We start from the raw sequence: 414,464 nt of genomic DNA, 5'->3' as shown, positions 1-414,464 counted from the left end.
TATGTGTACAATTTATTACCTAGATTTAATCATCTTAGTACTCTATTAATAAAAATAAATAACACACCATTTACTTGGGCATGTTTCTGGAAAATTTACAAAATTTGTTATAGTTGTGCTATGTAGTGTAATTTGTGATCATGTTGTTGTTATAAAGATGTAGAAGATAAGAATAATGATAAATTTTATCGAGCTTTGTCTATTTTTTATTGAAAAATAAAGAAAAGGAAATATGACATAAAATGTCTTTGAAAAAACTTAATATTTCCTAATATTCTCAGAGACTTTGGTTTTAGCCTAATTTCAAAGTTTCAGATTAATGTCAAAGTGTACAAAAAAGTTTAAATTTTTTTCTTTTCACTCCATACTTTAAAAGTATTTATTCCGACAAGAGATAAACTATTTATATAACTTTATCTGTCATGAGAATCTACAGTTTAAAAAGTCTTTTTAAATTCTATTCTAATTCTATAAATATTTTAAAAATTGTTTTTTCATGAACGTATTCAGAGAATAGTTGAAGAGGATTTGTTTCCGTTTTATTAATAGGGGAAATATTTTTTTTCAATTCCTGTGGTGAATAAAATTTATTTTGATTGGAATTTTAAAAAAAATCAGAATTTTCTTCCTCTTTATGAAATTCAAATCAATTATTATTTTTTAAACTTATTTTTTAACAGTGATTTTATTGTTTATAGCTGTTTTATGACTGTTGGAAATTATTTATTCATTAAATTTATGTTTAACATTAAAAATTTTTAGAATTCACAAATATTTAAAAATTAAAATTGAATAATCGATCACGACAAATATTAATTATGATATCATAAAAACTCTATTGAATTTTTTTTAAATCATTAAAAATAATTTAATGCAAAAATATAATCAATACAATTTTACAAGTTTAATTGAAATATCAATTAATAATTCATACTGTTTGTTTTTTAATCAACTTCTAACCTTGAATTTTAATGATTGAAATAAATGATGAAGTCTATGTAAACGTTCATCGGCCAACAATTTAAACGTCGGAAGCAAAAAAGATAGATAAAATTGCCAAAAGATAATTTATGATTGGAAAAAAATAAATAAATAAATTGTAAAAGGAAAATCGAAGCTTATTTAACTTTAGGCATCTTGCCAGACGTCTTTCGTAAATATAAAACTCGAAAATAAAATTGATAAAATATTCCAAGAGTCAGAGGTAGATGTAAGATAGATCGAAGTTTCTTGAATAAGATGAGTTCTTCAAGACTGGGTGGATAAAATATACAGTGGAATAGGAATTTTTTATACAATATATAATATGATGTAAAATCATTATACGTTTTATTTTAATTTTTTATCGTTTTATTATTAAATAATAGAATAATAAAAAGTGTTCAAAATTTAAATACACATTTTTCATCCCACGGTAATAGAAATGGTTAAAAATTTATCATTAATTACTAGACACTCGTGGAAAACAACTTCTGTTTTGTTCTCATCACGGTTTGAATATTTCCAACAGTCAGAAGACAAATTTATGTGAATTCATTAATGAGTAAAACTTCTATAACGTTGACTGAGTAATTCATATTCATAACAATAAATAAAATAATATTTTATTGAGTCAAATATAGAAAACGAAGTTGCTATAATTTTTTTTTGTAATTAAAAAAAAAAAAGATAAAAAATTGTTCCTGGTGATTTTATATTTTATAGCCGTCAAGAATGATGAATAATATTTACTTTTATTAACTTTCTGTAATTAGTTTGCTTTCAAACAGAATACTATTGACATTGTAAGCACTAATTCAGGTGTGTAATTATTCTGCATTAATTTTACTGTTCAGTATATCGCATTAATTGAGCAATTTTTTCAAGTAGAAAGGTATGTTTGAATACCAGTAAAGTTAATAGTGCTTATCTATTAATAAATTTTTATTAATTTTTTTTTTTATAGAGTGTAAACAATCGATCACAAAGTTATTATAATAATGTATATATTAATAATAATCGTAAAAATATTAAACTAGCACACATTGGTAACTAAATAGCTAAAGAAGATTTTTAAAATAAAATACTTTAGTATCTCAACTTTTACTTTATCTTTTTCAAGAATGAATTTTTTAATAACACATTTAATCAGAATTTACAAAATAATCCTTTTTTTTCACACAAGAAGAAAAACGAGATGTTCAGTAAATACTGAAAGGAATTTTTAATTTGACTTTAAAATCCTTTCTCTGCACGAGAAATTCTCTCATTAGTTACCACATAACAAGCTTATACACAAATTTATTTCTTCTGACCTTTATCCAAGATATAAAGATTCCAAGTTATATGTATACATAATAAACTTTTCTATTCATCATTCCAACAAAGTAACAAACATCAAATAATTTCTGTTCAATGACATTAAATGCTAATTTGTAATCTCTCCTGTGAGTAAACTAGAAGAGAAGTAACTATTTCACCAACTCTGAATTCTGATATTGGACGTGTATTTGAACAAGTTGATATTCGAAATTGGTTAATCCAACTACAAATTCTATAACTAAACTCTACTTAACTTGAGTTAATTTAGTACATAGGTAGTATGAAACGACAACAGAGTAGGCAACAACGATGCAGACCCTTAGGCACGCGTGCACATGAGTTAAGTGGCCTCTATCTCATTATCAGACTTATCGCTGTAAGGGAAATAATAATACAAAAGTGTAATAGGGACAACGTTAGATGAAAAAGTTGCTCCTAAGTATGAGAGATAAAAAGGTCTTAAATAATGAGCAATGAATTTCGAATTCTCAGCAAAATCACTGGAGGCTAGAAGAAAATTTTCAGCAATAAAATAACGAAATATCAAGAAGAGCTTTATTGATGGTAACTAAAAAGTATTGGTATAAAAAGCCAGTTAACTGGAAGGATATTATCATCATCAAAGTATTAAGATATCAGCAGATTTAGATGATGAGGTCACTGGTCAAAGATATAACGATATTCTTCTATCGTAAATGTTTTATGGAGTATCTTCTGAAGACATGAAATAAATAATATTAAAATGAGTCCGAGATAGTTTCATTGGAATTGTAAAGCACTTCCGTGTTTTGCATCGACACTAAACATCTCAAGGAGAATGTACTTGTACGCGACGTCATCTGGATAAATTGAAGAGAAGAGGTGGGGAAGTTTAAAGTGGAATTGCAGTGGAAACCAGTTCATTGGAATTCTAACTAGCAACGGAACACTTCTGTAAAATAGATGTGGATGTAGAGTTCCCTTGACTTTACTTTGGTGTTGAGTTTCCTCCTGTGACCAGAAAAATCGATACGTCAAGTGACTTGATGGACAGAGGAAAAATGATAGGATTTGATCTTGCTACAGGCAAGATAAAGGATGAGCTACAAGTTGAGTCACTTGAGAGAGGCCAATTTCAACAAAAAAAGATCAAGCTGTGCTTTTTGTGCTCAAACTTGTGAGGTTGTCAAAAAATTATTACTCAAGAGCACTTGGTCGTGCTGATGAACTCTTTTTTTGGTGCAACAAATAAATAAACTTCTCTGGTCAATACTTGTCATGATAAAATTCAAGAAACAAATTGAATTTTTTTTTGTTTAATTTTAAGATAATATGAGTTACAATAGATGTCCAGGATTTGTGATAATATTTTATGAATTATATATTTAATTATGGTAACAACATGAAAAACTTTATTTCAAAAGCTTTTAAAGTTATTCCTATTTTTTAAAACTCTTCGTCTCTACCAGTTGTTGACCAGTCAGAATTTTCATTATTTTACTTTTTTTACAAAAAACTTTAGTAATAGGTGAAATAATATTAAATAGCACTAAAGTTTTAATATTTATTTTTTCAAAAGTTAGTAAAAAGCATTTTTTCCAGCTGTGATGTTGTACAACATCAAATATCGATTTTTGATGGTAGTTACATTTACATTGGAAACAGAAATATCTATATAAAAGCTGTACACTTTGATTTTAATAACTGAAACAGTAAATGGAAATATTGTTGGACATTTATAGTAAATTGTGGTAGATATTTTTAAATGTAATTTTGGTTTACGTTGATTGCCTCTGATAAATTTAAATCAATTTCAAATAAATTTATTACAAACAATAGCCACAGTCATATTTTCAATCGCCAGATAAAATAAAATGGAGTAAAATAGTTATTACAATAATTTTAGTCAATGTGGAAGAAATGGTCATTGAACAAAATTAAATAATTACTGTCCATATTTCAGTTTAATTGGAAAAACGTACATTTTAAAGTAATAAAGACAACGATCAATTATAAGAAAAGAAGAGATAAAGAAAGGTCTTAGACTATAATTGAATTGCATTATTTTTATGACTTACCAATCGAAGCAGAAAACCTTCTCTCATCAATTTGAATTTGATACCTATCATAGAAACACCTGCAAATTTAAATTATGTAATTAATAAACTTGTTTTTTGTCGATTCAATAAATTATATTATATTAATTAATTAAATTTAATTTTCTTCCATAAACTTTCATAATAAATTTTATTTTGATTTCTGCAAATATAAATTTCTTTTTCCATGCAATGAAATATGTGAATTTTTTTTTAAATCATTTTTATCTTATTTTTTACTTTTTAAAAATGCACCATTTTCCTAGAAGATTTTATTGTAGAATAAAAAAATATCTTTTATCATATTTTATTGTTTTTTTGTCTTTTCACCAATGTTGAATAGACCAACAACACTTAACTTCATCCATCTTTCTAAAAGTCAGTCAAGCACGTGGGCGTAAAAATGACAGAAAATTTGCTGAAAGAATGGTTTTACCGTACTTGAAATATATAACGAGATAAGACTCGTGAGTTTTACGCCACCTACTTTTCATGTTTACTCGAAAGTGCAATATCAAATTCAATCTTGAGATGATAGGGTTTATTTCGTACAACTGCCTCATCCATTATTTACTAAAATACCATTTTAGTACACAGATATCGTGACATCGTTAAATCCTATCTTTTCTTCAGTCTTAAATCTTGATTGATAAAAGAATATATATTCTACCTTAATAAAATATTATCAATAATATTACCAAAATATTTACATGAATAATTACTCAATAGTTCTGGTATTATTGTTGCTACTGAGCCTGAATTATTCTTTTATAAATGACTGAATATTCATTAACTATAAAAAAAGCTTTTTAAATCATCCTGTGCTGCTTTTCACACTAAAAACAATTCTATTTATTTTTTACATCTATAGTAATATCACTCTTGAAACACAGAAGTGATAAAAAAATTGAAGACAAATAAATATCGACATAGTTTACTGTTTCATTGAGAGAAAAAGTCGATGATTTAATGTGTAATAAAAAAAAATTATGGAAGCACTTGCACTTTAGTAATGGTAAATACTTTTTAGTGGGTAGTGTTAAAAATGATAAATTTAATAAGACACATAAAAAAAAATTGAAACTGGTAAAAAATAAAATGACATAAAAATATATTTCAAAAAGTCTTGTCTATCTTGAAGTATGTAAATACACGAGGTAGTGGATTATATTTATAAATCATATATGCAGAAGCTTTCATCCCGGCTGGTGCATTTGACACGTGAGATATCGAAACGACATCTCACATTGCCAATGTTCCAGTAGTTCTTATTCCACGAGCGTCCATGAACTTTTCTTAGATCTAAGAGTCGAGACGAAAAATCCAGTTGAATAATACTAAAGCGATCGCAAAACTGACATAAAGACTATGCTGATTTTATGACCCAAACCGTAGTATGTTTAAGTGAGATAGACAAGCTTTTATAGGCCAAACTTGCCTAAGGCAACCTTTAAATGAGACTGCTTTCGCTTATATATTTCTAAAATGCCAGAAATCCGGTGAGAATCTTTATTGCAATTTCTTGATTTTGAAAATTTTTGCTTTTGCTCAATAAAAGCAGTCGAGGTTGATTTTGCTTTTACGTTCATGACCCGAGGCACTAAATAATAATTTTCAACTGGCAGTTCTATTCAATTCATCAACTTGGTACACAGCCAACTCAAAAAAACTCTGTCGTATTTTTGGATACTTTTTTCAAAGGAAAACGAAAAAGTGTTATTTAGGATGACAGAATAGCCGTAAGTACATAGTGTTTCCTGAAGCTAGAGCATTTACCTGTCTCGGCAGTGTAAAATAACTTATACAGTCACGCGAGGAAAACCACGTCTGGACCATTTCCAAAACTGAATGAGCACTACTAGCCATTTCTCTTACTCTTCCGCGAATTTGTAGACTAAACCGTCTCTACATTTTAGGATGGCAGAAAACGGAGATGCAACCGTGTGGAATAGAATACCACATGGTAGACGCTGTAGCAAACATTAAACATCTGCTTTGGCGAACGTTACTTTCTCGTTATCATTATTACAATTAAGATCATGCTGGAGATACAATTTTGAGATATTTGCCAAAAAAAATTGCCAACATATGACTCAACTACTGTTAACTATTACTCTGAGGTATTCGGAATATGTTAAGCGTTGAATATTAATATTGGGATAAAATTTCGGTTAAATTACGGTAATTAAAGTCAAGAATTCGCACTTTTTTCAATTATTCTTCTTTTTTATTATCATATTATAATTTACGGAAATGAGGAATTTGCATATTTTATGAATTCTTTGTCTGTCAAAAGCTAAGCTAATTTTAAAATGATAATGGAAAGAATACATTTAGAGAATAATTCTCATTAAATGGCAAAAATATCTCTCAAAGTTAAATTTTATTATATTTTTTGATTCTCTGAGTTCTGAATTATTTCGAATTTAATATAATTATTGACTTATAATCCGCGTTAATTTACATATTTCATTAGGTAGTTTAATTAAATACCGCTATTATTATATGTAAATTTAATTTAAATTAAATTGTGCAGAATGATTATTGTACAATAATTGAGAATGGATAATAAATGGATTTTCTATTAAAATGAATACTTATGTCTGAGTATACTGTCGTACTTATGATGTGGTTAAAAAGAGAAATTAATCAAATTATAAAAATTTTTTTAAAGCAAAAATCTGAATAATTAACACATTCCGTTAATGGTACTAGAGAAATCTCATTTAGAGATCAAAAAAGAGCTGTGTAATGAATATATTCATGATTATTTTTTTTATGAGCACAGAAAAAAAATATTGTGATGGTGAGATATACTGTTATGTATGTATGGAATATTATACCGTGGTTGGTGTGATACAGGGGCTTGTGTAGGGTCGTTAGCTCTTCCCTAAATAATATTGTTATTGTTAAAAACAAGGATATGTAGGTAAACTGGAATTTTATTAGTATTATGAAGTTGCACAAACAGACCTAATGTAACTACACATAGTGAATTTCAAGATATTGCAATAAAAATTTTACAGACATAATAAATAAAATAATTTTGCTTAATGTAGGAGAAAGTGGAGAAACATGGCCATATGGACTAATAACACAGGCTACTACATTTTTTTTTCATTTTATTATGTTACATCAACTTTTGAATTAAATAAATACGATATGAAAATATAATTGAGCAAATATTAATGTATTGGGATGCGACAATGGTAATATTTTCACTCTTCCTTTTGCTCTGTTTCCTAAATTTTACTGTACTCATCCAATTAAGCCATTTTACATGACATTATTGTCGTTTTCATATGGACTTTTACTGTAAAATTGTCTCTATGCTCTTTGCTAAAAATTTTTATTTTATAATGAATCTTCGTAAAAGTTATTATAAATAGAATAAATATTAATAGATAATTGAAACAATTTGTTGATTACTTAAAATCGTTATTACATTAAAAAAAAAACTGTTCTAATTGATAGAAATCAAGAAAATTATTCATAAAACTAAATTCAGCTGTTCCTGAATATTTAATGGATTTGAATCAAATATAAGTGACTCTCTATATTTTTTTTTAGTTTAAAGCCTTATAAAGATGAAGTTATTCAACGCGCATGATTGAATTAAATATTAAAATTTTAATTTTAATGACAACGAGAGTTTCGTTCTGACAGAGATGTCAGTATTGAAGAGCACATATAATATACCCAGTGTAATCTGGCTTAATAAGCTTATCGTTAGTTGCCTGAGCGCATGTCGTTTTAACTTCACAATATATAATCTTTATCTGAAGTAAAATTAAAGAATACAATATGCCAAACTTATAATAAGAATTAATGTCATACTTCAAATTTTGACTTTTGACATGTAAAAAAGAGAATATTATTTAAAGGATAACTACGGGATGGAGAAAGAAAAACAGAATAAAGAAGGACCAATGATTAAAAGCGACGATTCTTCGAGAGTTAGTGGAATTTTTCGATGAACTTTACCGTCTGGTTTCTGCGTGGAAATAATTATCGTGACCTATTTTCTTTATGTCTAGTACCAGTATTTTTTTTTTCATTTTGTTTTGTTATTAGAAAAAATTAATTGAATAAATAAATAGTGTGGAGCTTCTTTTTCATTATTTCTCTTACAATAGCACGAAATAATTTATAAAATAATTTTATAACTATTCTAATTATATTCTGTATATTCTATAACTGAACAGAATTATAACTAAGGTGAAAAATACCTTGTCATTTTCACGTGTTGGAATTTTTTTTATGTGCACAGAGCTGTATTAAGAGTTGTCAATTTTTTATGTTGAATAATTAAAACCACCAATGCTGCCTGACATTATTTTCCTGTTCATATTTGTAATAAAGTTAGAAATTAACTACATTACTATAGATATGAAATGTTCCCTTCAATTTCAAACTATTTTGTATTTTGCTCTTAAAGTTATATCTGTAATAGGAAAAATTTTACCAATTTCATGTGCAAAATATCACCTAAATTACGATTTTAACATTCAAATGTAAAAACATACTTCTCATGAATTTCCCAAAGGGAAGCAAAACTGTGATGAATTTCATCCCTCCAATGAATGTTTTTGTAATTTTTGACGATCCTCGACTTCAAATAATAATACCCTTGAGAAAAATATACCATATAGTGATATTTCTTGTCATCTAAAATGATAAAATACAAAGAAGGTTAACTTTACGTACATATTTACAATGAGTAAATACGACAGCGTTCAGTCAATTCCACCATAAAAATCGATCAAATTTACTCTGTATTTTACATTTACTCGAGGATTTTATGATCGTAAAGAAGTACATTGTATGATATAATAACACGCCTTTTGAAATTTAAATATGAAAAGAGGAAAGAGAATATACAAATAAAAAAGAAATATATTTCATCCTAGATATAGAATTTTCAATTTTCTATGAAAAATAGTAAAAAAAAGGTGTTTTTTATTTCTATATAAAAATCATACCAATCCTGTCTTTGAGATGATAGTAAAATTTCATTGGAATCCTCATTTCCTCTTTCAACAGCACGTGGCCAAAAGAATTCCCAAGGAGCTTGCAAGTTGCAATGGATTTTAGAGTCTGGAAACGACTGTCTTATCTTTATCTTATCAACCACGATCGAAGTAAAATAAAGTTCAATAAATAACAAAGTCTCTTGTAAATTTTATGCTTCTTATTCCATTTGCTTCATTTTTTTTGTCAATTCTTTCAATCTTTTTTTTTTAAATTAAAACCATCGCAAAAGTGCTGATTCTTTTTTTTTTAAATTCAAACTTCACTTTTTTTTTATTTTTTTAGAATATGAAATAAATTATCGCAAATTTTTTTGTAATATAAAAAACAGACTTTGAAGAAATCTCGAATGATTGGGACATTTAAATGTCTGACTAATAGAATAGGATGATAAATAGTCAGACATGAGTAATAATAATACGATTCTTCCCCTCACGTTTTTTTTTATTTTTCTTACTCTACTTCTCAATATTTCTTCTATATTTTCGTCGCGACAGAAAAAAAATCGTAAAAAAACCTATAAATTGTAAGGGAATTAAATTTTTTGCACACTTTTTTTTTTATTTATTTATTATTTTTAATCTAAAAAGATCAATGCATTTATATTAAACTCAATAAAGCAATAAATAATTTCATTATTTGACTTGTATATAAAAATTTCAATTAGGTTATGACATTATTAAAACCTGTAAGCAGAACATCAGATACATTTTACGAGTGAATGATTTAATTGATAGAAAAAACAAAGTAGGAGTAGGATGTACCTATAAATTGATGTAGGATGAGAACAAAAAAGTTTAAAGGAAAAGTAGTATACTACTAGCTTTGAGGACTAGAAAGTTATTAGTTAATTTTAGTATGCGGGAAAGAACGCATTGATCCATAATGGGGTTTCTCGAGAATATGGATTGAAGGGTGTTGAAAGTGAGAGGTGGAAGATGGACCTTCAGTATAACCGACGGTGTGAACGCAAAAAAGTTCTTGATCACTCGTAAAGCTTTAATAGACAGTTTCAATATAAAGTGACTAAAGAGAAAAACAGGAGATTATAAGAGAAAAAATATTGGAAAACTTTATCAAACGTAGACTGTGTTGGTTCCATAAAATGCCCCTTCTTTTCAAGTTTTGAATGAATTTTATTGAAAAAAAATTTTTATGTTTGTTGTTGAAATAAATATGTATCGTAACATTCATTATTAATTAAAAATCAGGTGGTGAATTAATATTTTATGTTAATTTTTTTTAAAATATGGAAATTTATAAAATAGATTTTTTAATATTAATATATTCATCATTTTTAGTTTATTTTTTATTGATTTCCTCCTTTTCCTAGCTATTAAGCAATTATTGTGTATAATAATAGAGATTTTATTTAAGAGAATATATTAAAAAATCTCAACGAAGGTCAGCTCTTGTAAATTTAAAATAAATTTTGTTCTACACAACTTTATGTTATGCAGTAAAAAATAATAGAAGTTTAATTTATAAGCTTTCTTGGAACTCGTAACTCAACTTGCAAGATTAAAATGGAAAAATATATATAATAGAGTTAAATATAACATTTTACATTATTGTTTTCGATTTTTATTTAAAAAAAAACTTCATATTTTTATTCCTGATGTTTATCTTTATATTCTTGTCATATCATAATTATTCTTTCAATAAATTTAAATGCAAAGTTGGTATTGAAAAACTTTATTAAAGATAACTTGTATTTTATTTTTTGCTATATTTGTTTGAGATTTCAATAAACTTTATTTAAAAATCATATAAAACAATGAAAAAAAATTTCAATAAATATCGTATCAAAGTAAAATACACATTCAACTGAAGCGAAAATATATTGATTTAGTTTTAAGTTTTTTCCAGCCTCTATACAACAATTTATTGTGTCAGTTGATTTTATGTTTTTATTACATACTATCAAATACCCCCTACATATGTCTTTTACGATGAGAGAACGTTTTATAGACACCCATTTTTGCCTTATCTTAGGTTTGTAGTTGTATTATAAAATGTAATGTTAAAGAATTTTTTATATAGACATTTTATTGGCTAACTAGTTGATCTTAATCAAATAAAAATTCTTCAAACATTCCTTCTATGCTATTTTACTCCAAATTCACTATATAATCAGTATCTTCTCCACCCATTCAGCTTTAGAGCTTGCCAAAAAGAGCTAATCATTCTCTAATAAATATTTCTTTAGAAACTTTTTAATATGCTTCTAATAATAACTTTACAATTCATGACCTTAATTCAATCAATTTTTCATAACATTACAGTGATTTTTTAAAACCGAATGTCTCCAGGGATAAATCATCTGGTATTTTGTTCTCCCCGGAACTTCTCTAGACATGTTCCTCATTTTGTTGTACTTCTATGTACTCACGTATACAATAAACACGCTGGAAGAATCTCCAAGTTCTTCCTCATTCATCTTATCTTTCTTTTTTCACTATACCCATTTCATACAGATCTATATCACACCTCGTGTTCTAACTGAAATTCAGACAAGACAGAGGACAAGCACGTATCCGACCTTCGTATCAACTGAATGTTAGAAACGTGATCGCAAATGAGGTAGGATATTATTAAAGTCCAGCCAGATTACTTGACACCTCTAAGTGTGTCAGTAAAGCTGTGTCATTTTACCAACTATTTTACTAAAAGAAACCGTAATGTAAAAAAGTATCACAGTGTTAAAGTTACGTTAGGGAGTACATTAAAAAAAGTCATTAATCGCCAACGTTCCTTTTTCAGTCCAATATAATCTTTTCCTTTCCGTTAGTAGTCAGACTGAGGTCCAGATGAATGGGCTAGAGGGGAATTTTATCTATGATGGTTGTTTCTCTTAGGGATTGGCATTGTTTCAACTGGACCACAGGCGTTTATATTGCCAGTTACGATTGCACTAACTACTAAGCTATGTGGTCATCTGATAGCACCACTAAGATACTAACGAATTTGATGGATGTCTTAACGACTCTAGACAAAACCATCATAAAAGGGAAATGGAAGCTTGATAATAGTCTGTAATAAATGATTTTGATGATTTTAGGACCGGGCGGAGAACGAGGAGGCCCAGGGCGGAGGTATTGCAGGATCATCTTCAATTGGAGCAGCATCAGGATCGAGGATGGGACCTGGGCCTGATTCTGGCAGCAGCGCCCCATCCTCAGCACCGCACTCTCTTGCAACATCAAGAGAAGAAGAAGATGATGAAGAGGAAGAAAGTAGTGGTCGTCCATCAAGTGGTCCTGGAGCATCGAGGTAAGCTTATTAAATCTACTGCATCCTCTTACGCAACATTTATTTATTAGTGAATAAGTAGCCTGTCTAGCTCAACATTATTATCAAATGGAAAGTTAAAAAATAGCTTGTAGGGATGATAATTAATATACACTTTGGACGAGGATTCCATCATTCTGTGGAATAATATTGAATCAGCACTCAGAGAGCTCGGCTACAGATATAAATTATGTAAGTTTGATAGCAAAGTGCACGATGGACGCAAAAGCTACTTTAATAGTCAGTATACAACCAAAAAGAGGTGTCGCAAGTTGAAACGTGTCTTGACAAGAGTCCCGCAGGCGACAAGATGACTGCAAAGAGAGAAGTAGACTTGAAAGCATACTTGAAAAAAACTTTCAAGTATTTTCCTTCATTTTTATTCTTATTCCGTTAGAACTTGATGAAAACTTGGACCCTTAAAAATCTCCTATCCTATTTTGTATGTGGTAAACTATAACAAATTGTTATTTTGCACGGGTTTTTTCCAGATAACAATAGAACTATTAGGCAAGAAAAATTATAGAAAGTAATGAATCATATGGCATATCATATTTTCTTCAGTCATTTTAACTTGCATCATATGGCTACGAAAGTCACTGTAATATCGTTGATTTATGTATTCACTTTGGCCAACTATTCATTTTAACTCTTTAATAATGACTTATATTATTCATGAAATCTATTTAAAAAGTACTGTTTACTCAAATAATTAAATTCTTGCTAATGGAAATTTACTTAATATTCATTTTATTTTAATTAATTAGAGTTTTCATTTTTACTTTTGATCATTTTATCAACTCAATTAAATCAATACAAGTTTTGATTTAAATTAATTGATGAAAAAATTTTTACAAAATGGATTAAATTTGCGTATTTATCCATAAAGTTGGATAACATTTTTTAATAAACATAGCAGTTATTAGAATTCACTTCATTGTACTTCTTATATATTTTACATTTGATTTTCTAATCTCTGATTGAATTTAATCTTTAATTAAGTTTAATCTATAATTAAATTAGTCATAGCCAATAGAAATTCTTAATCACAACCTTGATTATTATTTCTAAAAATAGAAAGTTTCAAAAAAATATATATCTTCATCATTATTTATTTATTTTGAAATTAATTTATCCAGATTATTCGTTCATCAAAGATTTCTTTTGTTTCATAAAACTTATGGTCAATTGATAAATTTATTATCAAATAAAAGATCTTGAGAATGATTCTAAATTAGGGTCATCAAATTTTGGGATACGAGTTAGAAAATTGCAACATAAAATCTGATTATTGAACAGAAAGTATAAAGAATCACAATAAAAAGCCATATATTGCACATTTTATCGACGACACAGATCCAATAGCAATAAACTTAGTACTGTCAAATGTTTTACTCTCCAATCGCTTGCATCGTATTTCAATAACATCAAACAAGCTTGGAAGCTCCAAGACAAACTAGAAAAGTTATAAATTATATTTGTAAAAATTTAACAATGCAATATTATCCACAGTTTCACTGAGAGATTTTTGCTTGATCAACATCAGTAGTGTTGTATCATTCAAAAAAAAAATGCAATAAAAATTTAGAACAGGTCAAGTGCCCATTTTAAAATACTCTAGTAGTGTCCTAATGCTAACTTATTTATTGCATACGATTGCCCTCAGCTCTCTACTCAGCCGCGAGTGCCGATAATATGCATAATTGGATCGATGCAATCTCTCCGACCTATGCTTTAGTTTTATGCATCAAGGTATTTGCCTGGTGGTATCTATCTAGAATGTAAAAGTTTAGATTCAACTTTTGTGCTAATGACAATTCCCGGAGTTAGTTTTAGAACAATGCCACTAATAGAGACTATTTATTTTCAATTAATTATTATTGCACCTTGTACATAGATTACTCACCAATGAATTGATTTATCTCTTTTAAGAATAATAGAACACTGCTCATCTGAAATAGAAAAAAATATGAGATTAGTATATTCAATAATAAATAAAGAAAAATATTGTCTTTTGTACAAAAATAATTAGCATCATGATGAGAAGTGATATTCATAAAATAAAGTTACATTTGTACAGACCAACCTTAAACCAAATCGATTGACTCCTCAGTAGTTATAATAAGTTAAAATGTTCCTTAAATATCTTCAAGCAGAATAGTATCCTATAGATATTATCAAGATTAACAAAAAGAATAAACTTCGTCCGATACTGGTGCCAATCTTGTCCAATTTCAACCATAATTGAATCAGTATCGACTTTTTTTTACAATAATGATAAAACTATCTACCAATAACTTTCTAAGTGTATTAAATTAACTTGAAATCAACTTTTACTCATTTAAAATTTAAAAACATTAGAGTTATTAATTAAATTGTTTAAAAAAATTAGTTTTCTATTTATTTAATTTTTTTTTTTAGAATAAAAATAATTGTAAATAATTTTCTTTTAGAAGTTTTGAATAAATTATATCCTCTAGCAAAGATAAACAAAGATATAACTTGTATGAGTGAACAAAATTTTAAATAATTAGAGTAGGAAGAACATTAAATACTGTCGTTTATTATACAGTGTTTATATTTACATTTACTTCATAAATGCACAAGTTAAATTTTAGAATTGATATTTAAACAAACAACATACAGCTTCGTCAAAGCTTTTTGTATTTACATTAGAAATTTCGATTCTGCAGACAATACTTATGTTTGCAGCATCCACAAACTTTCCCCTCGAGCATGAAGAGGTTAACTATCTGTCTTGAGTAAATCAGGTTTGCAAGATACAACTTTAAGAGTGAACTGAACAATAGATATTTAACTTTTTAAGTATAATTATTTTTGAAAAGTAATTTTGTATTTAAACCTAACTTTGGTATAAACAATCTATAATCAGCTCAAGTTTAGTAATACAATTGAAATAATAGATTTTTATAAAGCAAAAATGTAATAACTTTCCCAAGATTAAAGTTTATGAATAATGATTTTGATTTATGTGCACATCCAATTTTTAGTAAGCTAGAATGGAATTTCTTGCCAACGTAAACATTAAAGCATTGAATTTTTAAATAAATTATCACATGAATGATAATAATTTTTGATATATTTTTTTATTAAAATTTCAAACTTAAAATTGAAACAATAATTTTTTTTAAATTCTATCAGCAATAATTTTCAAACAATAGTTCCTGAATAAATATAATTAAATAGTTGTGACTTTGTTCATAAAATTCAAAAAGTACTTAAAAGAGATAAGAACCATTAATAATTACAAAGTCATAGTGAACAATGCTTGAAATATTTCTATTAAAAAAAAAAAGTTACTGCTAAATTTGGTTCATAAAGATTTCTCTGAAAACTCCCAACTACACTTTATATGTCCCAGTTAATTTAAAACTGATAAAAAAAATCCTCTGTAGCTCAGTAATAATAATAAATTCATTGAACAACGCAACAAAAAATCTCAAGCCCACTCATGTAATTTATCTGACACCCACCGACTAATTTCCATTGCACACTAGATCAACATGAATTTCAACTCTGTATTCAACTTGAAGCTTTTAAATGTACAATATCAGCAGTTTGTGGGAGTTGATATAAAACAGGACATGAGTTCTTAGTAAGAGAGAATTGAATTAGTCGAGCAAATAAACGTTTACCTGAACCGGAAATAGTACTAGGTTGACATTTGACATAGGAGAGATTGCAATGCCTACAATCTAGACTAAATAGAAGACGAATGTGAGTCCAAGAGCAGATCAGGCAGACAGACAAAGACAGAGAGAAAGTGAAGCATGTGCAGAAAGGCAGCGTTGGTTATTCTTCAGGTCACCCAGAGGTCATCTGTGTCGTCGTTCATCCCTAAGGAAGTCTATCAGCACTGGCTTGGGTTCTGATGCATCGCTGGATTCAATTGACAGCTGTGCGCCTGAACCACCAGTTCCTGAATCAGCTAGACGCCCTCGTAGCTCCAGGGGATCTCAAAAGTGGAGTAATGTACGAGCGGTGATGGCACTCTATTCCTCACTACGGAAGATCAAGAGGTACAGAAGACCTGAGCTACTCAAGGCGAACATGATTGTCTTATTAAAGGAGTCTATATTAATAATATCTTTCTCTTTTCGATGAGACTTTTTTCTTGGTCTAGTGTGCATGTGTTTGCGGATAATTTAGATATTTTTTTTTTCTAATATTCACTTACTCACTTGTACATTTAGAGAACGACTGTATGACTGACAAATCTTAGATTGTTACATCTAGAAGCATATGATACTGATGTAGATAATAGTCATTAGATGAATGCAGATTAGCTGTGTCACGATGGAGTTAATTCATTAATTTAAGTGACTACTAAAGTGATTGAGAATGTCATGTCACGTGTAATTCTAATCTGTATAAATTAGATTGCAAGTTAAGATGTAAAATTGTATACATATATATATACGTATCACTACTAAATTTTAAGGATCTAGAATGATCTTAGTTGTCTCTTGATCACTATCTACTAATACTACTTTCCCTCTCTGTCTGTCTGTCTGTCTGTCTTTACTCTTACACGCACTATCTATCTATTGTTTTTTTGTCCGTCTGTCTCCGTGTATATTTGAAGATGCTAATTTTAGCCGTTTATATTAACTGGATCTTAATCGTAATGATGACAATAAATTATTTATATAAAGCACTTGGATGAGAAAAATAACTTTTATGCGAAGCACATGTGTTAGGGGTCACATCGAAAGGATCAATGAGATTTTTTAGGTCCTAGGGGAGATGATTTCCGATACCTTTCAATCCCATAAGTGCCCCTAAAGTCCATAAAATCCTTAGATCCTGATAAAAAAAGGTGATAAAAATTTCAAAAATGTTGGGTAAATGAAAACTGCTTGAATATTATAGAAGATGCATAATATGAGGGATAGCGTCCAATAATTATTCACTAGGATTTCGTGTAAAAATAATTCTCCCCTCAAATGATCTGTTTTTTTTTAAATTTTTTTAGTAGATTTATTGATTATTTTTTTTTTAATAAGTTTTACTATTCCTAATTTATTTAGATAAATATTTTCATAAGTCATCAATTCTTTATCTTTATTTTTTTTTAGTCTCACAAAAGGATTATTCACTCGAGAAAATACATTAGAAAACATTAGAGGGATAGAATTATTTTACACGGAATTATAAAAAGAAAAAAAAATAAAATAAAAATGTTTTCTTCCAGAACAAAAAGTAATCAACGATGGATGAAGCTTCGCACAACAGTCCAACTGTCATCCGCAATTTCAACGATTCAAAAAAAGCCACCATTAAAACGTGAGGATTCATTTTTGAAAAGATTTTCAACAAGACAAATACCAGAGAGTCAGGAGACTTTAGATACTGCTGAGGGTGAGGGTGATGCTACAGATGACAAGGATGCGCCAAGACGAAAAAGAAGATCAAGAAAACCACAACGACCACCGAAGACAGTTGTGAATCCTGACGAAAACTTTTACTATTACTGGCTGATGCTCCTCTCTGGTTGTGTGCTTTACAATTTATGGACTCTTATTGTTAGGCAGAGTCTTCCTGAACTGCAAGCTCTTGCTCCAACTGCCTGGTTGGCTTGCGACGGATTCACAGATTTAATTTTCTTTCTCGACGTTGGAGTTCAGTTTAGAACTGGTTACCTGGAGCAAGGCTTAATGGTTTATAACAGTAAAAAACTAGCAGGCCACTACCTCAAATCCAAATGGTTCATTCTTGACCTACTTGCACTCGTCCCTTTGGACCTTCTTCAAGTCAATCTAGGAAGCAATCCAATGCTTAGATTTCCCAGATTTTTAAAAATTTATCGAGTGTACAATTATTATTACATGGTTGAGTCCAGAACAGTGTATCCAAATCTATGGAGGGTCCTCAATCTCATTCACATTCTTCTGATACTTGCCCACTGGTTCGGCTGCTTTTACTATCTACTCAGTGAAGCTGAAGACTTTCAAGGGGATTGGGTCTATCCCTATCGACCTGGAGAATATGCTACACTCACACGCAAGTATCTTGGATCACTTTACTGGTCTACATTAACCCTCACTACCATTGGAGATCTACCTACACCGGAAACCAACGCCGAGTGAGTTTTATATTGCAATTTCAGCATTTCATCATTTTTAATTTCATCAAAACGCCCTGATATTCGATGATTTGAGTAGTTTGTGAAAATTGGAAATACGCCAGATGGGCATTTCATCCACCGGGAATAGTATAGGTTGAGTTGGGGAGTATATAGGGCAGTTGTTATCACGGTTACAAGTGAAGCTAAATAATTAGGAGATCCAATAGCTTTTATCGATACCAACTTATCTAACTTTTTGAAATCAAAATTACCCTGTTTTTGCAGTAATTAATCTATTTCTTCCCGAAAAAAATGAAAGGTGAATTATCTTTTCATTAATTCCAGAAGTTTCTTTCTCTCTAATTGAATAAACGTGAATTGTATCCATTATTGATCTCCCTTCGTAACAAATGAATTTTACTATCTTTTTTGCTTCTATTAATCTCTACCCAATAGCTAATCTTAAACTACTCGAATCACGGATTAACCATACATTGAACTTGTCACAATAAAGACACTAGTGTCTAGAAATTAGACTAGTGAGCGGAGAATTGTTGATATGTTGGCAGAGTCTTAGCGGGTGGAAATCCCCGGAGCCTCGCTCGTCGCGGCCGACTGTCCCGGCTACTGCAGTTCAAGCATAACGGAGGGTATATATCAGTATCGTTTCAAACTGACTAAAAAAATAAACGGCACAAAAATATCTAGTATATTTTCTATTGTTAAAAAAAAAAAGTACCGCAAAAGCCAACCTCCCGTCGATTAAAAAGTTCCTTTCCGTGCTGCTTAACTCGCATTGGTATTCATGGTCAATGTTTTTTTTTCAATAATTTAAGGTTGACTAAATATTTTTTGTTTAGTAAATAAAATCATCAAACACCTCCTTTAGTAGCTTTCGTAGACATCACGATCTAGCGAAAAGTCCAATTTTAGCTCGAAACGTGCTCACCTAATGTACGAAATTAGGTCGAGTGTAGTGAAGGTGATGCTACAAAGAGGGTGGATAAAACTCGGATAATGAAGAATAGAAAGTACGAACAAGGGAATAGAAGTGACGTTTACGTGTGTTTTTAGGTGATACTCTCTAACAGCAATTCATTGTCGACGAAGCGTGATCTTTGAATTGCATCTTCGACATCAATTAGTATGAATCATCATCATAAATCATGAATATTCCGACACCTATACACTTCAACTTTCAGTGAATATAATTCTTTTATCTTCAGACATTAAAGTTTACCTGGTCAAAAATATAGCATAGAAGAGTGGGTTTTGAAAAATACATCGTAAAGAAAATGAAAATACAAACGCAGCTCTCAACGTAATAGGTTCAGTTACATCAGAAAAACTCCCTCTGCTATTTCTTTATGCTTTTTTTCTTTCTTTCTTCAATACTTATTGTGCTATATATCTATACGACAATATTTTAACATTCACAGTCTGTTGTTATTTTTACTTCTGCCGAGGTAAAATGTGTCACAATCTATGAAATATTTCTCACTTTAAAAAACACTATTTTTTGTATTTACAAATCGAATAGTCTCTGTAAAAATATTTCTTTCCAGCTATTTTCCTCAGGAACTGTTCTATCGATTTCAATCTGTCAAACGTCATTTCTTTTCTAATCACACATTTGAAAAAAATTTATTATTAAACATAAAAAAGATTCAATGAATTTCAAAAAATTATTCAATATACAATAATAAATCATTGCTCTCTCATTCCAACTTTATCAGAAAAATATTTATTCATCAATAAGTTACAGATGGCTAATGACATGAACTGTAGAACTGAAAATTAATTACTTTTTTTTTTTCATTTTAATTAATGAAATGTCTGTTTCAATAACTATTTAAACATTTGACATTTTTTATATTGCTAATCGACAATTGATTACTAGAATTCATTAAAATTATAATAACACAAATAATTGACTGGTTTAATCCAATATTTACAAAAAAAGTTATTCGAGCAAAAGTTTAATTGAAATCGAGATAAGTTATAGAAGATAATAATAATAAAACAAGTTTGCCAAAAAAATTACAAATTTACTTACAAGTTGTTTTATAAATAGACTTAAAAGTTTGGTAAATTGGTTTGACTAAAGAACGCTAAAAAATAGATAAATTTAAATGAACCTAATGTAAAACAATTATTTTCATTTGACGAATGAGACTGTGATGGAGAAAGGTGGGAAAGAATCTTGATTGTTGAGAAATTTAACTGCCAATAGTAGCAATAACAGAACTATGTGATCACAGAATAATTGAAGCTGAATTCATGGAAACCATTGGTGGTGCTTTTGGTGTGGTTTCAACTTAATGAAAAGTAACTGTTTCAGAAAAAAAAGATGTACTTTGTTCGATGAAAAGTGATTGCATGCTTAAGAAACAAACAGTTGGAAAGTTTCCAACAATGATGCTAAATCGTTGGCGTAAGATAACAGATCTAGTTGACCAAAGAATGGAAATTGAAGCAGGAAAGTTAAGGATATTGTAGCAGAAATAAATGAGACGGTGGGTTTCAATATGAATGTAGAAATATACTTGATCGAGTGAAACGTACATCAAGATAGGATAAAATTGCAATCATTTATGATTTTAGCTCCTTCCTTTTCTTGTGGATATGTATGTGACTAAAAAGAGAAGCTTCAACTCGCAGATAAACACGAAGAGTAAAAGAAACACAAGTGCTTTGTATTGTTGTGTTTTTCTTTTTATTTTTCTTTACGACCATGACAAAGAAAATCCACTGAAGAAATTTTATTTTTCAACAAGTTAAAGATTAGAAGATATCTTCTGATTATAAGATGACGAAATACCAAAAAAAAAAATTAGTCTTTGCTGATATTTTGATCAATTTGATGTTTGAGTATATTCAAAATTAACATTTTTAATTAACTTTACTTTTTTTATATTGTTAACTCATAATAGCAAAGAGATAGTTAATATTCTTGCTGATTTCTCTTTCTCATTTAGAGTGAATTTATCATTATGAACATTTGTAAGTCTTTTTCGCTACAGCACATCATTTACCCAGTCATGCTTTGCACAGGAATTGAGCAAATATCAAAAAAATAACACCAAATACAAATTTCTAAAATCAATACCAAACTCTCTTGAATAAATAACCAAAAAATCTGAAGCAATTTACAATCGAATTAAGGAAATGAAATGGAAATTTTTTTAATAAATAAAATCCTTACTCTCTTGTTGATTATTCAATTTTGTATCGAATCAGCAGATGTTAAAGCATAAATCGATTCAGATTGTACTGATCAGAATCAGTAGAAAAATTATATAAAATTCATGTGAACAGAAAATTAGATCAAGAAAATTTCATGTATCAAAATGTCAATGACCACGTCACTATTACATATCTGATGAAATTATGTAAAATTTTATTGACGTCAATTTGCTTCCGGTAAAAAGCTAAATGATACAAATAGAGAAGTTTAATATGGGTAAAATTCCTGTCATTCACTAATTGTAAATTTAGGATTAAATAAAAAACTTTTTTTGGTATTTAAAAGACCAAAAATGTACATCAGCTGTTGATGAAAGATGGGAAATTAATTGGCAAAAATTAATGAGTGAATAAGTAACAAGAAGATAAGCAATAAAAAGAAAAAGTAACTAATGAAAAAAATGGCCTACTTGACGTGTCCATTGACTTATCAGAAATGACTATGACATTTTGAAAATGTTGAAGACGAGTCGGGAGTATGGGACAATCAATCACGTTTTATCGAGGCGACGCCATTGTCGCGAGTGGATCGATGGAATGCCGGCGGATTTTCGATGTTTCTATCTCTCTCTTGCCTGGGAACGACCAGAAGAAGGAAAACGGGTCATGGATATCTCCAGAGTAGAAGAGAGGATGCTCCGCAATGCGGAAAAGTTTCTTGAACGTCTTTCTCACCAGGATCTCCAGCATGATGGTTTGGAGTGTGACTTTGATGGACAAGTTTGAATTGCAAATTAACATTTAATTGCGATTTCGTTTAAATGGATTGTCGTCGCATGCCAATGAAACCGAATCAGATGGGTGCCAAATCACTATATCGTATACGGTATATCTGATCGGATGTCATGATGAAGATTATCCTGTGTAGGGGCTTTTGCCATGCTGTAATTAAGCCTCCAATAGATTCCACACGGTATTGATGCCTATACCTTGGCGTGTCTCGTCAATAATTAATTTATTCCCAGCTCACACGATAATCCCTCTATCATTTGCATTACCTTTTTTTGTACACATCCATGTATATATGTATACACTTATCAATTATTGTTTTAATGAAATATCACAGTCAAAACTTATGCTTGAATATGAGATGAGGTGCTGATAAGTTGGAATTTCAATCGACTCTTTATGTGTGAATCAGTGAAAGCTTATTAATATACATAGACATATACGTGCGTCAAAGGTGAATATTCGCTAGTTCAAATGAAGGAAACAAGTTGTTGAAGATTAATCTTTCAAATCAATATGGCATTTCATAAAAGCAGAAACAAATTTTTCTTTCAATTACTGAATTTTTTTTCCTTCTGACATATAATTCCTTAATCCAATTAAATTTTTTTTTAATATCATTTTTAATGAAGATAGGCGATGTTTCATAAGATGATTCAATTTTCTTTAAAACATCAAAACACTTTTAAATTAACCAACGAACTTTAATGCAAACAAAGAATTCGTTTAAATAAAAAAAATTCCACCCTGAGGTTGTTTGTTAAGGTTCGCAGTGAAAAGTGAAGAAAAAAAATTAGACAAATACCACTTTATTTGAATAACATAGAAGAAGAAGAAGTATAGTTTTTTTTATTTGTACTATTTTATTGCACGAAGAATAACATTTTGGTGAGAAAAAAATATTGATAACGAAATTTTAAACTGAACTGTGAACTTGTTCCAATCGAATATTTTTTCACATACTTGAGCTATCTCAGAATGAAAATTCATTTTGTTTATATTAAATTCTTTATCAGCTTTGAAGAAAGCATTTTATTAAAAAGAAGAAAGATAATCCTACTATTATCAAGCTCATGATTAAAATTTATGTTATAATCTAATAATCATTGCTTTTAATTATCACCGAGATTTAAATGAATTAACAAATATGTTAATCATTTGACAAAGTTTTATTGTTTCTATTCAAATAAAATATTTTTTTGGTAATAAAAAAAATGATCTTTTTTACTATCGTTTGACTGAATAAAATATTATTGCATAAAAATATTCAAACTTTTATTAAGGCTAGATGGAGGATTTAATGAAGAATTTTTTGCCACTCTGCAGCCAGACTTTACAAAAACTTATCCCGTTCTTTTGAAAATGACATCAAATGAAACTTTACAGAGACATTAGGAGGAAGAATTGACTAAGATATACTCACCAGGATATAAATATTAAAAAATTTGTTTACTTGAATTTAATAAAAATTTTTCTTCACTTCATCACAGACATGAGACTGGAAAGTTTTCAAGTTATTAATAAGCTTCAGTTCAAATGTCATTAACAAATTGTTGAGACCCAAACTATTAGAAAGCGTTCTGATCAAATAGTTCAAGTATTCATGTGACCGCCAATTAAACCATTGTAAACTGACAATCGAAGTAATTAAACTTCATCTTCATTTAATTAAATGACTGAAGTGAGAGCAGTTTGACATTCTTAAGTGTTTTTACAAGATCACCTTAATCACGAAAAAAACTTTTAAAAAAATTTTATTCGAATTTATTTATAAACAATTGAATAATTTTTGAAGACGTTTTATCAATATCAATAAAAAAATATATTCTATTACCATACTTCTCTGCTGAAAAAAGTTAATTATGAAATTCGTTATTCAGTTTTTAAACAAATAGATTTGTGATACTCTGACTTTCTTCTAAAAAAAAAAAATATTCGATGAACTAAATATGAAAAATGTTTTTATATTGAACCATCACACTTGTTTCAGTCAATCTAACTAGTTGATATGTTCTCGACAAATGGCTATCGATCGTACCGCGACCAATCGAATTTCCAGGACAGAATAAATGTCCTGAGGCATCTCAATCGCATGTTCCTCTATATCCTACTATCTCTATTTTCCATTATCACTCCTCAGAAAGCGAGTAAAAAGCTATTTCATCATCAATAATATCTTTGCACTGGACTCCACTATTATTATACATCGACAATAGACTTTTTCTCCTTCGATCCGATCATTTTTAAGAATCACTCAGAGTCTCAATTTTCTTTTTACTTTGATTTCATTGCTAGATAGCCAGAAGCCACAAAATTTAAATCGACCATGAATACTAGATGATTATTCAGAGTAATTTGAGGTTGGAAAAGTTGGGAATTTAGTAAATAAGTGAAAAAATGTGAAATTAAGGAGGAAGGCTCCGGCGGGGCTGCTCGTTATTGCTCGGCCAATTGAAACATTATAACTGATCTTCTGTTTTTATTTTTTTTCTTGTCACGTCTTCTAGATACGTTTTTACCATTGTCAGCTACCTCATCGGTGTGTTCATATTCGCAACAATCGTGGGTCAAGTGGGAAATGTCATCACTAACAGGAATGCTAACAGATTAGAGTTTGAACGACTACTTGATGGTGCTAAAACGTATATGAGGCACCATAAAGTACCAGGAGGGATGAAAAGACGAGTCCTCAGATGGTATGACTATAGCTGGTCGAGAGGGAGAATTCAAGGTGGTGGAGACATCAATACTGCACTTGGTTTACTGCCTGATAAGCTGAAGACTGAACTTGCACTTCACGTCAACTTGTCTGTTCTCAAAAAAGTTACCATTTTTCAGGTATTCATTATATTTTTTTTATTTCTGTCAAATTTTATATTTATTTAAGCCAAATGAAATAGAAAAAAACCATTCGAAAAAAGTACCCATTTAGAATATAGGATATTTCTTCTTTTAATTACAAAAAAATAGCTTCTAAACGTGCTGACTTACAAAGAATAGTATTTCATAAGATTTACAGTTTTAAATATTTTTAAATACTTTTTTGGGCGATGAAAAATTTTCTTAAAGAATTTTTTTTAATATTCCGCTTTCAGACATTTTCAATAAACTGCAAAGTACAGGATGCCAAAAATTTGAGCTAAAATTTTTTTTTTTAACTATGATTATTTTATTCTTGATTTACTTACAGTTTATTAAAGACTTTTGCATACGGGCTGTCATGTTGAAACGCAATGGCTTTTAACACTATTGATAAATTTTCGACCAAAAGTATTGTACAGCTTGAAGATAAAAAAAGTCTACAGCATATAATTTAATTTTTTTTGGTGTTTATTCGAATGTTATATTTCAAATTATCACGTGACTTATGAACATATTTCAATACAGATAAATAAACTCATGAGGTCATAAACTAACATTGACCTTTCCAATGGAACGAAAACGTGATCTGTGTACCTCTACGATAAAAGATCTAGACATCTATATTCGAAATGTGCACTAAGAATAGAAATGGCAGTAATAGGACGCAAAAAGCTTCATTATCGATTTATTTCTACTTCCGACCTTATTTTTTTCTAGCCATAAAAAAGATTTGATCATCATTTATTTCCTTTTTTATGAGTAAGATTTGATTTATGTAGATTTTTTCGTATCATATTTTTGCTGAAAATTTCATTGATATAAAAAATCGTAATCCTAAAGTGTAATTGCTAACAATTCATCGATTTCAAATGCCAGCTTTTGAATTCACTCGTTACGACGCTGAATAGAAAATATTCATATTTATAATTCATGAATATTTATTGAGTGAAATTGTACATTGTCAATGAATATTTAACAAAACATTTAACTGAAATAATTGTAATCATCAACATAAAATTCTCTATTGTTATTTTATTTTTTAGGAATGTCAACCGGAATTTCTACACGACTTGGTACTTAAAATGAAGGCGTACATTTTTACGCCAGGAGATTCCATATGTCGTAAAGGAGAAGTCGCAAGAGAAATGTTCATCATTGCTGATGGTATATTAGAAGTAATCAGTGAAACAGGACGAGTGTTAACAACTATGAAAGCTGGTGATTTCTTCGGTGAAATTGGTATCCTCAACCTGGACGGATTGAACAAGTAAATTTTTTAATTAATTTTTAAATCACAACTTTAGAAAGCTCATTGAGCAGTTCAAAATATCACTGTATCATAAACCCTTTGACTTATGTATGATAAATTTGCTATGTCATTCATACAGTTAACGACAAAAACATATTACTCAGAACGAAAGTTTATACTAACAACGTGATTGAACCATATTAAATTTAATATAATTTTTACTGAATTTTAAAGATTTGCTAAACAATCGTGAGTATTTCCAATAATGTAATAAATTTTTCAGGCGAACAGCAGACGTAAGATCAGTTGGATACTCCGAACTTTTTAGTCTATCACGAGAAGATGTTCTGGCAGCAATGAAAGACTATCCAGATGCTCAAGAAATACTTCAAAATCTCGGCAGAAAGCGTTTAATGGAGGCACAAAGAGTGGCTAGAAGTCTGAGAGTTCCACCATCACCAGGTCATGATTCTTCGGATAATAGTACGGGTAAACGCATAGTGGATAAATTGAAAAGTGACGTAAAAGGATTGAAAAATGTATTACGTAAGAGTCGTCGTTGCACAAGACCAGATGAGTCAATGGAATTACAACCATTGGCTCCAAAAATACCACCACTAAAGCGACAAAATAAAATTGACGAAGATCGAATAGAAGAAACAATAGCATCAGTGGAAACACCGACATCACCCTTAGGTGCTGGTTTGCCACTTTTATCCCGTTTGAGGTTGCTAAAAGAGAAGCAAGATCGAGAAGAAAAGAGGCACTTGATGGATACTCATCCACATATGAGTGAGCAAATACCACAGCCTCAAACTCCAGTACAAAAGGTTTTTGATGAATCTCAGAATCCAATGAATCCTAATTTACCACTGCTCCAGAGAATTTTGTTGCTAAAAAACAAGACTGAAGATCCAATTCCCGATAAAGATGGAACAACAACTAAAGAGCAAAAAAAAATTATTACTGATCAACAACCTCAATTAAGTCCAAAAGTGTGTGAAAAACCAGCGGAAATGTCTCCTCCTTTGCCAATAGAAAGTGAAAATTCTTCTGGAACAAAAAGACCTTGGGAGATGTTGAAAGATGCGTCAATAACAACCAAAGAATTATGTTCATCACCACAAAATACTCCAATAAAAAAACCTAAACAAAATTTGGATTATATGAAGCAAACGAAAAAGTACTCATCAATTGATGACTTGTCACCCGAGTACGGTGGTCTTCCCTTTGTTAAAAAACTAAAGATACTCAATGAGAGGCAAAAACTTGCTGAGTTGGAAAAGGTCGTAAGAAGTTCTAGTCTCGATTGCGGCGAAGTGAATGCTGACTCAGAATTCGATGGTAATCTTACTAGAAGCCATTCAGAAGCATGTGCTATTGAGTATGCCAGAAAGTTAGCCAAGTTTAATAAAGTAAGTATATCATTATTTTATTTAAAATAATATTTAATAATAATAGAGATTGATCTCTAAAGATTTTCCAACCAGAATAATAACAGAAAAGTACTTAGATAAAGATAATTGGGTTGAAATAGAAATAAGGTTTGAATTATTTTCAGGAATATCGATCATCAAGTTCACCATCAGATCCTCTTTCCCCAGAGAATGAAACTTTAGAGAGACAAAACTTGAAAAGCATTCTGAAAAAATTATCCGCTGGAAGTCGTAGAGGAAGTTCAGAAACCTCAACGACAATTGCTCCTGATTCTGCAACAGTTACAGCAGAGTTAAGAAAGCTTATGCGGGCTCCAACGATTGAGGGTTATGCAGCCAGACATTCAAAATTAACTAAAAGCGTAACATTCAATTATACTTTGCAAAGTCCACCACCAGAATCAACAGCAAGTAAATTATCCGATCAAAAATCATCGGGAGTAGTTGATCCAACCTCGCTGCTACCGCCCAATAAAATTAGTTTCCGTCCTATGGGCAGCAAGGCTATTTTAGAGATGATCACGAGGCCGGGTGATGATGAATACCTCAGTGGTTTAGTCACTGGAATACGAGATGTCATTCAAAAACGACTGGTAATATTTTATTGAATTTTTAACATAATTATTATTCGTTTATAATGGAAAAATTTTTTTCTTCTTTAATCTCATAATGTTTGAATCTAAATGCTTTCAAGTTAATTGATAATAACTCGATATAAACGATTATTACTTGTGACACACCAACATATTTCATTATGATGCTTATTGCCGCTTTAATTGATAGAATGAAAATTGAATATATTTTATTTTTTGAAAAATTTAATAAAAACTAGTATTTTCCAACATTTATACTAAACTAAATATTTGCACATGACAATGATTCAATAAAATTTATCGATGTCATGATCATTTACAAAACTCCGATCACAGATATGGATAAAATTTTTTTTCCTTGTAATGAAAAAATAAGATGTCCCGAAGTGACATATCTTTTGAAAGATAAATGATGTTAACAAAGGATAACAATCAATCATCAAGCTTCAATCAAGTTGAAATCAAAATATAGTAAATCTACGATAAAAAAATTTTTTTATTGAATTACTTTGCACATATTTGTGCATTATACACTTTTAGATCCAAATTTTGAAATACTGATGTAACTATAAAGAAATCACAATTACAACTAAAATGAATAGTAATAATTATTATAATGATATCTAAATAATAGTAACTTCAAATAACACGCCGATTTGATAATTAATAAGCCAAGATTAAACGTCAACGATACTAATCATGATAAATATTTGACTTTGCTTTCATATAAAAACATTGTAATTGGATATAACACAGATCAGTTAATACATTTTGATTTGAATTCAGTAAATGGCAAAAATATTTTCTAGATGAGAAATTGAAATTTTTATCCAAAATATATATTTACTTTTCAATAAAATATGATAGAACTATTTCTCTAGTATTTTAAATTGTAAAAACGATTTTTTTTTCAAATATTTAATATCTAATTGGATAAAAAATGATTCAACGGTAAAAAAAAAATTTTATCCATTACTTTAAGACTTCAATAACTCTAATAATAAGTATAATAACGTATAAATATTAAACGTTAATAATTTCAGGAGGATCTTCAGAGCAAATTTGAACATCAGTTTGCGTCGTTAGAGCTGGAAATTCGGAAGCGTGATGACATAATAACTCAATTACAAGGCAGAATCCAAGAACTCGAGGAACGTGAACCTTGTGCTGATTCAGGGGATGATAGTACGGATTTAGACGGTTCCTTAGAGGATGATGTTGCTGATGATCCTGAAGATCATCCATTTATGCGTGATGGATCTGTGGACACCGTATTGACAGCGAGGTCGACCTGTCAAGAAACTCCAACTCATGGAGATCTTTCACGAAAACGTAAGTCTTGGGAGGAACATTCAGAACAAGAAACTCGACAACTTCAAGATCTTCCACGGTCTATTTCACCGCAAAGTGTGTGGAGGGATGAGGTGGCTATCGATTTAGAGTCAAACAGTGAAGACAGTAAATCTGATGACGATGACGATGTAATTGAGGGGAGAAGTGCCGAAAATTATCGAGATGGATCTGGGCATAATAACTGGGAAGTTGCGATGCTTGCCCAACAGTTAGAAGCTAGAAGACAAAGTCATGAAAACTCTAGTCCTGATTCCTAGCGCATTAATGAAATTATAGAAATTTTTAATTACTGTAAAGATACTATAACTAGTCCAGGGAAAGAACAAATAAAATCAAAACAATTAACATCACTTCCTGGACTTTCACCATTCAATGGTTGCAGTGAAACCTTTATATGAGACTTAGGTTTTAATTTTGATGAGTATAAAAGAATTTATGCACAATTGCTATTAGATTAATAAACAAATCGTTAATTATGAATTATCGAAAAATGACATTTATTCTTTTGATTATTTATAAAAGTTTTGAATGAATGATTCAAATTTAAAGTCACGATTGTATTTCATTTCGACTGTAAATACTCACTGGTGCCTGAGAGAATAAATAAAAACAATGAATAAATGATAATTAGGACGCAAGCGTGAATGTTTGTAGCTAAAACAAATGAACGTAGAATGCGATTTAGTTATGGTAAAATGAGATTATTGTGAAGATTTAGATGTAAACAATTCTGTTTTGTATTTGAATTTGAATATATTATATTGAGTGCGTTAATAATAACATCAGTATGAAGAAATAAAAAATATTGAGCTAGAGTGAAAAAAATTGATTTCCCTGTGGATTTATTATTTTTCATAGGGATTTGACCAATAAAAGCTGTATGAGACGTTGATTTTATGATAGATAAAGTAAATATTAAATATCAAAAATATAAAATATATTCATCATTTATTTTCTGTAGAGGAAATGAAGACAGACGATGAAAAAAAAAGTTGAAATATATTTATTATTTATGTGGACCAGACCAAGCTCAATATTTATAAAGTCTTTACAAAGTATGTCCATGACAAAAGTATGCATAAAAAAAATTTTATGAAGGATGTTATGGAATATGAGAGAATAATTTATTGAGTATTGTATATAATAGTTGATTTGATTGTCGATAAATTAATGACGATAAATAATAAAATTGAGAAAATTTAAAACTCACAAATGAGTGAATGCGTTATAACAAGACTCGAAAAAGCGAATATTCGTTATTTTTAATTCATAAGAATGATGTATTTAATTTTAAAGTGAGAAGATTACACAATAAAGCGAACTGTTTTCACACCTGGTCTTTCTTTATTGTATATTCAGCCTACAAATTTATTATCATCATCTTCAAAGATTATTATGGACAAAAGAAATATTGCAACTTTACTCTACGTCAATTAACTTTGACAATAATATTGAATACTTTCTAGGACTACATGGATTATAAAAATTCCCTGATAAGTTGCATATTGTGAGTAAATAAATTGTAGTCTATAAAAAGTTAGTATTGATTCATAAAAAATGCATGGTAACTGGTCGCTCCATTAAAAAATTATTATAATGATACATATCTATCTCGATTTTAGAACATTATTGTTCATAAAATATTATTCGTGCAATAGCACTTTTGTAAGAGACACGAGAAAAATACAGTTAATAATTTTTTTTTTGTTTCACACGTGCCGTGAAAATGATATGATAGTAAAAAATTATTAGAACGATGGTTTAATACAAAAGTCAATGTCAATTCTGAAGGTTCAAAAAATCGGTTTCCAGTAGCATTATTCATTCGGCTACATGTACGAATCACTAAAGCCATGAATAAGATAAAATTAATAGTTTTATTTTTTTGTTCTCTACACGGAGAAAAAATTCCAATAAAAATTACCGTGCTCAGCACAACAATCCACGCGCAAATGTCAATTCCCTAAAAAATTAAGACAACCTTCAAAGAAAAATTAGTAATCCTTTTAAAATTTTTATTATAGATTCAATATTTATTAAGAAGAGTAAAAGTAAAAATTCTTATGCAGCACGGTAATATTCGATAAATATTAATTTTTATTCAAACTTTAAACAAAAATTAGTAAGTGACTAGAAAAAAATGAGAATCTGTATATAATTTATTATGATCCGTGTGGTAGGAAAAATTCGGGTGCTCTCCTATAATTTTTTCTATTCTCGAGAGTTTCCGTGCTGGGTCGGGAATCTTCGAATTATCGGTCCAACACAATCTTTCTTTGTATTGTAAGACCGTTCACACAATCAAAAACATAAGCCGTAAAACGTACAATTTAAGACGTACGCGTGCATACTAACATCATAATAAGTTAAAAATTGGTTTGTACGCATGCGTACATCTTACGGCTTTTGTTTTTGATTGTGTGAACACCCTCAGTGCTATAGTTACTTTTTCCATATTGTAAACAAAGATGACATTCATATTTTTCGTTACGATTCAATATTGGCGGCAACACGTTATATCTTAACAATTTATGATAAGCTTAAACGGATTGACGCGGTGGACTCATGGGTAAGCGTCAGCTTGACACACGATGGGTCGCGGGTTCGAGTCCCGGCCGAGACAAAAGTCATTTATATGATTTTTCTCGGGCCACCGTGAGCGGGAGAAGAAGATCTCTTCGGAGAGCCGGGTGGTTGTATCGACGACACAGGTTTTCTGCGTAAGATCCCGATCGTAGGGATAGGGGGGGGGGCAGTATTGTAAAACGTGTGCCGTATTTCATTCCAACGAATTAATTAGTTAAGAAAGTTAATTATCAATGAACCTAATTTATTTATTTATTTGTTTATATAACCAAAAAAATTATCACTAAACTTAAATAAAATTGTTTGTCGGTTACGTAGTTATCACAGCTAACGTTACTAAATTTTCAGGTGCTGTGGAACACTAAATTTTCTGGTGCTGCCAAAGTAATTTTCAAAAAACTGAATGATACATTTTCTTATGTAACTTATAATTTTTGTATGTTGATCATTACTTTTTACTTTTCAGTAAGTTTGAACTCACATTCTTGAGCAGCACGGTAATTTTTGTATGGATTTTTAAATAAAAATTAACGGAATTTTTTCTCCGTGTACAAGTACCATGCAAATTAGATACTTCTACCAAATCATACACACAGATAATAATGCATCTCAATGACTATTATAAGTGTGACTTTATTATTTCGTTTGGTGATACCTTAACTATGAGTGATAGACCATGGAATCAGCAAGGTATTTTCGCAAAACATAATGTGAGATTAAAAAACTTGGAAAAGTTCAAAAAGGCAGAAAAACCTCTCGTAGTTTTCTTTTCAGACCGGATAAAATTTCAGGTATAGATGCAATGTATTTTCATGATTTATTATTGCAAAAGATTTGTACTGATACATAAATATTTATAAAATCAGTTAATTGCATCAGCAGTAGATGCATCAAAACCAGTATTTTGTTTCTTCATGAACGTGAACGTAAAAGTGGAAGATTTCTTCAGTAACATATATTTTCCATATCAATATAAGTTTATAGTTTCTCAAAGGAATGAAACGGATCCGAGTCAAGAAATAATATGGAAGGTCAAGTTAGATAATAAGAAAAATCAAATCGTCAAATTACTTTTTGCAACATGGAGCGAAGAAACTGGAATTCAATCCTATGCGAAAGAGTTCCAACCAGGCTACATTTTGCGAGCTGGAATATTCGATGTACGTTATAGTGCTTACTGTACCAATTGGTAAAGTAAGCTCTCCGTAAGAATACGGCAAAAAAAATTCATTTATATAGCAAAAAATTGATATAAACCATTTTTTCTCTTTCTTCGATAGAATCCTCCACTTTCGAATGTCGAAAAAATCGAAAATAAATTCAAAGTATCTGGATTTTTGGGTAAAATTGCAGAGGAATTACAAGGCGATATGAATTTCAAGTATATTACAATGATTTATAAAATATTAAGAACACTTTAACTAACAAAGTATTTTTAGGTTCACCTATAAGCTCGTTCACGAAGTTGGAGTGAAAGAAAATGGAACATGGAGTGGTGGCATGGGTTTATTAAAAAATAATTCCATCGACATTTTGTTCACTCCGCTCTTCATATCTCTCGAAAGAAGCGAAGACTTCGATTTTTCGCTCCCTTTATTGGAATCGGAGTATGTTAGATAAATATCACTGTTTTTAAAACTTCTGAAGTTGAATTCTAATCGAGTGATGTAGACTAATTACAAACAATACTTCTTCAAAATGATAGTAATGACTTATTTAATCATCATATTTTAGCCTTGCCATGTTTATAAAGAAAACTGATAACGCATTTAGTTGGTCTAGCTATTTTGAACCTTTCAACACCACTGTATGGTATATCATAATATTGACTATAATTATTGAGAGTATTGCACTAATTGTTTTCGAATATTACAAAAAAATAGATGTCGTTCGAAGATTGAGAAGGAAACTAACAAAAATATCAATACAATATGCATACTCGTTTTTGAGGGTTTATGGAGCTATGTGTGGTCAAAGTAAGTTTTTCCATAAGCATAGAAATAAAAAATGACTCAAAAATTTGAAATAACTATTTATAGGTTTGTCGGCATCAAATTTTAATCCTTTAAGAATACTTCAGTTGACAATTCATGTTACTGCTCTACTCATTCTAATATTTTATTCAGCTGTATTTTTAAGCATCATAACAGCACCTCAATTTAAACCTCCAATTACAAGCTTCAAAGATCTGATTGAAGATAACCGCTACAAAGTAGGTTGCATAAGAGGACAACCATGGAATATTTTTAAGGTGCAAATCATTCTTATTCATAAAGGCTTTTTAAATTTTTAGATTGATTAACGATAAAAGTATAATAATTTCAGAACAGTGAAGATGAAGTTATGCGAAAAATTTTTCACAAACATATAAAAACACAAAACCCTATACCGATTTCTCTAAGCGAGGGACATGAACGTATGTGCAAGGACGGAAAATATGCATTTATAACATTTGATAATTTGGCATATTCGTATTTATCATCAGGCTGTATACTACTTTTGGTTGAAAAATTATCAGAATCACAACTAGGCATTGCATTTCAACATAATAGTCCATATATTAAAGCTTTTAATAACCAGTAAGTATGCAAACAGTGTAAAAGTTCATTATTAAAAATAAATTATGACTCCACTGATTACTGATTTTCATTCTACAGTTTGTTAAAAATGGTTGAAAATGGATTACTGAAAAAAATTGAACATAAATATTTACCATCGTCCCTAGAGGTATTTAAAATATTAAATATTAAGCAATAGACATTGCTCTGATTAATCTTTATTAAAATTCTATATAACGTAGTTTTAGTTACGTTAATATACCTACACGAATTTTATTTAATAAACTTTAATGATTTATATTTCGTATGATTTGTTACAGATCACAGATTCATGGGTACCAATAACTGAACTCGCAATATTATCGGTTATACTTATTCTTCTGAGCTTTATGTCATTTAGTGTTATTTTATTACTTTGTGAAATATTTATTTATCGAATATCAAATCAGCAATGGTTTAGATCTTTTTTAAATGAGGATAAAGTGGAATGCGGAAGCAAAGCAAAACGCTTGAGAAAATTTCTCAATTTATTGAAATAAGCTTAGAAATGTTTATTGTGCATTTTGTTTATCAATTTTTCTAAAGTAAAATTTATCCTAAAAGATTGTTAAACTTTTTCTTCTGCTTCGTGAAAATTTTAAAATTACAAAGATAATCAATCAAATGTATTTATTTAATGATCATTATATGTTGGTTAAGCGTAGAAATATTTATGCATACGAAAATCACTAAGAAAATGAATTAATTTTCTGATATATTAAATTATCACATCATGACTGGCACTGAAAATATTAAACAACATCAACCGATAAAATAGGAGATAATTTATATCAATATAATCTAGTGTAAAAAAAGCAAATAATGGAAAAGCTTATCCATTACAATTGCTTCTATTTGATTGTAGATATAGAGAAAAATTAATGATGTAGACAAGCTAATCAATAACTAGTGCAATAGATATGAGAAGATGGATGATAATTTTTTTTCAAAGCCAAGGTCGAAAAAAATATTCTTTTTTTCAACATACTGTATTTAAATATATTGCATTCAATGAAGTGATTAATCTTTCAAAATAATCAATAACAAGTAAGTTCAGTAAAGTTTTCAATCAATTTTCTCCCCTTAGAGATCAATAATATTCAGTTGAACAACTTGCGAGCAATTAAAGCGATTACACTAATTATTTCATTAGTGCTCAAAGATTCAAGATATATTGACAGACTGTTTAATCGATTCCAGCTGTTAAGTAATCAATCAATACGTTTTGAAATTATTCAAAAAATGATATAGTAATAGAATAAAAAAATTAAAAAAAATAAAATTAATAGATGTGTATTTTTTTCAAATAATACTAAGTCTTTCAATTGTGCTGTTAATTCTTAAATAATTCTGACAGTAAAAAAGTACTTCAAAAAAATATTCTCTGCAGTAATGATTATTTGATTAATATGCACTTTCTTTCATCACAACATAATATTTAATTTAAAACTTACTACTCTCAAGTAAATGTATTGAAATTAATTAACAATTTTATTCTTTCACAATAGACCTTCAATTCTCAACCTATTGTTTAGCATTAAAAATTGTCATCAAATGTCTTCTTAACCATTCCCTCACCAAGCAGAATATCAGAACATGTTAATCAGCATTTTTTATTACCATTATATTCTTACAATTGTCATGAATTATTAGGTCACAATAATTGCAATAAGTCGTTGTCAATGTCATGACAGTTTTACTTTTAGTTTGTTAAAAAGAAGACCAAGTTTTAAAATGATAATCAAACATCAATTCTTTAATGAATGATTCAAGACAACTAACTATTAAAGTGATAATAATGACAGTAATATGCAAAAATTGGTGACTGTGATTACTTTTATATTTGCTTTGTGCTACAGCCAATCTCCTTGTCCAAGTTTTTTTAGATACATGGTGCATGAGAAAACGAAAGAGATTTATGGAAAAATCGAAATTCCATTCCCTCCTAAAAATATTGTGCTTCATCTTCGTGTCAGTCTAAGTGTTGCCACAGCTCTACCAACGGTAAGAAGAAAAATGCAATAAGTAGAAAAAATGTTATATTGAAAAAAATGTTTTTAATTAAAATAAATATCAACTTAATCTAGAGATACGTAGGAAAAATTGAACTGGCAAGATCGAAACAAGAGTCAATAAAAGCTGTTAATCAAAACAAACCTTTAATTTATAACGTATTTTTTCCAGTCGCTAGACCAATTCCTTTGCTAACAGAAATTATGTTTAATCAACATCAATACTGCATTGGACCTCATGGTAATCAAAAATAACAATTAAATATTCTTAATTTTTCTTCCATTTTTAAAATAAATATCAGTTATTGATTATAGTATTTTATTTTAGCACTTGGTCCGGCAGTAACAAATATTTTCTTGGAACATTTCTTACATCCTCCAAAAATAAATAGATCAAAAAATACTCCACCAATACATTATGGAAGAAAAGAATTATGTGTTGAAGAAAATAAAATATTTAATATCAATCGTTTTATGAATTCAACTACTCATATAGATAATATGATTAACACAACTACATCTGAAATCTCCACATTAGAATTAAATTCAAACGTTGGTCAAATTTGTGGACAGCCAGCTAGTTACTATAACTCCTATCAACTTCCAGAAAATGGTAGAGCTTTACCAGGACAATGGCCTTGGTTAGCAGCTATTTTTCTTGTAGAACTTGAATTTCGATTTCAATGTGTTGGTAATCTTATCACAGACAGACATATCCTCACAGGTAAAAAGTTTAATTCTTATTTCAAATATAAAGTGGATCTTTTTAATACACTTTATTATGTCTATCCATTCAAGTTTTATTCCATAAAATTTAAGCACCTGTTGAGCTTTAGAACTTTTGTGATTCTTAAAGAAAAATCTTCAATGATAAACCTTTGGCTAAATGAAAGATTTTTTTTTAAAAAAAAGATCTCTATATTCCGAAAGCATTGAATGAAAATCTGCACAATTCTTTTTCATTCTGATTATAGGAAAAGAATTATTATTTCTATTGAATATTATTGATATTAAATATCAGAGAACTAGTAAAGAAATGACTTCTTCGAAACCTAATTTATTTTTCAATACATGTATCAATATTTAGTAAAATTCAATCAATAAATTTCTTATGTATACAATTCATTTCAATTTCAGCTGCCCATTGTAAAAAATCTAATAATCGAGAATTGCATGCTAATCATTTTATAGCATCTTTAGGACGTTATTGTTTAGATGATTGGAAAGAAAAGTCATCAAAAAATTTAGAAATAGAAGAATTTTTACTCCATCCTGAGTACGAGAATCGAGGAAATGCTCATGCTGATCTAGCCTTGATATTTTTGAAAAATAAAGTACATTTCACTCAAACTATTAAACCAGTATGTTTGTGGACAGGTTCAAGTGACTTAAATAAAATCATAGGCACAATGGGATATGTCATTGGTTGGGGTCATGAGAATAATAAGCAGAACACACGAGAGTTAAGAATGACTAAAGTTCCAATCATTTCTCAAGTAAATTTTCTTAATTTGTCTGTACAAATAAATCGATCAATCTAATTGACATTGCATAAAACAAAAAGATAACAAAAATTAAAAATAAATTTTTCCAGGAAGCATGTTTGAGAAGTAACATTGGCTTCTTCTATTCTACTTCCAGCAAAACATTCTGTGCTGGTAATAAAGATGGCCAAGGACCTTGTGATGGAGATAGTGGTGGAGGTTTAGTTATTTGGAATAATACAACAAAAAGATATCATTTAAGAGGAATAGTTTCTTTGTCTTTACTTGACAACAATAGTTCGTTATGTGATTTATCAGAATATATAGTATACGTAGATGTAGCAAAATTTTTAGATTGGATTAAAAATGAAATAAATAATCATTAAACGCAATTATTCATGTTAATTATTACCTCAAGCTAAGGCATGCAAATAGTAATTGTGCACTTACTTGAGAATAAAAATTTTCCTGTGAGATAAATTTATCAAAACTTGAAATAAACACACTTGAAGCACTATCACTGTCAAAAGAAACAATAAAACACTTTTAATGAACGATTTATACATAATTGTGTTACAAACTGTATTCTAAACTAAACATTTACATTTTTGAGATAAATAATATAAAAAAAAAACATTTAAAATCACTTTTTCCCCGAAAATGCCGGCAAAATATTGGAGCGGTAGACGCACGCATGTAAACAGGCGGGAACGGAGCACAAAACTATACAAGAGACTCACACTACACACACATACACTTTACAGGTACATCAGCGTTAGTCGATAACGTATTTATTTTAATTTATTTATATTCATTAATACTACTTTAAAAGTTTTATTATTTATGAAAATAATATAAAAAGAGCTTCGATATCTTAAAATATAATTTTATTGTATGTCGTCATGACTTAGATACAATAATTTCATGTAAACTTCAAAAGAAAAACATCTGTAAGTAAAGTAGAAATGGTAAACAGTTGAAGCGCTAAATGCGTATTACGTATGACGCATGCGCACTGAAAATTCGGCTGAGTCTCAAATGGAAGCATCACAAAATGATTACAGAAGAAAGTTATTGCTTTTCAATAAATAAATGCTGCTCAATAACCTTAAATTATAATTCAATTATTTGTAACTAATTAAATATCTTATCTTTATAATTAAATAATTGAATAGATGTTCTAATGTACTTAAAAATCTCTTGGCGTCTGTTTGCATTCTAGTCATTATTTACGTCATTATTTCATGATAAAAATTCTAATTATAAATGATAAAATGTATAATTTTTATATAACTGTTAAATGTTATGTTTTATTGAGGATCGTTTATTATTCATGTGAAAGTGGTGCATTTTTTTCGAAATTTTTTTTTTCAAAAATTAAAAAATTTATGATTAGTATATTGGAAAAACTTTATTTTTTTATAGGTTGTATTATTTTTAACAAATATTATTTAATTGATTATTTATCGTGAATGAAGTTAAGTGAGTGTAGTACATGTTGGTTATTAAAGTGATTGTGCTATAGGAAATACGAATTTCTTATTATCACAACATGTTGGTAAATATTAGAGCTTTTCTCACTTTCTATTGCAACCGAAAATAAAATTTAAATAATTATTATTAATCTTTTTCTCAAAATTCTAATTCTGTTTGGTTTTGTTTTAGGAATAACATCTGATCAAGAATACAGTAATAATGTAATAGCAGGTTGGTAAGTACAATGATATTTTTCTATTTTTAATAATATTCTTCAAAAGGACTACAGCTACTATGCTTATTCAACAATAATCTCAGCATCAACCATTGATGTAAATAAAACATGTGAACATTCCTTATCACGACTCATAAATGTCAACTATGATCAGGCGTATCGAAAGTCCAATTAAAACTTTCTTTCAAGTCCAAATATATTGATTGTTGTATGAAGAGGGAAGTTGATAACAAAGTATTCTTTGATGAATTTTTGTCCTTGACGCATAATAGTTTGCTGAGTTTTGAGAGACTGAAAGAAATGCAGTTGAAACTAGAGTAGGTTTAAAAATGATTTATTCTTGGATTGTTGTTAGTATCTTCTTCTTTTTGACTTTGGGTCCAGGTTCAGCTGAAGAAACATCTGATCATCCGATGTAAGATTTTCTTTCACTTCGTTTTTAATAATAAAATTAGCTGTGTAAATCATTTTTCAAGTTTAATTTGTTTAAATTGAAAACAAAGTGATATCTTCATATAATATTGGTTTTTGTTGGTCTATTATAATTATATGTCACTTTGTAAAAGGTAATATAATTATAGAAATTAGTAAATATAGTTCTCGATTTTCTAGAAGCACGAAAGAAGCTCTTCATACAGTTGGAAAATATTTAAAAGAAGATGGAGGAACAGTTTGGCTTAGCAGTCTTACTGCTAAACGTTTAGCTCCATTGACGACAGATCAACTTATGGTTGAAATTTTAAATTCTACTGATGCCAATGAAGAAGTCAAAGCAGCTGCGAGTGTTATTAAAACAGCACTTGATGAACAAAAAATTGCTGGATCAAACAGTACAGGAATTTTCGAGCTTGAAGGGTGGAAAGATCTAGTTGATAATGTAGAAGATCAAGATGATATAATATGTTTATATCGAAAAAGTTTAAACGTGTCATTTGAACGTACTGAAGATTGGCAAAAATTTCTGAAGAGTATGTCTGCAGGATACACAGTGTATTTAGCTTTAGACATGGGTCAAAAGTATGTGATTTGTTTGAAAAAAATCCAAATATCGGAACAAAATTCATCATTCACTGGTGCTAGAGCCTTAAATTCGACTGAATTAAAATCTAAAATAGAAGATTCTACTTCGGAAATTCTTTCAAAAGGGAGTAGGTCATTAAATGAAAAATCAGATTCTACAGAGGAAAGTGAAGAGGAAGAAAAATGCGACCACAAGAAGAAACCTGATGATATGAATATGAGAAGACAGTTCTCGTCAATGAGACCAGCTCCTCAAGAATCTCCTTGTAGTAAACCAATCATCTACATGTTACCATATGGATTCTACAACTGGCCACCTTCAGGAAATTATCCTACTCCTTCAATGGAAAGTCCCGCTATGATACCATCTAGTTCTCTAAACTCGGGTTCTTATCCACAAATAATATATCCTAGTAATCAAGCATCTGGACTACCAAACGTTGGATATCCAATAACAAAATCAGCGCCTTTGCCTCCTGGACCTCCAAGAATGGATTATTTATTCAGATCTGACAAATCAGTACCGAGATTGCCTATTTCTAGTTTTCCTGGGATAAAATCAGCACCTTTCACACCTAGACCACCAATTTCAAACTTTCCTATTATGAGATCTGCTACTGCACCACCTAGACAGAAAATACCTACCTCATATCAAGATGTGATATCTAGAAAACAACTTCCAGGCTATGAGATGCAGCGATTACGACAATATCCTAATCGTGAATCTCCAAGTTCAAATATTCCACAAGCTCCAATTTCAACTCGAGGATATACTCAACCTCCAAGACGCTTTTTCCCACCTCCAACTCAATCTCGAAAATTTGTCCAACCAATCTTTCAACAAGGATTTCCCCGTGGACCAGTTAATATTCCCTCTATCAATCCACGTGCATCATTGAGAAACGCTTTACCTTCAGTAAATGATTTTCAACCTTCTAACTATGGACAGTACACCAACGTTTATCCTATTTCTCCGACTTCTTCTGATCAATATTCAAATGTAGGTTGTAAAAATTATCATCCTTGTGTTTTCCCTTGTGATAAACCACTTCTGGTTAGAGTCCAGCTCGAACCTTCACAATATCTGTTGAAAGAATTATCCAATATTGGTTATATTCCCCAAAGTGGTCCGACTATTCCAACTATTCCGTGGAGACGAAACATGGATTCAGAATCTAATATTGGAGTACGAAAAGGAGAAGATAAGGATAATAGAGGTGTACAATTAGATAAAAATTTAGAGAAAGAAGAGAATACAAGTGATAGTCTTGAAAGGTCTGAATCCTCATCAAGTGAAATAGGAGTTTCTGTGGCACCATGAAGGGATAAATTAAAAAATTATAAGATACAAGTTTTGATTTTAAAACGCCTAATAAAATATTTGTTTTTAACTAAAATATTCTGTTTGACAAAATAATCATTAAATTTCATATTTATCATAACAAAAAACTGAAGACTATTACTCAAAAATTATTTATGCATATTATTGTCCCTTTATATTAAAAGTAATTGAAATATATTTCATTTATTTATCCAATTATAAAATAATTCTGAAAAAAGTTTCTTTTCTCTGTTAATCATATAATCAGATTCAGAAATTAAGTGCTCACAGATTTGCTGAATCAATTTGAAAGTTTTGACGACAAATTGCTCCCAAAACTACTTCTGCACTGTACACATCTGAAAAAATTACATCACCAATAATTTTTTTAATCGAGATCGTCCAATATTATATTTTAAATTATTATCTTACTTATATTAGCACGTAAAACATCAGCAAGTAGGTGAACATCTTTCTCTTGTGTAATAATAATGTAGTTCAACTTTCCAGAATTATTCATTTCTTGAATTTGTGATAATGATCTTCGAGTTTTTTCCATTACTCCTCCAGCACTTTCAATTATCTCTGCGAAGGCTGAAGGTGATGGCACGACGCTCGGCGTCACATAAAATGTTTTTCCCTAAAAAAAAATATTAAACTTTAAAAGTGAATTTTCATGACATTCAAAGTGATATAATTTTACAAAATTCAATTAAAAATTAAATCAAAAAATTAATAATTTTACTTATTCATTAATAATTGAAATTTCATCATAGATTGTTATAATAATTTCAAATTAAACTAATTAATCATTGATCGAAAATAATACTTTTAAACGTAATATTAATGACTTCAAAGTCTTCCTTAATAATCTCAGATATAATTTTAATTGGTAAACTTCATTATAGTTTAAAGTTAGTTCACAACCGAAGCCAATGAAATTTCAAAGATTAAAATTTAACTCTATTACACATAATATTCAAGTATATTAATAACTTTTTATTTATTTTATTATTGATAAAATTCATACCTTAAGTACGGATCCACGATTGGGACTCGTAAGAGCTTTTTCAATATTGCAATTAAAATTTTTTTCAAACTCTGTATCACCAAGAGTATAAGAACTTTCATCAAGAAAAGTGTTTTTTGCAAAACAATCCATTAACCATTGTATATTAACAATATATTTGCATCGTGAAAGACAACAGAGAAATTTCACTGTTCGATAAGGTGCTGGCATCACTAAATGAGTTGCATCTCTCCAATTAGCTGCAAGTGCACCTCCCAATTCACGAATTCTTTTCGCATGTTTTCGTGGATTTGTTCCAGAAAATAAAATCTTAGGTTGCTTTTCCGGTGACGGTGGGTCTGGATTGCTGATTACAATCGGTTCATCTAAACCTAATAATTGTGGATCCTTATTTAAAAGTGGTCCTTCTAATCTAGGTTTTTTATGTCTTCTCATTGCATTAGGTCCTTGACCAACTTGTTTAACTTTATCATAAGATTCTTGTGTGATATTTATCGGCATTTTCCAAGCCGCCATTAAATGCGGAATTATAGAATAATCCAACCTAAATGGATTACTTAAACTAAATTGTTGATACTTCGGAGTATCGATTTGATGCAATGCATTCAATTGTCCACATAATATATCTGTGATCCATTGAGCATTTACTACTGGAATTTGCCATTCTTTAGCTTTTTTGTACTTAGGTCCTTCCGGTTTTCGACATATTAATATAGTATTATGTCTAGAAAAATATGTAGTATATTTCACACCTATTGCATCAAACATGGCTTTTATTTTCGTTCTTTCTTCTCCTTCAAATCCAGAAAAAGAAATATTATGATTGGGACATGGTTTTTCTGTGACATCAAAAGGAATTGGAAAATGTAGTGCATGCCACGGTGGCAAAACTTGTTGCTTACTAACGATATCTGACAACCAATGTGCATTGACACATCTTTTTCCATCTCGAAGAGCTTGAACTACTACTGGATGTTTTTGAGTTATAGCAAGTACATGAGTAGCACGAGAGCAGTATTGAGGTTCTACTTCACCACCATGACGTTCAATTACTTGTTTCCAATTAGCAACTTCCGCTTGAGAATAGTGCGCTTCGTATTCGACTATCACAAAGATGCAACCTAACAGACATAAATCTGGTGGAAGCTTGAGATTTGGATTATGTCCATAGAATTGGGCTTTTGATTGTGTCATTGCTTGTTGATATTGCATCTTTATGGACCCTGGCGGTGCTCCATTTGTAATATTACCTAAAGTACGCCTTTGATAAGCAGCAAGAAGGGCTGGATCTTGAGGTGGTGGTGGTGGAGCTCGATGTTGCGCTGTCATCAGTCTTAACTGACCTGCTGCACTACCTTCAGCTGCTCCACCTTGAAGACGATTAGTTAACATATTAGCTAAAGCTGTTTTGGTTTTAGCGTTAACAACTAATTGTTGATCTGGAGGCATTTGAGAGTTGACTGATAATGGTGTTAAAGGTGTCATGGCTGGTTCTGGAATAGGTGGCTGTTGTTGTTGTTGCTGCTGTTGTTGTTGAAGATGTAACTGCTGAAGACGAGCCATTTGCTGTTGTTTTTGCATATGTAACTGTGCTAATTGTTGATGAGTTAGTTGACCTTGTTGATAAGTTTGTCCTGGCTGTCCTGGAGGTGCTTGAACGGCTCCAGTGGCTGATTGTACAATTACTTGATTTGGAGAATTAATAGGAGTTAGAGCAGGAGGCTGAACACCAGGTAGCATAGGTTTTTGCGCTGCTGCTGGTGGTGTTTGACTCATTATTTGTGGGCGTTGTTGAACCCATTGTAAGCCAGCTTGTCCCGGACTTCCAGGTGCTCTTATAACTGCAGCATGTGGACCTTGCTGAGCCTGTCTATTTTGTAACTGACGTTGGAGTAAGAAATTTCGAGACTTTTGTATTTTTTGTATAACTTGTGCACGTTGCTGAGGATCCATTTGTTGTAGTTGTTGATGAGTTTGAGCATCAAGATGAATTAATTGTCTCACAGGCTGTGGAGGTTGCTGTACCCATTGACCCGCAGGTCTCTGTGGACCTAATTGTTGCTGCTGTTGCTGTCTTTGGAGTTGTAGATGATACTGTTGTTGTTGCCAGGCTTCTCTATTTACAATAAAACTTTGTTGATTTTGATTCATTACTTGATTTGGAGTTTGCTGTTGAATTTGACCTTCTCTAACGATGAATTGCTGAGATGGCTGAGGAGCTGATTGCTGTAATTGTTGAGATATTTGTTGAATTTTTTGTTGCTGCTGTTGTTGAATAAGTAATAACTGTTGACGTTGCTCGGGGGTTAATTGTTGTTGATTCATTTGTTGTTGAATAGGTTGTTGCATTTGTTGTTGAGCCATTTGCTGCTGTTGCATTTGCTGTTGAGGAATTTGAGACTGAGGAATCTGCGGTTGTGGAATCTGTTGCTGTGGAATCTGTTGCTGTGGAATCGGTTGTTGTGGAATCGGTTGTTGTGGAATCGGTTGTTGTGAAATCTGTTGCTGTGGTATGGGTGGTTGTGGAATTTGTTGCTGAGGAATCTGTTGTTGAGACATTTGCTGTTGAGCAATCTGTTGTTGAATTTGTGTTTGATTTACCATTTGTTGAGTTATTTGTTGTTGAATAATTGGTTGTTGATGTGGTCCCATTTGTTGCATTTGTTGATTTATTTGATTTCCTTGAATAATTTGTTGTCCTAAATTCTGATTCTGTTGCTGTGGAAGTTGCATCTGATGTGGGCTAATTTGTTTTTGTTGCGGAGACATTATTTGTGGATGCTGAGGAGACATCATCTGTTGCTGAGGTGACATCGGAATGTTTGGTTGCTGTTGTGGCATCATTGCTTGTTGATTCATTTGAGGATGTTGTTGGCTTATTGTTGGAGCTGGCGATGCTAATTGTGGAGATGATTGTGGACCAATCATTTGCTGTGTAAATGTAGTTTGCAGTTGGTTTATTTGTTGAGGCATGTGTTGTTGTTGTTGCTGCTGCTGTTGCTGTTGAATATGTTGTTGCTGTAATTGCTGTTGAACCATTTGCTGCTGCATCATGCCCTGCGGGATCTGTTCGGTTTGCTGTATTGGTTTCATAGGAGCTATCGTATTTATAGCTGGAGATTGCCAATTATTTTGATTCATATTATTTGGTGCTGGAGAAGGGGAAGAACTATATGCTGGTAAGCTTGAAGGTACAGCAAATCGTTGATACATTTGATTATGTTGTGATTGTTGGGGCTGCTGTTGCTGCTGCTGTGGTTGTTGTTGCGGAAGTTGTTGCTGCTGTGATTGTTGTTGATGATGCGGAGATTGAGATGGTGACGGTGCTTGTATCTGAGGAACTTGCGACAATTGAGATGTAGCAACATTTTGCATTGATGTCATCACCACTGGACTAGGTGACGAAGTATAAACTGTGGAAGTATTTGCGACAGTATTTGGTTGATTCCATGGCATTCTTTGCTTTAATTGCTCCAACATCATTTTTGTATGATCTCGCTCTTCTTGAGAAATATTTGGTTCTGGATCGTCTTCAGCGAATCCTGTTATCATTGCTGTAGAACTATTTGGAGGTGGATAAACCAGTAAACGGGGATGATATTCAGTTTCATCTATTAAAGTACGTTCCTTACAGCATTCTGTCACCCAATCAGGAGTAACAATTTTGATATGATGACGAATTGCTGCGTCGTATTTTGCTCCACTAGCTTTTCCTACTATCAAATGTGTACAATAACGATCTAATCTTAGTTGACATTTTCCGCCTTGAAGAGCTATCATGCCCCAAAGTGATTTATGGTCAATTTGACTAACTTGTGATACACAAGCGCGTACGGAAGAAAACAACTGATTTTCTTCAGCAGAAAAATATTTTGTTAATAACAACTTTTTACTCTTTACTGATTCCAACACCCATTTCTGAGTCACCGCCGGAATTTCATATAAATCTTTTGCTTCTGATATATCACTTTCTGACGCTTCATGACCGGCTATCAGATGTGTAACCAAAGCACTAAAGTAATTAGATCGTTCTGCTCCACCTCTATCCAATAATGACAATACCTATGATAATAGAAATAAATTAGCAATACGTATAGGAAAATAATGATTGAAAACAATATCTTACTTTGGGATCAGCTTTTCCACTGACGTAAAATTTAACATCGGCAAAGAGCGCGACGTCAAGCTTAAGTTCATCTAATCCTGCACGAATATCTCCCATTTTTATGGTACAAATATTCTACGATTGATACTTTCCTTGAACATGATATTATAGCGGTGATTTCGACAAACTTTGAACAGTACAAGACTAGGGACAAGTTTAATAACACGAAAAGTACCGCGTCGTTTTTGTTGTGATTTTGATCTAAAATGTGAGGTTATGCCGTCAAATTCAGAATATAGTGTCTACAGAATAATAATAAAGTTCGATGCATCGATTGTTGACCATTGATATTACTTAGTCGGTAACGTATCTATAAGAATCTTCTTTACCTACAATAGTAACAAAAAGTTAGAAAATTTTCCTTATCAACGTCAGTCAATGGAAAATAGATTTTTTTAAATATCTGAATAGTTTTAAATGCTTTGCAATTCTAGTTGTGCCATCCTCCTATATTAACATCTTATCACAAAAATAAAATGAATATGAAGTTAGTTGATCGTCAGTACATAACAAATCAAAGAAAAAGTATCAAATCCTATCATTCATGAATTTTTTTTAAGAATTTTTCATTTTTGCTCGATTTCAAGTAATTTTAAAGTGAATAAAAAAGTTGAGATGGTTTTAAGTTCTTTCAAAACAAAGTTATTTCTAAGATAATCGAATGGATGTCCAAGACTCCTTAGGGTATATCAAAATGTCCACTGAAGTGAAAATTCATCAAGACTCCGAGACATCCTATGTTGGTCCCCAAGATGTTGTTTATCAAGTTCTTAACTCGGTTTTCCTCGCAGTTGTTAGAACTTTAGAAAGTTTCCGTCTCTACTTATATATAAACTGCTAAGTAGAACAGTAAAGAGACTACTGGAGAAGATATTAGACTATACATGTACTCTAATGACAAGTAAGAGCATTTTGGCGTTTCTCGATGATGAAGAGAAATCATTGATAGATGAACTGTCTGCAGCAGAATGTAATTCCATTTTACCCTTTATCCGTCATTCAATTGACATACCGAGATGCCTATGAGATTAATATCGTCATTCCAAGTGAGTTAATCGTCAAAGCATCGAAATTATGGTTCGTATCTAAGCATAAATTGATCTAGAAAGTTCGGCAGATTGATAGTACAAAGGAAGTCGTAACATTCTGCTATCATAAAATTTCATTAGACTATTCTATCAAATAATAGCTTTGTTAAATTTAGCCAAAACATTCAATAAAATTCTGACTGATTAAAAAAATTCCATACATTTTACATTAATGTTTAATTATTATTATTAGCAATAAAAAATTTTTTCTTTGAAATTTAGATAATTTAAGAATTAATTATTTTATTGTTTTCTTTCAGAGTATTTTATTTTTGATGTATGAGTTTCAATAATTTTTAATATAAACAATATAAAATATTATAAAACTTCACTTGAAAATCGTTCAATTAAGTTTATTTTTAGTACGTATTTAATTAAATTCTTTGAAAGGATTTTACAAAAATGCTATGACGAGAAATATTCTCTGACCATCATATCTACTCTAATATTGGATCAAAGAGAATAACCCAAGTAAAAATGTCTTATTTCAATTATATGCAAAATTTAATTTGTGGAATTTATATTACAATGTATCTTTTTACAAAAAATATTCACAGATCATCTAATATCTAAAAATATTGTTGCAAAATTTTAATTTAAAATACTTAACAATACAAAGATTACCTAATTATTTTTGCAATAATATTTTCAAATTATACATAATTATATAATGTTAATCAAATTAAAATAATCTCACTAGAAGGTTTTTTTTTAATTCATTTTAAATGCTTTTTTAAAAAAAAAAATTATTCTAAAACTTAATATAAACAATTGTTCATTTTTAGTCAGAAATAAATTTAAATTTTTTCAAAGACTTTATGTTTTATCTTGGTGTCTTCTTATATCTGTAAATATTTTTTATAAAGACCAAACTGTATATAAATCAAATACATATTTAGTATACAATTTGCATAAAATATATTTACATGGGTAGATTCACAAATTTCCATTTTTTAATAATAAAAAAGAAAAAAGTTTAAAAAAAATCAAGTGAAAAATTCTTAGTTGTTTATTGCAAGAAAGCTTTCGAAGGGAGAAATGATTTAAAATCCCTGTTTGAAGTACAAATCTTTTCTTATCTAGACTATTGATAAAAATATTCATTGTTTAACAATGATATTTCCGGTTTACATTCAAAAAATGATATTATATTGTTGTTTAATTTCAATCCATGACAAATAATATCTCAAAAGAGCATTTTGCAATAAACAAGCAAATATTTACAATAACTCGTTTATACGTAGAATGGATATTTTTCATGTATTCAACCGATGTCGATTTAGAGTATTTAATTGAGATGCTTTTGTAAACAGTTGAAAAGTATTGAAAAAAAGCATTACTTTATTCCTGTGATAAAAAATATCAAACAAAATTTCGAAAAAAATTCATCATTGTTTACATTTATAAAATTTTTTTTAATAAATATCTTTTTAGACTTTATTTAAAAATAGTTGAAAGGAAAAATCATAGAAGTTTGAATAGAAAAAAAGTTTTAAATTGACAAGAATATTTGACAGTAGTCATAACTCTTTTTCATCGCAATTAATTAGCAAAAAGAAAATTAGGAAAATTATTTTGCCTTCAGTCAACTTGATAGAAAAAAATAATTTAACTAATTAAAAAAAAAATTCCTAGCAAACTTTGAAAAAAATCTAATCAGTTACAAAAAATATAATGACATCTAACTACCAAATTTTTCTTTATCAAAATAAAATAAAAAAGTTTCTAATGTATTGGGATTTTTCTTGAACCGTTACTCAAATTTATCCGCATACGCTTTAATGAAGATTCTCGTGCAAACAGTTAGAAAACTCTTTGGGAAGACTGAAAAAAAGTGACTCATTTGCATTAATTATGTGTACATTATTCCACTTAAAACCTACGATACATTATTATATATATATAATTCATATGTATATGTATAATAATCATATATTTACATAAAAGAGAGAACCTTGATTATTTGTTTAATAATAGTAATACTCGACTCATTGAATATCGATTAACTGCGCTAATATTTCAAGGTGTCATAAATATTGCTCACATTATTGCGCACGCGTTATAATTATACATCCCAACACTATTATTATTTTTTATTCACTTTTTCGTCATTTTTCTGTTTCAAATCCTCCGCTTAACCCGTTTTTAACTTTAGACTTCATAACTTTAATAGAAAAATAAATAAATGATCATTTACAAGATGAGAAAGATGATTGAATTCGACCACTTGACAAAGACTTGGACACAAAGTCATTATCTTTTAAATCCTTATTTAATATCTTTCACTTATATTCTCCATGTTTTTTTTGTTATATTTTTTATTATTTTTTTATCCCTTTCTTACAAGTGTATAAATGTCCTTAGGATCATTTCAACCTTCCATCATACATCCAATAAAGTTAAGACCTAAGATATGTCTTCAGCAAGATGATTGTCGTTGACATAATCGCTAGTGAATGGACAACTTTGACCTGAGACTATCTATATTGCGCTCACAATTGTATCCCGGTGTTGTTTACCAACCTGTCCTACTTGACAACTGTCAGCACTTGACCTATGACTGATATTACATTCAACGATTGATCCATTCCTCTTTTGAACGATTACTGAACGAAATTCACCACATTCACTAGTTGATGGTTGATTTCCTCGTGCTCTCGCGCCTTTTGTGAGAATGCGTTTGAATGCCTCGCGAAATTCAGTGTTGAAAATGCTGTAGATTATTGGGTTAAAGGCCGAGTTGCTATAACCGAGCCAGGTGAGAACCTAGATGAAAGAAAATTTGGTTATTTATTTATTCACAAAGAGGAAGTGTTTTAAATTGTTTTTTTTCCCCCTATTTGATGTTAGAATTACCTGAAAAGCTCGGTCGGGAATGCAAGTTTTACAGAATGAGGCAACAATGTTGACGCAAAAAAAAGGTACCCAACATATGAGAAAGACACCCATAATAACACCTACAGTTATTGCTGCTTTATGATCAGAAACATGATAAGGACTCGTTGGCTTCGTCTTTGCTGGTGGTTTAGTCTTTGTTTGTTGAAGCTTTCGTGTACTTTTAACACGAAAACTCTTTGCCAGTGATGGTTGAGGGAGTTTGGTTACAGCACGTATACTTTTTACGTGTTTCTGAGCATAACAGTAAAGTCTGCAGTAGATGCTGACCATTACGATGCAAGGGACGTAGAAGGATATGCACGATGATACGACGGCATAAGTTGGTGATAGATCCAAAGCACACGTCGGGAATTCCTGTTGAATTTTTTTTATGCTTTATTTTATTCTTATTTAACACTTGTTTCACGCACTATCTTAACTTTAAAATATTTAAATTAAGAAAAACTGCTGAATTAAGAATAGTTTTTTTCTAAGTCTAAGATGAAGATAGAAATTATTTTTTATAATGATATTCAGCTTCATCAATATTCTGGAAGTGAAGGTTGTCTTATAGTTTATTAGTATAAAGACTTTAAGGTAAACGATATTTATGAGAAAAATAAGAATGAATTTGCAAAGGTACTATAAATATTTTAAAGAATGCAAAAAATTTTGACAATGTGTCAGTACATTATTTATCATAAATTGTGTTTTATCCTAAATGTATGAAAGCATTATTGTTGAAGCGATAATAGCAAACTGTCAATAGATGTTTTAGAGTTTAGTCAAGTTAAAGGTATTTCATTATCTGATGGATATTGAATATCAAATTCTTATATTGTTTTATCAAGAGTAAATAAAGATGGAAAATATGTTGATAATAATACATTCATTTAATTACAATGAAAAGAAAAACTTATACTTATTTTTGTGAAAAATTAAAAAAACAATTCAACGCTTTTATAGTTATTCAGTCTTCTAAATAAAATAGAACAAAAAATTTGTTGATGGTTACGAAAAGTAATCTTGTTGTCAGAGCTTTTTATTACATTTACAAAAAAAAATTGAAGAATAGAGATCTAAGGACCAAGCTGTGTGATTTAAATATTGAAGAACAGCAAAAAAAAAGAAAAAAAGAAAGACTTAGAAATTTACCTGTGTCCCATCGTCGTAGGTTAGAGATGAGTTTTTTGAATCTTGACTTTTGTGAAGTCCTAAGCTGATAGGGACAAATGAAACTGTTCCAGCTAGAAGCCAAACAACTGCAATACTCGCTACGGCGATCCTTCTCGTTACCCAACGACCGTACCTAAAGTAATTAATTCTCTTAGTTCCGCTAGATTAATTAAGACTTGAAATATTCCCATCTCTCTCTTGAATTAAAGTACCTCAAAGGATCCTTGATATGAATATACCGATCCAGAGAGATTGCACACAAATTCAGTATCGAGGCAGTGCTACACATGACATCGAATGCGATCCACGTATCGCAAAATCTTGGTCCAAACATCCAATAACCTAGGAGATCATTCACACCGGCGAAAGTCATCACCAAACAACCCACAAAGAGGTCGGCTATTGCTAAGGAGGCCAGGAAAAGGTTTCCTATTCGTCTAAGTCCACGGTCTGTATAAATTGCAACACACACAAGTACATTGCCTGCTACTGATAGAAATATCAAGACGAATAGGAGGAAACCTGTGGAAAATGCATGATAATAAATCATTACCTATTGTTCACCTTACTGAGAAAAGGATTTTCTTATAATTAATCAATCTCACTTGAACAACGAAATTGTGTGATTTTAGATAACTCAATGAATTAGATATATTAATTGTTCGTTGAAAATAATTGATACAATTATTTTTTTTATTAATTAATGAATTTATAGAGGAGATTGTAGTTTGATAAAATAAAGTGTGTTCTCTTTGCAAGAATTAATTAATGACTATCAATAAATCTCAAATTTAATGAAAACCTGGTGAGACTTTATCAGACCATTTACTTTGACTAGACACTGGATATTATTTAGTAATCAATTTTAAAAGATTTACATTTTTTGGTTTAATTCAATTGGCTTTTGTGTTTTGACGATAGAAGGGATTATTATTCGCAATTGGGATTAATGTTGGAATACATATTGATTGTATTAATCAATCAATGACATCATTAATGAATAGCATAGTTAATTAACAGATGAAAATTGATAATACGTTCTGTTAATGATTAAATATCTGAATAAAGAGAAGTCAATTTCAATGGAGTGTTAAAATTATTACTTATAAAAACAACACTAATGTATTTTTTATAGAGTTATATATTTTTTTTTTATCTATTTCATTGACCTCTATTTATAATCCGACTAAAGGATTTTTTTCCAAACATTACTTGTGAATTTACTACTACTAGTCACGGCCGCTTCATCATCACCTTTGAAATCATGAAAAAAATAAAATCACTTTTTACGGGCGAATACACGAATCCGTATAAAATACAAATGTGCCGTAACTCAAAAACTGTAGGTGATAGAAAAAAATGATGGGATTTTTCGAATCAGCAACTCAAGCATGCTCACGAAAAAATCCGTATTTATTGGCACCAAAATGTAAAATAGATGGTACAATATACGTCAAAAAAGAGCTTTGATAAAAATTAAAATAATAATGACAAATATTATCAAAAAATATCATAAAATAAATCAAGGTATTTTCAAGACATCAAAGCCAATTCATTGATTATAAAAAATTCATTTTCTCAGCTTTAAAACTAAGTCATTATTTTAATTAATTTTATCCGTAAGCCATGCTTTATAAACCGTTTTATCTATTATTTACACGATAATCAAGACTATCCCTTTCCTTTAGAAAGATTCAATCAATTAAAATACCAAACCATTATTATAAATTAATTTATTATTAATGACTCTTTTACGTGCTTGCCTCATATAATACACAAAAGGATTAATCCTATTAAATCAATTAACTTATAATTATTATAATGAATTATCTAGATGAGATAAAATGTTTATAAAAAAGAAGTGTAATGGAGAGTTTGAAGGTTATGTGAGTAAACTGAATAAATGAAGACTTGATATTTAAAAATAATTATTTCAACAAGAGAATTCGATCCTTAGTGAAATGATGTTATTATAAGGATGAATCTAAGCTTAAATATTGATCTTAGAAACGATTAGATAACAGCCGGAGAATAAACTCTTAATGGAGTTATCTTAATAAGATTTTTTATAAAGCTCACAGGACCCGAAAAAGTCAAAGTTATTAAAGAAACCCCGAAGGAAAAAAAAAATAATTAAATTTATTTTACCGACGAATAGCAGTGATAGTAATGACAAAGCGTCCTCTGGTAAATCCTCTTCATCTTCTGTCGAGTTATTCTGCAATTGTAGCAAAAGAATTATATTATTATTCACCAATTTGCATCATCTTTTTATAATAAAATTTCTTTCACTATTACTTTCTTCTCTTGACTTAATATTTAAGAAAAAAAATTTATTTCACTCCATGATACCAATGTACATCATTTGCATTCTTTGAAATTTTATCTATCCTATTTTTTCATCCGTAATCTCTTTAAATAGCTCATGAAAATTTAATAAAAAATTACCCCATTGTTCTCAGTTTCTCTATTTGACTTAATTCTCATACTTGCTCAGCATGTAATTTTATTTCATTTCAAGTTGTACCATTTTAATTTGACCCTCAGTAAAAAAGAATCATCATTAATTTTGTCTAATTTGTCCTGACCTTTTCTCATCATTTATGTATTTATTCATTTATTTATCCATCAATCTACTTTTATCTGATTTAAGGTTGAAATAAATTTTTTTCCTTACAAATTTACCATGTTCCAAAGTATCTTTAAGCTAATGTCAATTTTTAAAGATAAATAAGTTTCTTGATCTCTATGTATTCCCACCAAGTTTTATCATGTAGCATTTTCTGTAATCCAAACATCCCTTCTTTCCCATTTATCCTGACTACGAAAGAAAAAGTTCAGATAAAGCCATTCAATATCCAATCGTGCGAAGGGGAACATTTTTTATTATATGATTCTTGCTTTAGGCAAACGCTCAAAAATAAAAACATGTAGAAAGATTGAGCTAATATAAATTTTAAAAAAGAACAAATCACCATTCTCATAGGTTAAAAGTAACAAAAAAAAAAATTTTTATTCTATATCTAATAAAAAAAAAAAATACATGAATAACTTGAATGAAAAGCATAGTTAATTGACGATAAAATGGTGATCAAAATCATTATTTAATACTTAGCCATTTCAGTGCTATTGTGCTACAGAAAAATTTGAATACATTTGATGAATATGGTTATTGTTATGACTGTTAAACTTTAGTTAAAGAAAGGAAAAAGGAATAAAATTCCAAATAGCAATATTTTGAACAAAATAATAAGCTTGCAAGTGAAAAAGATAATGGATGAAAAAAAAAAACAATGATGAAATAAAAAGCAAAGTAGCTCACAATAAATATCTGAGAGAATAAATTAACTCGATTTTTATCCTCATATGTGAATACATACTGTTGTATTTGTCTGCATAGATTTTTTTAAGTTTTTTATTCTTTAACACTGCTGAAGAACGGTGAACAATTTGTTTTAATTTTTTGTCTTTTTAATGATAAACAGTAAAATTCTTTAAAACCTTGCAAATGATAATATGAAGTAAAAAAAATTCACAAGCAAAGCAGCTTATGAGTGTTGGAATACGATAGGGTAATAAAAAAGATGGAAATAAATACTTGATGTCTATATTTGTATTGGTGAAGACAATGATAATAATAACAGTAATGATTATAATAATAATAATGTTGGTTAAGTAGTACTTGAGCCAATAGAAGTTTTCTGAGAGAGAAACTGTGATGGTAAATTCTATTCTTTTAATACAAATAGAGGTGATGTCTTAAAGTGAATCAGTTAAAATCACAGTGAATCAAGGAGTACTCAGTAATTCTCATTGATTTAAGTAAAGGGAGATAGAGGGAAGGAAGCTGTAAAAAGGAACTTTTTCTCTAAATTCATATTCTTCACAGGTTTTAGAGTTTAATGAAAATTCTTCAAGTGTCAAAAGGTTGTGCATGAGCAGTTTTCAAATGTTTCAAAAACTCTGATGTTTTAGCTCTACTTTGTTTTAATGATAGTAATTTATTTAATCAATTGTCATTAATGAATGTTTTTTTTAAAATAAGATAACTGTTTACAAATAAAAAAAAATAAATATAAGAATGTCTAGATGGTGTATGGATTTTCGTACAATAATTTATATTTTAAAAAGTATTACAGTGGAAGTGAGGATGTTACTGAAGCTAAATAGAATGTTTTTGTTGGAGACGAAAATGACATGACTTGAAAGTTAATGTTGAGATACTAGTTACTTTTGATGTGCAATTTTTTTGCAAGACAAAATGTATGGAGTTCAATTTTTATTTAGGAATAATAGTTGGTAAAAAAATTGAGATCAACCCTCAGTGCAAAATTGATGGAAAAAGGTGGGGATAAGAAAGCCATTTCATTTTCTTCGAGATAAATAATCGAAAAAATATGTATTTTTGGATAGATAGCAATATTATTAAATATTCATGAGTGATGGTTATCCAACATTACTATTAGAAACATCATGTATTCACTGCAAACATGTATTCAAAAACTTTTTAAAGTTATGTTGATTTAAAATCTTGACTCTTTCATGCTTACTTTCTTTTATTCAACTTTTTTCTGCATATTTGAAGACGGAATATTCTAAAATGAAATAAATACCTTGTGGTAGAAAATAATTATCTTGAAATTAAAATTAAAATACGTGCAAAAAATTATGTAAATTAATAAAATGTCTTTTTATACACGTAAATTAGTTTTGATATATTTTTTTCTCTTGCTAACTTGTATCAACTTTGCAAAGAAACTTGTCGCAAATCCCTAAATAAAATGATTTCAAATCAAGAAGAGTTTTAAATTTCTTCCAAACTATTCCTTTGATAAAAGACGTATATACTTTCGAGTATTTATTTTATGAAGAGCATTTTTTTATTCAAAATCAATAAAATGTTCATTATTGCAATCTTTATGATAATAATATACCTTTTTCATAAAAAGATTTTCTTAATATTTTATTTAATTGTGCAAGCAGTTTTAATGGTGAAAATTGAATTGATTGAAAGTCATTTGATGTAATCAATGAAAATATATTTATTCAGTAATTTTACTGATGAACAAATTTTCCGCTCTTTCATTTGGATCAATTGGGAATTAAACTAAATTTGATCAAGATTTTCTCCATAAAATAATAATCTTTATCAACTGTTGAATTTTTCATGACACTTCATTTATTTATTTTTTAATTTTTTTATCAATTTCAATAAATAAATAAGACAATAAAATTAATTACTATACTCATAAATTCAATCAAAGATTAATCAAATTTAATGTTTAAAATATTTTTAACAATCCAATAGAATAAACATTTAAAATGACAAATGTATTTATTCAGTGTGTACAATGTTTTATCACATCAAACCACAGGAAAATGATAATACCTTACAGTGCAACCGTTTTCCAAATCTGATATATTACAGTAAAGTACACAATGCTTGTGTAATTTTTAAAAGTTTGTTTAAAACCCTGTAAATAAATACTATCTATTCCTCCCAATAAAAAACTATATATTAAAATCATTATTCATAATCTTTCCCTTTCTTTTTAAATTCAATTAAAAAAAAATTAAATCTCAGTAAATATTACTCCAAAAAAAAAGATTTATTCCAAAGTCAAGCAATTACTCAACAACTGTATATAAAAGAAAGGTATCAAGGTAAATTTAAATTATGAAAAGCAAAGTGAGTTAAATAGATGAAAAGGGGAGCATGTATACAAGCAAACTGTTGCTAGTTAACGACCAAGTGTCTCCAAACACTTGACTATAATCACAGAGTATGAAAACAAATGCAGAAGAGAGTGTTGGGTGTGAAGTTAAAACTGAATGAAAGCAGCATTAGTATCTCTAACAAACACTTAAAGGCAACAGAAAATATTCTAGAACAAGAGGATAAAATTGGAGGGTGGTTTCAGAGAATTATCTGTCCTGAACTATGAGGAGAAAAAGAGAATTTTCTCTAGAAGGTTTTAACCCTCCCTGAGGGTGTCGGATACGTTGCGCGCGCGTCCGTTCAACCATTTGCTCAACCAAGCTATAGAACCAGAGCTACGGATTTGAGGGCACCCCTCGCACTCTCTCACTCTCACCCTTGGTCTAGGCTGATCGATGCTCGTCCACAGTAACTTTGTTGTTGCTCTTGCCACACCCACACAGTCCCATGAGACCATGAGCAGACTTTGACGAACTTTATTCAATGACTTGAGTTACGACACAACAATCGAATACCAGTTTTACTCTTTTACCTTCTCTACTGTTTATGAACACTTTTCGAAAAAATAACCATCCTACTCAGTACCAACTATTAAATATACTACTTTAAAGAGGACATTCTCAAGGGAGATTTTAACTACACAATCAACTGTACATCACCATAGTAGTATTTGAGATAATCACATTTAGAGAATACAAGAACTAGATTATCATGAGGAAAATCTTCTTAATTATCTTTATGGTAATTCACCTTAATAGTCTTGCCAGTAAGGATTTAAATTTGCAAAGACAGAGTGATTCTTGTCGGCTACTTTAAGTGACTGCCCTTTTTTTTATACTTCCAGAAACCGTACTAAACATTGTTTACTGCTTATTTATTTTGACATAAAATACTTTTTTTTTATGATTTGAATATATATATACATATTTTTTTTTTCTCTCTTTATTATTGTACCTTTACTTTTTTTTCAATAGAGAGATACAGCAATCATTCTTTATTCATAATATGCAAAAATACTTACTATGCAGTAATAAAAAAGAATCAATGGTGGTATTAATTTTTATATTCTTCTTCAAGCGCTAAAATATCGCCTTTTCTTTACCGATCATTTCATATAACATTGTTGGCCAATAAAATCAAACATTTTTTGTTGTTGTTTTTTTAACGCAATTTTTTTTTTCACATTCTAGTATCCGTGATATATAATGGTTTTCTTCATCTCAAACCATTTCAATTTTATCGTTAGAGTTGATGTACTTTTTTTTCCTCTTTTCACTTTGAACTGATGCTGAAACTTGGCATTTGGAATGATATCGGATTTCTCATTTCTTTTCTCATTTTATTCTTATTTATATTTGATGTGCTTTCGCAATGGATTTGAAGTGTTTTTTAAACGTAGCAGAAGATGTAGCATCAAGCTTAAGAAATGATATCCGTTTGAAAGATATTTTTAAAAAATGTCCCCTCCTTAAAAATATAATAAAATAAAAGATAAGTTGTAGAAAAGTGCACTTTAAATTCAGTTTCCGGCGTACCCAAAACTCGCGTGACTGACTATTCCAGAAGTAATTTTTTTCTTTTACTTTTCCACTTCCTTCCTTTCTCGTTTACCTTTTTTTTCTACGCTTTAACGTAACCTTTCTCTCTCTTTCTCTTCGGTCTAACTTTCAATTTGCGACGCCCCGATAACTTGACTCTTGATTTTACTCAAGTAACAAGTCTAAAGTGTGTAAATTTTCTTTAACTTCAATAAAAGAATCTTTGTAAAATTTTCTAATTTCCTCGTAATGACTCTTTTACTACTTTTTCATGACACTTCAACATATAAACCATTTTACTAGTTCATAAGAGTGTGTAAATGAATAGTTATCAATTATTTTCCATACCATGAATTATCAAGTGTACTTAATAATTATTTTCACGGTTTATTAACAGTTTAATTAAATAACTTCAATTGATTTGAATAACAGAGTTTTTAAACTACATTCTGGTAATAAAAAAAATGATAACTTTAAATGATATTGTAAATGTAATATTATGTATTAAAATTTTTATTCTTATGAAACTTACTTCAAGCCATTATTCGTCTTATATTTGAAATAAATTTTATAGATGAAAATAAATGTCTTAAATGTCGCGGTTTTTATAATGTTGCGGAAGTACCTTGCATCATAAGATTTCGATCTCAATTTCAAGAGCAAATTTAAGTGCATTGGTATTTTACACAAGTATCAACTTGAATTTCACTTTAATATAATCAATATTCTACGCTTGTAGATATTAGAGGAAGTTATAAATTTGAGTGATTGTCAATTTTCTCATTTATTTGTTTATTTATGTGACACTAGTCTATAAGATTTATGTGATAAAACAGGCTGTAGCAAAATAAATTATTTTTACATGTTATTAAAATTTTGACAAATATTTTTAAAATTATATTACCCCTGTGTATTGAAATAGAATAATTAATTTTATCAATTAATTAAAATTTTTTGATAATAATTTAATTATTTATTGAAATGAAATTCAATTGAAAAAAAAAAATTTGTCTCTTTGAAATGAAGACTAATTAATTTATCTGAAAATTGCAGTAATTGATTAAATAAAAATATTTATTTTAATTTCATCGACTGAATTGAAAAAAATTTATCTTCCACAGAATTATGAGTAATAATTTATCATGTTTTGATATATCTATTGAGAAAATAAAATTAAAAAAAAATGTACTGAACAAAATCGTTTTAAAATAATAATACGAATTGTAACAGATGTCAGGTGTAGTTGCCGGTGACACTGACCTAACTCAAGCTCAGACCAACCACAAGGAAAATGATCCCTTCATAGTCAGAAAAATTCTCTTTTTTTACTTCTCACCAAATTGGATTTCTTGATATGAGAAATGATTTCCTCTGACTTTTTATTTCCCATACGTGAAGCAAATTGTAAATTTAATTATAAAAAATTATTGACGATGCAACGTTCTTTTCTAAATCCGATCTTTTTTACTTAATAGAATTATGGTGTTGAGGAGAGAAAAAAAATTAATCCAGAACAACTAAACCATCATCTGCTTCATATGTGCATTAATAATGAAAAAAATAAATGTGAAAATAAATCATAACTGTAAGCTTAATTAAAACAAGTGAATGCATAACGAATGTATTCGAGTATTAAAAGGGGAAGAAAAATGAAACGAAAAAGGCATAATTTTTTGAACAAAAGTTTATTATTGGGAAACAAAAGCGAATGTAGGCAGCCTATTAAAGACTTGAAAACTATCTCAAGTGGTTAAATATCTCGGACATCACGCTTTTCATTCCAATCATTGTTGGAGTGGTGATAACGAAGGTAATTCTGTTCTTTTGAGTTTTCATCGATTCGTTTGTTCATGGGAGGGACAGATGAATATACAGATTGGAGATAGAAGATAATTAAATTCTATTTGTTGTACCGAGAGCACGTATCTCCGTGGCGCTAATTGGATAGTTAATTCCAGCGAATGGTCGGATAAATGGTCAGGTCGTGGGTAGACTCTAAATCGTATTTGGCTGAACACTAGTCACATACACCATCCAATGATTTTCACCAAACTAAACATATCTAAATATCCACTTGTGTATACAAATAAACCACAATACACGAATTCCATTATTCCCTCATAAATTCCTCTTTCATATTTTTCATTTATCCTTTCTCCCTCTATACTTCCATTCCACCACAATAAAAGAAAATACTTGTCGCACTTTAACGCTTGTTGATGTATTTACTATCATCATTTTGGAGGAAATTAGAAAAATATTCAATAAAGAGTCCATGAGTTAAATTTTTTCTCCAATCTTGTGTTTGATTTATTCCAATTAGTTTTTAATTAATTGTCACTCGGTGTATTACAAAAGTGTCTGTTATTATCCTGATCAAAAATTTGAGATTCTACAGATTGTTTGCAACAGTTGATGATGGTAAATAAATTCAATTTCAACAACAAGCAGGCAACAAGTTAAATATAAATTAATATTAATTATTAAACTATTTTTTTATGACACTTTTTTATGGTAAACAATAATTCAGAATATAAAGTTGAGAGTTTGATTAAAACTTTGAATATTTGATTTTTAATTATAAAAAAAAAATTGTTAGTTATCGAAAGTATGAATGGAAAAATAATTCTAGACGATAGAAAAGTTGGAATCTAATTTTCGTGAAAATAATTTCGAGTAAAAAAGTCATTGACTGAGTAAAGTTTAAGTTGGAAAATTAGTAATCTTTTGAAAGGTTAAAGATATTTATAGACATGCTTTGGTAGTAATAATTGGCAAGAATAAACATAGATAGGGAGAGAATATTAATGAAAGAAAAATAGAATGATGAAGTTTTCGTTGGCAAAGTGTGTTAGCTAGTTCTAATAGTATTATGATACTTGGATTAGTTGGTAAATTGTTCTCTTGAAAAATACACATCACATGTATGTATCTTGAGATAATTTATACATTGACTATTATATATTACACTGAAGTTTATACATTTAAATACTTGTCTTAAACCAGGTGAAATTTCAAAACCACCTTGTTAATTCTATCCTTAAATCCAATTTAATCAAGCAGACACATAAACTGTAAAATCATTTCCACTTGTCTAATACTCAGATAAATCCCAATAAACCACAATCACTGATTTCATTGTTTGTTCATATCCTTCAATCTTTTCCAAATAATTTTCATCATAATTTCATTATTCAATTATTTTCCTCTCGTTTTTATTTTTTTCTCTCTTTCTCACCTTCTCCGGATTTTCTATCCATAAATATCCCATGTCGTCACAGCTGTCAATAGTTGTCGAATCCAACTAGCTTTGATAAACATCCATATATCCTTTTTTCAATCTTTTCAATCGTAAAAAAATTAAATTGGACAAAAATTAATTTTACTTCCACAATCTTTATTACATTTTGTAATTGATCTGTCTAGTTGGTATTTTTATTACTACTATTTTAAATTAAAAAATTCACACACGTCTTCCAAAATGGCCACTGATCGATTTATTTATTTATAAAAACTTTTCCAATAAAATTCCAATTTAACTCATTTTAAAAAATTTTCATATTTTATTTATACGTTCGCAAATAGTTCTTATTGTTAACGCGTATCATTTATCACTTGTGTATATATATATATATATCCATCCATGAAGATTCTGCAAACCTTGAAGTTTATCTCTCGCCGTCGGAACCTGTTGCAACACCTTGTACACGAACTTTGGAAGCCCTTCCAATTCGCGTTTATCACTCGTATTGTTGTGGTTCTAGTAACTCTCTAATCTACCACTAAAAAAATAAACAAGACACATAGGGATTGTGCAAGAAGAACAGTAGGATCATGCTTCTAAAAAATATATATATAACTAATATAGTTTATGTAATAAGAAAAAAAAAATTTGACAAAATTCTAAAATTGAAGTTAAATCGAAAAAATTTTGGAATTTTGATAAAATTTTTTTTTTCGATTGAACAAACAAATATAGTGTTTATTATTAGTGTCATGTGATCATGCCTCATGATGGTATTGGAAGTGTCTAAGAGAAGACTCGTGGGTGCGCTCACCTGGGGTAGAATCATGACGTGCGGCAGCTGGCGCGCCTCGCCGCGCACTGACTGGCCGCTCCGCACCCCGAGCATCACCCCCGAGAGAGAGCGTGCGAGTGATCCTCCCACCCTTTCTCTTTTCGCTACGTATAGAGACACCTCTTGTCTGTAGTGTAGTCTACATATGTAATGGGGTATGTAGCAAATCTATGGTCAAACATATGCATCCACATACCGGGTACACTAGCATATCAGATGTATATTTTATCAACCAATGCAATAAACATGTAAATTGAAGTGCAAAGTGTCTTTTCAGCCTATCGCTTATATGCTTGATCAGGAAAATAAAAGTCAACAAATAGAATGGCAAAGCGATGAATGTTTTAAGACTAGATTGAACGAGCAAACTATGGAAATTGGATGGTAGAGTCCTAGGACGACTCATGGGAACTACGAAATAATCCAAAGGATTGATGAGTCTGGCATTAATCAAATAATCGCGTAATTTCCCGTGTACCTATTGGTAACGACAAGTCGCACGCGCTGCGAGATCATTCAAATGTGTTATTATTGAAGAGCTGAATAAGGCTAGAGTGATGATAATCTTAGTCACTTCTTCCTTACTTACCCGACTTAAAATGGTCATTTTTTAAACGTTCCCAAAGGAGGCCCGATTTGAATTCAAATTATTTTGCAAGCCCACAAAACACCCAATTCAAACCCAAAAATATTTTTTAGATCCACAACAGGCCCAATTCAAGCCCGTTTCTCAAGAGTATACTCGATGATAATAACAATAAATTGTTACAACTGTAAATTTTTATAATAATTGTTTAAGATTAGGCTTCAATCGGGTCTGAATTGAGCTTTTTTTTCATTTTGAGTGTATTTTAATTCCATTTTTTACTGTAAATATAAATAAATAATTACTCTTTAAACTTTTATTAATAATAACTATGATAAAAGAGCTCATTTTGCTACTGACAACTAAATTATCACAGCCTTCAAATTTTCGATTACGGAATGAACATGCTTTCGCCGACAATCAAATTTTACATCTGGTGGTTATCAGAAACTCAAGTAATTAATATTCGTTAAAGTCCATATTTAACAAAAGCTCTAGATAGTTTAGGATTTCTATAGGTCATATCTATCGAAAACACTGAATGGTATCTTCACATAGGGCACACAGTTCACCACCCCCTATATAGTCTTAAACTACATTATGTCGTTAAAAGTAGCAATAGAGAGATATAAAATAATCGTTAATTTTTCTCATTGCTTCAATAAAAGAATTATCCAAGTCTTTTTGTACGTGTATTTCGCATTTTTCCAATTTTTATGTGCACTTAAAAAAAAATAGTTCTTACGTATTTCTTTTGTTGCAAACTATAAAAATTTTTCCGAATCATAAATACATTTTTTTATATAAAAATAGTAAGTATTGTAGAATATATATTTTGATTGTCATTCAATTTAATAAACAATTCATTTTTAATTTTTCAAATAATTTGATTCTTATTAAATTAATCTTCTTAATTAATTTTATTTTAAATATTTATTCAAAAGTATTGATCAAATAAAATAAATATTTCTAAGCTAAAAGATGAGTTTTTTTTTTTAAATTACACAATAAAAATAAGTACTACCTATTGTACAGTTTATCTGGCTTAGAATACTTTAATCTCTTCAATTATACCAGACGACGAAAAAGGGTTTCTTTGACGGAAGTAATAAAACTACGTGATTTTCTGTGATTTTAATCCCTCGAATCCAAGTTTTATGAGTGTTATTTCATTACTGTGAATTCGTACTTGACAATTAAATGAACGATTAAAAAATCATTTTCATTTATTTTCATCAAATCCAAACATCTAGAGAGCATAGTATATGCATATACCTTTTTGCTGAGTTTAGATGCTTGCAAGAGTCAGCTTCAGAGAGACTATACCTACTGAAATACTCTGTCCGCCTTGTAGAGGCTTTTTCTACTTCGATACTTTTTCCAATCAATTATATCAGCAACGAGTTTGAATTTAAATCACCAATTACAGCTATGTTGAACGAATCTTGATGAAAAACATTTTTTTTTTCCTATCTCAAGACTAACATAATTGATCAATAACACATTTTGTTAGGACAGAATATTATTTTACAATAAATTATAAGGTTTCTGAAAATCAAATTCTATTTCAATGCTATTTTTATTCAACAGCGTTTTTGTTCACAAACAAATTCATTCAGCTTCAAATGAATTCTAGCAAAAAGTTTCTACAAAATATTGTTCTTTAGAATGTAATTAGAATCATTTGATTAAATAATTTCATATGATATGTTATTTTTTGAATAGAGAAATGATGTCCAGAATGATTCTCGAGTATGAATAAACTATATTCATAGTTTCATTGTAATCTATGTTTAATAGAAAAATAATTCCCACATAATATGAGAATTGTATTCCAACAAACTTGTTACTGAATTATTATACTGATCAACAAATGAATGCGAAATAAAATAGAAATTATTTCTATACATTTCTCTTCAAGCACAAACTTTATCTTCAGTCGTTTATACAATCTACAAAATCTCACGGGAGAAAAAATTTTCATGATGGAAATAGGTAGAAAGAATTTAATTTAATTTTAAAAAGTTCCTTTAGAATGCTAGAGAATACATTGACACTATTTATTATTTCATGTATTCTTCTGTTCTTTCAATTTGCAATTCCTGAGATATTTCTACATTTGTAAATTTAATTTTACCAAATATGTATTATATAAATTCCATGATGATATTTGTGATTGAAAACTGAAATTTAATTATTCCAAGAATACTCTGAGATACCTGATTATATTTAAAGTCGACAGTTATAAAAATAAAAAAGAATTCCAACATAACTGACAGTTAATTGTCTGGTTTTATTTATTCACATTTAGCATTTCATTCAATATCTATCGTAGTTAAATGGAAATTAATTAAAAGAAAATAATTATCATTATTCAATGAGGATATGTTTAATAGTTCTAGAAAGAAACCAGGTGTAACATTTTTGTTTTTAAAATACATATTTTTACACACTGGCATATCAAGAAAGAAGCTTTAATTGGTATATTGAAGCTTGTAAATTTTCTTTTTTATCATGTCAGAATAATTCTTTGTCTCAAAAAATATTATCAAAGAAATATTTTTGAAATGAATAGAGAAAAGCTCAAATTACCTCTGCAATCAAAGCGTGGAAATTAATTAAAATCTGCAATTTTTTACAAACGTTACCTTCTCTTCTATCTTTTTAAGTCAATTCTGTAGCAACTACCATTAAAATCTTTCTTCTACATGAATAATATTTCTTTTTACAACTAATTCTATTTATAACACTTGAAGAACTTTCATCCTAACAATATAATCTCAAACATTAAAACCATTTGCTTGAGAAACGTTGCATTATCAGTAATACTACTTACACACTAATCAGTGGTAGCTTTTGTGTCAGGATTTTCAGGAAACAATTGCCAACTTTATTCCTATTCTACCTTTTCAACTTTCACCATTACTGGGTAGAAAGCAGCAGACATCTTGGACTTAGCCTAGAAAAATAATTTTACAAGATCCAAGTTCCTAAAAGTGTACCTAGAGTACCCGAAAAAGTTGAAGTGCAGTAGAAAGATAGATAATGTAAGTAGGTCAACTTATGTTCAAGTTAAAGCTCAGAGCCAAGCATTAGCATCAACTCCAGCATCAATAAGAACGTTTGTGAATGTATTAATGTACTGTTGGGTTGGTAAAGCGTAATGTAAACCACATATATCCATGGAAGTCGAGGAAGTCAACTTTATCATCATCATGTACTCATCGTTTTCGTCGTCGTTGTCAACTCAATGTGTTAGGGAGCAAAGCAGTAGGTTTAGACGGGCGTCAAGTATACGCTGCGGTGCCCCGGCTGTTCTCGGTTAAGCTCGGCCGATGCCGGAGACGGATAATCGTATTTGTCAAGCCTCGAGTGCTTTGCCCGTGCTTCGTTCAGCAAAGAGAGAGTATGAAAGAGAAGAGAGCGAGAAAGACTTGTCAAACATTTTATATTGGTTATCTTCGAGCATTTCTCATCATCTCGTGTTTATTCGAAATATTCATGAAATGGAAAAGCACAAAATAAGAATGTTAAACAATTAATTACTTGGAAACTATCTTTTAATTCGTATCTTGATGAGCTTTTTTCTTTACATTCATCTTCCAACTATCTATACTTCAAGTTTATTAAGTATGACATTAAATTCCATTTAGCAACTAGAATAATTAATTCTTACCAAACTTGCTGTGAATTTAATTGGTTTTCTTTGTCGAGAAACTTTTTTCCAAGTGCTCCAAGCACCTGATATCAAATGCTGTAATTTCAGTAATCATTTTCTACATGTTGATGCTGATTAATTCTTTATCTTTTTCTGTTAACACAATTGTGCTGATGTAATCTCAAAGTAAGTGAATAAATAATAAGTCGTTTGAAAATTTTTGATCAATATACGACAATCTTTACGCTTTCCAATGATGATATACTATAAATTATCAACAAGTCATCATCAACAAGCATTTAGAGTGAAAGTTGGAAATTATTTAAATGTTAATTATTTTTAATGACTCCATGACTTAAAATTTATTTGTATTTACTAATTTAGGTATAAAGAAATAATACTCTACTCCAAAAATATAATTAACATATGAAAATACACCTAATATTTTCTATTTTACCTTATAATAAAGTGGGTTAGAGTAAGATGGTTGAACTTATAAACCCTTTGGTGTATTTCAAAGATTATTCTTTCAGCAATTAATAAAGTTTACCTACAGAAAATAATTTATTGAAATTGTTTTATATCCTAGAAGTTCAATAATTCCAACCAATAATTCAAGAACACTTGGATATTTTTTTTCTTTAAAAGATTAATTAATTTTATTTATTAATGTATTGATATTTTAATAAACAATAGCATGAAAATTAATGATTGTACACAATGTTAAACAGCTTTGAAAATTTTAAAAGCTATTACCTGAAGGTGGTGTAATTATCGAGTTGATCGTATGCATACAATATTCTCTAGACTCTAGAGTCTAGAAAGTGAGGGAAAGGAATAAAACAAGACCTTATTAGAGGTATAAAAAATATTGATGCTTTTCTCAATTACATTAGCAAGAAAAATGGTGAAAAAAGATTGATAAAAAATCAGTTTGTAAAAAGATTTAATCCTTTTTTTTGGTAATTATGCTGATGATGATGATAATCGTTAATAAAACAAAAGAAAAGATCATTTTAAAGTTTATTAGAATAGATCAAACTATAAAGTTTATTTAAGATTGACTAGAGAATTTCTAAACAAAGTAATCTCTGTAAACACCAAGTTTACCTAACAATTTTACCTCATCTTTTCTACAGGTTGCTCATAAAGATAAGAAGGAAACTCTTGTCTCAATTATCGACGTCCATCTTCTCTTTACAAGTAGTATATCAAGTAAGAGAGTGAGTATAACATTCAAGTCCACTTGATAGACCCTCTTGTATCATTCATCCCCGTCACCTGAACCCTCTTTATATTTTCTCTCTTTCTCTCCAACATTAGTTACCTATCGCACCCTGGAGATTATAAGTAAAAAAGAAAAAAAACTTACAAATACTGATGTTAAACTTGTGAAAACTTTTCTCCAAAATCATTCCATGGATCTAACTAATCTTCCAAAGCAACCTTTGAGATCTCAATCAAACTCACTAAATGAAATAATCCCCTTGTCTTACGTCATCGTAAACTAAATTTAAATGATAATTTTATTGTTATGCAGCTTTCTATCGATGTTTGTTCCCCTTTTCCTATTTTTTGTCTCGCTGTCTCTGTCTCTTTTTGCTCACAGCCGACTTGTTTTTCGTTAGCTCGTCGTCCCGTGAAATCTGTCACACTCCAGGCTGCCAGGCGTGACTGGCTCATCTACCGGGTGACATCTTAACTTTAATAAAAAGCTCAGGATTATCTCATAAACCAACACCATCAGTTTAGTCTCATTATCGTCCTCGTCATGTCCCAAAGTCTTGTATTCAAACAATTTAAGCATCATGCAAACAGCCTACACTAGTGGTGGTTGTTTAGTCCAACATCTTCTGGCTGTTAGATTCTCACCCGGTAGCTTTTGGTCATGCACGGAGAGAATGAGTGTGAATAAGGAAAACTAACACGCATATAGGTCATAATATGTGTGAGAATCGCACGATACAACCCTGTGTATATGCTGATATTAGTATATTGCAAACACCGAGAGAGTGAGAAAGTGAGTGAGTTGGTGAGGGAGTGAGGAGGACGGAGAGAAAAGCAATGAGAGAGTGAGAACATCAGGGCTGAGTTGCAGGGTTTATATACCTAGTCTATCGATCACGACTATAGGCTCGTCCGCAACTAGTATAGTCGAGAAAGAGAGGGTAAAAGGAGAAACAGAGAAAGGAGTTTGCTTCTCTCACTCTGTTTATCCATTCACCACCCTCTCGACCTCTCCGTCTTTTATTTAAACGTCGTAACTGTTACAGTTACCATAAGCATTTACTTTGGCACGTGCAAACTTTTGAATTTCTTATAACTCGATCATTTTTCCGGTTTGAAAAAGGAATTCATACATGCTACTGGTTATATTTTTTGATATATTAGCTACGATACAGGATACATTCAACCGGAAAATGGATTTTATAGTTATTTCTCTCTTTTTTTTCTTCTTTTCCTAGGATTCTATACTTTTGTTATGGTGATGGAAATTTGATGCTTGAAATACTTGTGAATGAAAGAATATAAGCTTTCAATTGAATTTTAAACTTGACCGTATATAGTATTATTGTGTCGATAAAGTATTACACATTCAAAAGATGATAAATAATTAATTACTAGAATTTCATTCAAATCTAATTAGAGTAATTCTATCATTCATCATAATTGATAACACAATAGAGGATGATTTATCATTAATTTCAATTTTTGAAAATTAAGTGAAAATTTATGTTCATTAATTTTTATAACTAATTAACTATCATCAATGATCGTATCATCTTTACTTGGATAGCTATTTAAAGCTGGTCCCTATTCTAGAGTTCTGAATATGATCCTTATTGGAAAGTCAATTCAGGCTTGAAGAAAAAAATAAGACCAGGACTATTTAGTAATTATCTTATGTGTTTTATGATGGTAATAAAATAGTTCTGAATTGTTATCAAATATTTTAGTAACATTACAGTATACTGTGGGAAAACCTGATCAGATTCATATGTGGTCATATTTCATTGTTACTTGAGTAGATGCTTACAATTAATATTTGAAAAAAACCCTCATTAATGAATGATATAATTAGATATGAAATAAAAATAAATTAAAAGTAAATTTATAGAGAGAAAAGTTTTAGAGTGTAATTTAAATATTCTTGATACGGATAATCTCAAAATTAACAAGCCATAGAGTAAGAGAATAATTTAACGAATTAAAAAAAAAAAATTATATTAAACTGTCAATGAGTAGAAAGTAATAAAAAACAGGGGGGATACTAATTAATCAATGGATCCGTTGATAGGAACTTTTAAATTTAATTTTAAATTATTTAAATGAAGTTCGTAAGAAAGTAACGGGTAATTGAATAATTATTCAATTAAATTTAACAAAATTAAAAAAAAAGAAAAAAAGGGAATTAATTAAAGAGACTCGTGAAAAATGGTAACTAAAAATGTGAAAAGTGGACAAGTTAGATTGACTTTTGTAATTGAAATAATAATAACAATAACAATTTATGTATAATTCAGTGAACAAATTGTTGATTAACAAAAAAAAAGAGGATGGAAAAAAGTTATTATGTCGATGATAAATGAAACTGAAGTGATATTGGTTATTAAACCATAACTATGAGGTCACACAAAACACTTTCCCCAATTGAATTTAAAATATATATCAACTAGATACAGAATGAATTGTGTGTAATATCCTCCAGAGGATCTAGTGGATCTCGAGCAAAGTAACAGTGGCAACAGCAGCCTCGCGGCAGTTTCAAATGACTCCAAAGTTGGAGTATTCGTGGGTATAGCGAATGCCTTATCGCACCACGAATGAAAGTCGGTGGTAGAGATAATTGCCGTTCCCTAGAGAGACTAACATAGATGCTAGAGTTAAGCTGTAAGAAGGAAAGAGAGAAGGAGATGTATGCCGGACGATAACGTGCGTGCAGACCAGGTCGATGAACGTATATACACTTATTTTAATGTGCAAATAGAAACGTGTGTTAGTTTGAAAGAATAAACGAGGCCCTTTTCTCCACTCGATCTTCATCTTTAACTGATTGTATATATTTATATTTATGTTGTTGAAATATAACAGTTTCAGTTTAGCTGGTTAAACTTTGTTTTACTTTTTTTAAGTTGACTTATAATTATTTCATTCATGAAGTAACTTTAATTCACATTAAAAAATAAATATTTTTATTTACCATTACTAAGCCTCAATTTATATTTATTATTATTTATTTATGATCAATAAGTGTCGAAAAGAATTTATCTTGAAAAGTAAAAATATTCATGAGCTTATGAATAAAATATTATAGATTATATAATAAATTTCTCTGGTAAAGTCATAGCAGCATGAAAAATATATTCTAGTAAACATCTTAATTAAAAAAATCCTATTTCAATTACATACAACATTTCTCTATTTTATTTTATTTTTTTTTTAAAAAAGTTGTTTATAACACAGTCGTATTTTAAAAGTAAATTACGCTGACTTGACAAAATTTCTAATTTTTTAACATTTTCACCATCATAAATTTTCAGATACCATAAAATGGTAGTAAAGAAATTAACTCCTGATTTCACTCGTAAAATACATCATTATTAACATTTAAACTAAGTAAATATTGAATGCAAAATTAATTTTTTTTTAAATACGGACGTTGTAATAAAACTAGAATATATGAAAATAAACGAGATATATTTAAATGTCTTTTAAATGAGTAATATTATGGCTGGTTTCTTCATTATATGGATTGGAGCTATGAAAGGGTCAATAAATGGTACGTGTAGAGATCCCCTTTAAAATTAATTGAAAATTATTATATCATAATTAAATTAATATTAATTTATGCATTCAATTTCTACTGAGCAATCAAACGTCTTTCTTTCAATTAAATTGAATAATTAACAATAATTTTAAATTCTAGTAAATACAGGAAATTTTCGTTTTCAATTCAATACTAATATTCGCTGTTTAAAAACTTGAAAAATTATTTTTTTTCAGTTAAATCTAGAAATAAGTTCAATTTTCATCGTTATTTTTAGATTCGCAATACAATCATGGTTGAATTTTCAATTTTTCGGTTCAACAATACTAAAAAAACAGTCTTTCTTTTTTATTTCGAAATCCTTGAAACGTGATAAATCCACACTGAATATCCACTGATTTGCAGTTATAAGTATGCCACTGATTGAAACATTGTTAGCAGTATTTTACGTTTTCTCTGGTGACTCTCCTCCTGCGTCATCTGTCAATGTTTGTGAATTGTTTCTAACGGATTTTTAACTTTCTTCTGTAAGTGCATTTCACAATGTACAGAAATAAAAAAAAAACCATGACAGTTTAAATTTCGATTGAAGTTAATATGATTTTTATTATAATAAATTATTCTTTTAGTGTAATAGTTATAATTGCGATTAATGTGATCGAAGCAGTCGTAACATTAATTTGTCATTTTTTTTTTAATTGTTATGCATTCGATTCTTTGATGTTCAATTATTGACTTTAATATAAACAAAATAAGACTCGTAAAGGGAACTAGAGTCTTAATAAAAAAAAGGTTATTGTAATAAATAAAATAATAGCAAGATAACATTTTAGCAGGATAAAAATTACTAATAAATTATAATTAAATTATTATTTCAATTTATTTATTATAATTATAATGAATGTTTATATTTTAAATATATAAAAAAAGCAAAAAAAAGCTTTAGGAAATTTTCCAAATCAATTTTACTTTCACTAAAGAAAGATAGATGTATGCACATGATCCTTCTCCAGCATTGGTTTAATTCCAGGTCTGATGCATTTCATTTAATCGTCCACATCTAAGTAGACATTGAAATCGTATCATTTTTTGCATTAACACCTCCTTACAATAATATTGGCAACATAAAAAGTAAATATACCTATATGTTCACATAACACTTTAAGGAGAGAATACTTATCGGTATGCAGGCCAGTAGGTCGCTATCAAAAGACAACAAGGTAAGTCACATGCGATCTTAACTTGATGAGAGAAACATCCGTTGTTTCTTCTCTGTCTTCATCATCTTCTTCGTCTCTTCCTCTGGCTGTCTTTCTTTATTGTATTATGTTATCATGTTCTCAAGCTCTTTCTTCGCCTCCGGGCTTACCATCCACGAGAGCGGACGACTTCCATTTGCCACAATGAGGTCTCGTACATACTTTCTCATCACTACACTTGCTCAAGGTACATCTTCAGTCGAGAATTGATATCTCGCCAGTGAGGTTCAATGTCGATTTTCATTTCAATCTATTTTTAATTCATTTTACCGATGAATCAGTTTGAATTACTTTGATATATTGATCGAAATTTTGTGATATAACGATGAGTAAGCGTACTACAAGTTCATTTATCAATTCCTGTGAGAGAATTAGACCCGAAAGATCACGAAATCCGTGTATTAGAAGACTGGTGTGGTCAGAAAACGGATATAATACTCGATATCCCGGCTATGATGCCAATTTTATTGAGGATGTGGAAGTGATGAATCCTAGAACTGCTTTAAGAAGGTATGAATCCTGGGAAATAGTTTTTTTTCCTCTTCTGCATCAAGTTTATTACTTTCTATTATTATGGTAATTCAAATAAATGAATACAATTTTTAATTTTCATATTTTATTTTTTCATAACAATCATTAATATTCATTAAAAAATCGGTTTAAATTATTAATTGAAAAAATGGAACATGAAAAAATTTATAACAAATAGGATAATAATTGAAAATAAAATACTGACAATATGTAATAACAATTAGTAGAAAAATTTTTAGAACAAAGTTACTTTGTGAAATTTATTATTTTTTTATTAATTTTGAAAAAACAAGCTCTAATATTTTTATTTGCATTCTGATATATACACTGATAAAAGTATTATTTACGCAAAGAGATAGAAATTTTTTTATAAACAAAAGAATATTTATTTCAAGATAAAACTCTGGAGAGGAGTAACAACAATCGTAATAACAAAACTAATTGTTATTACAGTGTTGAAGAATGTAGATAACATGAGAATTTTTAAATAAATATAATATAATGTCTAGTGTGAAATAATAGAGATGAAGGAAACGACCAATTAATTTGTCATTTAATGGATAGGGCTCAATAGCATTTAGTAATCTTGCATTATAAATTGTCGATACACGGTTTTACATGCTCATTGCCTATGCAAATTGTTCCGAGGATGACGTCTGGCTTGTATAACACGGATTAATCTGAAACAGGAAAACATGGGACAAGTTTGTGTAAATATGCTAAGCACGCATCCTGCAGACGAAATCTCATGGTTGCACATTTATAACTTTGCCATCTCTGCTTTTGCTTCATTTACAAATTGCTACAAATTTTCATGTTTTACTTTATTTTCTTGCTTTATTTCCATTCCTCCTATCTCATGTTTTACTTCTCTATGAATTTGTTTTTTGAAAATTCATTACTCTTTTCAGTGATTAATTTCATAAATGAAAATAAAAGGAAGATATTCATATCTTCTATGACATTTTTTGTTTAACATGAATCATTTTTTATTTTGATTAAATTGAATTAAAAATTTTATTAATTAGTATTTTTATTACGATCGAATACTTCTCGTCCAATTTCAAATATTCATTTTGATAAAATTAAAATGAATTATTCCGTTCATTTTTGATGATTAGATTATTTCGTTTTCCATATTTATTTTAATGAAATTAAAAAGTGAAGTTTATGTCTTGTTGTATAAAAATCAAACATTCATAAAGTTTACTACCTGCATGGTGCTCTGTAGAGGATTAAAAAATAAAAAGTTGAATCTTTTATTTTACAGAATCTAAGTTTAGAAAAAGTTTTAGAAAAATTGCAGCAGATTGTTACTCTTCACAAGCACTAATGATACATTTAATCCTTACAAAAGTTTATTAAAAAAATTTTTAACTCGAAAATTAAGTTAGACATTTGCAGGGAACATTTCAACTTTTCTATTAATTCTTATTTGCTATATTTTATGAGCGAAAAAAAAATCAGTTTTAAAATAAAACGATCTTGATTTTTTTTAAAACAAGTTTCCACGAGTTATGCTTATTAAAAAAAATATATATTAAGAGATCGTTTTTTTTTTATAATTTTTTGTCTCTTGTAAAATAATATTAAACTAAAAATTTTTTAATTAACAATTTATAGAGTGGTAAAAAATCATGTATAAAAATTTTTGGATTTTTATTTTTCAGTTATAGAAAAAAAAATAATTGAAAGCTTTTGAAGCACTGTAAAAATGATATTTTCAATTCTTTAAGAGCATTCATAATGATACACGTATAAGTTAAGTGATAAAAGCTCAGTAACTTTTATAAGATCCACTGGACGACGTTATAAATTCTCATATCACTAATCTTGTCAAACTTTGAACGGTAATTTTTGCTTAAAATATTTTTTTCCGGCATTACTTATGTTTATGTAGTTTATAAAGAATAAAATGCATCAGAGAGAGAGCAAATATTTAATAAGTATTTGACTTTTTTGAAACTTTTCTAAAGTTAAATTAAAAATTTTTATGCAAATATTTATCATATCATACTTAAAACTATTATAAAGTCATATAGAAATTTTTTTTATTCAGCATTTCTTAATAAATAATAACATATTAAAAATATTCCAACATAACAATCAATACATAATATTGAAAATTTACTCAAATCCAATAGATGTATTTAAATAGGTTGATGATTTAAAATATTTACTTTATCTATGAATTATTCTTTGAATTTTTATTTATTATCGAATAAAATTATAAATAAAAAGCAAATATTGAGCTTAATAATTCACTATTTTATGCATGAAGAGAATTCAATCACTTTGACAAAATTTCTAGTAAACAGAAGCTGAAGAAAAAAAACTTATATAAATAAAAAAAAACTAACTTAGCGTTAAGATGATTTTTTATTCTTTTTTTTTTTAAATGAAAATCATGTGAAAATGATTTAAAAATATTAATTAATTTTTTAAAATCCAATTAAGAAATAAAGTACCAGCTTGATGAAAATTTGCACTCAATTTATTAATAATCATCTTCATATTAATGTAAATAAAAATTGCCCTGAAGTTTCTTAACCTTTAAGCCGAAGCTCAATATCATAAGTACGATGAATAATTAATTGCGGGATGAATTTACAGATTATTGAGGTTATACGAAGGCAGACAGTATCGAGAGGCAGCAAGTTTCGTTTCAAAATTACCCCGTTGCACTTTAGGAGCAACCTTACCCGACATTCCAGTTGACCTAGTGATCGAAACTCTTCCTCGAAGTCTGGCATTGTTAGAATCCTTATACAGCAGACTACCGGAACTGGATAATGTCAAGCCCGAGGAATTAGCAAGACTTCTGAGGGTAGAGCAACTGCTCTGGAAAGTCGTTCATTTAATTTCCCTAGGACAGGACCAACATCGAGTACGAATTTGGAGTAAATTACTCTTGGCAATTTCAAGAGTATCACCAAACATTCGCAAGCTTTTGATTGCTCGAAAAAAAGCTCTGGATGATACAATAGAAGGTCTTGGGAAACATGGATTAATTCCTTGCAGTATTAAATATGAAGATAAACGTGTGGGACAACCAACGGAATCCCAACTTCTTCCTTTATCAGCGAAATTGAAAGAAGAATTGGAAGCAAGAATAGACGCATATAAACTCGCTCTTCATAAAATTGAAAATCTTGGCAAGGATGCGGTGAGGAGGTCGAAAGGTAAATACTTACTTTTCTCACTTTTTAATATTCAAATAGTGAAATCCATTGTTCGAGAAATTCCTCATATTATCTATGTTCACTAGAGGGGAATGAAATTCGCTGTGTGGGAAATCATTATTTAGTTAATGCAATACTAGTAGTTGACATAGTTTTGATCATATCCACGAAATTGCGATTTTTCAGTATAATTTGTTTATTATCACGTCAGAAGAAAAAAAAAATTTAATACCGCATTTTCTACGTAAAACTCATTTATTTTCAACTGTAATGTTTCTATCCAAGATAAAGTTTTTTGTATTTAATAAAAAAATTTATTCCAAACATCAACACAATTGAAATAAAAGTGACAATGAACAAACTTCTTAGTGGAATGACCAGAGTGACCTTTATAATTAAATAAACGCTTTTTCATCCCTAGTAATTTTGTTAGTTTGTAATTTTTTTCATTATCAAACTATTCCAAGTAGGGTAAGAAAATCCCTAGATGAATCAACATAAAAAAACAGACAAAATCCAAAGCTAAAGAAGTGAAAATTAAATAACATATTTCCTTTTTTTAGAATAAAATATTATTTAAAAAAAAAATAATTTTATTTAATTTTTTAATTTGAAGTTTCCTACAAATTGTTCTATTTATTTAACATTTGCAAATGACACGGAACCGAGCATGTCATTTGAATATTCTACTAAAAACATCTCAGTCATTTGAAATATATTTCAAACAGTGTTTTAGGTATTTAAAGTACATTTAAGAGTCTAAATTGTCAGACATTGATGCATTTAAACGAGAGAAAGAGATATAAATAAAATCAATATTATATATTTAGTTTTCCAACATTAACAATAATTTTAAAACTCGATTCTAAATGTTAAAATATCAAATACCTTGTTATTGCAAATAAATTAACTACTTGAATAATCAGTAGTATGAAAATACCTGATATAATTACCATTAACTTCATATCGATGTTGAAAGTAGAAATTTTATCACTTTTTCATGTTATTTCGATATCAAAATACGTTGTAACATCCGTTTATGTAAATATGAATGAGTGTAAAAGTTCAGAATGAATGTATAATAAATTGGAAAATATTCAAGCAGTATAACGTAAATCGATTCGATATTATTTTAAAACTTGAAATATTTTATCAAGTTTGAAACTCATCAAATAAGAACCAAAAATGAAAAAAAGAACTAAGTGTATGAAGAATAAAATTCAAAGACTGGAAAAATATTGCTTAAGGGATGAACCCTATGGATCATATAAACAAATCAATTATAGCAATGAAATATTTTCTTTCATGTACTTAATAACCTTTTAATTTTCCAATAATTGAGATATCAAATTTTGAATTGAAACATTTCCTGATCCGATTAGTTAATATTTTTGCTCATTGTGGCAATGTATTTAATTCATTTAATCTGCTATTAATATTGTTCAATAATCTACTCTAATATCATAATCTCCATTTTACACTTGATGAATACATTTTATACGATTAATTGTTTTTTTATTTATAATCAAGCAATTTGTAAATATTTTTTAAATCTCTTTGGAGTTTTAATGCTTTTGTGCTGAGTAATTAATTTACTTTCTACTATTTAGATTAATTAATTGAATCGCTTCGACCAGAAATAATTACACAAACTGACGTGTATTTTATTGTTTCAAGTTCGAATCGTGTTTTCGACCAATTCTGAACCGCACATCACGAATATGCCATTCATTTTCATTAATCATGTCAGATTCTCTGACACATATTGAGCCTTAAAAAAAAATACTAATGATTGATATGGTTTTGTATTCCAATTGTTTATGAAAATAAACAATCAATGATTACATATGTTTTTCGTGATAAAATTCAATTATTTTGATAGAAGAATAATTGATAAAACGCTTTAGAACACTTTCTGCACTAATAGAGTAAATGAGAATTGGCTATATTTTGAAACAAACTTTCTAATTTAAAAGATCAACCAAAAAAAGCAATTGGATTTTTTTTATTAATTGAAGTACGTTTAAAAGCTTTTATACTTCAAGTTTTTAATCTTTCTCTCAATGGTTTTCAATAAAAAAAAATCTTTTAAACTAACCTATTTTTATTTAGCATTTTAAAAAAACAGAAAAATTATATATTATAACAATTTTACAAAAAAACATTTGATGTTTTTTAATCTCTCATTTATTAGTATATCTTTATGACAAAACTCATTTCCTGATTTCATTTAAAAGTTATCATTTTAATAAAATATTCTCTTTGCTCATCATACAGCATCATACTATTTCTTTTTCTAGATACTCGTGCGATGAATGTTCCATTTTTAAATTGAGTTTTCTGTCAAAATCATTCTCTCTAAATAACATTTTCGCCAACACAAACTACGTCAAATGTTTTACCAAACAAAAATGATAAAGCAAACTTCTTTTTATCTAATCAATCTAAACCTTTATATTTTTACTTTGAATGTGCTTTATATTCTTTTGCAATGATAGGTGATCCCCATGGACTGCGATCTGCTTCACATCAACGTCTACTTTCCTTAAAATACAGTGAAGTTCAACAACGTCTTATTGATAATCAGAGTCTACTTAATACTCTTGAAAAAGCCAGTGGAAGAAACCTAGAAGAGCTATCGAACGAGCTAGCACGTAGAGTGGAACAGGACAAAGAAGCTTTAAGACAGTGGATGTCCTTACGAAAATCCTCTGGAGAAAAAGACCGGGGTGACACCAAAGAGCAACCAGCACTAGCTACTCGTCTTTTACAATTCTCTAGAGCTTGTGGACTTGCTTTAGAGCTCATGAATAACCCAAGTGTAGAACCAGTATGTTATTAATGTAAAAATCTTTTTCTTTTCCAATGTATACAATAATTCTTTTTGACTTTTTCTTTATTATCTTAGAGGTCTAGCTGGTGTGGTGAATTTTTCTCGACATTGATTGAAGATGAGCGGTTTGATGTAGCCGCAGCTGAGTCCAGTAGTGCGGGTTATCATACTGATGACAGCTGCAGTCCCGAGCCAATTAGTTATCTTTCTAGTCTGCCTGTTTCTGAAGTTTATAAGAAGAAGGATGATGTGGGTTTTAGTTCGACTTTTTTTGAACTAACTACTCAACAGTTGACTGAGAAATATGTTGGATTATATGCTCAAGCACATCTTCATACGCTTGATGCTCTAGATGCACTGGAAACTCTGAAAGACGCTACGGATTTGAAATCAAAGATCCTTTTTTCGGTATTGGTGGTAAGAAATTAGATTTTATGGGAATTGGTTTTCTTCTTTCAATTGGATTTCCCCTTTTTCATCCTTCAATCATTCCTACATCAAATTGATCTATTTTATTAAAATTTGTTGAATAAAAATTTAAGCTTTTTTTATCAATATCTTTTAATCATCATGATGGAAACATTTCATTTCAATATTTGAAATTCAATTGTTGATTTCTTTTTTTTTTATTATGCAATATAAATATTGGTTTTATGGTATTCTTATTTTGTAAAAAAAAATGGAAATGTTTATTTCACAGCGTAAAACTCAATTTACTGGATAAGCTTTGTTTCATCAGCAAAAGGGAAATTCGGATAGAATTTCGTTCACGCCAATAGCTTAAATAAAATACACATCAATGTCTATTACAATTTTTTTTTTAAAGACTGGAAAAAATTAAAACATTTGATTGTATAGTATTATTTTTGACAATCAGTGAACAATATTGATAAAATGTTGTGAAAACTTTAAATTACGAATAACGTGATTACATGATGAGATATTTACCTTGACATAAATTGTGATTTTGTTGTCATGCTTAATGAGCTCAACTTTATAAATACTGGATGGATAAATAATTTTAAAATACGTGACAAAATTTTTTTTTCATGTTAATCATTCTACTTTGAGTAGTATGATGTATATGACGATATTCTTGACGATTATTGATATAATAAAGAAAATGACTTTCTTTGGTAAATCAATGGTGTCATAAAAAACGTTTTAATTGAATGTCCATCATAATGGAGAGATATTGTGAAAGGGTCAATGTATTAGTAAAGAGTCAAAGGTTGTGCTGAGTTACAAGCACTAGAAAAAACCTGAAAGATAATATTCGTTTATAAAATCGACTTGCATGGATATTGATTTTATTAACTCACCGAGTATGATTAATTATTTTTCAACCACCAGACGATAAAAATTTAATTACTATTTCTTTGAAAAATTTTCAATCACTTAAAGTTCTTATAACAGCTTTAGCATAATAAAATTCTTGCTGCATAATGGGAATTATAATTAGTAAATAAAAGCATGCAAGAATTTCATTAACAAAGCAGCAAAGAAATCAATTTCAAATTTTAATTTTGAACTAATTTTTTTACATTTTAATATAACATCAAAAAATCCTTTATACCTTAATTTATCATTAATTGTCTCATTTGTAATGGTGTTAAATGAAATTAGAAATGTTATAACATGGTGTTATGATCATAATTAGAATTAATTCTATTACAATGGTCACAAATAATTATATAACTAAGCCACAATAATTTTCCAGTTATCATGGAGAATAGCAGACAGCATCCAAACAGCTCGGAAACATGAAGCAGCGGATATCCTGTCGGGTCCAGATGACCCTGACGATCCAAATCGACGGCAGTTGTCCGATGAAATCGAGGTCTGCATGAGACGACAATTGGCAACATCCGGATTCGAGAGTGGTACTCGACAAGTGGCACTTCGTATCATGGATCAGTTAAAAAATACTCTATATGATTATCCATGTCTTGAAACTTGTGAAGAACTTCAAAGTTATGCTTTATCTTGTGCACGTCTAGCTTGGGCTTGTTTAGCAAGAGAAACCCCACTAGTTCTTGATACCATTGAACCACGCCAGAGATTTGCGCCTGTTGAGTTTAGGCGAGAGTTTCACGCTCGACATCATTCATCACCTAATTCTCAGGGCAAGAGAATTGTCGGTGTAGTTTGGCCTGGTCTTAGACAAGCAAACTTACAAGGAACTTGTCTCTACAGAGCAGTAGTCCTTACTGCTTAAAGTTTTCTCCAAGTTTAGAAAAGTTTTGACTCGAAGATTATTACCTATCTCCAGAATACAGTCGTACATTTTGAAATGCTCAAATTTCATTTTATACTGATTTTATAATTTAGATGTGTATTTGTATTTTTTTATTTTAATATCATTAAAAATCTTCTGATACTTTTTTATATTAAGTTTATGAATTTACTGCGATTCCTTTAAAATATTAGATAACTATGCGAAACTAATATCTGTCAATTATTACTTCTTAAACAATAACATTTCTATCTGTTACTAATATTTTTAAAAACATAGACGAGTGTCATTAACGATTGAACCACGTTTTATCAATAAGAACAATTGTAGGTAATAAAGAAATTAATAATCTATAATACAGTTGATGGTCAGTTATCAATAGAGATATAAGTGGTTAGCTAGTACTTGCATGGAGATGTTACTTGTACGTTATAAATGATAGAAAGCAAGTTGAAAAGTGTGTATAAAAAAACTGCGTAATCACTCTTGAAAATAGACAAAAATAATTTTTATTAAATAAGTTCATTTATAATGATCAAGTTAATTGAAAAGATAGATTTGTCAGGTGGTACATTAATAGTTCCAGCTGTAGCAGTTGGAAATGTTGGACAACTTGCTATAGATCTACTCATTTGTAGTTTAGAAATGAAAAGGATTGGACATTTGATAAATTCCTGTTTTATTCCTGTCTTGGGAACAGATCCTTATAATGAATATTCCAATGAATTGTGTACTTCTTGTGATATTTATTATGAAGCTAAAAAAAAAATTGTAGCTCTACAAATAAGATCACCACCTGTCAAGGATCTTAAAAGTTTTTTTGATGAATTAAAAGAGTTTATAAGCAATCAAAAAATATCTCAGGTAATTTATATATGTTTTGAATATTGTATAAAAAAAAATGTTTACTAACTAAATGAAATACTAAAGATAATTTCTCTAAATAAATTTTTTTCTTAGGTTATAATTTTAACTAGTAGTTGGGCTCATACTAGGACAGATGTACAAATAAGAAGTGAACCAATGCGTTATGTAGCATCTCCAGCGATTGAGAAAAATTTTGAATCCAAATTTCAAAAATTAAATTGGCTCAAACTTGAACCAATAATAAATCCTGAAGACGACCGACAACGTTTCCAAATTTCTGGGGGTGGTTTTGCTGCAAAACTATTCAACTTCTTCTTTGAAAATCAAATTCCTTGTTTAATTCTTCTCAGATTTTGCTCTGAAGGCGATAACATAGAAGATGCAGTTGTTTCATTGAGTTATTTAGATAAATGGCTCGAGTATGGAATTAGCTCTACGGGTCCAATTCTTCTGAAACATCCTCATTCTTGGGCCTCACTATTTGGCAATCCAGCTCCAGACGAGATTTATTGAGTTATTGTTTAAGTTCTTTCGATAATAAAAAAAAATTTGTATAAAAAATTAGATTATATCGTATAGTAAATTTTTTATTTACAAATTCATAAGGTAATATAAAAAATTGATTTTAATTAATAAATAAGAATCTTTATTACTTATTTTACCATTAATTAAAAATTTAATATCAAATCTTAGTTCTTAAGCCAAAAGCTTAGATTTAGCTGAGAATGCTGCATATGAAACGAGCGCTGCAAGAAATACAGCGAGAAGCTCTGAATTAATCCAAGGTCCTTGATATATTCCAGGATTATTCACCATAACTACAGCAAGAGGTTTAATGGATTCTGGATCTTCACCGTTTCTATAAGCTTTTCGTATTGCTGCATAACCTTCTTCATCATATAATTTTACATTGTAATCTCCAGAACGTGCTTTTTTAATGTCTTCAGTCCATGAAACCTTGAAAAAGGATTATAAATTATTAATTACAGTATTCCTGTATGCATCTTAATAAATTTGGAATAATGAGTCATTAAATATAAACAACAAGTTTAGCTAAAAAGATTGCTGTGGTTTGCGAAAGAAAAATTGTTTTAATTTTCAAAATGGCTCATTTATTTTCAAACAAATTCTAATCATCTAAAATAAACTGCTTTGGTTGAGATAGTAATTTTCAAATAGAGCATTTTAATTTAAAATATCAATTAAGTTTATTGGTTAGTTCAATTATCTTAAAAACTTACTTGGTATTTGTTATCAGCACTAAGTCTGACAGCAGGAAGGATTTTTCCTTCACATTCAGCATAAAGAGAAATATCCTTAACTCCATTACTACATTTTAGAGTAAATTGTGTAGTAAAAGCAACATTAGTCAGTATGGTTGCATCTTCTGTTACATATGCTGAAGCTGTAACCTCTGGTTTCTGACAAGTTTCAGCAACAATTAACGGATAGAATGCAAAAATAATGCCCATAAAAATTAAAGTATCCATTTTTTTTAATTTTTATACTAAATTAACTTTAACTTTCTGTTAACTTAACTGAAATACACTTCAAGTTTTGTTGAAAAATAATACTCAATGTATTCTTGTGTTGGTGTTGTTGTTCGGACAACTATATAACCAACAACTGAGCAACTAAAGACGATGATGTGTTGCCACGTCACGTGAGTGTGTGGATGACGCCAGTTGCTGGGAAATCAGGTGTAACCTTAGGGTGCCTGCACATGATCACGCCGGAAACGAATGGAGTAGAAAACGGAAATCTATGTAGTGGGGAGGTCAATAAGACTTTGCGAATTCCTATACCATATGCTGAAAGCGGCAAAATCGCGAAAAATTAAATGGACTAAAAACAATATCATTAGTGACAGATATTTTTCAAGAAAATCGAGATTTTCTATTTGAATGTTGGAGGTATGTACATAGGATTAATACGATGGATTAAAATGGTTGGAAAGGATAGTGAAAAAAAAAATGGTGTTTTGATATAAAAATACAAATAAAACATGTGTAATAAATGACCTAGCTTTTTGAGTTTTAAAACATAATAATAGATTTTTTATTCTATCTAAAATTATAATATTTATTGAAAAAGATGAATTATTCTATATCTAACTTATCATTTTATCAACTAAATAGATTATAGAGTCTTGTAAATTTATTAAGTCCTGTAATTATTCATAATAAATAGTTAATTTTCAATGGATATATATATTTTTTGTACAAAAAAAGAGCAACGCGTGCAGTATGAGATATGGAAGTACATACGATATATACACTCATTTAAGGCAGCAATATTATTTTGTGTCATTATATTGATGTATGAATCATGAAATAAACTATAAATTATTGAAAAAAAGAAGAGAGAGAAAATGGACTCAGAATAACATTAAAAATCAAAGTAAAATATTTCTATAAAGCGAAAAATGTTCCTGTGCCACCTCGAAATTTTTTTTATTTTTAAAACACTTGTTTTGTATCTTGATACACATGTATACAAATATTAATTTTACGCGTGTAAGTGTGTGGATGTACATAAAAGTGTAAATTTTTGATGCATGTTATCCAATATTTTGTAAAATTTTATCATTATGTATCTCGACAATAATTTTTTAAATTTTCTCATAGGCTGTCTTGTATGTTTTTATTGATACTCAAAATTCATAGAGTATGTCTTGAAATGATTATCAACAAAATTTACATAAAAGTGTAGTCTATACATTAACAACACACACACTTGCACACGCACGCAATTTACAATAATATTTTGCATGTTTTTTCATCAAAAAAAGTTATTAGTTCAATTCTGTGAATGCCTCGCGTGTTTACAATTTGTAAGCGACTTCATTCTACGATTTTTCATTGGTACATTTAAATGTTATGATCAATAATCAATCATAAAAATTTATTTTTTAATTTTTGATGCCCATTTGAGTGATTTATTCCAATTATTAATGAATGTATTGATAAAATGGTAAACGGACAGATGTTAAATCATCCTGACCGATCAGATTTGATGATAATTAATTAAAAATCATGGCGTATGTGATATATAATATAAAAATATGAATGTGACCGCGATGGGTTACGTGGTTCACGCTAAGCTTCTTAGACATCTACTTTGTTTCATCATTTTCAATTTATGTTCATTCTTCACAATCAATATGGTTTTTATTTTTAAATCTGTATTAAATCACACGCGAGAGTATTGTCACGCATGATCTGCCATCATAACACTCCATTTATCGCATTTTGAATTTATAATTAATTACCTCATAATCATTATTATTATTATAATAATAATTATTACTAGCTTAATTAGTTAATCATTAATAATAACAATGGGGTCGTTGCCGATCCTTTTTTTTACAAGTACCATCTCCACTAATCTCGTAAGTTTATTTCACTAAAAAAACATTTGAATTTGTCATTTTTACGTTTTATTAATTATCTCCTTTTTTAATCTCTTTTTACTATCAATTTATCAATTTTATCTGTCAATAGTAACCTCATCTGCAGTAATTAATGCAACCGTTGCTGCTAAAAAGCACTTTTTTAAATTCAAGTAAAATATTATTTAATTTATAATCCTCTCTCGCTCGCGAAAGACTTTGCAATCTTAGTATTTATTTTATTATTTATTTATTTTAATTTATTTCGCGTTTTAGCATCGACACATAAAGTCGCGTGAACAAGCGCTCTTACCTATTACTTATTTTTATAATCATTATTGTACCGAAAAAAAAAATCTGAGGCCAAATGTTAAGCAAAGCACAATCATTATAAACATATTGAATTAATTTTACAAAGATCTATTTATTATGATAAAACCCCGGCCATGGCTCAAATATAAACTAAAAAAAAAAACAATAATCTCGTAAATTCATTTTTAATAGCAATAAAATAAGAAACAGTACAATAATAATAATAATAATAATAATAATATTAATAATAATTAATAATAATTGATCAATTATCATTTAATGTCACATAACACCTTTAGCCTTTTTGCAATTTTTCCTTTTTGTGTTATAAGAAATTCTTTGTTCTCTATTCATTGCTTACACCTCATACCCACCGTTATAGTTATTAGCTCTAATAATAAAGATGGAATAAAAGATGTTGATGATAATATAATTTTTATCCTTATTATTACTCACTCCTATTCACATCTGTTAAATACTTTTTACTTTATCGCGTTACGTGGATGAAAAAAAAAATTTTTATAAAAATTGAATAAATAAAAATTTTTTATAAAATTTTTTTATAACAAGTGATACATAATTATTCACTTTTCTCTCCTCTTTCTTTATCTTCCATTTGTGGCATGATTTCATTGAATTCATTTAAAATTTTAATTATGTAAAATAATTGATCAGTTTATTTTTCATGCCAATATTTAAAAAACTTCGTGCATTGTGATTTGATTCCAATTTGCATTTAATCCCTTTTCCTCTCTTCTTTTTCAATTCTTCACGCAATTATTACAATATGAATTGATTAAGAGCCGAAAAACAATATTTATTATGTATATACTCAAACACTCAATATATACATAATTATATTTATGATGTACATGTAGTGTGATGTCAAGTACACGCATAAATCTGTTTTGTTTTTAGTAAGATGAAAGATCAAGAAATAAAATTCATTAGCGTAGAACACATTATAAGATGCTCAAAATTTAGTTAATTTTTTTGTTTAATGTATACTGAAAGTATATTTACATATACTTTACAGGAGGATCGCATGAGAAACCACGACGTAGAGAGTGATAAAAAATTAAAAGTAAAATAAAAAAAATGAACGACGTCGTAGTTGAGGCCAATGACCCTCATTGTCCACTTCAGCTTCTTTCTTAGAAATCATTGCTTACGTGTTCTAGTTTATTTCTTGCACTCTCGTGATTTCAATTCAAGACAGACAAATGCGTTACTACACCGTTATCCTATCCATGTTTACAATTGTAGAAAAACAATGATCGAAATATGTCGACTATTAAAGCGTGAAAACCGGCGTGATTATGAAGAATTAGTGTATGTACTTTAAATAAGTGTAAAAAGGGTGCCTGAATTAATAGAGGCCGGTGTCGTCGCCAGATTTTATCAGACCAACGAAGCAATCAAATTCCAAAATTACTTATTTCTTTTCAATTTTTTTTTTTTGTTTTTTTCGTAAATTATTCGTTTTATTTATTAATTATTTCTGCTTTGATATTGTATTCATCTGGCGTACCATCTTGTACGCAGCTCGTTGCGTCGTTATGTGTATGTTTCCGCTTTTGACTTCGACCGGTACTAACGATCGATGACGTTGAGCAAATTTTACTCGACTACCTTCAGCACCTTTCCAATAGCAATTGTTTTATCTGCAATTTAAATGATAATTAATATTTATTCAACAGTTCTATAGTAAAATTAATAATGAGGTGATTCAAACATTTAAGTTTTGCCAAAATGTTGAATCGATTCTTTACTACATTAAAGTATGTAGTTTTCCAATATCTATATTCGATTATATCTTCCTTTAAATTCTGAACTTAATAGTTGAATTATATCAGAAAACCAATTTCAACATCAAAGCAAATGAATGAAATTGACTACCTAATTATTTTTGAGAAAGAATCAGTAAAGAGTACATAAGAAATAAAAACAGAAACTTACTTTCATCCCTGAGGGTAAATCGTCCCATTTGTGGAAAGAGTTTAAATTTTTCAAGGCAAATGACTCCAGCACACTCTATTCTCATAATAGCAACTTGGTCTTGTTTAACGAACCTCGGTCGCGTTTTACTTTTCTCTCCTGTTTTTTTGTCAACCAAACAAAGAAGTGTCTTGACGGTGACTTCTTCAGCAGCGCAATGAATGTGCATAACTGCACTATATCCCGCGCAAATGATACTCTTGTGTTCTAAGATAACAACCTGAGCATCAAAGACTTTTCCAGTTGTTATAGGATTGTTACTATCGCAAAGAACAAATCCTGGACTAACGTCTTCTTCTTCAATACCCTTTAGTTTGATCTTGACATTTTCTCCGGGCCCAACAGACGTTACTTCTTCATCATCTGACCACAATTGATCTACCGTTACTGCCGTCCTATTTGGCATAACTAATAGAGCTTGACCTTTTCTTGATTCACCAGCTTCAACTTTCCCCATCACTACCGTACCCATATCCTTATACTTATCTACGATAGGCATAATAAATGGTCCATTGCTCTTACGATTAAGTGATGGTAAAGAATCAATGAATGGGATAAAAGGTGGACCCTTATACCAAGTGCATAGCTGTTCAGGAATGGGATCTTTCAAACCAATTCCTAATTGTCCTGAGACCGGCATGAATGTTAAATCTTTTGCTGGATTAAAACCTAATTTACGAAGGTATGGCAGAATTTTATCTCTGAAAAAAAAAATTGATAAAATTAATAACATTATATTTCTTTATGACTGTGTTGAGATATTAAGAAATTTTCGATATGAATCAGTAATAGTCAACAGATGATATTTGAGAACATAAATTGAAAAACGATCATTGATATATGTATATTTAAACAGCTTGTTGCTATGTACCTGCACTCGTTGTATCTCGTTTCATCCCACTCGACAGTAGGATCATCCATTTTATTAACTAAAACTACTAGATGTTTAACACCTGCTGTTTTTGCAAGCATGGCATGTTCTCTCGTTTGTCCGCCTCTATCAAAGCCAGTCTCAAACTCGCCTTTTCGTGCTGATATAACGAGAACAGCAAGATCAGCTTGAGCTGCACCACCAATCATATTTGGCACAAAACTCTTATGACCAGGAGCATCAAGAATAGTAAAATGTTTTCTCTCAGTTTCAAAGTACGCTCTGCCTACTTCAACTGTCTTTCCTTTTTCTCTCTCTTCTTGATTGGTATCTAATGCCCAGCTGAGATACCAAGTTTCTCGGCTTCTCTCTTTAGCCTCTCTTTCATACTTTTCTAAGGTTCTTTTATCTACCATACCTGTCAAAGCCATTATTTGACCACCGATTGTTGATTTACCAGCATCTATAATCATTTTTTAATATTATCATTCTTTTCATTACTAATTAACATTTTTTATAAGATTAGTCATCTTTATGATAATATCGGTCTGACTTACCAACATGTCCGATGAAAACGACATTGACATGTTCTTTTTTGCTTTTTGTGTCTTCTGTTATTTTGACTGGTTTCTTTTTAATTACTTTCACAACCGTTTCTTCATCTTCTTCAATATCCACCTAATAGTAATAATAATAATGATATATGGATGTCAAATTCATGAAAAGATGAAAAGTTAAGAAATATGTAAGAAAAATTGTAATACTAACCTCTTCGTTTTCTGGTGTCAATAAAGGATCACCATCAACTGCAGCTTCTTCCCAGGAATCAGCCGGTTGATGTTCCGGACTGCTGTTACTTGCTTCATGATCAGTTACACTCGGAGGTGGAGGTGCTCCTCCTCCAGCAGGAGGTTCTTCAACCCGGTTGCTCACAGGATCTGGTGGTAGGGCTGGTACCGAAGCAGCTATCAATCCAACATACGATCATGAGTATGCAAACATTAAATTAAATTTTATGTACATTTTAATTAATATTCAACAAGTCTAGACAATAATACTACTTCCATATATTAGATACTAAATAGAATAAACTGGTGAAAACCAGCTAAGTTTTATCACTAGTCAGGTTATCATTTTGTACCAGAAGGGGGTGTTGAAGAATGGGGTTAGAGAGATTAAATTTGCAATTATCAACATCTCAAGATGCTAATAAGAGATAAATAAAAAAAAAATTATTATTATTGAAAAAATAACTAACTGTGATGAGTTTCTGGAGGTACAAAAGTAGTTGTTCCAACATCGGAGATATTTGATTCGTCAACAGGCGTATCATTGGTAGTATTAGACGGGGCTAAGGTGTCGACATTTGTCGTCGGTATATCCGTCTTCAGTAATGAGTTCATGCAGAATGAAGGCACAAATTCCGCTGCATTAACATTGAGAGTCGAGAATTTTCCCTCGATGAATGTATTGTCGGCTGTGGTGTCAGCGCTGTCCGCCTGCTGTTCCCACGAGTCCGGTGCTACGCTGTTCGCCATATTTATCAATGTTTCGGCACACCCAGTCTATAGCTCACGAAAATCCGTTCCACAAAACTTCGTAATAATTGTTCAGTTTTAACTCACTCCGAATAACTCTTGAAATGCTCTTAAAAAAATAATATTTGCGGGTATATGCGCGCACAGCACACGCGTATGGCTCGTCCGCGTGCAGTCCCCGTGGTCTGTTTCGCTCCTGCTGCTCCTAGTACTGTTCTTGGCCACCGGAAGTTTACTACGCTCGTCAAAAGACGTTTATTAATACTTGACTTTACCATCTGTCGTTATATAGTCATTAATTTGAACAAAATTTATCTATCTCCGCTTTATGAAATATTATTTTATTATTTATAAAATTATTTTACGTTTATATTTATTATAAAATTAATTATTTTTTTATTTTTGTAATTTTTTTCAAAAAATTTTACTTATTTTCTGTTATCAGAAACTTTTTTGAAAGTCAAAATACTTTTTACATGTCAATTACCTCAGCCGAAACGTATTCATCTATTTTTAAACGTTTTTGTTTTTATTATCTTTATGAATGCATTAAAATCTTTAATGATAATAATTGATTTTTAATTTCAATTTTCTATTGAAGAAAATTAATTTTCTGTTATTTTTGATAATATTACAAAATCTGCTTCAAATAAATGTATTTCTGGTACATTCAAGATCTTCGATGGTAAAAAAATTTTAAACAATAATGGCGAACACGTGTTTGGAAACGTTTATGATTGCATACATGTGTGTAAAATAATATTTAAACATTTGTATGTTTTTAACATTCTTCTCAAGTATTCAATAGATTATCATTACTGATCTGAATGAACAATGCTTCAATTCATTAAATAGTAATTACAGATATTAACTATAGAAAATCTACGAATAGTCAAATATTTGTAAGGTATTTTGTAAGAAGCTTATTTAAACATTAGTAAATCACAAATTATGAATTTATAATTAATATGAAATTTCGTTGTTAATAAATATTATCTTTTACATTTAATAGTCATGCATTTAAAAAATATTTGGAGGTTATACCCACATAGCAAATTAGTCTTTAACAATGGAAAACGATTTTATACAAACAAAAATATTCTTAATCTTCGAGATAGAGAGATATTTCAGGATTTATTTCCACCAACTGCTGTGTGAGTAATGCTCCATTATCTTCCATACTACAATTGTTATTGGAATATCTCTTAATTAACTTTATCTGTTTTTTAGTTCTGAAATGAAGGAGCTTTTAATCAAGTCACCTCAGTGTGTATATTCAGGTTTTGATCCAACTGCTGATAGCCTTCATGTTGGCAATTTATTGGTTTTGATGAATCTACTCCAATGGCAAAGAGCAGGACATCAAGTAATTATTTTAATAGGTGGAGCAACAGGACAGCTTGGGGATCCAAGTCATAGAACGAAAGAAAGAGAGGAATTAAATTCAACCGTACTCGCACAGAATGTTGAATCTATTAAACAAAATATTGAAACGATTTTTCATAATCATGCAAAATATTTTTGGAAAAATCAAAGCAATTCTTTAAAACCTGCAATTATTATAAATAATTTAGATTGGTACAAAAACTTGAATGTAATTGAATTTATCAGAAGTGTTGGAAAACATTTTAGACTTGGAACTATGTTAGGACGATCATCTGTTCAATCGAGGTTAAATTCAGAAAGTGGCATGAGTTTTACCGAATTTTCTTATCAAGTATTTCAAGCCTATGATTGGCTTTATTTACTTAATAAGTATAAATGCTATTTTCAAGTCGGTGGAAATGATCAAATGGGAAATATCATGTCCGGACATGATTTTATAAACAAACTGACCAAAAAAGATGTTTATGGATTAACCGTACCATTAATTACTACAGAAGGAGGTAAAAAATTTGGAAAATCGTCTGGAAATGCTATTTGGCTTTCACCACTCAGATCTTCAAGTTTTATATTTTATCAATTCTTCGTAAGAACGCCAGATAGTGATGTTGAAAGGTTTTTAAAGTATTTTACATTTCTAACTATTGGTGAAATTGAGACTATCATGAAGAGACACAGACAAGCACCTGAAAAAAGACAGGCACAAATGATTTTAGCAGAGGAGGTGACTCGTTTAGTCCATGGTGGTAAGTATTACATGATAGCATCACAAAATAAATTAATAAATGAAATATTTTTACTTTTGAAAATAAATACATTTCTAGGACAAGGTTTGCAGTCTGCCAAGTCTACATCCTCAGTTTTATATGATAATTCGATTGAATCATTATCACGATTAAGTGCTGAAGAAGTGATAAGTGTATTTGATGGTGCAAATGTAGTGGAAATACCACCTGAACCAGGTATGACAGCTTACGGGCTGGCAATGAAAATAAACTGTTTTAAAAGTGATCATGATGCTCTAAGAATCATCCCTGCTGGTGGATTTTACATTAACCACAATAGAATTACAAATACTGAAGAAGTCATAACACCAGGAATTCATATATTAGCAAATAACTTAACTCTTGTACGAGTTGGAAAAAAAACTTACCATGTGGTAAAATGGTTGATGTAAGCAAATAGAAAATATGTAAATGAATTTTTTCATTTATAAAATATTTAGGGTATGTACATAATAATTTTATAAATAAAATGGCTGATAAGTCAATCACATTTTCAATTCACTGAGCTAACTGTAATGTTAAAAGTATTTTTCGAACATTCTCTTTAAGATGAGGGAAATCACGACTTGTTTGTTCCATGATTTCTATTAAATCATTATTTAAAACTTTTTGTTTTTCAAATTCTTCATTTAATATCGTTTCAGATTTATAAAACATTTTATACTTTCCATCTCGCACTTTTTGTAGTAAATTCATTTTACGTTGTTTGCGAACTAAACATTCAAGCTTCTATATAAAACAGGATGAACATTATATTAAATCAAATATTAATATGCGATAAATTAGATTAAAAAAAATTTTTAGAGGCACTCTTACATGATGTTTTATAAGTTCAGCATCTACAATTCGTTTGTCAATTTCCACCAATTCCTCTTCATATTTCTTCAAGAGTTTCTTATTCTCTTCTATGTCTTTTTCAAAGTTTGATTTTTGAGTTTGTATTTCCGTTGTTTGTTTTTCTAAGGCTTTGCAATCCTAAAAATGTCGAATAATCATTATTATTATTATTATTATTCCTTACTTATTATATCGCATACATTTATATTTTCCTACTTTTATTATTTGTTTAATCTTCATTCTTCTTCCATCCATCCTCTTTTCAAATAATACTTGTTTATTATGAGTTCCTTTGGGATTCTTTTGGTCTTTTGCTAGAGCAGCATCTATTATCATTTCTCTTCTTGTCACACAGTGTTCCATATCTTTAATCATCTTCTCTTGAGCTTTTTTAAGATGTGATAAACGAATTTCCATTTTGTGTATTTCACTCTTCATAGTCGCTACTTCTCCTCCAGGATTCTGTTCTTCTTTAATCATTTTTGATGTTTCTGCTGCAAGTTTCACCTTCTTTTCCCATGAAAAAAATTCTCGATGCGCATCACGAAGTTTTTCTTCTAACAAACATTTTTCTTCACCTAAATTTCTTATATTATTCTGAAGTTTAATTAACTCAGCCTCTTCTTCTTGTAACTTCTTAGTGAATTCATCTTTAGTAAAAAAGTTTTTGTCTTGAAGCTGATCTTTAATCTCTTTTTGCTCAGCAAGTATGGCATTTGTTTTCAAGAGTCTTTGATGAAGGTTATTCATCCGCTTATCAATATTTTTTTCTAATTGTTTTTCATTTTCTAATAAATATTCCAATTTCAAATTTTTCTGCTCCATTATCATGATTTGTTTGTTCAAACGATTAATTTCTTCAATAGTATCATTTTGTTCTTGAGTTAATCGTACTAAAAGACTCTCTTTTCTTAGCCATTGTCGTTGAGCTTCTCGATTTTGAAGATCAACTTCTTCAATATTTTTTTCCAAAGTTGCAATTTTAATATCTTCTGGTGCCACATCTATTCCTCCAGTTGATTGATTAAGTTCTTCAACTTTATTATTTAATTCATTTAGTTGCTTTTGCTTTCGATCGATTAATAAATTATATTTTTCCACCTGAGATACTATGTCATTGAACTCTTTTTCTCGTTGTGCATTAGCATTAATAAGCTCTTCTAAATGCTCTTTTTTGACAGCAACATCATTGGATAATCTTTCTAAATTTAATAGATTTTTCCCATACTGGTTTTCAGCTTGAAACATAGATAATTCTAGCTGTTTATTTGATTCACCAAATTCTCGTAAAACTTTTGTAAGACTTCTCATAGTTTTATCTTGAACCACTCTATCTTCCAACTTGGATAATACTTCATTTTCTAAAATATTTTTCTGATTTTTTATTTTATCAAGCTCTTGTTCTGTAGCTCTTTCTTTATTTTTGAAATGTTGATGTAACTAAAGTTTTTAAATAAAATCAAATAATGTATAAAAATAAAAAATTGAATTATTAATGCAAAATAAAATTAATAAATTTACATAATTCATTCAAATCAATATTTCAAACTTACAGAAGAAACATTAGTATATTCAAGTTCTGTTTGATTCACAAATCTCACGATTTCATTGGTTTTATATTCAAGAACACTGAGCTGATCTTTGGCAGCAGTTGTTGATGTTTTAGCTGATGCTAGTTCTTCTTCTAATCTCATATGAATAGCTGTAAGTTTTTCATTATTCTCCATTTCTTTATAAGTGTCTTTATTTAGTTTTTCTAACTTTGTTTGCAATGTTTTGAAAGATTCTTGCATTCTCCTAAGGATAAAAAAATTCTTAAATTTAATGATATATTTGATATATTATCTACTTACATTCTTTCTTGTGATAAATCATTGTAAATTTCATCTCTCTGTGATATACTATTGACAACACTTTTCCAAGCATCTACCAAGTCAGTGCGTTCTCTCTGAAGAGCTTCAAGATCTGTATCAGCATCAGCGATTGTCTGACAAATAGCTAATTTTTCTTCTTCTTTAATATTTGTTTGCTGCTTTAAATCATCGATTTCCTTTTCCAGTTTCCAAATTTGTTCTGATACATTTAGAAGAATGTAATCAGCCTCTTGTTTTTGACGGATCATTTCTCTCTCAATTTTTGCATCTTTCTCTGACATTCTTTTAGCAACAGCAAGATGGTTGAAAATTTCGTCTTTATATTCAGAAAATCTTCTACATAAAGATGATGTACTTTCCATCTCTCGATTCATTTCTTCAGCTTCTTTCCTTTCTTTCTCCACTTCTTCACGTACTTTATTACGAATTTCTTTTAATTCTGCCAAACGAACTTCTTTTTCTTCACGACTTTTTTTACTATCTTCCAAACATGTTTTATATTTTTCTATTGATGTTTGTTGTCGAGATACGGCTTGTTGAATGTCATACATTTCAAGGCCTTTTTGTTCACGTTTTTTGTTAACTTCTTTGTTGGATATTTTCTATAGAATTTCAAAAAAATTTTTGTAACATTTGTCTCTAGAATAAAAAAATCATTACTTACAAGTTCATCAATTTCTTTTGATAATTTTTCATTGATTTTCAAAAGATGATTTCTCAGTGCATCTTGAAAACGTTTCATTAAAGGATCATCAGGATCCAGAACCTTCAGAGATTCTTCAGGTTCTTCATTTTCACTCCACATCTTCATCTCAGTTTCATAAGAATTATTTTCTTTATAATGAAAATTGTGTGTCTCTATGGAAGTCATTATAAAGATTTTTTTTTTCACCTACTTCTAGACAATATTAGTAAAACAATGTGCTTGCTTGCAAAATTTCAAAGAATGTACTGAACCTACAACTAAGGATGTATATATGATTCATATCGTTGCTATAGAGACGTATTGGCGATCGACTGAAAGCAGCTGTGATTATTATGCACCTGTCTTTATTATTTTTATAGACAATTGTTAAGGAATCAAAAAATGTCATTAAAAAAAAGTACATAATGATCAATTATTAGGATTGAAGTTTCTAAGTATAATAAAATTAATTAATATTAAACAACTCTACTCAATAAATTCGTTTTATGTTGACATAATTTAGCTATAACTAATTCTTGAATAGTTATTGTTATTATTATCTTATTGGTTTTATTTTACGAGTCTAGTTTGTTGTTCCGTATTGCTGCACTTCGACTCCTCGAAAGCATTTTAAAGTTCTAAATGTCAGTATACAAGATTGAAACAATATCAGAGTATCAAAGCCTATGAATAGTGAAGCAATAGAATAATTATTTTTTAAACTCAGACACAGTTGAATATTATGATTATGTATTCATTAATACAATAAAAATTTAACTTGAAAAATTGACTTAGTAATGCTATCTTTTTTCTATTACATCCCAACTTCCGAATTTTTTTATAAGACACGTTTTTTTTACTCTTACAATTAGATCACCTTAAATGACATGCATTATCATAAAAGGTGAAAGTGAATATCTTTTGTAACATATTATTATCTTACAAATTTTTATTAGCTGTTAAGATAACTATTTCATATGAAAAGATGTTTTATGTCTTCTTGAATATTTTTATTTTATTAGAAATTATTTTAGAAGTGTTTGGAATATTTAGGTGCGAAATATTTAATTATTTTTGTAAGACCAACACCAGAAGAAGAACTTTAAATGAATAATGACCAGGTATGGAATACAATGAACTTTGATGTAATTAATAGTGTATAAGGTAACTCTATTTCCTTCGAGATTAAACAAATACCTTATACTCGTAATAAGAATAAGTTTTGTATTATTATCTTATATGTCTAATAAGAACCGTGTGAAAGTAATCTTAATAAACAGAACTTTATAGATTATACAATTTAATCAAGACATGATTCATACTGATTAATATTAATCCTTACAAAGTCGTGCATTTGAATAGTTTAATCGTTTGAATCATAACTTATCTTAGTGTGATCAATACTATTTTCACTATTTTGATTTTTTTTTTACAAAAGAAAGTAAAAGTCTTAGAATTAGTATCAAACAATCGCTCAGAACTTTAAGTTACATTTTACTTTACACTCGAATAACATTTCATTCTACTCTAAATACATAACAAATTTCAATCAATTCTGATTATGATTTTTCTATTATTATTTAATGATGACAACTAACTTTTTATTTAAATAATTTTTTTTTATTTTTTACAGGTAAAAATAATAGTCAAATATAAAAGAGATTTCGGTCATCGAATTAATTGGAATTTTCATGGATTGATGACTAGATAAAAATGGTCTTTTGTATGTTTTATGTGCTTTTAATCTTCATTTTCCTTTCGCTTTCTATTAAAGTGAATAATATTTTTGTTTTGATACAAATTTTAGTAGTAAACTTATTAGATAATATGATTGCAAATCATCATTTATCCTATTACAAATTAATTGGATGCAATGTTATTAATTGGAAATATGATAAACGTAAAGAAAATATTGGAAATATTAATTATTGATTATTTAATAATAATTGATCTTAATAAAATAAAAAATAGAGGTCCATGAACAATCTCTTCCGTAGATTCCTTATAATGCCGAACTGGACCAACGAGACTATAAAAGCTCTAAGGCATAACAAGTTACCTATCAGTTCATAGTTGTTTGCTTCACGAGAAAGGACAGACGTCTATTCTCTTATTACGTCTGCCAGAACGAGTTTTAATAAATAATAATTGGTGAGTAGTGCCTTTTTTTTAATATCCCAACTTTTATTTTCTAATGCTTTACTATTTTTATTAAACACTTTTTTCATCATCATTGATAGTTTACAATCAATTATTCGTAACTTCTAAGTAGAACCATCATGTGAATAAATTTAACTTGCGAACAAATTGAATTTGTCCAACTATAAATTACTAAATCAAACATTGAAATATTTCTAACTAAAATTTGTTTTAATTAATGAGCTAAACTTGATATGAAATCAAGTTTTTCCAAGTTTCAATCAATTTAATTCAGAAAAACAGAATTTTTAATTGAAATTCTTTAACTTTTTTCTTGTTTTCAGGAATAGATAGAAAAATGTTGTTACTTAATAATTATTGCAAACTGTAAAGACATTCCATCATAATCCAATTACCTACATAATTTCTACACATTTTTTTTTTATTATTAACTTGAATTTTATGGCTATTTTCTCTTCTACTCCTTTCAACATATTTTTAATAAATTGTTGGTGATGAAGGTCGATATCAATCCTTCAGGCGTTTCGTTAACACAAATACGAGAAGTGTTTATGATATTTTTTCCACTACATTGAATATAAATAGATATTACAAGCTCGGCCGTTTATGTTATATATCATGGAATTAAAAAAAAATTAAGTTGACCATTTACTCTCGCTGTAGACGCTTTTAGAGCGCAACGAAACGAGAATTGCAAATGTACATATGCGTTCGAATAAACGTGTCAGCAAACCGTGGGCTTGTTTATAGGATATGGGTAAAGATAAAGATAAGTTTCGCCTGCAAATAAAGGATATAGTCACGATCAGCACGAGTTACGTACTTGGGGCGATAAATGAACGCCAGCTAGAGTGCTCATACTGTCACTTAGAATGGCTTAGAATGGACCTAAAGCAGTGACTCCCACAATTGTTGCAGTTCCATTATATCATAAAAATTGTCCGGGCGTGGTCGAAGACAAGATCAATCGACTCTAAGTAGTTCTCAATAATCCTTAAACTATTGGTATTACATTTAAATTAAAGGTCTTTGTTCTTATAAATGAGTTCATTCGTTTTTCAATTTATTTTTTCAGATAAGTAGTGATAGTTATCACAATAAGATATTTCTATGATTAAAAAATATTTAAACATTAAAAAAATTTTTATAAAAAATTATAGAAATGGTTACTTGAAAATGTATAAATGATCATAAAAAGCTTTCAAGGATAAAAGTCAATATTATGCAACTATTGATTATTATTGAGTTGAAAAAAATTTGATAAATGAAGGGACGTTCAGGCAATTAAACAAATGAAAGTGGACTTCAATTCTTGAATATTCAATGTCGATTACTTATACCACAAAATTCTAAACAAGTAATCAACCGCTCCCCCTTTCTCATAGATATTGCGTCAGGATCATGAACATGATACCAATTACGCATGACTAGGTTTGCTTTCAACGCTTACAGAGTCTCGATAACAATTCAGAAAAAAAACTCTCACAAATCGGTCACGAATAACGAGTGATATTCGTGAATATTACGATGGTGTAAAAGTAAAACAATGTTACTTACTTATCATTTAAATCGATTACGGAAACATCTCTCTTTTGGCATAATTGATTTTTGTCGCTCAACAGATTGAATCTACTTCGAACATGGGTTTCAGATGATTGATCATGCGGTTGTCGCCTTTTTTAGAGAAATTTGCTGAAGATTCTGTGAAACTCTTCCGGCATGACAGGTCTTTTTGATTTCTAAATCACATCAATTCATTAGATTAATTTTATTTTAAATTTGATTTGATTCTAATTTATTTATATTAAATTAGTGTATATTTATATTTTTTTTGTTGCAGAATTTGCCATAAGAAATCTCAAAAATGAATATTCTTCTAATTCTTGTGGTGTGCGTGAGTTTTGCTGCATCAAGCCCAGCTGGACAATCTCCTAAAGATGCTCGAAAGACTAGAGGATTTGTCTATGATGATGCCTCATTAGGACTTTTACATACTGCAATAGCTCCAAGATTAGACAGTTATCCAGCACCTTCTTCTCATGGACATCACAAGACAGGTTTCAGCGTAGGAGGTGGATTAGTCTCGATCGCTCGCGGTGCTGCTGATCAAGCACGTACTCAAGTAGCTAACCAACACTCTGCTGCCAAGCAAGCAGCCTACACTGCCAAGAATACTTTAGCTCAAGCTGCGGCTCAATCTGCTGCTACGGCAGCTGCGGCTCTTGCTGGAAAACAAATTATCCTTTCTGGATTGGAACAACAATCACGAGATGCTCATGTTGCTGTTGATGGTGAGAAAATGCAACTTCAACAAGCTTCACGAGCTGCTGCTGCAGCAAGAAATGCTGCTCAACAAGCTATGCATCAAGTTCAAGTTATCACAGCTGCATTGAATGCTGCTCAAGCCACTTCTGATCATGCTGCACAAGCAGCTGCTGAAGCTGCTGCTGAACTCGCTGCTCAAACCACGATGTTGGGTCAAGCTAAAGCACGTGCCCAAACTATCGATGAACAACTTGCTGCAGCTCGTATTGACTTTGCTGCTACTCAATCAGCATCTGATAAAGCTGCTGCTGCTGCTCAATTAGCTCAAAATAATGCTGCCGCTGCTGCTGCTCATGCCTCCGAAAGCGCTGCAACTTCTGCTCCACTTCCAACTGTTGCTGAAGAAGAAGATGGTCCTCACGCTGCTCTTGTAGTTGACAGTGCTGAAGAACCAAACCATGGAGCAAGCTTCCAAGCAGTCAACTATGCTGATGATCATTCTGATGAAGCTTATATTCCTCAACAAAACGCTGTCAACCATGCTCATGGTGATTATGCCTACAATGACAACTACGACTACAAAGGATATTATTGAATGTACAAATAATTTGTTTAATGTAAACTTTTTGTAAAGGATTTTATTAAAATTAATAAAACATCTCCGTGAATCATTTTATACCTATTTTCTTATAATATATTTTTAAAGAGAAATAATAAATTATATTTCAGATTCACTGAAACAATTTAAATTCAAAGAAATTTTATTAATGATACTAAAAATTTGAGTTTTGTGTACTTTATTTTAATTGTTGACCTAACTGGAAGATAGGTGTAAAAAAAATATCTTTGTAAGATAAAATGTTAAAATCTTTCCTTTTTTGCTCCGAAAATGTCTTATGTTAGCTTGATTATTGTATTTTAAAAATAATCTGAATAATATCTTTGTAAATATCTAATAATACAATATAAAATAATGAAAACCTAATAATTAAATTTAATTAACAAGCCATTTGATAGCTTCATAGCTTTGATGAACGTCTTTGAATGGGAAATTGGTCAGCCCATCAAAAGTAAACTAGTAGAGACATCACGTTGTCAAAGTATGTACTAACAATTTTAACAATCCAAATCAAGTCTTTTTGGAGTTCTCTGTAGTATAGTTTTCTTTCAAACAAGTGTACACGATACTTGGTGTGAAAATTTTTCACTTTTGCTACAAAACATAACCTAAACTATTGACGTTGTCAATTAAAATTTATAAAATAAATTCTTACTTTATCTTTTAATTGAAAATATCTTCATCATGAGTAAAGCACATTTACCTGAATTGAAAAAGTGAGTATTTCCATCATTTAGAGGTTCTGTTTATGCTCAATAATTCACTAAAGATATGTATACAAACACCGGTGAACTGATTCATTTTAAAATATCTTTTTTAATTTTCAGTAATTATTTTTTGTTTTCTTTTGACAGTATTAAACAAAAAGTCTCTTAATAATAAAATCCACATTCTGAATAATCTCTGTTGAGAATTTTTATTTTTTGGAGCATTGTTACAGTGTTTAGACTATCATAACATAATAAGAATATGAATAATATATTTTTCATTAAATTAATTTCTATTCTTTTGTTTCAGGTATATGGATAAAAAATTATCCTGTAAGTATTATTATAAAAACTATATTTTCTTTGCATGTAGTAAATTTTAGGCTAAGAATAATGGTTATTTTACTCCAATTTTTTAAAAATCCAATTCGCAAGTAAATTTAATATAACTTCAAAAAATTTATGCTCCAATAATTAAAATAATGAAAAAATAATCTATCTTTAGTAAAATTGAACGGAGGAAGGCATGTGATTGGCATACTCCGAGGATTCGATCCTTTCATGAACATGGTAATAGATGAAAGTATTGAGGAATGTAAAGATGGTTCCAAAAATAACATTGGCATGGTGGTAAGTTAAATTTAATACTAGAAAGTTTTCTGTTAAGTTAATAAAAATAAAAATGGTCTAGTTTAAACTTTCATTCTTTCAGGTAATAAGAGGAAATAGCGTTATAATGTTTGAAGCATTGGATCGAACCTAACTGCTACCAAATAATTGAGTTAATAAATTAATTAAGAATCAAATGTCATCTAATTCAACCATGCATAAGCTTACATTGTAAAAAGTCTTTACAGGTTTTACTCTATTTTTTTATTTCATTATTGTAGTCAAACCTCAGTTATTTCTGTGCATTCTGTCAATAAGAAAAATGTTTGATAAATTATAGTTTGCAGTCAAGAAATTGTAGAGTATGAAGATGGTAATTTTTTTTACCTAAAACTTATGAGAGATGAAAAATCAATAAGTTCATTAAACTAATAAAAATACTTTATTACTCATCTAAATTATCTCAAGTATTTCTCTTCATGATTATTACTTGATTTATTGGAATCGAATTTATTAATATATTACTTTGACTTGATCAATTAATTTTTTTTAAAATTAATAAAATATCAGTATAACATATTAATTTTTTCAATAACTAAAAACAATTTAAAAATAATCAAATGAAAAAAAAAGAAATAGTTTGTAATTTAGTCACTGGTGGCGCATCCTCATATCGAATTGAATTGAAGTATTATATTGCCCATCTCAACGTTTTCATAATCATAGTGTATTTATTGGAACCAACTATTGTCGTCCCTCTTTTCCGGCGACGGACAATTATGACGGGCTTCAGTGAAAAGGTATGCTACTTGATATTAATATTTTAAGAGTATTTGCACCATTGGAGAGATATTTGGTGATTGATATATGAATTTATAATTTTTTTTCATAAATTGTTAATACCCAAAACAAACTAATTCGTTGACAATTCTGTGTTAATAATAATATGTTGGTATTCCACGTGTTTCGAGAATTCATTTTTTCTCGTAAATTAAAGTATTGTCATAATTAGTATTGTTATTATAATAATATTGTAATATTCACTATCAATTCTATGATTTCAAGTTTAACAGAAATTTTGATCTCAATTAACTGAAAAATATGAAAATTCATAATCGTTAGTAAATTGAGGTTAGACGCGGTGTTTGTTCGTCATATTTCTACAATTTTCGTCTTGTACTATACACAATACTACATGATCTCTGTTGAGTAATCTTATGCATTTTCTACTTAAAATTTTTTTCAGTCATTTTTTAATATTTTGTTCATAAAAACAGTATAATTTATAACAAACAATTGAATTTTTACTTATAATTATGTCAAGATTTTAATTTGAAAGTAATCCTGGGTAACAATCTTTTTTTGTTTTCATATTTATAATATAAATAAATTTATCTGTGCACATATAATAGTTTTATTTTTTTCATAAATTTTCAGCCGATTTTAATAGACGGCCGTGGCCACTTACTCGGTCGCTTAGCGGCTGTAGTAGCGAAAACAATTCTCCAAGGAAATCGAGTAATTGTTATACGATGTGAACAATTAAACATCTCTGGAAATTTTTTCAGGTATAATTCCAATATTTAATTAGTTATTTGCTATTAAAAATTTTCAAAGTACATTTTATTCAATTAAAAAATGATTATATACAAACTTACCTACATTATATGAATGCTATGATTAAGTTTTTTTAAATGATAATTATCTCAATTTTCAAAATAATTTATTATTTATAATTTTATATTCTACATCATTACTACATTCATTTTTCAGAAATAAATTGAAGTTTATGTCATTTCTCCGAAAGAGATGTAATGTCAACCCAGCACGTGGACCTTTCCATTTCCGGGCACCTAGTAAAATTCTATGGAAAACTGTGAGAGGTGAATATTATAATAAAATAACAAGAATATTCTGAATAGAAGTACATACTGTTTTATACAGGCATGATTCCACACAAAACTAAACGTGGTAAGGAGGCGTTACGAAGACTTAAGGTGTACGAAGGATGTCCTCCTCCATACGACCGCAGAAAGAGTGTTGTTGTTCCGGGGGCTATGAAAATTATCTGCTTAAAACCCGGAAGGAAGGTAATACTAAAAAGCCCATAAAATACACTTTTACATTTATTATTAATTATGAAACTTAAAAATTAACATTTTACATGATGGTATGGTAATTTGCGTCTGATATTACTCTTTGAGTAAAATGGTGACAATATTTAACTGATAATAATCAAGTATAATAAATATTTGAATAGAATGAATTCCAAGAATTATTTATAATATTTTTGTGTATTTCAGTACTGTCATGTGGGTCGCTTGTCTCATGAAGTTGGATGGAAGTATAAATCCGTTGTACGGGTTCTAGAAAATAAGCGTAAAGTCAAGACTATCATGGGAATACAAAAACGAGATAAACTTAAGGTATGTACAAATATTCATTTGATACTTTTGCTAATTTTTATGATAATTAATAAATAATTTTTGTTGTAGAAACTTACAAAACAAGCTGGAGAAAAAGTGGCTAAGATTACTGCTCCATATACTAAAATCATCAATGATTATGGATATAACTAAAAATGTATCGTATGGATTAATAAAATTCAAATTTCTATATTGAAATGATTTATTTTATACAATAAAATATATCTTATATTAACAATTATCTCTTTTTATACATTAGATTTATATTAAAAAATTTTCTAATCATCATCGTTTTCGTGTTCAAAATCTTGCTCATCTTCAGATATATTTTCTGTTGATTCAACCTCTTGATTTGATGAACATAAATCATTATCATCAGTTCTTGCATCAGTTAATACTTCTAGTGTATGTACAGCATTACTTGCACTAAGCCGTTCGATGGCATGCTTTATTTTAATTTCCTAATTTTCAAAGTAACAATATGAGTACATCCCAATTACAGGATATAATAAAGCAAAGATGTGCATTCATAATATAATTTTACCTGGATTTTTTCATTATATTCTTCTTCTACTTTTATAGACTCATTCAAGTCTAAGAATTTGATGGCTATACTTGAATTAGATGTTTGATTAATTCCTGGATCATTTTTTTTGTTCTTACTTCCACTTTTAATTGATTTATGTGGTTTGAATGGTTCTTTTTTTGAAGGACTTTGGTTTTCATTTGTTGTTTTTTTTATCAGTTTTCTCGTACATTCGGGATATTTTGAACTCTCTTCCTCTGATAATGTCTCTGTAGAGCTAGTGTTTTCGCGTAACTTTATTGAAGTATCATTTTTTTCTTTCTTACAATTACCCAGACCTGCAGACTATTTATATTACTACGTAAATATAAGAATATTTCTACCAGAATACATGTATATTATTTGTTTAGATACGTATATAAACATAAATTTATATAAGACGTCTTTCTCTAGATTACATCACATGTCATTGATTTAATTTCTAAATTGTCATTCAATCCAATAGGTACTTACCTCTGACAAAATTTTTAATACATCTGTTTCATCATTTTCTACATCATTTGAAGTTAAATGATTATGAAAATTTCTTTTCCATTCTAATTCTTCTACGACATGTTTATCTGCTGAAATATTAAGGGCCGACATAAGCTCGTTCGATCGAATAATTTCATTGCGAAGATGTATTTCATTCTCAATTTTAGTACGAAATGTGAGTATTTTTTCGCCTTTATCTGGCAATAATTTGAGAAATTTTCTGTACACAGAAATAATTAGAAGTGTTTACCATGATGTCATTCAAAATGATAAATATTATAGTTGAACTTACTTGTTTTTTAAAATGGCATCTTGCCGTTCTAAAAGATCTTGTAATTCTATTAAACTTTTATTGTTCAAATTAACAGGACCATCATTGTTTCTTGTATTAATTTTTGTATCTATTGTTAATTGTGAAATGTTTGCGCACATTTTTTAATGAATAGATATGAACTGCGTTCCAAAATGAAGCAGATGTCGCGATGATCATTACGACTATTGGCTGTTATTTTTATACCTATATTCAAGTGTATCTTTGATTTTATGATGGTAGCTTCCATGAGTACCATGTGTCTTTTATCCTTTTTCTGCTTCAAGAAAATGTTAACAGGAAAAGAAAGATAAAAAACTTATTAAATTTGTTCTTTCTATGACAATTGATTCATAACAATTATTACAACAAAACTTGTCTAAATTTACGTAAAAATGAGCAATCGAATTAGATGTTTAATTCAAAAAAAGGTATTTATTTTCATTTTGATTTTATATCACATCAATTTGTCTAAGATAACTTAAAAATATCAGACGAAATTTTTGTATTAAATAATTAACTCCAAAACAAAGTAAATTATTTCTTATATTGGAATACAAATATAGTCAAGTATACAATGCTATTCGCATTTTAAACATAAACGAAAGGTATTCTGAGCATTCTTTTTGTAAACAAAATTTAGATCATGGTTTAATTTCTTTAACTCCTATTGATTAAGTATCATAACTGAATGAATTAGCTATTTGATTATTTTTTAATTATTTATATTAATTATAAAAATTATTATAATTATTTTTTATTATAGGTCACTGCAACTTTTAACATCCCAAAGTCAGCTGTATTTTCACATCTCTACTTTCATTTTGATATTAAAAGAAAAGTATTTTCTTTCGAATTACCTCTTAAAACCAGATCATTTGATGTCAAAGTTGAAAATATAAAATCATTTCAACCAGCATCTTTGAAAGAGGAGTCAAACAATTTGATAAAAGATGTCTGCATTAAAGAAAAAAATAATATTCATACTCTCTCTATTATCATGGATAGAAGTAACTTGGTAAAAGAAATTTTAGAATCGAATATATCATCTGTTTCTCCGCCGTCATTAAGTTCTGAAGTTGAGAAAGTTATTGTAGAATTCAGTTCACCAAATATAGCAAAACCTTTTCATATTGGTCATTTACGATCAACAATAATTGGGAATTACATTGCAAATATACATAGTTATTTAAACAACAATGTCATTAAATTAAATTATTTAGGTGATTGGGGAACGCAATTAGGATTATTGCAATTGGGAAGTGATGCTCTAAACATCGATCTTAAAAATTTGAAAATAAATCCTTTACAAGAATTGTACCGTGCTTATGTACATGCCAATAAATTATTAGAGGCTGATCCAAGTATTCAGGAGCAAGCTCGAAAAATTTTCAGTAAAACAGAACACGGAGACACTAATTTTTTAGAGCAATGGAATTTATTTAAAAAATATACCATACCACAATTAGAGCAAATTTACAAGCGACTTGGAGTTAAGTTTGATGAATATCATTGGGAGTCAAACTATTCTTTGAAAAATTCTCCACAAACAATTGAATTGATTAAAAAATCCGGTGTTTTAAAAAAAGATGGGGAAAGACGACAAGTAGTTGAAATAGGAGAAAGAATAATCCCAATATTTAAAAGTGATGGATCAACTTTGTACTTATACAGAGACATTGCTGCTGCAATTGATAGGGCTAATAAATATAATTTTGATAAAATGTTATATGTGGTTGATAATTCACAACATGATCACTTTAACTGCCTTTTTGAAATTTTACAAAGAATGAAGATTCCATGGGTAAATAAACTTCAACATATAAAATTTGGAAAAATCTATGGCATGAGTACTAGACAAGGGACAGGTATATTTTTAACTGATCTTCTAGATGAAGCAAACAACATATTAAAGAAAAAACAATTAGACTCATCTAGTGAGTTGAATACAAAAAATATCTACTTCATAAATACTAATAAACTGCAAAAAAATCTATTTATTATGTTTTTATTTATGTAATGTTTCAGAAACTAAAGTAATTCCAGATATGAATGATAATAGTTCAGATATTTTAGGATTATCTGCAATAATAATTTATGAATTAAAGCAACGTCGTCAACGTGATTATAAATTTAGTTGGGATGTGGCACTAGATGTAAATAGTATATTTTTATACTTATTATTGGCTATGTTTAAGATAAAAAATTTAAAAGTAAATAATAATTGAAAAATTCTGTGATTTAGATGAAAGGAGAGACTGGAATTAAACTACAGTATACTCACTGTCGATTACATAATTTGAAAGAAAATTGTGGAGTTCATTTGAGAAAAGAATGTAATCCTTCCGTATTGGAAGAACCTATTATAGATGAATTAATTTCATTAATATGTAAATTCGATGATATAATTTTATTTTCTTTTGAAACATTGGAGGCTTGTTATTTAGCCAAATATCTCTTTCATTTAAGGTAGTATTGGTCGATTAGTAAAATTTATAATTATGTTTTTTAATAGCTGAATTTATATATTCTATCATTTTTTGTAGTCATATAACAAACAAAGCTTTGGAACAACTGCGTGTAAAAGATCAACCAGAGGACATTGCAACACAGCGTCTTTTGCTATTTCAAGTGGCAAAGAATATTTTAAATACAGGAATGAAATTACTCTGTTTAACACCTCTAAATAAGATGTAACATCTCCATTTATTTATCATAATTATTTAGAAATGTAAAACATTTTTACGAATTTTATAAATTTTAATTTATATAGTAAATTACGTTACATTACGATAAAAATCATAAATGTTATTTTAACGTTTTCTCCACGTAAATCCACGTCGTTTACCTTCTTTACCAGGCTTTTTCCTTTCTCGCTTTCTCCAATCTCGTGTTAATAATCCAGCTAAAATAATGAAATTTTTTTTAACTTCACGGTTAATATGCAGTATTCACAATAAAATTAATTTAAAAAAGTTGAACATTAACAACTTGGGAATTATCATTAAAATACTTTCGTACCAATTCTCATTTTTTCAATCATTTTTGGTTCAACAAAGCTTCGTAAAGCCCAAGCAATACCCCAGCGAATCAGAGATGCATATCCTGAATCACCACCTGCAGTATCAAAAGATACTTCAACATCTACACTATTTTCCATTCCAGTGAAAATTAGAGGAAATATTATCTGTAACAATAATTTAAAAGTCATTACAAAATATTTGAAAAAAACCATAATATAGAATTGAAATAAAAACTTACTTGTTCTCGATGTTGTTTACGTTTGAAAAATGTAATATCTTTTCCATCACCAATTTTGAATTGTCCTGATCCATTACCCAAAACTTTCACACTTCCAGTTGTTAAAAATTTTTGAGCCCCTAAAATATGAATATTTTTATTAACGTATTACATATTGGCTATATTCAACATTAATGAGTTTGTTCGTAAATGTCATAATATATAAACTTACATTTGACTTCTACAAATGGACGTCCCGTACTATCATATTCCAACTAAAATAATAAATATAGAATGATACTGTATGATACAAAAGCTATAGTGAACTACGGTCTCTTTCAACTACGTTTTTTTGCAAATCCAATTATATTAACGTTATTGATGAAAACTTACCGGAGGAATAACTAATGTATCCTTGAAATTACTTTTTTTTAATCTGTATTCCATTATAAAATTACTGACATTTGACGAATAAGGATGATCAATCAATCTTTGCAAAGCCGCAATAAACATTTCATACTAAAATGAAATTGAAACATCTATTTTAATCAATGAATGCTTATGAATATAAAATTATCAATTATTCTCTAAAAGAGATTCTCAAAATTACAGGATTTTACTTACATCTTTTTCTTTTAGAGGTTCTAAAAATTTAGTCTCTAGAATAGGTTGCGTTAACCAATCGGATCCAAATGTGTCGCTAAAAGAATGAGTTCATTAATAAACTAAAAATATATCGAAACCCTAGATTTTTTTCAGTTGAAAATATAAAAAATTATAAATGCAATGCTCACAATTTACTTTTCTCATTTGGTAAAATACCGTTTCGAAGTTGCTGGTCCTGATATTGATTTAAAGTTTCTAATTTTTCAACAATATCCTGCAAAAAGTCAAATTTATTGAGATAAAAATTATAATATTGACAATGTGTAAATCTACTGTATCACATACTTACATAAAGAACCGAATAAAAATTAGGTTTCATAGTATAAAATAGAGAATGGTATGGCCGACCTGTGTGATCGAATTGCGCAGCTTTTTTTGGTGGAAAAATTCTCTCAGGTGCATCCATTATAGGACGTGCAGCTTTAGCATATAAACCAGATGGGAATAGATATTCTATAGCATTCTGAAATTTATAAAAATCAAATATCGATCAAATATTAGAATATAATAGATATAAAATCGATTATTTACGTTGATATCTTCTTGTGTAAACGTATTTGGATCTTCTCCCATCATATTAGCCAAATGTCTTTTTCCTATCAAATATTCTTCATTTTCACGTTTCATAAATTCATCTAAAAATATAATATATTTTCTACGTATTTTCAAATTATAACAGTGGTAAATTACTGGGTTTGTAATTTTTTGATTACAAGGAAGAATCATTGTACAAACCGTATTCCTGAGCACGTTTTAAATAAGCTTTCATAGCATTGCTCATTTTTTGTTTAGGTTTTTTCTCATTAGCTTCAGTTATAACAGTTATCATATCTTGAGTCAACCCATTTGGAGGAACTACATGTTGCTAAAAAACAAAAACATCAAAATAATTATGGAGTGTTAATCAACCAAAAACAATTATTACTTCGAATGTCAATGATGTACCGATCAGTATTACTGACTTTACGTTTGTTAATGACAATTAATCCAATTTCGTAAAAAATTATTAAATTTGAGAAGAGGTTACTTTTTTTCTATGAGTTCTAGTTATCAAATCATTCAATAAAAACTTGATAGTTTCTCTTAAAGATAAATATGGATATATATTAAACTAAAAACATAATTTTAATTACCTGTTGTTTAACAGATGAACTATTTGAAGATGTTCTAGCTAAAATATCGAATTTTTTACCATTGAAATGTTGGCGTAATATTGTATAAGACATACGAAACATCATTGTTTGCGTTATTTATATGAGAATATTTATCAAATATTAGCTATTGTTGACAAACTAAAAAATCATTAATACTTTAAATAACAAACATTCTCTGAATCATGCGTGCTCCTATTAAAGGAAATACCGCATGACACTCATCCTTTTCGAACTATGCACTGATTGGATAAAATATGCTCTTTTAACCACAGACTACACAAAATCATGTGCTATGAAAAGCAGCGCTCAAGACTGGCACCCAGATGGTATTCTTTGATTCTCCAATCGAGAATATTTGAGGATTAAGCTGAATTGGAAAAACTCCAAAATTCTCAATTACAGTAGGGCCTCGGTAATCCGGACTTACTTACTGTTTATCTTATGTATGGTTACTTTTAATTATGTAGGTACATACATATTTTGTAAAACTTAGGTTAAACATGTGTTTTATTGCCATTAAATATGGCATACTATAATCCAGACGCCTCGATAATCCAGAAAGGGTCTTGTTTTTGTTTTGCCTCTTCGGATTACCGAGGCCCTACTGTATATACCAAGTACTACATATAAAAGTACTAATTATGACCTGAAAAAAAGTTTGGAGACGTAAAATAATTTCTTTCATGATTAATAGAAAGTCCTTCGGAAATATACAATTGATTATTTTTCCAAAAATAATACTGTGATTATGATAGAGTGCGTCTGACATAACAGGTAAATCTATTCGAGATTCGGAAACAAACAATTGTTCCAGTCATGCCTACATGTCATTCTGCACCTGTACATTTTCTACTCATTTTATTTTATTATAAAAAATTCATAAATGTATAGACAAATATTCTTTTTTTAATCCAATAAAAATGTTTTTGCATCCTTGAAAGCTATCTGAAATCATCGTAAATCGACCAGGTTAGAATATAAACAAAAGAAGAAAGCGTCTATCCTTTACACACAGAATGATTTAAAAGTTACTGTTTAGGTATGCTTCTAATGTATACAATAACATGACACAGGCACGTATGTATACAGCCCAGTTCTATGCCATCACTCTTTCTACCAATGACGTTTAATAGTTCAACATGCAACGAATGGCAGCTCAAGTATGTAATGGTGGTATATAGTGCAGTGTCAATGTTACAGTATATTACATCGCGAATCTTTTTTATATTAATTGTGATACTTGTCATTTAAAATACATGAAAATGTATAATATAAAAATTTGGAAAGTGAGCAATAGAAATTGTCAATTTTTTATATTTTTACTAAATTTTCTACATGCCTAAATATGCATTGAATATTTTATTTACGGATATGTTTTAACAGTGAGTGGAGATAAGAGATAAGCATAAAGAACTAATTAATGCGCTCTACAGCGCCGTCTGTTGGAGATTATATCGAGTTATCGACTCTTCTATATTCGATTGTCGAGAAAAATATGTGAATCGACAGCTCTCGAAAGTAAATTATCCGAGAATTTCGTTGCGCGTGTGTAAATCTGCAGCTCATCAACGGGTTTGCAGTTCTATTTACCATTTTAAAAAATGCCGATTCTTAGTTCAAAGTGTTAAATGTGTGTAAACAATGTCGAATCCCGGCGGTAGCAGGAGGAACGGAGCAACTAAAATACGTCTTACAAGTAAGTTTATTAGAGGGAAAGGGCAACAGGAAGAGGTAACAATTCGTTGAATAGAGTGCCTTTGAGTAGACTGTGAAAGTTGTTTTATCCTAAATGCATCAAAAACTATGCATCCAACTGCTTTATTTTACCCCACAATTTATCTTTTATTATGATTTCTTCATCAGATAATTATTCTAACTGTCCACTTTTGACGCTAATAATACTTCAAATCATCAGATTCTGTAGACATCATCTTCTAGTCGGGAACTGGTTGATGATATGTTCAATTGAAAATCTCGATTGGCTAGACTGTATCTTTCTTTTACATGCATTTATCGTCATTCTTTGGTTATGACCAAAGAGTCCCTGTCAAAAAGTCTACCGTTCATGTTTTCAAATTTAATATGTAAAAACAGAAGACGTTTAGCTGAATTAGTTGATTTCATAGATGCGGAAAAAAAAGAAAACAAAGCTAATTTGATCTCATTCTGGGAGCATGAATTCATTAACTTCTATTTAATTTTATAGTCTTACTTAATCTAAGCTTCAAAGAAAAAAATGAATTACTTCAATAGAATATATTTTGTATAATACTTGTTTATTTTTATTTTAAATCTAATCGTAGAGAGATTCAATTTATTAGAATGTAATAAAAACATTTAATAACCATTTATAAATGTTAAATGAATTTATTTATTACAGTTCTGTGTGCTCGAAATTTAGCTAGGAAAGACTTATTTCGTAAGTATTTGGAATTTTTACCATCATTCATTTTGTTTCAAGATTATTTTATTAAATGATTATTATGTTTTTCAGGCCTTCCAGATCCATTCGCTAAAATTACTGTGGACGGTTCTGGTCAATGTTTTAGTACAGATACTTGCAAAGCAACTTTAGATCCCAAATGGAATCAGCATTATGATCTGTGAGCATAATATTTACATAAAATTCGTAAATACTTAATTAACAGTTGTTAAAATCAAATGACATTTTATTCTAGATACATTGGAAAAAACGATGGAATTACTATCTCCGTGTGGAATCATAGAAAAATTCATAAAAAACAAGGTGGTGGATTCCTCGGATGCGTTAGAATATTGTCCAATACAATTCAGAGGCTTAAAAATACAGGATGTAAGGATTTTACATTTAATTAAGTGGATAATAGGCAGATCAATAAATTACTACAATATATTATTTCTACAAGTTTAAATTGGCATCAATAATTTCTACCTTGAAATTGAGTTCTAAAATTTCGTCTTTATGATAATTTTACAAGTTTCATTGATTATTTTAAACGATTTTTGAATGGTCAATTTGAAAGCAGTAATTTAGACGATGTTTTGTTTTAGTTATCTATTGATTTGTTTACCTTATACGAAAATAGTAAACATGATTCATTGTTTTGTTTTTGAAATGATAACAAAAAATAATCTCATACTGTTTAGATCAACGTTTGGATCTTTGTAAAGCACACACGGATGACACAGATGTAATTAAAGGTCAAATAGTAGTGTCTTTATTGTCACGAGATGGGCATAATGGAGCAGTGAGTAATACAGTAGGCCATAATGCAGTAGTAGATGTACTCGGAGATTTAAGTTGTCCTAATGATTTACCCGATGGCTGGGAAGAAAGAAGAACTCAAAGTGGTCGACTCTATTACGTAAATCATTATACGAGAACAACTCAATGGATCCGTCCGACTTCTCGGTAAGTTATTGACCTACTTTTCAAATCATTCAAATTTCAATTTTTTTTGTTACTTTATTTCGTGCAATAAATATTCTCTTTTAGGCCAAACAATGGCATTATACCAACAACACCTGAACCTCCTGCCTTGCCTAATTCAGAACCAACGTCTCCAAGTAGCAGTGGATCACCCTCCAACACTCAGCCAGAGAGCTCACCACATAATAGAACACAAGAGACATGGTATAATGATGGAACACCTAGTAGAACATCCAGTAGAGATAGTTCAACACAAAATACACCAAGAAATACTCCTACTCAAAATCAAAATCAGCAAAATGCGCGAAGCACTACTCCACCTTCAGCTGGAAGAGATCGAAGAATATCTAGGAATAATGATGAACAAAATGCTAATCAGAGCATTAACGGTAGAGTCGATAGAAATCAAAATAATGGACAATTAAGAAGACCGGGCCGTTCAAATCGAAGTCGAAACAATGCTTTACCTGTCGGAGAACGAAGAAATGATAATCAACCCTTGGATCTACCGCGTGGTTACGGTAAGCAATAAACAATAAAATTTCTACCTTCTAAAAATATTTAAATTTTTGATTAACAAATTTCTAGTAAAGATTGAAAATTAGTAGATTTCATTTTTAACTTGTAGATAGTTAAATCTTCACTCATAAGAAACCGCATAAATTATGTTCAGCCACTGTGCAAACTAGTTTTTTTTTATTACATAATAACATATTGCTCTATCTTTAATAATCACACTATTGTATTTTTCGAGTGCTCAATTATCAAAACCAAAATTGTTTTTAAAAAAATGACGAAAATTCTACGCAATAAAAGTATTTTATTTACAAAATCTTTTATTTATAAAATCTTTGTCTATAGTTAGTAACTTATTGTTTATTTTTTAAAATTGAACAAACATCTCATGTAAATTTCACACTTGAACCGTGATTGTAATTTATGCATATTAAAAAGTTGTTTTCTTAATTGAACACGAATGTATGTCATTCATTCTAATTTAAACTTTAAAGAAGATTGATTTTCAATAGACTATTGATCACTAGTGATTATTCATTCTGATCTTCTTAGTTATCGAAATTGATTTCTAATATTCTTATTAAAAGATTAATTGAATATTAATCTTTTAATAATTCTTTGTTTTAGAAATGCGACAAACGCAACAAGGACAAGTTTATTTCTATCATGTAGCAAGTGGTGCTTCAACATGGCACGATCCTAGAATTCCACGAGATTTGCCAGCTAACGAAATAGCAAACGAGTTAGGACCTTTGCCAAGTGGATGGGAAATGCGACAAACTTCAAGTGGTCGTGTATACTTTGTTGATCACAATAACAGGACTACACAATTCACTGATCCTAGACTTTCGACTCAGATCATTAACAACTATCTTAAGAGACATAATATCAGTACCACGAACAATCAATCGTCCGGAAATACAGGTACGCCAAGGAATGACGTTTCTAATGAGACAACACCAGCGATTACAACTAATTCAAGTCCGGCTAATAGAACATGCAACACAAATAATAATACATTAACAGAAGAAAATACAACCCTTGCAACTGTACAAACGGTTTCGGACCTACCAAAGGAGTTAATGGAGAGTGAATTATTGCCTAAATATAAACGTGATCTTGTAGCTAAGCTTAAGTGCTTGAGGGCAGAGTTGAATGCTTTGCAACCTCAAAGCGGTCATTGTCGACTGGAAGTATCGAGAAACGAAATATTCGAGGAATCATACAGAATAATTATGAAAATGAGACCTAAAGACATGCGCAAGAGACTGATGGTTAAGTTTAGAGGAGAGGAAGGTTTAGATTATGGGGGAGTTGCTAGAGAATGGTTATATTTACTTTCTCATGAAATGTTAAATCCACAATATGGACTATTTCAATATTCTAGGGATGACAATTATACTCTTCAGATAAATCCTGATTCTGGTATTAATCCAGAACATCTTTCATACTTCCATTTTGCTGGTAGAATAATCGGCATAGCTGTTTTTCATGGGCATCATATTGATGGTGGATTTACTATGCCTTTTTATAAAATGCTATTGAATAAAGGAATTACTCTAAGTGATATTGAAGGAGTAGATCCTGAACTGCATAGAAGTCTAACGTGGATACTAGAAAATAGCATAGACGGAGTAATAGATGCAACGTTTTCTGTTGAGCATAGTAGTTTCGGAGTTTTAAGGAATCATGAATTGAAACCTGGTGGTAAAGATGTTTCTGTGACAGAAGAGAATAAAAGAGAATATGTTAAACTCTATGTTAACTATCGGTTTATGCGTGGTATTGAACAACAATTTTTAGCTCTTCAAAAGGGGTTCCATGAATTGATTCCTCCTCAATTATTGAGGCCTTTTGATGAGCGTGAATTAGAATTGGTAATTGGTGGACTGGGTACCATTGATATTAATGACTGGAAAATGCATACAAGACTAAAACATTGTACCCCAGATACACCTGTAGTTAAGTGGTTTTGGCAAATTGTTGAATCATATGGTGAAGAAATGCGAGCACGACTGCTTCAATTTGTTACTGGTAGTTCTCGAGTTCCATTGCAAGGATTTAAGGCTTTACAAGGTAAATAATTGTTACGTAACGATTTTTTTTTCTATTTATTTTAATTTCTATCACTTCAGTAAATCTAATCATAAACTACTTTATTATCAAAAGGGTCAACAGGTGCAGCTGGACCACGTCTATTTACAATTCATGCAGTCGACGCGCCTAGTGAAAATTTGCCGAAAGCTCACACATGCTTCAATAGAATAGATATTCCTCAAAGCTATCCTTGCTATCAAAAAATGTTAGATAAACTGACACAAGCAGTTGAAGAGACTTGTGGATTCGCTGTTGAATAAATTAGTAAGTGTCATTCGGTTAGCTAAGATTACGTTTTATTTGACTTCGATTTATTCTTCTGTAGATCCAAATGCATCGGAATATATTAAAAAACGTTGAAGAGAAGAAATAAAATTTAGTAATGAATAAACATTTGTCATGAGACTTATTAAGCAGTCACTTGGCTAATACAAGTTCGATATATAATATATTATATTGACTTCGTGATATAGCTGTAACTATCGGCCTAGTTGCTTGTATATTCTAAATTTAAAAGATATATCGAGAAAAATTCATTAAGTAGCAACAACCGATTGTCATATCATGAAAATCATAGTTATTATAAAAGAAACCAAAATTTTGGTTTCAAGATATTTTCGCAGCTCATATATTCAAGGTTATTACTTAGGGCTTGAAAAATTACTAGTTTTTATTGCTAGAAAAACATATCAATTTCTAAGAATAATTGAAAATTTAATGTCCCAATTATTTACTGGTTATTCGAGTAAATGTTTGTAGTATATAAAATTTTATCTAGATGAAGAAAAAATGAGTCAGTAATATAAATAAAGCCCTAAATTGTAAAAATTCGCGTGATATATGAAGGAAAACGTTTATATTGTGTACATTTATAAAAAAAAATTTGATTAAATAATAACCCTTTCTGTTCTTCGACACAAAATGTGTGCAATTGAAGGGTATATATTTAATAGGATGTAAATAATTTATTGAAGCTCAGAAATATTGAAATTTAATCATAAGGTGACCAAGATAACAACAAACATGGTTCCAATTTTGGGGAGGTAAAAGAGGTTTGAGCATAACTAAATGAAGGAATATATAAATGAATAAAAAATTAGGGAAAAAAAGTACTAAAAAAACACCATAGGTATATTATTATATCTTAGTCGTAATTTTCTCTATAAGTTGTATTTAAAATAAAAAAATGATTCCAGTCGATGGAATATAGAGCAATAGTTTAATTAAGCTGAAAAATAAAATTTTTAATTATATCAAGTATTTTGTCTTAAGTATGAACACAATGAATTAATTACATTCAATTCTAAAATTGATAATAATTATAACTACGACAGCGATCACTGGTTAAACATTTTATTTTTTAAATTTAATTCTTTTTTACTGTTATAACAAAAAAAACGTGCACTTATTTATATTTACTACAGTAGCATAATTATTTCAATAACATATCATAATTGTTATCATCGAATTAGTGAAATTAAAAACGAATAATGAAATCAATACGAGAGAGCGAAATCTCTAAAGGCGTTGAATAATTGATAGTGCCTTTAACAGAAACAATTTTGGCAACTATTTAAAATTAGTCACTGAATTTATATTTGAAATTAAATATTAGAAAAAAATAAGAAATATTTGAAAATTGTACTATTTTATTGGATGAATTTTCAGGCATTTAAAGTTTTATATCAGATTGTTAAATTACAATCAGTCAAGAAGTAATGTAAATAATATTAAAGTTTGTTGTCAATTGCCGTTAACTGCCAAAATTTTTTATTTATAAAAAGATATCATCATGTTGGTATAAAAATTTATAATAGAAAAGTAAAGCCATGCAAAATATTATGAACAGTTGATACAAAAAGCAGCATTTTTTCAAATTTTTCTTATTCAGCTAATAATATATAATTATGAACTTTTCTTTTTTTATACATGGCTCAGCTTATGCGCACAACATGATTAGATTATTATCTATTATTATTTTTTTGACGCACCATTAGAACCATTCTTATATGTGTAAACAATGATAATTGCTATAACTGTTACTCTATTATAAATTAGAATTATTGCATTAGATTTATTAAATGATCACTATCTTTTCTGCAAGTTGTGTCACCATTACTATCATTTTTCAGCGATAATTAGCTTCATCAAAAAACACTCTTCATACATATACCAAACATACTGTTCCTTTTATATTTTGGATGAAATGTATATTTTAATAAACTGTCCAAAGCTATAGAACTTTTTGAATATAATTACTGTCGTTTCATTAATCATTACTTTATAGATCCCTTAATTCATTCAATGTTTGAAAATTAATCAATTTGCAACTTAGTTATCTCTACTTTTTAAAAATGTTTCCCATTTCTTAGCAAGCAATTCTGAAGTATCAAATAATATCGATTCCACAGATGGTTGAATAATTACTTTTTGTTATAAAAAAATATTTTAATGGTTCATTGCAAAATACATTTATAATATTTATATTTTGAAAGATCAAATTTAAAAAAAACCGGGGTTCAAAAATCCGGAAACTCCCAGCTGCGCGCCCTTGCGTTTCTTTTTTGAACTATCAACTACGAACGCTTCGATTGGTGTTATTTGGTGTTCGGTGGTTTATGTGGCAACAAATTCATTTAAATTTCTTTTTCCTTGCAAAAATTCACTGAAAAAATTCAAATGGACATCAAGAATCATTAAAGCTATAAATTACCATGAAATAACAGTATATTGAATGATTATATATTTGCAATTAATGACAAAACTCTTTGAGGTTAGAGAAACATGTTTAACCTGATTTTTCTTTTAAAATACCTGTTGAGCATTAACAATCAACCAATATGTTATTTTGTATGTTGACATTTAGATTGAATGGGAAATAGTAATACTAAGATAAATTCGTATTCTCGACGAAAATATAATAGTCAAGTAAGTGAAGATACTTTAGAAAATTTTGTCTACAGACGATTTCATTCTTATTCTTATTTTACAGTGTAGTCTAAGTAGTATTATCAATGGGAGTTGTACTGGAACTTCTGAATCAATATATCAAGAATATAGGCCATGGTCACGTGTTTCAAGAAGAACGTAAGTATAGGAATTCATTAACAAGTTTATTTATCATTCAAGTTAAAATTAATATGGTAAACATAGACTATAATTTTATGTTAGGTGGGCTGAAGGTACTTTAAATGATCCTTTAAATTCAACAAAAACTGCTTGGCCAGTGCCAAGATTTGAGGCAATTTTTCTACCAGAATTTAAAGTAAGAGAAAGTCCAATCGATAATGACTTTACATTCTTGGAGTTCATCGCTAAAGGAGCATATGGAAGAGTATACAAAGTCGAGGAAAAAAAAACGAAAAAAAAAGTATGCATTGAAAGTAATCAGTAAATCAAGAATTGTTGAAGAAGATTCTATTGTGCAAGCCAAACAAGAGGTAATTATTAACCTGTTATTAATGTAATACCTTGTTATTAATATAATTTCTAAGATAATTACTTAGTTATTAAATGAGAATTTACAAAAAAAAATTATGATTCTACATTACTTAGCTTGTATTCCATGCTCATATTTGTTACTATTTGATATGAAGTCTTGAGAAATTTACAGCTGTTGTCATGCCTATTAAAAAAATATATAATATTCTATAGGTTGCTATTCAAAGAGCGGTAAGTCATCATCCATTTATTGTTGGCTCTACTAATTATTGGCAGGGCAGAAAAACTTTATATATACGTACGTATTATTGTATAAAATATAATGTCATACAAAATAATTATGGTTAACACGTGATATCATATTTTTACAGTTACTGAATATATTCCTGGCGGCGAACTCTACTACCTTGTTAAAGAATATGAAAAACTACCTGAAGAAGTTGTTAGAATTTATGTTGCTGAGTTAGCTTTAGCTATAGGTACATTTTAGTAGTTAACACTATAATAATTTTCAATGTAACATTTAAAACATTTATCTTATAGTATTATTATTCATACATATTGGTACTATAATTATTCATTTTATTATTATATATTAATATAAGTACTTTTTTGTGTGTTTTTGCAGATTTTTTACACAATGCTGGCATTGTGCATAGAGACGTGAAAGCTTCGAATATTTTACTTGATAACGAAGGCCATGCGTTGCTGATTGACTTCGGATTAGCTAAATGGCTTCGTCCTCTACATAAAACTGCCACATTTTGTGGTTCATATGAATATATGGGTACAAAAACTGTTTCATTATAATTAGTTTTAATTATTGAGTAATTTTAAGACAATTTATTTCTCTTACAGTAGAGTTGAAACAATTTATTCCTCAGAGTTTTCTTAGAATAATTAAATCAGTTAAATATTGTTAAGAAAAAAAACTACTATAATTTTATTTAACTGTGTCAACATAATAACTAGACATCATTGAAAATTTAATGAAGATCAAAATTTAATATTTCTAACGTACTGATAAAATAATTATTTTTAGCTCCTGAAATTTTACGTAAAGAGCAGTATGGACGTGAAGTTGACTGGTGGGCTTTAGGAGTACTTATGTGTTTTCTTTTAATTAACGAGGTAAGTTTTTAGTTGCAATATATTATTGTGATAGCTTTCTATCACTGTATAGTACTTGAGTAAATAATATTAGTGAAAAAGAACAGGGGTAGTCGAACAAGCTTGATTACTAAACTTATGTCTAGAAGACTCCGTGGCGCAACGGTAGCGCGTCTGACTCCAGATCAGAAGGTTGCGTGTTCAAATCACGTCGGGGTCAAACTAAATTTTTTTGATTAATTTCATAAATAATTATCGAAAATTATTACAGATGATCAAAAAGCAATTTAAGTGTTATTAGATTCTTATAAAAACTTTTACTTGGCAAATAGTGGTTTCATAAATATACATTCCATTAGTTTCTCATTACAATATTTATTGCATTAAAAATTGCAATACTTGAGAAATTTTGGCAATATAAATAATTATGATATAATTATTAAAGTACAAAAAAATGAAAGTATCAGAAAACATATCTTTAATTTGATTCAAACCATCAACCTTTTAGTCAACAAACGAATACACTGTTTATTTCGCCATTAAGACCCTCAGTAAATGTTTTTAACGACAATAACAGACTTAGCGTGCTTCCAACTAAATGAACCTTTTAATATTATTGCAAAATATTTCTTCTGACATTTAATTCCCGCTCCTTTGGCTTCATGAAACTTGTTAACCAGTCGTTTGTCTGATTAATGAAAGCGATTGCACGTGTCTCATGAATTAAGTTTAACACAAATATAATTCAAAAACGATTGAGAAATAATTGATTTTTTTTTTTCATTGATATTATTTTTTAATCATTTTTTTCTAACTCATGCCTATATACTTGATTTACTTTTTCATAATTAATATTATTTTAATTAATTTATTTATTCATTTATCGACCTAGCTAATAACTATTATCTAACTTATACAGATAATTTTTAGTTAATAGTTAAATATATATTAAGTTGTAAATTGCATGCATTAAGTTGCAAAATTTTTCAAGCAATTCTCATGTGTCTGACTGTGTCTATAAAGAGATTGTTTATTATAACATGACGGGAAGTATTTGATTATTGGCTTCCACAAGTGTCAGGCTACAATTCTATTCACTCGTGTTTGATTCATTCGTTTATCGCCTATGTTATTGTCACTTTATTATATTATATTGAGCTTTTCCGTTAACAATTAACGCTAGAATTTGATGTGTTAATAAATATTTTATGTTATACCTAACAATAAATAAAAATTGATATTTTATTTTTAGAGAGCATTAATAATTATTTTAATAAAATACAAAATTAATGAAAAACATAAAATGTTTTTACTTATTCTTAATAGAAACTTTTTAATCAGATTGCTTTGGTAATATTATCTTGTAAAAAAATGAATTTTTAATACAAATAAAATTGAAACGTTAGACAGGAACAGTAAAAGGGTAAAAAATAGAATGAAAAATCTTGTAAAATTTTTTAATAATAATATATGTAATTATTATTATTACAATAACGATGTTGATAAGAATAATACAAACCGATGATTGATAATAATAATAATAAAATAATAATGTTTAATATTATAGACATAACTAGTAATAATTATAATAATAATAAAAATATTATCAATAATAATGACACGTAAGCTAAAAAATGTAAGAAAATAAAATAAAAACTACGCATGTGCATTGAAGAAACAGAAAAACATAAAAAATAATATGGACTGGTAGGATTATGGAAGGACATTAGGGTGTTGCTGGAGAGTATTTATCGTATGGAGAGAATATTTATTGGCGAGTAAAAAAGATTGTGATTGAAAGATTGATGAAATAGTATCATCACAATAAACAATAAAAATTGTTCATAGCGACGAAACACGATGAAATCACGGCCTCCCGAGTGGTTCGAGCTCGAAATTGAGATTAAAATAATAAAAATAGGAATGTTATATCATGTTTCTTCGAGGTCGCAGCGCGCCAGGGAACGTGATGACCCTTAGTATTATACTCATTTGGTCTTTCTTCTCACCATCTCTCTCTCTCTCTCTCTCTGTAGTTCTAACTGCGGATTTTCTGTAGAATATTTCGAGTAATTTTTTATTAAAATTTTTTCATCATTCAGTCGTCGTTGCATTCATTCAGCATCACGCAAACACTCTACTCGGCCATTCTACTTCACTTTCGCTGATGTATGAAGACATGGATAAGAGATGGGTCGATGAATGGGGACCAGAAGACGTCTGATCTTGTCGTACTTGAGAATTGTACTATTTATTCTTCTTTTTCTTTCTTTCCATCAAGTTCCTGAGGTTTTGGCAATTCTTCGGGCTTGGGCTCAGCTTTCTTGGCTTCTACAGATTTACCTTCTGCAACTTTTTCTTCTTTTTCAGCGGATTTATTTTCTTCAGATGATTTTTCTTCAGAGCTCGATTCTTCAGTCTTTGCAGCTTCAACAGATTCTTTGCTTTCTGATGATTCAGATTTAGCTCGTATCGATTCAGCTACTGGTTCGGGTTTAACTTCAGGTGATTGAGCGACAGGTTCAGCTTTTGGTTTTTCTTCTGCAATAGGAGCACTTTTGGCTTGAGCAATTGATTCATCAGCAACTGTTTGTTCTTTGTTTTCTTCAGCTTTCAAAGCTGGCACAGCCTCTGAAGCATGAACACTTGGTTCGGCTTTGATTTCTTGTGGTTTTTCTTCTTCTTTAGCTACTTCTGAAGCCTCAACTTTTTTTTCTGGTTCTTCTGCTTGCTTTTCAATTTTAGCTTCGTCTTGTTTTTGAGGTTCGGCAGAACTAGCGGCTACTTCAGGAACTGGAACAGAAGTAGCTGGAGCTGCTGATGATGCATCTTCAGTTCCACGAGTTACTCGATCAGTTTTATCTTCAGGTTTTGCTTCTTTTTCTTCTTTCTTTTCTTCTGCTTGTACTGCTGCAGCAACCTCTTGTTTCTCTTCTTTGGCAGGCTCAGGTGCAGCACTATCAGCTGAAGCTAGTTGAGCTGATTCAGCTACTGGTGTTGATTTGGCAATTGGTTCAGGTTCCGCTGCTTTTGGGCTTACCTCGGCTGGTTTCTCTTCAACTTTTTCTTCAACACTTTCTTGAGGTATTACACTCTTTACGGCTGGTACAGCTTCTTCGGGCTAAAAAATTATCAAAATAATTAGCTGCATAATCATTTAAATATTTTATAGTTATTTAATAAAAGTAAATATAATTTTTAGAAACTATATTAAATAGTTTTAATAGTCAAAATAGTTAAAGTATGAATTTAATTTAATATAATTAAATGAATACCTTAGCTTCAGTTGGAGCTGGAGCTGGAGCGACGTTTTCTTCAATTTTGACAGATTCAGCTGGCTCTGTAACCAATCTCTTTAGTTGTTCTTGATCTTTTGTCTCAGCAAGTTCAGCTTTTTCTTCTGCAAGCTTCTCTGGTGCTTTTTCTTCAGCCTTTACAGCTTCTTCTTGTTTTTCTGCTTTGTCATCAAGTCTCGCATGAGCTAGATGAGCTTCGGGTGATTCACCTTCTTTGTGGTCTGGATGAACGGGAGTTTCTGATTCTGCGGCTTGTCTTCTCAAAATATGTTGGACTGGAGCACCTTTTTCCAATGGCACCACTGGGAGTGGATCAGAACCAGGTTCAGCTACTGGCATAACCATAACAGTTTTGACTGCCAAAGCGCAGATTACAGCTGCTAAGAGGAGCTTCATGATTTCTTATGCTGAAAAATTTTTTAATAAAAACAAGTATTAATAATCAATTATCGATTGATTGTTGAAATTAAAGATAAATTATTTTTACAAATGTATGACACCATATAATGATACAAGGGAGATAAATTATTATAATGCTAATGATAGCGAAAAAATGTGATTATGTGAAGGCAATGTATTGAAGGTGGATGACATTGAACTGAATACTCCAAATATATAACGAGTTTAACTAAGGACAAGTCTGTTGTCATAATATTCACATTGATCTATGTACAAATTTTGAAACATTAGTATAACTTGGGTATTATTGAAAATATTAAATTAAATTAAAAAATTATTTCATTAATCATAATTTTATATTTCATTATCAATAAAAAAAATTAATATAACTACAGTTTGAATTTTTTCAATTAATTATTATGACAAATAGAAACAATTTTTTTTTATAAAACAAGCAATTTGTTAATTAATTAAACAAAGATTGAAAATAATATCAGGTATTTCAGATAAACGTAAGAAACTTTTAAATAGGAGAAATTTCGTGGATAAATTACGCAGTGAAGAGAATGATAAGCAAGTCATACAGGTCAGAACGTTGAGAGGAAATGCTTTTGAAAGATGATGAGAGGGTTCCCTCTATTACTTCATCAAGTACATCAGAGAAGTAATAAAAGCGAACAAGAGCTGTAAAAAGAAGAATAGTGTACGTGTCTCTTGTATATCGTCCTCAGTCATTTCAACTGAGTAATCTTCATATTTAAAACATTTTTCTATCACTCAACGTTTTCGTGAGCCTCGTGACCTCGCGGCGAGATGAGATTAGCGGATTAGAGGCGCTAATTGGGTTTCTCTCAAAAGAAACAGAGAATGAAAAAAGCAGTTGCATTATGTCAGAAATAGCAGGTCAACTTGTTGCTAAATTTACGATGATTCTTATGAAATCTCTCTTAAAAAGACCGAGTAACTCACTTTAATTTAATAATTGCCACATTTTCTATTTATTTACTCCATTTCTCTTAAACAATTTATCTAAATAAAAATCTCTCTAATATTATCAATATCTTTTTTTTCAATTTGTAAATGAATGCAATTTAATTGAATTTCAATTTAATACTCACTTAAAATCCTTGAAGAAAAAGTAGTGTTTGATTATTGAAGTCTCTGCAGGCTTCTTCTGGCTCTCTGTCACGAATGAAAACTCGTAGAAAAATCGCGAAACCAACTTGACAAAAAAATAGTCGATGAGTTGCGCGTGCACAAAAGCTTTCTGAGGGACCGTAGCAGGCGATCGTGAGGAAGATTGGGTCGTGTGTCGAGAGAGAATCGTCGAACCTCGGTTTATATACCTCAGCCTGTAGCTACCCAGCAACTCTTCGGGTCGTACCGAGGGACCCCGAAGCCTCCTTCTCCTCAGCCCCTTCCTCCTTGATCCAAAGGGGACTAGCGGAGGGGTCTGTCTTTTTCTTTTCACTCCTCTTTTGCCCCAACGTCTTTCTTCTCACCTATATTCCATCTTATTTCTTTCACTGTTTCCTTCTTTACAGGAATCTCGAAGGATTTAATATTATTTTTTTTGACAGAAAAAATTATTTTGTTCAAGGTACACAGGACATTGGTTCCAATATCATCCTTACAAAATTCAAATGAGAGACCCTTTTTAATAGCTTCTACTCCTTTCTGATATTCATCTTTTTGTGCTTGTCTGTATAACATTATCAACATTTCAGGGATTAAGTAATATATGTCTTTTACAGACTTTTATTTCAAGCTTTAAAAACCAGTTGACAAGTTATAAACAACTGGAAATTCTTTGTTAAAACCCTCAGGTGTGATGGAAAATTACTTTAGCCCCTTTTGGATATTATGGATGATGGAAAAGTACCAGGACTCTTTTCATTCCTTTGAACCTATAGAAGTTCTCGAAAATTCTCAGTTATTTTTATCCCTTAGATTTTCAAAGCTTAGATCCAGTCACAACAATGATCAGTCAGTAAATACGTCATATTTTTTTCGATATTATTTTTAAAAATATTTCTCTGCAATTTTTTAGTGTACAGAAAGTTATTTAAATTCCTTTTGTTTTGCATTTTGATTGCTGTAGAATGTGTCAAAGTCCGTTTATATACATTAAATATCAAAACTTGTAACTGTAAATTAATTTAAAACAAAAAAAAACCAACTTTATTAATTGATTGATTTAAACCAGATTTTTTGAATTTAACTTTGTACTAACGGTTTAAGATGGCTTTACATGACTAGTTTTGTCGAATAAATCAACGGCGCTCCAATGATTCGTGCTAGCATATATACCATAAAATTATGTACGTTAATCTGTTATAGAGAGAGAGAGAGAGAGAGAGAGAGAAAAAAAAATCCAATAGTCCTTTATATTTTTTTCTGACTTTTTAATCTACTTATTTCGACCTACTTCCAAGATCCACATGTTTACAAGCAAATGAAAATAATCTTGAGTTATCAGTAATTTAAATCATGTGGGTGTTGGACTTCCTCAAATAAATTTTTGAATAAGTTGGTTTTAAAAAAAAACATGCATGATTCATCCATAAAATAAAATAGTCTCTTCCTATGTAGACAAATGACTGACAAATCGTCGCAAATTTCATTTTAGGTATAAATGATATTAAATTGCTGAGGATCTTCTTACAGGATTACGTTTAAATATATGTATATGTTTGCAATCATTAAATACTTAAAGATTATATTATTTTTGAATTTTTGATTGAAATGAATGATTATTAAATAATCAAATGTGTTCTAGTAGTTTCCTTACTATTAGCTTGTTTTTTTTTCCTCAGAGTCTATTTATTTCTCTAGGCGTTGAGTTTGTGTATAATAACCAGTGATTGCCAACCGTTACGTCCCGTTAGGGAGATTGCAATGCGAAAGGAAGAAGGAGGAGGCTTAATACCTTGAAAAGGATCACTCGTTCCACCTTATGATAAAGGAAAGAAAGATCATGCAAAAAATACTATTGATAAAAAATTTGATATTTCAGTGCTTAATTTAAATTGTTGTTCAACTTTGAAATAATAATTGTGTTCATAGTTTTTACATTAAAGTCGTTTAAAATAATAGAAAAATTTTTACGAGTTAGATAATAATTATTTCAATTCAGATGAAATTAATTTCGATAATAATGGAAGCATCAACATGAATTAAATAACTTCTCCGCATCATTTTTATTTTTGAGTTCTATTTTTAGATTCAATTGAAATATTTTTTACGCAGTTATTTATTTTAGACAAGGGAGATTTTATTTGACTTTGAGTTTTCTGAAAAACTATTGTTAAAAAATGATCTTGTAGACCTATTGTCAAATTTTTTTTCACATATATTGAAGGTTTTTTATTTAAAAATATTTTTAAGACGTATACATTTATTTATATAATATTTTCTATGAAGTTAACAAAAATTCTAAAAGTTGTTTTTCTTTAAATATTTGTACACCCTTGAACATATTTTTATCATTTTAAAAAAACAAAAAGTAATTCAAGAAGTTTGTTTTCAAATGAATAGATTATTTCATTTGGAGTTGAATCAAATATTTTATATAAATTTTTACAATATAATTATTTATTTACATAAAATTGTTAATTAAAGGAAATGTGTAATTAGAATCCAATGTAGTCGAACAAGTTCATTGTGCTCCGAAATGATGATCCCCAAGTATTAGTTGAATGCAATTATTCATTTATAATTGAAGCTTATTTTTCACATTGTTTAATCCAATTGTACAAACGTATTTGAATTTCTTAACGTTGACATACGATATTATTATTATGATAAAAATAATCAAAGATATCAAATGAAATAATTTTAAATGTAATAGAAGTTGAAGAGCTAGAATTTCTTGTGTAAAATCTCATGCGTCTTCATTGATTAATTCCCACAATTACTCGAGAATATTCCTCCTCATGTGAATCAGGCAATTTTGATGTTCAATATAAAAAAGATTATCTATTGCACACAAAAGGAAAATAATAATTTACAAAGTTACATACTTAATACTCCTTCAATTTCTATTGTTGACATATTTTCCATATTTTATTTTTTTAATTTCCCATTTTCTCTCTAATAATCAACATTGTATAAAATTGTCGTTTATAAATAACCCTCGATAAATTTTTTCGAAAATTGATTTTTTAAAATTATTATTATAGTCTTGATGTCTTTTACAACCGAATGACCAAGGTCATGTTGGCTTGTATGTTCACTTAACAGCTGAGATTTTTTATTATATTATTTAACTTGTGTGCGTACATTGAACGTGTTTTTTTCTATATATTCTATCTATACATATTCTATTGTAAAAAATATCTAAATATGCGTCATATTTGTTATTGTTCTATCATATCTTCATGAGAAATGGCATTTAATTAATGTTAATGAATTTTTTACATTTGAAATTATGATAGTTGCTTTTGTTTTCACATGCTTATAATACCTAAAGCGAATAAAATTTTTACTTCTTATTTGCTGATTAGTACATCATATTTACCATTGATAAAATTATTCTAATGTTTAAAATTATTTTAATATTTAAAAAATATATTCACCATAATTTTAGTTTTCGTTTAATAATTTTCAATGAATTAATAGTAATAGATTTAAAATTGTTTTTGTGTTATTTTTTATGGTAGAATGTGGTTAAACAAGTAAACATAGTTGACATGTAAATCATAGAACATCTGGATGTTATCTAGGTTTACTATTACCTTTTGTGGTTGTCAATTTTTTTCCTGCTATTGTTGAACTATATTTCTATGTTCTTGGAAATATTGCATTTTAAACGTGTAACAATTGCATCACCTCTCGAAGCATCAGAAGAGATGATTATTATAACTTTTATAATAGTGTCGAGAAATGAAAAAGAACTTTAGGTATAGAGTTGGTTGTCCTTGAGTTCCCAGGATCTAATTTTATCCTAAACTCAATCCGGTTTTCCCTGCAGCATGGAACCCTTGTGGGTATCATCACATATAACATGACATATTTTTCTTGTTAGTTGTTTATTCCAAGATTAAAAATCACATGGTGGTCTGTATGTTCAGTAGAAAAAACACAGACTAAGCTTAAAAACTGAATGAGATAAAGGGCACTCAAGGTCTATAATTTTTTATAGTGATGATAATTTATCTATCATAGTGAACACGCATTCTATAAGTTTAAATCATGAAAAGCTATTAAATAATTGAAATGCGTTGTACTTTTCTCCTACCGAAATTTATCCAAACGCATCAGAAATGCGTTTTAGTAGTGAATAATGAATAATATACGTAAAGATGAAGAAAATTATATTACGCCTATGAAGAGGATGAGAAAAGGACCTTGGGCTCCTTGCAGCATAATGACAACGTTATGCGTTTGTGCTATAATGCCATAATGCTGTTGGCACGAAGTACATTGCAAGAGTAACGTGGCAAAATCTTCATTAGACTGAAAATGGCAAGGAAGAGAACTTGGATGATAGACCGCATTTTTCCTATAGTGGATATAAAATTATTGTTAAATAACATCCTTTAATTCACTAATCACTCCAATCTAAAACCAAGACCTTCATTATTAGGTGTAATGATACCCAATGCTATTGACTTTCATTGATTATTGGCATTAATTGGGCTATCAATTAAATAACACTTAGGAAAAAATTGAATACAAGTAAAAAAAATCGCATTTTATGACTTAATAATTATTATGAGTCATGATAATGAATATTTTAAACTCATGATTACTTTAGAAAGAGTTTAAGATTAACTTTCTATAAATAAGTAATTATCAGCATCATAATTTGCTTGAATATATTACACTTCTATCAGAATTCGATAAACAAGTTTATATTGAAAACGTTGCAAGTATTGAAAAAACGATTAGAAATCAGATTCTCTTAGTGGTTTAAATATATTTTGAGATGTTACAGAATAGTTGATTAAATAAATTTTCTCGATAATACGTAAGATAATAAATACTCATAAAGAGATATAAATATATTCTCCAAGAAAAACACATTGTGACAACTAATTGAATTTACATCAAATCATTCAAGTTTTTCAATGAAACATTGATAAAATATCAATTGAGTTGGATGAATCATCAGCTAAATATTTGAATCCTTGCCATTTTTAGATCCAGTCTGGAACACATCAAATCTGATTAGGTTCCAACTGATGTAGTTAATTTGTTTCTTTTATCCATACCTGTAGGTCTAAAAGTTGAACTAATTGAATAGAAAAAATCATGTCAGTTTTAAAAAATCTTACAATAAAAATATAATCATGGTTTATGGTGAACAAAGTGCTAAAATTAAAAAATCCTCGATGAGATAAGTAAGAAAACGAATATTTGCATTATCAAGTGAAAATTAATGATAATCTATTTAAGAAAATCATTTTCCGATCTTACTTTATATTGAAAGTATTGTAATTGTAAACTAATATGTTACAATCACGGTTGATAATTATTATCAAGCTTGTATATCTAATGCTTTTGTGCCAGTATGTTAATTGAAAGTGTTACTATGGACTCAACTAGATCCATGTTAGAGTAGGTATGTATAAATCATTAACAATTTTATTGAGTTTTTATTCAATCTTTATGAATTATTTCTCGTATTCTAGATATTGAAATAACTTATAATAGATCAGATTTATCAAAAACAAATTGCATTAGGTTTAATAAATAAATTTATCTCTATCAAAAAATTCACCTTTGGAGAAGTCATTAAAAGCTTGATGATAAAAAGAACACAATACAAAGTTGATAGGATTAAAAAAAACTGAAGAAGTTTCATCATGAATCTTAATGAACTGCAGCTCTTAGAGTTTATAAAATCATTGATTTATCATTTTTTTCTGTATAATCTGAATATGAATTTCCTTCTTCTGCGTTGTAGGAAAAAAAAACAAAATCATAAAAATATACATTTAAATTTTCAACAAAGGTCTTCAGTAGGAATAAACTCAAGTTCATTTTCAGATGATTAATTTCCTATGCAAAACGTCATTAGTATCAGTTATCTTTTGACATGTTCTCAAAATAATCAAAAAAACATATAAAAATAAACTAAAAATTTTGAAAGACATTAGTTTGCTTCAGTGTGGCAATAAGTTATTAAATCTTCTAACTAACCAATCATCATATTGAAAAATAAATTATTTAAATTATAAAATGATAAATATTGATATGTAAGTGATATTTCAATGATATATATTGAAGACTAAGACAACATTGGAGCCATAACTAGGAATGTTGATTTCACTGAAGCAATAAATGAAATAAATGAGTTAGGGTTTTGGTATTGTTGAATTGATTTTCCAAGATGTCAGTGAGTAGTAGGTGCTATGAAACTATCGTGAACATAGCGTTGAAGTTGAAGATAAAAGGAAATAGAGGGGAAAGAGTTGAGAGAACAGCGTTCGTCCGGCTAAGGCTAAGTTAGGATGAGGATAGCAGCGATTATCTTAACGATCCCTTGCAGCAAAACCTGAACGGCAACTCGTTTCGGTCTGTCTCGTCCCTTCTTCTCTATGGCTCGCCGTATACCATCTCTACATAATCTCACAGCTGCAACTCTTCTTCTCTTGAAACCAAGTGAAGTTTATCTTTGTCACTTGGTAGAAGCCAACAAATTTTGAATTCGAAAGAGTAAATCGAAAATGAAAATGAAGAATTACATATATTTAACTAATGTATGTTTCTTACCTAAAGTAAAGATAATGTTTTATAAATTCTTTCAAGATTCTATAAAATATCATTAGGAAAATAAGATGATTCATCATAGAGTGCAACGACTGGCGAAGGTAAAGTCGAATGTCTCAAAGAAATTACAAGAAGTAAAATTCTACAAGCAAGGACGAACGGTCGACGCTCGAGAACTGCTGAGAAAGAGTATGCAGGTGTATAATACATTACGAGTATTACAAGTGTTATCCGTATTACATGTATTACGAGTGTGCGGACGTTGCATGACCTCGAAAGATTCAAAGTCTCTTCACTACTCTTTTCACTGCTTCTAAAAAATCCTCTATTAACCATTTTAATAGATATCATCATTCAAAAATTCAATGTTTATTTATTTCTGTTAAATATTCTTTCTAATTTCATAGAATTGAATCTTTTTATTAAAGAAAAAAATCTATATTATTTTTTACTCCAAAATTATAAGTTGATAGAAACCCTAAACTATTGGGTATCATTTGTAAAAAAAATTCAGCATCAAAAAAAATTTTTCAATTTCGATTTGCTCATTGTACAAATCAATATGTGCTGTGTTGCTAGGCAAAATAGTTAAAATTTGATTTTCAAGATGACCTATTTATAAATGTTGATTTTTATCAAGAAGTCTTATAAAATAGCCAGATGAATAAGATTTTCAAAGTTGATGAACTTGAAAAATGAATGAAGACCTATTTGTCAGAGATCACGACACAGGCGCCAAGTTAAATATTCATTAATATACATACACAGGGATATACATAAAATAACAATATAGGTATACATCATAGAAGTTAGTAAAAATATGCATGTCACGCACAAGACAAGGAGATCCACAGTATTCATTCATGCTTTTCTACGTTTTCTTTTCTTGCAATTTGTGGTTGATGTTCAACTCAAAGCTGAAATGTATTAACCTGCACGAAGAGTCCCTCGTGATTTGCATTATCAGCAACACGTCACATCTTCGATTATATTCAGTGATAATTTTCTCATTTATCGGAAAATGAGCGATGACAAGTGTCAAGGTAAGCTGGAGAATGATGCATAAATACTTGACATGTTAAACAATTATGAGTCTAAACTTGTTTGAATGCATTAATAAATGTTTATACACTAGCATCTAGCTGCTAGATGATGATTAGTATTCTAGTCTTTTAGGACTTTAAACATCATTTTTATTTTCATCCGGGTTTGGTTTATTCTGCTTCCGAGGACGTTCAGCAAGGCTGTCACGTACATCTCCAAGGTATGAAGTGTATCATGAGTTATTGTTATTTAAATGATCATTGCAATCAAATGCACTTTGTTCAGTTTTTGGAGCCACATGGTCTTTGCTTAATTCTGGATTTACATCTAGGTTCCAACTAGAGTCTTGATGTCGTTGGTGGATTTCAAATCAGAAAATAATTTTCTCCAGAAATAAAACAAATTACTTTGAAGGATACAAAGGTTGCTTGGTCTTATCAACATTGTTTGGAAATAATTTATTTTTAATACCACACAGTGATGTAAATATTCCATCATTTCCATTCAGAAGTTATACTTATAAAGCTGTCAACTCGTTATTCAATTCTTTACCATCAAAGTTGGAAATGAAAATTATTTTTACCACATATAAATCTGATCATTCAATAAATGTCTGGTCTGATTCAATGTTTCTGGAGCAAAATTCAATAAAATAAGCATTTTAAAAGAATTTTTATAGCCACATCTCTTTAATTGAGATTGATGAAATGAAATTAGCATGAAAAAAGTATTGTGATGCTCTTAAATATTGAATGAATAATTTCCCAGGAAATCATTTCGAAATAATATCAGTAGCATTGATGTTGTACTTTGTTCTTTTTATTTATTATTTCAAATTTATTCACCTCGAAATGTTACAAATGACGTGTTGAATTAGAACATTTATGTGATGAATTAATGAATGCTATTAAATTGTTTACATATCAAAGAAACACTTTAAACCTTTGTACACGAAATCAATCATGGTCCACATCAGTATACAAGGCCAAGTTCTAGAGCTTAAATGAAAAAATAAATAAAATCAGTGTTATTTTCATAATAAAATTAATGAGAATGTATATTTCAAAAGCGCACTGACGTTGGTGTGACTACGCAGTAAGTTGATGTCAAGAAATATATACATTTCGATATGGATGAGTACGAATGAAGAGAGTATGTAAGCGTAAGAAGAAGAAGAAGACGGTAGGAGAACACGTGATTTGGATTCATTATTGGTAATTCTTGTGAGTCACGCATCTTTTCACTCTTCTCATTGAAACGATGTAGATACGTCGAACGAGCATAGACGAACGAGAGTATGCGTGTGTGTGGGGAAGAGGTCGTAAGCAAAGAGACATTGTCGGTGAATTTTCAAGGACTGCACGAGTAAAAGAGATAAGCGGAAGGAACGATCGTTGCTTACGAAGTAGAGATTAGTAGTCCGAGGCGTAAACCAGGGGAGTTTTTCTTCTTTCCTATCTTTTCAATGTCGTCTGAACGGTACCATGTTCTCCAGAATTACGTGAGAAGAGTCATTCAACGTGGATAATCTCTAATAGATATCATGCTAATTGAATAAAACAAAATATTCATGACTTTTGTATTCTAAAAATTCTAGTTATTTTTTCATCTTTACCAAGTTTTAAAGCTTTGAACCTGAAGAAAAGCAATCATTTTAAGTTGTTATTTTTTCTACAAAACATAGCTTTCAATAGGACTGTCGTAGATAATTGAATGATGAAAAAGGTTATTTCTCTCACGGGTGTTTCTTCAAGTCATGCTTTGATTTTTTGGAGCTGGCCAAAAATTGGAATGTCATTGTTGATTTAACAGAGCAGTATTTTCAGGGTCAATAGATGTTACTACTTGAATTCATTGCTGTAGTTTTGATGATAAAATGTGCTAGACAATTTAAATAAAGTTGTCCCAGAAATAATAGTGGCAACAATTTTTTTTCATGGTCAAAATGTATTTTGTCTGTTAAAAATATTACCAGTACGTTTCTTCTTATTTTAACAACGATGCTGGTACCGCATATATATTCATTCACATTTAATTTCCGGTCAAATTCTTGCAGGCAATTATCCAATGCTTAGTAATCCAATTCAATTATCAACACTACACAGGAATGGCATTGTCGTCACAATTAAAATTCCATTCCATACATATGCTAATATTTATAAAATTATCAAATATGTTTGATTACTTGATCATTCTTATAATAATGTTCATGAAATTAAGCACGTTTATTTTTACATTTAACTACAAATGAGTTAATAGTGATGATAAATTACAAGAAAAATTAATTATTGAGTCATCAGTTGACTCATAAAAACTTTTATCAATTAATTAAAGAAAAAATTTTACCAAGGGATAAGAGATAAGATTCTAAGAGTCCTACACCCATGTTGGAGGGTTAGAAAGCAGACTATAAGCGACGTGTCCTGAAAGAAAGTTCTCGATGGCAATTTCCTAGTGGCTGGTTTAGCATTGAATTCAATTGAATAATGACCCGAGGCGTTAAGGGGATATGAAAGGCTGCCGCCTGATTACTATCCATCATTGGAGGTGATGATTGCTAATACTTGCGCGGTTTGCCTTATCGTTGTTATTCACACCCGTCGGATTATGTTCTAGACTATAGGTGGAAGCCAAGGATGATACACATCGTATGTGAGTTACATCAGCTCATGAATAGATAAATCGATTAATTCAACTTGACATATGTAATAAACCTAGAAAATTAACATAATTATAAAATTATTTGATGTCTGAATAGCATCTAGATTATTTTATTATTTCAATTTGATATTAATTATCTGAAATTTTTTATGGCTTTTGGTTTAATCATTCCTGATTTTTGGTTGGTTTTGAAAGATCCTATTTCCAGACTTGATCATATTTATTAATTAGTAATGATAAAATCTTCTATTCTTTAGTCTCAAAATATTTAAAGGCCATTCAATTTGATGTATAAGAATATGTAGAGTCAATTTATACTGCTCCATGGTCATATAAAAGTTTAGTCTTTCAGTGAAATGTAGGTAGATAAAATAAATGAAAACAATTGTTTAATGAAATGTACTTTTGTGAAATAAATATATTCTATGTATGCTTAAATAAGGCTTAACTAAGAATTCTGTAGCTTTAATAAAAGAAAAAATAAGCTTAAAGCTGTAAAGAATGATACTTTTTGACAGTTGCTTTGTTATTAAAAGAATCATAATTTTAGCTGAGCTGAACATGTAATGAGTGCTAATGTAAGATGCATTTTTGAACGTTTACATTACGTTTAGATAATTACATGAAGGTTAAAAAAGGAAATGTGTTGGTATTTTCATGGCTAAAACTATTAAATAAAATTTTTTTATGTATTTTTCTAAACATCATAAAAATAATCCAAAAAAATGATTTCCAAATAGCAGTAAATTAAATACTGTAAATATTATCAATCAACACAGTTGAAAGTATTGAGGCAACTTAGCATGATGTTTTCATCAATCAACTGAATTTATTAGAATTGCCCGAAGATGATAAGATATTATTGAATCAACAAAATAATATTTTTAATTTGAATGAAATGAAAATAATTTTGAAGTGATAAAAATATTGGACCGTTTGAAATTAATTGAATGATTAACATATATATTGCGCAGCAGAATCATGACAGGAAGATGTAAAGGAAAAACTATTAAAATTAAATATTAATACTGAGAAATAATTAACACTAGCGCCTGTTGATAGCTCTATTATATTGTCACGGTAGTGATCTATTACATGAGAGAACATTTAATATTTGTCTTTTATGAGTTTTGTTAACCACTGTGTCTATGCAGTACGGTTACTCTTAACAGTCATAACGGATAAGAATGTCATAGCCTATCATTATGCTCTATTACATTATCTTGAAGTACTTTCCAGATTTTTTACTTCTTTTTTGATTTATAATATCGATATTTACTTTTTTATTAATAACATTCTTCCCTTGATTCATAGCCCATGATTATTTTTTTTTAATATAAAATTGATACTTAAATAACAAATTTTATTTTTATTGAACCAAGTATGACAGTCTATTTTCTTCATTTTAAAAATAGTTTTTTAAAGATGTCAATTAATTAAAAAAAATGAATAAATATTATCAAAAATCAAGCAAAAGCTGCTCAATTCATTGTTGCAACATTCAAAAGACTGGTTAGTAAATTTAAAATAATATTGCTGAAGATATTCTCTCTGAAGTATTTCTTTTAAGGATTAGTGAAGGACCTCACTGAAGGTTGTATATATTTACTTTCTCAGTGCTTTTAAATTCCTTGAAATTTTGAAAAAAAAAGTCTTTGTGTGAAAGAGAAAATTTCATTGCCAGAATTTCAGATGAGACATTACAAAAGGAAAACTTAGGATAACTTTCTAAGGAAGTATGAAACTAATTGGTGATCTTTGGAAATGTTTTTGGATAATTTTACTAGACAGTTCCAGCCCTTGAGTGGCATTGAATTTAATAGTATATAAACTATTTTTTTTTTTTAAATTAGAATCTGAGTTTGAAAATAGCCATTTTATCGAGGTATGATGGTAGAATTTACCATAGAAGGAATATTCATTTAGAATATTTAAAGTTTGGCCAATATTTGGAAACAATACTTGTTTTTAAATATGTTTGTTGTTTTCAAAAATATTTTTGAAGATTGGGACATTGGTCATGGATCATGTCTAATAGATGGGTCATGACCATGGGAGAAGTTATAGAAAAATTTGGGTTTTGATGATTTATCTATGAATCATTGGTTATCACAATGACAGCTGATAGAAGAAATGCTCATAATTCTTTCCCTTCTGTAAAATTGGAACGAAAATAATTATGTTATCATAAATTCAGTGTGGGAGTAATTGATAGAGCAGATTTTTTATCTAATCAATGAATGGAATAATACAAAATACCACTGGTACCAATAATACAATAATAAACTATCTAGTTCTGATGAAATTTGAATTTAAATCAATATTTTGAGATATTAAATATGTAACTTAAATGCCAATGATAAATTTATATTCTTGTCATACAAGTGAAGAATGCATTATAAAAAATTATAAAATATTTTATATATAAATTTGTATGCTGCTAATTCATGAGCTTTATTCCAATAGCGATAAAGCTTTACATTAAACCACATAAAATATATAAAGTTTTAAATAATCAAGGCTAAAAAAATAATATAATCTACAAGCAAAATATTCATTTAATTAGAATTCTGTTTTTCCCTCGAAAACTAAATAGTTGTAAAATTCAACATATTTATTGCCAAAGTTATGTAACTGATTTATATTCCTCATCTTTCCACAGAAATGTTTATGCGCATTTTGATAATTAAGTTTCTTAGAAATTATTAATATAAAATATTCATTTACAAAAAAATCACTATAAGGGTTGAAATAATAATTATACCATCAATTTATTTCAACAAATGAATACAATTGATGTAGAGTTACTGATTATTTATCAACACAACTGAATCTTAGGACACGTCTTTCAATCATTCGTCCATGTAATGAATATGAAAAGCAAGTTTTCCATATGTTTCCTCTTTTTCGTTACGCCTGAGAGATGCATATAAAATTCAAGTTAGCCTCCCTGTGGCTTTATTTATTAGATCATTAATAGGCCACTTATGGCCACTGCTCTCGTAATCATAAATCCTAAGGATTCTCCATGTTCATTCTTATACTTTTCGACCTTCAGTTCTTCTATATTTTTCGAGTCGACGGACGCTCGGTCTCTGGCACGGTTATGCCTCGTGAACAGGACTCCTCACGTTTCTAAATCCCTAGGGAGAGAGAAAAAAAACCTAAACGACGAGGAATCGAGCAACCAGTAAGCAGTGGAGCAGGTTTAACTTTTTGCGAAAGCAACCACATTGCACGCGAATCCCAATACGGTAGACACGCGGTTCTCGCTGATCGAGGAGCCAGAAAGACAAGAGAAAAAAATAAAAATAAGAAATTTACTCCCCCTCTGATCATGCTTGAGAAAAGAAACAAACAGAACAACACATCATATATGTGCCTGCAGCAAAGCTGCTAACGAGCCAATAGCTAGAAATACATCTCCAAACTCGCTAGAGCATCATTTGTCAGCGAATATAATTTAAAATCTTTTTAGAGACTAAAACCTAACAAGATTTAAGACCTCAGAGATTTAAAAAAAAAAAAGAAAAACATAGCAAACTATTCTGCTAATATTTTATGCAGATAGTGATATACTGCAAGGACTGTAACAAGAAAGTAGCTAAAATGTCATCATTTTTTAAGGAGATTGAGTTAAATCTTTCTTTACAATCCCTGTGATTTTTCAAGTCTTGATTATTTATAAATATAATATATAAAACAAACTTAAAGATAAATTACAAAAAAAAGAATTTCCAATATTCATCAACCTCTAGGTATGTTTGATCATTTATTCAACTATCAAGTTTGCTCAATCACTTCTTTGTAAGTTATGTTTAGCCAATTAAATTTTTATAAAAGGTTACAGGAATAATTTTGGTGAGTAATTATTGCTGAAATGCAGCAACTTCTGTATCGAGCCAACAATTTAATCGTGAGAAAAGAATAAAAATAACACTAAACCTATTATGTAATAACTGGAAATTGAGATGCTTCATGCAATCGAAGTGGGACTTCTTTTAGTCTACCCTGACCTGGGTCATCAAGATTTGTCTCTTCCAAGAATGTGGTGACTATCAATGAAAACGATACTCCAACTTGTTCATCTCTTTTCTGAAATTATGAGGTTGAAGCATTCAACTACTCGTTCCTTTATTCAGCTCTAGGGAGTCTGGAGTCTAAAATTAAATCTCAAGTCCATGGACTCAGTATTACTATCTTGAAGAAAAAAAAATAATTTATGACATTTTTTATTATTGTGATAAAATTCTAAATTAGGAAAAAATTCTAAAGATGAAGCTTTTTTATTCTTGTAATTTGTTACGTTACAAATCATAGCTTGAGTTTATTCGTAAAAGGTTTTATTTAAAAAAAAATAAGGTCCTATAAGTGCTCTTTAAAAAGCAAGAAAATTTTTCACAAGGTAAACCAGATGTTCCAGATAATTTATTGAAGCTTCTCAGAGTCATAAAGAAGTAGAAGTAGAAGCACATAACAAAACTACAAACTTGGCGTCTGATTGTCGACTTCTTCTTTCCTTCATCATCACCATCATCATCGTCTCATCATCATCATTATCATTTTCTTCTTCTTTCAATTCTTTTTTCTTCTCGTCATTTTCGTTTTTTCTTATTTCTTCTTCTTCTATTAGCTTAACTCGTCAAAGTCCTTCTATCAAATACGTGTAGCCAGGTAAATTGAAAAAATTGATATTTTACTTGCATGTGCAGTTTTCTTCTCTGTACAGTCCTTGCAAGCACCAGAGTCAATCTATTTATAAATCCTGACTATTTTCTACAGTACGTGAGTACCTGTAGCTCTGGTAGAGCAAGGTAGTTGTTACTATAGCTACATTGAATCCATCAGGTGTTGTTGTTTCAAAGAATCTTTCAATGAATTTACTATTTCTGTTCCAAGTTTAAACGCTATTTAATTCTTACTGACTTGTTACTTTATTTTAAACTAAAATTACAAAAAGCTAATATTTAAAGGTGTATCTTTGAAAATTGATCTATTCTGCTATACTTTTGTTAATCGAAGCAAAGTTAACATATGAATAATTAAAATTTAATAACAATTTGAAAGAATAACTTTTGGGTTATTTTATTCAGATTCATTAATTACGTAAAAACAAATTTTAGAATTATTCGCCCAGTGATTTGACTGTTCAACTTGGTAAATAAACACCAATTCATTAATAATTTAATTTCAATTAAAGTCTATAGTGACATTCAATTAATCTACATTTTGAATTTGTTACTTAACAAACAAAAAAGTTGTTCATTCATTAGCTATCATTAGTTTACTGGCTAATCAACCTTACATCGTTTTATCAGATTCACAAGTGATTTTGTGAGTACTAATTCATGTCAAGTATCCAGAAGCAATTACATGTTGTTAGTTAATCAGCTATAATATCAACTCTAATTGCTAAATAGTGCGAAACATGTAAAATAAAAGCAAGTAATATCTATTCTTAATTCCATATTTAATAAGCTACAAATATCACTGCTGAAAGGGTAATGTAGAAATTATAATGTAAAATATGGATAGAAAATGCGAAAGAAACGGAAGCAATCAGTTTCTTTTTATTATTAACTTACATTCAAGCGACTTATTGTAAATACCGACCGGACGAGTCGAGGCACGCAATCGGGTACTGGTTTATAAATAGTCTTGGAGCCGTGAGAGAAGATTATACGTGCATCTAATACAAGGCTCCTTGTAAGATTATTCCTGGCGCCATGAGGAGTACCCTTATTCTGTCTTCTAATGGCCAAGTCAGCTAATACTGGCTACAAACATTAGCAACCAGTTTTGCTTATGATTTTTTATATCTTCGGGTAGCTAAATTTTATACCTATTTAATATTATCTGACAAGGTGATATTTCCGCATTCTTAATATGTGCTAGATCTATTTGGTTGAAATTGAACTTTTTTTTATTATTATTATGATCATGTAGAATACGTATCGAAAATACCTATTTGTATTTATGTTAGCAACATTCATTCAGTTTACATTGACGAAACGATATTCTGGGATTAGGAATCATTTCATTCTTGATCAAAATATTTTTAAATAAAACAATAATACATGGAGAAAAATAGTCAGTCAAATTTACCTTCATTATAAGTAACTTGTACTTTTCAAGCCAACGAATATATAGACACCTTCTTTCTTTTAAATCAAAGGTATGTTAATATAACAAATGAAATAAATTTCTCCATCAATAAAAAATTTATATTCGATCGATTAAATTTTACTTTCGGAGTATGTAATATTAATCTACTGATTTCAGTATAATGTAGATATTTTTAGTAAATTTTTTTTTGTATAAATATGGTTTGTGTTCCTCTAACCTTAAATGTTATTTAATTTGAACAAATTTTTATACTATTTAATTTATTGTATTATATCGTTAATTATTGTTTTATTTAAGAATATTATGATCAAAAATAGAATTATTCTTAATCCAAGAACATAATTTTGTCAGTGTTCGTGTTAAAAAAATTTGCACGGTTGAAAATTAATTATTTTTTCGTGTAATGAATGCCAAAAATTCATCATTAATTAACATTATTTATCATAATTACCGCGAGTATAAATTTTCATGAGAGCTTCTGTTTATTTTTAATAGGACAAAAATTATCCGAGTTAATTAGAAATTCTTATTGAATCATTTTATTCATGTCCAATTATTTTCTATTATTTTTTTTTAACTTCATTATAATTATTTATTTGTTCAGTTTCACGTAATAATGTTGAGTAACTATCTAAAATCAATTAATTACTTCAATATATTTTATTTTGAGAAATATAGTTACTCGAAGAGATATCAAACATAGGATTAGTCCACTTCTATTTGATCAATTTTAACCTCATTATCATATTCATAGAGATGAAATCGTTTCAGTATTTTAAATGACAGAAGAGTGGAATTATAAATATAATATCTGAAAACTAAAAAAAAAAAAAGATTATTTGTAGCTTGATCTTTTAATTTATTCTCATTTATTATAATCAAAAAATATCTTCCATCAATATCAATTTCCTTAAATAAAATAAAATTTAATTAAACTAAGTATTACCTTTTAGTATCTTTTATATTTAAAATGTTGCAAATATTTTATTTGAAAAAAATGAATACAAAAAAAAAGAGTTTCTCATAATTATTTAAAATCAATTATCATAATGATATTAAATGTAAATATTTCGTGATGCTTTAGCATAAATAACCTTCTTTCTGCACATGCATAACGAAAAATGATGGCGTAGGTGTTGTGTGTATATTTGTGTGGTTATAAAGTTGGCAAGGGTGCTTTCAAAAGCCGGAACACATAAAAAAACACAAGGGCAAAGTCACGGATCCGTGAAGTTCGCATGAGGGTTCGTTAGACAAGGAACAACTTTCCAGTTGGTTGCGTGTTTTGTGGTTAAGTAAAGTTAAAGAGAAGTTAACACAGTATAACGTGTATGATGATGTGATCTCTTCCAATAGAAAAGAAACGTTTGATTACACTGACAAATGGCAGATCGTCGAGAGCGGATGTCACGGAATAAAGAGGAAACAGCAAAGATAGACGTCGCCCTTTGCCTCCTTCATGCATATTCATTGCTTGAGATATCCCTCGAGCTCTCGAGAATCCTCGCGAGAATTAATTGTAACATTCAACTTGTGTATGTTTAAATTAGCTGAGCAATAACGATAAAAATAGTTTTACAGGTGTCCAGACTTGTTTTCCCGTGAGTACATTGACATCCACCAGTGTTCTATTTCTGGCATCAATAACAAGTTGCTTCTCATGCCGACTCTTCATCTTGATATCAAAGACCTCATCGGTTTCGAGTCCTTGTAAAGAATCCACAAAACAACTTGACGTAATATCTCGGTCACAATCACACTCACACTTTGCTGATTATTATCTAGTTGGTATTTTTTTTTGTTTTTCATTCTTATTTTGTGCTTACTAATGGATTAAAAAACAACTATCTGATTTGGTATCAAACGTGGAATTTTTATTTATTGAATATCTTTTATACTTTATAGCTTTATTCTTATTTTTATTGTCTTGGGAATAAAATTATTTTTAGGTTATATTTCCGAGATGAAAATAAAATTAATGGTAAAAATATAGAGAAACGTTCTAAAAATACATTTACATGGAAGGTATTTGTACACAGATTTGCTGGGTAGTCATTTTTATCTGCTAATAAAAGCTCAAGCAAGATTTAATCCGTATTTATTATCTGCTAATAATTGGGTAATAACATAAATACAGATAATGATACTTGTATTCTTTTTTAACTGAAATATATGAAGCATAAAATAATGCAAGTGATCAAAAATAGGATTGCAATTTAATTTCATGATAAATAATTAATTTCATATCCTAGTGGATGCTTTTAGAAGCAAAAACTAATATTAAGGCTATAATGATATGTTGCTTATTTTTTTTTTTCAGAGTTAAATAAGTTAAAAAAGTTCATTGAAACTTACTCTTTATAAACACAACATGCTACAGTATTTTTTATTGCTAATTGTTACTTATTAAGTATTATTTACATTTTTCAAACAAAACTTCAATTTGATTTCAAGCAAATAATTTATAAAAATCCAGAAAATTTTGTTCTACTCCAGTAACTCTTGTGATGATGTACTCAGAGTAATTGATCATCATTATAAATAAATATAATAATCCTTGAGATAAATTATTTTTAAACTGAACAAAATGATTTATCCATCTACAATTGTTCTGCATATTCATCTACATATATTAAAATATTATATCTGGTCAAACAATCAGTTATTTTTATTCAAAAATCATCGCAAGTATGTTTTACATTCTCAGTAATATTGAAATTTGTACTTAACAATGATGTTAGCTTTAATAACTAACATTCAGATATTTCTTATATTTAGATTTATCTGTACTTATATTAGCGTTGGCTTGGACGGCTTCGTTTGAACTCTTCAGTTTCCACTTGAAAGTGAAGTTTAAAGTTTGTTGAACAAAAAAAAGGAAAAAATTGAAATAAAAAATCTAAAAGACATGATTCCTTTATTTAAACATTTTCCATGTCTCAAGAAGATCAACTCTCATCTTTAAAGAATTGAGTCGTTGAATACTAAAAGGATAGGTGCATGAAGTATAATCTTTTTCATCTAAGGAGCTTTTACATAATAAATTTTATTTAATCCTCCGTTTTTCTTTTTATTTTTTCATCACTCTTGTATTCTTTCAATTTAAAATATGTTTTTACATTGTGATAAAAAATGTCTGCTACTAATATTTCTGATCAGAATTGAAACTTTTCATCAGCTAAATAAGATAAAAATCATTCTATCTTTGATCACGTAATATTAATCCTTTCTACGTACCGTTACGAGTCTCGGTCAAGGTCAGTGTCCAGACTAGACACCTGTTTTGCATTAATTTACACCATATCTATTTATCTTACCTTCATTTTGTTGCTGATCATTAGAAATATATTATTAAACACCTGATCTTATCTAAGTTATTATTTTTTCCAAAATAAAACTTTTAAAATTCTTTTAGTTTTGATGAGCTAGCTATTTTCTAGCTCTACCTTAAGCTATCACCTTTATAAAGAATTATATTCGTAATTATTTCGCTCTGAAGAATGTCTATTGCATCATATCAAATACATAAATTAATTGAATAGTAAAGAAATTGAAATTTTTTTATGCTATTTAATATACTCAAGCAAATTTTTCATAATAATTATTTTTCTTATTGCATAAAGTAAACTTATTTATAAAATAATCATCTGAAGCTTGAATTGTTTTTGAAGTATATAATAACTTTTCAAGTATCAGAACATTTACCCTAAAAAATTTAGAGTTTGAAGAGAAAGTTTTATTTTTACAAAGTAAAAACGACACTTTTTTAAGTTAATTTCTTCCTTTTTCAAGTACAGCTTGACAAGTACTTTCAAGAAGAGTTTTTAGTAAATCAAAATATTTTATTTAAAATAAAACAAAAAAATGGTAAAAAAAGTATCCACTGATTTCTTGTAGTTCAATAAATTTTGTTGTCGAGCTATTTCGTCTTTTTGATTTCTCTGTAAATGTGACTCATTTTATCAATTAAACTGCCAGTGAGTTTTGAATGCTATTCACATATAACCATTCAGTGAGAATAAAATATCATTGCGAAACATTCACGGCGTATTTATTTTAAAGATGAACGATTATTTTATATAGAATGTAGTTTTATTGTCATCATTGATTATTCATTAGTTTGTTAGTAAACTTGAAAAATAATTTCGTGCATAAACAGTATTTACAACATGAATTTTTAAGGGGTTTTTAACATTATATTGTAATATAAATTCAGATAATAACTAATTTTAACAAAACATATTGGCGCAATATATTTTTTATAGTTACAAATCATAAAATATCTATTAGGTTCTTAATAAGAAATACTATTTTTAAAAAACAGGGTTTACAAAGTATCTTTATCTTATTCTACATGATGAATTCTTAAAACAATTTTTTATCTGGATTTATCTAAGATAAAGCATGAAATATAATAAACTTACTTTCAAGTAGAAAACAAGATTTAAAATGTTACCATTTTTTGCAGTATCCAATAACTTTGACTGAAAATGGAATTATGCAAGAAGTGGATGGAAAATCTATTCCTCCAGGAACTCTACCAGAAGGAATTGAAATATCCAATGCAGCGAAAGATTTATTACACAAATTGCTTCAATATGATCCACGAACAAGATTAAAATCGGTCCAAGCTATGCAACGAACTGCTTTTTATTTTGGAGTTGATATTCAAAGTTATATGCTAAAAGAGGTTTGTATTTTTTTTTCCTCTTGAATAGATATAATTTAATGGATAATAAAAAATCGATAGAATGTTATATGATAATAATTATAAAAATTTTTTTGCAGAATTCACCGTTTCGATTGTTGGGTCGAAAAAGTGGTGAACCTCTACTTCCGAAGACTGACTATAATAATATTTTCAAAAGTTTCGACTCAATAGCCAATAGTATTGACACAAATATTAATTAATAACTGACGAAGAATTCTTCATGACAGTGATATTACCTGACCTCATTATTAATTTAATAATATAATAATTGTATAATAAGTATTACTATAAATATAAATGTAACATTTATTTGTATAGAAGTGGCATCGAACATTAATTTCAGATGATTCTATTGTTGAATAATATTAGGAATGGATAGAAAAATTTTTGGGAAGCAAAAAGAATAAATCAAACTTCAATTTAGTTTTTCAGTTTACAAAAGTTTTATTTTTTTTTAAGAATAGTTAACAGTATTTTGTTTGTTACAGTGTTTTTCATTAATAATAATTAATAATACAATTAATTAATTGCAATAGTCGATAGTGCATAAAAACTAATAACAAATAAAAAAAGTTAATCAATTGTTTGTCTTAAAATCGAAAGTCTTCTCTTTCGATATCAACTTGAGGAAATGATCTCACCTTATTTTTTTATCATCAATGTTATATTTCATTGATTATTAATTATTTTTTTACTGTATCCTTTACAATTAATTTATTATTATATTTGTTCGACTATACTCTTCTATTTTCTGTCTTTCATTTCTCATACTGGCGGCCTAAGTCGTCCTCTTATTAATTCATTTTTTTTATTTATGTATTCTTATTTTTCATTAAGGATAAGGTGCAATTATATTCAGGTTTACGATACAATTACAATATTTATATACATTTTTTTATTTTTATATGAAAAAAAAAATTTTCCAATACAGCATCATTCTCTTTCCAAAAGATTTGCATTCTCTGAGACGTACAAGAAACTTTGGAAATGAGCCTGTTAAAAGTTACATTGTACAAAATAAATATTACAGTAGAAGAGTTCATCATTTGTTCTATTATTAAGTTAACCATTGTGTTCACAATATGATTGGTAGTATTGTTTTATTCATTTTTAGGAAAAGTTTATAGTAAAATAGTTATCAAAGTAATCTAATGAACAATCGTAACAGATCAATGTTGAACATGAAATGAATTAAGACATGGAATATTACTAAAAGAGGATATTGGTTTTTTTAATACTTATATCCTTAAACTCTATTATAAAGATTTATTCACCAATCATCATCATGCGAAATTTATCACTCTGAAAAGTAAAAATATTTTGGCAGAAGTCTCCATTACATCATATAAATTTTTATTATTTAATTCAATGTGAATAGAGTTACATTTTTTTTGTTTTTAAAAACTTCATTAAATTTATTCAGTAAATTTGTATAATACAAGACTGCTCGTTATCAAGTACTTTTTTTTACTAATTGATTCTAATAATTATCTAATTTGTTGAATGTTTTTTTACTGTTCACAGTAGATTCTATACATAAAATGTCCGTCCATATTATAAACATTTGAATAACACTCAGTTATTAATATTCTGAAATCTTTTCAGTACTTGTTTTATCCCGTAATTATTTGACAAAAAATTTGACTATAATTCTCGAATTTACTTAATTGATGATACATATCACTGTTTCAGTAAAATAAAAAATAACCAGAAAACTCAAGTGTTAATAGAGTTTCAATTTATGAAATAGTTAAAGTGAACTTAAAAAACCTCATATTTTTAAATTTGATTGGAGTCATTCAAAATTTAATAATTATGTTAAATTAAATAAGAATGTTTTGCGAGCAATTTGTAAGCTATTCTGTTCTTAAAACCTTCTCAAATGCTGTTTTTTTTTGTTTTTCAAAAGAATGATAATTCGCTAAAAGTTTTTTAAAGAATTTCTCAATTTTTTCATACTTTTTTAATTCAATACTTGAGTCTTCTCGTCTTTTGTACATAAAATACCAACTTTAATGCTGTGATTGCACATTTTCTATTATATAATATATCTATTCATGCTTTGATAACTATTAAGTTGCGATTATTGTGTGTTTGACTTATTTTCTTAAAGGGAAAAGGGTTCCATAATAATTTTTGTTTATCTAATAATTAAAATTAATATCTTGTAAGAATTTAAATTGTTTTATCATTTGCAATTATAGCATTCAACGAAACTTTTATTGCGTTTTGTTCTGTTAATTTTTTTCAGAATCATTATTGTTGTTATTTATATTTATATATTTACAAAGAATTTATTTAATTGCTCTATTTATAAATTTTAATTTATTATATTTATATATGTATACGTTTCATAAATCGATAAAGCTTTTGTGCACTTTTCGACTTATCAATTACAATATCAAAGTATTTTTTCTATCCATTTAAATACCATTTCGATGGCAAATTTTAAATTCATGAGACCCTTATGTTTCATTTGTTCATTTCTTTATAATCAATTTTATATCCTACTGATTTTCTCAAAGAAAACGCAACCATATATGAAAAGTAATCGACTACACGGTAGTCGAACATTTGACCAATGGAACGAGAGCATTTCTTTGTAAACGTATTGAACAATTGTACGGAACAATTAATCTATTTATCATACAAAGCTTTATTTGCATCAAAGTTTTATTTATTGATTAACCATTCGTTTTATCAGAGCAAGTAGTTGGCTTTAAATTACGAAGTTATAAAGTAGAAATTTTATTCGTTCCAGAGTGGAAAAATGAATAAGTTCAATGAAGAAAAACTTGAATACAGAATTGACAAATTCTATTGATAATTTAGTCTATTTATTCATGAAGGAAAGTGATTATAAAATTCCTTGTGTTTGTGTATTTTAATTTAATAGAAAATACTAACTAACATTTGTTGCTCTGTTGAATCATTCATCTTAATGTATTCTTCAAACAAAAACTTCAATAACAATACACTTCTGTAACTTTACCAATTTGTCCATCCTATTTCATATTATCCATTTTATTCATTCGTTTCCAATTCCCTAACAACTGTATTGCATGAATAATTCATTATATAAGTTTACTGGAATTAAGGCAATTAATCTAATTTAATTTGGTAATAGAAGCTCACGTCCAAAGATCATTTGCAGAATAATAAATTGATGGTTGCACGAAGAAAGCGTTTAGTTAATTTATTTAGTTTTTTTTTTATAATAATAAACATGCCTCGTTGTATATGAGACACTGTGCTACTTGTTTAAATTTAATTGAATTTCATTGATTGATTATTATTTCACTCAATTCTTTGTTTTTACTATTTAATTAAATTAACGCCGTTATTATTGTTTTTTTTTCTTATTAACTATAACTACAATAATAACACTGCTGATTTTGACATTTTAACGTCAAGCAACATTTTGTTTAATTTGTTTAATTATTACTCAGTTATTAGTTGTAAATATTTTCATGAAAAATATCGAGCACGTTTTTTCAATGAGATGAACATTATTATTGATAGTAGATGATTGATGATACTGTTGGTTAATTAACTAATCATTTAATCAATTGATTAATTACAAAACATAATATTAAAATAATATTTATAGTAATTATTGGTTAATAAGAAGTGATAAAATATAACAATTATTAATTATAATTATATCGACATTCCATAACATTACACTTATTAATTACTGATATTTCTGTACAAATTTTCATTGCACAATGCATTGTTTTTTATCTTCGTTTTAATATATAATATTTATTAATTTTTTTTTCATTCAATTAATCATCTTAACAATTAACTGCTCAAGATAGCTCATGAATAATGGTGTTACCCAAAGATATAAATAAAAAAATTATAATTAAATTTCTGTAAAAAAATATACTACGATATAGGTAGTAATCACGAGTTTCTTAATTATTTATGGAGTATTAACATAGTATCTTTCTAAAATTAATGAACAATTAAACCTAATAATAATGATATATATATAACAATAATGATTATTTTATTGTTTAAAAATATTCAATAATAATGATCATAATAAATATGGTTTTAATGTCAATTAGTAAAACGATTAACGGTAACCATTTTCTTCATGAACGAATCTAACATGAAAAAAATTATTCTTTGTTTAAAATAATTATTACATTTTCTTATATTTATTTGTTTCATCGTCAGGTAACACCTATTAGCTAGCTTGATCATTAAAATGGTGTTTTATGAGTAATTATTTTTCTTTGCACGCGAACTCGACTATTTGACATTTCTTTCGTTTCTTATCGAAGTTTCAATGCGCCTGTGCTAATTCTCATATAGTATGTATATATTTTTTTTTTCATCAATTTGACAAAATTTTTTATAATGCTTGTTTTCTAGTGATAATTGAATTGAAATGGTTGTGATAGATGCTTCAATACAATAGTGTTGTTGATGTTGGTAGACATAATAAAAAAGTTGATGTAGATGATGAAGAATAATTGAAATGAAGAGAAGTGCTTGTCTTCCTTTTGTAGCCGATGAATCTTTTAAACTAGTCGAGTACACGTGTGTACGTGCATTGTTGAGTGTACGAGCCTTGAAAATAATTGTCGAGTGATCCACCATGAACCTTTATACACACAAGGTACGATCACCCTATCACAATTTTCTCCTTCATAGACATAGTACTACAAAAGAGTGTCTTCGAATATTTCTCCACAGTAATTTTTGTAATTATAATAATTTACAATGTCAAAAAAAGAAACAAATTCTTTCATATCAACCGCGAGTTGCTGTACCAGTCAATGCTTTTACGATACCACAACGCATCAATAATACCCGCACTACACTCTAGCACCTCTACACATTGCGATTGTCATGGTCTATGGAATCTGCAACAGTACCAAATAATACATTTATTAGTATAATACTTTCTTAGTTTTTAAAATACTTAAAGACTAAGATATAATAATAACTAATAATTAAAAAATGAAATTAATTAATTATTATTATTATTGTTTACTTTTTTATCAGTTGTAAAAAGCAATTCAATGCACTCATATCACAACAATTATTCATTTTCATTTATCTAAATTTTATTTAGAAAAATTAATTTAAATACTAGTAAAATGTTAGCAATGTCCGACGATAAAATATTGTATTATTTTTAAAAACTTTTCTTTAAAATTATCAAATTATTTTGAAGATTTTACCTAGTGAGGTGTCGGCTATCTTCATGAACAGCCATTTCCGACGTTTTGAATTCGTTTAATTCCTTTCGTATAGCTGCTTTATCTTTTGGTGTAAGTCGTGTCCATGGTTTATCAGCTCTTCTGTCATAATCGTGTGCCTGGGTCACTTCAATATAATCATTGAACCTGATGATCTATAAAATAATTTTTTGTGTAATTGAGTTCACTGGACGCGTCACAAAAATAAACAAAATTGCAAAAATTAAAACTACAATTAAAAAAAAATTAAACCATGTAATTAAATGAAAACAATTGATTGCCAAAAAAAAAATAATTAAAAAATAAGAAAAAAAAAACTGAAGTAGTAAAACTGGTTAAAGCAAGCAAGAAAAATAAGTTGAAAAATACCTTCTTTTCTTTTAATTCTTCTACAGTAGGTCGAAAGCTAAGTTTGCGTAAAAGGTATCTTTTCTTTTCTTCTTTTTGTTTTTTCTCTTCCGCTGGGCTTTGTTCTGAAAAAATAGTCTCATCATTAGGTGGTCTTCTTCTACTAGAAACACTTAAATTCAATCGGACTACAGTAGAACAATAACGTGAGAGCATCATTCTGATGTTTCACACATGTTCGATAAATAACAAATGAGACTTTATTATTGATAAGAATCATTAATAATATGATGGATGATAGCGGACTAGCCACGAGGGTCTTACTTTTTAAAATATTCCGTTCCTCGAGTTCCTCTTGAGTCGGTCGCATACTAAGTCGCCTAGAAACATACATAATAATGTTAATATGTATTTAGAGTTTAATGAGTGGGGAAAATTACGAAGGTCAGGGGTTAGGAGAGTGCAAAATCTGCAACAGCTGGTCGAACAAACAAGTGATTCATCCAGACATTATATTTGTATCATTTTATCCGGCGTTTACAGCGGAAAGTTTGTCGTGAACAATTATTTTTACGGTGAGTAATAATAAATAGCATTATACTTTGCTCTCTCAAACTATCAAAAATTATTTTTAACTATAAATAAATTTGTTATTGTTCATCTATACACGTTAACTAGAACACTCTAATGTTGAATCAAGAACAGAACTGACATTGGAAATTATTGTGAAGACAACCAAAACTTTGAGAATATTATGTTATGAGATATTAATATTAATTAATTTTTCTAAAATTTTTAAAACAATTCATCTACTTCATTTTCATTAAATATGTATATAAAATTGACCGAACATATTTATTATTATATGACGTCTTGATAAATAGTCTCAATGAGCTTTATTAATTCTAATTATATTGACACTTAATCAATAATGGTGTGGGAAAGTAATAATTAACTACGTAATCAACAATAAAAGTTCAAAAATTGATTGTTTGAAAGGAAATTTTTTACTTAACTACTTTAGATTAATTTCGACAAGCTGTCATTGTTAAGTTATTAAGTTGCATGCTTGGAATATGAACAATAAAATTCATTTCACCTCAAATAAGAATCGATTAATTTATATTTATAATAATACACATTTATTATTCTATACGGATGTTAATTCTGTAAATTACTTTTCTCAAATTAATATTTCTCTCATTTAATTTATGATTATATCAGAGACGTAATTCTTTTTATTAATAATATTATTGTATTGATGAATTGTTGAAACGTATTCAACATTTCCTTATTAAGAAATAAGGAAAAAGAAATTAAAAGTTTTGATAATTTGGAGAGATATAAATAGAATACTATGATGTAATGTTATTTACAAAACAAAAAGGGTATCATTCTTTTTTCTAAATTAAAAACTGCTCATGGTAAAATATATCTGGATTATTATTAGTATTTTGATAATAAATAATAAATAAAGGATATTATTATGAATGATAAGTTTGATATTAACCTAATAAGTCTAGCACCAATCGCTTCCTTCGTTTCTTGTCTCTCATTGTCAGACTGAAGTTGAAGTATATTACGGTTAATAAGTTCCTGTCTATCTGGTCTCAATGCTAATTTCAATGACAGTGATTCCTTCCGTGCAATTTTAGCTGCTAATCGACCTGAAATAATTATATTAATTAAGACTTTATATTAATATTCATTTAATTTAATACTACACCCACTAATATATTTATGTTCAAATTAAATATTGATAAATTTCAACACAATCCTGATGCTGAATCAAGAATTTTAACTTATTAAAATAACATCATTTCTATTACAAGCATTATTGAAGTTCTCATTAATTTAATTTCGTTCATTTTATCAAGTCAAAATTTTAGATTCTTTTACATCTTACTAAAGATGTTTATTATTAAATTGTTATGTTAAAAAATGAGCATCGAAATTACATTTAACTTTGTGGAACTTGTGTAGCATGGTTCACTCTGAACTATAGCGTATTAGTATTTAAGAAAATATATTTAATTGTTAATTAAAAAAAACTTTTAGCAAAATTACAGTTATTCCTTTTACAATAATTTATTTTTGCACTTTTTGGTTATTTGTTCAACTTTTCACCACCATTAAATATTTCAACTACGTGTAAAGCCCAGCTCAGTGCTTAGTAATGTCTAGTTAGAATACCTTTTAATAATGTGGAGATTATATATTTAACTCAATAATTCGGGGTAAGGTGTAGTTAATATTTGAATGGCAACTTTGACATTCACTACTTAGCCAGAAAATTCTAAATAATCTAAAGTTTCTTATTATTCATATTCCTTCTACTTAAGCTACTATTGATAACTAAAGTTTCACCATCAGCTTTCAAACGACTCAAATGCCGATGTAAATTTATTGACTCCTCAAATGATTGTATTGACGTCCAAGGAATGGCTAAAGCCAAGGCTGTTCTAATTGAAAACATTTTTCTCTCGAGATACATTTTATCTCAATCAATTTTACACCGTTTTTACATTTTATTGATTTCAATAATTTTTCATAAATTCATCCTCACTTATTTTCACTAAACAATGTACCTTCAACATTAAGAATGAATTCATTTAAATTGAAAAAAAAATAAATAAAATGAATTTTTACTTTTTTGCTGATGTATGAGATTTAAAAGACAATAAGAAACTAAATAAATTCTGCCAGCTATCTTTGGTGACGAATATAAACTTCAAGGCGTATTTGTATGCATGTATGTGTATATGCACTTTTGCTACCACCAAGCTTCGTGAAGTATAATTAGTTGTTATTGCGAAGGTGACGTGACGAGCTAGCTGATCACTGAAGACAGGAAGTGAGGAGGATGGCGGATGTCCGCGTGTGTATTTTTATGACAACAAAACGCATCAAAGGATATTTCGAAGCATCTTTGAATGACTAATCTATCTAAACAATCAGATCAGTTAGTTTTGGCAACTCAATAAATGATTTACTGTTTGGATTCGTTCAACTTGATTCAATCTATATTCTCTATTTTATTTTTTTTCTTTAGTAATTAATTATGAATAATTTATAACTCACGTAGAAAATTTAATTTTATTGACAACAGAATAATTATTCAAATAAATCGAGTCAACTTATTTTTCATTACATTCATTAATAATAATTAAATATACTTCTTACTGATTGATTTTAGATAAGGAGAACCTTAATTAAAATCTAAAATGATTTATTTTTCATCTACAAAAGCTCCAACTTGTTAATCACATTTCAATTTTCATTTTAAAAAATTCGGTTAAACAGTTTTTATTTGAAACTAGTTTTAAATTTCATAATTACAATATCTATGTAAATGTAAATAATATTATTAATATTATACAATTATCAATTTAAAGTGATGTATTATCAGAATAGATATTCCAATTGAAATAAGCTACTCACTTTCTTCATCTTCATAGTCATCACGGTAGAACACTTGACCATCATCAGAACCATCGGAGTCTTCTCTGATAACATAAGGTCGTGCATTTTCCTTGTTCTCCAAAGTACATGGCAGTGTAAGGCCAAATCTCCCTGGTCGACTACTGTAAAGGATTCAATGTTGATCATTAATAATACATTCCTGTGTATTTAGGTTATTGATAGTTGATATCGTAAAGATCAATGTTCTAAGAAGTTATTTATAGCTTAAGTACTACATGGGTGATATGAAATGAAATATTTGAAAGAGTAGAAAGTAAGTATTATGAGATCCTGTACGAAGTTTTTTTTATCACGAACTAGAACATTGCTCATTTCTTCGTTATCAACCTTTTTTACAGCATTTGCCAAAAATATCTGAACTTTGTTAAAGTATTAGAAACCAAAAGCTATCACTATATAATTGTTATTGATGATTAGGTGATTGAAATTAGGTGATTTAATTGTTTAACAGTAGAGAACTTCAATGAAGCACAATTTACTGTCATAAATATTTAAATAAAAAATGAACTCAAAGTTAGATGCATTACAAACTTCATCAATAATTAGAATAAAAAATTTATAGCATTAGATTGATGTAATTGTATTTTAAAGGAGTGATGGAACGATTATTGCATTGATAGCCCTCAATAAAGTTTGAAATTTTAATTTTGAAAACTAATAATATCATTATAATAGAATTTATTCAAGTATTACTTTTTCAATATTCTTGGAAATTATATACTCGTATAATAGTATATTTAAAATGTAAATTAATTACATCGAATATTAATAAAATCTTTCTCTACTTTAATTTCTGGAGGTAATGAATAATTTTTCATTATATCAATATTAAAATGAGCACATGTTATTTTTTTTGAGTGAATTGAAATGGAAAACTTGGGATTTAATACTGTTCATAACTTTATTTTTAGTTTAAAACTAAGTCAGAAAATCATTGTTGCGAAAGACTGAAATTCAATTCGTAAAAACATTAGTAAGCTTCATTAAACATAATTATTTGGTGAATATAAAAATCGATCAGATATTTTTGTTTATAATGAAATTTTTGATTGCGCTTATAATAAAGTTCAAGCTTGCTAACATTTACCATATTCTCATCCTAGGCCTCAATGGCGGCGTTCTGTTGAGCATAAGAAAAATAATCATGATTTTTACTAATGATTTAAAAGATATGAATGATGCAAGTGAGGACGAGAAATGGATTCTAACATTCCATAAAATAAACCGAAGCAACTACATGACTCCGGCGTGGGAAGGCCCATTACTTACTTAAAAGATGCATGAAGTTCTTGGCGAAGAGTTAAAGGTCGGTTTTCCTGCGTAGGAGTATTTTGAGGTGTCCCTGGACCACTATTAGGACCCTTCTTCTTAAGGGCACTCTTCAGTGGTACAGCATGAAACTTTGGCTCTTTGGCTGGAATTTCCTCTACTCTTGAGGTATCAATTGCAGGATCTGGTTGAGAAAATCGAAACATTCGAAGACTGTCATCATCTTCTTCCAGGTCTATTGCCTCGTCATCTGAAGGATCAAAAATGAAAGAATTATTTAGTATTCATCTACTGCTATTTATCAATAACTATTTGAACTCGTTTATTAATATTTAACTAGAAAAATTCGTTAAAAAGTTAAACTATATAAAAAAATCATTTATAAATTAGATTGGATAAAATTCACTTACCATCATCTTCACAATCGGAGAGAGGAAGCGTTTGCTGACGTTGTCTAGCTAAAATAGTAGGACTCGGTGAACTAAACATGGGAGGTGGTGGAATTGGACCGATCTCGCTTAAGGGAATCGGTGGTTCTGGCAGTTCTGACAGCATAAAAGTATTTTGTGGAGGTAGGGGAGGAGTCATATATCTATCGATTGCTTGCTGTTCTTCAACTGTAGGCTGGAGAACACCCTTTTCCACTAGAACAATCAGAAATTTAGCATTAATAACAGCTAATAAATAAATTTTGTAACTTTTTTAATAACTCAGGCATGATTGATATTCGTTGGTGTTGAAAGTTTTAACTTACCTCCGAACATAATTAGTCTTCTTGTGAGCATTCGGGAGGCCTCGAGGGTACTTGGCCTATTTGGCTTCTGTTGATCCCCCGACTGGAGTCCACCGGAGCCAGAATTCTGGTTTCCTGTATTCGTGGTGGCTTGATTGCCCGCTGGTTCACCGCTGGGTGATAGCGCGCCATTTGCATTCTGCTCAGTCTTTTCCTTTTTCGGCTCTGAAATAGAAAAATATATTTTTAAAAATATTCCTTCTTATTCATCAGCTGTTTCAATTATTTCTCTTTATAATCTGAAGCTTAATAACAAAGACATGATAGATAGCATAATTTTACTGTTGCTTTAAACTAATCCTGAATAAATATTTTGAATGACAATAGCCAACTGTGATGTAAATATTTCTTAACACAATAGAATTATTCCATAATGTTTCTATTATAAATATCTAAATTTCATTTTAATCGTTGATAAATTAAGAGTCTTCATAGTGAATGAATTAAATGAAATAATCTGGTTAAAATTGTGGTAAAAACAATGGTCAATATTAGATGATTTATTATTGACAATCATTTTATAATTAAATTCACAGTAATTAAATTAAGTTCACTGACCATAATTGGACAAATGTCAAAAAAAATCAAGGTTAGCGTAATATATCATTTTATTCGTTTTTTTAATTTTTAAAATGACTGGTTGTCATACTGTGGTTATGTGGTTTGAATATTCGTTCAAATATAGACTGGAAAAAATTACTTCACCAGAGATAGTACACATAAAGTGTAATAGAATGAAGGAAAAAAGTGAAAAGGCCTTTGCTGTTTTCACGTTTAACAAATTTCAATAAAAAATTTCTAGGGCATGGCTACTGTCGATTTTGGATTTCAGCCAATCAAATTCCAACGATACCAGTGGGAGATACTGTAATATAACAACCTATTCCTATGTTCAAGGAAAAATGTAGTCAAAGGAATGTAAATTTTACAATTTTATGCTATCATTCATAGCTTTTTTGTTTATATTTTTCTAATATATTCATTTTTCTCTGTAAGTCGTAAAGTCGTTTATTACTTTTTGTAGATTATTTTTGCAACACTATAAATTGATGTGTTCAAAGTCAACGGAAACAGGAAACATTTTTAAAATGATATTTGTTGTGATTATGATTGATAATTTATAACACAACATTCTGAAGCTTCTTATCAAGATTTCTGGTAGATTTTTTATCGGATAAAAAATTCCAAAATGTACCTTTTTGTTCATTAACTATAGAGCACACTTTTTTGACGTTATTTTTGAATAACTTCTTCACCTTTGTCGGATTATGAATTAATAAATTCATTGAAATAATTCTTATAGCAAAATTGAATATTTATTTTATTGATAAATTCAACAACCACTTCTTTTTCTTGGTGATAAAAATGATTGAATTAAAGATTTATCTAGAAATCAGCTGAATAAAGATTCAGATAAAAATATTTTTCATTCTCGTATCCTTCACCGTTGAGAAGCTATGAATCACACTTCTACTATCTATTCAGCACGTTTTTGACTATGAAGTATCCGCAACGAATGTTAAACATCAACTGCAAGAAAGATGATTGAAATAGATCTAAAGAATTCACGGATATTTAGTAATATATAATGATACCCTTGAGTGGCTATGCATTCTTTCCGAGAGCCACTGAACCACTTAAACAACAACAACGACGCCGACTGTTGCATCCTTGACCAAATTTCATTTGCTAAAAATACTTAAGGCTTTCATTAAAATTTTTATTCATCATAAAATAAAATATACGACTATTAAAAAGTAAGGCATGATAGCAAATGGAGAATTTAACATTTTTCATACTTTTTGCAATTAATTAAGTGGGGAAGGAGAAATGCGTTAAGTTGTAGCGTAACCACAAGAGTGTTACTATGAATAGAGTTGCCCTTGGCTACGTTTAAATCGCAGAGCGTTACTCGTTATATTACGTCAGTTTAGACCAAGAGATTTAGCAGAGTAGTTGGGTTATTGAAGAAACACTGAGAGCACAAGGAATTCCGGAGATCATGAGAACTCAATAAATGGATGCTAAACTAAAATATGACGGTATAAACGTACATTTAAAGTCCCTCAACAAAATTAGCAATCATGAGAATGACTCAGGAACATTACATGTATTATTTAAATTTAATTTTGCAACTTTGTTCTATTATTTATGTTTGAAGAGATATGTTTTGAATTGTTAGTCATCAGTTAGAAAGATTGGCAAACAACTTTTATGATAATCAGAGCCAGCTTTCTTTGAAGAACAGAAAATAAAAAAAATCAGAGATTCGACAATGATTTAATCATTAAGTAGTTAAGGTAGTTTGGCAGTGACAGGCTCACAGTTGACAACTTGACAATTTAATTTTACCGGAAGTTGATGTTTTATTAACATTTAAATAGAAAAAATAACAATTGGTAATAATAATATTTAGATTTTTATTTGAGTTTCTTTCATGCCAAAATATTTTTAAAAGAAGACTGAGTAAACCTCTTAGTTAATTAATTTTTTCAGCCCAAAAATTTCCACTGAAGTATTAGATGAGTTTAGTGCTTTGTTTACCACGATATTTAATAAGCTAAGTGATTGCTCAAATAATTAATATAACAAAAAAATGATGCTATTAAATTAAGCTCGAATTTAAGAGTAGACTCTTGAATTTTTTATAATGATGCTTTTATTTTAGATGGATTTTCGTGTTATATTCTGTTGTCATATCATGTCTTGTTGAAAAATGAGCATAAATGAGAATTCATTATTCAAAAGGACATTAAATTACACCTAATTCTACGATTAATTTAATTTAATTTAATTGTATAACTTTCGGATACTTGTTATTATCAATTTTAAATTGAAAATCATTGTTAGCAAATATAATTGTTAAATGTATTAATTGTCAATAACTTTAATTATTATCCTCGATGTAATTGAAAATGTTATACTAAATAACTCTAATTTGAATTTCAACAATTACTTGATTGAATTTATAATTAATCTACTATTTATTCACAATCTTCTGTAAAAAAAGAAAAAGTTAGCAGAAATGAAGTTCAAGGTGAAAGTAAACGTCTGGTACATCTACATCAACTTGACTAATTCAATTTCATTTCCAGTTTAAATATGAGTGAATGGAAAATAAAAAATATGAAGGAGTTGCAGCAACTCTTTTCTTCAAAGAATAACGTATTTAACGTTCAATTCATGCGAATAAACCACTCCAATTTAACAAGAAGTGAATCAATTGATTGAAAAGCAAAAAAAAAATTTACAAGCCACTATGATTCATAATTGTTTGTTTAGAATAGAAACAATAAAGCACTTTATTATAAACAATACCATCATTCCTGATGATTGATATATTAAAACGATTGTCGAGTATTTATTTAATTCATTGTATTTAACTGTTCACACCAATATTCCGAAAATTTTCAATAGAATCCATTCTATTCCAATAACTCTAAGTAAGAAGAATAAAAATAAATGTGTCCTGCTTTATTATTGATTTCTATGGAAGTTAAATCCAATCAAAACTGATCGGTCCAATTTACATTGCGATCGAAAATTGAATGTATAAATTAAAAAAAAAATCTAAAAACTTCTCTTGATATTTTGGGTATGAATTTTATCTGAAAAAACGCTTAATAAATCTAGTTCTTTTTGTTGTTGTTGTTAATATTTATTTCAAAATGATGTATAAAAACAATTCAATCACTTGTCTGACCAATACTCGAGATAACTACTTGGACTTTATCATCCATTTATTTCTCTATTTGCTATAGGAATAATAAATTTTCTGTGTCTTCTACGTCGTTAGGATCAACGAATTGTAATCGGATAAAGCAATTTCCGATAGTAACTTGCGCTGTCACGAACTGTTGGAAAATAAAACGAAAATAAAAAAGTGCAAATGTGATTTGCGGAAAAGTGTAAAGCCCTGTTGAGTTGACAGTGCAGACGAGAACCTATTTGAATTATGGATGTATTCGTTGTTCAAGGTCGTGGGTAAGGAAAAATAGTAGTAGTGTGCAAACAAAAAAGGAAAATAGGAAAAAAAGGTTGGAAATGGTAAACGAAGAGAAAATTACATTTTAATCGCCACTGCAACTGGTGTAAATTTAGATAAAAACCAGCTACCAAACAGATGGTAAGACAAAACTGATAATATGGTTACTTGAAATATTATTTTTATTATTAAAAATTTTCAATTTGACAACGGTGACATTGAAATGAATATTAAAGATGCAATTATTCATTGGAAAGCAGGACTTTTTTTTTTACTATTTCATCATTTTGCAAGAAAAAGTAATTTCGTTAGTATTATTCCAACTCGAATCTAATCAGTTATTTACAAGAAAATGTTTTCATTCCATTTTACGAGAATAAACAGAATATTTAAGCTAATATTTTTGTTATGAAATTTATTAAATGATTCTTCTTTCTCTTTTATTTAAACAATTGATTGAAGAATAATGATCTTCTTAGTTAATTGTAGTTTTTTTTTTAAATTATCCATTATTATTTAAATGTTATTTTTAAAATATGGTCTAATTTATTTTTTAAACAAATATTAGAATGATATGAATATTTATTCAGTCATTTTTAAAATGTTTAAATATTTTTGATTATTAAAAGATAACTATTGAAAAATTTTATCCACATCTTCCTACAGCTGGAGTTCATTTATTATTGGTTATGCTTGGTAGACAAAATTAATCAATAAATAGGGTAGAAAAGGGAAATATAAATTTATAGAGGGAAAATATTTGAGTTGAAGATTGGTTCTAGTAAATTCTATCTGTAAGATAAGGAAAAAAAACTAGGTGTTATTTTATTAATATCCAACATGAGATTTTTCATACAAGGATACATTTATAATTAAAATAGAAAATTCTTGAATGAAAAAAATTTAAATAGAAATATGTTAGAAGAGTTTTTAATACATAATTTCAAGGAAACAAAGAATTTTTTTAAGCAAAAAAAAAGAGCGAAATAATGGAATATAATTTTCATGAACTTGAACTCCTAGCATCGCGACGGTGAGGTCATTGACTCGCTGTCTTTCTCAGACGCGTGAAATCTCTATGAGCTTAACTATTATAATTAATTAAGAATGCTTTCAGAGCATATTATATGAAAATTTCTCACCCAGATACTTGTCACCTCGTTTGTATCCAGGGGGAAGGAAATCAGCTGGTGGAGTAATTGGTGGTGCTGAGTCCCAAGTGGGAACAATGTCAGGTTGAATATTACAATGACTACCAACTGGTGGTGGTAATTCAGATAATTTCTGTTGTTTATCACAATGTCGACGACGACTACCACCTGGAGTGAATGTCTTTACTGCGGTTAAAAAGCTCACACCACTCATATTATGACCTCGACGTTCAGCTCCGTTCGATGCTGATTGAACTCCTTCTCGAGGTCGCGAAGATAAACAAGGAACCATTTTTTAGATAATGTTTCTCAAGATGATTTATTCAAACACTTATTTAAAATCTTATTTCTCCTTCTCTTTCAATCAAATTTTGACATTCTTCAGTCAATGATTAATTTCTTTTATCAATCTGACTTTGTCACTCTTCATTTAAACTTTCATTTTTAAGAATATTTTTGTTCAATAATTAATTGCCAAAAATTTGAAGGAAATTGTTGATTTATTTATAGTAATTTTTTTTTAAATAAAATTATCTCACAAAATATTTTTTTTTGTTATTTGATAATTATTGGAGGAAAAATAAATGCAGTCATAGATGGTACGCAGTTAAACGAAACTTTTGTGGTGGTGTTGAGGAGAAAGTTGTTGCGAGAGAATAGTAAGGGTTGACGCGACTCTCGTCGACTGATTACAACGAGTTTTAGCTATCTGACAGAGTAAAGCAACTGCGCAGCTTTTCCGAGTGGCAGCAGCACCGTCAAGCTGAGAGAAATCGCATGAGAAAACGCGTGGGTGCTTTGGTTGGTATTCTATGGTAAGAGAAACGTTGAGGGTGAAAGGGGGTGAAAGTTATATGAAAGAGGGTCGAAAGCGCATGAAGAGCGGAGAGGGAAAGTACGTGCTGTCCCTGCGTTTGTACCCCGGGCAAGGGAGCCGATCGTTACCGGAGAAAACTCGCGCGTGGAACAAGAATAGTCTGGCACAGTCACAAAGAAAAGCTTTTCTCGTTTTTTATGGTTTAAAAACCACCCAAATGCTGGAATATTGATAGCAATATGTACAAGTTCAATCCACAAATGTGGAGCTTGCAAAAATAGTTTTGCTAATTTGTACAAATATTTTTCTTTTGATTTTCAAACTCTGTTCAATTTATCCTATTTTGAGATAGTTTGGCATATTGGTAGTCAAAATAATGATTATTTTCTGTTTTTATTTTTTTTACATTGAATCAAGTCTCTTTGCTGATAGACATATGATCTTGTAGATGAATTAAAAAAAAGGATTGTCAATTGTGAGCCTGTCAATGCCAAACTACTTCAACAGAGAATGTGCTAAAAATTATTCTATCAATTTGAAACAATCACAATGTCGATAGGTTGATATTTTTTTGATAATATGCGTACATTCAAGTGTTTGAATGAGGAATTTCAATTAATTCAATATTATTGTCAATTTGATTTATTTTCATTTCTGCCATTCTATACTGATTATTATTTATATTGACTGCTGGCTTCAGCATCAGGAAAATTAATTATGCTTTTTAATATTTACCCTAATTAATATTCATAAGGGAAAATTATAATCTGACAAATTTCCAAGGTTTTTGTGCGCAAACATTTGTATATGAAATTTTATATCACGTTTCCAATTTATACAATAACTTCTCATTAAGATGAATTAATATTTACCAAAAATATAAATTTGTATAGAAAAACTTTGAATTAAGGAAAAATTTTGTTTTAAAAAAATATTTATCTAACCAATTAAAATTTGCACGTTGACTATAAACAGCATCATGCGGGTGAACTTGACGACTGTCAAAAGATAAAAATTACACAAAGTCCATGAAATTAAATTTAAAAAATACTCAGGGATTTCTTTTGGTATATTTGTACAATCTACTGACAAATTTGCACAAGAGAGGAATGATTGGTAGGTACAGAAGAGAAAAAAATTTCGTATATTGTTACTATTTCCGGAGTTATTTGATACGTGAATGGCCTTGATGATAGAAATCAGTTTGGTGTTGTATGAATGTGAGGAAAAGAGGAAAAGCTTTGTCCTTGACTTCATGGCTTTAAGCAAAAAAGTTTATCTATAGATGTATGAAGATGTATCATCTTTATGCTCTAAAAAGCTATTTCATATAACATGGATTATTTATTTTTTTATTTTTATACTTTTTCGTTAGTTTCAAAACAGCTTATGACTCTTCTAAGATACCATTTTATCCTTAATTTAATTCTTTTTTGTCTCGTTACTTGTAACTCAATAATCGACTTTGAGAGATTACACAGGATGGAATTGAGTCTATGCATTTACAAAAGGATTGCTGACTCTATTTCCCTTCTTTTCCTTTCATATTTTTATATAATTCTCCTATAAATCGGATTTACTTTGCATTTTTTATTTATTTTTGTTACTTATTTTATTTTATCGCCTTTTTATAGACACATTTATTAGATCCGATCAGATCACGAATCGAAAATAGACCAGATATCTGTTTAAATTATGTCGCATATTCTAGTGTATCTTATTTCACGAATTTCTTATCTAATTTTACCGATGGAAAAAAATAGCTACAAGTGCTAAGTGTCTGAGACACATAAATCAAAATTAGCTTGATAATTATTTTTGCTGAAAAATGACATTAATGGATGAATAAAAAAAAAATAATAAATTTGATTAAATAATTTTCTAAAATGTATGTGAAAAATTGTCATATTTTAAATTTCTTCTTTATTGGTTTTATGATGACGTTGATGATTCGTGACGTATATGTTTAATTTATATTTCAGTGAAAATTTAAAATAACTCCTACGAAGACTTTTTCTTTGTTTATGTATTCTATACTATTTTTTACGTCATATCACGCGTTTGCGTGAATGAATCTTGTAGATGAATGAACGTTGGTAGATATTATGATACAACACTTTTTATTGACGTCATTGATATGTACAATAGAACCATAAAAATAATACTATCTTTATATTTTTTTTTAATTCTAAAAAACTCCTTCATACTTGACAATTTTTATTCTACTGAATTTCATTTGTAGTGAAAAAAATTGTCATAAAAGAGTGCTACTACTGATCGATTGATCCAGACAAAGACGCGAAAGAGAAAACCTGAGCTTATTTCTGCGGTGAGCTACTACAGTTCAAGGTCGAAGCACTGAATGAATGAAGCATCTCTTGCCAATAAATTACTTTTTAGCTGATAAATGTCTGCCGAATGTTCCGTAAGATACAATCGTTTGACACAGCTTTTTTTACAACGAAAGTAATATTTAAAGGAAAGGAATTCATTTTTCTTAAAAGGCACTTGCGATGTAAAGATAAAATCGATTATTAAATTAGATGACTTTAATTAATGAAAATTTCTCGATTAGATTACGATAAGAGAATAATCTCAATAGGAGCTAAATTTGCTTCATTGACTCAAATAATTACATATTTAAATGGAATTTTAGCAACAATAGATACTTGAATTTGCAATTCACATGAATAGACTATTAATTATAATTAATTAGAATAGTAATTTAACATTTCTTAATGTTGTTATTGTTGAAAAAAAATTCTAAAAATAAGTTTAGACTAATTACGATTTTTTTTGTTGTCTCAATATGTGAATCATATACTTAACCACAAAGACTTTAAATTCCTTTTTTTTAGTCCTGGTCTTCCGACCAATAGACAGAGATAAGGATATCTTCGAAAAAGAAAGTAAAAATGAAATAAATTACAATTCATTGATCTTTAGTGGATGATCTAGTCAATTCATTTAAATATTTATACACTCAGCTTTGTTTTAGCATAATTTTTATATTCAATTACTTTTTTAAAGTTAAAATAATTATTCGACAATTTTCTTGTATTAGCAGTGATAAAGTTTTGCTTGAGAAAATAATAAACTAAACGGAAGAACAAAGTTAATTTAAAAAGAGCATTTGGACATACTTTGTCTTTCAATTGAATGACTTGTTCTCAAAGATTTGGTCATGAAAAACGAACTAATAGCTGTAATTTTCTAATTTATTGAGAAATAATAATAAAAAGCAGAGGAACTTTAAAACTTTGGTCGATTACTCGCACAACCTTGTTCTGATTTTTCTTCAGATAATGCTTAAATGCGTGCTAGAAGATTTTCAAGGCTCGTAGCTTTTCTGTAGACTGAAGAAATGTTATTAAAAAATCAATAAGATATCAATTATCTACAGATATAAGTTATAACTTTTACAGAGATATATAATTGTATACTAGACATGACTCCTCCACAGAATTTTTATACTAACTTCTAATGTTTATTGCAAGCTCAATGTAATTTATATTGCACTAGAAAGAAATAAAAACTTAAAGTCATAATTTGAGTTCTTGAAATGAATAAAATGATTCATAATCTTCTTACTCGGCATTTTATTATCAAGTAGTTAATATGCTTTCATTTGACAAAGGATCAATAATCTATTTACTTGATTGAGACAATTCTTCTGATTATATATATATATATTATTTCATCCTCTAAATGTGCTTTTAATTAATAACAAAAAATCTAGAAACATTGAAGATAGTCAAGACGATAAAAAGTTTTCCATTTCTTTGAATTCAACTTCGAACTAATCGAAGATATCTGTTTTACTTTTTATTCCTCAAGTTTTTGGGTAAAAATAGATTCCATTTTTGTTTTATTCACAGAATATTGCGAAAAAGCATTTATATTATAAATATTGAAAAATTCATTATGGAGAAAAAAGAAATAAATCAAAGTATATTGATTTTTCAAAGTCAACTATTCGACCTTGACCTTGGTTCGAATTCTCCAAAGAATAGATAAATACAGATTGCAGCTTTGTCTCTATCCGGCAGCTATTAAATTTGGAAATAAAGTTTTATTTGAATTCTTTTTTTTTCTAGCAACTGTGAGTTTAATCGGCTTTCCTTTGAACATCTATACTTTGATCAAAAGTTTAATTAATCAAATATGGTGTGAACACTTTGAACAGTTTGTCACTTATTCTGAAACTTCACTATGGAGATTTTGATCTTAATTATCGAAGCGTAGAATATAATTTTAGTCAACCAACTATTTGTAATTAATTGCACCAGTAATTGTCGATTGTTGAGAATTTACTGCAGTTAGTTTTTTAATTTTTCTCTTTCTCTCATTGTTCTTGCAATTTTTCCTTTGTTTATTGTTTCTCCTTCTTTTACATTAAAAAAAAAAAAAATGAATAAATTAAAAAAAAATTATGAAATGTGACAAGAAATAAAATACGTTGTTTTATCCCAAGTTTTATTTAATCTTTTTTTTCTAGAACAAAATTATGATCATCTACTTTCATTCTCTTCAGCACTTCGCATGATATTTCCCACGAGAAACAGATTTGTTCACTCTGTGGTCAAATGGGAAAAATACGCAAGTAATGTTGTGCGATTAGAAATAGTAGAAATGAAAAAAAAAAAAAAGAATTCTCAACAAAGAAACTCGGTATTTAACGTAGTGATGTGGGTGGTAGTAACAAAATAAAGATAAGTAGATGAGACATAAAGGAAACCTTTCGACATAAAGAATAAAAAGGATGAAAAATAACATTAGATAATAGATAGATGTGCTTTTTGAAATGAGATTTTCTTTACGACTAAAATATTACACCCTAGAGGTTTATGTCAAGACTGAACTTGATAGGTGCTGTAGTAAGATTAAACATTGCATATCATTTTATATCAATTTAACATAATATTACATCAAGGTCTAACATTTCTGAGAATTTAACTTCAATTGTAATAAGAGTGTTGATTTTAGCGTGAAAATATGACGAGTATATTAATTATATTCTTTAAAAAAAAAAATATTTGCAAAAATTATTGTAGACAATATAGGTAATGATAATTTATTTAATTAATTTCCATATAATAATACACTATCTTAATAATGTTTTCCTGAATTTAATGAGCAAAAAAAAATTAATTTAATGACTGCCCGGTTTTTGAAATATTAACATTTAATAATTTCTATAGTATTCAAAAGGTTTTTTGTTCACATTGAAAAATGAATCGTTAACATTTAAAAATACTTTGGGGAGGGTTTTTTTTCAATTAGGATGTTGATAGAAGATTGTTGAAACAATAACGAATAATTCCGAGAAAAACAGCAGAACCCAAAAAAGTCAAGTTCAACAAAGGACTTCACAAACGCAAAATTTTTGAGATTTTTATTGGTAAGTAAAAAATACAAGTACCTTAAATTTACGAAGGGTAAGAGCTTGTAAGCTCCTTGAAAAGAAAATCGTCAGTATAGATCTAAAAACGTCTGTGGTTGACGTTAAAAGCCTTTACTCAGAATGGAAACCATTGCCTGACAGCGTTCGTGACGATTTTCTGTCTCTACTTTTCTGATGTCCTCGACGCCATTACTCAGTATGGCTTTGTTAGATCCCCTTTTTCCCTCCCATTCTCTCTATTAGTCTCTAGAGCTTTTATTTTTTTTTCTTTTTATCTAGAAACACATACACCTTGATCGATTATTACAAAAAATGTTTCTATGTATCACGTTTGTATATAAATATATATATATATAACATGTTTGGCAATCTGATATGATATTCCTAAGTATAATATCGGAATATTGACATTCGAACAGATGTTCTTGCTAAGAGAAACTTATAGAAGATTTATGGAAAATATAGAAATACGTTCATGTATTTGTGTTGGGTAACAAACTATTTTCAGGCTTGAGAAAACTTTGTTGCTGATTGAAAGTTGATACGACTTTACTTTGAGTGGAATTAAATCAATTGCTTGATCAATTTTTTTTGCAAGAGATTAGCAATTGTCAAAAAATGCCTAGATAATTTTAAATATAATTATCAAAAAATGGGTCTGCGCACACTTTGCGTCTAACGAAAAACTTCCCATTCATTACAGTTCGTAATTTTGTCATCTTTTAGAGTTTATTGTTTATAACAAATTTGAATTTGTATAAACAATAAATGATGATCTAGAGTCATATAAAGTCATTAACAACCATATTGAATTGATATTGACCTCAGTTTTCAACAATACTTATCACTTTCACTAATAATAATCACAAATTTTGTTCGTGAATACAAAAACAATGATGATTGATCCATTTTTCTTACTTAGACTTGAATTAAACATTGATTCAATGACTGATATGTTTAATTTACCATTGTGATATTTATATTAAATAATACAAGCATTCTTTCTCGAATTAAAACTTTATTTAATTGTATACACAGTCTACACTGAGGCTTTCTTTGCAGACAGTTTATGATTCGAATAAGAGGCTTAAGTAAGCTTTCATCCAAAAGCTCGAAATCGCTTTATTCGTTTTTAGACTTTTTGTGTTCCATTACAAAGACTAGGGATGAATGAAAAGTCATTTGTGTTTAATAAAATAGACAAGAATTTTTTATCAAAACGATTTCTCAACTACTTGATATGATAATTCAATCGAAAATGCTGATAAATATTTTTATTATTGATCAGGTGTAATACAGAATAAATTGAAGGTACAAGCGAATAAATAATAGCAGCTAAATAAATAATATTTACAATAATAATGACATCATACAGTAGTGAAAAGTAAAAAAATGATGTTGAAAAATTGTCTTAATATCTTGAGTTTATCAGAAATTTCGACATTAAGGTAATATAAAAAGGTAGTTGGCTGCTAGAGTATCATCAGAATAATTCTACTCATTTTTTCGGAGTGACATTTTTTTTATGTAAAATGCCTCCGCAGTGGTTATTTTTTTTGATCATAGGCACGACATTTATTCAGGTAATGTAGATTTTTTTCTAAAAAGTTTTATGATAGTCATAACTTTTAGTATTCATTTTAGTTTTTCTTTTTAATTATGGAAATAAACTGAACTGATAAAAATTAAAATGAGTGGAAGTGTGTTTGATTCTGTTCACGATTTTTATAAAAAAATAAACACCAATACTTTTTTAATTTTTAAATTTTATATTTCATTTAAATAAATTTTGATAATTTGATCAAATGCTAAATTGATATGTTACAGGTGCATTCTTTTTTCTCTTGGAGTGATTTGTGTGATTATTATTCCGATGAGGTTGGTATAAGACTGATAATAATAATAATTCTTTCATAAAGCAAAGCAACAAGTTTAATAACTCTATTTACAATTATTTAATTTAACTGTTGCTTAGAAATAAAAGAGTGAGTTTTATTTAAATTGAGTAAGACTACGAATTTGTAAAAATACTTTTGGATGTTTTTAGGATGAAGATTCTAAACCTGAAGTGAAAACAAAAGCAACGGCAGATTCTGATAGATTGGAAGCAATGGAGAAAGAACTACGTCGAGTTAATTCACAAATAGAAATGTTGTTGATGAAATTATTGAACGATAAAACTGTAATTTCTGGAGGAGGAAGTGGAACAAATGATGTAACGAGAACTATAATAACTCGTACACCAGTAATCAATGGTGGAACGAGTGATGTATCTGGAGGAAATAATGTTAGAACAAATGAACGAACTATTATTACCAGAACAAATAATGGAGTAACTACTACTGGTACAGGTGGAGGAACAGGTGGAGGATCAGGTGGAGGAATAGGAATAACTGGTCTGATACCAGGAATAAGTGGTGGAGGAAATGGAATTAGTGGAACTATTGGAGGTCTCGTACCAGGAATCAGTGGTGGAGGAAATGGAATTAGTGGAACTATTGGAGGTCTTATACCAGGTGCTGGTGGAATAGGAGGAAAGATAGGAGGAGGACTCATACCAGGAATCAGTGGTGGAGGAAGTGGAATTAGTGGAACTATTGGAGGTCTTATACCAGGTGCTGGTGGAATAGGAGGAAACATTGGAGGTCTTATACCAGGAGGAAAAATAAGTGGCGGAGCTACTATTAGCGGAGGTGGTGGAGGAGGAGCTGGTGGAACCGGAGGTGGTATTTCTGGAGCAATCGGTGGTGGCGGAGGAGCTGGTGGAACCGGAGGAGGTATTTCTGGAACGATAGGTGGTGGATCAGGAGGTGGAGGAGCAATCGGTGGAACTGGAGGTGGCATTTCTGGAACGATAGGGGGTGGATCAGGAGGTGGAGGAGCAATCGGTGGAACTGGAGGTGGCATTTCTGGAACCATAGGTGGTGGATCAGGCGGAATGTCCGGAGGTGGTATTTCTGGAACTTTAAGTGCTGGATCAAATGGATTTTCTGGAGGAGCAAGTAACAAAATAGGTGGTGGTGGTGGAATCGGAGGTGGAATAATGAGTGGTAGTGGTTTATCTGGAGTAAGCAGTGGATTAGGATCAGGAGGTAGTTTTAGTGCTGGCTTTAGTACATCAGGCTAGAAATACGATCATGTATAAATCAATCTAATATAATGTCCATGTATAATATTTGATTAATTTAAAACTAAATACGTAGAATTAATAAATTGTATTAATTGCAATGTTATTCAATAGCAATTTTGCTAAGTACTCATTCAATTCATCACCTACATCCTTCGTAGCATTTACGTAATAATTTACTTATATTTCAAATTGTTAACATCAATTAGATATAATTATTTTAAAATAGTAAGTAAATGTTTTTAACCAAACTGATATTCTACACAAAATTGAATTCCTCCTACGTACAGTTTATATTTGATTTACCTCAATTGAATCTTAATGATGCCATGTTTATTAATCCAAAAGGGAAATTTGATAAATTTTTTCTCATTATAATCTTCTGATAAATATTATTTGAATTAAACCATCTAATTAATGTAGGAATATTCATGAATAAGTTAGAGACTTACGAATATATATATATAAGAAATAAATAAAGCTGCTTGAGAAGTTCAAGGTAGTGTCAAGGACGAACAGCTGGCCGAATAGCTACTGAAGTCTGAGTTGACAGGGCCAGGTCTTCGTTCATCATTTGCTCTTGAAACTTCACAACTAACTTATTCCCTCAACTAGATATATTTTCTAAGCGAGTCGAATTACGTTTAAAAGTGGTTCTTAGACGTAGTCAAATTCAATTTCTCATAAAAGTTTCACCCATTCCTATCGTCAGTTACATCACTACTTGGAAAGAAAAAATATTTTTTTACTCGAAAACTTAATGAAAAAGAAACGAAAATGAGATGAAAAAGCGATAAACTGAGGTAAAAAGAGGATAATAAAAAAATTTAATTGAATGTTAAAAAGTAGTTAAATAGAAGAAAAACTTGATTTTATGGAGACATCAAAAGTTTTTCAACCGCATATTGTAGAGTTGACAATAAAATACATCAAAGCGAAACTGTATCCATCACAGCGTAGAAAATTATTAGAGCACGAATTTGATTAATCTACAAAGTACAGATGTGTTGATAAGAATTTGATAAATATTTACTATTTCCTTTATTTCCGATAAAATATTTATCCTCAAAACTAATCACAATACAGAGATTTTGCAAAGAAGATAGAAATTTATCTTTAATCATGTTGAATACAATTCTCTAGTAGACATATTTTATATTTGTAATATTGCTTTTTAATATTTACAATATTCATTTTAATTCATCAAGTTAGCTTATTAGAAATATCAATATTCAATACAAATAATTAGTTAAATTGATTGAATTATTTCTAGAAACAATACAAATTTCAATCTAATTAATTTTCATTGGAAATATCAATAATAGACTAATATAGTTTTAATTGTTACAATAATATTTGCTTTGTATTTCATAAAAACTATTTATACATATTTTATATATAATCATTCCAACTAAACTTGGAATGATTAAATATGTGATAATTTTTTTTGTTACAACCTGGAGCTTACTAATAGTGATAAGTTTATATAGCAATGGACAGAAAGCTATTATTTTATAAGAAGATTTGATGAAACTTTTTGTTTGAAATCAAATAGAGCTTCAGTAGTAACATATGATTGAAATGTGGTGGTATACAATTTATTTAATCCATATAAGTTTATTATTTTGATTGGTTTCTGAACTTGTCTGTCGAACTACAAATTTATCATTCAAAGTGAATGAAATGTTATAAGCATGCTAACCTACAGAGCTTATATAACTATGGTTTAACGCCCACAGCTTTCACTGTAACAACCAGAATTGAAGAGATCAAATCTAACAACTGTTTCCTATATTTTCAGTTGAACTTTCCAAGGCTACCTGGAATAGTTATCATTTTATTGGTTTCAATATTCACTATCAAAGTCTATACCTATATTGCCAAAGTTGATTTCAGAATCATCTCTATCAATAATTCCTGCTATCAATTAATATAAAAAATTAAACATACTTGAGATAGAAGTAATAACATAATGAAATATAAATGAGAAAAAACCTGTAAGTAATGATGCTTCATACTATAGAGGATGACAATAAAGGCAAAAAAAATATTACTGTACTTTGAAGACGTTATGAGGGTCATAGAAAAGATAATTCTCCATCTTCTATATATGTCACAGCTCTTAGTGGTATACTCAGACTTACAAGAGCTCTTCTTACTCATTTTCGTTGTCCTTCGCCTTGAAAAACCTTTGTATGACACGTATTCAAGTACCATTTAACGACTTTAGGTGAGATATACTAAGTTTTCTGACCAGATGATTTTATCAAATTAATTCAAAATTTCCTTTATGCTCAATGATTTTGATGTTACTTTTTCTAAGTCAATTAATTTTTAATTCATTAAAATATCAATGAAATGCTAGAATTAACCTATGAATAATACTTTGAAATTTCGTAGCAAAAACTTATCCAGTTTCCAGATTACTTTAAGTATAATAAATAAAAGATGTACAGTTGATCTCTGCTGTGAATTTAAATTGAAACAAAAATTTAATATAGGTTGTTTGCAGAAATTATTAATTAATGTTCTCAAAGAGACTAAAAGACATCAATTTATTTAGATATTTTATGCTCAAACAGCTTGTTTTAGCATTGACATGCGTCAGCGTGTAGGAGGTTGAATCAGTAACTTTGATGAATTGGTTCTACGATGGAAAGCTCCAATTTCATGTCATCATAGAAAAAGTCTTCCCCAATAGTTTTATTACATTTAAAAATATGAAATATAAAAATGAAACCAGTAAACTGACCTGTCAACATTCAACTCAAGCAAGGCAAGTAGCGTTATTTAAAAGTCAGAAGCTAAATGTAATGTTAGTCACAAATGTCTCTAAACTTGACAGTTTAGCTGCAACATAGACATCACCAGTCCTCAGTCCTTTGTTTACTACATCACAAACCTCACACAAACTGCAGATATTCCTACATGTATAGGCATTAATTTCATGGACCAATGGATAAACATGGAAGGAAATCAATAGCCGCCACCAAAGTTTATCCGAGCATCAATTACGAGCAAAGAGGCTAGGAGAATTTGAGTTTCATAACATCATTTAACAAGGATATAATACTCATTAGTTTGAAGGATATTATTTCACCATCATATTTATACAGACTTATAAATCCCTGTCTATTTTTCAGTGGACTTAAATTATTCACTTGTCAGATGCAACATGAATAAATCATCTGAGACTCGTTATAGGCGTGTTATAAACATTAATTGTAGCAAAATTACTCTTCCATTTCAATGCTGACGTCAAATGATAAACTAATTGTTATCATTAGCAACTGAATATCTTCCATTGTATCAGATATTCTAGCTACTTTAATAAAACCATCCTTAAGTCTTTTAATTATTCTCATTTTCGTGATGTTGAAATGTATTCTTTCATCATCATTTCTTTCTTTAATAAATTGGGCTAAAGAATTGACCTAGTATTTGATCTGGTAGATGTATGCAAATATGTACGAAAAATGGTCAACTTCTCCTCCTAGCAAATTATATGTATTCTTTCTTTATTTTACTGAGCTATTATCAATCTCATATGATAATTGAATTTGAAATGCATTTTTGGATGAATAATTCAATTTAAACTACTGTGTGGGTTTTTTGTTAACAATCATTATTGATGTTATATTAAATTAAAAATTATATTTATATTTAAAACTAATATTTACTAATATCAACGCTATATTGATTCATTTACAGCTGAATATAACTATTGTAGTTAATCTCATAAAAGCCTTATCAGTTTTTTATTCTAGTTTCATACAGACTCTAAAAATATTGGAAAATAAAATATAAATATTTGAAGGATTTCTGTGTGAATAGAATCGTTGAATAGAACCTTGTTAAAATTCGAAGGTTGTTGTCAACTGCATTCAGAGAACTGATGTAACATTGTAACAATGACTCTTTAAGTAATACATTTTTGTAACTATAAATTATTTTGAATTTCAATAACACCTAGTAAGTTTGCTTATCAACCACCTGTGTTGAAAACCCTAACTTTAATGATGTAGGTATATAGCACCAGGAAACGAGATAAATCTATTAAATATTATATTACTTCATGATATGATTAAAATACTAAGTGTCTATATTGAAGCATGTCAAACGATTGATCCATTTTAAAGACCCTAAATTAATCGAACGTGATACCTGCTATAGCTAGATTTCATTCGGATAAAATAACTTGGTTTCACAATTGACGTCAGAGAGCAACATATGATAATTATGATGATAGGTAACACAATATGTTCGATGATGAGATAGTTTATTTTGGGATTGAACTTGAATCTTCGAATGGCCTTGACATATCTCGTTGAATTTCCTGAGGGTGTTTAGTGAAATTACGGGAATTTGTTAGCGGATTAACCTTGACATTCATCATCACCTTGTCTTTATTTTCATAATTTTCATTTCTATTTAAATATGTACATCATTCTATGAAGCTACCAACATTCATTTACACATCGTTGGTATTTGTTGGAGATTATATAAATCTCTCACTTAATCTCTTTGTTCTTGTGATTTTCATTGACTAAGAACATAAGCTACTAAAGCCAAATGTCAAAATTATCTCACACTTTAAATGTTGAGGTAATTATTAATGATCAAATGTACCAGAGATGTTGGATTTATAAAATTATGTTAAGTCTCTTTAAAACCTTAGAGTACTTGAAGTGTTGGAGAAAGGTAAATTTAAAAAAATATGATTATTTATACTATAATTAAAAATAATAATAAAAACATGAGAAAAAGCTGGTCTTAGTGTCGACGACAAATTGGTGGTACGAGTGCTGTAACCAAAGTTTAACCACACAGGCTTGTTCGAATGGGAATGAGGAACATGTAGGTTAAGGGAAAGAGGAAAATAGATGCTTGAAGAGGGTGTAGAGAGGCAAAGAGAGCTTGTGCAGCTGCAATCAAGACACGTGGGCGAATACCGCGCAAACTGCCCCGGGCATTCGAGACCTGAGGGTTTGGCCTCCTACTTTACCACCCTCCACTGCAGCTTTCTAAATCCTTGATCACACGTCTAATCATTCTCCCTTCAATAGGCTTCATTTTTTCGCCTAAACAGCGAATTTAAAATTGCCTATGTCACCTTTATTTGCATTTAGATTACTTTTTAACACAATTATGATAAATGTTGCTGGTCTAGAAACTTGTGAAATTTGAAATTCGATATGTTATCATTGTTTAAGTTTGGAAATTAACGTTTGACAGTACAATACATATTTTAGAGTTTATAATAAAAAGAATGCTATAATTATTGGATTGATTGATTTTTTTTTTGAGTACTTTTCAATTATGAAGTTTCAATGGTGTGGAAATTATTCAATTCAATTACCAAAAATATATTCAAGATCTAATCAAATTAAATCAGCTTACATAAGTCTAAATTAGAGAAGATTATAGAATGTGGATTTAAATGAATTTATCTTCATTGAAAAATAATTTATATGTTAAATTTCATGAAATCTCATTTTATCTGATTACATTCCATGTTCCATAAAATTGATTAGATCAAATCAAATAAAATTAGACTGAAAGATTGCTTTTCAGTAGATATTTACAGAAAAAAGAATATTTCAAAGTAAACTGGTCTGTATTTCTTCTAATTTCATTAAAAAAGGAATGAATCAATAACCTTTTGAATTAAAATTAATTTCATATTCTTTAATGGTATTTTATTTATTCATTTTCATGATCAATTAGACTTTTGTACACTCGTGTACAAAAAAATATAGAAGCAAGATGTGATTGGGAACAGCTTGATTTCTGTCTTCTGAATGGTGCAACCATGCACCAGTAGCTAAGTAAACTCACTCAAAACTGTATGTACTTAATCTGCTAAGCTTCAAGCAAACTTTCTCAAGCATAAAAACACGACACATTCAGGTTGACAGGTGATAAAATATTTATTGAAATGGATAACTTGTTTATAAGAATTCAGTCTTACAGACCATTTTCTAATGAAGAAAAAAACTTTTATTTTTTATTACCAAAAAATGTCTAGATTTTTTGTTAAATGAGAAATAAAATTTTTTTGACTGATTGAATAAATGATTCAACCTCTAGAATTTTTATTCGAATCATTAGGAAGGGAGTGAGATTAAATGATTCCCCTGACCTACTTGGTGTGTTTAATTATGCAAATAAATGGTTGGTTTTGAAGAAAAATGCAAAATTTCTTAAGTAAATAATATTTTAACATAACTGACAGATCGAAGAAAATACATCAAAAAGATAGGTTTTAGAAATTCTCTTACAGTATTTTCTTCACGTTCCAGTGAAAATATTGTACTTGAAGCCAGAACAAAATGCTCTACATATATTAAATAAGTAAAAGATTCTTCACCGCCAGATTTATATTTCCGACAAAGTGAGCTTTTTATTTTTTTTATGAAGACATAAAAAATACACATTTCTTGTATTAAAAATTATTAAAAATGTTTTATTCAGGTCAATAAAAATTTTAACGGATAAAAAGTAATGTCCACATTTTTTAATGAACATTAAAAACTTCACTTCGAATCAGTAATATTTCAAGTTAAATTGAAAATAGATAATTATCAAAGCTATTAAATATTTCACTAAATTGCAATGTTTTTTTTTTTAGAAAAGAAAGTTAGAAGAGGTATAAAAAAGGTCATTAGTTATGCACCAATAATTTCTTAGAAGTTCAACAAATTTGTTAATATATCCAACTAAATTACGAAACATCCCACGTACACATCTATAAAAACGTTAAATTCCCTGAAAATTAATTCAGGCTGTGTAAAAAAGACTTTATGAGAATTTAAATTGCAACAAAAAGTGTTACTCAATAAATAGAAAAAAAAAACTCTCAAAGGTCGCGATTTTTTTTTTTAAAAACAAACGATTTTGTATAACACACATAAAAGAGAATCGATTCAATGCCTATGAATAATCTGTTATATTTAATATCACCGACCTTTGATGATTTTAATTAATAAAAAGAGAGTGTACAGATAGAGATTTGATATAAAAATAAAATATTGAAATTCGATTGAATTGATTGCAGCGACTAATTAATATTTATAATTATTTCATTGCATTCCGCATGGTTTTTTTAAATTTAAATATTCGAATAAAATTAATTATTTATTAAATAATGAAAATACCTATTTTTAAATCTATATTAAAATGGCAAATATTAATTAAAATCATTTCCAATCATTGAAAGCTCTACTTGTGTTTCGTAACGACATCTACCTAGGTTTTTTTGAAGCTTAAATTTAACAGTGGAATATTCAACTTCCTGCTATGCTAGAAATCGGTAAAAAAAATAATATTCGATTTTATTTATGATGGTTTCATAAATTTTAATTTTTCTTTGTCGACAAAGATTGATTTTCCATTGTTATTCATTCAAATGGAGAATTGTGAAAAAATATGAAAGCTCTTTTCATATCATGATAACTTTATCTATGCTAGAAGGCAGCACCCTAAACCATGATATGAATATAAACATTTGTCTAGATGGTAGATGGCACTACATGTTTGAGCTTGGAGTAAAAAATCCCGGGAAAGCTCAGGTCGACGATCGATCATGAATGTGCACGTTTCCAAAATCGTAAGGAACTTTATCATATCTTAAAACCACAATTATTCAAGAGTTTATTGAGAATTTTGTAACTCACCAACGAAGAATTTCTTAACATAATAGAGTAGATGGTGCTTTATATACATACCTGAAACGAAAAAGAAAAAAATTATTACATTGATGAATAAGTCATTCTAAAGAGGCTTTCATTAAGTGGAATTCAAATTGCTTTGATGTTTAAAGGTTTAAAGGTCAAGAAATAATTCAAAGAAAATCTTTTTTTCCAATAACAAGCAAATATTTTAGTAAAACTCATCTTCTAAGTAATTTATATATTAAACTTTTAATTTTCTTATCAATAATTATTTATTTATTTCTATTTACAGTTACTTTCTAACAGTTAAGTCTTCAAGCCGATTAAAAAGTTATCGATTCATTGCGTTATTTACGATTCAAATAAAATTCCTTGTTGGCTCAAAGAAGAATCATAAATATTCTCTCTTCGATTTTATATTGTCGTGAAAAAGTTAAAGACATTTACATTTCTTTTATTCTTCCCAGTCTGATTGCTAAGGAATCTTATATTGTTTCCTATCTCAAAGAGAGAAAAAAACCTAACGATGATTCAATGGCTTTCATTCTAATTTCATTCATTAAATTTTTTTTTTTTTTTTGATTCAAAAGAAAAAATTGATTATTTTTATCCTAAGCTTGCTTACGTTGTGCTAAGTGTCGATGTGATAATTAAAACTTGTCAGAACTAGAATCCAAAAAAACATCTGGAGTATACGGTTGTAGTTGATAAAATAAAAACAAGTGAAGTAAATGGTTATGGCAAAAACTTTTTGTGAACTTAATATAAATAAAAAGAAAGTTTAATTATTTAATGTTGTCAGTATTAGTGAAATACATGTGAATGATACCAAAAGCACAGTTTTACATTTAAAAACAAAAAAAACACAAAAGTTGTAATAATAAACTACTAAAGTTATGACTCAAACAAACCTTGATAAAGGTTGCCCAGTGTAGTACCTTTGAAACACGTGCAGCCCATAATAAATCCCATCATCACTTTCTTTAAACTCGTTTCACCTTCAATATACGGATGTACATAGATTGCTTAATTATTATTCATCACCGAATTTTTTGTTTTCATCACCACCTTCACAAACTATTTTCTATCATATTGACTATTCAAAGTCCCATGATACACTAGAGAATGTAGTTCTTTAACCTAAGTGTCACTTGAATGACTAACGGTCATCGATTTTTAGTATCAATACTTTGAACGCGTTGAGGAAGTTGATCAAGTCACTACCGGAAGTCTAAAACTTTGTCATCTTTTCAACTCGTGATGTAGAATTGTAAAACAAGAGTTTTTTATAAAATTTTTCTCTCTAGAAATGATAAGAACTATTGGAAAAAATAATATTTATTGGCAGTTGCGGCTTATTGTATTATAGTGACGTATGGATAAAATTTATTTACAGGTGATTTAATATTGTGTCAACATCAAATGTTTTGAAGAAAAAACATTGCTTTATTTCAGTAGTTTCTTTTTCTCCAAGTTCAAACGACTTTATTTAATTAAAAATTATCTACTCTCTTTGTTTTTATAATTTTTCCAAGATAATAGAAATAAATATTAGATTAACTACTGGCAATCTTTTTATGTCTAGTTTATTATGATATATTTATTTTTCCAATCGACTTGGGAAAGAAATTATTAACAGAGAAAGTATATTGCTTCAAGCCTTTTTAGATTACTGTGAAGTCATATTGAAAAAAAAAAAATTCTCACAGTATGATTAATTATTAAACAAAAAAATGTAATCTTTTTTTTTTACTCTGAAGCTTAACAAGATAATGAAATGAATAACGGGATATAATAAATCATTCCTGAGTGCTAATGATAACGGGACGGACAAATAACGTGTCTGCAGTACGACTGTAGGTTTTACAATAGACAGTTGAGATAATTCTTTGTTTGTCAATTGTACCAGCGATTATGTAAGAATAAAAATCAATGAATGTGGGAGTATGTCACCTTCAATATTCATCATATTTTATGTCATTAAGATGACTTTTTTTCTGTTGATTGAATTGATGTTATCCCGATGACTTTATGTGAGAAAGTATTTTCATTCTTGACGATTGTGGTCTTTATAGCCTCAGTTTATGGATACCAGATAGATAAAATGTCTTTGTAGTTGATAAATATTTTACTCCACTCTTCCTTTCAGCTATTAAGGACATACAGACAACCCACTGCAACATACCCTTCTCTCTGTTATTTTACTAGAGACAGCTCCATAGCAGCAAACGAATGCTCTGGTAAATAGATACTGATAACTCGAGCTTCGTTTCCATTTACTCCATTCGCGCTCTCAATTGTCTCGAACATCTGTATTATCAAAGCACTATCTCAAATAAATTACCATTTATTTCCAGTTCATTAAGTTTTTAAGAATGCGAGTATTGCATGTTGTTCTAATTATGAATAATATACCTCACAAGTAATAGAAAAATATTGAGTGTAATCAATATTTATCATAAATGAGTCATATTTTTTTAATAAAATTACAATTTTGATTTTTTTGCAATTGACATGGTAACATTCTTTTATTATTTTTTAAAATCTATCAAACAACTTTCTTATATTTTATTGAATTGATCATTTTTTTTAAGAACTACGATTATCCAGATACAATATTTTATTGAAATTTTTTTTATTGATTAAATGATCATTTCTAAGAAAAACTATTCCTATGCATTTATTTACTTTTTATTGAATTTTGAAAACCAATTACTGGATAAGTTTATCGCAGTTATTTATAAGATTTCTTCAGTATTCATTGTTCAAACTCTGTTCTGGATTAATTAGTTTGTAACAATGTTTCAAAGGAGCTCTTCTATTCTATTATATATTCAATACATTTTGCAGGTAGGAAACTTTTTTTTAAAACTTATTCAAGCATAAAATTTAATTAACTATAATTTCAATGTTACATAAGTTTAGTGATTATTAATAAATATTTCAATAATAAAGTTTCATTATTTTATTCACAAGATAATTACTCAAAACTATATAAAAAATACTCTAAGTAGATAAGTAACTTGTAGGGAATAAAATTTTGCTTTTTAAGAATGACTTTGACCTCAAATTGTACTAACTTTTACCACACGTCTGGCTTGTTTTAGTTCACTCACAATATAGGGGTGATTTTAACACAAAAATTCTATCAATATAACTAATTGCAATCAACGAAAAAACTTTTAAAAGACTCACTTATTTAATCAAGGTTTTCATCAGTAAATATTTAAACATTGTAAATAAAATCATTAAATAATTATAAATTTATTTGTTATTATTAATACCAACACTTGTTTTCATTCGACTAGAGAGACAACTTTGAAAAAAAAGGCAATTATTCATCTATTTTTATATCCCTATTTCAGTGTCATACTTTATACGTCAAAGCATTAAACTAATCCTTTACATAAACAAAATTAGCAGATTATACTGATTTGTGATTATTATACCACACAATGCTGATAACTATCATTGCACATCTTGTTCGAAAATAATAGCATACGATAACATTGACTGTTTGAATGATTCTACAATTCTAGAGCATGGATTACACTGAACTTGAAAGAAAAATGTCCATATGACGCCTCTATCTGACTTCAACATGCTATATGCTTTATGCTTCTGCTCATGTGTTGAGTTGTGGCTGAGTTGCATGGATTTTACGACGAGAAATATCTTTGTCAGTAAAAAGCTGGAATTTTCCACTGTGAGCCAATCGAAAGAGACATTTGAAATTTTGGTTTCTACATGAAAAGAGTTGTTGGGATCAATTGGGAAGAATGCAGAGCCAAGTGGATATTTTGTGGAATTTAAAATGTCTTAAATTTAATTAAAAAAATTCCAACTGCTTTGGCAACTATTATAATAGCATATTTTATATGATGCTTTTGTGGCATGACTTGACAATTTATATCATCTCCACAATGAATGCTTTAATAATGAACTTTTAAAAGAGATTGTTTTTGTTTTAAAATGTTGATTCGATGTATTTTATAACCATTACTTTATTCGTTTGACGTAAATTAAATTTGCTAGCGAATTAACAGTGATGTTCAAGTATTGCAATGTAAGAGAAAGCAAAAGCGTTGAAATTGATGTTGATGCAGACCTCTAGGATATTTTCATCATCTTACTTTCCAGCTCTTCAACTTCCGGCTTTAACTCTCTTCCATGTTTTAGTCTCGTACTTCACGAGGATCGATCACGAGATTCAACCCAATTATCTTTGCTCTCTCGTTCAGAAGGGTAAAGCTTTTACTACTTGTCTTTCTCAGTCGTTCACTTTTGTCTCTATTCCCACTTTTCTACGTCTACTTCTATTAGAGCTTTTTTCTTCCTCCACTTTGTCATCATGTTCTTCTATTTCGTCTTTTTCCTATGCTTCTTTCCTTTTCTACCTTTTGGATTTATTTTTTATTTTTAAATATCATTAAATTAAATTTTTCCATTCATCATTTAGATGATGATGATGACGATTAAAATTAGTCAGATGTTGGTGCTTTGCCTCTTTTATATTTTGATGGAGACCAGGACTGATAAATCTCCAGTTGGAAAATGATAAAGATCTGGTTGGAAAATATTTTAATAGTGATAGCCTCCAGGAAGCAATCATCTTTAAGAAAGATGTATAAATTATTCCCTTGATTTATGATATTCGAAGCTATGTAAAATAATTTTTTACCTGTTACTTATTATTACTGGTGTTTACTTTTTACGAGGTTGAAAAAGTGTTAACCATAATTCTTAGAGCATAACTAAAAAAGTTGAATCATATTTTATAGTTATCTTTATCATGCTTTTATTCATTTAAAAGTTTTATGATAGTAAAATGTTGATGCTTTGTTTTCACTATAAATTGTAATGCTTCCCTGAATCTTTTTCACGATTTAGACCTATGGTGGAGAGCATTATACTCATTCCTCAACAAAGTACCTCAGTAGTTTCTAGCTCCCTTGACTTTAATGCGTCATTTTCAAGAGTTTCTGTTGCAGTTCTTGGCCTCGCAGACAGTCTCAAGTCTTCTTCGCTTCCAACATCAGCTGTTCTTCATCACAATTTTTTTATAGAAATAAAATAGATTGGAATAGTGTAAATGCCATTGACTGGTGAGAGAATATTGCTCTGGCACGATATAGGTGAAAATGGTATAGACTATTCAATTGAAACGATCTATGTCATTGCCATCAATGTAGAGGATATCGTCAAGATGAAAGTCAATTAATTTTCATTGGTCATACACACGATGGAATTAATTCAGTTATTTCAATACCTTTCTCATAAAATTTATTTATGATTATCTAAATGGTTTCGATGTCACTTGAAATTCTCCCCCATTCATCGTTTAATAATTTTACTACAGATGAAATTGAAATAATAATGAATGAGAATAACTATAAACTTTTTTTTATGGTGAAATTGAGTGTTATTAATTGTAGCAAATTATTCATTAATGATAAACGATCACGTTTGAAGTAGTTTTAAGGGACAATTATAAATTACTGCAGACTTGAATGCATGAGCTGAATTTATCTATTGCATTTTATTTGATCCACTATAATTCAAGATAACTATCCTAGATGAACTTAAGGTAGTTTGGCATTGACAACCCTTTTTTAAATTGATCTGAAAGATAATATTTCTATGGATTTTAAAAAAATAATTAAAAAATCATTACTATTTTAATTATCAACATATGGATGCCAAACAACCTTAAGAAGATTTATAAACCCTTATTGAATATTATAATCAGGTCTATCATTAACTATTTAATCTTTTTAGTTTAAGAATTTTATTATCTATTTTATTATGAAGGGCTGACTATAAAAGAAAGCTTTTCAATGGCTTCATATATATATAATGTGTAATAAAATATCTCGAAAAAATTGATTATCAAAAATACTACATTATTCATTTCCAATTATTGCATTCAGAGGTTCTATAGACTTTGATGTTTATTGAGAAGCTGTTTGTTATTTTTACATTTTCATATATCACTACTGTGAGTTATTAATTAATTCACTTGTTGTGTATAAATCATATTTTATCCTGACGTATATGTCGAAGTTAGATATCCCGGATTTTTTATTTTGAACAGTCCTATATCCAAACAGAGAAAGAAAAATTTCAAAATAAATCTTTTAATTGATATCATAAATTTCATCAGTCAAAATATTTACCTTTAGCTATTTCGATATTTCTTTTTCCCTGTTTTTGACAATAAACGAGATGCCTGTCAATTACTTTGACTTTAAATCTAGCATGCAATGTCGGATGAAAAATTCTTTTCCTGTTTAGTATGACGTTAAAATGTTAAAATATTTGTTTAGTATTAAAGGAATTCACACCTTTTTGTCGCCGCCGCATAAAACACCAATGCAGCATCAAACATCACAATATAGAACTGTAATCAGGGGTTAAGAGGTCAATGACTCCCAATAATATAACACAAATAATTCATCGTATAATTTTTTTTTCACTTGCACACTGAAACAATTGCATAACAATATCCATTCACTGGTTATCAACTTGTTCACTTTTTGGAATAAATATCAAAAGAATTCGATTTATATTTTATTCAACTTGATCCTTCTAGTCTTTTCGTCCGAGAAAATCAAATATATAATTCCTATGACACATGACGAAGAAAAGGCGAATGAATGAAGGGTTGTATGAAAGACGTTGAGGAATTGATTGAGCGTGTTCGAGGGTAAATTCTCAAGTATTTTATCAAACTAATCCAACATGTTTTAAACTTTCTTTTTATTATAATGGATGACTTCTGATTGCGACTTGATGCTTATTGAAATTGTAAAAGAAATACGAAGACACATTCAATCAATTTTTATAAAAAAATTAAATATATTTTGAATTAAAGTCTTGCATCTTAAATTTATTTTATGAATTTAAAAATAAAATTTCTTTAATAAAAGCTTTTTTTACGAATCACACAACATTCGTATTAACGAAGTATAGAATTTTTAATTAACTTATATTAACTACATTTTATTACCCAACATTTCAGGAATGAAATATAGTAAGAGCTCTTTACAAAAAGTAAACAATACTAGTGAAAAGTAGTAGCCAAATACGCGTGCGCAAACTTGTTTCAATAAAAACACAAATACTCAGTAATATGTAGATATTTTTTTAAAGCAGAATATCGACATGGAGTGTTGAGAAAATGCATTAATATGCATATTATTTAATTAAAAATAATTACATTAATAATTTTGCACAAATCATTATCAATATAAAATATATTTTATTTGACTATTTAATTATTTTTAACGATTGATAATTTATTTAATTATAATAAATCTATTATCAAGCATTACAAAAAAATGGCGGATAATCATGATAATGAAAATATTAAAATATTCAACGAGAAAAAAAAAATTATTAATTTTTTTCAAGTGTCTTCTATCTCTTGAATTAAAACGAGGTCGAGAAATAAAAGAGCTCGTACTTTTATGCTGTTAATTCAACTACGTTAATTAATTTGATGAACGGTCATTTGTAATTTATAAGTAGCTTTAATGATTTCGGATTTGTCTGTATTAAAATGAGTTAAATAAAATATATAATATCTATTATTAAATGTGGAATTTTTTTCCCTCAAAAAAGAGCTCTAATATATATGTGAATCTTAGTGAGTAAAAATGTATGGGTCATCAGGTCACTTGAATGCCTGATTAACGCACGTTCATTCATTGAACTTCTCCCAGAAACGCTTAAAACCGAAAGCATTTTTTTGTTCTCAACCTAGTATATTTAATAATTAATACTTTAAAACTCTTAAATAATTAATATCAAGATCTACATTAAGGCCTGGAAATAACTTTTTTCAGGTTATCTTTTATCTTCCCTCAAACACGCATGACGTTTCCTCGAACTCTTATCACTGCATCACCGATAAAGTACCACAGGCAAATTTGTTCCACACCTTTCGAGTTTCGCGATAGTCGAATTTTTTGCATTTTAATGTACGATTTTTTTTATTTTGATTAAAAGATGAATAAAAATTCCACGATCTGATGTGGCTAAAGCACGGCTTTAGTGTGTGGTATTATTTATTAACAATCTAATCAAAAATAAAGAACAAAGGCGGGAACACAAACTTATGTTTGATTCAGATTAAAAAAGGTTACACGACACATGCTGAGGTCGAATAGCGACTGAGTCTTTCCGGGCGTCGCGATGCCGACGCCACCTTTCGTATGCACCTCTCACTGATGTTAGCTACCCTTCATACCCCTCAAAGCAGTACAACCTCCTTCGTTGGCCCGACGCAGCTGCAAGTTCGACCGCGACGCGTACGCGCACCTCCGTGCCATCCTGTAGGTGGCTGACCGACGACGACCTGCTCTACTGTTTTCAGTAGTCTGCATCATTCAGCTTGTTTTCTTATGCCGTACATTATTTCTTGTGGCATTTTTGACATTTTTTAAAATCTCAGACGATGCTTGTTGCATTCAAGAACATTCCTCCGTCATTATTAAATGGATTAGAGGATTAATTATAATTTTTTTTCCAAGTTTACGCGGATCATACGCGTCAATGCATATACTTTAATGCTTACGGTAAGATATCGATTTCCAATTGTTGACCAAGCCGCAAGTGCAACGTAAAGCCCTCGTTTCTTCGATTGTGTGCATGTATAGATGCATTCCGAGCCTCTCTTGCCCTTAGGGTGAAGTCCAAACCCACTTCTTGCTTTCCCTGTACTTGAATACATCAGTTGGCCTTCCTTAATTCAGATACACTAGATATATGTTGCTCAAGCTCGAGTGAATCCACTTCCCATCGACCTTCTCGAGGACAATGACTGACCTCACAGCTAAAACTCGAGTTCAAAAACATCACGTATCGATTTCATGATTATTGCGTTCTACACTTAATAGAAGAGTATAATTTATTTTTATATGATTAAAATTTCTTGTGGACATCATTTAAATTGAGTTAAAATAAGTTTTGGAAAAGTAATTATTGGATTTAATGAAAACTCTACAGTTGAATATTCTTTTATATAAATGCATTATTGGTATCCCAAGACGTCTTCGAATTGTAAAGAGATTATTAAGCTTGAAACTTTTTTCCAATTTCAAGACTCTCTCCCCTCTAACTCACTCCGGATATCAAAGAATTCTTACTATAAAACTTTTTCTTTCTATTGATGGCAGTATTTAATCATTTTTATTCCAACGATCATTTTGTATAATTTGTTACTTTGTTAAAAAAAATTTGAATCTGAGACAAAAGTTAAGGGTACTGCTGAACTGTCATACTAAAAATAAAACTGATTCCAAGACTTTTGTAATTGGCGCCAGAAAAGTATAATATAAACAAACTACAGCATATTTTAAAATGTTTATTTTTCTTTAAACACTTGTTAAGCACTGGACTTGCAGTGATTAGCAATCGTTTGGGTCTAGTATGTAAACTCGTATGGAAAAAAATATATTTTTAAAAACATATTATAATAGGATTATTCCGTCAAATCTGGTATAATTAAGTATAAAAAATTTTTAATTATATCATTGACTATGAAAATATATTTAATTATATTTTTATATATTATCTGGAATAAATAGAAAAAAACCAGCAGTCATTGAAATTTCTATGATTAGTTTCATTACTATTACCTATTTTCAACCACTTTTTGTTGATTTATTACTTCAGAGCAGCATAACATTAATATTCTGTATTGATTGCATTTCTATCTTGCTAACAGACGGTTCGTTAAGAATGAATAACACAAATGAAAACGAAAATGTTTTTCGGAGATTTTTTTGATGTATATATATATATATATATATATTTACAGATAATGGATTGAAAACTCAAGTTTTGTAAGAACATGTCTCTAGAATATTTTCCCCATTTTTCTACTCTTGAGAAATGGATAGCCAGGGGTAGAGAAGGTTGTTTCATTCGTCGCGTGAGTTGAATATCGTAGTTTATGGATGAAACAGGAAAAACGTCGGGAAAAGATTTAGATTGCAAAATATTTTTCAAAAAAGTTACCGAAAAAAAATCTCAAGTTAACTTGAATTGCACTCATTCATTTATTTTCCTTCTTTCTATTTCGTTGCAAAGATAACGAAAGCTTTCGTGGATGAAAAAGCTACTTCTACGGATGGGGATTTTTTTTTGTTTAAATCTAAAGTTATTAACGGATCAATAAGTATCATCATCTAAATGGCTTAATTTAAACGCTAGAATTCTTTGTTTCAAACAATTGAAATAGAAATTTATCTATAATTTTATTACCATGAAAACAAAAAATTCTGTTTATTTTAATAAAAAAAATTATATTATGCGCATGCGCGGAGCAATTTTTTGTAAATCTATATCAAAATAAATGACTCTACCTAACCTTTCAACGAAGAAAGATATAAAATTTTTGGATAAATATTATGGAACATTAATAATCGAATAATTTTTTTTATTTTAGCAAAGTGCACTGAGTAATTAATGAATAAAATTTTTAATATTCACAAAACAGGATATTACTGTGAAAAATATTTCCTATAAAAAGTTTTTCCAATTTTTTGTTTAATACTTTTTCCAGCCAAACGACTGTAAAAAGGAAAAAAAATTCAAAGCTCTACAATGCATGGAATATTTATTCATCATACAATATTGCAATAACAAATATAGTAGGATGATGATGTTCAGATCAATAAAATGAATGTGATAAAAATAATACTAAATACACATTATTTGAATAAATTGATCATCAAACGATTAAAACAGAGACTGTATAAGTAACTAAGTGCAAATATCGATCAGAATATCATTTATACGTTTACTAGACGACAAACAGTTTTTTTTCTATTTTTTGCAATGTTTCAACTTTTTTCTCTTTTTATTCTCGAAATTGATTGTTTCATATTTTTAAGAATTTAATAATAAAAGTCCTCAACTAAAAGAACGAACTGTTGTCAAATTGAAAGTAATTATATTTTTATTTGAAAAAAAAGGTGAAAAAATAGAACAAAATGTAGTTTAACAAAAGATTTCTTATATCACGTTACAATCAGAAATGTTAGTATCAACTTTATGGCTTCAGTTTAAACTAAAGAAGAGAAACCTAATAACCTTGTCTGATGTTTTAAAATTTATGTGACATTCTAACAATTATAAGTGCTACTTTTTAACACTTTTATCGTTCTAGAGTCGATTTAGAAAACCCATTCAGAAATGTTTTTATTAATTTTATCTCTTAAATATTCTGAACACGTAATAATTTTCGTTTAAATCCCCAATAATCCTCAAATATTATTCCACATATATTTAATTTAGAAAAATAAAATATAATAACTCGTGTTTCCCAAAACAATAAGTCATAACTAAGAGGGAAGTGATGGTATTTAAATGTGTCTCAATGAGACTCATAACTCATCAGATCTAGTTGATAAGGGAATTTTTTTAGTCTAAAAAATCATAAAAATACCATTTTATTTTGGCTATTAAATTTATGTGTGCTAGATGACAATAAAAAAAAAGATAACTCTTCAATCAGATTTATTCCTAACTCTATTAAAGTCAGGAGAATAAATATTAAAAATATATTCAATCGATTAAAGTATTTTACCAACTAAAAAACATAGAAACTGATAGGTCAATAATTGGATCAAGCCTCCACATGTATTTGCAGCTATTGACAGCATAGCCATCTAGTAGTTGTACAAAAATTTGATACCGATCAACTACTAGGGCGTCCACCCTAATCGAATGGGTTTGATTTGCGCGAACGCATTCATTTATTTCAAAGGATCAATTTATTAGTATTTATACAATGCTGATTTTTTACAAATTAAGTATTATAATTATCCATGAATATTTACTTGGCTTAAACACAAACACAGTATTTAATGGTTGTTCAGATAATTATGCGTTCATGTTTAAATATGGAATCTGGTGACATTTAATATTATATAAAACATATTTTCATCGTGGAATATCCATTCGACATGAATGTTTATTAAATTTATCAAAAATAATTTGTTTAATAGTATTATATACTTGGGCAGAGTATTCATTTTACGAGATTGCAGTCATTCAGGAGTTCACTAATCTGATTAGCTAATGTTTTAATGGAGATTACTAAGTCTGTACCTTAGAGTGGATCCTGTAGTCTACAACTCTGATTAAGTATCTAATAGAACAAAATACCTAAGGAAAAAAGTCGATGGTAATGATCATTGTTTTCGTGATAAACGAGTGATAGCAATTTAGCAGGATTCTATCAAGCATTATGTAAATGATGAGTGATAATCATTTACTGGTACTCATTAATTTTTTAACGACATTGATCTGATCTCTGAATGAAGTTAAATTGCCAAAGAAAATATTTAGTTTCGATACCAGCGATATATTCAATTCAAGTGAGTTGCCAACATTTCAAGATAGAAAAACAGTTTTATTCATGTGTCTACACTCAGAAAAATTTCTAGCCACTTCAACTAGAAAACATCACTATCAAGCTGTAATTGGTGCTTTTTAATACAGCGATAGCATGAAATGATAGAGTCGACTTTTTTAATTTTTTCCAGTAAGAAAAAATATTTTAGAGATTTATAATGAAATATAAATTAGTATCCTAATAACTCTGGATAAGAATATCAAGTTTTCCAATAGAACTTTAGAGATATTGCCTTCTAGATATTCTGATATAAACTTGTTGCTATCAGATAATATAACTGCTATGCTATTCATTAGCAATATTACACCAATGTAGGTAATTTTGCCCATGAACCTATTCAGTTACGTGTGATTAGGCATTACAGCTGTTTGGAATGATAAGAAGTTGGAGCATCAGGTGCAAATATGCAATCAATATAGTTCACTCGGTTGCAGTCAAAGGAGATTTTAAAGAGAAAGTAATATTACTTACCCTGTGTGTTGCCGTTAAACTGATTAGTTGATGGAATTCCTGGATAAAGGGGCGAGGGATGAGGTGAGGGTTGATTGCTGTTGGATCCAGTACAAATCGAATGGGTGTTGCCAGTCGTCGTAGGGGTTGGAGCACTCGAGATCGGTTGCTGGCATTGCTGGCCAGCCGTTGGGGTCGCCGTTGGCGTTCCACCACCCGGTGTTGGTTGTTGCTGCTGATTATGCTGCTGCTGTGGCGTTGGAGGTTTCTGAATATACATCGAGTCAGTTGTTGGACCTAAAATGCATCATTTTTATGATTAATATTTTGTTTTGTTAAATATTAATAGATAAAATTTTTTTGCTTAATTTCTCAAATACTAGCATACAGATTTTGAAAGATTCATTTGATTGGGAATATAATATATTAGAATGAAATAGCATAGAATAACTTGATTCACTGATTTTGATTGATAGTACTGAAGAATTATTTTTTGCTTGCAGAAGCATTTTCAAGAGTAAAAGCGTCAAATGTCCAATTCCATAGATTTTATTTTCTGAGGTTACAACTGATAGAAAATTGAAACTCAGACTTAGAGTTTGAATTTATTTCTTGTCAACTTATTGATTTCTGAAGTTTTATGGATAAATTTTTAACAGGTTCGTATAACAAAGTCTAGACTGTTAGGGTTTATAGCCTATGGTTGTGAATTTTAAAAAATCAAGTCTTTATTTACTATCACACACAGTGGTAATATAAATTTATAACAGTGGAACTTTGTAGAAAATATATGTTGAGGTATAAAGGATCAACTTTTCATACAACTGTCAAGTTTAAAAGTATTTTCTGAATGAACTTTGTTCGATTATATTTTCAACAAAGCTACATTATCCTTTATTCCACAGCTTGATAGTATGAATAGAACTTCTAAAGTTGTGCTTTATTTAAAAACATGTTTGACCATAGGTTTATGCTAAGAATCGACTTTCAACTCCATTAGCCTAATAACTGTTGAAGCCTTCAACAGGATTGCAGAGTGTTCTGGGTTATATGCAAATTATTATGTATGAAGAAGTAAATATGTAACTAGTATATTAACTCAATTTGTTGCAGGAACTATTTTAAAGTTTCTCTGTACGCGAAACTAAGTGTAATAAATAATTCCTAAGGTAAATATGTTAGCTTAAGGATTAGTTATCTCTCAAATTCACATTACAGTGTTTAAAATGGTTCAAGTGCTTTCTATCATTTTAGATCTGCAAAACTGAGAACCCACTTAAGTTCTTAAACTTTTCATTTTAAAAATTAACCATGGCTTTATTTTATTCTTTAATCATTGAAACACAAAGCTCGGATTAAGATTTAAGTTTCAATCTATTAAGATTCAGTCAAAAAAAACCAAAAATGTTTTTTATGAAATGAGTTGCTAAGCAGTTTACAAGTTTAAATATTGTATTAAAAAAAAACTTTACTGACACTTTTGGCTGAAGAGAAGGTAATATGAAACAATTCTGCAGAATTAACAAGTGTCATTTTTCTCCTACATTGAAATTAACGTGACTGTTATAAATGTTTGACTGTTATCGATGTTATATTTCTATTATAAATATAGTCATTGAGATCAAAAGTACATTTCAATCTTAATCAATTTCTTTTATGAAATGACAATTTTTGAGATTGTTCAATATTTTTTGAATTATTTGCATACTTCCAGATATTTTTGCTTTTTTATGAAGAGTTGATAATGCAGAGTCAAACTCACCATTCTCTGGTATTGTAGTGATTGGACTCTCGGGTAGAAGAATTCCCTTCTGTACCAACTCTTCGCGGTTTGCTCGAACAGATATTTTACGTTCAAGAGCTGAAAAAATAAAAAACCATTCAATAACTGAGCAATCGTAGGTAAAAGAAAAAATAATTCAACATGCAATAATTTTCAAGATAGTAACTTACATCGTGATGTGGCTTCAAATTTATCTGATTTCTTTTTTCGTTTCCATTTCCAAGGTTTAAAAAGTCTACCCAGCGCGGAAAATTTACTCTTCCTTTCCAACGGGGGTGTTCTCGCTCCCGACCCCAAGCTATTCGTTCGTAAAGCTGCTCCATTTTGTTTCTTGGCTGCAACAAAAAATATTTATGCAATTTTCTACAATAAACTTAATTCATAAATGAATATTATCAGTGATAATGATATTACAGAATATTTGTCAATGAATTACATTGCGAATCACAGTCATAAAAATTATCTTATCAGTTTACGATAAGATTCATAACAGCCTCAGGCAGAGAGAAAACTTTTCTCTGCTCCAAAGTAATAAGCAGTAATGAACCACTGTAGATCTCTCTGTTATCGACCATCATCAACTAGCGACCATCGATGGCATGATAAGAAGAATCATCACATCATCATTGATAAAAAGAAATGATTAATATTTCCTTCATTAATTTACACAGGATAATTGACAAGACTTCTATTCAACAGCTATGTGCAAGTAAATAATTATTCAATTTTTTTAAACCGTGTGAAATGTTTCAATAACACCAACAAGATATATTTTTTATGATTCAATAAAATTCTCATAAAATTTTATATAAGCACTGGATGAAAAATTTATTGAACAATCAATTGGAACGTAGGAAAGATTTATAGACTGTGATCACTCCAATCAAAACCTCTTCCGATGTTACTCGACACATTTTGTAACTATCTAGATACTCTCATCGATTATCGATAGATAATATGATTACGTAATGTTTCAAAGCAATAAAAAAAATATCAACTAGGTAATATTAGACTCATATTTCATACAAAATAGTATACATATTAAATCCCTTTAAAAATCAATTATATTAAGAAAAAAAATTTTCAAACTTCAATTCTACTTGTATTGTATCTATTATTTTACAACAAAAGTTCAAGTATATTTGATGATACTTGTGACTTTTATCATCTTATAATACTTAAATATTTTTAGTACTCGCAACGAAAGTAAAAGTAATTTTTACTGTATCAATAAAGATATTTTACTGCTCAATTAAAAATTTAAAATTCGTTTTAATTTAATTTATAAAATAATGAATCATTTGTCGTAGTAAGATTGAACCTATAATTTTCCTCATCGACATAATTATGTTCATAATACTATCGATCAAAGAACAATCATGCTTGATGTTATTAAAGTAACCTCCTGAATATTAATGAATTAATTTTTTTTTCATTAACTTTTCTATCAGTAATAAGCTAGGAAAAGCATGTATTGTCGAGATGAAAGGTAATTTTTCACTTGGTACTCAATAGCTTTCATGATATTAAATCCTCCTACTATATGTATCAGAAATAAAGGTGGCATAGCGAGCGTCATTGAGCCTGAAATCGATATTTGATAAGCTTCAAACGAGTACATGGATAATTTAGCGGTGTTTTCGATTCCACTGGGGCTTATCAATAACTCGAGACATGCTCAAGTATGTCGACGACCCCACAGGCGTGTTTCAATATCTTAGTTGTATACCTCTACGATCTCTAACACTATTTTCTCTGGATACTGATTAAAGATAACTTATATTCATCACTTTTCTTTCAATTTTTTTTTTTTTAATTTGAAGAAGTTTTCCCTGATTAGGAATAAATAAAATTCTGAATAACTTAAAAATTTTCTTCTTTATAAATTATAAAAGTTTATTCGATACTGAATAAAAGAGCAATATAAATAGAAAAAAAATTAGCTAATTGTTTGTAAGTTGATAGAGTTTTTTTTCCAATACTGAGATATAATTGATATCTATTTCACCAACTAAAATTGAATCCATTAAATATCTCAAACAAAACCAATAATCTAATTTCAAGTTAATCAATCATTTATACGACGAAAAAGATCTTTTTTTTTATTATCACTTGATTCAATAACTCTTCAATGAGTGAAATATTTATTCCATTAACACATGATTGTGTCAATTAATCAAATTATTTTATTAATAATCAATATCAAAGCTCATAACAAATATTTTTAGATAATTTTTTACCTTCAAAGATTTTTCTTACTCTAGTATTTTTAATTTTATTTCTGCCAATTTAAGCATTTGAAAACTAAATACTTAAAGTGTTCATAATGTTCAATACTTCAAATTTTTTAATACTGAAAACTTCAATTTCCTTTAGAATAATAATATAAAATTATGAATTTTACACACACATTACACACTTAAAATAGGTAAAAAGTGAACACACTTTAGATGTATTTTTCAAACACGTTTGTGAAATCGTGGATTTGTAGTGCATAGTTAAAGAAAATTTAAATAATATGGTGATTAATTTATCTAGGAAAGTCTGCTTACTACAGTCAAGAAATTGCCCCGATTATGAACTTGTGAGTACCGCTTAGGGAAACTGCGACCCTTATTTTCTCTTGTGTACCCTTTTGAAATGATTTTCTCCGAGTTAATTCACCATCTCTACATCTGCTTGTGTCTTTAAATTCTTCCGAGTATCGAAGATTTAACAGCACTCCAGACCTGACTATGAAAATCAAACTCAAGTGAAGGGATGTTATTGAAGTAAAAGAGAGAAAGATCGTTTCCATGGTGATTTTCCGTACTTTGTTTTCGGTCTACAATTACCCCGACTAGCAGACGGATAACTCTGGTTTTTATTCTTCCTTTTTTTAGCATCAGAAATAAAATGGAAAGTTGCATATTTCGAGTTTAAATATTATTTAGATGTTTATTTCTAAAATATTCTATTAAAAATACACCACTGCTTTATAATTAAATGTTTAATTTTATAATAATACACACCCTAAATGAATTTTAAAAAAATTCTTCAATTAAAAATTTATTAATTAAAAAAAAATGACTAAATATTTAGTGACTTTAAAATAATTTAAATCTTGAGATGTTAAAAAATGTATTTATTAAATAGTCAAGTGTCGAGAGAACATTTAACCGTCCAATTATCAAAAAAAAAATTGCCACGGTCTCTCGAAATTACGTCTGAAGGAAGTTAAATGGTAACCAGAAAAAAGCTTTGCCTTCTGACGCTGCTTTGTGCTAGAAAATGATTGAATCTGACGGTGCCTGTTTTCTTCTCGTCTCTTTGGATCTCTTTTTATTTTTTTCTCTTCTTCCTTTAGATCTTCCTTTACTTTATGCTCTTTGTGCTATATAGACCCCATAGAGCCTTCGTACAATAACCTCTATAGTGCGCACGCTCTAAACTCGTCAACATCGACGACTCATGACGACCGAATTGCATTTACCAGTTTGCATGGCACTTATAATCTAGACCACCCAAGTAACGGTCTACACTTTACTTTGATTCATTTGGCATTCAAATAAATTATCTAATGTTTACTAAACAATTTTTTTTCTCTTTTTTATTCTATTCCCATCTCATTTAATATTTAATCAATCAATTTAAACCCTCATTACCAGACAAAACAACGTCAAAAAAGATTTTACCATTTTAAATCAATTTAGGAAAAATGTTTTATTAATAGTATCGAATATAAAATAAATGAATTTCATCAATTTCTACTTTCATGTATTTTAATTGACTTTTTTCGTAAAAGTCATTGATGACTGACAGAGAAAAAATCACTTCCAGCCGAATAAATAGAAAAAGAAGTATCCAATAGTTGTTGCTGCGTGAAGATTAACCTTATTCCCCAACAATTTTTTCCCGATGAAGCGTAGCTAAACGTTCGGCCTGAATTCTTCAGCCTTTCCCTTCTATCTATTTATTTAATGATAAAATCCTTGAGGAAGTTAGTAAACGAATGTTTAACAACAACAATCTGTCATTAATAAACTATCGAACTATATAAAAATAACCAAGCATTAGAGCGATGGAAAAAAAATCTCAAAACATGGGAAATAATTAATTAGAACGTTTGCTAATTATTGTAGCCTACAAAGAAGAACAGGGTTAAGTAAATAGAGTTAAGTAAGTAAACGTGAACTGTTAATAGTCTATTACAACTATCAATTTGTTTTAATGATGACTATTAGATAAATTAAGCTGTGTTGATGATGTCGTGTGTTTTATTACCTATGGGACTTCCGTTTCGGGTGGAGACACTTCCGGAGGACGCATGTATCGCTCGTAAAGTCTGTGAGTAACGTAAATACGTACTATAACGTACATGTTACCTATATACAACAAGCACCGTTAGCTGTGAAGATTAAACTATCGTTCACTCTTTCATTCTCTTTCTCTTTCCTTCAAGTCCAAGTCAATGTATGTTCCCGCGTGGTCAGATAAAACGGTTTATACCGATCTCGTGTACGCGTAAACGGGTTTGCACCATTGCGTGTAGTGTTTCATTACTAGATCTCCCCACCGGAAGTATACGCCCTGGAACCGTGACCGAATTTTTCATGACTTTCCTAATTCCACAGCATTTCTTTCACTATTTCTCACCCTAAAAATTCTCTTCGTGATAAACATTAATTAATCTTCTTTTTTTTATTGCATTCGTGTTTTATATTGTTATGTAGTAATAAAACTTTTCCAAGAACTTTGTTTATTTAATTCTTTCTTGTTTATGTAGTTGATGTAATTAAAAGTTCATTAGAAAATTTTTAATCTAGAGAATAATTATGAATATTAAATTTTTCGTTATGCATTGTGAGTAATTGGACCTATGAAGAGTTAAAGTTTAACTTCTTAATATTATGTAGAATAACTGGTTGTATGTAAATATTGCCTCTAGGTACCGTACGAACCTTAAGTTATTGATAGATGTGGGTTTTCTATAGAATTTTTTTAATGTGAAGGATTGGAATGTAAATATAAAGTTCAATGTAGTTATATTCAAAACTAAGTCTATCTTTTGTTTAACTTTAAAAATTTATTATTTTTAGGTTTAGAATAATTTTATTAATAAATCATTGATAAATAAGATTATATAATGAAAGCTAAACCTAAAAAAATGTCCAGTGACAGGAACTACTTTGCATCACTGAAGTGTTGTAACAGAGATAAAACATTTCAGTAAACTGGTAATACGAGTGTTCGCCACAATTACTAGTATTTCTTTTAAGATATATCATTGATTACTCATTCATAAAATCGTTATTAAAAAATCTAACAAGTAAGTTGCATGATTGCTGTATGTTGATACTAAGATAGTACTTCTATACACAATCTACATGAAAGTTGAAGAAAGGCAATAGGAATGAGAATAATGATTTAATAGTACGTTACGTCTATTGCTTTTATAGATTACAAATGTTGTTGGAGAAGCTAATAAAGCAAGAAGAAAATACCAACCAGAAATATTCATTAAAACGGGATTACTCTGTTCTAGAATTTGAAGAAAACTATTTGCTTAGTTTGTAATTTCTTCTTATCTGTAAAATCTAAAAGTCCCTATATTACACGGATTATTTTGGATCTAATCGTATTATTTATAGATGACGTATTTTTAAGTTAAGCTATGAAGATCATAACCGTTGAGCTGGAATAAAGGTCATCAGGGTAATATTAGTGGTAAGAGAAAAAAAATGACTTCAATATGATGCCAGAGTAGTAACTAACCCCTCACTTATGTAAATCGATCATAATTTGACTTATCTCTCACCTTTCAACACATAGACTTCAACGGATACATGAGTCAACATCACGAAATAAATATGCACGACTGAATGTTGACTTGTGTTTGTATTTGTTCATGATGTTATGTATCTTTACGACATGCATTGCACGTAGCTTGACGATGCAACTGAATATCCTGTCTTACTTGATATTAGAGAGGTAAGGTTTTCAATGAATCACTGATAAAAAAATCGTTTTCCTGTATATTTATCAGCATTCCTCTGCACAAGAATTTTAAAGAGTGGAAAAGGCTATGAAAATTTTACAAGTGCTTTTCACGAGAGATAGAAAAAAATTATTCATGCTAAATGTGAGGTCTAAAGTTCTGTTGGGATGCAGTAGAAAATCCATGAAGATAAAAAACAAGATAGCATGAAAGATTAAAGATATCATTAGTTGATTATCTTTCAGATTCATAGAGATAAATAAATAATGCTTGTTTAACCAACTAGAAGGATAATGTTTGTTAAAATATTAATTAACTTATCATTAGGAAATTATTGTAATGGGATTTGAAATTCGTAATTTGTTTACTAAAAATAGGAAAAAAAAAAATTTTAATTAGAAATTTCAATTAATGAAAAGTTTGTCGTCAACGCCCAAGCCCATTTTTTGATTAATAATCAATCATTTCTAGTATGAAATTGTCATCAAATTAACACAAATTAATGTGTGAAAAAAGTGAAGTTTGAATGAATAGTTATGAGTTAAATGATGATTGTAATCAATAAAGATATAAAAAAGTCCAAATTTGGTCATACGAACTCTGTTTTACGAGCCCACACGTTCTTTTATATGCACGATATAATTTTGTTCAACCTACACATTATGATGATGAAGAGAGTAGAGATAGAAACGATGAGTAACGTTGGAAACGATGAGAAAATGAGAGACACGCATCTTTGCTTTTATCCTTCTTCCCTCTCATGTATTCTACGTAGTACTGTACTGTTCTAAACTCAGAACTACCGCCAACTCAACACTTCCAGGTACAGTTAGAATCTAAAGAGGACTACATTTGAGCGTAACAAGATTACTTACAATTACTTTAGACATTATTTTGCTACCCTATTCTCAAGTCCCAGATGAGAATACTTATGTTACGGTGCTGCATCAACAATTATCAAAATAATTGTTAACTCAATAGCTACATCAATAGAAATAATACTCCAAAACTATTTATACCGAGAAATTGTTGAGCAAAATTATTTTATTAAGTTTATATCTTTCCAGCATCTCTGAATACTTCCAAATTTAGCTAAAAATCATTCTTGTATGAGAAAAAGAATTTTTTTTGCCATAGATGAGAATATTTTTAAAAATATTTCATGTTTGTTGGTTTCGAAAAATTGGAATTCTTTGTATTGATGATGCAATAATAGATAATTTTACAAGAGTAAAATGAATAGATTCATGTTTACTTTGCCAATATATTGCTATGTTCTCAAGAAGAAACTGCAGTCGAAATCTTCTGGCAATGGGGGATCGACTCATGTTCTATTTCTGTCTGCAGTCGACAGGGTAAACATTCAATCTCTACCATAAGACTGAAGAGCACGATCCTGTCGTAGACATGAGGCGGTCAAGGTTTGTCTTATTCAAGAAGTATCATTTAGATCAGAAAATTAATTGATTTTGTATGTTTTTTTTTCTCAATACGTGACCTCCTTATTCTATTTTTATCATTTCAGACGTAATTGAGGATACATTCTTCTCATTTTTATGATAAATTTATATAAATCGATAAAATATTTTTTTTATATGGTGTAATATAAAAAAAAAATATTATTAATGATAGTTCATGCTCTAGACTAATGTGTTCAATAATTGTCAAGGGAATTACGAAAAAGATGAATGAACGTATTAGACGGATTTGAAGCGGTAAATCCGTTAATCGCGGAATGCTGGTTGAAACCGCATCAGTAGCTGATGGGATTCACATTCAGACCGGAAGTAGACTACAATCATAAATCGAACTTGCCACACGTAATCGGTACTCTGCGGTAATGAGGTTGCTAAGCAGAGACAAGTAAGAATGAATGGAAATAAAACATTGTTAAATAAATTACAGTAAAACAACTAGATACGTAGATGTGTCATGGTAGAAAAATAAAAGAGGAAAAGCTAGAAGCAAGGACATGCAACAATGTTGAAAGTTTCTGGTGAATTGCCATGAGCGCGTGGATTTCGTTTCCGTTTGATAATAGTTTAACAATACAGAGGAATGTCACACGCTGTATCTTCCGGTTAGTAGGTTACGTATGAGAATTACCTTGTTTTTCTGCATACGCTTTCAAGATCTTTCCACAGTAAACAACAATATTTTTTTTAAATAGTAAAATATGGGATTTTTTAACAATCTGAAATGTATTGCAACTGGACGAGTGAGGCTTTCAACTGAATTTGTTAAGGATAAGCTAGACCATATTCGACTCCTTTGCTGTAAATGCAAATTAGGAATCACTAAAATCCCTAAATCCCTCAAACACTCGTTGTTTGAAAAGCTGGAATTTTTATCATCCAAAGCATAGTGTGCGTGATAATTCACTTCACTTCTTCTTTATACTCTACTCTAAATTGTTTATTTATTTATTTTGCTTCTTTTTCTTCACGACTGTTACTACTTTACTACATTCTTCTTTCACTACTATCCCATTATTACAATTCTGTACTTTACTACTGCTGCTGGGTTACTATTAATATTACTCTGTACTGAATCTTCTTATTGCTATTTATTATTTTTTTCTTTGTTATTACTTAATAATACATAACACACAAAATATTTTGTAATGTGAAGTTAATTAATGTTGTCAATCTAATTTTAAATTCATTTTGATTAAGGAAATTAAATAAGTGATCGACTGATACAGATGATTAGTAAATTAGGATCAAGTTCGTGTTGTGGTCGGCATTAGGATCAAGCGCATGTTGTGGTCAATATTGGGATTAAGTTCATGTTGTAGTCAAAATTAGGGGAGGGTAAATCTTTTTGACAATTTATTCCAAAGATGTTTATAATACAATAAATCTTAGTCAATTAATTATTATAACCCAGTACTGTCTCTTCATGATAATAACATCAATTAAATAAAAATATAAAAAAAATATTGTAGAGAATATATATGATGAACAAGTTATTTTATTACTTAACTTTAGCACAAATAAAAAGCAATAGAAAAAAAAGTTTTTGATAAGTTAAGTATTTTCGTGTGACATAGTTCATTATCGATTCCCGTAAAAATTTTTACTGTGTGATTTATATAGTTTGTTAAATGACTTATTCTCCTCCATACGTATTTTCTAAGAACCATTAAATTTTTTACTAAGGTCGATTCTATAAAAATTTAAATTGGCACTCCTCCAAAGCTCATTTTTCACTACTGAACACAAAAAAAAAAAATTCCGTAGCAATTTGTTTTCACTTTCCACACACCTGATCACCTAAATAACATGGATAGTAATAAAAAAATTTTCATTAATCGCATGTTCAAACAAACCAGAGTTAATTGAGATACTATTTGTAAACAGAGATGTTTTAGAATCGAAATATCCTCCGGGTCTATTATGTTATCACACTGAGCAAATATTTTATCCAGTATTATGGAAATCAGAGTTTTCAAAATAATTGTTTAAGTTGTACTTTAACAAATTCCAAATATTTGATAAAGAAAAAAAAAGTCACATAAAAAAGAAACATAGGAACATTTTTATTTGCTTATTGACATACTTCCCAACAATTTCATGATGATTTACTAGAAAAAACTTTAAAGCATTAAAATAATATAAAATGCATTTCAAATAAGACCCTGAAGCAAACAGTAAAATCCACGCGATTGTAACATTTTTTCTCTCATAAACAGATTCTATTTCCCATGCTTGTTATTTATTGCGACACACGTCATTCTTTTTCTTCCTCAGCTTATCAATAAAATTATTTTAGTATGATAAAGATAAACTTCAATTATTGATTCATTAATCTCAAACGTATTTACATCAGATTTAAAGCAGATAATAACGAATAAAATTATTTGTTATCCATGATTATAATATTTAATTGGCATATAAATTTTTTTCTCATCCATCATTGTTTGAAAGAAGAGTTTCTTTGGCTAACTATATTATTTTAAAAATAATCCAATCACTAAGTTATTGGATCTCCAAAGTGCATAGCACAAAACTTCACTGTAATTTTCTCGTGAGTTTATTTTATACTCAACCGAATAACGGACTTTAGAAGAAAGCCAAGGATTATAGAATAGAGACTGTTCAATCCAAATATAAAAGATGAAAATTAGCTGGTACTTATTTTAAATTAATTTATTTTTTTATTACCTGAATAAATATGACAGTAAAATAACTCCTGAACTTCTCCAATTGATGAATGAAAAAAATTTTAAATTAATATATTTTTTGCGTCTGATAGTCAACGGTTAATTAATCTCGTTCTAATTTTTTGCTTTAATTTTTAAAGTTAGATTTTAGATGATCATGCAATATTATGATATTAATCGACTTACAAATAGGTGAAAAGTCAACATATAAACCATGTAGCTTGTATTGATGTGTCGTAAGAATCAATCAGTTTTATTGGAACACGATAGATAAATTTTTTTTTCAATTAATGAAGGTAAAAACACTGCAGAAATGCATTCACTTGTAACAAAAAATTACTCGGCAGAAGTTTCTCTAATTTTTTGTAACATCAGGACGAAAGATTATCTTGTCCAATAAGAAGTGAATTATTAATTGTTTTTATTAAATGTGTTTAAGTACCAATGAACTAAATCTCATTAATGAAGAAAAAAAGGATTGCAGATGATTAAATTATCATTAAGAATTTTCATTATATAAAATGTTAAACATGTGCTTAAAAATGAATTAAAAGCATTATTGTTAATTTAATAAGTGTAAATGAGGCAAGTATAATGTCTGAAGTACCCCTATGAGAGCATTTAACTCGTGGGTATAATTAGCTCAGAATTATTAAGTACAATTGAGTGGTGGGCAGTAGAGACTTTATTATAATCTAGCGATCAAATGAAAGAGAATCCTTTCTTTGGATGTTTGTAATGAAAAAAAATCCATTATAAAGAATTAAATATTCATAATTATTGTCACAAGTTTTGTCCTTTGTCGAGAGTAATGACCTTAAGCCATAAGCGAAAGTATGACAACACGTTTTAATATACAGATGTTGTTGTATACACTAGACTCCAGTAAGTCGAAGTAAAATAAACTCCGAAGAAACAATATAACTCTAAGTTCTTGCACATCATCCACTACCGTGCGCCAATAAAAAATATCTCAAGCAAAAAAATTGTTGGATTATGTTTGATATTTGTTTTCGAGTTGAAATTCAAATCAGAAGACTTGATTGAAGAGAACAAATGTATCTATAGAAATGACAACTGAAAAATTTATCCAGTGACTTTTGTTTTGTGTAGATTTATGGAGTTGACAACAAAACAAAAATAGCTTGAGGTCAATTTTTATGATGCTAATTTTATATCTAATCACCAAATAATGAAGTTAGAATCATGATGAAGATTACTATATTCATCATTTTCATTGAATATAAATCATCAATACTATTAGGCTGATGTTTTTCATTATATAAATGTAATTACAATTTGTTTCGATTAAATAGTGAGTAAGTATGATGGTTTATTTATGTACATTAGAAAGTCTTATAATATTCTAGAGTACTGAAAACCTTTTGGTCTTTACTCTATAAATCTCAATGGTAGGTCTAGTGGCTTGAACTTCTTTTCGAGTCTATGTGTGTTCGTTACTCCTATTCACGATCGTTGAGGCTAGCCTGTTGGGGTGGTAGCTGAGAATGTCGATACATCTCGTGCTGAATAGTGCTATTTCTTCTCTGATAGTGCTCATTTCAAGGTCCTTGTGAATATTTTCATTTGTAACGAACCAAGGCGCATTTACTAAGACTTCAAGAGCTTTGGATTAAAATCGTTGTATTATTTGGATTGAGCTGATGCATGCAGAGTCCAAAAGCTGGGTGCCATACTTGCATATTGGCTTGATGATAACTTTGTAAATCAGAAGTTTGTTTTCTAATGACTGCTTTCAGTGCCTGCCTATCAACCAGTGTTTTTTAGGGATGACTCAATACTTTGGAATTATTATTATTTTTCTATAATTATTTGTAATTTTTTCTACGTAGTAAAATTAAGACGATAATTTGTAGACATTTCAGAAAGTCAGAACGTTAACAGACAAATGATTCATTGTGCAAAAGATTTGAGTGTAATATGTACGTGAATTTTGAAATGATAAACAAGCTATATAATTTAGCATTTCAATTGTAATAATTGTAATTGTATTTGATTTTTTATTTAGTTTGAACACTATAAAAGAAGGAAAGATAAAGGAAGTATTTTCATTAAATTTTAAGTAATTTATATAATTACGTTAACGATGAGATTTGAAAAATGATAATACAGAGTGTCAAGCTTTAAAAACACATTTTGTCATTATCCTAACAGTTTCTAGTTTTTATATCGTTGAGATCCAAGAACAAAGTGTAAGCAAGTGGAAACAAGTAGTTTAACAGAGAAAGAAGATGCTTTGATCTAGTTTTATTTAGTTAGTTTCAAAATGACAGAAACACTTGTTCCTCTAAGCTAAAAAGCTAAATGGCAAATGAAGAAAGTCAATTATAAGATGAAAAAAAAATTTTTTTTCCATTATCAATGGGTGTTAAATTGAAAAGAATAAATACTATGCTTGTGCTTCAAAATAACTAAAGTAAACAAAGCAATTAAAGTGGAGAACGTGTAATTAAAAACTCCTCAGAATACTCAGTAAATGAAAAATATAAAAAATAAAAATATAATTTTATAATGGAGTTGTTAAACAAATTTAAAAATTTGATACTATTTAAAAAAAATATTTTTCTATTAAAATAATAATTTACATATTAATCAGGAAAACTTTTTAATTATATTTTTTGGAGCATGACCCAAATATGATGAATCAATAAATTACTTTGTGTGTAAGAGAGTTGTTAATTATATAATTAAGCTAACAGGTATTCATTTTAAAAGAAGATTTAAAATGTAGCTTTTTATATATCATATGGATGAACAAGAAAAAAAAATTTCAAAATTATTTTTGATAGTAAAATAAAAATTTAATTAATTAAAGCGATAAAATAAATTTCATGATTAGCATCCATTCCATTTCTAAAATAACCTGTTTCGAGTGAAATAAAATTATTAATATCAAGCATCAAAAAGGAATATTTGATGAGAGAAAATATTAAATGTATAAATAGAAAAAATAAAATATTTTGTACTCATCAGAAGTACAACAGGAATTCGTTTTGTTCAATGAATTTATCATTATCATTATCTCAAGCTATATTTTAGTTTGCCAAAAATACAAACTTCACCTAAAAGTTGGCGTATTTACAATTGTACGGAATGATAAAAAAATAAATAATGAGAGTAAAGAGACAAGCATTTTATAGTTTAGTAGAATGCCAAAATTTTTTGGCTGGCCGAATTTTTTAGTAAAATCAATCTCATGAATCATTCATTATGTACCTCTGTATCGTCGTATTTGGATGATTTGACACACCTGCATCCGTGAAAAGAGCTTCACTACGTCACATACGCACAACAGTATGCCTCGTGCGTCTGGCGGGGGACGAAACGAGGGTGCATGGAAAATTACGAACAGACGGCGAAGCTGGTTACGATCGATACATGCTTTGCCTGTGTACCTTTTAGACTATGTGCGATTCGCAGGTGCATAAATTCGTCAGAAGAAACTTTTTGGAATTAAATAAACTACAAAAATATTTCTTATTTTTATAACCAACATTTAATTTGAATTCTACTGAATTGCTATTTTTATAAATAATATACAATTGTGTAATCACATAAAATTATTTATAACAATATGTTGTTGATATGATAACTTAAATGACAACTAAGTAGTAGTTGAATTATTATTATATTTAGAGAATTGTTTCATTGATGAGCCTAAAAATTTGTTCAAAGCGATTGGGAAAAGCTGTTTATAAAAAAGTCGATGATGACTCTACGCGACTTGAAATTAAAATAGGCGAGAGGATAGACGTCGTATTGGCGCCATCTAATGTATTTCCCCATCCCCTTGTCTATCATTACATTATTAGATGCAAATATTTTAGTATCGACATACCAACGATGATTTAATAATTTTAAAATACATTACACATGAGTCATTTCACTAAGAAGATTCTCTATAATTAATTCTCACGCCTTAACAAAGAAAATGCTACAAGATGAATGACGTAAACTTCCATTTTTTTCTTCACTACACTACGATACTTAATTGTGCAATGAAATCGGAAAAGAGTGATTATGTTATCAATAAAAAAAACTACACAACAATAAATAAAATTCAATAAAGTCACGTTGAACTTCAAAGTTAGATAAATTTTAAATTGTTATTTAAACAAATGTGAAGATTAGAATTATTGCATCAATAATTTATGTAAGAAAGGAATTTTTCTATTTACTAAATAAGGAAATGTCGTGTAAAGAAGAATAATGAGTTTAATCCCCAAATGTTTCAGATTAATACACCGATATAACAGGTAGAGAAAAAAAGAAAGAAGAAATGAAAAGAAGAGAGTAAATGAATACGATTTAGAGGGAATACCGTAGAGAGAATCTATCACTAACTTATAGACATCAAATCACGGGTTAGCTCTTCTCAAATACTCTACACCAGTTCACCATTGCTGTTGATGCTGTCCAGACTGGCGGCTCCTGACTCAATGAATGATTTCCGCCAGCACTGTTGCCATTTATCTGGCCCCTTTCCCAGCCGTGCTATCTCTCGCGTGGTCAGCAATTTTTTCGGCAAATAGTTAGAAGAAATCGCCAGAAGACGCAAAAAAAAGGAAACAAGAAGAAAAATGCTTCAACTGTTAATAGAGCTCAATTTTGTGGAAAAAATTATTTGTAAACGAATGGTTAAGTTGAATAATGGCTTAAAAAATTTTATGTTTACAATGAACTCATTAAAAATGATTAAGTCATGAATTATTTCTATAAAAATGACTAATGATGACGAATATTCCCATTGGAGATATACAAATGTATTAATGATTGTAAAAATATGAAAATTTTTTTTAATTTAATATTTAAAATTCCAAGTTAATGATATAAAAGCAAAATACATGAGATAATAAGCTGTAAAAATTATTAATTACATGTAATTCAAATTGATAATTGCTATTTGTTCATTTCTCAGTGAAAAAAACTGAAAGATTATTTTTAACCAACGTTGTAAAGTAACGACTAACAAATAACGTCTTTATTTTCTTTAATATCGTGGGCACTTGACGATAATTGATCCTCATGGTTTTATGGCAACGTCGCTATGCGTGGAGTTGTAATTGTGATGCAATATATAAGATAGTTGAGCTCCCATGGCATCAGAAATGTCTATTTGATTCGTGAATTGCATACATTTAGTATGATAGTTGTGTACATCTTTCTATAGGTATACTAAATAAAAGTTTAACAATTGAGAAATATATCCAATGTGTTTCCCAAAGGAACTTAAGTCCGTCTAGGGTGAATAATAAATGAATGATTCACGCATTGAGTAGAATCAAAGTTGCTTTGATATAAAAAAGAATGTGCGTTTAAAGTTCTTTGACTTTACACTTGGTTATTTTTTCAAGTTAATTAAAAACTAAAATATTTCTCTTCTTTTCTTACAATCTTTGCTTACTTTCGTTCTACTTCATCTTCATGAATAATGAAGAATAAAGTTTCATATCTACATTTCAAAAATATTTTAGTTATTTTTAAAATAAAAAATCCTCTCTGAATAAAAATTGTGTGTACAAACTTTGAAAATTCGAAATCTGCTACACATTAATCGATTTAGCTCGATTTTTTTAAAAAAAGTAATTTTCTAATTAATCAAGCTTTTATATTAATGTATATTAAGATAATATCTATCAGCATCTGATTATGATTGAAAATAAATAAAATTTAATTCAGTTTTAGTAATGACAAGTTAAAATAAATTATTTAAAAAAAAAAATAAACAATGCATGACGAAGATTCTTGGAAATTGATTGATAATAGCTTAATCATGGAACTTTGGGAAATATATTCCGAAAACCGTTATCACATTTGTTATTATCGAAAATAATACATCAGTCAAAAACAATATTCCAAGAAATACATTATATGTAATTTCGATAAACTCACCAATAACAACAGTACTGGCTGCGACTTCTTTGGCAGCAGCTGCCGCAGCCGCAGGTCCATGAGCTAAAAAGTCACTTAGAGAAAGTGAAGACGCAATAATCTGTCTTTTCTCTTCAAAGTTAAGGTAATCCAAACTATTACTTCTTTGCGGTCCTGACACTATAGTGACGGTCTTCGTCATTTGATGGAATTGTTGATGATACTGTTGGTTATTAGTATCATTAGTATTCACTGATTTTTCATTAGTGGAATCCTGTAATCCAGGTGTTGGCATCAGGAAAACACCACCACTCACTCGAAAGGACATCTCCACAGCTCTGATGACAATAAGATACCGAGATACCGGTAATTCAAGATAGCCAATAGGCTACCGGCTAAATTCTCTAGTTGTTTGCATGCTTTAATAAGTTTTTTAAAAAAATGTTCATGGTCCCTAGGCTTATTGTATCTATTTTAAATGGTAAATTGTCACGTATTTTTATTTAGTCCTTTTCATTGTCTTGAGTCTTGACTCTTGAGCATTCTCCAATGTATTGAGGTAGTCATTGTTAAACTTCCAAGAATCCTTGACTGTTTATTAACACATTTTTTTTTCTTTCCTTCTATCGACGTTGAAAAAGCTGCATTCTTGATTTATCCACTGTGTTTGTGACTACACTTTGTTCAATTTGCATACAAACGACCTTTGAATCATGTCAAATAATTTAGATAGATGATCTTGTTACCACACATTAACAGACACCAATTTTCTTATGTTATTTTTGTAAAAAAGCTGAATACAGAAAAGGCAGATACTTGGCTCAAAATTCGTTGACAAAAGCTAATAAATTCGAAATGTCTGCTTTTTAAAGGCGTAATTGTTTACGACAACTTTTTTTCTCCTTATGATATATTAGAGAAAAAAAAATTTCAGTTTGTGTATTGCAAGTTATTAGTTTTGTCGTTGATCTCATTAATTATCCAACTGTTGGCACATGTGACATCGTTGGAAAATTGCTCACTGGATCCCAAGAGTGTTGAGATGAGAGAGTAGAGATAGGATCACAGTTTCTGCACAATAGAATGGTAGAAATTGCTAGTTTACTATCTATGTTTGACTTATTCATATTTTTTGTGAATGACTCATAAAAAGAAGAATTTTTTAGTAGTCCGGATATTGAAATAAAAATCTGTGATAAAAATATTCAACACAATTATTAAATTAAACGTCACTTTCTTCTTGTCAAATTCCAGAAATAGTTTTGAAATAATACTTTGAAATATTACAGTTAATAAAATTCAAGAATACTATTGAATTTTAATGTCAAAATTAATTTTATATGAATATTAATTGATTTTAAAGAAAATATTACAAAATAAATATTAAATTCTTGGAATTTTTTAGATTGTAATGGAAATAGAAACAATGATGAAAGCAATACTGTTTTTGAAAAACAGAATAATATATCAGACAAGAGAAAAATATTTTCATTATCAATTCATATTATCAACATGACGAGTAATTTAATGACACTGTGTTTGTTTTATTATCAAGCAAATTCTTTTAAAATTTCTCGAAAAATGAACCCGTGACAAAAACTCAATAAATTTTTAAAATGACCGATATTTATAGCACAAAATGAACAATAGTTGCTCTAATTTAATTGAAAACACACGTCGATTGTACCATCCAGTTATTCTTGGAGAGTCGAAGGTAAACGAGAATTTGAAGCTGCCCCATTGCGACCTCTCCATGTCGTGAAGGGTTTATAAACTCCGAACCAAATTACTAAGAACACTCCAAAAAATTTTATCTCAACAACCGTTTTTTACTAAACATTCTTAAAACGAAAGTAAAAATTTAAAAGACCTATCTGACACTTTCGTATGATAATCAACATAGCTATTTAATTCCGATAAATAAAAGTCTATTTACTTTTAAAGGAACACAACTACAAGCCAATGCATTTTATTGTTATTTTTTTTTCTCATTTCGATTTTTTCTTTTATTTGTATTCGCGTCGCCTATTCCTTTTCCGTTGGTTGTTTCGAAACACCTGTGCAGCACGCGATCAACGAGATACCAACGACGCTGTCGGATACACACAGGAAAGACAGAGACACATAAAAAATATTCACATGAAAATATACACAACTGATACACATGCACTAATAAAAGCCTTTGAGTCACTCACAAAGCCTTAAAGACTTGAATTATGACATTTGTTGACACTCAAGACGCATCAGAAATTTAATCAATTGATCGTTCCAACGGAATTAATGATAAAAAAATGCAGTGAAAACTTTGAAAGGGACAAAGATAGACGGTAGAGGGCCGATGCTTTAGACTCAGACTCTAAAAACTCGACGCCTCGCATCACTCATTTATTTACCTTTTTTTTCAATTTTGCACGATTTTTAACACTCACTTCGATACTAAACACTTATGTGCGTCGTGACGATTGGACGGATTGTCGTAGACGGAAGTTAAAATTTAGTGGCACGAGATAATGACAAGAAAACAATAATCTAAAACGAGAGACCAAACTTCATAACCACGCACCGAGCCAGGCTCGCGAGCACTGACGGCAGCCATGCGATTACGACGCCGCCACGCGGCCATGAATGAGAGAGACTCAACTAACCACGAGGATCGTAAAATGCAAACATGCAACACACTATATTAGTGTATATTAGCTGTACATACAATGGGTATATGTGGTGTGTACTAGTAATTGTGGTCAATTTAATTATTTTTAATTCTAAATTAAGGTCTAAATAAACGTCATCTCTATATAAAATAAAATATTATTATTCAGATCATATACTTTATATTTTTATGACAATTATCATCACATTTTTTACGTGCTTCAAACGCTCATGAAATATTTATCTTTATTGTGTAAATAAACAAGAAGAATTATGTGTGTTTAAAGTTATTCAATGAATGAAAAAATTGATAAACTTTACATATTATTAAAAGACTTATAATTCTGTGGAGAAAAAAACCTGGATGAATATGATTTGCCTACTTTCTATTGTTTCAATAATTTTTGCAAACAGTCATTATTATCATGGATGAAAGAATAAATTAAATAAAGTTTTTTTCAAACTTATCAATGAGACTAAATATTTTTATTCAACTTATTATTCAATTCTAAGTTGAAGATTTATTTTTATCATTTAGTCAATATAACCTCACGTTAATTTTTAATAGTTTTTTAACAGTTTGAAATATTTTAATCGATTTTTTTTATCACTTATTCATAGTAACATACATTTTATCTGACTGCACATTATTTATTTCTTTTGCTACTATAAAAAATGACAATTCAATAGCTTTTTTCTGATGGAATAAAATACAAAATTCACTGTTTAGTTAAGAAGCCTAAAAATGATCTAAACCAACAAAAATTGTAATTCAGTTTTTCAATAACTTTCTAATTTAAATATCAATAAATGATATTTATTTATTTTTTAAACGGAACATTAATGATAGATGTTTGCCATCTAGTCCATTAAAATATCATATTTAAAAAAATGTAAATACGAATAATATGCTATTATGTATTCATTTTGATCTTCGACAATGTAGTGGGTTTTGTAGCACATATTTCACTCAGTAAAACAACACAACAAAAATTCGTAATTCATTTTTATTGCAAAATGTTTCAAGTATAAATTTTATTTGCAATATAATAAAGTTTCGACAGAATGTTTCAGTATTGTTATTTTGTTATTTGAGTGGTAAATTAGATTTTAAAGTCCGAAAATACAAATAAGGGATGACGTGCAGCACGTGGTATTCGCAAAGCGTCTAGACTCTAATTTAAACCGGTTTGCAATTCTACACGAGGACTTCGGTTTGGTATCTCTGTCTAGCTACTGTCACAACTAATAATTTAAATATGAGAAACATTGTATTTTCATATCACGATTGTCATAGTTTTGAATTTCAATTATTCTCTCTGGAAAAACCTCAGGTAAACTTTTTTTTATATATCAAATATGATGTGTATTCTGAAGTAATTATAAATTTTTTTTTCAGGATGTAAAATATTACAGACTATGAAACACTATAAAATATTGATTGTAACTATTAATAAGCAGCATTATAAAAATAAAAAAAATAATTCTGAGCCGTTTGAAGGTCTACTCTTAGTATTGCTGCGATAACGCAATCCGAAGTGGAGCACGACATAACAACCTTTCCTTTGCTTCTGCATCGAAACGACATTTCTTTCAAAGAACAAAGATGATATTGTGTGAACAGAGAAAGTGGATAAATTGCGTACATACTTTCAGAGCATCAATAGAAAAGTAATAGCATTACACACTAAGCATGTGTAATATTGAATCACGAGTGAGTTACTGGAATAAAGAAATGATTGCCACCCACATTAATGCGTGAATAGAATATTAAATAGCAGGTATTGGTTTCTTTATTTTTACTATCACTTATTTGAATTTTGTTTAATTTAATATACTACGCAGAGATGTCAACAACGATGAAAAATAGCATGCTAAAAAAAATAAAATGGTAGAAATGTGTTCATTTTATTCTACTACTTTTGTTTTGAGAAAAAAAATATTGTTCAATAGGCTGCATATTTTCAGCATATTTTTGCTATGAATATAGTCCATCAAATTGATTTTCATGAACAAACATATGAATTTTTTACAGGCATTAGTTTACTATCAAGTATTCCATCAACATTTCAGTCATTTATATAAAATTTTTTTTAATTTACTTTATTATTGATCATACTTGTTTCAGGATATTTGAATATTTTGTTAATCGTAAATTCAATCATTTAATTAATAAATAAATATTAATCGTAATATTTTACAATGACCCGATTTTATTATAAACTGTTAAGCTGAGTTTCAGTTAAATTCATAATCAATAATATTAAATATAAATAAATTAACCTAGAATGAAAAATGAATTTAACAATATTTCATTATTATTAGTATGTAGCATGACAATAACTTTTCAATATTTTCAGAAATAAAAATCTTATTGATTCATTCACATCAAAAATATAAATACATCTCTGTACAATTTTATCACGTTTAAATAAGTAACATAGATTGCTTCTTTATCTAATTAAATTCAATTAATTTCATTGATGTTGAATTCGAAAATAAAGTAATGGCTTTGAACTTTGTTTCAACGTCTATAAATAAATGCATTTGCAATCGTTTAACTTTATTTATACTAGAAATTCATTCATGGAATGGTGCTTTAGTTGAAAGTCAAAGAATTTTTTTTTACTACCTATATTTCTCTTTATAGAGTTTGAGCACCTACGTTATAAATTGCATGACATGGATAAAGTTGTTGAACGAAAATATAAGTAGCAGTATCTCCTATCTTCCGGTTCGAGAATTTATCCCGATAAATACCAACATAAAAATAGGCTGTACGATCGTTAATAATAAGTATTGCATACTACGTAATTAGACACTAGGATATTGTTCGTTGTATCGACAAGATGACGACATTGCGGATTATACAGAAGAGAAAACATGATGCCAATCAAATAAAGGGCAAATCAAGTGGATATTTATTGAGCTTGACATTTTATACAATCTGATGTAAGCAATGTATGTTATTGAATGACTGTTTTGATAACTTGTTATTGATTTTTCTATACAATTATAAATTAAAGATTTAATTATAATTTAATTCACAAAGCTAATTTTTTTTGTATCTTATACGTTCCACAGTAAATTGTTGAGTTATTATTGGAACTCTGCTGAAGGCCGGTCGATGAGTCTACAAGTAGTCGAACGGAGAAGAGGAAAAATACAATTACTCAGAGAAGACATAATCAAATTGTAGAAGGATTCTTTTTGTTTGGTAATTGTTTTTGGATTAATTTAACTCATTTCCAATGTCTGTTTGGTTCGAAAAGTATGATACTTCTTCCATTAATTAAAGAAAAGTCTCTGGATTTTAGTTGATCCTTGTAAATAATGTATTATAAATAATTTTCTTTATATTTTGAAAGAAGAAAACTATGAAAAACTTTACAAGGATGAATTTATTTTTAAAATAAACGTTGAGTAAATATTTAACATTCGAATGTTTTTTTAGAGAGTACATTTTCAGACTTTTCAGTGAAAATTTTAGAAGCGATTTTCGTTTAAATATGTTGCAAAAAAATGTACATGATGTTGAAATTTTTTAAGTTAATATGATGAAAAAAAATTAATTCGAAATATTGGATGATTAATATTGAAATCAACTAGTTTACCTATTAACTGGCATGTTAATGAACCGTCAATCAATAAATTATACCATTAAAATTTTTTTAGTGTTCTTTTGATGCTTCATTACTGTCTACATTGATAAACATTCTAAGTTAATAACTTTATCAGTTATTTTTCAATTATTTCAAAAGCAAAATAAATTGATTAGAAATAATGCATCAAAACATTATCAGAACAAGAAATAATAAATATCAATCATTTCTATGACACTATTAAATAAAATTACTAATAAATAATAAAAAATGTTTATAGAAAATTTTAAAAATGATAAACTAATAAAGTTATCAGATTGTTTGATAAAAGTTTTTATTAACATTAAGTACTGACAATTGTTTGTGTTAAAAAAAATACTTTAATTAATTATCAACAAGTGAAATGGAATCAGTTCAAGTATCACAAAAAAATAAAACGTAATCCATTTATCTCAAGTATAAAGCATTATGGATCATCAATTTTATGGAATCAATAGCCTGAATGAAAGAAAAAGAAGGCATTCGTTAGAAATATAATGCAGTGGCTATAGGAAACACTTTAATACTCTTTTGTATGCCATTTAATTGTAAATCTTGTATTTTTAAATACCAAGTTCCAAATCGCTGTTTAGTAACGCTTCATATGCTCAATAAGACCCCTTTTTTTCTATAAAACTTCCGTCCCTAGTGTTTCTTCTTGTATAATGCTTTCTTGAGTGTTCAGGAGGCGAGAAAAAAATGAATTATCAGCGCTGACGAAGCATACTATCGTTAAACACGAACAATGACGCACTGAACCTTGTCAAAACGGGTGAATGACACCTAGACCTCGGTGAGATGCTGATAGTTTGATACTGTGCATATTCTTCACTACAATAATAATTTTCTACTCTTATACTTGATTTCCATCTTTCATTTTTCGTGATATTTCTCTGGCAGGTTTGTGCAAAAACTGCACAAAAGTTTTTATTTTATCCCTGACAATGACAATGATAAATCTTGGTTGATTTCTTTATACTTTTAATATTTATAAGTACTAGAACTTTGCTAGGATATAAAATAGATGATGATGACAAGGATAAGATCAGTTAAGTAAATTATTCGGTTAAATAATTAGTTGTACAATAATTGATAAATCCTAAGTAATACATTGTATGAAAGGTATAAAAATCACTATTAATAATCATGTTGATCAATAATACCCTCAAGTAAAAAGCAATGGATCCAACAAATTATTAAAGAAAATTACTCAATAATAAACATCATATAATTGTTTAACAACATGATCTTACACAATTGCATCAATTCAATATAAGCAACTGAGTTTTCCAGGACTGGAAAGATGGTATAGCTTAGCTGTTATCAGCAGACCAGGTTGATCTAGTTGCTCCTGGTATGTTCAGAGCAATTCTTGTGGAATATCAAGTAAGTTACTCGTTGATTTGAAAGAGAGTACTTTAAATTGCTAGGTCTTAAGTTAGTGAAGTAGTTAACTAGTTAAAAAGAAAAGTAGAATTTAAAATAAAGTGCAAATGGATGAACTGTTAAGTCTCCCACCAATTGATTTTTCAATAGGTAACTTTTCTATCACCAAAAAAAAAGAATGTGTGATGAGTCGACCATTTAAAATGAACTAAAACCGGAGTAGTTGCTTTCATGTCTAAATCAAAGGAAAGAGGAAGTGACAGACCAACTATATCTGATGACCAGAGGCTTGTATGGTTGTCTTCTCACCAGAACAAAGATTGATAGAACTGAAGAACATGAGTTATATACATTAGCCGTGTAAAATAATGTTCTTTTAGTCATCGTGCACCACAACATTATCTAAAGTAATGTATAGGCATATTCTCATGCCACAACCTATGATCTCCAGAAAAATGCCATCTTACTCACTAGATATATAAATATTCCTTTTTAGCCTATCGAAAATAACAGGAATTTATCTTATTTTTCTGCTGACTTTTGGCAAAGGTTCATACTGCAGTGATGCATCGTATTTTTTTTCATAAAACTTCTTATTGTGATACAATTTAATACATCTCGAAATAACAGAATAATTTCGATGGTGTTTCATAACATAATCAACACATTTTGTTTAATCTGATTGATTATTCCCAGCAGAAATTGTCTTCTTTAAATTTTTAACCATTTTAGAGTTGCTATCATCAAAAATATAAAAAATATTTTCTTTGAAGAAGTTCCAAACATTCTGTTTCAGTTTCTCTAAGTGCTGAAGGATGAAAATTTAAAAGAAAAAAAAATTTCCATTTATTATTTTCTATTTGATAACTACCTCTTCATCTTCATTTCGCATTTTCTCTTTTTCTTCAAAACCAGTTATTAAAATAGTTTTGTGGCCGCTTTTGTGGTTTATATTTTACTGTCCAAGAGAAAAAGCAAATTTCCATTTGATGGCTTCACCATCAATCTTCTTAACAATGTTACATTGGATCCTGGATTATTGTTAAACTGGTCATAATATTCATTAAAGAAACATCATAAATTTATTAAACTACTGAACTTTATCGATAATAAAAGTCACCGAGAGGTTGATTTTTATTTTGTAAAGATCTAACTGAGATTATTTCAACATGAAGGATTATTTTTCCTTCATCCATTTATTTGATAAATATTTGTTAATGCATTAATTAATGATGATCGATTAAGAAAAATTACATATACTCCCCCATCATTTTTTTTAGGGGATGATCATCCATTTCTCTGAGCTTCTAACATTTTTTCATCTTTATCTTATAAATATCTAGCGTGTTCATTCACTTGTATAAATGAATTTATACACAAACGAATGACTAATAAAAATATTAGCTCATAAAGTAAGAATTAATAAAGAAAATGAAATTAGTAATTGAATGGAATAATGTGAAAGACAATCAAAGTTTTTTTATACATATATATTAATCAGTAATCGATGACCTAAATTTTCAGAATCTTCACCCTTCTCTATATCTTCGTAATAGTCACAGCAGTGAGATAGAAAAATGCTTTCTCTTCTTGTTTCCACTACTCAACAGCTTTTAAAATATTCTTTCAGTCAGAAGATCTATCACGAATAATAACTTTTTCTCTCATACAAATACTACCATTAGTGAAAGTGTTGCCGTTAAAATAATATCTAACTGTTAATAAGAATCAAAAATATACATTGGTAAATTTTCTTAAAGTGATAACATTTATTGTTTATCATTTTTATCTGCTTATTTGTGACAGAACACCATCACAGTCTTTAAAAAAAATAATAAATAAATTGATAAAAAAATTTTTTAAAAAATGATACAGAAAATCGAAGTATTTTTTATTCTATTTTTTTTTCTTTATGCATAACTTCATAAAACTAATGTTTCAACATAAAATTAATACAAGCTCTGTTAGCTATCAGTATGTAAATGACAATGCCCTGTTATTTAACATGAATATGACCATGTGATATCAAAGTTGACAGTTAAGTGATGCCCGAACAGCTCCTCAAGCTTCAAAGCTAACGAGAGGTTTTATCAGGAAGAGTAAAACTTTGCTCTAGGTGAAGATCGAAATCATAATAATTAGCTTTGACATACCATTTCCTGAAGAAGCAAATCGTAGAAGACGATTCATTGTTTAACTGATAAATTGTTGTAATTATTATTTTCTAGGAAAATCCACTTGATTAATCTCTACATTGCTTATTACGTCATAGGACACTTGACACTATTGCAAACTTAACACAAATATCATCTTCACTTGAGTGATATCACAGTAATGACAGCAGTAAAAGCTACGCTTTAATGCCACCCTCTACTTGCAACGATGCAACCTCATGTAATTGCTAATTATCACATAAGTAATGGTCGATCATGTATCATTAATTTTACGTTTTCCAAGAACTATTGAAAACATTTCCAATAATGACTTCAGACACTTTGAAAAATGATGCTAATAATATGGTGATTAGAATAATTTTAAATATGTTTAATAAACATTTTAAATTATTCATACAACTTATTGATATGCTTTAGAAGTTGAAATTATTCTTGACAACAAAAAACTTTTTCAATCTTAGTCGTAAAATATTTTTCATTTCAGCTTTCAATCAACGTTGTATCAACACGTTTTATCAATACCAAGGTGACCAACTGTGAAAAATTTATTTTTATTCATTGATTTTTGCATTTTCTTTGTAAACACTTTTACACTATTATCAGTAAATTGAAACTAACTGGTCATAACTTTGCTGTAGTTAAAATATTTATTGTTAAGTATGATCCAGGTACTCTTTAAAAGAAAAGTTTTATAATGTTAAAGGTAACTTAAGTATCTTTACATTTAAATGCCTTAGCTGTCATGTCTTCGACCGTGGCATTCGGCCTACTGATGGCTAAAGTTGTCCGCAATGTTTATACAGCAGAGAAATGTGTGTATACTATCACTTAGGAGGTTTCCGCTGATCTAGTCTGATCGACACGCGCGCTTACAGTGTGCTACTACGTCAACTCTTCATGTAGAGTCTACTACTTTGAAAGCATTCGACCATATCTTATGTGATTGGTTGTTCAAACCCCGCCTAAATGAGTATAAACTTGATGTAATGTCTCATTCAATCAAATATTCGTTAACCATGCTAATGTTACCACTATTGTCTGAGTGACTGTGACTGTAACGATAAGATGCGAAATCATTCAAGTGAAGAAAATCAGATATTCTGATTCGACTTGGAACTTGAACAAAGAAAAGGAAAATATACCAAGTATGAAAATGCTTAACTGGAGCAAGTAGTTTTAATTTTAAAATAAAGATAATGTAAATATACTTGTATACAATTCAATGAGGACTAAGACTTCATAGTTGTTGAAGCTTAATAAAAGCTTCTTGCTCTCAATATGACGCTTGCTTGCTTTACTATTATAAAGGGAGAATATTATATTCTTATATTTAACTTTTTTTCAATAGTTTTAATATTAATACAAATTCGAATTGAGTTATTGTTCTTTACATCATTTTTCTTCAACTTTTGTTTAATACATTTTTTATCAAACTTGAGAATTGACCTCTATTATTGAAAATAAAACTATTTAAACATTAAAACAAATTGATTTTCTTGTTCAAATGTTGTCACAGGATTGTTAAAACCAATATCAAAAATTGTATAGTACAAAGTTAGAATTTTTTTCCAGTAGATAATAAAAATCAGTGAAAAATAATTTAAAGCATAAGATTATATTAGTGATAATGAGTTAAAATAAATGGAGTTTATTAAAATTGTTCTGAAGATGAATTAAATGATCAAAGGGCCGTTGAAAATGTTGAGTAAACTATTTAAATATTCCCGAGAATTCAGAATATACTCGAGTTGTAATTTAACGCGGAAATTTTAATGACGTCATTGTCTAGTGCAGGTTGAATAAGAAGTGCAAGATAGGAAGTTGCGTGTTTTTATACCTTCTCTCTCTCTCTTACTCTTTTCTATCCCATGAGATGACTCGTTTTCTTAGGAGCATTAGAAGGAGCCTAACCAAGACTCTAGTGATACTCGTTGTAGAAGAAGCAAAGTAATGTTGGTTGAATGGGCACCTCGTGAATATTCAATGTCTTGTAAGGAGACGAGATTTCTACGAAGCACCAGAACCAGCAAAAGAAAAAACTGGCGGTAAAAAGGTGACCGCAATGTTCCATATCAACTGTTAGTGCTGAGTTAACTATTGGTGCTTTTACCTTAATTTAAAAAATTATTGTTAAAAGTCAAGAGCAAATTTTCATTCCAAGAATTGAGGTAATTTTATATTTCCCGAGTACGTGCAGTGTAATCAGACTGACAAATAAATTCTACCCAAAAGCTAGAAAAATTATGAAAATGAAGGCTAAATTAAAATGTAAATGTAATCATTTTTTCGAGCTTTTGAATGAAAATATTTTCAATCAAAAAATAAAAGCATTTTTTACATTTAAATCCATGTTTTTATGAGCATCAACTAGTTCAAAATATTCATTTATCAGCCTGTTTACTCTATTTAGTTTCTTTATTAACAGTTTAATCAGGGTATTAATTCAATTTCAGTGGCTATTCAACATTAAGGAATGATTTAATCAAATAAATATGCCTATTAAATTTTCCAATCATCCTAATAATTAAAATGTAATGATATTTGTTGAATAAAAACAGTTGAAGTTTGATGTTTTTCCCCAATTGATGATATATTGAACACTCATTGATCCATAAATAGGAGCACATTTTTGGTGAAGTTTTAAAAATGTAGCAGGTGGTGATATAGATGAGTACATCGTGCTGAGAATACACGATAATTTCCCAAAGATGATAGAGTACTTGAACGCACATAATACCACATCTCAGATAGAAGCTTGCATCTCCTGGTAGGTCGTTTATATCATGATGTATTGTGATGATATAGTGACTTTAGCACGTTCTAAAACATTATTTCTGATTCTTCAAAGATCTTTATTTCCGTTATTTTATACTTTCAGGTTTTGAGGGAGAGTTTTTTGTCAATATCCTTCAAAACTTTCAGCCTCTTTTCAGCAATCTTGATGTCTGATATGCCAATATAAAATCATCCACTAGACATTGATAAAAATTCCCTGCTTGGAAAAGAGAATAATTTTCCTCTGGTAAGCTAAAAAAAACAATAAACTTGTTCCTACCCATCATATCTAATATCCCAAAATATCCCAACATTTGAATAAGCTTTAGGCCAATAAAATAATTTATCAAGGATCAAGAAGTAATGTAATTGTTAATAGTGAACATGTAGTTGTTGGAGCATTATCTACATCTTATGGCTTAACTCTATTCATTGATGTATAATTAAACAAGTATATAATATACATGATATTCAAATAATGTTTCTGATAGATGAACGACACGCATTCGAATCAATAAAGATTAAGCTACGATTTGTAGAGAAAGGAAGATGATGATGGCATTGATGTATTTCATTCGCGATGGAAAAAAAATAATAAAATAATAAATGAACAAATTTAATCTCCGTGAGCGTAACGAGTGTTACTGTATTGTTTGTCGACGTAGGTGGCAGTTATTGATTTTATCGTTGAAAGCCATAGAATTAATGACAATTACTACGTTACGATCAAAAACAACTGTCAATACATAACGATGGACAATATTGTTTTATTTCACTAACGTTGTAAGTGATATTTTAACATGCAAAAAAAAAAAATGTCTAAACAATCTAACTTAACATCAAAGTTTTTATTTTATTGAAAGATGAAAAATGAGATATTCGAGGTAGATACTTATTTTATAAAGGTATCAGATTATTGGTATCGATAATAAAAAATATTAAAGTTTATAGCAACAACAATATTGCACAAAATACACTGTGTTTTTCTTTTTTCGTATATATTTCTTTTCAACATAAACTAAATATACTTTTTTTATGTAAAAAAATAATTGCGAGAGTTTGTAGAGTTTTATAAAAATAACGAAATTATTAGAAATAAAAATTCCAGTGGATGGTATTTTTTTACCAATTATTATAATGTATTAAATAAAAAGAGCTATCGAAATATAGTAAAATTACAAACTAGATTTTCATTATAAATAATGAATTCAATGCATAATTTATCTAAGAATATTTACAATATTATTAATAAATTAAAATTGAATTCAAAAAACTCTTCACACTTTAATAATATCGATGTAATAAATTCGACAATTTTGATCATATAACGTATATTTTATATGAAATATAACACTTATTATAAATTAAAATACTCTCTACCTACAACATTGCTATCCTATAACGTAATTTCAACCGACCTGGGACTACTCTCCAACTTTAGTGTGTGTTCTATCAATTATTATCAGCAGAACATTTCTCTATTGTTCGTCATAGCAATTAGATTATTGCAAATATATTTCAATATTCAAATGCCACCCAAATTTCATCATCAACTTTCCATTTACAATAATCAATATTTCACGTTAGAGAATATGTTGAATAAAGTAAATGAGAAAGACTTTTTATTTAATCAACTCTTTTTCTGGAAAGAATAAGAGAACCTACAAAAAAGGTGATTCCATAGTAAAGAATGAGTATGAAATCTGGTTCTTTCGTATCTTACCTTGAGAATAAATCGGAAATTCACCATCGCTGTGACTGTGAGTAAGCATTCTTGTAGAATAAAACCGCCAAAGTGGACGTGGAAGCTTTTGATTCTCTGCAGAAGAACCAGGACCGATAGTCTCGTCTTTGGTAAGACTCAGCAAACTTGTTACGTCTCGGAGCGACACTCCGACAACGACCGGAGTGTCGCTCGGTGATTTCTCCTCTTCCCACAGGATTCACGATGATTATAAGACTTATGTAATTATTGTGACTCCAAAAAAATTTTTATCATCACCACAATAAATTGTTCACTTAACCCAAGGTTTTTAAATATGTTATAGAAACACACTCACTATTTTACTCTTTTTTTTTCTATGTCTAAATAATGACGATGAAAGTTTCAATAGTAACTTTTATTTTGTTTCTGTCCTGAGGAATTAAACTTGTGTCCTAAAGAGACAAGAGTTAGGTAGAAACTTAAGGAAGGAAAACCAAGAGTAATGACATTAGTTTCTAATTTAAAAAGAAAACCTTTACAGATTGAAATTTATTTCAATATATCTAGACAATTATCTAGCATGTTGGAATTGACTATAAATGTTGGCTACCCAACAAGACAGTGTTTTTGTTTAGCTATTAAACAATTAAGAAGTGAATATAAAAACAAAATAATAATAACAGCAAATCGTGGGAAAAATAAATAGTTTTTTTTTGTTTAAAAACAAAAATACTGCAATTATGGAATACTTGCAATGAAAACTTAATAGTTGCGCGAAAGAAACCGTGAACGAGTCTTTGGTAATTATGAAGCTAAGTGCTAACTATTTGAGATACGTTTTAATTAGCTTCAAGTACTCTTAAGAATCTTCAAAGGTGATTTTTTTAAATTGATAATTATCATTATATTTGATATTAAAAGAAAAAAAATTATTGAATGTAATGATAACCATTTTTATTCTCAATGTGTTCTAGGACACAGTTAATCAAGATCTAAATGTCATCATGGTTAGAAAAAATGAATAAATCATATGTGCTTTAAGGCATGAAGGTTCCTGCATTGACAATTTTCTTATTCATATTCTGAGGTTCATTTAGAATTTTTGAATAAAATTATATATTCTAGTAAATATAATTCTGTTAATATATCCAATAAAATATATATTTTTTATGAATCTGAATATCTTTGAAGAATCTTCTTTGAGATATTTGAAAAATATTCCATGAGTTCTCTTGAATATTTTGCATTCAGTGGTAGCATGCAGCAAAAATAAATAGTGAAATGTTTTTCTTGAGTGTCAAATAAGTCAGCAAAAACTCCTGCTATATTGTGATAATATCAAATAAAAATTTGATATAAAAACCTTACAACAGTGAAATGATTGTTGACAATTTACAAAGAATACTTGTTTTATTTTAGTTTATAACAAAAATTGCAACTGGTTTAGTTGATGATTTCAACAACTGCAGTATGAAGGCAGTGGTATCCAAAGAGTTATGTCACAATTGTTCAAGAAAAAATAAAAAAACTCTATAGTTGTTTATAATCATAGCACACTTTTTAAAAATATTTTTTTTAAACAAAGCTTGACCACAGAATTTGTGATTAATATTTCAGTGAGTTCCACACGTACTAGCTTTTGAAGCAGAAATTCCTTATTAGGAGGCACGCGGTTTTGCTCAACAAGCTTAAGACTCTTCATGTAACTACTGTGTAAATAAAAGTTTCATGTACTTGATTTGACAAACAATTTACTGGACGGCACTGAGAATGAAAACACAGATTAATTATTTTCCCTGGTTCAAATGGCTATTTATTCGCGCAAAAGACCTTCGTTGAACGAGTACGATGCGCGCACTGGGATGAGAGAAACCGGGGACCAAAACCCGGAGAAGAAAAGCCGAGTAGCGCAGGGTGGGATACCAAGTGAACAGAGAGGGTTGCTTTTACCCCCAGTTCAGGGATAAGTCTGTAGGAGCAAGAGAGAGAAGATGATAAAATGGAACAGCGCAAGCTTAGTTTTAGAGAGACATGCTTCATTGTGCCTTCTCCTAGCTCTCATGTTTTGAGCGAATGTAAACCTGAACCAACAAAGCTTTTCCAAGACCTGAAATACTTCTTTACCGAGCTTTAAATACTTTTCATAACATCTCTTAGAACTGACCTTCATTTCCTATTTTTCACTGTTAATGCATCTAATAAAAATTCAAACTTGTTTTAAAATATTTTCTAAGTGTGAAATAAATCTTTTTTATGGTTGCATGATAATGAAATATTCTAATATTCTATGTTAATTATTGGGTTGTACATTATTAAAATTTTCTTCAAGTGCAAGAAATATTTTAATTAAATTTAATGCACTTGAAAGTAAGTCACGTGATAAAATGATATGAAAACTTGAAATATTTATCATAACTACATTCTTCAATAAACTAGATTAATGAGAGGATATTTCAAGTTTAAAATATATATATAAAGTTTTTTCATTTATTTTTTAGACTGCCTAAAAGTTTGTGAACAAAATGTAATGATTTATTTATTACTAACAAGTGTAAATTTATTCATTAACTTTTTTATCTTTATAATAAATTTGAATATAAAAAAAAAACATATTGAAAATAAAAACATTTTTCAACAACTCAGTTGTAAAGAGTGATAAAAAACATTAAAAGATAAGAAAATTTAAAACTGATATAAATATTAAGGAGAAAGTCACTTATTTAATTTATATTAAAATCCTGACAGCACATACAGAGTATATGGAGATATATATGTTAACCTTCCAGACAAAAACGGACTGATTTTTTTACATATACTTAACGTGTTCCTATTAGTCTAAAAAATCTCTTTCATGTTGATAATTATAAGGAAAATGATGTAAATTTTCATAAACTCCTCTTTAAAGACCACAAACCCACCGCAAGGTCGAGTATATTCACCCTCGTGACCTGAGTGACTTTGTACAGGTCATGGACAAGAATAAACAATTTACTTTAGTAGTAGATCTTACCCAATTTTCGGGTTAAAATAGAATTTATGCATAAATTTCATGTCTAATTCGTATGACCGTTGATGTCATTATCCAACTGAAGGTGTGTATTTGATCAATTTCCTAATTAGTTCCAGAGAAGGAAGTAAATATTGATTTAACATTACTTACCAATTTCCTTTTCACATGTGAGTTCTGCAAGTTCATCCTTTTCTGCAGGTGTTTCATCTTTTGCATCATCAACTGAAAATTAAGTCAAAAAAATGAATAAAATGAAATGAAACTTGATTGATTAATTAAAAAACTGAAAATATTGAATGACTATGATTTTTTGAATTTTATTGAGATTCATTTTCTTTATTTCCAAAAAAAACTAATACTATTTTTAGTACAAAATAATTTTTACAATAAAAATATTACCTTCTAAAAGATACTTCACTAGAAGCATTTTTTCAAATTAAATTATATCGTTTCTTATAAAACTCTGAAGTTGAGTGAATTTCGATAAAAAAAAATTACCAAATAAAATATTCAAAAAATATTTTATTGCATTTATCAAGTCCTTATTTAATGTAATTATATGTAATCTCATATTACATGGAATTGAATCGAATCAAATGAGATTTCATAGTCTATTAGATATTCGAATTTATCAGTTCAATTATGAACAATATGTTCCCAGGCACTCAATTGATTAGTTAACAGCTATAAAACAATCAGTCAATGATGTCAAATGTATCAAAATATATATTATAAATTGTAGAATGTTTTGCAACATCTTCGAAGGTTTCGTTGGTCTTTAGCTGGTAAGAAGCTAATGATTTTCAATTTTAATTCATTTGGAAGTCCCAAAAGACTAGGATTCATTACCCCTAGTTTATTCAACACTTCATCTCTGATTGGTGTTGTTAATAAATTTCTGAACCTGCATAAATATTACTTATGTATATCACAGCTTTGAATATTACATACATTCATAATTAAAATTAAAATAACAGATAAATACAAAAAAAATGATTTTCAAAAATAAGTTTCAATTATAATTACTTGCAAGTAAATTTTTTCAAATTCATAAAACGACAATCAAAATTACTGGCATACACATTGATATATTCTAAGGGTTTCCACTGCTAGACTTCTTGTTTTGATTGATTCGTCTTCTGATGTCAAATTTAATATCATAACATCGCCGACAAGAATGGCATCTAATATGCAGTTTAATTCTGGTGTATTGAGATGTTTAAACTTTATTTGATAAGCACCATCAATAATCCATTGACTTGGATCCAACTCTGCGAAGTCACCTCTAAAAATAAAACAAAAAATTATGTTCATAAATGCTTTACCAAAAAACAAGTGTTGAAGGATGTGTTTTTTCTAAAGCTATGATTATTATTAGTGTCTTTAAAGGATGTTTAAATGTTTTTATTTGTTTAGTATTGAATGACATTTACTACTAATTGAACATTTACTTACCTATTATGAGCTTTTTGGATATCATAACCATTTTCTTTCATAATGATCATACTCAAAGCAATAAGGTAATCATGGTGAGTGACATGTTTATCTTTTGACGTAAGAATGTTTTCCAAAATTGATGGAAAAGTCGACATTATTACTTTTTACACGACATGCATGTAGATTATGTTCATGTTAACAATTGAAAACAAATATTAATTGTGAAACATAACAGTGGACTAAATTTGTATTGTCATTCATACAAATAAATAATTTAAACTATGTAAACACTTAAAATTTGTTAATAACTATGATTGTTGTGATGATTATCGAACAAGTGCTCCGTTACTGTGCAAATGATTTCAGTGCTGACAACTGAATACATGAGTCCCTATCTTACCCATTAACCATTAGCTTTATCTGTTGGTAATAACTCTGCAAAAATTTTTTTTTGCATTTTTGAACTTTTGACATATCATACGTATAAAGATATTTATTCGCATAATGTTTTAATATTAATGCATAGTTGATGCAAAATAATTAATTTATTATCAACTGATGAAACTTCTACTCCATAATTTAAAACCAATTAACGGTGCAATAACTCGAGACTTTTTTAATAACATCTACTTTATGATTCATCTCAAAAAACATATGAATTTTGTTTATGGATATGTTAATAAACAGATTTGTTTTAGAACATGAACAAATTCACAGTTATTCTTCAAGGTATTATTTACAATGACATGAAAATGCTGGTTAGTCGAACAGAATTTACATAATGTTGAAAAATATTCATAAACATGACAAAGATCAACAGTATTTTATTTCAGCACTGCTCGGCATGCAAGGGCGCTTTGTGCCACTTGTTGCATATAATAATAGCGCTCTACACTCGTGTATTCGGGCCATAAGAAATCGGGACACTACAAACATGATGTCTAACGTACCGTTTAAATTCTCCAGTGGTTCTTGGTTTTCTTTGATTTGACAAGTTGACTCCTCATCGCAATCCACTTCATTTGACACAATTTTTGAACTCACTGCTGGACCGAAGATATCGGCCATTTTACAGGTTAACTATCGTTAACCTGCTACTTACTCATACTTGCAAACATTCGAATCCCAATTTTATTTTCCAAAACTTTCAAGGCACGATAAACCGACAGCTCCTTTCCAAAGTTGCCATTTTTGTTGTACAGATGACGCCAACGGCCACACCTAGCAGCTAGCGACATCTCCTGGATTTTATTGAATTGTCTTCTATTTAATTGCGACGCATTCATTTGTTTTTTGATGCTGGACGCAATAACAGCTAAACAGCTACACGTAAGAATGAAAATTTAAGATTTTTTATTCTTCAACGTTTTAACATGAATACTAATCAACAAATAATTAATAAATATGAAAGTATTAATGTTGAAAGTTAGCCAGATTTGATGTTATCAATTTATTATGATTAAAAAGACCTTTTAAATTAAATGACGCACGACGCCGAAAAGTTCGTTACATTGATATTGAAAAAGGTACATAAAAGTTTTTTTCTTGCAGTTTCCAGAGGTAAGTGTTGATGTTTTTTACTTAAAAAAAAATTGAAAAAGATTTTTTTTTATATAAAAAATAATATCAGAGAAATAAGGTATAAAACAACAAAATGGGATTATATAAAAGAAATAGACAATACTTTTGAATTGAACAATGTCCATTATATTATATATTTTATTTCCACATACACACGGCACGTTGTGAACCTTTTCTTAAATATTAATATTATAATGATGATAATAATTAATAATCGTCATCGCAATCATAATTAGTAATAATTAAAACAATAATAAACGTAATATGAATTTATTAGATACATATATTATATATATATATGTATATATATATTTATATTTATATAATAAATCATATTGTAATAATAATTGCATTATATTCCATATTTATATGTACAGAGGGGTACAATATTGTTTGTTTTCATTATTAATATTAATATTATTATTTTATCAATGTTTATATTTATAATCGCAAGATTCATTTGTTTATTTATTTATCTGTATACATACACAATTAATTAAATTATCAGCCCTTTTTTAATTCGTGCATACGATGTTTATCATTTTAAACTCTAGGGCCCCTTTTTTTCATATTTTTAGAATTTTCCACCAGCTTTTAAGCTCGGGAAATTTCTTTAAAAAATTTCTTCTATTCTTTTTTTCTCTGTTCTACTTGTCTTTAATTTTTATTTTTTGCTCTCAGCACGGAGTCTTTATTTGTTTAAAGCCCTAAACACAACATCCGCTTTCGAATCACGGGACCAATAGTTTTGCTTTATCTTACAAAACATCCATTATAGTCATAGGCCATTTTGATAAGAAAGTTGATCGCCAATTTATTTGATTGCGAGAAAATCATTCTAACGCAATCAATATTATTTGTTACCCTTCATCTAAAAGCGAAGGGAATATACTCAATATTATTTTTATTTATTTCTTACTTTTATTCTTCTATTAAATAATGGCTGATAACATTATTTAAGAATTGCGTTGGGGTTTCTCTTAAAATCGATTACTTAAGAACATTTTCTCGCTGTGCCTTATTTATTTTTTTTTCTATTACGATTGTTTTTCATGAATTATTAACTATCAATCGTAATTTCACTTAGTTATTGTGTTGTTTTTTTATTCTTTTTAATAAGAGCACACACATATTTGCCAGATGAAATCTTTTTTATCAAGGCAATTTATTTTTCTATTCTTGAAACGTTCGACTCTCTCATCAAACGCGGGCCTTTTCATAAATATTCTGTACAACATTATAATTATTATAAATCATCATATATCTTATATATCCTTATCGCTATATTTTCATTATTATCGGTAGTGTAAAATTGAAACTGTACGTACTTACGAAGATAGATTAATTTCTGTTTGCTTTTTTTTGCTTTTTTTAAATTTTTTTTAATTATTTTACTCAATACATTAATCGTATTACTTTTTATTCGTAATTTTTTTTAAATTATTTATTTATTCAATATGTTACTAGACGTATTTGTATTGTTTTTTTTTACGATTAGTAAGAATATGTAAAATTGGTATCTTTTTTGCATGTTTAATTTTAATCAATAAATCTCATAAAGCATCCACATAATTGTTTAATATACATGGAATTAAGAGTGGCTTATTTATTGCTTGTTATATTGCAAGTTTCCTCGCCGCGCTTGTACCGTCGTCCATTCATTTTTTTTTCAACTAATTTATTAATTTTCACATTCAGTTTTCATTATACATCTTTTTTTATAATGTTTTTCGTAGTTCACTCTCTCACACTCACACTTCTATGTTCTCTCTCTCTTTTTTATTCTCTTTTTCTCTCTCTCTCTCTCTCTCTCTCTCTCACTTATTCATAAATTTTTTCACTTCTTTTTCTATCTATCAAAAACGAGAAAGTTTAAACAAATTGACTTTTTCATTCTGTCTGTAAATTTTTATTTTCACTATTCTATTTTTTTTATGAATGATTTTTATTTTTGTTCTACGTGCTCTCATCTCATTTGTTTACTTTTTTGCTCGATGACAAAAAGAATTTTTCTGCCGAGTGGACCGTATTGACTTGATTCATTTAAACTTTTCACTGTGTTTTTATTTACATTTCACGCGGAACTATCTTCTACCGTATAATTTTGATGAAATTAAAATCATCAAAAATATATTTATGCTAAATTGCAATTTGAAAAAAAAAATTACGTCGTGTAAAAATTTTTTTTTAAACTTTTTTTCTTTAATTATTAAGAAAAAAATTTTTTTTAATTAGTAGCGAATATTTTTTTCAAATGTAGATGACAATTGTTTATTAGTTTTCTTTGTTGATCGAAAATTGAATCTTTGTTTATTAATATTCAATCAAGCTGAAATAACAATTTTCACATAAACATTGAAAAAATATATTATTATACGCTTGCACATTTATTGCTTTTGTTCATCAATGTCATTTGCTTAAACCTTTGTTTCCCATCGTTTTCAAGAATTACTACAAATACCACTGTCTCATTTTACGTTAATTGTGGATTTATTTATTACCTTATTTTTCTCCTTAAAGTTCTATGTTTAAACAATTACCATTCTTTATGTATTCACTTTTTTTTACATGCAATAGTACTCATAGCCATTGTTTTTTTTTATTAACGTGTACATGTAAATAAACTGTGCCGAAATATTTAAATCGACATAAATACAAAAATTTAGCATAAAAATTTAATAATCACATGAAATATTGCTCTATCATATATACAAATAATTATTATAATTTTTATTTAATAATTTCATTATAATGACTTAATTATTGAATTTGAATAAATAATTATTTTTACAATAATATTGCATAACTTTTGTTTGCAAAAGTCAATAGTGACTCAATATTATTAATTACATATCAGAGATAAATAGCATTAATCAAATATTATATTTTCATAAAATGGCATTTAAATTTATGCTAGCGAATCACGTGCATATTCATTAATTTATATTCAGATGAAACTTGAAATAAAATTAGTAGATGAAAATTCCAATAAATACATTCAATTAATTACCATTTAAAATATAACACAACTTTTGTTAACATGCAATTTATAGGTAGAAAAATATCATTACAATTCAATTGATATTTCATAACTTATCAGTGAAATATTAAGTGAAGATCTTTTGCGTGATTGAGTTAAACACCATCGTAACATGTAGAATTCCACCCGGCATTTATACTTGATTCATCATTTATAATATTTCACTTATCTTATTAGACCTGCACACGATCGATTAATAAATAATTAAACCGTGATTACGAGCCATTTTATAATGTAATAAACTGACGGTACCATCGGGCTCTTATACTCTGTTCATGTTTATTCGTATTTTATTATACGTTATATTTGTGTCCATTCTTTCGTGTGTATTGTTGATGAATAATAATATAAAACGATAAACCCATTACTAGATTTTGAAAAGGATTCTCTTATGGAATAAATTGTGTATATATTTATTTTATTTATTATATTTTATAATATTTTTTTTTTATAAGAAAAGATGTGTCGTATTGCCTTGTTATAAAATGTTCAATAGTATCGTCATGCTAACAATTTTAATTATTTCCCTTTTTCTCATTTATTAATCTGTAAAATGTGTTTTTCTTTTTTCTTGTGTTTGATGTGCGCCGATGCGAATTTAATGTATATTATATACATATCTCGTTTCTTACGAAGAAACGAGAAATGCGAAAATTGCTTAAATCATTTACAAGAACTGAAGATATTTAAGAATGTTTTTGTTTTCAATATTCGATTAATTATAATAAATTATTATTCCATTAATTAACATTATTCAAAATAAATATTTTATTTCAATTTTGTTTTTGAATATTTTTTATATCAATACTTTTTACTTCTTTATAAAAACTTTATCTTGCTGATATCTTTTCGCTGTTCCTCAAATTTAAAATCATTTTGTATTACAATGACTGATTTTCTTCAAGAAGTTACAAAAATCTTATTTATTGTAGATATATCCACGAGAGAGTATACTTTCTGCTTATAATCTCCCAATAGATACAACGGATAAAAATTAATCATCTCGATTCAAGTCAATTTATTTAAATTAATTTCCATGTAATTCAGTCATTGATAAAATGAGCTTCATCCAAAGAATAATCACAAAGTTCTTTTTAGACAAATTTTTTATAAACAAGTAATTACTAAATACATTTTAATGCAAACAATCAACAAAAAAAACACAAGATCGATAATAGTAGAAAAAATGATGATGTAAATAAATCAATGTGCCATGAGAATTAAGATACACTTAAAATGGCGATGTATTTGTGACTTTTTTTGTATTTTTTTTTTGTTTAATAATGATAATTAATAATAATGGTCAAAAATTGCCTATCTAGCTACGATCCATTTCATAGTTTATTCTCTCTTGCTTTTTTTATTTAGTTATTGTTATCATCTCTTTTCGTACTCACACATACAAATTCGCCCATACATTCATTATTCATCTGTTTTTCTAACTTCAGTAGAATTCACCACTTTTCTTACATCTCTCACTCTCTCGCTGTTTTTTTTCTCTCACTCGGGGATTTTTTTATGTTTTAAATTTTCAAATGTTAATATTTTTCATTTCCTATCTGAAGATTCGATGTAATCTAAGTGGTGAGTTACATTTGAATTTTCATCGAATCTTGAGATAATTATTTTTAATAGATTTACGTAATAAACTAAATTTTATCTGAAATCATTGATTCCTTAGGATCGATGTGCGAACTATAAAATTCAAAATCGTCCATGGAAACATAAATATTGAATAACCATATAAATTAATTAATTAATTAATTATTTAATTATGTGAACCGTAGCATTATTTTTTTGCTATTTGTATGTCGAAAGATCGACAACTAATATATTCATTGATTTACATGTTTTGTTTCTTATTTCTTAGTTTATTATTGAATTAATTTATTTATTCATTACTTTTCTTTACTAATTAATGCATTTTATAAGCAATTGTAATTAAATATACGTGACAATTGTGTAAGACCAGACTTTGATGTATGATGAAGCAAAATATGATTGCATCAATTATTTATTTGTTTAATTGTTAAAATTTTTCTTTTGTGTTCCATTAATGTTTAACCATTTATCTTTATCTATATGCACTTGTATTTGTTTTAAAATGCATGTTAAAAAATTTTTTACATTTTATTTGCCATTTTATTAAGCGTCGAAATTTTTTTAGCTTCCCGATGGTTTGTTTTGGTGTCTATTTATTTATATAGATATTATATCAAATTTTTATTGTTTTAATGGTCTATATTGCTTCGGGAATTGCATATTAACATGTACGCGTTTATTTACACGATGATAATGGTTAAAAATATTTAAAATTTAACAAGAAGAAAATTATTAATTTTCCGTGTAAATTAAATGTTAAAAAAAATTATTAATAATTATAATAATAATAATAATAAAAATTTAAGAAAAAATAATAATGATAAATAATAATAATAATAATAATATTTACAGAATGAGTATCATTTTAAATTTATTTCCTCTTTTATACTTGAGTTTTATTGCATTTCCTAATCTCAAATAGTAACTTTAATTGTTACTTTGAAGCTGCGCGACAGCTCTTGGATGCTAGAAGGATAAAAAATCTCTAAAAAAAACACGAAGTAATTTAAATTATCATGATGAATTTTTTAATTAATTTGAAAATTAATTAGCACATTTACACTTGAAAATCAACATTATTTTTCCCATTATAAATTTCCGTCATTTTACAGTAAGTGATAATGTAAACTTATGCTTTAGACCAATAAATAACCATTTTCATTCAAATAATGATTTATTATTTTCTGTTAATCAAAAAATACACCATTTGTGACCTTAAACGCCTCTATTAATGTGTGCACGTAAACAAGTATTTGTCAATAGGCGTTTATGTGTGACATTTTTCATGTAAACGTTCGAGTAGCGATACTACATTCATTATGACAGATTTATTATCTTAATCCTCTGTTATTGTTTCGGAGTTTCTTTTTCATTTCGCGACCTCGATAAATTCGTGGAAAATTTCAAAAGAATGTTTATCCTTTGTTATTGTCTAGACTCGAGGTTTTTTTTTTGTCTAGTGACCCAGATGAATTCGCGGTAAATATTCGACACAAAATTCTCATAAATTTCCTAGGAACCCTTTAAATGCCCGTGATAGAATAACGTCATCATTTTTTGTCGATACTTTTACTTTCGTTGCCTTTAAATACTCACAAAACAAAACAGTTTAAAAATTATTTTAAATTAAGTGGCATAAAACGAAATGAAATTATAAAACTGTTTTTTATTCTTTTATTTTATAAACAAATAATATATTTTCAAGCAATTAAAATTTAATAAATTTAATTAAGCAATTTTATCAACAATAGTAATGAAGAGAATAAACAATGAATAAATTTATTAAAGGAAAGTTTTTCACTTACAATAAAATGGCGGAAATATTTTTTTTACATATACTGTGGTATTGGTCTACTTGACTATACTGCAAATCCAAGATTTATGAAGTGTGCGAAAATAACTCGCAAAAAACATGTTCAATATATAATTGCCAAGAGCCACTGTAGGTGTAGGGCAATTTGACATTGAACAAGTTTCATGTGTGTTTGTATAACGCACATAGATTTTCAGTGTATTTAATCAATTGTTTTCACTATTGTGGCGGATTGTTATTTATTACAATCGGAGGATTGTGAAAGAATTGGCGTCATTGTTTTTGGTAAACTATAATCATGTTGATGATTTATATCATTATTTATAGCAACTCATTTTATTTTAGTTATTTAAATATTTAATATTATAATGATTATTATTCATATTTATTATCAACTATTAATTATTAATAATAATATTATTATTATTGTTATTATCATTATTAATATTATTATTTATTAATTATTAATATTATGAAGATTTTTGACTAAAAAGAACATCGAAATTTGAGACTTGTCAGTGCTACACAGCCAATCTCACCCATCTTATTACTTTGTAATTGAATTACATGACAATAATGTATTGTATAAGTGTTCAAAACATCAATAATTATATACAATTTGTGTGAAACAATTTTTCTATTTTATTCTTTTAATATTTCATCAGTAATTTTTATTACTTAGGTGTTCAAAGCTTATTTGCTTGAATTTTTAATCTTTACTTATGTAAATTATTTGTTTATTTTTTTTTGCTATGGATCATCACCAAACACTGATATAGATTGAATATTTATTTTTTATTTCATATTTATAAACGTATGGTTTGCAATCATGTTTTAGTTTGTAGTGTTTATTTTTTTCTGTATGCCTAAACTGTTTATTATCTTCTCGATTTTTGTTTATTATCAGAACTTTCTTCTTTTGTCAAGTTCAATTATTTAAAAGTTGTAGATTTTAATCATAGAAAATTATATCTAGGTAATATTTGATAAACTCTTTCAGCAAAAGACTATTTTTTTTTATCAAATAAAACTCTTTGTTAGTTGAGATAATTTATTGATTCAAAATTGAAAGAATTAAAAACGTTTTATCTCTTATTACGTCCCGGCTGCCGCGCGAAATGCTTATTTATTGTAATTAATATTATTTAGGATATAATTTGAAAAATTTTTTTTTATAATTCTAGAATATAAATCCCATTCCATTACATTCTTTGAGCTGGTGTTTTACCCTTGTAGTGTTGATTTTTGTTGTCTGATTTGTTTAAAATTTATCATTTATAATTTTTTTTTAATTATTATTCAATCATTTTTAAAAATTTTATATTTTATTTAGATTGATAAAGAATAGTTTTTCTGTTTTCTATGTAAATGGATCTAACTAAAATTTTCTATCAAATATGCTATCAATTAATCCCATCCGATCAAGAAAATGTTGTTTTTTATTTTTTAATAACATTATCTAATCGTGCGAGCTTCATTCACCTTTCTTAATTGTTTCATTTTGTTTTAATTTAATTATTTACTACCATTCTTATCTATTCATATTCTTCATTTACGTTTATTGCATTTTTGCCATAGTTTAAATAATTCATTTATTTAAACCATGTGAGTATTTTTATACAGAAAGGAGTTTAATTGAAAAATGGACTTTTCAATAAATGAATTTTACATTAGAATTTGATGTACATAATTTTTTTACTTGGATCACTTGGAATTTAGTCGTCCATTTTTATTACTAGATTATAATTAAAACCTATGTGTGACTTATTAATTTATTAAAAAGATTGATTAAGTGATTTTTATATTAATTGATAAACTTAATTATAATTAATAGGTTACCTTGTTTTAATTGCACTTTCAAATGCATTTTAATTTCTAAAAATTTTTTAAAAGTATTCACGTTATTTTGTTTTAATTAAAAAATCATCAACACTGAATTAATCACGTAGTTGAAGTAATTTTTATCTTTTGAAAACTAGTATTTTATTTAAGTTGATCTAATTGTTTTGATCTGAAACATGAACGAGCTCGCCATCATTTCGTTTCGCAGACGTATGGTTTAGGATATTTTTTTTTATTTATTTCATTACCTATTATCAGCAATTCAGTTGATCGTTAACTTTTCATTTCATTCCCTATTACTATAATTTTCATTATTATTATTATCATTATTATTAATTATTTACTATCATTTTTTAAATAAATTTATCGTATATTCAGTGGACATTAATCGAGTATTGCTACGTTTACATTAAATTGACACCGATTTCATAAGTCGAACACGCTCGTTCTTCAGAAATGAGTTACAAAACGAACACAAAATGATCGCGGCTCACCATGATGCTCTTCCTTGGAATTGTTCTTCCATATCCTCAATAATTATTTTACCCTGTTTTTAATGATAATTCAACATTATTTAAAACTTATTAGCAGCAATCATAATCACACTGATAATATTCGTTTATAATTGTTTTTTAATCAATGAAAATTCACTTTTGTGTTTTGTGAACAAAACTTAATGAATTTGTATCACAATAACGACAATAATAATAATAAAAATAATAATAATAAAAATGGTTTTTTTTTGCATTGTGATTAGGTTAAGTGATTAGGTGAGTCTTGGAATTACAAGATTATTTTATTTCATTAAAAATTATTCTCTAGTTTTTTTATTTCTTTTAAACATCAATCTATTAAAAGTTTTGTTGTATTTATTCTTTTTCTTATTTTTATGCTACATGGAAACGATTTTTTGCATTTGTGTATTGTTTTATTATTATTGATATAAACCACAGAATTATGAATATACAGTCTGCATAACAATGATTTATTTTATGAAAATCTTACTCGAGAGAACTGCATTTATTTTCCTCATAAATTATTTTGACTGTTCCTTTAAAAATTTTGTTAGATTTTTTATAAATAATTATTGAACATTGTTTCAAATGACAGAAAATAATCGTAGAACGGAATCCGATAAAAAAATTGTAACGACGAATAAAGCTTTATGTAGATAATTTATCAATTTCAATCCTCAATTTGCCTCTTTCACAATTCTCTTTGTTGTTATGACGGAGTGCATGAGTATCTAAAATGATATTTTAAAATTTCATTTTATAATTTTCCACTTTTTATCTTTTCTGAAAATCCAACAACAGTAACGATAAAGTATTAGATTATAAACACATTTAATTTTTAAAATTGAAATTAAAGATTTGATATTTTGAATTTTTCAAAAAAACTTTTTGATTGTTTTTTTTTTAAATTTTTTTATAAAGATTATTTAGAGCTTTATTAGTGTTACTAGAAAACAGAAAAATATTCCGTTTTATCTATTTCTATCTCATGAATTTTCGTATAAAACAAAAACTTGTTGTTCAATTAAACAGGAAGACACAAGATTTCAATTTGCCTAATCACTTATAAGCTTATTTATTTCACATTATTATTATTATTTTTACTGTTATAATGATTGATTTATTATTATTGTTATTATTATCATTATCATTATAAATATTATTTATTTTTGTTGTTTTTATTTTTATTATTATTAATGAATAATTATCAGTATTTTATCACGCAGAATATCAATACTTAAAACATGAAAACCATCTCTAATATCTTTTCATACAATATTTTCTTTTAATTCTTTCTTATGATTATAATTATTCATGATTATTTTGTAGTCCGTTTTCATAAAGTATCTTAAAGTTTAAGAAAATAACTATGGAAAGACATATATTAATCGAATCATTTGTCGGATGTAAAAAAATTGTAGAGAAAAACATGAGGATCTTTTAAAAAGTTTCGTCCACCCGCGAGAGTCGTCATAATTTCATAATTAATTAATTAATTTCATGATCATTTTTATCTAAACATTCGTAAGAATAAACATCAGAATACTAACAAATTAGTGAGTTGTTTTATAAATATCTCAAAACGCACATGCCTTAAAATAAATAATTATTTCCATTTGATAATACATTGTCAATTAAAAAAATTGGAAAATTAGTGTAATCAAATGACCAAATATATTAATTATAATAATAATGATGAATAGTGAAAATAATTAATAATAATATTCATACGTGTATTGGTATTGTTTCTTAGTTTTTACGAGCCATACGTTTGTCTATTAGTTATTAATTATGTATCATATATATAATTTATTTATATATATATATATATAATATATTATAGACTTAACTGTTTAACTTTTAGCAATTAATAATTATTAATCATTAATTTGTTTTATTATATTATTTATCAATGTCAGAGAATGGGCGTTAGCGTATTTTCATTGTTCTTTTGTATTTATTTTGATTGCAGAAAAATGTTTTATCATTTTTCCGATCTCCGTGCCGCCTTTTTTTCAAATAATTCTAATGTGTAATGCTTCTTGTTTTATTGTAATGTGTAATAATTTGCTTCTGGATGAAATATTCTCTATTTTTTTCTGTTTTGGGGTTTAAAATTGGTTCATTTTTCTTAACTTATTCTCTTAATTACTTTGTTTATTGATGTTTTCCGCTTTTATTCTTTTGTCTATTTCTCAACTTGACTTGGTCTTTTGTATTATTACAGATTCTATTCTTATAATCTTTAGTGTGCTCTGTCATCCATATCTCCGTTACGCTTGAACGCAATTTTCGATATATCCGGTGTTAAAACTCTTGCTACCGGGAATGATTTCGCTCATCTTTATTTTTTACTTTTTTTTTCTTACCCATCTGTTATATACATTTCTTGTAATTTTTTTTTTTTTTTACCATCAGTCTTTCTTTTACCAATGTACCGATAAGATATAAATAATTTATATATGTTTATAATAATATATATATGCATATATATGCATGTGTATATATACATATGACATATATATTTGTTATTAAATAAAATTCCCCAGTGTCCAGAAGCCTTTCATAAAAGTTTACAAGGCGTTTACGTCACTCGTTGTGCTGCTAATGTTCTTAAGACGCTCGGCCCTCTCGTCCATCCTAAAAAGAAGTCAGAATAAATCATATAGACATTGTTAAAAATAACATAAAAATATTATGTTACATTATTGTTTACTTCTCATTTCTTTTAATATTTGTTTTGTATTATTTTATAATTTTACTAACGATATAACAAATATTTGTTTCTAATTAAAAATTTATTGCTGAATAAATTGACATCAAAGTGATGTCAATGTCAAAATAGAATAAATTCCAGTAATTAAAAGAGAAGCTAATATTTTTAATAAAAAATAAAGTTATATTTATAAAGTAAGAGATGATTACGTACTTGTTAGGTCTTAACAAGGTTCAATGGTAGCCATTAGTGAACGCCGCTGGTATTAGAGGTCCCTGAAACATCAGATAAATAATTTAACATACTATGAAATATTTGTCGGATTTTCTACTATTCTTTTTGCTTAACAGAAAAAAGAAACACAATAATTATTAGTAATTAAAAAAAAAAAATGACAAAAAAGTCTTGACCTTTGTCATCATGAATCAGGCTATTAAGGACACTCTAGTAAGTTTTGTTAGTAATGTTAGCCTCTAAAAGCGCATCTCCAGCCTTACAGACTGCAATAGTGACATCGCAGACAAGTTTGGAGGATCGAAGACGGTACGCAACAATAGGCTGACTATTTATTATTATTATTGATGAATTGATTTTCATGTTTTCTTAAGATTTATATAGATATTGACATTGATACTGTACTTGATGATTTACGAGAATTGATGGACTTACGGGACTATAGTTGAGCGGGGCGCGGGACACGGCGATCGCGGGAAACGCGGTTGTAGGGGGCTGCGGGCTAGCTGCGGCCTGGACGTAGCTGGCGACTGCGGAATCCGCGGCTGCGGCTGCTACTGCGGCTGCTGCGCTCGAACTGTACATGTCAATGGGCCCGGGAGAGTTGGCCGCGGGAAAGGAGCGACCTTGGGGCCCTCCGTGACCTCCGGCGCCATGTGGCGAAGCCGGTGGAAAGCCTGCTTGTGCTGCTTGGTAGTTGTTCATCACTGCAAATCAACGCTCTTATTTTACAACATCCCTCATTCATTCTCAATTTTTTTTCAACTCCCCATTAGGAAGTTATTTTAATGGGGTCGATTTTTAAAATTTGTAATTTTGTCATATCTTTACGTTTTGAGACATTTGAAAGTATTTTAGAAGGTTTAGTAATGGATGTACGTACGTACATTTGTACGTATGTATGTCCGATTTTTTCGTTTTCATTATCTCAAGAATCACCGAAGATATCGACTTCAGACTAATTTTATTTGAAAGATAATACAATGAAAAAAATCTGAAAATACGTTTAAACAGATTCGGTCTAGCCTTTTTTTTTAAAACAAAAGGACTGTAAAATAAGTTGAATGAAAAAGATATTTGAAGTAAAGTCTGCTTATTGAATAATTAATATTATTGAAACCTAAGCTCGATATCAATACAATATGATTATCAATGACTTCACATTACTCTAAACAATTTCAGTTTGTTGTAAACAATCAAAAATAGTTTTAATTTATTCAATAATCATAGCTGTGTTTATTTTCGACAAATATCAATAAAATTTCGTAAATAACTTGATGTAATTGTACAACTGTAGATTGTTTATAATGATACAATTTATAATACACAACAAAAAAGATGACAAAATTACGGATTTCAATAAATGGGGCACAAAGTACACCCAGACCCATTTTTTTTTATTATCAAGAAATTTTGTGTAAAGAAATTTTTTTACAACTATGTCGTTATCTTTGGAGATGAACATATTTTTGATTCATTTTTTGAAAAGTTTATGATTGAATAGAATTATTTAATTTTTTGTGACTTGTATTGAGATAGACACTTGATGTGACTCTTTCAGAGTAAAATTAATATCCTTCAATAAATTAATCTAACAAAAATTTGTTCACACAAAACCTGTTATTATTTCATAAAAACAAATTAGCACTCTTGATGTTAGTCAATGATTAATTCAAAAAAAATCATGCAAATCTTTAGTAATCGTGAGAGCTAATTTGTATTTTTTTCCATCTTTTCACTTCCATAGTTTTGAAGCATTGCCTTAGAATTTTTTTTTTGTCGAGCCGGGGCACGGAAGAAGTTTTTGCGGTCTTGGAAAAATTCTTAAAGGATTTATCGTGGATAAATTAAAGCAGGAAATTCAAAGTTAGCAGTGTAGTATATAAAAGGAAAAGAGTAAGAGAAAAGAGAAGAGAGCGAGAAAGAGAGAGCGAAAATACCTAAGAAAAAAAGAGAAGATGCGACATGATGACAAACCGAACGCGCAGCGTACAATCTAAAAACCCATTCAGCTTTTAAATTCTCGACAATAGCGACCGGTTACAAAGTTTCTTGCCTTGAGGTGGCCGTAGGGCATGGGTGGACTGCGATTCAAAAGTTTGATTTATTTGAGAGAAGATTACGAACGACAGAGAAAAAAAGTAAGAGGGATATCGCGATTCTTTTTAAGAGGTAAAAATTATTTATATTGAGAAAAAAGATAGAAAATCGCGATTCGCCAACGGCGTCTCATCGGCCCAGATACGTTCAATTTATTTAACACTTTCCAATACAATTTTTAATAATATGAAAATTCAATTTTTCGAAGTAATATAAGACAAATTAATCAATATGCAGAAAGCTAGTGTGTATAATTTAATTAAAAATATTAATGTTATTTCGAAGGATCCTAGGTCTTTTTTAACACGGCCCGGAATTATCGAAATACCTCAAACATTTTTTCGTTAAATCAGCACTAGAATAGCCTTTTTGTGGATTTGAATTATTCAAATTGTAAATGAAATTGTTCACGGTACGTAAATTGATTGATGATTAAAAATACTGTAAATACTCATAATTTAATATATCGTTATTATTATTTTATTGAATCAACAATTCTGTCAACTAAATATAACTCACTATTTTTACCTCAAAAATTGTTTTCAGGTTTCAACAAAGAAAAACTTAAATCCTATAAAATTTACTGGATATGTTGAAATAGAAAAAAAAGTACTCCTTTGTGAGAATTGAGAAAAAAAAACTGTGCTAAAATGAAATTTCTATTTTTATTACGCGAATACTTTTCATTAGAATGAAAACTAATAACAATTTAATAATTCCGTCATAAATTATGAGTACTTGAAGTTATGAGTTGAGTTTTGAATGTTCAACAAAAAAAAAAAGTAAACAAGATAAAAGAAGTTGAAAATGTAGGTTGGGATTGTGTTTCATTAAACTTATTATATATTTTGAGAAACTTGAACCGTGCTTTTGGCTGCGACTTTATGGGTGTTTTAAAAATTAAAAAAAAAAAAACTATAACAAGACAAAAAAAAAAACTTTGAGCGCAAAATGATGGAAAAAGCAAGTAGATATTGTATGTTTGATGTAACGTACCAGAAAGGGCTTGCGTAAGCAAAGGCGTGTTGTTGTTTGGAGTGAGTTGTCCGTTGGTAAGATCCACTGAAACATAAAATTTTGATTCACAACTGTTCGAAAAGATTATCGGGTATGGATGCAGTATTAAACCTTTATTTATTCTTCATATGTATAAATATATATATTTTTATTTTTTATATAAAATGCAATCGACTCTCTTTATTATTCGTGTCGTCACGCTATATTATTTATTTGAAATTGGAGGGGAAAAATATAAAATAATAAATAATAAATAAAAAATATTGTATAAATATAAAAAATAGCAATCCTATGTGTTGCTTCGTACCACTTTATTGTCTTTTAATTATTCATGGACGTGACGCTACGAGTCAGATGAGAACCGACAGGCAGAAATGTATGAAACGCGACGAGAATTAACGTCGCGATAACTAATTAATCTAATTCTACTATTTTTACTCTTTAAGTGGCCACTAATGAAATAAAATACAGAAAATCCTCACGCAAAAATGTGTTGTTAATTAATAAAAATTTTAAACATCATTTCCTTTAAATTTAAACATTTTCATCTCGAGTTAATATAAATAAAATTATATTATAATAATTAATATTATTGTTGATAAAAGTATAATTATTTTTCCATGAGGATAAAAAAGGGAAGAGAAATTTAATTGTTAATTAATGATTTAATTTCTAATTTGTTATTATTGATCTGATTAAATATTGTTTAAACAATGGCCATGAGTTTAGATAAATTGTTTCAATGTATTTGAAACTGTCGACTTCATACATTTCTTCCGCAGTGCACTCCGTTGTATATGTTGCATCGTCGTCTCTGAGTACACGCGGCCCGCACTCTCGCCCCCGGTTCCGTGGTAGTACACTGCCGGCACTCCTGACATTCATAAGAACAAGAAAAAAAAAGCTGAGAAAAGATTTTTAAAAGAATAAAATCATAAAAAAAACGATATATTTACCACAAATAATTAAATCATAAAACAATAATAAAATAATAATTAATTAATATTGTTGTTAATTTTTTAAACCAATTGACAATTGTTTTTATTAACATACTAAAATTATCACTATACTGCAAGAAATAATTATCACGATTTATTAGTAAAACTTGCTAATTGAACTTTTTTTAACATCTCTTCACCGGTTCTAATTTGAATAAAAAAAAAGTTTATGTTAAATAATGTTCTGAATGCGATATCAAGACACAATTTTAGATGGATTTGATAGAAAAAAATTGTAGTATTAATAGACGATGACATATTGACTCCTCCGCTCTTTATTTTAAGGTCAATTTAAAAAAAAATAACAAAAAAAATATTCTCACTATCATAATGTAAATCTCACGAGGGTTCTGAATGGTTTTGTCATCCGTACGTAGAACCACGTGGATGCCTCGTATAAGAGTCGTTAAGGATAAGGACAATATAGAAGCTCTCGACAACGACAGGAATAAAAGGGGATTACGCCAGTAACTTTTGTCACCACAAAACTTTCCGAGGGTATAAAGAGAGAGCTAGAGAAATGAGAAAAATGAAAAAAAATAATCGAAAATAGGACATTGCTTTGAGAAATGGCAAAATCATAAATTGTGATTTGTAGTCAACATTAGGTCGATAAAATATAGATAAGACAAAAATAATATAAACAATATTCAAATTATATAATTTTCAAGGACTTTAGATAATTTATTTGTTCGATAAACTATTTTAATAGATCAGTATACGGAGAAAGAACATTTTGGCTCTACAAAAAATCTTAATTTAATTGATTAAAATAATTCGAAATATTGGTAATAAAATATTTGATGTTAATGTTTATATTAAAATTTTATATAAATTAATATTTATATATTTAATCGTTATTCAAGGAAATTAAAATATAAATAGACACTACATAAGTAATCATCAGAATTGAATTTATAAAAATGTTACCACGGCAATTTCAAAAATATATTTTATTTTGACCTTTTGAATTTTGAGTTTATGAATTTAAAAAAATGTTACCAGTTCACAGAGAAGCGATTTCAAAGAAAGAAAATTAGTACAGAAATAATCAAAAATAAAAATGGAGATAAGAGATAATTGTGACATTGTTTGAAATATATATTTCTTAAATGTTTTATTACTAGAATTAAACTCGAATCCATTTGAGTAAAACGGAAATTAATAGTAAAAATAACCATAACAAATGTCCTGTAAATTTAACTTTTCCTTCTAACTCTCTCGTCCAATTCCAATTGAGAATGAGAATAGAATACTTTACATGACAACGCAATTCTTATGCAGACAATTTTCTCTTATACAAGGAAGGGATAAGGTGAGAGGATGTATAGGGATGTAGGCCAAGAGTTCATCTATTTCGAGTATATTTCTAGCTGACGTAAAAGCGATCGAGTCTAGGGATAAGGGTGGGCAAAAATCCGATGGGAAGACTTGGACGGCCATTGGCTAAGTTCAATCTTTCTCTTTTTCCAACTGCTCTGATGTTGACCAGCTGATGGCAATTGACTTAAGAGTTGAAATATATTTTTTGAAAAGTCTTTCAGGATGCCAATTTTATTTAATGATAGAAAAAAAAAGATAACAGTGGCTCGAAGCAACACATTGGAGTTACATGAGCCAATTAATTATTAGAAATGAAACTGATTCGTTATAAATTATTAGTAAATATAATCCCAAATATTTTTGCAAAATTCAAGTTGGCTGGACATATTTTATAAATTCCAAATAAATTGAAGATAAATTCTTGAAGACTAAACATTTAATTTTAATTTCATCATTTATATTAATATTATTATTAGTAGACATGAAAAAATACTATCTACATACGCATTATTAATAATACTAATTTGAATACTAGACTAATTATATACTCTAATTAACTAAAAGTTAATTATTTTATGGCACACTCATTAACAATAATAATATTAATTCCATCAACATATTTTTATAAAACACTAATATAAGTTAATATTTTAATATTTTTTCAAATTTCTATATTACTTGTCAAAAATATTGTCACACTCATTCATTCACAATTCACAAATATTTAATTAAATTAAAGTTATCAATAAACATCTTAATGTAACTGAAACTCACTCTTAAAAATATCTACATTCTAAAACTACTAAACTAGTTACTAGAATCTATACTTTTGACTCTATTAAATACGTCAATCACTCTCTCAATAAAGTTCAAGAGATAAAATAATTTTTTTAAACTGCAAAAAGCATTTGTTAATGAACCAAATTCGCATCAACTTGAAAGCGAATTCTTTTTTCAACAGATTTACTCGTCGAATATTTTTCTGATGATTATTGTTATTATTATATATAAAAAAAAATAGAATAAATAATTGTGTGTTTGAATAATTAAATTAAATTGCTGTTTGGTAAATTTAATGTAACATTAAATTGTTATCTAACTAATGCAATTGTCAGTGGAAAATTGATTTACTACTAAAAGTCTAAAAAAATTATCTTAATTAATAGTCTGATAAATAAGTAATTGATACAACACAATAGAAGGATTAATATAATCAATTATTGATAAGTATAAATACATATATATTCATGGAGGTCGAATTCTGTCAATTTTGCATCTCCATTGTCACTCGAATTCGTTGCTATAGCCTAAGACCTAAGTAACTAGCTAGAGTTAAGTACTTGAGTAAACTTTACAGAGGTTATAGTCGGATAACAAGACTCTTGCTACTGACTGTGTCTAACCAGAGGCTATTTAGCTTCATTTAGTTTGAACTTTCTAGGTCGACTACACTCTTACGCCTTTGCGGATCGGTATCATCAACTTTTAGTGTTTGTTTTTACCTTTGATTACCGTACATAATGAACGATTTACCAAAATTGCATAAAACCATGCTAACTTAAAGCATAAAAAATCATCATACTTATCTAATAAAGTACCGATTAGAAATCCGCAGAGACGTTATTGCTAATTTATTCTATGGATCAACACTCTTTATACGACGACAGATGTATTACATGTGTTACTAAAAAGATAGTAGGTTAGGTAGATGGAAAATTACTCGCCCCTAGGTAGCCTTGCATCTTCAGAGATTGTTCTTTCCTCATCGTCATCGCTGAAGGACTTCTTCAGTTATTTTCTCCTTCTCCATCCACTTAGAACTTTGTTCTTACAACTCGCAGCTCGTGAAGATGTTCTTCCTTTATATTTTATTTATTTGTTACTTATTTGCTTTTTTTTATAGCATTCGAAGTTGAAAAAATAACTAATTAATTTATCAAATAAGCCAATAGAACAATTTCATCCCACCAAAAACGAACTGCGAGTTAAATTGTTTTTTTAGTTTTCACAAGAACTGAAAAACAAAGCATTCATGCAGAATAAATTGCACTTACTTAACTTGTGTAAGTCTCTGAAATATTTTATACAGAGTTTTTTTTTCATTTAGACATCATTCGTGCTGCTTTTGTTAATGTTCTAGTGAAAACTATGCATTATAGTGATCAGAGTAATTGAGTTAAGTGGAAGTTTTGGAAGATAAAGACTAGATTAATCTATGAGCTAGGCAAATCATTGAACACCATCAATATACAGGAGAATGTAATTAAGTTATTTATATTAAATAATGAGTTAAGAGTTTGTTTTGTGTAATATACGTTACTTTAATCTCTAATCTAATCTAATTAGATAATATTAAGACGTACTCGAGCCAAAGAATATGCATAGACAGGTCATCCAGCGAATTCGAGTAAAGTTTTGATGTATTTCAAGAGTAATATTTTCACATTTGTTTAAAATTTAATCATCAATGTCAATTTTATTCAAAATTCTTCGGGATTTTTTATTGAGGATTGTTGAAGTATGGATATGGGTAAAGAAAAAAAAAATTTTCATTTGTTTGATGGACTTACCAGTTTTAATGATCATTATAATAATAACAATAATGATAATAGTAATAATCATTATGATAAGATTCATTTTTAAATTAATTAATTAAAGTCATTCTTTTGTAATTTAATCATAAATATGAGAATAAATTAAAATATAATACAACTAAAATAAAATATCAAATGCAATCTAACATTCGACGGTTCTCCTAGGCATTCCACAATGATGAACATTTTTCGATTGAACAAATTATATAATAAAATATATTAACCAAATGGGAATGGAATGAATTCTTGTGTAAGAAAATTTATTCATTAAGTTGAAACTATATTTTAGAAAATGTCTGAGCTTTTTTGATCAAAATAGAATATTTTTTTTTATCACGAATTTTCTTTATTTTAAGGATAATTTTTTTAAAAATAATATAACTAAAATTTTTTTTTGTTATTCAGACAGAATATTTCAAAGAATAAGAATTTTTTTAACGTAATAATTCCATCAAGAATCCATTTCATTAGAAAGTATAATTGTTTTTTATTATAATCAAATTGAATAAAAATGAAAATAAGATATGTGAAGAATATTCTAATTTTATCAACAATACTTAGTTCATTACTTAGCATATGCAACTTTCTAATGGGTTACAAAATACATGGGTCGATGATAGAACGAAACAATGAATGAAAATAATGATACCAACTTAAAGTTAAACAAAACATAATAAAAACATAAGAAGAGAAAGTAAATAGAGAATAAAATAATTCGAGTGATTATAAACAAATGTCAGTATCACTTTGGTTTGCATGAGTGTAGGTGTTTCTGTTGGAACTATGATGTTTTTAATGAACTCTGAAAATTACTCTTGTTGTCCTTAGTAAGTATTTTGGTGTATCTCAGTGTAGTTTCCAAGATTATTACAAGTAACAGATAAGTTTTTGTCGCGTAAGTTCTCTTGCTTATGCATTTGCCTTCAATATGAGTATGTGTGTTATATTGTTGTTGTGTGTTTGTGTGTGTGTATACATATTTATTGTATATATTCGGAGTAGTGCAATAGTGTGCAAATGTTTAGTGTGTTTATGAGACACTGGGTACGTATACTACAGGCTAAGGATTACGGTTACCGTCAACACGAGCGAGAACACGAGAACTTGGTCGAACAACGTAGCACTTTGGGGTTGAAGCTTACCGGTGCAACCCCCGCTGGGGCTGACGGACACTCGACCGACCCTTGGCCCCACTGCGCGGTACACGACCGCTCCTAACCAAACAGATATCCATTCTTAACAACACTTTATTCAATTTTTTTTTGAGATTATTAATATTTTATAACTGTTTCTTTTTTTAATTGAGGAGATTTGTTACATCATTTATATCAAAAACAGACTTACTATGCTTTTCTTGCTACCAATATTTTATTAAAACAAGGTTGAAAAACTCTAGGTTCACATTAAAATTCTCTCATCAGATTGGGGATATAAATGGGGGCTTGATAGTCCAGTAGGGGGACAATTTAATTGACAATTTACAATGTATTTTCTATTACCCCTATTTTTATTTGCACCCTTACTGGACTATGAATTATTTTTATCTCATTATTAATAATAAATACAACACATTATGATATTTTAGAGAAAAAATAAGTTTAGAGTCAAGAAAATGTATTGTTTTCTTCAAATTATAAAGGTAACTATTAATCTGGTTTAAGTCTTTTAGCTTGACGTTTGATCGATTTTTAGTGTACTTGAATTAATTGCTCGTTTAGATTGATTGTAAAATACTTGTAATAAGGATACAAAGATTTATTATAGACTTTGTAATTGAGTTTAGAATATTAACCAGAAAAGCTTCTATATCTTGACATAATTTTCCCTAATGTAACATTAATATTCAAAGTAATTAAATTTCCAATCGATAGTGATTTAATGTATAAAAAAAAGTCATGTAGAGTTATAGTTTCTAGGTCAGTTGTATTATATTTTCTATTTTAGAATTACAAACTTTTGGCAAAATTCGGCAATCTATTGATTTGAAAAATTCGAATGAGATTAAAATTCACTCGTTCGTTCTAGTGTTAAAGTTTAAATTTATTTCAAATTTTTCATACATCATAAGAGTTTTTTGATTAAAATATTTCATTTAATATAAAATTAAACTCAGCCATCATAATGAGAATGAACAAAATGATTTTATTGGTTCACACGAATCTTGGTAGGTTCAAAAAAGCTCAGCATTGTCATTGAAACTCCTCAATTAAAACACAATTATATGATTCACAATCTCTTTATACGTATTAAAATTGAATGAATAAAATACAAAAGAGAATAATGGCAACAAGGAAAGTGAGGTTATCTATATCGGCGAGGCTTCCAACTGAGATGATATAATTACTCACTTGCGGCGGAAATTCAAAACTCAAAAATAGAATGATGTTGGAAACGTGGTCGAGAGGACAAAAAAAAAATTAGAAAGGGATGATGAAACTCGACAAAATTAAATTCACTAGTTACTTGGTACTGTACTATTGCTCTTGAGTCTACCAAGGGAATTGAAGAAAAAAATTTTAATTCACGATTAAGAATGTGTTAGATGATATACCTAGCTCATAGTTGTAATAATGTCATAAAATAAAATATATTCATCTGTTGGAAAAAGATGAAAAAGTATATATATAAAAATGTATACATACACACATAAATTCTTCCAACAAAGTAATAATTTATTTTAAAAAAATTCCATTTCAATTAAGATAAACCTTTTTTTTTTGAATATTTAATATTTAATATTTTATGTGATATATTTATTTATTACAGACATTTATTATTTATAATTTATAATCGTTATAGTTAATAGAGTTTTAGCGAATAATTACATTATTTTATTTGTTGTTTGCAGTGCGTAATTAATTTATATATCACTTTATAATTCAGAGCGATCTCCGACGGACATTTGCTTTGTATCAATATATTTAATATTAATTTCAACCCATTTATTACCATTGACTGACCATAATTATTATCATTATCATTTTTAATATTTACTTCTTGATTTCCTTTTTTTTTGATGTCAATCGTTTTACAAAACACTCGCGCCTCCTAATAGGATTCTTTTGTTCTTTCTCATGTAATTCGTAAAACCTTTTATCGATCGTCATTGCCCTATTTTATCTACGTAGTTTTTTAATGTATCCAGATTTTTTTTCTACTCAAGTCTTTATTTCTTTTATGGAATTTGAATTTTTCCAGTGAATTTAAGTAATTAATTTAACAATCAAGAATGTTGAATTGTTCAAAGCATAATCTTTAAGAAATATATTTTATGAAAATGCCTAATGGATTTATTTAGGAAGAAAATATAAAGATAAATTTGGATCGAGTATAAATAAAAGTAATTAGACAAAGTACTTAAAGTAGAATAAAGAAATGATTTTATTTAAAAAGCTACGTAGATATATGGAAAAAAATCTCATGACATTTAATTCAAGATCAGATTCAATTTAATCCAAACGCCATCTCGGACTTTTGTACATTCATTGGAGTTGGGTGTGAGTATTCAGAATGACATGATGCTATTCTCGATTTTCCCAACTCTGCACTAATCCAATTTACTCTCGACGTCATTCTACAGAAGTTTAGCCCAAAGGCATTGAAGAATTCTCGATACTCACTGCTATTACTGCAGGAAGCTTTCTGTGATAAAAGCATGATTGCATTTGAATGTATATTTTCTATTAATTGAAGACAAATGTATTTGATTTAATTGAGTGCAACAACGATCGGTAAATACTCCCTGAGAGTTCCGACAATACGTAAGCACAAACCAACGCGCGAATCCCAGTGATATAACAACAATCTTACGAATAGTAACAATTCAATTGTAATGCAATTGCGTTAATGTTTTATCAATTGGAATAAATTTTTCAACTACATATGATTATGTTTTACTTGAATAACATTTTTCAAGTTTATAGATATTTTTTTTTTCGTTAAATTCGCCTTCTTTTATTCGTCATTTATTCACAGACAGATAAAAAATAACGCAAGTGCATTAATATTGCGCATAAAAATATTATAATATCATTAAGCATTGTATAATAACAAATATAAGCTCAGGACAGATGTTTGTGTTTATTCTATGCTCGACTTTTTCATACGCATCCCCATTTAAATAATATTTTTAATTTATTTTATACTCACTTAATAAAAGTATCAACTCATCAGATTATTGAATTAAATGAACAAAATTGTTGTTTACAACATTTTTTTTTAATTTTAATTTATTGTTTATTATTTTGTTTTTAATGAGAAATTCGGACGGAGGCGCTTCGTCCATCGCATTAAACGTAATTATTTTATTTATAATTTTTTTTTTTCAATATTGATTGCATTTCTCGTGTCTCTTATTTACCACGCTTGTCTTTTTTTATAGAAAATAACATTGACGATTTTTAAATAAATTATTTTACAAAATGCCAGTTTGTTTTTTTTTGTTTTAGAACAGATCACATAGATTCTTATAAATAAATATGAGTTTCAAAACTCCTTAACATCTTTTTACAATTGATTATCAGTAATTTTATGCTAGATATATTTATATACGTATTTATAAATCAGAGTAATGTTTTAAAAAAATGATTTTTCGTCCAATAAAATAAGTTTATTTAATAATATAAATTAACTAAACCGTAATAACTTGTTATAAACTAAAAAAATAACATTGACCTTGGCCGGATTGACATTTTATTTATTTTTCTTCTCATCATTATTTAACCACGAAAAAAGTTTCTCCTGTCTACAAGGGTATTTTTTCGGAACTCTTAGTTTCATTTCATTTTGCCTAATGGGGCGGAGGTCTTACACTACGATTAGTGGTATTAATTTTCATGGTTAGTAAACGAGAACGTTGCTGGAGAGATTGGAATCACGCGATGAAGAGAAATAGCAAATGTATTTATTTAATTGATCAAAATCTCCATTCTGAATGTTCAAATAGAGGTGAACACAAAATACAATAACAGAGAAGTAGAAATGTAGTAACTAATAAACGTTATTGTTGGTAACATTGTAAACAGAAAGTTGATGAAAAGTTTTCGACGGGCAATAATAAGTAAAACTTTTACATTTGTAAACTCCTGCAACGTTCACGAATAAAAGCCTATATATTACCTATTACCTATGTTAAACTGTTGTCGATTAAACGTATTTGTATTACTATATTTAAATATTATATTAGAACCCACTACTTCTACTATTCAATTCAACAACTACGAGAGAAACATCTTTTTTTGAATTTGGTGTCAATTCTAGAGACGGAGAATAGCTTAATTGTTCTTGTTTAACTCTTTTGATCAGTTGATTCTTATTTTTTTTTATTTTAGTTTTTCTCTGATTTAGAATTTTCGACATAAGAGAAAGAGAATATTTTATTGATTTTTAAATAATCCACAAATTTTATTTTATTTTAGAATTTTCACTCATATTTATCATTATTTTATTGACTGTCGTATATTGCATTTAATCCTCTAATAGCGGTTATCATTGAGCAACCAGAGAAAAACAATTTCAACTTTTTATTTAGCAATTTAATACTCTAATTTTTTTTCATGATAAAGAACTTTAATCGTTTTTCATTTCTGTTATTGTTGAAAAAAAACCTCTTTTTACCCCTGATATCGTCTAAAGCCAGTCTTTGGGTAACCTAGATTCGGACGTTATACTTTACCAATTACATTAGTTTTTAAATCGCATAATTTTTTAAATCTTTTTTCGTCATTCTTTTCTTGTCTCCATTCCATTTATGACAATCGACGTACTCTACTTGTTTTAAAATAAAATTATTATACATTGAAAAATGGTTAAATGAAAAATTCAAAAATCTATTTATTTTTATCGTAATTATTTAAATAATTTATCTATCGATATCAAACGTATTTTTTGATTGACTTTTTTCCATCATGAAAATGGATTAAATTCTTTTTTTAAGAAAATTATAACATTGACAATTGAAACAATGAATAAAAAATTAAATTTTACCCCTTTTTCAATTTTTCTTTACCATTTTTCAATACTATTTGAACAAATTTTCCGATTAAAATTATAGTTTCCAGCTTTTTTTATAGCATGTGTATGTTATCCGTCTGTTATTGAATGTTGTCTTTTGGAAGCATTTATTATCATTGATTTGAATAGAATTTTTATGTGAAGATACCTAATGGAATGGGGGTAGTGGCAGTCGACGTTTCGCTTGACGTAGGACCAGAGAGTTAGCCAGCCATGCGTCTGTGAACATTTTTTTTTGTTCCTTAACTGCGAATAGTGCGATACATCGCGATCAAACGTAAACACTTTTCTGTTTTATTAATGATAGATATAAAAAAATTTTTTAATAAAAATTTTTAACATTAAAATAATAATTAATCATATGTTATAATTAGTTTAAATAAATATTATTATCAATAAGCATTCAATTTATATTTAGATTTTTTTTTTATTTACATCTTGCCACTTATTGAGATTGTTTTATTATAAAAAATGGATGAATTTCAAATAAATTGTAATTGAGTTGAAAAAAATTGTATGAATGAAGCAATTACAAAAATTATAAACAAACTAGATAAAATGTACATAACTCGATTGAATTTTTTGTAACAATCTGGGAATAACGTGAGCAAAATGTTGTCGAGCGATTAAATCCTTTTTCCAAATAACAATTATAAACAACAATGTTATATAAGATTTGCTTACCATGCGCACATTTATACAATATTAATCAATTTATTATTCTTAAACATATTTGAATGTCTTTATATCAGTATTCATCGTTCGTTATTACATCTTTATGGTATCATATAAATATGTACGTAAATTTAAACTGTTTGGGGTGATTATTTGGACATAAAAATCAGCCATGAGTATCAAGTAATTGAATAATATGATCGTATGACTGAGGATAAATGAAAATCGATAGTAAAATTACCGCACTCTCAATAGTACATTGTATATGTATACATTATGAGCAACGAATTTGCGCGTGTGAGGGTTGTACAGATTATAATCGCGTTACGCCTACCGTCATAAAACTCTGCGACGATTTATTTTCTGTTTATTTCCCCAAGCTTTTCTACACTCAATTGTGCTGAGAGTTGAGATAACACAGCGGTACCAAGCGGCATACTTAAAGTTATGTTGTTCTTCGTTTAACTCCGGCTTCATTACAACATATTACCAACAATATGTACAATGTTTACATGTCTGTTTGTTCTGATTTTTATTTACTAGTTTAGCATTTGTTTTTTTCTCTTTCAAGTTTACTCTGTAGAAAATTATAGTAAAAATTTTCCAAGTCCATAATTTATCAATCTTTTTTGAACGCAATATTTTACTAGAAAGTTTAATATTTAAAATTTTTAATTATTGGGATAATTTTTATGTGCACAGTAAATCATCTTCATGTTTTCTAAAAAATTTTAGATCAAAGTTAAGTGAAATTTTTGTTATTAATTTTCTTTTAGAAGTTATTGTAATGGGGTCGATTTTTAAGATTCATAATTTTGTCATGTATTTACGTTTTGAGACATTTAAAAGTATATCGGAAGGTTTAATGGTAATGTATGTACGTATGTCCGGTTTTTTTTCTTTGTCGATATCTCAAGAACCACAAGAAAGTTTTAATCTAGTTGCTAATGATTCCATATTACTCTAAACAATTATCTATTGTTTATAAAAATTTCAATCTTTTATAAACTAAAAGATGACAAAATTATGGATTTTAATAAATGAGAAGTTTTTTTATTGATTCTTTCGAGTTTAAATTAACAAAAAAAAGGACGTCAGATCTATTTTATGTTGTTGTTACATAATTTTTACTGCACACAAAAAAATCTAATGGACTTTTATCAAAACTTTATATAAGACAGAAATAAAAATGGGAATTTTTTGTCCAATGCTGTGGTTATTCTATTGTGCACTTGAAATAAGGAAAGTTTTGACTGAAAAGATGTATTTTAAATAAAAAGACAATGTTAAGTTAACCACAAATTCAGCCATTTTATAACAAAGGGTTGGTTCAAGTATAAACGAAATGTAAATCAGAGGATCTAAAGAGAAACAGTGTATAAAAAATATAGACAATTCAGATGAAAACATTGTCATGACAAAATACCATACAATGAGTGCACCAATGAAAATAAAACCGAATCGATGCCGTACAATCGAAAGAAAATTAAACGGGTCGTGTGCGTTGCATCGGATCAAGTGATTTTCCTTCTTTTTTATTTTTTATTGTATTTTATAAAATTTTTTTTTTTTTCAATTTAAAAATTTTATTGAGCTCAGCTTTCTTTGAGGTTGCTTGCGTGCATTGCACAGGCATTCAATATACCAGAACACGAATAGAGGTGCGCAGAAAACTTCAGAGAGGTACCCTATTTATTTTTTCCTTTTCACTTATAGAAAGAGGCACCGCAATAAACCCCCATCCTGTCACGGTAACAGTAACCAACGATTTATTGCGTGGGCACAACGAGCGCGCGTACACCAACGCGTTACGGTAATGACTGTGAAATACGACAGCACTCTACTCTTTTCTGTACGTTTGTTACTTCTACCCTCCTACTCGCGGTGAGAAAACACACTAGACTTTCAAATCGATTCACGATCTTTCGAAAACAAAATGTCTAAGTGAATTTATTCATCAGAATTTACAGTCTTGGCAAAATTATTTTACGACTTTCAACTCTTTCAATAGTTAAACTGATCACCATAAAACTATTCAATAACTTATCGTTTCAATTTTGCTTCTTATTATTTATTGCCATATTTACATTCACAGAACGTTATTTATTGAAGAGTTTTTTTTTGTTTGAATTATTTTCATTGAAAAATGTTACATCTCTGTTGTTTTTCATGTTAAATAAAATTTATATTCATTTAGAATAAATTAGTTGATACTAATTGACTATCAACAGCTGTTTATTGATGGTATCAGATTCTAAATGAAGATAATTTAGCTGAACAAATCAATAGAATCCAAGTCTCAGTGTTCTAAGAAGAAATAAGATTAGCACATTACTGGTTTAAGCAGTATGTTTAACTGCTGCTGGATGTTGAACCAAGAATTCTTGACTAATTTATTAATGGATCTGTCTTGCTGACTATTAGAACAATTAATTCAGTAAGAATTACGGATGAAATCAATGGCAAATTTGTTTGATTACAAAAGTAAACTTTTCTGCTCCAATCTGACGTCAACTGCAGAAACTTGTCTTGATTATTAGAGCTTGATTTACCAAAAGAAAATGGAGAACAGTATTTTTAGTTGCTTGCTATAAGCTGTAATGCATCTTTTAATGCAATGAGTAAACAACAATAATACCATCATTGATATCATAATTTTAATAACAAAGGTTTTATCAATTCATTAATAAACAAATATGGAATTAAAAATTTAATTGGTGTAATTTCAGAGAATAAAGTTAATTGTTCCATCACGACTCGAGTTAAAAAAAAACGACAGAAACAATACCTGAAATTTCGAATCCATAATTAGTTTGAATTTTGTTACCTGTTGGTTTTTTGTTTTCAAAAGATTGTGTTAACCTAGCAAGTATGATAATTCAAAATAAATTACAACATGACTTGACAAGTGGTTTATCAAACAAACTGCGAGTATATACATTAACGTTTTTTTCTCTTCTGGAAGCTTGGTGGGTAAAGTCTTGTTCATACTCTCCAGGGTACGTTTGGACGTTGATTCGATTATTTTTACCAGGATATACACATTGCGCTTACATCCCACGAGAAATTATCGGACACGTCACGAATGTTTTTCGGACATTGGTATAATGGAGTTGAGGTCCATATGTGTGTGTGGATGTTGAACATAGGTACATAGATAAATGGAAAAAATGTAGTAAGGGTTAAACAGATAAATGTATTTTCGTTATTGTCATCTATCTATGTAAAATCGACCAGAGTTATTTGGTCTCTATTGCACCATGCCTCGTGAACGATTTGTGGAGGAATGTGTTAGGAATTCGTTAAAAAGGGATTCTTTTTTAAATAGCATCGAAAAAAAGCCTTAAATCACCAGTTATAATAAAAAAAAATTGCTTATTCAAGTGAGTTAAATTTTTTTTTCTTTTTCAATTCAAATATTTATCATGTTCGTTGAGGTTCAAGGAAGTTCTTTGAGGATTAATCAATGTCCAAAAAACATTTCAATGTACGAATAAATACCGCGCGTTTTTTGTGCAAAAAATACTGTTCAATTCAAAGTGATAATAAATTTATATTAAATACGTCAAATTCATCGCAGTTTATTTGATAAAATCTCAAATTACACACTCATGTCGGGCTTTTTCTGCAAATTTCATTATTAGTAACTCTTCATAATTGACGTAATTATTAGGATTTTTATTGTTATAATTTTCACTGTGATATTATAAAATACCAATAAAATTTACTGTGATAATAAAGCTAGCAAATGTAAATAAAAAATTGAAACAAATTATGGGTAAAATAAATTTTAAATTAAAGAGATATTTAAAACACGATGTATGAACGTAGATGTGTATTATGGTGCACATTTAATTCATTGGATTAGAGGTAGTGGTATCAGCTAGTGGTAGAGTTGTGAAATAATCAGACGGGTTGAGAGGAAGTAGAAATAAATAAAATTTACTAGTTTTGTGTGATAAAAGAAAAGAGTGATGAACTTTTATGGGAAATTATTCTGATTGTAAATGTAAGATAAAGACATAAATAAAAATTAGTTCATTTGTCTTATCAATTGTTGCGGTAGTGTAATTGGTAACGCTTTGCGTGCGAAAAGATGAAATAATCTTTACATAACAACTCTCAAACATTTTTAATTGATTATTTTTTGTTCAGATTTTTATGAATGTTGATAAAAAGTAGAATGATAAGTTTTTGAAATTATTTAATTCTAACTAATTGATGTTTTTATAATATTATATTACTATAAAAAAATTTAAATGGGTTTAAATTACTTTCTAATCAAGAATCATTTAAAAAGAAAAATAGATGAAATAATTTTTAATGTTCTAGTAAAGATTATTTATTGTTATCGACTGTCGATAACTGTATTGTTCGCCATGGCAGTTAACCTTTTTCCTTCTTGTGCCGAAATATGTATATACCTATACCAATTAAATAAATGAGGTTATCGAAATTAATTGAAGTATTTCATACTCAGAAACAAGCAATTTCTAAAGACGTTTTTGATGCCAAGAAAGCTGTTGAAAACTCACATTCCCACGAACAAAATTGGTATTTGTTATTCAAGTAATAATGTAAAATAAGAAAGTAAAAAAAACCTTGGAGAACTCAAAATTCTATTTGAATTGCCAATAAGACTGTTGTGTGCTTGACCTACAATCGAATTCTGCAATAACTAGTTTTTTCTAATGATTTTCGATTGGTTGTGCATATCCACACATATATATATACATATATACGAATAAAACAGATGCTTCCAAGCCCTGAATCAAACCCAATCTACTTCTGAAGCTGTTCCACATCAATCTGATAGTCTCGCATAGGCGTAGGTACTCGTATGAAGCCTTCCTCGATACACGCAAATATATTAAAGTGTGGTTTGGTAATCGATTCTTTTCGACACTCATGCGATAGACATACATATTTTCAACGAACGATCTAACGTATATTTAAAACGTTACAGTAGAAATACGTTCGTCAATTATCGTTAGAAACCTTAATTAATATCTTTTGAATAGTTACATAATAATACCATCCAATAACTATATTTACAGCTTAAATAGATAATGAATTAATTCGTAAATGAATATTTAAAATTATTTTTTTTTTTTAAAAGGATAGTTATATTTATTTATCTTTAATTTGATTTATTATCATATTATTTTATTTTCCTTAATTTTCTTTATACCCTGGAATGCATGGTCGTCTTTGTGGATCGTGCATTTAAGAGTACAATAATCATCGTTCAAAGAGATAACGACATAATGTTAAAAAGCAACGATGGATTAAAGTGCGCGACGTGCTCGAGTTAGTTCACAGAGGCATGGCGTTGTAAAGGTCTAAATTAGGATGGTAAAAGAGTGCAGTAGGGGTTGGTGGGTTGTGGTGGGGTGTTGAAGGTGCTTGTATGTGGTTCAAGTTGAGGTTCAGAGGCGCGATATGGGTCGTATTATGGTGGTTAAGATGGTTAAGGCTAAGGTGGTTACCTGTCGGGTAGGGTAGTCCGAAACTAGGGTACCCAGAATAGCCGCGGCCTGCCGCGTATGCCGCGTACGCTGCCGCTGGGAAACCTGTGAACAATATAATAATATTTTGTTAATTATAATTATCATTTTATACAAAGTAAAATTTTTTTTTATTACTTTTATTCATCATTCCATCCATTTAATCTTTAAAATAAATAAAAGTTTTATTCATTTATTAACTGCCAGTGTTTGGCTGACTTATGATTTTATTTTTTTTTTTAGAAAAATAAACACTATATATCTGAGTATTCAGAAACTAAATATTTGAAGGGTTTACAATTTTAAACGTCATAAACAATCGATAGTTATTTTGTAGATTAATTTCAATCGCTTTTTGCTGTTCACCAAAATGTTATAGTTTGTTTATGGTGTTTAATATTGTAACCACTTTGGTGTTTAATTATTAAACCAGAATTTATCCAGACTTGCAGTGAGTATTTTTTGGGAATTGAATTTAACTTTTTGTAGGGTTAAATTAAAGGATTAAAAAAATCCGGTTTTATTGATTTAGTGAGAAAGTAAGGAATAAAATTTTTTTAATAGATTCTAATAAATACAGAAGTAGTGATAATGTTTGAAAACGGTTTTATGGATTCATTTATTGATAAAGAGAATGATTTCTTATGATTACTATTTAGCTTAGTATTTGTTTTCAACAATAAATTTAAAATTGACAGTAGAATGATTGAAAAAAGTAATGTTCCAAGTGTTTTACTATAAGATAAATATCTCTGAGAATAGGTATAGTGTAGGAAAGTTTTTATATTCTAGCATTTTTATATGTTTCAAAGAAACTGTACGGAAATAGAATAATGGAATAAAGTGGAATTGTGCCAGAATATTTGAAAAATGTGGCCAATAATCAAGCGTGACAACTGGTATGTCCGCCTTACCACCAAAGTTGCCGAGAAACTCGTACATATTTTACTTACCATCAGGTAATGCTCCCAGGGACCACATAAAATCTACAAGGAAAAACAAAAATGATTAATAACTTTGATAAAAATAGGAGTGCATTTTAATTTCCGGGATTTACTTTAGTATTCATTTCTTTTCTCTTTCTCATATTCATCGTTTTTCAATGCATCTTTAATTACAAAAATTAGTTGATTTATTATAAAACAGTATTTTTAGTAGAAACGAATTTCTGTGAAGGACAATTTTTTCATAAAAAAAATAATGTGTAAATGTTATTTACATAATAATCCAGTATTGGTTAAAATTATTCTCTCAAAGCATTTCGTTTTAAAAACATTAAAAGATGAGATCTCCTCTGATGTTCTTCATCGAATCATAATTTTAATTTACAAGAAAAAATGAATTTTAAAATAAATAATAAACTATTTGCATAATATTTAATTACTGCATACAATGTAAATATAATATTCTCTTTTATTACCCATGTCTTTGATAAAATTATAAAAAAGACATGCTTTCTCTAAAATAAAAGTTCCAATACTTAAAAAAAATGAAAAAATATTTATTTATGAACCTAAAAAATATTTTTTTAATTTCCATCAACAACAAAAATATAAGAAATGTTTCAACTTCGATAGTTTTTTCAGAAAAAAATACTGCTGGGAACAATTTAATCAACACTGTATTATGTATAAGCAGAGCTTAAAAAAAACCCAGAAATTCGTATCAATGAGAAAGAAGAATAATATTTTGATTGACTTTAAAATTGATATTCCGAAAATGGAAAATATTTTGTGGTGAAAAATGGAATTAAGTAGTATATGAGAGAGGCAAAGTGAAACAAAGGATAAAAAACAAAAGGAATTAAAAGCTTCTAGGTTAAAAATATAAATATATATTGCATCCATGAAATTTCATAATTTGGATTACTAAAATTTAAATAAGATCACACAACTAAAAGACTGTAGACTATCGCATTGACTAGGCTGGTAAATCGACTAAACTGGTAATTGTAAAATAGGTTACTAAAATAATTCTACAACGCGTCCGAAGGTATTCCAATCTCTACGACAAATCAAAACCTTATTCTTAGATTTCTATGATTAATTGTTTATGTAGCGATTACAATATTTGGTTAATTTAAAATTGTAAAGTTAATTTAATAAGTATTCTAGGCTTTTTCTAAATTGGCTTAGATTATATTGACTAAAAGTAAACAATCTATTGGGATCAGACTTAAAATATTCATTTTGGTATTAAACATTATCAAACAATTAATATTCTGTTTTATTTAACAATATCTCGATCCAATAAGCAAATTATTCATTTAAGCAAAGTCAGTTAAAAATAACAAAAAGTTCTAGTTACTTTGTGATTTTAAAATAGTTTTAGAAAAAATTAAACAAATTTCAATAATGATACTTAAAACAATAATAATAATTAATATTATTAGATTTCTTATCTTACTAGTGGATTAAGAAAATGAATATATTTATGATCTCAGTAAATTATTTACAAACTACAGACACATTTAGATTGACGATATACAATATTAAAGAAACACTGACATCAATTCTACACTACTGACTCGCTAGTTTATCTAATTTCCATATTGATATTTTGCTCCACAATGTACGCAGATATGACAATATTAATTATGTAGCTTTGATTTCTAACTATATTAAGTACACTGATATATAAAATATATATAATTAATATTAATAGTTGTAATAATTTCGTACCTAAATTTGCTACTGGACTGTGGTTTGGATGTCAAACTGACGTGAGGCGTCAATTATTTGTTTGATTTGATTTTTCTTATTAAAGAGAATCGTGTCAATTTTCCAATGCAATTTAATTATTAATATCAGTTAGTTCACTTTGTAAATTAAATAAAGAAAAAGAGGTTTTAGATTTATTTAAACAAATTTATACAGTTAATATTAGAGATAAAAATAAATAAAAAATAGTTGATCAAGCTTCGATTTATTTAAGAAAATTTAAATGTAACTTTACATTATTTATTTTACGATAATAGATAATTCAAAAATAATTATATACTCTTAATTGATTTATTATTGATTCATTGAATTATTTAACATTTTTTATTTAACAAATCATCGCGTTAAATCCGGCCTCAATAAAAAATAAATAATAAATAGATATTTAGAAATAAAAAATCAAAAAAATTGTAATAAATAATAATTGTGTGAGTAACATGAGAAAAAAATGCCTGATGTTAAATTTCTGTTTCTACTTACGAAACTGACAGTGTTGCGCCTCTCGGGCATAGTACTTTCTAGGGCACACGTAGTCTCACGCATTAATTAATAATTAAAGGTACGTTGTAATATATCTTGAGAAATGTTTGATTATGTACCACGACATTAATAGGTAGGTTCAAGAGAAAATACGGGTATACGGAATGAGTATATTTAAACGTATACCCGCTACAAGGTATTAAATAGAATACGTAACTATTCATCGTCGCATAATAGTTTATAGTAGGTATAACTTGATAATAAGTCTCATTATAGCCGCCTTTGCCCGTTCCCAGTAGAAGATATTTATTCTATAACTTTATATCAATAAGAGAATAAGATTATTTATAACAGAAATGATAAAAATAATATTGTTTTAAATGTCTGCTTGATTACATTAATTATTTTAATGTAAATAAATAAACAAGAGTGTATTATAATTCCGATATAATTAATTAATTATTTATTGGTTAATATTTATTTTAAAATGTCTTCCACGGAGAACGACCTATGACATATTTCTAAACTAACGGCATTAATAACGGCTTTGTTAAATACTAATCTGCTAATTAATAATAAATATCAATAATCAATAATAATAACAATAGTATTAATAATAAGAACATATATACTGTTCACAAATTAATTAATAATTATAGTCTAACTAATTATTTAATTCCTAAAAGGATCACCTAGAATATTAATTATGGATTATTTTAATTTTTATTATTTTTAATACTAAATATATAACATAAGTGTTTACCTATACCTAAAGTATACTCCGATATGTTTAAATCTATTAGTAAGTAATCAAAATAATAATAGATAGTTTTAATTATCGAGAAATGAAGTAAAAAAATTAATCTAATTTTATATAATAAAGTTTTTTTTATAAAATAGATTTTTTAATATCAAATTCTACGTAATTTTTCATTAGTAAAAAAACAATATTTTTATATATATATGTGGTTTTTTGCTTTTTTTTTGTAAATATTTTGCCGTTATTTAGTTTCATTTGTGTTTTAGGTACTTAATGAGTAAATACTTATGAGCTTAAATTGTTTAACCACTTTTATACACGGAATGAATGTATATGTTAATATATATATAGATATTTATATATTTATATATATATATAAATTTTGAATAATAGATGTATATAATTTTTTTATAATTATTATAAATAGTTTTATTGATATTTTATTCTTATTAGAATTTTTAGCTTTCAGAATGATTTTTTTTTTACGAATATAGAATATTTTTAATACTTAATATTATGAAATTTCATGAAGTTGTTGCGAGAAATGTCTGAAAAGGCGCAACAATAATTTTACGAGCTACTTTATTGACATCAATCCTGCTCGCGTTCTTTCATTCGTTGTGTTTCTTAATTTTGTTGCATATTCCTTGATGTATTTTGCAAAATTTTATTACAATTCTTTTCATCAATCTTTTTTAGTCATTTTATTCTTTACATCTCAATAGTAAACAAATGAATATACGAAATGCCACCACACGGAATGTGTACTTATTATTACAAGAGTTTTTTTTTGTTGTACTTTAGTCCAATATTTTTAAATTCAGAAAATCCTACATTTTTTTATGACTCCTCTAATTAATGTCTTGTCTTCTGATCATTTTATTTATTACAACTTAAAACATGTTTGTCAATCAGTATAATTAAATTTATTATTAAATATTTATATACTAATTTTTTAAAAAAATGATTTGTTTCATGTTAAAAAAAAAAGATTTAATTAATTAGAAAATTAAGAAGGATTGAGAAAAAAATGAAACTCGATTACCGGAGATAAAAATGCGATGCACACTTTTAGAGGTATGTCAAACGAGTAGATTTTTTCCCCATTAAGATTATCTAAGTTTCACGATAGCTATCTAGTAAATTACGGAAAATTGACAATCTTTCAGTTCTTATCGACGAGGGACTACGGGAGGATTTTTGATCGCCTTGTCATCATCACGAACTCATTCGAAAGCCTCGTGAGAGGTAAAAGTGGGTGAAGGGGGAGTTTTGAAAAGGGAAATTGAGAGCCCCGTTTCGCTTGAACCAGTTGCCACCCCCGACATGCTTCGCCAGCTGAAGGCATTAAGTTCCATAGGATTTTAATTGAAGTGCTTTTAGCGGTAATTGTGATAGACGCTGAAACTTAATTATTCGATATAGCCGGTGGGCTTACGGTGAAACTGAATTAGGTACTTCGCAGCTGGCATAGTTATTATCCTTCTTTTCTCAGAATACACGGGGTATTTCTCGTCGTTACCGATTCACATCGTGGTTCGATAATAAATCGCCAAGTGTCCTGCTTGCTCTTCTCCCCACTGTCGTTTTCTCACTCGCGTTCCTGTCGTCCCGTTAAATTTATATTCATTGGATCGCAATGTTCGAGCGAGTCCTCTTGATCGCAAGGCATTGAGCAACTTGAGAAAAGTAATTCTCTATCTTTCTACTATTTTTTTTTTTCGCTAAGTTTTTTTTTTGAACACTTCGTTATTGTCTATATATCTACGCAATCTGACCATTTCTACTGCTACTTCACTACCAGTCTTTCGTGATGTGCCTTCACATTTTTTTTAATTTATTTGATTGACGTTACTTTAGGCCCCGGTTTGTTTCTACTTTCTACTAAAATCAACAATAACATAAAAATCCAATTTCAGTTGGATGCTGAAGTAATAAAGTTCAACTTCATTGTGATTTGAAATGCCAACTTCAAAAATCGCATCAATTATTTTTGCAATAAAAACTTTAAAAGAAACTTTTATCGTGAAAATCGTTAATTAATAAATATTTGAACACTTTGAATTTAAATAAATGTTTCTTTTATCTATTAAGTGAAAAATCCTCCAATGTATTTGTAGCAGTTTAGTACTAAACTCTTGACAAAATTGGGAAGGCAAAGTGCTAATGAGTTTCTATGTTTACACTCCAGTTTCTACTCTGTACGTTGTGATCTCTGGAGGCGATTTTTGAAATTAGCAATTATCATTGCATTTGTTAATGTTCTTCAAATAATAGAATTTTTGTTCTTAGAAAATTTATTCGACGGAAAATTTTTTCACTATCAGCCTTTCTCATCTTTATAAACTTGAATAATAAATTAAAAAATCTATCACTCCCTAGAATAATTTACGTAAAAATAAATAATATTCAGAATATCCCACTTCCCAACAAACTAAAAAAATACTAATACTTTCTTCGTTGAATATTTTTGTTACGAAATAATATCACTAGTGTATGACTTTTGATAACAGTAAGTCTAGTCAATTAGAATCACAGTGTTTCTTGTATCAAACAGTCTCATATGGAATTTTAGATCTAAGAAATTCAAAGAAAAAAATTTTGAACCTTAAGGTAGTTTGGCATTCACATATTGGTAGTTAAAATAGCAATGACTCTCTTTTATTTTAAGTACTGTTTTTGATATTAAGATGTTTTCCACTGAGGGTTAACCTGTGTCGATTGTTAATAAATCATCAACTTCCGGTAAAATTAAAAAAAGATAGTGACAAGAGCTCGTGTATTTTTGTAATACTTCCAGTAATTGTTTCTCCTAAATAATGTAGTAAAAAAATCTCTTTTTTTTCTTAACTTATAAAAATATGATCTTTCAGATCAATTTCAAACTATCAATGTCAAACTATCTTAAGGCCATCTAATATTAAAAATCTTTCAAACTATTGAAATAAGTAATAAAATGAGAGAAAGATCTGTTCACTGTGGTCGAGAAAGAGGAGTCAAAATCGTAGGTCATAGTCCAATAGTTGGAATGGGATGATAAACAGCTCCCATGTCAAGCCCTTGGACTCCAAGAAGATCACTCATAGAATAAGTTAGAGCAGTACGTGAGGCAGCAGCAGCTGCAGCGGCTGGATGAGGTCTATATGCAGTCGCTGCAGCAGCTAAAGCTCTCTTAACATCATAAACTGCAGCAGCAGTAGGAGTAGCTGCATACTGGTATGTATGTGCGCTTGGTGTGGTGGCAACTATCGGCGCGAGCAGATGATGTGGGGTTACTGCCGTGGCAGCAGCAGCAGCATGAGCTGCTGCTGCTGCTGATGGCAAAGGGTACGGCGCGTAGCGATAGGTTGTTGGGGGTGTTGCGACCATCACCAACTCACCGTATGCACCTCGGCCGGCCGCTCGCGTTTTTGCCAGGTTTGCTGGGAGCATGACTTCTTTTGGTTGCGCTTTTTTACACTCGACCTGCAACACAATTTATTTCATTATGCATTAATGAATTCATTTCATCAGCTATGAATGATCAACATTCAACATCATTCATAGAAAGTGCACATGAACTTCAAGGAAAATTAAACTTGAGTTGAAATGTTGATGATGATAATGAATTTTTGATGAACTAGTAAATTATAATGAATGATTATATCACTTAGTCAATGCAGATGGATTTGAATGGACTAGGATAATCATGTGAGCATAAGAGATTCCCTCAGGAAGGTCTGCTAACAAATAATACGACGATCTAGAGTAAAGTAGTGTAGAGTCCTGGCTTCTGTATACCTGTACCTGTTTACCTCTCTGGTCCCCTGTCCTTAAACCCCTCCGGATGATTTCTCCTGTATGTATGTCAAATACAAATAACCAACGTGCATTCCTCGATTATTCAGTGCATTAATTCTGTTCATCTTCACGTTCATTGTTGGTGGTTAGTAAATAACGCTTCTATGATGCAGAATTTACTTTCATCTTGGATTTCATTCAGCTAAGAATGTTATCAAGTTGCAGGGAAAGTAGTTCATGTGAAGTTACTTTTTTATTTTTTATAATAAAAATTTTTTTAATAAAAAAGTACTTCACTATGAGTTATTTTTAGAAAGAGAATTCTTGATAACTTGAATCTATTGGAGTTTTAATAAAATACCAATGCTATACACAAGTTAGTTTAACTTAAAAGGAGCTCATTTCTTAGGATTGTAATCTTTAGATAGATTGAAAACTTACCATTTTGTTGTTGATTTCGTGGAAGTGAATTTCGCACACTTTGTCGACTACGTCCTCGCTTTGAAACGTGACGAAGCCGAAACCTGTAAAAGAACAAATATGAAAAATAGAATAAAATAGTACTTAATGAAGTAAAGTCTTCTTTACTCCTAGTAAATTAAATGATTTATGATTAGAGTCCAGAGCTTTCACTAATTATTACAAAGTATCCTCCTCCTCCATGCAAGATTATATAATGATGCAGTGAATTAAACGGTCAAACATTCAACTTACATGGTCTTCATTAAGCTTAAAGATTAGAGAAAACCGTTGGAATTTAATTAATTAATTTACCTTCTATTTTTAAAAAGAAGTTGGTAAAAGTTTGTCATTGCTTCAAATAATTTCGTATTCCCATTTATTCTTCTTTCTAAAGAGCTTTTACTTCCAGTTGAATCTTGGATTAATTATTCAATTGATGTTTATTTCAATAACATAATCTTGGAAGAAATATTTTTTCCTTTATTTATTTATATTGAAAATTTCAGATTAATAATTGAAATAGAAATCCAAGTAAAATATCATCAAAACAAATTAATTTTCAATTCAGTAAAATGAAAAATGACATGTTAGAATATTGCCTAATATTATTAGGCAATGTTCCAGTAACGATTGCTCCTATTATTCCAACATGAAGTTGTTCAATCTTCCATCCAACAAAAGTCGATTATAAAAACACAAGATCTGTACTTATTCATATCATTTAAACGAAAATCAGAATAGCTTTTATTTTTCTCATCCTTCATTTTCATCATTGTTAAGCAATTGTTGGTTTTTTCTATCATTTCTTAATCTTCTACCCTTCTGAATGTTAACTCTATCAACTCTTCTTACGACAAAAACGATCGGGTCACTTAAGTAACAGAATTTATACCTCTCTTACACTCAGGCATCAAACTTCTCTGAACCACAAGGCTTTTCATTCCTGATGGTTTTCACAGTTGGAGTTTGACCATGACTTGACACCAGCATCATTTAACTTGCTACAACCTAACTCTGTGAAACATAGAACTCTAGGATCTTATTTGCTTGTTGGTCTACGTTGTTCAGTAAGAAGTCTGCTGGATGTTGAATTCTTCATTCAAAACTTGATATTAATTTTCAACAATGTTGAAATAAAACATTTACATTCAGAATTGATTTAAATGTATATTTTTTATATTTATGATGAAGTAACATCACATTTATAAGTACATAAATGATGAAATTAATGTTGTTTGATATAAATTTTCCAATGGTTTTATCAAGAGCTTAAATTAAATTAATGTTTCATTAGGAGTTTAACAACGAAAATGAAGTGTACAGTTGGTGAGTAATCCCTAAGGGATCTCAACAAATTCCATCCCAAGTCAACAAAGAAAAAAAATGGGAAAAAATAAAAAATATAGATACATCCAATTGGAATTTTCATAAGGGAATTTATCCTCCCTTTTCAAAGCAAACGCATACCGTGAGTTCACCTTTGGCTGTTTTTTTTATACAGAATCAAACAGATAGAAGGCAAAGTGGTTTCCTACTCTCTCACAATCCCATTGAGATTCTCTCTTGCTAATAAAAAAAATTGCTGATTCATCCTTTGCAACACGTCTGCCAGATGTGCCTATTTTAATAAAAAAATAGCAAAAAAAATATTGCCAAAATATCCACCACGAAAACATTTACTTTTTATTATTTTTTTCTTTTATATTCACTCTTTTATACTTTCTTGGACATTCGCTAAACTACTTTTCATCCTTTTAGCTTCGAGTTTCTTAAATGATCCTTAAGAATATCCAGCAGAGGAAAATTACCATCGGTTATCTTCGTTTTTCTCACTTTCGCTTTTATTTGCCGTCAGAAAGTTCACTTCATTTTTTATCTTACCCTCAAAAGAATCGTCCATATTACCAGACACCAAGAACTCATTTAGTTCATTTTCTTTTCTCTTTATTATTTTAATTCATGGTAAAAATGCAAATTGTGCTAAACTTTTGCTTAACAACGGACGGTATGGTTCATTAGAAAAATTAATCTGAGACAGAATTGTTTTATATTAAAATTTTTGAGGTTTTTTCTTCGCTTCAGACGAAAAAAAACAAAGCAAATATTTTTAAATACTACAAGAATTGTCGTGATATAATTGCTGTAGTTTAAGAAAAAAATAACACCGTCTTAAAATGAAAATTGTTTCCAGAGGAATATGTACAAAAGCTTTGCTTCAAAATTTTTTTTATCATGGAATTTATAAAACGACTATCTGTTTAATTAATAATTTCAAGTTCTACTTCTTGTAATATACCAAGAACTATTTTGCCAACAAGATATTTTTATTCATAAGATATTGAAAAATGCAAAGAGAAGTTTTTATATTCACATTTACTACTTTTAAAGTGAAAAATAATAAATTTTTTACTGTATTTTATTTTTCAAAAAAAAAATGAGATTTTATTCGTAAAAAGAGCACACACATCTTCGACCTTTCTATCTGCACTTTCGTTTTTGCACTGTGCGTTTAAACTCAAGTGTAATGTACACCCTTAGGGTATTGCACTTTTACATCACGTTAACATTTAAAAGCCATCGTTTAAAAGTAAAAAAAAAAGTGAAATATTAAAAAAGAAAAGAAAATGCTAAACTTTACAAATAGTGTTTGAGGGAAATTTTTAGCATTTGAGGTAGATATCTACAAAGATTCATTGCAAAAAGGGAGCTTTCAAAAGCATCTCACCCTGAATATATAAAACTCGCAAACACGACGACGACGACGACCCCTTGCACCCTATTTCAGTTTCTCACTCTTTTTTTTATTTTACAAATTTCTCTCCCATGCATTTGTTAATGTAAGTACGTCTGTGGTAAAGTGGTCCAGTCATAAATTTGCTTTTACTTTGGCATGTAGAGAATAAGAGAGAGACTTTCTTTTTCATTCTATTCGAGAGATTCTGAAAAGTAATGAATCGTCGTCATTACCGGAATCGCGCTTCTTCTGTAGCAGTATAAGACGAAAGTAGACCAATATAGATTTTCAATGGACTCTCATTCGATCAGTAATTCAATAATTAAAATTTTATACTCAAGTGTGTGTTTGACAATTTCAAATAAATATACTCTTACTCTTTTCATGACCAAAAGAAGATTTAAAAGTTCACATGGTGCAAGATATAATTATTGAGGTTATTATTATTGATATAATTGATAAAAGATTGAATTGAAAATAAATTTAAATCAAAAAAGTTTTGGCCATGAATGTGCTAATCGCATGATCACGCAGTATAATAGTTTAGAATTTTGTCCTAGACTTCGAATCGGTCCGGATTACCGGCGAAACTGAGTCAGCGTTGCCGGTGTGCCATTGGTGCAGTAGAAGCGGTAGTACATTCAGGTTTTCCGAGATAATGCGGGAAAATCTCGGCTTACCCCCATCCTTGTCTAGGTAATTCCTCGTTAAATATCGCTCCAATAGCACATTCTCTCGCGCACTTAATGTCCAACTCATAAATTGCAGAGGAATCTAAAGAAAAGTGATCACTTTATTGTCAATGAAAATGATAGAACTTTCGAGTGAGAATTATCATTGTGGTACAAGTAGACTCTCAATTTATTTGTACATTAGTGGCTAATGGGTTGGTCAAGGAGAAATGATTTTCATCAAGTAAGAAATCAAATGGGTTTAATAATATAATTTTGAACTATTCTATACAATATTTTATCATTGTTAATAATAATAACAGATTTTTTAAATTAAAAAAATATTAATATTCGTACCTTTATCATCTTTTAGTTCTTTTTGTTTACAAAAAATTGCTATAACACACTTACGTATAAATTTACGTACGTACAATCATTTTTAAACCTTCTGATATGCTTTAAAATGCTTTAAAACGTAAAGATATGACAAAATTACGAATTTTAAAAAGCGACCTGGCTATCTTACCCGCATTTTAAAAGAAATAGCTACAGTGATATATACTTGTTAATTCATGAAAAAAACATCTTTTCATGGTTACCCAATAAAATTCTTCTTATTATCTCGGAAAGAGATAGGAGTTTTAATTAAGACAGATGAAATAAAAAAAAAGATCTCTAAGAAAATCCCTAAAGTATAATTTTCAGATCTCTTTACAGGTAGTTTACTGAAAAAATAAAAAAAAATGTCTATGTGAAATTTTCTGGTCAATTAAAATGTTTATACTTATCGGAAGTTTATCCAGTAATAAATTTGGAAATGAAATTTATAAAAAAAATATTAAAAAAACACTGTGACATGTCTGGTTTAACGACATTCTAGGGAGAATACTCGATAACGGCATCGATCAATTAATTACTCTCGACGTGGTGAACGAACGAGTGACTAATTAGACTGGATTGAATCCCAGGGGTGACAAATGCAGCCTTTCGTTTCTCTCGGTACATTTTCCATTCCTTCTACCTACCAAACTCTCATCCATGTTGCTACAGAGCATCCTGATGCATACGAACGTCCGATCAATTAGGATTCAGCTAATTACAATGTTCCAAGGAATTTAGAGAAAAATTTCCTCGAAAAATTACCACCTGTACCAGTTTTGTTCCAGTTATGTTAATGAAAATTAACTGATTTTTTGAATAAGAATAAAATTTCATCCCACATTTCAATCATAAAAGTAATAAATTAATATTCCATGACTAAAATGATCTGATATTTGATTAATACTCCTAGAGTATTTTAAAATACTTAAGCATTCCTTCGCTTTTAATTAAATCTTCTTTTCCATTTAATCGAAAATCAAATGGATCTAATCCTAATTCATTTTATTTGAAGATGTTTTATAATTTATAATGTTTGATAACATATTCCATCTTTTTATCAGTTACATCTATATGATCTTTTTTATCTTATTGAATCAACTCAAAGAATTATTTTTATTTTTTATTCGATATGAAGCAACTCTATCTGACCCAGAAATCAGTAATGAAATGGAACTAGAGCTTTCTCTCTCATTTGGGTAAAGTCAAATGGAAGAAAAGAGGAAATTCAGCAACGAAGATTAGGCAAAGCTGTGCAAGCTGGTGCTTCTGCTATTGCTTTTGCTTCATGAATGCATTTTCCAGCTGCTACACGAGAAAGATAATGTTAAACTTTCCAAAGTCGACGTTGCAAATATTCGATTTTGATTACTGATGACTCATAGTTTATTGATAAAAAATTCTTCACTACATTCCATTTCTCCCATTATTTTGGATCTCAAAATAACTACAGCATGAATCAAAAAATATTTTCAATAATTCTTCTGTCAGAAAAATTTGTTTTTTTTTCTTTTATGAGTACTAGTATGCACTCTTCCTTAATTAATTACATAAGAGAAATTCTGAAAGCATCGAGCAATAAATCATCAATAGTCCAGTCGATGTAAAAAACTATCATCGAGCCATAAAAAAATCCTATCGTTACTCTAGAACTATTTTTCTAGGTTGAAAAAATGTATCTCCATTTTTTTTATTATTATTCCTACAGAATGAATTTTATGTTACTTTTGAAAACATTTTTTATTCTGAACGATTTTAATCTCCAATATGGTACTGAAAAGCTAGAATAGCTTGTTCAATAAATAATTCATGGAAATTTTGTTCATGGGATGTTATTGATAAAATTATACTCCAATATAATTAAAAATACCTGAAGGTATATACTGCTTTTATAATATCTTCTTCAAGTCGTGAATAATCCAAAAGGCGATATTCTGAAGCTCAAGAGCGGAATAAACTCGATTGCTTCATTTCTCCAAGACGCGTCATGGGTCTCGAAGGGGTTGTTATACTTTCTTGGTCAAGTATATCTATATACATAGCTACAAATCTATATGTAAGTATATATATATTTGTGAAACATGAATGTATGTGGATGCGTATATATGTTATCCAGTTATACGAGTCGATCGTTAGAGAGTACAAGCAATATTATAGAAGTTGTACTTTCAGTGCGTTTCAAGAGCAGTGGGGACATGCTGGCTATTAAACAGTGATGACCGCATGAGGTCAGACCGCAACAGTGCGCTTGCCGCAGTAAATCAACAAGTTGATGCAGACTACCAGGCAATATCTTACTGAGCACAAAATGTATTGGTGATGTTTGTAGATCTTGTCTGGGAATCAATAATAAATCATTTCCTATCCTGCTATACAATGAATATACATAGCCAAGCACTTAAGTAGATTGTTCTTGAATTTAGTCAGATACCCGAGAGTTGAATAAATTCATTGATGATGCAGAATGGATGTAGGCTTTAAGCCTATATTCCATAACAACGGAAGTACCAGTAGCTATAACAGTCTACGAGCCACTGTAACGTGGTTGAACCTTTATTGGCTACTAACCTCCTGTCCTATACTAGTCTGACCAGTAATAACCATTGTTACTAGTCAGCTTTACGAGCCGACTTAAAACTTCACTCTCTTTTTATTCTATATAATACCCTTTCCGATGTCAAACTAGTCACTAGACTTTGAAATTGTCCATTGGATCCAGTTGGTTAACTGATTCGAGATATTGCTGATCCATTCAATTCATTTTTAGATCACTTATCTAGTAATTTTTGTAGATTGTTTTGCTATTTTTTGGGATTGAAGTTCAGAGTAGCAATTAATAAGGTCTGCTAGTTTAAATTTTTTCAGCCTTTTGATGATTTGATGCTCGTTAAAGAGATTAGCTTTGAGTATGTCGGGATGAATGTTTATTTTTGTTTTGTAATTGGTGCTCAGCATGTTTATAGCTTCTTGGACTGTTTTAATACCTAAGTCTTGATGAATGTTGGCATGAAAAACATACCATTAACTATCTAATTAACATGAATATTTTTTATTGTTCAGTTTCATGAGTATCGAAAAAATATTCAGTTAAATTTTTTATAAGTTTTTTTGGTGGTAATTGAACACATTAGTTTTGCTACAATTTGAAAAACTTAAAATGGAATTGAATTTAAATCTAGTTTTGCAGAGTAAAAATTCTATAAAATAATTTCATCCTGGAAGATAAATCAGCTGGTAAAAAAATTTAAAGTTTTTCATAAATAATTCAAAATCACATAGATAGTGTGTTTTCCTGTGTAGCATCAAAAAGTCAAACGTCTATATAAGAAGAAAACTGATGTAAAATGTAATCGTAAATCCATTTTCCCCTCAAGGGAGGCTTCAGAACTAAAAGTCAAGTTTATTTCTTATCTTAAAAGAAGTTTAATCTTATGAAATCGCTCTTGAATCATCTCAAGATGTACGAAAGAAACGAAAAATTAATGTCTTCCTATCTGTAGTCATAGGAGTATTAAATTTTGTTTATATCTTTCATGATTTAAACTCATAAGAGGTTGTTACTTGGTTCAAATGGTGCTATAAGATATAATTGAACAAAATCCCTCTCTACTAAAGGAGATGGTCATTATTTCACGAACGTCCGAGAATACTCGGCCCTCATTTAAGGGATAAAGCTACCCCATTTTGTCGACAAGCATCCCTCCAATGTTTCATTCCTCTTTCTCTTCTCATTTGCTGTGCACAAACATTTACTATCTAGAAGTGGTACATGGATCGTATTTGTCAAGAAAGCTCTATTCTGTATGTACGTTACGCGGTTTCATGTCCGTACCTGCGAATTGCTACGATTTATTATTGTTCTCACGAACCTTTATATCTTTTTTTCGATACTCGTGATAGTCATGAAAGTCAAGAACGTTTTGCAACATAAGTGTGTTATAAATTATTTCCCACTGTGTAGTATCTGTAAATGCTCAATTTTCAACTTTCTACGTCATTAAAAATAAAATTTATAAATAACAGGATAAAAAACATTTAAGGTAGTTTGGTATCCACATATTGGTAGTAAAAATATATCAAATTCCTAACTGTTCTATTACATTAAGTTCGTTATGAAATTACAAGTGGTAACTATCACAAACAATTCTCAATATTGAAAATGAAATTAATTTACTTCATCAGAAATACTTCATTAGAGGTAGAAATTCCATTGAAGCAATTATTTCACATGTCATTCACCACTTTATCTGCCTTGATATTATCCAAAACGAACTTCAAAGTTATTATAAGTTTTCTATATCTTTATCAACAGCTATTTTCTTAAACATTGAAGTATAATTACATTATTTTCATTCCACTTTTCAAAGTTGCTTCTTGATTGTCTCAAGTATCAACATCTTCAATGAAAATAACATCTATGTCATTTATATCGTATTTAATGCAATACAGAACATTATAATGTCATGTAATTTTCACATCCCTCTTTTGGAGCAGCATAAGATGAAGTATTATTTTAATATAATCTTAGATGGTATAAGCGTGATAGTTACGAACAATCAAGAATATAAATTTCGATCAAGAACAAGAGAACAGAACTGCCTTCTGTTGATTTCCTTAATTTTAATTTATTTACTCAACAAGTATGAACACAAATCTGAGTTTAAGAATTTCTGATTCAGCAACTTCTCGAAATAACGAATTTCACACTCAGCATTAACTAGACAGGAGCGTTTACGTCACAAATGTTCGAGCTGTAGTTGGAAGAGTGATATTCAGAAGAAGCTGTGATGCATCTTGAAATATTGCTTAATGTAAGTCTTAGCATCAGAGATTATTTCACGTCAATGTCATTCATTCAAATTTCATTTCGATATGATGATTCTTATTGTATTCATCTATCTAATAGGCTCGAAGTGTCAGTTTCAATTTCTTCTAAGCTTTAAAGATACTGTATTGATGGGATTTCGATTTTCATTATCGGATCGAAGGAATTTCCCGAGACGATTTGCTTTCATAACTCTATTCTTTATTTTTTTTTTTCTCGCTTTCTTATTTTCGTTCTCCCTTTTTACGGCATGAGTCGATTGAGAATAAGTCGTTTCGCGGAAACTTTCAACGAGGAACAAAAAGCCAGCAGAAAGAAAGAAGAAAAGGAGAAAAAAAGATTTGTAAGACCGTAAAGTTCCGTTTTCCGTTGGTTATAATGGGAGAAGATCATACTCTTTTCAGCTTTTTTTTCTCATTTTCTTTAGTATCTCTTTCCTTTCCGAATCATCGTCATTGCTACATGGAACCACCCTCTGTCTCAGCTATCGAAAAGCGGCAAACTTTTATTATGAAACAATAAAATATGTGTATTCGAGTGAGGCAGTTGGGTATACTTTGATTTACAGTTAAAGTTTTATACATCCAATGGATAGAGATGAGCAGAGAAGTGAGGGAAAAAAAGAAAAAAAGTGCATCAGAGTCGCATAACTATATTATTCTCAATACCGAATATTACCTTCCCGTGTATTTTACATTAAAAACTTGGAAATCGTTTTCTAACTCTTCACGTCTTTTTATTACCTTAAGAATCCATTTTCAAGACGATATTTGAGCACGAGAAATTTCTTTTCCAATTTTACCAGTACACTCGAAAAATTTAAAACGATTATTGACTTAAGCAATAAAAAGTACGAGCATTATGTGCACTCTGCAATCATAAATTTTGAATCACTTACACATAAAATCGATATTTGAACAGAAAAAATGAGAAAAAGTTTTACATTTACAACTTGAAATTATTAACTTCCCATTACAAGTTATTGTAATAGGGTCGATTTTTAAAATTCGTAATTTTGGTCTTTTTTGAAAGACCACGATTCTTATTTTTGTTTATTGTTTCTTGATCAACACGTACTAATTTTAAATTGAATAAATGTTAACATAATTATCTAAATTCTAGAAGATTTTCAAGATGATTTTAGAAAGTTTTCGAAAATTTGCTAACAATTTTGATTTGATCACAGACTCCAAAACTTGAGAAAGTTTTGTAATAAATTAACTCATAATTAGAAAACTCTTAGAGTTTCTTGAAGATAACAATTAAAAAGATTGTTTTGAATCCTGAGCTAAATATTTTATATTTAATAATAAACTTTTCTCTTATGATTTTCATGATCTATGAACCCTAGTCTCAACAAAGTTTCCAAATGAAAGTCATTGATGACATTTAATCATTTCCGCACCTTCTTCATTATCCTTATATTGATTTTTCATGACAGTTTTTCTATTGTTAAAATGACTAATTTCTTTCGATATCTAATCACAAACATAGAAATTCACATGGAGAACAAAGTTTGACATTTAGCAGATGTTTCTATTTTCATTCAATTTTTTGATTATATCAATTAATAGCCAGTAATATTTCCTGTCAATCTCAATTAGAAACTAAATGACCACCAAAGTGGAAAAGTTAACTCTCGTTTCAATTTCAAGATTTGTAGGAAAAATTTGAAAGTTCATATTGAGTTTAAAATACACCAAAGCCCCTACATATTTCAACTTCATTTAGAGCCTCAGAATGGAATCATTTTTCTGCTAAATCTAGGCTCGATCAAGAGTTCATAAACTTTGTTACAGTTTCCCACATTCTCTCAACATCTATCTAACAATATACTCTCAAGTCAATATAAATAAATTAAAAAAAATCTATATAATTTATGTAGAATAAATTCTTTATCAATTTGGAAAGTATTGACGTACTTAAAGCTTATTAAAGCCTACAGAACACAAATTAAAGGTCGTATAGAGTTTGATTCAATCATTGACCATCCAGCTCACTAGTTCTCCATCTCATCTAATTATTTAAATAAATGTAAAAAACAGGGTATTTTTTGTACATGAAAGATACACACATATATGGACTGGTGGAATAATAAAATGTGATTTATAGAAGTATAGAATCTTTTGCAAGAAATGTAATTGCGTTCAAGAGGGTATACAAGCATTAAACAAGGACATGTATCGAACAGAGTAATCTCAGCTATGTGTATCCATTTAGCCCGCAGGCACATAAAGCGATCCATCTCGTGTAATCCGAGCTTAATTGTCTACCGAATCAATGCCAGCCTCTCGATCGAACGATCGCATTCGAGTATTGCATTGTGCATTTCGAGTTTCAATCATTTGAATGAGAAGTGGCGTCTTGTTAAAATCTAGTTTTTTTCATTTTCATTATTTTCATGTTGCGTCAATGAAAAATTGGGTCAACATATGTTATTATGATTATGATTGTTTTTAGATTTTATTGAAATTTCTAGCTTTCTAAAGCAATCACCAACAATAATACCTCAGTCTTTTATTTCATAATGATTTGGAGAAAGTGATTGGAAGAATGAAAACCTTTCTCACTTATTATTTCCTTTTTTATGATCATTGTTTCATGATTTTTATTCAAAGTGTATTAAAAAAGTTGATCAATTAATATCATCTTGAATTTCTTGAATGCTCTTCAACTATTTAGAGAAAGAAAATGTAATCTTCAATCTCAACGTAGTCATTAAGTAAAAGTTTCTGATTTTTTTGCTTTATGTTGGGTTGAACTAGTACGTAGTAAATTTACTCTAGCGCGAGTTCTCTCGTTGATGGTGCTTGCAACTCCCTAATGTGTCGATACCAATTGGCGTCTGTGTGGTTCCATTGCTCTCTACATCCGACATACATAGTACTACTCTCTCGTCCAATAATTAGCGATAGCCGTTCGTCACAATGACATGCTAGCTGATTACGCACCTGCCCGACCCTTTAGGGATCCACAATCGTAATGAATTGCAGAAAAAGATAAATTTTTGAACTAATCAATCAACTGCTAATTTTTATATTGCATGATTGAAAAAATATATTTTCATGCATCAAACTAAAATAGTAATTATAATAATTGCAAATATTTTTAGAGGTTGACTATTTCGTTCTTAAAATCCTTTCATCTATCCAAACAATATCAAACAATGACTAGCTTCATGTTGGTATCAATGTCATGATCGTTCATGTACAGTAAGCAACAGCAAGTGTAAATGTGGTAAATACAACGAGAATCTCAACCACATTCTGTGGCAATGCAAGCTGCACAGTAACCTGAGGAAGAAATTAACAAACCACCTCAAGAAGCTGAAATTATACGCCCCATGAATGTTCAATATATCCTATCAGAAATCAACATAACTACCTGCCAAGACTTACTCTAATTCTTTGATAATTGCAATCTTCAAGTTTGGATCAGAAGAACTGGATCAGATATCATTTTTAAATGTAAGTAATGTTCTCAGTATTTTTAACAAAATATTTCCTCCCTTTTTTCTGCTAAATTCATTTACTTATACCCCTTTCATATTTTCTCTGTCTTTTAGGTTGTATTCTCGGAAGCGCAGGATTTAACGTCATGGTTTCTAGGCCACAACGTCGTTATGGTTTGTATACCTGCAAGAGGAGATAAACTTTTCGAGAGTTGGCGTTAACGTGACCTCAGAGCGACATTACTAACTTGACCACGAACCCCGTCACATAGTTATTAAGCCGTTGGTTAATTAACCATTAACATGAACTAAAAAACCTATGAAAAATCTTTACTACTAATTATATGGAGCTAATTACGTAATTGTTGTATCAGATTTGTATGTAACATTAATATTTCTCATTAACCTTCCACTTTATTCGAAAATTAGCAAAACGTTATCCTACCACCTCTAAAGTTGATTAGATATTATAAATATATTACATTTAGTATGGATAGTCAATGGATTATAAATATTTCAAATTAATTCTACTTTTGTAATTGTAGGGGTTGAAATATTTATTTAAATCCAAGGCTGTCTTTTAGAATTAATTTATGATTGTTCATTCATAATTTAAAAATAAAACTCTAGAAATCGTAATCTACTCAGTTTATCTTGTTCTTTATATACACTTGGAATATTTATTTATTATAAACTAATGAAAAGCTCTATATAAACAAAGAGTCGCATTTAAATATATGAAAACGAGAGAAGATTCAGAGCTAAATGAAGATGTTACGATATTCATTTGCCTTGCGGTGGAATGTCGACGATTAAATGTCAGCTTACTGAGTTGTCGTCGTCATGTCCCACTGCCTTTTCCACTCTTCCTTATATAGCTTCAGGAAATTTACGTTTCAGACGTTGAGATTTGGATCCTGAGCTACCTAAACTTGATGTCAGTATATCTTTTGACAATTGAAAACGATGAATATCATCTCTAGAACGATTTCTCATAGATTCCCTTTCAGGAAGCTTTCATGCAACATCTAATTGGTGTAGTTCTGAAGCCCTTGCCAATATAAGATCTTGCAAACTCTCTTACTTCTTGATTTTGAAGTATTATCAGCAACTGGAAATTCTAGATTAAGTAACTTTGGTTCTTGGGTTGAAGCTGATTGAAACATTTTCCAGAAATGTGATCTATACATCAACTATCTTGGTTGGTTATAAAAACACTTTAATTTATCAAATATCATCATATTAATGCTTTGATAGTTGATTATATTCTGATGTTCTTAAAAAATATATTATTTTTGATGTTGAAAGAAACTTTAATGGGTTTCATAATGGAAAGATTCTAGTTTTAAATATAGTAATCCAGTTTTCATGATAATTATCTATTCATTTTAATAGAGAAGTCTCATAAGTTGACTTTCAAAACACAACCTATATTTCAACTTTACCCTGATGTATTTAAAAATTAATCATGCGATATTATGAGACGTTGGACGTTATGAAACCTCTATTCTAATAGGTTTTGATAGCATCTAGAGTAGTTGGATTGAATGAAATTGAGTATTCTTCATACTTTTAGCATGAAAGAATTTTAAAAATTATAGAAATTTTTTTTAGAAAAATATTATATTGAAAGACTTTACTTAGTTAACAGTGCATTTAACTTGAATTAAATAAATAGAAATAAACAACTGATTTATAAAGTGAAATTAAAAAAACTTCTTAATTCACTTTTCTACAATCATTTAAACCATCATTTTTTTTTCATTAACCCTTGTTTATATGAGCTTTCATTCGAGCTTTATATTTTTCAATAAATCCTTGAGAATTTCAATTTATAATACTCAGTATTCAATTGAAGAAAGTCGATCTAAATACATTCATCCGGCAGAAATAATTCATCACTTTGTAGAAAATACGAAGAAAAAAATTAAAAAAGTTTCAAGCCCTTGAAAAACTTTTTATATATGGATTTATATATGTGTATCTATATATTTATTTTTTTTGCTTTTCCATCCAACCCGAGAAATACCAACTGTTGCAACAGCGGCAGAAGAACACACTAACTTGCTAAGATATTCCATGAATGTGCGAGTGAGCAGACATGAGACGACTTTCCTCTCTTGTTTTACCCTCTAGAGGCCCATCCAGAAGAAACACCTATCTTTACCCACAGCAACATTCTGATGTTTTTCAATGCATCTAAAATGATATTGAAAGTCACACGCATGTTGAATTATTCTTCTGAATATGTTTAATCAATTATGAATCTGTAAAATAGATAAAGTTCTCTGGAATATGTCTCTAGAAATCTTTATTTTATTTTATCCTACTTATTATCATATAAAACAGAATATCATCAATTACTATTAATCTTCAATTTTCTTCTTCTATTTATTTATTATAAACTGATGAAAAAAAAGCTGAAATTATTCCCAAGTCACACATTATTCTTGTGTTGATGATTTTTATTGATGCAGTTGTTTCTAAATCATAATATCGAGATAATTTAAAAATGATAATTTTCCAATATAAATAGATTCATGTAATTGATATTTCATATTACATTTTAATTAAATAGCTTAGTTCAAATTACTTAACAACCAAACACTTGATGATCATAATTACTTATCACCTATTTTTTTTCAGATTAAAACGTGAGAATCATCACAGCTTCCAGTCTGTTGAATTCAAAACGGAGTAAGTTAAAAATTGGACGGCATACTCTTTTTTTATAATCTTTATAAGTAGCAAATTTAAATAAAATAAATGTTAACTATTGCTTCCAGATTTCTCAAGAATAAACATCAAATAAAATGACGGGTGTGTAGTGCAAAGAGAATGGTAATCGTCTCAGGAAGATCACAGGGGAAATTTAGTATCATTTAATATGTTTGTTGTACTATATATAAAAGGATGAAGGGGAAAAGAGACGAGTAAAAGCAGTATTATAGCTTGCTCCGTTTACTGCTGAAGGATAAAGGACCCAAGGGGTAAGTTCACGCAAGTTGTTGTGATTTTACTTTATTTTATTGCGTTTCGCTACATGAATTAGCAATAAATGATGTTGTTGCTCTTTTGACTTATTTCGAAATTTATAGATCATCACATGATGGTCTGAGTGAAAATAATTTAAACCTTTTTTTTCTTAAAAATTAGTTGAAAGTTATTTTAAAATACAATTAAATGATAGCTACTTGAGAGTCTGATGTATTATGGATAATTTGAAAGATTTCTGAAGACAGTCATTAAATAATTATTAACTATATTGCGTTCAGGCACGTGGAAAGTAAATGAGGATAAAAGAAAAGGATAAAAACCTAGTAGAGTCTTAAGAAAATTTAGCTTTTATTTTACGTAACACGTTGGAGATGATAACAAGAAAGAGAGCTAATTTTTTTTAACGCTAGGCAGACAAGTTTCCTCTTCAAGCTGCTTACATGTTCTGCTATAAAAAAACGACTCAAGTTATAGTACCCCAGCTACAAGAGAATAGGATCTTGCGAATTCTTTAAAGCCTCTGAACCTTTACGACAAATAAACAGTTATGAATTGGAATTTTTTATCGATACATCAATGTTTCTCAACAGATTAACTGTTACAGAATCTCTAAATTATTTATTCTAGTTCCATCATCACAAATAAATTAAGTTTATTTGTGATGGAAATAATTTTAAAAATGTTTCAAAGCCTTGGACTCACTTATTTGATGGAAAAATGATTCAGTGGATAAGTTGATGATTCTTACCTGAAACAGACAAGAAAATTTATCATTTAATAACATAATATTTATGAGACAACGGATAAAAATTTATTAAGCAAATTTTATTTTATAATTCAAAACAATGTTAAGCAAAAATTCTAGTATCAAGGGAACAAAAGAATATGGAAAGAAGAAAAGATAACAGCGTCATTTCTAAGAGGGTTTGCTGTAATCCGATAGGCCTACAGGTCTAACTCCAACACTTACTATGATTAAACTCAACAGATTGGCCTCTTTCATCTTTTTTTTTTTTTTATTCTTTCGTTTATCTGCCACAATTTCGCTTTATCCTCCAATCTGTATAGATTTAAGCTTGTCAGTGATTCTTATTTTTATTTTTCCAACTGACTATTCATAAAAAAGTAGTAATCTTTTCTTGTATTTGAGTGAAACTTGAAAATTTCATTTATTACCAATGAAAGTTTGTTGAAAGCAACATGTGGAGGTTTCTTTCAAATTCTTTATATTTTTATGTGATAGTTGCAACCTTGTTAGATGTTGCAGCCAGTCATCACCCTAGAGCTTTCAGCCAAGCACACTTTGATCCATTAATCAAATACAATAAACATAAAAAAGTAAAAATAACTTAGCAGTTAATAAAATAGAAAATAGTGTTCACCAAATTTGTGATATAAATTAGTAGATGAATATAAAGGAAGTAATCAAGACGTGTCTTCATGCCTCAACATGTATCAACATCTCCAGCTCCTTCAACAAAGAGCACTCAGGGTCTTTAGGGAACTTCAAGACTCCTCATTTGCGTTGGAGACAAAGGTGTCAAATATGATCCAGGTTTTGGTCAGCTAGGTTAGTGAGTAGCATTCTGAATGAAGTGGAGATATATTCTAATTTTAAAAGTTTTATACTCTGTCATTAGCAGGATTATAAATTGAATATTTGCTAAAATTTGAATTAACTAATCTTCAAAAGTGATCTTAATCTTGAACAGTAAATCAATAAAAATTAACTTGAAAATATAATAAATAATTAAGCTTTCATTCCTCTTGAGGTGATTTAGAGATTCATATTTTGAAAGTAAAAAGTAACATAATGAATTTCAACAATGGAATTTTTTATTATGAAATCACACAATTTATTTTGCTAACATGAAAAATAATTTTGTGAGGATAACTGGTTGGTTTTGTAATTACACTGTTGAAATAGTTGTAATGAAGTAAACAGCAACGCAGGGTATGGTTGTACCATGGTTACATATTTCATTTATTAACATGACTTTTACATTCACATTACACAAAAATTTATAGAGGAAATATTTGGAATATTTTTCTTTTGTTAAAATTATTCTAGATTGTATTCACTGATTACTCATATTGTTTATTAGTTTTCTGGATGTTACGTTCACTGATGAGTAGAGAATTTAATGGTGTTTAAAATAGAATAAAGTATTTTAGTGTGAATTGTTTTCCTTGATCACAAAAGGAAAGGCATTTAAAAATTTCTAACATTCATACAATGAATACTAAAAACTCTCATTTGAATTTAAAAGAGAAATAGAAATTTATTTTTTCGACATTCAACTCGATCTTTAGTTTATCCATTCGAATGATTTTGTACTTAATATTCAGACTCAATTTCTCGAAAAACAATTCGATTAAGGAAGTTAAATTCGAATCACAATATCATACAATCGACAGCGAAAATAAAAATAGCACCCTTATATTCTTGAATAGATAATGATAGCATCTTATTATTATTAATTTAATGTTTACATTGCAAATATGTTGTTTTAATAATATCTTACTATTTATGTATTTTCATGTTTTAACACAGAAATAAAATTTGTGAGCCATCAGTAACTCAACGTTTATTTAGAGCAACAGCTACAGGATATTATTCATAAGCTGGAGATAAAACAGCAACTTTTTTAAAAATACTTGATTTTCTAATTTGTAAAATCCATTTTTATCTGATCAATATGTTTGAAACTTTTTTTCAGGGTCATATTAATAATTCAAAAAGTAGGATAATTTTTCATTCCTCAAACCTCTCACTTGATTCATAAATAAACTTTTTGCTATCTAAAATGATAAATGAATATCACAAATGACTGAATAATTTAAACATGATAGTAAAAATTTAATTAAGTAGCAATGTTTATAATAAATGTTATTTAATAAAGACAAGTATGTCGTGATCTCAACCCCTTTTGGAAACTTTCGACGACTTTCAACGTTGTGGGATAGGAAATTGGATTAGATTAGAGACGTTAGTAATTGCCGATTATATGTAATATAAGCTTTACCTATCAGTGGTATAATTAGGCCGTTGTAATAGGGTGAAGTTTGAGATATCTCAGGAGGTGCCAAGAGGGGATAAAGAGGGCAAGGAAGGTCGGATTCGCGGAACGATGAACATCACATCTATCACTTGACGCTACTATACGATTAAGATTGAAGATGTGGCATCTAAATTATCGTCGTTACCTATTACTCCTCCCCTTAGTTCCGCTCCCCACATCATCATCGATATACATGTATCCGCGAATTAATATCCGCTTTGGATGCAATTGACGCAGTAAATCAGTGGTTGTATTTAAAATATCACTTACGCAAAGATATTAGTGGGATCCATGTTAATACGCTAGAATGACAGCAAAGCAATAGATCATTAAATTCCATCATAACAAGGTATCATTCACTGTAATGATATTCGTTGATCATTTCAGTTAAATTTATTGAGAGATTTGCGAGAAATTAAAGTTGAATTTCTAACCCTCTCTAAATACATTCTCCACCCTACGTCTTTTCTCCTCTGTACTTTATTCTATTCGCTTTCCAGGCCCATTATTGTTGATATACCGGCAGATTAGAAGCACATGTTACATACACCATAACCTATCGCGCATACATCCTGGACCACAACACGACTCTGCTCCATGGGTTAATTCCTACCAAGCTAACTGCAAGGGTGTATGAGAAGTGTATATTTTCTGGCACCAGGTGCATCACAGTATTAATCAGATAGTTTCCACAAAAAAATATTAATCTACGACGACTATAGAAAATGTATTTCTCTTTTTATTTTGGTAACTTCATCTAAACTACTTTTGAATGATCATCACAATGTTTGGGAGCAGAAGTTTTAATTTTCTAGGAACTTTTATCATTTGGATTATTGATATTCTGGTAGATTCAACTATTTTTGTTCTATCTTAGCTCACTATTTTTTATTTTAAATAGATTATATTATTTTTACATTGAAGTGCATGTATGAATCAGGTTTATGTAGAATGATTATTGATGGAAAAATCTTTGATGCTATTTAGAGAACAGGAAATGGAATTATTTACTAGGATTAGATTCCTTTCTATCAATTTTAACATCAGAATAAGAAAATCTCAATCTTATCTAAAAAAGCATTAACATTTCAAGTGGTAAACTTCATTTTTAGCTAGAGTAGTTGGAATGATTTATGAAATGATTCGATAAACTCCAGGATGAGTAATAAACTTGAAAAATTCATCTGATAGTTTGACCTTAAATTGATTGCTATTCATCGGAATATATCGTACATCAGGCAGACAGGTATTTCTGCCACATGTACGCAACAATGACACATGACCTCTGGTTCTATGTTAGTGATTCGCGAGGCAGATCCGTAGTGGACGTTAATTGCAACTACCAATCAGCGGGTTCACAAGCCGACAACCGAAGCAAAATGATCGAGAAGCCAACTAAACAGTATAGGTAGAGATGTGGTGTAGGTGGTTGAGATGTATATGCAGCATTATATGTGAGATGGACAGGCTACCAAGTGCTATCCAACGAAACTAACCGACCCTTGACGACGTGTTTCACCTTCAGGGTGTGAACTGATCCCCAAGAGGCGCCGTCTAGATTGGTTTCAAGTGTCACATACCTCTAGAGTGGATTTGAACAGCATCAGAGAATCTAGGGAAGCATGTTCCTTTCAACTGATGCGTCTCTATCTCGCATAGAATTATAGCCTCTAATAGCTAGCTAATTACAGTGAGATTAATATGCATCCTAATGTGCATTGCCAAGGTGATCCAAATTGGGTGAAAGCTAAAGCTTAGCCAATGCATTCCCTTTGACGAAAGCATTCATTTCCAACCAGTGTAATAGGTATTCAATTCCTCTTTCCATATATTCATAGTTGTTTGATGAAAACATTTTGAATGTCATGTTGGTAGCACTTGAAATCCAAATTAAATGTACATCCAAAGTTTCTGTGATATTTAGTGCATTAACTCATTATCTATAAATCAAACAACGCCTATCTATTAATAAATCTCCATTATTAACTATCTTTCACAGACGTGAAATTTCATTCAACAATCAACATGGATAAGTTTCAATGTATTGGTATCAGCACATGTTAAAAAAGAATGTGTAAAATTAACGGCTTTTAAAATTTCATTTAAAAGCTTTTGAAATCATTTTTGTTGATTTCAATGGTTGAACTCAGTTTAGATGGCAGTTGACAGTCATTGAAGGTAAATAGGGTATGGGAATGCACCATTATCAAGGGACAAGCGAACTAGTCTGTAATGCACTGAGTACTTAGCCAGGTCGGTTTAACCAACATGTGATATCGAATATGTCGGGTGATACGCTAACGATTCTACTCTGCCACGTGGGAGTATATAACTAGCTCTGAAACGTGATAAAGATAACAGCATATCTACCAGGGGAAGTTTTGGGAAGTGGGATGTTTTACAGCGTCACGTATCCGTCTCTCATCACCCTCTAAAAACAACCATTTGACAGACGATATAAAATTGACAAAAGGAGAATAAAAAACCATCCCCTGATTCTTTCGGAGTAGTTGTGTGATACCAACTACAACACACTCCCTTTATCGATTTTTTCTTGGGTTTATTTCCTCCGTGTCGCTTCGGAGAATGATCGACAGCCGGTGCTACGCTATCACGACGACAATACCTCGAGGGTAGAAATGACTTTTGCCACCGGGCTGATGGATGGCTCTCGCGTGGTTGTAATTATTACCCTCTAGGTGAGGGAAAAAGGTGTGAGGTTCATCTAATATTACCAAGCTTTATAGATCCCCCTAACGGCTAATGCTTTCGTTCGATATGCGATCTTTCACACCCTCTTTTTTTCCAAAGTTTTTGCTGAAACCTCAGTCTTAAAGAATTTTTCAACTGCTAGATAAATGACATTTGTACTCAATTTATAACACTGTCATGAATATAATTTTACTTTGAAAATGTTTTAGGATTCTTATCATCCTCTAGATTTAACAATCATTTGTAAGCTTTTTCTGAATGCTGATTAGCATAAAAAATGTTTTGTGACTCTTTTGAATAATTGATTACTTGAACAATTGATGGAGAAAGTAGATTTTGGATGATCTATTGAGAATATAGGTGGTTTTGTTTGATTTGTCAACTCTAGTTCAGCCGATAACTTGACAATTTATTCATCATGTTTATAGCCAGAGAGTTGACTTAAGCTTTCTTTACACAGAACTATTGAAGTAACCCAGTAAATTCACATGTGGTTTAACATTTCTGTAGAAATTTTTTATGCTGACTTTTTTTTATTTCAAAGCATGAGCTACTTAATAACAGAAAATTGTTTAATAAATTAAAAAAATACAATATATATCTAAGAAATTATTTCAATTCAAAGTCCAACTCTCCAGTTGAACCTTTTTTTTTATTTAAAAAAGACTCAGCTGAGTACACATAAATATTTCCATCATCTAGATTACTACAGTATCAATATTCTTTTTATTTTACAACTACTACACCATCTCTTTAGTGTTGTTTCAAATTATTTTATTAAACTTCTGAAAGACTTGATTATTTTCAATAAATATCTGTAATGTTCAACGACCTAAAAGCAATATGAAAAAAAGAGTAAAGGTCTAAAGTGTTGGATTATTTATTTTTTTCAGTTTTCTTATAAAAAAGAACAATGACGTCAGTGAACAGTGAAAAATTAGTTAATAAAATATACGTAGGAGTGATAAAGGTTGGTGGAAACTTTAGCTCAGGATGAAGTCAAACTAGAACTCTTGGTGCTGTCTGCATGGTAATCAGAAAGAAGCTGGTAAAAGAAGGAATGATAAATTCTGACTGTCTTTTCATCGTCTATATTTCTATCCTAGTAGAAAAACTTTTATATATTTATAGCAGCTTAGCATCCAAAGATCATCCTTTTTTAAAAATTCTCCACCTTGGTAGCCAGGCAGAGATGGAAAGTGAGACACTGTACAGTTAATTGTGTAGTCGCGGACATTATGTCCTGTAATTTAATAACACTCACTGTGGATTCCCGTGTGTAAATAGAAGTGAGTTTAACAGAGGATGGTAAATCCGATGGGACATACTTGAGGATTCATTCTTCAGGGATTTCTCTTTAGCAATGACTTTAGACATTTTCGTTGGCGGTTAGTTTTCTTCCAACGTCAGATTATCAAAACGAAAATAAATTAACTCTTTTAATTATTTAGCTTCCAACTTCATAATAACTAATCTGTTGATGCATCTAAATTTATTATCACGTTCAGAGTTGATAAGTCAGTTGGATATAATTAATTGCAACTTTAATTAAGTATTTTTATTTTCTGTAATTATTTAACAGTTTTGTTAATACTGTGACCTAAAACTGTATCTCTCTGCTGTTTGAGAATAATCCACCACAGATTATGATGATGTTTTATAATTAATGTGAACCAACAAATAAATCCATATTAGCTTTTTATCAAAGCGTTTTACAACTTTAGAATGGTAATATATTATTGTTTAAAAATCAATTATCATCTGTTGAAAGGTAATAAATTCCTATAATAATATGTTTCTCTCAGATTGATTGATATGATGATGAATTTTCAAACCAGTAAATATCCTCTAGTCCATCAAATTGTAACCATGTAACTGACAATGGAGTAAATTTTTATTAGTCAATTTTAAGGACTCATTAATTTCGATTGAATAGAAACTTATTGGATCATACATGACTGTGAACAATTATCATTCGACAGAAGTGGAAGCAAATAGAAGCCTCGGGAATGGCGATCGCAATTACACGTGGCTACGATGTGGAGATAATTGAGCGTGACCGCCTTGGGCTGAACGAGCAATTAATTCAGCATCATTCGCGTGTTGGTATCGGTCGTTATTGCTCGCCTTGCAGCATTTCCCTCAATGGTCACCGGGAGACAGAGAGGTAGAGAGGTAGAGAACAACAGACTGAGCGGCAGAGTTACTGCTTCAAATACTTGAGAAGCTCAACTACTGTACTAGTGCTTATTTGCTGTACAAGAGGTACTTCCACTTCGACCTTTAGCTGCTTGCCATCTCCACTATTACTTTGAGTGATTGATGAAAACATCGTCACACTGTGGATCACTTTTGGTTTCCTAACTGCTTGAAACAACACTCAAAGCATTTGTCAATTCACTATTTCTCTACAACATAACTGCAACCAACATCAAAGATAATTACTTTTGATTACTTCTAGCTCCTACAAATATTCATTTTGAGAAAAAGTCATCTAAAAATGAGTCTCATTTTTGTTTACTTTAAAATTCAATTTTTACTTTGAAATTCAGATTTAAAATTGCTAATTCAAATTTTAAATAATACTCTCTATCATTTTTATTGGGATCATTTTATTGACAAAGTTGGAAGTGATGTATAAGTAGGTTATTTATTCATTAATTATTAAATTAATGAAACATGGTAGAGCAACATTATAACCATGATGTTAAGCTAGAAGTTAATTTTACCACTGAGCCATAATTCATAACAAAATTAAGTCAATAATAAATCAACATAAAAGGATCACATCAATTTATGATTGGAAAAGTAATAAAAGCTCATCAAGAGTTGATGATAAAAATAATTATGGAACAACTTTTTAAATATGAGCTCATCACCTTTGGAGTAAAAAAGTCTTGTAAAGTCTAGTAAAAGTCTTTCGAGAATGTAAACTGTTGGTAAAAAGGAAGGATAAAACAGGAACAGTATTACAAAAATAGTGTACATATATATCATTGCATTTAGATGACCATCATTGTCATTTCTGACCCTTCTTCGAGTAATTTAAAGCTTCCATAGACGTTGTACGATCTATTCTCCTTTCCTGCGTTTATTGCAAGAGGTGTATGAAAGCCAACGAAGTAAAAATGACTCAGGAATGTCGACCCTGTTGCCGTGGGGAATGGAATGCAAACGAAAGAGGTATCAACTGAAGAATGTCCTTTCAGTGAGAGAGACACAGTCAGAATTATGGGTACTGCACGTGGCAAGCATGTCTGGTTATCCCATTCACATGCATATTGGCCGGGAGTTTGCCGTCTCAGCTATTTACGGACATTCTGCTTTAACCCTTTATTCACTCCCCTTTTCACATCCCTTTATGTGTCTCATCTACTACAACGCTGGACGTTTTGTCCACTGGCTATGAAAGGATGACTTTGCCTGTTGCTATGCTTCAGCTTCTGACTCGTGTTTCCTCCAACTTGTCCTCTTGCTCATCCCATTGAAAGGGTCACAACTACTTGCTGGTTTGTTTTAACACTTTCACTTCTGTATCCAAGTGAAATTTATCATCATAGAAATTATAAATTAAATGACATTTGATGATGAAGAAGTTAATGCTTTTATAAGTTAAATATTTGATCATTTTTTGGTTGGACTCTTGATGAAGAATTATGTCATCTTGATGAGTGTTGAGTATTGTGGACATACTTCTCTAACACAACAACTTTCAAATCATTTCTATTTAATGAATCTCTAGGTCCTCAACATAAACTTTAATTGAAAACATGTAAAGGAGGAGTTTCTAACATCAAGATTTATACACAAATTTGCTTGGAAAAGTACCTTGAACAGCATCTTGCAGAACCAACTCACTCACTGATGAGATCTTTAGAATGAAAAATTATCAAATCTTCATAACTTTTAGAACTGAAATTAGAAGAACAGTATTTTTCACTAGCTTTAATTTAATTGAAATTATTTAAATAAATTTTACATAGAATCAAAGATAGAACTTCACACTTTTAAGATTCAATTAAAGACTAATCAACAGAAAAACAGTTAACACATGTAACGAAATCATTTATCTATTTAATCTGGTAATTTATCTCATACTTTTGGTGTTAACGAGTTTCATATGACGTAAAACTTTTGCCCTCGCTTGTGGTAGCTCACTAGTTCAGTCGGATAACAATCCAAAAGGGTTTACGACATGGATGATGCAAGAGAGAACAGTTTTGTGGTAATTAAATAAATGATATGTATCTTTGGGTTTCGTTTATTAACTACACAAACTTTTATTTCCTCTTTTTTATAACTTGTTATTGAAGTAAAAAATTCCAAATCAATTCAAGTTTGACGTTGGTACTAAATAGATGTTTGGAGATGTTCTTTAATACCATTTTATCAATTCTGTTACTTCTTTTAGTAGACAATTTATTATAATAATCCAAGTGATCTAGTAAATAAAAATCCTAGTTTGAAGATTTCTAAATTGGATAGCTTATTTAAGAATTCATTTCTGACGATGTTAACAAAAATAAAAACTAGATTGATCCAATATTATTAAATTAAATTCAACTAAAGCGATTTCTTTCATTAGGATAATGACTAGAGGTAATGAATTTTTAAAAATAAATATAAATAGACGTTCAAGAAGCACAAGGGTGACTAAATTGATAAATTCGTGGTATTTAAGAGGCTTGGAACTAATTATTAAAGAGATTCCATTCGACTTGGGTGCACCGAGACTTGATGTAATCGAATACTACCTGATAATGCGCATCCTGTCTCGACACGATTAAGAGAAGAGTAAAGAGGGTATGATAGTGGTGGCTGCTGTCAGAAGGAGGTGAAACACTTATGTGGTCGTGAGGAGCGACGATAGAAGGGAAACTCGCTAGTCAAGACCACAAGATTATCCAATTTAAATTTCACCCGGTCTTATACGCATTAGTGAAGTTACTGGAAGGGAATTGCCTGTGCCCATATCATCCCTCGTATAATCTTGAGGGGTTTGAGTGAAGGAACGGAGTAGATACCTTACTTTCATATCCTCTCTCACCATGTCTCCCTATCTCGTCATTACACCACCTTATTTCACCGTTCGACCTTTAAATATCTAATCAGCTAAAACTGATGACGCCGCTATTCGAAGCTTAACTTTAACTTTGACTCACATTCCCTTGGGTGACAACCCTTCGTTAAATAAATTTCCACCATTTCTCGGAAAAAATGGCGCGTGAAATTAATAAGTTCACCCATCACGATCATATTCAACTCAGCATTTTTAGATACTTCACAAGGATTTTTTTTAACCTTATTTTAAATTTAGAAATTTATATGCATACTTTATAAACTATGAAAATATTTATGAAATTTATTTGATTTTTTCTTTTGCATTCAAAAATATAAACCTTCTACAGTTTTCGTTTAAATAGAATTATTGATGTAAGTGATCCAAGTCAACGGTCAAGTCAGGCTTGAAAAGTTTATTAAAACTCGTCAACATTTAAAGAATTTTTTTTTTATTGAAAAATTTAAATTACCTATTTATTGTATTGCGTTAGTATTGCGAATTGAACGTTAAAAAAAAATAATTAATATCATAAGAGAAATTGTTTTTAATTTAAAAAATACTACAAAATAATTGTACACAAGGAATATTTTAATAATAAGAGAATAATTACTAACACAATTTAATGTTAAGAAATGACTATTAAATATTTTTAAAAATTAATAAAACAGATGGACATTACAATAATAATTGTTATATGTTTAAATAACAAATAATCCACGTGAAAATTAAATAATAAACAGTTAAGATAAATTCGTTATTTAAATTGCAATTTACTATACAGTCGTAAAATAATAGTAACAATCATTATTTTATAATTCTATACCAGCCGAGATTCTGCTTAAAGTTAAGAGGTCAGGGTAAGGAAATTTTCGTGGTAATTAATGAGTAATTAGGTAGAACATTTATTTTAGGATAGTTAGGATTCCTCTTTCTGCTAAAACGCAGACGTGATGAGGAAGGTAGAGAATTAGAGTGAAGGAGTAGGATAGTGGTAGAGAGGGAGGGAGAGAGAGAAATAGAGGGAGTGCAAAGCAAAGTGGAAGAGATGGAGGGATTAGCAGCTACGAACGCCTCGGTATGTGAACGTGGTCTCTTAGCTTTCGCGTCCGACAGGTGATGAAATTACGTTCCATACGCGACAACGTGCTGCTTTGTACGTGTCTAATTAACGTCAAGCACGATACTAACTAACTCACGATTGCGTAAATATGTTATACACATATATGTATTCCATAATGCCAAAGCTGACACTCATATGCTCGTATATATATGCTTGCATGAATATAAACATTAAAGTTCAATGATTTTACCAACTAAAATTAGTGAGAAAATATCAAGAGAGCTTTTTTAAATTTCTTTAAGTTGATCGTAATCATATTTTATTTTTGCACACTCGTCGAAAAATTTTATTCAATTGCATTTCATCATCGTTCACACTGAGATCACAAAGCCTTTATTATGACGGGTATGAATTCAGTGATTAAAAAAAATTATTTATTATCTGAGAATATTTTTTTAGTTTCAAATAATACGTTAAAAATAATGTTATTGATTTTTTATGATAGTCTATTTCTGATACATTATTTTTACCAGTATTAGAGTTCACAAATGATCGGGAATGTGCATAATTTAAATTAATTAGTGTGTGTAAATCGATTGATTAGTGTACTGTAATACCGATAAACTCGCATGGTAAATTATTATAGGATAGAGTGATAAACAATGATATTTGAGATCAAATATCTCTAAAACTGAGTCGAAATTTGAAAAAATGAGGTGACTAAAATTTTTCTTATACCTTGAAGAACAAATTCGTTCCGATAAAGTATATTCGAATTTTGCATCCCTAAAAAGATATAAAATGAAATGTGCAAACTCAGACTAGCAAATATTAATTTTTGGAAAAAACTCTACGATACTGATACTTTTTTTACCTGGGAATGTTATTTTCAAATCAGTGATTTTTTTTACATAGAAAATGTCCTATTTTGAATGGTATAATGAGTTTTACGATTAAAATTGCACTAAGACTGGATTAATGAAAATTTGTTTTAATAAAAACAGTAAAGTATTTTAATAATAAAATAACATTACTTTCGAACTAATTTTATCAAATTAAATAAATCAGACAAAAAATATGACTGAACGCTTGAAATTATAATTGCAATATCAATTTAAAACTAATTTTTAAAATGGATGTTATTAAATTCATTGAACACAATGCCTATTTTTTCTGAAGTATTTTATGAGGTAGAAAAAATAAAATATAATCTAAATAAGAATTTATCTTCACGTAAAATAAAATGTTGATAATAATTTAAATGCATTAGTATAGTATCCTTCATGACATAGCGTATTTTCTCAAGTAATTCTAATGTCTGCAATAATCCTGTGATGAATAACGAGGAGTAAATTGAGCTCTTAGATTAATTGTAACCAGAAGAATAGTCGCTGGTACATTTTTTCTGTACTTTTTTTTATTTCAACTGTTCCATTCTCAGTTGTAACGTTTTAACATTGGAGAGAACGTTATATTATTCCAGTTGGACTGCTGATTCAACTAAAGCGCTATACACGTTATGGATGGGTCATTCTTCCTATTTAAACTTTTTCACGATTGTTAACGAATCATGACGTTATTTTTTATAGCAGACCACACTCTTTTTAACTGCTAGTAAACGAGAAAAATCAAATGGTAATTGGACGAAATTCTTTTCAGATTTTAAATAATTTATTTTCATTCGAATAAATGTACTTCAATGATAAAAACTATTTTATTTATAAATTAAAATTCCGCAGTTATTAAATTTACAATATCAATAGATGTTTGGTTAAATTTTGACTTTAATGAATAAAATTGAATATCATCATTAAATAAAAAATGCTGTTAAATAATAAAACATTCAAATAAGTTATCAACCAAATGTGACTAAACAATTGTATATTGTTTTTATATTGCGTTCAGACCTATTTTTATTTAACATTATTAAGCAGTTCAAAGAGTTGACCTTTAGAGCTATTCCATGGCTTGTTTAATTTATGTTCAATATTAAAAACCAAATAAAAGTTAAAAAAGGAAGCTCGAGAATTTCTTAACTATTCAAATCGATTCATTGAGGTCAATTGCACCCGTAACGCCAGCGGTGCAGGTAATATATCTAATTTTCAATCCAAATCATGCAAATCGATACAAACGTTTCATATTCAATGAGGCGATTAACGTGTACACTGTGTATTCTACTGTAAAGATGAAAGGAGAAAGACCGAACAGACTATCCTGTAGGGCAGAGAAGGGTAACTTCTGCGCTTCGAAACGCCCGTAAAGGCATGAGGCAAAGTCTCTGGCAGATCCACTAGGCTATTTCCTATTGAAATATTAATCGCTACACGATAGGATGCTCACGACATTGCGTCACGTGAATTCCATCGCGTGCAGACTATCATGTCATTTCGCCAAAGATTTATTTTGTTTTTTATTGATTATTCCTCAAGTTTACATTTCTTGAATTAAAATATCTTTTTACCAACAAAAAAAGAAAAAACAATCATTTTAGAGAGCAATAAAATCCTTGATAAATATCAAAAGTAAAATTTATAATATCAAATTTTGTTTTTCTGTAAAAATGCTGCTTTATTTTATTATTATTATTATTAATAAGGATTAGTTATGTTGTAATTAAGAGACTTTATTTAAGCTTAAACTGCATTATTATTAAATGAATTTATTTTTCATAAGCTTTAAGTTGTACTGAATTCGACCATCGAGTTAATTTAGCAAGAAATTTTCGAAGGAATTTGTTCAGACGCATGAAGAAATGTGAAAAGAGCACTTCTTTACGTTTCAAAAGATTTTGTTCACCTGAGCTAAGAATTCATTCGTGAGTGCCCAACTCCACTAGCATTAATTACCCAGACTAATTACGTGAATTAACTCGAATTAACTTCTTACTCCTCTTTCGTGCTCTATTCTGCTCTACCCTTTTGGTTCATTTTGTCCAATATAATTACGTAGGTCGTAGGCGTTGGAGGTTATTCATTGAAATCTTTGTTTGGATTTTTATATGTAGATTTTTATTCTTTTTTTTTTGTTCAAATAAAATTTATTTCAACTGTGAATACAACACTTATATTAATAATAATATGATATTAACTTAATTGCAATTATAAGATTAAAATGATGATATTATTTCTACTGAACATAATGTAGATTGATTTAGTTATTTAATATCTTCCTGGCTGAGTATTTCTATTCAATCCTGAAATTAATCAGAATAAATGTTTCATTTTAATTCTAATAAATGGCATAAGCTATTTTATTTAAATTGAAACTAATAGAAATATACATATTAAAATATTCTCAAACCTATAAAAACTATTAATCCAATAATTAGACTTCAATGCAAGACCTTGTTTCAATTAAAAGAGAAAACATTAATTTAACAAAAATTATTCTTGATTTTAATTCTAACTTTTCTTCCATTCAAATAATTTGTATTCATGTTATGAATAAAGCCATTCCCAATTGACCTCCATTGTAATAAATTAGCAGCTGATCCTCAATAATACTCAATAAGAATATCTTGATACTTTTAAACTTGTTATTCACCAAAAACTCAATAATTATTATTGATTATAAAAAGTAAAGAACTTAATGAAAAAGATGGTAAAGTTATTAAAAAAAAGGAAATAACAATTACAATGAATGATATCAAAAGTGTTTAATTGATAAAATTCTTGACGTTGGAATCAAATCATCTCTACATGGCAATTAAAACCACGATGAAAATAGAAAAGAGATTAAATTTGACCTCAGTGCTCAATTCGCGCGCAATTAATTTTGTAATTCGTCGCACTAGTAAATGTGTCCAGGGATGAAGTTTTATCCCAGAGAATATGCATTTTCTCGTCTGTGTATATATAGTTTACTGTCTGTTGGATATCTATGAACCACGAATTTTCCATTTCCCATTTCATTTCCCCTTCGTTCACAATAGGGAGACCACGAACAATATCGATTCTGATTATCCAATGATTCATGTTCAAATATTTATCGTAAGCTTTTCTAAAATTCATTCTATAATTTCTTATGATAGATAAAATGGATTATTGGTGTTTGAGAGTGACGTTGCACTTGTGGGTTGAAGGAAAAAAGGTCAGAGGGCATGAAGGAATCATCTAAAAATAATAAGAAGAAACAGAAAAACCTGTTCTAATATTAAATTACATTTTTGTCGTTTTAATTCATATTTCAAAAGTAACTGTAAATTGACTTAACTGATATTCTATTAAAATTTATATCTTTAATTCTTTTTTTTATTTATTTTATAATCAGAAAAGTTCATTCAAAATCAATTTTTCACTCAGTAATCCTTAAGTTTTATATTTTAATGTGAATACATTTTTTTACTTTAGTTTAGATTATCCTTTTTTAAATACATATATTAGAATAGAGGATACTTCTTAATTCATTAAAATTTTTATCCAAAAAAGGGGAAAAAATCGAGAATCATAAAACTATGAAATTTCATTATTTTATAAAATTTAATATTTAATACAAGTTAATGATGCTAATTTCAATTTAAAATTGTACCTTCTGTTCATCACACTTGAATCAATATCCTATTAAATTTGATAAAAAAATAATGTGCATGACCTGTTCACCTTTCCAGTAATAGAATTAAATTCTGAAGAAATAAATTACGTTTATTTATGTAGATTCTTTTGTTTTAAGTAAACAAATAGTCAAAGACACCGAGAAAAAAATTGGAAACAACTGAAGACTGGCTCCACTAGCACGACAGCATTCAATTAATGCTAACGATTCGTTTTGGATGAAGACGAAGGTAAATGGTGAAGCAGGTACTTACAATAACCTGGTTTCTCTTGAGTACCTAGCGATGCAGCACAAGCAAAGTCAGACCGACGGATTGAGAAAGATAAGGGTTTGAGAAATAGAGGGTGACAGTAATTGCAGTAGTAGTGGTAGTCGTAGTTGAGAAGGATAAAATAGTTTTCTTCGGCATAACGAATATACACAACTGATAGACGTTAAAACATATCTCTTCGAAAATATTTTGATGTCAAGAATTCATAGATTTAATTTGTGAAGAGGCAGAGTTAATATAGAAACCAAATACTAACAGCTTGAGAGACCTAGAGATTACTGTGCTGATGGATTCTCAAGGATTATAAGATAATAATAAAATATAATTGTCATCAAGTTGATGTAATAAATGGAATTCATTGTAATTTAAAGTATGAGTGTTATTTATAGCCATGATGAATGATTTAGGCGAGAATGAAATTATAACATTTGATAATGATTTTAATGATTCATGAAATTAGACATTTGTTACATGATCAGTAAAGTCGATATTTTTGTTTAATTTACCAGGTTCAAAAAAACATCCTCACTATTATAAACATAAGCCTGATTATTAGTAGTACTAAATGATTGCATTCTATTACGTTGAAAAAAATTGATTATTAAATTATTATCTAATATCAAGAAAATGGAATTTTCTGATCTATTTATCATATTATTTAAAAATAAATTTATATATTGTTGAATGCCTTGATCTACTTCAAACTAACAGCAGCACGCGCTTGTGTACCTACATTTACATATAATGATCAAAATGATAAATGACCCAGAGAAATAGAACCATTATTAAATGTTTTTGATATCAAAAATACCATCAATGCACATGAACCATCCTGAACAACATCATCAAATCTAGTGATTAACCACAATAAATGATACTTGCTATTGATATAATTATTATTAATTGTAAATAATATTACTAATTCATTTTAATAAGTATTTACTATTTTATTTCTATACTTTATAACGAAAATTTAATTGAATGTTTATTGTTCAGAAACTTAGATTTTGTTTCTACTTGATCAAGTCTGTTTTGAAGCAAGATCATCAGGACTCTTGGTAGAAACAAAAGTTGGCTGATGGTTAATTCAATGTTGCACCAAGATTGGATCAGGGATGTGCTAATTTTTTTGATTGAAAATTATTGTATGACTCTGTTGATGACCAATGGGATTCCAAAAAGAGTAGAATAATTGAAATAAAAGCGTAGAATAGAGTGATGACTACTTTCATAAAAATGATGCATTTTACTAATGAATGTAGTTTCATACAAATAATTGAGGTAACAAAAAAGAGCTTTACAATGTATTAATTTCAGTAGTAGGATACATAATTTAACTTAATGTTACCTACATGAACATTAAAACAACAAAGCACAGAGAACATGTTGGATCATAAAGTAAAATTATGAGTTACGACTCACGAGAATGTAAGTCCAATAGGCTTTTGTAATTTTATCACGCCACTGGTAGTTATACTGAGTGCATTGGAATGATTGCAAGATTTCTATACATGTGGATGGGTAGGAAGGCTCGTAAAGTCTCTGGATGACATTTGGAGAATTAAAAAGATACGCAAGAATGAGAGGTGAACACTGAAAGCAAGTGGAGAGATTGAAGTGATAGAAGAACAAAAAAATAATGGCGGATGGATTAGTAAACGTGAATGAATTGCTTTTATGTTAAAAGCATCTTTCTCATGATTACTAGAATCTTAAGTAATAATCATTAAAATACCATAATTGCAGAACTTATTAAATATTCTGATCACTAAAAATACTTTTCTCTATTTATATTTATTTGAACAAATCTTTAATAAATAATAAAAACTTCATTGTAATTATTAATTGCTGTTGAGGGCTAATTTTTATAAATAGTTGAGTAATCAAAAGAATGCCCATTGATTAACTCCATCAAACACTCAATGAGCTTATAAATAATCCGCAAGAAATCTTTTTATGAACTAATTCGGAGTGGATGAAAATTTTAATGAATATTGATATTATTATTGAGTCAATTAGCAATGATATTTCGAGTAATGCAATGACATACATATAGGAGTTTAAACATAATAATATTAGTGGAGAGCATATTTAGAAATATAATCCCCATAGCATTGTAAAGGTAGGTGGTTGCATTGAAATATAACGTGGTATATTTGCCGCTTATACAATCACATTTCTCCAATTTGCATGCTAAATATGACCATATGACCTGCAGGAGAGAAGCTGCTTTATCTGGTGAATTCTTCTCATCATTCATAAATGATGATAATTCATTGTCATCATGATACTCTCGCAATTGTAACAGCATTATTATTCATTTGTCAAATAAATTCAAATGTTTTCACGAAACGAATAAATTGCCAAGATTTAACAAAAGCTGGTTAAATTGTCATATTGTATTATTTTTGGTAATGTTCCAATATGTCTGTTTTATTGAAGCAATGGGCTATTTCAAAAACTGATTTCTCATGAATTCATGATATTGAAGTGGAAACTTTTGTTCTTTTTTCAACCATGAAATAGTAAATGAATGTCTTTTAAAATTTTGCTTAGACTTGTTTTCAAAATTATGATTTATAGTAAAGCAGTCTATAATTGTATCAGCAGAATATTGATGATGTTGAATAAAAGTCTCCAAATAAGTTTTAATTATATTAAGACAGCATTTTCTTTAAATTGTTTAATTATAATTGTAAACAAATTATGTTGTCTTGATGCTGTAGCATTATCTACATATAATAACATAATTTATTTCTGTGAATTCTACTTTCAAGAAACATTAAATCCCCAACATGTATGTTTTTATTTTTAGATCTTCTAGGAACAAATGTATTCAAAAAAAAAAAAAAGAAATGCACATGATTTTCAAAAGCACGAGAATGAATGTAATATCCATGAAAAATTAAAAAGGGAAAATGTTGGTTCTTGTATCTCTACTTTGTAATTAGAATTAAATGTGTATTTTTAGAAGGTAATTTTCATATTTAGACTCTAGTTAATGTTCAACAACCAAAAAAGAAAATATACAAATAACTTTGAAGAATTTTAAACTTGGTTTGAATAAAAAATTACTTAATAAGCTCAATCATCAACTAATGATCATAATTGATAATCATTGTTAGGAACACAATAACTATTGTATAAAGTGAGAGGATGTTCCTAACAAAGCTATTCTCTGAGACAACATTCACATGTTCCTGTAAGGGTAGTAATGTTAGACATATATAGTAACACTAAATTCTAGACCACAATAGAATCTAGATAGGTAATCAGATGCTTATCCTGGAGGGTAATAAATTACTAAATCCAAAAATAGTTCGTGACTGAATGAGAATGTATATTGTATGCAAATTAAATTTAAAATTTTAGGTAATTATCATCTTTTCTCTGAGTGTTTGCATACTTAATTTAATTGAAAATTACTTTTAAAACTTGATATTTATGGATAGAAAACACTAGCATCAGAATCATTTAATTTCAAGAGGCATAGTAAAATATTGGAAAATTCATCTAGATGGTTATATAATCTAAGAATGATTGAGCTAGAGTGATATACAGTTTTAATATTTTTTTATTGAATGGAGAAACAGGAAAATTTTTCCTCAAGTCATATGTACTATTGTAATATGAAAACAGGGAGATGTTTGAATGATAATCATGGCTTCAAGATCAAATTTAAACATTAAAATCCTAATTAATTTATCTACATTGAAGTCAATCAATTTTTTCACTCTTTCAATCATTTAAAAATGGTCAAATATTTTATTTAAAATATTTTAAAATAAATTATCGTGATTTGAATTATTTAAAATTTATTCAGCAACATCATGAGAATCAACGATGCTTCACTATTATTTTTATAAAAATTCTTATAGAGTTTAGACACGAAGATCATACAATAAAAAATTTTATATTAGCATCAGATATAAAAACAGATGAAAAAAAAAACGAAGAGGTTTAAAAAAATCGTGGGCAATCGACTTGTTTACTCATTTTTTTTCGTTCATGTTTTTTTTTCTTTTTCTATCCCTCGGGGTAAGCATAACAGTTGACGTATATGACAATAGAAGGGAGAAGTCTCCCCTTGACATAGATATGCATTCCACACACCTTTTTAATTCCGTTTTAATCTCCGAGTTATTGCTACTCCACATTCTCGCTATCTTCATTCATTCGTGTTGCATACGTTGTGTATATATGACGTCCTTTTCCTCGGCTCAGGATATATGTATGTATATGCATATATATATATATTCTCTCGACCTTCTTCTCTATCTCTACACCACTGATTCGTCCACTATCGTCTCATCCGTTTGCACACATAGTATACATGCCTGTCGACGTAAATAATGGAGTGCTCCCAGTGTCCTACCTCTCATGTATATATTTCGTAATAGAGTCATCCATTTTATGCAAGGGCTTGTTTTTCCTGTGCACTTGAATGGAAGAGATTTTGTTCACGAATTTCAATGGCAATATTTTTGAACACTTTATTTGTTTATGCATTCAAAAACTAGATGAAAATTATTTTTTGGTGTTTTAATATAAAAAAGTTTGAAACGTTTTAGTTTACAATGATATCATCAATTGTCCTTTTGAATTTATTTTATATACTTTAAATTGAAAATTGGAGTTTGTAGAGTAAATACACATTAATATGATCAATATTGAATGTACTACAAGAACCTACATATATGTAAGTAAAGTTAATTACAGAGGATCTAAGATTCATTGATGAGGTGATACTTTGAACACTCTTAGAATCATAAAAATTCTGATATAACAGGTTTTAACACTTTTTAGATTCACATTATGGGATAATAAAAATGAAAATATCCTGAAAATTCCCCAACTAATTTAATTTAGGATGATAAAAATAATAATAGACTGAAGGACCAGGACTTGATGTATTAAATATTAAATATGAGATGACAAATATTTTTAATTAAAAATTGAAGGAATTTTTGAATTCAACTACTATTTTTGATCATTTTTTTTTCAAACAGACAAAAAATTAAACAAACGTAACTGAATAAAATATGTAAAAGGATGAAAAAAAAACTTTTTCGATGCTGTAATAATCCGATTTGAGAATTCAATTTCTGTCGTAGTGAGATTGAGTCCATAACATTGCTACCACGATGGCAATTTAGAGAATGAGGGGGAGTGAGAAAGCAAGAGAGGCCGAGTGAATTTCGAGTGAAAAAACATGAAGAACAAGAAAGCAGGCCAATGAGATTCAGTGTGCAACACGTGCGCCAGATTGTACTCTGTAAAGCTTTTTATACCCCTTCCGTATGTTCTTTGCTGCGTAAAAGACCAAATTTCGTGGACGAGCTCTTATGAAGAACCATGCTGGGGGAATAATAAAAGTCACTAACCAACCGTCTGCTGTAGACTAGGTCCACACCCTCAAGCAGATTCAATTTCGCGCTAATTAATATTTTTCATTTCATTCTCTCTTCTTCTATACTTGTTCATTCCATCTTTTATATTGTGATTATTAACAGCTTTGCTTAGGGAGTGTATGATATCCTAATATACTTGGAATATGAATCAAGTTGGTCAAGCTGAATGTTGAATATAAGCGTGAACATCTAGGGAGTTGGAGACCATCAGTAATTCAAGAGTTATCTCCAATACTTTGACATTTCCAGGATGATAATTTTTCAGTACTTGAACTACTTGTTCACTTTATCATGAAATATTTCGATATTGAGTCTGGATTTCTAGTATGTAAGTGAAGTAATTCACTCTCTGGAAGTCACCTTTTGACTTTAGAAAAGTTCTTGATAAAGCTGTTACATAAATACAACAAAGAAGTAGATAATTTAATAAACTATTTAATAAATAGAGATAATTAAATAGAGCTACTTAATGTACTGGTATTTATCTGGAAAAATAACTTCTGCTGCGATGATGTTAAGTTTTGTTGACATTTTAGCTTTGATAATGAAAATTTAACGAAATTTGATACATAATATAACAAAAGTATCCTATTTCATACTAGCTAACTGAATTTTATATCAAACAAATTCAGGCTATCGATTTTACCATAAAATTAAACTCAGTGGTTGAATAAATTATGAATAACTATACGAACTAATTAATAATTCTAAAGTAATTGTTGCGTTTAAAAAGTGTTGAACGAATTAATTTACTTCAGTTTAAAATTTAATTGACAGTTCATTTTCAAACAAAGAAGAACATTTGACATCATCAATCACTAATGAATATGTTCAGAAATCACTGATAAACAATATCAGGAAGTTGCTGGAGGTGTGGACCTATAGTTCCTGTTTGTTTAATCATTTATATAATCAAAAAAGAAAAACGGTTTCCAAATAATGTAATTGAATTTTCTCTGTTCACATATGTACATTAAACTTATGTTCAAATAATGGAATATTTATTCAATTCCCAGACTTGGTACTTTTTGAAATCAAAGCACTGTAATTCCAAGTCTCTGGACCATTAATCCTTTCAATAAGTAATTAAACCATTTTAACAACATACTCTTTCGTAGTTAATGGAAGTAATTCTTGCTGAAGTCGTGTTGAAAATTCAGTATTTAATTAAAAAAACCTCCATTTGGTGAAACAAAGCAGAATGGTTGGACTCAAATTCTATAAATCGATGAAAGATATAGTCAATGACATAACAGTGATTAATTTAATTTCATTCGAACCATTGTCAGCTACACTATAACGTAATATACATTCTAATGCATGTACGAAGGGAGTTCCAGCTAACTTGATTCAAGTGTGTGCTATATAATGACTAGGTAGGAGTTACGGCCAGTTAATCAGATGTGATCAGACGCTGATCTTGAAGGCAATGTAAAGGACAACTGAAAGGCCGAAGGATATTGAACACTATAGCATCAAGGGATCAAGTGATGGACCAACCTTTTACAGTGCCTCAAGGGCATTAGTAAAATAGAGAGAGATCAGCCATGGTGTAAGTTGATCGGTCTATCCAAACCGATTCACCATCATGATACCCTCGAGGCCAGCATCTACGCATGATGGAGTTTATTTGGAAAGATCCAAGTTATTTTATGCACCTGGAGCTACTAATGAAACCTCTTTTGTTCTCCTATTGATATGGTAACGTTTCTAACAAAAGCATGAAGACTCAAGAAAGTAGAAGAAGACTAGCGTCAGCATCTAGAATATCGATAACGATAATTGCGATCATTCAAACTATGTAACACACTATTTCCTAGAGTGATGAAATGATGTTTCATTATCATCAATGTGGAGGTTACTATTCTGAATAGTAATGAACATTTTCCATTTATGTAATAAACTTCACTATGTTGAATTGTTCTTTAAGCATCTTTTAAAAAGTTTTTTTTATTTTTTATAAAACATTTAATTGATAGAATTGAAGGGTAATTCATCAATATTCAGGATGAGTCAAAAGGACAAGGATAGGAGATATATTTTAGCTGTGAAAATTAAATTTTTTTTTAAATTAAACGATTGCAGAAACAAGTTACAGTGAAGCTAGTGATAATTGAGTAAAAAAAAGACGAGATATTTTGATTTAATTAAAACAATTCTCAATCAAATGTTAAATTAAAAATTTTTCAAGTTTAAATTAAAAAAATATATATCAAGTAAGACAAGCTGTAAATTTGGTTGAGCATTAAAAAAATTAAAATTGAATGCAAGATAGTGGAATAATGTTGGTGGAAATCTTCATTTATGTCGGATGACTGAGAAAAAGTAAAATGCTTCGGTTGGTTGCATTTAGTTAAGGAATCTGAAGATCGCGTTGACAATTCAATCGCTGAGGAGAAACGTACACCGTAAGAACCCAACGTCGTGGTGGCTTGGGGATTGAAAAAGAGAATTGCCAAGGGGAGTGAATCGAAAAGGAAGAATGAGTAGAAAAGGTGTGGGCAAAGAGTGTAAAAAATATAAGGGTGGCGAATAGAGTGACGAGCTAAAGCGTAAGGAGACATGAGCATTTCAATATTTCTAAAAATTCCCTACGAAAGCTTCTGTTTCCTGAATTCAACTTTCCCTTATTCCCTCTCATTTCTGTCTTCATTTTTCTCTTTTCTCTGTCTTTTAGTCGGGACATCCTGACACCTTTTACTCAAGTGTTTCGGATACGACTGACTATTGGAGCATGTCGATGCTTTTCACGATTCCCATAATGGAATCCAAGTGTTTCTTTTCTTATAAAATATTCCAAGAATCACGTTGTGCGTCATAAAATCCGCGCCAATGATTCGAACTGAAATCTCTTAGCACAGCTTAGCTTGAAAAATATCACAGATTGTGATTTCTCTGATTGAATGCACAAATCCTTCATAAAGATCACAGGAGCGTTATTATTAAAAAATAAACATCTCTAAATAGACAGTTGTTCTCTAATATTCGTCATTCTCAAAACACTATTAATAGTAGGAATATTGAAGTTTTATCAGAAACAGTTTGTTGATGGCAGTATCAACATTGGTGAACATAAAAATGAATTATCATCCTAGATGGGCTATATAATAATTTCCAACATCACAGGCAATGACAAATTACACAAGTTTTCACTTTGCCACTCGTTCTATTAATTACTGACTTAGCACCAACCAGCTTTGCTCAAAGTATCAACTTATTGGTATTTGTAAGTCTCTTGAAACTAGAGAAAAAGCAGCAGTAAAGCTGTAGAAACTATCCAACGACTATTCCAAGTAAAGATAAACTATTTGAGTAAGAAAATGAATATCTAAAGCTCAGATATACGACATACGTTGTTCAAGTTGAAGTTATAGTTTGCCACTCGTGGAGGAGGACCGCAGTTCTCAGGTTCCAGGTCACTGGAGTCAGAGAAGTCTTGGTGCTGTTGGTAGATATTTGAGCAACAGTTCTAGAGTCTAAGATGTATATAGCAGTAGAAGGAGGTGACTTTCTTCTACCCCGATATACGGTGGATTACGTCAAACCTCGAGCGTAACATCCGGCGTCGAGAAGTTTCCGTCAAGACTTTGGAGATTTCGCAGCTTGGCGTCACCGAGTAATTGCACCAAGACGACAACGTGGTCGAGGGGATTGAGAGTCGTAAGGGTGAAGTTAGAGAAAGTGGTTGGTGCACGCCAGACATTCCGGGGACACAGAATTCTCTGGTTTTGCCATGTGACGCGTGAAAAGAGAGATAGAGACGTGTTGTCGATTGACAGGACGTTTAAACGAGCGTAGATAATCGCCCCTAGCAAAGAGGATAAAAGGCTAAATGCACCGGAGTGCTTCATGTCAAAGGACGCTTGATATGATTCAATAGTCAATCGACATTATAGTTCGGATGAGCTTGTTCATTTATTGAAGAAGGAAGTAACGAAAGATGCACCATTTCACGATTGGTAATTTATAGCATATATGTGGATATCATGTCTGACGAAATACAGACCAGTACTACTTCGTATCAAAGGTGGATGTATGTTCTTTGACCACTCATGCTTATTTAAGTGCTCTATACCATCTTTATCTACTTTTCCTTTGCCTGTTTCCTTCGTCTTGTATAGTTTCTCTTTTTTTGCTAAATCCACCCCCTGCTCCTTACCCCTTTATGTACATGTAACCCTTTACCGCTGAATCCATTCACGCGGAAATCATAGCACAACCCATCGCCATGTGTAATCATCTAGAATAATTTCCCAATTCCTATTTAATCGAGAGTAAAACGAAATTTGTTTAATCATTGTTTATCTGATTTTATTAAAAATTTTTCCGACAAGTTTGAGATAAATATTGAGAGCACAATTACTCGATGTTTATTAAACAGATTGTGATTCAACTCAGGGCTTTAAAACAAAAATTTATTAATTCTTTTAGTTTCGCTTTATTTTTATATAAATTCCTAATCTATCTTAAACTAAAATATTGACAGAATTTAATATTTATTATTTACAATCCAACTTTGAAGCAGTATTTATTTATTTATTTTCAATGATATTATCTTTGTATTTGTATATAAAAGCCAATAAAAATCATGATAAGAGTGAACAAGAATCAGAAAGCTTGTGACAGAGACGTCGACAGTGTATCATTGAATCTACAAGAGTAGAAGAATGCAGAAGTTGAATGGAAGTGAGTTTCAAATTCAAGCAATGCCGCATTTCTAGATAGAAATGGTATTGAATGACACCATAAGAGAGATTACGCGTGGTTTTCAAAGAAACCTACCAACTCTATTCATCTTTATTTTCCTTTTTTTATCCATGTCCTTGGATCTATCGAATAAATTCTACAGACCTTTCCTCCTCGTATCGATTTAGTTCGGTAATTTTTTTTCAGTAAATATATTGTTAAAATATTTTTTTCTTCATCAATTTTAAACTGATATTTACTGGAACATTTTTTAATTCTTTTTTCTACAAAACATTGTATTGCAATTCGATAAATGCTAGAAATCATTATGCGCACTTCCACATCGTTTTTATGAAAAAAAAAACAAATAAATACTGATCACTTGAAAGCTTTATTTATTTTAACGATAATATTTTTCATTAAATTAACTTATTTTTTTCAATTTTAATCCTTCAGAGATGAAATAATTATCATTATTTTAGTTTTGCAGATTACTTGTTTTATTTACGAAATTAAACTTTGTTAGGAAAATGTTATATAAATAGTGTCCTATTAAATAAAATGTATATTTATATACTTTAGAATTTACTATTTATCTAGAACACATAAATATAAAAATACCCTATAAAGAAAGATTGAAGTGTAATTGTAAAAATTCATAGAGCTATTATAGCTCCATTATCATCTTTATTTTTCACTACACCGGGAGAAGTAAATAATTTTCTTCAACGTCAATAAAATTTTTATGCAATGTTTTGAATATCTTAAATAATTATGTTACTAAAAGAGTCATATTGCAATTATATAACGACTCAGAGTCCTTTAAAAAGTATTACGGACAAAGTGAAGAGAATAGGGGTTAAGTCTCTTGGGTGATGAAACATTTGCACGTATAAATTGCCCTATAAAATTTTGTAGGTACTTGGCTGATATGCTTCGGTATGATTAAGGGTAACAGCTCATATTTACTGCTTCACTCAATTTTATTCTATTTAAATTCACATGCAAATGCTTCAAATGGAACCAAAGTAAAAAAAAGAATTATCAAATTCCGAAAAGACGAAATTTGGGAAAAATGGAATAAAAACTTACCTCTGTGCCTGCTGGTCTGCTTGTCGAACATCAGCATAGCGTCCTCGATCTGCAAAAAAAGAAAAAAGAGAAGAATGAAAAAAAAGATTGTCATTACCAAGAGGATGATCAAAAGACAGAATTTTCATTGTACATTTCCATCACTGTCTCTTTTATATCTTTCAGGTTTATTTCTTCAACACGTCAGCACGCACAGGAAAATCTCTGAGAGCAGAGTTGGAGTAGTAGAGAGAAAGGGCGCGGCAGACATATCCCGAAGAGAATCGTATCGGGCGGGACTGGGTGCTGTACGTGTGTGTCGTAAAGCACAGCTGGTTTGAGATTTACGGAGCATGCTGCCGAGAGAGAGTCGATGGGGTTTGGGAGGATAAAAAAAAGTAGGTGGTTTCGATGAAGATAGATAAGGATAGAGAACGGAACGAATGGACCGGAGAATAGTGGACTGAAAGAAAGGGAGAAGAAGTGCTTCTACTAGCAGTAGTCATGGTGAGTAGTAGAAGTAATGAAGGGAGTCTGAGAGCGATGGACAAGTAGGTATACTTGGAGAAGAAGGAAATAGAAGCGAACGGGTACGAAATGGAAAGAATTTATGGGACAGAAGAAACAATAGGGATTACTTTTGCTGTATCGTCTCTACCTCGATACCGACTCTCCGTGTCAACCTGGCAACCACAAACTCAACAATAAAACTTTCTAACACATGAGAAGCAGATCAAAATTATTACTTTCAGAATGTCACTCTAATTAAACTCGCATGTTCCAATTATTGTTTACCACATTCACTACATTCACAGCAGCTAGGAATCGGTTATATAGAGAAAAAAAAAATATCTTCGGTGAATTTTTAACTTCCAGTGGGAAGTTTCTAGAATAGGTCTAATTTCGTAACCTCGTAGGTCATACCTAGACCACTTTTTTTATTTTATAAATAAAAAGTTTTGTAAATAATTGAACATTGTAGGAAAAGTTTGACTCAACGTCATTAATTACAATATAATTAGAATAAAAAATAATAAAAAAAAAATAGTAGAAACAAGTTAGAGTGATGAGCATTTATAAAAAATTTTCATAAAAATATCCGACAACCAATCATGACTGTCTTTTGTTCCAATTATGAAAAAAGAAACTAAAAATCAAAAGAATGCATTTTGCGAAGCGAAAAAAGTGAAGAAGCTTTTAATGACAATCGCAAAAGCGTCAAGGCGTGGGATAAAACCTTTCTGTACATAAACAAACAGAAAAAAAATGTTCTCTTGCGATTCTTCTGTTTTGTTTTGTCAAATATATGCCCTTCCATTATTTTTTTGTATCATGTCTTTGTTACCGCGTTTCTACAGTTAAATTAAAGTCTGAGGCATTTTGTTTGATCCTGTCGAGAGTAAACTGGGAGATGGATATAAAATATACGTGGCACGAGTTAGAAAGAAAAGCCAACTGAGATTATCTTTCAAGAAAGACAGCGTGACAAGGATTACAACACTGAGAAAAAATAATCGACGATTTTCTCGAAATTCTTGTATGTAATTCGTTTCTTTTTATACTCATGTACACAATATATATCTATGTTTTCTTTCCATTCTACATCTTTTTCGCTTTGTTTCTTTACAAAAACTCCTATTGATTGTTCTAACTTTGTCGACAAGAATATACAGATATTTTCTACAATCGGACATCAAAGAATACCAATAAAATAAACATCGAAGACCTATAGAACTTAAACACGACTTCGACCCTTACACATTTTTGTCTTTCTACCTTCTATTCACTGCCATCTGTGCCGACGTTTTTTCCAAGATTTATCTGATGCTGTTTTCGAAGTTTTCCTGTATTATTTTGTCTATAAGTGTTAATGTTTAATACTAAAATTCATATTTAAACGAGTAAAATACTCTGGCTTTGCCTGGAATCATTAAAATTTGTAATATTTCCATTTATTTCTCCCAACTTGTTGATCAGTTTTTCTATTTATTATTTTTTCAATTTAGTTTATAATATATGATTCATTTCGTCTTGTTATGTCCAACTTTATTCCATTTATTTATTAATTTTTCAAAAATTATTTTAATGATCTTTTTCTCTCATTTGATGCATTTATTTTGATGGTCAGCATAAAGTTAGTTTGGATTCTGTCATAGTAAATTCTTTTTCATCACAAAGTTCCAACTCTCAACATTTACGCTGCTCTTAATGTTTGAACATACACGCATCTTAAGCTGAGTAACATTATTTATTATATCTATTAGATAATTTAAGTTGTTTCTTGATGAAACTGTTTTAATAAATTTTCTGTCATGTTTTGTATTTTTCTTGTAAATTTTCATCTTAATAATTTTTTCGAAATAATTTGTAATAAAATCCTTAAAAATAAGAACACAATGGAAATATATTTTTAAACAAATGAAGAGCTAGTTTCAGCTAACAGTGGAATTAATTCTAAAATAACAGGGAATTGATTTCTTCTATATAAAAGATTCATTATTTAAATATAATTTAATGATAATTATGGAGGCGTAGAAGTAAAAATAACACTGTTAATTAATTATTCATTATTATTAAAAATTAATTATAAATTTTTATATTTTATGAGAGGACATAGAATCGTAGGAATATTTAATTGAAATTAAATCAAGATATATATTATTAAATAGATAAAAAATATCCAGTATGAAATAATTTTCATCTTTTCTCCACAGTCATTTTTAGTATTACCAATATTTGAGAGGTACGAAAAAAATTCGATGAATTTCCAAGAGCTTTTTAAACCAAAGATTTTCACCATTTTTAGAATTTTTTAAATTTAATATTGAAAGCGATAAAATAAATGTCAAACGATATAAATTGATGGAAGATTATTTAAGTTGAATTAATATAAAAATTAAATGTAGAGAAAATTCTCACGAGTTTCATCTTTATTTCTGAGCAGATTGCTGAGTGGAAGGATAGAGTTTTCCTTTTTTACTCTCGAGAGTAATCTCGAGGGTACAATTGTGGTCTTGTGAATCTACCAAGGTGTATCTTATTACAACTTCGATTTCAAGTGTGTTACGACCCTCTTCTTCGAGGCCAAGATAGTAAATGATTACCTTACCAATCGAAAGGAAAACATCAATCCTATACACTCACTGCTTTTTCCACTAGAAATATATATCCACATTTTTCTAGTTAATTTCAAAGGCACATGTATATTTAGGACATCAAGATGCCTACCTAAAAGGTATATATTTTTTTAATATTTTTTTTGCTGATTCCCAAGTCAAGTAACTTTCAACGTGATGGCTAAAAAAACCTCAACTTCTACTTGGGTTCAAGGATAGGAAGTTAGCCTATTTTACTCAATACTTAAAAAATAATTTAAAATGAAATAAGTTGATCATTGCTTTAAAAAATTCCAAATAAATAAATTGAATCAAATAATAATTTAGTTATAGAGAAGTATTAGATTTAAAGAAAGATTATAAACATCTGAAGGTATCTACAGACTACAGTACTACTTCATTCAAGCATTGAGAAAAGTTTTATAAAATTCAAAGAATTTGGTATTTTGAATCCTTTGCAAATTTATCTAGGCCAGTAGACAAAAAAGCTCAGAGTCGACACAATAATAGAGGATTAAAATTCTTTTGGAATTTTTCTCATGTTTATCAAGGGCACGAGACAGAGAAAGAAATAACAAACATAAACAAAGGATAAAGTTAATAAGGCTGATTTATAATACAGTCTTCTACTAAAAAACAAGTATTAATTAATTATTTGTATAAAAATGATTATTTCCAATAAAAGTTAAATAGAATGACAAATTTATCCCACTTTATTTCGAGTATATTTTTGTTTATAATAAAAAGCTCGAAAATAAAAGTGTTATAAAAATGATGATTCCGAAATATTATCATTACCATTTTCAAGATAATTAAACCGTTAGTTTTGTTAATTCAATTATTGTCAGGCTCATAATTGTTTTTTGTACCATTTAAATACCTAAGTATTTAAAATGGTAGCATTTACTTTATCTCAAAATAACTTAAGAGAGTTATGAAGCTAGATACAAAAAATAAAATAAATATTGATAATGAATTCTTGAAAAGTGTCCGTTTAACAACGAGTATTAAAGCTTTTTATTCATCCCAAAAGCTTGATTTGAGTCATAAAACAACTGAATTTCGTATTCATACTACATTCAATCTCTGTCTCTATATTCTACCACTGTTTTTGTCTATTGTATGACCGTTTAAATGTTTCTGCTCTCGTTGGTGTTTAGTGAAATTTCTAGCAAATACATTCATTTACTCGTCTCTATCGAGATACATGTTTACGTTGGCTTTCTCTTGTATCTCGTTTTTATTCTCAATGTTAAGCGAGTTGATTTTATTTTGTGATGTTTTAAATTAAATGAGTTCTTCAATTGAAATAAAAAATATGTCAATAGGTGAAGAATAGAAAAAACAAGAATTTGTTGGTTTTTATTGAAAACAAAAAAACTCTGATGTAAATGAATTTGTTGTAATAGAAAACTATTTTTTTTCTGTTGGAGTAAGGAAATGAATTAATAAATGTGAGGGTTGATTATTTGAAATAAAATAAAAAATATCGTGAAATGTTTTGTGAATGATTCATTGAAAAATGGAGACAATGAAGCTGTGATACGATTGTGTGTAAAACAATAGGCTTCATATAAAAGAAAAATTTATGGTCGATATGAATTTTTCCGGTGACTATTAGCAGTAGTAATTACGACAAATCGATTAGTTATATGGCGTATAAATAAAAAAGGAAGTTTAAATAATGACTTTTGTATACAACAAAATATCAAATTTAATAATTACTCATACAGATTTATAACAAAGAATATTTTTGAGGATCATAATATTTTAAAGATAATTTTAACGAACTCATTACATTTCTCTACTGCTCTATACATTTTTAAAATCAATCCACTTCTTATGTAAAATAAATTCTTAAAATAATTCCGTTGGATTTATTTGTATTTGAAAGATAAAAATTCTATTGGATAAATTTTTGGTAAATATTTCATGATGTAAAAAAATTCAATGATAAAACTTTTTAAATGAAAAATAATATTTTGAAAAAAGAATACATTTACTTGATTTCATAAACAGAAAGTATGAAATAAGATTGAATACAAAATCTAACTTTGAAGAAATAGCTCTGAAAGTGGATACGTCCTATCACCACGTACGTAACTGTTCTTCAAAGAAATCACAGAGAATAAAAATAATGAAAAAAAATAAAAGTAAGTGTAAGAGAGAAGTTGTGCGAGTTTTCCAGTTGCAATTGTAGAAATGTACAGAAAAGGGTCTCTTCCTTCTGTCTTTTACTCTTCATCTCACTCTTTTCCTTCTTCTTCAATAGTACACTAGCATAATTTCCCTCTAGAAACTTTCTCCAAGTATGTTTTTCGTCATGGCCTGAGGAACGTATACCGCTAAATTCGTTTCTGAGCACCACCGCGTGTAGGTTTTCTCTGGACGTTTTTCCAAAACCTCCCTTTTCTTTTCTCTACTTTTCTTTTCTCTATAACAGAGACTATAGTCTATTTATATCCTTCTTTTTCTCCATTTTCCCCCGGTTCTATGGTTTTTCTCTTATTTTTTTATACCCAATGGAAAAATGAATGAAGCGAGTTCTATCCCAGCATTCTCCCTTGGGCGAAGCGTGATTCCTACGAGTCGAAAGCAGTTTACGTGGAGAGAATCGGGCTACTATCGTGTTCATTTGAAACCGAGACAGGAAGTACAAGAGATATAGAGTAAGAGGGAGAAAAATAATTGAAAGGTGTTCGATTAGATTTTTATTTTGACAATATCAGAAAACCAGAAAATAAAAATAAAGCTCATCAGAAATCCTCATTCGATTAAGATTGTTAGGATATGCCAGAGAAACCACTTAATCCTCTATCAAATATTTTTATTCATTAAAATATCGGTTAAGTTTATCTTAAATAAATAATCCTTTAGAGAAATCAATAAAACTATTAAAAAGCCGTTCTGAAAAAAAATAAGCATTCCTTAATTTTCATCATAACATACTAGTTCTTTTTTTCTTACTTCTTATTAGTTGATAAAAACGATAAAATAATAATTAATTAGTAATGCTAAAAATCAGTGCTATGGAAACGAATTGACGCTTGAGGTAGGCAACGACGGTATGAGATAGTCGTAATAAGAGAAAGAGAGGATGAGTAGTTAACATGAGGAGAATTGTAATGTTTGGAGCAAACAAGCTCCCGCGCACTGTGACTATCAATCCACGTCAACGCTCGATGCTGCTCGATATAACTTCTGACTTGAAAAGCAAAAGAGGAGCAAGAAGTGAATGTAGAATACGAGAAGAGTAGAAAGGTCGGGGAATTTTCGTGGAGATGGTTCATTCCCTACACTATTTCCTCCTTTTTCAGAATAATCCATAGAGATTCGTTCAAGCTCTCTACACTGCTGCGTATTCGCGCATCTTTATCGCCTCACCAACCAACTACAGATGAATATATCACTAAATATTGATTTATCTCGATCTATTTTTTATTTTTTTTTCATCTTTTATTGATGATAAAAATGATAAAATTATTTTAACAAGCGAGCTTTATTTTTAATTATCATGTTGATATCACGGTTTTGTATTATTAAAAAAAAAGAGCGCAAAAGTAATAATGATTGATAAAATAATCCTTCATGCATGAATCTTGCTGATTCAGTTCTATCAGTGATTTGCAAATAAAATGCAGAATCTATTTTTTGCCGATACTGTATATGTATCGACTAAAACCATTGACTTTGCCTCACAAATTTGTGGTACATCAACACCCTGGAATATAATTCTGACCTGAATATTCATGGAGGTTTAGTGGAAGACTAAAAGGAATAAAAAGTGAAAAAGAATAATGACAAGATTTTCATTTCTCTTTGGATTACCAAATCTCAAACGACATCGATGTAGAGCCTGGTATTTTGCTGTGTAAAAGAATGAGAGATAAGTACAGAAACACGTTATATGTTCACAGATTCTCTTGAAGTAGGTTTCCAAGTTATCAGTATATCGGAAGTCGATAAAGAACTTGCGTCAGTAGTTAGTTTTTATTATAGTCAGACAAAAATAACACCTCTAGCTTTACACCCTCTTTTACTCTTCATTACTCTTTGATAACACTCATTTCATGACAAATTCACTTCGAATTTATAGTAGAGAACATAATTTATATGTAATCGAGAAAATATCAAAGAACGAGAAGGAAAATAGTGAAAAATGGGAACGAAGAGGAAAGAAAAAAATGATATTTTATTGCATGTGCGATAGATTTATAGAATTTTTGTAACATTAAGCATAAGTAAGAACGTATTGCAATTTTATATCGATAAGAATATATCAATGTTTGATGGTTATTTGAAAAATTTTTATAAATAGTTCTTGCAAATATTAATTTAATAATAATAATGAAGAGTTTTATTTCTTTCGTGAGTTTGACGAATATTGAACTAGAAATGTGGAAGTAGAAATTTTGAGAATATTATTGGTTCATTGCCCAATGTAAATATAGAATGAGAAGCTTCGGAGAAAGAAAAAAATGCCTGAAGGGAATTTTAATTTCGTAAACTCACAGGAAATCATAATATGCAAGTAATAAAATTGAAAGATACTGATTAATTTTGGAAAAAAAATATTGAAAAATGAGGAAAAAAATAAAGAAAATGATAAATAAGTTTTTTTATGATTTATTTAAATAAATAAAACTTAAAAAAAAAAATTATTTTGCCTTCTACTATTCTCGAAATTACTAGTTAAATTTATTTTAGAAATAAAAAAGATTTACATTATTTTCCACTTGCATTTATATGAAACTAAAGTTAATAAAGATATTGTAAAAACTTAAAAAGCCCATAAAAGCTCAAAATCAAATGAAAATAAATAAACGAGTCCAATAACTACCACATTTCAGTTATAAATTTCCCGCAAAAGACTACCAAAGTTAATGTTCAAGAGAATTAAAGCCTTTAAAATTATTTTCACATTACTAAAAGCGAAATTGAACCACCAGAGCTGAAAAAAAATTTCAATAAAAAAGAAAATATGGTGTATTTACTTAAAACATCCCATTTGTAGAATAGTCTTCTACATCAACTTCTGTATCTTTAGAAAAGCTTTTGTGTATACTTTGTGGATATTTATATTACCCGTCAACGCTACAAGAGTAAAGGGAATGTAAAGAATAAAGAGAAATATAGAGAAAGAGAGAAAGTTGTATAGCAGGTCGTTTAGCGAACCATCGTGTACCAGGTACGTTGTAGACTACACGACATCTGAGGTATCGCGGCCATATCGCGAAACTTGTTCTTCATACCATCATGCAGAATACTATTCTTTTTTATAAGTATTTCCATACCAACACTAAACCTCTTGCTGTTATCTTATTTTCAAACTTCGTGTGATCACATACCAAAGTTATCACCTTACGTAACGTCATCCACTTTCTTTTCTTTCCTCTAGGCTCTTCATTGTCACTCACGATTTTGTTAGACCCCAAATGAACACTTAGCACGATATTAAGGGTTTTTTCTCACTCTTCAGCTAGTCATGTTTCATTAAATTAAAAGTTATCTTTTTCGTGTATTCATATAAAAATGCAAGCAAATATTTTTATAATTACTATACGGTTCCTGGAGATTATTTAAATCCACTGATAGAAGAAATTTATTACTATTAAGAAACGATTTATTAATTGTTAAAATCAATGTTTTTTCATTGTTAATAAATATTTTATAATAATAAAAAAGACTCGGTTATGAACACATTAATGGGTTCATAATAAATAAATTTTTTATTTAATTTTTAAGTTTTAAATAAAAATGAGATATAAATAGAAAAATGCAAAATGATCTTTATTATGATTTTGTGTTTCTTGGAGTGACATAAAGTTATAATAGTTTGAATTATTTATAAAAAATGATATTTTATAGTTAATATAACTATAGATTATTATTGAACACGAATGAATGGACCATTTACTCGAGACTACCCTAGCAGTGTGTAATATTTTACAACCTCTTTCACAGCATTTGTTTCTACATACTCGATCATTTCATCGGGTCTTAAGGGTGCTTTTATGTTTCAGTAACATTCGCACATTTAAAGACCCATAAAATTGTCAAAAAATTCATACTTTTTGTACAAAGTACATTATTATTCTACTATTAAAAACTTTAGAGTTTGTATAAACGGTCGAACTATCGTTTGAAACTTTTTCTTTACTTTTATCATCTTTATAGCTGGCTTGGAAATGAAGTAAAATTATGAAACATTGGTGTTATAGACATGAAGTGGGCTAAAGTCAAGGATCAGTCTAAAAAAAAATTCATTCATCATCAAAAAAATTTTTTTAAAGACACATTTATGATTAAAATAAATATGAAATATTTAAAAATAAAATCAGATTTTGTTACCACTGAGTTTAATCACACCAACAAACAGTGGTAGAATTGTAGTGCGTACTGAGGGAGGATCGTCTTACATCACGAAACATAAAGTCAGATTTAGTTAGAGAAAAGCTGAGGTTGACAAGTAAAGGGGGAAGTCAGTCATCGTAATTCTCGTGCTATGAAGTGAAAAGCATCAACGACAGTTAGGAGGTTGCAGTCGCCGGGTTCTTTAGGGTCTTCGTAATACTATTACTCCCGGTTTCACATGAACAAGAGATCAACGATCTCATGCTGTCCATGTAAAACTAATTTTGCCTCTTTTTGCATTTAATCTAAAGTTTTTCGAAGCTCTCCAGTATATGGAGTTTGAAATACAAGAAATAAATTACCAATTTTTCACATCATCAAAATTATGTTTTAAATAATATTTCCAAATATAGCAATTCGTTATAAACAGAAAGAAGAGATTTAGAAGTTTAAGTATCTCGATAAAAAAATTTTATTGACAATTTAATGTACTAATCATTCATTAAATGATGGTAATTTACTGGACATTTTACTTTAATGAGCCAGTCATGAATAAACACTCTTAAAAAAAAGCTTTTCCTATCTAAATCACTTTTTTTAAAATAAAAATATTGAGAACACAATTTTTTATATTAAGAACCACATCATCAACATAAAATAAAAATAATTTTTCGTCATGCCTGCGCGGAAAGTTCACTTTTCCATTGGAGAGGGGTTGAACTTTCCACTCAGGTATGACGAAAAATTATATTCAGCCCTAAGGAGGACAATTAGACAAGCTTAAACCACGTGTTTACCCCCCTCGCCTTCGGCTCGGGTTGTAATTTTACACGTGGTTTGAGCTAGTCTACTTTTCCTCCCTAGGTGTGAAATATACTATTTCTAATATTCAGCATTTCAAATTACTTATTCCTCTAATAAAATCTAATCTTTACTACTTCAAGAAAATGGAAGAATAATTCATATAACAACTATAAAAAAATCTATTTTTGAATAAATAACATCAAACAGTGCCTAAAAAAAATGAAATGTATGTGAGTCATGTATTATTTAGGTAATGGAATGACATGTTATTGATAGTATATAGTTAAGCAAATGGATAATCAATTGTTTGTATGATAGTACGAGCTCATGGCAAAGTTCTCAAGACAATAGTAAAATATTCATCAACAAACGGAGACTTGAATAGACGCTATAGAGAAATCGTAAAAAGCATTTCAATACTCCTAATGTTTAGTTGACTGTTTTAACATGACGGAAACGACGTCCGAAGAGTCAGTAATTCATGAGAGCCAATCACGCAAACAGTTAAAACGTTGGAAAGTAATAGGATAAGACAGTAGAAGATATTAATAAGGGAAAAAGAAGAGTCATCGGTATTCGAAGCACATAAAGGTTACATTTCTAGACTTAACGTCATCATTAAATGTACTTTATTCAGAGTATGACCAGGTTATGTATGAAATAGATGTAAAACTGGTTTTATTATTATTTAATAATTTAATAAGTCTCCATAAGAGGATAGGAATCTTAAAATGGCGAAAAATCCATAAAATCTAACAACTTTGATTCTTAATTTTTTGTTTGGATTAGATGACTTGACATAATTGTCTCTTTTACTAAATAATTTCAATAAGAAGTTGAAATAATGAATTAGAACATTTCAGAATCTAATAAAATAATAGATGAGTTTGTTTTCCCATGCTTTGTAATTTTTATTCGAAGATAAATAATAGCTTTAGGATCATTCATTTATTAAACTCATTACTTAGAACTTCAAAAAATAATATACTTGAAAAATGTATTTTTTCTTGTCCAAGAAAGCATTTTAGTTATTTATAGACATTACAAAGCTTTGCGATGTCTTTAAATTTAAAGCGACATGTGCTCGTGACTGTTTGAAATATTTAAAGAGCTAGTATATTTTAGTAACCTTTTCTAACTTTTTTTTCTCGTCTTTTAGACAATGCATTTTCTTTTGTGAGATATATAAGATAGGAAGAGCTTATGACACGCCGGTTTAAATATGAAAAATGCGAACGTTTGAAATTTAAGAGCCCCAACCCCTCTGTTAGGGTAGTGCATGAAGATATATGATCGTTTGCTATTGGTTGAGGTCGACAGGTTCTTAGACTTTAATTTTGAGTGGTTCCTAATACTCACCTAAGAAGTGAAGAAAAGATTTGCAAGGAAAATATATGATCTTCTCAATTCATTGAAGATGAAGAATAAAAATAAAATTTCTTTCTTCCATAGATTTTCATTTATGACAACATTTTCATACATTTTTTAGCATCTGCCATTATTGACAATCATTTAATCATATTTAATTTGAATTATAAATAACTATTGTTATTGAAAATGTGATTATTAATTTTTGGAATATATTTTTAGACTCGCTGTGATGATTAGATGAAATTTATAAATATATTTTTGGGCCTGTGAAAATCCAAGATGAAGTTGATAGTTGAACTAAAACAGTCAGTTTCTAGCACACTGAATAATTCACAAATCCAACCTACGGATTCCATCACCACCATCAATTGAATCAGAATAGATCATGATAATCTTGTAAAATTTATAGCATGTGTTAGTGTAATTCATGACTCTGTGTGAGTATGAAGCCTTCAATGCAATTTCCAACCACATCCATGGTAACGTGAGCTCTTGGATATCTGGAGGGCTAAACATCTGAATGATCACTAGAGAATCAATGTCGATACATTGACGTGTTAATTAGGATAGAAATTTTAAGCATTTTTACTACTATTTTAGAAATTTAATCTCCCAATTATTTTGATGAATTAGAAAATTCAATATCATAGAAAGACATAAAATAATAAATAAATAAATAGAGAAAAAATGGTGATTTTGTCATCTTTTAGTTTTTTTGTTTATAACCAATCGTTATTGTTATAAACAATATTAATCACTTATTAAATAGAATCTATTTCAAATATCTTTTTTACTCAATTTGATAAAATGATAAAATTACGAATTTTAAAAATTAATTTCTTAAAAATAATTTTCAATGGGAAATTAAAAATACAAAACATAAATAAATATAAGGAGAAAATGAATTGGATTGTTATACTCGAAAGAAAATAGATTTGTATTACATTGAGGTAATACTGTCAATACTACAGGAAATTTAAAGGACTCACCAATAAAATTATGGGTTAAAAGCATTGCAAGGATCTTACAAAGACGAGAAGTGCATTATTGTAGTGATTGAAGCCAAATAGTATATCTAAGATGTTAAAAAAAAAAAAGAATGAAAGTAGAAATAAGCAAGTTCTGACGAACTTTTGTAATCTTTTTAATTGTATTGCTTGGTCAAAGCTGGTGATAGAAAAGTTCTCCAAGAGTTTCTTCGTCAGCACTTCGTTTCTCGTTTCACTGTCTTTTCTTATCTTCTTTATTCTATCTCTCCTTTTTACTCTCACTATTTCGTTATATTCCTTTATATTCACGTCTTTTTTACTTTTTACTTTAAGTCTTGAGTTAGTAAACAACAAAATAATATGCAGAAAAATATCTAACTTAGTAAAAACAAGATAGAACTTAAAAGCAATTATTAAGACATTACTTGACAAAATTATTTTTCTTGTCAGTTTTTATTATCTTATTTACGTAACTCAGAAATAATTAAAGTAGTCTACCCAATAGTATAAATAAAGATAAAAATTAAATTGTTAATTCAACACTTATCCATTAAAATAATCGATGAATTTTTTTGAAGTAATAATTTAAAAATAATATAGATTGTTTATTTGAATAACTTCGTCATTGTTTATTGATTTAAAAGAAAAGTCTAAAAGAAACTGTGAGTTATTTTTTCGCCTTAAAAGAATTTTTTAAAGTAACTTGAATCATGTAAGATCTCAACATTTTTTTTTTAAGAAAAATAAAGAGGGAGAAAGTGCTTTGATAAATGGTGGAAACGAAGAGGACTCTAAGGATTCTGACAAATCGTGCGGATCTAGAGAGTTTTACGAGACCCACGAGACCATAGGTAGCCCAAAAATACCCGACGTAAAAAGAATAAAGCAATAAGGAGGAAGCGATAAAGGATGAGAAATATGAGGATTAAAAATCGAAGAAATTTACGGTTGGATTATTGAAATACATGATGTAATAATTATGAATAAAAATATTTATAATAAAAATCTATTTCTGCCGTGTTTGTGTATAAAGATAACGCTTTTTTGTTAATTAAAAAATTTAAATTGGATATCAATTGTATTTTTATCATTGAGGACATCATATTTTAATTATATTTAATGAGGAAAAAAATATTGAAATATCCATAAATGTCTGTAAATTTACCATAAAATGAAAAAAAAAGAAAATAAGATGAAAAAGATGAAGATATAATAGAAAGGAAAACGAAAGGAAGTAAAATGAGGGTTCACGAACACTAGTACAACGACACCTGTATCTCATTCGACACCTGTAGCATCAAGGTTTCCCTCTCTTCAACCGAAGAATATCTACCTCTGGAAAAAGGGGTGAGAAGCTGGAGGATGAGGCGGTCCCGAGGGTAGACTCTCGTCGGCCGAAGAGAAAAAATGAGAAAAGAAAATATAATAAATGGTGACTACGCGTGGAAAAACAACAAGATAATGGGAGAATCGGAGGATTATATAGTGTGAGGATAGAACAATATAAGTGTAAAAGGATCTGCTATTTCTTTCTTATTTTTGTCTCAATTTTTCCATGATGTTATTTTATGTGTTCTTTATTGTTCCAATATACTATTTCAATTTTATTCGCTATCCTGTTGCATTTGTAACTGATCTCTTCGATAGCTGATGGATTACAATCTACAAATGGAACTGAGAATATATTGTTGTGAACTATGAAAATCCTTCAAAAAATGTGTAAATCTTCTGTAAAGTCCGTTATAGGTCTGAATGTATTTTAAATTGTCAGTATCTATTTTTTATCCTTTATATTTCACATTTATTAAATTAATAATTTTACAATCAGTCACTCAATCTCATCGAAAGGAGCACACCGTCTTGTCCTATAAATACCTGAAAGCTCCCATCTTACCCTACCTTCTCCTATTCATTATTTGATGTGGACTGCATTGGTTGAAGCAGCAATCAACATTATTAATTGCATACATATTTTCTAAACATTTAAAAATGACTTTAAGTTTGCTATTATTTTTTTATCATCTAGACACTATTGACCTGAACGGCTAATTTGACTGTAGCTTTTAGAAAATTTTTCATCTTTTTCATTTCCGAGCGAATAATTCACTAAAGGAAAGCATTAATGTTTTTCTAACAAAACAAAAAAGAATCGTTTACTAATGAATTCGTTTTTTATTTATTTAAAATAGAAAATCTAAAAATAAAAGAGGGGGATAAAGATCAATGAAAAGATAGAATAAATAGTTGATATTGTTTCCTTTGTGTAGAACAGGAGACGGAAATTGGTACGAGAAGATTTGGTCGTACGTCGAAAACAAGGTAACAAATCATAGACTAAATGTCTATGTGAAGGAATTCATTGGTCACATTCTGTGAGATCGACTAACCACTGACCACAACAAATAATGGACGAGTTGCAACGTCGAGTATCAATACGAGTGTCGAACAATCAGGAAAACATGGTTCACAAGTGAGAGAGCTGTGTGGAAACGACAAGTATATGGTTCGTGTGATTGTCGATTCTCAACTTCATTTCTTCTTCCTCTTTACTCATTCCTTTTGTTTACGAACACAGTTCAATTACAAAATGTCATCTTCTGTTATTTTTTTCATCCTTTTGCGTCCACAGAATTTATGACTCTCCAACTGCATCAAAATACGGTTGGATTTATTCTGCGTATAAAAGATATTTTGAAATTTATAGAACGAATTGTCCATTTTATTCACATATTTCATCTTTGCAAATTGGTATGGGAATAAATTTTTAATTTTCAAAAAGACAAGTCTAAAAATGAACCAATAGAGATTATTTGAAACCACTTGATAGTAACCTGTTTGTCTGGTGTCATTCGTTAGATGATTAATCGTTTAATTAGTAGCAGTGTTACGGTTGCATGAGTCTACCACGACACCTCTTGCTAGTTATAGTTCACTTCACTAGAATCAGCCTCTAAATCCCTCTTCAACATCACCTCCATCAATGAATAATACACCTATTATTTTCAAATAGCAATGAAATTTTTTCAAGCGTTGCAAACCCAATTTCTGGCTATCGAAGTTTTTTTTTTAAGAGTATCAAATATTTATTTGCTAAAACAAAATTCTTTGAACTGATGAATATGTTAGTACACCCAAATATATTCATTTTATTCTCTAAAGATATGAGAATTTTGAAAAACGTTCGTTTTTTTTTCAAATTCATTCCTCAAACGCTGAGGTGATTTACGGGGGTAGAGAAAATAAATTGGAATAAGTACTAGATTTAAATCATTTAAATTCACAAAATATCACTTAAACTTCAGGACCTTTGAAGCTCGCTTTGTACACAAGAGCTTTTCTGTCACATTCCTATGAACCACGATTGTGGAATGGTTATTGAGAGTACGTAGTAAAATGGTAGATTTGACTTTCCATCACGCATGGTGAGAATAAATTAAATGCAACGAAAACAAAAATAGACATAACTACACATAACAATACAATGTAAATAAATAAATAAAAAAAAATATACTGGAATTTTAATCATCATTCTTCCATCAGTTTTTATTGTCAGATTTGATAGTTTATATTTTTGTATGCCACACTTATTTGACAAAAAAAAATATATTTTCATTATAAAGTTTTTTGTATTTATTCCAAATTGATTATTTTTATTTTGAATAAATCGATCGTAGAAAAAATTCGTAACATGAATGAATTTTTTGATTGTAGTAAACATTTACTTGAATTGTAATGATAAAAACGATTATCCCACGTTTGCGATAAAGTTGGCAGAGTAAGGGTATAGAGAAGCGCGGGAAGAACAAAAAGCGAGGGAATGTGCTTGGTTGATCGACACACAAAAATTCAAAACCTTTTTGTTCCAACGAGTAAATGCAATTTATCGCTGAATTTTGTTTTTAATTAATTTTCAACGTTGCGTATTAAAGCTTATCCAAGCGTAAAACTATAGCCTCAATACGAGTTGTTGTTTCAAGAGAACGAAAAATGATTTTTTATATAAAAACAGTCATCATAATAATGCCATGAACAATCATAATAATCACACTCGTGATCAGTTAATTATATAAGAGTGGAAATAATTCAATTTTTGATACATTTATTGAATCATATGTTATATTCATATTTGTGTGCCTCATTTACTTATGACGTCACATGGACAATTATATACTACATTCTCTGAGGTAATTAAGAGGGAGGTGGGAAAAATTCGGAGAAAAAAAGGCATATTTTCAATAATTTCTTTATACATTATAGATAATGTTGGTTTATTTAATTAATTTCCATGGGAGTTAATGTAATTATCAATTTATTTCCGTTGTTATGAAATTTGGAAGCTATTTTATTTTTCATGTTGATATACAAATGTCAATTACACCTGATACAGTTTGTTAAATGTCGAAACTTCATTTAATTGTAATATTAGTAAAATTAAAAAGAAAAAAGAAGAGAAGTTAAATATAGAATTTAGTGATCTAAGTTGATCTGATGTACTATTCAAACGAATAATTATAGAACAGTTTCGAAGACTGGATTTTGAATCTTGACATTAGGGAAAAATCAATATGGTATTTCAGTTCAGTAGGTTACAGATTTATTTAGTGCTCAATAATAATTGCAGATAAACATGAGATAACTTTGAGAATAAATGGACTACACAGATGGATGATTTTTGTTATGAATAGATAGAAAAAAATAGTTTAAATAATTAATAAAGTTTACTTTTAGCAACATTCGAATTTTTTCTCTTTCGAGAGAATCTAAAAAATTTTTTGATTTCTATACAAAATACACTAGCCATCACTTTCACAAAATATCTGTAAATTTTTTGTAAACTTCTGAGTCTAACTGGGTTTCCAATTTTCATTGTTTCAGGACCTTTGAAAGTAATGTTTATGTAATGAATTTATTGTTGCATTTAGGTGTTCTAATTGTTTCGAATACATTTTTAAATTTGCCTGAAGGGAATTATAGGTAATAATTAATAATAATAAATCAATAAATGAACAAAGATTTACTCATCAATTGTTTCAGGAAATTCCTTGAGTTTTTTAAGAAGATATTTTTCTCTCCAAACTTCCACAATCTTCTTAGAATCGAGATTAAAACACAAGGGTTGTTTCGCGGTTACTTAGTCGACGAATCCAATCAACTCTCAAATTCAACCAAGACTTTGATGCTTTCGATCGAGAGATAGATAAGATTAAGTCGTATGCAATAAAAAAAACCAATTGAGAAAAGAAAACAAGTAGGCATTTTACCTGGGTCAGACAGAATTTAAACTCCTAAAAAAAATGATATATTTAGGGGGAAATAAATGTAGGATTATAACAATAAGATCTTATAAATCTTATTCTAGACTTTTTTGTTGTTTTTCTACCTTTTCACATTTTTTTCTCAAGTTTGTCTTAACGATTTATTTCCTCAGCTATCTTATACTTGACGACACAGAACGTTATCTTATCAGGTAGCAGAGGGTGAGAAAAATTCTGATCCTTAAGAAAATATATTCTGTCACTCATAGAATATTGTAAATATTTTGATGAAAGCCTTAACTTGCTGAAGTGAGATTATATCGTTAGTTTATTGTCAATTGGAATTGTTGTACATTGATGATAACAATTATTAAGTTTTATAAAAAAAATTTAAATATGTAAAAAACTCTAATACACATTTAGTTGATAATTTTGAGAGAATATAGTGAAGAAAAGTCGTTTAGTGTATTTATTTTTTGCACCTTTTGCACAAAATAAAAAAATTCGTGTAAAAATTTAAATATTTGATTTTCATTTCCAAGAAATCCTACTATTTGATATTTTTATTTATTTTATTTCAGATAATTTTTTTTATACTTTGCATACTTTTTTTTGAAATTTCCTCTGGTCTCTCCTGTAGTGTCAAAAACAGAACTCCCGAGGGTAAACTGAGCGAGAAAGTTACGTAACTCGCTTCACGAATTTCACAAAAATTTTTTTTTTCCCCTGACGATCACCGATGAACGAACTCGAGAGAAGGTAGAGAGATTGTATGAAAAAATACACATGGCTGTGAGACGCAAGAGTGGTGGTAGTAGTGATAGAGAAAGTGAAGTGACAAAACAAAAAATGCAACGCAATGACGAACAGGGGTTGGAAAATAGTCTAGGGGCGTGTATGCGCGCGTTACCGCCAATTTATATTGGCATGCGAGCTAAACTAATTTCAGTAACAACCGCTGTGGGGCCAGCACGAATGAGTCCTTGTTCTCCCATTGGGATCACAAGTCCGTTCACCAAAACGGAACATCAAGTTTTCTATTTTTATATCCACAAGTATTCATCGCGTCCATCTGCCCTGTCGCCATTCAAACTTTTTCATTTTTAAATGCAAGGCTCTAATCAGCAGATAAAAAATTTTTATCGTCACTAATTTATTGGACGTCGTTTAAAAAATTTTTTTTGATTAATGTTTTTATTATTGCATTACATTATAAAGGACCGATGATGACATACTGGAAATAAATATTCATTTTTAACATGCATCAAAATATTTCTCATCACTTTTGTACCTACATCATATTGTTTATAATTATTAAAGTTTCAGTGATATCTGGTTGGAAGAAAAACAAAATGAATAAATAGGGAAGCTTGATGAAATTGCGAATAAATGAATCAGTTATTTTCAAATACACTTTCAGTCACTAGTAATAAGAATTAAACTTATAATTTTCTAGTTCAATGAAAGTAAAATAAAAAAGAATTATTGATTATATTATTTATAATGATGGTGCTCAAGTATATTGTATTAACGGACGATTCAAAAAAATGACTGAATAAAGAGTGCATTGATGGATTTGACGTTGATGAGACAAGCTACTAAATATGATAAAAAAGATTATGTTCAATCAGTATTTTATTGATATCAAGGAAAAAAAGTCTAAAGATCACTCGAGGAATCTTCAAAAGGGGAGAAACAAATAAAATTGAAGAAGAAAAATAGGTACTTTGATACACTACGTCAGCAAAATGCCTTGAGGTAACTTTTGCAGGCGTTCACTGGGGTTTTATCGCAAATTTATAAGCAAACTCAAGCTTTACCTTCTCTCTATGCTCTTGAGGCGTTAGTTAGATACACGAGAGAGCAAGAGTTTACGACGTGAACGTTAATTCGATATACCTTGAGCGCGAAAACATCACGATAAAGCTTACAAGGTTGCAAAAGCAAGTTAGCTGGATTACTATGTTATTTTATAAACATCATAAAATAACTAAATAGTTAATGATAAATGTCATTTTCACTCAATTACTTCAATCATTTTTGATATCGTTCTCTGCATAACATCATCATGTCAACAGTTGGGACTTCTTAACAATTTACAACCTCTGATTGTCAATTAATCATGACCAAACATAGGCAGTTCTTGTTCTAGATGTTTTATGAAAATTAAATTGCATTTTATATCAAGCAATCACCGTTTATTGATTAACAAAGAAATAAAGTAACTCGAGGACTGTCTATAATTAGTCTCAAATTTTTCCTTTCTTATTGCTTCTTGCTGAACAGTTGTAAGGTTTCCAATGAACTCCGGGGTAGGTAGGAATTCTCTTTTGCAATGAAAAGTAATATATCATAAACTAATTAATTGATGACTCGCAATTGGATAGAGGAATGTTGCTTAAAAGGTTCAAATAGTTTTTCTAAAGCTGATAAAGTTTGGTTATTTCTAAAATGCAACATCAATTATAAAACATGAAATAAGGGTAATTTTGTATAAAATAGAAAATTTATTTCATTTCAGTTTGAAAATTTTCACATGTTATGTGAAAACTCGAGGTAACTCTTTTCCAGAGAAGATAAGATCAAATAAAAATAAAAAAAAAATCTTTTCAACTTACTTTCGGTATTCTTTAGAGTATTCTCGACATAGACTGAGTAATCAAAAGGCTACTGAAGAAAAACGCGTTAGATCAAAATGGGTACTGTCGAGATTCCAAGACGATTTGAAGAAAAAAATGCATCGGACAAACGGTCGAGGTGAAAGCAAGCGCAAAAGACTCATACTAGAAATTGTTGGGTTTTTGAAAAGAAATCCTGATTCAACATAGCTCATTGGCTAGTGTCCAACTTGAGCACGTATTATTGGATAGAAAAAAAAGGGACAAAGAAACGAAAGTTCAGCTTTAGTGTGGAGACTAACAACGTTGTTGAAAGACGCCTAATTAAATAAGACATACGGAAATACTAGGTGGCTGACAAGGGCGTCGGTGTGAAGGGGACACGTCAACAGAGAGACGACTGACGTCAGGTCAGCCAAAGAGTACCTCAAGAGGTCCTTCTTCACCTTCACTTCCTCTCTTACCTCTTTCTCTATGTATTCTTATACTTTAAACCTCATCAGCCACCTCGAGGGAAAGCAACTCGCGTTCAGTAATTGTAGTGCTACAGGCCGAGTTGCCACGAGTGGCTTCTTTTTTTATTTTAACCCAACCCTCCACCTCCATTTGTTCGTTCGCTTCGTGCTCTCGAGTAACTTGAAGGCGAGATTTTAAACCCTATTCTCATCCTTGTTAATTTCTTGGATGAATTCTCAAAAGTCTATTTTGGATACGAAAAATAATTGCAGAGGGTAAAGTTACTTCAATTATTTGATTAATTGGATAACAATCGCTTATTTATTTCTCTTGTAATTTTTTTTAATAAGAAAATTTGCATGTTTCAATATTGATTATGTTTTCAGATTTGCAGTCAGCTCTTCAAGTGATCAAATAATAAAATAACTATATTTTATGGTCGTTGAGTTTCTTATTGATTGTATGCAAGAGTCTGTAGATGTTTTAGTGTGGTGGAGATTTTTCTTGATACTCTGGTAAAATAGAAGTAGACTATATGTCAAGTTATACATGACATTTGCTACGTCTTAACCAAATATAAAAAAAATGTGAGAGAACTGTAGAAAAATATATGTGTAACTTTTATGTAAAGTCTAAAATGCTTCCTTTACATGCTTGATAAGACTCCTGTCACGTATTTTCCTGAATTGCAAAGCTGAATTCGTAGGATATATTTTTATATTCATACAAAAATAAAATAATGTAAAATAAAATGATAGAAAAAAAAAGAAATGAAATGGTGAAAAAATCTAGCAGCAAAAAAAGAAACAGAAGTATAAGGAAAAAAAATTTATACAAAAATGTTGGATACTGACGTTGGTATGGAAAAGGGTGGTACTGAGTATCTAATTCCGCAAAGTGATGCCTAAGCCTGCTATATGCAGTAAAGTCGAAACTCGATACTCACCGATGAGTAAGTTGAGGTGAGCAAGGGTTGGATGATGTTGTGTATTTTAGATAGAATAAAAACAAAATCAAAATATAAACAAAATGTTGAGCAACAAAAAATGAACTTTGCAATAAGAGTATACTAAAATTTTGGTAAATGCATCTCTAAAGGTATGTTCAATGAAATAAACTTTTAAAGCCACTATTCTCATTAATTGTAAAACTCTTCTATACTTTTGTTGATTTGTACAGATAAGAGAAGGCTATCAAGAAAATGAAATGGATGATCATGAAAGTTAGAGTAGCAATGATAGTAAGTGTAAATAGTTTGGAATCAATGTCAGTTTGATTTCTAGGTAATTTCATTGTTTTTAAGCACTGTGTCATCTCCAGAAAACTTTATGAAGCTTTCTCCAATTAATTATTACTGTTGGAGTTGTAATAGTTTCCAAGAAAGGTTGTTTGCTAGACATACACTATTTATTGATGTTTTTCATTTTTAATTATCTTCTTTAATACACCATCAAGATAAAAGTTTGGTTTCCAACTTTAATTGTGATCATCATCATCTAGTAACGGATGTTTCTATCAAGAATTTTTCAATTGTTCACTGAAATTGAACTGATATATTAAATGAATTATCTCATCAATTATTAATAGCAGTTGGCTAATTAATAATCAAGACAATCAAATATTTTGCTTCAGTGATGGATATGTATCAAACTGATGATTAATAGAAACATGTTCCATGATGTTGTTTAACTCAGTTACTTTTATTTAATATTACAACGTGGATCAAATGAATCTGTTATAGATGTTGATGTATTTTAGAAAAGAATTTCAATCAAAATATGAGCATAGATAATATTGAAGAATGTGGAGATAGTTCAGCAAGCTTTAATCTTATAAAAAGGATATTCCTGTAGATTAAAAAATTTTTAAACTTAAACATTCCTAAATCTTCTAGAGCTTCATGATAAAATTTTATTCAAGAAGAGTTTATCTATATATTCAATTAATTTTACTTTATTATCAAAGTTGAATGTTTCACTCTAGTAGAAATCAAGCTGGTTCAGGTGATAAGTCAGGAATGGATAAGTCTTACTTCTTCTTACTAGAATGTTGATATGTAATTATGCTTGGATGATTTAAAATTAATTATTCTTATTTAATTTTAACAATGCAAGAATAAAATAGTTGACATAACTTTTTTTTAAAACAACAATAAAATGGGAAATAATATCAGTTATTCATTAGAAGTGCTATATAGCTCTAATCAATATACTCCAAAAATAAACAGTTTATGTTATATCAATAACTGATAATAAAACACAAATAAAAGGTGTCTATTGCAATCAAGAAGAAACCTTTTCACTCCCACTAGTACTGAAATATAAACTATGATATTGAAAGTTTAAAGACAACCATAAAATAAACAGATGTCGAAGTTGCAATGCTTCTGGCCGAAATAGTCGATATTCCTCTATCGTCACCAGCATGCCTAGGGCTAGTGCAAGTGAGGAGTGTGAGAGAAATAGGAGTTTCTCCTTGGGCAGGGGGTGATGCTTGTTGAGGAGTAAGGAAGGAAATGGAGGGTTGTTGCTAAGTCTCAACATGCTCGGTCTCGATTAATCAATGAAGGATGGCGTTTCGCGGTCGAATATCTGCGTGATCTTCCTTCTCTCTTTGCTTTCTGCTCTTCGACTTTCGACTTTACTAGAAATAGCTTGAGAAGACTGACTTTAGAATAGTGACAGCGCTCAGGATTGCTTCGAACTTTTGATAAATGAAGGAAAATGCGACGATGTCGTCATCCTTTGGTTTACTCAGACTCTCTGTGGCTTTCTACCAACTGACATATAGGAAATAAGTAAAAAATAGAGATTGTTTGAGAAAGATAATTGCAAAAATGACCAGTAAAAAATGTACTATTTTTTTTTACTCAACAATACATTTCAATTTACATTTGTTTATTTAGAAACAAAATGGTCAGAAATAAAATTGCAAAATCAATAAAACTCATTTTTCTAAGCCCCAATGAAATTTCTATCTAAATAATAAATTGAATCTATAAAACACAAAAAATATAATCAATATTCCCAAGAGAACATTGTGCTTCATTCAATTTATGGCAAGAAATAAAAGAACAAAAATCTAAATGTTGGAGTTATTAAATGCAACGAAAGTGTCATTCTTTATGATCTGTAGGTGAACCAGCTGTCTCTTATTTGAGATATATTATTTGCATCGCCTGAACGTGAGAGTCTATATGTCAGCATTGCGCGTGTTTCATCACGCAAGTAATAAAAGTTGGCTGTAAGTCGACTAGTCCCACTCAGCGTCACTTTTAATGAGACAATAAAGTCACGTTGGAAGCTATTTCACATTGAAAGAGTAAGCGAGAACGAGAAAATAGTACTGAATTAAAGCAGTCGTTAATGCAACATGTAGCAGGATAAAGTGCTGACTTACGTCCATGATGTGCCTACTGAGTCTTTTCTCCAGCTTCAACCAACACTCTACGCACTACTAAACATTTCATATTATTTTATTTTGTACACACTGCTAATTTATGTTTTATCATGATTACAGTCAAAATTGTTTCAATGGCCACAGTGGAAAAGTATCACAATGTTTACATAATTTGATTACTTCTACATGCAACAACTCCTATAAAAACAAATCATTAAAAAAAAGTGTTGATGAGCACTGAATTTATAATTTAAAACAATTTTAAAATGAGTTCTGACCTTTCAAAATAATTGAAAATAGTACAATTTAATGAAATGTGAATAACACTCTTTTTAAATATTTTATTCAATTATGAAAATCCAATTTTAAAAATGTGAACAAATAAAGTTACAATACAAGTTGAAAAGAACATTCAGAAGATAAAATACTAAATGCTATCTCCATTAAATAAAGTTATGAGGAAGAATTTATTTATTTCATTTTTTTTTAGATTCACTAAAAGTAGGTTATAATGAGAAAGCGGATTTATCTTTCAAAATGATTGTATTTAATATATTTTATATATATATATATATATATAATACATAAATGTATTATATATATATATTTTTATTAAAGACTATAATCTTTCAACCTCAATTTCAACTGCGAAGACCCAACATGCGACATAATCGGATGAAATTCTAAATGCGTTTGCGTTCATAGGATTATCTCCATATCAAGAGAATAAGCAGTGAGCTGAAATAAAAAAAATACTCCTATAATTCCTAGATATTCTGCTTTAATTGCGAAATTTCAGCTGACTTTGTGATCATGTCGTTCATTGGAACAGACATATCGCGTGTGTACTTGATATTCAGTTGAGTTTTAATATTCAACTTTTCTATTTGAACTGTTATAGCATTTTACTTATCTTGAATTGTCAAGATGAGCTTTTATTCTAATTTGTTGTCAATTAATAATAGCAGATTGGAGGAATACTGAAAGTGACTGACTGGATAAGAAAATGTTCGAATTGGATAAAAGAAGCTGCTCCAAGGAACGCTGACAGCCATGTAATCATTTTTCACTGTCTTGAACAAAAGGAAAGCTAGGCTGAGTAGAAAAATCGATCAAGTTTTCTCTAATTCTTCTCTACTTTTTCCCCTCCTATTTTATTCCAGTTGATTCTCTTTGATTTATCTCAGGATTTCTCTTATTAGCTGAAGATCTTCATTGCAATTAGCTTCACTCTCCACTGCTATCAACATTCCTGGTCTCAATTCTTTTATTTTGCCATTATAAAAGTCACATCCTCATGTGATTTATTCATGAGTTAATATCTATAAATATTTACTTTTTTTTTGGTATTAATTCATTAAATATTTGAAGAAACATCAGGGTTCATCAAACAAAAATGTTCTCCAATGATAGCTAAAAAAACTAGAGCAAGTCTACAATGGTAAAAAATGATATCAGCAGAATCGAGTATTAATCAATAATGGGGAAGTTTGAAAGCCTATCTCAGTAATTAATACTCTCGCCTAGACACTGAATAACTTGTTGAAACTCGTAAAAAACTCATGATAATACTTGCAAACTTTTTTCTCTTGAATGCGGTTTTATTTACCTCCCTCGATACTATAAGTCTTCTATCAAGCTCCCAAACACATTGTTTTCTCTTTTGGTAACTGGTCGAGTTCGTGTCCGTTCGCGAACTGCAGTAGCTGCAATTTCTATTCGAGAGAAAATGAACTCGAGACTTGGCTCGTTCATTCGCTTACTTGGAGAAGAAGAGAGTTGCTCTCCTTCTGTTTGTCAAGAGCTGGGAACTCACAGCCTGCGGCAAGCGAGAATCGCCCTGGTCGTCAGAGAGTTTAGGGAAGCAGAGAGGGAGAGAAAAGGAGGAAGGGAAAACGAAAAGACTTGATTGTATGCGCTCGGATTACTCCCTAGTACAACAGCAATCTGGTAGGTAAACTGGCAAATTGTCTTGAGTCAAAAGCCCGCTTTGAGCGTTAATGTTACAGACTGAGATGTCCAATAACAACTATGACAACCAACGTCTCAGTTTATCTAGTTTGATGTTTGTTAATCCCTTTTAGTCTCTGATAAAATTTTGTTCCTTTCTTCTTGCTATTATTAGTTCATTCATTGATTATTGCTAAAATAAAATTTTCTGTATCTATTATATTCATCGTGATGACTGTTGCCTGAGATATACAGCTGGTCATCATCCAATACTTTTGATGGGTCATCAGAACTCTTATTTAAAATGATCTTCATAATTTAGATCCAAGCATGCTGATGGATAATCACGCAAGTATTTCTCAATTTGAGTAACTCATCTAGCACAATCAACGTGAATGTTGATTTTTACAGCGAGGCAACATTCATTAAACTATTATCAGAATATCAATAGAGCAAGAAGCTCTCGAGGGAACAAGAGCAGGAGTATCGAAAGAAGTAAATAAAGACTTGATCGTATAAGATAAAAAAGAAATCGACGAATGCTATTATGAGTTTCCCTCGAGTTATCCAGCCAATATTGGTGGGAGATGTTAATTACCGCTCTAGAACGCGAACGACCAAAGATGTGAAAAGAGACGCAGAGAGCTTGAACTGATGGCAGGAGGCTGAGTTAGGGATGGAGGCACCCGGTCGCGAGATAACGTTTTCAATTACCTGCAGGATGTGATGTAGTTATGAGTTAGATACCAAAAGACGGTATGAGATCCTGACAAGCTGAGATGATGAGTCAAGATGGGCCTCCCTGAGGAAACGAGAGACACCAAAAAAAAGAGAAGAACATATTCTACAAACTTGTACTTCCGCGTGTTTTTGTGAGATAAAGTGAACGCTGATCGTGCAGGAAAAGACTTCTATGATATTGTTGGATGTTATTGAAAAAAATTTACACAATGGATTGAAAAAAAAAAACAGAGACTGGAGAAGAGTAAAGAGAAAGAAGGATCCAATTAGTGAATTTAATTTTCAAAGCTAAAAGACTTTCACTGATAATCCTTTAGTTCAATCGAATTATTTTCCTTTCAATTTTTCTTATATCATTATTATCATTTTTATTGTTTCTTTTTATTATTTTTTAACGTTTTAATTCTTTTTATTTTTCATTTTTCGCTACACTTTTCTTTCTTGTGACTCTCTGGTTATTACTTTCATCGTTGGAGATCCTTCGGGTTCTGCTGAACAAGACATCGCGGATAATACTCGCGTCCTTTCTCTCTTGGACGAGTAATTTCACGGCGACTACCCCAGGATGCATTTTATCCAGAATAACGCGCTATTCTGAGAGAAATAAATCAAAAAGATCTTTTCCTACTTTAACCTATAGCTAACTCAGGAATACTTTTAACATTTACCAAACCATTGTTCTTAACGGGTCCTTGTATATAAAGAACAAAACTTTATAATGTTTTTTAAAATTAACAGTGTCAAAACTTTTAACGTTTACATTTTAATTGCTATCATTTTTATCATAATAACGATTGTTCCTTTCAAAAACTTTGAAGTTTTTTTTTTTAAACTATTAATATTCACTTATTAAAATTTTGCCTTTCAGGATTTTTTAAAATATTTCAAACAGAAAATTTATAATAAATAATTGCTGATAAGAATTTAAACTTGCTGAATAAGCAGATAAAATTGCGGTTTTTTTTTATTAATTGATGGTTCATTTAATTTATTGAGGGGAGAAATTAAATTAAATGACTCTATGTTTGCAGAGTTGAGATAGACATTATGGAACATCTGATCAGTTACCAACAGTAAATAAAATTGAAAATTCATCAAAAAATCTTAAGAATGACAAACTTTATTAGATAGACGAAACATTTGGTATTATGTATTCTCATATTTTTTTTCTGTTTTTATTCTTGATATGACGCGTATGTTAAAACTCCCACGAGAACACCCTTCTGTTCAACTCAAGGGATATACATTTTCCTAACGCTCCACGTCGTTGGCTCCTGCCGCTGACATCATATTTATCTCCGTAACTGCACGATTACGGCGTAAAAACTGCGAAGTAAGGGGAGTCTAGCGATTTATCGTGGTCCAAAGCGTGCGATGAAAAGTTAAGACCATTCGTAACCACTTTAGGTTTTGAAAGTAAGGAAGGAACACAAGTGCATATACATGTGGGCGTTAATTTCAAAACTACTTGTCCAAGAGAGTCCAAGAGTTGGAGGAAAAATTATAGAACTTGTGTGACATCAATAAATCATTTAAACTTGGAAGTTTTTTTATTTAATGACTAGTAATTGGAAATTGTTGATGGTTAACTTTTAAATGTGATCCATTAACTGACTTGTGCAGCTTAGATTTTTATCATATATTGCATTTTATTTACTGAATAAAGAAAAATAGTTAACATATAATTGTTGGCCCTAAATCAGATCAATGGATTCAACATTAGTTCAATGTTCAACCAAGCAAATGATGATAAAGTTGATCCAGAATGTTGACGACTAATTTTAATATGCACATGTTGCTATGACTTGTGTATATGTATCAAGAAAGGTGAAGTTATTACGACCTTCTAAAGATTTTTAGCCTTTGTTCCAAGGAACATTTGAATTTCAAATTTTCTGACGACAAATAATGGTTGAACAGTTTTTTTTAACAGGAATACTTTCAAAGATTCCATAAATTTTCCAAAAAAATTCATATATTTATCCTGTTATCCAACTTGCAAACAAATAAAAACTCCAAGAAAAAATAATATAAGTTAGCAAAGAAGGGAAATTGATATAGAAAAATCGGAATTGATGAGTGAAAAGTCAGAAAATATATGAGAGAGAAGATATCAAGATATAGAGTGATTGACAAGAGACACAAGGGAATTTATTCGTGTTATAATCAAACTTAGAGGCTACGCGTAACATATAAAGGGGGCTTTTCAAAGGAGAAGAAGAGGGTTTGTAGATCTCTAGAAAGGGTGATATACGAGAACCATTCGCTCTCTTCCGTTTTCCCAGATACGGCCCAGAGTTTCGAGTTACGCGAGTGCTAGCAGAAAACTTTTCCTCGGCCATTCCTAAGGGACTTCGACTTCCGTTGCTACATTTTCTCTATTTTCTCCCATTTCTATCTTTACTGCCCCTTCTCTTCCCCTCGCGTGATCTTTCCCTTTCTTTCTCACTTTTATACGACTTTCGCTCTTTACTCACGAGATTCGATGCAATTTATAACCCGACTAACCGAATTCGATGCTCAACCATTGCTCCTTCTTTATTTGACACTTCTGACGCAATGAGTTAGTAAGAAATTGAAAATTCGTTGAATCATCGATATGGAAATTTTAAATTTATTGAGAATAAAAATTTTTTATCCTCGTGACAATATCAGCTGCCTATATTTTTATATTTAATCAATCGTTTAACATTTAAGCTTATCGAAATTGCATATTTAAAACTTTTATTATTGATTTTGACTTAAAAACATGAAGTATCGAAAATAAAGCCTGATTATTTCAATGAAAAAATTTTGGTGGATTAAAAAAAATATTTTTGAAGACATGATGATTGATTTTAATAAAATGCTAAAGTGCATTAATAGATAAATATTGCCAGATAATAAAGATTAATATTTAATAGATAAATAAATTAGAATAGGCAATAAATAAGTATGATGCAGTAATAAAAATAAAATGTTAAATTCAATGATTAAATAATGAGATCAAAAAAGGGATGTAAAAAATTTTCAACATGCACTAAGTTCAGACAGCAGTGGAGAAAAAAAAGTAGATTAAATATTCTCGAGTTCAATTTATACTCGATTAATAGCTTTTGATCTTTTGAATTATTTAAATCAAATACAACCACTGGGTGAAGTAAATAAAAGGAAAAAATAGAAAAAGCAACAAATGAGAACATAAATCTTCACTCTACTCAATGCATATATTTTCATCAATTTCCTATCCGACAAATGAAAACATCGTTTTCACCATTGATTATGCATTATTTCCCAATCGATCTCTCTCAAATTCTCGTTTTACGTTCATCTCTTGAAGCACTATCAGCCACACATGACAAAACGATAGATAAACCGATGCTTCATATGTACTTTGAAATCAACTTGTAACCACAGTGTTTCATTATAACTGAGTTTAGTTTTTGGTTGTATTTACTGGTGTTGTAATTAAGGATGAAATTGGTTTGTTCAATATAAATAAGTTAGATAAACCATAGTAGCCAAAGGACAAGTCATCCCTTTTTCTTCGTCTTTTTATGGAGATCTTCTTTTCAATCTGTTTCAAAGTTCTCCAATGCTCATCAGAGCAAATAATTTCTGCCAATGACTAAATAAAAGTCTTAAAAGTTTTTTAGATATAAATATTAACACTTGACATCGTGTTGATGATGAATTTATTCAAGAAACTAGAATAGAATAATTCTATTTTTTAAAATAACACTATTAGTTTAATAAGCAGCTTTTGGAAGTCAACATGAAGGGTATTAATAATGTCAAAAACCATTTCCAAGAATCATTTGACTATAAGGAATATTGTCCATGTTGATGTAAAGGCGTTAGTAACATTTTTCTTTTGAATATGTCAACAATAGTTTGAGTTTTATAGCACAAAATAGCAAGATCAAGAATTTTTATTAAAGTGAGTATACATGCATACATCTATTTATGTATCCGATAACAGCAGCAGAATTTTAAGTTGGAAATATTCGCTTGAGTAACTGTAAATGAGTATTTTTTCTATTTCAACCACACATAATTCAAAGTAAAGCTTGAAATATTTTTAACAGTCGCCAAAATAAAAAATAAAATAAAATATTTCATTTGATTAATAATTAATTGTGAAAAGTCTATTGCAGTTATTATGAACAATTTTGTCTTTAGCTTCGGTTCTCTATTTAATTAATTAAATATTTGTTATGAAATAAAAGAAAATAATTTGATAATTATCATGGTACTCTTGAAAATGAATTTAGGAATATTTGTTATAGACTTTTACGCCTGAACTACCCTACACCTTGTAGGTATTAAAATCATGCTGACATTAGTGGTCTTATGCTTTTGTCTCCATCTTACTTATTTTTCTCAAGTCTGTCAAAAATTTATTTTTATTATTATCAATTTATTATTCAAAGCATATAGTTATGAACGATTATAATCTTAAATAAATTTGTGTGTGTCAAAACGGACTGAAATCCTGAATTCTTTCCACATCATAACAAGACCTGGAACAAATTCAGGGGTCAGATAAATAACATTAAAAGCTACATTTTCCAAGAATTCTGCAACAAATGAATCGTCGTATTATCCTGAACTTATACTGGATGTGTACATGAATGTAAATGCACACGTGTTGCTCGTATTCTATGTACTCTAAGAAGCATGTTAATCGCGCTGGCATACTCGTTATATCGGTCACGTACTCAACAACGATGTGGCTGTGCTTTGCAGTAGAAATGGCCTATAACGAGTCAGACTACGATTGCACGCGTTTTCCATAGCATTATTAGACACGTCAGTCGGTCCAACGTCGCACAAATATTTCGCTGAGAGAGCTTTGGGGGTAGGTCAAGGAGTAAAAGAGATAGATGATAAAAGAGAGAATGTAATCCTCTCTTTCCGCTAACAACACACATCGTAATTACCTTTGTTCGACGTACAAATTGCAGCGGGTCTCTTTGTCTTTCTCTCCCCATTCTCCATGTAGGGTTTTGAATTAGACTAGAATGTCCAACTCGACGTTTCTATTTTACTACTACTTCCAACAGTTGAAAGGCGAGTTGAAGGGTTGCATTTTGACGCCGAAGACCATTATGCATTTCCGGCTACACTAGAGTTGTATTTAATTTCAGTTTATGGCGATAGCATTTCTTCCTTTTTTCTTCATTTTGTTTTATAATTCAAAGTCACTAGTTTTATCATCATTTTATTCTATTCAAATTTTTATTCTTCTAAGTAGGATAATAAATTTCACACAAACTCTCATTCTAAAAATTGACTCGCAAGTAGTTCAAAATAATTAAAACAGTTTTCTTTATTTAGATTTATCAAATATTATAAATAATCATCAATAAATATCACTCCATATTATATTATTTTACTTTTATTAAATTTTTTATTTTATTTTATATTATGAAAAAAAAAATAATAAATCGAATGAAAAATTCATATTGAGAAAAATTTATTACGAATAACTGTAGTGTAATGTAATTTAAAGTAAGAATAAATAAAATTATTTAATTAATGTCAGAAACTTCAATATTTGTGACAGATATTGATAAATATTTTATTATTTAATAAAAAACTGATATAAAATAAATAAAGATAATAATTAAAATGAGAACAACGAGCTGCGAATGAATATAATTCTAGAGATTCATACTAACAATTTTCCAATACTCGATTTTTAAATATGATTGACATACATTTCTTCTTCATTTTGTTTTTAATAATATTCCATCTTTGTTTTTTATTATAAATAAGTATCCAATTACATAGAATAAATGTTTTTAAAAATAATTCAACATTTACTTCCATTGAGAATTTTTTTTTTCAGTAGACAGCTTTCTTGAAAGATAATCGAGTTAAAATAGAAACAAATTAGAGTTTTGGAACTCTACTACATCACTACATCACCAATCTAATGACTCATGGCCACATATTGTGTTATGCTTTCAAAATTCAAACTCATCATGACTGTTGAAATTCAACATCTGCATTGATAATAGAAGTTCTATTCCAAAGAACGATCCTCTTAACAAACCTCTAAATTATTTCCATCAAATGCAGCGTATCCTCTCTTATTCCGATCCTCATCTTTATAGAGCAGTCAAATCTCGTCTCACTCAACTCGCGAGATATATCCGCGTACTGCGCAGTTAATTCGAAAACTTCGGACGAACCAGCATCCAGCTGGGTGACTCGAACAAGTCCAATTTACGATTTTGCAATTCCAATGGCCGCGTCGCGACCCTTAGCTAAATATGCAGATCCAAGTCTGTACTCTCTTTCCTACTTCCTCTTCTCTTTGCTAATACTGAAACCCACTATTTCTCAACCTCTTCTTAAAACTTCATCCCTACATTGACGAAGCTCATGTTTCACTCCCTCTTGTTCATGAAAGACCTTTATACATATTTCGTGATCGTTATTCCATACAGTAGTTATTCCTTAGGATGTTACCTACTAGATTTAAATATGTCTGAGTTACAAAAATCATCTTTTGAAGTTGAAACTTTTTTAGGTGCGTTGAGCAATTTCTAGTAGAGGGTAAACTTGTGAGTTCGTGTCACCAACATGCTAATGTTAATAGTATATCTATAGCTATGCGATTGAAGCAAAGTTTTTGAAATATAATGAAATTATTCAGAGTACAAATAATTGAAGCTTTCACTGTGACTGCCTGAATTTTTTTTTATTTTAGAGTCAATATTTTGCAATAAATTCCTTGAAATCAGATGGAATCAGAGCCTAACTTACATTTAAGTGGATCAGATTATTTTATAAACTTGCAGAGGGAAGTTAAAAGTGTGAAAACTGCCTCATAAAAAAGCACATAAATTACCCAGTAAAACAAGGAAAATTTACTCTTTATTGATTGACATGACATACAGTGAGTTAAACAGTTTTTTTTCAAATAAATCAATAGAAAAAAACTTGTACATGAAAAAGTCACTGATAGTAAAAGTAGATAGAATGTTATATAAAGAAAAATTCTGCCTTGGAATAGTGAAACACTTTGTAGCTCATAAATTGTTTGTAAATGTTTCATTACAGATCATTTATACAATAAAAAAAAATCTAGAGAATATTTACATCAAATAATAAAATCAAAGATGATACAGTCAATTTTCAAGACATTTCTATAAAGTTCAAGCAATCTTATTGAAAAAACGATGGACTGAAAGAAAACGGACAATGACATACTCGAGCAATATCACAGATTGTCCAAGGGGTGGCTCCTCTAAGTGATTCAATCGATCGCCAGTCCCGTTTGCTCTTGACGTTTTTCTTCCCTTCAGGCACGGTCGTGACATAACAGAGTCTTGTCAGAATGCGCTGAGATAAAGAAAAAAAAAGATTTTGGAAAAAGAAAAATCGTAGGGAATACCAATTTACGCTAAACGGATGAGGATCGTTTCCAACTGGACAAGATTCTATTCCAATCTCTTACAAATAAAATTGGAGGAATCTATTTATACGAAAAAAAAGCTGGATGATAAATATTTCAATTATCTAGATACTCTGGTAATTATTACATTCACTTTATATTTATTTTGAAGTAATAGATTTCTGAAAAACCATCATTTGTTTTCTGATTGCATCCATCTTTTTTGAGAACTAGTGAATCTTTGCACGCTTTCTTTTTTCATTTAAGATTAAGAATTTGTTTAGAATAAATAATTAATTGAAATTTAATAAATCTGCATCTTTCTTGCTAAATAAATTGAACAAGCATAAATAAGATGAAAAAAAATATTATTTTCATACAAAACACTGTTTAATAAAGAAAAAAATAATTATTCTCAACAAAAAGCTCTTTTGAGACCTTGACATTTTAATGCTCGAAGAATTATTGAAAAAACTGAAATTTTTCAGCATTGGAGAATAAAATGATAATTTTTTCTAAATGAAATTTCAATGGTGCGAGTTATCCGATTAGGTTCGTCATAGCTGGAATCCGTGAAGTGGAAATATAGAGTATCGACGGTTCTGAGAATAAGGGATAAGGTGGATGAAAAGTATATAGGGAAAAAAGTGAATCGCAAAAAAGCCGTAACAAAACCGCGAGCACGATATATTCGATAGATTTGATTCTGGCGACGACGTTGGCCCTGAGGATGAAAAGCAAGCATCAACTACACCCCTTTTACTGGTATATACTCGTCTCCTACTCACTCTACCATCTTCTTACCAACCGACTGCTGATTCAATATTCGTTTTTCTGCAGCATAACTTTCCATTTGCATGGCCTCTCCTAACCTCTCACTTCTGCCCCACCCTCGTTTATTCTATGCTTTATTCCCTACTTGCGACTGCTTTTTAAGCTCCTGGACCGTTCAACATATTGTAACCGAAATTACAAGATATAAAAAAGGGAAAGTAATGATAAATAACGTCAACAATGCACAAAAAATATAATAATGATGAATATATACATGGGATACTATTTTAGTTCTTGCATTGCCACCAGGTCTTCAAATTTGAGATGGTTTGAGATTAAGAAACCCCAGTCTTGTGATATTTTTGAATAAATTGAGGTTTTTCTTAATAATTAAAAGCTTCTTGTTATTAATTCATATCAATTTGAATATTCTTTGTACGTCATGATAAAAAATAGACAGTTTTACCCACGTTCAAATAGTATTGAGTTTTATTTACAATGCACTAGTGTAGTGTTGATACGTTTTATTAATTTTCTGCATCCCCCTACGAACTGCTCAGATTCATTTTTCTCTCCAATCAATATCTGCTCCCTCTAGTTTTCCACTTAAATTCTTATGAATGTCTTTTTCCTTCAATTGCGTGTCTATTGAAGCTGCAATATCGACCTTTCTTAATCTTAGATCGTAAAAATGCTAAATATATTTAAGTTCGAGAATAAAGAAACTTTTGATAATTTTTCGTATATTAAAATCTATATAAATAGAGTTTTAAAACTATCAAAAGATAAAAAATAAAAATAATTACTTCGACATTAATGAGGAAAAAATGAAACTCAAAGATTAAAGGTCGAGTTTGCTACAAACTAGGGCAGATGCTGAGAATAAAACTGTCAACTGTATTATGCTGACGTGAGTGAATCTATGAATATTTTATTGTTACTAATTCCAACAATTACGAACCCTTTTACTCAGCTATGATACTGAATATTTTCATCTAGAATAATTTACTATCGATTCAGTATCTTAATTCTCAAAAGTTCAAGAATTTATGAGTAAACTCTAACTTCTTTTTTTAGCTTAAAATATTTTGCTTCAAATTCGCATCAAGAAAATATTCATTTCTAATATTACAAATAAGAGATTGATGTTGGTAATATTTTTTTCTGTTAATAAAATCGACTTGAAGGATTTTATAAATATTAAAGTCAACAATACTGGGAAAAAAGATCGATATAAATAACAGCGAAAGCAACATAATAGATGAAACTTGAAATCTTGACATTTTTTTTGGCAATATTCAACACATTCATCACTTTTTCATTCTTGCGGTGTGGGAAGATAAACATCAATAGAAGCAGGACAAAAACAATGGACCCGATCGATTAACAGATACTAAAGCGATCGGTATTTATTCATTGACGTGATGGAAGAAAAAAGGGGATATTTTATTCGTGGATTCAAGCGGCCATTTCTCCTCTGTTTATCCACGGTTCATGGTCCTGTGATTTTTCCGCAGTGTCGCTTTGTCGTGGCACATCCGGCCGCTTCCGGTGTACCCGGGACCGGAAGTAAGATGGCCGACGTGTTGGTGAACGAAGGGCGCAAAAGAGAAAACGCAGGCAACTCTCTGGCGCCGTGATGAAATATTAGCGGAAAGGCGAAAACGTACGCGCGGACGCACTAACTCTCTTTTCTGACTCTCTTTCTCATACAACCCTCTGGAAAATACACGCGAAATCTTTCGTCCGCGTGGCTAGAAAAGTCTCTTCTTCAATTTCTCTTATTTTTGTTTCCGGATTCACACGCTCACTGAACTTACTCTGTTTCTCGTCTCGATATTCTTTTATTCCTCTTTTTTTCTTTGTCATTTTACAAACAGATTTTATTTTTTGAAATTTACTTATGCTTCAGACTTTTCTACATGGAGAAAAAAAAATCAGAGCTTTATTAGTTGACTAATCAGATAAACTTATTTTAGAAAACATTACTAGAATTCTAGTAAAATTTTATTTAAAGTCTAAAATAGTTTCTTATGTCATTTAATAAATAGTATCAGAAAAATCACACAGAGTCAATCTATGGATTCATACTTGATATATTAATCACTTTATTATCTCGTATAGTGAAAATAAAAAGAGCCTCATTACTTGATTCATCAAGTAAACTCATTATTATAGCAAAGATATTTGTAGAAAGTTCTTTTTAATCAAGCCAATTTTACTGGAATTTATTGTAAACCTCGAGTATCCCATTGATAAAACGTTTCTCGTAAAATTTGCTTTATGAAAATTCTAGCGACATTGCAACAAGAATCATGATGATGTTTTGATAATATTTTTTCATAATAAAAAAAAAATCATCGATGGATTAATTACTTTGAACCAAGAGTATGAATAAATATTTGTGAGCAATGAAAATGTGAAGCCAGAGGTAAAAAGTGAAAAATTTTAAATTTTGACATCCAGTTGTAGCTCTTAGGGGTAGCAACCCTTATAAAATCAACCCTCAGGGCGTTGTAGAGGCAGACTATTGGATTTTAACCTCATCTGTGATAGTTGCGTCTCGCACTGCAGGACATTCCAAACGTTATTTCCTCCATTGGGAGCCAGAAACTCGAGTAGACGATTTTCGAAAATAGGCCTGATGTTATGCGAGGGTTCAACGGCACCCCTTGCTCAAAATTATCATCACGCAATTGAACGCTGTCATACTTAGAATACTATAACCTTTACAATTTCAAATTCCCTTTATGACTAACGATTCTCGTAGTTCGGAGGACTGATATTAAATATTTAAATGCTTCAAACATTCTTCAATAATGTTAATATTTAAAATTATCATTTAATACAAATAATTTGAAATTATCATTGTGTTTATATCACTGGAAAATGTGGTAGATTAACGTCTTGTGCAAAGAAATAAAGTGAACGGTAATTTTTAAGAGAAGATTATGTTGCGATTTTTATGCTCGCGGGACTGACTCTTCACAGAGATATAATTTCCTCTGTCATGAAACTATAAACATCGTCCTGTATGTGCTGCCTACACACTCTTTCGTCTCCTCGATTTCTATCTCATCTTTACCTTTTAGCTTTCTCACATAATCTCGCATTTCTAGCTCATTTAGATAAACTTGTAATCTAGACGACATTTCCTACAGTGAAATATTCTCTTAGAGGTTGGCTTTGCTTTCTGACCTTTTCTTTCTTCCTTCTAGAAAGGTTACACGTCCCTTACTGTTCAAGAACAAAATCATAAAACTTTTCTTAAAGCACTTAATCATCCTTGAGATTTATTAAAACCTCAAGATGATCAAATGAAAAAAATTTTAAACTGTTTTTCTCTTTAAACTTTTACAGACTTTGAAGTACATTTTTCATATTCTGACAGTTTTATATTATTTAAATAATTAAAACAACTCCATTCAATATTTAAGGGAATATTTTTTTTTAACATTTAATACAATTTGGAAGAAAAAAATTATTTATGTAAATGATTATTTAAAATATTCTTGAAAATATACCATGATTTCAGCAGAAGATAATGTCGAGTGAGTTTTATGCAATTTCTCTAGCAGAGGGATAAAAGGGTTGTGGTTCTAAAGAGATCTACGCAGACTATTCTGCATAGTCCATGATGGCCACTCTAAATGGGCTAGATTCTACCCCGAATGAAATTTGTTTATGCAAATAATTCGTACTGGCAATAAGTGGTCGAGGGCACTACAGTCTGTATGCGCAGCTCTTTCTCTTCTACTACCGGCATCCCCCAGTGTCCAATGTCATTCTCTCAGTTTTCCATGCTTTCGACTGTCACCATTCTTCATGTAACACATACATAATCCAACATTTCGTCTCTATTACATCCTTCTTTCTTTATTACTATATTGCCAACTCACTAGAATTTTCATTCAATATTTCACTGATTGTTTTATCTGTGGTATACATTTTTGATTGGCAAATGTAATCAATCAATGGAAATGCTATCTTCATTAAATGAACGATGAACATGAAGAAAAAAAAAACAAAAATTCAGGCAGTCACAGTGAAAACTTCAATTATTTGTACTTTGAATAATTTCATTATATTTTAAAAACTTTGCTTTATTCTCATAGCTACAGATATACTAATAACGTTGGCATGTTGGTGACACAAACTCACAAGTTTTTCCCCGAAAAAAATCACTCAACGCACCTGAAGACGTTTTCATTTCAAAAACCGAAAGTTTTATTTTGAAAAAACCACAAAAATTTGTCAAAAGCAATTGAGTTGGTTTGTTTTTAATTTGTGAATGAATTTCTCATGGGTCAGATTAAAGAGTAGTAAATAATTAAAAAGTTTAAATTATTTTTCAAGCTTAATAAAACAAGAGTCAATTAGGAAAATGGAATTAAATAGTAATTAAATCTTCTTAAAACCCAAGAAGTAATTGTAAAAAGTCATAAGAAACCCTGCGAGCTCTTGAAATCGCTCAGACTTGCCATTAACTTTACTCCTAACTCTGTCATTCTAACATTTAAGATCACATCCAGTTCTTCCCTTATTCTCCTCTGTTTCTCAGGTTTACATTCACTTCCAACAGTGAGCCATATTCCCAAGAGCCTTTAGCTACAATCAAAGTTAACCCAATGGCGCTATGAGCAAAACTGCAGACGGGCAGTTAATGTTTAATGGTCAGGTTGTTAAATGCAGGTCTCTTCCTTACATAAAAAATTACTTTTCCCTACATAGTGAGAAATGTTTATATTTATTCCAATTAATAAACTATATGAACTTTTTTTTTAATGAAAAAAAAAAAGCTTCTCGTATGTTGATGAGTATTTCATTTAGGAACCAGAGATATTTTTAGGAGTCTATCAATTCCACTGATTTGTTATATTTTTATTAGCCAGGGAAATTGATATGATGGAGAAAAATTGAAAAAATTAGAGAAAAAAGATGAGATAAAAAAATGAAATAAACTGGATAGGTGAAAAGTGTCACGGCTTGAAATGTTCGTTCCATACTTCAATTCGCTTCAACGGCAAATATTTACCGAATAAACATTCGTGAATTTAACGCTGGGTTTAAATTTTTTGCGGCGTCATCGCTTCGTATAATATCGATTAAATTTTTTAATCTATATTCATTGACTACTGCCCTTTTTTATCGATAGAAACCATTATTTGAATTACAAAAATTTATTTAGAATTGGTTTAAGTGATCTTTCTATAAATAATATGCTTATTATTATAAATTATTTAAATACATTATAATTAAATCAATTGCATCGTAGTTGAAAAAATCAGGCTTTTTTCTATCTCGTTGATATTTTTTGTTTTTTATTTTTGACGTCTCCCCTTCATCGAGACACCCACACACTCCAGTTTTTTTGTCCTTTTTATTCCTTGGCTTCAGTTTTATCCTACCCTCTTCTAACGTTTCCCCTTTTTTCCCAACGACCCTGAGTGTAGTACGCAGTCTGTTGGTGATTAGTGTGCTCATTACTCGGGACGCTAATGATGCTTGCGCCACAAGACAAAAGCTACTACTACAAATGTCGTCAACATCAACATATGAGGGTGAAAAACACCTCATGTATTGCATGACAAAGTTACATCTTGAATCAGCGAATTAACCTTATATGTTACAAAATAAGATAAAAAAATGTACGAGCACTTCATTAAAATGGAATTTTTTTTTTTATTTAATTAAAAATTAACATACTACTCAATTAAGATGTGTATAATATTATTTTATTAATAAAATTTGCATTTATATTTTCAACCAATTTACTGTGACTAATTATTTAAAAATATATTCAAGTGTTGATTAGAGTGGGTGTCTTAACATTTTTTTCGAAACATCAACCATCAAGGTGAGATATTAATTAGGATTGAACCAATCAACTTTTCAAAAATTAATTTGAACGTTAATTATTGTCAGACAGGGTTCTTTCTTCTTTTTCTTTTATTTCTCATCAACAGCTGTTGTATTCAACTTATAAGTTATCATTACAAAACATATATCACTGCTATTTTGACCAATATGTAGATACCAAACTACTTTAATAGGCAGAATTATAAATTAATAAAAACACAATTGTGCAGGAAAAATTAAAAATCAATTTACATGATAATTACAAATAGATCCTACATATAATCAGTGAAGTTATCACATCATTATTATCTTTATTAATTAGAAAGTGGAAACTGAAGTAGAATTGAAGCTACTTGTATTGTTTCAAGGGGATAAATTTTTTTTCATTGATGGTTGGAATAAAAACATCAATATTGAAACTTTTATATGACAGGTAATGGTACAATAGACTTGGCTCAATAATAATACGTAATAATTTTAGAATAAAAAATAATGGTAGCCCCAAGGTATAGGTGAAGTTATACTTGATCCATGGAATCCTGATTGTCTCACATCTCGAGGCGATAAAAAAATGAAGAAAAATGTGACATCTAACTCTCGAAGTATTTTCACAGCATTGTTTCAGGTGCAAATTTATTGATTGTTGTGTGTAACGATTAAACGTGTACACCCTACAGTAACAAGGATTGCCTGAGGATTAAATAAACGAGGGAGACATGACGGAAGCCAAGGTAAATTAATAAATTGCTGAGAACTCAAGTCGACTTGGTAGAATAAAGAGCTCTCGTAAATTACATTCTACGAACGTACCCCTCCAGTATCTCACCCTTAAGAGAGAAAAAGAGAGGCAAAGTGACATCTCTGTTCTACTTACCCCGAGCTACTCCTATTTTTTTTTTATTCCCTCGAAAAATCATTTCGATTTACTATCTTCTTTTTATCCCAAGAATTCTCAGTCTCCTTTTCTTCTTCTCCCTTCTACAATCATTTATCCATTTGTCCGTTACTTATATGGAATGACCATTTTCGCATTTACAATCGATCAAACATTTTCGTCCCCCACTCGTGATTTGCTAAGATTCACTGAAGAAAATGATGGGGAGACTATTGACGATAAGTACACTTTTGAATGTAGGGATTTCATTTAATGCTTCCAATATTGATACTATACAGCATGTATTTATTATCGGAAGAATAATTTATTTCGGTAATGATTTTTTTTCATTTTAATGTCTGACTAATTTTGTTTTAAAAAAATCAACAAAATGATTTTGAATCCAATTAAGATGACATCAGATTCATGAAAACTATTTTTACATAGAAAGCTTAAAGTGAGACATGAGAAAATTATTAGGATCTCAAAATAAGAAAATCAGTCATCAAGAAATAAATGATCACTTTAAAACTAATGAACTAATAGCTATTTCGGAAATGGGTTTTATGATCATTAATTTTTTTCTTTCTTTAATTTTAAAAGAGAGTCAAGGAACAGTAAATCCACATGAATCTAAAAAAAATTTCTACTTCCTAGTAAGCATGACTTTACCGTTCGAAGATTACCTATTTCTGGTCTAGACTGCATTAAAAAAACCAGATTTCCTCTAAAATCATAAAATTTCCCTACACCTTGATTTCAGACGAATTCAATAATAAATCGAGTTACTATTCATAGTAACTAAAATTTTCGTTTAATGTGGACGTTAGCTTAATTGGATTTTTATCAGAATAACAATAAAAAATGACGAGAATCCGTTAGCTTGAGCTGGTATATTTCAAGGCTCTTTTGCTATCAACGTCAGTGGGGGTAGATGAAAAGCAGTGCGACTCAAGAGAAATAAGAGAGGAATAAAAAAAGAGGATGCAGAATAGTAGAATGAATAGCGCAGCGAAACAAAAGCACCAACAGTACGAGGTTACAAATGGCACGTATTCGCGACGACATTGTTTTAAATGGCTGTCAGACGACCGGAATTTATCCCGTTTTACAAACGTGACAAAGAACGTAAAATTTATTTATCGATAGCGAAGGAGTGTGAGTGAATGAGAGAATGAGTGTGAGAAAAAGTAAGTACGTCAGTGGAAATATTCTTCAAAAAATATATAAAAGACATTGAATAAGAGAGTGAAAAATCATCTTAGCTTTTCAAGCTTTCTTTTTTCTCTAGATCAAACGAAACTGCTGGGACAGAAAATCGGCTGCTTCCGGGTTACATTAATTCTTAATTTCTTAATTTCGTAGCGAACCTTTAAGCACCGGGCGCAAGAGGTCTGAGCTAAGTTGCACACTATGTCTAGCTACTACTTCATTCTTCCTTTCAACCCCTTTTTTGTTTCACTTTTTGAAGCTTTCACTTATGGTGATCCAAGGTAGAGGGACTCTAAAGATGAAAGTAGAGTATTATTAAACTCTTCATCTCCTACATTCGTCTCACTCATACCCAGTCTCTTTTTTATCATCATGGAGATTCATTAAATTTTTATCACTAGTGTAATGGTGAAGTTTTAACTGAAAATACTAATCGATTGGAGCAGGTTTTAGAATAATTTATTTTATGCTTGGGATAAAATGAAACTACAAAGTTGCTGGTAAAATTGTTTTGATTAATTATTACATGTTAAATAAGAGTTTTTATGCTATTTTGAGTTATTAACATTTTTACGATTAGTTATGAAACGTAAATAAGAAATGATTTATCTTTATAACAGTTCCTAGGTCAATTTTAATGATGTTAATTATTAAGTCATTTAGAAACAAAAGGTTCTTTTCATTGCTAACAAGTGAAGTCAAACAAACTAGAATGCATTATTCAATTCGAATATTAATTTTTTTATTGGAGAATAAAAATTATTAATAGCAAAGAAATAAAGTTATTGCTTAGTCTAAAATGCATCGTTGCCGTCTATGATTGAAAATTTGTGATTTTAATGCACTCAGATTTGCAGTATATTAAAATAAATATCTTGAATATTTCTAAAAATTTTCGAAACGTTTTTGTATCAGTCAACACTTCCATCGAATATATTTGCATAGTATTGTACAACATTTGTCTGAATGTAGAGTTTCTTACAAGTTGAAAGGAGTTAGAATGCCTTCAAGACGTGGATGACCCACATACGAAGATAGGATCAGTAGCTTCAACATGATACACTTACATATTCTCGTCTCCTTTGGTTTGGACTCACACATAAGAACACGCAAGTACGACACCTATCTAAGTACTTAGTGAAGATGCGATAACACAACACACAAGCTCACTACATTGTGTAGAGTGGATTTATATTTGGAGGTAAAAACGCATTACACTGATTTCTGTGTATTCACGAGATGATGAGAAACGCAGCCTGGTTGTATCATTGATGTAAATCTCAAAGAGTATTATCAAATATAGCGAAATGAAATCTAGATGAAATGACTTTCTGGTAAAATGCATTAAATCAACGTAGTGTTACACAAAAGTAGAGATTTAATGAGATATGATATTTGAGATGAAATGTTTTTAATTTTTTTCAGAAAAAAGTTGGGAAAACTGTGAAGCATATGAAATGTAATTTAAGATAATTTATAAACTCCAATGTTTTTTTTTTTTTAATATATAAATAATTAAAAGCATCGTATATTGCGTTCCTCATCTTAAATTGTACTACTGATAATTCAATTTCTGTTAATTCATTAATTATTATGATAATTAATAAATAAAATCAATTGTTTTGTTATATTTGTAATATCAATATAATTACAATTAAATGAAATAATTGATAAATAAAAATTTTTTACTCCCTCATATATTTGAAACAATTGAACCTCTAAATGGAATAAAATTGACACAGATAAAATAAGATCAGTTATTGTTTGGCAGAATGGTAAGTTAAAATAAAAGTTTCCAGAGAATTAAATAAAAAATTCAAAGCCACAAATATGAATGACAGAAATAGAACAGTAAAATATAAGATCAAAACACCTACGAAATCACTTACAACAACTAAAACATTGAAGCTTTCAACATTTCAGTTTGGAATATGAAACTTAGATCCTCGGGGATTGGAATAAAGGGCTGAGGATTCCTAGTGATTCGCGTACTAGTCTATATATAGACTATCAGCCAAACTATTCGATAGTTGCAGGAATGAAGAAGAGGGAGGAACAATCGATAGCGACCCAGTGGATTAGAAACCCGAAACTCTATGGCCGAGATATTTCATCCCTAGAATATTCGAGGCTTCCTCTAAGTTTGGTCTCCTGCGGCCAAAGAGAAGCGCGGCCTTGAAAGTTACTGGTGTGCTTCGATGCAAATAATTGGAATATCGTGAATCCTATAAAATTGATTAACGACTTTGATATAAATCAGTGTAATTGGAATACTCTATTGAGAATGAGAATATATACACAGTTTCAGTCAAAATTATCTCGCTCACTTTGAAAGCCCATAATTAGAGAGCTAATCATCCTGAAACGTTCTCCAACTACTGTTTAGAATCATCATAATTATAGTCTCTTATGTGTGGATATCAGTTCTTCAATCACAAACAGTTAGCACTTCTCCTATTTTAAATAAATATGGGTTACTTTACAGAGGAAATTCCACACCAACATCCCAAAGTAGCTTCAAACAATGTTCATGAAGTTTATGACTAATTTCTGCTTGTCAACTGATAGATTTTCCCAACTCTATTCAACTATTTTATTGAAACATTCAATTAAACAAAAAGCTTCAAAGCAAATCTTAATATGTGTAGTTTGATCCACAAAATAATCCCATACTGATACAATAAAAAAATGTCAAAATGTCAGTTGAAAGATAAATTGGTTTTGCGAGTTGTTTTTGACCAATCCTGTATGTTGATGACAAGAATATAGGGAGGATAACGTAGTTGATTACTGAAGCACGTGGTGAAATTACTGATTTAAATTTACTGAGTGAACGGAACGTGCTCGTCGACATCACTGGAGAGGGGGATAGATATAATGACGATGGTGACACACCGAAGCGTGATCATGATGATCATGGCGCCGAGTAAAACGTCGGAGGTTATCATGCGTAGAGAGAAAAGCCGATGGATATGGCACATTGCGGACCAATGGTTTTCGTTTTATCGACAACCTGACTATCATCATCATCATCATTCATCTGTGATCTCTGATATATTCATGATACTAATAAAAACACTCAACCATCTGCCTATTTATTGATTATGAATTAATTTATTATTTAATAGTTATTGTTTTGTGGAGATAATTGTTCTACTTACCGGACCAAACTGTTCGAAATAGTTTTTGACGTCCTCCAGCGTCGTCGGCGCTGATAATCCGCCGACGAATATCTTCTTTGTCCTTGTCACCATCTAATGAACAAAAAATATCAATTGTTAGAGAAAACTTTCTGATTTAATAAATAATGATGACGTTTACAAAGTACATCCAATATTTATGTTCTACGACTAACACTATGAACACAAGATGATAAATTGTGCTAAAATATTTTTATCTGTAAAACGTTTTTGTTTCCCAAAGTGATCATAATGATGTTACTTATCTACATTTATTTTAAACTCTAGAGTTCATACTCAACGTTAGGAGAAGGTGAGGTAATATTTTGTATTGATATTTGTTCAATTTTTTTCAAGTTGATATTTATATAAAAAGAATTCTATTTTTTTTTTCGACTCATTAGAATTTAAAAGAAGAATGACTGATTATTTTCTTCATAATAGTTCTCCTATTATGTAATTAAAAACTAATTATATATAAATATTTGAATAATTATTTGAAATTGTCTTTTAATTCATAGTCAAATATTTAGAAAATATAAACAAGCAAATCATTGAACTCTCACTCCTTTCACTCGGAAACTGCGATATGCGCGATTAATAATCACATCTTTAAGGGTGTGCATGGAGTTGGAAATAAATAGGGGAGGAAAAGGGGTTGAATGGCATCGATGTTAGTGCGAAAAAAAAATACGGCCCTTCGTCAAGTTTTTTTCCAGACGGAATGGTCGTAGATAGAAACGACATCGAGGGAAAGAATGAGTCAAGAGCTGACGAGGTGGTTGTAAGGAGTAAAAACGAGGCGTTTGAGAAATGGCAACATAGCGACTAAAGAAATTGATAAGGAGCGGTGGATAAAATATGAATGGATCCAGCTTCACGTAGCCTCCGGGCAAAAAAGCTTTACGACTTATTTCTTTCACTATTCTTTCAATTTTTCAATAAAAATTACTCAAAACAAATAAATGAACTAAATAAATATCATACTTTTTCAATTAAATTATCTTTTATGCAAGATTATTTTTGTCACTAATTACTAGTGTTAATAATAAAAATTCATGATCAATGAGTTAACACAAGTTTCTTTATAATAAAAATTATTTTACAAAAAAAGAAAAATTAATTTGAATTTCTTTAATTATTTATGCATCCGGTATTTAGTAAAAATTAATATAAAAATTTTAATATAATCACATCTAGGGCAGAAGGTCGCATACAAGTTCTTTACATTATAAGAACATTTATGAGAAAATTTTTTTTTCTCACATTTTCTTTTCCATCCCACTCAACCCTTATACTTTTCCTTACAACCACACTGTTAGGATCTCGGTTTTGCAGCTATCGAGAAGTATGTTACACGATGCTAGTAAAAGCAAGTGGATTTTGCAACGTAGTAGTTGCTCGTGCGTCGGAAGACTTTTCTTTTTTTCTTTCTTGCTTCTCCCACCCACACGTCCCACCATACTATGAAGCTTTTCACTTCCAAGTACTTTCCGTCCCACATGTCGATGATGAGAAAAAAAAAATCCAGGAAAAGTCGTCAAAGTTACGTTAAAAAAATATAGCTTACAAAAAAATATATTTAAGCTCATAGAAGGAATCGTCATAGTGTCACTAATGATGTGAGCAAAAATAAATTTATGTCACTGAAATTACCAAAATTATTTTTTCTATTTCATGAAAAGTCTTGTATTAAATGAATTCTTTGAGTGAAAGTTAAATACAAATCCATGTTATTAAAATATTTTCAAAGCTCATTTTCTTTTTACAAGATTTTTTATATCCATTGCATTGAAAGTAATTATTGTTGTATTCACAGATTAATCTGTAATGTGTTAATAAATATTTGATTTTCAAAAGTAGTTTCAGTTTTGTAATGATTTTCCGGCCAATCCAATAAATAGTTGCCTTTTCAATCACAAGCAGACTCAATTTTGAACTTGAATGCCTCATCAAAGTCTTAGTATTGACTAGACATATGTTATAAGTTGAAAATACGTTAAATAAACTAATACTCTAACGTTATATTTTTATTACTCTAGTAGAAATTTTGTCAAGTTACTAACGAGGAACTGTCCAGGGCCTTGGAATTGCCTCGATTTCTATCGGTAAAGTAGGAATGTATTCAATCATTAAACTTAACATTACTTCTTTGTCAAATCACTAAATATCTATAAATTGTTTTTAAATGTTTCTTATTAATAGTTAAATAATATTAAATTTGAACAAGAGCTCATACTTATTTTCAGGCAAGTGATTTTTATCTAAAAATTTAATGAATATTATACCAGCTAAAATTTCGGTTTCTCTCAGAATACTTAGTGTACAAAAGCCAGTCATAAAAATTAATGAAATAATTTCTCAAACGAATTTAAAATTGATGATAAAACCATTGTGAATTATACAGCTATTCTCAAAAATTGGTTTCCAGTTATAACTCTACTCGTAATTGTACTACAAAATAAAAGTCAAATAGCAAACAAAAAAACATTTTAAATAATTAAAAAGAAATGAAATGGATATATAGAGTCGTTTAAAAAAAGGATGTTGGAAGTTATTTGAAAAAGGACGGGATTGAGAACTAGACGAAGATAGGAGTAAATGGATAGAAGTAACGAGAATGGAAGCATGAGGGGTAGCTAAATATGGAGTAGCAGAGTCTAAAAGGGCAGAGGGGGATGGTAAACTCAGGGCAATTTCAGTGATGGCTGGCTTAGACCTCTCTATCCGGCCGTATCTCTTCGCGAGTAATACAAACGGTGGGGGGAGTAAATTCACCCAACATTTCACGACCCCTATCTACAAAACCTTGTGCATTTCTAGCTCGCAAGTCTTCCGGTTGCCACTCTGAAGCAAGGAAAAAAAAATCTCTTCACCTACAATTCTATCTTAACTAATCAGCGAAGTGGATGAAATTTGAAATTCTTGAAAAAATGGACGAAATTTAAAAATTAAACAGATACTCTTCATGCGGCTTGAACTCAAAAACGGACGAACCGAAAGATGCTTTAACTACTTATTTGAATGAAGACTCTTTAGAGGATAAGATGGAGGAAGGAAAAGAATAAGAGAAGATTGAAATCCAGTCTCTACAGCCGCTGCTGCTGCTTTACAAAGCACAAGTCCGAAGGATTTTCTTGATAGACTAGTTGAATTTCTCAGGGCACTTGGGAGTGAGTCTAATGAACGCATTGTCAGCAGAACGAGCAACTTTAACCCATGACAAAGGAGTTAAAGCAAAGGACCAGGAATTGTGGTGAAGACAGACGAAATTGCGGATTTAGGTATCCAAGAGAAGCTGACTATGAACTTGTTGCAAGTCCACCAGTTGCCGCAAGAGGGGAAAGAGACTATTTCTCTGGAACAACCCCTTCATGATGAGCTTCTCTTTGTCTTTTTATTGTTGCGAAAATATAGTTCTCGACAAAAAATACCTGGATTTTTTCCAGTACCTCTTGCAGGAACTGTATTTGTCAAGAACTCTGAAGGAAATTATTGATATTAAAGCACCATTTTATTAGAACTTGGTACTTTATCTCCAAGTTCTAAGTGGACAAAATGATCATCATATGTTTGACAATGGTAGAGAGCTAGGTGATTACTTATAAGACCAGGTCGAGGGGTTGGAAAAAGGAAAAAAAAGAAACAAGACGTGGTATGGTCCGGGTCGTTAGTGGAGATAAGGGTGAGCAGCGCCCCCGTGGAATGGTAATGGAAACTCGGGCGAGAGTTCCACTTATTATACCGCAGCATTATGTAAATACCGGAAGACTATTACAATTTTACAACTTACTAGGAGTAGCTTTATAGTTTCATCGCCAGAGGCTTCATGCTATTTTTCCCCTATACCTTATTCTTTCCTTGTCTTTTTTCATTCCCCCCAACCTCGTTCTCTCTTTCCTCCTTACTGCAAGGTCTTTTATTCTCCCTGGAGAAACTATTTTAATTTTCCAAACCAACCCTACACCTCCCCGTCACCGTTCTTGTCGCAAGACACATATTTTCGAGATTTCATTCTTTTCTTCCCTCTTCACTTCTTCACCCCCTATCACCTTTATCCTTCGCTTAATATCACTGGGACATTTTGCATCTTTTGCGGTTTTGAATCTCATAAGAATTACATTTGAATTGTCGTGTTTTATAGGTTCTAATGAAATAATAGGGTGAATTTTATGAAGATTTCTTCAATTTTTCTTAAAAAAAAATTTCTAAATTCTTTTGATAATGAAAAGTGTAAAATTTTAAAACATACACAATGCGACATGAATGTTGTCCGATGTTTTGGAGGATATACATGCGATTTCCCTATACTCTCCTATATCAAATTAAGACAACATTTATATTGTGTAATGTAGGATTAATGTTTGTCAATCATCATACATACGGAGATGTACAATTATTTTACACTATCTGTAAGATAAATTTTATTTTCAGTTTTGACACTTCAAACTCAAAGATAATATACTGAAAAACAATAACTTTGCTTCCCTATTTATGACATTGAATAATAATTTTTTTGTGGAAAAAAAATTACAGATATTATTTTGACCTCATAAAAGAGAACCATTTCAAGATTGATGTCTGCAATAAAAGAAAAAATTTCTTTTCAATAAAAAATTATTTCTTCAAAATGAAGATCTGAGAAAATGTAAAAAATGATATGAGAAACCATAAATCGGCAATTGGGTTTTTTCATCTTAATTTCTCTAGATATTTTCTATGATATTAGCATTGAATATCAAAAAAGATCATATCAACATCATTATCTCTTTCATTTACATAATTAAAAATTTTTCTCTATTGAAAAAAGAACATTTCTTTCAACATATTTTCTTCATTTATGGAGATATTTATCAGGTACAAAAATCTAATAAAATTGTTCCAATAAAATGAAAGAATTTAAAAAAAACAGAAAGACATCGAGAAATAACGTTTATATAGAGTATTGATTTTTGAAGTTGTAAATAAAATTTATAGATATTTATTTGAATGGAATACAAAAGAAAAAAGAGAAAAAAATAGGATTTGAATACCTGTTCTCTATCTACAAATGCAAGACAAGAATCCTCGGGCGATTTCTCACTATCAAGACATTTTACAAGTTAAGTTGTCGGGTCATAAATAGCAAATGGAATAGTTGGTGTAGTGCAGAGAGCGAGAGCGAGAGGAATGAGTAGTGAGAGAGGGTTGGTTTATCAGGCTTGCATTGCGCGAAAGCCAAGGCAAGTGGTCAGAGCCAGCCTGGGGCTTTGCTATCGCACTGTCCAGTCCTGGCTTTCATCCTCTCTCACCGCAACCCCCTTGGAATCGCAACATATGAGCATTTGCGTCCCTTCTCCTCTCTCCTGTTGGCATATATGCGGGGTTCTAGTATACCCACCCAAGTACGTGCTATGCCGAGGAAATCCGTAGAGCCTAGAGAGAGAACAGAGAGAGAGAGAGATAGAAAGCTTGTATGGAGCAACGACCAACGCAACCCCCGAAGCCATTATTTATGGAATCTGGCTGCCGCGGCCACACCGAGATCCTTCTCACCCCTAGGCCGGAAACGACTTCGGAGAGGCAAAAAGCCTAACTCTCTTGAGATCACTGCTTTATTTTTATTACAATCTTTCCACTACTGAATAATAAATTTTTTTTTTTACATTTTCAGTGTATCGCTATTTCAAGTCTTTCATTTAGTGGTCACTTTTTTTAAAATTGTTTTCAAAATACGCCATGATAAATTTAAAAAAGGTTTCTATTTATTTTTATATTCTTTTGCTATCATTTTATAAAGTGAAAAAAGGTATAGTTTTTGTAATAATAATAAAAAAAAACAATGTAATAATAAAGTGCAATTTTAATGATAGTTTTTTTTAGTAGTCTCGTAGGAGTTATGGTATTAACTCATTGAAATAAATTAATCAATTAAGACCTTGTTGGAAAACTAAGAGCTTTATGGTGAAAAATATTTCATGCAAAATAATAGCCTAAATCAACCTACATTAATAGTTTTATAATTAATGAATATCGATATCAATTTTCAATAACCTTAGAACTTTCAATTATAGACTTCGTAAACAATCGATTGTAATTACTGGTATTACTTTACACGCTATTTAATGATGAATAAGAGATGCAAGGTATTTTGAGCATGCATATTTTTTAAATAATGATTTAAAAGATTATACATTCTTTTTTTTAAATTAATTATTTTACCATGAATTTTTTCAATAAATTTCCCGAGTTATTTTTATTAAATTCTCTACCCAAGCATTATAATTTCTCAAACTTTGTTCGAGAGTTTATTTTCTAATAAAAATTTCTCCATAATAAATGATGTTTTTCAGCTGAGAGAAAAACTTGTTTATTAATATCCATGTGGTTTTCTCAAGTGGATTCATTACTGAGTCATAATTATTATGGTTTCATTAATCTGAAAGGGTGGGTTTTAAATTTAACTCAATTGTCCAGCTGAGATAAACATCAATGGATATAATCTTGAAAGGGGACGCGGTTTTGTCAACTACAAGGCATTGTTTTCTTCTACTCAAGCATACAATAATAGAATTATACCAATATAAATCTCCATTTACCTACTTTTAAAAATAAACAAAACAAAAACTGGTTTTTTTTTCAAATAATATTTTGTTTTTAGAATTTTAATATCAAGGTTGAATGAAGGCTAAAAATAATTATTTATTATAATTAATTACACTTCTGTCTTTATTTTAAATGAACAAATAAACTAGTGAGTTAAAAATAATGAGTAGATAGTTTATTTTCTGGTATTTAACACGGTGATAATTGGCTGGTGGAGGTGATTGCGAGGCAAAGGGATGAACTTTCTTTAGTAATGCGATAAAATCACAACTCAAACAGATTAAGTTAAAATAGGGGCTAGGCTGTAGGTATATTGACGTGTGTAATAAAGTTGCTTTGAGGATATACGTAACCTCAAAGGTTAGAAGGCGTGAAATTCATCAATCTAGTGGATCTAAAGCAATGTGTAATTTATTTAGTAAACAGTTTCGATAAATAAATAACGTGAAATAAAAGAACATTACGACAAATTAGTTCAGCAGTTTGTTAGCCTCAAACTAGTGTACTTTTAGTTCAACATAAATCTTTTGAGATGATTTCGTATTATGTTTTAAACAGCAGATGTATACTTTGAATGCATTGTGAGGAGATTTAGAAAGGGTGAAGTGGCTCAAGAAGGGATACAAAACCAGTTTCTCTCTATACTCATACTCTGAATATTCTATTGTTTTAATTATATATAGCAAATATACAGAGTTGAAATTTGAACATGCAATAACGTTAACAAAAGAGCATTACTTAATACAAATAAATGAAATATATTATTATTATGAGTAATTAAAATAATTCGAAAGAATCTTTTTTAACAACTCGTTATTATTATTTTATATAAATGACAAAAAAAGACGGAAGTGAATGTCGAATAAAAATTGAAGAAAAAAAAAATTAATTAGCAAGCGAGTAAACGAATTGTTCATGAGTAGAATGAAAAAGGCCACGAAATTATCCATAATGCAAAAGTGAGGATTAAAAATGCATAGAGCACTTTAATTTGAAACATCGGTGTCACTTTAATTACTTAAAAACCTCAGCTTCGTCATCTCGCATTTTAAAACAATCATTTCACAGCAACATTTGAGATTAAAAAATTCAGAAGAAGGAAAAGCTCGAGCAGAAAAAAATAAAAAAAAGAAAGAAAACAAACACAAAAATAAAAAAATGTCGAATGTCGCCCGACGCAACAGCGTCGCGCCCCTGACGTCAACAAAGATTACCTCTTGGTGAATGTTACGTTGAGAAGAGAAAATCGGAAAGCGCCCTAAGCGTCTCAGCGCAGGTGTTTACTTCATGACATGAACGAGAGCGAGAGAGACAGAATAACGATACAACGACGTTGACGACATGAGAGAAAGAAAAAAGTTAGATGAAGAAGCAGAGAGTGTTAAAACAGAAGAGATTCAGGCATAGGAAAAAGTAGTGGCAATATGAAAAGGGGTAAGTTAGTATAAGCAGCATTGTGTCAAGCGTACACTCACTCGAGGGAGGAAACACCATAAACAGTAATTCACCCATTACGCTCGAGTAATTCGACGGTCAAACTATACGTGGGATGCAAGGTATACCACACAAGAGGCAAATATATATAGAAACAAGAGTAAAGAGGAGAGAGAAGACCGCTGCTCTCTTACCACGAGCTACACACTACTCAGGGTAACGAGGGATTAATTAACGGATCACAAACGCCAAACACGCGCCTGCAAACTCGACGATGTAGAAATCTCATTCCCTGAATCGCACCTACTGTACATCTTTTTTTTACATACACTTTAGGTTATTTTTGGTGTTATTTCATCTGTAAATTTATTTTTAACAGTCCAAATATGATGAATTTAGCATCGCAAATATTTCAACAGGTCCGCATTCATTTCATTCTTGTGTTATTTGGTAAAGAAATTGTTTCTTAATAGCAATAAATCTCTTCTATCAATGCGCGTGACTTATTAATTTTTCATTTAAATAATTTAACGTAAAAAAAGTAGGCTTAGAAAGCTTCAAGCAATAAACGGAGATTTTGAGATTGGCATTTGAATAGTTTAATAATTAATTCATTTATAAACTAACATAATCGCGAACGTGCAGAATGCGAATTCATATTACAAAAGTAGTATGAGCCTTTGAATAGGCTTTGGTTCGAGTGAATGGAGAAGTGATGGTTTATATCGAGCTAAAAAGCCTGCAAGGGGTAGATGGTGATAAAAAAAATAAATATATTCATGAATCCATGAATTTTCGTCCATTGGTGTGTAGATCGATTCCCACAGCAATATATTGGTTATTATACTGGGTGCGATAAAATCACTAGGTAATGTTGAAGCTTCACGATCGTTTTCGAATAACAATGCACATAATTAGCTATTCCCTTGAGTGCCAACTAGCCATGGTCAACTATATATAGACATTCTACATTTACAATTGTAGACGCGTATACCCTTGAATATGTACTAGTATGTATGTAGATGCAAGTCTGTCCACCAATGAGTTTTGAGGCGTTAATGAGGCCCGATTAACATTGATTCTTCCCAGGTGCATCGCGTTAGAATTGAAAGCTAGGAATTTCAACTATGTACTCAACAGGTACGTGAACTAATTCCAATAACGTTTCTCTCTCCAATAGTATAATCAGGTCAGAACGAAACGGACCATTCAACAGAAAAGTCTAGTAAAAAATTCATGAAATCCTTATTTCTTTTCACTATTTTTACGTTTCATTTTTTCACTCTCAATGTTGAAGGTTTCTCTTGAATAACTTTCCAAAGGATCTGAGTAAACAAGTAAGAGATCTTTTATGAATTTAATGTGATGGTAGCTTTAGTAGATAAAATATTTTTTTATTATGCTTTAATTAGATATAATATCGTTAATTCTATTCGTTTAAATAAAATATATTCATTTAATAGCATTTTTTGTTCAATTTATCATAATTTAATTTTTTTTATGCTAAATAACGGAATCGTCAATTAAAAATAATATTCAAAACATGTGTGATGATGTGTTATTTATATAAAAACAATAACAACAAAATTTATTAAATGAACATTATCAAAATATTATAATAACAATTGAAATCTATCTTACCAACAGATGATATCTTTAAGCTAATTTTTGGAATCTTTATTACTTTTTTATTTCAGATAAGCTTTAGAAAAACTCAAAAAATTATTTTTAGTAATAATCATTACCAACAATCCTTGAATTTTATTACCATTTATTTTTAACTTTGCTTAATAATTATCTAAACAAATTAAAATACACACAGAGATTTAATTTGGCTTTTATTTATAGCAATTAAATATCTTTACTGCTTTACATAGTTTGAATAATTAACAAATGTAATATTGAAGCACTACAAAAAAAAAAAATAATTATTAAAGTTACTACTTGTTCTGTTTCTAGCACAATCATGTTAACATTTATCCCACAAATGCTTCTGTAATTTATTAGTATTAAACTCGTAATATATATTGAATGACATAATGGTATTCAAATAAACTAGCTCATATAATTTATTGAATAATCAAATACATAATCGATTAATTTTTCACTGAATTAATTATTGAACTTTTACTTATTCATATGAATGGGAAATTATTAAAATAGTTAAATAGAGTGAAAAAGTATTTTTGAATAGTTCACCTTTACTTTGAAATTCAATATCATTATTTAAATATGATAATATTTTATACTACAATAATATGTTAATGCATATTTTAGTTTGAGTCTCATATAAAGTCTCTTCCTAATGTGGAAAAAATTTTTATCCAAGCTTTTTTTTAACTGATCACTTTTTGTTTCATTCTTTTTCCATCAGTCCATCTAAGAATTTCCTTCTACAACAAAATCATTTCAGAGTGATTTATGGTGCATATGTCAATCCATAAAAGGTCATGTTTATTGTATTAAAATGACAATCACCAATAAATTTCTCCAAGCAATCAAAATAAATAAAAGCAAAACCCCACATTGTAATTTTTCATGGCGAAATCAGTGCTTATTTATTACTATAATGCATCAAAATACATCGCACAATTAATGATCAATGACAGTGTTTAATTGAAAAAGAAAAATCATTGTAAAAGTTGAATCAAGTGTAAGTTTTATGAAAAGTTTGCAGGAACATTTACAACAACTTAATAAATGGAATTGATTTGTGATACTTTTCCCTGACATTCACTTGAAATATATATATATATATGTATACAGATATACATCAGAAGTTAAAGGGAGGGGTTGTAAGAAGTGTGAGTGCACTATCGAACAATTTAGGGGATGGGAGTTGTTTGAAGAACAAGGGATGCCTGCCGAAACTCTCGGGGGTTGTATGGAAGGATGAGTAGCAAGTGACACGCGCTCTGAGAAATGTGGAGGAGAGAGAGTTAACCTACTTTCACATTTTGGTCGTTTGTCAGCTGAAGAAGAACGGGGAGTGAGCCTGTGTATCACTAAATTCCCTGACTCCCCAACCATTTCTACCCCAGTTGGACTCGCGTCCGAGACAACCGACGTCGCTTCGTTGGATTTAAAAGCGTTTTGATGTAAACACAAGTGGAATTCGGCAAATCGAAAGATTCTAATTCCTATAGACAATGCAAGAGAGTGTTTCCCTTTACTCTCTATTGAATTATCTGTATCTCCATTTTTTTTTAACTATTTCTCCCAAAGTACTTTTCACTTCTTCAACTCGAACATCGACTTTTGTCCGTTTTTTAGTCCTTTTTCCTTTTTAGCCTTTTTTTTTAAAGGACTCTGCTACTTTATCCTGGCTTGATTACTTCCAGCAATCGAGGACTTCGTGGTCTACCAAGTATTTTTTTTTATCCTTTATTCAAGGTTTTTTTTTTCAATTCGTTTTCTCTCTTTTTACATTTTTATTCTCTAGTTCATTATTCTGACTATTCTACCTTCGTATTTTTATGACTGAAAATTTTACATTTCGCATTATCGAAGAATAGCAATAACTCTCAATGAAAAAAGTAGAATATAATAATCATAAAAACTGTTGTGAATTCAAAAAAGTGAAAGTTTTTTTTAAATAATTGTCTGGAAAACTTGAAACAAAACTGGTGTATGAATACAAATATATCTCTCAGGCTGACTCAACATCAACTTTTCTACTTAATTCGATACAAAATGTGATTTTTAATGAAACAAAGTACCATTTTTTTCTATCTTATATAATATTCATTTCATACTCATTAAATGTAGATCCCCTAGATGCAAAATTTGAGAATTTTAAAAAAATAAATAAATAAATAAATAAATAAAATGTTCTGATTCCATAAAAATCATAAATGTCTAAGGCTAGAATTATACTAGTGATTTTTTTTGAAAAATACCACAAATAAATAACATGTGTTGAAGAATTTCCTGTTGTGTAGAATCCCACAAAAAACACAGTTGTAATTGAATTCGTGGCTAATAAATCACTTGTTTGATATTTTGTTTTTTCATTTGTTCGTTTTGTATTTGTTTGTTGAAAAATATATCCATTAAAAGCGGTAAAAAAGTAAAAAACACTAGAATTAATGTGGGTCGATTGCGATTATTTTCATTCATATGGAATACTGGACTCAACTCTATATTCGAATAACCATGGACGGTTTATTTATTTAAAACTTGATATGAATAAAATTCCCCCAACGATTGTGTAGCTAAAAAAAAAACCAAATAGTTATATACAAATATAACATCTTTATCATATTTAATAACCACACATAACAATTTAATAGTTCGAAGTTTATTTATTTGAAATCAATTTTTTTTTTAAGTAGTTTAACAAATAAATGATTGAAAATTTGATTTATTATTCAAAAAGTTTACATCATAAATTTATTTTTGTATGTAAGAAACTCGTGGATTTGTTAAGAAGCTACGATGAAAGAGTGATACTTATTAAAAACAAAAGATATACATCTCTACAAGTTGCATAGTTCTCGACCTAGTTTACTGAGAGTAGGATCCAAGACTTCGATTCTTGCGCCTACCAAGGTGTAAAACGATCTTCCAATGGAACTAAAGGAGAAGAAAAAGAGATAGAACATGATGAATCGACCACGACCTATATAATAAGCCTACTGGCACGTGGGAGAATGAAAATTTACCAGAAGCATTTTTTTGTAAATTGAAGAAAAAGAGGTCTTTTCACAAGCTATTCACGTCTTTTTTTCCTCAAATCTTGAATAAAATATAAAGACTGGCAGTTTAGAACTGTAGAAAAATATTGAGACGTTTCTATGAAAGATTGAGAGATTTTCTACCAAAAAAGTTGGACAAATAGTCAAGTAGAAGTGATATAGAAGTAGTACAGGACACTAAAACGTTGAAAACAATGACTAGAGATTTGAAAAACTGAAACAAGTCGTCTTCCTTTATGAAAAAATATTTTCACGATATTGGTATATACTTTTGGATGTTTATAAATACAACATCAATCACTTAAGCTTTATTGAAGAACTTATAATCATTTATTCACTTTTTCATAAATATATGCAGTCACTTTCATAAAACAAAAAAAATCAGAAACATCTGGGTGATGGAGGAATGAAAAAGATGTCCAGCGTTTTTCAGTAGTATAATCAGTTATTTGGTCATACTTAAGCGAGAGACGAGTTTTCCATCACGATATTTCTGGACAAATGAATGTCTTGCGATGAGTAATAAGGAGGTTTTGGAGAAGGGTAATAATAATGATAGTCGAGCGAGTGGCATGAAACAGAGTGTGGTGGTATGAATAAAGAAAGAAAGAACCCTCTTGCTAGCTTCTCATCGTCGCCGTGCTTAACGAGCGATCCTCTCGTTTCCGTTTCTCTCTCGAGCCCACTCTCGGGGCGTAGATGCGCGACGTCACAAGATGAAATGAGTCTCGGCTTAACGAGACGGCGACAACAAAGCCACCAGAGGGGTCTTTTGTCAAAACCGAAACAGGGAATGCGTTGATTCTTCATCCTCTTTTTTAAATATTTTTTGACAAAAATAAAATCTTGGTGATAATGAAACAAGAAATCCACACACACACACACACACTCTCCTGGTACCTTTTCAGAGGTGATGAGCGGCGTGATATACGTAGTGACCGCCGTTGTGTACACTTGTCTTGACAGATTTAGAAATCGGTTCCACTTGCTGGAACACTTTGACTTTTCTTATATTGACGGGTCCTGATCAGCTGACCCGTACTTTTGGTTTACTCGACTTAATGGCTCGTGTTCCTTTATGAAACTCACGAGTCTAATTAATCCAAAACAATGGTACAAATGTTGGTAATCTGGTGATAACTGTTTTTTCTTGCGCACGCGATACGGTCACGTTTGAATAGTATAGTACCGGGTAAGTGAGAAAGCCACGCGCGATACTCAACAACTTTAGTCCCCAGTGTTTGTTTATATAGTACGCGTCAGGAGGAAAAGACGCGTATCACCTTTTTCCCTGATGAAAGATCAATTAAATCGTCTCACTTTGACACTCTCTTTGCACTAAATCGCAAATAAATCGGCACTATAACAAGAACTTTGAAACACACGTTTATTTGGCGCTCGTTAAAATGATTTCCCTCTCTCGGAATGACTTTTTATTAACTTCCGTTGATTAATTAATTATTTTAATCCTTGGGTACACTCTCAGATCGCGCTCGGGGTGTGTGAGAGAGAGAGAAAGGAGAGAGAGAGAACGTAAACGTAAATGCCAAGAGGCAGGTGGTCGTGCGTTCGGATGGTAATGCTACACGTTGTGGCGCCGAGAACGGAATGGGGCGGCCGTAGATGCCCGGGCAGTTCGCCCTAGCGAGGGGTAGCGGACGAGACACCAAGCGAAAGAGTAGGGATTCCGCTCAACAAGGAGAGGAATCACTTACCGGCAAGTGGGGGAAAGTTAGACTGTGCTCGTGGGCGCGTGAAACCCCTCAAAGGCTCAAATATTACTGGTGAGCATGCGCTAACTGTCTCCCACCTTTTGCAACTCACCCACTCACTTCAGGGTAGGGAAGAGATATCCTGGAGTAGGGAAAATAATTCGCGAGGGGGAGAGCCACACGATGAGCCGCCGCTTCAGCCAGCATCGACCGACAACGCGCCGTGCCATGCAGACCCAACGGGAATACTTAATGCTGTGGCAAACTTCAGCGCTGCGCTTGCTTGCTTGACGATAGAATAAAAGGAGATATAGAAAGGGAGAATAGTAAAAGAGAGAGTTTCCAAGCCAGATGAGCTGCTTTAAAGCGATGCCTACTTGTTACGCCTCAACGTGGTGACTTTCACGGAATATTTAATTTAATATTTTGGTAGTTATCCCATCAGCATTTTCGTGTTATCGGGATTTTATCCTCTAACACAAATTTACCGGCTTTATCCAATTTACTGATTATCTGTTTCTAAATAGAACCAAAATGCTATTCACTAGAAAGCTCTCTTAAGTCTTTAGGATAATTATTTTTAGAATAAACGAAATCGATTTGGAAATTTGTTTAATCAGAATCTCCTCTCTTTTAGGTTCGATCGAGTCCAGGGACAAGGCCACCAGTTAACAGTGTCCACGTGGTGTATCTTATCAGTGAATTCGGTTGTACAGCTGTCAAAGCGACCTGTTTCGAACAGATCGGACGCCCGGTCTGGCCGATACGGGCCGTAACTACTGGCCTGCTATGTAGAATCAGACCAGCTGCTTGATACGTCAATGTAGTGAAGCTGCCCCTCTCGATTTGGCAGCTTGCCAGGCGTGAATGTATCCTACGTTTAACACGAAAGAAAGGAACACCAGAGGAGGCGAAAGGTCTAACCTAACCCAGAAAAGATTTCATTGAGCACTAGCTTCAACTGGCACCGTGCCAATACTATGGACCTACCACTATACTACCGCCAACCCTCTTTGCTCTTTCGAGAGCAGAGAGGATGACCAGCCGAGCACGAAACGACTGAGAGGAAGTGCATTTCTCCTACGTCGACCGAGCGCGTCCATCACAGAAGATCGATAGAATGAGTTCCCGAGTAAAGCTTAAAGTTCATCCGTATATTCCTTCACTTTGATTCATTAGTTACTCCGATTCCAGTGTACAGAGTGTCACGGGAAATTTTTATAAATGCATTCCGTGATAGCTACAAAGTTTAAATTTCAACATCAACAGTCATACTAAAAAATGCTTTTATCACTTTATTTCATGCTTCTTAGTAAATAAAATTTTATGGATAAATACAAAGCTCACTTTTACATTGATTTTAAATCAAGAAAATAAATGTGTTCCTGAGTCAAAAGATAGATATTTTTTTAATACTTCAAAGTTCTGATTTTCGATTATTTGAAATTACCTCAATATTATTTATGAAAAACCAAAAAGTAATTCTAAGTCTTTATTTGCGTTGTATATTTCTGTTTTCAGTCATATCAGTACTTTTTTAATTTTACTAATAAATTCTTTGATACATACTAACCGAACTCATATGGAAAAAAATATATTTTATTACAAAATATGGAAAATTACAACTAAAATTTTTTGATAAAAAAAATTATCTCAATAAATATTAAATAATATTCTTCTTTATTGCTTTTTTTATTACCGTGTGTTTAATTATGTATTATAATTTACTTAAAATTTATTGCTACTAAATACCGATCAAGAACTTTTATTTTCAATACATTTTAGTTCTTAAAAAATATAAGAGAAATAATATTGAGAGTTTAAAAAGGATTATAACCGAAAACAAAAATCTTCAGTATAAAAACTGACTACAAAAATGACAAAAATGATTTAAAAAAATTAAAACAAGTACCTATATTTCGACTTGGATTTAAAAAAATAGTTTTAGTGAAAATTGAGAAGGAATTGATGGTCAGAATCTGAAAAATCAATAATAAGTGCCTCTATAATATTTTGTATCGAATGAGAATAACGAAATAATGATTATATGACAACTTAAAAAAAGTCAAGAGAATCAGAAAGAAAACTAATGTAGCCAATAACTTGCTGAGGATTTACTTTGTCACATTTATTCTCGTTAACGTTGCAAGCAATTGGTTGGGAAATATTACAAAATAGGGCCATGACCTAGTCTTATTAGAGTCTGTTGCTATCTCAAGTGTGAAGCTAGTCGAAAAGAGAAGAAGTAGACTACTTATGCTGGAAGAAAAAAATCTAATAGGTGTAAGTTGAAGTACCATCTAGTGGATGAAAAAAAATTTGGCGTGTGGCTCTTCTGATATAAAAATATCTCTTTTTTTTTAATTTTCTTACATTCTTTCATTCCTTATTTACTCTGTCTCTTTTACTTTCTATTCTCTTCCATTCCTTGTTGCTCTTGAAGCTCAGATTCACATCCCAATTTGGCTTAGATCCAGATACGAGATGTTAAATGAACTTGGCGGGAAAACCGCACGGGACTCTCTTTCTTCCTCATTTATACTCAAGAACGACGGGTTCTCTTGTATTTTCTTCACTAAAGGATCCCCTGACAATGTCGTCATTTCTTGTTGACATGCATCAAGAACAAAGATATTCTACAGCAAGTGAATTTGCAAGGGGACTAGTTACGAAATCTGTATAACAACTTGGCTAAAAGCTACAATGAATAATTATCACCTTCTCTTAACTGCTAAATGTACGTGATACTCTTCTGATTAAATCTTTACAAATCTACTGAAGCCTAAAATGGCTCTCGAAAACTCAATTAACATTATTCAACTAAATGGAAAAAAACTATTCTTCAACTTTATTTTCGATTACTTTTTGAATAAACCTTCTTTTTGTAATCATATAAATAAGATACTTACTCTGAAGAAGCTTTAGCTTTTTATTGTTACAACGTTCAAGTTATTTATTTTGTATTATTTAAATTTCAATTTAATGATCTTCAAATATTTAATGTCCATTATTTCACTTTGTTAGTTTAATAAAATATAAATAAAATTAAGAAGTTTCTCATCAGAATAAATTAGTTAATAAATCATAAACTTCCAGTAAAATTGAATAAAGATAGTCACAAGAGCTCGTGTATTTTTGTATCACTTCAAGTAATCATTTCTCCTGAACAAAGTTGAAAAAAAAACTCTTTTAACTTATAGATATATCATCTTTCAGATTGATTATAAAAAAGGATTGCCAATATGTATTTTTTATCTTCAGAAAGTAATGAAAAAGTTTGTTCAAATGTTTGAATGCAACTTTTACTGAATTTAAGATGTACAGGGGAAAATAAAAAAATAAACCCCAAAACGATTGGTCAGTTTGTCAGACACGCTCCAACTTCTCTCATAATATTGTGTTTTCTGTTTACAGATAGTGCAAAAGGTAGAGCAATCTCTCTTTCTGCTCATATGCTTGGAATAGAGAAAAACTATTCTCTTTTGTAGTTTCGTATACGATAAAGATATTCTGGGATAAAGAAGAAATGAAATATTGAGAATAAAAGACAGAAAGTTAAAAAAAAATCTATATCGACATATAAAATAAAAAAATAAAAAATTGTTTCTTAGGTTTCCTAATTTCTATAGACAATTCAGCATTCTAACAGAGATTTCACAACCCCTCATCAACCGAGTCTCTGCACTTCCCTACTTACGTTGAATCTTCAGTGATGAAATGTCACCCTCTAACTTCGTTTAATCTCTCGTGATTGATCAGGAGATTGGTTATAAAATTTTAATGAAAAAATTTTTTCACAATTCACTTAAGCTACGAGCAATAATGGAGGATAAATTTATTTCGACAGTAATTTATTTTGAGGGTTTTTTTTTTGATATCAAAAAACGGAGAATAAGATTTTGTTTGAAATGAACTAGTAACGGATGAAGATTTTCAGAAATAAATAAATCAACTTCAATATTTCAAATAACAAAAGTTATCATTTAATTGGATACTTTTATCTATTTGATTATTTTTTTGATCTTTTATTGAAATAGGACTTTGATTAAACTGTGAGAAAATTAATAGTAACTTTTAATCCCTGTTGCAATTTTAATGCTTCCTGATTCAGGAAATTAAGTTAATATGATTAAACTGTCATATGAATTGAGTTACGGAAGAACTGTGGAATAAAATTTCCTGTACAAAGTATTGTATTAGCTCCAAGTAAATCGAAAAAATGATTATTCAACCTACGGTGGTGATGAGTAGTTTTTTTCATTATAATCTAAAAAATTCGTCCTAGCTGAGGGAGACACGTAAAAAAATAGAGGATTACTACAAGCATTCTGGAAGGTGCACCGTCAGGAAATCGATGCTGAGTTGATCAAATGAGGGTGGAGAATAGATAGGGGATGATGACTATAACATTTGAGTGGGAGTGGCTTTCTATAATGTCAGTGAACAACTCTAAATAACTGAAGTAATCATCAATATTTCAACTTGGCTATTCACTACAATATTCTCTCCCTAAAGCACAAAGTAACTTCATATCTCTACATCTACACTATATCGATAGAATTTATGTAAACGGAATTTCTGGAATAGAGCATTAAAATGATTTCAATACATGGGCTAGGAGCTATAATCAACAAGCAAGTTTATATAAAGGAAGTTTGAGAGAATGGTTAAGCGTTTGCACGTCCAAGAAAGCTTCTGTGGAATCATCATAGTAAATTCTAGTCGATATGTTTCAGTTAGAAGACACGTAATTATGATGAAAATTGATGTTTCTTGGTGGCTTGAGACAACTACAGACTCTAATGGAGCTAAAGAGAACCTTGGTTGGTCATGTTGACATCCATGATCAACTAAAAGGTATAGAACTTTTCAAATTATTTGTGTTTATTTAAATAATAAAAAAATTTCTTAAAGTGGGACAATAAACATATTATATCCTAGATAAAAAGATAGTTGGAAAAGAAAATAAGGACCTAGAATAGTCATAAAAAATCTCTCTCCAGTGGTATAATTGCTTCTTGATGCAAGTTTCTGTCATACTCCATGTGGTATTATTTCTCTTTTTATTTTCTATCCCGTTTTATTGCTCATTGGCAAAGTTGTCGAGTAATCTCAGCTCGCGGATTCGCCCGGGGATAATTTTGTACGTGCCAACAGGTGGCGCAACGACATCACCAGGATATGCAGTATAAGAGTAAGAAAACGAATAAGTGACATTTAGGAAATGAGAGAAATGGAGAATTGAGAAAGAAGGAAATAAAAACGACAACAAAATCGACTGATCATTCTTATCAAATTGATCTCAATGCCAAATCGTTAGGGGATTCGTGTTCGTTCAACCGAAAAGAGGAGATTACGTTCCACAGACGTTGGACATTCCCTTGATTCTTCTAAAGGACATTTCCACCGACAACTAGTGGACATGCATTTTATAGATGCTTTCCTCTATAGTCTATATCCTAGAGTAGTCCAACAACTGGTGCTTGAAGAACATCAGGATGTAGTCGAGCGTTCAACTATTTCTTTTGTTTTATTTCCATTGCATTTTCCCATTCATCATCCCTAGTAAATCGAGAACACGAATTTCGTTCTTTTTCTTTGATGAATACTAGAATTGTTCAAAATGTTTTTTTCTAATTGATCTCTCATTATTTTCTGATAAAGTAATGCAGCATGTAATTCAATCAATCAAAAAAAAAACAATTCTAAAAATTTTTCGTATCATATTTATATTCATTTTTAAATCAATAGAATATTGTTTGAATGAAATTGATTTTGTGATATTTTTGTTGAGGAAACTTTTACGTTTATGGAAACATTCGTCTTTGTTCATGATTGATTTTACTAGATTTGACTAAAACCTAGTGAAGGTTTGTTTTTTATGATAGAAATTTCCAGTTAATTTGCATGAACTAAATAAAATAATTTTATCAAAATATTTTTACTGAAATGAATTGGAAATAAAAAAAAAAACATGTTGATAGACTGAATAGAAATTCTGTATCAAATTATGGTTCATCAAATGAAATGAAGAAGTTTTCTTGTACTGGAGATTTAGCTTAGTATTCTTCATTTATATCACTTTCTGAAGCTCATCTATCTTTACTTCGTCAGACTTGGAAACTCTTGGAAAAGCTTCCAAAGAAATATACACTCTACACTAGTTTTGATGGCAGATTCTTGCAGCTCGGACTTCCTACTACTTTGAAGTGTTTGTTTTAGCGTCTTTACGTATAAGAGCAACGTGTTTTCGCTAAAGAAGCAAAACATTCCTGGAATAAGTTTCGCAAGTGTCACAGTCACCATTGAAAACGAATGGAAATTGGATCAGTGGAGAAAGAAAACAGAAGAGGAGGAGCAACTGAAAGAGTAAGAAAGGGTTTCCTTGGGTATTTCATTCGCCTAGTTGCTATGAAGCACAGTCTTTCTTTCATTCTCTTTGCTGACAGTATCCACTTCGAAGTCCACATTGACCTACTTTGATGTTTTCTACAGATTGTTCAATATCATGGATATTAGAGAATGAACAGAACGACCTTCTTGGAAAATATTCATGTTTGTTTCCTTTTGTGTACATTACTTTCTTATTAAAATTGCCAAAACGATGAAAAAGTTGTAGATTTTTAAATTTAAAAATACTTGACTCGGCAGCAGAAAAACACGATTGAAAACATTTTTTTAAATGGTCTTGATAATAATCTTTATTTCAATACGGCAATTATTGCTTTAGATGAAGATGAAATACTTTTGATTTTCAAAAATGCTTTTTTTTTTGTTATTTGGGATAGAAAAAAAATAATTTTATTGATGTTAAGAAAATATATCAGAATTTTTGATGTCATAAATTAGGCCAAATAAAGCTCTGGGATAGTTGAAGAGATGTTTAAATAAATAAAGACGATATGTTTGCTTAAATATTAAATGCATATTTTCACCTAGGGCTTTCAATCAAGGATATCGAAATTTATTTAAGGAGGGTAAAGATAGAAAAGGAAGGATAAATAGTTGTAATCACGCAAGCTAGAAGTAATTAATAAAAAATTTCAATAAATAAATTTTATCAACATAGTATATAATTTTCATTCATTTGGAATAATTATTTAAGATTATTATGTACTATTTTTAATCAACCAGGCATTAATGTAAGTTACTGTCAATAATTGAATAGAAATAAAAAAAAAATGATATTAACTTGGTTGATTTTTATTACCTATGTTTACATTCTTTTTTACACTGTCCACAAGCACAACATCCCTTATAAAAATGATTTTAATATAATAAATTGTAGTCATATTTAATGCACTTGACTACAATGTTAATCAAATAGGTGACGTCATATTAAAACACATTCAATGCATTGAAATAAAGCACTACGATTTGCAATGATGTAGATATTAAAAAAAAGATTATAAACAGCTATCGCCTATATTTTATGTAGTTATGACATATTTATGACTACTCTCTAGTAACTGATTTATTGACTTAACTTATTGATACATAATTTATAAGTCGTCTTTTATAAAAAATATTTAGATTGTTAATGAATACATAAAGCACGAGATACAAAATGAAGAAGAAACGTTTGAGATAACGAGCATTTTTGTGGAGAGAATTTGAAATAGAGTGTATAAAAAAGGTGAAGGTTAGAGGGTGGTAGTAAAGATGGTGCAAAGTCTTTAGAAGTCTTGCGGAGAGAACATCAGTGAAAAATGTTCGGTACTCGTGGCGAATTTTTCGGAGATGATGTCAAGGAAGTATACAGCTCGTTCATGAGGGCAAAGTAGGTTACTGGAGGATTGTCAAGGCTATATACCGATATATATAGATGAGGAAAGGGACACAGTAGCCTCGTCTAGTGAACCTAAATGGAACAATTTCGACGGGACAATTACTGGCAAGATGTTATCGATTTGAAGCTCGAGTTTAAAGCGGTCGATTAATCGAGAAATCGCGTTTACTGTCACACCCTGTGCGACTCTGGTGCGTCGTGAGAAGTGACGCTGTCGAGCTTGCGACACGAAAGCCATTTCCGGCCGTTGTCTCTGGGGGGTAAGAATTGAGAGAACCTTTGCTTTACCTGTCTCGAAAGATATCGAAAAATCGACAAACAATCACGAAGAAAATTTATTTCGACTATCTTTAACATCTTTCATAGAAGATGAAGGAAAAATGTTGGAAAATTTAAAATTGACAGTTTATTTTCAGCTGATAAGAAGGTAGAAAGACATCAAACTACGCTGGACAATCACAATTGGTAGAAAGCAAATAATAAGATCAGTATACAAAATTGCAATACTAGAGCTAAAAATGCTATTCCAGTCGAAAAAAAAAATCTGTTCAATCATTATTTGTCGTCAGAAAATTTGAAATTCAAATGTTCCCTGGAACAAAGGCTAAAAATCTTTAGAAAGGTCGTAATAACTTTACCTTCCTTGATACACAAGTCATAACAACATGTGCATATTAAAATTAGTCGTCAACATTCTGGATAAACTTTATCATCATTTGTTTGGCTGAACATTAAACCAATGTTAGATTCATTGATCTGATGTTGGGCCAGTAGTGTAGGATGAGTTGGTTATGAGGTTTACAACTTACCAGTAATATTTCATTGGAGAAGAAATAAAGCAAATAATATGATCAATACACAAAATGGCTGAAAGTGCTAATGATCTAGTGTATTCTACCACAATCCCAAAAATAATTTTAGGTCATTTAGTTATTAAATCTAATCTTGTTGAAACTTTACAAAAAATTTTATTTTTACTATTTTTTTTATAAATAAAAAAATCTTACAAAAAAAGAAAAATTAATTTTTATTAAAAAATTTGTACAATTAGTTTAAATTAAATATTTAATAAAAAAAAAATTAATGATTCCTTCACTGTTTAATGAGACTATTAAATTATTAAAAAGCACAGCATAATATTTTATCGTTTAATTTAATATTAATGATCTGACAGATAATTTTAATTGTTGTATTATAAAGGCAAACAGTGAAATGAAATTTTCGAAATAAATAACAAAACCAATTACAAAAACAACATTTTTCAAACCATTAAAATAAAAAATATACGTGATACAATAAAAGTTTCCACAGGATGAGTTTCTAGCATTTCCAGAGTTGGTTACTAAGTCGAGAAATTTGTGTACTTTAGTAGGGTAGACTGTTGAGTATGGGAAAGAGAAGAGAGTAATATTGAGAACGATAACTCGCGTGTGTCGTCTCTCGTGTTTGCGACCTACGGGCTTACACGTTGAGGTAATAGCGACTGTCAGCGTCGTGCATCGCAGCTTTCTGTACAATCTACGAGCTTGGGATATCCATTTCAAGCCATTTAAACCGAGCTATAGCCCGAGACGTGTATACACGCCGTCTAAGATTACTACGCAGTTTCATTATACTCTGAAGAAGGACGACTATTTTTTATTTTTTCTTTCTTCATGCTCGACCTCCTCTTCATCTCGCATGTACTTTTGTGTTTTCAAGAGACAGAAACAGGAATGAGAGCACCCGCACGTAATCGAGAAACGACTTCCGGGTGTTCAACGTTTTTTTTTTCTCTTCTTCTTCTTTATGTGTCGTCCGGTTTAAACAGGTCGGCTCAAGTTTAGCTTCACGATAATGCTTTGCATTTCTTCTGATACTGTTTTATTCCATTTTTTAGTTTCAACTGTCTGTTTTCCATTTTCTCTATTCCCTTCACAGTCTTTGCTACAACAGCAGCAGATGTATTAGAAGACTATGAAGGATTTAGATGAGGTAAAATAGATGGTAACTTTATGGAGAAAATGTGCTCTCGAATGATCATTATTTTCATCAAGAAAAAAATTCAACAACTTTTGATTAATTAAATCAACTTCAGAATTACTTGAGTTTTTATTTATTTGATGAATATGATAACCAGACTAGTTAATGATGAGGTCAATTATACCAAGACCAATTGATGTCATCAAGATGTAAAGTAGGTGCTAAAGTAGCTGAAAGGTTCACTGCTATTGAGTTCCAAAATGATTTGGCTCATAAAATCAAATAATTCTAACCTTCAGCTTGATAAAGTTTATTTTTACAAAAAAATCATGCTGATCAGATTCTGAACAAAATCTTGATCTCTAGACTCCTAGTTTAACTAGGATATTTGAATAAGAATTCTTCTTTTCTGGATTGAAGTATTTTATAAGAATAACTTCCAACATTTAAATTAAAATTTTTTTCTGGAAATTTTATGATGAAATTATATTTGATATTTTAGTAAAAGCAGAATTGAATTCTGTAGGATTCTTATCTTGATAATTGAATCTTTAAATACCAGAAAGTCATCTTATCACTGATTGACACATTCAATAAATTACGGAACCCAAGCTATTATGTCACTTTTCACTCATTTAATCTTGGATGAAAACTTGCAGCTTCCCAATTATCAATGATTTAAAACGTTTGTGAAAATTAGATTCCTATGTATGATCCACAATATCTGAGTTATCATTCTAAATATACATAGAATGGACGTCATGGATTAATGAGTAGTGGGAACAAAATAGAAAAGATCTACCATGAATATAATTGGTATCAAAATACCATCAATGAAACAAACTTTCAAACAATTATTTCTATTCAAATTTAGAATGGCCGAATGACATTTGAAAGAGACTGACATCAACTTCTGTGGGAGATTTTAGAAGAAAGGTTAAGTCAAATAAAAAAATACATGGAAGTGTTAGGCATATCAGAGATTTAGACAAGACTAACATTAGTGATGATTTGGATATTTATAACCATAACTATATTTGTTGGTTCATTGATTTAAGGAAGCCTTAATGTCGAAGGAGTTGGAGAAGATATCTCCATTCTAAAATAACTTATTGTTCAAAGATCATCTTTATTCTTGACAATTGATATACTTGTCTATTGGAGTCTTATTTATATCATCATTTAGCTTCATATGAATAATTTAAGTGTCACGTTTTTGCTTATGAAGTAGATTAATTTATTTCTGATTGTAAAATTTAACTTTTTTACACAACTTAGAGACACATGGAAACTTAAGACATTTTTTTGGATAATATGAAACCTATAGAACAAGTAAATGTTGTTACTTACAGTTAAGCTGGTGGATTATACTAACGAATGCAATAAAGGTTTTTCTGGACTACCATACTCTATCTTGAACTCTTACCTGAAACACAAATAATTAAATTGATTCGTTAGTAAAAATGTCTAAAGAGCAGAATAACTAATAAAATGAAGTAAATAGAGATTGGATGTGATGTCAGTGAAAAATTGGTTGGAATATAAAACAGACTAAAAGAAATGTGAAAGAAAACTCTGGGAAATTATTTTTATTTACCAGTTGATTCTTTTTTAAGTTAGGAAAAAGGACTATCAATTCTCGTGTCACTCTCCAACCTTCTTTCTTGGAATATATAAAATGTAAAGTTGGATATCAAACATTTAAATGTAAAATTTGAAATAAATTTAGTGGAAAAACATCTTTTTTTTTTACATGTAAATAAATTTCATTTCATTCATTCGTTCAATATTTAACTTTCTACTAACATGATCATCAAAAATTCATTAAATAATTTAGAATATTTTTTCAATTAAATAAAAAATGATAATAAAGCTAAATTTTGCATTTTTTCATAAAAGGGAAGGGAATCGAAGCTTTACTAGTTTGAAATCTCTTAGGAATTCCAATCCAACAATCAATTAAATGACGTTCCAGTCAACCATCTTCCCAGGAGCGCGTCAGGATCCGTTCCCGGATGATCTCAGCTGCATTACCTTGATGAGCTTCAACCCAATCCAACCTCAACTACCAACCCTCTACTCTCCTCTATTCTCTACATACCTTCAAGTCTCCAGAGAGACCAAGATCCTAGCGCTTCTCTCTCGCATTCTACAAGAAGAGACTACAGTACACGGATACTGATACATAGGTAGTACTTACAGGTGTAACGACTTGTCCCACAGGATCCCAAGACATAAGGAGAGCAAGGATTTGTGACGTATCAAGAACCTAGATCCATCAGAAAATATAATTCAAATTCTCTCGAGACTATCTAAGTGCTCTTTGACGGGTTAATAAGCTTTACAACTTAGTGCTTTCGTTTTATACTAATTAATTCTCTAATGAAATGAATTCCAGCAATCTTGATTAAAATATGAAGTTATTTACGCTGTATTGAATAAAAATAATCTTTGTCAAATTTACAATGAATAATTGTATTCAAATAGTAATGATTTTCTCAGATAATATTTATTGAAATCAAATTCTAATTTTCAGTCTTCAAGAAAATTATTTAAAATAATTCCATTATTATTGATGTCATTCATATTATTTTTCAGCAATAAATTGTATATTAATACAATATGGTTACTAGTGACTTTGCATAACTCTAAACAATTATATATTGTTTGATATAGATGGTATTTAATAATAAAAAATAGTTAAGCATTTAAAAACGATTATTCTTCTTGGTGCAAATATATTCAATTCAGCATACATCACTTGTAAGTATCGATTCAAATGAGAGAATCTAGAGAAATCGTTTGAAAGTCTAGAACATATTAAATTACTCTGAAAGTTAGCAAAGCAATTTTGAAATAAATGTTTTTCGAAATAATTGTGGAATGAAAGGGGGTTTTTAGTAGTTGGAAGTAGAGGAACGATTTGTCAAGCAGAATAGGAGCATTAATTTTGAGGTTTACCAGCAATGGGAGGTTTAAGTACTGTAGTAACATCATCGTAGTAGTCCCAAACAAATATCTCGCTCTCACACCTTCTATTCCATTTCTCTCAGCTCGGTAAGAGCAGCAACAGTGGCAGCAGCCCTAACAGCAATTCGTACCAACTATTAGCGAACCGACATTCATCCCGTTTAACTCGAGTTAGCGCTTGGTCAGGTTTAAACCAAGGAGACGAGAGACGTTAACAAAATACTCTGCTTACTCAATCTGTCTTGCGTTAAACTAGTACACGATTCACGGCATTACGTAGATTTAATTTTCACTCATTAAAAACATTCTACTTATCTATTCTGAGTTTATCTAATTAATCATTTATATAAAATACGATATAGTCACTTCTGTATACATGTTCGTGTAAGTCGACACTGGAGATATATGGGTGGGATGTACTTGGATGCAATATTGTTATAAATATACTTTATTTAGAAGATATACTCCAACTGAACGGCAAGAGTTTACACAATGAACATGAGAAAAGTTTCAAAAACCAAAACCACATGGAGTACAGGAGCAGGATTTAATACTTGCTTAATCCGTAGTTGGTCCGCCGCAAACCATTTTATTACGAAGCAGCACAAACATATTAAACTTAATGCGCCTTTGTTGTCTGAATATAGAAAACCAAAGGTCGTTTTTTTTGCTATCTAAAAGGTCTCTTCATTTTGTCGACTTAAAATTCACTTTTTTGATATCATTTTTTATTTAAGCTTCTAAAGGATATTCTCCAGTAAACTGCTGTTCCTTCATGTAGCATGGGGGTTTAGTCTATTAAAAAAGCTTTACGTTTTAACATAATTTAATTTTTTTTCATTACTTCTCGCACTTAAGATGGGTAATTGTTTAGAGTGTTTAATTCTGAGGGAATTTATTTTTTCACTTAAAATTTTTTTTGTTAGAAAATCGTGTTAATTATTTTTATTTCGTTCATTTTTTTTTTTTTATTAAACAAACATGAAATTAGTGATACAAACTCACAAGTTTACCCTCTACTAAAAATCTCTCAACGCACCTAAAGAAGTTTCCACTTCAAAAATAGTGATGAATTGATTATTGATCTGCTTGCATTATTAGCTATAAAGATAAAATTCAGTTGTAAAAGATTTATATTATTAATGTATGGTCAAATTTATTCCTACACCTCCAAACTCTTACCCATCCCTAGAACTCAGTCCAACAATTCGAACAAGACCCAACAGATGCGCGTCTCGTCGTAGCGACGTTTACATAATCTTAGCATTACTCGACTCAACTCCCTGACCCTGTAGAAGCTTTTGTCGACAACATTCAAGGGGTTGCGCATTTCTGTGTCTTCCTCACTTGAAAGCGCAATCATTTTAGCTATGGACGAGGCAAAAAAGATTGGATAGAGGATTTAAGGATTAGAATATGTTATGGAAAATGTTGCCTGCCATTCTAAAGCCCTAAAACTACCTCATATGATAGTATCATGCTGAATATTTTGGTAAAATTGCATCATTTTGAATAAGTCTCACCATAAATAGTCAAGTACTAGTTTTTATCATCATCTACATTTTTGTTTACTACAATCTCCTGATTTGTGATACCTTACGTTGAATGATGAATTAAAAACTTAATTCCAAACAATCATCAATGATGCTTTTCTTCGTTATTCATTCATGATAGTATCAATGATTAAGCTATTGAGATAAGTAAAAACAGAACCTTGATTCTATTAAGTCCTACCAATACTCAAAACCAAATGTAATCAATCTAATAACTCATAAATAAGACTTTATGAGAGCTGGCTCTAAGCATGAATTATTCCCGATCAGATTGAGAATTTATTCCTCGATAGAATACAATTATTCAGAATTAGGTCACCCACGAATAATCGCCAAGTCATTTGCATCAATAAGGCTAATCAGATAATCATCATCAATGAGCAATATGTCAGGAAGAAAATTAAAAGAACATTTTATTTTTCAAAATTAAACTATAATTAATTGGTAATTTTTACGAAGAAATATCTAGTCCAGCTTTCAACTGTGCTTAAGTAGGATAATTTTTTAATTGAAGCTACATAATTTATATACCAAATCATTAAACATGCTGAAAAGTTTTTTTCCTGAATGAAATTGTAATCAATCATCCATTTCTTGCTTATAATTCATTCCTCAATCCCTCATTCTTTACTATTCTCTTACACTTTAATTCCACAATCCAAGCGAGTGAATAATCGGAGAAAAAACAGTTCTTTCAGCGTCTCTTAATGAGATTCGGCAACGACGGACTTCTCAAGCGACGCGAGAAAAATCCTCAGCTTTAACACGTTGGCATCCATCGTTTTTTCTCTTACTATTACATTTCTTCTCCTTCTTTTTTTTGTATTATTTTTCTATCTATCTCTATTCCACTTTGTCTCCTTTTCTCTCTTGCATCAGTATCAGCTACTTGGCATCTTACGCAAGCAGAGGAGAGAAAGAGGACAAGGGAGTGGGGTCTCCTAATGGCTCTTCGCGCCATGTAATCAGCACGAAGGCGTTAGGTAGCACGACTCATGGTGATAATACGCCTAGGTCACTTAGAACCTCTTACTTCTACTTCTTCTTCATCCAATTTTCTACATCCTTCGTTCATCTGTCTCCGTATATCTATTGCAAGTCAAATCAACATCTCGATCGGTTGGAGATTAAATTTCCTTCGATCGTTTACGTTTCGATCATCCACAAACAAACTTACAGTTTACTACAACCAGGGTCCAAGTTATTCATTTGACTTTTGACTTGGATGCTGTTTTAATAAGTTAGTTATCAATTCTGGACTTGATCAAGTCAATTACATTCAATCATCAAAAAGATTATCCCAATTGATTAAATTATTTAATTAAAATTGAAATTTAATTTTTTACGAATACATTTTTGGAGATAATCAATCAGAAATTAGCTTTAGAAAGTAATAAAATATTTTGTAGTTGATGAAAAACCAAGTTGAATGTTGACGGAAAGTGATTCAACTGTTGAACTATTGGATTTTTTTGTTCTTTCCACATTGAGAAATGTTTAGATGCCTTTCAAACTATTGATAAAACGATTCAAAACCAAGTCAATTGCTTTGGGAATTTCACTCTACCTTTTGCTGTGTGAAACTACGGAGTCTATAGTCTAAGTCCATGTAATTGGTCCACCGCAAAAGCTCCCCCACAACGTCTGGAGCAGCCGGTGGCCCAATTTAATATAACCTATGCATATTCAATAGTTTCTACAGTCTCTAGAATTAGGAAGCAGATGGCTATGCAGAAGAAAAGCGGTTTTGAGCGCAAAGGAACAAAAGCCTTCGTCTCAGCGCTTTCTATTTTATAACTTAAACAAAGTTGCAAGCTTTTCTCAACGATTATACTCTGGTCTGGTCACAGAACTTGTGGTCAACATCTAACTTCCATTGGCAAGAATACTTTATACATCATCATTTTTTTATTATCAGAATTGATTTTTTAATAATGATCCAAAAATGTTTATATTTTCGAATATTTGATTAGAAAATAAAGCTTGATGTCTTTTTTAAAATGATATCTTGAAAACATCAGTAATGAAATAACTTGGAAAACCAAATGTGTGTTGAAAAAAGTGTTAATTAGCATCAAAAAGTAACGAAACCATTTGTACTTAATTAATTAAGTCATTAATTAAAATAAAAATATTTAATTACTTTGAAAGAAGACTGTTTTAGGAAATAGGATATTGTAGTAGATAAAAATCATAAATGTCAGACAGGTAACTTTTCTTTTATCTGCTCATCATGGATGTCGTCTGCCGTCGGCAATGCTCTTCTCAACAATGAATGAATGAATGTCAAAAACGTGGCAATTAATTCAGCCCCTGCGGGATGAACAAAGGCGTAAGAATACCTTCGTTCCGCTCACAATCTCCTGCGCGGTAGTTTGGAAGTTCTTCACTTGAATCCGTCTGTCGGAAGGCACAAGTGAGAAGGAGCTAAAACTTGATGGTAGTCAAATAGTAAAATAAAAAAAAAGGTTAGGGAGTATAGAGAAAGCTAAATAGCTTGTTGAAAAGCAAAAAAGAGAAAGCTGACAGTTGAGTAGCATCAAGAGAATACAATACGAGGATCATCCAACCTTACTTTGCTTATTGTAATTCAATTTTATTAAGTAAAGGAAGGAGTTGTCTTCCCTTCTTTCTTACTCTTTCTCCAGCTTCGATCCTACTTTGCACACTTCAAGAGTATTGTTCAGGAGCAAGTTTTCAAAATTTTCCATTAGTTAGTTACCATCATAATATTAACTGAAAGATCAACATACACAGCATTAACTCTCTTCAAGATGATTATTTTTCATTCTATTCAAATCCTCTTTTATCAAGAAATTTTTTTTAATGTAATCATGATGATAAAAGTTATTTAGAAGTAACAAGATCTTAAGCAACACTTCATATACACTAGTAACATCAGTCTTTTATACATGCAGCTAGGAATAGCTAGATTGGTCCAGTTTTGAGCTCGGAATGGGCCAGCTTTGCTTCTCACCAGGGTGTTGTGCTAGTTTAACCCTTTCCTCTTCATTTAATAACATCAAGAGATTAGTCATGATGAACTTGATGACTGTTTTACATTTGCAACTACTTAGATTGTCATCAGAATTGTGAGAAATAAACTAACGAAATTTAGTGAAGAGAAAAGGACTAGAGTTAAACAATAGAAGTATCGTCTGGCATGTAAAGTAAATGGTAGTAACGATGAAATGGCAAAGGGGTAAGGAGTGTCTGTACTTCCAAGCAATATCTTGCACCAAATTGTGCAGGGCACGAGGCACCAAGCCACTTCCGTTTCGCTTGCGTTGAAACCTGTTTTACCCTTTCACTGAGTCTGTCTCTTTCATGCTCACACTCCCTTTCATTCTCTTATATTCTCTCTTTCATTTACTCTCTCACACATCTAGGGTTTCCTCTTTTGCAAGGTCTGCGACTCGAACAGCTTCGTAGCAAACACAACGGTGTTGACTCAGTCAGCTATCAGAGTTGGTGCGAGTATGCCCTATCCTGTCTGACTAAACATACCAACTTAGATTGCCATAACGTTGCCACCAAGTTCTCTACGCATCTACTCTGTAAACTAACTGCTTCTGTTTTTATAAATGTCAAATGTCTAATAACTAATTCGAGTTTCTAATCATCGATTATAATCAATTTATCATTTAATAACAAGATAGATCAAGTTGAAAGTCTGCAATAAGGTTTCAATGTATTTTTTGTTCAATTAATGAATTCTATATCAATTAGACCATCAAGCTTAGCATCAGAATTATTTAAAGCTAAATATTCTGAATGATTAATTTTTATTGGAAAAACAATATGGATAGAATTAAAGCTGATTAAATAAATTGGATTCCAGATTTAAAGCTACTGATCAAAAAACTTAGGAACTAAAAAGTCATTGATATCCCCAAAAAGAGCAGCAAACATCTAAATAAGTAAAGAATGATTTGGAGCAACCCTCAATCAGGAAAGAAGTAATTTAATTTTAATAGAATAAAATTCTTGATAAAATACAGAGGCTTATCCAACAGTGAATGAATCATAAGTTTTTTTTGATTCAATTATATCATTTAAGTTATTCTATAACACTCTGGTTGATAAGTAAATCCAGACGAGTTACAAGCCAAGTATTGTTAGCTATCCCATTGGTTCCCCTCGGGAAATTCCGTCCCAATTAATTTTGAGAAAATCGGAATCTTATTTCGCGTACTCGAGTACCCGTGGGGTGTTTCTCCGTCTCATGTAGTGAAAGAGTCTAGGAAATAGTAAATGAATACGTAATACATAGAAACGACCATGAGCAACGGAAACGGCTTGGTGGGATAAAAAAGGATGGGTAAAAAGTATAAAAACCGTCAGAAGAATAAGCTTAGAAGCCAAGCTCTTGCTACAAGAGTCTCCAGAGGAAACTCGCCCTTTGATGTTTCTTTTTTCAACTCTGCTACAAAACTCTTGATCAGGCGTATGATAAGAATGTAAGGGTGAGTTGGAATAAGTAAAGTGAATGGAAAAATGACTTGTAGGATCATTTAAATAATAAGAATTATTTAATATTTTATACATTCACATTTAAACATTCTTATATTTGCTAAATTGGGATTGAAACAATTTTTGTACTGTTGATAGAAATGTCATAGTCCAGGTGTTTCATTCCAGAATGAGAGATAATAAGCTGGAAATTCTTCAACTTGTATTAATGATTAGTTAATTAATATCTTTTATATATTTCTTTAATACTATTTACCTACTTTGTGGCATTAAAAACTCATTAAATAAAATATTTATTGTATATCTCAAGTTGAAGCTGTCCTGCTTCAAGCTGGAGTCCATAGTAAAATTTAATTCAATTTGAAGGGACACAAATGGTGTGTATTGATATCAGAATGAAACTAGAACTTAAAAATTGACTTTTTAATGTCGTAGTGAATAAAATATTGTTGAGAATTTTCCTGAATGTTAATCAGCAGAGTTTTTTGATTATTAGCTAATAAAGAAGAAAAGTAAGAAGTAGTTTACCCAAAAATGTTCGATAAAAAACACTTATCCAGTGTAGAGGAAGAAAGCAAGAAGTAAGATCGAAGTCGACTTGGGAATTACGTTATAAGCCGAGGAAACGGCGTCAGGATGGAAATTTTGTATGCCAAGTCCGGAAGTTCTCGTTTCAAGCTCTTCTAACGTTTTTCCTACTCTTATACACTTTTCTTGATGGTTTTTCTACCCTTTTTTGATTCTTTTTCACCCCGTTGGTTATACCCAAAGCTTCGGTTATTACATACACATTCTATTACATTCTATACCCTTACGATCCCGAACGTATTACACAGATCATACAACTTTTAAGATTTTTTCCTTTACTATCTTCTAGATCTTCCAAGTTTTCCACCAATAGTTTTATATGTTTAACGTTAGTAACTTTTATAAATATACTCATTGTCGATTTATTTTATTAGATTAAAAATATAAATTTTTGAAAATATATAAAGAAAAATTGAATTTTCATGAGGAAAATGTGATCAGTCAATAGTTGCAATATTATTGAGATCACTATAAGTTCTTGAAGTTATGTTGGGATTGTTTTTTACTGAGTCTGTGAGTTCAATTTATTTCTCTTGATTTATATGAAAGAATATTTTAATTTTTGTGCTAAAAAAAATTTGGTCGATTTTTATTCTCTTTACCAATTACTTTGTTAAAAAAAATTTTTTTGATAGTGAATAATTATTATAATCAATTTGATCGATTTCCTGACATGAACTACACCCTAGTTTCTTCGTTTAAATAAATAGAATTGAATAGCATAGGTAATATTTTCAGCTATATTGTTAAAAAATGATTTATTAATTGTTAAAATAAATGTTTTTAACTATTAATGAATATTTTAGATTTTTTATAATTTTTTTCGTGAAATCAAACTGCATTGTTTTTTTTCAATAATACGGCTCTTTATTCATTTGTTCAAACAAACGCAATTGGTAAACAGAAAAAGCATGACCAAATTTTGTTGCATATGTGTCGTGAATAGAATATCTTTTCATTTGAATTAATTTTACTGTTTTATAAGTCATAGTTCATTAAAGCTAGTATTTCGGTATCTAGTTGAATTTTTTATCATTATAATTCCAAACAATAGCTAAAAGAGTCTCTTTACCAGTCTCTAAAAATGCACTACTATAAAAAAAAAATTTTAACTTAAAAATTTACCATTAAAATTTGAAATAAATTTTCTTTCACTAGCTTTTTTTGTTTCACTTCATGTTCTGATTTACATTGGGTAAAAGATAAGCTTTTTAAGAGACAGCGTAAACGACGGCGCGGTCAAAATAAAAATAAAAAGAAGTAGCTGAGCTACTGAAGCTTAAAACACTCGCGCAAACATCGTTGTTTCAACTCTTCTGTAGTCGCGCCAGTAAAAAAACCCTTTTGCCTTCTTTCCTTGCTTTTACTTGACGAATTTTTCGTGAGAATTAGCCCGCAGGTCCGCTTACTTCTACTGCAAGTTTGTTTATCTTTTCAGGTAGTTAGAGGGAGAACAGAAGTAGTGAGAAAGTAGAAAATGAACATTAAAGACGATGCCAAACTTTCTGACGAATCCAACATGGTAGGACTTTTACACAACTCTTTACTTCTTATCCATATTAGCAGGACTAACAGAACTTATCGTTGTCGTTCGTTCTTTGGGTTTGTCGGTTGCAGTGGTGCATTTTGTCTGTGGTAAACCGCAATTACCAACTATGGATCTCGGGATACTGAAACTCACGACAAGAACATTCGGTCTGCGAAACGTCAGGTGTCCATTCAAGACGGACATGATCGCGTGGTCTGACCTGTGTATTTGCTAGCACTGTGAATATTCTATCATTTAACACTGAATTACGAAAACCCTTTATGCACGTAACTATTCTAGAGGAAGTTAGAAAACTATCGATCGCAAAATATTCTTAGTTAATCCACGATATTTTATGTCACTCAAATACTTTATGTTCTAATTCTTTGATGAAGATTCATTAGAAAAACATTGTGAACAGAAACGAACCAATGAAGTATTAAAATCAATCTCTCCTGATCAAGAATACTCTTACAGGTGTATTTTAAATTAATAAGGAAAGATATAAATGATACTCCAAACTCATGCAGTTTCATCTCAGTTATGTTGCTGAAACATTCATAACCTGAAGTGTATTGGGCTAGGATGAAAATCATCAAGAGTTCCAAGTCAAACTTTAGAATGAAAATATTAGATGTTTATAATTGAAATTTATTTTAGAACGATCAACTGTTTTTTTATCAGCAGGATTAATTGAAGCTGATAACCGAAAAATAAATAAATGAACAAAAACAAATTTGCTTTCTACCTTACCAGAGTCAACAAACAAGATCTAAAAATAAATTCATCACCAAAGCTTCTCTATTAATTAACACCTATCGATTATCCATTTTATTATCTTGCCAAAAACAATGACTTATCATTCAATTTTTTGAAATAAACCCTGGCATAAAAAATTTTTAATGTTTGAAATTCATCTTCTTCCAACCTCAATAGCCACACTTTTGTTCCCAATAATACCCTGACATTTCCACCCGTCGAAGCTTCTCAAACACACCTGTTCGCCACAAATGATTTTAATTCTATCCATCCGCGTACTCGACCCGACCAAGTCAACGAGGCGTTCCCAATCAGCACCGGATTATCGTTGCTCGATGAAAATCCTCGCTTCGTTGGATATCTCTCTTTTTATCGCTCATTGACTTTCGGTTGAAGGAGCTTGCTCATCACGCCTGATTGCTTTACAGAAATCGCGACCTGTCAGTTTCAGTAAGGGGCAAAGTCAAGTTGCGTTTGCTGTTCATAACGATTGTTTATTATTACTGTGATTAAGTCAACCGCAAGGTGTAGATTTTTAGCTCAGGATAATGAAACCAATCATTGCATTCAAATAGTTATGATATCCATCACGTATTCACTTGGATGTTCAGTTAGAAATCCAACCCGAATTCGTGATGATTCAAGTGTGATGATGATAAGCCATTGTGGTCAGTGAAGAGAATGCACTTACGTCCAATGAATATATGATGCTGTTATCAGAGTATCTTTTCGCAGCATTGAAGTCAAAATTTATTCTGTCACAATATAGCTACTTACAGTTGAGATTAATGGTATTCTTCAATAGCAAGAAAATATGATTTATCTACAACAAATATTCTTATTACAATTCCATTAACAAAAGCTTAGACTTCCTAGATGATTCCTAGCTAGATCTATGCTTGACCAGATAAGACCTGTCAGCTCCATTTATTCATTTAAATCTCACTGTTACACTGCCTATCAATACTCATAAAGTCCTAGCTGTTTCAATGTCTACTGTGTTTGTTAACTTTTCTTTACTTTGCTCATATTGTTATCCATGTTTCATACCTATTCATTTAATTTTCTAAACAATAGACTTCACATCCAGTCTAATCTTAAGAATGATGATCCAATTATTTTCCATTCCTTGCAAATTATCTATCATTTTCTAATTTAGTCTGCATATCCATTGCGAAAGATTTTTTCAAAGTTTTCTAACATGATAAAAATACGAACAGTGTGCGTTTTGTGGAGTTCAGTTCCTGACCTATGACCAACTGGAACACGTGTTTCTGCTCACGAGGGCAAGCGGGAGAAACTACCGAGCATAATGCCGGTAATAATTTCACGCTGGGAATAAATTCTCAAATAATAATTTTCTCTGGCTGCTACCGTATGTAGCTAACGTACCTAACTGGCCACGATTTATCATTCCCACATTCGCGCTTCGCTCTCGGGTGCCACGGCAATTCCTCCTACCCCTTTAAACTCTGTTGGAAAGCACGTGACCTTTTTTCTTTTCAACTGTATGTTCCATTTCGTTACATTCAGTACTGAACTATTCCATTGCACAAGCACCAACGTCATCTAGATGCTTGCTTTCTTTCCCTCCTCTCTTTCTTCCTCTTTCTACCTCGTAAGAGAATTAAGCTGCTTTATAAAAATGTAAAAGGATTCACGAGGTGAGCCGTTTCAACTCCGATGGGGCTTGAATTCGCACCGCGGGTTTACAGAAAATAACGAAAAGGGAAAAATAAACGCGACTAGGAGGTTACAGAATAGGAAATGTGATTGGGAGTTTCATTGTTTTTGAAAAGGATGGTGGGATATATATGGATATACACACAAATGGTAGAAAGAATGAAAAGAAAAAGGAAGAATAATGTTTCGAAACATAGTTTTCCAGGAAAGACGATGCAAAGGAGAAAAGTTATGTTTTACTTAAGCACAAGCACGTATCGAGACTTTAAGAATGTGTTACGAGTTACTTTCAATACTTTTCAAACTTGTTTCTAAATCCAAAAATACCAGTGGCAGAAAATTCAATCTTTTATTTATTTCATTGATGCTTCAATTTTGAATATTTTCTCTTATCCGATCAATCAATTTTTAACTTTTAAATGTCTGACTCTGGAGTTACAACTGAAAATTCAGCATCAGAAGTTTTATTCACAACCAACTTATTGTCTATTGTTCATTTCAAGATGATCAGTATGAAGAAAGTTGTTGGAATAAAATAACAAAGATAAGTCTCTGACTCTATTTATCAATGTGGCTTTTTATTGCAAAAATGCTAACAATTTCTATAATTCCACAAAATATTTTATACCAATGAATAAAACAATGATCATTGGAAATTAGAGTAGGAAAATATTTTTTTCAACAATATCATATTCAGAGAAACTTTTCTAAAGATTTTATCTCTCGTTCATTTCTCTAACCTGATTTTCTCTCAAGTTACAACCACTCAAAGTTAAGAAGAAAAACTTACTTTCGTATTCTGCTTATTTTTTAAAAGATTATATCATCCTTCTTGATATTATTTTTCAATTCCTAATCAGTAATCCTTCTTAAAACCTATCAAAATCATTTTCATTCTCAGCTGCATCTAAGTAAAATATAAAAATCTAAGTATCAGCTCAAGGTTTGAAATTTTATCTAGAAAATATCACATTGAATATCCAATATCGGAAACGTGATTCGATGCCATAAATTCAAGTGCACATGAACAGTAACTTCCCGATTTAATCGGCTCGATATACTCACCCTCCCAAGGATAATCGAGGGTATTCTCTGTACTATAGGCCAAAGGAGGTCGTGAGAGAGTAAAGGTTCGACCGTATCGTGTCCCTATCAAGTCAGTATCCATGCCTCGTTCTCCCTCTATTCTCTCTAATCAGTAATTAGGATCGTTCCTAACCCGAGAGACATATCCTACGTCCTCTTACATTTCTATCCACACCCTGCAACTTAGACTAATGAATTTGGTGATCTAAGGCCGATTAAAAACACTCTCTGATACACTTGCATTGACCCTAAAACTTCTATTTCCGTTTGGAATCGTTTCCAATAGTCCAGTCCCTCGTTTACAGAATCTCCAAAGCACGTGTCTTGGATACGTGAACACGAGATCTGATTTTGATCCTTCTGCTATTTGAGAGGACACATTAAATGCAGTGAAACATAGTGGAATCTTTCATGCTCAGATGTCTGATGCAGGAAGTCAATTTTTCAAGGTCTTTAGAAACATCTTTTCTCATAACTTAAGAAAAATATGATCCAGAAACAAGAGTGATTTTATCAACAGTTTTCTTATATTGATTTATTATTGAAGATATTTTTTAGTTTATCTAATATTGCTCAATAATTGTGTAATTGAAAAGCAGCAATATTAAAAACTGGAGTGAATAATTGTTCAGTTGATTTGAGGAATTGTTAAAAGGTAATATTGATAAATATTTTTAAGTTTTAAGCATTTTAAATTCACCAGCGCAAATGATTATTTATTATTCTGTTTCTGAACAGAGCTATGTCAGATCATAGTAATCCGCTCTACATGAGTTTTGAGTGATAATAGAGGTTAGTTTTAGTCTTTTAGCTTTTGGCATTCTTCATAAAATTGATTAAATAAAATATCTATCTGATTACAAACCTACCTTTATTCCAACTTTTTTTGTTCAATTAATTTATTCATTCATTCAATTTTAATTTTACCAAACAATGTGTTGGATTCTTAAGTTCAATCAATCATAATAAATTATATAATACTTAAAATCAATTTTTATGATCAGTTAGGAGCCCTAAATGATCGAACAGTTTTGGTATCAATATTGAATTATTGAGTATTCAAAGTTATAAACATTGTTAAGTTTTGGTGATCCAAAAAGCAAAGGGAGAGGAATAAAACGGAGGGCTGTAGATAAATGCATGCGTAACAGAGACTGTGGTTACCAAACCACAAGCTGCTATACGTGGAATCCGTGATGCTACCGATGCCTGGAAGCCTCTAACAAGCTTAACCTTTCTCCCAGCATAATATCCACCAGTTCCTATTTTACCCTTTAGGTTAAACCAAAAGCTTCAAACAGAAATTTCCTCAAGTTCGACATACGAATTCACCAAAGATTTTTGCTTCAATTACATCATTTTCATTATCAGTATCAAGACAAAGACTGAGGGTTTGTTGGATTTGTAATGGAGAAAGTCATAAAATAGATTCCAGGAGAATTCTAAAGCATTTCTGTTATTTAAACTATGTGTCTTATTGCATCGTTTTCATTTACTGTAACCTACAATTTCGTGGAAACACACGAATAAGTTACCTTGCAACACGAATTACCAACAGAATATTTACGATCCTCTAAAAGCTACGACAAACGATCCAACAAAAATTTAAAGGACGTTTAGAAATTATTAAAAGTATGATCTTTCGAACGAAATATGTTTTTTATAGCACAAGAAATAGAATGTTCTACCTAGTTGAAATTAATTTAAGTTTTAGACAACGTTTAACTATTTTACTTCAACTGTCGGCACAATAAATTGGAATCATTTTTGCATGTCGAGACTTCTAACGGATTACATATTTTAACAGTCAGTCTGAATGACTATTTATGGCCTTAAAATTTGGTACTACTTCTAGGTTGAAATGTATAGTCTCCTTATTATGAATAAGTTTAACTTATATCATAAGTCATAGATATGGAGCTTTTAATATCAAGGTTCAACAAAGTCTTTTTAATTCAATAAAAATTCTAAAAAAAATTTCTGAGAGTTAATTACAGGGGTCTGCATCAGATGAATTGATGAAGAATGTGATTATGGATTGGAAAAAAGCTTGAAAAACTTTACAAGAAATAATTGTTACCAATTTCATGATATTTTTTAATGCTTCTATGTGACATAATCATTTTTCTCAGAAAGGAATCATCACTTGTTCTATGTCCTTTTTCTACCAAAAAATATCAAGACACAAGAGGATATATATTTTGTTGAGTCCTTTCCATTAACTGTAACCAGTAGTTCTTCAAAAACACAATGAACAAGTTGTCTCGTGACAGGAACTGCTTGTAGAATATTTACGATTTCTCAAAAAAGCTTTCATTGTGGATTCTATGACTAGGTTGGCACACGTTCGAAATCCTATACGTTGATGTCGACGCAGGTAAAGGATCCTAAAAGCTTGTAGGAGGTGCGGAAGAGTAAAAAAAAAAAGCTTTTTACCTCTTCTTTTTCAGTGAAAAGTGGCTTGTCGAAAAAGAAGAGAAGTAGGAGAAAGAGAAGCTAGAGTTACTAGGAAAGAAACGCAATCGAGTGGGATTAAACCTTCTCGATTGCTCCCAACTTCACGCGGGTTCTTAGCTTTCTTCTTTCTCTTCTTTACCCTTACCCGTGAAAAGACGCTTTCTCTCTTGAGAGTGAAATCCAACTCGATTCCCTAGAAGCTCTTGGGAGTTAATTGGACATTTTTTATTGTCAATTTGGGATTGAGATCGCAAGCTTTTGTCGTTACTTTAGCTCTTTTCCAAAAGGTGTAGAAAAAGAATTGAGATGTTTCTAGGATCGGGGCATAATAGATTGAGACTAAAGTTGCACTTTGTGACACTGTACTCAAGTATTATTCATCTTTTTCAGAGAAAAATTATCTTATCTACTAAAAATAATTCCTTTTAAATAGCTTTATTCATTTGAAAAACTCTTGAAACTTTTTCTAGCCACTTTTTTCCATTCTTAAAAATTAGAGATAATCTGCAGTGAATTTTATTATCTCACTCATAAGTTATATTCTAGATATTTTCTTACAAACATTATCATACCAAGTATGTATACTTTTCTCCGCTTTTTTAAATAAATTATTGACAACACAGCTATCATGTTTATATTAAATATTCTGTGTCGAAGAAAAATAAATTTGTTTTCCATTTTATTTTTCAAATAGAGAATTATTTAGAAAGCACCTCACGTCATGAAAATTTTCAATAGAAATTTTTTTACAAGGATCATCTTGGTTTTCTTTTTTCAATATAAAAATTCAATAACTATTAAATAGTTTACAACAGGAAAACTATTTCAATCCACCCAAGAAGAGCAATAGAATCCTTAAAACTCTAGAAGTTGATATAGGATACTTGGAGTATCTTCTATGTCAATCTTTCGGTAAAGTATTTTGGGCATTTTTTTTAACCACATACAGAGAATCTATTCCACTACAGACTTTTCACACAAAAACTTTAACATATTCAAAGAAAAAATGCTTTTCCAAACGACTTGGATATGTAAGAAACTCTACTAGTCCTTGAGGGATAGTGGATGGATGAGATGTTCGTCTAAAGCTATAAGACATCCATGTGAAAGACACTCTTACTGATCGTCTTGGAAAGAAAGCAAAGGAAGGAAAACATCAGACAAGTTCTCACTTTACTCCCTTCTTTCGTGTCAGAATGACGCAGCTATCAAGCAGACCAAGTGAAGAAAAGAAAAGCATCGTCCCGCTTCATCTCTCCTCCATCTCTTCTCTTTACTCTACGGGACTGAATCACGAATGCTATACTCCTTTTTTTCTAGATGCTTGCAAGGAAAAAACTCTGAAATATTAAACGCGCAATTACCATAGCCATTCATTGCTATGCACTGAGACAGGCGTGTATCACACAGTTACCGATAGTATTGAAACACACACGCACATCCCACGCATCGCTCACTTACTTCTACCAACTTCACTACTTTGTGCTACTGGACTCAATGCCATGATAAAAAGCTCGTATGCAAAAGATGAAAAGCTTTTGAGATACGTTCCGCCTGAAAAGAGAAGAATAAAGTGAAGAAAAAAATAGATGACCTGAGTATTGTTTTTATCACCAGCCGACCTCTGATATAACAAAAAATTATTTTTCATGTTGGAAGGTTTTTTTTTTGTTGAATATCTAGTACTAACTGGAACTTGATATTATAGTTAAAAATAGTCTTTGAAATTGTAGTACTTTTTCTCATCTTGTAGTTTTTTTTATTAATCTTAAGAATTCACAAAAAATTGAAAGAAAAAAATTAATTCATGAGAATGACTTTAAAAAAATACTTTTACGATGGAAAAAAATTTTTCTGCCTTATCTGCGTTAACAAAGATAAGGTTCGAAAAGACAATATTCAGCCTTTATAAATTGTCATTGATTCGAAGAAAAATTATTCAAATTTTGTATTGTCAATTATATAATGATATAATTTTCGATATTTATAATGTATTCAATAATAAATATACATTTGTTCTAAATGAACAGATTAAAAGAATATTAAATGTTCTAAAATAAAAAAAGATTTGTTTTGGAATCTCGCAAGATCTTTTTTTTTACACGAATAAGATTTAAATTTGAATTCATTAGAGACGAAAATAAATGAGTTATTATTTAATAATTACAGTCGTTATTGCGTTATTTTGAAAAATTATAAAGTGCAAAAGAAACTGATTTGTCAACGTGAATATCAACCTAACAATCAGTGACATTTATCTATAACTAATTCCGCAAAATTATCGAAAAGCTTTGATCACATTTACATGCATATTGGATGTTGAGATTCGATTTAAAATAAACTAATGTGGGAAACTATGATAGGATTTTAGTTGAGTAACGAGAGTCTATCGTGGTCTGGAGATAAAGAGAGGAAGCAAGGGCTAGATATACTCAATCAGATGACAGCGGACCACAGTGCAACACGTCACGTATACCTATACATTATCTAGCAGCCATTTCGGTGGTATGATGGCGGGTGGCGCGCGGAACCAGCCGAGTTTACGGGCTGCTCCATCACGCGAGAGAGCTTAGCTTATCTCAATGCAACAACATATCTGAGGCTTCCGTCTCTACGTTGCGACTCCTCTAACCGCCAAACTACTGTCTCCGAGACACGCTATTACCGCCTCAACCTAACACAACACTCTATCACGTGGATTCTACACAACTGACATTCATGCACTCTATTCTGAAAATAGATCACGGCCAGAAACAACCCGAGGGATGTTTTTGCAAGTACACATTGTGGTAAATTCTTGTGATTTCTCAAGACTATTTTAAAGTGAATTTTTGGAGACAAAAAAATTATCTGATGATTTGTAGCATTGTTAAGCCAATAGATTTGCGGTTCTCACCCCATTTTATGTCCAACCCCGTTGCAAGCGAGCAAGTATTAGCCGGGTTATTGAGGTTGCTTTGTAGAAGGGTAGCTTGGACAAGGCTTAATCGAGTGGGACAACGATAACGTTTAGAGATCCTATTAATGTGTAAAAGAGACCACAATACAGTAGAAAAGATAATATTCAGTCAGCCATATAAAAAATTGCTCATTATATTATGATTTATAGACCATTATAACTGAAATAATAATAACTATACTTCATGGAACTCTGTGAATTTCTTGCATTGGAATCCGCTGTGAAGATGAATTTTTGGTGAATATCTAATTCACTTAAAAAAAACGATATTTTTGGATTAAGAATTAAATTCTTAATTAAAATGGTCTTAAATACAATAAAAATGCTTGTCAAACATCCCGAGTGGAATTAAATAAATATTTAATTAAATATTTTACCCTCAATGTTTTATAATAAATTAATCTAATAAAAGTGAATTACATCATGGCAATTACTGATAATAATTTATTTTTCACATTCGATATAAAACTTATGAACTTTTTGATAAAAAATATCTTGAAAATGTACAATTTTATCCAAACAGAAACCTGTTAAACTTGAGTTGTGTTAAGACGATATCGTACAATTCCATTGGGGAAAGATTCAATGATCTGTTCTGCTTGGTTGACTTCTGGCCACGAGCGATCCCAAGAGAATGACACTCGGACAGAGTGTAAGTGGAAGGAAAAGCTACAGATGAAACTACATAGCAGTGACGAGAGTATTTTTCTAAAATATAACATAACTTCATCTTTTTTCCAGCCTTTAACCTTTAGTTTGATTCTTTCGCTCTTAAACTGGTCCAAGTTCCCAAGAGAATGCTGGCGGGTATTCTACTCTTGGATATGTAGTGACTAGATATGTATGTCTTGGCGCTTTCTTTCGATAGCGCGTGTAGAGTCCACAAACCCTCTCAACTTTACCTCTACATCCCTACTCGCCCTTTTAAACACTGGATGCCACTTACTCCGTGCAAACAACCACTGCACGTACTTCTCACTCTGCCCTCGAGATTCTTTCTCTTATTTTCTTTCTTCAACGAAGGAATCGCGGTTGAAAATGCTGAAAGCCATCAGAGAAAAAGGGGAAGAGGTCGAAGAAAACGAGGGAGAGAATATGAAAGTACACATGAGCGCACTAGACTGACCCGGTTCATATATAAAATGCATGGGATTTTGCTCTGATACTGTGAACAGCTCTCAAACTTTTTTTTACTGAGATGTATTTAGACTTATCATAAATGTTAGATTTTTAGAAAATAGGTCCACTATCATAATTACATCTTTTCATTAACTAAATTGGCATCCTAATAATTGAGCACCAGAAAAATAATTCTTTCTCCAATTTTTTTTGCTTCAAGTCCAATGAAATATCATCCTATAACAATATTTTTGTAGCAATAATTTTTGTTGATGATCAAAACTGAATTTAAATATGAATTCTGATCATTCATCAATTAATTTGCTTCTGCTGGTTTATTTAAACTTCAAAAAGGATAACGATAGCAACAAATGATTAACTTTGGGTAAATATTGATAGTCTATGCCTGGTGAAACACTGGTCAATATTAATCACTGTATGATTATATCAACAAACAGCTGATTACCAGTCACATTAAACTGCCTATGATTGGCAAAGCGTTGATTAACATTTGTAAATCACTCACTTTGATCTAATTATTATCTAAATTTATCATTATTAACTCTTAGGCTGTTGGAGATGATGACGATTATACTCGTCATTTTATCCAGGATCAATTTAATGATAGCTCTATGAACAAATTGTATTTTACTAATCGAGTTTGATAGCTGCATAGAACTGTTCATTATAAAAAGGAAGTAGTTTTTTGTTTTTTTAATAGAGTAAAATCAAATATTTGAATTGTAATTTTTATTATATTTGAAAAAATGGAAACAGATCAATGTTTAAAATATTATTATATTAAAGAGAAAATTGTATTTATAATATTTTTACAGTGTAGAATAAAAGAAATCATGAAGCAGTGAAATACGTATATTGGATGGACCTTGAAGATATCCTATAAGTTAAAAACAAAGCAACACAAGAAGAGTAAAGCCAAAAGGTCGAATCATATGAGAATTGAAGAGTGTAAAAGTAAAGACGAGCTAGTGAACACCCTAGGGATGCAAGCAGCTTGTTATATGAAACATGGTGCACTGAGTATATATGTATATACATATTTATATCTTTACAGCTATATTATATACAATACAGAGTATATCGATGTTTTTCTCGTTTCACTATTTTCTTGTTCACACTTTTACCAAGTCTTTACATTCACACGCATATGGATATCGAAATTTACACAATAGTCTGAATGATGTCTCACACATGTATTCGTATCGAATAACGCCATATCAGCACGTACGAAACTACATCAAGCTGTTTTGTAACAAGTGGGTATCAATTTAGAGTTTTTAGTTTTATTGATCTTTTAAAATTGATAATTCCGAAATATTGATTTTTATATGTTTTTCGAGTCAATACTTTAATTCAAATGGTCATTTTAAATTTCATAGGAATAAATTTTAGCATTAAAATGATCTAGCAAACTGTTTTACCTACAGTCGATTACTTACCGACGAGCAAATATTAAGATTTTTATTGATAAGAATATTTCAAATGTTTTTTTATCTTTTATATGAAAAGATATTTCAGTATTTTTAAAAGACGAAAATGTTTCAAATAGTAGATTGCAAAAGCTAAAGTCTCTAGTGAGATGTAGACTATGAAAGGATAAGAACTGACTACGTCTTGAGTTTATCGTCGCGTGCAAATCGCGAAGGGGTTGTTGTAGATGTAGAGAAGAAAACGTCAGAGAGGCGAGTACATTCAACGGGCCAGAAAAAGTTTCTGGCATTGCTCCGAGAGCGCGAGAAAGCAGCTCTCCGTGTGCATTCGTATTACTTTTTCAAACACGACTCTCGAGGGTTGTGGAGCATCCCTCAACCCTCTCAGGCTTTCTACTCACTACAGCCTCTTTCTTTCTCTCAATACAGTTGCACCCCTTGTATGCCATTTTATGAAAATTGCACGCTCGTTTCGACTGCCCCCGGAGTACAGACGAAACATGTTACCTTCTACTTTTCACTCTTTTCTCTCATCTTTTTTTTTACTCTTTTTTTTTCTATTGCACAATTAATGGTTGTTATTCCATATTGTACAAGGACATCTTTTTGTAATGACTTATAAAATTTTTGTTATCAATCTAAAAATGAATCTGTATTGCGATGTTTTAAAGTAAGAAAAATAATAAAAATTCACAACAGTAGACGTAAATATTTTCGGTTTTCAAATCTATTTTTATCTTTCTCATATCTTATGTTACCTTGAAAGCACTTTTTCATTCTTGAATTGAGTTTATGACAAAAATTATATCCTAAAGTTGGAAATAGTTTCATTGTAGTGTGCTTTTCAGATTCTAATAATAAAAAATCAGAAAAAAGATCAATTTTCATAATTTATTCTCTATACACTACAAAAAAAATTTGACAGTCATAATTTCATCTCTAATTATAAAACTATATCATTCATAATTTTTGATTAGAATACTATTTATTGTTCCTATGGAAAATACTTGCTCCCAAATTATTTAATATTTTTGAGCTAATTTAACGAGATAGTTAATCTAAGGAGTACAGTATTGTTTCTACAACTATGAATTTTTTTAGTGTATTATTTTTCCATCGTCTAAATTGCAAAAAAAATTAATTCTTTTATGATCACAATTTGAAAGGTAAAAAATATTTTCATCGATACATAAATAAATTTAGAAAACTCTGAAAAAATGAAATATGCCACAATTAAATACCAATTACGTGATTTAAAAAGATTTTTTAACGATTTAAATATGTATAAAGGATTTAAATAGAGCGAAATATATAAATTAGCTTGATTCAATCACTATAATGATAATTTTCGTGTCTGGCATTAATATTATTAAGCTGTACAAAATTTCTCATGCTCGTTGTCCAAGAGAATAATTCAAGTGAGAAGGGATGGTGAAGTAAATGAGGAAGGGGTTATTCAACATTGCAGGTTGGAGCGAGAAAATAATTTTGACAGTAAATTATAGTTAATTGAGCTTATTACGAGAACGAGAGAGCTTCATTATTTCCTATTCGCCCTTTCCCAACACAGTACCAGTCTCTTTCACCCTCTGGCAACTCTACCTATCCTTCTCCCCGCTTGAACCTGAAATCCACAGCACAGTTTTAGTGCTTGCTACGACAACTCGCACCGGACGGTGGTAATTTTTTACCTGCTGAGAGCGTCAACCAACTAGAGTACTAATGCCGACATACCAGATCTCACGTGCTTGTTCACATCCCCTTTCCCCCCAGTTACAATCGGCAATGGATTTTGATGAAACGCGCAAACCGGATATCACGCGTACCGAATATCAATCGCGATAACGAGGCTTACTTGTGCATAATTCTTTTGTTATCCAATCATATTCATATACAATATAAATGGATTCTATTAAAATTCCAGCATCAACTTACCTTTGGATGTGTTCTCCTAGGAAATGCTACCTTCGGGTCGATCTGAAATCAAAATAAAATTAACATTAAATGTTTGTCCATTAGGAGTCTTTTGTTTGATATTCAACTGTTTAATGTGGCCATTGTTGGTGGTAAACAAAAAATTTTTTGTTCTAGAAAACAGTGAGTGAAAAATACCAGAGAAATTTTACATGTCAGGTATTTATTTTTATTCAAATGACCTTTTACATTTTCAATAAAAAATTTTACTTCCACTGAAGTAATTTTACAAATTACGGAAACTATTATACTACAGATTAAAAGAATAATTTAGTAAAAAAAAAGCATTTCATAAAAGAAAAATTCTTAGAATGATGCAACAGGGTCTCGTTTCTTATTTTTTTGTTTCTCACTCACCCAGATTTTTTTTTTTTTCGAATATTTGCGGTTGCAATGCAACCATCCCCTTTGTCTGTGGTCACAAAGTGAAAAAGAAAAAAATTTTCCATTTCTAAAGAGAAAAAAAAAAGCTGAAGAAACGAAAGTATTCTCAAGATAAGTCGTCCTTCTAGAGGTTTAACTTACATTCTCTATATAACTAGCTTCAAACTTTTCACTACTAAACTAAGAAAATCAACAACAAATTAAACTAAGCTAGCAAGTAAAATGTGAATTTCTTGTGACTAAATAATCACATCGACCTCAATTTTTATTTATTCTAAAAATAAAAATGAGCGTACAATTTTTCAAATGTACGGTTGGTTCCAAATCATATATAAACAATCGAACTTTATAATATGAAGAGAATAATAATTTTTTCCAAACTTCATTTCAACGTAGTTAATTTGAAAGTTGTAACCTCAAGAGAGATTAGGCCATTTGAAATATGCTCAATTGAATAATCTAATTGTCCTCTCGAGATCGAGAAAAAGTGGGTTAAATTTGAGAATAAGTTAAGGATATTGGGGACATCCTAGAAATAGTCCTTGGGGTGTCGAGCAAATCGGCCAGGCTATATCGATCTTTTGTATTTGAGAGCTTGATTGGTGTATTGCTACTAGTAAACGAATCGTTTGTTTATTGTGCAAGCATTCCAAACCACAGTTTGCACCAACACCCACCCTAGGAAACATTTTAGGGTGGCTTTCCAACGATATGTATCACTTCTACCCCCTGCTTCTCGTCTATCGAGCTCTTTACCTCATCAATACAGCGCTCACCAAATACGCTACGCCAACTCATACCTGTCGGCAACTAACCCCCTTCCACCCACTTACCACCATATCACTCCCTTCTACCACATCCCTTCTTCACGTTTACTCCCACTATTCGACATCAGCTCGATCTCAGGGATGATTTATGGTAATCTTTCTGCTTCCGTGCTGGTCGTTCATCCTAACTGCCCGCCTACACTTACCCCGCAACCACCATCACACGTTCTCATCCCCACAAGGAACGATCTCGTGTTTACTTCGATCAGTTACCCTCAGGAGGCCATTCTAATACTCGCCACACCCTTAGATAATCGATTTTGTAGACGATTTGCAAAGTTCTTTATAAGAGTCATTCACTAATTGATTTATTTATTATTAGGACTCATTCGGGGTAATAATGTAGAGATTTTTATATGATAAATATTCTTAAGATGCTTTTGATCCTCTTAAATGATTAAGAGTTCACTATATTGAGTATTATAAGTTATTTAACTTAATTATAAAATTGTTAGACAAAGTCCCAATAGTAGACACTTTTTCAATTTTTTAACACATATAAAAAACTCCACAACCAGCCAAGGACGATTCTCAATGAAAAATATTTTCTGTTGCAACTGGAAGTCGAACCCGGGACCTTCCGCTTACAGACTGGCTGCTAGACCAGTTGAACTATCTCATCAGTCTACATATGTCCCCTAATCAGTACTCTACCTAAATTGTTCCAATACTTTTTTTTTAGATTAT

The 414,464-nt window shown here is 29.6% G+C and overlaps 23 protein-coding genes, 1 long non-coding RNA gene and 1 other non-coding gene across 41 annotated transcripts; 14 read left to right on the top strand and 11 right to left on the bottom strand.

The window, feature by feature from the left end:
- Positions 1–12,531: 12,531 nt before the first annotated feature.
- On the top strand, positions 12,532–31,566 carry Cngl (Cyclic nucleotide-gated ion channel-like). The gene is made up of 7 exons (XM_035083776.1): positions 12,532–12,680; positions 17,914–18,804; positions 25,269–25,599; positions 26,667–26,890; positions 27,156–28,287; positions 28,434–28,901; positions 29,945–31,566. The coding sequence occupies exons 1-7, from the start codon at positions 12,547–12,549 to the stop codon at positions 30,509–30,511; spliced, it is 3,747 nt and encodes a 1,248-aa protein (XP_034939667.1). The 5' UTR covers positions 12,532–12,546; the 3' UTR covers positions 30,512–31,566.
- A 5,570-nt stretch (positions 31,567–37,136) lies between these two features.
- On the top strand, positions 37,137–43,061 carry LOC118067170 (uncharacterized). Its single transcript, XM_035083773.1, has 7 exons — positions 37,137–37,441; positions 37,525–37,690; positions 37,778–38,173; positions 38,587–38,945; positions 39,044–39,316; positions 40,932–41,059; positions 41,257–43,061. The coding sequence occupies exons 1-7, from the start codon at positions 37,247–37,249 to the stop codon at positions 42,983–42,985; spliced, it is 3,246 nt and encodes a 1,081-aa protein (XP_034939664.1). The 5' UTR covers positions 37,137–37,246; the 3' UTR covers positions 42,986–43,061.
- Positions 43,062–43,173: 112 nt separating this feature from the next.
- LOC118067171 (PAX-interacting protein 1-like) lies at positions 43,174–48,406 on the bottom strand. The gene is made up of 4 exons (XM_035083774.1): positions 48,142–48,406; positions 44,016–48,077; positions 43,418–43,625; positions 43,174–43,344 (listed from the first exon to the last, which is right to left on the bottom strand). Exons 1-4 carry the CDS (start codon positions 48,235–48,237, stop codon positions 43,271–43,273), a joined length of 4,440 nt encoding a protein of 1,479 aa, XP_034939665.1. The 5' UTR covers positions 48,238–48,406; the 3' UTR covers positions 43,174–43,270.
- A 2,551-nt stretch (positions 48,407–50,957) lies between these two features.
- Positions 50,958–64,669, bottom strand: LOC118067174 (dopamine receptor 1-like). The gene is made up of 6 exons (XM_035083778.1): positions 64,637–64,669; positions 55,470–55,539; positions 53,534–53,843; positions 53,301–53,454; positions 52,125–52,520; positions 50,958–52,034 (listed from the first exon to the last, which is right to left on the bottom strand). The coding sequence occupies exons 1-6, from the start codon at positions 64,649–64,651 to the stop codon at positions 51,750–51,752; spliced, it is 1,230 nt and encodes a 409-aa protein (XP_034939669.1). The 5' UTR covers positions 64,652–64,669; the 3' UTR covers positions 50,958–51,749.
- A 10,497-nt stretch (positions 64,670–75,166) lies between these two features.
- LOC118067173 (uncharacterized) lies at positions 75,167–83,740 on the top strand. Its single transcript, XM_035083777.1, has 5 exons — positions 75,167–75,438; positions 78,073–78,641; positions 81,140–81,471; positions 81,550–81,891; positions 83,195–83,740. Exons 1-5 carry the CDS (start codon positions 75,254–75,256, stop codon positions 83,690–83,692), a joined length of 1,926 nt encoding a protein of 641 aa, XP_034939668.1. The 5' UTR covers positions 75,167–75,253; the 3' UTR covers positions 83,693–83,740.
- A 406-nt stretch (positions 83,741–84,146) lies between these two features.
- LOC118067168 (proteasome assembly chaperone 2) lies at positions 84,147–85,141 on the top strand. Its single transcript, XM_035083771.1, has 2 exons — positions 84,147–84,574; positions 84,671–85,141. Exons 1-2 carry the CDS (start codon positions 84,242–84,244, stop codon positions 85,088–85,090), a joined length of 753 nt encoding a protein of 250 aa, XP_034939662.1. The 5' UTR covers positions 84,147–84,241; the 3' UTR covers positions 85,091–85,141.
- A 59-nt stretch (positions 85,142–85,200) lies between these two features.
- On the bottom strand, positions 85,201–86,249 carry Tapdelta (Translocon-associated protein delta). The gene is made up of 2 exons (XM_035083772.1): positions 85,819–86,249; positions 85,201–85,534 (listed from the first exon to the last, which is right to left on the bottom strand). The coding sequence occupies exons 1-2, from the start codon at positions 86,065–86,067 to the stop codon at positions 85,274–85,276; spliced, it is 510 nt and encodes a 169-aa protein (XP_034939663.1). The 5' UTR covers positions 86,068–86,249; the 3' UTR covers positions 85,201–85,273.
- Positions 86,250–87,201: 952 nt separating this feature from the next.
- eRF3 (eukaryotic translation release factor 3) lies at positions 87,202–92,906 on the bottom strand. Its single transcript, XM_035083761.1, has 6 exons — positions 92,408–92,906; positions 91,918–92,114; positions 91,707–91,827; positions 91,150–91,612; positions 90,240–90,979; positions 87,202–89,944 (listed from the first exon to the last, which is right to left on the bottom strand). The coding sequence occupies exons 1-6, from the start codon at positions 92,685–92,687 to the stop codon at positions 89,901–89,903; spliced, it is 1,845 nt and encodes a 614-aa protein (XP_034939652.1). The 5' UTR covers positions 92,688–92,906; the 3' UTR covers positions 87,202–89,900.
- A 360-nt stretch (positions 92,907–93,266) lies between these two features.
- TyrRS-m (Tyrosine--tRNA ligase, mitochondrial) lies at positions 93,267–95,352 on the top strand. Of its 2 annotated transcripts, none has more exons than XM_035083764.1 (4): positions 93,267–93,589; positions 93,700–93,841; positions 93,918–94,816; positions 94,895–95,352. In XM_035083764.1, exons 2-4 carry the CDS (start codon positions 93,702–93,704, stop codon positions 95,245–95,247), a joined length of 1,392 nt encoding a protein of 463 aa, XP_034939655.1. In that variant the 5' UTR covers positions 93,267–93,589; positions 93,700–93,701; the 3' UTR covers positions 95,248–95,352. The 2 variants fall into 2 exon arrangements, with proteins under 2 accessions (XP_034939655.1, XP_034939654.1); XM_035083763.1 differs by having other exon boundaries at positions 93,268–93,594.
- Position 95,353: 1 nt separating this feature from the next.
- Positions 95,354–98,382, bottom strand: LOC118067149 (coiled-coil domain-containing protein 40). The gene is made up of 6 exons (XM_035083736.1): positions 98,270–98,382; positions 97,546–98,168; positions 97,246–97,489; positions 95,909–97,132; positions 95,672–95,830; positions 95,354–95,584 (listed from the first exon to the last, which is right to left on the bottom strand). Exons 1-6 carry the CDS (start codon positions 98,369–98,371, stop codon positions 95,354–95,356), a joined length of 2,583 nt encoding a protein of 860 aa, XP_034939627.1. The 5' UTR covers positions 98,372–98,382.
- Positions 98,383–100,249: 1,867 nt separating this feature from the next.
- LOC118067164 (antifreeze protein Maxi-like) lies at positions 100,250–103,352 on the top strand. Its single transcript, XM_035083766.1, has 2 exons — positions 100,250–100,402; positions 102,252–103,352. The coding sequence occupies exon 2, from the start codon at positions 102,276–102,278 to the stop codon at positions 103,269–103,271; it is 996 nt and encodes a 331-aa protein (XP_034939657.1). The 5' UTR covers positions 100,250–100,402; positions 102,252–102,275; the 3' UTR covers positions 103,272–103,352.
- Positions 103,353–103,481: 129 nt separating this feature from the next.
- On the top strand, positions 103,482–105,069 carry SNRPG (small nuclear ribonucleoprotein G). Its single transcript, XM_035083770.1, has 4 exons — positions 103,482–104,011; positions 104,313–104,335; positions 104,508–104,632; positions 104,715–105,069. The coding sequence occupies exons 1-4, from the start codon at positions 103,980–103,982 to the stop codon at positions 104,763–104,765; spliced, it is 231 nt and encodes a 76-aa protein (XP_034939661.1). The 5' UTR covers positions 103,482–103,979; the 3' UTR covers positions 104,766–105,069.
- Positions 105,070–105,323: 254 nt separating this feature from the next.
- On the top strand, positions 105,324–107,235 carry RpL13A (ribosomal protein L13A). The gene is made up of 6 exons (XM_035083769.1): positions 105,324–105,411; positions 106,049–106,179; positions 106,385–106,494; positions 106,556–106,701; positions 106,915–107,037; positions 107,107–107,235. The coding sequence occupies exons 1-6, from the start codon at positions 105,391–105,393 to the stop codon at positions 107,188–107,190; spliced, it is 615 nt and encodes a 204-aa protein (XP_034939660.1). The 5' UTR covers positions 105,324–105,390; the 3' UTR covers positions 107,191–107,235.
- Polr2M (RNA polymerase II subunit M) lies at positions 107,233–108,593 on the bottom strand. The gene is made up of 4 exons (XM_035083768.1): positions 108,390–108,593; positions 108,077–108,317; positions 107,582–107,908; positions 107,233–107,498 (listed from the first exon to the last, which is right to left on the bottom strand). Exons 1-4 carry the CDS (start codon positions 108,527–108,529, stop codon positions 107,316–107,318), a joined length of 891 nt encoding a protein of 296 aa, XP_034939659.1. The 5' UTR covers positions 108,530–108,593; the 3' UTR covers positions 107,233–107,315.
- Positions 108,546–111,200, top strand: ArgRS-m (arginyl-tRNA synthetase, mitochondrial). Its single transcript, XM_035083762.1, has 5 exons — positions 108,546–108,838; positions 109,174–110,344; positions 110,436–110,563; positions 110,653–110,876; positions 110,954–111,200. Exons 1-5 carry the CDS (start codon positions 108,803–108,805, stop codon positions 111,102–111,104), a joined length of 1,710 nt encoding a protein of 569 aa, XP_034939653.1. The 5' UTR covers positions 108,546–108,802; the 3' UTR covers positions 111,105–111,200.
- On the bottom strand, positions 111,095–113,976 carry mRpS9 (mitochondrial ribosomal protein S9). The gene is made up of 11 exons (XM_035083765.1): positions 113,447–113,976; positions 113,049–113,178; positions 112,845–112,948; positions 112,603–112,776; positions 112,442–112,527; positions 112,272–112,347; positions 112,041–112,166; positions 111,880–111,922; positions 111,669–111,787; positions 111,429–111,594; positions 111,095–111,312 (listed from the first exon to the last, which is right to left on the bottom strand). Exons 1-11 carry the CDS (start codon positions 113,549–113,551, stop codon positions 111,221–111,223), a joined length of 1,221 nt encoding a protein of 406 aa, XP_034939656.1. The 5' UTR covers positions 113,552–113,976; the 3' UTR covers positions 111,095–111,220.
- A 624-nt stretch (positions 113,977–114,600) lies between these two features.
- Smurf (SMAD specific E3 ubiquitin protein ligase) lies at positions 114,601–121,744 on the top strand. 2 transcript variants are annotated; one of them, XM_035083738.1, is made up of 9 exons: positions 114,601–115,163; positions 115,848–115,886; positions 115,962–116,070; positions 116,146–116,279; positions 116,594–116,858; positions 116,943–117,397; positions 118,020–119,468; positions 119,562–119,753; positions 119,815–121,744. In XM_035083738.1, exons 1-8 carry the CDS (start codon positions 115,109–115,111, stop codon positions 119,747–119,749), a joined length of 2,694 nt encoding a protein of 897 aa, XP_034939629.1. In that variant the 5' UTR covers positions 114,601–115,108; the 3' UTR covers positions 119,750–119,753; positions 119,815–121,744. The 2 variants fall into 2 exon arrangements, with proteins under 2 accessions (XP_034939629.1, XP_034939628.1); XM_035083737.1 differs by having other exon boundaries at positions 119,562–121,744.
- A 336-nt stretch (positions 121,745–122,080) lies between these two features.
- Positions 122,081–150,429, top strand: S6KL (S6 Kinase Like). The gene is given in 11 exon segments (XM_035083751.1): positions 122,081–122,262; positions 122,356–122,417; positions 122,482–122,576; positions 122,661–122,850; positions 122,852–122,929; positions 123,144–123,228; positions 123,302–123,409; positions 123,559–123,717; positions 123,973–124,061; positions 149,751–149,972; positions 150,071–150,429. Coding segments are annotated over 10 exon segments (1,206 nt in total). The 5' UTR covers positions 122,081–122,262; positions 122,356–122,360; the 3' UTR covers positions 150,194–150,429.
- TRNAW-CCA (transfer RNA tryptophan (anticodon CCA)) lies at positions 124,189–124,260 on the top strand. The gene has a single exon. It is a non-coding gene; the product is annotated as a tRNA-Trp (tRNA).
- Positions 125,788–129,060, bottom strand: bnb (bangles and beads). The gene is made up of 3 exons (XM_035083750.1): positions 128,854–129,060; positions 127,316–127,743; positions 125,788–127,161 (listed from the first exon to the last, which is right to left on the bottom strand). Exons 2-3 carry the CDS (start codon positions 127,730–127,732, stop codon positions 126,292–126,294), a joined length of 1,287 nt encoding a protein of 428 aa, XP_034939641.1. The 5' UTR covers positions 127,733–127,743; positions 128,854–129,060; the 3' UTR covers positions 125,788–126,291.
- Positions 150,430–150,869: 440 nt separating the features above from the next.
- Positions 150,870–233,906, bottom strand: LOC118067151 (phosphatase and actin regulator 2). Of its 10 annotated transcripts, none has more exons than XM_035083747.1 (16): positions 233,684–233,906; positions 231,447–231,518; positions 198,093–198,257; positions 197,902–198,000; positions 196,161–196,436; positions 183,266–183,316; positions 161,067–161,270; positions 160,723–160,956; positions 160,313–160,562; positions 160,131–160,163; positions 159,002–159,144; positions 157,071–157,227; positions 155,885–155,940; positions 155,582–155,685; positions 155,195–155,367; positions 150,870–154,873 (listed from the first exon to the last, which is right to left on the bottom strand). In XM_035083747.1, the coding sequence occupies exons 1-16, from the start codon at positions 233,799–233,801 to the stop codon at positions 154,858–154,860; spliced, it is 2,151 nt and encodes a 716-aa protein (XP_034939638.1). In that variant the 5' UTR covers positions 233,802–233,906; the 3' UTR covers positions 150,870–154,857. The 10 variants fall into 10 exon arrangements, with proteins under 10 accessions (XP_034939638.1, XP_034939639.1, XP_034939630.1 ...); XM_035083748.1 differs by lacking the exon at positions 233,684–233,906 and adding an exon at positions 231,696–231,815; XM_035083739.1 differs by lacking the exons at positions 231,447–231,518; positions 233,684–233,906 and adding exons at positions 213,978–215,027; positions 216,350–216,556.
- LOC118067155 (glycine-rich cell wall structural protein-like) lies at positions 155,896–175,692 on the top strand. Of its 3 annotated transcripts, none has more exons than XM_035083754.1 (4): positions 155,896–156,135; positions 174,290–174,340; positions 174,510–174,912; positions 174,967–175,692. In XM_035083754.1, exons 3-4 carry the CDS (start codon positions 174,573–174,575, stop codon positions 175,587–175,589), a joined length of 963 nt encoding a protein of 320 aa, XP_034939645.1. In that variant the 5' UTR covers positions 155,896–156,135; positions 174,290–174,340; positions 174,510–174,572; the 3' UTR covers positions 175,590–175,692. The 3 variants fall into 3 exon arrangements, with proteins under 3 accessions (XP_034939645.1, XP_034939644.1, XP_034939643.1); XM_035083753.1 differs by having other exon boundaries at positions 174,510–175,188; positions 175,240–175,692; XM_035083752.1 differs by having other exon boundaries at positions 174,510–175,692.
- On the bottom strand, positions 231,989–233,079 carry ntc (nutcracker). The gene is given in 4 exon segments (XM_066388605.1): positions 231,989–232,200; positions 232,323–232,393; positions 232,395–232,581; positions 232,752–233,079. Coding segments are annotated over 4 exon segments (570 nt in total). The 5' UTR covers positions 232,889–233,079; the 3' UTR covers positions 231,989–232,025.
- Positions 233,907–234,417: 511 nt separating the features above from the next.
- Positions 234,418–412,565, bottom strand: Rbp6 (RNA-binding protein 6). 4 transcript variants are annotated; one of them, XM_035083758.1, is made up of 12 exons: positions 412,528–412,565; positions 363,770–363,862; positions 317,471–317,519; positions 274,484–274,566; positions 273,643–273,727; positions 267,256–267,288; positions 266,285–266,368; positions 255,251–255,322; positions 249,173–249,238; positions 246,512–246,783; positions 246,056–246,117; positions 234,418–245,766 (listed from the first exon to the last, which is right to left on the bottom strand). In XM_035083758.1, exons 2-11 carry the CDS (start codon positions 363,860–363,862, stop codon positions 246,076–246,078), a joined length of 879 nt encoding a protein of 292 aa, XP_034939649.1. In that variant the 5' UTR covers positions 412,528–412,565; the 3' UTR covers positions 234,418–245,766; positions 246,056–246,075. The 4 variants fall into 4 exon arrangements, with proteins under 4 accessions (XP_034939649.1, XP_034939647.1, XP_034939648.1 ...); XM_035083756.1 differs by lacking the exon at positions 255,251–255,322 and adding an exon at positions 249,963–250,067; XM_035083757.1 differs by lacking the exons at positions 255,251–255,322; positions 412,528–412,565 and adding exons at positions 249,963–250,067; positions 377,404–378,095.
- On the top strand, positions 289,224–378,982 carry LOC118067158 (uncharacterized). The gene is made up of 3 exons (XR_004690330.1): positions 289,224–289,260; positions 289,350–289,553; positions 378,853–378,982. It is a non-coding gene; the product is annotated as an uncharacterized lncRNA (long non-coding RNA).
- Positions 412,566–414,464: the final 1,899 nt, after the last annotated feature.

The sequence above is a fragment of the Chelonus insularis genome, unplaced genomic scaffold (assembly GCF_013357705.1).
Source record: "Chelonus insularis isolate UGA/USDA-ARS -01 unplaced genomic scaffold, ASM1335770v1 contig_369_pilon, whole genome shotgun sequence".
Lineage (NCBI taxonomy): Eukaryota > Metazoa > Arthropoda > Insecta > Hymenoptera > Braconidae > Chelonus > Chelonus insularis.
The sequence above is the reverse complement of the archived record's forward strand: the minus strand, read 5'-3'. Positions and strand labels throughout refer to the sequence as shown.

What these genes read in the sequence shown, in the direction of transcription:
- eRF3 (XM_035083761.1), bottom strand. Translation starts at nt 92,687, where the DNA reads ATGGCGAACAGCGTAGCACCGGACTCGTGGGAACAGCAGGCGGACAGC. An exon ending in ACCTCCAGAAACTCATCACA is followed by an intron (nt 92,115 to 92,407) that starts GTTAGTTATTTT and finishes TTGGATTGATAG; the next exon opens with CTGCTTCGGTACCAGCCCTA. An exon ending in ACGAGATACAACGAGTGCAG is followed by an intron (nt 90,980 to 91,149) that starts GTACATAGCAAC and finishes TTTTTTTTTCAG; the next exon opens with AGATAAAATTCTGCCATACC.
- LOC118067149 (XM_035083736.1), bottom strand. Translation starts at nt 98,371, where the DNA reads ATGTGGAGTGAAAATGAAGAACCTGAAGAATCTCTGAAGGTTCTGGAT. An exon ending in AATATACTAATGTTTCTTCT is followed by an intron (nt 97,133 to 97,245) that starts GTAAGTTTGAAA and finishes TAAAAACTTTAG; the next exon opens with TTACATCAACATTTCAAAAA. An exon ending in CTGAACTTATAAAACATCAT is followed by an intron (nt 95,585 to 95,671) that starts GTAAGAGTGCCT and finishes TGTTTTATATAG; the next exon opens with AAGCTTGAATGTTTAGTTCG.
- bnb (XM_035083750.1), bottom strand. Translation starts at nt 127,732, where the DNA reads ATGAAGCTCCTCTTAGCAGCTGTAATCTGCGCTTTGGCAGTCAAAACT. An exon ending in CAGCTCCAACTGAAGCTAAG is followed by an intron (nt 127,162 to 127,315) that starts GTATTCATTTAA and finishes ATAATTTTTTAG; the next exon opens with CCCGAAGAAGCTGTACCAGC.
- LOC118067151 (XM_035083739.1), bottom strand. Translation starts at nt 214,284, where the DNA reads ATGTCCTTTCGAGTGAGTGGTGGTGTTTTCCTGATGCCAACACCTGGA. An exon ending in CACTACAATACCAGAGAATG is followed by an intron (nt 196,437 to 197,901) that starts GTGAGTTTGACT and finishes GATGCATTTTAG; the next exon opens with GTCCAACAACTGACTCGATG. An exon ending in GTTTAACGGCAACACACAGG is followed by an intron (nt 183,317 to 196,160) that starts GTAAGTAATATT and finishes TTTTCGTTTCAG; the next exon opens with GTATGTATATAAAGCACCAT.
- Smurf (XM_035083738.1), top strand. Translation starts at nt 115,109, where the DNA reads ATGTCGAATCCCGGCGGTAGCAGGAGGAACGGAGCAACTAAAATACGT. An exon ending in AGCTAGGAAAGACTTATTTC is followed by an intron (nt 115,887 to 115,961) that starts GTAAGTATTTGG and finishes TATGTTTTTCAG; the next exon opens with GCCTTCCAGATCCATTCGCT. An exon ending in AGGATTTAAGGCTTTACAAG is followed by an intron (nt 119,469 to 119,561) that starts GTAAATAATTGT and finishes TATTATCAAAAG; the next exon opens with GGTCAACAGGTGCAGCTGGA.
- Cngl (XM_035083776.1), top strand. Translation starts at nt 12,547, where the DNA reads ATGGGACCTGGGCCTGATTCTGGCAGCAGCGCCCCATCCTCAGCACCG. An exon ending in ACACCGGAAACCAACGCCGA is followed by an intron (nt 18,805 to 25,268) that starts GTGAGTTTTATA and finishes CACGTCTTCTAG; the next exon opens with ATACGTTTTTACCATTGTCA. An exon ending in AAAAAGTTACCATTTTTCAG is followed by an intron (nt 25,600 to 26,666) that starts GTATTCATTATA and finishes TTTATTTTTTAG; the next exon opens with GAATGTCAACCGGAATTTCT.
- Rbp6 (XM_035083756.1), bottom strand. Translation starts at nt 363,862, where the DNA reads ATGGTGACAAGGACAAAGAAGATATTCGTCGGCGGATTATCAGCGCCG. An exon ending in GAGTGCACTGCGGAAGAAAT is followed by an intron (nt 249,239 to 249,962) that starts GTATGAAGTCGA and finishes TTTATGTTTCAG; the next exon opens with TGGATCTTACCAACGGACAA. An exon ending in GCTTACGCAAGCCCTTTCTG is followed by an intron (nt 246,784 to 249,172) that starts GTACGTTACATC and finishes GTTGATTTGCAG; the next exon opens with TGATGAACAACTACCAAGCA.
- LOC118067164 (XM_035083766.1), top strand. Translation starts at nt 102,276, where the DNA reads ATGAATATTCTTCTAATTCTTGTGGTGTGCGTGAGTTTTGCTGCATCA.
- RpL13A (XM_035083769.1), top strand. Translation starts at nt 105,391, where the DNA reads ATGACGGGCTTCAGTGAAAAG. An exon ending in TCTATGGAAAACTGTGAGAG is followed by an intron (nt 106,495 to 106,555) that starts GTGAATATTATA and finishes TGTTTTATACAG; the next exon opens with GCATGATTCCACACAAAACT. An exon ending in AAAAACGAGATAAACTTAAG is followed by an intron (nt 107,038 to 107,106) that starts GTATGTACAAAT and finishes TTTTTGTTGTAG; the next exon opens with AAACTTACAAAACAAGCTGG.
- Polr2M (XM_035083768.1), bottom strand. Translation starts at nt 108,529, where the DNA reads ATGTGCGCAAACATTTCACAATTAACAATAGATACAAAAATTAATACA. An exon ending in GATGCCATTTTAAAAAACAA is followed by an intron (nt 108,318 to 108,389) that starts GTAAGTTCAACT and finishes TTCTGTGTACAG; the next exon opens with AAAATTTCTCAAATTATTGC. An exon ending in TATTAAAAATTTTGTCAGAG is followed by an intron (nt 107,909 to 108,076) that starts GTAAGTACCTAT and finishes TAATATAAATAG; the next exon opens with TCTGCAGGTCTGGGTAATTG.
- LOC118067168 (XM_035083771.1), top strand. Translation starts at nt 84,242, where the DNA reads ATGATCAAGTTAATTGAAAAGATAGATTTGTCAGGTGGTACATTAATA. An exon ending in GCAATCAAAAAATATCTCAG is followed by an intron (nt 84,575 to 84,670) that starts GTAATTTATATA and finishes TTTTTTTCTTAG; the next exon opens with GTTATAATTTTAACTAGTAG.
- LOC118067173 (XM_035083777.1), top strand. Translation starts at nt 75,254, where the DNA reads ATGAGTAAGCGTACTACAAGTTCATTTATCAATTCCTGTGAGAGAATT. An exon ending in CCTAGAACTGCTTTAAGAAG is followed by an intron (nt 75,439 to 78,072) that starts GTATGAATCCTG and finishes ATGAATTTACAG; the next exon opens with ATTATTGAGGTTATACGAAG. An exon ending in ATAACCCAAGTGTAGAACCA is followed by an intron (nt 81,472 to 81,549) that starts GTATGTTATTAA and finishes TTATTATCTTAG; the next exon opens with AGGTCTAGCTGGTGTGGTGA.
- SNRPG (XM_035083770.1), top strand. Translation starts at nt 103,980, where the DNA reads ATGAGTAAAGCACATTTACCTGAATTGAAAAA. An exon ending in CATTTACCTGAATTGAAAAA is followed by an intron (nt 104,012 to 104,312) that starts GTGAGTATTTCC and finishes CTTTTGTTTCAG; the next exon opens with GTATATGGATAAAAAATTAT. An exon ending in AAAATAACATTGGCATGGTG is followed by an intron (nt 104,633 to 104,714) that starts GTAAGTTAAATT and finishes TCATTCTTTCAG; the next exon opens with GTAATAAGAGGAAATAGCGT.
- ArgRS-m (XM_035083762.1), top strand. Translation starts at nt 108,803, where the DNA reads ATGAGCAATCGAATTAGATGTTTAATTCAAAAAAAG. An exon ending in GTTGGGATGTGGCACTAGAT is followed by an intron (nt 110,564 to 110,652) that starts GTAAATAGTATA and finishes TCTGTGATTTAG; the next exon opens with ATGAAAGGAGAGACTGGAAT. An exon ending in AAATATCTCTTTCATTTAAG is followed by an intron (nt 110,877 to 110,953) that starts GTAGTATTGGTC and finishes CATTTTTTGTAG; the next exon opens with TCATATAACAAACAAAGCTT.
- LOC118067171 (XM_035083774.1), bottom strand. Translation starts at nt 48,237, where the DNA reads ATGGGAGATATTCGTGCAGGATTAGATGAACTTAAGCTTGACGTCGCG. An exon ending in GTGGAAAAGCTGATCCCAAA is followed by an intron (nt 48,078 to 48,141) that starts GTAAGATATTGT and finishes CTATTATCATAG; the next exon opens with GTATTGTCATTATTGGATAG. An exon ending in TGTTTTACGTGCTAATATAA is followed by an intron (nt 43,345 to 43,417) that starts GTAAGATAATAA and finishes TAATTTTTTCAG; the next exon opens with ATGTGTACAGTGCAGAAGTA.
- TyrRS-m (XM_035083764.1), top strand. Translation starts at nt 93,702, where the DNA reads ATGCATTTAAAAAATATTTGGAGGTTATACCCACATAGCAAATTAGTC. An exon ending in TTATTTCCACCAACTGCTGT is followed by an intron (nt 93,842 to 93,917) that starts GTGAGTAATGCT and finishes TCTGTTTTTTAG; the next exon opens with TTCTGAAATGAAGGAGCTTT. An exon ending in GACTCGTTTAGTCCATGGTG is followed by an intron (nt 94,817 to 94,894) that starts GTAAGTATTACA and finishes ATACATTTCTAG; the next exon opens with GACAAGGTTTGCAGTCTGCC.
- LOC118067174 (XM_035083778.1), bottom strand. An exon ending in CATATCAAGGATCCTTTGAG is followed by an intron (nt 53,455 to 53,533) that starts GTACTTTAATTC and finishes TAATTACTTTAG; the next exon opens with GTACGGTCGTTGGGTAACGA. An exon ending in TTCCCGACCGAGCTTTTCAG is followed by an intron (nt 52,035 to 52,124) that starts GTAATTCTAACA and finishes TCTTTCATCTAG; the next exon opens with GTTCTCACCTGGCTCGGTTA.
- mRpS9 (XM_035083765.1), bottom strand. Translation starts at nt 113,551, where the DNA reads ATGATGTTTCGTATGTCTTATACAATATTACGCCAACATTTCAATGGT. An exon ending in ATACATTAGTTATTCCTCCG is followed by an intron (nt 111,923 to 112,040) that starts GTAAGTTTTCAT and finishes TTATTATTTTAG; the next exon opens with TTGGAATATGATAGTACGGG. An exon ending in TCCATTTGTAGAAGTCAAAT is followed by an intron (nt 111,788 to 111,879) that starts GTAAGTTTATAT and finishes TTCATATTTTAG; the next exon opens with GGGCTCAAAAATTTTTAACA.
- LOC118067170 (XM_035083773.1), top strand. Translation starts at nt 37,247, where the DNA reads ATGCAAAAATTGGTGACTGTGATTACTTTTATATTTGCTTTGTGCTAC. An exon ending in AGACAGACATATCCTCACAG is followed by an intron (nt 38,174 to 38,586) that starts GTAAAAAGTTTA and finishes TTTCAATTTCAG; the next exon opens with CTGCCCATTGTAAAAAATCT. An exon ending in AAAATGAAATAAATAATCAT is followed by an intron (nt 39,317 to 40,931) that starts TAAACGCAATTA and finishes GCTGAGTTTTGA; the next exon opens with GAGACTGAAAGAAATGCAGT.
- LOC118067155 (XM_035083752.1), top strand. Translation starts at nt 174,573, where the DNA reads ATGGAGAAAGAACTACGTCGAGTTAATTCACAAATAGAAATGTTGTTG.
- Tapdelta (XM_035083772.1), bottom strand. Translation starts at nt 86,067, where the DNA reads ATGGATACTTTAATTTTTATGGGCATTATTTTTGCATTCTATCCGTTA. An exon ending in GTGCTGATAACAAATACCAA is followed by an intron (nt 85,535 to 85,818) that starts GTAAGTTTTTAA and finishes TCCTTTTTCAAG; the next exon opens with GTTTCATGGACTGAAGACAT.